Source organism: Xiphophorus couchianus, chromosome 4 (genome assembly GCF_001444195.1).
Source record: "Xiphophorus couchianus chromosome 4, X_couchianus-1.0, whole genome shotgun sequence".
In the NCBI taxonomy this organism is placed as follows: domain Eukaryota; kingdom Metazoa; phylum Chordata; class Actinopteri; order Cyprinodontiformes; family Poeciliidae; genus Xiphophorus; species Xiphophorus couchianus.
The window spans coordinates 29130722-29588672 of NC_040231.1; the positions used below are offsets into that span (position 1 = coordinate 29130722).

Genomic DNA, 457951 nt, shown 5'->3' on the forward strand with positions numbered 1-457951 from the left:
CAGAGGGAGGGAAAGATAAAAGTGCGAGAGCATAGGCGAGCGCAGAATGAGCGTGAAGGAAGACGAGTTTAAAAATAGGACCGCTTCAATTCCCCCACCCGTGATCCCTGATGGCAAAAAAAACCACCCATCATAAATAACGTTCACGTCAAGAAAAACGCAAATCAACTTGTCATTGTAAATGAATCGCAAAGTCTTAAAAGTTTTTAATTACCAAAAGAAATGATTCTCATTAATGTAGTCAAAGAGCAGTGCTGTGGAAAAAAAGGGTTTACCTCTTTAGAGACTTCCTCTGTTTTTGCGTTTGGTGGTACGCGCTCGCATGTCTTAGATCTTCAAACAAATTTTAAGATCAGACATAAATAACACAAGTAGTTTTCAAGTGATTTAATTTGTTGCAGAAAAAAAAAAACGTATTCAAACCAGCTGCCATCAAGTGTTTGTGTTCGCTAGCCATGAAGTTGTGGAAGAATTTCTGAGCACAAATGGCTTGTTTCAAGTCAGTGACCATCAGATTTAAGTTCAGGCTTTGACTATGCCACTGTATATTGTTTTTATTTTTTTTCAGCCTATAAAAGTTGAATTTTTGAATCATGTTTGACAGCATAAGTTAAAGCTGACTTGTTATGTTTGTACAGGTTGGAATAAGTCTATGGGCAATAAAGAAACATGTTTATTCTGTTTTTTTTCTCACAAAATCATTCTTAGGTAACAAGATTTCAGTCTGGTCAGTTCTGCCTATTTTAAGTTCCTTTCAGACTGAGCTGTTTTATGGCCACGCCTCCTCAGCTCAAAGTTTACGCTCACACATAAAAATGGCTGCAAACAAATGCCCAATTATATAACCGCACATCTTTGAAAAGCAGAAATGGAGTTTCCTGCACAGCCAACACGTTGATTCAACATCAGAACACTTGTCTCTTCCAGCAGCCGTTGTACGGTGCATGCAGCGGTAAAACTAGCTGACCAAACGTGCTGGAGCACCAAAAAACATTAACTTATTTCCAAAAAAAGACTGGATGTATTTTGTTTTTAAAATCTCATGAGTTGTTTTTAGAAGCTGTTGACAGACCCCAGCAGGAAGTAGAAAAATGTGCAATAACTGAATTTTGCACTATAACCATGTCAGAGTCCTGTCTTCTATCTGCAAGTGTCAGAAAGCTAAACAAAAACACGACAGCGTTCCTACATGTTGAAGTTTGACAAAAAGGCAAAAACAGAGGACGTGTGTACTTTTTTGATGCACTGTATGTCCTATTACTGCCTGTAATTATGTCTAATTCAGTGTTTGGGGAAGTTTATGAGGGGAGGTTGGAGGACAACCATGTCACTCCTCCGCCAGTTAGTAGTGACAGTAAGATGTCCTCCAACCCTCTTTTCTAGAAGTGGCAGGACTGTATTACTGTCACTCCGCTCAAAAATCCCCCCCAAAAAAACCCTGCGCTGGAAACAAAAGAATCACGACAAGCATCAATTCAAGAGTTTCTCATTGTGTGTCCGCCGGGACTTCATTATTACGAGCATGCTGCCTGCTTCTCCCTGATTAAAGTTACTGTATCTTTATCCAACGGGAAGCAACGGCAAACAGTGAAACACACAAGTCGGTATTATGAGTCAGACAGAAAGTTTGGAGTGTTGTTATCAGGGCTGACAGGAAGTATAAGAGAAAATGTTTCATAAACATATAAAGGCATTTCAGCTCAGTTTGATCAGTTAGTAATAAAATGTTTATTCATAACCAGCTGTTGTCAACCCATTGCTGTTACTGGGGCGATTGTTCAACCAGCATCATGCTGACTGTAGCTGACACTTGCCCTTTCTGACTTTACGTTTGAAAGCTTAGAAATAGCCAATCTGTTGAAAGCAAACCCCAAACAATCACGACACACAAAGACCGACTGGTCAATTACACGCAGACGGGGGGGAAACTGGGACGCAAAATCACATCACAGCCAACTTTTATCAGCAGCAGCAAATGGTGAGCCTGCACAGCGACCACCTCTGACATTTAGAAATAACATGGTGAAAATGTAACTTTGAAAAATTAACAGTCACGTTTTTTAAAATTTTATTTTCTTTATGCCCGGCTAAATAACTTAAATTATTGCTGTTAATGGGTTTTCTTTGCAACTTTGCAAACGGCGCCTCATATAAATCAGGACAGGAGTCAAAAACATTTCACTAATTTGGCATAAAGTGAGTCTGCGACTTTTGTTGCCTTGCAAACAAAGAAATGGCCGTAAACAGAGGTTGTTGCAAAAGCGAAGACAACCTCTCGAGGGTCATTCGGCTGTTATTGAGTTTGTCTTTTCTCCTGCATGCTTCATTAGCAGATAGCCATCAGAGGAAAGCCTGCGGCTGGGTCAAATAATTCAATGGATGGACTTTATAATTAAGGCGTTCCGGATTCCCGAGCCTCTCACCCATCATTTCTGCTCGCCACACAATGCATCACGACTTGACGCACCTTCAAAGCACTTGGTAAAAATGTCAAGAATGTATCTATTTTCCAAGTAATAACAGTCAATTTTATTTATAATGCACTGTATATTCTTAGAAATCTCAATAGATTTCAACATTAAAAGATCAAAACAAGACACGTTAATGAACTGTCACACAACAAAATTTCCCTGTGGGTTACAGGCATGGTGTGATGTTTAATACTTTGTATAGACCTGTATGATTACCATTCCGCATAATCAAAGGTTAGTTAATATGTTTTTTAATCTTAAAAGATAAAGAGGTCTGTCACAGTTAACTCTGGCTGGTTGGTTGGTTGTCAGAAAAGTGCCACAAAGAGTAAAAAAAAAAAATAATTCGACATGATTTAACTGAGCCAAGCTTTGCTCAAATCAAATCACAAGGCATCCGATCACATGCAAATCAGATTATTAGACGGCAGATAGCATGTCATAATTAGAGCAGAGGCAGGGTCAACGTGTCTCATCAGTTCAAAGCTGCACGCGCCTCCGTTCTCACGGACCAAAATAAACAAGAGGAAATAAACCTCCAGATGAGCAGCGCGCGCGCTCCGTAATTACGGTTTACAATACCGCCTTATTTGCTTCGCCTCGCGAGTGTCCAACCCTGATTACGCACTCTACTGTTTTGGAGATCTGAAAAGGGACCCGAAAAAATGCAGAATGAGCAATTAGGCTGCATTGTGAAGCCGACCGCATCGAGCAGAGCGCCGGTGAAGCCAAAGAGCACCGCTAAAGGAGATGTGCTTCCACTGCGAAGTTTGGAAACTGAACCGAAAATTGAACCAAATATAGTTTTTTTGTGTGTGTGTGTGTGTGCGTGTGTGGGGGTGTGCGGGCGCGCGCGCGCGTGTGTGTGTGTGTGTGAGTGAAACAAGCAGAGAAGTAAGTTCAGAAGAGGACTGAAAAACAAGGAGATTGTTCACTGTGTCTGCCAGGTGGGGACAGATTTTTGTCTATCGAATGGATCATTGTCATTCATTAAAGGCTCGTTAAGACCTTTCCTGTGGGGAAATAGCTGTTAGCTAAGTAGTACATTTGTCAGAACCACATCACATGCTTATTTTAGCCTGCATCAAAACAACTTGAAGGCATATAGAACATACATTAAGGGAAAAGAAAAGAAAGAAGCTCTTAATTTCCTCGCTAGTATTTAAAATCTTGTTCTAGAATACAAATAATAGTAATTATGATTATGCGACTTTGCTCTAAAGCTGTCCACAATTGTTTGTAAAAGAAAATAGGACACCATATGAAAGACTGCATATTTGAATATATATATAAATTGTTATAATACAAAAGCTATTTATGGCAAAGAATAAATTAAAACTCCCCCTCACATTTACTCCCACTTAAAATGGCAAATATTACACAAAGGCCTGCAGCAAACATGATGAGAATGTTATTACATGGCATTTTGAATGAGGCTTGCACTGTTTAAACTTCTATTCAGTGCAGTAGATATTGTTTTGGGCACTGGTTGATTGGTCCTGAAAGCTGAAGCTAAAGGCTAATACGACAAGTGCCCAGGTCAAAGTAAACTACCACTGTCTCACTCTTCTCAAAAAACACCATAGTGGTTTAAGCCATTGCCATTTTTCAAACCTTTAACCTGTCATTGTGTTTGCATTGGACAGATATTTCCACTGAAGTCAATGATTATCAGGAAAGGGAGAGTGGAGGCGACGTAACACCAGCGGTCTTCCTGTAGTCAGAGTCACTGCCTAAAACAGGAGGGAAGCAGCATCATTACAATAGAAAACAACTTATTCCCTGATCGATCCACTTTTGCAACACTCTTCCAGTTCCATCTTCCCATTCAGGAGCTTGTGCATGCGTGGTATGGCCTTTTAGGAGAGGTAACGTCACAACATGCCTTTTATGTTTTGAAGTATACTTCCAACATTCCACCACCAAGTGTCTATTTTTGTGTTTTCCCCTCTTTTCATTCCTTATTGCCCGTCCTCCTGTCCAGTCAAAGAAAGGACGGCGAGAGGCTGCAGATTTGTCGGAAAGAGATAACGGGCCTTATCTCCCCCCAACCAGACACCGACACAACTGATCCAATCGAGACCAGGTTAAAACAATTCATTGACTTTTACACCTGAAGGAATGGCTTCAGGGAGGAGGAGGAGGAGGGGAGAAGAGAGGAGGATTGGGGTTATGTTTTGTCAGAGTAAACGTCTTGAAGGAACAATTTGCTTTTTAAAATCATTTATTTGAGTCCAACTAAGGACATTTACTCAGAATGAGAGTTTTGAGAGAGTTTCAACCTATTTTTTTTGAGGCAACAATTTGACTTGAGTTGTCCACTCCTCCATCCTGAGTCAAAGGAAAATGTTTTCTACTCTACAAAGAGGTTCAGCAAGTTGGATACCCCAAGCCCACCTACTGCAGATTCTCACCGACTGCTCCATCAAGACACTTTTATATAATTGCTGTGTATGGTATCCAGTTTTGCACCAACACAGACCCAACTTTCTGTTTGTTAAGCCTCCTAGGTGTCTGCTACTTTCATGCTCAGGTTCACCACCAGCCAAAAACAGGGTTAGGGTTTCTGCTCTCTTAGACTAATCACAGGTCCAGATACCCACTAAGAATTATGCTGAGGCGTACAGAGAAGTGAAGAGAAAGATTGATAGGACTGTCTCACAGCAAAAACACAAAATCTTACCAAGTGTTTTTGGTCTAGTTTCCAGTGCAAATATCTCACTACACTTGAAATAAGACAAAGCAAACTTACAAGTACGTTTTCAGCAAGAAATTGATTGCTTCAAGTCTGTTCCTTAATATTGATTAAAAAAAAAATACTGGTTCCATTGGCAGATTATTTCACTTATGGGAAAAAATGTCATTATAAGTGAAATAGTCTGCCAATGGAATGAGTATTTTAAAATAAATATTAAGAAATATTTACTAAAAACAATCTCCTATTTCTTGCTGAAAAGTTACTTGTAAGGGTGCTTTGTCTTATTTCAACTGTAGTGAGATATTTGCACTAGAAATTAGACCAAAAATACTTGCAACTCAGTGCGATATTATAAATAAAGAACTATTCTAAGTATAAGTAGGCTAGACCGTGAGTAGAGGACTTCAGCCCAAACCTGATTAGCTGCTTTGTTTTATGAAAGATCTCTGGACAACAGTACTGGCAAAATGCTAAATTTCTCATTTATTTACAGAATTTCCAGAGTACATTGAAGAGGTAGGTAAAGACCAGTAGAAGAATGTCACTCTGGAATTAGATATTTTTAAGTGAATAAACATTTAAATGGACCAACTCCTTCATCAATAATGGGTTCAACCAGTCACTGTAGATCCCATGACGGCGTGCTATCCCTGCTTTATGCATCCTTGTTTTTCCGTTTTCCCAGCATTTCTCCTATCATGTAAACGTCTACAATCCGATGTCAACCCTGATGGGTTGTGGCTGACTGGCGGGACTAATTCCTCCATCCTAAACTATCTTGAACTTTTCTTTTCCGTGCCATGATGTTGTTTAGCTGTGCTTGCCGGTGAAAACCTCTTTATGGACTAAATGTCACAGACATGATTCATGCGCTAACACGTGGGAACATGTCATTTTCCCTCCATCCGACATGCCAAAAAGGTTACTGCGACTGCCCCCTTCCCTTTCTGCAGCCGACTGCTGCCACCCGTTCCCGTCTTAGCTGATGATGGCAGAGAGGACCGTCTGCCACAACACTAGTTCATAGAAACCCCCCACTCCAAAGGCTTATTTAAAGCACACTGACAAATCTGGGCTAAAAACAACCCAAATGTAGGGTACTACTAAAGCTGATAACCACCTAGCTAAAATTTCTGTTTCTGAAATTTCTGCTAAATTACAAATGCATCTCCATGCAATAATAGTAAAACATATGAATTAAGAAGAATTGTATTCATTTTTAAAGAGCAAAGTTCAAATCAGGGAGCAAGTACGTCTGAGGGGATTCAAAACTTTGGAAAAATCACTTTTATTCTGAAGTGTCTCCCATGAGGGAAGAATCAGAGCTCCAAGTCCAGGGTCGTGACCTTGTCGATGTTGGTGGAGGGCATCGTTAATGACTCGTAGAAGTTTTATACCGTGAGAAAATGCAGTGATGTTGGTGTGGTGCCATCTTCTCAGCTAAATGGAGGAGCAACCTGTTGATGCTCGGTGGATTTATTTGGTGGAGCCACTAATCCCACCTCTTTCACCTGAAAACCTTCAGAAAAACAGCAATATTTTTCATAACATATCAGGTGGTGTGGTACTCTAGCAATCACTTTATGATAGCTGTAAGTGAAACATTTTTTTTTCAATTGATGGTTTACTTTTTTAAATAGATCTTAGTATGGTGGAACTTCTAATCCATAATTTTTGGTTATGAGGTCAATTTCTTTTGGTAGCTAAAAGACAGAAAACAGATGCAGATTTATCTTACTGCTATGAACAGTAAGCAGGATGGTAAGGGAGGTAAAAAAGAAAAGAAAAATAATTCTCAGAATTTCATTACTAGATAATGCAAGCAAAAAGTGGCATTTTACGGTCTCCACGGCAACCATTAGATGCCATCTCTATGAACAGGATGTTTGGGAAGATGCCCTACCATCGCGAATGTAAACATGGAACTCAATCTGGACCATGTGCTTCAGTCAAAATTTGTTTTTTGACAGCAAATTTTGTCAAACAATGTATTTCATGCCCACTATTAAGCACTTTGATGCTTTGGGTCTTTTTTTTTTATCTCCATTGTCTTCACTCAAGATGCAAACTTGGTGACAGAGTGTGCTACTGCAGTAATATATTTGTTTATTCTGAGGCTGTCTGGTCATTTATTTGGGCCTGAGGACCTGAAATGATTTAACCACGTTTATGTGGACTGAGCAGTGCAACAGCCTGTCATACTAAAATCGATGCTCTCCGTTCCCAGCAAGCATCCATGCTGGCATTTCATCATCTGGACTGGAAATGTAAGCAGCTTATTTTAGGAATGTTAGTAATTTAGTCCACAGCAGGACAATGAGTGTCAAGCAAACACCACTTGCCCTGGTTTTGGCTCCGTCGTACCGGGAGGTAAGGTTAGCCCAGTTCTTTTTGCGAACACACACACACAAGGCGAGGATATGGAAGTAGGAGTATGTGGCCTTACAAACAAAGATGTTGTTTAGTGGGAAAACTTAAAAATTTGTTTAATATGTCAGTGTCACGACAACCATCATAAAGCTGTTTGGTTGTAAAAGGCTGGTATTTCGTTGGGGATCGTTTTCAACCGTCCTCAACAGTGTATGAAATGAATCAGAGGTCTGCTGTAACAAGGGTCTTAGTGCTGTCAATCATGCATGTGTACGCAGTGCTCACACATTCTCCCTTGCTCTCGGCTACACTATGCTTCTTCCCATCAACGGAGCCTACCATGGATGCTAAGGCTAGTTAGCATGGCCACCGATGATGGCCTGTAACGGTACGCTATTTCGCTACCATTAGCATACTGAGCAGTCTGTATCTGAAGATGATTGACAGCGCTAAGACCCTCCTCCTGGCTCTGATTGGTTGTTGTTGGCTGGGAGTGGTTCATTTCTTCAGACAGCAATAGTGGACAGATTATCTGTGTCATGTTTTACTGTCACTACATGGTGATAATTTGAACAAATATGTAAAAAAAAAACCCCATTATTTTTAAATAAAAGTTGCATACTCCAGCTTTAACATGCAATAATGCGCACAGTGGAAACCTGTCGTGTGGATGTACGTTTTTTTTGTCCCATATAGACAGAAAACACATAAAACACACTCACAGTTATGTTTTAGAAGTGTTTTAAATATTTTAGCGTTTCATCACGCTATTTGTTGAAGGTAGAAATCCCTAGCATTAAACTGCTCAGTGGGTTATACTGACGTAGACTTCCACCAATGTTCCTTCTTGTTTCAAATAATTTTTGTGACCTTTTCAACAAAACCTAATTACTTTCTATAAGAGAAGGTCCCTCGTGCCGTTGTGCCTCCCTGCTGTGCGCTCGGAGAAGGAAGAAATTGTTTTGTTCAACCGCCATCGTAAGATAGCACTCTGTGTTAAAATACAGTTCAGTTCTTTAACCAGACGTGAAAACTAAGCAAAAGAACTCTGGTCTTTTTGTTTCATTGCCTGGTGGCTGCAGTTTTGTAGCCGTCTTACCAAGATCAAACCTGGTATAACTGAAACACAAAAGACTTTGGCACCAGTCGGCTTCTCCCACCTAATGATGCTATGAGCGGGTTTAGGGCTTCATAGCAATCAACAGCCGATCACCCGAGTTACTCTATAAATCTCAAACAGGCTTGATGGATGTCTGTTTTTATGATCTCCACTGCTAGCTTTAGTCGGAGCCTCCCTCAACGTCATCGGCTTCATTTAGCAGCAGATATTCAAGTTAGATCCAATTAGGCTTCAATCACACCTCCACCACACCGGCTGATTTATTAGCCACTAAAAGCTCCGTGGTGACGGCCGCATCAGCTCCAACTTATGAGGAAGTGATTGAATAAATATATTCCTCCATAACTTCAGCCCTATGGGTCACTGCGTCTAATCTTCTTTATCGTGAAAGAGAGCCGGGGTGGCACTGCGATTGGGCGGAATAGGAATGACTCATAGCCAGAACTGATGTGGTGGGCGATGGTTAGCATCCATAATCTTCCCAATACCTGTTCAGTGGAACAGTGATGGAAGAAGCAAGATGAATGGAAGAAATAGAGAAAATTTAGAGTGAATACACACCAGTTCAAAACCCATCCGAGATTTATGCCGCGAAGGATAAGATGTATTCTGTCAAAATCTGGACAGGCGGCAGCTTCTGGAAATAAATCATTGATGGAGCCGAGTGTCTGAATCAACAGGCTGGGAAAGCAGGTGGACATTTGTTTTTTTTTTTAAGAAACGATGTGAAAGGACTCTGGGTTAAAGAATTAAAGTTCAAAAACCGAGAAATTAATTTGATAGATGGCAAAAATAAATGACCCATTGATAATAATTAAGCAAAATAATCTCACCGGCCTGATGCAACTATAGCTGTGTTTCAGCTGCAAATGTGCACTGAGCTTTGTCGTTATTCCGATAGTGCTGAAAAAACACAACACAGTGTTTTGTTAATTAAGAAATGCAATTAAAACTGGGCGTGAAAAAATTTGCATATACAATAAGTCATTAAAAACATGCCACACCATCATCCTCCGGCCTCTTCCTGTCTTCTTCTTCGTGGTTTGTGCCAGTGGCAACATCCAGTTGCTGATCATGTGATTCGTGTTATTAAAAAAAAAGTTTCCTTTGCAGTTTTGCTAAATAAACCAATTTTGATATGGAAAATGAAAGAAAAAAAACACCTCATCCTAGCGCCAAAGCCTTTAAATTGAAAAATGAACATTGCAGTGTTTCCACTGAGCAAGTTTATTTTCAAAACGTCAAATTGCACAAACATACGGTCAATGGAAACGCAGCCACTGTTGCAGGCGTGTGAGCTTTGAGTTTGACATATTTGAGGGAATCTGTGAAGATAATCTTAATGGTCGCAGTCTGCAAACAAGACAAACAACCGAAGCAAAGCACAGTACACCGGATGGTTGGGAACGCCATGGGGACGACAAACCAACCAAGCATGTTTAGATCAGTGATTAAGGCCGAGTCTTTTGGAAGTCACAACTGCAACTGATACTCTTGCTTCATGCTCGTTTTTAAATTAATCCAAAAAGGTCATAGGTTTGATTTTTTTGTCTATTAGGAATGTTATACATACATTGTTGTAAAACAAAACTTGTTTTACAACAGTTTTTTGTTTTTTTTTGCAAAAGCTGCTGAACCAGAAGCACTCAGTTTCTACATCTCCCTCTCAGAGGAGGTGTACTTCTGGGCCTTTACTATAATCAAAAAGCTGCGCTTGGTGCAACCAGTCACAGCTTGTTTTAGTGTGCATTTCAAAGTTTTCCTTAATTCGTTTCCCATCATGGAGACCATGCCTCTGCTCAACCTGGGGGTCAGCTACTCTCTGAAGGCTGCGTCGAGGAAGATTGGCTACGGCTCTGCAAAGCTCAAACTCTCTAACAGTATCAGCAGCTGCTGCTGTCACACGAACATTAGGTTGCGTGGAAATTGGCTCGTAGCCTTCACCTTGGATTGGAATCGTTTTCCTCTTCCCCTCGACATGTCCACTTTTCCTTCTTTTGTCTGCTCTCAAAGTGCTCACACGACGACTCAGAACAGCGTGGAGGTAAATCTGTAAGAAAAGGAAAAGTGTCAAAACATAACCAGCATGGCCAAGGAAGGCCAAGCGTCTAAGATGGACACACAGCTAACGACTAAAATTACCAATAAAATGTAAAATTCTTGATTTTTGGAAGAACTTGCAGTTCACCATCTGTGCACTGAAACAGATGTCATGTTTTACATTTTATCTCAAAACTTAAACCAATATCATGACTACGTTCTTGAAATTACTTTATAAAGAATACTGTCCATTGTAAAAACATTTGCTTTGTTTAGACTGTAAAACAAAAGGTTTTTACTACCAAATAATACTACCAATACTTTTAGTACATTAGTTCAACTGTATCAGTTACAGGATTTGTTTTTGTGTTTTTACCACTTTTAAAGATAAATGGTCGTTAATAGGTTTGGATTTCAGAAAACACTTTTAATGAATGTACCATTTTTTTCTCTTAATTTTTTTTGTTTTACAGAAAATGGAAGCGGATTAAGGTTACTGAAAAATTTTTTTGACTTTTTTCTCAGATGAGTCATTAGAAAACATGCCGCATCGTCATCCTCCTGTTAACTCCTGTCGTCTTCTTCTTCATGGTTTGCGCCAGTGGCAACATAAGGCTGTCGATCACATGACTCGTGTGATGCAAAAAAGCGTTTCCGTTGCAGTTATGCAAAATAAACTAATTCAGACATGCTCTTTTTCTCTCTCTCGAAATTAGCGTGTTTTCATTAAGCAAATTTATTTTCCAAATGGTCAAATTGCTCAATTATACGATCATTGAGAACGCAGCTACAATTAAGAGGTCAACATAATTCATGCCTGTTCTTTTCTTTTCAGGCATATTGACAAAACAAACTTGAAGAGAAAAGCTCTTTCTGCCCACATCGTCATTAGTTTCGGTGCACCGTGATGATGTGAGGGTTGAAAAAGAAGCGTTTCTAGAAGCAGAAAGCGAAGGAACAGGTGAGAGCCATCTGTGGAAGAGGATGGAGGAGGTGAGTCACTGATGAAAGCCGGAGCTGGGATGGGGCAGGGGGCACTAATAGAGGTCAGAACTATTAGCTAAGAAAGCAGGAGGAGGACAGCAGGCCAAAGCATCGGGGACTGAGAGATGCCCAGCTCAGTGGTTTGGAGTCGTTTCTCCCTCCTGTTGGGTCAGTTAGACCCAAGATGAGAGCCGTGACTCAAGGACTGCTGGATCAGCGATGCTGCAGAACTGTTTAACACTCAGCTTCAAATGCAAAGAAAAAAAAAGCTTCCCAGTCACACATCCTTACATACATTTACAAAAAAACCCAGAAGCACACATACACTGACAAGTCTGTTTTCATTCGTCTCCAGGCTTTATCTGAAAGAGAAAGTGATTGGTATTCAGCCGAGCGGAGAACAGAAACACTTTATCAACCAGTGTTCCCTGGTTGCTTCGCTTCAGCCGCCTTGTCTTCCTCTCTCCCTCTGCCACAAACACACACACATGAACACGCAGGAGACTCGTCGACTTACAACCAAGCAACACATTTTGCAGCTGTCTGAAATTGCTGGGTCGCCCAAAGCTCTTAATCAAAAGGATAAACGCTCTTTAAAGTGTGGAAAGGCTCCGAAATTATGGAAGGGATTTGATTCTTCAGCTGAAATAATGTTGAGGGTAATTCGAACAAAAGTCCCAAAATGCCGCATTTCATACAAAGACCGAACTTTATGTTGTGCAAACAGTTTTGTTATGGAGCGTGTAAAGGGTGCATTCACCAGACCTGTTTATTCCGCTTTAATCCGACTCTGGTCTGTTTGCCTCGAAACTCCGGTTCGCTTGTGGAAGTGTGAATGCGTAATCAAATCAAAAGCGAACTCTGGTCCGCCTACAAACCTAGGCCGAGAGAACTTTGCAATTCAAATGCTTTATGCGGATGCAAGTGGACCGGAGACTGCTCCAAATGCAGGAAGTCAACAATAGTGCGGGGCATTCTGGGTAAAAACAACCAAAAACAAACACGAGAGCCTAGCACCTGCGGGAGAATTTGGTCGCGGTCTTTAACCAAAGGCAAAAGAGAAATCGTAAAACCGCTAAAAATCTGACGCTACTCCATTTTTGTTTACATTTTGTGAAGAAGGAAGCTGCGCTCAGCGGTTTTCATGCTGCTTCCTTCAGCAGTTCTTGTCGCAGCGCCACCACAGGCGAGGAGGGGAACAGGTTTTTCAATTAGTTGGGATCGTTTGACACAGTGCAGCGTGAAAGAGCACAGAACCACAAGAAAATGTAGGAAATGTTGCAACTTTTATCCCTAATTCAACCAAGTCTACTGGTGTGAACACACCCTGAATTACAAAATCACATCTATGTACATCCACTTGAGAATGTAGGTCGAAATCATGCAGCTTTGTGGGGATAGTAAAGGCATCTTTGCAGGAGTCTGTTGTAGATAATTCATCTTTTTTTGTCTGCTGAATAAAGGCTCACTGCACATGTTCCTGTTTTGTCATCATTTTGTGTATCTGCATCCTTTTACAGACATCCTGAGACGGACGGGCATATCTGATGACAAAATAATTTTCTGTCTGTTTACTATCCCTTCCTGACTCTGGGAGCTCATCTATTTTTATTTTATGCTCTCATTTGTCTTCATTCTCCTCATTCGTGTCCCCTCATCTCCGCTTTCCTGCCTGTAAACTTGAAAGTTGTGGTCAGTAGAATGTTAATAGGAAAGGTCTCTAGCTGGTACAGACTCGAGTTTCACCTTTTACACAAAGCACACACAGACCAACAGAAAAAGAAGTTGAAACTTTATGAAAAAAGTTGCTTTCTTACAGTTAAGCTTAAAGTAAGCTTAGCCTACCTTAAAAGCTGAGTTTAACCCAAGTAAGACATAACTATAGAAACATGCTTTAAAAAGTTTCTTTTTCTCACTTTTATTAATTTTTTTTTGACCTTATATTAAAACATTTTCCATACATTTTTAATGTCATTGTTTCGGAGAATTCAACAGAAAACAAAAGAATCAAAACTTAGGGCGGAAAATATACTGCGCCATTAAAAATATGCAATAATGAACAAAACCAGAAGAAATCCAAATTGCAATTTATGGTTTTTGTTGTTGCTTTGTTCTTTTTATTAAATACAAGATTACCTTAAGATAATTTTTTATTACGGGAAGATCTTAGAGTATTAGGGCCACGCTAAGAAAATAAAAATGATAGCATTTAGCATGGCCCTAATGCTACATTGTAATGAAAATAGAAGGAAAATATTCAAATTCAACTCATGCTGTTGTGTTTTCCCTCTTTTAACTGTTTCTCCACAGCCATGTGCAGAATTTAAAAAGCTGCGCACATTCAAAGCTTTCCATAGAGTTCAGTCAGCCACAGGCTTTAATTCAACATTCCCAGTAAAAAAGAGCTGAAAGCGGCTGCAGACTGAACATACTTGGATCAGTTATACAGTGCAATACGTTTGGTTTTACCACCAGGAAAGCTGTTTCCTAACCTCTAACCTGCTGTTTACCATCAGAGACCAGGTCTTAAAATAATCCTGTCTGTGGTTGATGTGTGAGACGAACCAAACAAACTCCTGCAGCTTCCATATTGAACACCGTGGACCCAGGAAGCACTCGGGCTCATGAGTCGATGCAGGAGGAGTCGATGATGGAGCTGCCGCTGCTTTTCGCTGCTTTTTGCTGCTTTTTACTGCTTTTTGCTGCTTTTCGCTGCTTTTCGCTGGCTTGTGTCTTGCCAATGCATAAATACTGACAAGTATTCATACTGGACATGCACTGTCACAGCTCCATCAGGTATAGACAGAAAGATTTTAACTCGATTTGACTCAGAGTTATTTTTGTAGGGTAACTTTCAGGTTTTGTCACATTACAACTCCAAAGAGTTGCATCTATTTAATTGAGATTTTGTGTGGAGGTGAAACACAGTAGCGATAATTGTGAAGTAGAAGGAAACTGACTTTTAAAGTGTTTTTCTAAATGAGAATCTGAAAAGTGTGGCAGGCATTTGTGTTCAGTTAAAGCTACCGTATGTAAACGTTATTTTTAAAAATTAAAAAGCTTTTCTTATGACATAGTGACAGTTTTAAAATATATTTTTTTGACAGTATAGTGTGAGACAGAAAATTTGTGAAAAGTTTGAGCTTCTCTGCCTTCCCCCTGCAAAAATGCAACGCTTCCGGTGACAACCAATCAGTGCCATGAGGAGGGTTTTAATGCAGTTAATCAACCTCATGTTCACGTTGCTAAATGTGCTAAAAACGGAGAAATAACTTACCATTCAGGGAAAACCGTTTATCCACGGTCATCGGTGGCCATGCTAACTAGCCTTAGCAACCACGAATGAGCTGTAGCATAGAAGAGAGCAAGACGAGTGAGAGCGGCGTGTGTACAGTCATGATTGACAGTGCTAAGACCCTCGTCCTGGCTCTGATTGTCTGTTTCTGACCAAGCAGTGTATTTCTCTGGGAGAAGGCAGTGTAGCTTGATTTTTTTTTCACAGATTATCTGTCTCATACTATGCTGTGACGACAAAGTGATATTTTTAACAAATATGTATAAAAAACCTTTTTTTAAATAAAAGTTACATGCTGTATCTTTAATAGTTTGATTAATATAATTTGTAGAACCACCTTTGTTGCAATCAAAGAGCAACCTGTGACCTTTTGGTCCTTTTTACAATTGCTGTTAACAACTTTTGCTAAAAAATTAAAGCAAACCAACAAATGTTTTTGAATTTTTCAATCTAAATGCATTTTTTACGTATCTTAGCAGTTTTTGTGAAAAATGTTGAATCTCAAAAAGGACACTAATCATACCAGTCACATAGTGTTATTTTTGGGTTTTTTAAAATTTTTTTTAGATTTTTAGATCTTTTTGTCATTAGCTTGGAAACTATGTCCACCCCCCCCCCCCCCTTTTTTTTTTTTTTTTTTTACATAATTTTCCAAAAACCTCCCATAAAAGAAAATGTATTCATCCTGGTCTGCCTCAGTAATGAACTCATGCCCATAAAACTGTTAAAGCCATCAACTTAATAGAGCTCGCCGTAATGGATGCCCGCGTCGCGGCGAGGGCCTCAGCCATCCGCCCAGTCTCCTGACGAAGACTCAGCATTTAGCTCCTCGTACCTCCCTCATCCAAACAGCACTAAGCGCGGCCCTAACCCACCACAAGCCGCAGACATTAAAGACAATTCTATTATACACCATTTGAGATCCCATTAGAGTTTGGTGGGCTGGAGGTTTTAGTTTAGGACATGTGGGGGAGTTGATGTACTATTTTACTTGTTGTAATTGACAGGATGATATCAAATCTCCGGGGTCGTGACTGTGTGCCTGCAGTTTGACTAATTTCAGGCCAGATGTTAAATGTCACTGAATGATGTTGTTTTCCCAAGTTTATTAGGGCTGGCAGAGCTGATATGTCCGCGTAATAAATTTAGAGATAAGCTTTTTTTCCCCTTTTCTTTTTTGACGTAATATAGTAAAACCAGATCCAAAATTACGCACAGTCTTTTCAAGTCAAACAACGTGTCGGCAACTACAAAAGGCTTTGCTAATCATTGTTGTTATAAGTTTAAAGCAGGGATGGATTGTGAAAAAAAACCTCCTACTCAAGAAGAGTTGCTGAAAGAGTTATTAACTGGAAAACTATTATCTCTGTTAATTTGTGTTTTTATTGAAGAATGGCAGAAAGAAAGTCCATAAGAAGTCAGAGTTGATTGAAAATCAAATCAGAATTATAGCATGAGCAAAACTAATAAAATTGGTTGTGCAAATTACAGTATTTTTTATTTTTTTTAACTTGGGGTGAAATAAAAAAAAATGTCAGTGTGTGAAAAAGAGTGGAGCAATCAATTATCAAAACAGCAACACAGGTTTGCACAACTAGAAGATCCCGCATACACACACACACACACACACACACACACACACTGACTTGCAGAAAATAAATGTATCTACCTCAGATACAAAACGTGTCAAGATATTTCTGCTTGGCCTTTGAAAGCACTCACCTGGGGGTAGGCTTTTCAAAACTAAGACTAAGGAAACTTCTAAAAAAAGGAGGCGATTAGAGAAGCAACTTGGCCCCCCTACCTTCTTCAAATTAGACAAAATTGGTGTCAAACGTTTGTGCTATGTTTGTGCTGGTTTGTGCAGCAAAAATTTTCGTTTGTGCCGCTATCATTTTAAAGATATAAAGAAATGTTTTTAGAGGTCATCAAAGGTCAACCAGCCCCCCACCTTCTTCAAATCAGACGAAATGGGTGTCAATCAACTCGGCTACATTTGTGCTGGTTTGTGCAGCAAAGATTTTCATTTGTGCAGCTATCATTTTAAAGATATTAAGAGGGCTGGTTGACCTTTGATGACCTCTAAAACATTTCTTAATATCTTTAAAATGATAGCGGCACAAACGAAAATTTTTGCTGCACAAACCAGCACAAACGTAGCACAAACGTTTGACACCAATTTTGTCTAATTTGAAGAAGGTGGGGGGGCCAACTTCACTCAGGTCTAGAACCTTCCACTCACTTGCTTCTTTCTTTGAGTCTTGCTTGAGTGAAGGTAGAGAGACAGAGAGAGAGAGAGAGACAGAGACAGAGAGGTGATTACCTTAGGGTAAAGAGTGTAAGTAGTTTTCTTTCCTTATGAGACATTCTTATCAAAAAGTACTTAAACTGTGCGGGTTTGGTGTGCGCAGGACCCTGAGCTGATGGAGGGGCATCACTCGACGAGGTCTCCTCTCCCTGTAGTCCCTCTCCTCCCCTGGTGCTATGGGGGAATTTGCAGCACTCCAATCACCAGCTGGCTCCAGTAACCTGTTGTGACTGCTGTCGGTGAGCTGAAAATAAGAAAAAAACTAGGTTAGTCTCCACCATTTAATACATCAAATTACTTCTCCCTGCACTGAGGGGGGAAAAAACAAAAACGTTCTTGTTAGATAAGTGCGGAAAAAATGTCAAGACATTCAGACGCTTAATAAAGTAAAATAGAGATGTAATGAAATGACCGAAAATTAAATTTTTTTCATTGTATCAGGAGTGGTGGCATGAATTAAAACCTAATATTGCAAGATTTTTAACTTCCAACAAAGGTTTATGGATTGGACTTTATTTACTCTAACACTATAAAAATTTTAATAAGTATTTTTAGTCTCGTTTCTTGTGCAAATATCTTAGTACACGTGAAATAAAACAAAACTGACTTACAGGTACCTTTTCAGCAAGAAGTAGGAGCTTGTTTTAAGTCAGTAATTCTTTAATACTGATGAAAAATTATTAGTTATAAGTGAAATAATCTGATGGTGGAACTAATGCTTTTTCATTAATATTTAAAAATGATTGAGTTAAAACAAGCCTCTATTTCTACTTCTTCTTTTAAATGTATTTATTGAGAGAAAAAAGAAACCTACTGTTTGTCAGAATCCACTGTATTCTACTTTCCTTGTGTATTTTCTCTTTTTTTCTTTTTTCTTTTTTGAGTAACACATTTGTAATGATGGTCGCTACTAAAAAATCTACACGCAGGGGGCGCTCTGGAACAGGAATGTAGATAAAAACCATAGAGTAACTCCTAAGATAAACAGCTAGCTGAAGCTAATATAAGGGGCACTTTTCGAGTTTTATTCTCATCAGAATAAAAACTATACAACTGGCCACATTCTTCAACATATTACAACTTCAGCAGCGTTTACAATGGCCAAGCCAACTCTAGTACACACACAGATGCATACAAACATATTGAAGAGCAACAATAAATAACCAATAAAAGGTTGGTGTTTGGGATGAAAAGTTACTTCTAAGTTAGTTTTGTCTTATTTCAAGTGTGCTAAGATGGTTGCATTGGAAACAACATCAAAAATACTTGGTGAGATTTTATGTTTTTGCAGTGTTTAAATAAAAGCACGGGCAGATTGAACTGGAAGGACCACCAAGAGCCCATTTTTAGCAAGTCATTACCACATACACACACACACGTCTGCGTGGCTATCTTTGTGGGGGCTTTCCATTAACTTCTATTGATTTCTACAGCCTACACTTTACCCTTATTCTAACCCTACCCATTACATACCTAACCCCAACCAAAACTTAATTCGCACCTTAGTCCTAAATCTGACCTCTGACCTCTTGTGGGGACCAAAGCCTGGTCCCCACAAGGAGCAGTGGGTCCCCACAACGTAGTATGTGTCAGGAAAATGGTCCCCACAGGGTATTAGAAACAAACGCACATGTGCACATGCACACACCCACACAAACAAACACATTCACCATCTCCTGCACTGGTCTGATTAGTAGCCGGAACAATTACTGTTATCGTGTCATCTCAACAAAGCATTAGATAAAGAGTCAGACCTTCTCCTCTCCCCTTATCACGCTCATCACCACACCCATGTGCGCAGAAACACACACCCACACGCACACACAAGCTAGTTCCTTCAGTGATTCATCACTGATGTAATGCATTCACAAGCCCACGCTAACCATTGCGGTTATATCCATAACCTCAGTTCCTCCGGCCCCGGTCATAAATCGAAACCAATCTACAGTGCTGGGAAAAGCGGACTGGTGCCTTCACAGATTTCATCTCTTGCTACTTTTTACGTCACACTTCAAGTTATCAGATCATCTAAGGAGATCTAACATCAAACGCAACTTGAGTGATGCCAAAAAGCAAACATTTTCAAATGATAATTTAATTCAGTGAGGTAAATAAGGCAAGCAAACCAACCTGAGTCTGTATGTGAAAAGGTATCAGCAGGAATCAGCCTTTTGGGCTTCGACTTCACTGCAAAAACACAAAATCTTACCAAGTATTTTTTTGTTCTACTTTAAATGTCATTTGAAAGAACACAAAACTGATTTAGAAGTAACTTTTCAGCAAGATATTACAGCTTTTTAAAGTCAATAATTCCTTAATATTGATTAAAAAGTATTAGTTCCACTGGCAGATTATTTTCATAGGAAAACTGTCTTGTAAAAGAATCTTCCAGCAGAGCTAGTACTTTTTAATGGATATTAAGAAATTATTGACGCAAAACAAGCTGCTATATCTCGCAGAAAAGTTACTTATGAATTAGTTTTGTCTTATTTCAAGTGTCCTAAGATATTTGCACAAGAAACTAGACCAAAAATACTTAAGATTTTATTTTTGCAGTGCTGTGACTTTGGGACCATTCCTGCATTTCTTCTCTTCTTGTTTCTTCCCATTTCCTGACTTATTACTCTAAATAAAGACCAGAAGTGCTTCATATTAAAAAAGAAAAAGCAGTTGCACCCTAAACCTAATAACTGGTTGCGTCAGCCTTGGAGACAACAACTGCCACATGACATTTGAGATAACTGACTATGAGTCTTTTACATCCTTGTGGAGGAAATTGGGCCCATTCTTATATGCGGAATTGTTTTAATTCAGCGTCACTGGGGCATTTTCCAGGAGTAATTAAAAGGTAAATATTTTGTATTGTGCTCTTCACATTTATCTTTGTAAAAGGATTTTAACTTGTCACCAAACAAAGTCTTCATCTGTACCAACCATCTGTGCTGGTAGTCAAATCTCTACCACTCACAAATTGCAAGTTTAGGGCCGCACAAAAACAATCCACGAGCCTGAAATGGCCCATAAACCACACTTTGGACATCTGTGGCGTAAGGAAGGACTTTTTTTTTTTGGGAGAGATCAGAATTCATTGTTCTATTAATTACAACAAGCCAAAAAAAGCAGAAAGGATCTTTCACCAGTACCTTTGTCAAACTTAATTTCGGGTGTTTTCCATTCTTTAAGAAGCCATTTTGTCTGAATCTATTGACAACAGCTTTTTAATCGCTGAAAAATGAAACAAAAGGTCCAAATTTCTGCGGCACATTTTATGTTTTTAGCTACACTCTCTCATTTACCTCGTGTGACACCGCAGGCGTGCCGTTGAGTAAGATTTGATCACCATTAGCAATTATTCCAAAGAAAAAGCATTCAAACTAAGACTTGCATCATGGCGGACTTCAATGTTATTGAATCGCTTTGTGTTTTTGTTTCATAAAAAGTTTTCCTTTCTTCTATTTTTCTGACCTCTTATTTGACGTATTTCCACTCTCTGGATCTGTGTGAGGCAGACAACAAGCGGCTAATTCATCATCTACCTGACTGAATGATGCTGACTTGAAGTGAACAATGTCAAACAGATTGGGAGTTCTTCGCAATCTTAAAAAACTCTGTCCCCTTTTCACTGGAAATCCACTCGGGGAAACTTAACCAGAGCATCTTTTGTGTGGCTTTGCTTCAGATAACCAGCTTGAATCAGAATCAATGGACCTCTAATATTTAAACGTTTATTGTTATAACGTCTCTCCACATTTGACATCTCTGTCTCTCTCTTGAAGCTGCCCAGCCTCACTTTTCCAGTTTCTATCGGCTGTATCCAGATTCCCCCAACTCACGACAGCAGTGGCGTGTTCCAGTAATCATTTGACATCCCCTTGCACTCGGCTCCTACATATCTACAAACGTCATGAAGAGTGGCCTCTGCAGAGTAAGAGGACGAGCAGTGAACGCAGAGAGTTGAAAAGGAAACTCATTAGGCCACACGCAGGAATATATCACTGAGAAAAACAAACGGCGACTAGAAATAGCAAATGGGATTCTATATATAACTTTGTGTAAAGATTAGTCTTCAACTCAGCAACTGTTCTCGCATGTCATGCAGTATCTGCATGGAATGACTGAAAGACTGTGAGGGCAAAGTTAATTGGGACAAGACAAGCCTTTAAGATTTGAAACGTTTGAAAATTTGGATTAAAAAGAAATCACGTTCCTCAGCTAAAGTTTCCTCAGAGAAACCAAAATCTGAAGCAGGTGATAAATGATGGAGTCAGCTTGTACAACAAGGCCATTTAAGAGAGAGAGAGAAAAAAAGACATTTACTGAGGCCTGATTGGTCCAAATCGAAAGCAATAAGGCAAAATGGAAAAAGCTCATTGGAACAGGTAATGACTAGGTGAAAAGATGATATGTACAGTATATGAATAAATGTCATTATAACTAAAATAGAGAATAGAAATGATTTACATTCAGAAAAAGGGCCTACAGTGTGATTTGCAAAAGTATTTACTCCTCTTTTGCATTTTTGAATTTTTGTTCACAACTTTATTTTATAGACCAACAAATAATTGCATAATTGTAAAGTGGAAGGTTCCTTGTTATCATTTGTGTCATTATTGTCGTTTTTTGCATTATTTTCTCCATTCTGTTCTCAAACAGAAGTCTCCATTTCATGGCCTTCTGTTTTATTTATCATACTGTGTCCATAAAGCTTTAGAAAATAATTTTCATAACTCATTTGGTCTTTATTTAAAAATAATGCCTCACTCATTTATATTTATAGATCATGGGCATTGATATTTCTTTTGTGTGAAATCAGAATTTATAGGTGAAACTGAAATCCAGTCCTGGGCATAAGCTAAATATTGATGAGGTAATTATTAATTCCCCCCAAATTACACATTCTATTAAAACTCCACCATATGTCTTCCCAAATTCTGGTAATCAAACCATAATTCAGCTTCATATATATATATATATATATCTTAATACACTTGAAATAAGACAAAACTAAAAAGTAACTTTTCAACAAGATATGGGCGCTTATTTTAAGTAAATAATTCCTTAATATTGATTAAAAAGTATTTATTCCACTTGCAGATTATTTCACTTATAACATGGGAAAAATGTTTTGCAATAAGTGAAATAATCTTCCAGTGGAACTAATACTTTTCCATCAATATTAAGATTTCTTTCTCTTTTCTTTTTTTTTTTAACTTAAAACAAGCTCTTATGTCTGGTTGAAAATTACTTGTAAGTTAGTTTTGCCCTTTTTTCAAGTGCACTATGATATTTGTACTAGAAACTAGACCAAAACTACTAAATGAGATTTTTTGATTATCTCTTACTAAAGAATAAGTGTACACAGAAGAAAAGTTTAATATTCTAATGTACATATGTGTTTATGTCATTCTTAATTTCTTCCCTAATTTTGATTTGAGTTTATTTTTGTCAACACAGCATTTGTTAGTTTGACTTAATTTAAGTATCTTAAGAAAAACAATGTGCAGGTTTTCCAACCTTCTCTCTCTGCTGTGCATCAGGCCTGTCTGGGCCAGTTGTTTCTCACAAATCAGATTAGACGCAGAAGCAAGAGCCTCAGAAATTTTATGTTTTCTTGAATGTTTTTGCACCGTGATGTCGCCAAGAGATCTTATAGCTGAGCAGATTAGACCGAACGTTAATCTAATTCATTGGGTTCAAAAGGGGAGCCTGTTGCTGCTGCTGAAGCGTACCTCAGCACACAGCTGGTCTGTTGTGCCAGGCTATTATTGTAAGTAAGAATTTGTTCTTAAAAAGTCCCCTGCAAATCAAGAGGTGCTTGGAGAAGATGTACACTTTCTGTAGCAACCACCTAAGGATGCCATGCCGGGTTTTGCAGAGGTTTTGCTTCTTTGTATGTATGTATGTATGTATGTATGTATGTATGTATGTATGTATGTATGTATGTATGTATGTATGTATGTATGTATGTATGTATGTATGTATGTATGATGATGATGATGATGATTATTATTATTATTATCTGCAATGTAAACATATATGCAGTGTCTTAGCATGTCGGCAGAAACGTTTCATTATTCAACTTCATTCACAAAAATTTAACAACTTCAGTACTTGTGTGTTTTCAAGTACAACTTCCACTGTCGTTTTTGCTTCATCTTAACGACGTGCGCCCTCTAGCGGCGCACTTCTAATGGGCCCTGAGCCTATTTCAAAATGTACTTTGTAAACTACACTTGAAATCCCTAACACATCATTAAGTTAGGTTAATGAAACACGTCTGGACATTAAACATATTTTGAGATTTTCACTTAGCCTTAAATATCTGATGCTTATTGAGATATTTTTAATACTCGGGATGGAAGATGTTTTTTCCCCTCATGGTACATCTAAGATAATTAACTTGGGTTCCTCGTTTTTTAAATGTAGTGCATTGTGAATAAATCAGCAGCCATTTATAACCGCTTATTGAAACCACGTAATTATTTAAAAGGCGGAACTCTTGACTGCTTTGCAATGCCAGTTCAGTTTTTGCCCAGCAGGTGTCGCAAACTGCTCACTCTTGAGGTCTTTAAAAACTAGCAGTTGACTCCCCTTTTCATTGATGAGCATGTTTATTATTCTTGTTAAAAATAAAGACATAGAGAGCGTGTCATCGGTCTATGAATACCTGCAAACGTCAGGGAGGTTATCAAATTTAAACATGGTGAATTGCTTATTGGAATTTGAATGTTCTTATAGGTGTAGCTGTAGGTGCTGGGTGGTGCAAGCGACCTTTTAACACCAACTCCTAAGTTGATTACGGATGAAACCGAAGCAGTTTATCTTAACTGTGATAATAAAACGACATATAACACAATAAAAAAAATAATTATCTGATTCTACTGGAGTTTAGTGCAGAGTTCAATATTTTTAAAAAAGATGAATGTCTATGCTGTTTTATTTACTAGAAAGCAGTGTTGGATTTGGAGGTTAGGGCTTCCACCACTTACAATTTCTACGATTTTTATTTTTAAACCAAACACAGGTAAACATTGTTATAATCGTCCAAAGCCTGGTGTGCTACTAAACATCTGGATACTAAAAATATTTGGAGACTTTGAAAACTGGTTGGGAACTTTGATACCCAACAATTTAGCAGATGTTGTGTTGCTGAGCTTTATTTTGAAAGTTTTGGGGAAGCGTTTCGTGTTTGGTGGGCGCTGGACAACGGAAGTGTCGCGTGACTGACCAACCGGCCTCGGGAGCACATTTGGTAAAGTCTTTCCCTGTCTTTTTACCTAAAAAACAGTTAAGAAAAATATTTTACTTTTCATTATTTTTGGTTGGTAAGAGTGTTCCTGATGTCATTCACTCATTTGTAAGTAACGGTTCCAGGCAGGGGGGCTTGTAGGCAAATGTTCCGGGTGGAAACGGCCAGTGAAAGGCGTAACAAAACCAAAAGCTTAAAGGTTAAAAACCCAAAGTTAATCGTCTTTCATAGGTCACTTACCAAAACTAGTATAAACTTGTCATTAATTTAACTTAATCCAGTAATTTAGCCAACCCGAGTGAAAGTTACCTCTTTTTAAAAAAGTGTAAACATGTTGTATAAGCTTTAAAACTATACAGAGGTTATAGTAGTATAGTATAGTAGGTTAGTATTTGTTCTGCTTTTGAAAAGTTGCCTGTATATAGTTGTGTGGCTCCACAACGCAATTCCTGTCGTTTTGACAGACGTGATTGAGCTTTTATTGTGAAGGGCAGCCTGTCAGCACGAAGGGCGGATGCTGCTGGGAGTTTGGAGCTCGACAGAGAGGGAGCGGGTCCGCTGGGGAAGCTGTAGATCATCGGCTGGGCTCTTCTCTGCTGGTCTCTCACTGTCTTCGCAGTTTGGCCGTGTCAACTCCGGGAAGTGTCCGCTCGGGTACGTAGCTCGGCGGCTGGCTGCTGTTCAGCGGTGTTGTGTTGTCAGATGAGAGAATAGGCCAGGAACTTGTTCCCTTCCTTCCGCTGCTTCTCCAGTGTTTGCCTGGGCAAATTAGCTGGCTAGCCCCGTTTCTCCCCTCACGAATAGCTAATATATTTCCCTCTCATTCACAAACATCGGCTGCGTTGACTCCTTACCTAACCCGTGTGACACTTTTTTTCTTCCAGCTCCCATGCCGGTGTGGATTTAAGTCAACCTGAAATATGAACAGAAGAAGAAAATAAGGAGAGGAGACTGATTTCCTGTGGGAATCTACTCAGCCTTTTTTTTTTTTTTAACCCGAGGACATGTCTACTCTATGGAGCAAAACAGTGAGGAGCTAGCTGGTCGACACCCCGGCTAGCGCAACATTTTCAGCCTTTTCAGATGATTGTCCAGCTGAGGAGTTAATTTATTTTGGACCTACTTGGAGTAAAATTTAAAAAAAAAAGAAGTCAGCATGGGTGAGCCCAGCCTGGATGACTCCAATGTCAAGGTGGCTGTGCGGGTCCGGCCCATGAACAGGAGAGGTGAGAGGGTTTTATTGTTATTATATTGATCAACGTTCCCTTTGTAAGCCATCAAATTGCTCATGCATCGCAGCGATCCTAACGCAGGTTTGCATATCAAATTAATTTAGTGCCACGTTAATGGATTCTAATTGCTAACTAAAAGATTCAGCATTCCCATTACTTGGAAAAATAAAAATAAAACACTGATCAAGACAGATAAAAAAAATAATAATAATAACATGGACTTGTACCGTCTGGTGGTTCTGGTTTTAATGCTAAGGTACCGTTTGCCTGACGGTTCAGAAAGTTCATGGCAAGCAAAAGGAGTCAGAAAATGTTTCTGAAGCAGATCCTTGACAAAATGTAGAGACACTAAAATGACCTTCTCTTCTTCCATTACTATCCTCTGCAGAGCAGCTGTACTACCATTTGAGACCCAGTTTGTCCACAAACAAAAGTAAACCACAACTCCGTAGAATGTTGTGAGCAAAATGTGGTTGGTTCTTGTTATTGGTGCACTGACAAACATTCCCCATTTTCCTATTATGGGAGATTAGTGATTGTCCGATACTTGAATGTGAAACTGATCTCATCCATCTGTGCAAAGGTCTAAAAATCAGCTGCTGCCCTCTTTCGCTTTCCCGTGAGAGAGGGTTGACAGACAGACCGGCCCACCAGGTCATGAACGTTTGCGGTTAACAATAGTCACCCTACTGTTGCCAGCTCAGCGACTTTCTTACTATATTTAGTAACATTTCAGACAAAAAAACAAAACAAAACAGGTATCGGCCAGAATTGGAATCTGCAGATCAGGCATTTTAAAAGATTGGTAATCGGCCAGTAAGCTGCCATAGGTGCACCCCAAGTTCATCAGAGGTCTGAACTCTGAGGTATTAAATATGATCCTGTTTCTCTGCTCCATCTCGCTTGTGCTGTTGTTTTGACCCCAGAAGTTGATAATCACCTCCTTCGGTTTGTCCGTTTTGAATTGCAGGTTTTTCTCTACCTCTTGCTGTTTGAGTTCCTTTGCCTATCAGGTTCATAAAGATCCTGACTCAGCTTCACCATTATAAGACGGCATCTTCCTTCCTGAGACTTTGTCCACAGGAGACCGGCGTGTCTCCCTGTTTTAATTTCCTGGGAATGAGATAGAGGTCAGAAATCACTGGCCATTAGGGAAATGAGCTTCTGTAGATGTATTAAAAAAAAAGAAGGGCTGTAACCTGGCTGGTCCTGGATGGCATATGTTTATACAGTGCTGCCACAGGGCTTCTCTTATGGACGCCTGCCACCCGTCTAGATTTAAAGCCAAGCGGCTGTGTGAGATCCGCCGTTGAGGAAACTGAACGCCTTGTCTGTTTTGCTGCTTGATCGAGATGCCAATAGCGTCTGTATTTAATTTATCTTCTGCCGAAGACAACAGCAGAGTCAGGAGTTTTTAATAGGAGGTATTCCGGCTTAACGTCCACTCAGTCTGACAAGCTTCCTACCTCCAGATTGGTCGGAGAGCGTCTCTAGAGTTGCACTGTGATGTCCGCTTAACAGACGGCTTTCGTTTACACTCACAAACGGCACTGAGCTTCCCAGGGCTGCTACGTGTTGTTACATCCTTGTGTCTAATTTCAGAAAAGCCCGGATAACAAAGGCACAGTGTCGCGCAAGTCTTCGTTCACGCTCCGCCAGTTCACGCAATTACATAGCAGATTCCCAGAGCAGGAAAGGAAGGCACAGATGACATTTCCTGGTTGCTTGCCAAGTCGAGTATGTGCCGTGGGATACCATGTGTCCAGTGAAAGGAGGAGGTGGGGAGGCAGAGAGGTTGACCGACAACAGGCAGAATGAATCACATGTATCCCCCCAGTGTGTCCCCCTACTTGGAGCTGGAGCCGTCAGTCACAAGATCAAGACAGTGGAGCTACCACTCTGTTCTCGTTCACCATCTGCACCAATGTGGGGTTACTAGAACAGAAATTGAGAGTTTTACTGTTTTACTCAAGATTCAATTCAAAATCAATTTTTCGAATCAAAATGATTATTTATAATGATTTCTGCTTTAATCTGTTGTTGTGCAAAGGATCCCCATGTTCTACCCCAGTCTTCTTGGTGCGGCAGAATGACAAACAGAGACATTAAATGAATCCATGCTTGGATGGAATTACTCCCTCCCTACATCCTTCGTTTTGTTTTTATAAAGCGATCGTGGAGACGGCGCTGCACTTTCTGCAGCCGGCCTCTTTTGTGGAAGACGGCGTTGCCGTTTCCATCCAGGAATTTTGAGCCAGTTCACAATATTGAAGAATCGGGAAAAAAATTTCATAATTTTTCACCCTGTTGGATAAACATTCCTTATTCATGTCGCCTGCGGATATAAAAAGTGGACTAGTTGAGGAGAACTGTCAACGTTGCTGTCCGAGTGCATTTTCTGCATAAAGCACAGCTAATAGGCCTGTCACAAATAAGGCATTTTGCTGGACGATTGATTGTCCCAGAAGTTATTGTGATAAACAATAATGTTGTTGTTTTGAGACCGTTTTCAGGTAATATAACAGTAATAGCATAATGATGCAAAAACACTTTCTCAAAGATCAATAAACTTTCATTTCTAACAAACATCTAGTACTGAAAGACATTTTAAATATACAAAATAAATAAATAAAACCACAAATAAAATGGCTATGGAAGTCTTTGTTAACAAAGTTGTCCTTCAAAGAAATGTTTAGTTGAGACCAATGCACCAGACTGAAGACTTTTGTCATCCAGGTTTTAGTAGAAAGAGAGAAAAACAGTAAATGGTTCAAATGTAAATTATTGAGCTCGTCTTATCACGAGATTAATTGATTTATTGAGACAGGCCTAGACCAAAACTTCTGACTAATCATACAACACACCACACAGCTCTGTACAGGAGGGTATGGCGTACCTTGGCTCAGCTGTAGCGCTCCTGAAGTGCTCAATCTTCATTTTGTGAACCTTGCACCTGGTGAGGCTCATGTCGAAATCTGTCTTCCCGGAGATTTGTTAAAAAAAACAACTAGATGAGTCCATATTTTTGCCTTCAACAAATATTGTGCCAAAACAAGTTTCCTTCTTGTTTTGGTGCTTTTTGTGTTCTAGTACAGTCTGCGTGGCAACGTCAGAACATCTCGCGTAGTTACGAAATGGAGGTCTACAGACAGCGGATTGGTTTTATTCTATTTTTTCCAAATCAATTTTGGGACATTTTAAAGCTGTTCTGAGCTGTAGTATATTTGTGTTTTTTGGCACACCCTTAGTGGAAATCTCTGCAAGGTTATGCAATATGTGTTACCTCTGGCAGAGTTTCTTCACTTCAGGTACATTTGGATGGATGTCTGGGGGATTTCCTGTCAGAATCTCGTCTCTGCTCGTATCTCTTGAGTAGTTCTGTCCAACCAGGTCCTGGTTATGGCCTCACTCGCTTCTGCCTCTTCAGCCTGCTCACTGACCTGAAAGACACAAGTGCAAACTGGCTGCTTGTTTCCATCTGTCAGTCAAAACATTCTTTTGTTTTCTTCAAGTAGAACTAGGTAGCAAACTTCACACTGGCAAGGCAAAGTCATCCATTACTCATCACTTTTTCCTGTATAGGGGGAAAAAATGCACCAGTGTGGGTTTTAATAGGAAGTAGGCATGGAAAGGCTGAAGGCAGGGAAGGCACTGCCATGTTTCCAGAAGTGCCTTTCCGGTGGTTTCTTTGTGAATAACGCTTCTGTCTGCGTGTTACTGGTGTAGAATAGATGTATTGTTGCACATTTCTCAGCAGCAGAAGAATAAAACTTGAGAAAAGTAAGTTGCTTCTCTCTGCATTTTACAAGTTGCGTATATTCAGGATCCCACATCTCAGACACAATCTTTCCAGATGCATTCAAAGCAGTTGGGAGGGAGGAGGATGGCATTTTCTGTATTTGCATTTTACCCCAGTTCAGACCTGTGAGCATGCAACTACAACCTGGAGGCCACTGTCCCTGTGTAATCCCAGGTTGAGGAGGAGACATGGGCTTAGCTGCCCAGCTGGACAAAGGCAGGAAGGGAGTGAGTCCAAATGTGTATTTGCTAACGTTGCGTAACGCTCCACGTTCCCATGGCGTTGGCCTTCGAAGAACAGTGCACCTCGGGCGTAGCAACGGCATCCGCAGCCAGCGGACGTCCTGGCTGGAGTCGGGGTTGTTGTGCCAAACCTCAGCTTGCTAGGTAGCCCATGGAAGAGCTAAATGGAAAACAGGGATGGGTTATGGAGCAGCCAAAGGCAGCAAGCAATGAGTGCATTTATCCTCTGAACCATACTGTATCACACTTTCCTCTTGGCTGAGCGGGAAGAACTGTCAGTACAGTAACTATGACATCGGTAATGTAGGCAAAGAAGACAGAGGCTCAAAACTGAATGAAAACATCTCTGCTTTTCGGTCTTGTTTTATTTTGTTCTGATTAGTTGTTACAAGTTCTATAGAGCTTTCAAAAATTAAGATTCCTAAAGTAGAAATATATATATATATTTTTTTTCTAAGCCAGAGTAACTGGTGGTTTCCCCATGCAACACTCATCGCTTTTCACTGTTAGCTAATATAAGGCTAGTACATCATCACCTTACGAAGGACAAACATCAGTTCCATCATTATTTAACTTTTACCCCTAGATTTTTAGGTAATCTCATGTGTAGCGTCTAATAGCAGATCGGTGACTTAGAGCATATGACATTATTTTGGTAAAATATGGCCTATAAGAATCACTTGTCAACTTGATGAGCAACTACTGGAAGATGTATTTGCTGTAGTTATTTACATGTGATAGCTCAGGTATTGAAACTAAAGAACAAGAAGTGTTTTTAAAATGCTCCCACGCTTCATCCTGGAGTGTGTTACTTTTTCAGACACTTTTTTAAAAGTTTGTTTTTTTAAAAAACGTTTTTAACATGTGGGGAGCAGCAGCCATCTTCAGTGGCTATTCCATTATACGCGAATATAAATCCACAGTCTGTAGTTGTCACGGCTCTGTCATAAAAGCAACAGGAGCCTTTATATTAGTAGTTGTAGTTGAAGCAGTACTTGTTGAAGAAAGGAATTGAAACCACTGACAGTTTCCTGTGCTAACTCGTTTGCTAATGTTTGCCGTCCTTGCATGCTCGCACTTCACAACTCCATTATAGTGAATAAAATTGTTCCAATCTATTAACATTCATTGCATTCTTAAAATAATTACCAGTTCTATGTTTAAGCTCTTGGCAAAATGGAGACGGTGTTATTTCAATATGTTAGCAAATAGAAAACAAAGCACGTGTCACATTGACTGTGATTGAATTTAATTAGTTGCACAGCAGAAATTGTGACATTTTCAATAGCCTGGTTTGATATATTTAGTACTAAATAAATTTAATTTGTAAGGAAGGTTTAGTGCATCTTGATTACTGTATCAACACTGATAACCTGGGGACAATGAACGTCTCCTCCTGTTGTAGGATAACATTTCCGATTGTCCCAGGAAAACACTTGTTTGCTGTTGGGAATCAGGTTTCCCACTGTCCTCTTAACGCTTTGTGGGAGGGTGCAGGAGGAGGATATCCTCACCCAGAGAAAAGAGGGGAAGCCACACATAACCTGTCTTTGTTAACTCAAGTTCTAACATTTAACAATTTTGTTTTGCTAGTTTTTTAAAAATGCTTTCTGATGGCGGTAAGTGCCCCTTTTGTAGTTTTATTTTTTGGTCAGTAGCAACTGATGTGTTGAGTTAAAATAGATCACTTTAGAGGTAATTAAGTATGGTTCAGGGGCTAAAGCTCGCAAGTAACAAATATGATAAAAATTGAGTTGTAGTTGTCTTTTTGGTTCATTGACCTACAGTGATCCAAGCACAGTGCCCTGTGGTACTTTATCCCTTAAACAGAGGTTTATGTGGAATACCGACAAATTTAATGAAGGAAATATAATCGATTTAGAAACTCTCATACAGATTTTATAAATTAAATGTAAATTTAATGTAATGCAGTCATAAGGATGATTAGTATCCATGAGGGAGAGCATTGATATTTTTCAGCTGTGCTCAGAAATGTGGGAAAGGACATTCATTCCCTTTAAATCCTGGCAAAGCTTTGCATTAAAAACAAAAAAAACTTGAAATCTATACCTTTTTTTTCAATGAAATGTCCTAGTTCATAATCTTAAAAAATAAATAGCTGTGTTGAGAACGCTGTGATACAATTATATCAGTAATTGGTTTTACCAAGTGTTTGAGAAAAATTAATTAACTCTTTAGCAGAAATGAACTCCTCTGGTCAACTTGGCTGTAAACTTCCTTCTGTATTGTATTTATTTAAACTTGTTTCTAAAGTAGGAGCTACATGACACATATGGGATTTACTACCAATATGTCAATATGAATGTTTAATTTTTTACATTGTTGGAACATTGTTTTGTTTGGACCTGAATGACTAAAGCTCAAGGACCAGTTCTTACGGTGACTAGGGAGAGTTTAGTTGGCGCTCAGAACGACGTGTCCTGTTTTATTGATTAGCCACATAGCCTAGTCCAAGGTAAAAGGTCACTTTCAGATTCTATTTCCCTGCCTGCTTACTTGTTTAAACTTGATGCTCAAGAGAAAAATCATTATGATGCTGTTGAACTCATGCCGCGTACCTCAAAATATCCGATCAGATTTTGAAAAAGACAGAGCTAATAATTCAGCCTGGCAATAAAAAGCACCGACTCTGAGAAGGTCTGACATCGCCAGGTTTGTTTGTTGCTGAACATAATCAAGCGCTTCGAGTTGTTGCAATAACACAGTTGTTGTTTTCTGTTAAACAGAAAAGGAGCTAAACACAAAATGTGTTGTGGAAATGGCGAAGAACCAGACAATCCTCCATCCTGCTGGAGCCAACTTGGGAAAAGCAGACTCTCGGTAAGCATGTTATTTGCATGACTAAGATCTTATTTCAACACCTGATGGTGTGCGCATGAGATTTATGTCTCATGTGCACTTGACTTGGCCAAAGCATCGTGCCATTTCTCTGAGACAAACACCCCGTACACCATTAAGTGCCGCAGTTAAGGAAAGAAAAATCATTCCTAGGCAGTGAAATTATTACAGCACAGCCATCCTCAACAGAATCCCTTTTATAGTAACAGAAAAGTAATGCAGTATTTTCCTTTCAGTCGGTTAAAAATCACAACAAAGGAAGCAGACTTTGAACAAAACAGTTGACTTCTCCTTCCATATGATTTTTATCTTTAAAATACAATACTTTGTGGTGAAAAGTTATGCCTCGGGTGTTTGTTCCCACATTTTGTATATGTAAATAAGATATGGATGGAGAAATGTTTTTCTAGATCAGTCCTGCCTCGCACAGGAGGGAGTGAGCGCATCTGTAGCTGACGGCATGTTTGCTCTGCTAAGCAAAGAAGAAAAGTCGTATTCTGTGTTTAACATAAATAATCAAACTGAGGGAAGATTTCACTCATGGTCTTTACAGTGGAAGTTTTGATTAAAACACAATTCACTAATATAGTCAAAGATTGCTTAGTAGGCACAGCAAACGCCATACGGAGTGCAAAAATATTTCTTATAGGCTACAGCAGTGTCTTTCAAAATATCCATTGCCCTTCAACTTTTCCCATTTTTTCCCATTACAATCCTAAACTTCAATGTATTTTGATCAGATTTTATGTGACAGACCAACTCAAAGTAGTAAATAATTATAAAGTGGGAGGTAAGTGTTTTCAAAAAATTCTTTCGAAGTTCAAATCAAAAGTGTGGCTTTCATTAGAACTAAGCAATGTATCCCAAATAGACTATCAGATGGGTATGCACAAAATATTGCAAATTGCTCTTTAGAATGCAGTATTTGTTGGCTAATATTTTGTCCTTAGTTCCCACGTTGCATATCAATAAGCGACTGAGGCGGTAGGATCTACACTCAGTAGATGACCCCACCATACACGCCACAGAGTGTTGGATGCAAATGCAGAATATATTATGATCGCTTCTAAGAAAGAGGGATGCACTGATCGACCCGATGAATCGACCCCTATTTTCTTCATTTTAGGAGATCAGGCTGAAATTACTTGTAAAAACTGATCTTATCCACTGATCATATCTTTCTTCGCGAAAGTCTGAAAATCAGCCTTATGCTCCGTAATGAGAGAGGGCTGACTGACGCCCACTAGGTCATGTCTGCACGTGTGCAGTTAACAAAGTCACTCCACTGTTTCCAACTTAGAAACTTTGTTGCCAGAATTGGCAGGTCAGGCTTTTTAAAGACCCTTTACAGAAAAAACTGCAATCATCCCTTCTCTTCCCCTAACGAGGAAGGATGTGGGCTCGTTACAAATGACATCTTTATCACAGTCTGAATTATTACTAATGCAGCTTCATGGTGGTTCTTCTCTATTGGATTTGTCTGGAGTTTTATTCGTTTAATAGATGAATATTGTCTAGATCAGTGTTTCCCAATTCCGGTCCTCAGGCCTCCCTGCCCTGCATGTTTTAGGTGTTTCCCTTCTGCTACACACCTGGATTGGAATATATGGGTGATCAACAGGTTTCTGCAGCACTTGATGGTCATGCAATCATTTGAATCAGCTGCTCTGGAATAGAGGCACATCTAAAACATGCAGAGCAGGGAGGCCTGAGGACCGGAATTGGGAAACGCCGGTCTAGATGATCTATTCTGTGTGTTTCTGGGTGAAACAACAGGATTTCCTCCAGAAAACGTGCTAAACCCAGTGGTTGGGGTGCCAGGGTGGTCATCCAGCGGTCATCCTGTTTTTGAGTTAAAAAAAATGTTTTAGGTTGACAGAAAATTTGAAAATATCATTAGGTAATTATGTGTTATTGGTAGACATTATCATGTAAACCTAAACAGCAACTAGGAAGTCTTGGAAAAGGCAAACATTAAAGAAACCTAATAAAGAAACAGCACTTAGCATACACCGGATAAAACCACTGGAGAAAACCTCAGAAGGTGAGCCTCCCTTCCTTCCCATGTCTTCTTCCTGTGTCTTGTGGTGAGCTAAAACACAAATTCACATCAGCTTTGAACAGTTTTCCTGTCCCTGCTGTAGGACCGCATCCCCACAGCACAACGTATGGCAGTTTTAGTCCCATCTCACCAGAGCAACATTGTTCCACATGTTTGCTCTGTCGTTTTCCCAACATGGATTGCAACAAACGTGAAACAGGATTTCCAGGTAGCCGTCGCTGCAATAGCAAATTTGACTTTCATTTTTGCTGATGGTACAGCCACAGCTTTTTTAGGAGCTGCTTTCACTGTGCAAAAATCCTTAATGGCAGATTTACATGTTTGTTGTAATTCCTGTACTCTTAGAGAGAGATGCTGACCTTGAAGAAAACTATGCACATGTCTTTAATCCTTTCCTACTTTTCCAAAACTCCTAAATTTGTTTGTGACATTCCTTCTTCCTCATGATGTGCTTTGGCAAGAAATTGGACCAGTCGCAACAGGTGGATTTGAACTTCTGTCTCTGTTTTGGCTGTTTCATCATGTTAACCAGCTGTCTTTATTTGGTTAGGCTGAACACACTTGAGTCTCTCAGTTTCATCCCTGGGAGATGGTTGGAGATCTATTAGATTAGGTTACAGAGCAGGAATGTTGGAATGCCCCTGGAAGGACGGATTATGTAGGTCACAGTCGGAACTGCAATGGAGAAGCTGCCTTTTCTTTAGTCTTAATGTGTAAGGGTTTGAAATCCGCTCAAAAACTGACTGGCTATCCTGGAGGAAGGTCAGCTGTGTTGGAAGAAAGAAGCCCTTGTGACTGCTGTCTGTCTGATTAGAATCAGTAAAAAGGCCGGCTTTAGGCGGAGGACGACGGCAGCGGCGGCGGCAGGTGGTTGTGTGTGTCAGAGGAGCCTGAAAATATAGACAGCAGCTTTGACACACAGACAATTGTGCATAAAAACGCCCGACTCCTCTCGGCTCTCTTCTTCCCTCGTAACTTGCCACTGCCCCAGCTTCCTCCTCTTTTTTTTTTTTTTCTCATCTCTTCCGTTTCCATGGGAGCTCGGTGGGAGGTTAAGTCCGGGTCGCTGCTGATGACCAGGGGAGTCTCCTTCCTTGAGTGAGAAGAAGATGGCAGAGGGAGGGGGGAAGAAGCTTCATTTACTCTAGCATCTGTCGACCATAAACTTCCCTTGGTGACGTTTATGGAGCTCGGAACAAGAGCAGAGCTGTAGCTTCTCTCTCCGTCGCCCTGCGACAAAGGGGCAAAGAGGCAACAGCCGGATGGGCCGACTGACTGCTGTGCTCAGTGTGCAGATGCTGTTTTAATTTTGTTTGTTTGAGGCCAGTTTACATTGACATAGTGCTTTACATGTTCGTTGAGATAGACGGGGTTGAGTTCATTGAGGAAGTAGGCAGTTAAGTTGGCGTGTTGCAGGTGCATGATGTTTGCTTGAGATAACAGAGCCTCCAGGATCAGATCCCCTTCTGTTTAATTATGGGAACATATAACTGGAAAACAGGACTGCTTTTTGGCATAACTCAATCATTGCTATTCTTATAGGTCTGTTGTAAACGATTATTTTAGTAATCTTGCAATTATTCTGATAATTAATTGAATAAAACGTTGTCTCGTTCTGTTCAGGGATCCACTTTTTTCACTTCCGATACAGACATCCGAGGTTCTTTATCGGCCAATATCAATCCGATACAGAAAAACTGTGCCGGATTGACAATAAATCATAATGCATGAAGTCGCTCACAAGCACAAAATATAGAATTAGACTGAATAGATCTGCCATGTCAGACACATTGTCACGATACCCGATTTAGAGGGTTTTTTTTAAATATCGGGACCGATACAGATATTATCAGATAAGTTTATATCTAGTTCTGCAGTAGCTACTTACGCTAGCAAAAGAAATATAAATGCAATACAATTCAGACGTCTCAAGTTTGAACTTCCTTTTGAAGTGCAAAGACAGATGAGAAATGAAACATTTCACATTAATTCATAAAAATTAAAAGCAAACTTTAATTGAGGCATTTGCAAACACAGCCTTTTTTATATTACACTTCACTTTAGTTCTTCAGTTTGAAGTATGAAAAACTGTTATAAAATTAATAATTCTAATCTTTTTTTCCCCACATCATCACTTTTCTTGATCAGCAAGCACATGCGATGTTAGGCAATATTTCCTTGTACACGTGTATCATGTCAGATTCTGTACTAGCAGTCACAGATAAAAGTTAACAGTCTTTTGGAAAGGGAACAAAAATCTCACCATCCAACACCAGTGTCTGACCTCACTCTGGAGTAATGATCAAATTTCCCATAAAACCCTCTCCTGACCCTTGTGGATGGACAACCAGAACAATTCTAGCTGCAAAGAGTGACATCATATTAAACCCTGTAGGTTAGAAATGAGATGTTTATCGTCTTTTGAAGTCATACAAACTAATTCTTTTGGAAGTGTAGTGCACATGTTTTACACAAAGCTATCCACAACACTAAATCCTACTTAAATTAGTTTGTGGTTGTGACGTGACAAAACTTTTCTAAAGGTCAAAATTTACGAATTCAGTGCTTTGCAAAACGCTGAATTGTTAGTTGGGCCCATTCTGATCCAACCTTGAATTATTAATCATTTACTAAAAAAAAAAAAGAGGCTTCATGCTTTGTGCATTCTTGCTTCCTTCAGATTTGATCCTGGATCATTTGCTTCTAAAATATGAGCTTTAACAGTGACGTGAGGTTCCATGTGAGCGCCAAACCTCAACACTCCGAGTTTCTAAACCCAGTGAGGAACAATGGCTAGCCTGGAACCTCATTTACATCTCATACAAATGAGCTCCAGAAAGGATATCCTCTTACGGAGCTCATGTATTACATGACCCTGACTCCTAGACAAGAAACTATTAAATCATTAGTTTTTATAGCCGTCTGTATATTCAGATTCCCAACTTTGACTCCACTGAGATGTTTGTTTCCCCTGTAGATGCTTGTTAAAAAAATATGGCTATAAATTGCGGCATTTTTATTGTTGCTCTTTAACATTTGAGTTTTTTATTTGCATCCTCCGTTCTTAGCAAACCTTTTGCGGGTGAGTTGCCCTAAAACAACAGGCTCAGGTCACTTTGTGCCGCTCTTTCTGATAAGCAGATGACTAACCCCGGCATAGCTGCATGTTCAGATGCCGTGGTTTGCATGGTGACCTGAGGGCTGTTTGCTCTGCACCAGTGAAGCTGGATGTTGACGCGTTCTGCTGACAAAGATCAGGTTCTTGTCGGTGATGCAATAACAAGCGACTTGGTTCCCAAGACAATGAAGAAAGGAGGGTGTTTGGCCCCGGGTGACTAAAATCCATGTTGTGTGTAGGTCTGAAATGATGAATTGGATTAATCGTGATGAAAAGACGACTGAAATGATTGTCAACTAATTTAGTAAACGATTAATTACTAGTTGCCGCATATACAGCCATTTGCTAAAAGAACAACACGGTCAGAGCGGCAATCAATACTGAACTGTATGGAAAAATAAATACATTTTGGATTAATGGTAAAAAAGAACTTCTTTGTAAGTGGCTTCTACTCAGAACCTCTCAAGGGACAATTTTTGCTTCATCTTGTTCAAATTTTGCACAAAAAAAAGAGCAAAAATATTTTAAGCACTTTTTGTTATCCAATTATTATGTTAATCTAAGAAGTAATCAACAGATTAGCTCTACATTTTATTAACATTCAGTCCAACAGAAAGCCCTGAGCTTTTGACAGGATGACGTTAGAAGTTTTACTAGCTACAGATCCATCCTTTGCTACAAACAAACAAGCATACGGTAAAGCAATGGGCAGTAAAATGTTTAGCTAGTTATTTAAAATAGAAATTGAATTATTTGCCTTTTTTAATCTATTTCTAATGTTTTATAAAATAAGCTGAAGGGATAATTATTTGTTGTCCTAGTTGTATGTTATGAGTTATCAGCACGTTAAATTAGTCTTAATTAGAAGCCGTGAAATTTTACATATGTTCAAATGTTTCAAAATATTTCTCAAATTTATTTATTTATTTTTGATTCTTCTAGTGACAAGTTCCACTTTTTTCCCCCTATTTTCTTTCAGGGGATTACCTTTGTTTGCTTTGGTTTTGGTTGCCCATGGAGTAAGAAATGGCTTCTTTTAGCCTTTCGCTTACAGTGGCGAGAGAAATCATTGCACACTATGAGAATCCATTGTCCTGCAGTCTGTATGCACTGTACTCAGACCTTTAGTATGTACTGTGTAACGCTGACCTTTGTGTTTGAGCTTAAAATTCCTGTCCCAGACCCAGCCTCGCTTTCCCTCAAATCTCCTGGCTACCTTTAGCCTTCTTTCCATCCTCCACTCCTTGTTTCTTTTCCACACAGCCGTGGATGCTACGGTGTGGGAGAGGGGGAAAAAAAGAATGCGATAACAGTAGGGAAAGGAGTAAGAGGGGGAGAGGGAGCATTCATGCATTAAGTTATTTTTTAAATGACGGCGACAGGCTGAAGGGAGGAGGAGCAAATAGAATTGTTTCAGGACGGAGGAGAGGCGGGTTCGCCACTCTCCTGACCGCCTCACTCTCCTCAGCCATTGGTTGGGGGGGGGGAGCCCCTAACTCCGCTAATGGGTGACCCCTCTCTCCTTTGGTTTCCGAAGCAACCATGACAGCTGTCATCATTAAGCACGTCAAAACCTGCCAGAGTGCGTTCATCCCTCGTCCGTCCAGATCGGAGAAGCCCTTCAGGCAAACAAAAAATATCTTCAGAACAGGGTGAATCGAAAAGTATGTTCCAAGAGAACCATTTAATCTCCACTGTATCCTCCCTTTGGAGGGAAAATGTGACTCCAGCATGTTTTAAAATAAAACACGGCTGGTGGGAGCCGAAGAAAAAACAAAGCAGACGAGTGAAGGCGTTAATTGCGTCATAAGAAGCCACTGGATTCAATTAAAGTGCTGATAGGAGGAACTGAGCCTGTTTGTGCTCTGTGAGCGTCTGCTTGTCAGCAGCCGAGCATCTGAAATGTGAAGTGTTGCAGATTGCTGGCGGGTTTGTGGAAGAGCTACAGCCTTGGTGGCTCATGAAGAATGTGCATGGGTAAGAGGAAACAGGTGTTTGGGCTTTTTAGCTCAGCTCTGACAGAGGAGCATTTTATGTGTAAGTGATGCGTAATAAACCATCCTAATGTGACGTTTGCTCAAGGCACTTGTCGTTGCGGTCTGATGTAGAAGGCTTTACGGAGAGACTTTCCAGTTTCAATTTACTGAACAAAACTGTAAATTTGGTTCTGTAACTGATGAAAATCCTGGTTATTTCAGGAAAGTATGCAGTCAAAAACAAAAAGAAGTTGAGGTGACTGACCTACTTAAGCGGGCCAAGAATTTAGCCCAACGTAGGTGGTGTTGTTTAAGAATGTTTGAGGGATTCTCCTGAACTGTGAATTTTTTTTTTTTTTAACTGACTGTAAATCACCAGCTGTCTTTTCTTCAGTCTCATCCTACAACTGGATTCAAGTAAAAGACATTAAAACATATTTCTTGAAATGGAAGCATTTAAAAAATACTAAAGGAATGAAAAAGGTAACACTCCAACTTACCCAGACTTGGTTCAGATGTTAACATTAGTTTATGATGCTTTTACATAGGAAGAGGGGGACGTTTGAGTGCAAAGAGCTTTCCCATTGGTGGAGAACTGAACACATGTCCAGGAAACGGGTCGTTTTTCCAGCTGCTGACGTAATTGCAGGATGTGTCTGTCAAGATGTCAGATGAAAGCTCTGCTGCTCCTTATCCTAATGAGGAGGAGGAAGAGAAAAGAGGCGGCTAAGAGGATGGACATTCCAACAAACTTTAAATCTGGTGGACTCATCTGAGACTCATCCAATTCTTGTTAGATAAGTTGAATTATTGGTCTGTTGAAGATCATAAAGACTGGTTTCATCATTTTCCTCATATTCATGCAGGTGTTAGTAAAGAAAGTGGACTTTTTAGTCTATCTCTGTTTGACTACAACATGAATTTGAACTATATCTGTTTTATTTAGCACCATCACAGGTGCAGTCCAAAGACATTTGTAGTCATCTTATTAGCAAATCTCTTTAAAAAGTTATCAGTCTCGTTTGGTGAGGTTGCAGAAATTCTCAAAGCCAAATGTTTCTGTATTATTTGTTCTTTACTTAAAAAGATACTTCAATCAGGCCAATTTCCAATACTAACTGTGTTGTAGCGGCTGTCAGTTCATTTCTGTGTTATAGTTCTCTCTTTTCTCTGAAAATATCGCCACGTCTTTCTGTTTTATGTTTGAATGTTTTTACTTTCGTCAGAGACATTCTACACCAGCTGTGTCCATTTTTTGTGTGACTGTGACCCAGTAACCTTTGGATGCCATCATCTTTTTTTCAGTATGCAACAGCTCCCCCCCGCCCCACCCTCCACCCTGTTACACAGACATAAATTCATAGAGACACAGACATGTCTAGAAGGTGTCACCCATCTCTGTCTGAGATCCAAAACCCACACAAGAATCCTTTTCAAATCCTCTATAATTAGGTTTGTCACGATAACAAATTTTGTTGGGGCCATAAATTGTCCCAGAGATTATTGCAATAAATGATAATATTGTAGTTTTGAGTCCTTATTCAACTAGTATAGTAATAAAAATAATAATACTGGTTTATTAATCCAGGTATACTCACTCAAAGATAAAAACGACTTCAATTTCTAAAGAACATTTAACACTGGAACTGGAAATCCTAAATATCTAAAATAATTAAAACAACTGAAACAACAATAAATAAAATAGGCCATAAAATATCAGTAACCAAAATTGCATTAAAAAAAAATAAGAATCATTCAGCTTAGACGGGGAAAAGAGACAAAATGGCAGGTGGCGCAAACTAACTACTTTGTACTACTTTGTAACTACTTTGTACTGGGTGTCAAAAGTTTGCATCATTTCTCAAAATGCTTTTCTGAATGAAAGTAATTGCTCTCATTTTACTTTATCACGCAGTTAATTGACTTATTGCTTGTTGTGATGGGCTTATCTGTAATATTTTTGAGAAATCTACATATGCCCAAGAGTGTTGCATTCGGTTACTTGACTGAAAATGGGGAAAGTTTGAAGAGTTTGTCTCAAATTTTGCTTTTGGTGTCTTATTACATCAACATTTCCAATCCAACGCTCATTTCTACAGAAGGCACATCTAAAAATAGTTTTTTATGAGTTCAGGATGGCCAGCTGCAGAATACCTTTTATTAATGTGCTCTTATTTTCATCCGTCTTTCCACATGCTCCTCCCGTGGACCTCGACATTCCCAACATCTCCAGAAATCAGTCCAAGGTAACGGCGCACACCAACACACAGGCGTTTCTCACCCGATTCCATTGTTGTGAATCATCTCTGTGTCTAACAAAGGCACCGCTGTTCAACTTCTGCTAGGTTCAAGAGCTGTGTGGAGCCATACAGGCCAGGCAATGAAACAAAAAAGAAAGGGAAAGAAAAAAAGAAGCACTTTTAAAGTGCTTTTTTTTTTTTTTTAAAACTTTGAAACATTGAGTGTTGCTGGCTGCTTCACATCACAGCATGTCAGTGTTTCCAGGATTTATGTTTTTTTCCCTCTCATTCAGCAGAAATATTGGTGCACTGCTTTGCAACACGACATATGAAGCGAACCCGGATCATACTGCTGAAAGATTTCCTGAAATGAAAGTCATAGCAGTTTATGTTTTATCACTTTAAATTGAACGGAAGCAAATATCATTATTGGTAAAACACAAGTAGAACTAAGTTACATCTAAATGATGTTGCTAAGAATCTATAGTTGAAGGGGGCAGTATTATGTCAAAAGGTTGAGCTTTACATCATGTTTTCAATGCTATTCTCTCATCAAAAGCAGAACTAGAGTGCTGCTTTTGTTTTTTATGCATGTTTGATGATTCCTTTAATCTCCCTGTGCAAAACACCTGGTTGGACCTAGCTCCGCCTTCAAGGCGCAGCTCCTCCTCGGAGTTGCAGTTTCCAAGCTTCCGTCTCACAGAGTAGTCACTCCCTCCTGACTCCCCCACTCTGCTCCTTCAGATTAGCCAGCATCAATTAGCAAACACCTGGTGGAACCTCGCATTGACTGAGCTCATCATACGAGCTACTTCTCAGTGCAACGCTGGTAAAAAAATATTGTTAGAATTAAAGAAGGTGTGATGTTGTGTTGACTTCCTGAAGATGGAGTTTCAGAAATAGCAGGAGCATTTAAAGAGACAGAGGCCCAATTTCAAGGCGTTAAATCAGGAAGTCAATTTTTTTTTACGTTGACAATAACTTTTTAACAGAAGTTAACAGTTACTTATGCTATGAAATGCTACTATGTGCCTAGAAAATGCATAGTACTGCCTCCTACATATCTGTAGAACTGGACTCCCAGAGTGCTGTGGTGGCGCAGGGGGTTAGCACGCCCCACATTTGGAGGCCTTAGACCCGCGGATGTCGCGGGTTCGACTCCCAGTCCAGACGACCTTTGCCGCATGTCCTCCTTCAAAAATGGCGCCGGCTCAGCTGGCTGCCTGCAGACGCAGCTTCCGTCGTGTGTGTGTTAATCTGTGTATAAAAAATTCTTGCTGTAACTGCGAAATAATTTCCCTGCTGGGATGAATAAAGTAATTCTTCTTCTTCTTCTCTTCTTCTATCCTTTCTTTTCTGAACACGTCGAAGTCTTTGAGTCAAAGAAAAAATTCTGCAAGGGGCAGAAATGAAAAACAAGCTACTTGAAAAGCTTACCCTACAATTCAGATCGGCATGTCAGATAGCTGGTCTTATAACTTTTGAAGTCCTCTGGGTAGCTGCCAGATTTCTTAATGACTAATACCTCTGCTGTTTCCTCTGTTTCCTTCAGGTTTTTGCCTATGACTATTGCTTCTGGTCCATGGATGAAACGGATAAGGAAAAATTTGCAGGTCAGTTTGTTATTAGCATCTTAGAGCGTACTTTAATTTAAACACCTAAATGTACGAAGTGAAGTTTGGGCCTGACCTCCTTGCAGGTCAGGAGGTGGTTTTCCAGTGCCTTGGGGAAAGTCTTCTCCACAATGCCTTCCAGGGCTACAACGCCTGTATATTTGCCTATGGACAAACTGGTAATTCACCAACTCTGGCTTCTCCATAAGTATATATATATCTGTAAACATTATTTCACATCTTATTTTGCGTGTTGTATAAACGGTGTATGTGACGTTCTCTTGACTGATGGCTTAATTTCTATTTTCTCGTAGATAAAGCAGTAGAAAAAATGGCGCCAGTGACTCCTTTGCATGCCTGTAACGTTTGTTTCAGGGTCAGGGAAGTCGTACACCATGATGGGCTCAGGTGACCAGCCCGGGCTGATTCCTCGCCTCTGCAGCGCTTTGTTTGAGCGAACCAAGGAGGAGCAGCGGGAGGAGGAGAGCTTTACCGTAGAGGTGTCCTACATGGAGATCTACAACGAGAAGGTCCGAGATCTGCTCGACCCGAAGGGGTAGGAACACCTGTCGAACGTCCAGCGCAAACTCAATATTAGAGTTTGTGTCCTATCTGTAGTGTAGAGTCTCTCTGTTAAAGCTGTAATCTCCCGCTCAGTCAAATGCTTGTTTTATACAATAACTCCGGTCAACAGCCCAAAAAATCATCTGTGGTTTTCAACTGTTTTAGGGTCATGGTGATGTGCTGAATCCAAAAATCACATTGGTTTTGCTCAATCAGGTCAACTTTCTGAACTATGGAGCAACATCAGCTTCAAAATGCATGACTTGTTCTCACATCTGGATCAGTTTGCTGATAATCTGGATCAATGAGTGACGAGCAGGAGGAGAGACTCCATCAGGACCGAGAAGAGACGGAGAATTTTAAACAATGAAGATTTAATGTTCAATTTACACGTACTTACCCTTATCAGTGTGTATTGTTCAATTTGCAGAAATCCAAGTTTGTAGCATTGAATTAATACACTACTAGAAAACGTTTTTTTTTTTTCTTCTAAAGCCTTCTTTGGATGAAAATTATTAACAGAAGTGAACTGATAATGCCACAAAAACTTTATCAGTTTATTCAAAATATCAAATTAGAATAAAAACCTGACTGAGAAAAATGTTGTCATTTTTGGATTAAGCGGTGCAAAACAGTCCTAATTTAGCTGAAAAAACGTAAACAACTTATTAAAAATATTTTTTTATAACCCAGTGCTAATTAATCCATCCAGGGAATTGCGATCACCACTGCAAATTCACTCATTTTTTGTAAGTTTTGTGCAGCCGTGTAGTCCTGTATTTCCTTCTTTTCTGACCAATCACTGCATCTTGGCAGAATATCGACCAATCCCCTTAGCCCGCCTCTTGTTCAACTTCATGTTTCACAACGTCTCTTGAAAGCCGAACCTGCAAGATGAAAGCATGTGTGAGGCTAAGCAGTAACATTTGCCTTTTATTTATTTTTTATTTTTTTGCCAAAACCATTTTGAGATCTTCTGTAGGATTTACTAACACAGTCATGAGCGTAACTGACGCGGGCTATATCTGTGGGACGTTTCACCCGTACTTCTCATATCTGTGCCTTCTGTCCCCCAACTGTTGATCCGTTGTTAAGATGTAGTAACGTGATTTTTTTTCCCCGAGCAATCTTTAATGCACCACGAGCGTACACATGCCGTCGCCACGGTTACACCTTTGAATCTGATCATCGTAGGGAGGCCTGCTGCTTAGCGGAGCTGTTCGGTCTGCGTTATGTTTAACAACTAGCCAGAGTCAAAAACCAAAAAAAATTTTTACGTTTTTTTTTTCTTTCTTCCAAACAAACCGAGTAAGTTAAGTAGTGCTGCTGCATTCACATAATGTCCGCTAAGTAATTAGTCCATGGCAATATATCATATCAGGCTTGTCGATAAGAATACTAATGTTATCTATTTTACATTCTCTGCTAGTTTGTAAATGCTAGTAATAAACTCAGTTCTCTTTAGTTTCTGTATAGAAGTTGTGCTCATGATTCTTTTCCACATATTTTAAAGAAATTTTTTATTATCACTAGTCAGAAATGAAGTTGAGAAACTGCAGTTTTTTAAAAGAGGCTCCACAAAATCAAAAATTTAAGGCCACAACAATCACAAAACACACCGCAACGTCCTCCAGGGACTGAATATCTTTTCTTTTAATTGCATTGCTTTAAACCTCCTGTCTTTGTTTTTTATTTTCTTGCAGTTGATTAATATTCAGTCATCTTTACCAAACCTATTGAAGCAGTGGCCAAAAACACTTAAAGTTTATCGGCTAACCTGTAGTAAAGTTGTAATTATTTCAAACTCGTTGAGCTGATAAATCAGAGGAGGTTGCATTGTGATGGCTGCAGTGGTCAGCAGATAAAAAGATTAGCAGCCTGCTCTGCAGCCACCAATGGGCCAGTTTATGTCCAGCAGGTCAGCAATAAATCAGGGCTTCAGGCCACCGTCTGCTGCCCCAGACACCATAACCTCTGACCCTCCCTCTGTACAAGACCTTTAACCTTGGTAAAGTGACCCAGAATGAAGCTCACCATCTGACAGCCATATGCGCCTTGGCCGCAGATCCGCGAATGATGAAGTTGTCGAGAGCGTGGCAGAATTGGGGTCAGAGAGCCGTGTGCCGGTGAAGCCTGCAAGCCAAGTTCAGTGACCATCAGGAAGAGCCGGGCTGGCGCCATCACCTCTGTCCTAACACAAAGCACCAAGAGCGAACGCCAGCCGTGGCCATGTTGTCCGTCTGTTTCCTCACCCTGTTCCGTTTTGTTTTGTGTCCAGGGGCCGACAGGCGCTGAGGGTGAGGGAGCACAAAGTTTTGGGTCCCTACGTCGATGGCCTGTCACGCCTAGCCGTAGCTAGCTACAAGGTAAAGCTGTGGGCCACTCATTCTTCTCTGCCAGGCTTATTGATTTTTATCTTCTACATTTACCGTCAGTGATCACATTTCCTTCTTGAGGAAATTCAGATTTCAGATTCAGATTCCCAAAGATGCTTGGCTGCATTTTCACTCTTGCATTTCCTCTGCCGCTTTGGTTTGCATTGAAGTCAAGTTCAGCATGTTAAACGGGTTTTCTCATCCAACTGGAGTCGGTTAATTGCTTTCCTGTTACTAGTTCTGGTTTACTTTCAAAGCCCCGAGGTGTCCAACTCTAAATCTTACTAAGTATTTTTGGTCTAGTTTCTAGTGCAAATATCTAACACTTGAAATCAGACAAAACTAATTCACAAGTAACTTTTAAGCCAGAAATAAGAGTATGAATTAAGTCAATAATTCTTTAATATTGATGAAAAAGTGTTAGTTCCACTGACAGATTATTTCACACATAACATGGAAAAACATGTCTTGTTATGAGTGAAATAATCTGCCAGTGGAGCTAGCACTTTTTCATCAATATTAAGGAATTGTGGACTGAAAAAAGCTCAGATATCTTGCTGTAAGTTAGTTTTATTGTATTTCAAGTGCACCACAATTTTTGCACTAGAAACTAGACCAAAAATACTTTGTAAGATTGTTTTTAGAGGTATGACTAGGCCTGTCACGATAGCACATTTTGCTGAACGATTAATTGTCTCAAAAATTATTGCGATAAACAATAATATTGTTTGAAGACCTTTTTACACTGAAAATGATGTAATAATCCATGCGATTTCTTGCCAAAGTTAGATACACTTTATTTTCAAAAGAACACTAAACACTGGAACTGGTAAACAAAATCAACAAAACAACCAAAAACAAAAATAAAATGGATTCTCAGTCTCATTAATAAAAAATGTACTGGAAAAAAAAACTAAACATAAAGCCAAAGTGTAAATAAATACTGCATTCAACCAAAAGAGGGCAGATTATGAAGTCTGTATATTATGTTGCCCTTCAGTAATAATTAGATTTAAATAGAGAAGATGGGCACATCGACTACCTGATGCAATAGTTCACACTACATGATTTTTTGCTCCTATTTTTCCCCTTACAACAATCTTAGATGTTGGTCTTTCTAAGATTGTGTGGTGTGTTATGGTAGATCATCGTTGCCGCTCTGATCTAAATCAGGGATTTTTCTCCACTGGGATCTTAACGCAGCCTGTTGAATGTGACAGGTAGCCAATCAGAAAGCGAGGATTCTCCTCCGTGTTTTCTGAGGGGAAATTATGGAGGGGAATCCCAAACAGCTGACACGGCGCAACCCGAAGTCCAGCGGACATTGGAGATGATATGAGGAAACAACATTAATGTTTATTCAACATGCAAAGAATATAGAAATGACAAGGGGAGGAGTTGGAGCGAAACCGGTAACTTTTCAGCTGTTCTTCGTTAACGTGACGTAAATAGGTTCTAATGATTTTCATTCAGTCAGGACTTTACGCTGACACTAGCCACATGCATTGCAGGTAGATTGTAGTAAAGCATTAATTAATGCCTGGTTTTAAATTAGTTCACTGGACTTGTAGCCATTATTTTGTGCCCATTGTTGGACACCACACGGCAGGACCGAACCCGATCGAACCGTTATCTCTAGGATTTCTGTCGGCTAATGTGTGATCTGTCAGGTTTTGAAAATGGGCCGACAATCGGCCGACAGCTCTAAGATCGTGTCGTGTGCGCTGGGCTTTACACTAAGGAAATGAGGAAGGGAGGAGTCAAGAGATATAGCCGGCATTAGGAGAGCAAGCTGAGTAGTATAAAAGTTGAATGGTGAAAATAGCACAAAGTATGCAGGAGAAGAAGCGTGGCGAAATTTACGGAGCAACCAGGAAAGTGGAACTCAATAGTGTGAATGAATGCCTGCAGCATTCACACTAATAAAAATGTGTAGGGGGGTAAAGTGGAGGGACCAATGGTTCCCTGGCCCAACCTGTTCTGGCGAAGCTGCGCAGGTCACTTCCAGTTCAGACTTGTGGGAATAATGTATTTAGTGCCCACAGATAATTTATTTTCATAGCGCATGCTCACTGTGAGCTATTAGTACCCCAGCAACAGTTGCCATGCTGCTGACAATGATGTCATCAGCCTGATTTCAAATGATGTCAGTGGGCCCTTCTAAGGATGCCTCTGTGATGTCATAGTCCATGACATCACCAACTGATCAGTTGAGTCTCCGGTCAGTCAACATAAAATTCATTTGGACACTTTAGCTGACGGAATAAAGATGAGCAACGAAAGCGACGTTTATGTGAGACCCAAGGTCTCCTTTTGGAGCAAAGTCAGAAAGACGTGTTCTAATAGAGTTCATCCTGGGCAAACCACCCCAGATTATAGGAAGAAGAAATTTCTCAGCGAGCTTCTTTGGAAAATAATAGAGAAAGTGGCAGACGGCCCCACCATGCATCTCGTCAGGGAAATCTTTTTAGAACAACACAAAAAACTTTTGGCCTTACTGCTAAGGAAAACGGGGGAAATAAACGTGGACATACTTTCAGATGTAGCAGAGGAACTGAGCGAACGAATTTTTCAAAGCATTGCGAGGGACGCGTTCCACTATGCTTCAGGTCTTAATTTAATTGCCCTTCTTGACTACCCAGAAGGACATGCATTTATCGTGAGAAAATTCAAACGCCACTTGGAGGATCCGGTTCCTAAAAAGAAAATGTTTACGAATACAAAAATGAAGATCAGGAGGACATTGTTTCCCAATGAAGATTTGTATAGTGATGAAAATTGCCTGAGTGAGTCTTACACTCAGGCAGAAATGGATCCAGAGCAGTTTTTAAAGGACGCAAATGAAATGGGATTTAAACGGGGGACTGAAGCTCAAAGAAAAAATATGGTGGAAAGAATATTTTGGAGACTAATTTATATATCAAGTTACAGATCCAGTTATGGCGCTTACAAAATGAAGGACACCGACCCCGTCCACAAGAAGCTTGGTCCAAAACTTTGGGAAGCGGTAAAAGACATAGATTTTATATTTTTTGAGGAGATGGAGACAAAACTTGGCCAGGACATCTTTCAACTTCTGAGCGGAAATGATGATGTAGTACAAGAGTTATTGTTTAAAATGATTAAAAGTGAAAACCCGCTGGTCATTTATAAACTCACTGAATGCTTCAAAAGAACCCTGGCACGTCCGAGAAAAATTCATTTGAAGAAAAGTTATATTAGAAAGTTGTGGAAGTGGTTTGAACAGGCAATCTGCTGTGGAGAAGATTTGGAAGAAAGTCAAGATGATTTTAACAATGGACCAAATGTTGAGCGTCGCCCTGCCGCTGACTCGGTACCAGCCTCTGACTCGGGACCGGCCTCTGACTCGGGACCAGCCTCTGACTCGGAACCGGCCTCTGACTCGGGACCGGCCTCTGAGTCGGGACCAGCCCCTGGCTCGGGACCGGCCTCTGAGTCGGGACCAGCCTCTGACTCGGTACCAGCCTCTGACTCGGAACCGGCCTCTGAGTCCGGTCCGGCCCCTGGCTCGGGTCCGGCCTCTGACTCGGGGCTGGCCTCTGACTCGGGACCGGCCTCTGAGTCGGGGCTGGCCTCTGACTCGGGACTGGCCTCTGAGTCCGGTCCGGCCCCTGACTCGGGTCCGGCCTCTGACTTGGGGCTGGCCTCTGACTCGGGACCGGCCTCTGAGTCGGGGCCGGCCTCTGACTCAGGTGCGGCCTCTGACTCGGGACCGGCCTCTGAGTCCGGTCCGGCCTCTGACTCGGGACCGGCCTCTGACTCGGGTCCGGCCTCTGACTCGGGTCCGGCCTCTGAGTCGGGACCGGCCTCTGAGTCGGGACCGGCCTCTGACTCGGGACCGGCCTCTGACTCGGGACCGGCCTCTGACTCGGGTCCGGCCTCTGAGTCGGGACCGGCCTCTGACTCGGGTCCGGCCTCTGACTCGGGGCTGGCCTCTGACCCGGGTCCGGCCTCTGAGACGGGACCGGCCTCTGACTCAGGGCCGGCCTCTGACTCGGGTCCGGCCTCTGAGACGGGACCGGCCTCTGACTCGGGTCCGGCCTCTGAGTCAGGGCCGGCCTCTGAGTTGGGGCCGAGTTGGGACCGGCCTCCGAGTCAGGACTGACCTCTGAGTCGGGCAATAGGGCGAGTCGCCCTTCGGCATTTCAAGTTAGGAAAGCCCAAATAAATAGACATGTCCCCAAAATAAAACCCCCCTCAACAATGCAGACTAAAACACAACTCAAAGAAATAGCTGAAGCATTCGCAGAATACTATAAAAAACTATATGATAATACGGACAAAAACACTCAGGAAGATGTAACATCCTCTTTTTTCAAGAAGATTAATCTCCCAACTTTGTCAGAAGAAGAGTCGCTGGAAATGACCCGACCTATAACTTCACAGGAAATTATGAATGTTATTAAAAACCTCAAAAACAACAAACCTCCGGGGACAGATGGACTGCCAGGGGAATTCTACAAAACATTTAGCCAAGAACTAACGCCAGCAATATGTAAGGTATTCAACTATGCACTAACAGAGGGGGACCCCTAAATCACGGTCTGAAGCCATTATATCGGTAATCTATAAAGAAGGTAAAGACCCAACTATGTGTGAAGGCTACAGACCCGTGAGCTTATTATGCAACGATTTAAAAATACTAACAAGTATAATGGCAAAAAGAATGCAAAAATACATAGCTAAATTGATTAAACCAGACCAAATGCGATTTATTCTGGGGAGGCAGGGAGCAAACAATATTAGAAGAATATTAAATGTAATGTCATATACAAAATTTAAATCATTATCCTCCCTTTTAATTAGTTTAGATGCCCAAAAGGCTTTTGACAGGGTAAAATGGAGTTTTCTATACCAGACATTATTGAGATTTGGATTTTCACAGCAGTTTGTTGAATGGGTGAAAGTAATCTATAAAAATCCAAAATCCCGAATTCGAATTAATGGGTACTGTTCAGAATTTTTTGATCTCAAGAGAGGAGTTAGACAGGGGGACTGTCTAAGCCCTCTACTATTCGCGGTTAATATTGAATCGATGGCAGAAGCAATAAGACAGAATAAACAAATCCAGGGAATAAGAGACGAGGGAGGGGTGGAACATAAAATATCACTGTTTGCCGACGATCTATTAGTACTCCTAACAGAACCACTCCGGTCAGTACCAGCTCTACTAGAAAGCCTTAAAGAATATGGGAATATCTCTGGGTATGCGAGTAACGAAAGTAAATCAGTAGCAATGATGGTATCAGGGGAATGCTCAGCACAGCTAAGAGATAAAATAAAGTTCAAATGGACCGATAAAGGATTTAGATACTTGGGCATAATTATCAGACCTCGAACTTCACAATTATTCAAAGCAAATTATGAGAAACTGAAGAAGGAAATTATAAAAGACCTAGAAAGATGGGAGATCCTACCACTGACCCTCAGGGGGAGGGTAGAAACAGTCAGAATGAATGTATTACCAAGACTACTGTTTGTATTCCAATCACTCCCAGTTTCCATTCCTAACTCCTTTTTTAAAGAGATGGATAAAAGAATATCAAGGTTTGTATGGCAAATAAAAAGGCAAGAATCAAATTTAAAATACTTCAGTCCTCAAAGAGTAATGGAGGGTTAGGTTTACCGGAAGTAGAGAATTATTATTTAGCTGCTCAACTGAGAGCCATAGCTCTATGGTTAGCAAAGGATCAAGAGACAATATGGGTAGATATGGAGCAAAGAGCCTGCCCAAATCTGTCCCTAGAGTCACTGCCCTTTACAACAAGGAGGGTTCAAAGAAATCTCAAAATTCAAAATTGCTGGATTAAGGAAACGATTAACATTTGGTCAAGAATAAAAAAGAAATTTAATTTCCCTGACTCTATATCAAAAATTGTAAAAATAGCAAAGATTCCAGATTTTACCCCAGCTACTATGGATACAGGGTTTGAGAGATGGACAAAAGGGGGACTGGTATTTATAGCACAGCTTTTTAATGGATCAATAATGAAATCTTTTGAACAAATCCAAAGGGAATTTAATCCACAAAAAACAGATTTTTACAGATACTTGCAACTTAGACATTATCTCCAGAATCATAGTGAATGGCAAAAAATCTCAACAGATATGACCAAGACCGAAGAAATTTTATTATCAATAGCAAAAGGTGAATCAACAAAAGGCATGATCTCAAAACTATACAAAAGCCTGCAATATGAATCCAGTGTTAATAATAAGTAGGCCTGTCACGATAGCAAATTTTGCTGAACGATTAATTGTCTCAAAAATTATTGCGATAAACGATAATATTGTTTGAAGACCTTTTTACACTGAAAATGATGTAATAACGCCTGCGATTTCCTGCCAAAGTTAGATACACTTTATTTTCAAAAGAACACTAAACACTGGAACTGGTAAACAAAATAAACAAAACAACCAAAAACAAAAATAAAATGGATTCTCAGTCTCCATTAACAAAAAATGTACTGGAAAAAAAACTAAACAACATAAAGCCAAAGTGTAAATAAATACTGCATTCAACCAAAAGAGGGCAGATTATGAAGTCTGTATATTATGTTGCCCTTCAGTAATAATTAGAGTTAAATGGAGAAGATGGGCACATCGACTACCTGATGCAATAGTTCACACTACATGATTTTTTGCTCCTATTTTTCCCCTTACAACAATCTTAGATGTTGGTCTTTCTAAGATTGTGTGGTGTGTTATGGTAGATCATCGTTGCCGCTCTGATCTAAATCAGGGATTTTCTCTGACTGGGATCTTAACGCAGCCTGTTGAATGTGACAGGCAGCCAATCAGAAAGCGAGGATTCTCCTCCGTGTTTTCTGAGGGGAAATTATGGAGGGGAATCCCAAACAGCTGACACGGAGCAACCCGAAGTCCAGCGGACATTGGAGATGATATGAGGAAACAACATTAATGTTTATTCAACATGCAAAGAATATAGAAATGACAAGGGGAGGAGTTGGAGCGAAACCGGTAACTTTTCAGCTGTTCTTCGTTAACGTGACGTAAATAGGTTCTAATGATTTTCATTCAGTCAGGACTTTACGCTGACACTAGCCACATGCATTGCAGGTAGATTGTAGTAACGCATTGATTAATGCCTGGTTTTAAAATTAGTTCACTGGACTTGTAGCCATTATTTTGTGCCCATTGTTGGACACCACACGGCAGGACCGAACCCGATCGAACCGTTATACCTAGGATTTCTGTCGGCTAATGTGTGGTCTGTCAGGTTTTGAAAATGGGCCGACAATCAGCCGACAGCTCTAAGATCGTGTCGTGTACGCTGGGCTTTATACTAAGGAAATGAGGAAGGGGGGGTCAGTGGAGAGCATCGGAGTTGATCTTTTTTTCATTCAGTGTCATTAACAGAAAGAGAAAAAGGCCGGGAGAGACTATAATGCCGATAATTAAAATGACATCGGTAGTTTTAATTTATTGTACGATTAATTGATTTATCGTTTATTGCGACAGGCCTAGGTATGACACTGCAAAACACAAAGATAAAGCTTTGACATCCTTAAGGGAGAGCATTACACTGAATCCTCCAGGCTCTAATGAGCCACAATAAACACAAACCTCCTGAGAATTACTAAGGTAATTTCTCAACCCACACATAAGAGCTGAACTAATACCGAGGGATGAAATCTTATCAGGCCAGCAGTGCCTTTTATTGTGTTGTTGGTGGTGTTTGCTTTCCTTTGCCACTTTTTGACTATGAATTTTGACTTTAAACCCAGAATTTTTTCCTTTCTTTTCAGTGGCCCTGATCCTTTTCAGTACATATTAGCATTGCGAGGACAAAACCTCCAGAGAAACTTGTTCTTCTGCTGTAGAAACTTTGCACTTTCCTTTAAAGGTCAATTTAGTGATCAGTGTTTCGGTTGCTTTCTGCGCAACTTTTCTGGGACAGCTGGGGAAATCCAAGCCATATGATCCAAGTTCCATGTGCAAATCATGTCACATGACCTGGTCATACAAGGAGGTGAAGAAGTGACTCTAGAGTGTGTGGGGGGAAAACAAAATCTAAATTAATCAGATAAATAACGTGGGCAGTCTTTAAAAACAGTTTTTCAGGGCATGCACATGAAAAGAGGCAGTTTTTATTTATTTGTTTTATTTATTATAAACAGGCTTTAACCAGTAGGATAAGAGAAAACATGTCCAAACATAACTAGGAACAAAATAATTAGCTTCCCACTACGTTTCTATTTGAAAGGGAGTAGGAAGAAGCAAAACTTATTTGTTCCTACCCCTTATCTCAATTCAATGAAATATGTTACTTACTGACTCAATAATTCTCAGAAATTTGTAATTAAAATCATTTCATGAAAAGACTGCTAGTGATGTTAGTAAAGCAGGTCAGCTGTGCGGAACAGTGCGAGACTCCTGCTCTACTCTGTAGTGATGAATGAGACTTCAGGCAGGCTGTCACTCTTGAAACTCTTAGTTTGACTGCAAAAGTGGCCCAGGACAACTTTGCCTTAGTCCCGTAGAATGAGTGACAGAATAAACCAGAACCTGTGTGGCAGCTTCTATGATCCAGACCTAACATGCACACACAGAAAATGTAATAGCTTTATAGATCTAAGCGTAAAGTTTGTATACTTCTTTGCTGACATCTTTAATGAATTTATTTGTTTCATCAGGACATTGAGTCTCTGATGTCAGAGGGGAATAAATCTCGGACGGTCGCTGCCACAAACATGAACGAGGAGAGCAGTCGATCGCACGCCGTCTTCAACATCATCCTCACACACACACTCAAGGACCTGCGGTCTGGGGTAAGATGAAATCACACATACACACACATAGAGCTGAGCAAGAGAAACCGTTAGTGGATGAATTCTCTTGGAAATCTTAGTTTTGGATGAGAAAATCAATTTTAAATCAGTGTGAAGTTATGATCAAGAGTGACAAACTGTAGATGTAACAGATCTTAAGAGGCTCTTTTAGATCAGCCGATGTTACCCTGCATCATGTGTCCATCACCTTTTTATTCAGACGCTGTTCTCTCAGTTCCTGGTTTCACGGAATTAAGAATCTGAGAATCTCTTCAGAGTTTCTCCGTCCAGTCTGACTGAGCTCGACCTGCTTTGTAAAGATGGATTGATAAAAAGTCAGTTTTATTGTCCAAACTGGTAGAGTCACATCCTGAGCAATGTCATTTAAGGGAGTATCAGCTGTGTGAAGTATTGAGTCAGAGGTGCTAAATATAAATGCTTATATCTGAGTGAAGTTGACTCCCCCCCCACCCTGATCTCCTTTAAACCAAACAAGTTTGGTTTGGTTTAAAACTTGCAAGCATTTGTGCAGCAAAACATTTTCTTTGTGCCACAATCATTTTAAAGATATCAATAAGTGTTTCTGGTGACCCCTGGAAACCTTTTTCCTTTTTAATTATAAGAAATTATAACAACAAAATGCGCATTTTTGCTGCTCAAACGACTGATGCCACATTTTGTTTTATTTAGTAATTGTGGATTGACAAGTTGACCTTTGATGACCTCTAGAAACATTTATTGATATCTTCAAAACGACTGCAGCACAAAACAAAAAAAAACAAAAAAAAAAAAAAACATTTGACAGCAATTTCTTTCAAAATGAAAACACACCGCCGTTTGTTGTAAAATTACGAAACGTGGAGGAGTTCAAGTGGTATGAAAACTTTTTCTTCAAAAAGCCCTCAGATGCAGCCATTACTGAAAGTAGGAGTAGGAATTCAAATAATCCAATCCGCCGCCCTCTGGGATGAGGGTGAAGGTAGTTACCGAATGCGGCGGCGTCAGCCCCTACGGTGAGTCTCTTAGAGGAAAAACCTCAGTGACTCATTTCTCCTTTCCTCACTGACCCACTTTACTCCTCGCTCTTATTTCTGGCTCCCACCAAACCCTGTTAATAATTCACAGTCATGACTGCGAGTTTGTCAACTGATACAGCCTGCTTTGTTTTCAGCGCGCGCACACACGCAGTCATTCACCAAGTTGGTCACTCATCAAGCGAGTGAGTCACATTGCTAGCTCATAAATCCCATTAAAACCATATTTGTTGGTTTTGAGGCTAGAAAAAAACATTTTCAGCTTGCAGTAATGCAGCAGAAACAAAAATTTCCACAGTGATTTGTCGCTTGACAACATACTTCCTTTCAATGTAATAGGTGATCAGTGCTCATGTGCGCAGCACTGCAGGAGGCTGTCGTTGAAGTTGAACGTTTAAAGCCGTAATGGTTAAGAGGTAGTAAAGACCCACAACTGCTGAATGAGTCATTCCAAGAAATATCATTAGTTTCATTCAGGAAAACACTCTGTACTCTTGTTTGCACCTTGAACTAACTTACAACTTATTTGGTTGTTCACCCTTCAGATTGCTGATGAACGCAATGGGTGTTTAGTTACTTTTATCTCGACTGTTGATCTGTTTTGGCTCCTTTTAAAACTGCGGCCAGCTAGTTTGACACATTATCGCTACACATCCTGCCTCCTGATCTGGTTATCACCCAGTCTGGCTACAGAGTTTCTAATCATGCAAACAAAACACCATGTTGAAGATTGTTGCCACCTCATCATTATATCACTTGCTTGATCATGCGTCTAGATCTGAATCAAAATAGCGTAAAAGACTGTTTACTGTTAGTTACAGTAAGCAGCAACTCCAATATGTTCCCTCTTAAATTTTCACAACTTCAGTTCCTTTTGTATCCTTTTTTTTCCCTCTTTTATCCAGATGATAAAGTCTCCCTTGTTCAACAGTGAGTTTTCCTCTGAGAATGCGAAGCCGTATCCGTTTGCGGCTGATCTGTATCACGGCACTCTGGGCTGCCGGCTCTTTATCTCCCATCTTTCCGTCGTGTCTTTCCAGAAGTCGTGTTGTGTGTAAACTCAGCTTGAGATTTTCAGTGGGATGCTAGATGAAACATTTGGAAAGCGAACTCCAATGTTTAAGATAAAAGGAACGCATAACCTTGGAGATCCCTCACACAAACCTCACAAAGCAGTGGCGGACATGTATTTTTTACGTCGACATGACTCAGTGTAAGACAGTGTGCTTTAAAGCCCTGAGCTTCCTCGGATAAAGTAAAGTGGTTGGTTAGAGCCACATCCGTGGCGACAGGCTGACATCAGGTGTTGGTGAGGTGTTGGATTCAACCTCGTCAGCTGCTGAGCAGTCACAGATGGAGACCTGATATCCTCTTCTTTGACGGTCCTCAGAAAAATGCAGAGAGAAGCTTTACACCAGCGGCTGAGAGGTGAGGACGGTACTTATACCTGCCTGCTAGAGTTACAATGGGAGGAAAACGGAGGAAAAAAAAGCCTTTTCAGCAAGAGTTTCTGACAGTTTGTTGTCTAAATATGGCGTCTGAGGAGAACACAACTTGTTTGCATTCCACAGTAAACTTTTACTGTCCGGTACTGAAGCGGTACTAAGGCTACGTTAATGCAGATGGCAAATGCGACCCAAATCTGTTCTTTTTTTTTTTTTCTCTCTCTCTCTCTCTCTTTTGCCCATAAGCAACCCATATCCGATTTTTTTAAAATTTTCCTCTGCAGACTAAACGGCTCAATTCTGATCTTTTCACCAGTGTTGTATAAAGTACTGAAATCTCAGAGTCAAGTAAAAGTACAAGTACCTCTCCAAAATATGACTTTGGTAAAAGTCGAAGTCACTGACTGAAATGTTACTTGAGTTAAAGTCTTAAAGTATCTGAAACTTCTTGTACTTAAGTATGGAAATTACTGTAAAAATGGATGTACTCAAGTAATGTAATGAAAAGTACAAGTAAAAAGTAAAACAAAGCAAATGCAGTTTGAATGACATTTTTTATATTTTGGTAAACTTGTCAAATACACTTAAAATAATGTACACAACCAAGTGCAGGCAAAATTAAACCTGCTAATAGATATACCTGCAGGCATCATTTAGTTAAGAAAATTAGGTGCTTTACCTATAGCACAAGGTTAACTTAACCTGCTTTACAACTGAACCAGCTTCTTAGTATACCCTCCAGGACAGAAAATACAAAGTTTTTGTAAGCCTTAAGTTTTCCCTTCAAGTAAGGTCAGTGCTGAAAATGAGAAAAATAAATAGTACAGAAAATGCGGCCAACATGAAGAAAAAGATCTGTTACGATTACTCTACTTCACAAACCAGTGAATCAGTCAATGCTACAGTCAGTAGGTGGTGCACACAACTGGTCATTATGCAAAAGAAAAAAAGAATTGGGAGGGAAATGCAGCTTATTGGCATCTGTAAACCTGGTTTTGAACTTGCATGCCTTTCCTATATTCGTTAAATTTAGTCTAAATTGCTATCGCTATGGCTTCTGTCACCCCTTGAACAGAGGAGTCTAGGTAGCCTGATACAGTCAACATTAGGCCTAAGCTAAATACACCACGTGTGGAACTGAAACAATGCCAAACAAAGTTCATTTATGGTCAACGTTTCACAATACAGTAGTGTCTAGTGACCAAGCTATAGTTACTGAAACAGGAGGATTATAACCATTTCATAAGACGTTACCTCGATGTGTTTCTTCAAGTTGGACGGGGAGTTTTTGTAAGATAGAATTTCCACATCTTCGGGCAGGAATAACATAAACTGCATGCGATACGACGAATCTTTAACACCCACGAAAGAGTATATTGTGTTTAAATAAGGCCGTGGGCTCTCATCACCAGCTGGTGGTTCCCCTGGAGCCGTGTCCGACGTAGTTGCAGTCGTTGTGGTCTCCGTCTCCTCTTCCATGTGGCTGCTGCTGATTGCGAGACTTGCTTTGTGTTTAATGGGAGAAGCGAAACAGGTGTATCCTATTGGAGGTGATGAACAAGTCCAGACAAGCAGGCTACGGACTTTGTTCGGTAGCCTACTTGCTACTTGCTAATCAGTAGGTGGGATCAAAACACTTTGTTTCTCTCTTTCGCTTTTTTGTAACGAGTAACTAAACCACACATTGAAAATGTATCGGAGTAAAAGTACGCAATTAAGTTCGGAAATATAGTGAAGTAAAAGTGAAAGTCATCAAAAATTTTCATACTCGAGGAAAGTATGAAGTACTCCAAAATATACTTAAGTAAAGTAGTGAAGTATTTTTACTTCGTTACTATACAACACTGCTTTTCACCCCCTAAAACATCTGATTTGTGCCACTTGCATATGTGTATCTCAAAGTGCCTGCAGTCTGAGCAGTCACGTCACATTTAATCCGACTTACACGTCATTGGCCTGAGGGGTGCACCATAATTCTGCACCAGAAGCAGCACACACGTAACACAATGGCTGAAAAAAAATCTTAATTAGGAAACTGTGAAAGAAGTTGGTCACTGAAGCACATCGCAATCCTATCGCTCTTGCTCCTGACTACACATCCAGACAGACTTCTCTACAGAAGTTGCAGTCAACGCCACTGCTACTAGTTGAAGCATTTTTTTTTCATTAGTTTTCTTCATCTTTTAATGATTGTGTGACAATTCTGACAGCTTCTCATTGCTGAATAAACTTAAAAAATCTATCCATAAGCAGTGACATCTGTTACTGCTGCGGTGTGACTTTTATGTTCTTCTTCTGCACATTCGGGTCGTTCAGGGGACAGAAGTCCGATGGTAGTCACATCATTCAGCACGCAAAACAAAAGAGAAAAGAAAATGGATTTCAGCCAAAACATTGGAATTGAGCCTCGTGACCTGCTGTGAACTTAGTCTGAGAAATAAAAGTGAACGGGTGGAAGGAATTAAAGATGTCTATGTCTTTGTTTATTCTGTAGACGAGTGGGGAGAAGGTGAGTCGTTTAAGTCTGGTTGACCTGGCTGGAAGTGAACGTGCAGCAAAAACTGGAGCAGCAGGAGAGCGACTGAAGGAGGGAAGCAACATCAACAAGTAAGCAAAGCTCTTAGCAGAAACCTGCGACGCGTTTCCACATGAGCCACATTTACTCCTGGAGCTGAAATCCATAAAATAAAGAAGCAAGGGCAATGGACATGTAATGATCAGATCACCTGCTGCAAGGTATCAAAGCATCATTAAAAAGTCTTAAATTCATGTATCTAAATTTAAGGGCTTAAAATGGCATAAATTCATTTTAAAATGTAAGTTGACCTTAAATACGTTAATCATAGGTCTTAAATGTTGTCTTGGCAGGGCTATTTCATCTAATATATTCTTTTTTTTTCTCATTGGGCATTTGAGGCTTCCGGTAACTCGGTAACTCACTGCTAGCATGCTCTTGCTAGTTATATAGCTAGCTTTTTTGTGTTTATAGTGGATAAATGCAAATTAATTGCGTACTAGCTGGACGAAGTTCATACGTTTATGTTCAGATACAAGTCGTATGGTTCATTCAAAATGGTCTTGAAAAGTCTTAAGTTTGAGTTGGTGCAACCTGCAGAAACCCTTTACTGCATAGATCATCTATAATGATATCCAGCCAGCGGTAATGAGAAGCTAACGGTCGCTAACCCTAGTATGTGTGTATTGTTTGGTGCAGGTCCCTTACTACACTTGGTCTGGTCATTTCTGCGCTAGCTGAACAGGGAACGGCGAAGAACAAGACCAAGTTTGTTCCCTACAGAGACTCGGTTCTGACTTGGCTGCTGAAGGTAAACAACGCTTTTGATTGAACTATTCAAGCACGCATTTGAATTTTCCACCGTTTCGACACTTCATCTGTTTGTACTGCTTTTCCAGGACTGCCTGGGGGGCAACAGTCGCACAGCCATGGTGGCAACGGTGAGCCCGGCGGCGGACAACTACGAGGAAACCCTGTCGACGCTGCGCTACGCCGACCGAGCGAAGAACATTGTTAACCATGCCGTCGTCAACGAAGACCCCAACGCACGCATCATCAGGGAACTGAGGGAAGAAGTGGAGAAACTGCGAGTGCAGCTCACTCAGGCCGAGGTGAGACTTCTTCAGCAATCTAAGACATTAAGTCATCTCTGCTTTCTGTCCGTTATCATCGGCTTCCTGTTCCGCAGTCGATGAAAGCTCCGGAGCTGAAAGAGCGCCTGGAAGAGTCCGAGAAGTTGATCCAAGAGATGACCTACACCTGGGAGGAGAAGCTCCGAAAAACCGAGGAGATCGCACAAGTAAGTGGTCGGCAACGCTACTGTGTTCAGCCGGTGTTTGAAATCAGGCTCAGTATTTTTGTTTTGCTTTCAGGAACGTCAGAAGCAGTTGGAGAGTCTGGGGATTTCCCTTCAGTCTTCAGGGATCAAAGTTGGAGATGATAAAAGTTTTCTCGTCAACCTGAACGCGGATCCCGCCCTCAATGAGCTGCTGGTGTACTACCTAAAGGTACAGAAGCCTAAAAGTGTTCCTCGTCATGGTGGAATGCGTGTATTCTGCAGGAGGTTTCCTTGGATCACCTCCGTACGATAGTATAACATTGTGAATGCTGTGCCTCAGGAACACACGCGTGTGGGCTCAGCAGACTCCCAGGACATCCAGCTGTGTGGGATGGGAATCCAGGCAGAGCACTGCGTCATCGACACTACAGCAGAGACTGCCGTCATCCTCACCCCCCACCCCAACGCTCGGTGAGTAACTCTACAGAAACACGTTCTAGGCAAATGAGCTGAACTCAACTCCAAATAGCCTTGAGGGAGGCCTGCAGGGACAGCCAAGATTCCCACATTAGAGTTGGAGAACAGGTCTGTACGGATCTGCATCAATGCCATACCAATAAACAGAGTCGGATCAACACCGTCACATTTTGCAGTCAGATGTAATAAAAAAAGAAAAGCATTTAGGTTTTAACGGAGAAATTTAATTAGACGTTGTAAGAAATGTGTGCAGCACATCCAAAATCACCTCATGAAGGATTGTTGAATCACTGGATGCTTCCAGCTAGCACACAGAGATAAAAGCTCACATACTGAATAAGCAATTAAACAATTAATTGCTTGATAATTTCTATTCTAATATTTTTTGAAGGGAAGTTTTTATAGAGACATCAAAATCCATTTTATTTTTGGTGTCACTTGTATGCGTTTTTTGTTATTTCTGTTTTATTTATTCTTTAGGTTGGTTGTGTTTAAGTTTGGATATTTAAAATATCTTCCAGCTCCAGTGTTAAGTGTTCAGTGCAAAATAAAAGTTTATTGGTCTTTGAGATGGAAAACTGGCATTATTAAGCTATTATAAACATATTGCTTGAAAATGTTTCAAAACAACAATATTATCATTTATCACAACAATTACCGGGACAATTTATCATCTGCAGGCATAAATTGAAGCTTTCTTTTCTAAAAACAGTAAGATTATAAGTAAATACTGCATATGTAATTTTTTTGGGCAAATTCAGAACTTTACAATGTAGTTGAGAATGACCAGGTTAGTGGCACGTTTCTCTGCATATATTGAAAGTATCCATGATACCATTAGGTCTGGGTTCTCCAAGTTAATTGCTGGACATATTTCTGCTATTTTAAACAACTTACTACCCATTTTGTGCTTCCTATGTCTTTTTCTTTTTTTAAATGCATCGCCAAAACCTAAAACTAGTTAGCTGAGTCTTCAGTCAGTGTGGGCGGGAAGTGTTGGCATGTGTTTACTATTTGTAAATAAATGTTTTGTTTTTTTTGTTCTTTCCCAACTAACCACTGATTTCTTCTACTCATCAGATTTTTCTGTCACTTGTAGCTAACTTGCTGTGATACAATTAACTCCTTTTTATTTTCCGGAGAAAATTAATATAAAGAATCAATAAAGAAATGTAGTTGCATATTGCAACATCTGATATTTATTAAATAATGTTATGGGGTAGAGATGAACCTGATTACTAAAGGTCTTATGCATTTATTGGTGTTACAGGACGTGTGTTAATGGTTCTCCAGTAACCACTGCTTTGCAACTTCATCACGGTGATCGAATCCTCTGGGGAAACAACCACTTTTTCAGGTACTTTTCAACATTTTCTCATTTCCTTATGATAAAAAACTAATTTGTGTCATCTTCTAGAATTTAAATTTTTTTTTTGTGTCATTTACTTATTTTTTTTTTAAAGCTACAATAAACCATTTTAGTCACTGACTCGTATTTATTTTAATTGAAGAATCAATCTGGCAAAGCGCCGTTCGCGGCCAGCAGAGGAAGAGGAGTGCGAAGGCGGCGTGTTGAAGAACAGCGGCAGCAGCGAGCAGCTGGACGCCGACGGTGACACGGCCAGCGAGGTCTCCAGCGAGGTCAGCTTCTCTTACGAGTTCGCTCAGACCGAGGTCATGATGAAGGCCCTGGGCAGCAATGGTGAGACGACCTATCAGAACGCTGCACTGATTCCCTGCCAGGCAGACCGCTAGCCCGTCTCTTCTTCTCCTCCTTCTACTGCTCATCTGTCCTTCCTGTGCTCAGATCCCATGCAGGCAGTCCTCCAGTCTCTGGAGAGGCAACACGAGGAAGAGAAGCGATCGGCTCTGGAGCGACAGAGGCAGATGTACGAGCAGGAGCTCCAGCAGCTCCGCAAGAAGCTCAACCCAGACCGCCTGTCCACCGGCCAGCCCGGAGGACAGACGTCTGTCCAGCCAGGGCAGGGACAGCAGTCTCACTACCGCAGCCTGGAGCGGCTCAGTGTGGGAGGGATGAGCCACTCTACCAGCGCTCAGAGCCGACTGAGGCAGTGGAGTGAAGACAGGTGTGTGTGAGCGTGTTTAGGGTCTGTATTTAAAAAACAAAATCGACTTACGATTAATTGTCTATTAATGGTTTATTTGATTAAAATTAGTTCCAGTTCCTCAGCTAAATTCATCCTCTTAGACCAGGGTTGTCCAAAGTGCGGACAGGGGTTCCAGTTTTGGCCCTTGGATTGTTTCTTTGTGTCCCGCCAGCTCAGGTGGTTGATGCAGATTAAGACTTTTATCTTTTATTAGAGTGAAATTGCATATCAATAGAAAATGTTAAGTATAACACTTTCTATTTTATTATATTCATAGATTATTATTGAGCAGGAAAGAAACTCCATATGTTTTGGTGGTTTTAGTGCTTTTAGGAATTATATATTAATTGATATCATTAATCAATAACAGTCCTCATCCCTCCTTCCTCCTGACTGTTTTTTTGACTTGACGGCCTTCTCCCGTCCTCTTCCAGGGAGGTGGTTTTGGTGAGGAGTCTCCGGAGGCTGAGGGAGCAGATAGTGAGAGCAAACCTCCTGGTGCAGGAAGCGTGTTTCATCTCCGACGAGCTGGAGCGCCACACCGAGTACAGAGTCACCCTGCAAATCCCGTCAGACAACCTCAACGCAAACCGCAAGGTCTCGCACTTCACAACGAACCTCTGACGGAACCGCGCCGACGTGCGTCTTCCTGCAGCTCGTTAACCTCGGCGTGTTTGCGTTTCAGCGAGACGCGGTGCTCAGCGAACCGGCCATTCAGGTTCGACGGCGGTGCCGAGGCAAACAGATCTGGAGCTTGGAGAAGATGGAGAACCGTCTGGTGGACATGAGAGAGCTTTACCAGGAGTGGCAGGACTATCACGTCCACCACCAAGACGACCCAGTGAGTTCTCCCTACAGTCTGCTATAAATCATGATCGGGTCATGAGTACCTTCATCAAAGACATTGTATGGAGCTCTGGTAGTGCCCCAAAAAATTTTAGTATATACAGTATGTTGGTAGCTTGCCTAGATTACTTTTGTTTTTTTCCTTTACACTGGATTTCCAAAAATACACATCAGCTGGAGTAAAATTTAGCAATTACTTTTTGTTTTATAATAATTTGAAAAAAATAAATAGGGGTGTTTCTAAAAAGACGAAAAATAAGAAATTTTAGACATTTAAAAATATGTTAAGTTCAGTAAGTTTTGCAGATGGTGCAAAAGGTCTAGGGATTTTTTCTTTACTAAAACCTGTGTACATTTCCTTTTGTTTACCTCAACTGCACCAATTGTTGCACAGGTACAGGTGGATCTATGGTTTCCAAAATTTTGTAGCTGTATTCATGATATTTGTGAAAGGTTTAAATGCAGTATAATGTAAAAAAAATGTTGGTGAGGAACAAAGACCGCCACATTATTTCATGTTCCATCCTCATTTTTTCTTAAACTACAGCAGCCGCTGCACTACTTACACTTCTGATTGAGTCTCCCAACCGTTAGCTTATTTTTGATACCAAAATTACTGAAGTAGAAATTGTGAATGCTGAGAAAAAGTAAATTAGATTTGAGTATGTTGTTTTACTTCAGAAACCCCTGTAGAGCCTACTTTTTTCTCTATTCCTCCTCCTCCAGGTAATGCGTTCATACTTCCGCCGAGCCGACCCGTTCTTCGATGAGCAGGAGAATCACAGTCTGATCGGCGTCGCCAACGTTTTCCTTTCCTGTCTGTTCTACGACGTGAAGCTGCAGTACGCCGTTCCCATCATCAACCAAAAGGGAGAGGTACAACCCCGGCTTCTCAGCTTCTTTTCAAGCTCTGTAACAGAAACTAACCTTTTCCTCTCCTCTGTTTTCCTTTGTAAGGTCGCAGGACGCTTGCATGTGGAGGTCATGAGAGTGGGAGGGGGCTTGGAGGACAACATGGCGGGAGGAGATGAACCCGACAACAACCAGGACTCTGAATTTGAGGATCGCAAACTGGTCTGCTCGGTAAGCAACGCCGATGCTCGTCGTTGAAGCCGTTTTAGACGCTGCGGACTTTTACTCAAATTCTAACTCTGATGTCGACTTTGGTGTAACTGCAGATAAAGATCCTGCAAGCCACCGGTCTGCCGCAGCACCTGTCCAACTTCGTCTTCTGTCAGTATTCGTTCTGGGACCAATCGGAGCCCACCATCGTGGCCCCTGAAGTCGACCCATCTTCCTCGTCGCCCAACTCAAAGGACCCGCACTGCATGGTTGTGTTTGACAGCTGCAAGGTGGAATGTCAATATTTTTATTTTTCTGATTAGTGATCGGTACTGCACGATTATTTTAGGGCTGCAACTGACCATGAGTCCTCGGTTATTCTGTTGATTTTTTATAACAATTAATTGGATAAAAATGATCTGCACATTCTGCAGATATTCTTATTTAAACCTTTTTAATGCAGTATTGTAAATACATTAAAAGATGCAAATAAAACTGTATTTCTTAAGTAAGAAAATAAACCCTGGATCATTTGTAGCAAAAGTTGCATTTGCAGTTACAAATACTCTCAAAATCTCAGCCCGTTCTGTTTGACTTAACATCAATATTGCGTTGGAAAAATGCGTTTATTTTTTGTTCTTTTGATTAACATTTTCATGAGTGGAAAGCAAAATTGTGGCACTTTAAGAATTTTAAGTAGAACTTATTTACAGAGAGTTTTTTTTTCTTTATCTGCAATACATAATGTATATATTTTATACAGTTTAGAGTGTGTTGTTTTCAAGCATGAATGAATGAATGGTTTTCTTTTTTTTGAGTTAACGATTACTCTATAATTGAATTGGTTGACGATTATTTCAGTAATCGATTCGTTGGCATTAATTCGATTAGTCATTTCATGTAAATAGAATTACATTTATTTATTGCTGATAAATCTATTTATTATTTGGTGATTAATAGATGTGATTTTCTGTTGATGCCGTAGGAGGTGGCGGTGTCGGTGACGGAGGATTTCATCGAGTATCTGACTGAAGGAGCGGTTGCCATCGAGGTGTTTGGACACAAGCAGTCTGACGCAGGAAGAAACCCGGCCCTGTGGGACCTCAGCATCATCCAGGCCAAAACGCGGACGCTACGAGACAGGTAGGCGCACACGCACTCACTTATCTTTCTGCAGACAGATTCTAACAGGATCGCTCTGCGTTTAGCTCCTTTATCTTTTCTTGAAGTCTGACTACTCCAACGCCATGTTTCACCATGTGAACTTTTGCATGTAGGTTAAAACGTTCAGCTTTGCTCTCATTTGACCAGAGCTCCTTCTTTCTGGTGTTTGCTGTGTCTTCCATGTGTTCAGGCCACCTTTAAGTGGGACTTCTTACATCTTTCTTTTAAAAATGTCTCTAGACGCTCTTCCATGGAGTTCAAATTTGTGTCGTTTGTTACATGACATATTCATTTTTGATGAACATGTACAGCAGGAAATGTGTCTTTTTTTAAGACTTTGCCTTTTATTTCTGTTTTTAGGTTTTAAAATAAAATAAAAAACAACTAACGACATTTGTACAAAAAAAAGGTGGTGTTTAAAAAAACCTACTGACAAAAATACCATGCTTTAGCAAATGCATTTTGTTTTGGTTGTATTCATATTTAGAAACACTAGTTCTCTTCTTTGAAATCATCTTAGCTAGAGTTATAAAGAATCATTGTGGAAAATTCAAAGAGCCACGTGTGACTGGATTTTCTTCACAACTTTCAGAGTATCAAAAAAAAGAGGGTTGAATACAAATGCATGTCACACTTTTTAGATTTTGATTTGTAAAAGACACTAAAACAACTTATGGTAGGTGGAGCGAGGTCACACGTCGCCTGGAACTGTGGATTCAGATCCTGGAAATAAACGAAAACGGAGACTTTGTTCCGGTGGAAGTAGTTCCCGCCAGAGACGTGAGCACGGGGGGAATCTTCCAGCTTCGACAGGTAGGGATGTAAAACCTACACAGTCCCAGCCGGCATGACTCCAGAGGAGAATGAAAGGCTTGTTTATAATGTTCAAACTGCTGTTTGGGTTCACGTCGACCCCAGGGCCAGTCGAGGCGAGTCCAGGTGGACGTGCGCTCGGTTCAGGACTCGGGCACGATGCCGCTGAGAGCAGAGATCGTGCTGGCCGTGTCGGTGGGCTGCGTGGAGATCAGGACCAGCACAGCGAACCAGGAAGGGGACGAGATGGACAGCTACCAGGTACGCCAAACCGACACGACTCGCTCCACGTTTCTGCTTCAGAATGCTCTGGATGAAGTTGTGTTTGGAAAGGACAGGACGCATTAACTGGGTCGTTGTTGGATAGGACAGAGATCTGGAACGTTTGCGGCGTCAGTGGTTGGCTGCGCTCACCAAGAGACAGGAATACCTGGACCAACACCTGCAGATCCTGGTTAGCAAAGCAGGTAACATTTACAGATGTTCACACATGAAATTACACCATGTTTTTTTGTTTTGTTTTTATTAGGAGGTTGGGAGAAATGGTTGTAAAGTGATTGGCTGATGCTGTTTAATTTAAACCCCAAGAACTGATTTTAAAAAATGGAAAATGTTCACTTTGTGTCTGACATGTTTAAATGTTACCATGTTTGTGTCCAGAAAAGACAGAGGATGACATGGAGAGGGAGGCGCAGCTGCTGGAGTGGAGGTTGACTCTCACTGAGGAGAGGAACGCCGTCATGGTGCCCTCTGCTGGCAGCGGCATTCCTGGCGCTCCTGCAGAGTGGTACGATGTGTTCAGCAGATTGTTGTAGGCTGGCTGCTGTGGGTTAAAAATGAAATCTCATATTTTGTTTTCCTTTTTATTTTACTCACTTTCTTTCCTGTGAAAGAAATGAGAAATTATAGGAAATGTTTTCAAAAAGTGATTTATTTTTCAAATCTTCCATTTTTTGTGAGTTGTACAGCAAAGTATTAGGGTCGGGCCTTGAGAATTTTTGTTGAATCACAAGAATATAGTTATAATATTAGAATAAATACGCAACTTTGCTAGAAGAATGTCTTAAAATACGAGAAAAAAGTTGTTTTAATTAGGGGGAAAAAAACTGGATAAGTAATTTTTTACTTTTAGTTTTCATAAAATTTCTACTTCATTCTCCTGACATTACAACTTTATTCTGGTAATATTAAGACTTAATTCTTATATTATTTCAAGTGTACTTTAATAATATTATGTCTCTATTCTCGCGAAAAAAATTAATCTTAGTCTGACTTATATTTTGTTGTAGAGTTGGCCTGAATTCAAAGTCCAAATAAATAGAATCTGTAAATCACTCTTGTCAAACAAGATGGCTGACATCACTCCAAACTATGAAAATCCATGATGAAAAGAAAAAACAAATCACAAATTCCTTTAAATAAAATCAATTTATCACCCAAGCATAAACCCCCCCACATACATAGTGTTTTTCTGTTCACAGGGCGCCTCTACCAGGGATGGAAACACACATTCCAGTCCTCTTCTTGGACCTTAAACGTAATCAGTTTTGTTAGCTAGCGCAGGTTACCCTAACGTCACCTTAGTTTCTCATCAAACATACATTTTCTCTTTTCCCCCAGCCGACGACTTCAACTCCCATGAGCAGTTTGAAGTGCCTGAAGCCGGAGGCTGGGACGCCATGTTGACTGGAGAAGACGAGGACGACTTCTTCGACCTGCAGATTGTCAAACATTACGATGGAGAAGTGAGCATCTACTCTCTCTCTCTTCTTTTCTTTTTCTGGCTGCCTTTCTGCTCACGCTGCAGTGATGACCCTCAATGACCGCCAGGTGAAAGCCGAGGCGTCGTGGGACTCCACCGTCCATGAGTGTCCGCAGCTGAGTCGTGGCGGGTCGTGGCCGGAGCAGCGCGTCTACCTGACGGTGCGGGCGGTGGTCCAGCTCAGCCACCCCGCCGACATGCAGCTGGTGCTGAGGAAGAGGATCTGCGTCAACGTCAACCCGGGTCGCCAGGGCTTTGCCCACAACTTCCTCAGGAGGATGTCGACCCGCAGCACCATACCTGGCTGCGGTGTCACTTTCGAAGTGGTTTCCAACATTCCTGGGGTAAGACAAGGAACAGGAGGACGCAGGCGTTTAGTTGGGCTGAAAGTGCCTCACAAAAGTATTCCTGACCGTACCCGACATGTTTCTTTTTTTCCTTTTTTCAGGATGCTCCAGGTTCAGAGGACAGGGAGATGCTAGCCCGGCTGGCTGCGAGCGCACACAACAGCCAATCAGGAGATGACGAGGCCGCCATTGAGAAATACCTCCGCAGCGTGATGAGCCTGGAGAACATCCTGACCCTGGATAGACTCAGACAGGTAGAAGGAGAACCTCCCAGCACTGTAAACAATGACTGATCATCAGGAATGCTAAACGTTTCTGATTTGCTTGAACTTGTTAAAGGAAGTAGCAGTGAAGGAGCAGCTGACTGGCAAGGGGAGGAGTAACAGGAGGAGTCTGAGCTCTCCGTCTGTTCACAGGGTAAAATAAATGATCAGATTCTTCCATGTGGTACGGAAACGGAGAAATATTTTCCCAATGTTTCTGTTTTCTGTTTTTGTTGTTCTTGTGACAATGACAAAGATTTATCGCTTATCCCTGTCTGTCTCACGTTTCAGCTGTCTGGAAGTAGGCAGGACCTGTCCACGTCTTGCCTGTTGGATGATAAGGTAGCGCAGATTCCTTTACCGACCTGCTGCTTGGTTTTAAACTCTGGAGACGTTTATTAAATTTTTTATATTTGTTTATGCCAGTAGCTGATACGATGATGTGTCATAATGAGACGTTCCACCTATTCTTATTTATTTATTTGTTTTTATTTGACCTTTAATAATACACATTGCCTCATTTATAACCTATTTTGTTAAAATAAGCAAAATTACTAACACAACATCAAAGAAATATGAGCTAAAAGCAAGGGCAAGTTTTGTACGAAAATAAATTTAAATTGGCCTTCTGGTTTTCTGACAGGTCTGTATTGATAAAACAAGGAAAATTACAAACATAGCGAAAATGAGAAATTTGACTGTGTTAAATAAGCTAATAAAATATGAGCTAAAAACAAAGGCGAGTTTTATAAGAAAATAAATTTTAATTGGTCTTTTAATATATATAACTTCATGAATGTACTTATTTGTTTAATGGGTTCTGCATTCATGTCTTGATCGAAGAAGAGGCTCTGTATACCTCTCAATGACCTGAACATGATTCAGTGGGGTGGCCAGTATTTTTTAAGAGGGTCCCAGGGCCCCTTTTGCCCCCCTCTTGCAGTCGCCACTGCTGAAAACGTTCTTCATTCTGAAATTAATCCTGTCTTTGCTCCTCAGGGTCGATGGGAGAGTCAGCAGGATATCTTCATGCCCACCCACCGCACCCTCCCTCGCCCGGCTTCATCCCCGTCTACATACTCTACCTCCCCCTCTTCATCCACCATGCCCTTCAATACGACCCCCCCACAGAACCAGGAACCAGAGCAAGGTAAACATCCTGCCTTTTATGGCCTCTCTGCCCCACCAGCTTTACTTTTTCTAGCCATCCTCCACTCTCTCTGTCTTTGTTTCTTCCTCTTTTTTTGTTTTTAGCGCTTTCCTCTCTTGTGTAACGATTCAAAGACATTTATCACTTTATTCCATGTTTCCCACTATTAAACATCCCTCAGCCTTGATAAATGTGTGAACTCATATTCGTGTTTTTTCAGCTTTTTACACCCACTCTGCTCTTCTAACCCCGCCAACGTTGTCGCTGATCAGTGCTGTGCCATGTCTGATGATTTCATTGTGAATATTTCTGATGGCTAACCGTGATTTCTTTCCCATTTCAGTGTGACATCAAGTTAATTTTGTTTCAGAAATGAACAGAATTAATGATCTCGATGAATTTCTGTCGCAGTAATTTAGAGCCTCATAGCTGATAAATAAATCACTTCTATGATTGTGTTTTGTGTTGTGTTTTATTAGACGCTTCCTCTGTCAATCTGTCACTATGTTGGTGATTTTTTTTTTTTTTTTTTCCATTTTCTGGACTTACTTTCAACTTCTCGTCTTAATCTTTCACACTTCCTCCACCTCCCGGACCTCCTCTTGTATTCTCGTTTCCTTCCTCTCCTCTGCCTCCACCTCGCTGCCTCTCCCCTCTTCTTCCTTCCCCAGGTCGTTTAGGACTTGCTGCCTCTTATCTTTCAGTTAAGGCCCTGGTTCCTCAGATGCCCAAACTGCTCAAGTCTCTGTTTCCTGCTCGGGACGACAAGAAAGAGCTCAGACCTTCGCCACACGGCCAGCAGGTCAGCGGAAACAGAAACTGCTGATGCAGCGAAAAACGGGGAAAAAAAAGACAACTTAATAAGCGATTAAAAGGTGTGATCTAACTTTTGTCTGTCACTCAGCAGCATGTGCCTCGCATTGTTGCATCAACGGGAGGCGACGATAGCAGAGGCAAGCCTGAGACGGTGAGAGATCCATATGAAGTGGTAATCTAACCAATTTAGCAACTTTTCAGACAAAAATATTGGTATCAGCCAAAATCAGAATTGGGAGGTCTGTTAGGAAAAAGGCGATCGGTGCAGCACTGCAAAATGTATTCACATCCAACCCTCTGCTGTAGAGGGAACAGCTGGCCTGTCTGCAGAAAACCATTCACTTTTCTAAAAACGTCTTGCAGCTTTTACGCAAACTCTCGATTTTATTTTCAACTGTCCAAACGCAGATCGAATGTAAAATCAGTCGACCAGCAGATTTTCTTAGTTCATCTCTAATCGGGTGAGATTTCTTTGGGGATTGCCAGAAACATTTTTGATTAATTTAGATTTTTTTTTTTGAAACATACAAAAGCTTGTATGTTTACATGTGCAGAATTCCTTGTTCAAATTGAAACGTGTTTTGATTAAATAATCTGAATGTATCGTTTATATAGGCACAAAATTAATCTGATCATAATGTGAGAAGGTGTCAGTTGCTGATATTAGGAGGAAAAGAAATGTAAACTTTGGGAGCTAGTTTTATTTTACTTTTAACATCCTTTTTTCAATGAAAAGTTATATATCATCACCTTCCTAAAATGACAGCCAAATCGTTTTTCGCAAAAATTTATTTGTTTTTTCCCTTTATTATTATATATTTTTTGGCAACAAATGACTTTTAGGCCATTACTTTAGGAAGGTGAGATTATCAAACTACCATTTGCTGTATTTGTAGCAACGGTTGCTGGAATAAGAGTTTGTGTAGCACCAGCAACACTGAGAGCCAAATTCTGTATTTTATTACTTAGATTAAACATTTGTCTGGATTCATAAACTAAATATTATGTCCTGATGGCTCACAATGAAGAGTTTTGAGATTGCTGATTTTTATCCTTGGTGGTGGTATTTTTGACTTGTTGTTCTCCGCATGCTGTCGCCTGTCCCTCTGTTGCCGCGGCAACCGTTGGGCCCCTGCAGGCTGTTGTCCCATCACCCGCTGCCAAAGACCGAAGGGCCGAGTTTCCGGACGTCCCTCCTCTTCCTGTGCATGACCCGCATGACACCACCCCCCTCAGCCCCCTCAGCCAGTCGTCGAGCGGGTATTTCTCCGCTAGCGTTTCCACGGTTACCCTGTCCGACGTCCTCCAACCCTCCTCGTCGTCTTCGTCCCTCCTGGGCGCTGACGCGGCGTCACCCTCAAACCCCCAACAGCAGCAGCAGCAGGGCGCTGATGGGAACGATGTTGTGACCTCTCCCCCCCAGTGTGGCGCCAAGATGGCCGTCGTAGCGTCCAATCACAACAACAGCGTCCCGGCAGAGCTCTCCTTCTCCAACCAGAAGCTAGTTGAAGGCTTTGAGCGGCTGGAGATCTTTGTGGACGACGGCGACGGCTGCGGTCATGACAACGTGCCGCCCGACTGGCTGGCGGAGGGCGCGTACGTCACCGTAGGAAGCAACAAGGCCGGAACTGTGCGCTACGTGGGGACGACGCAGTTCGCCGACGGAGTGTGGGTGGGCGTGGAGCTTGACACCCCAGTAGGTAAGTGTGAGATTTAATGGGCCGGGTTCTTGAAATTCTTGGAAATGCTTCAGTTTCAATTAGGTGTTTTCAAGGTTTGGAAAGTGCCCGTCATACAAACTGCACAGTTTTGTAATTAAGTGCAATTTATCGTTTGATTAAAAGCATAAACTTGAAATACATTGTTTACAGTTCAAACCAGATATTTTTGTACATCTAATGAAAAGACGCATCCAGTTTTCTTCTTTCTGTCTGAAGGTAAATCAGACCACATTTTTCTTGTTTTAGGTTAATTAAAGTTATCAAAATTACTTTTGTTTGCTAAATGTCAAGAAACCTTAGCGAGGACATCAAGCTCCTAATTTGAATATTAACACGATTTGTTTGAGTTGTTTCAGTGTAATGAACATTTATTATTCCTAATGGCTCAACAACTTATTGATAGGTTATTAAAATTGGGGCATCATTTTTGTTAAACCAGTGTTTTGTTCTCGGACCAGTCAGGTATATAGAGTGCGCGAGAGAGACATTTCAAAACTTTAAATTTTGTTATATTTTAATTTCCCTCACTCCTGCTACAGGATGTAGATCACTAGAACAAGACTTTAATAGCAGTAATAGATGACAAGTTTTTAACTCCAACTTGTGGCGCTGGAAAAGTTTGAAAAACGTACCTTGAAATGCGCTTGAATTTCACTGTGGGGGGGAAATCTACGAACCCTGATGACCTGGATTGTTTTCCTTCCTGCAGGTAAGAACGACGGGTCAGTCGGAGGCCACCGATACTTCCTCTGCAAACCAGGATATGGGGTGCTGGTCCGCCCAGACCGGCTGTCGCGCCGCGACCGAGCCGCTCGGCGAACTACGGACGTCGCTCAACCGGCCCACGTCCCCGTCCTGCGAGGGGAAGCCATCATAGCTCGTAGAGGAGAGAACCGCAAGTCCTGGAGCAACTGAGATGGGAGAGAGACAAACTCCCCACGGTCCATCTGCTCTTCCTTGACTCCTAAAAACACATCAGGCTCTGTCTGTCTACTTCCTGGTAACATGTTGCTGGAAGCTCCACTTTCAAGTCAAAGAAAAAACCAGATCAGAGTAAAGAGCCTGTGGAGAATGACTGTTCAGTCCAATGAAGGGCTGGTTACCACACGGGGGAAATGATGCCGTCTGTGGGAAGCTGGTGGCTAGTACGCTGAGGGCGAACGGGAGCCGAAGCGTCCGTTCAGAGATCCTCTCTGAGTCGATACGCAGCAATGCAAACTCGTCACGTCTTTTTAAAACACTATTTAAAAGAAAATCTGATCCATACTGAAAAAGATGGAACTTATAGGATTATTTTGGTTTGTTTTACATATAAATAAGGAAATGGAGGAAGAAACACTTTGACTGAAAGATTTTTGACGAGAATTGTTTGCTTCCCTGCATATCGGCTTTCCCCCGAAGTTCCCGAACACACCACGACGACGACTGCCGCCCTCCTGAACTGAGCCTCGTCGTTCCCTTCCTGGACTTTTTTTTCTTCCTTTTTTTAAAGTCTCCAGAACGTGCCTTTCGCCATGGTCTGGTTTGTGTTTGCTTTCTGTGTTTTGTCTTACTCGCGTTCCGTTTGCCGTGTCATGTGTTGACGAGAAAGCCTTGTGCAAAGTGTGAGGTGATCTCAGGGACTGCAGAGGGGGAGGGGCTTCGTGTGTGTGTTTGTGAAACGTAGTGTGCGTAAAATATATTGTGTCAAAAGATGAAGCCCGTGGACAAAAGCCACCAGAGGTTGGTTTTTATTATTTTATTTTATTTTCTTTTGCACTGGACACGTTGGAGGGAAAAGCTTCTGCACGTGAGCATGGAGAGTGCTGGAGATTTCCGATGATGGCTACTGTCGTTTTAATGCAAGTGTCGACGGAAAGACGAAGAAGGATGTGTTTGGTTGGGAGAGTTTCTGCTTGAGAAAAAGCTGATTTTATTCTATGCATGTGATTTAAAAAAAAAAAATCTAACACGACTGGGAAAATGAGTGCATTTGGGAGAGCGTCTGCTTGTTTTCACATTCCAGACACACCTGGTGAAGAAAACTCAGATAACCTTGGAAGGTTTAAAATTAGTTTTTATGACTTCATGAAACATTCCAGAGGCATTTTAACCTGAACATTGGCCTATAGAGATGTTTCCAAGATATTTATTTTAGGACTCTACTAGACGGCATCCATTTGCTGTACAGTGAGATAAAGGGCAACTCCACCTTTGTAACCAAGCGTTTCTTCTCTACTGAGGTCAGAGGGCAACACGTAACGCATTGGAGCATTGTTGTGTCACCAAGAGGGGGCTGATGGGATGAGTTTAATATAAAGATGGAAGAGGAATGTTTTATCTGTCCTGGGACGCTTTGTCATTCTGTTACTACAGCTGCCGGCTATGTCCTGCTGATGACGGCTGGGGTTATGATTCTGGATGCGTGGTCTGTTCTCACTGTCTGTTCCTGTGGTGATCATGTCCGGTCAGAGTTTTATATACACTCTTCATCAGTGCAAATTTCATTTTAATGCTGGACTTTAAATGAAGCATTTAACTAATTATTTTTTGAATGACTTCAATGATTTTGGACCCATTTGTAGACAAATGTCTTGCCTCTTATTGTTTACCTCCAGAAATTTTGAGCCTGCGCCCGATTTTGGAGGGCAAACAAATGATTCTTTATGCCATCCATAGCAGTGCTGCCACGGAAAACCATTTTGAAAATAAAACCTATGATTAATTTGGTGCAGTGCCACACAACTAAGGGAAACATAATGCAGAAAAAACATTGAACAATAACCCAAAACCACTTGTATTCTTATTTTTTCTCGCTCTCTGAGGTATGAGGATTCAACACCAAAAACAGTATGCAAACATTTGCCACACAAAGAACAGAACTTTAAGTCTGTTAGTACAGTTTTATGTTTTCAAGTTTGATATTTATTTTGTGATCATTAATAAGACATCGTCTGAAAACAGCTATGGTTGACTGGCTAATTTAAACACCTGCTGTAAAGATGTGATGATCTGTCCGAGAGTTGGTGTGTGAGTCCCCCCTTTTTTCTCTAACTGAACAAAACACACCAAATTCTGCAGCCCATCTACATGTTAAGATTGTCAAAGTCAAGCTAGCATAACTGACCTATTTCCCTCTGACTCGTTTTACTTCTTTCAATTAAAACTTTTTTCTGACTTTTTAAGATGTGATACCCTTGAACTTTATCTAGTTGTACTGTTGACAATTAGCATCAAAACATTGGATCCATCTTTCTTTTTGGCATCCTTTATACATTTAAGATTTGGCTTGGTAGGTTGAGAATTTGACAGCCAAAACCAATGGTAGCTATCGTCGATGAGCAGGATTTTCTTGGATTCTTATGCTTGTGAAACCACAACTATTGTTTGATTTAATTCCAGCTGGATATTTCATCACTGCTGTTTTAGCAGAAATAATAGAACAAATTTGTTTAAATTATGCAGCTAGGAAGTTTCTATAGGATTGATATTTGGGGCCATTCCAGAAGTTTAATGCGTAGTCTACGTATCAACCTTCCAGCATCATCATTCAACTGTGTTTTGCATCAATAAAACCCTCAATTTAAAATGATCTCCATGCTGATGAATAGTGCATGTAAATCTGTGACTAGCCCTGCACACTCGGGACTCTAAGAATCTCTAACATTGAAGATGTTTTGTAAGTTATCAGTTATACTGTGTGCGTATAGAGACTCTTGTCCCTCAAGAGTCCATTGGGATGTCATCTGTTTTATAATCATGTGTTCTTTACTTGAGAGGTAAGCAATAAGTATTTTGATCGGGTTGCTTCTACACTTGCTTTTATCGCACGGGAGCTGATGAAGTTGTTTTATTGGAATGATTATTGCACAATGATTTATTGAGAATTGCTGCTATGAGCGTTGTAAATAGACTTGTAAATGAATCAGTCGATTTTTGTTTTTCTCCGTCTCTTGCTGTGCGCTTGAATGGATATGAATTGTTTTGATAAAGCTAAGGGGTGGTGCTTTGGGTGGTTCGTATTCTTTAGGTAATGTTGAGGCACTTTGTCTTGTGAGCAGAGGACGAGAAGGTGGTGAGGACGAGCACACCCGTGTTCTTATAAGGAAAGAGACACTTTCAATGTTGAATCTGCAATAACGTTGGAATCTAGTTTGTCACCAGAGTTGAGTTTATGATTTGTGCATTTTAGTTGTGGGCCATTTACCATTAACGAGGTACAGAGTTTTTGATTAACACATAACTACGCTTCTCCACTTTCCCATGCCTACATAAAAAATTAGAGATGCACCAATTAAAAATTTTAGGCTGATAATATTAACCGATATTTCCCTATATCACTTATAAGTAATATCGGAGCCCTGAACACCATGCACAAACGGGAACAAGATGAAAATAGACATCGCTTGTTAATATCACCCCAGTTTTGCTTATTTTATCGACATGTTTAAAAAATGACTAACATTGGCCGACACCAGTGTTGATGTCGATATATTGTGCATCCCTCATGCAAACGTTAAGCTGTTTGGACAGATGGTTATAACAAACATGGATAATAGTGTGGAGCCTGAAGAAGTAATACTGATCACTTTTATTTATGAAATAAATAAAAGACTACAATTAGCAAGTTAGCAGCAGCTACCTTAGCAGATAGCCCAACTAAAGAGGCTAATATTACCCATAGCTTCTAATACATAGATCTCATGTGACATCACGCTTTCGGGAACTTTGTAACTGACAGCCATCTTGGTAGGTATGTGTAGCTAATTGTCATAACAGGTGCTATGGAGTTGCTATGACAACAATAAACAAGCCACAAGCTTAGAACTAGCTCTCGCCTCATTCCTATCTAACTTATAGACATTATAAGTACATTACAACTACTAAGTCATAAACTTTTTCTCCATCGACTTCCTTTTTGTTGGCCTCAAAGCCATGGTTCATCTATGCTTGGTGCTGCACTTGCCTACCAAGATGGCGGTTCAGTGGCGCAGATGCAGGCGCAGTTCAGACTTGTCTGAACTATGTATACGCCCAAGTATTACTTTGGACTAATGTGATACAAAAGCAATACTATTCTGCACAAGAAGCATTTGAAAAACTACTAGCTAGTTTTAACTCTGTCAAAAATAATAATTTACAGTTAACAGTGCTACTGTTGTAATCAGTACTTTACACTTTATTTCTAACTGTATCACACAACAAGACTGTCGACAGGCCCATGGCTAATGCAGCTGTTATTTAGCCTGATGTATTGGAGTTCTCTGATTGGTCGGGAGATTTGACTGTTTTGTAATTTTCTGGTTCTAACAGGTGGTTCTGAAGGAAAGGCAGTGAGTTTTCTGATGTGTGTGTGTGAAGGAATGTTGTGTAGCTCCGCTCTGATGGAAAACGATCACCAGCTGCTTCCTGCGAGGCTGCTGGACCTTCCTTTTCCAGTCCGGCCTCAGAGATGGTTGCCGTGGGGACGGAGACGGGGTCGGAGGGGGCTGAGATCACTTCAGACTTCCGCTTGTTTCTTTTTGTTGCTGTACCTCAGAAACCACGACTCTTTCACACGTCGTGTTATATCGACTACACTTTGCACAGAGGGGAGAAAAACGTGCAACTCTTGGATGGAAACGACACACCTGTTTGGGATTTTTGTTTTTCTGTTCAGTGTTCTCGAGCTTCGAGCTCTTCTATTTAAGTTAAAAAAAGAAAAAACACCTTACACTTCATGTTCTTGTTTTATCTAAAAGCAGAGCTAAGCTCAGCTACAGCAAACAGTCAGTCCTCTGTATAAACAAGGTTTGTAGGATCCCAAAGTATGGATGAACTCTGACCTCTGAGTGGATTTGGAGCAACAAAAAGACTTTTGAACACAATAAAATGGTTGTTCGTTTTTACACTGGTGCCAAGCCAGCGTTATTTATGGATCCGTATCAGCCATTAGAGGCACTTTGTTCTATTTTTATTCCCATTTGTATCTTGTATATTTAGTCTTTATGAGCCTTCAGACCTTCACACTGTTTCCTTTTTTTTTTTTTTGTTCATCGTGCTGTTCCAAGTGCAGCCCCCTGCCTCTAATGTGGCCTTCAGCCTGGATGCAGAGCAATTTCCAGCTGAGCAGTCTCAGTTCTCTCTCTCTTTCTCTAAAGGTGCGGTTTATTACATTAAACTTTCAGAAAACTGTCTATCTTTGCGGGTTGTTTACAAAATAATAAGAGCTCACTTTGGTTTCCTGTCGTAAAGAAAGTCTTTTGGCCTCAGGAGCTGTCAGGTTCATCACTGCCTGTTTCCCACTGAAGGAGTTTGCCTAGATTCGCCCCCTAGTGGCTGCTTTGAACACATCAGCCAGAAAATGGAGGGCTTTGTCTTCCATGCTGGGAATTTTAGCTGCAACCAGAAAAAACAAAAAGGGAGTCACAACTACCCAGGACCATATCAGATAAAATCTAGTTTCAGGATTTAAATTTATTTTATTGTATTTTTTAGGCTAAAGCAGAATTGGAAGTTTATTTTGATCTTTGAGCTACCTCAGTCCTTGCTCCAGTGTGTTCCTACCGGCTTCAGTGTGTTCTCGAACATCAAAAGGAACCACAGAAACAAGCAATACAGAGCTGCCAGGTGCAGCGTCCAACCATTTCAATAAATTTCAGCTCCATCTCCTGTTTGGGTTATTTTCTCCTCCATGTTACTCCAGCCACATTTACCTGGGCTGCATAACGATGAAGGCTCATAAGAGTGCGAAGGTTACGTTCCCCTCATGTAGCTGAGGATGAACTGTAATGCTCAGCTGTTTGTTTTTAATGTGGCCTTGGCCCGATCAACAGTATTACTATTATCATTGTAAGAAATCATGATCAGTCACTGCTGCTGTTGATTGTGTGGAGCAGGAATGTCTGCCTGCATCATTTCTGTGTGTGTTCTCTGGATGTGTGTGTGTGTGTACACATGCGCATATTAAGACTTATAAAGTAGAGAAATCTGAGCACAAGTTTGGGTTTTGATTAATTTAATTGTTTTATGTAATAATTTTATGCTGCAATCCAAAGAATAAACATGTATAATAATACATTTATTTTCATCTTTAATCATCTGAACAGTAGATAGATTAAGAATAAAAAAAATTATGAGGATTTTCTTGTTTGGTGTGTGTGTGATGTAACTTTTACTTTTTATTTCTTTCTGCGCTGAAGTAGCTTGGATTCCAATTTGGGACAATTACTGCCACCTGCTGGTCAATAAGAAGCAATACAAGGGGCTCAAAAGCATGTTCGCAGGAATCCTCTAAGGTAGTAAAAGCGTCTCTGAAGAAACATTTGAAGCCTATAGAGTCCGTCTGGTGATATGGGGGAAAAATTAATGGCCACGACTTCTTACAATTAAGTCGTTTCCACTAAGTTAAGTCGAGGCCACTTTTTTTTCTCCCACTCCAATTGTTAACTTTAACATGTTGAAGTACTAGCTTGATAAATGTTATAAAATTAGAGGGGATGGGAAGACGCCTGCTTCCCTATCTTGTTGGTTTAACCCTCAGTCCCTGAATTTAAAATGATATATAAAAATGTCTTTCGCTTTTAAGCAGAGGATAAATCAGGTAGAGATTGGTAGGTGTGAGGAAAAATGAGCATAATGTGTTTCAAGTCATTTTCTAGACTAGCATATGAGTTACTTTATTAATGCTATAACTGCTCTTAAAACAGCCCCACATTCTGACTGGCACGTAACCACTAGATTCCTACCGCCCATGAAGCTTAGGAAAGTGCGCAAGTTTGATTTCTGCTGGGTGAACGTGGCGCAGGGGCAGAGTCACGACCCAAGTACGGAGGCCTCAGTCCTCAATGCGGCAACCACAGATTGAAGGTCAAAAGGCCACTACAGTCGAAAAAAACCATTTTAAAAAACAGCACTTCCATCAAAAATGGGTGTATTTCACACTCCGACCACTAGATGGCAGCAATGTGGTTCCGATATGACCCTCTTCTGCTGCAGAACGAAGATTGAAAGCAACTTGGTGACAATAAGAAGTCTAAAAGGGCTTAAAGGAATATATATTTACCACTGACAGTATTTAATAGTATCATTCAACATTGATACATTGTTTCTATTGCATGCAAAAACAGTCAAAATTTCATATTTGAGATCCACAGGTAAACTGACCTTGCACTTCCTCGCAGTGAAAGGCTGTGGAGGCGTTTCTTCATCAGGGCCAGTTACACAAGTGGTGACAAAATGTTTGAGGCCGAGATGAAGACTCACCAGGCCCACAGCGAAAACGGAATAGTTTCAGATCTTGTGTACGTGTTGAAATGCCCTGGTCAAATTCAAGACTTAATGTTATTTCACGGCTGCTCTCCGTCCAGCTGACTTTAGCTGCAGCTATTCTACGTACCAAGTAAGAAATGCAGCGACACGGAGCATCGAGTTTGATCAGCTTTTATTCCCTTGTAAATAGAATATCGATAAAAACACACCTTAAAATAACAAATCAAGGTTTATTGAACAGATGAAAAAGTAACAAAAGGCATATGTAGATTTTCTACATAGCAATTACACAACAGTCTACTTGTCCAAAAAAGGCACTAAATCTTGAAATAGAAATGAACAAGGGGATTTAAAAAAAACAAAAATAATAAAAAAAAATCTGATCCAACATCCATCCAGTTGAGGTTTTATATTTTTGTTTTACAGAGATGTGTTGAAGAGCTTATTGCCAGACCGATGGACCATCGTTTTTTTTCTAAAACTGCTAGAAGAAGTGTAGCGTTTCCAGTCCCTGGCTAATGGGATGAGAAGATTTAAGGCCGGAGAGCACACAGTAAATGACAACCGCATGAAAGATGTACACATAGAAAACTGTTTTCATCTGAAGAATGTTCAGAAATAAACATGATTGAAGGCAGATGTTGACCTGCATTTGTACAAATGAGGGAGAAAAGAAAAAAATAAAAGACTCGACAAACATCAATACAGATCAGACAGAACTGGAAGAGCAAAAACCTCTGGAAGAGGGTTTTCTTTTCACAACAACTCAGTGATTACATCACGTTCTGGCACAAAACGGTCATCAGGACACAGAACCTAAATCGACAGAATGAAAACAGGTTGAGGCTGAAAACAGGAAGCCGATGGGGGAGGAAAAGGAGGGGTTAGCTTATTTTAAATACTGGCAAATAAATCAGTAATTTGTCTATTTCTGCAACACAACGTGTTCTGAATGAACAATCTACTCTTTTTTTTAACACGATGAGGAAAGATCCCATAATCTAAAACCAGTTTGCTCAGATCCCTTCCATGTAGTCCTCTCCTGTTTTCAACAGATACAGTATATGTCCTTTAGTTTGAATAATTTCAAAATGGCAACACCAGACCCCAGTAAGTCTGCCACGTAGGCAGCGGATGAAATGATTCAAATAATCTCATGACAGCAGATTTTGTTTTCCTAAACTAACGACTGGCTTCCTTTCACAAAGGTTTCTGCTGGGCAGATTTAAACCAAAAAGAAAAGGTTTTTAGTGTAAATAATAATAATAATAATAAAAAAAGATGACAGAGAGCTACATAACTGATAATGCCACTAACGCTTAAAGCAAAGACGGACAGCTCTGCTGTCACCAAAATGGAAACAGTCCATCACCGAAAACACTGAAGATTCGTGTTAAAATCTCCCAAATTAGGAAGGATTTGAACAACTGATTTACTGGAGCAGAACTTCCCTTTACGATCAGTTTTATATTTATTCAACCTACTTAGAGAAGCAGTTTCCCCCAGCATCACATTTCTTTACTTTTTGTTTTGTTTTTTAAAAAAAAAAAAAAAAAAGAACTTCATCACAGTTTTCCGACAGCGAGACCGTTCTCTGATCTGGTTTTTCTTTTAAAAGTCTAAAAAAAAAAAAAAAAAAAAAAAAAAAAGTGGAAGCAGCAGCAGCAGAGTAACGTTTGAGGAGTAGCTTCTAGCTGACATGGAGTGTCTGAGGTATCCGTGTCAAAGTTTAACTCTAAAATAAGACGTCAGCCTTTACATCACTGAAAAACGATGAACTGCTTTGAATGTACGGCCATTACAGAAGCCCGTTTGCTCAAAAACATACTAAAACATCTGATAATCGAAATACAAAAATTAAGACTTGCTAAAACTTGAAATGAAGCGATTTGCACTTTACCTGCTGATTCCGGTTTGAACTTTAAGGTTAAGGATTGATGGTTCTTTGTTAGTGGTCACCATTTTGATTTGACAAAGTAAAGTAAATCTAAAACTATCCATTATTTCTTAAAATTGTTAGCTTCTAGCATTTATCTACTTTTAGCTAAATACAAAAAGTCCATCAAGGCACAAGCAGCAGGTTGTGTTTAATGGTGGGAGTTTTTACTTTTGACGTATCTCAATGATGATTAGGGGGGAAAAAGTTTTTTTTTTTTTTTTTTACTATTGAATCAGCCGATTCCGACCTCTGGCTGAATAATCGGTGCATTTCCAGTCAAATTTGCCACTTTTTTCCAACCCAAACTGGCTTACCCCCCAGTTTATTATTAAATCGTTAAAGTTCTTAGCTCATTATTTGAAACTGTAAACTAAGTTGCCACTTCAGTTACAAACTAGGACTATATTCTTATAACTTCTAACTGAATCAAGATGTTGTGAAGCATAATTCATTGCATAACCACCTAGCATTTTACATCTGTTTTCCTGCTCAAGTTGCCCTTGGTAAAATCCATTTTACTTTCACTTAGGAATCCCTTGGTGCAAAGACGATAATGATTCGGGCCGGCTGTATCACACTTTAACCCAAACCAAGTGTTTCATCCCAGCGGTAGAGGATGTAGGACTTTTTAGAAAGGTCAGGAACAACTTGGAGCTCCCATTAAAAATAAAAATAGGAGCCAAGTAGAAATCTAGCCCACATTTAGTATTCTGACCTTTTCATGCCTTTTTTTAGCCGACTGCCAAACGATTGGCGCACAGCTGGGTGGGCTTTCTCTTCACTACTCCTTTGCTCCGTTAGGTAGTGCACCGAGTTGTTTAACAACCACCACAAAGTGCGCCAGTCACAAAAAAAAACAACCTAAGTGAGCATACATCTGTGAGCTACAGCAGTGTTTGGGTGTTTGGAAAGAATCATAAAACGGTAACCTGTAGCAACCGGGTCGTTACGGCAAAAATGAGCACCGTTATTATTGTAACTGCAGCTTGAAATTTCCGTTCTTATTGGCAACAAGACTCATTTATTAAAAAAAAAAAAAAAAAAACCTCTCTTTGAGAATCTAGTTATGTAGCAGTGACTCTAAACCAGTAACACTGTTGTTTTTCTCTGCTGGTTTTGTATGTAGTTTTGTGAACAGTAAATAACTTGCTAAAACAGCTCGACTTGATTTTTAACAACCAACCAGTGACCATAACTTCCCAGGCCAGACAGCTTTAGACCTCTAATACTGTTACCAGTATTATTATGTATTTTTGTTCTTTACAGTGTTGCACTTTTTAATAATGAGCTCCCTCCTCATCATTTGTTACAATGGCGCCATAATAAAATGTTAGTGCTTTGTTTGGGGCGTCGCTTCACCCAAATCTGCCCTCTGGTGGTCATTAAAAGAAATGCAGAGTTTTAAACTAGCTTGTAAGCTGCATATTGAGTAAGAATGGACCAGATGTTTGACAAGAAGCTAAAAAATATGGCAGACTTCCACAACGGCTGTACGTTCAGGTATTATATTAAACTTTTTTTTTCTCTCAATATATGTTTTTAAGAGCTGAAGCGCTTCTCAGTGTAGTTAATTTGATAGCATTCATCAGTGGAGTAAACTGAGAGAGAGAGAAACTGAGGGAGGTTAGCAACCATTATTTTTCTCTTCCTACTGCTGCTGCTCTATCGTTCACTCAAAGTGATCGCTAAAAGTTACAAACAGCTGGGACTCTAAGCACCATCGTATTCAATAAAGTGTCACTAAAACAAAACAAACAAAAAAAACAGATCAACACAACTAATTTGTGGCAGTATGTGTTTAAAACACATGGCATACCCAGAGGAAGCACAGATATACCAAAAAAAAAAAAAAAGATAATTAAAAACGAAAGATAAAACAAAAATAGGAAGATGATGTAATTCACATGATTATTTGACACATCTGATGCGCCTTTCTGATTAGCACGTCTCTTTTGTTTAGAGCCATCCGTAACTATAGCACATGTCAAAAATACACCGATAACAAAACTCAATACTTTGGCTAATGTTCCACGCACCTTTCACCGACAACACTCACTCAGGCTGATAGTTCCTCTCGATAGATGCTTATATGTTTATATATTGTTACATAAAGTATACCATATGGGTGGATGTGTGTGTGTGTGTGTGTGCGCACGCGCACACACCTACTTACACGGTTTGTGTACGTTTTCAGCTCACTTTTTGTTTGTAGCTTCTAAAATGGGCTGAATCCATCCCAACCGACTCGTCTACGTCGAAGGCAGATCTCACAGTGATCAATCATTCTCGGACACAAAAATGAATAAATAATAACCGACCGAACTTCAAAAGTCGCTTTACATGGCTATATTATATACAAACGTCTGTAGTTTTGGCTTTCTTTGAGTCGCAATAAAATCTAAGAAGTGAATACTGAGTCTTTATTTTTTTATATCTACTGAATACCACGTTCATAAATATCGCTTAAATTTATAGCCTTAAAATACTCTGAGCAGCTGTTTTTAATGCAGCTTAAATTCCTATTTAGTTTCTGACGGGCATGTGGAAGCAGTGCATTAAAAAAAATAAAGTCTCTCAAGTCAGCTGAAGAAAATAAAAAAAATAAAGTCTGAAAGTTAGACTCTTAAAAAAAAAAAAAAAAAAGAAAAACCGCTTTCATATTTGAAAGTCAGTGAAAAAATGTTTAAACTATATTTAGCGTTAGATTTTATGCGTTGCCTTGCAAATGTATTCACATCCCAAGATCTTTTTCTTTTCTTTTACATTGTGTTGGTTGCAGCCACAAATGGCAGAGTATTTATGGGGAATTTTATGTGATGGACCAACAAATTGTAGTGTTATGAGCAACTCTGATCGACTTTCCTGTTTCTGGAGGATATATAAAAAAAAACATCCAGAGCATGACACCGCCACTACCCTGTTCTGATATTGGGGCAGGGGGTAAATAAATAAAAAAAATCAGGATATCTGTGACGATGTGCCTCATCCATAAGGGTAGACCTATTCAGTCCATTTCCATGCTCCGGGCTCAGAGCGACGTCATGAAATACAGGGTTTCCCTCAGTGTATTATAAGCCTGGCGGGCCACCAGGCTTTCCTTATGCCCCCACCAGGCTGAGCATTCTTAATTTATTTGAGTTTTTTTTTAATGATTGCCTTTTTTTAAAGACTTTATAGTTGGTGTTTAGGTATTAATTTTTCAGTCTTCCAATAACGCATAACTATAAAGTTATACTTTCAAATTTCCTGTCAACCATAAACATGTTTTACCCTAACAATATGCCGGGATGACTGCAGGATGACTGCCCTAGCGCCCCGAGCGTAGCAAGTTTTCTGGGAGAAACCCTGACATATAAATATTGGCTAATATCATTTATCGGCCATAGCAGCATTATTAATATATCAGACATCAATATTGGCACAAATTTGTAAATAGGTGCATTAACACCCCAATAAAACAACATTAAATATAGTGGTTGTAATCTGACTAAACGGGAAAAGCTTCAAGGGTTGTGAATATATTGCAAAGGCATGTCAACCAAGACACTCCTTAAATGTGTCTATATTTTATAGCCATTTTAGTTATTATATACTAAGCTTACTCTGCGGGGTTGGGGGGGGATTATTCTGCTTCTGCCTCTCTGAAGATAATTACTTTTCATTATCATAAAAACTGCTGCGACCTCAAGCTTGTTCTGTGCCTACAAGGATTCATCTGCCAGAAATCTGGCGTGAAATGCGACGACGATCAAAATAAAAGATTCAGTAAAAATAAGAAAAGGAAAAAAAAAAGAAAACCATGAAGCTCATTTTTATATTCGTATACACTGAGGCTGTTCAGTTGAAATCACAGTGCAAGACCCCTGAAAGCGTTTGATTCCCAAGCCAAATACAGCGTAGCCCTGCTGTGAGTGATGCAGTCTTCTCTGCGGACGCGAGGCTTCGTGTCCCGCTGGACGGCCATCCGGGGAAGATTTAAACCGATCCCCAATCGAAAACAACCCAGCAAAGAAATCGCCTGGGACCATTCGGGCCCTTTCCCTGGAAGCGTCGGAGAAACCGACTTTTCTTTGCAGGATCTGATCTGAGACGCACGTTTGAATCTCCCGCGGATGGCCAGAGACGGCTAAAGTATAAAGGTTCGTCGTTATCATCATATTACACTATTAACAGCTATACGAGTGTAGAAGAGTAGGTTGGTGGTTGGAGGTAGGGTTGGGAGGTATCTCAGGGTTGGAGTTTTACACAACGTTTGGTCTTTTTGTTCACTTATAACATTCCTATAAAATCTGCTTGCATATAATGGACACCTGTTCTGACGGCTCCAGCGTGTGACGGGGTTTCCCCCTCCGTCAGTCGTCATCCACGCTTTCTGTCTTGATCTGATTCCCCGCGTCCGCCTGATTGGCTGAGGCCGGGCTGCCGCGGCCGGCCGCCGTCTTCTCCGACGTCGCCGGGTCCTGCGGTTCGGAGAGCACGACGTGGAGGCCGGTGTCGTCCTGGAGGGACGGGGACGGGGGGGACCAGGACGCGCCCGTCATTCTGGATCCTTCTGCCTGAGAGCCCGCCCCCGACAGGAGGGAGCGACCGATCAGCGAGGCGCCCCGCTGGCCTCCCCTGGCCAGGGCGGAGAACCAGCTGGGCAGCTGCGGCGGAACCTGATGAAGGGGAAACGTTAGGAAGACGGTCAGCAGATGTCGGGATTGTTTGGTTACTAGGGCTGTAACTAACGATTCTTTCACTAAAGCAATTGATTGTATACAAATTTTTTTAAAAAGCACTTTCTGCAGATTTTTTCCGCTTAGCTACTTCACAATGTTAGAAGATGCAAATAAGAAAACAATTCAGCTCTTTTTTTAAAATAAGAAAAACATTTTATTGCCTAAAATATAACACACATTCCTTCAGTGTACACTAGATCATTTGTAGCTAAGGATGCATCTGCAGCTACAAAAATACTTGTTACATTAACATGTGAAAAGCTCAACTTAACACCAATACAGTGTAGTGTTGCTCTGTTTATGTATTTAATAATTACAAAAGGTGCTCAATTTTATATATTTTTTTTACAGAATTGGAATCAGGCGAAGCTCACACTGTGCCACTCGAGTTCTAGGTGGAACGTATTTACAAAGATTTCTCTTTTCATCTTGAACGCAAAACATATACATTTTGTACAATTTTGTTGGTGGTTACTGCTCTGTGTGTTATTCTTGTAGCAATTTGCTCGTCTTTGATTTTGTTAAAGAGTCTTTATACTCCAGTTAACGATTAATCGACTACTAAATTAGTCAACAATTAATCACGACCAGTCGTTCAGCCCTAACAGTTACCTGGGTGGGAGAGGACAGGTCAGCTCGACTAAAGCCAAACTGCCTGGCCGAAGCTCTCTTGTCAAACAGGGACACGTCGCAACCCTGAAACACGCAACAGGTTAATTACACGCTGCATTAAACATGGCGGAGCCGTGGATTGTGCGTGAAGTTAACTCGCTGTGCAGGTCCAGCTCACCTGGTCAGGGAAGTCGTTGCCGTCCACCTCGTCGCCGTTGGACTGGCCTCCTGGACTTTCGACCTCGATGCCATGGCTCTCTAAGATGGCTGCTTCTTCAAAAACACAAACCTTATCATAGCATATCAAAGCTGAACGAGCGGCAAGAGTAAACGGCAGGCGAGGGGAGGGCCGGCTCTAAAAGACCAACCAGGGTTTCGAGAATGTTCAGTCAGCTTCTCAAATATTACACATGCATGTAAGTTACACAAAAGATGACATTTTCCTAACTTTATAGTAGAATAAAGTTAAATACAACCTAAATTGAGGATTTCCAGCTCTGGCTTGTGACTCGAGTGTTTTTCTAGCTTTCAACACCTCCCTTCAGTATATAACAAGCTTTAGATGTTAATGGCATGTTTTAAACAACTATTGGATTTAATTGCTTACGTTCACATTTTTATAAGGGGGCAGAATTATTTCACAGGTCTGTGGGGAAGGAGGAATGTTTGAGGGGGCTAATTGCTTTGGCGTTTGGTCACAGTGTATTAGTGTAATGCCCAAAATATTCAGCACAGATCTAAATCACATCTAAACCTGATTTAAGACGGAGTACAAAAATGAACCCCGTTCATTTTTGAACGGGGTTTAAGACTTTATGACACGTGGAGTTAAGATTTTTATACTTGAGGTTTTTCTAGAATTGCGCTGGTGTTGGTGGCAGTCGTTGCACGTTTGGACAATTATCCCCTCTGGTTTTGGATGCTGTGCAGCTGGAAAACCAAAGGGGATAATTGTTGTTTTTTTTTACAACTGGGAGAAGGTGATTAGCTTCTAAAAAGCTTAAATAATACCTGAACTATGACCCCAGAACCCAGGGGAGTTGGAAAGCAGGCTGCATGGATGCAGAGCAGGGCCAAAGAGATGCTCGGCTTTCTAACCAAACAGCCAGACAGAGGTATCAAGAGGAACGGCACAAGCAAATGAGGCAGGTTAGCAGAGCTACATAACTGATGTTGTCATCCAGAACATGATACTGTGGAATATTGTCTCTGCTGCCCTGAAATTGAGCTGTTGGCATATCATGATGGTCATCAGGCTGCCATACAGTCTTCAGTCAGAGGCTTCTTCAGATTTGTTGCAAGACTGACTGCTACCAGAAATCCTTCCTGCCCACAGCATCACCATCCACAGTGACATTTTGAATATACTTAGATGATGGGTTATGTCAATATTTAATCAAATGGTATTTTTGAACTGATGTATACATTTGTTCACAGATTGCTATTTTAAAATGGATGAAGGGATTATTAAACATACGATTTCACACATTTCATTGTCATTTGTCAAAGTTTATTGTCAAAGTTAAAAAATGATATATTATATGATATAACAATAATATAAAATAATATAATATTGTATAATTTTGATTAGCTTACATTTAGACCTGCTCTTGCTCCCCTCTGCTGTCATCTTGCCTCGTAGTTTGTCTATGTGTTTTCTATGTGCATTCTAGTTTTTAGTATTTTTACTAAGTGCATTGTAGTTGTTATTTTGTTTATGTAACTATGTAGTTTTACTTTTATTTCTTTAGGGTGACTTTTACCAGATGTTTGAGGACCTTCGGTGAAAAATAGCCTTCTGGCTTACTCTGGTAAATGTCAATAACATGCACTGTCTCTAAAATAACTAAATAAATTCAAATTTAAATAAAATTATTAGTATTGTTATAAAAATATTTAAATAAAAATAGTAAAATCTCAACAGTTGGACAACTAGATAACATCTAAAATGTAGTGTACTCCAGTATAAATGCATGAGCATCTAATACAAACACAGAAGTAAACATTACCTATGTTGGCACGCCTCTTGATGTCTTTACGGCGGTTGGCGAACCAGTTGTAGACCTTGAGAGACGTAACTCTCTCCAAATCAGACAGCTTCTTTCCTGCCACACACACACGTGACCTCTGGACTACCTGCTTCATTGTCTCCATGATTACAATACAAAGTATGATGCAGTCGAACAGTTTGTGGTAAATAAAAGTTGGCGAACATAATACCTGGTTTTTGAATGACAGCATTGCAGGCAGTGGCAATCTCCTCCCTCTTTGCTTCGTCGGGATACTGGTTATCACTGAAGTAGCTGTTTATACATAATCACATTCATTACAGGCAAGTCCTTTTACTGTACCTGCAATCAGTGAACGTTCTCGCATGTCACAGCACAGCCACAGACTTGAATATATAGACACGTTTGCATGTTAAAGTTTATAGCTGGAAACAGGCCATCCATAGCCGCGCTGCTGCAGTAGATCAATGCTGTTAAAATGAAACCTGGAGATGTAAGTATTATTAATTCAGTGCGGTGTGCCTCAGCAAAGCAGAAAGAAACGCAGAAAACCCTTGAATCACTCAAAACCACTCCTATTCTTTGTTTATCATGCTCTCTGCATTGGCTATGCTACACATAAACCTGTTGTCATAGCGACTGACTGACAACACCTCCACAGGTTTCAACACCAAAAAACATGCAAACGTTTCCCACACAAAGAACATTCAGTGCAACATTATAGGCTCGATGTTCATTTTGTGATTATTAAGAAGAGATCATATGAACACCGCGGTGGTTGATTAGCTCATTTAAACACCTGCTCTACTGAAGATGTGTGGATCGCCTTTTTTTTTATGAACCAAAACAAACCGAGTTCCACAGCACATCTACATGTTAAGGTTGTCATAGTCAGGCTAGCATAGTTGACTTACCTCTCTCACCCAAGCCATTTTTCTTTTTATTAAAACTTTTCACTGACCTGTGACATGTGATACCCTTGGTCCCTGTTATCTAGTTGTTGATATGTTGATAATTAGTAGCAATGCCCTGCATCCTTTTTTCTTTTACATCAGCCGTACATTTAAGATTAAGCGCATTATGCTGACAACTCGACAGCTAAAACCAATGGTGGTCATCAGTGGCTAGCAGTCTTGTTGATCTTGTGTGAGTTACTTCACACACGTCTATAGATCCATTCGATAAATTAGAATATTATTGAAAAGTTAATTTATTGCAGGAACTTTATCACTCAGTGAAACACATTACATAGAGTAATTACACACAGACGGAGCTTGATTTATTTCTGTTAATTATGATTATTTTTTGTTTAGAGTTAATAAAGACATGACTTTAAAATTAGAATATTACCAAAAACAGTTTTAATACAGAACTGTAGCCTTAATGAAAATTAAGTTTAATACCTGCTGAACTTGACAGGTTTAAATGTGCTTCACTGGGTCCCATATTCTAATTTATTGAATATGGCTGTACGTTTATATGAACACTCAAAGTTTCCAACAGGAAGCACAAGCTACTGTAAAATCTTGATTTTGTTGCTCACCTCTCCATGACAGCCAGACACTCCTTCCTCCAGGTGAATCTGCTGCCCCGTCTCAGCCGGAAGCCCCCAGGGGCCGAGGCGAACGGTGGGGGGGTCTGGTGCCAGTCCATCATATCCTCCAGAGCCAGCGGGGCCGCCCGCATGGCCAGAGTGGCGCCTGTTGTTACGCAGATTGTTAGCTTGCAGAAGTTTAACCCGAACCCACATTAAGAAGGTTCTTGTTCACAAATGGTTACCGGGGTTCGTCTTCTCCAGCTGGTACCAGCGAAAGAAGGCCCGTTTCTTCTGCTCGCTGAGGTCCGACCCCTGCTGGAGGAGCCAGTGGGAGATCCGACTCTGACTGATCCCTGGAGGATGACGACTACGTGTCACTCGGTAGGGCTTGTCAAGCACTTTTTTTGTTTTTTGTTTTACTCTAGTGTTTCGTCGGACCAACACTCACCTGTTACCTGAGCAACCACGGCCTGGGAGATCCGTCTGTTCGCCAGGAAGGACTTGATCTCCTCTTTGATCACACTGCTGTCCCTCCTACAATACACAGCCACAAAGTACAAAACCTATCTAAATCTACAACATCAGAGGAGAACATTAGTTCACACTTATAGCATGCAGGTAGCAGAAACAGTGTCTAAAAACGTGTGTAGGTGTGAGGATGTCTGAAGATAATGTTGTTTGCTCTGCCTCTAGTTTGAATTCATCTTCACACATTTTCAAATCAATACTACCGAGATGCTGCGGCCCGACTGCAGATGAGACGCATCAGAGTACGTGTGTGTGTGTGTGTGTACATGTGTGTGTGTTTGTGATTCAGACTGATATGATCCTCTGACTGAATGCAGCTTTATCTACCAGGGCTGGGCGATACTGCTTAAAAATAACATCTAAATTTTTTTTTAACCGGATCTGATTTTAATTTATTTTTTTCTCGCTTTCTTTACTAAAAAAAAAATAAAAAATTCAAAAAGTGGCTTTCATTTCAATCGTTGCTTTCTGTAAGTATCAGAAAGCGATGCTACGATCCTATCAGGGTTAGGCTCTGGATATTTTTGATTACTTATAAAAAATGTATTATATGATATTAGCAGATTAAGGACACCATTATACAAGTAAAATTGTCTTAAAAGTTGACCTGAATTCAAAGTCCAACAAATAGATAGAATCTGACAAACAAGATAGCCGCCCTGGGCGTGCTGACATGACTCTGAATTATGGAAACTCAAGGAGTGCATTAATGGAAAAAAAATCCAGATTTTCTAAAAAATGAAATCTTCAACAATCAAAAATTCAATTAAAATCAATAAAATTAATTTATCACCCAGCCCTAATGTACTTTAAAAGTGTTCATCTCTTTCAGACTGCATTTAAAAACTTTATTTTTATCAAAGACTTTTGCATTTGGTCCTTCTTAGAATAATACTATGTAAACGACTACGTTTGGTTTTCTTTTGATCTGGCTCTTTTTTGATATTGGTTCATCTTCTTCTAAGTCTGGTCACATCTTACCTCATCAAGAACTCCACTTTATCATCCAGATCCAAGTCTTCCTCACTGGCCTCAAACCCAAAGCCCGGTGCAGTCACGCTGCCTCCGACCAGAGGAAACCGCGGCGGAGAAAGCTTCCCGTTGGCGACGGCGCCAAGTCCATTCTGGACAACAACCGGCGAGGCTGTCGGGACCGGCAGAGGCGGGGAGGCGGTGTCCAAGTTGTTGCCAGGTGACAGGGAGAGTCGATTGTCCGGAAAAACCGTCTGAGTGGAGGCGCAAGTGGTGGACGAAGAGGCAGAGACGGAGTTGGAGGAAGACAAGGAAGACGAGGGCGGCAGGTAGGAAGCTTTGCGGGCCTGCTTGTGGTCATTCTGTTGGTCCAGGTGATCGAGCGTGTCCAGGGCGTGGAGGACCTCCACCTGAGTAATGCCGGTCCGTCGGAGCCTCTGGAGGAGATCGATCTGTTCGATGGTGAAGCGAGGCTCCTCACTCTGCTGGAACATCCTGGAAAACATCAAGATAAGAAAGAGTTCAAAGTTGGAGCGCGCAGCAATTGCAATATTCTGTGCAATCACCAACGTTTAAAAAACCTGACCTGCCGATTCAGATATTTTTTAAACAACCTGTCATATGTTATAAGGTCACAATTAGGGATGCACGATATATCGGCAGTAACATCAGTATCTGCCTATATGAGTAATTTTAACAGATCAGTATCAGCCCACAACAAACTGCCGATATTAACGACCTGTATTTATTTCCATCTTGTTGCCGTCTGTTACTTTGAGTTGTTTTTTTCCCAAACGTGTCAAAACGGTGTGGAAATATATACGATATAGGTAAATATCGGTTATGGGTCATAAAATCAGTATTAATACTGGATCTCGATACTGGCCCAAATTTTCATATTGGCACATCCCTAGTCAATAAAGACTTTCAATGTTCCATGAAACAATAAAAAAAACTTATTGTGCTATATACAAGTGTTGGGTACATAAAGGAGGCTCCTCTCTAGAAGGTACCACAGACAGTGGATAAGGCCATCAGTAGCAGAGCATTGTGTTACAAGTAGGGCTTGTGATATATCACTAAGATATATGAAATATTAGTATCTCAAAAGACTGTTTGGAATGTATTATTTCTTGTTTGTTGGCTTCTATATTTGAAGAGTCAGGAAATTGCAGCATATAGTGAATCCTTAATGTCTGATGACCTCTACTCATTGTTTAGAGTGGCGGTCAGACAATCCACCAACTGGCTGATGATATTACTGCTTTTGTGATTTGAGATGACCAAGTCAGCATTTTACTGGAGGGCTTGTTATACTATATGTTTTGCAGAAACTGACTTGTGTCGGTTTTATTTCAATTTAACAATAAAAAGTAACCAGAAAAATTCCTGGAAGAAATTTTGGCCCGAAAACTGGGAGTAGTGATGGACTCAGACCTGAACTTTCAGAGACACATAAAGAACATTTCCAGGAATAAAGGACTAATGTCTCAGTGAGATCTAAAGAAAATCATCCATGTGTTTATCTTTAGTGGCATTGATTACTGCAACAGTGTCTTCACAGATCTGCCTAAAAAAAAAAAATTAGACAGCTGCAGCTGATCCAGAACGTGGCTGCTGGCGTTCTGACTAAAACCAGGAAAATGGAGCACATCGCCCCAGGTCTGAAGTCTTCCACTGCTCACTGTAGCTCAGAGGACGGATTTTAAACTACTGTAGTTAGTTTATAAATCACTGAATGATTTAGCACCAAAATGCATTAAAGATCTGTTGTCATATCAGCCTTCCAGACTTGTTTGTATGTTAATATCAGTATTTGAGCTTCAAATCCTGTCAAAAATCTTGAACCTGGGGTTACAATCAATGGTCCACGAAAAAGTAAAGCTTTTATTTTGAAATGAAAAATCACAATATGATAGTATTAGCAATTTGCTATAGAGAACAAACAACCTACTTTCCTAAATGTAGGCCTTATGCTCATATCAACGGTATTAAGTAACAGTCTAACAGTATACCCTATTAGCTAAAAGTAGGCAACACTATGTCTCATGCTGACTTCAACTAATATGCTATTTTTTAGTGAAAATGCTAAAATTGGTTAACCTGCTAACTTAGGAGGTTAGACAAAAACAGCAAGTTGACAGTTGGAGGTGAAAGCACTATGATGTGGGGATACTTCTGTCAAGCTGGGAGAAAGTAGATGGTCAGAGTTGATGTAAAAAAATTGATGGACAAAACACAGGACAATACTATAAAGAAATCTATTAAATGGTTGAAAACCAGCCCCCAAGACTCAGCCAAGGGTTTACGTCTAGCAACCCAAAACATATAGCCATAGCTGTAGTGGAATGGCTTAGATCTTTTCATGACTTACAATGGTCAGAGTCAATCTTTAGCAAAACTTTAAAGCATATGTCCACAGACTCCCTCTGTTCAATCTGACTGAAACATAATATACAGCATGTAACGATTAAAAAACAATCTCAACTCTTGAGGAGTTAAGACTAATAAAACAAACCAAAGAATGACTGCTTTAAATTTACATGTCAGCTTCTTAACTGCAGCGTTACAAACTAAAACGCACACACACGCACACACAGCAGCCCCTTGAACAGCGCTCTGCAGCTGCTATCCAGATATGAAGTGCATTCCTCCAGATTCAATCAGGCTTTTATTTGAGCAGAGACGTTTTCAACCCCAGTAATCATATAACGTTATGCAAATGGCCCCAGTTCTGCGTGTGCTTATTGTGTTGTGTTCCATGATTTCAAAAGGAAAATGAACCCCGAGTTCGATGCAGCTTCAGCCTGGAAAATGTACATTCTAATCATTGGTTGTATTTTTGTTGCGCCTCGACTCTTAAAGCATACAGTCACTGAATTAAACTGAAAAAAAAGAAAAGCTGCCCTGATAATAACAACAAAGCCGGTCTGTGCTAGAGGTGGGGCGGGAGGGGGAGGGAGCAGAGTAAGATAAACAGAAATAAGAGATAACGCATCCGTCTTAATGCGTTTCTTTCTGGAGCAAAGAGAGAGACAAGAAACAGGCAACAGAAGAAAATTAAAGTCAGCAGGCAGATTGACGCATATAAAAAGAAATGGAGATAGAGGGTGTGTGAGTGTGTGTGAGGGGGTGTGTGTGCGCGTGTGCTTGTGTGTCTTAGGAAAAATGCCAAGAAAATTTTACATCTCTGGCAGCCAAGCTACATAGTTTCTCTTCCTGCTGCAGAGGATGACTCATGGTATATCAAATCAGACTGAAACAAATAACAGAGAGCTGCAGAATTACAGCAAAATGGGCTTGTGTTGGTAAATTATTTATGAGGGAATATGCACGTTGTCAATCTGCATTAAATTACTTCCAGGTCTGATTTAAAAGGTGATACGGCTCAACAGATATGCACTAAAAATAGCAGCTGCAACGTCGTGCAAAAAAACAGAATCCTTAGAACCTCTTCGCATTGTGTCGCAGTACAATGGACAAACTTTTAAAGATTTTATTGGGATCTTATGTGCCAGACTGACACAATGTAGTGCATAACTGTGAGGAGGATGGAAAATATGCTATTTTCAAACTTTTTTTACTTTTATTTCATTTTACAAAACAAACCAATATGGCCGTTATGGAAGAGTCATAAGAAGGAAACCATTCCTGAAATAAGTCCAATTCACAGTTTGCCACAAGACATATAAATGACACAGTAAAAAAACTGATTATCTTAGGCAACATGTAAACATTATCACAAAACAGTGCCACAGTGTAACAAGGTGGTGGCAGCATCATGCTGTGGGGATGCTAGTCGGAGTTGATGAGAAGAGGAACTAACAGAGCTAAAAACAAGAGAATCCTGTGTTGGGGGTGAAAAAGAGTTCAGACTGCAGGGAGAATGTTACACTTTAACTAGGATAGCGAGTCTGAACATACAAAGTTGCAATGGAGTGGTTTAGATCAAATCATATTCATGCGTTAGAATGGCCATGTCAAAGTCCAATCTTAAATCCGACTGGGAATCTGACAAGACATGAAAATTCATAGTCAACCTAACCTGCAAAAGATGGTTTTACAGAAGACTCTGGGTAATTAAATAGATCCAAATGCATGCCACACTTTACAGATTTTTACATGTAAAAAAAATAAAATAAAATCATGTATTCCTTTTCTTACTCTTCACAATACTTTCTGTTTGTCTCTGGCATAGGATTCAAATAAAACACATTGTGGTTGACCTGTGACAAGCTAAAGGAGTGCAAATACTTTTGAAAGCTTCTGCAACACTGGAAAGCTTATATTTTTCTTATTAGAATCTTTTTTCTCTGGTTTATTCTACTGTATTTACAGCTCATCTGAGATTGATTTTTCAAAAACCATGTGTGGCTTTGTGACTTGCACGATGTAGATCTGACATTGAGAGAGAGTGTGAGGAACATGTTTCGTCATCTTCCTTTGTGCAGATGTTTCCAGGCTGCACGAGTCCGAGCCTCAGAAACTCCTCAAGACGACGGCCTGAAACCGACTGGGAGGCTCAGATGCCAAAGCGTGCGGAGAACGACGGGGTCAATCCTATAAAGCTGACAAGACGCTGGTAGCTTCTTGTAAAGTGTGTCCAAAGCAGTGTGGGGATTACATGAAAGTGCACGCGCTGCCAGAATATTTTGACCCGGCGGCTCAAAACTCTGCATTTCAAAACGACAAGCGAGATGATCGGGAGACGAAGCTTTAGTGGTGATTCCAGTTAATGAGGTTGACCTCTGTCTGAGGATTACACAATAATCAAGACTAAAATAAAAATAAAATAAATAACTATGTAGCTCTGATAACTCTAAGTTCTCAGTCCTGCACACACAAACCTTCCACACCATTCTGACCTCAGCCTTCCTACACACTTTTCCTCTCAAAATTAAGTAGTTTTCCAGACTCAATTTCCCAGCATGCTTTCCTTTATAGTCCATTCTTAACATAAGTGGGTCGATAAATAGATGATGGGTGGTTAGGGGTGGGCAATATGGGCTTAGAATTTTATCACAATATTTTGTGATACTATTGTAAGAATAAAAATGATAATTAAAAAAAACTATTCATTTTTTTTAGGCACCTATATGGCTGTGCCTGCAATAGCGCAACAAAAATGTTCCCATTTGAATAGGCTTCTTCAGGATGCCACTAACTTAAAGTGTGATTTAAATTGCACATTGACTACTTTTAATCACATTTTTTAAAGTACTGATATTTATTTATGCTCTTTTGAAACAAACAGTCGATAAAATAGCAAGAATAACATTTCTGATAATACTGTCAGTTCAGGAGAGGTTTTTATTAGACATCGTTAATTGAAATTTATCGAGACAACGATAAATCGAAATTCTCATCATGATGATTTTTTTTTTTTTTTAAAGATAAACGCTCACCGCTACACGGAACGACGGAAAAAATATAACTTTTAAACAAGTGGGATTGGAAACACAAATATTCACCATCCCATACTACATTTTACCACCTTTAATAAGCCCTGGAAAACATTTAAACCATCTTCCAGAGTTTCCCGGAGACTGTGTGGGACATTTGGATCCTGTGTGCTTTTCTCCCAAAATAACTCGATGCCCGCTGAACTCGATCTCTCCACCGAAAGAAGAGCATAAACTTGTTAAACAATAACTGTACAGCAGGGGCTGAACCCAGTGAACTGGCCGTCCAGGCTTCTTACCCAGACGTGGCATGGGGAGCGTGTTCTGCTGCACACATATGGAAGCAAAGATCGTCTTTACGACCGGACTGGCGGCTGAAACCGCATCAAGAAAAACACCAACCGCTGCTTAAAGTGGCCAGAGGTTACACTGTGGGTGTCTCTAGGAGGTGCGGGGTTTATTACGATCAATTTCATGACCAATTGCGTAAAAGTACCCTGGGTTACAGTCCTTAAGCCTTGCTTAAACATAAACGTCTGCGCAAAAAAAAAAAAAAAAAAAAATGTCCTCGCGCATATATTTTTGTTTAATTACGCATAAAACACGCGCCTGAACGGTGTTATTAACGTTTACCAACGGTTAGGAAAAGTTGACTTTGCGTTAGGCTACCGACAAACTGTATGTATACCGATAATAAGTCAAAATGTCCCGTTTTCTTCAGCTGAAACCGTATAGGAGGCGTGAAACTAACCAGCCGAGGAAAACCCCGCGGCTCTGGGGGTTTTTAAGGAGTTTGCAGTTATCACCTTACTGGGAGAGAGAGAAAAAAAAAAGGGGGAAATGCATCGGGGCTAGCAGCCGCAGCTGGAGCGTTTGAAGACAGCAGTTGTTAGAGCTGAGACACTCACCTTATTCCAGTCCGAGAGCCTCCACAGATGTTAGTTTGAGCATATATCTGCCGCCTCGGAGCGCAGAGACTCGGGGACTGTCACAGTTTTCCCAAAATGTCTCCCCCCTGCTTCTAATTGGGTTTCAATCCGCCGTCAGACAGATTCGCCTTTTGTCCGGCAGACAGACGCCATATTGACACTATGACGCGAAGGCCGACGGGAGTGGTAGTTCAAAGGGTTTACTGTACCAGAAGTCCATACGGCGGGTAGTTTATTATGGACAAGGTGATCAGTACCACAAAAAAGTTTTTTGTTTTTTTTTTATATTCAGTATAGATATCTCCTAATTTTTTCCCTTCAGGAAGTAAAGTATGTAAATATATTTCACCGAGTTATCACTTAGCTAACTTCAGTAAAACTACACCTGCACAGTATTTGGAAAACACATAACTGAGATATTACTATTAAATTAAATTTAATTTTTTTGCCATTTAAACGTCTTCTCTAATTATCTTTTTATTCAATGTCCCACCATCAGAAAGTTAAGAATAAATTATTTCATTGCCCTTACATCAAATCCATCCAACTTATATATTAGCATGAAGCGAGCATCAATACATCACACTTCAAAGATAACAATCTACTGCATCAGTGATATCAGAAGCAATGATTGCAATATAGTGTGTCACACTATATTGCAACACTATATTGTACTCCACAATATGTTGTATGTCTATACTGTGACAATATAGACTGTATGTCTTTATTGTAAGACATACAAAAACTGAATACAGCTTTTTTTTTGTGGTAACATGCCCATATAAAAGATCTCAATACGCTTCCTTCAAAATCAACTTAATGACAAAAAGAGTGAGTACACAGGAAATGGTGTAATTTGGAAGTAATTCAGCACAGATTTGTTAATCGTTTGCTTCTAAAGGAACCTAGCACATTTAAAATCGACTCGCTGCAGGAAAGGATAAAACGGCTGTCGAGCGTGAAACCTCACCGACAGAACCATCTGCCAACTCCATTGCCCAGTTTGTCTGGTATTCTAATTATTGCAATAAAGTCAGATGATCTGTCTGTGTTTCATTACCGTCTCCTTAACTGGGTGGTTACCCGTTTTGACTGGGACTCTCGTGAAAAAGGGAGCTGAACTCCTCTGTGTCTTCTGTTGCGGCAGCTGTTTTTAACTCCAGAATGCCACTAAGGAGGCCGGAAAACAACAACTAAGGAGAAAAGCATTAATTTCGGGGAACAACACATGGTCAAAAGAAATGATCGTAAAATCTGGAGAATGCATGAAGTGTGGCTTCTACAAATGGAAAACAATGCTTAAAAACCTTCAGAAGCAAAAACAACCTGAACATTCATACAATGAAATTCACCTGGACTCAGTCTCACATTAACTGGATTCTTTTTTTTATTTAAGTAATGAAATACAATATTAAATTGATATAAAATCACTACTTGCTGTATATCCTTTCAAACATAAATCTCATCACAACATTTAACAACACAACTAGGCAGTGAAAGCAGTGTAATTTATTTATTGAAAATTGTCTACAGTACAGTATAAAAATAGCTTAATTTCACTAATGGCTACAGAGTCGGCTAACAGTTTCTAAGAGGGGACCCAGATGTTGCCGTGAGTGTCCGGTTCCTGGCTGTATGGGATATTCCAGATCCATGGCTGGTCTGCAGAGAACAGAGGGAAAAGTAGATGAGAACATGTTGTGAAACAACAACTTTGACTTATAAAACCAAACGTTATCCCAAGTTGCACTGTTTGTCTTAGATTGTTTTTAATATGCTCACATACTAGTTTAATTGTATGCTGCTGTCTAGATTGAAGATGGAGATGACATTCACTCCAGTGAGAAAACTGAAGAGCGCAGCAATTCCTGCTTTTATTAGAGGTCTCCTCTCATGTGTATGCATACAAATTCAACGTAGAGTTGGAAAACATTTGTAATGACCACAGAGTTTGGACTATGTTTGATTAGTTTAAAGTTTATCTAAAGAAACCACTAAAAAAAATTTTTTTGTGTGTGTTTTGATGAAGAAATCGCTGCTTTGGGGGTGCACCGATTGCATTTTTCTCTCTGATTACCCATCTTTAAAAAAAACACAGATTGTTTTGTCTGAAAAGTCGTAACGTTGACAACAATTGTTAACCACGCATGTGCAGATGTCAGCTGGTGGGCGGGCCAGTAGGTGAGATCTCTCTCACGGCAGAGCAAAAACGAATAGTGAATGATTTTCAGACCTTCGCACAGATAGATATGATCAGTGAATAAAATCGGTTTCTCATATAACCGATATCGCCATCTCACAAAATGAAGCAAATTGGGGCTGATATATTGCTGCACCCCTACAATACATGTTTGCAAAGTTAAATGATTCACAAATCTTTAATTGTGTTTTCATAAATGTAACTTAAAAAGGTCAAATACAGCCCAGACTCTTTAAATAGAAGTAGTCCATTAATATAGAACTAAATCATGGATTTCAAATCAGACACCAACTTCAGCATCATCAACCACCTTTGACATATAGTTTGTTCACCACATGGGGCGCCCACGCCAGCTGACTGTATATGGAAAAAAGTAGGCCTGTCACGATAGCAAATTTTGCTGAGGGATTAATTGTCTCAAAAATTATTGCGATAAACAATAATATTGTTTGAAGACCTTTTTACACTGATTTAATAGAAATGACATAATAATCCATGCGATTTCCTGCCAAAGTTAGATATACTTTATTTTCAAAAGAACACTAAACGCTGGAACTGATAAACAAAATAAACAAAACAACCAAAAACGAAAATAAAATGGTCTCCATTAACAAAAAACGCACTTGAAAAAAAAAAAACTAAACAACATAAAGCCAAAGTGTAAATAAATACTGCATTCAACCAAAAGAGGGCAGATTATGAAGTGTGTATATTATGTTGCCCTTCAGTAATAATTAGATTTAAATAGAGAAGATGGGCACATCCACTACCTGATGCAATAGTTCACACTACACGATTTTTTGCTCCTATTTTTCCCCTTACAACAATCTTAAAACGTTGATCTTTCTAAGATTGTGTGGTGTGTTACGGTAGATCATCCTCCGATCTAAATCAGGGTTTTTCCCCGACTGGGAGCTTTAACTCCACCTGTTCAATGTGACAGGCAGCCAATCAGAAAGCGTTTTTCTGAGGGGAAATTACGTCGGGGAATCCCAAACAGCTGACACGGCAACCCGAAGTCCAGTGGACATTGGAGATGATATGTGGAAACAACATTAATGTTTATTCAACATGCAAAGAATATAGAAATGACAAGGGGAGGAGTTGGAGCGAAACCAGTAACTTTTCAGCTGTTCTTCGTTAACGTGACGTAAATAGGTTATAATGATTTTCATTCAGTCAGGACTTTACGCTGACACTAGCCACATGCATTGCAGGTAGATTGTAGTAAAGCATTGATTAATGCCTGGTTTTAAAATTAGTTCACTGGACTTGTAGCCATTATTTTGTGCCCATTGTTGGACACCACACGGCAGGAACGAACCGATCGAACCGTTATACCTAGGATTTCTGTCGGCTAATGTTTGATCTGTCAGGTTTTGAAAATGGGCCGACAATCGGCCGACAGCTCTAAGATCGTGTAGTGTGCGTTGGGCTTTACACTGAGGAAGGGAGGAGTCAGTGGAGAGCACCGGAGCAGAGCCTTTTTTTCCATTCAGTGTCATTAACAGAAAGAGAAAAAGGCCGGAAGAGGCGATAGTGCCGATAATTAAAATGACGTCGATAGTTTTAATTTATCCTACGATTAATCGATTTATCGTTTATCGCGACAGGCCTAGAAAAAAGCAACAGAAAATCCTTCAGGGCCCAAATGATTATTTATTTTTTTAACCATTTTTGCGCCCCACCGACTCTGCCACCCTGAGTGGAAAGCCAATATGGCCAATATCAAAACCCACTAATGTTGGAATTAGAGACAGTATGTCTGTTCAAAACACTCACTTTTCTGTATGCAGTTACAAAAATTTGTTAATACACCCAGAGCAAATATTTGTACCTGTTGGCGAGTAGCTGGTAGGCGGAAGGTCAAAGGGCACCGGGAATCCAAGCGTAGATGAGGAGGAGGCAGGAAATGGATTGGTATCGATGGGGAATGTCTTCATGCTCTGTAAAAACACAACCTGGAGTTAACTCCATGTAACATGTGGCTTCTCTGCACTCTATTTATCATTTGCACAGCAGGATTATCATGGTGGATTAAAGCTGTTCTTTATTCCTACTTACGAACGCTGACGGAACGTAGAGGACTCCCAGCTCATAAGAACGCACCATTATCTGCGTGTTGTTCTTCTCCATGGCTCCCCATGCCGCCTTGGACAGGTTGGCACTGCAGCACACGTCCATACAGTCACGCAAGAAGGGACAGATCGATGCAAAACGTGGATCCATGCATATCTGATCAGAGGTAATGAAAACGAGGAGCGGCGGCGGCGTGAGCCTGCAGATCTGCACACGCACCTGGTGACGAGGAACCAGAGGAGCTGAGTGGAATCCGGTGAAACCCTCATGTACGTCTTGATGTGTGGCATGGCGTGAGTCCTCCCCGTCCTCCTCGCCTTCCAGCAGCTACAGAAAAAAACACACACACACACACACAGAATTATAAGATTTCAATGTTATAATCAGAGAAAAGAAAGGCGCACAGCTTGTTACCAGAAATATGAGCTTTTTAAAGCACAAAATGAATATTTAGTTTCATTTGTTTATTTACTTGAACTTTAATTGAAATGTAGTTCGTTTGACTAGAAAGTCCAGTTCATTTAGGGAGGTGTGAATGCACAAACGAACTCTGTTTTCGGTACGGTTGAAGTGAACTCTGGTGCGGTTTAAATGCATGTGTGGACACGAAGCGGACCGGAGAGCGCTCCAAAAGGAGGAAGTGGACGGTAGAGCAGTGCATTCTGGGTGAATAGAGCCAAAACAAGTGCATGAGTCTCAAGTTACAAGAAGAAATGACTCATGGTCTTTAAAAAAAAAGAGAAATCCTACAAACGGTAACACCTGATGCCTCTCCATTTTAGTTTACATTTTGTGAAGAAGGAAGATGCGCTGTTCTTCTTTTGAGGTTTTTATGTCGTTTCGTTTCCTTCTGTCGTTCTGGGTGCAGCGCCACCATAGGCGAGGAGGTGAACAAGCTTTTCAATTTGTTTAAATCGTTTGTTACATTTTCAGCTGCTCTGGTTTGCTTTCACACTGCAATGTGTCAAACGTCGTAATTTTGATCCCCAATCGAACCGAGTCTACCGGACTATCAGGTGTGGAAACACCCTTAGTCTGACGTGAGACTGTTGTTGTGATCACCAAAAACGGAGAATAAAAATAAAAAATGAGTCAAATCCATATTAGTTCACCAGAAATGACTGACAGCTGTGAGCTTGCACCAGGAGAAGTCGGCTTACTGGAAGTAGGAATGGAGCCACATCTGTTTCTGAGCCGTCTGGATGCTGTAAGGAAGAGAGCCTCCAGCTGGAAACAAAACATGAGGATCCGTCTGTCAGAAACCCACGTCAAACATAGACACTGAAACAATACTATTTTATGCTGCTTTGAGACCATTTTCAAGTAACGTATTGATAAAGGCATAATAACAATGCAAGTTATTAAAGACGGTTACATTTTATTATTTTTAAAGAATTCTTAATGCTGGAGGTGGAAGATATTTCAAATATCCAAAATAAAGCATGACAACCAAAAACAATAGAATCATGATGTCTCCATAAACAAAACTGTCTTTCAAAAAAATATTAATCATGAAAAATGGAAATTATTGAGCTCATTTTAATTTATCGTGCAATTAATTGAGTCATTGCTTATTGCAACAAGCATACTGCAGTGACATCATTTATGACTGATCAAGAAATCTGACACTAATCTGTACCATGGCAAGAAATAAAATGAAAAATATCCAGAACTTCAAAGTGCGAGCAGAACATTTATTTTCTCATTTTACACAAAATGCTACATTTTTTTTAAAGAACGAATCTCAACTCCATCTAGTTTAAGCATCACATCAATGTTTCAACATTTCACAGGTAAGGACTCACCTGGGTAACCTTCCAAACTCGTCCTCACATCTTCTACTGACGGGTAGAGCTGCAAAGTGGCATCACATCGAATTATTCCTAAAGAAATTTAAAGCTGACCTTCATGTATGTAGGATTAGATAAACTTAAAAAAAAAAAAAAAAAAGCCTTTTTAACATTAAACAGAAGAGTTAACACTTCAGGAACGAACCAAATGAACGGGAGGGTCTGATCGGAGGGAGGATTTTCCAAGTGTGGTCAGCGTGCGCTGAAATTCCCCCGCCAGCCATTTGGTCTTATCCATCCCCATGGAGCCGATGCTGGAGAACTGGCCAATCACAGGCCACTGTTCCTCGTCTGGAATTGGATTTGTGTGATCATACAGCAGCTAACGGGGGGGAAAAAGAAGAAGCACAGAGGAAACCAAAGGCTCGTTGGGCGAAACAATGTGGGAGTAAACAGCTTGAAGAAAGATACACTAAATCACAGTAGGGTGGGGTGTGAGAGGAGGTTAGTGGGATGTAGCAGAAGAAAGGGAGGACAGTCTCCACCTTCCTGAGCCTCAGGTGGCCCCAGCGCTCCATGTCTGCGCCGACGTATCTCCCCGGCGTGGAGGCGACCAAATAAACTCTGAAAACAGAACGAGAGAGGAACGTTTCTGCCCCGCCTTCGACCGCAGCATCGTCTTACAGTAAAAGCCCTGCTGTGGATCAAAACGTTCATCCCTCCGCTCGGCTTTACCTGGTCTCTGACAGGTCGTGCTCTTTGATCCGCTGGATCCACTCGTCCAGTTCTGGTGCGCGGTATGACGCCAGGTACTCCAGCAGGTCCCGCTTGAAGAAGGTGGGCGACTCCCCTGAACTCTCGCTGCTCCCCTCTGGTAACCGTGGAAACAGAGGACTCATCCACATCCTAAGGCCCAAAAAAACCCAACCAAACAAAAAACAAAACAGATTTAGCAGCAAACTTAATAAATGTTAACCAAGATCTTTCCTTCCCAACAACCCCTAAAACACCTACCCTTGCGTCTTCTGATACCAGTCCGCTCTGATGAGGTTGGAGGTGAGGATGATGACTCTGAAGCCTTCCTCATACCACAGCAGCATCATCTTCCTGCACGATAAAAACGCGGAAGTTTACAAAAGTTTCGTTTCAAATCTCAGTGGAGTCCAAACAGCAACGGCAATGATTTGCTCCGACAGCTGCGGGAGTTGATGTGGATGGGAAGGTTTTTATTTCATTTTTCAGGGTGAGATATTCACACACAGATTCAAATTCTCTCATATCGTAGGTGAAACACATAGCATACCTCATTTTTTTAACCTGGTTATTTTGCCTTTAATCTTATAGCAAGTATAACCACAAACATCCCAGGATTTTGAGAAAAAAAATCTGAAAAAAATATTAAAATTCCTTAATTTGTTGTTGAAAATGTTGATTATTATTTTTTCCACGTGTTCAATCTGTTGCCCCATTTTACAGCACAATCCACAGCAGGAGATCCATCCTGCTCACAGCCATGACCAAGAAACTGAAACTTGTAATTCCCTGTAGAATTATTATAGGATTTTTGTATCTACCTGAACTAAGTTTATTGTGGAGTGGGTAAAAAAAACACAAAAAACACAATAAAATAAAATGTCCTATTTTTATTTTTTTAAATTGGTCTTCATCAAAACTTGGCCTGTTTTTGGGCCAAGTTTGCAAAAAGGTTTAGAGAGAATTGGACTGGAATTATTTAAAACAGCCATGCAGGAAGAGAGAGATTCTTACGTGTGGTGAGTTCCAAAAGCAATGTCCAGTTTAGCCTGAAACATGAACAATTTTCACCTTAAGATGAAGACGTTACTCAGAAATCTGTCTCTACAGCCGCTGGCGTCGCTGCGGGGTTCGTACCTGGCAGAAGCGAACGTGTGGGAAAGGCTGGCCCTGCTGAAGGAGCCGTGCCTTGGCCTCCCGCTTGTCTCCATGGACGATCAGAACCGGACAATGTCTGAAAACCAAAACAGAGCCGTAAAATCCCTGCTGCAAATAACACATCACTTTTTACTAGATAAACAATTGAAAACCCCCCAAAAGAAAACGGGCTAATTTTCAACCAAGAGCTTGTATTTGCTCATTAATCATATCCTAAGTAGAATGTGGGCTTCACAAACTCGTCTGTTTGAAAAAGAATAAAACCTGAATATGTTGATTAGACAAATAAGAAGTGGAAGTTACCTGAACTCTGATGGGAACTGCTTCACCATCCAGGGAATATCGAAACAGTAGTTAAACTACAAAAGACAAGAGCAGAGGTGTGGTAAAGCCTGGAAATTTGTTAAACAAGAAAAAGCTTTGGTGTTTTAAGTAAACCAAATTTTCATTTAAAAAAAGAAAAGTCTAAATGGCATCATAAACAAATGAGTTACTCACCTGGACAGACTCTTTCAGGTTCCCGAATAATGGGGACAGAATGTCTGCAGAAAAGATGTTGTATTTGTTAGATAAATAACGGACTGTATATAGTGGAGAAATATTCAGACCCTTAAAGTTTTCCCATGTTACGACTAGATTATTGTTTTGTGATTTTATGTGATTGGCCAACAGAAAACAGCACATAAATGCAAAGTAGATGGAAAACGTTACATGGTTTTCTACATTATGTAGTTTGGTTTATTCGTTTAGTTTCAAACGTATTCACATTCACAATTCAAATAGCTTAATATAAATGTTATTTTTGTTTGAAAAGGAGGTAGGAAGAAGTATAAATTTAGTTAATCCTGCTTAATCCATATATGCTCTTTACTCACCTCATAAGGACTGATGTATTTATAAATGATAAAGAATAGTAATAATCCGTTGACAATAAATCCGTAACATATTTTGTGACAGACACGTGATAAACATCAATGGACAATAAATTTGATATAATATTCACAGAACCCGGGTCCAGAGCTGCACAGGATTCTGGGAGATGTAAGCTTGGATAGGCTTTAGTTGCTCAACCAGCTAAGCTAGGTTGGTGGCATCAACTAAATTACTTATTACTCTTTTGTTGCATAGCAACAACCTCACAACTGTTTAATAATAATAATAATAATAATAATAAACAACAAAGAAACAGCTTGGAGAGAAAACTGGGGATAAAACAGGAAAAGCCGCGACACCGGTTTGGCAGTATTTCAGATATTTCATACAAAAAATCTAATCAATAATTATTGATTGATATAAAACGCTGATATCACGATAAGATTTTCACCCGTATCGTTCAGCCCTGCGACTGTAACTGGAGAGAAAAAGTTTGACCGAAGGAATAGAAACAAGGTTATAGGTTTTACTTTTCTAACTCTGATTCAGTCCAGCCAGCAGCCATACAATGAGGCAGCTAGAGGAATGATGAGTGAACTCCTTCCTGTCAGATTTGCTCTCAGCAGCCTCACCTCTGATGTGCAGCGCTCCGCTGTTGAACTTCCTGTCCAGCCCTGTGACTTTGTTCAGGTAGAATCTGTAGATGTCATTAAGGCAGGGAAAGGACGCCTCAAAGAAGTCGTCCGGCTCGTCTGTGTAGTAGAGTCGGCCGTGGGGACTTGGCGGACACTCGCTCTCCTTCTTCGGCTTTTTCGCCTCGCCGTTTGGCGCCGCCCGGTTCGGCAGCTTACTCCGACTGTTCCTTTTCCCTTCTGCGTCGTCTTCGTCGTCGCTGTCTGAGAGAGCCCAGCCGGAGCCGTCCGAGGGCTCTTTCTTCCGCTTCCAGCTCAGCGACGGGCTGGTTTGGAACTTGACTGGGTTCCTCTGGTTCCTCGCTGCCAACTGTCTGGCCTCAGAACCAACAGCGAGAGCGGACACAGGGGCGCTGTCCGGTTCTGCTTTCACCTCCGGGGGAGCTGGTTCTGGTACCGGAGAGGGAGACCCGCTGGAGACGACGTGACTGGACTCAGCTGGTCGACGGGACTTTGGTGTTGCGGTTCCCGAAGAAGGAAGAACTTCATCGTCGTCGTCGCTGCTGGAGACGGTCCACTTGCCATGCAGACTGTCCTGAGACATTTCTGAAGAGACACAGTGAGGAGGAGAAACATTTCATTCATTTATTTTATTTCACGCAGGTTTTTAAAAACAAGTAACCAGTAGGACAAGAGAAAACATACAGTGCATACAGAACCAGGAACAAAATAATAAGCTTACCACTTTTTCATAATCTGTGTCATATAGCTACAAATAAATAATTAAAAAATATTTTAAAAAATAATGATTATAACAGTAAAATAACAATAATAATCTGGTGGTAATAGTAACATAGAAGAAAGGAAGAAACTTTTTTGTTAATTCCTTTAATTTTGTATTTATTTTTAAACTGGTTGATGCTTGTGAACACGGACTATTTATATTTTTATTACTAATATATCTATAGTGTTTGTAGAAGAATAATTACTTGCATTTTTAGACATACTTTTTTCAATTTATCCTAGACTTATTTGTATATAATGGAGGTTAATAGTAATATTTCTACTTGAAATTCTCTTTTCTCTTCTTCTATATGTAATGTCCCTCTGTTTTCACTACTGTATGTTTATTGATCATATGTATTTGTTCAATATAAATACATAAAAATCCTGCAGTAAACAAAGCGTTTGACGCAAGTAACACTAATATTATTTGCACATAAAGAACCAACAATAACAAACAAATTTCTGTCTAATTATTGCATGTAGCTTTATGTTTGAACACAAAGCTACCTGCAAGCTATGGAATGGACGACGAGCAAAAACGGAAAACAACAAAAATCTAAGTAATGTTACGTTAATCTTCAGAGTTCAGTGTCTTTCTTACCAAGTCAGAAAAATGAGAACGGGCACAGGTCCACCACGCCGCACAAAAACGAACTGCTCTGCCAAACTTTGTTTTAGTGTTTAAGAAGCGCTCTGCAGAAAAACGGGACGTACTTGAAACGACTCCGGTCGGAAATAGCAGTGTTTGTCTTCAGTTCCGCCTCAATTTTGAACACTAGCAGATGAAATGGAGGCGATATATATATATATATATATATATATATATATATATATATATATATATATATATATATATATATATATATATATATATAAAACGGCTTTATTTATTTATGTATCGACTTGTTTGTTAATTTTCTTGCAATAGTTCCAGTAGTAAAACTCTTGAATTTAATTGATTAATGTAAGATTTCAAGGAATATGCGAGTTTAAATTGCAAAAGTGGAAAGAAAACTCTTCATATTTGGTCGTTGTGTACAGTTACAATATGATGCTGTGAGTTTAATATTTTCTTTGATATTTAAGCTAGGCTTCTTCATGAATAGGTCAAAAAGTCGAGTCTGACAGAGCTCAAACTATACAGCCTTGCAAAGCTGCTAGAGACATGCCCTAAAATACTTCAAAAGTATACCTGCAATGATTCTACGAAGCACTGTCTGAGAGGTCTGAATATAAATATATACCACATTTTTCAGATACTTAGCTGTTATCAGTTTTGAAAGGTATTTGTCATTTTCCTTTCGCTTAACTGCAACAAATTGTGAAAGAGCAAGAGTCATCATCTCACTGGAGGCACTCGCGTATCTTCCAGTACAGCAGGGGGCAGTGTTGCCTCCACATGCACCTTGTTGTTCGTCACCGAATAACTCTCACTCTCTTTTTCCGGACTGTAGCGGCGTGTGGAGAGAGGCTTCTGTATGTCTTTTGACTTCTCTGGTTTCTGTTCATCACTCTGAAGACTGTACAGGCTGCGCACAGGAAGAATCCCGACAGTATGGCGTTAAACCTGACCATTGACAGCAACAACCCGCCTCTAGGTGAGCTCCGGCTGCGGTCGGTTGGTTGTCCCAGCTTCAATGAGCCTGCACGCGCCCCGGGTGACAGCTCAGCTGCTAGCAAAACAAAACGCAGCTCTAAATTTTCCTCTGTATTTATATTCGTGTTATGTTTACTTTTGCAGCGACATGAAAGTACTTAAGTCGTACAATATAAAATGAAAATAAACCCTCAAAAAGTTTCCGTCTATATCAGAAAAAAAGTGTCTGAATCGGCAGTAAGTGTCCATGATGTATCCTATTCTATCCTGCTCGTCTAGTCGGTCTGCAGGAGCTCCGCCACCGCAGCTCACTTGCAGTCGTGGCGCTCTAAAAAGCCACAGATGTAGCTGGTTCCTGTCATTTTTCCCGGTTCTAAAAAATAGTAATGTTACACATAATACGCACACTGTCATTGTAGCTCCACATGCCATTTTGTTATTTACTGTAATCAGCTCTTTGAACTTGAAAGTAACACATCAGTAAGCGCAGATTTCACTGGGACTCACACCGAGTGTCGGATGTCACTCTGAGCCTTGTAGTGGCCTTGAAGTCATAGTTATTGTATATGCCGTGATATCCTGTTAAGGTAATCTGTAAGGTAATCTATTTGATAATATTACATTTCCAGTGGTTGTTAATCCAGCGTTGCACTTGGATTATCTAATGTAGTTAGTGACTATCAAAGCCAGTAGGTCAAACAGCGCCCTCTTTTGTACCTCAGAGGGAATACAGCAGGCTGATGCAAGCACACTGAAACGTGTGACATTTGTTGAACTTTCATTTTTTGTTTTAACTGATGCCATCTCTGTTTCTGGGAACTGGAGAAACTTGTTGTCCAGAGTTACAAAAAAATCTTTGATATGCAGAGATGACAGCAAAAGATAAAAGATAATTAGACTATTGGTAGCACTGGTTCTTTCAGCAAGAAGCTTTCTAGGTTTGAATCCCGACCTAAGGTTCTCCTTGTGTATACGTGGGTTCTTTCCATTATATCTATGTTTTTAAACGTCTAGTTGGTTCTTTGTCATTTTTTAGTAAGTCAAAAGAGCTGCAAGTTTGATTCCAGATCTAGATTATTGTTTCTGATATCATTTATGAAGTGAGTTTCTTGTTTTGCAGAGAGAAAATAATAATAATAAAAAAATTACTGGTTCTACAGGAGCACTTTTGACTGCAGAGCATGTGAAGAACACTGTGCAGGTGTCTGTGGAGGAAGGAAGAGACAACAGTCTTCACATCTCAGAGTAAGTGACATGTTTGGTCTGTTTTACAATTGTTCTTCATGGAAACTTGGTAACAAACACATAAAAAGTATTTCTACTCCTGTAGGAAAGTTTAAACTGTACGGATATCATTTTAAAGCACTCTATCCGGACATGCACAATTTGACAGAATGGACAATGAACTGATTTGATCAGCTAATGAAATTTTCTGTTTTTGAAGGTTTAATTTTTGAACAATCTGGATTTTTTTTTTTTCACCAATGCACTACTTAGGTTTTCAAAGTGATGACAATCGACTCTACACCAATCTTATTTGACAAGTCTGTTTTATTTCTTCTCTTTATTTCAATTTCGAATTCAGGTCAACTCACACAAGAAATTATTGAAATAAGTCATTTTAAAAAAATTATATTTTCTGTCATTTGTACCTTTAAAAAAAAAAAAAACAAAGATTGTATTTTTAAGCCTTAAAATCAATACATTGTTTCTTTTTTTCCCCAGTTCAGTCCGGTTCAGCGATACCAACTCCATCAGCCGCTACCTGGCCCGGGTTGCTCCCGCCCTCGGCCTCTACGGAGCCAACATGATGGAGCAGACCGAGGTCGGTACATTCTGACTGGGTGGAGGTGTTTCACACTCACTCTGAATTGACGACCTTTTAATGTGATCGGTGACTTCAGGTTGACCATTGGCTGGAGTTCAGTGCTCGCCGGCTGTGCGATCAGCCTGACCTGACGCTGGCGCTGGGCGACCTGGACAAGGCCCTGTCTTTGCGGACCTTCCTGGTCGGACACGCCCTCACCCTGGCTGATCTGTCTGTGTGGGCCGCCCTGAAAGGTAGCTGACATGCAGCCTCCATGGAAACTAATCAGATGAAAACTTTAAGAGCCTTACCCATTACAGGCAAGATGGCAATTGTTCACAACTTTCCCACAGAAACCCGATTTCAGAAATTGTGTTTCTATAATCACGATTACAGAAACCCTATATGTATGTCTTTTCCCCGATATACATGTAGACTGCAGCAGCTCAGCTTGTGAATTTCTTTTCTCCATAGATCACAGCAGTTGGCCAAGTCAGAGCAAAGCTTTCCCTCATGTCAGCCGCTGGTTCTTCTTCCTGAACTCGCAGGTTCCCTTCTCTTCTGTGGGCAGCAAGTACGCCAGCAAGAAACCTGTAAAGAACAACTCCAATGTAAGACTTTAAAAAAAAAAAATTCTTTTAATTAACCAGGTAAACCCCTTTGAGATCTAGATCTCATTTTCAAGACTTAATTCTGTTCTCTCTTAACCATGAATTGGCTATGTTTTCAGGTGGTGCCCTTGCACACACTGCAAAAACAAACAATCTCACCAAGTATTTTTGTCTTAGTACAGTTGAAATAAGACAATACTAACTTACAAGTAAACTTTTAAGGTGATATAGGAGCTTGTTTTAAGTAAATAATTTCTAAATATTGATTTTATAAGTATTAGTTCCACAGCAAGATGTTTTCACTTTTAAAATGGGAAAAATGTTTTGTTATAAATGAAGTAGTCTGCCAGTGGATCTTAAAAATGATCCTGCAACTTGCTGAAAAGTTACTTGTGAGTTAGTTCTGTTTTATTTAAACTGTACTAAGATATTTTCACTAGAAACCAGACTACAAATTCTTGGTAAGATTTTGTGATTTTTGCAGTGCAGAAACCAACAAAACAAACCATGACGATGCCATTTATTCTGACTGGTTCTAATGGGTAATTTACCTTTAATTAACATGTTCCAGTCAGGTGAGAAGAAGCCGGATGTTGGGAAGTTTGTGGATTTGCCTGGAGCCGAGATGGGGAAGGTGGTAGTTCGATTCCCTCCTGAGGCCAGCGGGTAGGGCTGCACTTTTAATCTGCTCTGTTCTGATGAAGGTTGATTTGCGTGTCTCCTGACTCGAACTGCCTCGGTGTGTCTCTGTGAGCAGGTACCTGCACATTGGCCACGCCAAAGCGGCCCTGCTGAACCAGCACTACCAGGTAACGTTTAAAGGCAAGCTCATCATGCGCTTCGACGACACCAACCCGGAGAAGGAGAAGGAGGACTTTGAGAAGGTCTGGTATTGTCAGAATGTGACACGATTGAGAATTAGTGACATCGTTTCTAATCAGTTTGTACAGTACGTGGCATAGCAAAACAGAGAATTTACCTCTGTGCTCTGTGTGCGTCACCTCAGGTTATCCTGGAAGACGTCGCCATGCTCCAGATCCATCCAGACCAGTTCACCTACACCAGCGACCATTTTCCCGTCATCATGCGGCTGGGGGAGAAGCTTCTCGCCGAGGGCAAAGCCTATATCGACGACACCCCTCCTGAGCAGATGAAGCAGGAGAGGGAGCAGCGCACCGAGTCCCGATGCAGAAACAACAGTACGGCATGCGGAGCTATCGCTGCGTTGTTTCAAATCAAAAAGCTTGCAAACTAACCGGCATATTGATCGTCCACTCGTAGCTGTGGAGCGGAACATGAAGATGTGGGCAGAGATGAAAGCCGGGACCGAATTCGGTCAGAGGTGCTGCATGAGAGCCAAGATCGACATGAGCTCCAACAATGGCTGCTTGAGAGACCCCACCCTGTACCGCTGCAAGAACGCCCCCCACCCGCGCACCGGAGCGACCTACAAGTACGAGTCTTTCGTTTGAGAAACCGGTTTGACTTTTTAGCTGCTTTTTGCACAGATTCACATCATGAATACTAAATAATGTATGTTGTATAAACAAGCAAACTTCAGAAGTAACTAAAAGAAGCTTATAGATGGTTTTAAAAAACAAACAAAAAAGAACAGGGTGTCCATGCATCCATGGAAAGTCTGAAAGTCACATATCTAAAATCAAGTTCATCTTCACCGCTGGCTCACTTCTGTTGCTACCCACACGAGGTGAAGGAAGGAAAAAATATATATTTTAAGTTTGGCAGTATGAGAGAGCCAAAAGCAGTGTGAGAAGCACAAAGCTTTGCTGTGCTTGTTAGTTTTTGGTTTTGGTTTATTTCAAGGTGGCATTAAATTGTCTTGCTGAAACCTCCAGATGCTCTGCTCGTATTGCATCTTTTTTTTTTAATTCAAATTTTTATTATGGAACAACACGGAGGACGTGTATCTCCTCCATTTACAAAAGGTGGTACAGACATATACTAGCATCCATTCAGTTTAACATATTGGTCCGTACAACATACCCCTTCCTGTGGTTATCCTACCACCGGTATTTAGTGTTCCATTTTTTTTTTTTTTTTTTCCTTCTTCCGCCCCAGACCCTCTCAGAGGAACGGGGAGAAAAAAGAATTAACAAGCTGGTACCACGTCATAAAAACTTTCCTGAACTGTAAAACAGTATACATCGAACAGAGTAGCTAAAGAACAGTGGGTGTCACCTCATTGTCATCGTTTTCAGATCTGGAGTCCATGAAAGTTTGCCATGGGGTCCAGGATCTTTCAAATCTGTCTTGCTCCAGTTTCAGTGCAAATGTCAGTTCCTCCATCTTGCGAATGTCTTGGATGATGTTTATCCAGTCTTGTAGTGTGGGCGTTTTGTCAGTCATCCATTTTCGAGTGATTGCTTTCTTGCTGGCAGTAAGCATTATATTGAACATGTATGTTTTATAGAATCCCTTTACACAGTTTGGTCGTCTGCCCAAGAACATCGTCTCAAAGCTCAGAACAAGATTGACCCCAATAACAAACTCTACACTTTGCTTAATAGTCTCCCAGTAGGAAAATAGTTTAGGACAGCTCCAAAAAATATGAAAGTGGCCGGCTTGATTCGACCCACATAACCTCCAGCATGTTCTGTCTGCATTTCTGCCCCTCTGAGCTGGTGTTTTGAAGAAGCGTGTAGCAGTCTTCCAAGCAAATTCCTTGCAGGCTAGTGATGATGTACATTTCCAACAGTTATTCAAAATGTCCGACCAGTCCTCAATGTGAATTTGACTGTTCCTTTCCTTGTCCCATCTCTCCTTTATATATAGTGTATTCCCCCCTGCCAAGTTTTGTAGTTCATTATACATTTTAGACGTTAATTTATTAACGGGGGTTTCGTATTGCATCTTTAAGCATTTGTTTCAACATATTCATCAAGCAGTCACTCCCACTTCCCTTTTCTTCCAGAGTCTACCCAACGTACGACTTTGCCTGCCCCATTGTGGACAGTCTGGAGGGGGTCACTCATGCTCTCAGGACCACCGAGTACCATGACCGTGATGAGCAGTTCTACTGGTTTATTGAAGCTCTTGGCATCAGGAAGCCCTACATCTGGGAGTATGCCAGGCTCAACCTCAACAACACAGTGCTGTCCAAACGGAAACTCACCTGGTTTGTCGATCAGGGATATGTGGATGGGTGGTAAGCTTATTCTGGTTAATATATCAAGACCTGTGTGCAGTTTTCCCCCTCTATATCTTTAGTTGTTTTTGACCTTTGCGCCATCTTGTTTTCCAGGGACGATCCTCGCTTCCCTACTGTCAGAGGAGTGTTGAGGAGAGGAATGACTGTGGACGGTCTGAAGCAGTTCATAGCAGCCCAGGTATGTCCCAGCTGTTACTGAAGGGAGAGACTGCTTCATCATAGCACGGAAGGCCAGATCATAAGACATTACTGTTGCTTTTCTAAAAGTATTGATCTTGGTTTAATAGTCACCAGTTTGTAAAGTTTTGAACTGCAGATACCAATTTTATCCCATTGCAAGTTCTCTTTCTGAACTATAATATTTAGGGGTGCACTGATTACTCCTTACTTTTAGAAACGCTGCGATTGGCCGATATTTACATGTAAAACCAATCTTATCCACTGATCTTATCTACCTCTGCAAAGGTCTGAAAGCCAGAACACAAATTACAGAAAATATCTTTTAAAAAAACCTGGATTTTATTTTAATCATTCCTTCTGAGTTAGCTTGAATTCAAAGTGGAAATAAATAGAAGCTGTAAAACATGCTTGTGGTGGGTTAACATCACTCTGAACTACGGAAACCCAGAGGAGTGCAATGGTGGAAAAAAATAAATTTTTTCAAAAATGAAATCAGAAAGTTTGATTAGTGAATAAAATCATTATATTATATTATATTATATTATATTATATTATATTATATTATATTATATTAACAGCATTAGGTTTTGCTTTCCTAATCCATGAGCGGTCATTAATTATTTATATAGGAAGTGAGGTAATCTCACGTTGCTGTGTGAGAGAGAAAAAACTGTGAAGCCTTTTGAAAACTAGCTGTAGCATCTTATGTCAAAGATTACAGGGAAATATTATTCACTTCACTGTTATAGAAATTGACTAATCTAAATATTTTTCCCCATCTTTTGTCCTCTCAGGGTGGATCGAGGTCAGTGGTGAACATGGAGTGGGACAAGATCTGGTCCTTCAATAAGAAGGTATTTCTATTCATATTCATCTTATCTCAGTTTGTGTTGAAGCTTGTTCAGCTTTTCCACGTTGCCTCGAACAAATACTGAAAATAGACTCCCATAATTACACTAACAAAGTTATTTGTCAGTCATTATTTTATGACCATGTATTAATGTTTTACATGAACTGAAAGCTGCTCACTGTGGTTGCAGTCTGTCAGTCCTTCAGTTTGCCATTGGCTGGAATATTTGAGTAAAACTTATTATTGATATGGTGAAACCTAGACGCTTTAGCTAAATAAAAATTCAATTATTGTTCTTTTTTGAACTTGGCAACCTTTTTTGCATTATGATGAAGCAAGCTGATGTTAAAAGCTAAACTGAAACTACCACAGAGCCTATTTGCAGATCACTTATTAGCCTGTGTGTAAGGTAAAAAACTTTATTTTTAGGAGACGAACCTTCTGTCAGGTTTGTCCACCAACCATGAACGTACCTGGTTCTGACTGCCTCGGCCTTTACTCTCCATAAATCGCCCCCTGATGTTTTACAACCAGCATGGCTTCTAGCTGCTTAGCTGTGCTTTTTCTGTTTCATGCTTTCAGCGTCCTACATGTCTTTTTCTCCTGCCTGCTCTTCAGCCTCTTCCTCATCTCTTTTATGTGCAGTATCACCTGCATCATTTCACTTCACACATCATCTTAAATATTTTTAACCGTGTTGCTCCCCTTTGTTAGCACTTGCAGCATGATCTTAAAACCGGGTAGGAAGAAAAAAGGACGCTGTGCCTTTAAAAAATTTCGACTGATAAATTTTAAGCTCAGTTTTAATAAAATTACGTAAAAATTCTGAATGCACACCGCAAACACGAAGCTCTACTTATTGTTTAAAGATGGCTGTTCTAGCATAGATTGCATAAAATAAACTCATACACTCGGCTAAATGCATCATGTCTGGTGCACATGCTCCACCTCTGCACTCTCCAGACATTTCATTCATTTATTTAGAAAAAAAAGGTTGCAAAATGCAAAACACACCTTCAGAAATCTGCTTTTCTGTGGGGACTCTTCATATTTTCACGTCAGTTCCATTCATATTGTTTATTAAAGCGCTAATTTGCTACAAACTGCATCTCAAAAGACTTTACAGGAACATCAGATCCAATGCAAATCACGTCATACAATATAATCCAGTCATTTCAGATTCAGATCCATTAAAGTACAGCATAATGTAATTAAAACTTGGGAAAACTCAGCCAACTTCATTTAATCACTGACCCTGCAGGAATCCCTCATCTTAACCAAGCACATGGCGACGGTGGGATAATACTCTGTTTTTGGTTGGGTTTTTGTTTTTTTATCCCATTGTGTACATTTTAGAGAGTTGTGTGGTAAATATGAGATGATTGTGATCACTATTGTAGTAATGTGGCACTGTGAGGGTTCCTGTTATCATTCAGCACCAGTGGCAGTCCGCCGCCTCTTGCTGGTGTGTTTTTTTGGAGTTGTGCATCTGTTTCTCTGGGATTTTTGTTGCTCAGCTGATATTATTTCACTCTTCACCTCAGCCGCTTTCTCTCTTTTAGTTTCTACCATACGCTCTGGCTGCTCTTGTTGGGTTTTAAAAAAAATTATTTTACTTTGACAATTTGCTGTCGTGTTGCTGAAGAAAAATTAAAAGCTTCATCAACATCATAGCGTGTTTTCTTCTTTTTTTTTAATGATGTTTGTAGAGGAGTAAAAGGCACAAAATCCAGAAAACAAAAACAGGAACCCGCAAAACCAAGTGAAAAGTACATTATGTACCAATGTGTCTGCCTCTTTTCCTTTCTCTGTTCCTCCCTCTTTGTACCTGACATTCAACAAACATCTCACTCTTCTGTTTCCAAGCTGCCCGTTAGCTGTCTGAAGGTACTCCTCCACCACGTCCTCCTCTTCCTCCTCTTCTTCCTCATTCTGACCCACCCTGCTTTTGTCATGCGCTGCAGTCGTTCACCAGCCAAGCCAGCGCTTAGGAGCATCGACAAGCAAAACTTTAGATTCATGTTATGAGCTCCTCCTAGAGATTAATAGTAACAATTATTTACAGCTTTATTGTTTGTCTCAGTTAAACTAAATGGCCTCCCAAACTACTCCTCCCTTTGTTGTTCTCCCCATCATTGTTCATCTTTCACCCTTTGTTCTCAGCTGATTTGATTTTTCTGCTTTGATTGACCCTGACCTGTGGGCAGAAAAAAAAGCTAACACGCTACACCCTAGTGGTCCTAAATTATATTGACAACGAACCTCTTCAGTGTGACAGTTGTTACTGACTGAAGATTTCAAGATAGCCATCTATGCTCTGACAACAGAGAGTTACAAAGGAGGCTGAATACAGTGAAGGGCTTAGAAATGCTAACTGTACCATTTGCTAACTGTGCTAATTGCTAATGCAAGATTCTAAGGGCAATTAACTTTTCAACTTTAACATGATGTTTTCTTTACCGTACTTAAACGTTTAAGTCAAAGATTTCTTTAACTATAATAAACCATTTTTAGCATTTCTTAAATGGAAACCAAAATTGCCTAAAATTGTTCTTGGTGGGTCAAATCTTAAACACCAGAGATGAAGAATCAGTTGCAGTCTCTGATTGCTGCTTCTTTAGCTTCTTTTTCATTAAGATCACTTCAGCTTCTTTGTCACGTGGCGTTTCTGCCACATTGTTACAGCTAGATTGTTGGCTGTTTGTGTAAACCTAACCTGGCTGGTTAAATAGGAAAATTTGAGCTGACTCTTAAGTGAACATGATCGACTCATAAAATCAGTTTTTCTTTATTTTTCTGTTTAGTTGCTCAGACTCTGCATTTTGTTTCTTTCTGAGCTGGGCAGGCTTTTCTTTGGGTTTATTTACAAATAAACTTTAAGTTCGACTATTTGCTTCTTTGCCCTTTTTGTTTGTCAGATTTTCTTTTTATGTCAATATGTTCATGTTGTTCTTACTGACTGTGGATCTCTTCTCTGTGTTGCCATGTCAGGTTATTGACCCTGTAGCTCCCAGGTACACAGCTCTGTCCAGTTCCTATGTGGTTCCGGTTTCAGTCCCAGAGGCAACAGAGGAGATGAAGGAGGTGGCCAAGCATCCCAAGGTTTGTAGGTTTATTGTCCTTAATTTTCCGTAATTTTGGGAGATGAGCAATCGACCAATATATACATGAGAAACCAATCTTATCTACATCTGCAAAGGTCTTGCTTAGCAAATGTTGTTGCAAAATATAGCGACATTTCAAACACAAAAACATCTGTATCGGGTGGAATTGGCAGGTCGGGTTTTATTTGATTTATTATTTGATATTTGTAGTTATATAAGGGGTGGGTATTTATAATTATTGCGAAAATGTCTTGTCATAATACGAATTTTGATTTATTGTTGTCGATAAACTATAATTAATGTTTAAAAAAAACGGACAGTATTTTTTACTATTTATTTCTACTATTTATTGAGAGCATCAACAAATATCAGTGAATTTGAAAATATGATTAAATGTACTTTGTGCAGTTGAGTGACATAAATCACACTTTGTGGCATTTTGAAAGGAACTACTTTTCATGATCAGTACTTGCTGCACCAAACAGTTACCTAAAAAAATAAGTAATAAATTGTTTATATAATCATAATTATGAGTATCACAAAATATCATGATACCATTCTATGTCCATATCGCCCGGTCCTAATTTGTAGTTTTTATTTATAAATTTTTTTGTAACCTTTTTGGACGGGACTTTGGCCACTTATTTTCAGTTCAGTACTTTACTATTTAAGGCGTCCACTGCCTTATAGCAAACCTCACAGAGCTCAATATTAACCCTGCCTACAGAACGAAGAGGTCGGCTTGAAGGAAGTTTGGTACGGACCTCGCGTTCTGATCGAAGGAGCCGACGCCGAGACCTTTACAGAAGGAGAGACGGTCACTTTCATCAACTGGGGCAACCTCGTCATCACGAAGATCAACAAGTACGTACGGCTGGTTCACGATAACCCCGCATATCCCTGCACGAAAACTGCGTGTCCTTGTCCTCACCTCCTCTCCCGTCACTCAGAGCGTCGGACGGTAAGGTGGCGTCCATCGAGGCCCGCCTGGACCTGGACAACAAGGACTACAAGAAGACGACAAAGATCACCTGGCTGGCTGAAACCAGCAGCGCCCCTGTGCTGCCTGTCGTCTGCGTCAACTACCAGCCTCTCATCACTAAGGCCGTCATCACCAAAGACGACGACTTCAAAGAGTACATCAACAAAAACAGCAAGGTGGGTGTGCAGTGTATGGAGTTCCCCGTTTCTGTTTCCGTTTCTGCAAGCTCTTCTTCTTGACCGCCTCTCTCTCTCAGCTGGAGGAGAAGATGCTGGGAGATCCGTGTCTGAAGAGCCTGAAGAAAGGAGACATCATCCAGCTCCAGAGGCGGGGCTTCTACATCTGCGACCAGCCGTACGAGCCAATCAGGTGAAAGATCGTTACTGTGTCGCTTTGCCACCCTGCTATGACATTCCGCTGTTCTTTTGCGGAGATAACTGTGTTTCTGTATAAAGTCCCAACAGCTGCAAGGAGAGTCCCTGTGTTCTCCTCTACATCCCTGATGGACACACCAAGGAGATGCCGACGGCCGGGTCAAAGGACAAAAACAAGAGCCAGGCCTCCAACAACACAGTGAGTGTTTTAGGAGAAGAATCTTCAGGTTCTCATTTAAACTCTGCTTGATGTGTAGGGAAGAAAAAAAACATCGCCAGGCACTAGCGGGAACTTTGTAAAACTGGACCAACTAGTTCTTCCAAGGCTGGATAAGCAGGAAAGGCTGAAACTTATAGACTTCATTTGCATATCTTTGACGTCACTCTGAGTAAACATTGTGAAATGAAACTGTAGAATAGAAAATAACAAACAGCCGTTATTGGTACACAAAGAGGAAATCCAGGTGTAACGTCACCAACGGATATAGTAAGGTTCACACAAAATGTTATTAGTGTTTAAAGAAATAATAAAAAAAACAATATTACTGTAACAACAATAACGGTATACTGTACAAGAAATACTATGCAGTTTTTAGAAATAGGCATATTGAACATGTACATGTGTATTAAACATTTCAAAAAAGTGAGACTATTCTCACTTTTTGTTTTTCTTCACAGCTGCAGAAAAATGTGTGAAACAGTGGAAATGTTATTTTAAAACGAGTAAGAAGTGAAGCAGAAAGACATGCATGAATAAATATAGATAAAATGCCGTGTATAAACAAATGTGTATTCCTTTCCCAAGCAACCATTCAGATCGGTCAGTGATGAAAACGTAGCCTCACTGCCACTGGCAACACTCAGAAGAAGCTCTGAACCTGTTCATGTGTCAGAAAACTGATTTTTTTTAAAAAAATCCATTCATTCATCAAGCTTTTTGAGTTCAGAAAAATATGTAATTTCTATGTTAGGCTTTTTTTTTTTTAAACATGTTGTCTGACCAATTTATACAAAAAATCAGAACCTCGTAATTTCTCGGAAAAAAGTATGGTGAATTAATTTCCTGTTTTATGTCTTGGTTTCTTAGCCTGCTAAGGTTACCAAAGCTCCTTCCAGCTCTGTCTCTGCTCCTTCCCCGACTCCCGCCTCAACCTCAGCAGCTGACCTTTTGTCAAGCATCGTAGCTCAAGGCGAAGCTGTCCGCAACCTAAAGGCTGCCAAAGCCTCCAAGGAGGAAGTCGATAAGGCCGTCCAGCAGCTCCTCTCTCTGAAGGTATTCCTGCTTTGCTTGAAAGAACTGGAAGTGATGGAGTCAGATAAAATGGCTACATCTCAACTTTCTAACCAACTCTGATGCAGGCTCAGTTTAAACAGCAGACAGGTGTAGACTACAAGCCAGGCATGGCTCCGCCCACCTCCGCTCCAGCCACACCCGCTGCATCTGCCCCAACAGCGCCGGCGCCAGAGGCCACCTCCTGTCCGTACACCCGTGTTTCCCAGCAGGGGGAGCTGGTGAGGAAACTGAAAGCAGAGAAAGCACCGAAGGTACGAAACATTAATTATTAACCCACGATAATCTGTCTGTCTGTCACCGCTCACACCACCAATCATTTATTCCACCCAGACGGATTTGTCCTACGTTTTCCTCATTGCATGTTCAGCCGTCAAGTCACTGGTTTCATCTTTTTCTGCTCGTTCCTCATCGCTTCCGCCGCCGTTCATCTCTCTGTCGCGTTTGCATGAGAGTGAAGTTGAGTCGTGAACAGCCATAACTCTAAATCCCATTATCGATGGTACCAGGACCAGATTGATGCTGCGGTGAAGCAGCTCCTGGCTCTCAAGACGGAGTTCAAAGCGATCACTGGTCAGGATTACAAACCGGGGATGGGTGCGCCCACTTCCTTCGTCACCCCAACTATGACCTCCTCTTCTTCCTCCTCTTCATCATCCTCCTCATCCTCCTCTTCATCTACTGGCCTGTATGAGCGTGTCGCACTTCAGGGGGAAGTTGTGAGGAAACTGAAGTCTGAAAAGGCCCCCAAGGTATTCAGAGAGACGGTACTGAATTTTGTATCAAAATAACATGGATGAAGCATGCTTCAGAAACGTTTCCATAGGAACAAAAAAAACATCACTTGCGTCCAGCGATTGTTTTTTTTTTACAGGCAGAATCAACAATCCATGTATTCATGCTGTCTGAAGTTGATTCTATAACTTCTAAGATGGGATTAGAGAATAAATGTCTATCATTATCGTTTCTCATGAGAAGCGGCTTTGTTTTTAGTATGTTCAGGTTTTTGCTTCATCTTAATAAAATCCCAGTCCCAATGGATACAAATGTGTGACACAGGGAGTCGGTGCATCCTTACATTGTCTTAAATTCATTACGGAAATGTAAGTTGGCTTTAAATACGGTAATGACAGATCCTAACCTTTGTTGTGACAGGACTATTTAATCTTAGATTCTCAGGTAAGTAGTTTTTTTCTCGCAGGACTTTTCTGTCAGGCATTGGTTTGAGTCCCATGCAAACATCTTCAGTGCGTTGTGTGAATCGAGGCAGTTAAAGCTGCCACAAACTAGCTGATAATATGCCCTTGCTAGCTAGCTTTTTGCATCGAAGTGCAAATTTATCACCAGTTAGCTGGACGACGTATGTAAATGACTTCCAATGCACATGTGTGTCTGTTGATATCACGATATTTGGTATGAATTGGTTATAGAAACTCAGTTGAAATGGATAACAACTCAGTAAGGATCCGTTTCCAAATAATATCCCTGAACCAGACACTCCGTTTGAGACGGACAAATATGTGGAACTAAGGTTTGCTCATTGGCGTTGCTGCAGGACAAGATCGATGCAGCAGTGAAACAGCTGCTCGCCCTGAAAGAAGAGTACAAACAGGCCACAGGGCAGGACTACAAGCCAGGAGCAGGCCCCGCCCCCAGCCCCGGCCAGAAGACCGCTGCCCCGACCCAGAACAGCACCAGCCCCGCTCCCGCCGCCGCCGCCGGCCTCTATGGGAAGGTAGCTGACCAAGGAGAGCTGGTCAGGAAGCTGAAGACTGAAAAAGCGCCTAAAGTAAGATTCACCCTCCTTTAATCAATGCAAACAGTAACGCTTGAACTGTTTTACATTTTGTGACGTCAAAGCCACAAACGCAAATCAGTGAAGATTTTGTTTGATTAGCAATGACCAAGACGAAGTGATGAGGAATTAAAGGGGAATGAAGATGATGCATTCTTTTAAAAATGTTGAGAAATAAATAAAAAAAACCTGGCACATTTTGCAGAATTCTCACGTAAGTCTATCAGAATATTAGAAATGCATTAAAAGATACAAATAAAATAAAAATGATATTGCATAAAGTACAATAAAAGCATTTCATTGGTGTACGCTTAATCATTTGTAGCAACAGATTCATCTGCAGCTAAAAAAATATTTCAAATCTCAGCCCTTTCTGCTTGACTTAACATCAATACAGTGAGGAGTTAATCTGTATATTTTTTGGATTATCCAATTAATTGGATAACAAAAGGTACTTAGTAGGTGCCTTTTTTTCTTTTTACAGAATAGGAAGCATTTATTGCATTTTTTTAGTACATCTGGTAGATGCAGATTGAAACTTTCTTCCAGTCAGGAAGACTGGACCCACAAAATTAAAAGCTTCTCATAAAAACATTAGAAACAACACAAAGTATTCATCTTTTAGTTCTACATACAAATAAAGAGTGACCTGAATCATGTGGGGGATGTTTTGTGAGAACAGACTACTCCCAAAATGCACAAAATTTTTTTAAACTTTTGGATCTTCAATTATTTACATAATCATTTCTTCCCAAAAAAAATATATTTTATTTGTTTAAACTAAATATTTCAGGACAAAAATTCAAATGAAAGTTTCTTGTAATTGTAGTCTTTAATGTTTTTGGCCCGCGAGAAATGTCGAGTCGACTTTGACCCAAGTTGCTAGAAGTTTGGACAGCGCTGGTAAGCCTGTAATGTGTCGTCAGGATCAGGTGGATGCTGCTGTGAAGCAGCTGCTGGCTCTGAAGGCAGAGTACAAGCAGCAGACTGGGCAGGAGTATAAGCCGGGCTTGCAGGCCCCAGCCAGCTCGGCTCAGACTCAGGCCGGTGCTGCCTCCACCCAGTCCAGCACGCCACCGCAGGCTCAGGAACTCTACACACAGGTGGCCCAGCAGGGGGAGCTGGTGAGGAAACTGAAGACGGAGAAGGCCGCTAAGGTAAGACAGCCACCGGTTGTTTTCACAACCAAATTAAAGGAAATGAGAAAATGTAACGCTGCTGCCACGTTTTAGGAGCAGGTGGATGAAGCCGTGAAGACTCTACTGGACCTGAAGGGGAAGTACAAGTCTCTGACCGGAGAGGACTACAAACCAGTGGCTGCTGCTGGAGCCAGCGGAGGAGAAGACAAGAACCGCAAGGAGAGGGAGAACAAGTCGGAGAAACAGGGAGGAGGAGGAGGAGGGAAGAAGGGGAAAGGAGACAGGGGAGGTCAAGGAAAGGAGTCATCAGGAGGTGGAGAGGGTGGAGGAGAGGGCCAAGGCCCCAAGAAGCAGACACGGTGAGAGGCCAAACGACGACGGGAGGAAGGCGAAGCTGTAGCAGCCGTCTTTTGTTTCAGCTTTCAAAAATACGTTTGAGATAAACCTGAACTTCACACTGGAGAGCTTTGATCTGAGTTTAGTTACATTCTGGTTTAAATATGATACTTTTTAGGAAAACGAGGAACAAAATGTTCTTTTTACTTTTCATATCTACTGGTGCTACCGCCTCGCTGTTTTCAACAGAAATCATTGTGGTTTAGGGAAATGGACATGCGCCAGACGGGTCGGCACACACTGCTAGCTCAAAGCTGCTTGTTCTTCTGGCTTGTCTGTAATTATGCGGCGGTGAAGTTGGAAAGTCTCAGCCAATAAAAAGCCTGAACGCTGAGTCACTTTGTCGGTCCTGAGTGTGGTGTTGGTATGAATGGACTTTGATGGGTTTAGAGCATTGCTGTAGAGCAGTGCTGGTGTGAAAAACGATGACACAAGACGGATCTGTTGAGAAAAGCGCACGCCGCTGTGAGTCAGCCACTCTGGAGGGATTTTCTGTTGGTGGTGAGTCAGAACGGTTTCAGCCCGAACCTGCATCGTCCTTGCTTGCTGTCTGCTGTCAGCCTCCAGATTACAGGCTTTGTTGTCTTCCTGCGCTACTAATTCTGGATTGTCTCAGTGCCGACGCACCGATCAGATTTTGATTTCCCACCTTTTTTTAAGTTCCAACCTGCAGCCAGATCCAATTTCTCCTAAAGAACTACGATGGTCAACAGCAGTCAAAGCTCCATTTTTTCAGCTTTCTTACCATGAGTTGTCATTATTTATATTACAAGCAGAGGCAACGTCACACTGTGTGAGAGAACACTCTGTTTCACAGTGGGTTTTACTATTATTTAAAGACAAAATTATTACAGAGGTAATATTTTTAAATTAGCGTTACCATGCTATGCTAATAATTCAGTTCCTACAGAACTTTGCTGTTTTTGTGATTTAAAAAATTCTAAGTCACTGATTTTGTGGTGCTTCTTTAGAAATACTTTCAAGAAACCTAGCATGAAATCTAATGAACAAAAGAGTATGGTGTAGGGTGGTAACAGTTTTAGGATGAAAAAACTGTTTTTAAGATATGACAAGTAAAAAAACAACAATTTGTTCCTCAAAAACTACCAAAACAAATGACAGACTGGTTTTATTTAGTCAGTTTGCTGCGGATGACTAACTTGCTTTGAGTGGCATTGGACTGAAAAGTGCATCATGGGGTTGCTTAATGTGATTCACATGTAAAAGTGTGTGTGTGTTTAACTCAGTAATCACAGCCTTTAATCTAACAAATAAACTATTCCTTAAAAATGTAATAATCGACAGAAAGTACTGTGTATAATTTTTTAAAAGCTTTTTTTTTTCCCTCTCAGGTTGGGTTTGGAAGCCAAGAAAGAGGAAAACCTTGCTGATTGGTACTCTCAGGTGAGTTATTCTCACTCCACATTACTTTCAATCTGCTTGAATAAAAGTCCAAGATATCCAAAATGAATGTCTTTTTTTTTTTTTTGGTTGCCCGTTCAGGTCATCACCAAGGCGGAGATGATCGAGTATTACGATGTGAGCGGCTGCTACGTGCTGCGGCCGTGGGCCTACTCCATCTGGGAGGCAATTAAAGACTTCTTTGACAGGGAAATTAAGAAACTGGGCGTAGAGAACTGCTACTTCCCCATGTTTGTCTCCCAAGCTGCCTTGGAGAAGGAAAAGTCTCACATTGCAGATTTCGCTCCTGAGGTAAGTCAACACGCCGAGGGAACGGAAATCAGAAGCACAACCAGTATTCTTACTTGAAACGGACTCCGTGAAGATGATTGGTAAATGTAACATGGATTAGGATTGTTGTATTGTTGTATTGTCCCTTTAGTGCAGTTATGATGCTTGATGTGCCTTTAATCACTGTGGTTGGTTTGTTGTCAGGTTGCCTGGGTAACCCGTTCAGGAAAAACCGAGCTGGCTGAGCCCATCGCTGTCAGACCCACCAGTGAGACAGGTTTGTCCATCCACCTTCTGTTTGACTTGTTCCGTATTTTTACATTTACATTTCTTACACTAAATTAAATAAATTCAGAAGTATAGATGCAACTTAAGTAAAAATTAATAAAAAGAAAGAAAATGAAGAATAAAATCACAAGTATAAAAGAAGATGAACTGGAAAAGGTGTTGCATTAGGTGGAACTGTAGCTCAACATTTCAATAGATTGAGCCAATGAATCTTGGTAATAAGATACAAACTAGAATCGAGTGGCGTTGTTTCGAAATGTTTGATTTTTGTTCATTTCACACAAACATTCAAAATTATATCCTGTCATATATTGTTTGTTATATTTTTCTCCCAGTTACTCAAGTGTTTGTTTATCCGTAAAGTTGCAGTTTTATGTAGAATTTACTTTTTTTGCACTTTACATCATGTTATAATGTCATTTAGCCCTCTCCCGCCAGTCTCCCACTCAGCTCCTTCAGACTAGCCAGCAGTAACTAGCAACACCTGGTGGAACTGCACATCTGCTGATGTAGCTAGGAAGTAGCTCCTATAATGAGCTACTTCCTAGCTACATCAGCAGATGTAGCTATCAGTGATTTCATATCAGTGATGTATCCTCCCTACGCTAAATGGGTCCACTCCCACAGGGATCTGCCGATCAAAAACTCAACGTTCTCAGTGAAACGTTGGTAAAAACTTTGCTAAAGGGTTAATAGAGGAGCCATGTTGTGTTGACTTCCTGAAGGCGGAGTTTGAGAAAGAGCAGGAGCTCCTTAAAGAAACAGAGGCTCAATTTCAAGGCATTAAATTACAACGTCAAATTTCTGCATATATAGCATTTTTATTTTACTGTGCTATAAAATGACACTATGTGCCTGAAAAACACATAATAATGCCTCTTTAATTAGTTATTTTCCGATTTTGCAAATATCTACAAATTTCTACAACGCTGATTCTGAAGAAGTTCCATGTTTTTAATGAATCCGCTGCTGTGTTTATACTGGATTTATGTTTCCTTTTTTCCATATCAGTGATGTATCCTGCCTACGCTAAATGGGTCCAGTCCCACAGAGATCTGCCGATCAAACTAAACCAGTGGTGTAACGTTGTGGTTAGTAAATAAAATTCACCCTCCTCCCATTCCCTTTCTTTACATAAATATTAGAAGTTGATTAGTGCACAGATCTTTTTTAAAAATTTTTTTTTAACTCTTCATCATGTCTCATCATTTCAGAGGTGGGAGTTCAAACACCCGCAGCCCTTCCTCAGGACACGAGAGTTCCTGTGGCAAGAGGGACACACGGCGTTTGCTACAAAGGAGGAGGCAGCTGAGGAGGTACCACACCTGCACACCTCCTTATCCACTCCATCCTGTAGAGATTGGTTGATTGATTGTTTGTTTTTTCCTTGGTTGTCCATGCATAGGTTTTGCAGATCCTGGATCTGTATGCCAGGGTGTATGAAGAGCTGATGGCCATCCCAGTGGTGAAGGGGAGGAAGACCGAGAAGGAGAAGTTTGCCGGAGGAGATTACACCACCACGGTGGAGGCGTTCATCTCCGCCAGCCACCGAGCCATTCAGGTAGTGATAATATTAATAATACACCTATCTGATTGCCACCTTTCAAAACCGCTCTTTACATTACAGAGAGAACTCCAAATTCATGAAATACACAGCACAAATAAAAATGTAATCAAACATCAGGAAACACAGTGGGGTGTCTGTCTGACCCTTTCATTCCATCTCATTAAGAATAAAAATGCAAAATTATTCATACAAATATAAAACGACACATTTCCCAGGAAACGTCAGATTATAAATACATGACATTTTTAGTTTTATGGCAGCTGAATGAGCTTCACAAAACCCCAGGATAAGATCATATTGATAAATACGACACATTTTGGGTGATGGGAAGGACAGAAATAAGGAGCATAAGGACAACATTTTAAGCTGTTTATTCCCTCAGTTGCCTTGGTGAATGTCTCTGGGAAATAAATAATGATGGGAATAGACTGCTGACAGGGACACAGTGGGGAATATCAGGAGTGGATAATGCGTTTCCCAGACACACGGCTCATTCCTGTCCTACTGCGTATTTATGCATTCTGCAAACCATTTCAACTCCCCATGGTGAATCCTAAAGTGTTTATCAATATTTTTCTAATCTCCACAGGGGGCTACATCCCACCATCTGGGTCAGAACTTCTCCAAGATGTTTGAGATTGCGTTCGAGGACCCCAAGAAGCCGGGCGAGAAGCAGCTGGCCTTCCAGAACTCCTGGGGCATCACAACCAGGACCATCGGAGTGCTCACCATGGTTCACGGGGACAACATGGGACTCATCCTTCCACCCAGGGTGGCCTGCCTGCAGGTACGCTCACACGGATACAAAATGCACTCAAGACATCTACATATTTAGCAACTGTTCAGGCAAAACAAACAAACAAAAAAAATCTGAATTGACCTGAAAACTGCCATCAGAGACCCCCTTCGCTCACATGGACACAAAATGCACTCGAGACGTCAACTGTTTTAGACTCCTAAAATAAAATATGCTAAATGTTCTTCTGTTTTCAGGTTGTCATCATTCCATGTGGGATCACTGCGTCCATGTCGGAGCAGGATAAGGAGGCCCTGTTGGCTCAGTGCTCCAAATACCTGAGCAGGCTGCTGGACGCCGGCGTCAGGGTGAAGAGTGACACACGAGACAACTACTCTCCAGGATGGAAGTTCAACCACTGGGAGCTAAAGGTCTTCCTTCATTCTGTGTAGATTTTAACTCGAGGGTGAACATCGTCTTTCCCCCCATAAAATCAAGTATACATTCTGATAAGTGTAAATGATTGAGTCGTTGAATATTTTACAAGGTGAACCACTTCTAATTGCGTTCTGCTGGTGTTTAATTTTTTATTTTTTTCCTGTTTGTTTCATGTAGGGAGTCCCCATCCGTCTGGAAGTGGGGCCCAAAGACATGCAGCAGAAGCAATGTGTCGCAGTGAGGAGAGACACGGGCGCCAAGGTGACGCTCCCAGAGGCTGAGGTGGAGAAAAGACTGCTGGGCATGTTGGAGGACATCCAGAACAACCTGTTTAAGAAGTAAGCAGCACGGTGCAGCTTTCACCTGTTCATGACGGCACTGTGTTGTTGTAGTGTTAATCTGTGCTCTGGGCTCAAAAAATGAATAACTGCCTGCTAGGAGTGAAATATTTCAACAGTAGAAGATGATTAATATTCATAAAAATGTCTTCAATGTGACTGTCAGAGCTTCAGACGACCTGAAGTCTCACATGGTGGCTGTAGACACGATGGAGGCGTTCCAGAAAGAGTTGGACCAGGGCAAGGTCAGTTCCTCTGTTCGTACCACAGGTTCTGCTTTAGCTTCACGGCTTTTAGGCTGCATGGACTAAATGAGTTCTACTCAGGCTTTTTCTAAGAAGACTGTGCATTCTCAGATATTACTTCCTGTCTATTCATCTATTCCATTCACCATCCTTCCACTTGTCTTTCCATTGTCTTTGCATTTATCCACTCCTTTTTTTTCTTCCCTTCCCACCCTTGCCTTACTTTTTCAGGTTACAAAATCAAGCATTTTAAAATCCCTTGAAAATGCTTGAATTTCCATTAGGTGTTTGAAAGCTTTGGAAAGTGCTTTTTCTGTGTAGACCTCTTGATATTCAAACTCTGCAGTTTTGTAATAAAGTGCGATCTAATGCTTGATTAAATGCCTTGATTTGGTAAACGTTTTTTAGTTGAAACCAGATATTTTCATACACCTAATAAAAATATGTCTCTTTTTTTTTTACTGTGTGACGATAAATCAGACTAAACTTTTCTTCTTTTCTACATCAGTTAGAATGACGAAAATTATTTCTATTTGCTAATGCTAAATGCCAGAAAATTTAGCGAGGACATTTTTTTAGATTTAGATTTTTTTTGTAACCTCCAAGATTAATTATTATTGGAATAGACTAATTCTTTGACAACAGAAATTTCCACAACAGTGTATTGTATTTAAGCATTTAATTTGAGCAGAAGCTCAAGATGCTTAAGATGATTTGTTTCGATTGTTTTAATATGATGAATGTTTTTCATTCCTAATGTCTCAATCACTCATTAATCCGTGTAATTGAAATGAAGGTTGTCTTATTTTTTATGTGATGGTTTTTTTAGTGTTTTGTTCTCGGACCGGTCAAGATTATACTGTATATCCCACATCATAGCAAACAATCAGGGATGCATCTGTTTTTTTCTGTAGATTGTTCAGATTCCTTTCTGTGGAGGAATTGAGTGTGAGGACTGGATCAAGAAGACCACTGCCAAGTACGGCCGACATATTTAAAACATTCCGTGTGTATGTCAAGAACTGCTGGATCATTTACTGATTATTCTGAGTTATTTTTTCAACAGGGACCAGGACCTGGAGCCCGGAGCTCCGTCAATGGGAGCTAAAAGCCTGTGCATCCCCTTCTCTCCCATTAAAACCCTTCAGCCAGGTCAGATGTGCGTCAGCGGCAAGGAGCCTGCACAGTTCTACACTTTGTTCGGACGCAGCTACTAAACATCTGCTCCTTCAAAATGGCTTCCTGCTAGAAAAAGGGCTGCCCCACGTTCTCTAACATGTCTAACCTAAGTGAAGAGGCTGACTTATGTGTTTCAAATTTAAAATATGTATGTTTATTTTATTTTTATTTTTTCTACATGTTGTGAGATGATCGAAGGGAAATTAGGGGTCCAGGAATTGTTTAGCAGTAGAATTTGGTTATAATCCTTTAAGGCAAAGGCAGTCCTGGTCACGGCCCAGGCTTTCTAACAGGCAGAATGCTTGCTCTCTCTGAGGTATTTTCTAGAATTAAACTGTAATCGGTGTCAATAGTTTTGATCATAACTTCTCTGTCTATTTGGTTTGGGGTTTTCGAAATCTGGAAAACACTAAAAATGGCAAGTAGCAATGAAATTATACTCTCTGCATCTATCAGAGGAAAGTCTGCCAATTCTCACTCACAGATGAACTGTCTCAGGAACTTGGTGAGTATTAAGACTTGCAGTGGGTGTGTAATTCTCACAGGTGTGTCAGCTTTGCTGCTTGTCCAGTTCCATCATGTTGGCTCATTGTGATCTTCTGAAGCCTACAGAATGTGTAACTATGGTGAAATAGCGATATGGTGTAAAGTCAATGAAGTCGCTGTCTACCACTTTTATCCCACAAAATATCTTTGCAGTCTGTACAATAAACCAATTTCCACTGAAAACTGGCCTGTGCTGTTTGAGTTGGGGGGTTCATCTTAATGGGACCTATAATTGTATTAGAAAACCAAAACAGATTAAATAGCTGATTATAATAATCTAAGATTTTGAAATTATAAACTTGTACAAAATGACATTAAATTGGGAAACAGAAGAGTCCTGAATCTTGAAAAATACAACATCTAAATAAATGTACAATATTTGTGCTGTGTATTGAGTGGCACTGGTGGTTTTTGATGTAGACAATGGCTTCTTAACCAGGGCTGCACAAAAACAAAGTTACCAGGTGTTTCACTTAAAGTAACTTCTGTATGACTTATTGGATATGTAGAAGTGCAGTTTGAATGCCTTGTTTGCATTAGCCTACCTTCAGTTTTAGACAATATGAAAACAAATTGTCTGGCTATCCATGGCAAATACTCCACCCTGATTAAGAATGCTGTATCTATCAATCAATGTCTTTAAGTCGTTAATATTAATGTCAGTGTTTTTTTACAGAATTTTTCCATTTTTCTTTTTCACAAATTCAGTTACGTATACATATACAGTATTTTAGAAGAAAAGTATAATTCGGCATTTAAAAATTAGCATGGTTACTGCGTCTTTTATTTTAAAAAGCCTATACCGGAAGTTATTCTCGTACAAACTTCCAGTTGGACAGCTCTCCTTTCCCTGTCAGTCCAATAAAGCTGCACTGAGGTCTTAGTTGTAAAGATGGGCGACACCGGTTTGTCAGACGAGGCAGCGGCCGCAGCTTGTAAAGATGGAGACCCTTTAACTAAGGTAAGCAGCCGGCTGGCCCGGTGAGCGGTAGAATGAGCCAGAAACACTGACGGCCAAACCCAATAGGCCGAACGCTTCCTGGCAGGTTAATCTGCTGTTTTCTCTGCTCCCTTTATCGGACTGGTTTCCTTTTATGACTTTTGAAGGCGGGTAATTCTCGAAGATTGAAATTGAATTTGGTTTATTTGAATATGATTGGCAAAGCTTCCAGTATCTGCTTCAAATCATCACCTGTCTAACTACTAAAGTTCCTAGCAGAGGCTGCTACAGGCTAACTCGGTGGCGAACCTGCAACATTTTTGGAAGTCTTGACATCTGTGAGCGCGTGCGCGTCAGGGGAGAAACAGCACGAGAGAGTTACCTGACCCGCGCGACGACACAATGTTCGGTCCTGGACTGGTTTTAGTAAGCATGGAGTCCTGCTGAAGAGAGTTGACATGAAATAGACGAGAGTGGAGTTGACTCTGCACAAGAACAAGTCTGTACACGCTGAATCACTGGCATGGAGGCTGCACTTTATTCACCCTTCCATTTTAATCCGGGGAAGTGGTATTGCATATTTAAAATATCTTCAAAACCAATGAGTGGAAACACTAGCAATTGCACAATTTTGAGTTGTCACTTATTTTCAAAATGAAACTTTCCCTTTAGCGTAGCTCATTCTATTATAAACTTTGAGCTGTCTGAATAAGATGCAGCTGTAAATAGTTACTTTACCTATTAAAAGTATTTCATTTTGTCGCATTGCAGCCACAAACGTGAGCTTATTTTGTTGGCATTTTATATGATTGGTCCACACACAGTGGTACATAATTAGAAAGAACAGTGCAACATTTTAAAATAGTTTTGCAAAGAAAAATCTGAAAGTGTGATGGGTAAGTATTTTGAGATGTATCTCCACCAACTTTGTTCATGTAGCTTTTATTATTTTATTGATATAATCTGTGAATGACATTTCTAACGTCTTGCCTACAATCCCTAATTGAATTTAGGTCTGTACTTTGACTGGACCATTCAAAACAAGTGAGATTTTCAAACATTGGAATATTGCTTTATAACCAAGAGGCTGAAAACAAATTAAAGTCACACTTGCAAAGGGGAAAAACGGAAAATCCTTTAGCCTTTGTGTTTGGTCTATCACTGAAAGATTATATTTAATTTTATTAGGCTTTGGTACATTTATGACCAAGTCTGGCTTATGTGTATCTGAAAGCGTGCTCATTTATCCAGAGGACTTTGATCTGCAACACAAGCAGTATTCATGTGGTGGTATTATCTGTAGATGGCCAGAAGGTGGCTTTAGTCACTTGACCACTTACCACCGTCCAAACCAGAATTTGGACACAAATTGTTACCCTGAAGGCAGTCAGTGCCTGAAAAAGCAACATATAAACTTATATTATCTCCAGATCTTAAAAACCGTTTAATAGTGTAAATCTTTTTAATATATTTTATTAGAGGTGCAGAAAAAAATCTATTCTATAAAGAATCACAATTCCCAGGCCTGGGAATTCCGAATTGACTCAAAAATAAAATGTTATTTTTTTATTTAAGAAAAAGCCAGGCAGCTAACCTAACCTAATCCAGGTAATTTAAATTGCAGAATTTTATGCACAAACCCTATTAATATAAACTGATGGACTTTGATACAGTATGGAGCCTTAGATAATTGTTTTAAATAAATGTTTTATTTATTTACATTGTCTTCTCCTTTTGTCTGTCACATAATTTAAACAGAATCTCTAGACCATTTGAATTAAAAATTGTTTTTGAATTGAATCACTAGACACTGAAAGACTCACATCTCTAATTTTTATTCAAATTGATGTCCAGTGATTATAGCAGACATTTAAAAAAAGGAAATAAATTTAAAAATTGAATGTTAGCCAAACAGTGCAGTGTTGATGTTCCTTGTATTTGTCTTGCATTTTGTCACTTTAAAAGCACAAACAGTGCATTTTATTGCCGTTTGTAGTTGTTGCAGTGATGTATTTCTGTGTTTAAAGTTGTGTTGTTTTGTGTCTGTGTTCAGGACTTTATGATGCAGCAAACCATGTTGAGGGTGAAGGATCCGGCTAAATCCCTGGCTTTCTACACCAAGATCCTAGGCATGACGTGAGTTTGAGTTTGTAAGATGCTGAATTTGAACGTTACAGAAAACGAATGATAAAACTACTCTGCAAAGAGAAAACAGATGATCCTCACTGAACTTTGCTAAAAGCTTAGTTGTTTTTTGTACCGGTTTTGGTTTATGAACTGTGACTACCAGACATGAAGCTCTGAAAAGGTTCCCTCTGCTGTGCCATATGTTGCAGGCTACTGCAGAAGTTTGACTTTCCCTCCATGCGTTTCACTCTCTTCTTCCTGGGCTACGAGGACAAGAAGGAAATTCCTGCCGACGTGAAGGAAAGGACAGCCTGGACTTTTTCAAGGAGAGCCACCATCGAGCTGACACAGTAAGGAAGGACGCTGTGCAGGTGATGCCTGTCAGCAGCCATCAACACTGGCTCCTGGTTCACTGCCATCTAATATGTGACTCTTATTATACTGTATTAATCTAGCAAATGATTATTAATTTGGCACCAATGACTCGACTATTTCTAACCGAGTCCAATTCTGCACTTACAAAATCTTACCAAGTATTTTTGGTCTAGTTTCTAGTGCAAACATCTTAGTCCACATGCAGACCGGGTTTATAATGGTTTGGGGTTTTTCATTATGGTTTAGCTTAATTTCAATGTAATGTTTTGTTTGTCTAATTCAGTAGTTTTAGTCTTTTTCATACTTTGGCAAATTTTTAAGTGCAGAATTCAAAAGGGTCTAAATTCAAAACGGTCTAAGTGTCATATTGTGATTATGTATACTTGATTGGGTAATGAAAACTCAACAGAAGATTATTTTTGACCAACCACCTGACTCTGGTGTTTTCTCCCAACTTTTGCTGTCGCCATTTTGTGGATCAATGTAAATGGAGGGCCGTAAATAGCCGACAGCTAAACACAGAAACTAAGAATATTATATCTACAATTTAAGTACTTTTTAGTTCGTTTTTGGGAATGTGCGAGATAGTTGCAGTTAATTATACATTTTTCCTCATTACCGTTTTTATTTATTTCAGTTAACAAAAATGTTTCTCAATTTCAGTTTTCGTCAGTTTTTGTTAACTATAATGACCTTGGTCTGTCAGTCAGCTGTCTCTCCTGGCACAACAAAAGGGAATTGACTAATTTTTCAGACCCTTGTTGAGATAGATTGCATCGGTTTCACATCCACGTCTGTAAATTTGCATATTGCAAATTTGTAAAAAAAAAACAAAAAAAACTGTTGACAACCAGGTATTCTTTTCCTTTCACTTCCCAATTCTGCACTTACAAATTCTTACCAAGTATTTGTGGTCTAGTTTCTAGTGCAAACATCTTAGTCCACTTGAAATAAGACAAAAGTAATTTATAAGTAACTTTTCAGCAGGACATAGCAGCTTGTTTTAAGTTAGTAATTCCTTAACATTCCTTAAAAGTCCAGTTCCATTGGCAGATAAATTCTCTTATAGCAAAACATTTTCCCCATGTTATCTTGTTGAAATGTTAATTATAAGTTAATTTAGTCTTATTTCATGTGTACTAATGTACTTCTACTAGAAACTAGAGCATAAATACTTGGTAGTTGGTTTACTTGTGGTGTATTTTCTCTCTCTTGTCTTCCCTCATGGACTTGTCCTCTTGTCTCTTGTGTCTCTCAGTAACTGGGGTTCAGAGTCTGATGACAGCCAGTCTTATCACAATGGAAACTCTGACCCACGTGGATATGGTAAATTTATTTCCTGTTTTACAATCAGTGTAGTATTAATTAAATATATGCACTGTCAGTTCACTTTTATTAAGGCAGCTATATTTCTATTAGTTATTAGCTAAGATTTGCATACATTTCTAACTTCCCTGTGCATTAGAAATGAATGGTCTCTCTTTGATTTGCTAATAGGACACATTGGCATCGCAGTTCCTGATGTTCATGCAGCTTGTAAGATATTTGAGGAGCAAGGAGTAACATTTGTCAAGAAGCCAGATGACGGTAAGATGGGTTGGGAGAAAGAAAAATCTGTGTAGTCTTCATGGACCTACAGTAAATATTTAAAGCTTTGCTTTTTTCTGAGGTGCAGATTTTTGAAGTCAACTCCCTGCTCCCCATGTTTCTCCCTCAGGTAAAATGAAAGGCTTGGCCTTCATCCAGGACCCTGACGGATACTGGATTGAGATCCTGAGTCCCAACAACATGGTGTCCATCACCTCCTAAAAGCCCAACCGCATCCCTCCTGCTGCGCTGCATAAGGCCTGGCCTGCTGTGGCTTCACTAGGAGAGCACAATGCCATTAAGCAACAGAGGTGGAAGAGCTGTGAGCCAGTGGCAACATTTGCTCTTTGTCAATAAGAATAAGGGTATCCTAGCATGGCCTGGGCTAATAATGGACACCTGACATGCAGACACACGACTTACTGCAACAAATAGTTCTCTACTTTGTATAGTTGTCGCTTTTGTTTGTCACCATCATCACGTCTGATGCTGAAACAGTTGATTTACTGTAAAATAAATTTGAAAGCCACAGGTTAAACCATGGATTTCTACAATTATTTCTGTGATTTAGAAGCCAAAAAGTAATATGTGTGTGTGTGTCCTAGTCTTACGTCACACTAAAATTACTTTTTGTTGAGCTTCAACATGTTGAGAAATGACTTGTAGCTCATACTCCAGGGCATTCATAATTAAGAAAAAAAGTATAGTTGGGTAATGTAAATTATTTCACTTCTCAAAACCACATACACAAAAAAAACTCGTATAAACACACACAAGGTAGATGCCCCGCCAGACCGCGGACAGAGTAAAAAGATGAGAAAAGTTCAGAAATTGATTAGAAATTGATGTTAATTTTGTGCATTCTGAGCTTTGAAGATTAAAATACTACACTTACTTCACTAGACATCAGTACAAACCTCAGAAGATAAACTTTTCTTTTTGATGAAACCATTGATGTTTTCCAGTTTCTACTGAAGTAGAGCAAACTTGATTCTTCCCACAGTTCCAGACGTTACAGGTTTAATCTTCATTTTAAGGTAATTCTTTAAAAACAAAGGGTTTTGCTCAAAAACTGCATCTTTCTCTACAGCTGGTTAATATGTGAAACCTTTCAGGGGAAGTAAATAGGTTTGGGTTTTCTTAGTTTAGCTAGTTTGAACTACTTGGAGACCGGGCCAACTGACTGATGGACCTACTTATTAGTCTTTTAATCACAAGAGATAAAAAAAAAAGGCCTAAAATATATTTAATGTCTTTTACAAGAAATAATCCAAACATTTGTGTGGTACTCATCATTTCAGGATTTAGTTAGAAAGTGATCTGGGATTTCAGTCAAGATGGAACAGGTCATCTCTCTGCCACTAGAGGGTGCTCTTAACCAGGTTGTGGCTCAGTAAACTGTGATCAGCCAAAGTTTTATCCATCCATCATTTTACACTGATTGTTGCAGGTTTTCTATTTAAAGCCTGTAGAAATATCTGCAGTATCTATAGATCCCAAATGGTTTAAGAGTTCTGGATAATGAGAGCATTTTGCAGAAGGAACCCTGATTACCTGACTGCTGATAATTGTATCAAATTGGAACATGCACCAGGCCGTTTCCTTTTCTTGACACCTCTTGTCTCACAAGAGCCTTCATCTTGTCAGTAGCATCACTGGCTAGTTAAAATTAAAACTATTGGCGTTCACATGAGCTATAGTTGTAGTCAGCAGTTCACAGCTCATCAGCATTCTGAGCTAAAGTGACTCAGCACTGTTAACTCAGCTGCAGGCTAGATTACTAAGTGGGTTTGGAACTGCAGGATTATGCGCTTCTTGACATTAAGTCAAGCAAACAGTGAAACGGGACAAAAGGTGAAAGCAATTCCATTGAAACCATTGAAAGATGAAGTGAGTATAATTGCTTACCTTGTTACAAAAGTGATGTTCTGATCCTAGTTTATGTCAACGTTCTCTCAAAGGAACCGCAGAGCTAAACCAGGTTAGCTCCAGTGGCAACTGCCAGGGACTAACATTAGTTTAACATTCACTCTCATCCCTGAGAGTGAAGAGAATACCAACGTTAAAATATGTTTGGAATCTTTGAAGAGCACAGATTTACACTAAAGTGGGATATTTGATTTTATACACAGTTACACCATTAGAACAAACTTAATAGCTTTGGTGAGAGGTTATAAAGGACCTATGACTAAAATTCACATTTTGCTCATTTTTATACATCCATTTTGGGTCTCTATTGCTTCTAGAAACAGTCCAAATGCTAAATGAAAATAATAAATAACAGAAATCCCAAGGAGAAAAACAGCTTAAAATTTGTAGAGGAATTATTTTATAGCAGGTCCTGAGGTACCAACTGCCTGCACAGTGCTAAAAAATAAAACAAATGCACAAATCAGAGTGACAACAACTTTGGATTCTGAAGGGGAGTTGAGGATAGCTGTTCAAAAAGATTTTGCTGCCATCTGCTGACACAAACCCTCAAACGTCAGGATGTGTAGCGTTATGAAAGTGTTTGAACCATTACTGATTTCTTGTGTGTTTTTGCATTTTGTCACCCTTACATGCTTCAGGTCGTCAAGGATTTTGTTACTATCAGACACAAATAAGCAGAGTAAAAGGAAAAAGCAGCTTTCAAATGATAGCTTCATTTACTAAAGTAAAAACCAGTTTGCTTTGCTGGCAGCTACTGACATTACGGATGTGTGAGACCCTCAGTCTGTCTGTCGTTTCTAAAATATAAAAATATATAATATGCTATGGCAAATTGAATTGAAGCACAGTATTATATATTATCGTCTATAGATCTCTTACAAAAGCAATACTGGTAATTGCTAGTCTTTCCTGTGTGCAGAATTGAGGCAAATAAAGTCCAGAGTTAGAAATATCTTCCTCTTGTTTAATGAGGGGCATGGCAGAGTGTGCAAGAAACGTTTCCTGGAGAGGACAAAAACACAAAAAGCTGCATTAAGTAGAGCCTTCAACCATTCAAAGATAATAACACCCAGTCTGGTATCTATAAAGCAGACATTTTATAGCAGGAGATGAAAACACCACCATCCCCCTACCCTCATTTTCACACCCCTGCTGGGCTTTAGGATCTGAACACCTGTTTCACTGAGGAGCTGCAAACAGACATGTTCCATCGCTTTGTTCAAACCAAACAAACACACTTCTAAGGAGCATTTCTGAGTCCTTCTGGGCTTTTATATTTATACACGTAACAACTGACACTATGTTGAATGGAAATCGTTCCTTTTTTTTTTATTATTTCATTGTCAGTAATGTGAATCCCATGTTACTGGTCTGTTTTTTTTTTTTTTTTTTTACCATTTAATTAACATGGGATTAATTTTATGTTTTTGGAAGTTTCTGATTTGGAGTTATCAGAAGTGTCCTTTTTTTAATGCCACTCCGTATGATTCTTAACAGGGTCGCATAGAAAATGCTTTGGGGGGATAAAACAGCATATTGTCCTTTTAAAATTTCTCAAAAATGGGACCAAACTATATATTGTAAGAACGATGATCAATTAAAAAAAACAAATCAGTTTTCCTTTCACCTCGGTCACAAAATAAAGAAATATATATACAGTATACTCACTGGTGTCAAACAACTTCTTAAGAACTGATGTGCAATCTTTTCTATACTAGAATATATTTTCTTTTTTCATCTGATCTTAAATTTCCTTTGGTACATAAAGTGTTTCTTTTTGAGAGCTGTTCACCTGCTTTGCATTTTTAGGCAGATTCTTCCTGTCAATTCTATTCAGGCCTGGTTCTTGAGATCTACTGTGGTTAATCTCAATGGTGCCACACCACCAATGTGTCATCAAGAATCAATGGTAGATCTCGTTGATGCTCATAATTTTTTGGAGAATACAATTTGACACCCAGCCTAATATCAGTTCGGGAGATGTTGAATACTTCTGGTACCAAACAAAAAACACAAATCCCTAATAAGTACTTTTACATTTCCTGTATTTAAGTAAGTCCAGGTAATCATTGATTCGCCTGAACTTCTGAAATATTTTTAGAGCATTTTCATTCATCATATTAGGAGTTGTAGAGCATGTTGATCCTTGAGACGTCTCAGCGGGACAGCCCCTGCCTCTGGCCGATCTGAACTCTGGCGTTGGGGATGGAGGTGATGGTCTCCAGTCCATAAGCCACATGTGTCAAACTCAAGGCCCGCGGGCCACATATGGCCCGCTACGTCATTTTATGTGGCCCTCTTCCCCCCGCCACCGTTTTACAGCCCCGTTGATTGACTTAAAATAGGTTTTGAGCATGAATTGACTACAAACTACGTCTCCCATAATGCCTTCCGATTCTTAGCAGCCAACATTACGGCTTCTCACCACTAGAGTGCAGCAGAGTCACCTCAAGCTGATTATTAATTTTCCCAGCGAATAAAACTGAAACACCGACAAGCTAACAAGCTAAAGAGAGAAGTCCAGTGATGTTTCAATCGAGGACTTTTACCATCTACTGCCCCCTGAGTTGATGCCACAGCTTCGGCTTCATGCTGCTCGTGTTTTGTCCATGTTTGGAAGCACCTATCTGTGTTTTCAATAATGAATTTAAACAAGACCAAGTACAGGTCGCGCATTACTGACGAAAACCTACACGCCGTTTTGCGGATTGCCACAGAATAGAACTAAAACCGGACATCGACCAGGGGAAAACGGTGCCAGAAAACATTGGTAAGCACGAACAAACTAAATTTAAATAGAATGAATGTAAAACCAAAACTCAGTATACTGGAATATGCATATAGTTTATTGATTTTGCTTGTGTTTTGTTTATTTACACAACACAATGAGGATGTGTGAGTTGGTGACAGGGTGAAGAGGATCAGCTTTGTGTTCAAGGACAGGCAACGTCACCTCATTGTTTGGTTCTTATGTGAAATACATGTTCGTAATAAATAACGAAAACGTTTTGTGAATGAAGTTGAGAGTTAATATCAAAACTTGTTTTTATTCTTTGTCTGCTTATCTTTAAAGCAGACAGAGATTAATTTTCCCAGCGAATAAAACTGAAACATCGACAAGCTAACAAGCGAAGTTTAGCGGAGCAGTTTAAAAATATTGTAATTTTTAAACTGAGCAGTAATTTTACATCCATGCAAACTCAAATGTAATATTTAAAACTTGATTACATAAAATCAGTTATTTAACAATACGAGGTGTTGTTTAATTTATTTTTAACATTGTATTTTCATACATTTATGCTAGGGTTGCCCAAGTCTAGTTTTCCAGACCCATCACTGAAACTTTAGATGTGTTCTTTCTCTAACACACCTGGATCATTGACTCGTTCATAGGCCTCTACAGAACTGAGTTGCTGCTAATGAGGGAAGTCAACTTTTTGTCTGGGGTATGTTTTAGCAGGGATGCATCTAAAAGTTGCAGTCTGGAGGACTGAACTTGGGCATTCCTGATTTATATATACCGTCAATGTGGCCCGTTGAGGGTGGCCAATATGCTGAAGTGGCCCTTGGTGAAATTGAGTTTGACACCCCGGCTGTAAGCAATGGCGAAGGCATCTCTTCCATAGTGCATGATGAAGGAGTAGTCGTAGGGAGTGTTCAGGTTGTTGGTGTCGTGCTTATTGAAGTTGTAGGCGGTGTTGGGGGTGATGTTCTGCCAGTTGATCCTGACGTAGGAGTCGCGGTCGCTCCTAGTCTGCTCATGCTGGAAGCCCAGAGCGTGATTGAGCTCGTGCATGGCAATCCCGCTGTAGATGCAGCCCTGCTTGTTGAGTGAGAGCTCCTGCATGCCTCCCGTTTTGCCCAGCTCAGACTAGCATCCCTCTTTGCTCACAACGCTGATGAAGTCTCGCTTGTTGGTACGTTGCTGGAAGCGAACATAGGTACCGCTGGCCTAGGCCCTCATGCCGGTCTCGATGGTCTGCCTCTCATGGCAGGTGAACTCTCGACCAATCACATAAGGAACCACTACATAGCCATTGGAGGCTTTGCTCCACAGGCAGCTGTTGTACCAGCACGTCATGGCGTTTCTGTTTTTAGGAAGCACTATGTCTCCTTCCAGCAGCATTTCGTCTGAGCCGTTGTTGGTGGTCAGAATCTTGGTGGCGATGTCCACAGTTACTTCTCCTCCTTCTTTCTTCTCTTCCTGCTCTCCTCCGTCCTCTAGAGGAAGAGCCTGAGAGAGGCCGAGCAGCAGCAGCAGGAGGCTGGTGGAGGGAGTCATCTTCAGGGTCGATGTTTAAACTCAGGAGCTTCTGGAGAGAACTGCTGTGGAGAGACTCCTTGAAGCTTGATGTCTGCTTCTGTTCAGTCCAGGACATTTATACCGTCCTCTACAGGTGTGTCTGCAGGAGGATTACAGGTGGTGGTCTGCTCTGCTAGGCCTAAAGTAAACCTTTAAAGGGAGGAGGACTCAGACAAACCTGGTCTTTAAACATGGTTTGTGATCACTGGCTACTGAATGGATAAAAAAGCATTATAGGATGGGTCTCCTTGCCCTGAACTTATTTGTTCAGTCAACAGTTCAAAAAGTAAACTCTATGTATGTAGAGCTTCAAAACGCAAAGAAAAACACCTAAAGAGGTAGTCATTTGAAAACTGCATTTAAATTCAAACAAGGTTTTCACTTTAACTGCAACGTATCTCCCTTATCTTAGAAGAAAGACCAAATTGGCTGGTTAGAAATATTTTTAGTCATAACGTAAAAACAAAAGGAGCACCAACCACACTCTTGCTACAGGGTGTCTTTTGAAAAAAAGGGTTTGTAAAATTATTATGGCTTCTTTAAAAATCTGTAGTAGTAAGATTTTATGTTACTTTGAGTTTGGTGGAAAAGTAAAATAAATTCTCAGAGTGGTGAGAGCTAACAACATCTGATGTGAGCTGTAAAAAACGATTTGGTTAAGGAACATATTGCCAACGCTGTTGCACAGCTAGAGCTCTGACCTTAAATATATTGTTTGCTAGCTATAATTATATTATAGTGTATGCAATTTGTTCTGAGTTTGTATTTGACTGAATTGACTATGAGTTCCTGTAATATACAGTATAAAACGGATCAAATGTAATCTGAGAGCACTTAAGAATATAACTGAATTGAATTGAAGAGTCACAGTGAATCTGCTGGACTGATTCCACCAGTTCATTTAAACAAGATAATGTCCAATAGAAACAAGGATGTCGTTGTGATGAACAATGTAGTCTGTTAGTCAGACATAACATCTGTCTACTACTGTTACTATTACTAACCTATTACCACTAAGGATGACGTAATGGTCATTAGTGGTTCTTTAATAGTTTTAAATGACCGTCCTTTTAAACATAATGACCTAACGCTCTAAGATAATACTATTTTTAGGTGACAAGGTTTCCTTACTTTATACAGAGCGGAATAGCGCAAAGGTATAATAAGGTGCAACAAGCACTTGAAAAGTATTAATTTATACTAAATATTTACTCAAATCTATAAATCTAACATAACATTCTACAGAATTAACAATACTAATATGTTTTTTTTTGCAAATAACCTTATTAGAGCTCACCACTACAGGAAACCCGTTCATCTGCCATCATCGCTTGATTGACAGTGTTGAGACTCCATCCTGCCTTTGATTGGTTGTTTCTAACTAGAACTGGCACAGGAGCTCAAAGTATTTTTCATTATTTATTTTTCTAATTCTATGCTGTCCAGACATTGTGACAATGTAAACGTCTATGTAAAAAAAAAAAAAAAAACCCCAGCAACTTTTTATATATATATATATATATAAAAGTCACATATAGCAGCTTCAAACATTTTCTGGCTAATTCATATCACAGACAAGCGAACATCCAGCATTCTGTCTTCGGGGGCCGCGACATTACTTAACTTCATCCGCGTTTGATTATTTTGTGGTTTTCCTGAGCATAAGTGCATTATGACCCTCTTCTCTTGTGATTATGAGGCGTCCTAAAATAACGTCCTCAGTGGGCTTGCTCTGCTGCAGCAGGCACCGCGCTGGAGCCTAAATCACCGGAACAACTCCGAGAGACGCAGTGAGAAATGGACGCCCTGTCTGCTGAGTCCACACTTCACTTGATGGATCGTCCCTCCCTCAGATGCTATCGAATCAGTCCTGATCGGGCATCTTAATTGTTCGAGGATTATTGCAAGAAAAAAAAACAACAAAAAACCCCCCCAACAACAACAACAGCAAAAAACAACCTGCATGGTGGTGATGGTATTTGATCTCGGCACTCACATCCTTTAGGTATTTTTTATTACTCCATATTTTTATTTCTACTTTTTGATAAACAGTAGACTGAATGATAGGCACTATTCGTTCATTTATTTATTTCAAGTGGATTAGTAATATTTTTGGATTAAAAAAAAGTTTTAAAAAAATGTAGGTTACTCACCCCGCTATCTATGCACTAAACCAGGCCTGAGTGTCAACATAGCCTAAAGCTCATATATAGACCTTACTTAAGATATAAAGGTTATATTCCTAAGAGATATTAGAAAAGGGACAAAAAATGATTTGGTTGTCCAAGGTCAACAGTTTATTCATTGTGTATTTCTTCATTTGTCGTGATTAGTCGATGCATTTCGAAGCAAAATAATTGCCAGTTAGATAAAATTACAGGGTCTCCAATGAGTCAGAAATTTTTTTTAAAAAATGTGTGAAGTTTTGAGGGAATAAACACACTTCAAAACCCCAAAATCTTACCAAGTATTTTTGGTCCTCGTTTCTAGTGCAAATATCTTAGTACGCTTCAAATAAGACAAAAACTAACTTGCAATGAACTTTACAGCAAGATGTCGTGGCTTGATTTAAGCCAATAATCCCTTAATATTCACGAAAACGTACTAGTTCCAGTAGCAGGGTATTTCACTTATAACAAGACATGTTTTCCCATGTTATGGGTGAAATAATTTTATGAGTGATAAACTCAGAAGTAGCTCAGTAATTCAGCGTACGAGTCGGTTGGAAGTGAGGGAGCTACAGCACCCCCTTGTGGATATCATAAAAAAAACATGTTAAAAGTGTGCAACAAAAATCAAGAAATGGAAAAAAAAAGCTTAGCCAATATTCTATGTATTTATAAAAGCAATTTGATAAACAGATTGTCAAAAAAAAATTTCCCCATCAATTTTGTTTATGCAATGAAAAGAACTGTAGAAAAACATAGATCTATAGAGTTCCTTCCTACTGCATTATGAGAGAACATTTTGTGAATGTATTATGAAGGCATGGAAACAAATTTGCGACCGGGACAATCTTCTGTTTTTGATGTTGACGTATTTTTTTTTTTTTGACAACAAACAACTGCTTTTATTTTTTGTGTCTAAGGCTGTCATAAATAAAAATGTTAGGAAAATAAATCATATGAGTTACACCCAAGTAGCCCACGAGGGGGCAGCAGGGCTCCGACCAGCAGGTGCTTTCTGCATAACAGCCATTTTCAGCGGGTCCCTCCTTCAGGCATCAATTCATTTCAATTCAGGTTACCTAGATAGCACCAATTCATAACACATATCATCTCAAGGCACTTCACAAAAATAAATAAATAAATAAATAAATAAATAAATAAATAACTGACGCCATTGACGACCACTGCAGGTCTGAAGAGATCAAAACAAGTACCATAATGCTTCCGTAAGCCTATTTCCAGAAGTGCTCTAGGAGTAAATACAGTAAACACATGTAAATATTTGAAACAAACATATCGAACATAGAAAATTGCAAAAATCCTTTGAATCGGAATTGAAAGCTGAGATCACATTTATAACCTCCAATCGCCGATAAAGCAATCGGAAGTTACGTGACTCAACATTATATTGAGTCGCATAATGTTCGTCACATTATGCGACTCAAAGTTCGCATACTAATAAATGCAAGAAATAAGATGTTTTTGAACCTTATTTAAAAAAAAAAAATTTTCTGCTCACAGTTAAATAAAATGCAACAATAAAGATTAAAATGTACTGGCCAATAAAAAAATAATAAAAAATACAGGAATGTGGTCTTAGTGAAAAGTATGTTTAAGACTTGCTTAATTTTCCAAAAGGTGCTATTAATCTGAAAAACAAAAACAAAAAAACCGAAATATGAGAGCGCAGCTAATGCAGCATCCCGGATGTAGGGAAGCGACATCCAGTCGTCGTACGTACTGGAAGCCGTCATCCATACACGCGCAGCTACGTAGGCTGACATCCACGGAGAGGACTGGTGAGGAGGAGGAGGAAGAAGAAGAGGAGAAGGAAGAGGAGATGTCTGTGACGGTCTCTGTGTTTGTGTTCTCCTGGGCGGACCGTGCTCCTCTCCGCGCCCCCGGCCCCAGAGACGCTCCGTTCGGAAGAGACGCCTTCAGTCCGGCTTCTTCTCGCGGCGTCGCGCGGCTTCACCGGCCGTCCTAACCAGATGCCCTCCGCCGGACCGGACCCGCTCAGTTTCACGCCGACCGACCCCAGCGGAGCCTGAGCTCGAAGGATGCAGGTGAAAAGCCAGATCTGCACCGAGAGGAGCAGCACGGACGACCCGGAGCAGGATGACAACCAGAAGAAGACCTCCTGCTTTTCCAACATCAAGATTTTCCTGGTGGCGGAATGCGCGCTCATGCTGGCACAGGGCACCGTGGGCGCCTATCTGGTGAGTTCAGACATGTCCGTCTGATGACGGAGGCTCACGGGCAGAACGATGCGGCGCCTCATTCGGTGCCATATTATTCCCCATCCCATTACCATAATGGCATCCTTCAGTAAACACGGCTATTGATTGATGGCTTGCTGCTTCACCCATCAGGGCCTGCTTGTGTGTGTGTGCGTGTGCGTGTGTGTGTGTGTGTGTGTGTGTGTCTACGAGACCAGGCAGCGTCACAGCGCCAATGTGCTCCACGTTGTTTGGGGAACATATGCGTCTATGCGTCTGTGGACAGTGTGGAAGCAGGTTATGAAATTGGGGGTTCGTCCATTCCTACCGGCTCTCGCTGCTCTCTGCACAGAAATGCCTCTGTAAATAATGCAGGAGGCCTTTCACACACACAAAGGCCCAGGAGATGACGTGATCTCCACAACACAAGACACAAGAAATTTTTCTTTTCCCCATTAACACCACATTTCCTTTGACAGAGCCTCTCCCCAGCCCGTCTCATTGCTCTGGTGTCAATAGATCAGCAGCAGCTGGTTCCAAGTAGTGAAGAAAATGGAAAAACAAAAACAAAAAAGAGAGAGAGTTTATGACCTCTGGTAGAATTCATATTTCATCCCATGTAATCCAAAATCTCTGATTTCATTTTAAGTTGTCAGTGAAGCCTCATCCTCTCCAATGGATCATCTAACCACTTCCTGGAAGTCGCTATAGTTATCTGTTTTGTTTTTTTTTTTTGGTTTGTCCTCTGATAGCTTTCGACATAGTCTGATTACTGTTTGGTGCAAGATTTTATTGAGGAAAAGGACATTATTATTATTATTATTATTATTATTATTATTATTATTATTAGCTGTGTTTCAGTGCATCCTGCAGTACAAGCTATTAGAACTGAGTCAGGCATGTTCACCATGACAACAGGGCAGGGCTGTCCAAATCTTTTGAAACGTGACCCTAAATTGTTAAAAGTAGATCTGAGCCACAAAAACTGCGTCTGTTTTGTTATGAAAAATGCAACAAAGGTTCTTTTGTAAAAACAAACTAAATACACAATATCTTTCTTAGATGTACTTTAGGCTACAAGACCATGATATGAGTCCCTCTTTTTTTTGTTGTTGTTTTTCTTTTTTAACCCAGTTAATACTAGCCCAGTAAAGGTTCCTGGATGTTTGAGGGGCTGTGTACTATCATGTTACAAGACATGAAAAGAAGAATGTGGTTATTAAAAGATATGTAGATTGTGTGTTGATTTCTAGTTTTCACTTTAGTTTGTTTTAAGCATATCACCATCAACAGTCTGCACTGAAGCTCTAAGCTAACCCACCTAAACCGGTTTAATTTCATCGTTGTGCAATAACTGGAATGACTTAAGGTAACAGGTTTCCACACAATTTTCTAGTAAAGTCAACTATTTTAGGTTACTAGTGTGGTGAAATAAATCTGTGCCATGAATTTTGGATAAGGGCCGCAAATGGTCCCTGGGATGCACTTTGGAGACCCCTGATTTATGATGTTTTATTCCAGAATGCTGGTGTGTATTTCAGTAAAATGACATCCTATCACTGCGACAGACTGGCGACCTGTCCAGGGTGTACCCCGCCTCCCGCCTGGAACGTAGCTGGAGATAGGCACCAGCAACCCTCCCGACCCCATTAGGGACAAGGGTGCACGGAAAATGGATGGATGGATGGATGGATGGACATCCTATCACACGTGTTCTTTCTGTAGTGTAATGTATGTCCAGGGCTGACACGATAACTCATTTTGCTAGATGATAAATGGTCCCAGATTACTGATAATATTGTTGTTTTGAGATCATTTTCCAGTAATAAGTAATATAATTGTAGCGGCACAATAACACAAGAGCACATTCTCAAAGACCAACAAACTTTAAATTCTATTGAATATTTAACACTGGAACTGGAAAACATTTTAGATATCCAAAAAAAAGTAGACACAACAAAAGGAGGAACAAATACAATTAATTTTGAAGTCTCTGAAAGACAAAATTGTCCTTCCAAAACAAGAGTTGATTGAGACCAATGGACCAGATTTAAGACTTTAGTTATACAGTTTTTGGTAGAAAGAGAGAAAGAGAAAAATGAAAAATCATGCAAATGGAACTTATTGTGGTTGTTTTAATTGATCAGGAATGCTGCTCAGACCACCATACTACCACCACTATGTTTGAGGCTTGACTTGATGTTCTAGGCAGCGCGGTGTTAGTGTTATACCATAATGGGACACCATTAGCAAAAAGGTCCACTTTTATCTCATCAATCCATAGAGACTTTTGCCCCCGAATGTGTTTGCGATCATCAATATGTTTTTTGACAAATATGAGACAAGCCATTGTGTTCTTTTTGGTCAGTAGTGGATTTGCCGTTTGAACTCTTTCATTGAGGCAGGTTCAGTGGAACGAGCCTCAAACGATTCAGTTTCTGATTGCTGAATCGTGAACACCAATCTTACCTGAGGCAAGTGAGGCTTGAAGGAGATTTCTGAGTGACCTCCTGGATGAATTATTGATAGATTTTAGCAGCAATTTTGGTAGACTTGTCACTCCTAGGAGGGTTCACCACTGTTCTCTGGCTCTCACTGTGTTTCATTGTAATCCCAAAGCCTTAGAAATGGCTTTTGCATCCTTTCCTAAAAGATAACAAAACTTGTTTCTTTTCTGTCTGATTTTCTCGGTTAAATCGTGGTTAAGTCTTATTCAAGACTTGGGTCTAATCTTTAATCTTCTGATTGAACTAATATTAAAAACAACTCCTGACCTGCCATGAAACCTGAGGGTTACCAAACTACACACATACTGCATATTGAACTTAACATCATTTTACTGCATGTCAAAATATGTTCTTATTGAAAAGCATTCAATTCGACTTGAAAATGCATTCTATGAACAATTACTAATTAACAATTGCTATGGTTAAATACACAGAGACTGTGTGCGATAAAGTCACAAGAATGGTTCTGGCTAACACCTGTAACACTCATTGTTTATCTGTTTTCCTGCTAGGTAAGTGTTCTGACGACTCTCGAGAGACGTTTTAACCTCCAGAGTGCCGATGTGGGCGTCATTGCCAGCAGCTTTGAAATCGGCAACCTGGCCCTGATCCTGTTTGTCAGCTACTTCGGCGCCAAGGCCCACCGGCCCCGGCTGATTGGCTGTGGGGGGATCGTCATGGCATTGGGGGCGCTGCTCTCAGCTCTGCCAGAGTTTTTGACTCATCAGTATGAGTACGAGGCAGGGGACTCGTGGCATGCCGAGGACGGCAGGGTCATCTGCTCCAACAAAACCAGGTCAGAGAATCGGGACTCTGGTTTTAACTGCGGCAACCGAGCCAACACCAACATGATGTACCTTCTGCTCATCGGAGCTCAGGTTCTGCTCGGCATCGGGGCCACTCCCGTCCAGCCTCTGGGAGTGTCATACATCGATGACCATGTCCACAAAAAGGACTCTTCATTGTATATAGGTGAGTCTAAGGATACAAAATGATAGTCAAATGTTTGTTTTGGTACACGATGGGAGTGTAAGGTACATAAAAACATTAGTCTAAAACTGGATAAAAGTTTTTTTTCTGGTGGGTCTTATATTTTTGACATCTGTCCTTTCATTCTCCTCCAAAGTCATAAACACATTGTGAGGAATTCCAAGGCATTCCCTTGACATATACAGGGGTAGACTGTATCCAACCTCCCAAATGACATATCTCCACTCCCTCTATAAAGCTGTTCACAGCTGCCAGGTCAGGTGAGGGTCAGAGCATAGAGAACAGCACCTATATGACTTTAGGCTAGGTCCCAACCCATTTAATCAATTTATATCCTATCATTTCTCGTGCACAAGGTACTTGAACTCTTCCAATTAAGGTAAAGACTGACTCCACTGGTTCATTGGTCAGCTGTTAAGACTGACTCCATTGGTCAGCTGTTAAGACTGACTCCATTGGTCAGCTGTTAAGACTGACTCCATTGGTTTGTTGGTCAGCTGTTAAGTTGTTAGCTAGAAGGACTCAACCTTTCACCAGTTGAGAACCTTGGCTTCAGACTCAGAGTCTCTGGGTGTGTTGCACATTGAAGACCACATCCACAATAAGTATTCTTCATTGTATATAGGTGAGTTACTCAAAGGGTACAAAATGAAAGTCGAGTCTGCTTCGGCACACCATGGAATTGCAAGATACACAAAAAATATTAGCCCAAAAATGGATGCAACCTTTTTTTTTCTTGTGAGTCTTTTGACACCCATCCTTTCATCCCCCAACAACATCCTAAACACATTCTGATTGTAATTTGTCCCCTCCACCTCCCTAATTAAATACCTCCCCATCCTCTCTATAAAGCTGTGCCTAGCCACCTGGTCATTTGAGGGTCAGAACAAATATGAACTAGTAAAACAAGAGCCTTGGTCTTTGGCTAAATATTTTTCCACCACAGAAGAGAACAGTACCTATGACTGTAGAGTAGGAAATAATCCGTTTAATCCATTTCGGGGTCCACCCCATCATTACTCATGATTGAGACTGCAAGGTACTTGAACTCTTCCAACTGAGGTAAAGACTGACCCCTGATTCACAGGAAGGACTCAACTAGGGCTAAACAATTATTTTAGTAAATGATTAATTGTAGTGGCTGTTTCCTGCTGAGATGTTTGAGGACGTGGCATTGTGAAGTGTAAATTCGGTTTTGCAGTACACGCACCGAGCTGTGTTATCTTTTCTTTTTAGCTTAAAGAGATTCCACACTTTTGACCCTTTTTGTCTATTTCTTGGTGATGCTTCTTTCTGTACATTGCTGTCTAGCTGCTAATAGCACTTAGCCTTCGTCAACAGCTCGCTGGCAGAAGTGAGAGAGATAATTATCCATCCGGAACACAAGGGGCTAAATGTTAAAACGCAATTTAACGAAGCTCACAGGAATTTTGAAAATTAAGGGTCCTCCGATGAATCGCTACAGTCTTAGACTCAACCTCTCACCTGTTGGGAACCTCGATTTCAGACCCAGGGGAGCTGACGCTCATCCTGCCTATGTGCACTGATTGTGGAGAATTGATTATTACAACCTTGTTGCTTCATGGTTATATGGAAGCAAAAGAAAAAAAGAAAGAAAGAAATTCCTCATTAAATTCTGAGTAGTGTTTTATGCCTGTCTTGTTCTGGAGAAGAACCGTGTTTTTAATAGTCCCAAGAACTAGACGCAGCAGCGCCTGATGGGTCCCTTTAGGTGCTTTTACGGTTTGACACAGATGCCGTGTGATGCTGCCAGCATCGGATGCTGATTGCACACCTGCAGCTTTATGACTTAAAAGGTCGTGTGACAAGCTGCATCATCATCGCCGTGCCGGACGTAGCCATTAGCAAATCGTTGCACATTATCAGAAACTGCTCAGGTAGACTTTGGCCTTCTTGCTTCCTTTTCAGGAGCATAAATTTTGTAAAGGAAATCTGCATCGCCGCACCGGCTGCGGCAGCCAGGACTGATGTGTCAGGGTAGGTTGGTTTTATAACGTTGGCGCCCGATTCTAAGTTTACCATCTGCTGTGTGTGCAAAATGAGGAAAATTGTTTCCTAGCCTTTAGACTGCATTTTGTTTATTTGGCAACCACAGCTAAAGCTAAACATGTCCTGCTCATAGTAGGTATCAGTGATCAGCATGGAGCTGCCTCAAAGTTGGATGTTTTTGCCTCCAGTAGCAAAACGGGGTTACACGAGGTTTTCAAACACTGCTCATGTTGCGTTTTCTTTTCTGCTTTCTTTTATTCAAGCCTCTTTACTCCGATACCACAAAAGGAAATCCTTTGCAACCAACTGCTTTCAGAAGTCAGCTAATTAGTAAATTATAGATTTAGTGATGCACGATATATCGGTGCTAACATCGGTATCGGCTGATATTGGTCATTTTTTAACATATCGGTATCGGCCCAAGACATAAACTGGGCAGATATTTACAACCAATATTTACTTTCATCTTGTTGCTGTTTGTTTCTGCAGGTGAAGAGGAGGAGGATGGTCATGTGATATTTCTTTGGTCATGCAGTACTATTGTGATAACGATATAAGGGACGATAAAAACGATTTATTACATCCTTTTTAGGTAACTGTATAACTGTGACTGTGTCACGGTAATCATAACCCCACAAACACAAATTATCCTCTTAGAAAAAAAAATTCTCATTTGTAAAGCGCTTCTTTATGACACCAGTCATATAAAGATGTATGATTTTCATCACGGTATTTTTTGGTATTTATTTATGCTTTCATTGAACAAACAGTGGAAAAAATAGTAAAACTATCAATCTTGACAATAAGGGCAGTTTGGGAGGGTTTTAAACACCCCTAGCTGGAATTTATTGTGATGACGATAAATGAAAATTTATCATGATACACGATAATCAATACTATAAATGTCCACCCCACACTAAGCTTTTTAGAACTATTTTGAGAAAAATCATTTGGAGCAATATGTTCTTTTCCTTCCAGCTCATTTGCGTTAACCAGAAAGATGGTTCCACGAGGCACGGAGTCCGGAAGTCTAACGATATAACTGTAAAAATGATTGAAAACCATTTTATGGTTTTCTTTTATTGCACAATTATGGGAGGTACTGTAAGTTGAAAAAAAAAACCAAGTGGAATTCTGCACAGGCAAAGTTAGGAAGAATATTGTGTCTTGTACTTTGCTTGCAGTCATATAGTTTAGGTTCCCTGGAGGAAAGCACTTTCTGCGAACATCAGCAAACTTTCCCAGGCTGGCAGTAGCGCACTGACTTACAGTAGCAACTAGGAGGCTGACATAACGTGCATAATAGGCTGTCTGTCAACGTTACCTAGGTAACAGTCGAGAGACAGCGCTGTGTGCCGTTCCCGTTCTTCATGCAGCTCAGCAGCCTGCCATTAGCGGATAGCCATCAGAGTAAGTAGAGAGAAGAAGGAAAGAAAAAGAGGGGGTAAAAATCCAAAGTTGTTTCTCCATTCTTTAAATAAAACTGTATTGTAGAAGCCAGAAGTTTCAGACAGTATGTCAATCTAACAAATCAAGTTCTGGGAACCAGTCTCTAGATTTTAATTTGCTCTCTATAAATATTATTACACTATATTTTTAGCTTGTTTCTGTCAGGTTCGCCATCAGATCACACAAATATATGAGCCTATGTATTCCTGGATCTAGTTCCATTAAAAATACAAAAATTTAAAAAACGGGAAGGCAATACAGAACTGACTAGGGTTTCCTTATATGAAAATGCATAATAAAGAAAATATTTAAGACTTCACCACTCAGCAGAAGACACTGAACACCGCATGCACCTGGTGGAGTTTATTTAGCGACACATATTTAATTCCTGTTGGCATCTGATTTGCACCGTTAAGTACGGATGTACAGTTAGCCCCAAAATTATTCATGCCACTCTCTGATGCTGATTTAGAACTATTTTCATTCGACTAAACAATTTGTTTTTGACAGACAATGAGACTAAAACGATATAAAAATAGGGATTAAAAATGTCATGTCAAAAAATACTTTAACACCTTCCTAAAATAACAGACTAGGTCATGTTTTTGCTAAAAAATAATTTCTTCTTTGGCCTAAATGATCCCTAGGCAAAATAGAGGTGCTAATTTTAATGCCAAATTCACTTTTGGCAAAATATAACTTTAGCCACATTTTCAGGAATACAATGATCTATAAGTGGGAAAAAATCAATACTATTGGACTCAAACCCTTCCCATAACTAATGAAGTCCAAGTTTTTGTTGCCATCACCCTAATCTTTAGCTTCTTCCACCGATTATTTATCAGACTCAAGTCAGGATTGTGGCCAGTTCACATTCTAAAATACATAAAATAATTGTTAATATATTTTTTTTAATCTTTGCATCATGCTATAGTGTTATCTCAACATCCAAAACATACCGGCATTGTTGCCTTGATTCTTTCACCCATGTTTGAGAAATCCTCCCGTGGCAACATGTGGGACCTAGATGCAACTCCTCCTCTGAGCTGAAGCTCCCAAGCTTCCGTCTCATAACACAGCCCTGCCCCGCGATTACCCCGATTAGTTCCTTCAGACTAGCCAACAGCAGTCAGCAAACACTGGGTGGAACTGTGTATCTACTGAGATCATTATATGAGCCACTTCTCAGTGCATCACTACTAAAAACATTGTTAAAAGGTTAATAGAGGAGAGATGTTGTGGTGACTTCCTGAAGGTGGAAATTCATAACCAGGAGGAGTTTTTAAAAAGACAGAGACCCAATTCCAAGAGGTTAAATAATGAAATCAAATTTCTTTTAAGTCATATTTCATATACATATACAGTATATAGCATTGCTTTAACAACTGCATCTAACATAGTTACTTGATTCTGGTGGGAAAATGGAAAATACATGATACTGCCCCTTTAAAGAACTGAAAACAAGGCTAAAAAGCACTTGATTGCCATTTTCTCACTTCTGTCCTGGCTGTAACCTCCTCAATCTCTCCCTTCAACACATAAATATAACAAACATCAATCCATTCTCACCACCACCCGCACTCCGTTCCATGTTTTTGTGTGTTATCCGATCCACCAGGCACGTCGATCGCCGTGGCTACGTCTTGCGGCGGTGCTGCTGTTGAGGTGCCAAAATTTGTAATTTGAAAGTTGTATGTGCATGCTCTGTTTTTTCTGCCACCACCGTTTAAAGACGGCGTTGTTTGACGAGCTCGATGAACCATTTTCTGGCTACACAATTCGAAGTGCTTGAGGATAAGGTCAGGAACTGATGGCTGGTAGAGCAGATCTCAAGTATTCTACGTCTGAAGCAGCAGAGCAACCCCACACCGTCACACTGCTGCCCCCATGTTTAACAGTAACTCTGTTTCTATCAATTGGTTTTTTATGCGCATTTTGAAGTGTTGCGTTAGGAAAGGTTTATGGAAGCAGCAAAATTCAAAGTTTTTGAAAAATGTGTTTATACTCATTTGACATGGATTTGAACTTTTCTGAAAAGATTTAATGCACTAAAGGGGAGAAGGAAGCACATTTGCCGAATTACTTTTCATGTAGTAAACTTTCCCACCCACTGGTGGTATCTGTGCCTCACTGGATACCAAACTAGAGGCACCAAACTAGGAAAGATTTTAAAGTCCAACCCTTGAGCGCGTAGGGAGAAACTGTCAGCCTGAAGTGGCCGGTGAAAGGCACTCCAGGCTGGGATAATTCCCAGATCCACTGGCGGGTCTGTCCAACTCGGAGACGTGTGTGGTCCATGTTTGTCACCTCTACATCTTGTTTATTACAGCCATAAGTAGCATCAATATCTGACGAAATGACACTTTGAGTGGCCTGGTTGTAACCGATAGATGGAAGCACTCCTAATTCACCTCATATTTTTTTGCAACATTCAACATGTAATGATGTTCTTTCCCTGAAATACTAACGCTAAGTACGTAGCATCTCATGAGATGTAACAGGATGCACACCTTCCAGAAAATCCTAACCCGTCTCATTAGCTGCACTTCTATTAACCTAAAAATGGTTCAATTTGACATTTCAAAAATAAATTTGCTTTATGAAAACCCACTTATTAAAAAAAAACTCTTGTAAAAGGTTTTGCCGCTGGAATGAGGTCGTTGTTTTAGCTGTATCAAAATTAGAATATTTTGCAAAACTTGGAAATCCTTTCTGATCACACAAGTCGTGTGATCAGCAGCCAGATGCTGCTACTGCCGGAAAAAACGAAGACGGCAACAGGAAGTGGTTGGAGGATGATGGTCCGACATGTTTTTGAAACGACTTTTTGTGTGAACAAATTTATTCACATGTGATTTAAATTGCATTTCTTGCTTAATGGAAATGCCACAATTGCAAAGTTGTGTTTTATTTTACTTTAGCGGACTATCAACAAAGGTTTGCGCACATTTTTAATGGATAGCTATAGATCTGTACAGTGTATTCCCAACAAGTCTTGTTGATTGTAGGGTTAGCTTTTCTAGCATACATTAAATCACCACCTGACAAACCTTCGTCGTAGAAATTAGTATTATGATCTGAAAGCATCTGGAAGGAGCCAAATACTTACCCAGAGCCCTGTAATTGGATTGGATCTGTCAGAACAGCTTTTAAAATCGTACCCACGTCCCATGTGTGTTTTTCTGATTGCCTCTCTCTTTCCTAACGTTTTTCTTTTTTTTTTTCTTTTTTTTTTTGTCATTCGGTGGCCAGTGCATCAGATCATTGTGCCTGCTGGCAGATTAAAGTGAAGTAAAAATAGATTTAGAGCTTCAAAGTAAGCCACATTGTTCTGGATAGAAAATGGCTGCTTGTAGAAAGACTAAAGACTTTAGCTGTGTAGACTCTAATGTCAGAGCCAAATTGTAATTGGATTATTGATTGCTGTCCCTCTCTTGACTGATAGGTTGAGGTAAGTAAGCTTCAACAGGCAACAAGCGTCCCGCTGGTTGTTCACCACACTAAGGGTCTGAACAAAGAAGCGTCCGTTAATGATGGGTTTTATGGCTTGTAACAGCAAGGCAGACCCCAAACAGCTCCAGCTCTACATGCAAGTAGAGCGCAGCGTGTGTGTGCTGCTCTTGTTAGCCAGACAGCAACACTGTGGGACACTCACAGGCCTCCAGCTTTTAATGGGTCTCCAGCGTCAGGTTGTTCAGGTTAAAATGAAGATTAACAGCAACGCATGCAGGCGATACGCTTCTGTTTTTAGGTGATGACCTCCCTGACGTTTTCACTCTTGTAGTAATGCTACATTGAAAAAAAAAACAGAATCTGGCCTAAGTCTGGTACAATAAGCAATGAATCAATTAATTGCAATCATTTCCATTTTGATGACTTAATATTTTTTGAAGGGCAGTTTTGTTTACAGAGGATTTATAATCCAGTTGATTTGTGGTTTTGGTTCCAAGTAGTTTTTTATTTCCGTTTTTGTTTGTCGTTTATGTTTCGGAGATTTGGAAAATCTTCCAGTTCCAGCGTGAGGTGTTCTTCACAGAACTAAAGTTTATCAGTGTTTGAGAAGACAAACTTCCATTATAATTCCATTATCAATGTATTACTTGAAACTGATCTCAAAACAACATTATTGTTACTGTAAAAATGTATCGTCCAGCAAGATTTTTTATTGCGACACGCCTTATACTGGACAAGTATTTTTATCTAGTTTCTAGAGCAAATACTGAAACTCACTTGAACTAAGACAAAACTAATTTACAAGTAAATATTTTCAGCAGTTTATAGGAGCTTGTTTTGAGTAAATAATTTCTTAATATTAATTTTAAAAAGTTCTAGTTCCAATGGCAGATTATTTCACTTATAACATGAGAAAAATGACTTGTTATAAGTGAAATAATCCGCCAGTGGAACTAGTACATTTTTCATCAATATTAAGGAGTTATTGACTTCTTTCAAATGTGCCAAGTTGTTTGTGCTAGAAACTACACCAAACGCATTTGGTAAGATGTTTGCAGTGTTATTGATTCTCGTGTTGTAGATTTAAATATATGAATGCAGCTACAACTGAAGCTCTGTGTCTGGAAGAACAAAAAAACCAGCGTGATGCCAGTCATCTGTTTGCGTGCGATTGTTTAGGACTGGAAACTGGCATGTTGCCACCTGTGGTTTAGATGCAGTGCAATGGAGGCCCTGGCCGTAGCCACTTGATATGCAGACTGTTGTGCCATAGTGCTGTGCCAAAGAACACAAACACTCAACATTGTTGTTCTAAAATTGGACTCACAGTCCCTCAAACGCCATGTATTCGTACACCGTGAACGTCCCCTCTGTGAATTTCATTGGGATTTTACGTGACAGACCAGCAGAAGGTAGTGTATTAGCATCAAAGTGTAAAATAACACCTGAGTTGAAAATCTTTGAAAAATAAAAATCTGGAAAGTGTGGCGTTTAGCACCTCTGGTTCAGCCTGATGAAGAGCCGCCTTTACAGCTGCAGGCCGTTTTGGGCTGTGTCTCAAACACATTTTCACATCTAGACACTGAATGATTTGGCCATTCATCTTAGCAAAATAGCTCAAGTTCAGTCAGATTGGATGGAGGACATCTGTGAACATAATGTTTTATTTATTTCATAAGTCTCGCCACCAATTCTCAACTGGATTTGGGTCAGCATAGCACTGTTATTATATCCAATAGATTAGTCACATTAAGTCCATCTTTCCTAAAAGTACAACGTTGAACAAACCTTTAACCTATTTGGTTTTTTTGCAAAAAGAAAACATGGCGGAAACAGAGTGCAAATCTGCAACGGTGCAGCCAATTTTGATAAGGAACCGTAACGCCATGCGACCCTCCATATATTGAAACGCAGCCAGAGCGGTCTGCAGAAAGCCCGCTGATCTTCCCCTTCATCATACCTCAGCCTCTGTTTTGTCTCGGTAATACGTCAAACGAAGCGGCGTGGGGCTGGGAGTTGAGAGTCCACTGCAGCAAAAATGTTTTTACTCCGCCGGGGTTATTACTCTTCCACTGTAGGACAGCGGGGGAAGGAATGGACACTGACTCAGCACGCCCGGTCCGTTCGGTCTGGGCCCGGGTTGTTTTATGTGAGCACCTTTGCCAAGAAACGAAGGGCCAGCGATTGAACTGTGCTTTAATGTGAGTCTGAGTGTGAAATTATTCATGTGCAGGGAGCGTGACCAGGTAGAGCAGCCCTGTCCCACACAGTGTGACCTCTCTGCTGCTCTATTTACGACTGCTGAGCACAGAGGACTTATTATGGCTCTGGAATTACTATCATCTCCAGAATGATTCCCGTCACTTGTGGATACGTCATATTTTATTTGGACCTTTTGAAGAGGAAGCACCGGATTTATCGCCTGGTATTCTGCAAATTACATTGATAAAAAACATGCATGCACCCATTGAATCTGTCAAACTGCAATGTGTTTCATTGGGGTCATATACAGTGGCTTACAAAAGTATTCATACCCTTGAACGTTTCCATTATTTTGCCACTTTACAACCACAAACATAAATGCATTTTATTGGAATTTTGTATGAAAGACCAAAACAAAGTGCTATACAATTGTGAAGTAGAAAGCAAATTATACATGATTCAAAACACCAGACAGGTCGGGGATAAAGTTGTGGAGACGTTTAAAGCAGGCTTAGGCTGTAAAAAGATTTCCCCAACCTCTGAACACCTCACTGAGCATTGTTCAAGCCATGGTCCGGAAATGGAAAGAGTGTGGCACAACTGTAAACCTACCGAGATGAGGCCGTCCACCTAAAATTACTAGGGGAGAACTGATCAGAGATGCAGCCAAAATTCCCATGGTATTCTGTACCTAATGTACAGAGTGTACAGAACCGTCCCCTAGACTCCTTGGTTTACTGAAGTCACACTCCATCACTTCCTATGTTTCTAGTCACATTAATTAAAGCCAAGTGAAACTACTCTGAAGCTCAGCTGAAGATGTGAACAACAGTCTGCAGTCTTAGGTTCACTGCATTTGAACTGCAGCAAGTTCTCAGTGCTGTGCTTACTGCATATAATGAGCAATGTCAGGGTCTAATACAGGGGTGTCAAACTCCAGTCCTCAAGGGCCAGTGTCCTCCAACTTTTAGATGTGCCTCTGCTGCACCACACCTGAATAGAATAATTAGGTCATTAGCAAGGCCCTGGAGAACTGATCTACACAAGGAGGAGGTAATTAAGCCATTTCATTCCAGTGTTTTGTACCTGTGGCACATCTAAAAGCTGTAGGACAGCGACCCTCGAGGACTGGAGTTTGACACCTGTGGTCTAATAAAATAAAGTGTGCACATAGCATTTTACGACGGCCTTACAAACTGAAAAAAAACAACAACTATTACTGTAACCGCTGATGTTTCTGAACTGAAGGGGTGGTCTGTGTTCAGTGGTCAGTTCGTTTATCGACATGTGAACAAAAAAAGTTCTAGTGACTGTCAGTAAATGTATTAATTAGAACACCCTTGGTACTTCCCTGTGATGGAAGAATTACTGTGTAAGTCGCAACCAGACAGTACTAACCCAATGTACTTGATTGACCATCACAAAGTTTGGATACATGTATGAAGGAGGCACACTGCATCTGATAACACATACTTCATCCGAATTGCCAAAATCATCTCTCATTGACATAGAGCTCTGTGCAAAGTGTTGTGTGATTGGTCAGAAGTTTGTTGCCATGTTTTCAGAAGGCAATGTTAATATTTCTCTTCAACTGGTCCACTTCCAGGTTTTGTATCTGCAGGATATGTGGATACTTTTGAGGAACGTGTATTTGACGTGGTGAGGAATTATGTATATTTGTACCATTCTTCACTAAATAGCTACTGTAGTAAGACTGGAAAGTGGTTAATATCTCCTGGAAGGAAATTGTAACGGAGGACGCTGTCTGCAGAAAGGTGCTGGACTAGTTCTGAGACCGTGTCGTCATAGGGTAGCGGTGTGGAGGTCTGTCCCCCAGGTGGTCTGTGCCGTTGTATGAAAGATGCGTGTGAATACAAACGTGCCGAAACCACGTGACTGCGCATCGACTGTTCAGCTTCTAGAGACCAGTGCTGCTGTCCGTCAATCTGGGCAGGGTTATAAGATCACGCCCTGTCAATTTGAAGTACATCCCGTAACAGCCTGATAGGTTACCCACAAGTAGAAAAACATTTAAGACACTTCTCAGTCTTCGTAAGGATGGGAAGAATCTTTCTAAAAAGAATATGACAGGCCAACAAGAGGTGTGTACAAGATTGTATTACACTGCTAAGTTGCTAAGTTGAGGCCTAAGGCAACATTATGGCCAAAGGCAACTCAGAGTGCTTCTCAAAGTATATTGATGTTAATGTTTGTTGTAAACCTGTAAATAAATAACTTTTTTCTCCAAAAATAAACAAATTGATTAGACATCAACATTTGAACCTGTCTTCTACAATAACTAAAGGTTCAATGCTGTTATGGACTGGAGGACCAGACCAGGATGTACACCGCCTCTCGCCCAGTGACTGCAGTAGTTAGCCACCAGTGACTCGGCAAGGATAAGCTGGTTTAGATGTATGGATGCATGTTTAATGGGATGCATCTAATGAGCTTTAAGGGTTTGGGTTGACGGAGTTAGTCAATCTCTCCAGCAGAAGACAACCTAACATTTGATCACCAAAGCGGCGGCGTACATCATCAAAGGCTCGGTGCCTCAACAAGCAACGACTGCAGTGATATCTCTAACCGCAGCAGCAACTCACAACAGACTTCCATCCTTTCTGAACCCACTTCCTACATTTTCTTTCTCTAATTCATTGCTGTTGCATAACGCTTCCCTGCACATCTGTTTCAATATTATTGCTGTTGTTATCATCAGCCGTTTCCTTTTGAAAGTTGCTCCAGGCACTTGGCTTTGGATCACTTTTTTTTATTGAGGCTGGTTTGGATCCATTAAAGATAAGAGCATTGGTGTGCTGTTGATCTGATCATCTGCTGGGTGTGTGTTTGCCCGCCACACTGCATCACATGCTGTACATCAACTGACTAAAGGGGATTTTCATCATGTTATGTGCTGTGAAATGCTAAGTCGAGGTATATTTTTGATTTGCTCATCAAAAATATACCTGCTTTGATTCTTTCATGCACGTGTGCTAAACGCTTTAATCTCCTATGGCAACCATTCAGCTGTGCAAAATGCCTGGTGAGACCGAGCACCAGCCTTTGAGGAGCCATGTTGTGATGACGTCCTGAAGGCGGAGCTTCAGAACAAGCAGGAGCTTCTTAAAGAGACAGAGACTCTCTTTAAGAGAGGCCCAATTTAAAGGTGTTAAACTACAAAGTCAATTCGTTTTTTAAGTTATATTTGATATACACTGCATTTTTATAACAACTGAAGGTAATATAGCTATTTGACTGTGCTATAAAATGGCACCATGTGACTGAAAAATACATAATCCTGCCCCTTTAAGCACCATGTGTTGCCCGTTTGGCCCCTGGTGGAGGGCAGATGAAGATATAGGAGTACATCTATTGGTCAGCTGTTGAGTTGTCAGACGTGCTGGCTGAGGTTGCTAATGGTCGGGGTCACGTTTGACTGCAGACTGAATCAACTGTAATGGAAATCAGTGACATATAGATGGACCTCCTGGTTTCTCCCAGCGCTGGATCTGTGACAGTTCCAATAGAAATTATTGAACCTTTTCAACCATTTCTATAAGTGTTATGCCTGAAATCATGTACAAAAGCTTTTGCAGGGCGTGTACCTCATTCAACAAATGTAATTGTTGGATAAAATGTGCAATAAGCAAAGCACAGCAGTTTATCGAAGGCATTAAAGCAGAAATAAACTGAAACAATCACCTAATCACAGAAACACATCATATTTATGAAGGTCTCAGTTGCCTTAGAGCTTAGCTATGTGTTTCAGGTTAGGTTCAATGCAATAACTAGTGTAATAGATACAGTGTGTGTTAGAAGTTTAAATACACATACTGTGTGGATGAAAGTTATATAATTTTGGGGCTTTTTGAATTGTTCTGTTTTCAGGCTACAGCACAAAGCATGAAAAAAGTAAAATAAAATTCAACGGCATGAGCTTGAAGTAATTGTTGATTTTTTCTACTTATGGTGGACAAAAAAAATAAATGGAAGGTGTGATTATCTGAAATATTTAAGAAAAAATCTGACATAGACATCATATGTCATCATTCTAACTTGAAAAGAGAACTGTTCAAATTCACCAACTAATGACTCATTTTCTTCTGACATTTGATAATGAGTTGACGGAAACCTCTGACCGGCACCACACTTGTGATTCCTTGACCTTTCTTTCATCTACTTGAGGTTTTAGTCTTTAATATAATTACTTTTTTTTTTTTTAATAACTCAAAATTCAGCTGCTTGAATGGCAAACCTGGCCTCGGCCAAAGCTCCACGTTTCAAGCTCTTTACTTAAATGTCTATTGACAAACTAGTAGACAACGCTCTCCAGCAGTTCAAACGTGTGCATCCTCTTCTATTTTTAGACACCTGTATTTAGTTTCTCTAATAGTTGCCGAAGTCATTTCATAAACTCTTATGGGTTTCATGTGGATCTCGCTTTCACATCCAATGCTCTTTGGCTGAGATAATTGAATGTTTTCCATTCTTTGACAGACAATTTCTGGAAGGCCTTCAAATTGTCCTCCAGACACTTTTGCTGCCTTCATTTTACCTTCTAACCTTCCTGCCGAGAAACATGATGCTGTTACCGCCATGCCTAACGGCGACGGTGTGTTTGTGGTGATGTACAGTGCTTGTTGTCCGCCAAACAGAGTTTATTTTTGGTCCAATCAGTTTTCCTCAAATCTTCATGGTGACAAACAAAACGTTAGCCAAACGTTTCCCCGTTTGGCTAACGCTACAGTAGTTTGGGAAATTACTGTAGAGTAATTATACGCTTATCTATATATTTCTTGTAAACGTTTTGTTTTATTGGATCTGATTGATGAAACACTTAGAACTGCTTTTTGTTTAAGAGATTATTCCACCATCGGAATGTTTTTTGCTCGTCTGTGACTGAAATATGCATATTCAAATCTGTCAAGTTGAAGTGCTGGAGTTCCCCTTCTTTAGATTAAGTTTGTCTTTTTTAAGACGGACAAAATGTGTGCGTGAATAACTTTGCCAGTAGTAACTAACTTTTAATAGCTTTGAGACGCTTTTTTTTCTCTGAGATTTTCAGTAGATTCAGACCTCTGTAAAAAAATAATCCCTGATAATAGATATAAGAGTGATCATAAAATCATTTCTATAGGGTTTTAATGGTCAATTTGTTGTACCAGGAGTAAGCAGCACTTTCTCTACTTTGGGCTCATTATTAGCAGACAGCCCATCACTTCCTCTTGTTGCACTTACCGTTCCCATTCACTGTAACATATTAGTTGCTCCAAACACAAACACAATTTTGCCTGGTCTGATACCTCTTGGGAAGCTCTTAGCCCCGGCGCCAAAGTGAGGCGGCTGCTGCATGAGTGTACTCATACGCAAAGAAGCCATTTCCTGCTTGATCAGTCCTGATGCCACTGCATTATCTCGTCTTAGATCGATACGTCTGTGCAACGTGTTGACTGTGCATTACTGTGCCCTTGGGAGGTATAAATTTTGGAACTGGGCAAAGAAGAAGTGGTCTGCCTCAGGTTCCCTTTAAAAGCAGCTGGCCTTAATGTAATGCTGCCCTCTGCTGGCAGATGATGTGAAATGAGCTGTTTTACCTCATCTGTCATGGTGCAGGAGTGAAATTTAGCTCTCGCTTTTGTCTCGTCTAGCTTATCTGATATGTAATCTGATATCTAATATTCATTTGTCCTTTTCTTTTTTTTTTTGCAGGTATCTTATTTTCAACACTAGTTTTCGGCCCAGCTTGTGGCTTCATCCTAGGCTCCATCTGTACCAAAGTCTACGTTGATGCTGTTTTCATCGACACCAGTAAGTAGCCATTTCGTTAACGTCGCAAAACTAACCAGAACAAATAGATGGAAACGCTTTTACAACAAATAGCTATTTGTTGTAAAAGCTCAGAGTGAGGTCTGTAGTTTATTTAAATTGTTTTTTTTTTATTTATTTTATTCAAATTCACACTTTATTTTTCTTCTTTCTAGTCATCTTCCCAGGAATAAACCAGTAGAAATGTAGGGGTCAGTCTGGCGCTGAGCATAAAATAAAGGACCGTTTAAAACATTGAGCCACTCTGGTTCCATTATGCAGATTTTTAGCCGCAATTTTGAAAACCAAGCCATGTTTCACAACACACTGTAAATAGCTGAACTATCCACATACTTTGCCAAATGAAAAAACTTTTTGTGTGCAAAATTAACACACTGGTTTAAAAAAAACACTTACATTTTGTCGTCCCATCAAACACACATAATTAATAATTTCTAACACCTTCCATTTAACAGTAAAGTATGAAAATGTATGGCATGTTTCATAAAAGAAGCCTCAAAAGGCAGAAAAATTAGGAGGCCTAAGAGTCCTGGGGAACACCACTGACAACTTGTTATCCAACATGTCTTAGCTCTCCATACCAATCGTAGTCTGACATGTACGATTTAAATCAGGCATGTGAAGAGCCAACCATATCAGCTATTATAAATGAAAAATCATGAGAAATTGAGCTCAGATCAAACAACATCATTGCATGCCAGAATCGGATGGTATTAGTGGATTATTTGCAACTTGAACTATTCAAACCGTTGGCTAATAGAAAGGTTAAAGTAGATCTGTGCAGCAGCAGTTTTTTAATCTTTATTTGTATCCATGTGATTTTTAAGAAGCGATGACAGGTTCTCAGTGGGGTTAGGACAGATCGGAGTCACTTGTCACCGAAGCTTTTAATAAAGATTGCTGTAAATTTTTCTCCCACCTTTTCTGCCCAGGTAAGCTGGACATCACCCCGGATGACCCTCGCTGGATCGGGGCGTGGTGGGGCGGCTTCCTCCTCTGCAGTGCCTTACTCTTCCTGTCGGCCCTCTTCATGTTCGGCTTCCCCCAGGCGCTGGACGAGCAGGACATGGACACTCGAGGGGAGAGTGAGCAGGCCATGCTGCCCACCTCCTTGAGCCTGGAGAGCCAGGACTCTAAACCCAACGGAGACTTTCGTGGCTTCGACATGAACAGCGGACTCTCGGTCTGGGAGCATCTGAGAGGTGAGAAGATATAGTAGGAGGAGGTTGAATAAAGGCAACACTACTTTTATACTTGCATCTTTTTTTTTTTCTTCCTTCCAGTGATCCCCCGGGTAACCAGGCATCTTCTGTCCAACCCGGTGTTCAGCTGCATCACGCTGGCTGCCTGCATGGAGATAGCTGTGGTTGCTGGTTTTGCTGCTTTCCTTGGGAAATACCTGGAGCAGCAGTTCAACCTCACCACTTCCTCAGCTAATCAGCTGCTGGGTACTGCGACCATTTTCCTGACTCAATGTTGGACTAGTGATTGTAGACTATTATTTGAATTCCTCTCAAGCCACCACATGGCCAAGGTGGCACATGCATACCACCAGTGACGGTCGATGCATTTTCAACACAAACCAAGCGTCATTTTGTACTAACTTCACTTATAGTGGTCAGAAATATGTCTAATTATGCTTGAATCACCTAATTTTCATACTAAACAATTACATTTTCTATAAGTTATAGTTATATAAAAAATATTAACATACAAAACACAAATATTTCATCATTCATAAAGTCTTATGAATGATTAAATGTGTGTGTGTTTCAACAGGGCAGAAAGGGGATAAACGTTTAGAAAGAAGGTAAATTAATGGATTAATAATCAATTTGTAAAAAAAACGGAGTGACTAATAAAAAAAAATGTCTTTGTTTATGTTGACTGTTATATAATACATTTTGATTTTTTATTAATTTTTTATATTTTTCTGGTTTATTTTATTATTCAATTAGCCTTTTTCATAAGAAAGTTCCTTCTTATGAACCTTCATAAGAAGGAGTCAAAATTTAGCAATGATCCGGATGTAAACAACAACTAGTAGCTTAGCAACCCCAGCTACTCAACATATCCTCCTGTACTGGGTTATAGCAGATTATGCTTGTTTATTGTGTGACTTGAATAAAATTAAATCTTCAAAGGAACTGAGGAACAGCGATCGAGCAAAGACATCCACACTGGAGATAATATGCTAAACTAGCACAGAGCTATGCTAACACATGGTGATTGATAAACAGACTGAATTTATGTAGCGCCTTAGCAGTCATTATGACCGCCCAAATCACTACACACTACACACTCACCCCCTCAAACACACACATTTGTACACTGATGTGCAGATATGAGCAGTTTATTATGATAAGCCTTTTACAAGGTAAATAAATGTTTTGTTTTGTTTTAAAAAAAAAAATGCATTCTGTTCCTTCATTTACTTCTAATTCTTCCTTTTCCCAATTCCCTCACATTTATTTTCCATCGTCACCATTATTAAAAATTGTAAACATTAACAGCAGTGTCTGTGTAGAAACCTGTGGGTGGAAGGAAATGATTCAGTCGACATCTTCTGCTTCTCCAGGTATGACCGCCATCCCCTGTGCCTGTCTGGGTATCTTCCTTGGGGGGCTCCTGGTTAAGAAGCTGAACCTCTCAGCTCTCGGAGCGGTCCGCATGGCCATGCTGGTCAACCTGGTGTCCACTGCCTGCTACGTCTCTTTCCTCTTCTTGGGCTGTGACACGGGGCCTGTTGCTGGGGTTACGGTGGCCTACAACAATGAGTAAGACCATTAAGTTACTAAGATGTGAGAGACTCAATTCCTATTCAACTAGTTTTCCTGCCGAAGTGAACGTCATGTAAGGCACTACAGAAAACCTTCTAAAAAAACTTAATACATGTGTTAGTATTTAGTAATCACCAAAAGGCTGTGGTATCAACCATCCAGACCATTCAGGTCTTCTCGTTCTAGTCTGTTCTACATCCCCAGAACCAGAACCAATCTTAGAGAAGCAGTATTCAGGTCCCTCTTGAAAATGAGATCTAGATCTCAACGGGGTTTACCTGGTTAAATAAAGGAATATATTCAGTTTCTATGCTCCTTAAAACTGGAACAAACTTCCAGAAAACTACAAAACTGGAGACACAGAATTCCTTTAAATCAAGGCTAAGCCCCCACTTGTTCAAAGTTGCCTTTGATTAATAATAACTGGAACATTGATCAATGTTTGATGCATATTTGCTTGATGACAACAATTGACAAAATGTCATGTTTATTGGTTCTTTCAGAATTGGTTACTGTGTTAAGTTTCTTGCTTGACGCGTTCATTCGGGGTAATCACTGATATGCTCTTCCTCTGCCTCTGTAGGACGCTGCAGTCGAAGAAGCAACCTGAGTCAGGCTGCAACAGTAACTGCAACTGCTACACTGCCTCAGTGAGTCCTGTCTGTGGCTCCAACGGAGTCACCTACATCTCAGCCTGCTTCGCTGGCTGCACAAAACCAGTAGGTGGAGACAAAAAAGACTTTCTTGGACAGCGAGGAAGGAGAAACGCTTACCGTCTGGTTCTTGTCTTTGCATCAGAACCTGAGCAGCTGTGGGTGTATACCCAGCATCGGCGGCGAGAACGAGGCCTCACCGGGGAAGTGCTCCAGCCCCCGCTGTCAGCATGCGTTCCTTACCTTCCTGTCTGTCATCTGTGTATGCAGCATGATCGGAGCCATGGCCCAGACGCCCTCCGTCATCATCCTTATCAGGTACAGCCCCAGTTAGCCCACAAGAGGGAGCCAGGGACATTGGGAGCTGTCAGAGGGGATGACGTGAGTTGGAGCATCCTGAAAGGAACGTTGTACGAGTGAATCATCAGAATAGGTGTCATAGATAGAAATATAGACACACATGGGAATGTTATGTCACACGTTCATGAGAATGATCAAAGTACCAAAAATAACCCATACCACTTGCATAATTGACTACAACAGTTTTAATCATTTCTGAGACATTTCTTTTTTGCTAATTTGACTCTGATGAGCAGTAGTCAGACTATTTAAAATGAGAATCATGTATCACTTTACAAAAGTTAGCTGCAGATCATCTATATTGTAGCGCATGTACAGAGCGCAGGAAGACCACTGTAAATATGGAACAACCACCTGCTGAATTTAGCGGACGTTTTTAAGTAGAGATGCCTACTGTGAAGAATATTACTGCTCTGTCTGGTGTCTAAAACGGCACACTGCGAGCCTAAGAAGCACATTTCAGCCAGCTACTTAGCTTATTGGCTTTGTTAGCTAGCCCACCCTCTGCTGCTAGCCCATTCGAGCTTCCTAGCATGTCTGCTATTGTTTTTTAAAAAAAAACACATTAGCTTAATAACAGTAATAGATGGTTTTTCCAACCTATAAAACATCTTTCTTGTAAAGAAGTGAAACATTTTGAGGACTATACATGTGCTTGAACAGCTAAGAGAGAGGAAAATACAGAGTGGTTCTTTGAAGCTTTCTCTGGAATATAATTAATACAAATGTATGTCAGCGGTTTAAACATTCTAATGATGACTCTTATTACATTAGCCATGTCACTACCACCACTGGCGAAGTTTAGTTTTTACATCTTGAAACAGTTTCTCTCTGGCAGCAGCATGGAGCTCAGGTTTCTGCTTCAATCAGTTTCTCAGTAGTTCCTTGATCACATATTGATCCTCATATTGAAATGAAATTAAACGTTCATTTATTTCAGTAACTCACTTCATTAAGATAAACAAAGTAAAGTGAGTGGGGTGTGGACGACACATAGCGACCAACTAACATAAGAAGCATCTTTTTGGACTATGAGTGTCATTGTCAATAGACTGCTATGTTAACAACAGGTTAACATGGCATGACAGCAACAGGTTAACGGAAGAGTCCAGCCGCCAGCGACGGTTTTGTTTTGTGACCGTGCTACAGCTAACATTTAACTTGATGCAACTTTGGATCAAGCAGTACCTTATGGAGATTACTTTTGCACATTAATCTGTTTTCTTGTTGTGTTGTTCTCGTTTTTCTTCTCAGAACTGTAAGTCCTGAGCTGAAATCATATGCTCTTGGAGTTCTCTTCCTCCTCTTGAGGCTGATAGGTAAGATAAATCCATATTTGTTCACTTTAACGGTGTCAAAACACATCCACTGTTGTTTGGCTTCAATTTCCGCTGTAAGTTCTCCCTGCTGTAGGCTGAGGTGTCAGAGTGGTTTTTCACCTACCTTAAGCATTTCATCAGTCTGTCAGCTCAGACCCAGCTGGAACGTGAGCTCAAACCTGTGCTCCTACTGGCCTTTTGACCTGCCGTCTGTCCACAACCCCTCCTTCCCTCCTGCTCCAGGCTTCATCCCTCCCCCTCTGATCTTTGGTATGGGCATCGACTCCACCTGTCTGTCCTGGAGCTCGGTCTGCGGCGAGAAGGGCGCCTGCATGCTGTACGACAACGTGGCCTACAGGCATCTATACGTCAGCATCGCCATCGTGCTCAAGTCCTCGGCGTTCCTCCTGTACGCCACCACGTGGCAGTGCCTGAAAAGCAACTACAGGAGGTACATCAAGAACAACGAGGGCTACCTCACGCCCACCGAACTTTTCGCCTCCAATGTGACTCTGGACAATTTGGGTAAGGAGATTACCCAGAACCCAAGTAACAGGACAAAGTTTATATACAACCTGGAGGACCAGGAGACGAGTGACAACATGGAGTCGGTTTTATAGTGGCGATTTACACGAGGCCAGCAGGATCTGTTAGTGTGCATCTGATCTGATGTACAGTCTCTCTCTCTCTCTCTCTCTCTCTCTCTCTTGGTGTTGTGCAACATGTAGAGCGTTGTTCATCCAAAACATTAGATCTGTTAAAAACAGTAACGGCACTTCCAAAAAACAGAAAGAAAAAAAAACATTCAAAATCACAAACTGACTTAGTAACGCATTTAGTCATTTGTGGTATTTTTTTTCACCTTTCAGTCTGAAAGCAATGAAGGGTCAAATAAAATGCAACAGTGTTGGAAACCAAAAGGACGGTGCTGGTTAGAGATTCGCATTCATTCCTCATTGTCATGAACGTTAATGTTGGGTTTTTAGTGAGGCGCAACACCAAAAACTACATTCTCTTTGAAGTTAAAAAAAGCTTCTGGCATAACTCTGCCAGCATATTCCACTCTTTCTACAAGAATTGATTGATAGATTAGCATAGCATTATGCTAATTCCATTAGCATACCAACTTTCTTTGATCTATCCCGGTGGGCAGCTGCAAGTTTCAGTCGAGTTTGAAGGCATCAGTGTTGGTGAGCTGGTTTCAGGTGAACTGAAACATATCCAAACTAGTTTTGGTTTGAGTGATGAAGGCTGGCTTTAAGTGTCTGGAACGGCTCTGACCTCAGCCATATTGAAAATGTAAAAACTATTTCTGAAGTCTGCTCTGTGGCAAGAAACCAACATATTTCAGTGAGCTCCACAATCTTTGATGAGCAGAACGATCAAATATCAAGCTTGTGTGTATTATTGTGCATACAGATCCAAATGTTTAAAATAACTGTATAAAATAATGTAAGATAACACGTATTTACCCCACGTTACAATAATTCTACCGTGACACAGGAGATTTAAAAGAAACAAAAACAAAATGAATAGGACTTTCTTGTCAGTGATGAATGTATGTAAATTTCTGACCAGCACTGTTGATTTATATTAGGGTCATGCCTACTTTTTAGATCCGAGTAAAAAAAACTGTTGAGTGTTTCTCAGGTGAGTTTAGAGTAGAGATGAAAATAATTACAGTTTTTAAGCCTGAGCTACTTGGAAGCCAAACCAGAAGGATTTTTAAAACTAACATTTGTTAATACTCTCCAAAACTCGTACTCAGTTTATTTCTTATGTTGAAAAAACAAACAAACCTTATCTTAGGTATTAAATCAAAAGAAAATATTTAAAAGAAACAAAACATGTATCTTCAAATAAATAAAAAAATCAAATTTTATATGTATAGCACATTTCAGCAGCAAGGCATTTCAAAGTGCTTTACATCATATCAAACACAGAAACACAATGCAACATAGAATCAACAATCAAAACACGACATTAAGTCAGGTTCCATCAATAAATTTCTAATTGATTACATTTCAAATACAATCCTAAAATCTTCTCGTTTTTGCGCCAGCAGCCACCTCAAGGGATTTATTATTAAAATATTTTATATTTTCTAAATATTTCTCAGAAATCTAGGGCGGGGGGGAGATACTCAACCAATTTTATTTATTGAATTTTCAGACATACCTAAAACACACGAATGTGAACGAGTAATAATCACATCCTATGATAACGCCTTGGTACATGCTGGATCAGACCAATTTTCCTGAACAGTTAGCTCTTTCCTTCCACTTCAACAGAAAGCGTACATATTACAAAAATAAAACAAACTTTAAACATGCACTTATAAATGTGCATGTTTAAACGTAACTGTCTTTGTAGCGTTAAAAAGAAAAACCTGATTCAGATAAACCCACAACATAATTCTATCAGGACTGACAGAGACATGCAGATTAACTGAGTGGTCTAATCCTACTTGTGGGGATGCGCCCTGCAGCAGTGATGCATGGATTTAAAAAAAAAAAAAAAGCAACATAAATAACACAAGAGACTTTGTGAATATGTTTCTTTCACGTTACGGGAAAACGAGTTGAACACGAGAGCAATGCAACGAGACCTTTTGAGTCGCAGAAAAAAACGGCTGTTAGCATTATGCTAGAGTTAGCTACAGTCAAACGCATGCTGGTAACGCATGCATTTAAACATGAAGACAAACATTCAGTATAAAGTCACCGAGTTTTACAGTTTTTTGCCGGCAGGTCCTTAGCTGAACATATGGTATATTAAACATTAGAGTCCTCCAAACTGTGTTTTGGACTGTGGAAGAGCTTTATGATGCATAATGCTTTGCGATGTTGCCATTTTAAAAAAATATTTCATCTATGCCGAGTCATAATCACTTAAGTGATCGAAGTGTTTTTTTTGTGTGTGTGTGTGATTTAAATGTTGTTGTTTTTTTAAAAACTGATCTAAAGAGATGTCTTGCATACATTATGTTTATTGAAAGCGTGTGAAACTTTAAAACAAAATCGGCCTTTTATTTTCAACAATTACTGCACCACCGCTAAGTTCTCCGTATGATTATTTCTGGGGACTGCGGTGGCCGTGGACGAAGGTTTTGTTTTTATGTTTCTGTGTTGATTTGGCTAAACGTTTTCGCTTCTCTGCTGGAAAACCAAATCATCGACCCACGTTTCAGCTTACAGAGGCAGAGTTTAAAAGACATTCATTCAAATTTTGCTGGGATTTCAAAGAGTTTATGTTGCCCCGCATTTTACCAAGGATTTGATTACCTTTGGAAGAGAAACAGGCCCACTGGCTTTTACGCACCTTTCTCAGAAGTCCCAGTAAATATGGCCAGCACTGTACTGTACACAGTTCAGCACAGTATAGTGCCACTTTCTGGCTATTTCAGTATTATGTTTGTTTTGCATCAAAAATTCTCTATTGCTCTCAATTGTGTTTAAATATGTATACTATATGTGATGTGGTAGGGAACTCAAGTGGAATACTGGAAACAGAAGCAGTTTAGCTAGCTTGAAAATTAGGAAATGGCATGAGTGGCTAGAGTGACTGGGTAGCTAGCTAGTTAGCTAGTTAGCTAGCTAACTCTTTTTTAGCTATAGGAACAGGATTTGTGGTCGAGTGAACAAGGGTTTAGTTGTTTGCCAACCGCCAATTAGATGAAGAAAATGGAGAACAAAAGGCGGTATGCGTTAGGTCTAAGGTGACTTTTGTTGAGCCTGCCAGCATGGAGCCGTGGTAGCTGCTTTGACGTCTACTTGTTCTCCAGATGTGTTTAGTTTTCTTAATAGAATAAAGGTTTTTAAAATAAAGGCATGTAAGGACAATCCCAAAGATTATTAATTCATCTTTGAACTCGTAAAAGTCCACTTTTGCTTTCTGTTGATCCGATTTATGGGGGAATTATGCCACATATTGTGTTTCAAAAACTATATTTGCTGGTTATTTTCGAAGCACACGACCCATTGAAGATCATTTGTACCTACTTTAATAAAGTATTTAGATAGCAGAGGATTTAAATAGTATATTGATGCTTCTGTAGCATCAGAAACAGATTATTATATAAATTAAAAGTGATGTGGGGATAGCTTTAATATATTGAATATAGCTCTATGTTGGACATCAACCCTCAATGGACCTAAAATTGTGATTTTGCTTTGAATTGTGGGTATGATATCCTTAAAAACTACTTTTTTGCTTGTTTTTTTTTTTTTTTTGGATCAGATATTGCCTCAAAATCTCCAAAAATTAGGTGGTAACACAGACGTCCAGTCGGAGCTCCAGGACAACTGGCTTTAATGTTAAAAATCAGACTACTTGCTGAAAGGGAAGGTTTGTGGGTTTCTTACTAACAACAACCTCCGACGGTGGCTTTGTCTTGGACATCGGTATCATCCAGTCTGTCATTGTACTAACTCTACTGTCCATACAAGTGCCAAAAGTGACACCATAGAAGTGTTGTGTGACGTTCTGAGGAGAGTATAGTCTTAACGCGCTGCGGTGCGGAGCAGTTCCTTCAGCGTTTTGTAGCCTCTCTGTGATGACCTCGGTTTATTTGAACCATATCATGCATAAGTGTTCCCAAAAGATTATAAAGCTGTTGTATATTGATCTAGAGAACAGTAATATTTAAGATGTAGTCACTGTTCATATGTAGGACTTTTCTACTAGTAAAGGTCTTGTCTAATATAGATTAATGTCTTTCCATCTGTGGCAAAATTGGCTAAATTTGTGTTGCTTTTAGTCCGTATGAGAACAACACATTGCTTGTGCTAAGGGTCTCTAATGTTGAGCCACAGCTTGGCGTCGTACGATTAACACTACAGAGAGCAGAAAAACAGCCAAGCGTCACAGATTGCATCCTTCCAACTGCGCCCTCGTGTCGGGCTCCCTGCTGACGAGAGCCAGTTGCGGCCATATCAACCTGTGCACTGTAACATTTGCGACAAAAAAAAGAAGAAAAAAAAAGCAACAGCAAAAGAAAAAACAAGAACATATTGTAGGTGTGTCCAACGAGTTGGCAAGTGAGGCAACACTTGCTTGACTGTGTTTTCACCCGTGGCAATAGGACTGTTTCTTTTCGCACCTAAATGTGCTTGAGATGTTTTTTGCCTTGTGATGAGAAACTAACTTGAGAGCCTAAATGTTTTTTTTAAATTCTATTTTCTCATTATTCCTTCTTTGATGGCCTTGCGTTGTGATTGACTTTAATAGAGGAACTTTAATGAACGGATTATCAACATATGAAGAGTTTACTGTCCAAACACAACACCTCGTGCAAAAGTGTTATACCTGAAGTGTTTTTGCGAGATATTTTAGAAAAAGAAGGACTCTATGTTCTGTAAATATGGCCATAGTGAAAATTCGGATCAACTCTAGCAGTCAGAAAACTCTTCATATATTCATAGTATCCTTGGGTTTGAGCCTTAGCATGTTGTCTTTAAGTGAAACCTTGTGCTAAACCTTGTGTTAGTGATGGTTTAGAATGATATATAAACTTATATTGCGGATGGTATTCAGTGTCTGAATTTCAGGCTCCTTTGCAGGAGACCTTTATGAAGGAAAAGGACACTGAAATGAAAGAATATAACCTCTATTTTCAAAGGCGCTCTTAAGAGTTTGAAATGTGCCCTTTTGCTTCTCAAGATATTTTTTCTTTAAGTCTTCTGAGTTTGTATTTCAAGGCTTTAAGTTTTGTGTATTTCTTGGAGATGAAACCATGATTGTATGTTTATTGTAAATATATTAAATATGCTATTTTTGTTTTCAATTTTGGGGAGTTTTGGCCTGATTATTTTTTGACAAAAATTCAAATGATAAACTCATTTGAATTTTTATATGTATGTATATAAATGTTATCGGTGACGTGCGGTGGGGTTCATAGCTGGTGAGGCACTGACTTAATCATAATCATATTTACAAATGCATGTTATTGTTTACGTGAGGAAATTTCGCGCATGCGGACAACGCCGGAGGGCAAAAACTATTCTTTAACATGTCATCCGAAGCCGCGCTGCCGCCGTACAATAATTCCATTAACTCAATCAAACTTGGACATGTAGATATTATTAATTTCGTGCTGTGCTCCACAGCAAAGCAAAAAACCGTTGAAGTAAAACTCAAAACCACTTGTTTCTCGCTCTCTGTATCAGCGCAGCTACGCGCAGACTCGTTGCCATAGCAACTGACAACGCCACAAAAAAAACACTCAAGTATTTCCCACACAAAGAGCAGGACATTCAGCCTGTTGCAGTAATATGGTTTTAGGATTAATGTTTATTTTGCGAGTATTAATAAGTGATTGCTGTGGTAAGAGGAAAAAACTATAAATATATCGTTGCACTTTACTGCATCACTAGCTCGCTGTTACTGTCTCTTACTCTGCAGTTGTGGAGTCACAATGATGAGCGCCCCCTGCCATGAGGCGAGAGAACTGCCTGCCTCGCCTCGAATCTGTTCTCTGGTTTCTGATCGCTTCTCAGCACACGAAACACGTTACACACACAGTTGGTGACAAAAAAAACTGTACACTGTATAAATAAGCTAAATTATGGAAAATAAGTTCATACATTAAATGGTTTTTTTACCATTTCATTGGAGACGTACAGACAGGAGGAGCATGCTCCCATAGACTGGCAGCCAGTGCATTTAGCCAGAGGTTGATCAATCCCAGGTGAGGCTCAGCTGGCTGCTGCCTCACCGGCTTCGCTTTCAAGCATTTGCATGGGGAAATGCAAAAATTCAGCGATTTTGAAGAAAAAATAATCAGAATTGGTTAAGCTAAATGAAAAATAGGTACTTTGCAGTGCAAACCACAGGGTGAAAATAGCAATATAAACTATTTTATCATTATATATTATTTTTTCATGATGACAGGTGAGGCAGAGCCAGGGTCTCCCCTGACCGCATGTCACTGGTTGTTATGCTGATGATGCTCGGCTTTGTTCATCTGTAAATCCTGAAGAATCCAATCAATTAGGTAGACTATTGATGTGTCTTGAAGACATAAAAGCCTGGATGAATAATTTTTTTATCTTTACATTCAGACAAGATGGAAGTTGTCATATTTGGATCGGAGGCCCTAAAGACCAGCCTCTAATAATCATGTAAAGAACAGTGGACATGTCATTCAAATCCAATATTAAGCAGGTTTAGTAACAAGGTTTCCTTCTTTCACCTCCACAGAAGTAACAAAAATAATTAAAATAAAATTATATCCCCGAATGAGAAAAAGAAAGAAAGGTACAAAGACAATCACAACTGAAAGTCAGCAGAAGTAAGTTGTGTTGTGGCATTTAAACCTGCAAATATGAAAGATATTAATATAACATACACTGGTGTACTCTACATGTACTAAGATTGGAATCCAGTGCTACAACACATAGATATTGATCTGTAAACGGTGAAAGACTAAACCACAACATGTTCCAATAACGTGACATCAGAGGATGGTCCCCAAAGCCTAATTAAGGCCTTTCACATAGCAAAGTGTCTGAATTTAATTGGGTACCAAACCTAGCTTCCACTGCGGGAGGTCAAATGTCTTAGTGGAACAACCCTGAGGAAGAAAGGAATAAGATGGTTGGGGAGAGTATAGTACAGTATAGAAAAGGATAAGATTGCAGCCTGTGTGTATGAGGAGGAGTAGGAAAGAGAATAGGCAAGGCTTCTTACAAAACCGTGATGCCCTAATGGAGGCACTAATGATAGGCATGGCTAAAATAAAAGTCTGGAAGTTGTTAGGTATGGATGGTAATGTCCAGTGTAACTGTGTAAGCCTGTTATGGTGCACAATCCATATACATGAGTGTGTGTTTCTTGAGTCACTTATTCACATGTGAAACAACAGTTCTTGCCTTTCCTGGTTCATCAGCAGACCTTGAAGGGACCCTTCCATCTTGAAGCAAGTTTGTTAAATCTGTTGTGCAAAGTCATCTAAAAGTACAACGTGACCAGGTCCATCAGGGTAAATCACCTTTTTTGACTTTCTGAGGCTTCATGTGTTCTTTCACAGCATCACAGCAGGTCCACAGTTTAACACTTCAGTGAACTACTGCCTATTCACGGTCCAGTATTCACAGACTGACCTATTTGCACATTTTTCTGTGGAATGTAACTCTAAATTATTCACCAAAAATCCACCTATTTGCAAGTTTCACATAAAGCATATAAAAAAAAATTGTAAACAAAATGCAGCTTCGGAAGCTGAAATATTTGGGTGCAATGCTACTTGACATGGTATTGGCTGATATGTGCAAAGTACACAATCCAGGAACACCATTTATTTTCCTTGATGTTGACTGGCTGTGCACCCAAGAGTGGAAATAAGAAACAGTGAATCAGCTTCTGCAGTAGTGCTAAGACGGTTTCAATTGTGCGCATTAATGCACATCAAGGTATACTTGGTGTTTGAACTATTAAAATAGACAGCTTTTTTGGAGGGGGTCTTAAGTATTTGTGTGCCCATGAGCCCTGCGAATACTGGTGCTTCATTTTACATCAGTCTGGGAGAAGTATTGACTGGGCACAATATGGTGAGGTACAAGTTTTGGTGATACCAAGTGAGTACAAATCTTTCCTGGCTTTCAATTTAAGGCCAACTGAGCAAAACCACTTAAACCTTTCAGAAAGGTTCTGCAGCAACTAAAGACAAAGATGTCATCAAGATATTTTACAAATCCCTCTATTTGAAATGTTGGGGGTACGTTTGTTACCGATATGCTTGACCTTGAATTGGTATAATCTGTTATCAGTGTTGTACTGAACCAGCAGGCACAGCGAAAAGGGTTGTCATGTGATACTGCAGGGCATGGCGGAAAACAATTGTTTTCAAAAGAAGCCTCCATCTTTCTTTCTCAAACAATAGAGGAAGACTATAGGCTACAGCTCTCCTCAATTATATCTGCTGCACCTTCCTGTCTATGTCTGCTCAGATGTTGAGTAAAAGTCTGTATGCTTTTTGCTTGATGGGAGGAGCCTCATCTGTCTGAACACAATGTCTGACCACATCTGTGCGTCCATAGTCTTAGTCGTGGACACTGAACATGTCACTGCAAGTTAGTAATAGAGCTTCAAGTTGTCCGCATTGGTCATTGCCGAGTCCTGAGTGGTGAAGATCAACGTCAGGTAAGCCTGGTGTAGGAGGAGGAATAGCTGTTGTTTCATCTGCTGCTACAGTACTCTTCACTACATTGTAGTAATCTATCACTAACTTACCCTAGGGGGATGAAAATCACCTAGTCCGGTGTCAGAAGGCACTTGGATGTCAGCTGTAGTTGGATTCCTTACTCTGACATATGTCAACCCTGCCTGTACCAGTGCAAACATGTTTGCTGCTAACAGACCATGATAACTTGGTGGACAGGGCTCTAAAACAGGTGTGCAGTCAGTTTTAAGATCAAGTACTTCAATAGCGAGCTCAACTTTAGCTAACACAATCATCTGTGACCTAGGACAAGTTATTACATGCTGTCATTTATCACATCAAGCGTTAAAGTGAAAATAAGTTGCCTGTATGGTAGATAAAAGAGTTATGGTAACGTGATTTTCTACTTTGAAAATGCCTTGTCTCAGATCCAAAACCACTTAGTAGGAGAGCAGAAAGGATTGGACAACTACGGTATGGTAGGAGAGGATAACTGGGTATGTGATACTTCTAAATTCCTGAACTGGATGAGTGACTACTTTGTTATCTATTCTAACAGCGCTAGGAAGTATCTCCAGGTTATCTAAACAGTCACTAGTAATAGTTCTGGGGTAATGTTTTCAGCTAGCTTATAAAGTGCGGTTGAATTATGTTGGGGTGATAAACGCGGTTGGTCATCAGAACTAGTAACAGACACTTGGCCTTCACTTCTTGCTACCATTCTTGCCCCTAACCATAGAAGTCTTTATTAAAGAACATTATAGCTCTGTTTGTGTTTGGGGTGTCTGTTCCCAGCAGCATAGTAAATGGTAAATGGCATATAGCGTTCTATCAAGTTCAGTGGACCCCTTCACACTACATTCAGTTATTCACCCATTCACACACACACTCACTACTGAAGAGTAGCCACAGCTGCCCTTTGGCAGTCTGACAGAGGTGAGGCCGCAGTGCACAGGTGCCAGAAGGCCCTCTGACCCCCACCAGCAGGCAAGGTAGGTGAAGTGAACTTGAAGGTAGCATAGTTATTTGATTGTGCTATAAAATGACACTATTTGCCTGAAAAATACATAATACTGTCCCTTTAAAAAAATCTTTTGTACTTTATAAAAAAGCAGTGGTTTGTAATCATTTTTGTTGACATTCAGTGACAGCTGCGGGCGGAAAGGTCCCTAAAATTATACTTCATGTAGAGAAGCATATATAATGATAGACTGTCACCTCATTATATACCAACCACATACAGGTCAAATGACATTCAAGACTGATAGTTATTGTTATTAGTTCCTAGTTTCCAGGTGTTTCCCTGATAAATACATGTGTGTGTCCAGGTTTGTTAATAATTGCTAATTATTAGTCTTGTTCCTTTGGCACACAGCTCTAAAGCTGCTCTGTAAGAGGCAAATTCCCAACAACAGTGTATGAAAATATCTGGTTCAACTGTACATGAAGTTGTATTCTTGTCACAAAAAGCTTTTCCTTTGGTCGGGTCATGGGTTAGACAGAAGAAAAGGCAGCATTTTTCCCCCCATCCCAACACACTGATGGACGATGACAACTCCTGACATCAGCCCAATCGAAATGTGCCTGCGCTTTGCCATGATCTAATTTCCTCCCATCCAAGCCCTCTGGTTATCTGCGGCCTCCCCACTGTGCCACACCAGCCAGTGGAGATAATAGCTAAGGTTATGGATTGACCGGTGAGTCATCGTGTGCCCCTGCTTTGGGGTGGGAGTGAGGGTGGAGAGTGGAGGGGGGCGACGGCTACGTGTTCGAGGCCAAGTCGAGGCATTGCTTTTATGCGAGCGCCTGGCATGAGAGCTCTCCTGTTTCTCAAGTGCAGACGAGGTCTCGCCGGGGCCACAGTGCAGTGAAATGGAAAGCATGCCATTCCATGTTCCGCTTGATGCCGAGTGACTGTTAGAGGTTGTGTCATGTTCCTTGGCTATTGACTCAATGACTTGGGACTTCACGACAAAAGCCTTAACCCGTGCGGGCTTTCTGCGCGCTGACAGAGAAATGTGTCTTCCACTTGTCTTCACATTGACCCGACGACTCTGCTGGACTGATGTGTTCACATCCCCAAAAGTCTCACCTTCTGAACCCAGAAGTAACCTTTGGACAACCTTGCCTGTCTCTCATGCTCTGTCAAACTTCAGTCTGGCTTCTATCAGAGCCACTTTCTCTATATCTATGTATGTGTGTGTAATTTAAATATCACTAAAGGTTGCCTGTCAAACTCTCCAGCAATTGTAATCTGGTTGACGCAGATCAGGCTTCCTCCATACATACATGCAGCATCTTGACTCAATGTCAAGGCAGAGGAATAAATCCAGAATTACCCGCCTCTGCCTTCGACTCATTCCGGGATCAAACCATCACACAACGCATTACAAAGTATTCACACCGCTTGAGGTTTTCCACATTTCACCACATTACAACCATGAACTTAAACTCTTCCCCATTCCGCTTTTCAAAATATCTCACTCTCAAAAAAACTGGACGAAGAGTAGGGTTGGGCAATATGGACCTAAAGTTTTATCACAATATTTTGCGGTACTATGGTGATAACGATAAAATCTATGTATTATCTCCTTCTTAGGTAATACAGACAGTAATAGTGACGTCAAGCGTCAACTATTCTGCATCCTGATACGCGGAAGTGGGAATAAAAACTACGACCACTGCGGACAATAACGTGGATTAAGTTGTTGATGTACTGGCTCCAGTTGGACAACGACTTTATGGTGGATATGCTCCACCATTAGCGTCTACGTTTACTTCAACAAGCACTGAGCATGGTTGGTACGTGTGACGTTACTGTGTCCTCTACGGCGCATGAAGGACACTTTTAGGCTGTTTTCCGTTCACACAGGAGATTGCAAACAAGTCAGAAATATTTGGAAATGTGAACAACCACGCAAAAAAGAAAAGAAAAAAAAACAACAGAACTTGTGATGTAATTTCACAATTCCATCAGAGTGGAGCATTAACGCCTGCAGTGTGAACATAGCATTCGTTTTCCTCCCTAAGGAACGTTAATTTGAGTCATATCGGACCAGAGCGCCAACATGTTGAACGGCCCCCCACACGAGTCGTGTTAAATGTTAAATGACTTTTCATTAAATGTTAAAAGGTTTGATTTGTAGAGCGCGCCACAAACTGTTGCGCAGCATCGCTCGGAAAGGCCCAGAATAACCTCCACGTCACAATTATCAGATCGATTCAGCATTTATTCATAGAGCACATTTAGAACGGCTGACCAAAGTGCTTCACAATAATTGCAACGTCATTGATGTTAAATGATAAAATAAGAAATAAAATTAAGTTTGATTAAAAACAAGTACTATATGAAAATAAAAAATAACACAGATAAAAATCAAGTCAAACTTCATGTCAGTTGCAGCAATTTCCCCAAAACTCGAATCAATTAAACTACAAATTGATTTTTTCCTTACTGGCATTTTAAGTCAGTAAAGTCGGCTACACGTAGAAATCTACTGACGCTCCAAAACGGTTCGATGGGTATGAATACTTTGCACCTCGTTTCTTGGTTTCATATCTGTACCAAGAGATTGTGTGCTTTCCATCTCTGCATATCCGAGTATGATTTTTTTTTTCCCTGTGACGTGTTTCAGACAGCTGACCCGATTTACTGCGAGGTTCCACACTTTGTTAAAAACAAAGAAAGAAAAAACCAGCTAAGTGACACAAGGCCCAATTATGCCGTTTCCTTTCATGCAGAATAGGTCCATATTCAAAAGAGGATGTGAATTGCAAATCCAGCTGCTAGTGTTCCCCTGCTCTTCTTTAATCTAATAATGTGATCCATCATTTCTGCAAGGACAGCCCAGCAGCTCAGGCATGGAAACGAATCCCACAGAGGATTACCATCAGGATTTTTGCATAACCATATATGCAGACCTAAAAGACTCCAAAGGATCGGGGTTATAAAAAAAAGAAGAAAATAAAACACATGCAGAATAATGTTGAACTTCTTTAACGCACAGCAACAATAGCTATGAGCAACCTCCAAACATACACTTGACATCCATAACCTCAGATTCAAGACAGCTGGATTCTCTCGTTCTCAAGAGAGAAAAAAATAAATTAAAATCACCTCCAGAAATGTTTTCTGCTCAGTCGTAGTGCTGTTGGTTAAGGAATGGCCCTGCTTCACAATCATCTATTACCCTGATGAGCTTGCAGCACCAGAGCTTTGACAGCACAGCCACGCGACGAGCGAGACAGCCGACTGCCACTATTTGTTCTGCTGAGGCATTCATCACGCTAATTACCCAGGGTGCCAAGCAGCTCCTCCCGCAGCCTGGCGAAGCTTCGGCTGCTCGTTTTCAAACAAGGAAGAGGTGGGGAAAAAAATTCTCACATGAACCTAAAGAGAGGGTGTCCCTTTTTTTTTTTTTTTTGTCTTTGGCTCCCCTGCACATAATTAACTAGGCACTCCGGAAACTTGACAAATTGGAATGATGAATCTGGCCTCTATGAATAGACACAAATACATAATCAATCACCAGACAGGAGCGGTTTTTTGGGGGAATGAGGAACTGTGCCACGTTGTGAGGGACGGAAGCGGCGTCGCTCTGAAGGAGAGAATTTTGAGTCTTTGTTGTGCTCGTCTTGTGAAAATGTCGAAGCAAGGACGTGTTAAGTGGGTGGTGCAGAGCGAGGCGCTTCCAAAACCTCCACATTTCATCGCTGAAAGAGGCAGAGTTATGTGTTTCACAGGCACACAGTGCCATTTTATGGCTAACTATGCTACCTTCGGTTTCTATAAAACTGCTATATAGACCAAATATGACTTAAAAGGGATTTGACTATGTAATTTAGCATCTTGAAATTGAGCCTCTGTGTCTTTAAAAACTCCTGGTCTTTCTGAAACTCCACCTTCAGGAAGTCATCACAACATGGCTCCTCTATTAGCTCTTTAGCAATGTTTTTACCACTAAGTAGTCGCTCATATAATGAGCTCAGCATATTCCCCAAGGTGTTTGCTAATTGCTGCTGGCTAGTCTGAAGGAGCTGGGTGTGGGAGGGGTTTTCTGTGAGGCAGCTGCATGGAAATTGCAGCTCCAAGGAAGAGCTACGTCTTGAAGGTGGAGCCAGGTCCATCCATGCGTTTTGCACAGCTAAATTGTTGCCATGGGAAATGAAAGGATTGCTCAAACATGCGTGAAAGAATCAAAGCAACACTCCAGGTGTGTTTTTGACGAGGTGATAACATAACATGATGTAGAGCTTTAAAAAAAAAAAAAAACTTTGCATGATACCGCCCCTTTAAAAGGGCCAAATAAAGACAGTGAGGTGAGTTTCGAATGCATAATGCCTCTACAGAGAGCGCTGCACAGACAACCTGCTTCACATTACTTTTCCTTCAGTGCAGACTGAAGGGCAGTCTCTCTGCGTTAAAGTCATGTTTGCCACCTGACCCTGAGAAGGACCATGTCAGATTCAGGTTTTCGTTAAGTTTCCATGTCATTCACAACAATTTGAACAAGCCTCAGACTGTCCCTCCCGGCCCTGACACAACCGTCTGAACTAATGTAACACCCGGTACGTCACCGCGTGCCTGCATCACCCTCCGGCGGCGGCCAGAGATCAACAGATCAGTTACAAAGAAACCTCCCGGAGACGCCAAATCCTCCAAACCGGCCCGCTGGTCATAGACTCAGAGTAACGGCGCTGCTCACCAACAAGGGTGGAGAAACGTGCATGGATGCAAGAAATTTTTTTTAAAAATGTAGATGCAAACTCAACCAGCGTGCAAACGGAAAATATTGATGTACATATTTCAATAAAATGGGCTGACTACATTAAAAACACTTTGTGTTGGGAGGTTGCTGAGCCAGTGCTAAATCACAAAATCTAACGCAGTATTTTTGGTTTAGTTTCTTGTGCAAATATCTTAGTACATTTGAAATAAGACAAAAATAACTTACCAGTATCTTAGCAAGACATAGGAGGTTGTTTTAAGTCAATAATTCCTTAATTTTTTTCTTTTCAAAATTACTGATACATCTGGCAGATTATTTCACTTATAACATTGGAAAAATGTCTTTGTCATAAGTAAATAATCTGCAAGTGGAACTGGCACTTTTACATTTTAGGAATTATTGACTTAGAACAAGCTCCTATATCTTATTCCAAGAGTACTAAGATATTTGCAGTAGAAACTAGACCAAAAATACATTAAGATTTTGTTTTTGCAGCACACTGATACACTTTGTGCAAAAACACTTTGTTTTTTTAGGGTTTTTTTTTAGTTTTTTGTATGAAACTGAGCTGATGTCCTGCAACATAACTGCAGATGTAGATGCTTGAGAAGAAAGCTGAAGACAGTGAAATAAAATATGTAAAATTAGTATTCCAGAAACATACATTTTAATTACTTTTACATTCTGGTAACTTCATTGGGAAGGTTGTGTCTCCGTGTAATGCTTAGTTTGTATTTAGATTATTTACTAAGCTATGTGGGTTAATCCTGTGCCAGATAATGAGTTCTAGCCTGAATGAGGTCAAAGGTTAAGTAGGACTTTGTACAAGTCCTAGAGAGGATCCTAACATTTCACCAGGATGAATGAGCTCATAACAGGGATTACCATTGGTCTTCCTGTTGCGTTATTATTGCACACTGACCTGTAGCGCGGTGTGTCTCCCAAGCATGAAATTTGCCCCGCAAAGTCTCTGACAGAGTCACAGGCCGGCTGTCCAGGGTGAGAGACGCTCCAGCGGGCACAGGTGAAGAAGCAGTGGATGGAGATGAGCTAATCTAACTGACAAACTATTGTTGCTCCCTGACCAGGATCTGACCCTGCTTAACAGCCTAAAACGTTCCTGTTTGTTTATCTGGCTGCGTTAGCAGCAGGAAGCCGATCTGTGGGCTCTGAGTAAAGAATGAAACCGGCCGCCATGGCTGCGTTTGTTTCCATCACAAATGTACGCAAAACCTTGTCGATATGCCACAGTGTTATATATATATATATATATATATATATATATATATATATACTGTACGTATATATACAGTATATATATATATATATAAAGTAATTTTGTAATTGTGGTGTTTCCGTTAATTATCGCACGTGAATAAGTTTGTTCACGAAAAGCCTTTTTATTTTTCTACATAAAAAAAACCAGCAGATTGCATCAAGTCATTGACTAGCAACAATTCACTCCTCCTGGACGAGCATGTAGCGACATTTTGACTTTAAAGCAATCTCTCATACCGAGCGTGCGTAGTGACAGCAAAGAGGAAAAGCTTCCCTTTAACAAGAAGAAACCTCCAACAGAAGCAGAACCTGGCTCAGTGCCATCGGCCATGTTCCACGGCCAAATGGGGGTTTGAGAAGAAAGAGCAAAACTCACAAAAAGAAACGGGTAAATTGGTGTGAAATAAGGGGTATAAAGTGTGCAATACATTGTTTTTCAGCCCTCTTTACTCTGACACACCTAAGTAAAATCCTGCACACAATTCTTACCTAATTATTAACCATTTATGAAACAGAGGCAAAAAGAAGAACATTGTTTTGTTGTTTCCATTTACAATATGATTGCACAATTTGACAGTTAGAAAATAACGGCAATTTTAAAAAATCTGATGTTTTTCAATAAAGTAGGAGGACGATGGCGCAGCGTGTCCTTTATCACTTGAACAAACGTATTCACGTGTGACTTTAATTGCGTTTCTATGTTAATGGAAATGCTGCAAATGTGACATTAGCGGAATATCGACAGTTTTGCTCACATTTGTAATCGAAAAGTAGTAGAATGAATTTGAAACATGTTTACCTTTAGTTTATGTTTTGTCATAAATTAGAATATGTGTTGTCAGATTAAAAGTACCCTTTAAAACTAACAACCTTTAAGCAGGAATCAAAGCCCACATTTGTGTATTAAAAACGTCTGTTATTCTCTGATATAATATTCTAACCTTAAATGTCATGTTTTCATGGCAGAGGCAAAAAGAACATTGTTTCCATTTACGACCCGTTTCATCTTCGTATCTGCAATGCAGTTCATATAGTCACATAAATGTGATTTTCTGGATATTTTCTTTTCTGTCTCTCACAGTTGAGATACCTGCAATGAAAATGACCGACATGTCCGTTCTTTGTAGGCGAGAAATCTTGAAGCATCGTCTGTATCAAATACTTGTTTCCTCCACAGCGTTTGCCTTTTGCATCAAAAGCCTCCGTCGTGGGTCATCGTGACTCTGCTGATTCTCTGGACACTCAGAATCTTGTGGCTGGAGTGTACTTTGAGACCCTGCTCCTAACCTCATGACCAATAATGAGCTTACATCACACCGTTGTTTACTTCAAATCTCGAGAATACTCCTGGATTCTTGCGTATTCCTTGAAGCTTAAATACTTTTATTATGGGATGCAGTTGCTGTGGTATTGTCATAACGCGTCGATCGATTTTTTTTTCTCTCTCTCTTTTCTCCAAAGAGGTCTTGTGACAAAGCGTTTGGCCTTGGGTGAAGTCTTCTACTGCACATCCCAACAACTCGACATGGACTGGACTTTGTAGTGGTCAATCCATCTGTAAAAATTATATCTCATGCTCTCTGAACCACTGGCTCACAGTTTGAGCCAGATGGATTCTGACATTGTCTACTTGGGATTTGTCCGTGTCGTCAGGGAGTAAAAACAATCTATTGACGGGAAAAAAAAACCCCTGATCCTTCGGTGTATTCAGGTGGCTAACTAACACAGTCTGCTAGGCGTGTAATGTTACCAGCATTACAGTGCCAAAAGTATTCATACGCTTTGAAATGTTTCACATTTATCCACTTTGATGTGACACACAGGTAACAAGTAATTGGGAATTGGAAAGGTACATAGTTTTCAAATTTTCTTGCAAATTAAAGTCTTAAAAGTGTGGTGTGCAGATGTCCCATTTACTCTGACATCCATATGTAAAATGTATGTGTATAACATTCATCACATCTTTTTTTATACAAAGAAGAATCAGCCATTTTAGGGTGTCTTGTCACTTTAAATCCAAATTAAGTTGCTGCTGGCCACGCTCCCCCAACTCAACGTTTACACTCTTACATGAAAATGGCTACAAACAGATGCGCAACTATACGAAATTATACTTCTGCTTTGAAAAGCAGAAGTGGAGCCTCCTGCACAACCAGCAACGATGCAAGCAACTAGTTTCTGGATGATGTCCACAACAAATCATATTGTGGTAAAACTAGCGCTCGACTGGGGTTGCTAGGTAACGTGCGGTGCTCTGGATTGTGACTTAACAATAATGAGGCTTTTGAAACAGCTCATTTTCCAGACACCAAAAAACATGAACATTGCACCAAAAAGACTTCTGAGTGTTTTTTTTTATGCTTAGACTGTTTTTAAAAGCCTTAGAGACCCAAATGGAAGTACAAAAATGTGCAAAATGTGAATTTTTAGTAATATGTCCCACTTAACAAAGGTAGAAACAGTATGGCTCAGCCCCAAATTGATCAAAACATGGCTGTCCATCTAAACCAGAAGTCCAGAGGCGCTTGTGGCCATTTGGCTCCTACACCATGGCTCCTACAGAACCAAACTTTTTATTCTAAAGGCAGTTCTTTTGTGTGTTTTTATGTAATATCCATACAAAACTACAACACAGCAATAGCAGTGATATGTGGGTTTTAATAGTAATAAAATCGGTTTTTTTTTTTGGCTTCAAACTATGTGATTTCTATTTTTAAGCAGGCTACATAAAGACATCAGAGACTAAACTAAGCAAATAAAATAAACAATTTTTCTTATCTAAAACATATATGATTATATATATTTTTTTCCAAATTCTAACAATAAAAATTCATTTTGGTTTAATTTCACTAGGTTTTAAAAAAATAATATTATGCTTTTAAAAATTTGATCTGTTTACAGTTATAGACAAATCTTATTTTGTGGCAGCGGGATAAATCAAAATCATTGCTGCCGTCTGATCTAAACATTTTTTTTTCCCATTTGAAGCTTATAAATAGTGATGTAGGAGAGAGAAAATTAATTCTGGTCAGAGGAGAAAAAAGTTGAATATTTCAGCCTTTATGCAAACAGCCATGTGCTGTTTAAAAACTAACACTCCCTTGTTTTTCTTCCCCAAGCAGAGAGAAGCTGGTATGGACATTTTCATAAGATATATCACATCAGATCATTGTAAAATAGACCAAAAGTATTTCACTACTGAACTGTTTGGTCATGCTTAATCACAAATTGATGGAGTTTTAAAAAATTTTCTGAATCCTGAATGAGTTTTTCCCCCCAAAGATGATGGTTGGCCACTATCCCATCATGTTTGTTTCTCTTTCAGAAATTAGTAATTTGAATTAGTAATTTGGGGGACTGAGAACCACAGAATGTGTCTTCTGAGGCTTTATTTCACTATTTGTAAAAAAAAAAAAAAACAAGTAGGCCTGTCGCCATAAACGATAAATCAATTAATCGTACGATAAATTAAAACTACCGACTCATTTTAATTATCGGCATTATCGTCTCTTCCAACCTTTTCCTCTTTCTGTTAATGACACTGAATGAAAAAAAGGCTCAACTCCGGTGCTCTCCACTGACTCCTCCTTCCTCATTTCCTTAGTGTAAAGCCCAGCGCACACGACACGATCTTAGAGCTGTCGGCCGATTGTCGGCCCATTTTCAAAACCTGACAGACCACACATTAGCCGACAGAAATCCTAGGTATAACGGTTCGATCAGGTTCGGTCCTGCCGTGTGGTGTCCAACAATGGGCACAAAATAATGGCTACAAGTCCAGTGAACTAATTTTAAAACCAGGCATTAATCAATGCTTTACTACAATCTACCTGCAATGCATGTGGCTAGTGTCAGCGTAAAGTCCTGACTGAATGAAAATCATTATAACCTATTTACGTCACGTTAACGAAGAACAGCTGAAAAGTTACCGGTTTCGCTCCAACTCCTCCCCTTGTCATTTCTATATTCTTTGCATGTTGAATAAACATTAATGTTGTTTCCTCATATCATCTCCAATGTCCGCTGGACTTCGGGTTGCTCCGTGTCAGCTGTTTGGGATTCCCCTCCATAATTTCCCCTCAGAAAACACGGAGGAGAATCCTCGCTTTCTGATTGGCTGCCTGTCACATTCAACAGGCTGCGTTAAGATCCCAGTCAGAGAAAATCCCTGATTTAGATCAGAGCGGCAACGACGATCTACCATAACACACCACACAATCTTAGAAAGACCAACATCTAAGATTGTTGTAAGGGGAAAAATAGGAGCAAAAAATCATGTAGTGTGAACTATTGCATCAGGTAGTCGATGTGGCCATCTTCTCTATTTAAATCTAATTATTACTGAAGGGCAACATAATATACACACTTCATAATCTGCCCTCTTTTGGTTGAATGCAGTATTTATTTACACTTTGGCTTTATGTTGTTTAGTTTTTTTTCCAGTACATTTTTTGTTAATGGAGACTGAGAATCCATTTTATTTTTGTTTTTGGTTGTTTTGTTTATTTTGTTTACCAGTTCCAGTGTTTAGTGTTCTTTTGAAAATAAAGTGTATCTAACTTTGGCAAGAAATCGCATGGATTATTACATCATTTTCAGTGTAAAAAGGTCTTCAAACAATATTATCGTTTATCGCAATAATTTTTGAGACAATTAATCGTTCAGCAAAATTTGCTATCGTGACAGGCCTACTTATTATTAACACTGGATTCATATTGCAGGCTTTTGTATAGTTTTGAGATCATGCCTTTTGTTGATTCACCTTTTGCTACTGATAATAAAATTTCTTCAGTCTTGGTCATATCTGTTGAGATTTTTTTGCCATTCACTATGATTCTGGAGATAATGTCTAAGTTGCAAGTATCTGTAAAAATCAGTTTTTTGTGGATTAAATTCCCTTTGGATTTGTTCAAAAGATTTCATTATTGATCCATTAAAAAGCTGTGCTATAAATACCAGTCCCCCTTTTGTCCATCTCTCAAACCCTGTATCCATAGTAGCTGGGGTAAAATCTGGAATCTTTGCTATTTTTACAATTTTTGATATAGAGTCAGGGAAATTAAATTTCTTTTTTATTCTTGACCAAATGTTAATCGTTTCCTTAATCCAGCAATTTTGAATTTTGAGATTTCTTTGAACCCTCCTTGTTGTAAAGGGCAGTGACTCTAGGGACAGATTTGGGCAGGCTCTTTGCTCCATATATACCCATATTGTCTCTTGATCCTTTGCTAACCATAGAGCTATGGCTCTCAGTTGAGCAGCTAAATAATAATTCTCTACTTCCGGTAAACCTAACCCTCCATTACTCTTTGAGGACTGAAGTATTTTAAATTTGATTCTTGCCTTTTTATTTGCCATACAAACCTTGATATTCTTTTATCCATCTCTTTAAAAAAGGAGTTAGGAATGGAAACTGGGAGTGATTGGAATACAAACAGTAGTCTTGGTAATACATTCATTCTGACTGTTTCTACCCTCCCCCTGAGGGTCAGTGGTAGGATCTCCCATCTTTCTAGGTCTTTTATAATTTCCTTCTTCAGTTTCTCATAATTTGCTTTGAATAATTGTGAAGTTCGAGGTCTGATAATTATGCCCAAGTATCTAAATCCTTTATCGGTCCATTTGAACTTTACTTTATCTCTTAGCTGTGCTGAGCATTCCCCTGATACCATCATTGCTACTGATTTACTTTCGTTACTCGCATACCCAGAGATATTCCCATATTCTTTAAGGCTTTCTAGTAGAGCTGGTACTGACCGGAGTGGTTCTGTTAGGAGTACTAATAGATCGTCGGCAAACAGTGATATTTTATGTTCCACCCCTCCCTCGTCTCTTATTCCCTGGATTTGTTTATTCTGTCTTATTGCTTCTGCCATCGATTCAATATTAACCGCGAATAGTAGAGGGCTTAGACAGTCCCCCTGTCTAACTCCTCTCTTGAGATCAAAAAATTCTGAACAGTACCCATTAATTCGAATTCGGGATTTTGGATTTTTATAGATTACTTTCACCCATTCAACAAATTACTGTGAAAATCCAAATCTCAATAATGTCTGGTATAGAAAACTCCATTTTACCCTGTCAAAAGCCTTTTGGGCATCTAAACTAATTAAAAGGGAGGATAATGATTTAAATTTTGTATATGACATTACATTTAATATTCTTCTAATATTGTTTGCTCCCTGCCTCCCCAGAATAAATCGCATTTGGTCTGGTCTAATCAATTTAGCTATATATTTTTGCATTCTTTTTGCCATTATACTTGTTAGTATTTTTAAATCGTTGCATAATAAGCTCACGGGTCTGTAGCCTTCACACATAGTTGGGTCTTTACCTTCTTTATAGATTACCGATATAATGGCTTCAGACCGTGATTTAGGGGTCCCCCTCTGTTAGTGCATAGTTGAATACCTTACATATTGCTGGCGTTAGTTCTTGGCTAAATGTTTTGTAGAATTGCCCTGGCAGTCCATCTGTCCCCGGGGATTTGTTGTTTTTGAGGGTTTTAATAACATTCATAATTTCCTGTGAAGTTATAGGTCGGGTCATTTCCAGCGACTCTTCTTCTGACAAAGTTGGGAGATTAATCTTTTTGAAAAAAGAGGATGTTACATCTTCCTGAGTGTTTTTGTCCGTATTATCATATAGTTTTTTATAGTATTCTGCGAATGCTTCAGCTATTTCTTTGAGTTGTGTTTTAGTCTGCATTGTTGAGGGGGGTTTTATTTTGGGGACATGTCTATTTATTTGGGCTTTCCTAACTTGAAATGCCGAAGGGCGACTCGCCCTATTGCCCGACTCAGAGGTCAGTCCTGACTCGGAGGCCGGTCCCAACTCGGCCCCGAGTCAGAGGCCAGTCCTGAGTCAGAGGCCGGCCCCGACTCAGAGGCCGGACAGGACTCAGAGGCCGGTCCCGAGTCAGAGGCAGGTCCCGAGTCAGAGGCCGGACCTGAGTCAGAGGCCGGACCCGAGTCAGAGGCCGGACCCGAGTCAGAGGCCGGTCCCGACTCAGAGGCCGGTCCTGAGTCAGAGGCCGGCCCTGAGTCAGAGGCCGGCCCCGACTCAGAGGCCGGTCCCGAGTCAGAGGCCGGTCCCGAGTCAGAGGCCGGACCCGAGTCAGAGGCCGGTCCCGAGTCAGAGGCCAGCCCCGACTCAGAGGCCGGTCCTGAGTCAGAGGCCGGCCCTGACTCAGAGGCCGGTCCTGAGTCAGAGGCCGGACCCGAGTCAGAGGCCGGACCCGAGTCAGAGGCCGGACACGAGTCAGAGGCCGGTCCCGACTCAGAGGCCGGACCCGAGTCAGAGGCCGGACCGGACTCAGAGGCCGGTCCCGAGTCAGAGGCCGGTCCCGAGTCAGAGGCCGGACCTGAGTCAGAAGCCGGTCCTGAGTCAGAGGCCGGCCCTGACTCAGAGGCCGGTCCTGAGTCAGAGGCCGGACCCGAGTCAGAGGCCGGACCCGAGTCAGAGGCCGGACACGAGTCAGAGGCCGGTCCCGACTCAGAGGCCGGACCCGAGTCAGAGGCCGGACCGGACTCAGAGGCCGGTCCCGAGTCAGAGGCCGGTCCCGAGTCAGAGGCCGGACACGAGTCAGAGGCCGGCCCCGACTCAGAGGCCGGTCCCGAGTCAGAGGCCAGTCCCGAGTCAGAGGCCGGACCCAAGTCAGAGGCCGGACCAGAGTCAGGGGCCGGACCGGACTCAGAGGCCAGTCCCGAGTCAGAGGCCAGCCCCGACTCAGAGGCCGGTCCCGAGTCAGAGGCCAGCCCCGAGTCAGAGGCCGGACCCGAGCCAGGGGCCGGACCGGACTCAGAGGCCGGTTCCGAGTCAGAGGCTGGTCCCGAGTCAGAGGCTGGTCCCGACTCAGAGGCCGGTCCCGAGTCAGAGGCTGGTACCGAGTCAGCGGCAGGGCGAGGCTCAACATTTGGTCCATTGTTAAAATCATCTTGACTTTCTTCTAAATCTTCTCCACAGCAGATTGCCTGTTCAAACCACTTCCATGCCTTTCTAATGTAACTTTTCTTCAAATGAATTTTTCTCGGACGTGCCAGGGTTCTTTTGAAGCATTCGGTTAGTTTATAAATGACCAGCGGGTTTTCACTTTTAATCATTTTAAACAATAACTCTTGTACTACATCATCATTTCCGCTCAGAAGTTGAAAGATGTCCTGGCCAAGTTTTGTCTCCATCTCCTCAAAAAATATAAAATCTATGTCTTTTACCGCTTCCCAAAGTTTTGGACCAAGCTTCTTGTGGACGGGGTCGGTGTCCTTCATTTTATAACCGCCATAACTGGATCTGTAACTTGATATATAAATTAGTCTCCAAAATATTCTTTCCACCATATTTTTTCTTTGAGCTTCAGTTCCCCGTTTAAATCCCATTTCATTTGCGTCCTTTAAAAACTCTTCTGGATCCATTTCTGCCTGAGTGTAAGACTCACTCAGGCAATTTTCATCACTATACAACTCTTCATTGGGAAACAATGTCCTCCTGATCTTCATTTTTGTATTCGTAAACATTTTCTTTTTAGGAACCGGATCCTCCAAGTGGTGTTTGAATTTTCTCACGATAAATGCATGTCCTTCTGGGTAGTCAAGAAGGGCAATTAAATTAAGACCTGAAGCATAGTGGAACGCGTCCCTCGCAATACTTTGAAAAATTCGTTCGCTCAGTTCCTCTGCTACATCTGAAAGTATGTCCACGTTTATTTCACCTGTTTTCCTTAGCAGTAAGGCCAAAAGTTTTTTGTGTTGTTCTAAAAAGATTTCTCTGACGAGATGCATGGTGGGGCCGTCTGCCACTTTCTCTATTATTTTCCAAAGAAGCTCGCTGAGAAATTTCTTCTTCCTATAGTCTGGGGTGGTTTGCCCAGGATGAACTCTATTAGAACACGTCTTTCTGACTTTGCTCCAAAAGGAGACCTTGGGTCTCACATAAACGTCGCTTTCGTTGCTCATCTTTATTCCGTCAGCTAAATGTCCAAATGAATTTTATGTTGACTGACGGAGACTCAACTGATCAGTTGGTGATGTCATGGACTATGACATCACAGAGGCATCCTTAGAAGGGCCTCCTGGCACTGACATCATTTGAAATCAGGCTGATGACATCATTGTCAGCAGCATGGCAACTGTTGCTGGGGTACTAATAGCTCACAGTGAGCATGCGCTATGAAAATAAATTATCTGTGGGCACTAAATACATTATTCCCACAAGTCTGAACTGGAAGTGACCTGCGCAGCTTCGCCAGAACAGGTTGGGCCAGGGAACCATTGGTCCCTCCACTTTACCCTCCTACACATTTTTATTAGTGTGAATGCTGCAGGCATTCATTCACACTATTGAGTTCCACTTTCCTGGTTGCTCCGTAAATTTCGCCACGCTTCTTCTCCTGTATACTTTGTGCTATTTTCACCATTCAACTTTTATACTACTCAGCTTGCTCTCCTAATGCCGGCTATATCTCTTGACTCCTCCCTTCCTCATTTCCTTAGTGTAAAGCCCAGCGCACACGACACGATCTTAGAGCTGTCGGCCGATTGTCGGCCCATTTTCAAAACCTGACAGATCACACATTAGCCGACAGAAATCCTAGAGATAACGGTTCGATCGGGTTCGGTCCTGCCGTGTGGTGTCCAACAATGGGCACAAAATAATGGCTACAAGTCCAGTGAACTAATTTTAAAACCAGGCATTAATCAATGCGTTACTACAATCTACCTGCAATGCATGTGGCTAGTGTCAGCGTAAAGTCCTGACTGAATGAAAATCATTATAACCTATTTACGTCACGTTAACGAAGAACAGCTGAAAAGTTACTGGTTTCGCTCCAACTCCTCCCCTTGTCATTTCTATATTCTTTGCATGTTGAATAAACATTAATGTTGTTTCCACATATCATCTCCAATGTCCTGCTGGACTTCGGGTTACGTCCGTAATTTCCCCTCAGAAAACACAGAGGAGAATCCTCGCTTTCTGATTGGCTGCCTGTCACATTCAACAGGCTGCGTTAAGATCCCAGTCAGAGAAAATCCCTGATTTAGATCAGAGCGGCAACGATGATCTACCATAACACACCACACAATCTTAGAAAGACCAACATCTAAGATTGTTGTAAGGGGAAAAATAGGAGCAAAAAATCATGTAGTGTGAACTATTGCATCAGGTAGTCGATGTGCCCATTTTCTCTATTTAAATCTAATTATTACTGAAGGGCAACATAATATACAGACTTCATAATCTGCCCTCTTTAGGTTGAATGCAGTATTTATTTACACTTTGGCTTTATGTTTAGTTTTTTTTCCAGTATATTTTTTGTTAATGGAGACTGAGAATCCATTTTATTTTTGTTTTTGGTTGTTTTGTTTATTTTGTTTACCAGTTCCAGTGTTTAGTGTTCTTTTGAAAATAAAGTGTATCTAACTTTGGCAAGAAATCGCATGGATTATTACATCATTTTCAGTGTAAAAAGGTCTTCAAACAATATTATCGTTTATCGCAATAATTTTTGAGACAATTAATCGTTCAGCAAAATTTGTGACAGGCCTATAAACAAGTGACATAAAGCCGGTGTGAAAAATGCTCCCACTCTGCGAGCAGTGAGCCAGCAGTGGCTGCTTCCTGCCACACTATAAAACAGCCCCATCCCTTTTGGCGGCGCACACACAGCAGGGCTGTCCCAGTCAAACTCTCCCTCGGTTTGTCTCCAATTAGCATGGCTTGCAGTTTTCCCCGCCGGCAAAGAGTCTCGAAAAGGGCAAAAAAATATTTCAGTATTTTTTTTTTAGCAATTGAACTAAAACCACAGTTTTAGTTCAATTGCTAAAACTGTGGCTAATGATACGCAAACAGATAAAGAAGGGATTTATTACCGCAGTAAACAAAATAAGGGTTTCTCCTCGAGGTGAAAACACTAAAGCTTGTTGTGAAGAACGTGGCAGAATGGTCAGCCTTAGGAGCCAACGTGGCGATGACCATTGAGACAGCTTGAAGCTGCAGTATGTAACCTTTACAAAAATATGTTTTTCCATGTTTACTAAAACTGTTACCACATCATGACAGTATGGTGACATGATGTGGTAATCTCTCTCTCTCTCTTTATTCTCTCTTTTAAAAACCAAGCTTCTTCACTTCCTCCTAGTGCTACTATTATAGTCTGCTACCAGTCAAAAAAACAACAATCAGAGCAAGGAGGAGGGTCTTAGCGGTGTCAATCAACTTCCTGCATGCTGCTCGCTAATGGAGGAAAATAAAATATACCGTTACAAGAAGGTTGTTTATCCATCATCATCTGTGGCTAAGCTAACTAGCCTTAGAATTCGTGGCAGGCTACGTTGTGGTGAACCAGCTGTAGCTTAGCAAAGAACAAGCGGGAGGGGGCTGAGCACAAGCATGATTGACATCGCTAAGACCCTCCTCCAGGCTCTGATTGGTTGTTTCTGACCGAGTGGTTGAGGAGTTTGATTTTTTCAAGAGTTATCTGCCTCAAATTATACTGTCACAACATAATAATAATTTTAAGAAATATGTAAACAAAAAAATTAACTTAAAAAAACAAAAAAAAAATGTTACATACTGCAGCTTAAACTGAAACTGTCTTTCTATGCTTCAGTGGACAGTGGAAGGATTTTATTTCACTTAAAAAAGCAAACCACAGAATGAGCTGCTCTGTTGTAAGAAATAAACAAAAGCCAACATTATAAAGGGGTGCAGCAAAGAAAAGGGGGAGGTAATAAATAATATTGTCAATATCATTTAAATAAAATGCAAAGTATCGGACATATTGTGTGTCCTTTAGTGGAATAATGTCTTGGTTCTCTGAGAAGCAGTTTTATTAGTTGGTCCTGTCCTGATACAGTCATTCCTGTCTCCAGGTGTCAAAAGGTGAGATATGGACCCATAAACAAACACCTGAGGCCAACTCTGACCAATCAACTAACTTGACATGCAAATTTTGGACTGTGGAAAAACTTGCATGGAGAATAGTTTGAGTCTTCCTGTTCCAAAAGCAGAAGGACTCACAACTCAACCAATTATCCGACCATTATGTTATTAAAATTGCAGACATCTACTGTGTTTCTGACAACTGAGAAAGAATAACAGAGGTAAGAATACAGAGGCATGTGTTGTTTGTTGCCATGGTTTCTCAGGGGTTTTTTTTCTTCTCTTTCTGCAGGTATAGAAGCAGATTTCTAGGGCGTTGACTTGTGTTCCCTCAAAGCTTCCTTCTCTCCTTCTTTCCCTTTAAACATTTCCCCCACTGTTCTTCCTTTGTTTTCTCCTTCCTTTCCCATCCTTTACATTTGAAATAAACCCAAAGCAATTCCTAATATAATTTCACATATCAAGTAGAGCATCATAGTAAAAGCTGAAATGTCCCATTCGTGAAAGCAAATGTTTAGGGCCTCACCTTGACAACCAGACAACAATACGGCGTGCCACACAGGACACACTTGAAACAGGACATATAAAATGTCTTTGAATGATGGGTTTCTTCTCCGAGGCCTTTTCTTCCAGTACAACTACCTGATCCGTACACAAGAGGGGACATACTGAGTGACCAGAAGAGAAAATCACGTGAATCATACATCTGGCTCAAGATCTTTGAGATGTAGTACTGATGTGGGAAGCATCACAGATTGTAGAAAATTTTAGCTTGATTCGTAAACAATTAGGAGACATATTGTATATACAAACGTAAAACTGTTGGCACATCTCATATAAATGTGTGAAAAGTCTTTAAATGATTAGATCTTTCCTAGAAGTAGCATAACATCAGTGAAAAAGAAAATCCAACCTTTAATTTAAGATGAGACTAAGGTGACGACTCAAGTGACTATTAAAAACAGGCCAATTTTGTGTCCAGTTGAAATATTTCTGTCGTGACTTGGCCGTTTGTTTTGGACCATTACCCCTTTGGAAGGCTCCGTTATGAGCGTTTTCAGTTTACCGGTTCCGACCCTCCAGAATGGTTATTGAAATGTATCTCAAAAAGTTCATGATGCCACGCACCGCAGCAAGTTTCCCCCGAGCGTCGCAGATCCTCCACCAAACTTAACGGGGGCGCGGGATGATTTCCCACAGTTTAGCATGTTTGTTACGAACAAGCCCAATCGACTCTCACCAATGGATATGGTTCCAGTTAAAGCCCCAGTAGGGTTCACCAACTGGTTAAGCATAGACGGTGTGTATTGGTTGTTATACCATAAGAATACCATAAATTGTAGTAAAATCTCTTTGGGTCACTTCACCTCTTTTGAGTATCTTGGAATTGAGGTTAAAGGCCACAAACGAACTTTGACTGTAACTCTATACAAAACTCCAACTTTTGTGGAAAATTTCTTTACTGACTTGAATGAGCTTCTGTCTCTCATATGTATTGATTATGATTGTTTAATAATTGTTGGTGATTTCAACATTCATGTTGACAACCCCCAAGACAGAGGGGCAAAAAAGCTTGCTAATATTTTAGAGACTTTTGGTCTAACACAACATGTCAAACAAGCAACACACACTCAAGGACACACACTGGACCTGGTTATCAGTAAGGGTGTGAATATTTCCAATGTCTCTGTAACTGATGTCGCCCTGTCGGATCACTTCGCTGTTATTTTTGAAAGTTCTTTATCTTTTAACCCACTTGGACAAACAGCAACCATCACAAAACGTTCTCTCACTGAAAACACAGCAGAAACTTTTAATCAAATCTACTCTTCTTCCTCACCCTTAAGCTGTAATGATGTAGATAAGTTGGTAAATGATTTTCAGTCTAAAGTCTCAGATATTATTGATTCCATTGCCCCAATTAAAATGAAGGTTGTGTCTGATAAAAAGAAATCTCCATGGAGAAATGCACAAACAGTTAGATCTGCAAGACAACTCTGCCGCAGGGCAGAACGAAAATGGCGTAAAACTCAACTCCACGTTCATTGTGACATCTATAAGGAAAGACTACGTAACTATCATTTAACACTAAAACATGCAAGAGAGGCTTTCTTTGCAGATGTCATAAACAAAAACATTAATAATGCTCGAGCTTTATTTGCAACAGTTGACAGAATCACAAACCCTCCTGTGATGTTACCGCCTGAATTCCAATGTATTGCTGCCTGCAACCAGTTTTCCAGCTTCTTTTCAGAGAAATTTCAAAAAATCAGAGGATTAATCTGTACATCCACTATAAAGTCAGTACCAATGCTGTGCCCAAACAAAACAAATACAGGAAAAATGACCCAATTTCAACTACTTAATTTTAAAACCTTAGAGGAAATTATAAGTCAACTAAGGTCCAGTTCCTGCTGTCTGGATGTTTTACCCTCACATTTCTTTAAGAAAGTCCTGCCTGTTATTGCTGCTGATCTGATCCAAATAGTAAACTCATCGCTCTCATCAGGCGTTTTCCCCCAGGCTCTGAAAACAGCAGTAATCAAACCACTTATAAAAAAGAACAATCTGGACAAATCACTTCTGTAGAATTACAGGCCGATCTCCAACCTCCCATTCATCAGCAAAGTTATTGAAAAAGCTGTGTGTAAACAATTAACTGGCTTCCTAACTATAACCAACCTCTTTGACTCCTTCCAGTCTGGTTTTCGTGCTCACCACAGCACAGAGACTGGCCTAGTCAAAGTGTTCAATGACATCCATATAAATACGGACTGTGGTAGAACCACAGTGCTGGTTCTGTTGGACCTCAGTGCAGCTTTTGACACTGTTGACCATGACATATTACTGAATCGACTGGAGAGTTGGGTCGGACTCTCCGGTCCAGTGCTTAACTGGTTTAAATCCTACATAAAGAACAGGGATTTCTTTGTTTCAATTGAAAACTTTTCATCAAAGAGGTCAAAGGTCACATGTGGGGTACCCCAAGGTTCAATCCTAGGACCCCTTTTATTCAATATTTATATGCTCCCACTAGCTCAGGTTATAACAGGAAATAATATTAGCTACCATAACTATGCAGATGACACACAGCTCTACATTAGGATGTCACCAGGTGACTCAGAGCCCATCCAATCACTGAACAGATGCTTAGAACAGATAAATGTGTGGATGTGCCAAAACTTTCTCCAGTTGAACAGAAACAAAACTGAAGTTATTATTTTTGGACCTAAAGAGGAACGATCTAGAGTCAATGCACAGCTTCAGTTATTACAACTGAAAACCAGCGATCATGTCATGATCTGTGTTTTTCCTTGTTTATTTAGAGTTTTCTGTGTCGTTAAGTCTCTTCGTTGTCCTGTCCTCCCCTTGATTGTTCCCAGGTGTGTCTCGTCTCTGTGATTACCCTCCCGTGTATTTAACTCCACCTGTGTTCCTTGTTCGTCGTCGGGTCCTCGTCAATGTCTAGCCTTGTTGTCGTCAATGTTTAGTCTCTTCGTGTTCAGTGTGTGTTACTCCTGCTCGTTGTTTAGACTAAGTTATTTTCATTAAAACATCATATTCATCATACCTGGGTCCGCTGCATCTGCCTCACCACTCTCACCACCCGCACTTCCTGACAGAAGGACCCGACCATACCGAACGGTGAGAATGCAGCATATGGCCCAGCACGATCAGGAGGCATGGTTCCAGCAGCAGTTGGAGTTGGCTCAGCGGGATCTCTACAAGGACGTAGAGATCCTGCCATCTCCGCTGCTGCTGGAGGAGATGGGACTGGACTCAGACTATACCCTGGCATTTAGAAGATGTCAGATCCCACCAGTCACCACCCCAAAGCCCTCCGGATTCGGCCCCCGCCGTTACTCACGCCGGGGGAGACAGCGACGTGAGCCGCCGGTGAACCCGGCCCCTCGTCACCTTCCGGATCCGTCACCTCCGCTGTCAGCCCGGAGACGGCGACGTGAGCCGCCGGCAGACCCGGCCCCTCGTCGCTCTCCGGAGCCGCCACCTCCACGGTCAGCCCGGAGACAGCGACGTGAGCCGCCGGTGGACCCGGCCCCTCGTCGCCTTCCGGAGCTGTCGCCCCCGCAGCCGGTTCCAAGGCTTCGCTGCGGCTCGCCCCCGCAGCCGTTTCCAAGGCTTCGCTGCGGCTCGCCCCCGGAGCCCGTTCCGAGGCTTCGCTGCGGCTCGCAGCCGCTTCCGAGGCTTCGCTGCGGCTCGCCCCCGCAGCCGCTTCCGAGGCTTCGCTGCGGTTCGCCCCCGCAGCCGGGACCGAGGCTCCGCTGCGGCTCGCAGCCGCTTCCGAGGCTTCGCTGCGGCTCGCCCCCGCAGCCGTTTCCAAGGCTTCGCTGCGGCTCGCCCCCGGAGCCCGTTCCGAGGCTTCGCTGCGGCTCGCAGCCGCTTCCGAGGCTTCGCTGCGGCTCGCCCCCGCAGCCGCTTCCGAGGCTTCGCTGCGGTTCGCCCCCGCAGCCGGGACCGAGGCTCCGCTCCGGCTCACCTCCAGCCGGCGCACCCGAGGCAGAATCAGCCGGCGTTCCAGCCGGCGCACCGGAGGCAGAATCAGCCGGCGTTCCAGCCGGCGCACCCGAGGCCGAATCAGCCGGCGCACCCGAGGCCGAATCAGCCGGCGTTCCAGCCGGCGCACCCGAGGCCGAATCAGCCGGCGTTCCAGCCGGCGCACCCGAGGCCGAATCAGCCGGCGTTCCCGCCGAGACCCCGACTCCCGAGACTCTCTACGTTCCCTCCGAGACCCCGACTCCCGAGACCCCCTGTGTTCCGACCGAGACCCCCTGTGTTCCAACCGAGACCCTCTACGTTCCTTCCGGGACCCCGACTCCCGAGACCCTCTGCGTTCCTCCTGAGACCCTGACCCTCTGTGTTCCTCCTGAGACCCCGACTCCCTGTGTTCCTCCAGAGACTCCCTGCGTTCCTCCCGAGACCCCGACTCCCGAGACCCCCAGTGTTCCGACCGAGACTCCCTGCGTTCCTACCGAGACTCCCTGCGTTCCGACTCAGACTCCCAGCGTTCCACCCGAGACCCTGACCTCCAGCGTTCCACCCGAGACCCTGACCTCCAGCGTTCCACCCGAGACCCTGACCTCCAGCGTTCCACCCGAGACTCTGACCTCCAGCGTTCCACCCGAGACTCTGACCTCCAGCGTTCCTCCAGAGACCCTGACCTCCTGCGTTCCTCCAGAGACCCTGACCCTCTGCGTTCCTCCAGAGACCCTGACCCTCTGCGTTCCCTCCGAGACCCTGACCCTCTGCGTTCCCTCCGAGACCCTGACCCTCTGCGTTCCCTCCGAGACCCTGACCCCCGAGACCTTGACTCCCGAGACCCCGAGGACCAAGACCCCCTGCGTTCCTCACAAGACTCCCAGTGTTCCGACTCAGACCCCCGGCGTTCCCACCGAGACCCCCTGTGCTCCACCAGAGACCCTGCCTCGGGGGGCTCATCATCGCCACCTCCCGGGCCGCGGACAGCCGCTGGACCGCCTCCTGGGGTCCCGCCTCTGTGGTTCCCGCCTTCAGCGCCGCGGACGGCCGCCGGACCGCCTCCGTGGTTCCCGCCTCCAGCCCCGCGGACGGCCGCCGGACCGCCTCCGTGGTTTCCGCCTCCAGCGCCGCGGACGGCCGCCGGACCGCCTCCGTGGTTCCCGCCTCCAGCGCCGCGGACGGCCGCCGGACCGCCTCCGTGGTTCCCGCCTCCAGCGCCGCGGACGGCCGCCGGACCGCCTCCGTGGTTCCCGCCTCCAGCCCCGCGGACGGCCGCCGGACCGCCTCCGTGGTTCCCGCCTCCAGCCCCGCGGACGGCCGCCGGACCGCCTCCGTGGTTCCCGCCTCCAGCGCCGCGGACGGCCGCCGGACCGCCTCCGTGGTTCCCGCCTCCAGCGCCGCGGACGGCCGCCGGACCGCCTCTGTGGTTCCCGCCTCCAGCGCCGCGGACGGCCGCCGGACCGCCTCTGTGGTTCCCGCCTCCAGCGCTGCAGACGGCCGCCGGACCGCCTCCGTGGTTCCCGCCTCCAGCGCTGCGGACGGCCGCCAGACCACCTCCGTGGTTCGCACCGCCGCGGACGACCGCCGGACCACCTCCGTGGTTCCCGCCTCCTTTGCCTCCGCCCACCCTGTGGGTAGTTTTTTGTTGTTTTTGGACTCTTGGCCCTTCTTGTTTTTCCGCCCACGATGGTGGGTTGTGTTTTTTTTTTTTTTTTTTGTTGGTTTGGTCTCTGGCCCGCCGTCCGGCACCCCTCCACCCACCCTTGCTGGGTTTTTTGGTTGTTTTTTTTTTCTTGGGCGTCTGGTAGCCGCCCTTGAGGGGGGGGTACTGTCATGATCTGTGTTTTTCCTTGTTTATTTAGAGTTTTCTGTGTCGTTAAGTCTCTTCGTTGTCCTGTCCTCCCCTTGATTGTTCCCAGGTGTGTCTCGTCTCTGTGATTACCCTCCCGTGTATTTAACTCCACCTGTGTTCCTTGTTCGTCGTCGGGTCCTCGTCAATGTCTAGCCTTGTTGTCGTCAATGTTTAGTCTCTTCGTGTTCAGTGTGTGTTACTCCTGCTCGTTGTTTAGACTAAGTTATTTTCATTAAAACATCATATTCATCATACCTGGGTCCGCTGCATCTGCCTCACCACTCTCACCACCCGCACTTCCTGACAGATCAGGCCCGAAACCTGGGAGTAGTGATGGACTCTGACCTGAACCTCCAGAGCCACATAAAGACAGTTACAAAGTCGGCCTTCTATCACCTGAAGAACATTTCCAGGATTAAAGGACTAATGTCTCAGCCAGATCTAGAGAAACTCATCCATGCGTTCATCTTCAGTCGTATTGATTATTGCAACAGCGTCTTCACAGGTCTGTCCAACAAATCAATCAAACAGCTGCAGCTGATCCAGAATGCTGTTGCTCGCGTTCTCACTAAAACCAGGAAGATAGAGAACATAACAGCAGTTTTAAAGTCCCTCCACTGGCTCCCTGTAGCTCAAAGAATAGACTTTAAAATACTGTTGTTAGTTTATAAATCACTGAACGGCTTAGCACCACAATACATTAAAGATCTGCTGTTGTTGTATCAACCTTCCAGACCTCTCAGGTCTTCTGGTTCTGGTTCTGCTCTGCATCCCCAGAACCAGAACCAAACGAGGAGAAGCAGCTTTCAGCATCTATGCACCACAAATTTGGAACAAACTTCCAGAAAACTGTAAAACAGCTGAAACACTGACTTCTTTTAAATCTAGACTAAAAACCCACCTGTTTAGAATTGTATTTGAAATGTAATCAATTATGGAACTTGACTTAATGCTTTGTTTTAATTATTGATTCTATATTGCATTGTGTTTCTGTGTTTGTTATGATGTAAAGCACTTTGAAATGTCTTGCTGCTGAAATGTGCTATACAAATAAAATTTGATTGATTGATTGATTGATATGGAGACGTGGCGACAGCTTGGCGAACTGCAGCTCTTTTCTGCAGCTCTCTGACAGGGAACTCTGAAGTTTCTTTTACCTTCTGCTCAGGATGTGTAGTGATAAGATAAACATGACTCCTCTTCCAGGCTGGTGGGCAGTGGCTAACAGAAATGGGCTTCAGTGTCACATCATATTTGAACCCTGGAAAACAAAATGGCTGTGGATTTCTGTTTAGATGTTCCTAGAGTACCAGTAAAGTATAAACAATGAAAGTAAAATACTTCAGGTGACCTCATTTCATTTTTGTTGACCTTAGCCAGTTGGGAGCAGTGTCGCCTTGCCAGCAAGAAGGTCTTGGGTAAGAATCCCACCCCGGGGTCTTTCTGAATGGAGGTTGCTTGCTTTCACACACACATGTGTGTGTGTGTGTGTTCGCTCGGGCTTCCTCCCACAGTTCAAAAACATGGCTGTTGCAGCTGAAGCCAGAAGTTTACATACAGCAAATAAAACGATTCAAACCGAACTTCACTGAAGTTGTAAAGTTTGAAACACAATTATTCCCGATACTGACCAAGCGTATGCAAATGTCAGAATTCAGAAAAGTTACAAAAAAGAATCTGTACAAAATGTTCTCGTCACGTCTTCTAACATTTCGCACATGGAAATAATTTTGGTAATTATGACCGACCTAAAATAAGAGACGTTTGGTCAGATTTGGCTTTGGACAGTGAGGGAAAAAAAATATGTATGTGTCTTTTTACAGATAGGACAGGTAGAGGCATGTGTTGTTAAAAACGCTAAAATTTTTTTACTTATGATTTTGCTTTTCACACTGATTAAAAACAGCCGATTAAAGTCCTAATTCTTTAAAATTACACAAGATTACTGCAGCAAAATGAGAGTTTAGGGCCTTTTACACCGAGGTGACCTTCTGCATGACTATAAAGATTAAAAAATGGTCGCGACAATCAACGAGGATCTATTTTTAACTCGCTCTGAACTGTGTTTCACTTCAATGAAAGCAGTTCATTCGACTCTTGCCGTGAATTAATGTCTCTGTGCAGTTTTCTCATGACACTAGGTGGCATCAGACAGCTGCAGTTAGAGGCTTCTGACTGTCCAGTCTCTCCACAGCCAGAAGCGTTTGCGTTCATTTAGGAAATAATAGGCTTTCCTTTAAAGAAAAAAAAATTCTTAAAATTACTACATGTGCTGCAGAAAGGAGATGCGCTTTGACGGCAGATGTCGCAGCTAAAAAGCCAGAACAAGTGCGCACACAAACACACCCGCAACAGTGACAAAACGAAGGACCGGCGAAGGTATATGGACGCCCCAGTATTATGCAAATCCCAAGCCCCCGCACAGCTGCTGCCAGGCCGGCCATTCCTCGCGAAGACTCCGCCCCTCCCCGAGTCTACGTAGCCAAGCCGCGATGACGTGCGGATGCCTCTATTTCCTACACTCTGCAAAGCATCATCAAAATCACCATCCATCAAGAACCGCTTCACCCCCCTCATCCTCGCCCCCTCCTCCTTCCTCTCTCTCTCTCCTCCTCCTTCGTTGTCTTTTTAATGTAACTTCTGGATGATCGGGAAAGCAGGGAGCGTCTGGAGAGCCTGGTCCGGTGACTCCATCTCTGCTGAAAGATCCGCTCGCAAGGCATTCCGCTCATCATAGCTGGACACACGGACAGGAGGGGATCCGTTTGTGGAATAACGCCGCGCTTTCCTGTGGATTTCGGTTCAGTTGATCATTATTATTGTTATTATTTTTTTAAAACCCTCCTGGATGTCGGAGCGCATCAGACCGCTCTGAGTGAAGCGGTCCTCTCGGATTTTCAACGACTGACTGTTTATTTTTAGTCTCACATCATTAGTAGTGTTGCACCTCGGTGATGCAATGAAGGCTGTTTCAAAGCATCTAATGTGACTATAATTTTTTATTTTTTTTTTTGTAAAAAAAATAAAATAAAATAATGTCGTGGTTTCTTTAAGAGATTAAAATCGCGCGCGTTAAAAAAAAATTCGGTTTAAAATAAATAAATAAATAAAATTAAAGGAAAGTTGCTTGCGCAAAGTTTTGGAGTCTGTCGGAATGGCTATGGTAGCGTGGAGAACCACGGAGGGCGTCGGGGACCCCCAGGGGACTCTGTCCTCCCCGGTGTCCCAAGTGGCGCCTCTGTCTCTCCCCGGTGAACTGACGGGACACATGAACTCGGCGGCCTCTCTGGAAATACCCCAGGCAGGAGCTGCTCAGGGAGCACCGCCGCCCAATCTATCCGCCGCCGCCGCCGCGTCCACCTCCACCACCACCTCCTCCTCCACGAACAACAACAACAACAACAACAGCACCTCCTCTTCCTCCTCTTCTTCCTCCTCTTCCATGGACAAACAGCAGAGCCAGCAGATCGAGTGCATCGTCTGCGGGGACAAATCCAGCGGGAAGCACTACGGACAGTTCACGTGCGAGGGATGTAAGAGCTTCTTCAAGCGCAGCGTCAGGAGGAACCTGACGTACACCTGCAGGGCCAACAGGAACTGTCCCGTGGACCAGCACCACCGCAACCAGTGCCAGTACTGCCGCCTCAAGAAATGCCTCAAAGTCGGCATGAGGAGGGAAGGTACGGCCTGCCGCCCTCCTTTTGTTCGAAGCTCGGCAGAATACAGACGGAAACTCAGTTTCCCATTATCCACTCTGCTTGTGTTCATCCGTCTACTTACCTTAACGCACGCGTCTTATAAACGCGCACTTGCATAACGCAATATGTGTTTATTATAACATTAGTTAACATAAAAAAGATATTTGCTCTGGGCAGTGATAGTAGAGAAAACCTACTTTTGCTCCCCATTGCCTTTCTAAAACGGCGTTTATGTCAGGAAAATTATTAGTAATTTTTTGTCACTGAAAAAATTACTAATACTAGCCAGTTGGCAGTTAGCTAATAGCGGCTATTAGCCTAAACTTATTTTTTCTCTAAATATTTGATATTATTAAATATATCCTTTATCCCAAAGCCAGTATGTTTTTCTAATATATATACTAATATTGGCTGCTGGTATTATTTTCAAACTTGAATATTATTGACCCAACATTTGTGTAGCCTAGCATTTGTTAACAGGTGAATTAACTAGCCTGGGCTGTGATGTTATGTGAATATATTCATCCCATTGTGTGTCTAAAATATAATTCCAGCCTTTAAGTCATGCATAATTTTTTTCCCCTCCAAAATTACTAGTATTGGCAAATATTGTTTTTGTCTTTTTATTTGAATTTTCTTTTGCAGCCTTTAAAATGCTACCATCTCATAAAAGATATGTATAATAATTTGTCCTATTGTAGAGAAAGCCTATTTGATCCTTTCTAAAATATCTTATAAGCCTTTATGTCATAGCTAGCTAAAAATATTACCATTAGCTTCTATTTTTCCCCAAAAGTAAATAGCCTTAATGGAACATTTGTTGTAGCCTAATTTTGTCTCAAATGTATTTTAAAAATATATTTCCAGTCTTTATTTCACCAAGAGCGTTTTATATATTTTTGCCTTGCAAAAAAAAAAAACACTACCACTGACTTACATTAACTGGCTTAGGGTGCTACTGTCCAATATTTTTAAAAAGCTCAATTTCTTTAATGGAACACATAGCATTTGTGAAAAGCAAATAGTGGGGGTCTGATAACGTGGATAAAATCCATTTTATTCCCTTCCCTGTGTTTCTAGAATATTTTATCAGTCTTTATCTCACGGCTAGTGGGCTACTGTGTATTTCAGTGTAAACAGAAGGGGTGTGAAATAATGTCGCAGCTAGCATCCTGTAGCATGTTTAGCGTAAGCTGTCCCTGTTGCCTTCACGGTCAGCTGGGTGAAACAACAAGAACCTTGACATTGTAAGAAGTTCATTTTTATATCACAGTAATTTTGACGTCTTTTTGTTGATTTTGTTGAGATTTCAGCTTTAAAGAGCGAGGCTTAAAAATAAAACAGCTGCATTTTGTGGGTTTATGCAAAATCCGTGTCAACGTTTATTAAGTATGCAGGTGGCCTACTGTAGCATAGTGCTGCTAGTTATAGGCTATTCTATTCTGATTATTTTTACATTATAAATCCAAATTCTTCTTTTTTAAAATTTGGATCATATTCCAAACAGATATAGCCTACCACCAAAAAAGTGGTTTTCTTAATTTAAGACCAAAGACAAATATTTCTGAATGTAAACTAGTTTATGACTCAGTTTTGATCGCTATAGACAAACTGAAATGACCGCTAAGGCCAACAGAAACCCCGCTACTGCGTGCAGGTCGCGGCCTACAAATAATCTGGATTTTTTTTCCTTGTCACAATGCTGAATGTGACATTTCTGACCAGGAGCTGTCTGAAACTATTATTCGTCGCTTACTTCTAATTGAGCTTCCCACTGCTGACTGTAGAAATAACCGGAGTGGACAGAAGAGACCGTGTGTGTCCCGTTGCTTCTCATTGGCATCTGTTGCTGTGAAAGATCCCCAAGTGCGGGCTGTTCTTTGAATGTCAGCTGGGCTGCATTGGTAGTCTGTTTCAGTTCGACGTGACATCTCTGCTGCTTCTCGTTGCAGCCGTGCAAAGGGGCAGGATACCCACGCAGTCTTACCACGGCCAGTTCGCGCTGACGAACGGGGACCCTCTGCAGTGCCACTCCTACTTGTCCGGGTACATCTCCCTGCTGCTGCGGGCCGAGCCCTACCCGACCTCCCGGTTCGGCTCCCAGTGCCTGCAGAACAACAGCATCATGGGGATTGAGAACATCTGCGAGCTGGCGGCGCGGATGCTCTTCAGCGCCGTGGAGTGGGCCCGGAACATCCCGTTCTTCCCGGACTTGCAGGCGCCGGACCAGGTGGCCCTCCTCCGCCTCACCTGGAGCGAGCTGTTCGTGCTGAACGCCGCCCAGTGCTCCATGCCCGTCCACGTCGCCCCGCTGCTGGCCGCCGCGGGCCTCCACGCGTCCCCGATGTCCGCCGACCGGGTGGTGGCCTTCATGGATCACATCCGGGTCTTCCAGGAGCAGGTGGAGAAGCTGAAGGTGCTGCAGGTGGACTCGGCGGAGTACAGCTGCATCAAGGCCGTAGTGCTCTTCACCACAGGTAAATATGTCGGGAATATTTACACCAGTGCACACTGGAAGTAAGGAGTTTTGGGAAACTGGACATTTGAACAACGAGGAAAATGAGTTATTAAACACAATAACCATTACTGTGAATAAAATAAACAACAATCAGCTACAGCTACGAGTAAAAAGCATTAAAAAAATAACTTTCATCATGATTAGCAACTTGGATCTTTATGAGACATAAAACTTGGCAAATTTAGTTTTAAAGTAATTATTTGAAATTCTGTTAAGGTTTTTATTGTGACAGGAACGTGCTGGAGTCCCATTTTAAGAGAAGGGCTACAGATTAGGGTGATGGTAAAGAGGCACTCCAACCTCAAAGACAAAGTCAAAACATGCAAAAAGACAGTCAGCAGTTAAGAAGAGTTTATGTTGTTTTATGTTAATTATTTAGAAGGGTACTAATATTTTTTGAACAAGCAGGTTTTTTTATTTAATAAAATTAAATATATGTAAACTACTCAAATTTGATATTTCTTCAAGAGATATTTGTTTAAATTAAACTTTATTGTCTGTCCTAAATGTGATAGAACAGATTCTTTAACATAGTTCCATATTAAAAACATACATTCAAGATAAAATAAAAGGGACACAATAAGTACTAATAAAACCCATATTCTTACAGAACAACCTGGCAGGAACTTAGTGTGAATGAGGATCATTTTAAGTCTAAATCTCATATGGTTGTAAATTGTTTTTTTGGCTTTACTGATGTTACGTACAGTGTTGTTTACTTGTTGTTTACTCCTTTAGCATCCTGTGTACTAAATATTTGTTTATCCAAGACTCAAAAGGAAATGAAAGAGTTTGGAAAAGCTGCTTTGAATCTCCGTAGCGTCCAAATGAGATTTAAACTCATAGCGATCAAAATATGTCTTCATAAACCCCTAAAGGAGGTTGTGTCGTCCGACAGTCAACATCGTAATCCCGCATCCTCAAATCAAGTAGCAATGAACTGTTTTCCAGGAGCCGGCTCCAGTAATTACGTTTTACTTTGTGTGACCCTTAATCGTTACATTTTAAATATTGTTTTTAATTCCACAAATACTTTGGCGTGTTAGAAAAAAAGAAAAAAAGAAGATAATCACAAACAGGTTGTGCTCAGCTAAACTCCCAGCCCCTTTAACGGCTGAGCCGCTGGATCGAAAGGAGCGAGCAGCAGCAGAGTGAAAAATAAAAGAAGCTCCTCTATCTAGGTCTATTTCGGTCCCCATGAGCACATCTGAGCACGTGTCTTTAAACTGGGACACAGTAGCCTTTCTTTAACCCCTGCTGCCATGCGGCCTGCAGCGCTGCAGTGGCGGCAGGCTGCAGCAGCGGCAGGCTGCAGCAGCAAAACATTTGATCCAGTGCAGCAGCGCCGCTCTGCCAGACGTGGCTCTGCTGGATTCCTCTGCGACGATTTTGGAGGTTTTAGCCGAGCGCCGTCGACATCTTTGATCGCAGGAAGCGTTGGACTGATGAGACAGATGAACTCCTTTTCACCACCCACAGCACGGATGATTGAACCTTTCGCTGTTACATGTCAGGCTGTTACCTGACCACGACTGAGTTGCTGTTTCATCTCAGTGGCTGTTACTTTATTTTGTTTTTTTAACCTGCTTTGATCCCCTGAGATGTAATGGGATGTGTTAGCAGAGCTAAAGATCTTTAGCATTCCTGGCCTCATTGTGTACCTGGGCATGCTAGTGAATGCTACATTCCTCTTCTCTAATGAACGTTGCAACCCAAAAGACGAATCCTACTTATTTCTGCCCTTTTCTGAGCTGCAGAATTAGGTGAACATGGAAAGACTCTCTTCACTTTTAGCACCGATCCACTTTTTTCACTTCCAATACCGATGCCGATATCTGAAATTTAGCATTGGCTGATACCGGCCCCATGCAGGAAAACAGAGCTGAATTGACTTCAAACGTAACATAAACGTACTGAATTACAAATGTAATTAATATCTCTGCACCAGTGCAGTTCATTTAAATACACCAATAGCTTCACAAGATTGGTCAAACGTGTAAAAACAACTTCAACTTGTCCAGTCGGTGCAAGTAGGAGTATAACAGCCGATGTTAAATAAATATGAAAGACACTGAAACTGACAAAATCAATAGGTTGACTATTTTGGTCAAACGTGTAAAATATAAACTACAATAAATCCTCCTTTAGATGGTTCATAAAGCGTAATAAATATGTAAAATAAATAATAAAGCACGACATCACTCAGAGCACAAATCATAGATTTACACTGAATAGATCTGCACTTATAGATCTAGATACATTGTCACCAATGGCCAAATTTTTTTTTTTTTCCAACATCGGGACCGAGACAGATATCGATATCGGATCAGTGCATCTCTGTAAACGGTCCTGATTTTTTTTATTTTCTTAATTTTGTTTCCTTGCGGTTCCTCTCGGTGCAGACGCCTGCGGCCTGTCGGACGTGGCCCACGTGGAGAGCCTCCAGGAGAAGTCCCAGTGCGCGCTGGAGGAGTACGTGAGGAGTCAGTACCCCAACCAGCCCAACCGGTTCGGGAAGCTGCTGCTCCGCCTGCCCTCGCTGCGCACCGTCTCCTCCTCGGTCATCGAGCAGCTGTTCTTCGTGCGCCTGGTGGGGAAGACGCCCATCGAGACGCTGATAAGGGACATGCTGCTGTCCGGCAGCAGCTTCAGCTGGCCGTACATGCCCATCCAGTAGGTGTGAAGGCTACAAGGTTGCTTCTCCAATCGAGTGATTTGGTTTTTGTTTAGTTCCCCCCCCATGTAACCCAAAATTCTCTGCCAGAGGAATGAGATTATTAAAGGTAAAAAACAAACAAACAAAAACAAAATCATGCAATTCTACTAAGTAATATCAGCGGTCTGCCTTATTTTACAAAAAGGGTCCTGAACAAAATGAAGAACAGGAAATTATTTGAAATCAAAGGGAGAATAAAAAAACGAGACACAACACAAGTTGACTGCTTATTTTGGACTGGTTTTTTTTTCTTTTCTTTTTTGTTTTTTTTGTAATTGTGACGGTGTATGGACGCTTTAACAAAACTATATTTATTGGACCTGTGTGTATATTTATCGTGCTTGTAAATTATGTTTCCGATCCTTTTGCTTTCTAAATGTTGCGTGTGTCGTTTGTTTTTTTTTGCCCACGGTCAATGAGGAAACTGCAGGGAGCCTTTTTGTGTGTGTTGATCTGTTTATTTCTAATTTTTTTTTTTATTTGAGTTTTGTCTCTGTTCTTGATTTCATACCTTCCAGAAAAAAAAGCACTTTGGACTTAGTGAAAAATGGAAATATTTACAGCATTTGTTTTGAACCTGAGTCACTCGGTTCCACACTAAAGCTCTGACTTTAATTGTTTTGTCATCTCCTGGTTATGAAATTGCTCTTCTTTTTTTTTTTTTTTTTTTTTTTAATTTTTACAAAAATATTCTCTTGTAAAAAAAAAAGAAAAAAAGAATTGTAGATACTTCTTGGCCAAATTTCCTCATTCTTCTTTTCACGACTGTGAAAATATGACTGTTTGCCTTCAGTGACGATATTAAACTCGGATCTTTGCTTTCGGGTTTTAGCAGAAATGTTCAGTTTGCTCCTGAGATGCTGCGGCTGAGTGAGGCTGACTGTCAGGAAGCTGCCGGGTGTTTTTCTACTCAGAGGGGTTTACACTCAGACCCCAAACCCCGTCACGTTTATTTCACTCACACAAACACACACACACACACACAAAAGAAAAAACAAACAAACAAACAATGGCACAAGGAGATTATTGATGATTACATTACCAAATAATGGGTTTCCACTTTTTTTTAATTTTTTTTTTTAATTTTGGTTGTCTTAGAGATTTTTAAAGAGCAACATCTTCCTGGCCGAGAGACAAATGGACTTGATGGGAATCATGTGTTTACATGAACCCAGGCCACTCACTTGCACAACCTGCTCCATTCAAAGGGTACGAATGTGTGTGAGTGTGTGTGTGTGGGCGTGTATGTTCCCTTGTGTTTTTTTGTTTTTTTTCTGTTTTCTGACAACCACTCTGATGTACTGTGAAAGTTAACATATTGGTACCTTATTAAATTATAACTCAAGATTTATACATAAAGTGTACTTTGTTTATTTCACAGGATGTTTCACGACAGCGACGTCTCCAAACTGAGACTAGATGTCAGAATATGATTTTTTTTTATTTAGATTTTATTATTATTATTATTATTGTTTTGCATTGAAGAACATTCTGCGGTGTTCTGGAGTCAGAACCCTCGTTGGAGGGTTTTAGTCAAACAAATGAATCCCAGTGGCAGTGACAGCTGCATGATGTGCAGAGAGAGAGGAAGAAAAACTGACGCTATACAGTTTTGTTTTGACCATTAATGCAGATTACATTCATTTTCATTCTAAAGGAATGATGCCACATTTTAATTCTGATTATAGCATACATTTGCTTTCAGCAACTATTCACATAGCAAACAAGGGAATTACATGTTTTTGCAACTGGATATGTGTTTCCCCTCCATCACCCTCTAACTCTTATAAATATTTCTTAACATACAAGTTAACCGTTTAGGCTGTTTCCCTTCAGAAAGGAGCGAGGGTAAAAACTCTGGAGGAGGAAGAATGAAACAAGGATCGTGTTTGCGGTGGCAGATTGAAGAAGACAGAGAGGATTAAGGCAGCTTCTTTCCTTCTTAGTGGACAGAGAGCTAATGAGGGGCCCCTGAGTGCTCTGTCACTACAGTTTACCCTGAGGAGGATGAAGCCCGGCAGTCCACGGCCCCTGGGCGCTCCGGGCCAAAAGGCCAACATGAAACAATGGAGCATTTTTCCCACACACGTACAGGTCCGAAAAACTGACAGGAGAAAGAAGAGGAGAAGAAGGAGAAGAAGAAGAAAAAACGGAGAGTGAACGGAGCTGGTTGAGATGATGCCGGGAGAAACCGGGATCAGACTGAGGTCTGTGGAGATGAAGTTGTAGTTCCGGCCCCTAGAAATGGGTTCAGAAATCCGAACCTGGAAGGTTTTGGATCAGTGAGATATCATGTCATGTATGACAGAAAGCCTTCAGCTCATAACTCATCTTCCATAAATAATGCCGATAGGTCGATGCGGCCCGAGTTTTGTTTTTTTTTAAATTCATTTTTATTTTTTGCTGCTGTTATAGATGCACTTTTACTATAACATTTTATTTTTTACTTTCGAGGAATAAATATGTGGATTTACATTGTACGCCACAAAAACTGTGACGTTTAGCAATCGAGATCCACGCATTATTGCGTCGCTTTCAGCTGTTTTCCCTTCCGTGTTAAATAGTTCAGGCCACAGGCTGGCGGTGGGTTCAATGTCCGTTATTCGGTGTGGGATACTATAAAGTTTTCTTCTTCTTCTTCTTCTTCTTCTTCTTCTTATTATTATTATTATTATTATTTCTCCGATTGAATTTCGCTGCTTTACTGGCGCTTACAGACGATTAATCAATAATTATTCTGCTGCTTTAAACCTGGACGGCTTTTAAGTAATTAACTACTCATGTAAAGATTTTAAGACAAAAACCACAGATGGTTTATCAATTCGGAAATAAATGCATAAAATGTTGTTTTTTTAAAAAAAAAAGAAAGAAAGAAAAAGAAAAGAAAGAAAATTAAGTTGTATAAGCAAAGAACTCTCCGCTTTTGTATAAACCCTCAAACTCGTTTTTTTTTTTAACTGTACGAGTAAATTAAAGAGAAACTCACACGGCGGATGAAAACATCCTTTCTACTGTTTAGCTAAAAGTTGACATGCGGTTTTCTGACTACTTATAATTTCTTTTGATTTTTATTTATAACATCCACCTGGGTTGTATATCAAAATACAAAAAGCGAGAAATACATGATTCCAGCAGTTTTATGGACTTTTTTTCCCCTCTAAAATTTTAAACCAAACAATTCGTAACACAACGTATTTTCTTTTTCGTAGACTGTAATCTTTTCTTACAATACGTGTCATTTTTACGTTATTGTCCCACCTTATTTTTTGATACAATAAATAAATAAAATCACCAAAAAAACCCCAGGAATAATAATAATAATATTAAAATAATAGAAATAAATAAATAATCACGCTCAATTGGCTCAGCATGAACCTCTCAGTCCGACTTATTTATAGAACAGCGACGTCATTTCAGTTCAGGCTTTATTGTGACTTTTGCTGGCAGGTACAACTGCAAACATTTTAATTCGCTTTGAATAAACTTAGTTTAAATTAAATTAATTGTATTTTTTATTATTATGCTTTTTTTTAAATTTTATTTTATGATTCCAAAACGCTGTAACGCTTTACGACTATAAGCGCCATTTTGAATACGAAAAATGATCATAAACATACATTTTCAAAGATAATAATAATAATAATAATAATAATAATAATAATAAGGTTGCATATCGCAGCTGCAGTTCCTTTTGTTATTTTACTGTAGCATCTGAGCATGCTCAGATTGTACTCCTTTGCATTTAGTTGCTTTAATTTATTTACACAAGGCTTTTAAAAGGCGTCATTAAGACCTAAGCTCTATAGTAGATTGATTGTTTTTTGTTATGCAGATGACTCAGTTTGGTGCTTATTGGTTAGAAATGGACTCAAACAAACACCAACACGTCCTCTTTCCGGACTAATAAGTCAGCAGTCAGCATTGCAACATGGCTGCCAACAGTTTATTGGTCAGATGTTGATCTGCTGGAAGGACTCCTGATGGTTTTGTCCCTTTGAACAGGAAGTGGATGCACCAGGTTCACAGTTTGGACTGACGGTCCAGAACTCTCAGCACGAGTGGCAGGAAACATTTATAAGAAACCAGCAGCGACTTGACCTCATATCGAATGTAAGTTTGGGAAATAAATGACATTCATAAGGTTTCTCCAGAGGTCAGAGCTCCAGAGGAACAGACACGTTAAATGTCCTTTTGCATATTTTTTATTCCCCCTTTGCCACCAAATTGCCCCTATAATCCCGTCCTCCTCCTCAGACGGACACTGTGCCGCTCTGTCTGGCTCCTCTGGAGGCTGGAAGCTGACGAGGTTCCCCCACACCGTCTCAGTGACCCCCCCGTGACCCTTCTGGCCTTTCACCTGACACCAACCAAAACGCAGGCTGGGGCGGACGGAGGCACGTCAAGCTCTGGAGTTATTTAATATCATGTACGAGTCCGTCTTAAATCTTCTCTGACAAAAACAAAAAAACTACATAAAAACAAACACGTCTTCCATTTTTTTCTCACTTTGAAAAAAACCCAACAAGCTAATTTACACCCAGAGAGGCGAGGCTGCTGCGCCACGCCTCACTGAGCCCAACTGATGCTCACACGGACTTAAAAGCAGGCAATATTGGAGGACGCCTGTCTGCCGAGGAGCCCCCTTCTTTGCAAAGCATTTCAACGACAGAGGAGGAGAGAACACCCCCCCACCCCCACACAGCAATCAACTCAAGGACTGTACAAAGAACGAGCCGGCGTTGCTAAGAGACAGATGCAGAATAACCTCCACCAGAAACCTGACCATGACCCTTCCTCCGCCTCCTCCGCCTCCCAAACAGTCGCTGCTTCTCCCACCCAATTACTACAGAACATTAAAGACCACCTCTGTCACATTAAATCTGAATGCCAAGGAGAAAATGGAGTGGAGGGTGGAGGTGGTGGAGGTGGGGGTGTATGAGGATGCTGCACGGAAGATTTTTGGAATACTTGCTGAAGTGAGAAAACAGTTTCCCATTGTTTCTTTCTTTTTCTTTTTTTTTTTCTCTCCATTTGGTTTGGTTGCAGCAGGCCTGCAGGACGGCTGCTGGTGTGTTTCATCCAGGCTGAGGGGGACGACAGGCGGCGTTTGGGACGGAGGCAGGGATGAGGTGGAGGAGGGCGGAGGAAGATGGGCAGAGGGAATCTGTCAGACGAATGAGAAGATGAAGATTTGACAGAGAGGTGACAGAGAGTTCAGCTCGTACGAGGCCTGTCGATTAGTGCGTGTGTGGCTGACAGGTGGAATCCCAGGGGCGCGTCTGTCACCGCAGCCTGCTGCCAGGCCGAGGCGGTGGCCCCCCCTGCTCCACCGCCACCGCCGCCACCCAACAAACCCAGCCGAGAACGCCCACGGGCGGGGACTCGGCAACGCCGTCGCGGCACCTCATTGGCTCGGCGCCGGCGGCTCGACCCACCAACCAGGACCCAGATTAAAGCTTTATTGTGAACAGAAACCAGGGCGAAAGTCATGCTAATCCCCCGCTAAGACATCGCTGTCAGTGATCTGTTGCTACAGCGCTGTCCAAACAAGCCTGCAGGAGCAACCAAGGGCACGGTACATTTAGTTGTTTTGGGCCCCCGGTGTAATGTTTATTTCTGCTGGTGTTTAACGTTTTCAGTGCGACACCAGACCAGACACTCAGGTGTGCAGATGTTACAGAATTATCTGTTGCTATTCAAGCTGCAGTATGGAACTGTTGTTAAAATATATATATATGAAATGATCACTATGTTCTCACAGTATAAGACAGATAATCTGTAAAAAAATAAAATAATTGAGCTATTCTGCCTCCTCCCAGTGGCAACTGTTGAAATGCACTCAGTCAGAAACAACCAATCAGAGCCAGGAGGAGGGGCTTAGCGCTGTCAATCACTCTCGTGTTGACGCCCTCCACCTATCTGGTTCACCACAACATAGCCTATGTTAGCTAGCATGGCCACCTCCAACTGTAACTTGTTTCTCTTTTAGCAGCGTGGTCACGAGGATGATAGACAGCGCTAAGACCCTCCTCCTGGTTCTGATTGGTTGTTTTTGATGCATTTCTTCAGACGGCAATAGCAACTCATGGAGACGGGGTGGAGAAGACAGATTTTTTTTAAAAATATAAATTATCTGTGTCATATTATGCCTCACAACATGGTGACAGTTTTAACAAATACAGAAAAAAACATTTTTGTAAAAGTTACATACTGCAGCTTTAACATGCAAATCGTTGGTTTGCAAAAGTCTCTTTCCTTACCAGGACTGGAGGGACGAGGGAAAATCATAAAAATCATACCGAGGTGGAAAAAAAAAACCCAACTATATATGGTGACACAGATGAAAGTAAATACAAAAATATAGTTTCTGGGGGAATATGAAGAGATGTATAATCCTAATCCTAGAATAAATGTGAGACAATCTCACCATCACACAAATCAACCACAGAAAATAAACACGTGGCAAAGAAAGTATCCGTGGCGACTTTATTAGTCATGAATATGCATGACTGGCTGTGGGTTTACGTTTCTTATCGTAATGGAAAATGAACCTTATCCTCACAGTATGATGCTGCCACCTCCTGATGTGACATTTTTGCGTTTTTTTAAAAGTCGGTTTTGCTTGTTCTTTCAACATAAGTCTGAATATGTTTGAAAACACATGAACTTTCATGTACTATGTCAGCAACAGTTTTTATATTCCAACATCTAAACATCCCATTTCTCTGCAGGAGGATCTGTTGCTGCACAGCGTTACTGGTGGATCGATGCCAAAAGTGCCTTCAAATAAAGTTAAATTACAAAATGCATTCCTTATTTTCATAAACTAGATATATTTGGATTTATGAAAGAGTAGCAAGCAGAAAAGTATTGTTGAAATAAAAATAATGATAACTCCTGGAAACAAAGTTCAATGAATTTAAATCAATGGCGTCAGAGAGGAGGGGGAATGAAACGGACGTTGCATCTAGAAAGACGGAGTAAATTTCTGCCAAAAACACTCAGATTTTATTATTAATTTCTGTAATTTTCTAGAAAAAAAAACTTGACCATTTCAGACGTTCAAAAGTTGAAATTTTGCTGAAACTTTCAGACTAATCTTTGAAAGTTTTCTAGAAAAAGCTGAGGAATGTTCGGCGTTTCAAAACTTGACATTTTTTTTACTTTTAAAATGTAAAAAATGTACACACCTTTCTAGTTAGTCTCAAAGTTTAAAAAAATTTTTGGCAGAAATTTATAACTATTTCCCAACTGCTCTCGTAATTTTGTGAAGAAAATTTCGAAAACCGTCTATAGTTTTATTTCAGCTTCAGTTAAATATAAAGTTCTGATAAATTACTCAGAAGTTTTTTTTTAATCTCTAATGTGACATTAACATGTCAACCTGGATGCATAAATAAAATCAGCACTATGAATCTTTTTTGCAAATCACTGTACAGGAGAGCTCCTGTTAGATCAAGTGACTACAGTTTCTCTTACTTGTGTGGCTGCTAGACTCGATAAAAACACACACACTCTCTCTCTCTCTTAGTAGAGTCACAGTGCTGCAGACAATAGACAAAGCACACAGTGGAGCCATGCAGTCTATGAACACATTAGATGAGACACACACTGGTGTGTAACAGAGCAGAAAGGCAGCAGTGGAGCGCGGCGTGGCAGAGGGAGAGTCTCCACCGAGGTGAGTCTTCATCCTGACAGTGTTGGCAAACAGATCATCGTGTGTGAGATGATCCAGATCGAAACGCCTTGCTTCTAAGAAATGGTGCTCACATTTGGTCCCGGTTTGAAAGTTGGGGCATTTCGGCTGAACGGGATCCTGGAGACGTCTGGAGGCGTTTGAGACTTTTATGCAGGCAACGGCTACGGACAGCAAATTAGGAGAGGAGCAACCAGAGGAGCAACGGAAAAAACCTTCGATAAAAACAAAACACACAAAAGCTGAACAGGAGAAAACAGCAAATAAGATGTACCAATAATAATAATAATAATGATAATAAAATGTCTACTCTTAGAATCCCAAACAAACAAAAGAAGGCAATCAGATACGTTTGGATTCTCTCAGAGCTCTGACACAAAGAGAAAAGTTTCATAAAGCCGATCAAAGGTTTAGCAGGTTCTCCTAGTTCTGCGTCTGTATCTACAGAGCAGCTCCACTGCAAACACTCCGACTCCGATTTCTTTTCCAGCGCCGCTGCATGGTCCACGATCATTCGTGGGTCACAGGAATTATTGTCTGTGTGCTGTGACCTTTGACCTCCCAATCTCCTGACTACTGGCAGTTTGTAATCTCGCTCATTTGGGAAATTGGACAACATCGGATAAGCAAGTCTCCCAATTGTACTAATTCCCCTGACGTTAACGTTTTCCCTTTATCTTTAGCATAAATTAAACAGAAAAGTGAGTATCGGAATATTATTTTTGCAACTTTTCAAAGAAAGTTGCTTAAGAAAGAGCAGGAAAGAGGAGCAACCAATCACAACTCAAACTTTGAGTGAAGCTGTAGTTACATTCATCTGTGTCTTTGTGTTAATGCAAATTAAAGGTCAAAGATATGAGCTGTTTAAAAAGTTTTCTCTTTGGTTTTGAAGAATGTGTCCAGAAAAAACAACAACATAATTTAAATTAATTTGTAATAATCTGACATTAGACAAAATGAAGTCAAAAAAAAAAAATAAATAAATAAATAATAATGTGGAAAATGACATTTCTGCTATCATCCTATTATACAGTCAGGACCTATTATGGCTGATAAATAAAAGCCATTAATTCCGTTGTAAAAACTAGGGTTAGATTTGCATATCATTGTAATAAAAGAAGGTGAACGCATTGTATGGGAAGAAATTGGTTTGGGAGGGAGTTGGTCATTTTCTCTATAATTTGTAAGGTGTCAACAATTCTAACAACCCAGAGGGCCGGGATGAAGCAAAGTCGGGTCACAGCCGCGGCGTTTAGTCGCCCAACTTTAAGCTTTCATCTCTTTCTCAAAGCAAACGTTTTCCCTCCCTTAAACTTTCTGATACTTTACCACATTACAAACACAAACTTCAATGTGGCTTATTTGGAGTTTGTGGCGCAAGGACGAGGTGGTTTTTTTTCTGGCTTTATTGAAATTAGTCAATTGCGCAAAACTGCAGAAAGGAAACACTTTCCATCACACGAGTCACATGGTCAACAACCAGATGTCACCGCTGGTGGAAACCACGAAGACGAAGAAGACAGGAAGTGGTTGGAGGATCATCACTTTGATCATTTGTTCATGTGTGATTTTGATTTGATTTCTTATTTAATAACACCGCAATTTGTGTTTTTTGACATTAGTGGAATATTGACATAGCTGCCGACATGGGATTGAACTTTGGGGAGTTCAGAAACAACCAGGACAGGTCAAGGCCAAACTTTGAGACGCTTAGGAGAGTTTAGAAAACATGATGTCAAGGTTTGACCATCACAGGTAGATCGCCTGAAAATGGGATGAAATTAGTTATGCATTTCACTAATCTCCCCTTATTAAATAGTGGCAAGAAGAAAGCTGCTTTTAAAAGTAGCCTTTTGTCACACATTTAGCCACCAGCCACTTAGAAAGTGAAGCAGTCAGATGGGACCAAATCTAAACTCAGGAACACGCAAAGAGTTGACGTCTCAATGTGACCATCTGGTCGGGACTAACCATGAAAAGAACTTTATTCACGGTAAAAGGTTGATCTACAAAGCATTGACATAACGATGTTCAAAATGTATTCATTCAAAAAGCAAGTAACCCTCTTTCATTTCAAAGATCAGGCCTTACTTAGTGCCAAAATGTCAAGTGTTCAGTTTATCCAGGATGATCAGCGAAGAGGTTTTCTGTTTGGAGCAGAAAAGTTTCACATCAAGGTGGTTCCAGAGCTTAAAGGGCCAGTATTATGTTACCTCCAGACTTAAAAGGAATTTGACTTCACAGTTTAATGGGCATCTGTCTCTTTAAGAAGCTCCTGCTCTTTCCGACACTCCGCCTTCGGGAAGTCATCATCACAACACTGCTCTTGTATTAACCCTTTAACGTTTTTTAGGAGTGTTTGCACTGAGAAGCAGCTGGTATGATGAGCTCAGTATGTGTGCAGTTCCTCCTGGTAATTAGCTAATTGCTGCTGGCTAGTCTGAAGGAGCTGAGTGAGAGAGTCCCTGAATAGTTACCACAGGAGAATAAAAGATTTCTCAAAAATGTGTGAAAGAATCAAAGCAACATGGCAGGTATGTTTTTTGATGAGGGAATATCATTACAACATGATGTAAAGCTAAAAAAAAATTTTTTTACATAACGCTGCCCCTTTAAGATGAGAAGAAAAATACAAAAATAGAAACTTTTAAAGAGATCTACCGATGCAGATCTGTTTAAACTATAAAACCGAGTCCATCATACCTCTACCACCTGCACACCCCCTCATGGTGACACTTTGACTTCATCAGAAAGAGAAGGCCTGCTGGTGAATATTTCTTTTCACACTCAATGATCGGTGAGGGAAATTGAGTTCATCTTCATCGAACTGTGTCACTCTGAAACGGTTTGAGCTGCTGAGAGTCTCTGTATGGAGAATATTTAAGGCTCTGATCGCTCTGAGAGAAAGAGAACTCCACCCGGCAGGCCGTGTGTGTGTGTGGGCGTGGGTGTGTGTGTGTGTGTGTGTGTGTGTGTGAGAGAGCGAGAGAGAGATCCGGGGGGCTTGGGGCCCTCTGGACCGGCTCACGCTGAATAAGAGCCCCAAAAAGAGGTGACCCGGGCTCTTTGAGAGCAGGTTAGGAGGGGACGGGAATGCTTTCGCTCCGCGTTTGGCCCCCTGACCCGCCGTCCGACGGGCCGCCTTGGCAGCTTTTGAAGCCCAACATATTTATTTGCGACGCGCTGAAGAGAGAGGGCGGAGCGGCTGTCAGAAGAAAGTCATCGCCCCGCTGACAGCTTCATCTGCCGATGAAGGGCGTCGATGACAGGCAGACAATGTCGCTGCGTCAGCCTGCCGGGAGCAAAGGACTGTCATATGCGGACATGCTGGGAACCTCCCCTCCGTTCCCCTCTCTCTGAATATGTCAGGAGCATTTCATTTTCTTTTTTTCTCATCTTCTCGGTGTATAATACGGGGATGTCAGACGGGGAACATGTGGGAACTCTCTGCTGCATGGCTGACTCAGCTTTTGTTCTGTCAGTCAGACAGAAAAAGTTCTGTTAACAGCGGATATGTTGGCATTCAGCTTTAAATGGCCCAGATTTCACTGTGTGCTCTCAGTTGTTTTTCTCAGTGGAAAGGTTTGTCCTACCTGTTGACATTTTTCCATTTTCCTCATATTACAACCTCAAAATCCTCAGAGGTTTTGAGTGACTGGACCACCAAAAGGCCATGCTGATGCTAATAGTTAAGTGCAGGGCAGCTGCATGTATTTAGATAATGGAGACACTTTTTCTTGCCTCCCCTTTTAAAGTGGCAGCACTTTGTGTTTTCCAGGCACATAGTGCCATTTTATAGCATAACTGAGTAACTATGTTACCCTCAGTTGTTATAAAAATGCTACATAAATCAAATATGACTCAAAAGAAATGTGACTTTGTACTTGAACACCTTGAAATCAGGCCTCTGTCTCTTTAAGAAGCTCCTGCTCTTTCTGAAACTCCGCCTTCAGGAAGTCATCACAACATGGCTCCTCTGTTAACCCTTTAACAATGTTTTCCCAGTGTTGCACTGAGAATTAGCTCATATAATGAACTCAGCAGATGTGCAGTTTCATAGGTGTTTGCTAATTTCTTCTGTCTGAAGGAGCTGAGTGGGGAGCCGGGGCCACCGGGGCCCGCTGGGGGCCCGCTGGGGGCCCGCTGGGGGCCGCTCTGTGAGGCGAAAGCTTGGAAGCTTGGAAACTGCAGCTCTGAGGAGGAGCTACGACTCGAAGGAGGCACTAGGTCCACCCAAGCATTTTACACAGCTGAATGGTTGCCATGGAGAATAAGGGATTTCTAAAACATGACCATGTATGAGGAACATGTTTTTAAATAACTTATCACCTGAACAATAACCTGTCGCATGTGATTTTAATTGTGTCTCTTATTTAATGGTACCACCACAATTTAAAAATTGTTTTTATTTTTACATTAGCGGAATATCGACTACGTTTTGCGGACATTTGTAATGGAAACATGGCTAACGAACACCAGTATTCACGCCAACGTACAGATTCTCAATTAGATTTAAGACCTTATCAAAGCCATTCAGACGTATTTGCGTTGGTCTATAACGGTGTTTTTCAATCTGATTTCTCAGGGCCCGCTGTGTTTCAGGTTTTGGTGGTTTTCTGCCAAAAACATTGCATTACCTCCTCAGCACGCCAGGAGGCGCTGCAAGAGCCTGCCGACCTCATTCATGTACATCAGGCGTGTGGAGCCGGAACACCTGAAGCTTTCAGGACGGTGTGTCTTTGGGGAGGAGGATTAGAAAACGCTGGTCTGATTTCCTGTGGGGATGAAGGAACTCATCCCCACAGCCTGATGCTGCCACCACCATGCTTCGCTACGGTTAAAAATATCTACTTGACCTGTCTGAGCTACGACCATTGAGTGTTTTTTTTTTCTGTCTGTATTTTCACAATTTTCTTGGATATTTCGATCCATTTAGGTCTTGCCATACTCTGTCCAGTCGCCTGTTTGCGTTAATGTTCGAAAGGTCTTGCCATGTCAGTTAATTGCTTTGTATTTAGTTTTAGTTTATTCTTGTATTCTGTTCTTTGTGCATTTGGATTTTGTTCTTTCAGATCAGGGTGAAAAGGGTGCTTACAGAAGCACGCCACACTTTTCAGATTTTAATTTGAAAGAAAAAAAAAAAATCAAAGGCTTGCATCCCCTTCAGCTGATTCATCACTTAAAATCCTAACAAAACGCATTAACGTTTGTGATTTTTATCGTGTCCAAATATGGAAAAGTGATCAATATACAGTATATATATATATATATATATATATATATATATATATATATATATATAATTTTTCTCAAGCCACCGTCGGTCCCTGCAGGAAGTCACACCTAAAGCTTCGTTTTATATATTTGATGTTTCCAAAAGGAAATTATGGAGAACATTTTCCTGACTGATCCGCTGCAGAGGATGATTGGGCTCCGAGCCTAAGAGGGAACCAATTAACCTGAGAATGTAGGTCATCTGCAGGCTGCCGCCGAAGCGCCAGCAGCGACACGGCAGGAAGCGTGCGTCGTCCTAATATGCATGAAGCACTCGGCGTCCCTCTCTATCAATAAGTCATTATCCGAGCCGTTCCTCTGATGGGCCCGTTGCGTGGTTCACGGGCCGGTTGCGGCCCCGGAATGTTTCCCATATCCGAGGGGTAAAAGGTTCAAACAGTCGCCGGAATCAATAAAAACACGAAACAGCAGCAACAGTTTAAAAACGTTTTTTTTTTTTTATTTCCCTGGGAGCAAAAAAAAGAAAAATAAATCACATTTAACTTCTTTTTTCCAGTCTTTTAGTAAATGCAACCAAAACGAACTCCAGCACTAGCTGTTGAAGTGGCTTGTTTTTTTTAAACCATAGACAAAAAAGAAATCCTACAACTACTAAAATCTGACGTCACTCCATTGTGTTTACATTTTGTGAAGAAGTTGCGCTCTGGTCTTCTTCGGAGGTTTTGTGTTGTTTCCTTTAGTGGTTCTTGGTGCAGCGCCACCACAGGTGGCGGAGGGGGGAACAGCTTTTCCAATTATTTTGGGATCGTTTCGCAGAAAGAACCGCAGCAGCTGAAAATGTACCAAACGCTGCAGTTTTGGTCCCCAATCAAACCGAGTCTGTCGGACTATAAGGTGTGAAAACGTGGTTAGGGTCACATTTTAACTTCATTGATTTGCAATTTCATCAGGTTTCTTGATCCAGGATCGTAAAAATGATAAAAATGCAGGTGAAAGTCAAAGAGTTTACGTAGAAATAAGAAAAATATAAAGCAAAGCCCACATTACGCAACGAAGGGATAAATGCTGGTGGCATAACAGGAGGATTAGAAAACGATCTAACAGAGAGATATTTATGTAGGAGAGGTGATGGCTGAACCAGAAGCAGGTGGTTAACTGGAAACTGGGAGCATCTGTGAGGGGAAGGAAGTAACTGAAGCTGATGCTGCGTTCCAGTTACACTCTGAAGGGGGAAATTGTTTGGACCTCCCAGTCCAAAAAAAAAAAAATTTATAAAATAAATAAATAAATCTACTGGATCGTTCTCTGAAGTCAGATTTTCTTCTATGAAACTGGGCCGACTTTGTGTTTCAATATGGCCGCTCCACGCATCATCAGCGGTAATATGCGATAATGGAAGCGTGTTTATGTCACAAGACACATGTAAAAATGCATGTGAAATCAGTGGCACATGCAGCACCTATAAACTGAGCAAATTAAAAGCAGTTGTTGGCTTAAGAAAAGTAAAGTAAAGTTTAGAAGAAATGTTGGAGAGAGATTCTGCAAACAATATGCATGGTAACGTGATGCGTTGCCATGGTGAAATTCCAATTTCTTAACTAGAACGCTGTTTGCCTTGGGTCTGACGTCAAATTCGGCTCCGAGTTCCCACTTCCCAAGCAACTGCAACGTAGCATGAAAGTGAGAAAATGAGAGAAATGGCTGTTAGACTGAGGGATTGTGGGAAACAGTCTAAAAACACACACACATGCATGCAGAAGCCAAACACACCAGAACAGTGGCAAAAAGAAAGTCTTGACATACCAAGTGTCTCGCAAAAATATCAATGTGGCTTCAACTTTTCCACAGTCACAAGTATCCTGTTCCCCAGACTCCAATGCAAAAACAGCATCTTCTGTCAGAGGGTCTTTCCAGAGTTGCTGTAATGCTGACTGCTACAGGAGATCCATGCTGTCCACAGTCGTCAGCATCTACAATAAACCTGCGAAGAAACATGGATGTCATAACAACTTTATTTCCCTTTGGGATTAATAAAGTATTATTAATCTGCACTGATTTAAATGGACATAAACAGGCTCTCCAGTTGTGTAAGAAGTAAACCTTTGTCATTTTTATGCTAATGACACATTTGACTGAGGTTTTAATTTAGCAAAATTGTGAATTTTTCAGAGTATGAATATAATTAAAGTTCTGTGAGGCTATTTCAAGACAAAGTTCTAAAAAAAAAACATTTTCAAGCCATACATTTATCTTTAATTATGTTTCTTTAAAATTGCAACATATAAAAATCTAAAAATGTAAACGACTCCATGAAAACAAATAACGCTGTGAAGAAGAAGAAAATGTATGGGAATGTTCCTGCAACATACACACACACACACACACACACACACACACACGCCCCCCACACACACACCACCAATAAGCTGAACAAAATGCTTTATTGCTGCCTTAATTGCTCCCCTCCCCCTAAAATACACTCTCCACATCAGGCCGGCATCTCTCGGCGCCGGCTCCACCATCAGCTCAAATTATCATCCAGCCCTCATTGATATGAACAATAACAGAAGGAAGCTTGTTAATGGTGAACATAATTGTCCCAGACAAAAGGCCAAACGCCGCAGATCACACTTTACAGCGGGAGTGGGCGCAAGGCGACGTCTGGGCTGCAGCCAGTCAGCGCGGGGCAGGGGGGATGTTTCACTCCAGATATCCATCTAGCACCTGAATCACATTTCATTACTGGGTCACCCACTGACCGGACTCCGGACACCACCACCCTGCACTTACAGCCCGACCCGCCGCTCGGCTTTATTCCTGCTGCTGGTTTCACCGGCTGCGGGAAAATAAGTATGAAAAACTGATCGTTTGAAAGAGAGGTGTATAGAAATATATCTATCTTTAAGATTCTCCCATCAGCTTGAGTTGGTGTGTGAATTGTTTTTTATTATTTGTTGGGTCAAAAACTAGCTACAGCCATTTGGTCTTCTGAAAATTGCCTTATCCATCTCAGAGAGGGACAAGGGGAAGATATTATATGAGGTGTAACGATTAATCAGTTACTGAAATAATCATCAACTAATGTAGTAATCGTTTAATCATCAACTGGATTACGCAGATTTTTTTTTTTTTAAAAAGGGCCAATTGTCTTGATTAGAGGTGAAGCCAGGATGGACCCAAATTGTTCATTTAATGAAAAAATTAACAACAAAACCTTTCAGAGGGAAGACGGGGAGCCAGAGCAGAACAAAAAACTAGAGATCCAGGGGGAGAAGAGACTGAGGAACACAGAATGATAACGACACTAGAATCAGTTAATCAAACCCCAAAACCACCCAGGACCCGACAAGAACAACACAGTCAGAGCAGCACAAAAATATATTCATTTTGTAGCTACGATGAAATAACCTGTTGTCTGTATGTCCTACCCAGAACTCCTCAAGTGACATTTTATCTGTCACCTGGTTCAAATTCTGCAAAAAAAAATCTATTAAGAACCTTTTGCTAACCGTTTCTTAATAATAATATTTAAAAAAGAATAGTAGACAGTATTTCTTTGTTTATCTGCAGACGCATACTTTTCTACAAATGATGGCGCGTTCACAAAAGGAATGTTGTGTTGTGGGGGGGAATAAAATCTGATTTAAAATAAGAACGTGACTTATTTGCGTCTTTTGATGTTTTTCTAATATTGGGTAAAAAAAAAAAAAAAAAGCTTTAAGTGGTCAAATGAAAAATCTGCAGAATGTGGCATTTTTAAAAATATCAAGTTAATGAATCATCAGAACAATCAATAGATTGATAGATTCCTAATGTAATGGTTATTTGCGTGTAGCTGAGGATCCGGCCTCCTCCTTGGTCTCCTCTCCCCTCCCAGCCTCCCCTGCTGCTGCTGCTGCTGCTGCTGCTGTTGTTGGGGTGGTCTTTGTCTCTGCTGTCATCAAGCTGCTGGTCTTTCAGCTGTCCTGTTTTCTTCCCTCCCCGCTATGTGTTTTTTCTCTCTCTCTTCTTCTTTTCCACCGCTCTCTGAGGCGTCACAGGCTTACTGAAGCAGCTCTGACATCTCTATCAGCCTGACCCGGTCCTCTGGCCTTTCCCTCTCCTCCTCCTGCTCTCCCAGAGTCTATCACGCTCTGTCGTGAGTTTCCTCCTCATGCCAACTCTGCCCCCCGGCAAAATGGTACGGAGCTGTCACTCTCTCAGGATGTTGAGTCAGTTGTCTTTATTTTGTAGGAAAGAAACAGTGAGTTAGTACGAAAACTACTTTATTTAGCAGATATTCCGGCTTTGTAAACCATACGTTGTTTTTCTTTTCTTTTCACTTCTTTTCACTAACCCTAACCCTAACCCTACACAGATAAAATTGATCATGTATAAAACAAATACCTGTGCTATAATTCTACAAATGTGCACAAAACTTTGTCAATAATTTTTTTTTGCTAATATTTTAATTGAAAAGCGTAATTAAAATCACTCTTGAAAATGTTTGTTCACTTGATAAGTCATTAAAAAAACAAGCCGCGCTATCATGCTATCATTCTCCTAGCACTTCCTGTCGTCGTCTTCTTTGTTGTGCCAGCGGCAACATCCGGTTGTTGATCACGTGACTCGTCTGATGCGGAAAACTCATTTCCATTGCAGTTTTGCAAAATAAACAAATTCCAATACAGCCTCAATAAATAAATAAATAAATAAAGCTGCCTCAATGTAGCATTAAGACTTCATATTGAAAAATTTGTTTTTTTCAAAATTGGCATGTTTCGATTAAGCAAATTTATTTTCCATATGTCACATTGCGCAATTTTATATTCATGGAAAATGCAGCTAGTGAGAGTTATAGGGATAAATGACAAATCGGCATCAACATCGGTATCAGTTGATGTCGCTCCTTTTCTAACAAATCATGCCGGCCCAATAACTAAACCTCTCAACAGGAGGTTTGGGGTTTTTGTTTGGTCACGTGATGCAGGTCATTGCAGCGCAATGTGGGGAAGGTTGGGGTTCAGTCTAGGCTGTGCAATCATTTAATCAGTGTCAAAATGGTATGGGAATAATAAATATGAAATTGGTAAATATTGATTGTCATTTTATATAATTGTTTTGTTTAAATAAATGCTAAATGGACTAAACTTGTAAAGCACATCTCTAGTCCCACCCAGTGGCGCAAAAAGTGGCTATGCGGTGTATGCAACGCACAGGGGCGCTGCATGAAGGGGGCGCAAAAACGATGTGGGGAATTTTTTTTTCTACTCAGAATTTTATGAACTATTTGTGTATGAAATGATCAATAACAGAGGAACAGCACTGATTAGCCGCCTCTCACCTCCTGCCAGCCGCTCTCCTGTCCCATACAGGTAGCTTGAGCAGCGGCCCTTCGACAAAGCGCTGAGGCGTTTTGTTTCTTTTAAATTTGAATTGTAGCAATGCCTCGACAACAAGGAACTAAAGGTGGGGCGCAGAAAAAAACTCTGGGGCACAAAACAGAAAACGGAAGATGGGGAGGGATAAAGCTTTTCAAAGTGGTTGAACGACAGAAGGTAAGTAAAGTCAGAGTATCAACAAGAGAGTTGTAAATATTCAGGTTAGCTTAAGCTAGCCTGAAATAACAGGTGGTTGTTGTTGTCTCCGTCCCATATTGAATCAATACGGGACGCGGCTTATTCCGTATCGCTATAAATGTCTGATAGACACACCTACCACACACATCTCAATAATAACTGTAATAATAATGACCCAAAAAACCAAGGGAAATATTTAAGGTCAGCTAAATTATCGTTGCGGGACGAGGGGTGGGAGGGTGGGGTGACATGTTAGCATGCACCTCAGAAAGTATGTAGTTGCGCCCCTGGTCCCACCGATGATACAAGCTGCTTCAGGTTTGAGAACACAAGCAGGGATTTTCACTTTGGCTCCACTTTGCGTCATTTTAAATATAAATGCACGAATCTGGGTGGGAAATAAAAAAAAAAGGTTAACACTTTATTTGAAGGGGTGTGCACAAGACTGACATGAGACTGTCATAAACATGACATGAACAGGAAGGAGTCTTTATGAATATTTATCATTAAGTATCATCCCTTAAATAATGACACTTTAAATACAAAGTTGGATTAAAAGCATTATTTGGTAAATAATTACATTTTTATGCAAAGTTACATTACAATTAAGAGTCAACTTTGCTTTGTTCATGTTCATAACAGATTTATGACAGAGTCATGTCAGTCTTATGCACAGGCCTTCAAATAAAGCGTTACCAAAAAATGGATTTTGTTCTTGTATATGTGTATTTATACAGTGTTTATTTTTACAGACGAAGAGCTCATGATTAGATTAGCGTGAATATGCATGACATGGATCCAGGCTCACTCTGTTACATGTTCAGCAGTGAGAAAGTCTGGAGGAAGAAACTCCCCACAGTGAAGGCAGAACAGCTGCAGCAAGTTTTAACTGAGTCACTGCAAAGACAAAAAAACAACAACATTCATTTAGAAATTCAACGTCGACAGGTTTTAATCTTGCATTTTTGCTTTTCGTAGAACATAAATGCACATTTATTTTTCTAACAGGGTAAATATTACATATGATCAATTGTCAAAATAATAGAATTAGTAATAGTTAGTAACTAAATAATAGAATAGTCTTTTAGCAGGTTTTCTCCAATGTTAGATCATATTCAGATAAATCAAAATATATTTCTGTTAATGAATCTTAAAAGACTGAAAGATAAGTTATGCGCATGTTGTAATGCAGACCTAAGGCCGACCGTAAATGTTTGTGATCCTAAACTACAAGCATTTAGGGTCAGAGACGAGCTGAATGTTGTGTATTTGATAAGAAACTGATTATTTCCGTCGTTTCAGACTTAAATGTTAATTGGTGGAGAGAAACATGAGGCTTGACAGGTTTAAACAGCCGACTTGTACATAACTATCAACAAAAATCAAAGAACATTTGATCGGTTTTATCACATCTCACCTGAATATTTTTTTATTTCTTTAAAATAAAAAGAAATAAATGTATGTATTTTTGTTCTACTTTGTGCATGAATGGTGCTGTGTAAATGAACTGTTGTTCGACTTTCATTAAAAAAATCTTTACCGTTTCTCTGGTGTGTGTTTCTCTGCTTAATTGGAAGAAAATATTCATCATGAAATACAAAGTTATAGTTATTTTTAAAAGGTTAGTTCTCCAGTTTTGTATCATATCTGGGTTTTTTCCCCATAAGCTGTTTTATTATTATTTTTTTTTACATGACTACGTGATTCCGTCTTTTTTTTCCCCCCTGAGGCTGTAAAGGAAGCAGAAAGAGAAAACTGATAAAGAGAAGCTCTGCCCATAGCAATACACACACACACACACACACACACACACACAAACTCTTCACTTCCTCCAGCTCTTTAAAGCAATTTAGATAAGACTCGTTCTCGTCTCGGACAGACATTTCCAAAGAGGTAATGCCGATGCTTTAGTTGGCTCAGGTGTGATTTTCTCTTCAGGCATAATTTCTACGGCCATCAGATCGCTCCAGCCAGTTGTGCTGCTGTCTGAATAGTTGAAATACGTAAAAATGAAAGGGGAGGGAAAGAAACGAAGACGACGCTTCTATTGAATGGAAACGTTTAAAAGCGTATTTGCACAGCTCAATATAAAGAGCCTTACAGGAGCATTTTACGAATGAAAGCAGCGATAACGTCAGAGCTCCATAGATGTCCCGTTTTCTTCTCTCAGAGTCTGGAGAAAATCAACTGTCTGTTATTTTCCATGGAGTTGCCTTATGTTTACTGACTCTTCCCTCAATACTGTTTAGAGAAATGACGACACAGACTGAGATTTACATACCGTCATGTTTGGTTGGCAACATATGTCTGATGTATATTTATTGCCGCTCTTATGTTTCTGTGGAAATCTTATTTGATCTAAACATGATTGGTGTAGAAGTCATTAAACTTTGATGTTTATGGTTATAAGTTTGGAAACATAATGTCTTTATAGTTTGCTTTTGGAGTGCAAGTAACACAACTTACACCTGCACTGTTTTACACGTGTCGACAGAGTAAGTTAGTTACAGGAATATGAAATATCAATAGAATAAACAAACAAAACACGAATCATTTTTCTTCCACTTCACAATTATTTTCTTCTGTTTGTCTGAGACATATGAAATACATACAGTAAGAAACAGGAGCTTGTTTTAAGTCAATAATTCCTCGACATTGATGAAAACGTTCTAGTTCCATTGCTAGATTATTTCACTTATAACAAGACAGTTTCCCCGTAAGTGAGGTAATTTACCAGTGGAACAACTAGTGCTTTTCCTTCAATATAAATAAATTATTGAGTAAAAACAATCCCCAATATTTTTGCTGATAAGTGACTTGTAAGCTAGTTTTGTCTTCTCCCTTATGATACTTAGATAGTTGCACTAAAAACTAGACCAAAAATACTTGGTGAGATTTGATGTCTTTGCAGTTGAGATGTAGCAAAATTTGTCCTGTGTATTTTGTATGAATCCAATGTGTCTAATGTAAAGATTTTGTCTTTTAATTTAAAAATATGGACGTACACAGAAAACATCGCTGTCATCGGATCACTATCAACGCACCAAAACGAGACTTTATACAACTATTCTACTCCATTTTTGAAGGCTACAGTATAAATGAAAGAAATGTATAGATCAGCTGTAATGCTAATAAACATTTTTCCACTGAAGGTCAATCATTTTCTACATGTCATTTTGATATGAAGATGGAAATCAGAAATAAAAGTGATTCTTTTTTGTATTCGTATGAATGCGTTTTTGTGATTTATAGATTTACTTCCTATCCACCAAGAGAAATGTGCTTTCTCATTTCAGCAAAACTGTTTTTGATACAACAAAGCATTCAAAGTAAACGCATGACGTTAGCTGAGTAAATGCCTTGACGTATTCCAGCAACGCAAAAAATGATCAGCACGCTTTTAGCACGATGCATGTGAAATATGAATAAATTCAAGAGCAAACAAGCAGAAAGTGTTCCTCATGTACTTTGCTCTGTCATTTGTCATGAAGTTTATCCCTCTGTGTTTGTTTGGAGCAATCTGCAGAATTAACCAAAGGAAACCGTTTCCACGCCTCTGTCCTCCCTGTGTTTAAACAGCCTTAAGCCAAACACACGTGTTGCATGTGGAGCGAGTTTACGTCTCCATCATGCACCTGAAAAGTGGTAAGAAATGTTATTTGTCTATATTATCACTAATCTATCTGCCCCAGTTGCAGCTACAGGTCACTTTGAGCCTTCATCAGTTTGTGCCCACATTTCATTCCTTTTACACTCATTTCTTACCTTTAAACAAAATGTCATACAAATGCATTTTTTGTGTGCCAGTTTATTTCATATTACAGCAAAGAACTTTATTTAGTTATCAACACTAGAATAAAAAGCTGAAATGTCATGTGTAAATATGAATCCGTACATTATTTCCCATCTTCTTTCATTTCGGTTCTGACCCACGCTTGAGGCCCGATGACTCAGACGAAATAGGAGATTTTGACCCCGTGGGCAAACTAAAATAACTTTGGGGTGTGTCCTGCGGTGAGATGTTTATTGGTGTCATATAACCGCATTTCCATAAAGGAGACGGTGAATAGAAAATAAAACACTGGTTATGAAACTGGGTAAGACGTACCTAGCAGGTACAAACTGATGGTCAGTCAATGCGAAATACCACAGACAGGCGACTCCGTTTCCTATCCAAAAACTCACAAAACGACTGAGATGCAAAAGGATGCCGTGACAAGCATTCTTGCTGAATGAGGTGAATCTAACTGTGCTCTCTGTTCACGCATTATATTGAATTCGACCCCCCCCGCCCGAATGCAGCTTTTGTTAGAGTTTCAGATTTGTGAGAGGGGAGATCTTCTTCTGCAAACATGCAAACACTTGTTCTCGACGGAATTCCTTCGCCGGCCGACACCAAGCGGTGTTTCGAGGCGACGTGGACTGACACGGTCTGCAGGGGGCCTGCAAGTGGAAAGATGCTGTCCATTAGCTGTCAACAATGACCAGTGGGTTTACCCTCCCATGGGACTAGTAACCAAGGCATCATCTCATCCCGAGTCTGGCTTAGAGATCACACAGGCCCTCCATTGTCTCAAGCAGCCTGGGGTCTTATTGTAGCGGCGCCTCTGGGAAAGGACGAGCCTTCACGTCTGCGTTCCGGTAAAGAAAGGCCTTTCTCCTTGCCGAGGGCTGGAGAACTGTGTAGAGATGAACTTGGGGGAACGTGGTGAGGCCACGGACTGGATTTAGAAAGGGGCTCTCCATCGTCCAAACCTCCCTCTCCCTCCTCCCGGGTTGACCTCCCTTCTCCACCTCTGTTTAATAAAGCTTGGGCCTTGGTCATTATTTTGGGCAGATGGAGATGGGGGCAACCCGTGAAAGGAGTTGGTGTCACTCCTGAGGAGAGGATGGTAGGGATGACAGAGAAGAAAAAGCAAATCAGAGAAAAGATCAAAAGCAGAAGCTCGCCTTTCACTCGCCTGAAAGCACTAAAGAGGATAAGGAGCGATCGGGCCTGGGGTCTCCTGTCCTCACTGGCAATTAGACTCAGCTGATGGAGAGAAAGGCATGAATGGCAGGGTTCAAGGCCCTCTCTAGGACTCCCACAACGGGAAGGAGTTTTTTCCCCGACGCCTCCTTTATCTTCCTCTCCTTTCAGAGTGTCAGAAATGCAGCTGAAATATCTCTCCAAAAAGACGGCACAATCCCCAATGCCAAACCTTAATCACAGTGGCTGATGAGATTGAGAGGGGGAGGGGCGCGTAGGTGGAAAAAACACACACACACCCCACACGCTCACACACACATTCTTTTCACGATTCATCTTTACACTTTTATATGAGCCCAAGATTCAAGGGCGGCATGGTAGGTTTATATGTGCTAATTAAATTGTACAAATAGGGGTTTATACTTTAATGGCAGAAAGAAACACATTAAGTCATTGGCACGATGCTTAATTACCTGTATCTCATTGAAAATACGGAAATAGTCAGAGCTGTACAAAAGCCAAACAAACTCGAAGCCCTTTCTAGTTCAACATTCCCTACCAAGCACGGAAATTTTAAACTCAAAAGTATCGCGCAAAACAGACACCTGGGTCTTTAAATTAGCACACATGTATGAGCACTCGGACATATCTGGTGATTGTGGGAGGCACAATGGGTATGGTACAATGGCTTGGACCGCTTTATTGAATTTAAAATTCATTTTTTGAGGGCTACAGCCACAGCAACCTGTCCCACAGGAACCTATTACCATCCTCTGCATATGCAGGAGTATCAAAAGGCCGTCGATCAACCTCACAAAGGGACTCGATGCTTTTGATACAACTTCAACAGCTTGTCAAATGAAGCACATGGGGGATTTTCATTATGCAGGTCATGAAGAAGAAGAACGTTTTGAGAGGATGGGGAGTTCACCCAAGTTTTATCAGAAAAGGGTGCGAGAAAGTCATTTGTAAATGAAAGGAACATGAAAAAGGCCAAGGTTATTAGAGCTAACTAGCAATCGAAAACAAATATCGGACAAAATGGACAGAAGACCAGGATTAGACAACATGTTTAAAGACCAGGTTTGTCTGAGTCCTCCTCCCTTTAAAGGTTTACTTTAGGCCTAGCAGAGCAGACCACCACCTGTAATCCTCCTGCAGACACACCGGTAGAGGACGGTATAAATGTCCTGGACTGAACAGAAGCAGACATCAAGCTTCAAGGAGTCTCTCCACAGCAGTTCTCTCCAGAAGCTCCTGAGTTTAAACATCGACCCTGAAGATGACTCCCTCCACCAGCCTCCTGCTGCTGCTGCTCGGCCTCTCTCAGGCTCTTCCTCTAGAGGACGGAGGAGAGCAGGAAGAGAAGAAAGAAGGAGGAGAAGTAACTGTGGACAGAGTCCAGATCGGCCGATTTTTTCAGTCGGATCTCCAAAATTTTGACAAAGAGCAGTTACTGAAAATGTGTGATCAATGTACACACATCATGAGAAATAAATCGTCAATGTTTTATTTAGTAAAGGCTGGGCTAATTGTAAAAATAAATGGTACTTTGTTTTGCTTCTATTGGTTTTGGAAACGCAGCGTAGGATTCGCTTTGTCATAGTCAACTTTGTTAAAGTGTTTAATAAATTCAATTCAAATTCAAAATCAAAAAAATCTTTATTAAACACAAAAGAAAATAAAATGTTACTGTAACATATTATCCAAGGTTCTTCAAATTGTTGCAGTAGATGGTGGCGGCTGCAGGTCTGCACTACAGCAGAACTGAAGGAGCCTCAGACTGAACAACTATGTTGTTGTAAAGCAGTGTCGTGAAGTGGGTTGTCCTTTGTTGGGTGGGTTTTCTTTCTTTTTACCTGAACCAGGCAAGATGTCTTCCACATCAATGGAACCGTCTGTTGGGTCAGGCTAAGGTTGAAGAGATGCTACAGAGCTGCTCTACACAGGCCTCCAGGACTCTGGAGCTGACAGCATCTGGACCTGCAGAGTGACTCCAGGTCAGGCTTTCCAGCTGAATCTTCACCTGACTTCTAGGGAGCAGCAGCATCTTCTGGTTTGGTTGAAGGAAAACATGTGGAAGTAGACGGGTATTTGACTCAGTTGGAAGATAAAACATCTCCGAAGTGACAGGGAAGCTGCGGGTTAAAGGAGGGTTGGATGTCTGGATGTGGGCGGAGAGAAGGATGAAGATTTAGTTCCTGAACTGAACCTATTGAAAGAATGTTTGGTTCATTTGCTCTGACCAGGCTTCCAAATATCTGATCCTCCTTTGGCTTGAAGTTTGTGATCATCTTCACCTTCTGTTCACTCTCTGATATTGTTCCTCTGTTGTTTGCTCTCCAGCTTCTTTCCGTACTTCTCATTGCTCTCTCTAATTTTGGCTTTGACTTGCTTCTGTATACCTCTCACTAACTCCCTGTCTCATTCTCTGAATACTTGTTTTCTTGTCTAGCAGTTCCTTTAAGTCACTGATGATCCACTTTGTTATTAAGGAAATGTCTCCAAAAAAGGAGAAGGATCTAAAAAGAAGCAGTTTACATAGTCAGTCCTCTCCATGTGGCTGGCATGGAGCAATCCACTCTGTAGCCTCAAAACAATCCTACAAGACTTCCTGTGACGTCTTTCTCACAGCTCCATTATTTACAGGTTGCTTCTGAACAAGGGATTTGTATTCAGAGGGGATAAAAAATAGGATTAATCTAATTTTCCAAGAGGAGGTCTTGCTTTAGAAATGCATAAATCCTTGACATTTGCATAAAACAGTCAACATTTTGTTTCCTTTGGTAGAGCTGCAAACTGTTGAAACATTGGCAGAGTCGGAGAGAGCGAGGCATGATTAAAAACCACAAGCGCATTGGGAGTGCCTGCAGGTTAGAAACAACTGAACTGATGACATTACATCCATCGTCTGTAACAGCTGAATGTTAGTGGCTGCCAAAATATCACTGGTGAACTCTCTTGGTAATAATAGGGATGGAAACGTCAATACTTCACAGTAACGTGTCCAGGATAACAGCATCGGTTGTTGCTAATCCACGTCCTTTTCTTCTTCTTTCTTATAAACACCTTTTTAAAAAAATGACATGCACATCTGGGTCTCGCAAAAAAAAAGAAAAAATCTGAGAGACTCTGCAACATTGTTGGGGAGGCTAATTCAAAACAAAAGCAGAGACAGAAACGAGGCTTCTGTAAGAAGACTGAGCTCACTTACTGAGATTGTTTTGTATCTCCCCTGTCAGGCAGAGCTGCTGGCGGCTCACTGCCTCAGGCTCTTCTGGATGGAGGACTTTGATGTCGGCTTGCTGCAGGACAACACAGTCGTCCCACAGGCCCTGGGCAGCAGCACACGCTGCGGCTGTAATTTGCCTGGACCCAGAGACTCTTCGTGGAACTTTTGACACTGTGGATTTGAGACGGCTGGGGAGACGGGGGGGAATGAAAGGGATCCACACGATCAAAACCAAGCTCATTACTACAAGCAACTAATGACTGATGAGTGGATAAAAGGTGAAAGAAAACAGAGGTTTGGCTAAAAGTCAGGACTTATTCTGGCAAAATATCCAAGTTGAATGACTGGTTGGCAGCAGCGATCTCTTCTTAGCAACCGATTGTTTGAACCAAGTTGATTTTACAGATTTGAATTTCCAATTTCCAGAAAACTTGTGGTGTGCGCGAGTTCCTCCGTTGTTGCTCAGTGTCTTCCATGCTTAAAGTCGGTAATTTGTAGAGGTTTATGTTGCAAAGAGTCTAAAAAATGGAACATAACCACAGATTCTTGTTTGGAGAGTAAAAATGACAAAACAAATAGAAGGTACGGGCAAGCTAAAGAAATATTTAACTATGAAGAAGCTACACTCATCAAATAGACTCTAAATACTTATTTAGTGTGCGATGGGCAGCTGCTATGGGCACCAACTCAAAAATCAAAGAACCCCACATAAAATTTTAACATGTTTATCAATGCTACTGTGAAAAATAATTTCTCCCCTTTCAGATGTTCTCTGTTTCTTCACATTTATGTCTCACATCACCAGATATCTCTAAATATCATCAAAAGATAACCTGAGTAAATTCGAAGTGCAGTTTTCAAATGATTGAAGTTTTTAGAGGAGAGAAGCTATACAAGTTCTGTGAAATGGAATTTCTCCCACTTTTAAATCAAGAATTATTGCAATTAGCATAATTGCTTTGGCGTTATTTTACCAGCTTGATCCAGGAGTTAGAATCATGGAATCTTTTACATGACAACTGTCTGACAACATGAAGTAGGCCAAAAAAAAATCTCAAAAAGCAACACAAAAATCTGGAGTCGACTTTGGTTTAGGAACAGAGTCAACTTCAGCAAATCGCAGTGACAGAGGTAAAAAGTGGTTTTCCTATCGACATTTCTCCATATTCATTGACATTTGCAGCTTGCAGAGAAGCAAGCAGTTCCCTTAAACCAAACTGTATCAGTAGTTTATCATTTGGTTCAAGTATTTTGCTCTGTGGTCTCCATATTTTCCATGACTGAAATATTCATTTTGAAGCATTTTAGTCTTCTACCACCTGCCTAGATAACATGGCAAAGCAAAGCAAAGTGTAGATCTAATTCAAACCAGATCACACCTGGTGTCTGTGCTTTGATAATCTAGTCTCAGGTTTTTATTTGTGTTTGAGAATACTGGAGGTCAGATGACCCTTATATTGAAGTTGTTAAGGATCCTAATTACTCAGTTTGTTCCTCAAAGCACAAAATTGACATCTCTGTGTGGATCAGGGTCTCTGTAAGGTGAACCGACCATCGTCCATCAACTCTGACCTGCTTTTCTGTCCCTTTTGAAGGAAAACAGAACGACGCTTTCCCCACCATGGTTCACGGATGTGGATGGTCTGTCAAAGGTGATGTGCAGCTATAGTTCTCCATCACATGGCTTCCTCTTACAGCTGCGACACTGAGTTTAATAATGGTTGCCAAACAGAAACCATTTTTTCCTCTCAACTCTTGGTGTGTTAGCTGATAGAAACGGGGGTCAAAGGGTCACGGTTTTTTCTGTCAATGAAGCGCTTTGGTGTCGTCAAAACTTATATCAGATGTCTAACATAGGTAACGCACCCAGAATTTTCCAACTTTTTCTCCTTTTTGGGAGCCGGCTTGCATTGAAGCTGGTCAGGTTTACGTCAACGCCTCATTTTAATCAAGTTTTAAGCTTAACATAAAAATAAACACATGGATGGTTTGGCAGTCGCTGGCAAGAGGTCAGCAGCAATAATGATGATGGTAATAGCTCTTATTATCCACACAATTATGCTATAATTACATATCTCTTGTGATGAGTGGCAGTATTATGGAAGAGGAATATATGATTGGACAGCTGCGATCCGCTCGGTTGAACTTCGTCGCAAAATTCTTACATGCATTTGAGTTGGAATTATGTGAATTTGAATGTGCATTGTAGTTTTTTTGATACACATGCTACATGACCTTGCTAGTGTTCATAAAAGTGACAAAGAGCAAGTCTGAAGGGTTGAGAGAAACTGAGCACCAAGCTTACCAGCCAGCAATGTGAAAACCACCAACTGCTGTTTGCTCAATCCAGTTCTGTAGTTTTTACTCATTTCACTTGGTTAGTACTGAGTAGGGACGGGTCAGTTACCAGGATCAGGATATACCAAGTATTAAAAATGTGAGAAATGCTACACTTTTCTGTCATACCTACAGTTTATTGTCCTGACAGCCCCATGCATTTAATGCACTAGAGCACGAGTCATTTCTCCTAGAAAGTGACAGAATGTGATGTCTTTGTGAATGTTTGGTCTTTTCATGCAATAGAAAGATGTAATGTATGTAATGGAGTGTTGCACATACACTTAGGGATATGCAAGTACTACCGCATCTGAAAACTTTGTATTGCATTCAGTTGGAGGTGAAACGATTAGATTATGTTAAACCTCTTTGTATTGAATCTTTGTGGAAACACTGTGATTTTTTTACTCCATATGATTTAAGTATCCAGGTATTAGCTAATGTGTATTCAGTCTCTGTATAGGTTCCTCTGCAGCGCTCCTCTCGCCTGAATCTTCTCCCACCTTATAGAACATCACAGCAAGTCTACGGAGACCAATCAGCCGCTGGTTGTGCGGCTCATTGTAACGACTGTGCCACATCACATTAGTCCCCGTGTGTGAACCATGATTTCACTTGGCAATTCGGAGACGTCTCGCTGCCTATACATATTCATGCCGAGCCTATAAGTGGCGGATTGAGATGTCCTTCCGGTGTCCGTGACAGCAGGTTATTAATATTGAACACCTAAGTCAACATTATAACTAGACGAAGCGACACGCGGGTCACCATGTGACACACGGCGTCTTCCAGGAAGTTGGACAAATTTACAGCTATTTTTCGGGGGGAATTTTTGAGGAATTAATTTATGAATATACTGTGATTTATTTAAATTGTTGGTGATTTTATTTCTTTTTCTTAAAAAAAAAAAAAAAAGAAGAAGTTGTTACCAAGCAAAACCTTGAAACACCTGAGCCACATTCTCTGAGCGCGAGCGTCCTCCTCCAGGAACCCGGAGGTCCGCCTCGTCTGCCGCGCTTGATGGGACGCAGGCTGCAGGCGTCTCGTCACGGCTGCTGAGAAGGGGTCGCCGGGGTCCTCCCGCTTGTGGCGACGCCCAAGGGCCGTCGGCTCAGCGGGGATCCCGGGGTGCTGGCGAGGTCTCGCGCAGAGCCGCGCTTCTCTTCATGAAAGCCTAATGAAGAGTTGGAGGGAGGAAGGGGAGCGTTCGGGGGGAGGCTGGGAGGAGGAAGAAGAGGTGGGCTTCTGAAAGTGAGCCGCTAGACGCCCACAATCCTGCAACACAGGAGAAACGACAAATGGCAAGCAGGAAGCACTTTCACAGAAACGTACAGCTCTGATGCATGCATTTATTGCTACTGGAACCAGAAGGACACAACATGTTTATGAGTATTACTGATAATAAATAAGGTGCTGCAGCTCAGGATTGAAGAATAAAACAAAGAGTGACAGAAACCATAAACTGAATGCAGGCACTTTTCTTTGCATGCAAAACATTCATATTGACACAATTAAATAAACTTAGTGATTACATTTTTGCATTAAAAGTAAAGATCTAATACATAACTGCTATCTTCTAAATTCTTCTATATAAAAGCTATGACTTAGAAAATGACTTATTCTTTTCTTAAACACAAAGACATTCACATCCGTCCCAAAAGTTGCATAGTTTTGAGTTTTTCTTCCCAGATGGAGAAAAAAAACAAACTTACAAGTGTCATAATGCACCAACAATCAAACATACAGCAGTCACTAACTGATCGATATTTAAAAGTAAAACTGTACACACGGTAAAACATCTACATTCATGACAAATATGACCATAAGCTGCTTGGGAAATGCACAAACTGGCGAATTCATTAATTCGACATTCTTTGGTTGAGAAGCGCCGGCCGATTTGAGCTGGGAAAATTATCAAACAACCTGTGACCAAGACAAAAGGTGAGTCCCCCCCCTTTTTTTCATTTTCTCAGATGGAGACACAGTCCTCCATATGGTGGCTTTCTGCATGACAACGCCCGGCAACGGCCGCATCAGGACCGCCACGGACAATGACCTCCCTCTTCTACAGGACCTTCTTCTTCCGACCAGTTTTCAGCTCGTTGTACTGAACCTGCAGGAAGTCGGAACATAAATTATCTTTAGTTATGTGTTAAATGAACAAAACAAGCAAAAAAAAAAAAAAAAAAGCGCCAGAGACGTGAGTAAATAGATTCAAAGCTGTAATGAATTCCAAGCGGTCCTCCTGAGTTCAGCCGTAACCTAAGGGGAAATATTACCAAAGCAGGGAAAGTATTCATCATTTCCATGAATGCTAATTAAAAACACGAAGGTCCTTTCTTCTTAAAACTGAGTAGCACAATATATCAATTTCTTACTCAGCAACGCAGGGCAATATAAAAGCTGATGTTATTTCAAAAAACGTAAGCAAGCTCGCTCAATGAGGAACGGCATTGCTAATGAGTGGGACGCCCATCACGGTTGTAGGAGCACAATGACACTGGAGCATCTCTTTGCTTCAGAGAGTGTCTCTTTCACTCAACTATGTGACCCAAGGGCAGCGAAGAAGGAGACAAATGGAGTTTAAAAGCTTAGAGGGAATGAGCAAGAGAAAAGTAGAAAGCAGAGAGGATAAAAGTCCAGAAATAAAAAAAATAGAAGCCTGTATGTTTCTCGTGAGCAGTAAATGAATAAAAAGTGATAATATTGCTTTCGCACGGCTAACCGGGACCTTGAGTCGCTCACAGCTAACTTGTGCGGCTAAAAGCGCGTGCGGGGTTTACAGCAGAAGACCGCCACCAGGGATGTATCACGACCAAAACACGGGTGAAATTACACAGGGCCGCATAATTACACAGAAACAGAGCTAATTATACAGACAAGAGGGGGAAAGGAAAAGCCTGGGAGCCGTCGTGCTTGGAGGCAGAGCCGGCAGCCTCTGGGATTTTAGGCTTCCTGGCTGGCTGATCCCGCCGAGCTTACCTTCTGCACATCTGAAGGCACCCTCGACAGGAAATCAAGCAGCTCATTGTTGTCGATGCAGTACGGGTTCCGCAGCTTCTTGGTGAATTTATTGATACCTAAAACAAAAAGTCACACCAGCATATCATTAGGACTAGTCTCTGGTGGCTGTGCGCTTTGTTTCCACACAAACAGAAAACGCTCGGAGGAGAGGCTGTCCAAGAACTGCTGCTCTCAGCGCCGCATGAACACTTTTCGTTTTTCTTACTGGAGATGCGCTCGCTTTAGGATGGCACGATTTCCAAAGTTCCAGACAAAAAAAAAAGTATTTATTCTTTTGAGTCGTAATATTTCAGTGTTACAAAACATGCAGAGAAAGACTCAAATGGAACGTAAATGGAAATAAAAGTGACAAGTGAATGAATTTAATTCATCTCTCCAGTTTAAAGTGAGAATGCTCACTGAAAATAGCAACAACTTTTAGAGTTTTTACAGTTTTCAGGTTATACTCACAAACTCAAAGTATTTTCTTTGGGTTAAACAACAGAATACTGCATACTTATATATAACAGGAAGCAAATCAAAAGCAAAAATCTGAAAACTGTTGCTTTCATATTCTGCATAACCAGCATTCACTGCAACTACAGCTAGATATTCTTAGGCCTGGACTTTGACTGGGCCATTCTAAACCCTGCATGCTTCAGTCCTGGCTCTGGTTGTAAGTCTGTCCAGTGTTAATCATAATGACATGCACTGACGTTTGTGGTTGGAAAATGAAAAAATGGGAAAAAGTTTAAGGGATATGAATATTTCTGTAAAGCCCTGGATAGACGTTCTGTAAAATGAGAGGTAAAGCCATGATAAAGATGCAACAACACAGCTGAAACTTACCCCATAACAGCACTATATAGCGAATGGGGATGAAGTATGTGATGACTGCAGCAGTGATGAAGACCACGAGAGCCAGGCCAGACAGGAACGGCACTGACCAGTTAAATGTGCTGAAAGTTGAAGTTGAAATCATTTTTAAAGTTAAAAGTCCTACAGAAAATTCACAGGATCGTTGCCATTTATGACGGATCTGAGAACTTCTTACTTTTTAATCCTCTCTCCCAGGCAGGCGACCTCATTGAGCAGGTTCTGGACCGTGATGATGATGTCTTGGACCATGTGGATTTTATCCAGTAGCCCCTTCCTCTCCGACTCCTGTGGTGGAAAACGACACCATGCTTAAAAAAGGTCAAGAAATAAAACTGTAATCAAAACTGAACAAAAGCTCCAAGACTTGCTATTATGATGTTACTGATGATTAATTAACTTTACAAAAGGTTTTGATTTGCTTTCATTTAATTCATTTCACGATACATGTGTTAAAATGAACTCCCCAACTAAAGAGCCAACATTCAAAGCAGAATTTGTAAAATCTTGAGTAAAAGATGATCAGGACGACATCACATAAGCTGCTTCTCTCATATTACAGTTTGAGAAAATAAATACAGATTTCCATTCTTACATGAAGTACAAAAACAACCAAAAGTAAAATAACCTAAAACATATTTTCTATCAAAAATATTCATCCAGTAGTTCATAACAGGTTCATTACCTATAACAGTCATCACAAACCACATTTTTAACAATATTTTTAAGTCATTCACATAGGAAATGTATTATTTTCATCTGTAAAACTGAAGAAAATGAAGTATTTTTCATTAAAAAGTTTAGGTCCCAACTCTGAGCCTTGTGGAGCGCTACATTTAATAATTTCTTTAATATTGGAGTTAAACTGTTTTTGTTTTCCAAATAACCACTAATGAACATCACCTTCAAGAATAAGGGTAGAATATCAAAATGATCAATTGATTCGCTGTGCTGCCTTCTTTCTAATCTTCTGTAGCCTCTTCAATACATTTGAGTACCAAAAGTAATAGAAATTAAAGCTGAATACATTCAGAGCCAAACAATGTGTTTAAATCTGAACCAAGAATGAAACTGATGTAAAAGTATTTTTATAAAAGTCTAAAATAATGCTATATAATTAAAGTAATATTTGTTGTAAATGACGAGGATTTATTTAAGTTTTGGCTTTCAGGGGGACATTTGATCCGTGCGAATAGGTTTGAAGGTGTAACCTCTCCAGAGTGGAGGAGGACGCTGAATTACGAAAAGAGATGAGGTATTGTCGAGAAGCCACTCCACACTCCGAAGAACGGCTTCAAAGTAAACAGAAGAAACGAGGCTCATGGAAGATCTTTGTTCGGAGAGAAGCACTTCGGACCGAAACATGTCCACATCAAAAGCAGCGAGACTAACAGATGGTTAAACATCTGAAGAAAGGACATGGGCCCACGCGGGAAGGATGTTCTCCAAAAACCACAAGTTAAGACAAACGGCGCTTTGCCTCAGCAAAATATCCGTCAGCGCACTGAAAGGCCTGGGCCGCTTCAGGGTCGGGTTCCCAGTGGAATCCTGATGAGAACCGCCATGAATCAGAGCCACACAGGCCATTCACAACGTCAACAATAAACCGCTGTCACTCTGAAGACATATTCCACCGCCTAAAAGCATTTCAGCACAGTCAACACTAACTTTCAGAAAGAGCTCTATAGAGGCATGTCTAAGTGCTGTCATTAGTTCTATATTGATGGTATTATGTAGTTTGTTAAGCTCAGGGACTTTCCCAAATGCAGCAGACCTTTTCCCCCGCCCCTCCATTTCCATATGAATGTGTTGTGACAAGTGGAAACAGGTTGGTGAGATCTTCATTAGGCCTAAACGTCTTTTGGTTTCAAAAGGAGTACAACTGGTGGTTGGCAGGAATCAAAACGCCGCGGAAGATTTAGTGCCGAATAAAAGGCTTAGCAACACACAGCCATAGATCAGAGAGGGAGATACCTCTGTCAACATGGGGAAGGGGGGAGAAAATCATAATTCTTTTCTATTCATACACAAGTCGATGTTGAGCTGCTAAAAATACACCCAACTCAGAAGGTACGATACCTTTTCATCATCCTCGTCCTCATCCGCCAAATCCATGCTGTCCTAGAAGAAAAAACAAAACACTGAAAGGTGAGACTCAAAGGATTCAGGATAAAAAAAACCAAACACAACTAACATGGTGTTGGTGTAACACTGGAAGCTTGGACTAACTCCTGCAGCTGAGCGCTGACCCTGAGATTAGCCTCCTGAAACGCTCGGCCCTGCGGGGTCGCCGACCGACGGGACGCGCCGGCTTTTTCTCAGGCTCAGCCTCACATACCAGAATATATTAACAACCTATAATTATGGTTTTAACATCAGCGCTGCTCATAAAAACTCACTCATGGCAAAGGAGTTGTTTAAAAAGTGGTAATGTTAAAAATATATATATACGTTACTGTCACTTTAAATCTGTACTTGAGCTGGCAAAACCGTGAAAACAGAATATAAAGAAGCTTCTTCTTGTTAAACTATAAATGAAGTGATAAAAATATGTTTTTTAGTTGATTTTGCTATAACTATAGATATAAAAACTGTTATATTTAACAGGGGGATTATTGAATCCATTAACTGAACTGAATCAATGGATTTTAGGCTAAAACTAAAACGGAGACCTGACAGTGCATCAGGAAGTGGAGAAAAGTGGTTCTCAGCCAAGAGCTTCTAAAAAAGGTTCTGAGAATATAAGAAAATATAAATGATCAAAATAAAACAGCTTCCAGAAGGAAGGGAGGGAAGGGAGCATGTGATAATAAACTACATTTCGTTTAAAAGGATGTGAGTGGTTACCCCTAAAGCAGATAAATACAGTAGGTGACTTACTTAAAGTTTCGAAACACTTCTGCTTTTCTCAATGAATGTTTCGTAATGATTTTGTTGTCATGGTGACCAAACAAACGTCTCGACCTCATTCTGATTTAACATTCTGGTGAAAAAAGCAGAAACTTTCCATAATTGTATACAACTCTACCCCAGCTTAATAATAATAAATAAAAAAACAATAAAGAAAAGTCCATTGAACATCTGCCAATAGCAGTGATTTTTGTTGAGAAACTTTTAAATTCATTACAGGTTACAGTTAATTAATGTCGAGATAGAAATTCAGAGCAACATTCACCAAAGTGGTGTGAACAGACAGCATACTTCCTGTTTTATGAAACATGGAGTCTGGCTGCGTTAGGTGAGCTCACATTTGTCACATCTGGTGGGAAGAGGAACAGCAGCACGTATCCAGTTGGTTTTCTGTGACTTTACCGCCAGATGCCATTGTACTTTTAAAGCCAATTAAAATGATACGCCTCAGTGAAGCCAAATAATTTTAAAAATGATACGTTTCAACCATAGTTTCTATAGTTCAACTCTTCTCCTAGCTGAGTCACATTTAGCCCGACGTTCTTTTAGATATTCTGTTATTTTCCTATTTTTGACCAGAAAAGATGAATTCCTTAATGACAGATGGATTATTGCAACTGTTTTGCTTTGATATGTATAAAGAAATGAAGTATGTTGTGAAAAATGCAAACGAAACCTTAGCTGACAAAGTACATACTTAATTTGTAATAATTCTTGTATTTCTTGGTCAGAAAATTAAATTAAATATGCTATCTAAGTTATTCATTGACTATTTTCTTACAAGTAATATTTACAAACCCTATTTTGTTGCAAAATCATAAACATATATACAAGTCACAACTAATCATAGTGAGAAAATCCTTCATTGACTTGTGACTTAATAGTTTTTCCTGCCGTCTCTGGACTCACATCAGTGAAACTGAGAGAGATCCAAATCCAGAAAAAAACCCAACAAAATAAAAAACACACAACCTTTTCTGAAGAGAGCACTAAGCACTTTTTTTTTTGTTTGCCAAGTTGACCCGCCAAAACAAAAGCTGAGCTGCAGTGCAATTACAGCGAACCAGAGGAAGGACAAAAACTGGGAACGGGGAAAGCCGAGTTAGTAAGCTCTGAAAATTAGCTTTGACTATAATGCGCTGTTATATTTGCCTATTTAGTCGGATTTCTAAGCTTTTGTACTCTGTTATTCTTTTATTAAGACTTGGAAAGACATTTTCAAGCTGTTGCCATGGCAACGTATGAGCTTCTAATTACGAGCACAAAACACAGTTTGGGTGGCCATTTTTTTTTTTGCACATAATGAAGAAAAAAGACAGCAGACAAAAGTAGTCATCAGGCTCTCCCTCTTTCTCTCCCTGTATATATATTGACTCACCACGTCTTGACTGAGTCGTCCGGAGCGAACCTGGAAGTAGTTCCAGGTGATGAGCAGAACCAGGAAGCAGGGCAGCATGTAAATATCCCAGTACCACACCGTGACGAGAAAAATCTGCAGGAGGAACCGAACGTTAGCCGAGGCACAGAGAAGGGGGAGGAATCTCGACGTGACACCCAGAAGCTAACGGTTGATCTGACCCGCTCCGGTCCCCCTGATGAAGAGCGATCTGGTATTACCTCAACCCCGATGTTCATGTGGTGCTCAGTTGGACCAACTCAAACCCCAGCTTATGAGTTGACTGTAGCTACATAAGCCTAATTGCTGTTACTCATCCTGAGCACATTGAAGGAAATCACTTCAGAGCAGCCGTGGGGAAGCTGTGTGGAAATGTCATTGCCATCTGATATGTCATCTAAAGCACAGATACGGGCAATTTATGAAATACACCAACACAAAGTAGAGCCTGATTGTAAAATGGGAGGGAAATACAGCATGGCTTTCACAATTATTTACGAATAAGAACCTAAGAGAATATATTGAGCCTCTTCTACAGTGATACTCCTAGATTAAACCAATGGTACATCGATTACATGCAGAAACCACCACCTGATTGGTAAGCAAATAGCAAGATGTTTTATATCCACAGCAAACACAAGAGAATCTGTTTACAGGGCAACTTGTGATCTATTTGGAAGAGTGGCAAGAGCACCTAAACAAACAGCTTTAGTTTAGATCAGAGGACAGGCATGTGGTACAAGTGTCCTAGCCAAAGTCCAGAGTAATAAAAACAAAAAATCTATAAATTCAAATTAAATTTAATTAAAAATTTGGGGCAAGACTTGAAAATGTCTACACACTGCAAAAATAGAAAAAAGGGTCAATTTTACATATTATTGACTCTGGAAAACAGAATACTTTTGTTTTTCTTTTTGCAAAAGCTCCGACAAACTTGTTTGATTTCTCTTCCTCCCCACAGTTGAGCAACACCTTGTGATTCGTCACATAAAATCTCCCTCGAACTCCACTGAAGTTTGTAGTGGCCAAGTGTCGCAAGGCACTGTGTGAAGCAGATAAAATGACAAAGTAATCTGGATGTTATTGTTTCAGTTGAAGATCTGAATCAAACTGGAGTAATCCTGCCAGAGAAGCAACCTGGGGCCAAAAAGCAGCAGTGAGTTAAAATGTTTGAGTGAGGCTTACAATTATGTTTTTTTTTATTTTTTATAAAGCTAATAAAAACAAAAGAGGTGAACATCTGCTAAAGACATCGCTCTCCTGGACATAAAGCTTATCAGATCAGAACACCAACACCAGCATCAGCTACAACGTGCCGAGTGCCAAGCGCACGCTCCTCCGTGTTATCACGAGCCAAAGCAGAGCCTGGGAGACGAGGTGGATGTGGTTTCACGCTGACAGGGTTATGTTTTATTAGGAAGGACTTTGTAATGACTGAGGGTTTGGGGGGGAAAAAAACACAAGTCACGCTTTAGTGGAAATGTATACTCAGACCATGAAGATTGGGATAATTGTAGCTCATTTCAACTTGAGAGGCATTACACAGACTTCAGCTGTAAAACAAATAAATAAATAAAAGGATGTGGGAATATTATGCGCATCACAGGAAAAACTTTAGGAGTGAAAAGGGAAGGTACAGAGTGGTGGAAAGACTTCCAGATGAATGTTTGTGGAAAGAGTTTGCATGTGTCAGAAATCTTTTTTTGTACATCCTCATGCAGGTTATTATACAGTCGATATTAGAGTTCGCAGCCTCATTTTCCTACACGAAAAACATTCATGTTATTCAGCACTGAAGTACGAAATTCCTACAGCATAACTTCAAAAACTGCCTCAAAAAAACGGTCAAAAATAATAAAAAAATGAAGAAATCTAAGATTTGTTTTAATACAATATTTAAAAAAATATATATAGGTATAGGTTTTAAAAATGTTCTTTATACGGTAATTTTAGAGTATTCTTTCTTAATTGGTCTTATGTCTCCATCATGAAGACCAAAGAACACATTATAACAATCAGGAAGGAAGTTCTGTAGAAATGTGCTGCAGGTCCGGCCTTTATAGATGTGTTTCCATTACAAATTGCGGTGTTTGCATTAAATAAGAAATGCAATTAAAATCACAAGTGAATAAAGTTTGTTCACATGATAAGTCAATAAAAAACACCATGAGTCTTCAACTGCTTCCCGTTGTTTCCTTCGTGGTTTGCGCCAGCGGCAACATGTGACTGGTGTGATGCAGAAAAAGCGTTTCCATTGCAGTTTTGCGAAATAAACCAATTACGAAAAGCAAAACGTGTTTTGGAAATTGCCGTGTTTCCATTAAGGAAATGTATTTTCAAAATGTGAATTTGCCAATTATATAGTCAAAGGAAACGCAGCTTGTGACTCAGTTCCACCATTTGGTCAGAGGGAACGCGCCAGAACTCCAGCAAACTATTGTGAGAAGCTCATGGAAGGAAACCCAAATGGTTTGACTCAAATCATGCAGTTTAAGTACCAGTTCCCCCTGATGCTGACCAAATGTATCCGAACCTCTGAGTTTGAAAAAGGTACCAAAAAAATCTCTATAATATGTCGTTTTCTGGCATTCAGCAAACAGAAATAACTTTGGTCATTTTAACTGACTTTAAACAAGAGAGCTTTGGTCTAATTTAACTTTAGACAGTGAGGAAAAAATGTGCATGTGTATTTTTATTCAGTTTATGTAAACATCTGGTTTCAACTGTGATAACATGTTGCTGTGCACTGTTCAACCACATTTATGGCATAACTACAAGAAAATTGGAGAAATACCTGAAAAAAGCTGCAAAACACCCGAGAGTGATTTGGAGGTCCATCTTCCAGCAGGACAATTACACTAAACCCACCACCAGAGCTAAGACGGCTTAAATAAAAGCGTATTCGATGAGTTAGAATGGTCTAATCAAAGCGCAGATGTAAACCCAGTTGAGAATCTGAGGTAAGACGAGAAAATTGATGTTTACAGAAGGCATACATCCAGTTGGACTGGGTTTGAGGACAAAAATTTGAGTCTAGATGTGCAGAGCTGGTAGAAACACACAACAAAAGCAGCTGTAATTGTTGTGGCAGGTGGTTCTATAAAGTATTGGCGCATAAAAGTAAGCGTCAGTAAAAACTGTGAATCGTACTATTTTCCTTCATTTCACAATTGTGCTGCACTTTGTGATATTATCAGGTAAAATGCTATGTAAATCCACAGCAGTTAGTTGTCATAACAAAGAAAAAATATGTAAAAAAGGATGTCTAATGTACAAGAAGTATAATGTACTTCTCAAGATTTCATGGCAGTCCTGTCCTTTCATCCCATTAGTGATAGCCTACAATTTCATTAGTTTTTCAGCTAGCTTTAGCTTTTTAGCTCCTTTTAGCTGCTGACCTTACAGTTTACACTGCAAAAACACAAAATCTTACCAAGTATTTCTGTCTAGTTTCTGGTCCAAATATATTAATAGATTTGAAATAAAACTAAACTAACTTACAAGCAAGTTTAAGATGTAGGAGTTTGTTTATGTCAATAATCCCTTAATATTGATGAAAACGTTCTAGTTTCATTCCAACATCATTTCACTTTTAACAAAAAATATTCCCATGTTATGAGTGAAATAATATATAGTATAGCATTGTAAGCAGTGTCCTGCAACAATTTCTAAAACTTCTTAGATGTTTGTCTATACATGTTTTACAGATTATCGCTTTTTTTCACTGCTTAAGTCATTTTAAGGACTTAAAATGCTCCTGCAATTTTCACCAAAAACAGTCAGCTTACAGTATTCACAGTGCGTTTTCACAGGAAATGCATGTTTTTCTGGCTCACTATGCAACACATAAGGAATAAAAGTATGGCTAAGCGAGATGAGCATTAGAGTTCATGTATTTTGCGCCTCAGCTCTGCCGCACACCACTGCTAATTATTCTCAGATCCTCCAAGAACCATAGAGATCCTACCCGGCAAGCAAAAGGTGGAAAAAAAAATAGTTGGGAAACCAAATGCAGGAATTAAACACTGACAACAGTGTTTGCATAATGAGGAACACATTTAAAAAGTGACAGATTCACAGTGAAGACCAGTCCAGACAGGAGGCAGGGGAAACCGAGGAGGTGTCAGGGGGTTACCGTTTGGAAACAGACGGCCCGTTTCGTTTCCGATTCTCAGTAAATTATAAAAAACAGAAAAAGGCAAATCGTTTTTTGAAATTATTATTAATTTTTTTAGCTCAGCGGTTCGGAGGAGGAGGACGGCGGCTGCCGGGCTTAAGGCGTCTCGCCGATTTACGGTGCGTTTCAGCTCCCTGTGTGACAGCCGGCAGATGGTGCAGGTGGTTCGTCAGCGCATGCTGTCACACAGAGTGAAGCTTTGATTCATTATGCTTATGTGGTGGTATTACTGGGCAGCCATTTATTTCTTCTCACTGAGGCTTGACAAGGCAGTGGGCATCAGTGTGAAAACATGACTACAGATGGTGCTGTCTTTCAAACGGAGGACGTGCGTGTTGCTGTACATCGCCTCGATGTTTTGCTCGAATAGCTGTCAGTTAAAACACGAATGCCACGGCGGAAAGTCGGAAGTGTGGAAGAGGGAACGCTTTTCTTCGCAGCTAAAGTGCAATGTTTTCCCATTAAATCTCGCGTTTTAATACGGCTTAGATGTTTCACTTGCAAGAGGCTGCTGATTAAAGCCCGCGCCGACCTCTGATCCCTCCCCGTTTGATGCATTTTATGGCCATAAAAGACTAAATGCATGACTCAAATCAGATTACAGCTCCACTACAGCTGCTGTTTTTCACAGTAAACTGAGCAAACTGTGCTACTGGCAAGCAAAACGTCTCCTCATTAGCCCTGCAGAAGGCTTCCCCCACCACCTCCCACCCTCCAACCTCCGATGGAGAGCAAAACTTTAGCGCCATCTCTGGGATGGGAAAAGAAAAAACAAAAAGACCTTTCAATGACCCTGATTGCTTGAATTGTTAATGAAAAACTCGCTCTATGCTATTTCCATCGACTGCGATGTGGGTCGGCAGGCAACGACAAAACATCTGCCCACGCTCAAATTTCAAAGTTGGAACTGTATGGCCGACAAGAAAAGAAGGAGAAGGTTGCTTTCTGTGTTTCTGTGTTTATATTACACAGAAAGGAGAGGTGGTCAGATCTCTGAAGAGCTTTCTAATCGAGACTCTGGCTGAATAACGTGGAGTCCGAATCAAAACGGAGCGCAGAACAGACGGAGGAGTTAATGAGTTGTCAGGAAAAAAAATAGGCCATCCTGACTCCGCTGGGACCCGGCTCTCTCACAGCTGAGGCTTAACTCTGCGTCCAGGAGGAAACCGAAAGCCGACCGCTCCGACAAAGAGCTAGCTAGCAGGGTTCTTTTTCTTTTGTTTTTTTCTTGCGATGCATTGATTAAGAATCTCTCAGGGAGAGTTCAAGTAAGGGGCTGCGGTCGTCTTCCGCTAGCCTCGCAGGGAAAACAAGAGAGAGAGAAAGAAATGCAGATAGTGTTGTTGATCAGCAGCTAAAGCTCCTCACCAGGAAGGCCAGCAGGCTCCTCTGAACACTCTCCCACTGGAAGCAGCTTTTGATGTACTGCAGAGTGGACCTGATAGCCGTGTAAATCGCCTTCACGCGCGCCACATTCCTGGCCAGAGCCTGAAAGACACGGATAATAAAACACACACAGAAGACAAACGCATTAAGTTGGAGTCAAAAAAATAATAATTAATACATCCACAGTCTGGTTTTCTTTAATTAATGTGGGACTTTGTGAGATATACCGGACTTGTAATCAACAAGAAAACATCAGAGGAACATCAAACTGGTTTTCATTAAATAGTAAATATCTCATTACTTTTGACATAAGGCAAAATTAACATAAGTAACATAAAAGTAACTCTTTTATATTACATAAGATATATAAGCTTGCTTTAAGTAAATAGTTCTTGAATACAGATTTTAAAAAGTACCAGTTCCACTTGCAGATTTTTTCACTTGTAATAAAAAAAAATGAAAATAAATATGTCAGTGGAACTGGTACTTTTTAAAATCTGTATTCAAGAACTATTTACTTATAGCAAACACACACACACACATATATATATATGTGTATATATGTGTATATATATATATATATATATATATATATATATACACAGTATATGGCTTGACTAATTTCAGACAGTCTCATCATTTATTTTACTTCAAATATAAAATTCAACATAATTTTATAGAAAGCCATTTCAAAGTTTTAAATGGTCCCAAATGAAAACAAAAATGTAAATTATCTAAAAGTACATTATTACTAACGTTAAACATAAAAATTCAGCTTGAATTTAAATGATCTAAAACATGTTTTATGATGTTACTTTAGTTTGTCCAAATAAGAGTAAAATACCTTCATGATAATCAGAAAATCAACATGGTTAAAACAAAAAAAATAAATAAGTCTCCAATTTCACAAATTAAAGATTTGAAACTTCATAGTGAAAACATAGTATGAACTGTGCATACTAGCCAGTACTTTTGAAACCTCTTCAGCAATAATTACGTGTTATATTTATGAATATCTGGGTCTTTTTCAGGCAGCAACCTGATATTTACACTAGAAAGTAGGAAAAAAAAAGTAAAATTTTGTATTTTTGCAGCGTCAGTAAAGGAATGTCAGTAATCTGACCTGATTTTGGCAAACAAGACTTTGAACATTAAAACCGACAGCAGACCTGCACGTTGCGAGCCCAGTCTTCAGTTCAGAAGCCACTTCTGTGGCGCTGGTGAGCAACGTATTGTCTGACAACAATGAGTCGTTGTGGGAAGTGCAGACAGTCAGGCACCCTGTCTCACACCCTGTCTCACACACTGTATATCAAGCTAATGTAGCAGAACAGCAAGCAAGAATTCACTCCATGTTGGAGCAATTAAAACGCAGAGCAGCTAATTTAGACAAATGTCTGCAGTTGTTCAAAGTTAATCGAAGAACAAAAGAGTGAAGTGTGTTTATATCGAGATTTGTTAGTGACGGAAGTGATCCCTTCCTGATGAATCTGCACAAAAATTCAAAAGGAGCTAAAGTCATTTTGCGTTTTGTTGAGATTTTATGTGATTTGACAACACAAAGTCGAGTGGAATTATGCAATAAAAACGTGGAAACAAATAACTTAAAATAAAATCATGAATCATTTCCTTTAATGTTACACTGAAATAACATTAAATGCAAATAGTTGCTTTAGAAAATGAATACCACATTGTGTGTAATTTAAACAAGTTCAGCTGTTCTGTGAAGGTTTGAGGTTTGTTAAAGAGCATAATAAAATATATCTATAATCAGTATAAATGATCATATAGAATAGAATGGAATAGATACATTACAGTATAAGCACATTTGAATTCTCAAGTCTTTTCAACTTGAGAGCAGCAAAAGTTTTCAAAAATATAGAGTAAATATAAGATAAAATGGACACATAAAAAAAAAAACCAAACACACATTTAAGAAATACATTAAACTCCAACGTATGAAAAGATGAACAGTTATTGTATATAATTTGACACTGCTTAGATGGACTTTCACCATCCTTTTATAAAAACAGCTACAAATCTTAGTGAGAGTTTTGGGGACATTGTGATGATGGAAAAGAAAGATGTGGGTTAATTATAATCAATATTGTTATACAATATTTGACAATATTGCAAAGTTATGCTTTCTCAATAGTCTGAATGAAGACCGGTTTTGTAGCCAACAGGCAGGAGAGAGAAACCAGAGTCCTCTCCTCCTCCTGCCGCTGCTATTACCAAACATTTAGCTGGATTTTTGTGCTCTGCACAATGTTCTGGTTGGTCTGTTTAACTAATTACCAGCTCAAATTTTTATTGGACTAATCAACTTTTGTTTTTTTACAAGGGTGTGATTACACTCGGCAGAGCGGCTGAAACAATAATGTGAGGGTGCGTGTTTCCATGAATACGGCAAACCTTCACAATAAAAGCCTAGTGCAAAACCACTTGCAGCTCCCTTTCTGTTCAAATGAACACAACAGGAAATGCTGGTTGTGCTGTCAATCAATTGCATGATAAATTAAAAATATCTTCATAAAATCCATTCTGATGATAATTATGTTTTTGAAGAGCAATGTTGTTTACAGAGACATCAAAATACATTTTATTTATGGTTTCGGTTGTCTGTGTTTTTCCCCCATTTTATTTATTGTTTTTGGTTGTTGTGTTTTATTTTGGATTTTTAAAATATAGTGCAGGTCCAGTATGAATGTTCTACACAAAGTTAACGTTGGGAGGACTGAATACAACAACTACAAGACATACTTGTCAGATTTTTATTTGTAAACCTTTTTTTAAAAACCACTAGCAGGGACTGTGTCTGTATGGGAAATTATCATTTTAATATTTGGTCAAAGCTGGGACAAACCTTTTTGGAAAATTTCAGATTATCCTCCATGAAAGCCCTCTCCTTGGGCTGGAAAGTTCTTATACTTGCTTTGACCTGTCGAGAAAAAGAAAACAGCAGAGGATCGGACGGCATCAAGCTTGTGTTTCAAAGGCTTCCTTCACGTTTCATTGTGTCACAAGTAGAGGGTGAACTTTCACTTACAGGGTTAAAAATAACCTCCAGCTCTAGAGTGATGCTCCCCTTCCACAGTCTGCCCAAGTCCTCCTTCTTCAGCATGTAGACAACCCGTCGTCTCCTCTGGATCTGCAGGACAGAAAGGCCACGAGGTGCTGAACTCGGCCATGAACCCGACCAGCAGTCACGCTGGATTATATCTCAGAGTCTCCCGTCTGCTGAGGTGTTATCACCCGCTTCACTTTAATTTAAGCCCAAAGTGTAAATAGATTGGCCTATTGTCTGAGTCAGAGTCGAACGTATACCGAGAGCAGCGGAATGGCGACTTTTCCTAGAAAGTCTGGCGCCTTGTCGCCGTCGTCATCAAACACGGACACCATGAGGACCTCGTGAATGTCCCTGACAGGCCTGTGGAGGCGAAACAAGGAGGTCAGGTACAGACGGAGCAGGAAACTGAATCATGTTTGTTATTATGTAAATCTGAGACTCAAACTAACAGAGTGAAGACTTGGTTCCACTCCGGATTGAGGTTCTTGTAAACTGTGTGGGTCTGCAGCCGGTCGTTTCCCAGTTCCAACACGCAGAAAGGGTCGCTCTTTCCTGAGGATGAGAGCAAACACTGAAGAGGAACAGCAACAAAACTAACTGCGAAAAATGATAAAATTAAGTCTAAATACGTAAATACCGTTTAAATCAGCAGCAGCCAGATCTGAGGCCTTGATGACTTTGACTTGTAGTAGACCGATATCCCGCAGGTTCGTCAGAGATCTTTGCAAACTCTAGAGAGACAATAAGCAGACGGGGTGAGCTGTAGAAGCACAATGATTAGAGACATGCACCGATCTGATATTAACATCTGTATCGCTCCCCATATTGAAAAGAATTCTGCATCGGGTATCGTGCAGTTATCAAATTAATTTGGAAGTTTATTTATATCTGTGTTCAAAAAACAGAAAGGTACTAAGTAAATTCAGTAGTAATTTTCTGTATGGCATCAAACTCGTCCGATACTAAAACTCTGATAGCTGCATCAGCAGCAGAAGTGAAAACAGTGGATCCATGCATCCCTAATAATGATTAAAAGAAAAAACCTCAACAAACTTTAAATCATAATGTGTTATTAATAGGGTTTTACCAACACTACAAAAACACAAAGTCTTACCAAGTATTTTTTGTCTAGTTTATAGTGCAAATACTGGAAAAAAGACTAAACTAACATAAAAGTAACTTTCCAGCAAATATATAAGAGCTGGTGTTAAGTACATAAATCCTTAATATTAATGAAAACTGCTGCTTTTAAAAATGTACAAAATGTCTTGTTATCAGTGAAATAACCTGGCAGTGGAAGAGCGACATTTTCATCAATATTACGGGATTATTTACTTGTCTTGATGAAAAGTTACTTGTAAGTTAGTTTTGTCTTCTTTCAAGTATTTGCACTAAGAACTACACCAACAATACTTGGTCAGATTTTGTGTTGTTGTTGTTTTTTTTGCAGTGAATGGTTTTGATGTATTATTACATACAGTAATAAGAAAAAAAACTTTCTGTAACCAAAGACATCTTGGTAATGCAACATTAGCGAGTTCTCTCTTCTTCTTCTGCGTCTCACTTCTCTCACCAAACCTTCAATCAGGACAAAGTTTTCACAACATTTCCATACATGGAGCTGACAGTCAACCCAAATAAATACTCCCTGTGACAGATTACAAGCAACGTTCAAGTCCCTGCAATTAAATTCATACTTTTAGGCATTAAGTCTAACTAGCCTTGCAAATCTGACACTCACAAGCGCCTATAATAGTTGACGTGAAAGCTTCTTCCAACAGCGTTTAAGCAGATTGCAATAGGGTGCTTTCTCCAAAACAGTAGTTACCCCCTTCTTGTCTTTAAACACGAGCAAGTATAGTTTACCCACACGACAAACCTGGACTCTCTGCCTGCTGTATGCTCCAGATTTCTACAGAGGGACCTCACTCTATCTCCAGGTTGGACTTTATTAAATGTTATTATTCTGAGTTCTCTGAGTTCACTTTAGGATTGACTTGCTGCCGTTTAAAACTGGATGTAAAACCATTTTTTCAACCTTTTTCCTTTAAGATGAAAGAGATTATTTTTTCAGACCTTTTCAAAACATGTCCTGCCATCTACAGAACAATTCCTTCAAGTTTTTACCTCCATCGTTCATTTACTGAATCTTTTTTAAACCCATTTTCGGAAATCCATTAAGTGTCCCTGGTTTTTTGGTTTGGATGTGAGATCTCATCGCCATGTTGTTTTTAAACATACAAAAATAATAGGGAAGTCTTCAAGGTTGTTTAGTGACCTTTCGATTCCTCCTGAAACTACTGGTTCAACTGGTCAAACATTTCTGGGTAATGGTGGAGTCAACATGTGGACTTCCCTTGCTGCACAACTAAAACTGAACTGAACAAAGAGGATCTGTAGTCAGAAATGACTGACAAATTTAAATTCCTTGATAGTGTTTTCCCATTACTGCTCTAATTAATTTCCAAGTTTTTATATCTTTATTTGCATTTCACATTTTGCATCATGTTTTTATCGTTTTATGTGACCGAACGTTCAGCTAGGGACACACATTGCAAATGAACTTCGGCTATAAATGTTAAAGTGTTTGATATTTGTTAATATTTAACATTCTCCTCTATACAAATAAATAAATCCATTTCAATTTAAAGGTAGTGATTCATCTTCTTTCAGAAAAAAAAACAGAGGCTGACTACTTAGCCACTAGCGGTAACCGCTAACCGCTAATATGTCAAAGAGTTTAAACAGGTTTGGCCTGACGTTACCTCTGCTACTTGTTTAAATAGTAATAAAACCATACAGGTGGAAATATGTTTGCAATATTGTTGATTATAGTTCTTCGAGAAATAGGATTCTGTTAAATGTATTTTAAAAAAATAGAAGCTGAAATTCCCCAAAACTTTGATCAAGTCTGGAAAAAGCAGCAATTTTATCCCAAAAAACTGCAACTTTTGATGACCATCACCTTTTCCTAAAGCTGCATCCATCAACTGAGACATTGACTAAATATAATGTTTCAACTGTTGATTTTATGTTGCATGATGTTGTGTTTTTATGATGTAAAGCCCTCTGAAGTGCCTTGTTGCTGAAATGTGTAAACAAATAAAATTTTATTGATTGATTGATTCAATCAATCATGTTTTCAGGCCAAAAGAACAAGAGTGTTCATGTAACAAATTGAGAAAAAAGTAGGTAGGAGTAGGTGGGTGGTGAAGTGCACCGTCTGGATACTGACGTAGTTCTCCAGCTGGTTCTGCAGTTTCTGCGGCTCATCGAGCGGCGCGGTGCTCAGGTCTGAGATGGAGACGCCGCTGCATGCGTTTAGTGTGATCAGGAAGACCAAGGTTCCTTTGGTGGAAGTCAGGGGCTCCTTAAACAACGCCCGCATGTTCAAAGGGATCTGGGACAGGTCCACTTCACACCTGGACGGACACACACACACATACACACACACGCACACACACACACACACACACACACGGAGCAGTTTGATTACAGAAGTGAAAAGTTAGAGTGATTAAAGAAGCAAAGGTTCAGCAGTGTGAGATGAATGCTCCAAAAAATAGAGGCATAAATAATTATTTGGGATTTATTTTAAATTAATTATTGTTATATATGTATTATACATACATAAATGTCAAAAACAATAAAAACAATAACAGTAAAAAAAGTATACAGCAAACAAAATATGGACTCTTTAAAACCTAGAGGTGGTTATTTAATTTCTAACCACCCCAACTTGTCCTAATCCTGTACAATTAATTGTCCAAAATCCATATTATAGCACTCCTTCTGGACAAGTGCACCCAGATTTTTAACAAATATCGTGTTTATACATGCTCAGAAGAAAACATTAGAAATAAAGGCAGAGGGAAATGAGTAGTAAAAGAGTGGAGAAAAATTGGGAAAAAGTTTAAATGTTCTGAGGAATTCATTATTTTTTGATAAAGTATTTTATATTAAACTGTTTTCCAGAAAAATCTGGTCCATACAGAGCAACTATAGGAGTTGATGTTTGCATTTTTTTTTTTACATTAACTTTCCATGTTCAGATGACAGAGTGAACAGAGGTGTTCAAAATGTAGGATTCTGCTTTTTAACCTAAACCGTCTTTAACTTCAATGACTTCCTCTCTGACTGTGTTCCTGAATCCTAAAGGCAACAGTTTACGCTCCATTTCATTTTAGGGCAGCTGAATTAATAGTTTTTGGAATAATATTCACAAAAAACAAGCACATGAAGAAACACGAGGAGTAGAGCCTTACATTCCCAAACGCTCCTCGCTCCTTCGTGATTCTTTGGACCAGAGCTCCACCTCCAGGATTTGGGCAACGTTCAGGAACTGTCTCATAGTGAATCTCTCTCTCCACTGAGGATTGGTCACTTTGCAGTGATTCTGAATAAAAAAAGAAGATGAAACATAAAGAAAAACACTTTAATCACCAACAAATTACATCAGAAGAACACTTAGCGATAGTGTAGGGGTTTGCATGTTTACTTTTTTTGCTAGAAGGGGAAAAAGTAAAAAGCGGAAACAAAGTCTAACAGAAAGGAGAATCAAAACAAACGGGGAGAAAGACGTTTATGGAAGAGATGTTTTTTTTTTTTTGTACCTTGCTTTTAAACTGCTGCTCTCCCAGCTTGAAGCGAACAAACAGATCACCTGTCTGATTGTCCAAATTCAACCCCCGACCTTCAACCAGCGTCACCGAGACAAGCGACGTCCAGATCTGACTCTTCCTCATCAAATCCGACAACTGAGAGTTCTGGGAAGGCCCTCCCTGTAAGAGAAGGCCGGCATCCGAATGAGAGAAATGGGGGAAAGTGTTTGAAGAAGGATGGAAATCAGAAGAGAGAACAAAAGATATAAATAACGAAAAAATTAAGCTAAATTAAATATCAAAGAAAGGCACATAAAGAGCAGAGGTAGGATCAGAAAAGACAGAAACAAATGAAAAACCAGCGTTCTGAAAATGATATCCTTATCGTGAACACCTCACATAAAATATATAAAATCTGTCAAATTATTGTGGGCATCGATTCACATTTTGGGTTTTAAAGAACCCATCATTAAGGGAAGCTTAATGAATTTTATTATCCCCAACACCCAGCAGAAAAAGTCATGAGCCGAACCAGAGCTGATTACCAGAACAAAAGTTTATCTCTATTCTCTTCTAGATTTCTTCCTTACAGACAATTTTTTTCTATCAGTCATGAAAAACACAAATAGTCACAGTGTGGAAACCAAAGAAGCATCACCCACCACTGTTTATGTTCTTAACAGTGTTTTAAAATGACAGGCAGTAAGCTATAAGCAGTAATAACACATTACCTGGTTATCTGATAACATAGACTGAATACTCATTACATTCACTTGTGTTGCACCTAATACATTTTTTATCTTAAGAATGTTTCAGAGTGTGAAAATAACATCCTAAGGAAGTAATCACAGCCCTGCTTAGTCCATTTTAATCAAACTCTAATTAGTTGGCCTAGAAAGTCTGGTTTGTTTGAAAAGGCACCGATGTAAAATCAAACTCTGGTCCGCCAAAAATCTTCTACTAAAGTGAACTCTGGTGCAGTTCGAACGCATATGTGGATGCAAGTGGACCAGAGCCTGCTCCAAAAGCAGGAAGTGGACTATAGTGCAGGGCATTCTGGGTAAAAACAACCAAACCAAAAGCGTGTGTATAACACTAGCTGGAAAAATGACTCTTGGTTTTTTACCTGAGACAAAACAGAAAACCTACAGCCGCTAAAATCTGATGCCACTCCTGTTTTGTTTACATTTTGTGAAGTTGCACTCAACACGTTTCTCTGTTGTTTCCTTCAGTAGTTCTTGGTGCAGCTCCACCACAGGTGAGGAGGGGAACAGGTTTTTCAACTAGTTTGGATCGTTTGACACAGAGGAGTGTGAAATCAATCCAAGTCTACCAGACTACCAGGCGTGAAAACATCATGAAAGATAAAACAAAGTGTCCCTCTGCCTCAACTACCACAAATGGCTAATGGGCTGCACTTTGGACATCCCTGAATCAGATAACCTTATACCTTTTCCTTGACTACATGACACTGTGAAAGTGTTTTTTAAAAGTCAAAGTCATCAAACACAGAGGATCCCGCCTCGCCCGAGATGACAATCACAAACCCTCTCTGTCTGCCATGTGATGAACGGCTGATGTTTCTGTTTCAGGCTAAAGCAGAAACCTGCCACACTGCATCATGTACATCTGTTCAGTTATGCAAGTTATATAAACAAGAGTGCAGTTAATGTGCATGCACATAGTCTCAAGAAGACCGTCTCATGCTGCAACAACAGATTCATGCACTATGCTAAGCCAGCAGCAAGAGAAGCCACAAGACATGCATTTAGAAACTGCTGAGAGTTTAACACCCCTTCGTCACGGTGAATTCAGAACACAGCGGTCAGACTTCTTCTCCATTATGGTCAGGAGGAGGTTTGTAATTGTCTCTTGTGCTAATAAACTACAGAGCATGTAATGTGTGACAATGTTTTGTTCTTAAAAGTGGAGTGTTTACCCTTTAATGTACAAGAAAGTCTATTGGCTAAAGGTTAATATGGAAGAAAGATTTTTGATCAATTTGCAGACTTGTATTTCAAACACACACACAGATTAAAAAAGAAAATCTAATTAAAATTGGTACAAAAAGGTGTGATTGCATACATCTGTCACATCATAGCTAAAGATACAGATGCCTTTTCCCCTAAATTATGGTAATTTGCTGCCCTCTTGTGACAGAAAGATACATTTTGCATTAAAAGATATCTGCCAAAATACAGACAGTGGCTGACACTGTGTCTTTAATTTCAAGCATGTCTGATCAGAATGAGGCAAATCCAAACATGATTGTTCTTCTTGAGCTTTTAACTGCTGATTCTGTGTTTTTTTTTTTTTTTTGGCAGATATCCGTCATAAAGCTGACCAAATTGATTGTTGCTCATTGTCTGTCCAGTGTGTTCCCTCCACCATGCCTTACCCTACTACTTCGCTTTCGGGACCACTTCTGCTGACAGGAGCATGCATGATAAGTGCAAAACAAAATGGCACTGAGGTTAGTAGGCCATACAGAAAACATTTAAAATAAAATAAAAAAATACATTCAAACAGACACAATTTTAAAAAAGCACAATTTCTCCCAAATCTAAGGTTTTATCTATCAGGACAGTTTACAAAATTAGTTAGTTCTTATTAGAGGTTTGGTTTTTAACACTGTATCATTGTACATAATGTAATAGTTCCACTCTGTCCAACAAACATTGCTTCAAAGTCTATTGATAAAAACTTTAAAGATAGGCTAAACCTTTATTAAGGATTGTTTTTTTAAACATTACAAAAGAAAACCAACAGAATAGTTGTGCTTTTTTTCCACCATGCCTGATTGGTGATAAACAGACACTTCTACTTCTAGAACACATGCAGTTAATACACGAAGGGCTTGCCATACAAAGCCTTTCTTGCTGCTTCCATTTCTGTAAGAGATTGTCATGTTGACCAGCAGGTAGCCCATATCTTCCTCCAGAGTGTTTGGGTCCTTCAGCGTGAGCGACAGTTCATTAGGCCTAAGGAAAAGGTCAATAAAAGGTTAAAAAGTTCAATTTAAGAAAAGTACAAACAAATAAAACCAATTGTATAAGAGTACAATAGTTGTCCTGCTGGAAAATGTAGGTTTGCTATTTACAATATTCATATAATGGATGGAACATTCTTTGCTAATTTGGTTGCACTGCATCTTATTTAGGGACCTTTAAGGAAAGGTAGCTAAATACTTATGTGTGCCACACTTTTTAGATGTATTTTGTAACATTTTGAAAACTTTGCATCCTTTTCCTTCCACTTTAAAAATGTGGACTCTTTGTGTTCATCTAACACATAAAAGCTAAATAAAATGCTTTAAGGTTTTGCTCAGTACCCTATGTCAAACGTTAGAAGGAATTTAGAGGGGAAAAAACATGATTTGATCTACTCCATCATAAAAGAAAATGTTTAAATGTTTGATTTTACATTTACTCATTTTATAGTTTAAAATATAACAGAATAGGAATTGTAGTTCCCTTAAAGAAGAGAAACTGAGCAGATCTATGAAGAAGTGATAATAAATGGTAACACATGATGGAACATCTTCAGAAATGCCCACCAGGGGGCACCAATTATCTGGATTCTAACTACACAGCAAAGGTGTCAAAGGTGTTTCCCCATTTTTACTGGCAACTGCTGTTATGAATGAAAGATCAGTTTCCACCAAGTTCACACCAAGACTACTCCCCTCAGACGTTCACTACACTCATAATTCATGACACTTACTTGTCAAGTTCTAAATCTCTCAGGAGAACAGAGGCTGAGCCCATAAAATCATCTGTAGTCAGATCGCTGTCATACACCTGTGTCATATCAGAAAACAAAGTGTTAACTCCGGAGAACAACAGGGGAAGTCACAGTTGCTGAACTTCACCCACAACACTAACTGTGGAAACAATTGTTAGTCTGCAGAGCTAATGTGCTAACCAAGCGTTAATTTTGCATAACGTGTCTTATCATGTGTGCTTATTGAAACATTTAATTCCCACACAGCTAAAAGTGACATAACTCAACAGAGGCCAAAGCAGCATGTTGACCTTTACAAGCGAGTTCCAACTGACTTGCGAATGAGGCGTTACCTTGATGTAAATCTTCTGGTTCAGATCCTTTACTGGCACGACGAAGGACTCGTTCCATACGGGGTTCAGGTTTTTATGGATCACTTTGCTCTTAAAGATGCTCTTTCCGTCATACTTGAACTTCACGTAAGGGTCGCTGGTACCTGAAGAGCATTTTAGGACACAGAAAAATATATTACCAGTGACGAGGGTTTAGCAAATTGTGAAAAGAAAAGAAAAACTGTGCCAAGACAGAGGGTGACAGGAAACATTTTTGAAATTGTAAATTAAGGCTGCAACAACACAAAATCTTACAAGGTGTTTTTGGTCTAGTATCTTATAGCAAATATTCGGTTATAAATGAAATAATCAACCAATGGAACAAGCACTTTTTCATCAACATCCAGGAATTATTGACTTTACACAAGCTGCTTTACCTTGATGAAAAGTTCTGTGAAACTAGTACATTTGAAATAAGGCAAAACTAAGATATTTGACTATAAAGTAAACCAAAAATCCTTACTAAGATTTTCTGATTTTTGCTGCCTGTAATATTTGAGAATCTGAAATTAACAATTGCACTCAGACTCGGTGCTTTAATCCAGCTGCTTTGGCTTCATAAATCTACTTTTCATTATGACCCGATAAGTTAAGAAAAGAAACATCACCAAAAGGTCTGCTTTTGTTTCATTATTTTTATATAAAGTCATTCACAGCTCTATTGTCTATATAAAAGACTTAAAAAAATGTACTGATTTCCAGTAAAGGGGAGGCCTGACCTGCTCACTTTACTTCTCATGTGTGTGTGGAGGATGTGGGGTTTTTTCTTTCCTCTCCAGGCTGCAGGACCACAACTTCCTGCTTTAAAAGCCAACTAAACTTCAGCCGCATGATACCTGATGGCAGTTCAAAACGCTAATCATGTGCGATCGCTCGTTTTGAACTCTGTTTCACATGCAGGAGGCCAACCTTAGAGTTCATGCCAACATTTGTATGGATGTAGTATTTCCTTGTTGTTTTATGGTACTTTCACTTCAGAAGTTCCTCCAAGCTAATCATGGGTGGGTCTGTCAGCTATGTGAGAAAAAGTGCTGCCAACCAATTGTGGTTGGAGAACCTTCCACAGATCAGCAAGTGCCAATAGAAAAGTTGGTTTGTACAAAAAATGCGTTTGGTCTAAAACCTGCCATGCTGTCTCCTGTTGCTCAGTGCTAACACCATGATGGACTCAAAGTTCATCAACAGCTGATGTTAGTGTTTGCAGCTTGTTGCTTAGTCAATCCTCTGAGAGCAGACGCATCAGTTCCCAGATGTCATTTGTTGTCAAACACCCTGGTGAACAATTTCCATCATTAGCAACAACTTTTATTTATTTATTTTATTTTTATGTTTTTCAATGTATTTACACAAAAGTGAGCAGATTATATTGGTATTTTATCAATTATGACTTGTTTTTTTTTGCGTGGTCTAAACTACTAATTGAACCCAACCGCAACCAGACTTTTGTGTGAACGGTTTACGTTTGCAAAGCGACCCGAATGTGCAGAAGAACGTAGACATCACACAGCAGTGCACTGTTTATGGAAGTAATAATGGATGGAGCTGTTTATGGATCGATTTTAAAGTTTATTCAGCATTAGGAGCCGACAGTATCGTCACAAGATCATAAGACAAAGAAAGCCAACTAATAAAAAAGAAAGCACAACTAATAGCAACGGCCTTTTGTGGAGCATTGCTAGCAACTTCTGCAGGGACGTCACAGTGTTTGCATTGTGATGTGATGAGCTTCAGTGACGCAGGCGTCTTTCAGAAGTTCATAATTAAAATTTTCAGCCATCGTTTATGTCTGGATTTACAGTGTTTGGCTTGTCCTGGTGCAAAATTATGACACATGTCATCAATGACATGAAGGCCGGGCTACAATGCAGCATGACCTGTGGAAAAGTCGGGAATGGACACAAAAAGAGGATTTGGGTCGGATTTGCCTTCTGTGTATGTACTTTTCAGATATTTGAAAAAAAAAGGTAGCTAGATATGTATAATTTTTTCTCTACTTCACAACTATGCACAGCTTAGTGTTGGGTGACATGGGAATTAAAATACAGTATATGTCACATTAAGATGGTAATGTGACATCATGAGAAACAGTTTGAGTTTTGCTAGACATTGTCTATTGTACCAGGCATTTGTCTTGAAAAAGCAACACCCAGGATTTGTCTGACTTCTGTAACTCGACGGCTAATGCTTGATCACGTGACGGTGGAAGCAGAAAAGGCGCACCAACCGCGAGAAGGCTGGTCTGGCTCTGCTGAACGTGCATCTTAAAATCAGCAGCAAATGACTCAAATGTTTGTGTCTGTGATCAAGATAGAAAACAAATCCTTAGTGCTTTAAAAAAGGAAAACTCATTTTCTGTTTTTAACAACACTGCATAGAAACAAACCCGGTCTTCATTTCCTACGCTACCTTCACCCTGTCTGTTCACGTGTAAACAAACACCCAGGCAACCGAGGGAAAATGAATTCAAATGCATCCCAGGAGTGAAAGAGTCTGAGGTATTCGGCGCTGGGTGTGGCTCAGACAGGTATTGTATGTTTGAGCTGTATGCAGCAGAAACCATGCAGCCTGCCTAATACCCAGGTGTCTTTGTTGTTCCTCGACTCAATGGCACCTGTATTCAAATGAGCATTCCTGGGCCCTGTGAAGGAAACGAGACTGAGCAAACTACGCGGTGGAACCAGAAAAGGCGCACCAACCGCGAGCAGGCAGGTATTTTCAGAGAGGTTCAAATGTCCCGTACAGTGGATTCAAACAATCGGCTTGCGAGAAGCAAACAGGCTGGAAGAATAAATAATCAATATTTGCTCCTACTCACCGGTCCAGACATGCAATTGTCAACGCAGCTCAAAAACTGCGTTCCATCAACTTTAAGTCACTGATAATGGACGTACATGCCATATAAGCATGTATGAGAATGAGCAGATCCCATTCTACGTACGCTCGTGAGGAACTAAACACTTCATATTTCCACCATCAAACTTCTTCATTTACATTCATTTGCTTCCTTTTCAATCCAGTTTCCTTTTTGAAAAGATAAAGGTATCACATTCTGGCTCAGACGGCTGTTTAAAATATTATCTAGAGGGTTTTTTTCTGCTTTTTCAAAATATTTTCACCTCCAAAATGTATGCAAAATCCAAACCGAGCACTAAATCCTTCTTCCTAATCTCTCGTGAAACACGTGTCATTATTCTGCAGAAGGACAAAGTTTAAAACGGGGGAACGGTTGAGCGGCACCGTCCGTTTCAGTTTGTTTATTGGCAGCAGAGCCAGGACGAGGTCATTACCACAGCGGTCTCTGACAACCAGGTTGTGTCCTTCCTTTAGGTTGATGGAGAGCAGATAGGAGCGAGGAAGATCTTGGATGTTGTCCGACAGACTTTCGGGCTCGATCATCTCGGCCTGGACAGAGAAAGCAAAGCATTACTTAAAAGACAGAAAGGTAGCTTTAGCTATGAAACAGAATCTCAAAGTGAACAGCTGCATGAATAAAATACAGAACATTATTCAAATAAGATTCTAAAATTAGAAAATAAAAATGACAGCAGCGTAAAAAACATTTAAACCAACCAGCTTTGACAACACATTTCTAGAGAAGTCATTTAAAGTCTTTTAGCTCTTGGTTTTGGTGGCGTTTGGGTGTCTTAGGTTGCTGTTTTTTCAGAGTCTTCGTACCCGATCATAACAGCATATCGTGTAATGTATGAAAAACAAATGAGGAAACTTGGAGGAGAACAAACGTGTCTCATCTACACAAAATATTACATACTGACACTGCAAAAACAAAATCAAGTATTTTTGGTCTAGTAGTTTCTAGTGCAATTATCTTAGTGCACTAGAAATAAAACTAAACCAACTTATGACTAACTTTTCAGCAAGTTCTAGAAGCTTGTTTTAAGTCAATAATTCCTCAATGCTTATGATAAAGTTCTATTTCCAATGGTGGATTATTTCCATTATAACGTGAGGAAAATGTTTTGTAAGAAGTGAAATAATCTACTGGTGTAACTGGTAATTTAAAAAAAAAAAAAATCAATGTTAAATGATTTACTCAAAACTAGATCATGTAACTTGCTAAAAAGTTACTTGTGAATTAGTTTTGTCTCATGTCAAGTGTACCAAGATATTGGCACAATAAACTAAACCAAAATACTTGGTAAGATGAGTTTTTGCAGTGTGTAAACAGTCTTGTGACAAAGACTGTTTGTCTTTTACAAACAGGACAAAATATGCCAAATTTTCAAAGAGAAGCCTCTGGGATTCATTTTGTTGCCTCTCTAAAATGCCATTCAGTCTGTCTGTGTGGTATATTTACTTTACTTTAATTCTTTTAGGATTAAACTAAAAGAAATTAGGACTCGCTGAGTCTCTGTGACAAGTAAAGTCCCTTCAGAGATAATTGAAGTATATTTCCAAGAGGCCAGAATCGTTGGTATGCAGGTTGACTCCATGAGTTTAGGATTGTTTTTTCTTTAACAGAAATCAAAGGGAAGTTACTTAACAAGCATGCGAACAACTTCAAAATGTTGGAAGACTTTCAGCTCCTGGAAAACGACGCATTAGAAATGAGTTTGGATTCGAGAGTTTTGAAATGTTGATTTCAATCAGGAGCAGGCCCATAAGCACATCTCAAAGTGAACAGCTGCGTGAATAAAATATAGGTTTAAATAAGATTCTAAAATTGAAAAATAAAGATAGCAGTACTTGATAAAACCAGTGACACAACCTGGCCTAGTAAACCATCTAAAGCCTTTTAGCTCTCGTTTTTAATGGCGTTTGGGTTCATATTCTACAGACGTGAACAGATAAAACAAGCACAGTCACTGGATAACTGCAACATTAAACCACTGACATGTGAATGGAATAACAATATTTGTCTGTGTTAGCTTATCAATACACTGATAAATTAACAATCATTAAACAGGAAAGGCAACAAAGGTCAGAGACCAATGTATGCCAAGCCATGCTAAGTCAGACTGAGAAAGTCAAGAAAAAATAAAAATAAAATAAAAAACAGAATAAGTTTAGAAGTGAAACATAAAGGAGAGAAAGAGCTTGATGAACTACCGATATGTTTAAGTAATCAGTGGTGACCCACTGCAGGGAAAACTGGCCTTTGATCTAATCAATACATGAATCTTTTCAAATGAGCTTTTGCAGCTCATTTGTCTTTAGGTTTGTTCTCAAATCTGAAGAACAAATCAACATGATTTGTAGTTACACTCTGTAGAATGCATTAGACAGATTAACAAGTAATGATCTACTTTTAAAAAGAAAGGAGTGGGGCGTGCCGTGGTGGCGTAGAGGTTAGCGCGACCCATATTTGGAGGCCTTGAGTCTTCGATGCGGCCGTCGCGGGTTCAACTCCCGGACCCGACGATATTTGCCGCATGTCTTCCCTCCTCTCCTTCCCTGTTTCCTGTCAGCCTACCATCATATAAGGGACACTAGAGCCCACAAAAGACCCCGGGGAGGTGTTAAAAAAAAAAAGGAGTTATGGCCTGTCATTAACATCAACCATAAAATAAAAGGCCTGATTTGTCTTCTATGTGTTGAATCAGTCAGTTTAGGTTTGTTCTCAAACGAGTCTTTTTTTTTTTTACTTAGTTACCAAGTCAGTGACTTAAATCTTGAAAATAATTTAAGCACAAGCCTGATCTCCAATCTCAAAGGTAGCTAATAATTTAGCTAGTAAATAGTTAAAGAGAAAATAGGTTTTAGGTTTTGAAGACAAAAACACATTTTTAGAGCAATTTCTGACTATGAATTTTAAAAAATGACTCAGGATTAACTAACCATGACTGACACCATGGACAGAAAAATTGTGTTGCTGTTTTTTTTTTTTGTTTTTTTTTTGTGAAACTTACTTCATAGGTCATGACTGGAAAATCCCCTCTGGTTCTCGTGAAATGACCCCCTCCTCATCTTTGCTTCCTGTCAAACTCTGTAAACTCGTCTCCTTTGCTGCTTCCAGTTAGTCGTGGTTTCTGCTTTTCCTTTTACCTACAGTCTGTGCCATTCTGCACTATGCTCTTGTCTTGTGCTCTTGATTTCTTTATTACCTTTATTTGCGATTACGTAACCCAGCCGTACTTTCAGTCTTCTTCACTCTCTGTCCAATTAGTCTTGCATTTTAGTCCTTTTTAACTGAGTATTGACTTAGTAAAAACGATTTAATAAATGGAATAATTCTAAATTTCTCAAGGAGGCCAGAGAGCCCTCCTTAAAACTTTGTATTATACACACAGATTTGCACCACTTGCTTTGTTTTTGCATTTTTATATCTATTTGATGTTCCTTAAACTCACTCTAATTGTTGCTTTAAGCCTTTTCCAACTTTTCTCTATGAAACAAAAACACATTTTTGCGTCGTCACCAAGAATTCAGTTGTCGTCAATAAACCGGTTCAATGAATAAACAGAGCGATGAAAACACGACTTCAACAAGTCAAAAGCTGGGTACGAGCTGAAATACAATCTTTAATCTAAAACTATAACAGCCAAAATATAAACAAAATATCACTTTCTAAATAATGTATACGTCAACTAAGATCTTCTGACCAAAACCATCTAACTTAAAATCATCATCTGCTATTCGTCAGTGTGCAAAGAAACTCCATACTTCATATTAACACCAAAAATGAAACCATTTAAAAAGGAAAAGGAATTGTACTTTTTTCACAATCTTTCAAAGAAAAGCATTTCACAATACGTATTGCATCTATTAGCCAAACATCAAAAGCGTAAGTTGCTCAACAGCATAGTTGCACTTACATTCCACGTGGCCTTGTCCTTTGTCATGAGGCTGCAGAAATCAGGAGTTTTATATTGTACAGCTAAAGATGAGACGTCCTTTAAAAGTCATATGACACTAAAGGAAAGTGTTTTTTAAAAGGCATATAGCTACAGGTAATAAAGGACTGAGGTAGTTTAACAACTACTGGGTTAGGTATTGATTCCTGTTTGGCATTACTGCCATGGACACAAATCCTCTGAGCAAGTTATTAAAAATTCCTGAGTCCCAGGAAACAAACAGACTTAGCCCTAAAAACGCACAACAAAAAGAGAGAAATCATGGAGGGTCCCTGAGATAATTTTTTTCACTATTGTCGTGAGGGAATGTGTCTACAGCATGCCTACAAGTGCACTGTCATTTCCTGTGAACTTTGCACTAAACATTTTTTCAACTGTATATCAGGTGTAAAATGGCTGCTGTAAACTGGGAGAGAAGCTCAGGACCCACGCTGGCTGCTTCGTGCAGAAAGGAGTCTCCGATAATTAGGACAGGATCTAGTTACCTGCTGTGTGCACACCACATGGTCGCGTTGTTAAACACACATCCGTGTAACGTGCAGCGCCTTAACAAGGCATTCAGTCACTACAACCTGTTCACATTGCGTGATGTCAACCAGCTAATCACATGATGAATTACAATTAGATCAATCCTTTCCATTCTGATGATTAATCGTTTTTGACTGCATGATGCATTTTATTTATGGTTTCGGTTTTGTGTGCATTTTATTTCCTTTTTGTTTATTGTTTTTGGTTGTAGTTTTTTATTCTGGATATTTAAAACATTTTCCAGTTCCATTGTTAAGTGTTCTTTACAAAGTTAAAGTGTATTGGTATTTGACAGGGTGTATTTCCAATATTATCCATTGTCAGTATATTTCTTGAAAATTGTCTGAAAACAAAAACATGATTGTTTATCGAAATAATTACCGAGGAAATTTGCGATCCAGGAAAATTGTTATTGTGACCGTCCTGGATGTCTAAACTACAAAACAAATATATTTTAATTTTTTATGTTTTGAAAAAAATACCAAGCACAAAATTTTACCATGAGTTTTTTGTCTAGTTTCTAGTGCAAATATATTAGTACACGTGAAATAAAACAAAACTAACTTACAGGTACAAGATATCGGAGCTTGTCAATAATTCCCTAATATTCATGACAAAGTTCTAGTTCCATTGGCAGATTATTTCCTTTACAACATGGGAAAAAATGTCTTGTTATACCTGAAATAACCTGCCAGTGCAACAAGTATGTTTTTAAATCAATAGTAAGGTATTATTGACTTAAAAGAAGCTCCTAAATCCTTCTGAAAAGTTACTTTCATCTTATTTTAAGATAACCAAGATATTTGCACTGGCAACTAGACAAGAAATACTTCATAATGTTTAACATTTTTACAGTGGATGTACATTGGAGTTGTTGGTAACACTGTTTTCATGCAGTAAAACGATCCTCGGTTCCAATCCCAGCCTGGGGTCTTTCTGCATGGCTTCTGCCCAATGACCTCTGGAGACAGGAAGCTTCGTCCGGTTTTCAGCTCCATCCATTATTCTGTCAACTCTACCAGCTAAAGAAAAGCATTCCCACAGAATGATGCTGCTACTACCATGCCATACCATTTGCTGCATTCCTACAGGACATGGCTTTTGGCTTTCTCTGAACTATTTCTAATTCATTTCTACTCTTTGATTGGTTGATTTATAGATTTATATCACGCTTAGCAACAACCAAGTAAGGTGTCCAAAGCACTTCCACTTCTGCCACTTCATCAAAATTAAGTAATTAATTTCATTTAACAAGCGAGACTTTCATTTTCTATAAATGCCTGCATCTCCATGTAATTGAAAACCAGACTTACCATCCCTCCCTACAACAAAAAACTACCCAAGTCATCCACGTCCACCGTTTACACGCTCTCCAAGAGTTGGTCTGATAAAATGTGAAGCATAGCATAAAGACGAGTTGAGGAATCAAATTTGAACTTTCTGACCACAACCTTAAAGACTACATTTGGAAATGAGTCAATAACTGTAAAAGCAAATATGTCTCATTGTATCGGCTGTAGAAACTGCACACCAAAAACAAACAAAAAATATATATATATATCCCCGGTTGCTATCCTTGTTCTGTTGTGAAGCCCCACTTAAACCAAACCCTCAGCCCAAAACATGTCAGCACATCCGCTCAATGTGTGCAGCTCTAGAAACAATTCAGCATTTATGATTCACTATTTAAAAAATGACAAACATAGTCTAGGGAAAGCTGGTCTGGAGCGAACGAGGGGCATGTTTTGTGGAAAATGAATCAATAAAAGTGAACTACTTAATTTTGAGAGGGTGGATTTACAGTAAAGCTCCCTGTAAAGTCCCTGTCTTTTCATAAAAAGGGAACTATGAACATAAAATACCTCAGCTTTAATCTTTTTTAGCTAAAACTTTGAAGCCTGTTCTTGTGAAGAGAAAACCTGCACAACACTTCTTGACCCTGTTTAAAGGAAAACCAATTAAAAACGATGCCATCAGTCACACAGCCACAGTTTGCACAGAGCTGCTGTGGACTGTTGGTTTTGGGTGGAAATTCTGCACCACCAGTCGTTTATCCAGCGCCTCCAAGTTAAACTTTCTCATTTTTATGCAAATACACCCGATACCTTCCCCCACACCAATGTACACAACAAAGTCTTATTTCATTAAAGTCTCTTATTACCTTCATCCTGAACATCCAGCTGTAAAGTTCTTCATTTGTATCACTTATATTCACTGTTTGTTTCTTAAAGCTTGTCTTCAAATATGTTTTATATTTAATTCATTGTTGTTTGTAATTTAAATGCAGTTTATTTTACGCCTGTCGCAATAAGCAATACATCAATTAATCGCATAATAAATTAAAACAAATTCAATAATTTCCATTTGCATAATTTTCTTTTTCTGTTTCTATAAAAAACTAAAACTTCATCATTCACTTTATTTGTTGTTTCTGTTGTTTTGTTTATTTATTTTGGATATTTAAAATGTTCATTAGAATATAAAGTTTATTGGTCTTTGAGGATGTGTTCTTGAATTATTATACCGTTATGTTACTAGAAAATGGTCTCAAGACAACAAGATTATTGCAAAAACTTCTGGGACACTTTGTTGTCCAACAAAACTTGTTACCATGACAGGCCTGGTCTATATAGAATATTTAATGTTTAGTCTTTTCATATATTTATTATTAGTTTACTTTTAAATGAACAAGCTAGCAGTTTTTAATTTGCTGCTTTCTGAAAACAAAGAAGTTTAAACCATTATCATTCAGTACTCAAACTCTCACTTATCTCTGAAGAACCGATTCATATCAGTGTATTTTAGTTAAAAAGCAGTTAGCATACCTGTGTACTGTCCGGTGAAGCGTCCTCTGCAGGCCCGTCTGGTGTGTATACAGTCATTATCTCTGGCAGGGCCAGTTCCTCGGGCTCCATGCCTGAAACGGCTCTCTGCTGCGTCTCCATCGAGCTCGTCTCTTCTCCACGGAAACCATTCACTGCCTCCTGGGAGAAATCCCAGTCTGTGCAGTCTGCAGGCATGCTCCGCCTGTGTACGCGCTTGTTAGCGGCGCTGGGCACCTGCAGGCCACTCCCACCCGTCCGCCTGTCCACCAGTGGCGAGACGCTGTCGTGGTTCTGAGAGCTGTAGAGGTGTGGCTGCGTGCTGGAGGCGACGCGCTCGTACTCCTGCCTCATGTCTCTTATGTCCGGGACGGACGTGCTCATCCGGTTGTCCATGATGTGGTTGGGTTGGAGGACATGCTTGGTGGGACTCTTCTTGCCCCGGTGCAGATGAGGCAGGACTTTCTTCCGGAAAATGTCCAGCTTGCTCCGCTTCTTGGATTCCATCGTGGGCAGAGGTGCGGCTAGCGTCTGGGCATCACTAACAGCTGGAGTGAGAAACAGAAACACGGAGGAGCATTAGGTTTAAGCCAACAGCCAAAACGACTTAAGTTTCAACGAGCTCCTCAAGCTGTTTCACACCTAATCAGAGATCGGAGCTGCAACAAACACAAACAGGCAACAGAAGGTAAGTTTCCACTGCAGGAACTTGGGTCATTTTTGTGATTCCGTTTAAGGAACCAAAACCATATGGAAGATAGAAAATAGATTCTGTAGAAAAGCTCAGGTACAAGTCTTAAAACTTCTGAATTGATTTGAAACTCTCAAAAATCGATTTTAAAATGCGTTAATGTTTGTCTTCTACGCTAATATTTGCCAGCATGCTTCATCTCGCATTACGCTTTTTCTGCCATCGTAGGAGGCCGTCTCTCTCACTGCATGTATTTGGAATAATTCTTTGGTGTTTTTTATTAAAGAAAAAGCCAGGCAGCTGGCCAACCTAATCCTTGCAACTTAAGTTACAGAATTGCATGCACAAATCTATTTTTCCTTTCTATCAATCTCATAAATTACACAGAATCTCTGGACCGTTTGAATAGAAACAAATTGGTTTCTGAATCAAAAATCGCCTTTGAATTGAATTGTGCCCCTAAAAAGACACCGAAATATTCACATCTCTACCAAAAGAAGGAATTTATCTGCCTGAAAAAGTCTCTGCTTGTGAGGTGGGACTTCTTGGATCAACCTAATCTCTGGCATTTTATATATAATCCTGTCCTTTCTTTGTATTTTTATTTTCAATCAAGATTTAAACGCAGCAAGTTATTGCTGAATATCAAGGTGTTTGGCAGCAAATGCATTCAAATATGCTGACAAAATCCTGCAACCTACTATGGAAATATTTGAAAAGAAGAGCAGAATTCCACTTTCAGCTGAGATGGAAAAATACCAAGAGTTTCAGACCCCACACTGGGAAGGATCACGTAGGAAAGGAAAGAAAAATCAGCCTGGGGAAATTCATGTTTTAATAATTCAGAGTTAAAATCCAAGTTTCTTTTGAAGGCAGTAACAAAGACTTGTACTCTCAAAAAAACATTTCCTCACTGCATGTAAGAGAGCAGTGTGCAAAAACATTTATTACCAATACGGTCATAGGGGCTTTAAAAATAAAGACACTGCAGTATGGTTATTAAATGTGGCAGAAAATACTAATTCTATTGCTTAAAACAAGCAATCTGCATTAAAAAAATATGTATTTGGAAACAAGTTTCATTTTTTGTTCATTTACTGTAATTTGTCAATTTTGTTGATTTTGTAAAATAAACATAAATCAATTGAAAAAGTATCCCCATTCAAATAAAAATCAAACCCCACAAAGACATGCACAACATTTGAAACCAGTCATTTTCAGAATACCACTGTTCCTGGAAGCATTAAAATACTTACTAACCCATAAATATAAGATATGCACCTGTTTGACATGACAGAGAAGACGGAGGGTTTATGTTATTAGCAGTTAATAAAAATATTACATTTAATTTATTCATCAAATCATTCATTAATGTATCCTTATCAGGAAATAAAACCAATCAGTTTATTATCATTCAAAAATATTTAAACTATTTTTCTGAAATCAGAGTTAATAAATATGAAAGATATATATAACAATCACAACACTGGCATTTTAGCCACTCTGTGTTTTTATGAGCCATCACGATATCAAGACCAAAATAGGAACTGATGTTTTGTTTTTTTATAAACCCCTATTGTTTAAGTTTTCTCATGGTTCCAAAACACTGGCTAGCACCTTTCCAGCTAAAAGCAGAAGTCCAACTTAAGCTCTGAAATAATGAACTATAGTACTGAGGATACTCCAAGAATGCATTCCTTTCTAGTGAGTTCTCAATCAGCATCATAGTCCTTCCCTTTAAGCAGCATTATACTGACAGCCATCTAAATAAGCCAGCGCTCCAGCTGCAGGGTTATGAACCTCACACTTGGACAGGATTCAATAGTCTGAGCAGCATCACCTGCAGCATAAAGGGCCAAACGTTTCCCAAACGTCTGATCAGAGTAAATGTGCAGCATGATGTATGTTAAAACATAAATCAACAGAGTGCTTTGATTTATGATTTAAAACAAAGGCGTGGAAAAGGAGGAAGAGAAAAAGATTCAACAAACTATTAGTGGTCTAAAGCAAATATTCGCGTCCTCATTCCAGAGCAGACGTCTGCACAAACACAATTTTTTATTCATTTATAAACAATTGTTTGTGTGATTCCTATTAAAGAGGAATTTAATACTTGCTCAAATAAGAGACTTCTACCGTCCTTTGGCATGTCTCTTGTTTTTCAGGGTTTTTTTGGTTTACACTGCGGCCCACCAACACATCACATAAAACATACTAGACTCAAAAAAAAAAGAAAAAAGGCTAATACTTAGCACAATCATTAGACTGCATGTCAGAGTTGCCGTTTCCTGAATGTGGATGTAAGGAAAGCAGCTGGAAGCGGGCGTGACGTGTGATTATGATCTGCAAAATCTGGTTTTATTTACAAGGAAGAAGGTCGAAAACTAAACAATGCGACGCCTCCCTCTGACTCAGCTCATCTCAAAACGCAGCGACCGATTCATGGATTTGTGGATATTGCCCAGAATCGACTCCCTTTGTCTTACAAAACACACAGCAGCGTTTATGCATCTAATAAGTGTATTTAGAAATCCAATAAATACTGTTCCAACTCCATAAACATCCATGAACTGCATTACATCAGTCAGTGTAATGCGATGCAGAGGGTAAGGAGCCGAGAGGGAGGAAGGAAAGGAAAAACTGCAATCTACAAGAAGATCTTCAGCATCAATTAAGGTCTGCATTCCACTCAAGACGTATTAAATAAATACAGTTCTCCTCTTGGAGATTACTTACCCAAAGGTTAAGAGCCAAACTCTACAACCTATGAGAAATTGTCACTTTTTATATATTTGCATCTTGTACACAGCTAGAAAATACCAAATATTACCAAAAAAACAAACATTCATACTTCAACAATTTCTAAAAAACAATAAAAAAACAACCATGTCAAGCAGAGCTGCAACTACTATTTTAGTTATTGATTATCCTGACGCTTAATCAGATTTTTTTTAAATGGCACATTATGCAGGTTGTTTGATTAACCGCTTATGTCCGTGTTTTTTTTTTTTTTGTTTAACACAAAATTTGAAATATATTAAAGATGCAAAGGAGAAAATAATTAAAATAATTGTATTAAATAAGACAATAACAGCATTTCTTTAGTCTACGCCTGATCATTTGCAGCAAAGGATGAATCTGCAGCTAAAACAATAATTAAAATTTTTTTGATAGTTTTTTTTTTTTTTCTTTCTTTCTTTCTTTCTTTCCTTACAAAATTTGAACCAGGTGCAGCTAAAAATGCCACTTGAGGAGTTCAGGGTAGAACATGTTTACAGACACAGATGTTTTTGTCTTAAATGCAAATTGTACACACACTTTGTACAGTTTTTGCTTAGCTACAGCTCTGGATACGTTTTTCAGCAAATGGCCTTTTTTGTGTATGTACACTCCAGTTAACAATCAATTACTAAATTAATTGACGATTATTTCAATAATTGATTCGTCACGATTAATTGCTTCAGCCCTACATCACATTAATTTGTCCTACAGTGCACAATTACATGTTGCAACAGTTTTCATTCCTACATGTTCCAACACATATATTAAACGTTAGCATTAGATAATAAGAGTGAACATGTGTTTCTACCTTTCCTGTAATTCTGATCTCCGATACAGATGTGAAGATGTCCAGATGTTTGTTATTATATTCCACTGTGGCTGAGAGTCTTCACACTGCCCTCACAGTGTGTGCACAGACACTGAGTCGCGTATCTCACTGCTTGCTAACTAAGAGCCTTAGGAAACCTGCCTAACTGAACTGTAAGATCTTAAAAAGTGAAACTAAAAGAAATTAAAAGGAAGCATTTGATAAAGAGCTTAGCATTCTTTTGCCGAACTTCTGAATGTCTCAGTAGCTCTTAGTAAACAGTGAAACTTATGTTCAACTTCATTCTTTCATGCCAGTCACAGCTCGTGCAACTCAAAGGCTAAACACAACAAACTTTCTGCTTTTCAAAAAGAAATCAAACAGACCAAAACAGGTAATGCCTACCTAGAGGAGTCGGCTTTAATAGCTGAGATCTCTCTTTGTCCGTCTGCTTGGAGTGACCAAACGTCACAGAGCGCAACCATCGACCAGCACTATGTATTATCTCCTAAGGCAGCCACTGAACTGCAGAGTCATCAGTCTGCAGCTGGGTGTGAAGGTGCTGTCAAGGAACATGACAAGCAAGACTCCTGTCAGCTCACGCAGCAGATATAAGCTTCTGTTGAGACCATTGACTGGAAAAATGTGGCCCAATAGAAAACTCGTAAAACACGACTACCTGATGGCTGCCTGACAGACAGAAGGAGACTTATAGATGCAGTAGGATTTACATGTTATTTTTACTCTATGACACTCATGTTTGTTGGAACACGAGTCCAACAACTGCTCCAAGTAAAGAGGCATATTTTTTGCTTGGCATGGCAAATAAAACGTTTCACAAAATCAAATTTTATCACATAACAATCTAAACTATTCCTATTTCTTCCATCGCTTTTAGGGATTTCAAAAAGGAGAGTTTTAACAATTCTTCTTCAATCTTTATGTGAGAAAATCGGGGAAGTGCTTATCTGCAGCTTCCTTTTAAAGTCCTGTAGAAATTAACGCTGGCTGATTCTACGTTACAACAGAACATCCTGGTGTTTCAGCAACAGTTCAACCTATCACAGTCTACCATCTGCATCATAACGTCAGTGGCTCTCTGTCTATTTCTTTAGAAATTCAACCGATAATGAATTGGTGAGCCAATATGCAGACACTTTTTTAGGTAATTCACTCGCCGATGTGGAGCCAACGCTCACACCGAGACAATAAGACAAAAAAAGACAAAACAAATCGATGGAAAATAGACGATGACATCAAAGAATGAATGTGGGGTCACTGTTAAAGAACAATTTAGCCCAGAAATACCTGATTTACATCTGAAGCAGCTTCTGGAGGTCAGACTCACACAAAGCTCAGAAACATGAACTGGTCTTCCATCACAGGGCTGAGAGCAGGACTGAAACAATTAATCCAGTTAATCGTGATGAATTGATAAGTGAAATAATCGTCAACTAATTTTGTAGAGAAGTAATTGAGCCAAAATTGTACAATAAATATATACACTTTGCATTAAAGACAGAAAAACTATCTGTAAATATGTTCTACCCAAAACGCCACACGTGGCGTAATTTTAGCTTCACCTGGTTCAAATTCTGTAAAATATAGAGATAAAAATCTACTAGTTGTTTTACTATCCAATTAGCAATCAGATTAACAAAAAAAAATCAAAACATCAGTCCTACACTGTATTGATGCTAAGTGGAGCAGAAAGGGCTGAGCTTTTTACATGATGTTAGAAGTTGTTTTAAGCTGCAGATGCTTCTTATGCTATAAATAATCATGTGCACTGAAAGAATTGCACCATTTGTTTATATTAATGTACTTTCTAATATTGTATAAAAAAGGCTCAAATGAAAAATCTGCAGAATTTTTTTTTGATTAATCATCAGAATAAATCAACGGATTGATCGATCAGATAATCGTTAGTTGCATCTCTAGCTAAGTACAATCATAGAGTAGTAAAAGGAAAGAAAACCAGGCCTGGGGCAGGGAGGGACATTTAAAGAAATGTCTTTCTGCCAACCATATTTAAGTTATAAGTTTCCTCATACTCTAAAATAAAGTATTATATCCTGCTTACTAAACAGGATATAGGTGATACTCTAACACTAGCTTCAAACACTTTGGTTTCGAAAGTGCAACAACGTTGGAAAGACAGCAATCATTAAGTCTGACAGTATGGAATTTACAGAAACAACAAACACCTTTCAGTCTGTAACCTGCTGGTATCTAAAAATACCTGAAAGGTAGGGTAGGTTCTGTAGTTTGGTTGGTACATATGTAAAACTGATTTAAAACTATAGTTGCAGCACTAATGTATGCAGTTACTAACTAACATTCAACATCAATCTAAGCCATATAAGTGAATAAAGTCATCTTGCACCACCTTCTGTACATAAACTTCTCCTTTTGCACACCAAGTGCTGCTGTCCTGTCACTTTAACAATTTTAAGAACCACTTCTATTTTAATTTACAGGTTTTCAACATTTTTTTATTATTATTTTATCTTTATTGATTCCCAAGGAAGCAAATTTTACGCAACATTTGGGCTCAACCTCACAAAACCAACTTCAACATTTAAAAAAGGAGGATAAGTAGACAATTACCTTATGATAAACTGAACAAAGATACAACTAACCTAAACAAACTAAAAAAAGATACAACTCTGATTTTGACTGTGGGAGTAAAAAATAAAATGTAAAAGAAGAAAAACTGAAATAGTTAGAAATGTAAAAAACAAACCAGATTTTTTGATTATTTGGTTAGCAGTACATATAGATTCCTGTTTGGTTTCTAAACTAAACTTATTTTTTATTATGTTCTAATAATGCTTTTAAAAAACTGACTGGAGATTTAGTTACAATTTTCAAAGAATAAAGTGTGGATAGACAGATTATAAAACTATATATAGTTACTTGAAAAGTGTTGGATGTTTAGAAATGTTTGAATCAGACTGAGCCCATATTTTAGAACAAAACATGCTTAAACCCCTGTGGTATTGTTTTGCTATAAAACCACAGGTGGAGACGGCTGACACACATTTCTACCACCAGTGCTTTTGCTCACGTCAAACCTGCCAATGTGAGTTTGAGCCAAGAAAAGTTCATTCAGTGTCGTTTACACTTAAAAAATAGAACAAAACCAAAATGTGCTGCAGACGTATTTAACCTTTAGCTAACACTTATAACTCCACTTCATGCCTCCTGTTGCTCTGCGATGCTGGATGGATTTTTGAATCTCGCATGAGTTCTGATTTGTGAACAGAGAAGAGAGGCTAGTCGTTTCAGTCTTTTAAGGATTTTGACAGACTTACTTTGTGGGAAAAGGCATATGATGGATGCATTTGAGGTTAGCGCTTGTAGCAAAAGTAGCCACAAAAAGACAATGAGTAATCATAAAACAAAGCATCAAAGCGTGTTCCTTATGGAGTGACATAACTGCAAAGCAGTCTTGATCCTAATCTGACTTAAGTCCACATTTCTGATGGCCAACAATAAGCCACAGAAAGCATGTTAGCTGACCTAGAAGCAATGGATTCATGGTCGGATGACGTCCGTTTAATTACCCTGTGAAGACGCACTATCAGGATGTACAATGGAGGACAGCAGACAGCATGCACTCCTTTCACTTCATTGTGTTTTACTATCTATAAAATAAACCTGATGAGGGTTTTTGTTTTTTTTTATGTCAGACTAAAACCACAACCAATCAGCATGTGTAGGAATCAAAGGTAAACATCCTCGACGTACAAACATTTGACGGTATCTAAGCGCCGCTGATTAGTAGCTGATTTGTTCCTGCGATCATTTCTAGCCGGTCCCTCCCACTTCACACAAACACAGTCACCTGCTGTCTTTACACAGAGACCATATAGGTCAATGATTAACTCTGGCCATCCTAACGATGCCATCAGCTCGGTCGCTAACCACCACCACAGCCGTGAGGCACAGATTGAAGAGCTGTGGCGATCGAGTGTTGCTCTAAAAACCTTCAGTAACAGTCCGGTGCAGATAAATAACTGTTCCTGTTTACCCATGAAACACAGATAAACCCGCTGCTGTTCTCGTAGCGGCGAAGGCTGCGAGGATATTCAAATACTCCAGATGTGACAAATGATACAAGTTCTGTGAAACCAGCACCGGTTCCACTACAGCTGAAACACCAACAGATGCATTAATCAGGGATGAAACAATATGCAATGTTTTTACAGTAGTTGCATTTTTTCTCCTTGATCTCACATGTTGCTGTCAAGGACAGAAAAGGGCGCATGAAGATTTTATGGAGAAATTTTTTTTTTTTTTAAATACAGACAGTTTTTTTTTTATCTTTGTTTGGCACCAACACAATAACAGATGAAATCATATGACTTCCATATATTCTAATTTTAACTTATTGGGCAAAACAAAATGTATTTCCTCCTGGTGATTTCAAACCATTGTGCTGTCATGGTTGGCTGAACCATGACTGAGAGTGTTTGAGTTTTAGCAGGTTACAGAGAAAGAGAGACTGAAACGATTACATTTTTTCCTTTTCTGTGCTCACCACAGTCCTGATGACTGCCCTTATCAAAATGTTCAATGGGACATTTATCTTTCATCGCATTGATTACTGCAACAGTGTCTTCACAGGTCCTTGCCCTGGCTCCCTGTAGCTCAGAGACTTTTGAATACTTCTGATTCACTGAACGGCTTAGAAATTCAATACATTAAAGATCTGTTGTTGTTGCTGTATCAACTTCCAGACCTCTCAGAACCAGAACCAAACCCAGAGCCAGAACCAAACATGATGAAGCAGCATTCAGTTTTTATGCTCCTCTAATCTGGAACACACTTCCAGAAAACTGTAAAACTGCTGAAACATCAACTTCGTTTAAATCAAGACTAAAAAGTCACTTTTTTAGAGCTGCCTTTGATTAATAACAACTGAGAAACAGATTAAATCTAATCCAGATTACAATTTATTACTTCTCTTTACTTTGCCACTGTTATGTTATATTTATTTATGTCTTTACAATGAAGAGCAATTAAACTACCACTGTTGCTGAAATGCGCTATATATAAAACCTTGACTTAGCACATGAGGTCTGTGGTATTTCTGCAGGGTTTTGAATTGGTGTGACTTGCAGCAAACACACGTTGAGACCTGCAGCTGCAATAATCAGAGAGTTAGACGCACTGAAAGAAAAATTTTCTCGTTCACATGCAAAGGCTGCAGCCAGCAAAGGTCAAGGAGCTTCCTGAGGTCAGCCTGGCCCTGAAACGCTCGGCTCTTATCAGATTCTCTTACAAAAAAACCCAGAGGATTCAGAGAGGGTCTGTGTAAACAAAAAACAGCAACATCACAGGTTGAGTCAATATGACCATGATAAATAAACAGATGTGAAAGGTTAGAATATTACAGAGTGATGGAAAAACAAGTTCAGACCCAGAACAGGTTTGGTCCTAAATGTAGCTGTTGAAACTTTCAAAAGTAAGAATGTGAGCGTTTACAGTCAAAAAGAAAATGTCAGATTATTTTGTTGGGATTTTATGTGATTGATCAACACTAAATACAGCATGATAATGAAGTGGAAGGATACAAGTTTTCCCTAAGTTTTTTATTTTTTTAATAAATATAGAAATTTTTTTAAAAAATTCTAGCATGCATTTGAATTCAGTTGTTTCTACTGTGCCAAGACTAAATAAAATGCGATGAAAACATCTGCACCAGAAGTCACATCTGTAACTGGTGGAGTCCAGCTGTTTGCTAGGCAACAAAAACGTTAATAAAGCAAGAGCAGCAGAGAGCCAACGTTCACAGAGGAACATAAAATGTCCAATTTGCAGTTTTACCTCAAGAAACAAAGAGAACACATTATTCAGAAGGCGAAACACGGCAGTGGCAGTATGATGCTACTGATCCATACGTTCTCAGTGCTCGATATGTAAAATTCCATCCAGACAAATATGCTATTTTACCTTAGCAGCTGATTTTCAGACCTTTGCAGAGGTGGGAAAAAAATTTTCACATGTAAGTATCGGCTGATTACCGACCTCCCAAAATGAAACATGAAGGTTATGTAAATGTTATGTTTTTAAGCTTTACATAATGTTATAATGTTATTCCTTCATCAAAACCATACCTGGAGTGTCGCCTTGATTCTTTCATGCATGTCTGTGAAATATTTTAATCTCCCACGGTAAACATTTAGTTGTGCAAAACGCCTGGGTGAACCTAGTCCCGCCGTCAAGGACAAAGCTTCTCCAAAACTTCTGCCTCACAGAGCAGCCCTCCCCCAGAACCCCCTCACTCAGCTCCTTCAGACTAGCCAGCAGCTATTAGCAAACACCTGGCTGAGCTCATCATACCAGCTACTAATGAGTGAAATGCTGGTTTTAAAACAAAGAAGAAAACGTTGCTAAAGTGTTAATAGAGGAGCCATGTTGTGATGAGTTCCTGAAGGCGGAGTTTCAGAAAGAGAGGAGGTTTTAAAGAGACAGAGGCCCAATTTCAAGGCGCTACATTGCAAAGTCAAATTGGATATACATAGGATTTTTATAACAACTGAGGGTGATGATTGTGCTATAACACTGTCCCTTTAAAGAAATGAGAGCTGAGTTGTCGGCGTGACCCAACATGAAACTTTAATATCCTCATTTGGTCAACTTTGGGAAACTTTATTTGGAATACACAGATCTAAAAGCCGTCAGCTACGGTTGTGTTTTTCTCCCATCAGGACATTGCCACGTGAGGCGGCTTTGGCAGTGGGATCGATGCGATGACAATAATCCTAATGATGTTCAAGTTGTGCTTTTCTACTCTGGCAAAGCAATCCTGAGCATTTTGTTAATACTAACCGTCGAGCATGCAGACACACGCATCTGCAACAACGCCTGAGCATGTACTGCTCTCATTCCCAAATCAGGTCACTGTTATTGGATAAAAAAAAAAAAGAGTAAAAAAAAAAAAAAAGCCACAGACCTCAAAAGAATGCACAGCAGCGTTCCAGGATGGGTACTGGGTTAATCCCTTACTAAACACTAAAGCACTTCTGTTCGCTACATCCTCTAAATCTTAGATATATTGAATTAGGGGCAATGGATCTGAATTTCTTAACTGCGATTTGACCACCTGATGTTGACAAAGCAAAATGCAAAATGTAAAACCTTGCATCTATTTGTTTCTCGGCCGGTGGGGTTGAGAAACTGCGTTACTGCTCGGTGTTGCCAGAGCAAGAGATGAAGCGATTTCCTGAAACTGTTTCAAAGTCTGTGGTTCCTTCACGCTGATATGAGGCAAGACATGTTCACAGCAAAGCCTGAGCCGCTAAATAATTACCCCAAACAACAGAGCCACGGCGTCTTACATGCAAACACACTCTTTGTGTGTGTGTGTGAGTGTTATTTATATTAAATATTTATATATTCTAGTTTGCCATTGAAAAGTTAGACATGTCTAACTTCTTATAGTATTTATGCTTAATGGTTTTAACTAAAAGGCATCGACCTTGTCATACAAAAGGCAAAGTTGTAGTTCAGTAAAGTCTCAGAGAAGGAATGGAGGGCAACAGAAATAAAAGCGAAGCAATATATAATGTATATTAGTGATTTGAGGAGAGAAATATATATATACAGCCTAGAAACTATGTAACAAGGCGCGGCTATTTTGGTATAATTTTTTTTTTTTTTTTAACGAGGAATACTCTCACGGGGAAATGCTTTCATCTTTTATGAGTCAGCCGCCCAACTCGACGAGGTATTTCAGGAAAGGAAGGAAAGTGCTCACCTGGCCAGCCTCACCTCGACGAGCCTCACAGGTAACTTTCTACTCAAGAGGAAGTGTGGAGAAAAGTCCTAATGTTTTACTGGTTTACCTCGTGACGCTGCTCCGTAAAGCCTCCGACAGCAGTTCCTGGCTCACATGGCGCCCGGCGAGCATCGTCTCTCTGTCAGGACGAACAGCGACAGGTCGGAACACCGACGGCAGGCTGAGTGTCTGACGCAGAGACTTCCTCCTCCTCTCTGCCCCGGAGCAGCAGGAGTCAAGCACGCGACTCAGCAACACTGCGCGCGAGCTTCTGAGAAAGTAAAAGCACTTCCTGGTGAGACCTCACGGCAAAAGTCATATTTAGGAATTATCTAATTTAAAAAAAAAAGTTTTAATCAATATGTAATTCAATCAACATTCCAACTACGGTCGAACTTTCTCAGGCTTTTTGTCATTTCAAAATAAAATCCATGACTTCTGGTAAACTCCGACTAACCTATTTTTGTTCATAGTGATAGTAAAGGATTTAATTCTCACAATTAGCTTATGTGCACAGTATGACAAATCAGCGCCACGAGTAATTCAACTCAGTCATAAAAACCTTTTTCAGTTTGACTTTAAAATCAATATGGCGCCGTGAAAAGCATCATCACGCATTTAACCTTTTAATACCTTTGATGTATTTTGTTGAGATTTATGTGACAAACAAAGAAAAAGCGATGCATCATTTTGAGGTGGAAGAGATACATGATGTTCAATTTATTATTATTATTAGTTTTATTTTACAAACAAAAACTGTGAAAAATTGTATGTATTAGTCAGCTATTGTCAATACTTTGTGGAACAGTTTTAAAGTGGTATGTCACTTCTGTCTCACTCAGTTTTGTACGTCTACAGACTGAAAAGTCGGCCTGTTCATCTTCTCTAAATACTTCAAACTCAAGTACTCAGGCTGATGTAATTTTCTTTCAGCAACCTCTTATTGCCACTCTTCCATAATGGCCAAGTTGATAAAACTAGAAGTTGTCCTGCGCTGTGGATCTCTGCAGCTCCTCCAGAGTTACCAGGGTTAGCTACTTCCCTCATTAATGTTCACCGCCTGGCAAGTTGAAAGCAACAGTTAAAATGCAATATAATTACTTTGTAAATCTCTCATTTCTGTGATTTAATCATGCAATATTGGGTAACACTTTATTTGACGGGTTGTGAATAAGACTGACATGACACCGTCATAAACATGACATAACACCTGTCATAAACATGTCATGACACCATCATAAACATGTCATGACACCGTCATAAACATGTCATGACACCGTCATAAACATGACATAACACCTGTCATAAACATGTCATGACACCATCATAAACATGTCATGACACCGTCATAAACATGTCATGACACCGTCATAAACATGACATAACACCTGTCATAAACATGTCATGACACCGTCATAAACATGTCATGACACCGTCATAAACATGACATAACACCTGTCATAAACATGACATAACACCTGTCATAAACATGTCATGACACCATCATAAACATGACATGACACCGTCATAAACATGACATAACACCTGTCATAAACATGTCATGACACCATCATAAACATGTCATGACACCGTCATAAATATGACATAACACCTATCATAAACATGTCATGACACCATCATAAACATGTCATGACACTGTCATAAACATGACATAACACCTGTCATAAACATGTCATGACACCATCATAAACATGTCATGACACCGTCATAAACATGACATGACACCGTCATAAACATGTCATGACACCGTCATAAACATGACATGACACCGTCATAAACATGTCATGACACCGTCATAAACATGACATGACACCGTCATAAACATGTCATGACACCGTCATAAACATGACATAACACCTGTCATAAACATGTCATGACACCTGTCATAAACATGTCATGACACCGTCATATACATGTCATGACACCGTCATAAACATGACATAACACCTGTCATAAACATGTCATGACACCATCATAAACATGTCATGACACCATCATAAACATGTCATGACACCGTCATAAACATGTCATGACACCATCAAAAACATGTCATGACACCATCATAAACATGTCATGACACCGTCATAAATATGACATAACACCTGTCATAAACATGTCATGACACCGTCATAAACATGTCATGACACCGTCATAAACATGTCATGACACCATCATAAACATATCATGACACCGTCATAAACATGACATGACACCGTCATAAACATGTCATGACACCGTCATAAACATGACATAACACCTGTCATAAACATGACATAACACCTGTTATAAACATGTCATGACACCATCATAAACATGTCATGACACCGTCATAAATATGACATAACACCTGTCATAAACATGTCATGACACCATCATAAACATGTCATGACACCGTCATATACATGTCATGACACCGTCATAAACATGACATAACACCTGTCATAAACATGTCATGACACCATCATAAACATGTCATGACACCGTCATAAACATGTCATGACACCATCATAAACATGTCATGACACCGTCATAAACATGTCATGACACCATCATAAACATGAGTAAGTCTTCATGAATATTTATGACTATTGCCATAAAGTGTCACTTGGTAAATCATGACACCCTTAATACAAAGTTGACATCATTCAAAATGTCTTTGTTATGACAACTTGACATTAACTAATAATCATCATATGTCATAATGACAGTCATAATAATGTCATTAAATGTTATTACACTGTAAAAAACATTAACAAAACAGTAATTATTTCTCCCTACCTGAAATAAAGTGGAACAAGTAGGACCAACAATAAAGATTTCATTAAGCTTTAAAAACAGTCATTAAAAATTCATCTTACATCAACTGGAACAAGTAGCACCAGGTATGACGACGTCATTAAGTGTTATTACAGTGTCAAATGCTATATTAACAGAGTCATTAAAATTAACTCTTGCTTCAAGTCAAGTGAAACAAGTAGCAACAGTTATGATGACGTCATTAAGTGTCATTACAGTTTTATAAAAGTATTACCAATTAAGCTTGACAAGTTATTTGGGTAAGAAATAATATTAATAACAAATTTATGACAGATCATGATTTCTTGGATAATGTCAAGTTGTCATAACAAAGACATTTTGTATTCACAACCCGTCAAATAAAGTGTTACCCAATATTTTCATGACATAAAGTAAAAAACAAGCAACTTATTTAAAAGGTCTTTAAAAAGGTCTGAGGAAGGAGAACTGTTTTCTAACTTTCTGGGTTGAATGCGTTTTGTTTTCGTTGGACTGGAAAATGTTGTTGATCTAATCCAAATGAGTCCAAACTCCTGGCTGTCGTTAGCTACGTTTTATCGCTGGGTGGGCAATTCTGTTGAGTGAAAAGCCGCTGGAAGTTCGTGGCCCGACTTCAATCGTATCAAAATTGAGGTATAAGAACTGAGCTGTAGCGCGCAATCTTATTGGTCTATCTGAGGCGAGGGAAAAAATTCCTGCGAGTTGAACACAGGGGGGATCTTAAACGTACGACACATCCAGGGGAGTCCAAGAATGTTCCCGTCTGAGAACATGAACTACCACAGGAGATGTCTGAGGACTTTCAGTTCCTCAGATTTTTAAAAAGCAGCTTTGACCATAAACCCCACCACCACAAGAGTTCACTTTCAATGTAGGACATTATTTACATCTGTGGAAATGTTTTGTGGCATTTAACACTATTCTCATCGTTTCCTTTGCACATTTAATCTTAGACCAGCTCTACAAACGGAAATCTGAAAAGTGTGCAGTCGGCCAGCCCCCCTTTACTCTGTCTTTCTTCTCTCTTTCGCGCATCATACTTTGCTTCTTCAACTGCTTTTGCGCTCACATTTTTCGATACATCCAAACAGCGAAAACTTGTCGTTGGGGAAACAGTTGCTGTATAATAACCAGAGGAACTGTTGTGGTCGACTCCTTTGCAGCTTTTGCACCGTTTACCACATTTACCACTGTGCACCACCCCACACTGCCCCAATTTCTCGCTGTTCCACTCGTGCTCTCGTGTTTTGCCTTTCTTTTTAAAAGATGGAATGAAATAAAATAAAAATAATCTTAAAAGAGAACCACCGGTAGACTGGAGGACTCACTTTTAAAGCATAATTCCAGAACAGTTTTTAAGAATAAAAGCTGTGCTCTATTTCCACCGTTAGTGTATTTTAGGCGAGTTACTTTCATGGTTCCATCCATGGAGTTCACTTTAGTACATGTCCAGTTTCTTCTTACCACATTAGATCAGATTAGATCAGAGGTTTTGCTTTTATCTGCTGCTGTTCACTACAGAATGTCTCTTTGCAAATCCAAACGCCTCAGAGAAAGTAAAAGCTGCTTTACTTCACTTAGACGTTACATTTATGCGCAGTGGAGTCACATTTATTGGTGTTGTTGCTAAAGATGGGTAAACGGCCTTAAAATAAGTGTACCATTTGTGGCAACGGCATAACCGTACACTGCAAAAATGCTAAAAATCAAAGTTTTAATTTAAACACTTTTTTTCCGTAAGGAGAGTAAATCCCGTGGTAAGACGTGACTGCGTTCAACTAAACCACTGGCAACACAGTTGCTGACATAAAGGTATGAATAACTTTTCTTTATTATTATTATATTTAAGTGGATCTGAGTTTTTATGGGTCAATAATTAGTCATTCGTGACATGACTTAGAGGCTTATTTCTTTTAGCAGCTGGCAGGTAGGCAACAAGGACGGTCCATATTCATCTTGGCACCACATTTAATAAACAGGATGATAAAAAGACTGAGATTAAAAACATCTCCAAAGCTCAAAGAGTGGCACTGAACTCCTACTGGGACTTTAACTGTTCATTGTTCCCTACAGTGGAGGATCTGTGATGCTGTGGAACCTTGTTAGACTGAATGTCACGATGAACCGCTTGAAAAATTAGGCTGTTGTTTAAACATTTGGTGCCGTTTACCATTAAAGATTTTTCTATTTGGTTTTTAAAAGATTATGAGCACAAACATGGCCACATCGATGCAGGAGTGGTTAAACCGACACAAAATCGACTTACTTTCATGATCATCAAACCCTTCAGGCCTGAATCAAAGAGGAAAACCGTTTAGGACAGAAGAGGATAAAACGGGACCTGGGACTCTGGAGGAATTATCAAAGACTTTTCTCTCTGGAAACTCCAGCTTCATGTTTGCAGCAGGGAAACAATAATTGTATTATAACACTTCTGCAATTAAACAAGCGAGAAAAATGGATCAAATAAAATAGCGTGAAAGTTTTCGACGAAGCGTTCACCAAATCGGGAGGGTGGATCTTAAATGTACGATACATCTCAGAACGTTCCCGTCTGAGAACATAAACTACCACAGGAGGTGTGTGCTCCAAACACGGCATTTAAACACCTTCCACCTCTGGTCTGGGTCAGTTTCATAGTTTCTGTTAGGGGTGCACCGATTGCAGTTTTCTGGCCGATGACCGATCTTTAAAAATAACACCTTTTCTTTTTGTTTTTGTCTGAAAAGTCATTAAATAAAGCAATAAAGTCACTGAGTCGGCAACATTAGGTTGAGTATTGCTAACCGCACACATGCAGACGTGGCTTTTTGGGCGGGTCTGTTAGTCGCTCCTCTCCGCCACCAATACGATGGTCGGATAAGATCGGTTGCACATGTTTCAGTGGTTCCCAGTTTTTGGGCTTATCGTCCAAAACTGGGAACACGTGGGCCGATTTATCAGTGCACCCCCGACTACTTCCTGCCAATAAAAATGGCTGTCGCTATGCTTCACTGAGCAGATTAAGAGGGAAGATGTAAACTTTACTAAACATTAGAACTCGTTACGTGACAATCATAAAACGGACACAGGAGCCACCTTTAGAGGTATATTTTTGCAAAACCTGGTGGGAGTATGAGACAAAACAGACAATACTGTGTTGCTACGATACACGTGATACATGATAGAGATGTTATGTACAAAACAACAAAGACGTGGTTCAGATGGAGCCGGACGGCGATGACACTGATGAGACGTGTTGCTGTGTGGACGGTACGGTGCTTTGGCAGCGATATAAATAAGTCATTTGTAATTTACATTTTATTTTTAAAGGAAGGATTACAGATGTGGGGCGTGGAGGGAGTATTGCTTCAAATGGTTCTCGCCCTGAGAAGTTCAGACGTTGCTCGGTTCAGACGACGATGCTTTTGTCACGACGCCGTCAGACAAGAGCCAAGTGATTGCACCGCAGCCGGGGATTTATCGATCTAATTTTCTGCAGATTGTCCAGATTTAAAAAGAAAAAGAAAAAAAAAAACAGCAGGAGAAACAAACAGAGAAGATAAAAGTTAATCAACAGAAAGCATGGATTATTTGCATAGCAAGTGTCCCTGCTGCGTTTTGTCTTGATGTCCAACGTCGTTTTCCGGGTAAAGGCCGGGCTTTCTACGTCACCCAGCTGTCCATTCTCATCTGTTTCAGAGTCGGGCTCTCGGCGCCGTCCGACCGGGCCGCGGGGAGCAGGCGGGGGTCCGGCCGTCGCTTCTGCTGCTGCTGCTCCTCCCGGTCGCTGCCATCCTCGTGGGAGCTGCAGGACGAGCCGACGCTGCCGGTGGGGGACCTGCCCAGGTCCGCCCGGGAGGACAGAGAGCCAGGATGAGGGGCAGGAGCGGGGCGAGGGGGGGCAGGGTGATGGGTCATGTACCCGAGCTGGGGGAGGTGGTCACGCGGCGGGGAGATGGGCTCCGCTTTGATGCTGATGTTGTGGCCAGAGCTGATGGAGAGGTTGGAGTTGGCCGACCTGCAAAAAAAACGCACGGAGACAACCGGGAGAGTTGAGTGAAAGCGCCATCTGGTGGCAAAAAAGCTGAACTTTCTACAACCGACTCATTGGATTTCTGTTTGCTTTATTCCCTGAATGCATTCTTACGCTCATCAATTGAAGACGGAATTTTAATCCGACTTTCTAAACCTCTAAACCAGGGTTGTCCAACATGCAGCGGACGGGCCATCTGCAGCTCTCCGGCGGATTTAAATTCTAGAATCAGGAACCTTTTTCTTCACTCAGGGTAATTTCTGTTACTGGAAAATAATGCAATCAAAACAACATTAAGTGCAACAAATAGAATCTAATTTATAAACAAAGTTTTTGTGTTCATCTTAATTTTGGAGGAACTAGAACCACAAACATTAACCTGCTTTAACTGAGAGGAAAATATCGCAACCCAAATTAGAACTTTAGAAACTAGATGCATGCTGCAATAGTTTATTGATTTGTTTTCTACAAAAATCAGACCCATTTTGTCAATTTCAGTAAAATTGTAATTTTTTTAGTTTGTCATTGAGCAGACAAAATAAAAAGGCACAAAGAGCTTGCTTTAAAAAAATATATATTTTTTTAAATGCTTTAAACTTTTTGCCATAAGGGCCAAAATCGTTAAGTTGAAAGCACATGGGGTCACAATTTTTTATTTATTTTTTACAAACAATTTAGAGCATCGCAAGGCTGCAGATTTTTACAGCTTTGTGAAAAATCTGCAGCATTTTTGCTGTCATTGCTTAAAACCTTTCAAAAATATGCACTCATTTATTTTAACTTATATTTTATAATAATTATTGAAAAATAGATACGATTTTACAGTTTGAAAAATTATATTGTTTGATTGAAAAATATATTCTATTATTGTTTTTGTTTGTTGCATTCTTTTCTCATCTTCCTTCAAATTTTTTTAGGTCTCCCTAGCGCCCCCTGGTGGCCCATGACGTAAAACACTGCTTTACGTCATAAAAACATCAAAAGTCACCAATTCTAGAACAAGCAATAAACAAATGCCGTCATCAAAATCATCAAACAAATACATATCAAATATATTGATATGTTGTTACTAACCAAAGCCAGCTCTAAACTGATTAGCATTAGTTTAATGGAATTCAGTTTTTCTGCAGTCTTGCATTTTCCTGGAATTTAGCTCCAGATTAGCGGAAACTGAACCCTGCTTCTCCACTAACACAGATCCGTCAGAACCAAGACCCATTCCGGTATGGAAATCCTCCAGGCGCTCACCCCAAGGAGCTGAGCTGGTGCTGCTCCCAGGGCGTCATGGAGACCAGAGAGTGGTCCGCGGCCGAGCCGAAGTCCGTCATGTCGGCGCTGTTCAGGGAGTAATCTGGGCAACAGAGAGACGGGATGCGTTCAGCGACAGCTCTCAATGAGAGTCGGAGTGAAAACAGAAGCATTCCTACTGTCTGGAATCCTCATTTTTGTCATGTTACAACCACAAACCTCAATGTGTTTTGTTGGTGATTTATGTGAAAGATGTTAAGTGGAAGGAAGGTGACAGGATGCCGTCTAAATGTTTGACAAATACAAACTGTCATAACAAAACCCACTGCAGTCAGCAACATTCAGATTTATTATTATTAATATAAATCCAATATAAATCCAGCTGTCCTCTGCCTCACAGGTTTATTAGAGAACATTATCATTTGTCTTCAGCTTCACACTTATATTTTAAGATAAGATAAGATTTATTTGTCATTGTCATCAACAGATTACAACGGGATTGAGATATGCTACGTTATATGCTAAGTTGGATGAATCTATCGCCTAAAATCCACAGAAATATAAACATAAAGTAAAAAATGGGATAAAGTTCAAGAAACTGTATAGAAATGATTAATATTGCAAACTATTCTGGTCAGAAAGAACCCCAAACAAACCTGCAGCGCTGCTGTAGGCTGAGCTGATGCTGGAGTAACCCAGACTCTGGTGAGTCAGGCTGGGTGTGGCGACGGAGACCACTGGGGTGGAGAGAGGCTGACCGCCCAGCCGCTGGTTACTCTGAAAATAACAACAATAATAATAGTGACATTATTAGATAGAAGAAGAATATGTTTATGATGAGATTTCTTTCTCTGTAACCCTTCGCAATGCAGTCACAGAGTACGCAATGCCCTGTTTCAACCACATGATGTCAGTATAAACATTATTAAAAAAAGAAACAGGCTTGGCACTTTGGTGTATCTGCTATTGAACCGAAAACATACTTACAGTTTAATTAGTTTTGCCTTCATGTTTTTCATGATGCGACAGATGTTCAGGAAAAGCCTGTAAAGTTCCTGCTTGTTGAAAATAAGTTGATGAGGTTCAGAGAAACTTTCTGAACCATTTGCTAACTATGAATGTAGCTACATTTCCCCTTTTTAACGCAAGAACCTCATTATGCTTACTGAGCAATTACTAAATGCAGACTGATGAGATTTGTAAAAATAATTCTAGGAAGAAAAACAATATACATTTTTGTTGAATTTTATTCTTAGAACCAGGTCATGATTTACTTTACAGCAGAAGTTTATGAAGTAAAGCTTTTGCTAGCTTAATGCTACGCATAGCAAAGCTAACTCTGTTACAGAGCACTAAAAGTTTTGTGCTGTTCCTCCCTGAGCCTCTGTTGCAGTTCTGGCCTGATAAAGTGAGCGATGACATCATTCCAAACGATGTCACTGCTGAATAAACACACACACACACACACACCCACACACACACCACCGTGTGTAGAGGGTTAAAAACAACAAAAATAAAAATAGGAAGCTACACCATTCTAAAATGGATCTCCCTGCTTTGTCCGCGACTCTACTGTCAGAGAATCTCCAGTTTAGCTATTGCAGTAATGAATCTGACACAGGCCGACATGCTCAGTTCCTCCTGTGAATCGCTTTGCTGAATCCGAGCCGGTCCTGGTCCGTGCAGAACAGCGGAGGATCCATGCATGAAGGGGGGAAGTGAAAGGCGCCTTTGGAAATGATCTAATCAAGAGGGCTGCTTCTTAAAACTGTAAAGACGTCCATTTTGTTTACGGTTGCTGCTTCACACCACAGTAAAACCAATAAAGCTCGGTGGTTAACACTCCTGCACAACAATGCTGTGTGAATTACTGCCGTGTCAGAGGAGTTACCAGCATTAGGTCTGAAGATGCTGGGTTTCCAGATAATCCAAACTTACTGCAGTCTTACTTTAGCATTTACAATACTGGCCAATCATTGCATGGTTACTTTTGACTTTGGAAAAGTATTCAGCTTTAAAACTGAAGCTATCACATAGAAAACATTTTCAGTACTTTATGTGGACAGGGGCTGGTATATGATTCTCGCAGTACCATGAGATGAAATACAGACTAGGGCTGGGACTTTAATGTGTTAAGTTCAATTAAGGAATTGCAGAGATTTTAATGGGTTAAACATTTTAGCACAATTAATTGCATATTTTGTTTTTACATTAAAAAGGTTCCGGCCAGAACCATTGTATTTGCACGTTTCCGGTACGCCAGTAACTCTTGATGCTCAAGCGACATCTGGAAGCAACAGTAACGTTGAGTTACAATGTCCATTTATTCAGTAATTTCACAGCAAAAAGGGTTTTTGAACTGAAAATGTTGCTTCGCTTCTCAATGTACAGTTTTCAATTAAATAAAAAATTGACAATTAATAGTAACTAATTATTTATAAACCCTTAAATTTCTAATCAATGAAATAGCTCTATTTCCATGAAATGCAACACTTCGCTGGAGACTTTTTGATAATATTGGGAAGCCATTTTCTGATCCCGCATTTAAAACCTGATGACAGTAATTGCTGACTAACAGTGTGAGTGGCAGCTGCTAATGCGGAGTCACTGGGTGTTGATTCCTTTTAAAACAAAACGCTGACATTAATGACTAATACTGGAGAAACTCTTCAGGCTAAATGTGGATCTTATATGCAATTTCCTATCACAACAACAGACTTTAGGATTGTTTAACAACAGAAAATGTTACATTCCTCTAGGAAGCAGAGCCATTTAAGCACTTAAGACACTACAAAATTCTTTTAAAATGTTATATAACTCAGTTTATTCCAATTCTTATGTTATCTTAGAAAGAGAAAGGCAAACAAATAAAACTGAATATTCCTGAAATGTGAATTTATGCCAGTTATCAACCCAAAAGTTTAAAACTCAAGATGCTACATATATTCATGACACATGAAGTGGATTATCTCCAGCTTTAGTTTCTGTTCATTTTGGCTTACAGTCAATGAGGGAACCAAAAATGACAGACAATTAGAATGCTAAATGAGACAGATTAAATAGGAATAATAATAAAAAGAGGAATGCTACAGTCGTAACCCATGTCCTGGATCTATCTATGCGTAATGGCTCCATGCCTTGTGAATTTTCCCCCAAACTTTTGAATGGGTTTTATTTCACAAACCCATCAAGGCTGCAGTTTTCCCTGTTGCTTTGGGTCTTTTTCAACTACTCCCCGCCCCTCCCACTCAACTTTCCATTAATATGCCTGGACACAGAAAACTTATGACTTTTTGTGGTTTGCTCTGTGGAGAGCGTCAGATGGACGGCTCATAGAGTCTGGAATCTTCCTCGTGAATGTGCAGTATTTTCTTTTTATTCATAATACACACAATCTTGGGGTTTTCAATCTTGTATTATCAAGGAAAGCCGTGATAATCCAAATCAACCAGGAACGAGGAGAGCGATCGGAACGCCCTTCTGCTCGGGAGTCACCTGACGTGACCTCAGGTGTGGGTGAGAACGTTTGGGACTCGGGTGGAGGGGAGGGGAATCCATACCAGCATCATTCCTTTGCAGTGAGGGATGACCACCCGCAGGTCGCCTTTGCGGCCGCCGGGGATTGGGCCGCTGGCCTGGTGCGGGAGAGAAGGAGGAGATTTGGTCGGTCCGGTCTTCCCCAGGATGCCTCCACCGCTGGAGCCCATGAATCCGTTCACTGAGAAAGAGACGTCCGATGAGTGACGGAAAGCAGAATCCGAATGGTCTCGTTAAAACATCCCGTCTGTAGGTTCTTAGACTCGACTCGTTCAGGAATCAGGAAAAAAAGACTTTAATATCAGATGTATTCATATGTATTGGAGTCATCCTGTCCACAACAGAGCTAACCCTGAATGGAGAAAGAGCAGCTATACATTATACAAGAGATAATAATTAATCATTCATTTATTCTCTCTCTGTTTCTCCTAACATTATGTAATGGCAACATTTCCAGGATTCAGCTCTGGGAAAATTGCTGTAAGGTTTGAACAAACACAATATTTATGCATGTGAAGAAGAGTTGATCATGAACACCCTGGACCTCGTAACAGCTTATCACACTGCAGCAGCACTCTGGATTAATTAATGCGATTCTTTTGGCACCGCAGCATCCAAAAATCAGTCCGGCTTCTCAGGCCGCTGGCACACAGGAATCTATAGTAGAGAGGAGGGCACACACCTCCAAATTGCACGGTTGCTCTGTAGAGAGTCTGCCTGCAGCGAGAATCAGGACTTGTTTACGAGAAAGTCTCGTAGAAAGTATCCTTGGAATCCATGTTTAGTTGTCGTATCCGAACCATAACCACGAGATCGGGTTTGTTACATATAATTTGCCTCTGAAGTTATTGCGATAAACGATAATATTGTTGCTTTCAGACCATTTTCAAGTAGTATAACGGTAATGCAAGAACACATTCTCAAAGATGAATACACTTTAAATACTAACGATCATTTAACACCGGAAGACGTTTTAAATATTCAACATAAATAAACAAAACAACAGAAACAAGAAATAAAATAAAATTATGAAGTCTCTGTTAACAAAATTGTCCCTCAAAAAATGGTCTAGTTGAGACCAGTGAACCACACTGAAGACTTTTATCATCCAGATTTTGGTAGAAAGAGAGAGAGGAAAAAAGAAAAGCAAATAAATCATGCAACTGAAAATCATTGAAGTTGTTTTGATTTGTCATGTGATGTACTGATTCATTGCTTATTGCGATAGGCCTAAAAACATTCTCTTGTATTCTTTAAAGGTGCTAATGATCCCATAAAAATGAGAAAAGAGGAAAATGTTTCTTTTTCTCAACAAGGCTGTTGTATGGTTTGGTACTCCTTATATTTAGTACAGCTCTGCAGCCTGACACCAGATTTAAGGTAGTAGCCCATGGTAGCTTAATCTTGTACCTCATAGCTAAATCCTGATGTGATCACAGAGTTGCGCCAAGTAAAAGCTATTGTTGATTTCACAAAATGGAGGCTATTGAGTTCTTCTCCTGAAGAGCGCGGTGCAGCCTGAATCAGAGCGACAGAGTGAAGCAGAAAGCATTTAGGAAGTCAACACACACTGACTCAGTGGTCCCACCCTGACGCTGAGATGTGATAAACCGGAGGCCTCATGACGTCATCGACAGGACACAACCCAAAGGCAACAGACCTAAATCCTACACGCTTCGACTTCAACGGATCACAGGAAAACAAAGTGTCTGTGTGAAAGCACTGTGTGTGTCAGAGCATGTTTATAAGATACATACCAGCTGCTCCAGAGCCATTGTGCAGAGCCAGATCTGAGCTGCCCTGCAGGCCACCTAATGGTGAGCACACACACACACCCCCACACACACACGCAGAGACATGCGTCTTTAGAGACTTTTTTCATGATTTTTGTTCACAAGGCACATATCATATAATCTTTTTCACAAACCTTCGTGCTTCCTTGAAATGTTTCATTTCTTTAGAGAAATTTCAAGTTCAGTCATACGTTTCACTTCAATAAAACTGGTTACTTCAATAAAACTCAGCTATTATCAAACTGCCCTTCCAGTTAAATATATACACTCACAAACGATTATTCATGAAAATATATTCACAGACACATCAAGCATGCTAAGTATTGTTGTCAGACATTGCATGTATCTTCTTTATTTAATTCAGTCCACACACGCACACACATATACATATATATATATATTTTTTTTGTTTTGTTATTTTGACAACATTTGGCCACCTGGGCCTCCCATCGCTTTAGCGTCACTCTGTGGTTCGTTCCTTAAAAGTGTTAACAATGCTGTGACACTAACCTGTGTTTCCAGTGCTGGGAGGTCTTTGTGAGGAGTTTGTGTTTCTGTGGGTGTGTGTGTGAGGCGAGCAGAGGATCCCGCTGTCAGACAGCACTGCTGTGGCTGCAGCTAGAGCCTGGGAAGTCACTCCTCCTCCTCCTCCTCCCGCTCCATGGCAATAGGTGGTGCTGCCTGATGCTGCATGCATGAAATGCTGCTGCGGCTGACCTGTGGACTAGTGGGAACGAAAGTCCAGACAAGTTTATTTGTATGGCACATTTCAGCAACAAGGCCGTTCAAAGTGCTTTACACCGTACAGTCACCAATTATCAAACAGGCAATAAACACTGCATGAGCTCAATGTCTGCAATAATTATCTGTAACATGTACCAGAGTCTTTGACACTTTCTCATTTGTCTTTCAGATGTGAAAAATGCATCTCCTCTATAAAATCCAACATTTCATAATTTATTCTTCTGTTTCAATGCGACCATAATAACAAAACAGCCAACCAAATTGTTGCTTACTACTTTATGACTTTTCATCATGTTGTCGAACTCTTCGTTGATCTTTTTGTATTTCTCCTCGGTGCTGGGGGTGAGGACGTAGGACGACTCGTTGTCTGGGCTGTCGCAGCCTCTGTGCTCCTTCTTATGCAGCGCCTGTGGGTAAAAAGCAGCAGGCAAAAGCACAAAGTCAATTAAAGATCGGCGGAAAACAACTTTTTTTTCTTTACAATGCGAGCGAGGCGGTAGACGTAGGGGATGGAACAGACATGCTAAAGAAGTTTTGGGAAACTTATTTTTGTTGTTTTTCATATTTTAACATGAAGCCAGAGGTGAGATCTCTGAATAGAATAGCATCATTGTTACAGAACAACATTACTGGTTGTATTCCCTTTAGGTGCAAAATTAAAAAAAGAAAAAAATCCAATACAATCAAAAATACTTTTCATATAAAAACAAACAATTTAAAAAAGGAATAAAATGTATATTTACTAAATATTTCACCACTAAATGTTACAACAAAAACTTCCTTCCCTCTGTCATTTCACAGTTATTTTAATTATTGCACAGTATATTCCCAGTAAGACATTCTGTGATCTTCTCAGTTGTTTCACATTTCAAGGGCAACAAATTTATGAACTGAACCTGCAACGTCACAGCAGAAAACGAATGCTACAAACCACAAGGGTGTTTTATTAGGACACAAATTGGTTTATTTGGCAAAACTGCAATGGAAACACTGGTCCCCCAATCGTACGAGTCACATGATGAACGACGGGATGTCGCTACTGACGCAAACCACAAAGAAGACGACCACAGGAAGTACGGTAATTGGAGAACGATGATGCGATGTGTTTAATGACTTTTCGTGTGATCAAACGCATTCACGTGTGATTTTTAATTGTGTTTCTTATTTAAGGTAATTAATGTAATTCTATTTATATAGCACATTTTCAGCAACAAGGCAATTTGAAGTGCTTTACATGAATTAGAAGGAAATACAAACAAAATAACAAACCAAAGAAAAGAGCAAAAGAAGAAAAAGTAAAAAAAAAAAAACCTACATATTAGTTCCCCATGTTTAAGACTAAGTAGTTCGTCATTTATATCAGATTTTTGTTCTGATAATGTTAATCTAAGGAAGTAAGGAGAGTTTCTCTGCATTCTAAGTTTGTTCTAATTCCTGATTTAATGGAAAAACCTTGTTTGCAAAATTTCTTTTTTCAACATTAATGGAATATCAACAAAGTTTTACACATATTTGTAATGGAAACGCAGCTTGTGACCGTATATATAAAAATATTCTATCAAAGCCAGTAGCTACCATTAATTTAAAAGGTCTGTTGTAAAAAGCATTCAGATTTACAAAAAACAAACAAAATCACACATTGCTGGTTTTAGTGCTCAGCTTGACTTCATCAGTTGTGGATGATTTCACACAGAAAACATCCTGGGCTCCACCTTAACGGAGCAAGATATGCATCTCGAAGGTTACATAATTCCCCTTCCTCAAACAGAGGCGGCTCAGCGCTGAACCTGTGTGTTTTCACACCTTGAAATTAGCTGTGGCGTTGTTAGCGAAACACAGGGAAAGATGACGCACCTTGAAAACAACAACAACAACGACATAAAAACAGCACAGCGGAGGGGATGAGTGGATGGGATTTAACGGCACCTGCACTAGCAGACGAGCCTGGAGCGCGATGCGAGCTCTGCGGTCTCCCTCCTCTCTGCTCCTCTCATTATAAGGTCACAGCGTGAACGGGACGGACTGGCCGACCGGCACACGGCCGCTGCATTCCCAGACACTGGTAGTTACCCCAAAGCTTTAAAAACACTCTGACACGTCTATTTTTCCACCACAGACCTTGAACGCCACTTTCGCAGCCGGTTGACCTCTCGAGGGGTCACACACTCGAGCTCTCGTAAAGCAGCAGAGCGCTTCAACGCTCTCGTAAACCCCTGAAACGAACGCACATGTGCTGCGTCTTCTCTGATCCGGTCAGAGAAATCCTCTGACAGCAACGTGAGTCGGAGAGGAACTGCAGAACTTTTTAAGAGCTCCGCACTTTGAAGGCTGTGCTGTCAGCTCACCAGAGCACCTTCTTCCAGATAATTGATACGACCCCTAAATGGGTTGTGGCAAATAGCATTTGGGACTTCTCATAGTTTTCTTTCTTCTTTTTTTATTTTCTTTCTCGCAGCCAGCTGGTAGAGATGCAACGATATGATGTAAATATCTGTATCGGTCCCGATGTTGAAGAAAATTCTAGATCAGGAATCTGTGACCATGTGCACAATCCATAAGGCCAGATCTATTCAGTGTAACTCTATGCTTTGTACACAGAGTGACGTCATGCTTTGTTATTATTTTACATTGTATCTAGAATTCCTAATTACATTTAAGAACATTTTTTAAAGATTTGTTGAAGTTTATTTTACATTTGACCAAAGCAATCAACCTGCTCTTTCTGTCGGTTTCAGCTTCTTTATTATTTATTTCACGTTGGCTCTTTTGCTCCTAATTGCACTGACTGAACTAATCAAAGTCGTTTTTACATGTTTGACCAAACCTGTGACGCTACTGGTGTATTTTAAATTATAAAATGTGATGTACTCGTGCAGAGTTAGCAAATACATTTGTAATTCAGTTAATTTATGTCTGTGTTTTAAAAAAAAGAAACATTTTTAGACAGGTGTTTTTCTGTATCAGTCGATACTAAACATCAGGTACCGGTATTTTATTGGAAGAGGAAAAAAAAGTGGATCGGTGGGTCCAATATTTCTTGAGTGCACAACAAATACAACAGCTCTCAGATCTTGTACTGTTCCTGTCTGTTGGTTGTTATTTCGTATGTAATTGTTTTCTATTGAGGATGTTATTATTACTATTATTATTTTGTACTTTTTAAATAAAACTACGTGTCCTGCCCTGGGAATTGTATAGTGAGGTGTTTAGTTTTTTTCTGCTCACTTCTCCGAGGACAAATTTAGCCACTGTGCTAATTCCTGCATATTTACGCCGCCGTGATTTGTGGCGATATTGATTCATGTGCACTGTCCTAATCAAATCAACTAAATTAAATTAGACTCTTCTACCACGACCATCGTCTCGGTGAGCTTGCAGTTGTCCCACGTTCTTCTTTTAGACGCTGGACTGCACTGGACGGTGAAGAGTGAGCCACAGGATCCGTGACTCAACACGGAGCGCTGTGTTTCTCTCCTCCAGCTGCACGTGTGGACAGGAACGGTAAAACAGGAGACTTGTTGTAACTGTTTCTGTCGTTGTGAGTAAGGATACCCTTTTCAGTTACTTTTTTATATATATAAAAATAAATGAAATTAAAACCATACATCATTTTCCTTCCACTTCACCATTTGTGATGTTACGTCCCGTAAAAAACCTCCAAGAAATACATAAAAGTTTGTGGTTGTAGTTTAAAACGAAGAGGAAAACTTTAAGAGCTGTGACTACTGTTGCAAGGAACTGGATGACACAAACCTGTCCATCAATTCTGTTTAGTATTTCAACAAAAAAGAAACACAACAGCAAACTTTACTTTCTCCTCCAACAGCAGGTCCTTGATACACAACCTAAGCATATTTAAGCTAAACTGCTTAGTCAGTCTCTATCCTACCTATGCAGAGGAGACGACGAGTTGAACAACGACGGGTTAATTAGCTGCTTTTAATGGCTTAAAGTAAACTGACTCATTATTGCAGCTCATCTGGATGAACTAGTGACATTAGTATTTATTCCACTGACAGCTGAAACACACCATAACCTTAGTTGTGGTAGAAGTAGGGAACTCATAAAAAATAGTTTTCTTTTTTACATATTTGTCCTGACAGTATAACACGAGACAGACAATATCACGAGACACTACCAAATATGTAAAAAAAAAACAAAGCAACAACAAAAAAAAAAAACAGATTCTTTTTCCATAAAAGTTGCATGCTACAGCTCTAATAATCCAGAACTTTCTCCAGAGTTTTTGTATAACATTTAGAGCCATTGCAAGCTAATGTTTACTTTTGGAATTTCGTCACTTCCTGCAGAGACCAGGACAGAGAACTGTAAAAATCTTAAAAACAAAAGGCACAGAGTTTATAATGATAAACTACTTCATGTCAATCTCAAAAGCTTTACTTTTACAATAAAGGAATAGCGTTAGCGGGTGGAGCTACAGTAACTGACGGTATTTAAAGGTACATCTAATAATAAATGTCAAGGACTGTAATTATTGCAACTGGTTGATTTGAAGATGAGCTGATCACATATTCTATATCCTATTTATCATTTCACAACACAAGTTGAATGCCTTCAGCAGACTGGACACACTCTGATGAGGGGGGCCGGCTCACCCAGCGGCCGAGGTGGGAGGACAGCAGACGGCTACAGGCCCCCGCTCAGCGCTTACTGTTACATAATGAGGGCTGTTGCCATGGCAAAGGGTCCACTCAGAAAGTTAACACTATAATTAAAAACAGGGAACAAAATAAGGGAAAGTAAATATTGACTACAGTAGGAAAACAAAGCAGACTGAACGTTACTGAATCTACTAACCGATTTTATTTCCTAAATGCACTGATCCGATATTGATACCAGTACCGGCCCCTAAATTGAAAAAGATTCTAGTTTTGGTGACAATGTGCCCGATCCATAAACATAGATCTATTCAGGCTAATTCTACGCTTTGTGCTCTTGGTGACACTATGTTTTACTGTTTATTTTACTTTACATTTCAAATTCGTAATTTCTGAACCATTTGAAAGTAAGTTTGTTGTAGTTTATCTTTTACATGTTTTACCAATATAGTTAACCTATTGTTTCTGTCAGTTTCAGTTTCTTTATTCTTTATTTTACACTGGCTGTTATAGTCCTAATTGCCCTGACTGAAGTTGCTTTTATTTGTTTTCAAGCTTCTGAAGTTACTGATGTATTTAAGTGTGCTGCACCGGTGCAGAATTATCTAATAAATGTTTAATTCAGTACATTGATGTCTGTGTTTGAAAAAAAAAAAAGGAAATGATTTTGGTCGGCACCGTTTTTCTGTATCGGATTGATGCCGGACCTCAGATATTGATATCAGTATCGATATCGGGAATGAAAAAAGTAGATCGGTGCATTCTTAGCTTCTTATATTAAATACTTAGATATATTTTTTTTTTGCTCTTCTTGCAGCTCTCTTGCCAACCTGATGGGGACCAAATTGGACGCCACGAGTCTATAGCATCTGTGTCCATCTTTATAATGCATGCCTTTTCCTGAAAAATGCACTAAGAGGCTAATACTGGATGACACCAGGACAGAGAGGAGCAGAGCAGAACAGCAGAGCAGAACAAGGGCATGTGGGTCGAGCAGGATTTAGTCCCAAGACTCGCACATTGAGATAAGTCTCTATAGATATGTGTGTGTGTTTGTGTGTGGGTGTGTGTCTGTGTGTGTAGGGGGGGGGTTAAAACACTGCATCATGTCTGGCCTATGAGGACTATCTCTAAGTGTCTGTTACAGGATCTGAGGGTGTGTGCCTTCTTATCATCTCAAATGTCAAAGCAGGCTTTAGTGGATCTCCAAAGGCATCTGGCTGGCCGCCACCAAGAGGCATGAGCTGCACTGTTAAGAATCACAGCATGTGAGGGTGATGTCTTGTAGCTGTTGGGGCTGCATCAAAGATAAAAGAAAGCCCCGCGTTGCCCCCCCAGTGAGCCTCTTTCAGGCGAGTGACTACTGCCCCGCGGAGCTAAGAATAGGGCACAATACTTGAGATTTGATCCGACAAATCGCTGGCAGTTAAAAAAACAGAAAAGAAAAGAAAAAAGCAGACTCCAGGAGAACGCGTCCTATAGGAAACGTGCGGTCGTTCTGAAGGATTGGAGCCAAATAACGGCTGAGCCGCACGCCGCGCTTTCAGCTTCCACTCTGTCGTAGTTCTTCTCTTTCCGCTGAACTTCTCATTCATCTCCGCAGGCTGACATGACTGAACTGCATACCTTGGACAGAGTCTCTGTTGTTGTTGAAACTTCACTGTGCTGGACGCGAGCCTGGGTCAATTATAGTGACAAAGGCAAACTGTCAGAAAGATGAAGTGACCAGCGAGGGCTTTCTGGCTGTTTAGTCAAATGCAGCCCGAAACTAGTCAAATGCTGTGAAGCATTTGTTTTACTGTTGGGATCAATAAGAAAGCAAGATTTTAAACATTTACAGCGCTGCATTGGGAATGGGCCTGCGTGACATTCTCACGGAATGGTAGCCTTTGGTAAAAAGCGCCACGGTTTCATGGCCTTGTGGTGTGCATGTCTGCACATTTTACACTGCTAAATCCTACCCAGTATTTTTAGTCTAGTTTCTAGTGCAAACATCGCAGGACACTTGAAATAAGACAAAACTAACTCACAATTAACTTTTCAGCAAGAAATACGAGATTGTTTTAAGTTAATAATCCCTTAATATTGCTGAAAAATTTCTAGTTCCACTGGCAGATTATTTCACTTATAACATGGGAAAAATGCCTTGTAATAAATTAAATAATCTGCCAGTGGTACTACAACTTTTTCATCAATATTAAGGGATTATTGAATCAAAACAAGCTCCTATATCTTGCTGAAAAGTTACTTATGAGTTGGTTTTGTCTTATTTAAAGTGTACTAAGATATTTGCACTAGAAACTAGACTAAAAACACTTGGTAAGAATTTGTGTTTCTGTTGTGTAACAGAATAAGCAACAATTATTCTGCTGTTACGACAACATTTAGAACAATTATAATACTACTAACTAGGAGTGCACCGATTGCAGTTTCCTGGCTGATCACCGATCTTTAAAAAGCCCGATGTGCCAATTCTGATTAAGGCTGAGATAATTTGAGGAGTAAATGATGCAACAATGGCGGCAAAACGTTACCCTGAACCAGCTGTTTCCAAACTCAGCTGTTGACAACTGCAAGACGTTTTGATGTCATTTAAATGAAAAGATCATTTTTGGTCATTTTTACATACATTAAACTAAATTTTTACATATTATTATGTGGAAAAAAAAACTTGAGTGTTTAATTTTCCTGCCTGATCATAATAATTTGATCCAAAGGAGCTTCTCGTGGGACCTCTCCGACACGGGACGCCTGTTGTAGCGAGAGGGGTCCGTCCTTTAAATGTAGTCAAATTTCATGCTTAAATGTTGCAAATAGACAGACCAATATGTAAACAAGCAGCCTTCCAATTGGTCAGGCGCTGCCTTAGCCGGCTCGTCTGTCTGCATGAGATTTGTGGGAATAAACAAAATGAGGCGGAGAGAAGGCAAATTCTGCACGGCTAATGGCTGTCGGAGCTTCCCCAGGTGTCCAGTTGTGGTTTCACAGCAGGAGAGTTTACACAGACACTCTTTAGTATCAATATTTGAATTGTGCGTATTGATAATCTTTACTGCAACTGGTTTGGCAAAGTAGAAAGTTTTTTGAAGCTTGAAGGCTTTTCCATATTGAGGGCTGCCACAAAGTGGAGCCTTAAATGTACATTTTCAGGAAGTAAATGTATCGAATTTCCTCTGAAGGAGTAAAATCACAACTTAGTACAAGTGTGAGAGTCAGGCTCCAAGAAAGGCAAACACACAGTGGAAGTTTAAATAAACAGAACACGAGTCATGTTGGCCATTGGTTTCTAACAGCACAGCCAATGAGTAGAGACTATTAAACAGGACAAGCATGACAGCATGACTATTAAACAGGACAAGCCAATGAGTAGAGACTATTAAACAGGACAAGCATCTCACTGAAACACCTGTTTCAGGAAAGTGGGTGTTTGCTGGCGTGTGCAATGAAAACGGCGTTAAAAAACTTTGATGGCGCTGAGATTTCATCCTAAGCCGAGTCAGACTGCCGCTCATTTTATGGCAACATCTGTAATTTGAACACGACTTCTAGACACCGCGTTAAAGACATCTAAAAGTGTGCGCACGTCTTGTGCAGGAGAATTTGACACCGACTGTTTGGAGCGGCTCCAACTGATGGCAGCTCGACCTACTTTTTGATTAATTTAGCTGGTGAATATTTGACCAGTCTGCAGTTTTTTACGTTGTTGATGTGACAATGCTCGACAATAACTCACAACCCCACCAGATTTCCTTTCATATTGAACAGATTCTTACTTGTGCACATACTTTTTTCACTTCTTAAAAAAACACGAGGGACAAACACTTTTTAACAACTAGAAAAACAAATGTTTTCTTTGTTTCATTTGAGTTTTTAAGTTTTGTTACTTGTGACCAGAGTTAGTTTGCATTTATATTTTCTTGGACGCTCTAAACATATTCTGTGATTTTGTATATATTGACATAAAAATATATTATTTACTTCTAGTGGCTGTTCATAAAGAAAAGTAAAAGAGAACAACAACTATGTTTTGATGTTACATATTTGTTTAGCCCAAGAAAAAAATAAAAGAGGGAAAGCAGAAAATGTGGAATACCATCTACGATATTGTTATTGAGGTATTTTAAAATATATATATATATATTGAGTTATAATTTTTTGGCAAAGTTACCCACGTGAAAACAAAACATTTTTCTGCAAAAAACTGGAATTGAGCATCAAGAACGTAGTCGTTCGCGCAGCAGGCAGCATGATGGGCATTTAACTTTCATATGGTAATTCTTAATATTTTGTTAAAAATCTAAATATAAAACAAGATTGTAATATACCACATGTAGAGCACCTTTAATTCCAGTATACACATAATGAAAAACAGAACGCGAATAAAAACTATACATACTTGACTTGAGCATTCACAGAATTTGCTTCTTTCCTCACATTTAGAGCCACATTAAATATGCTTCTCACCAGCATAAGTGGTGACATGTATATACAAAATAGTGAGAGCAACTCTAAAGGCCTAAAAGTGGACATTACAATATCTGATTAAATCGTTAGAATTTGAGAAATGAAACCAATCTGCCTATCTGTTATTCATATTTTCGTCTGTCACACAAAAGCTTAGGCTCTTTTTTTAAAATTATGAACATTTCACTTCCTTACATTTTCAAAGAAAAACAGTGAAGTAAAGAGACATTAAGATGAAATTCTGAGCTCTACAATGTAGCACAAAATTCCCCTTTTCAAAATACATCCTTTTTGTCACTTCCTTCCCTTTTCTTGACATGGACGAAGAAAACGTTGGTCAGACAGATTCCTCCTCTCACTAACTGTACACGCACACGCCTCATGGCGGCTGATGCAAAACAAGCCGTGTTGTACATGAGGCGTATTTGCATGTCGCGCCTTTTAATCAAAACTAATATGCTCTCTCTATAAACAGAACGCACACGGAGTAAATAAGACGATCGGGAGGCAAAGCGAATCCTCTGAAGACGCCGCCGTCGACTCCTTACCTCTAAAATGTCGGTGTTGGTTCTGCTCTCGTGGGGCTCGTTGTACTCGGTGTACTTCAGCAGGACTTTGTCCATGTCCGTGCTGGCGTACTGGAACAGCTTGTTGGAGCTGTTGAAGATGATGAGGGCTATTTCACAGTCGCAGAGAACGCTCAGCTCGTAGGCCTTCTTCATCAGGCCGAACTTCCTCTTCATGAAAGTCACCTGGAAGAGCAAAGCAAACCCAAACTAACCAAATGGATTTGTGTGAACAGATCCATTTGGTTCTGTTAACCAAATGGACATGGGTTTGGTTAGTCATGGGTTAGGCTCTGTTGGTGGCCTAACCCATGACTGAATATCACCGGCCCCTGTGATGTCCTCTGATGTATTTAAAGGGGACCTACTATGCAAAACCCACTTTTTGCAGGGTTTCATCCTTCAGTTGGGTTTGTTGGTGTCTGGAAAATTAGTTTTTTCAAAAACTGTGCGGTTGTATATTTGTGCATCTGTTTGTAGCCATTTTCACGTGTGAGAGTAAGTGTTGAGTTGGAGGGCGTGGACAGCAGCAGATTATTTGGATTTAAGGCGACAGGCGGTCCTTAAGCAGGAACTCAAAGTCGGCAGGACTGAGCAGACTGAAATCTCATTTTCTAAGAATGATTTTGTGCCAAAAAATGTAATGAGCACGTTTTTTTTTATAGCCCACCGATCTGTCCTAACCTGTTCATTAGGTCACCTTTGATAATGTGTTGACTGAATCAATCCCAGCTTTATTGTAAAAAATTCTCCCCCACTTCTTCAACTGATAAATTGAATAGATTCATATGGAAAGATGCCTCATATTCTCAACGCCTTCATGTATGGAGTGTCTGTTTTACAGCTGACAGTGAGCACCAGGTGACACGCTGATCGTTCTCTCTCATCCCCGTCTCACTCCCTGCTGTGAATCAGACGGCGTTTTTCTGGTGGTAAATGTTTCTGTGATCACACCTTCTGGGATCCTGACGCTGAAGCTCTGATCATACGTTACATTTAGACTTTTTTTTATTTTCGTTCCTCACGTGCATCTGATGAAGTCCCTGATTCTGATGTTTCAAAATGAACGTTATAAACATAACCTTTCTACTTGTGAGTTTCTGGTGGCGGTGCACCAATAAATCTGACTCACAAGCGACATCGACAAACAACAACAACGGATGACAAAGTCGCTTCTCCTGGCCAACTGGGGGTTCGTTTTTATATACATATATAAAAAACAAACTGATCTGATTGGACGCTGGAACAGACTGCAGTGTTCAAATTGTGCTACAGTGAGTTTAAAAGGAGCCTAAGATAGGCTCCTTTTTATTCAAGATTTCTCAAGATACTCCTAAATTATCTCAAGAAAATTGAGATAATTTTCTTGCATTATCTCAATGCAAAAAAATGCTGATGTCAGCATTTTTCCCACAGCCCACATTTCTAAAGAAGTATTTATTTCTACAGAACTCCCATGAATCATCAGCGACCCTTGACAGCCGAATTCGTATAAGAGTACCAATCTGACGCTTCAATAACCTAACAGATTAAAAACAATAGATACATTTTCTTGCTGAGCTCACCTGTCTATTTATTCAATTATTTAGCAGCAAAAAGGGGTTTTGAATTGAATATTTTGCTAATTTTGTCGACATATGATTTTTAACTAAAATGCGACTTATTGCGATTAGGACATTTCAGGGTTAATTTCATAACTTGATAATTTTTTAATTGACTTCCACTACAAAGGAAAAGCTCTTAAAATTCATACTTTGTTTATATTGTAATTCGTATACAAAATAAATTTAGTGTACGTACTATAAAAAAAGTTCAAACTCATTTAATGTGAGATGTAGACTAATCACTTAATCATAAAACGTGCCGATTAATCGTTAGTAGCAGCACGAAATTACACATTATCCCACTTTGACGACAGTTTGATCCAACAAATGCATTTGACTGAGCTCACCGCACTGGGATTTGCTTAACGTGTTGTTGTTTTCCACCACCTGAAAGCCAGTCAGTTGAGCAGACGGTTCTCGGTGCAGATCAGAGCGTATTTGCATACCGGCCCGACCGGCGCAGAAGGCGCTCTGTAGAGTCCGAGTGCTGGGTGGGACCGATCATCCTGCGCTCGGAGCGCCTCACATGGGACTGGAGCACCAAGGATGCTCACTGACTGCAGAGGTGACGGGGAGCTTAAGGACTCTGTTTAGGCTCTAATATGTTCAGGTTAGAAAGCACAAATAAACAAATAACCATCTCATTGCTGTTGGTAGATAAGTGATGGTGGTTTTCACTGCAAAAACACAAAATCTTACCAAGTGATTTTTGTCTAGGTTCTAATGCAAATAAAGCAAACTTGAAATAAGACGAAACAAACTTACAAGTAATTTTTTGGGAAGCTTGTTTTAAGTCTGTAATTCCTTAATATTGATGGAAAAAGTACTATTTCCATTGGCAGACTATTTCACTTATAACTAAATTTTTTCCCAAGTTATAAGTGAAATAATCTGCCAATGGAACTAGTACTTTTTCATCAATATTAAAGAATTATTTACTTTAAAAAGCTCTTATATCGTCCTGAAAAGTTACTTATAAGTTTGTTTTGTCATATTTCAAGTTACTACTTGGTAAGATGTTGGGTTTTGGCAGTGTTTTACTAGAATTCAATTGCTTCAGCATCTTAGATAAAATTTAAAATATATTTATTTATATATTAGGGCTGTATAATTAAATCGATACTACAATATTTATTGATTTTTTTTCCACCCTCAGAAGGTATTGATTTTTCATCTGCGAGTATCGATACGTTAAACCATAGGGGTCCATAGGCTTATACCGTCTTTTTAACATGTCTGGTTTGTGACGGCGTAGCAACAAGACTCCGCCTCCCCCAGTCTCACGTTCAACTTGTGTTTAAAGTGCACATTATAAACTACATACAAGTTTTTAAATTGTGTTAATAGGCAAAGTAAAACCGGAGTTATGCTAAAATAAGTAAACCATATTCTTCCGAATGTCAGAGAAATGTCAAAAACCGGCTTTTCCGGGAATGTGAAAGGGAATGAGCTTCCAATCGTAAACAACAAAACGCAACATTAGATTCCTTTGTTTTTGGAAATCTCAAATCTTCAATAAATAACGATGGGCTGTATTTTGTTGCTAAGAAACGAAGTAAAGTTGCGCAAGTAACTGTGAAAGAGAAGCAGAACGGAGCGGTGGCAAAAGCAGTGAGATTGCGAAATTAAAGCAAAGTTTGGATATCGGTGCGACTAGTGGCATCCACTTAGTAATTTATTTTTAGCTTAGTGGTCTCTGCATATAAACGATTGCCTGAAGAATGTAATCTTCAGGTACGCCAGAGGATTTGGCGCTCTGGCGTAAAATCCACATTAATTAAATGACAGCAACTAATTTTCTCACTGCATCTTTGATTCATTTTGTCCAGCTGTAGACTGTTAGACTCTGTCCAATCAGAGCCAGGTATTGTGTAGTTGGTGCTTTTAATCAGTTTTCAGTTAATTAAATCCAAGTCTATGGAACACAAAATGTCACTAAAATCACTCAGAAAACCGCAAAAGCGCATCGAATTGTATCGTTTGCCAAATATTGTGATACATATCATATCGTGATCAGAATATCGTATTGTGATATACGATATATATATATACGTATATATATATATATATATATATATATATATATATACGTATATATATATATATATATATATATATATATATATATATATATATATATATATATATACTGTATATGAAACGAAATATGTACCAGAAAGATAAAATGAGAAAGCAGAAAAAATGGCTAAAAACAGATGATGTGCTTGACAGATAAAACAAAACCGCAAGCCAACTTCCTAAAATAGAGCCCATGATCTAAATATAAGACTCGGGGCGATATGCGCGCCAGACAACTGCAGCAGTGTCCGTTCTCAAACAGCTCGGGCCGAGACAACCAAACATCAAATGTAAACAATCTTCCCAGATATTTATTTCCAGCCACATCCATATTTCCAGAGCCTGTGCAATCCTTCCAGACAGGCTGGTATTTGTTGTGCTGTTGACGGGGGGGTGATATATATATAGATATATATATAAGTATATATAGAGGAGTCAGACAGCGAGGGATTCCAGCGGCCAGCCGCGTGGAGATGTAAGGAGATGTGAGGAGAGAGGGCCACTGTGTGTCCCTGACGCTGACCCGCCCTGCTAATGACAGGGTGCTGTCCGAGCGCTGCTAACCAGAAATTACTGCCCTCACCGCCCAGCAGCTGCACACACTGCTGTCTCAGAAAGGAAACGGTGCAGAGAAAGGTCCAGGAGCTCCTCGGGATGGAGGCCTAACGCTGTTTTTGTAACGGGAGATCCGATCTGGAGTGATTTGCTAAATGACAGGCAATGCTCCAACTTATGCCCCCCACATTTCATCCATTTCATCAACTTTATTGGGATTTAATGTGATGGAAAAACGCAAATCATATTTGTGAAACAAAAGGGAAAAAAAAGCATGTTTTCAATTGTTGTTTTTTTTTTCATCAAAAGCTGAAAAGTGTGGAGTGCATTTCTTTCAAGTCCTCCTCATCCATTCTACACACAACTGCTTTTAGTTGCAAATACACCAGCAAGTATTTTTAGAAATCTCAGTTTTGCAAATGTCAAGTCTCTACGCTCATTTTCAAATAATTTAGGTCTGGACTTTGACTAGGCCCTTCTAACACATAGGGGTTTTCTTCCAAGTTCTCCTGTATTAAGCTCCATTTATTTTTCTCTATAGACTCTGAGCAGAAGAAAAGCATCAGCACAGCATGATAATGTGCAGATGGTTATGAGCTCGGCTTGTAGATCAGAAATCCGCGGCGATCAGACTGTAGTTTTCTGGCTGATCACCGGTCTTTAAAATGCCTGAACATTTTTAGCCAATATCAATTATTTTGTCTTAAAAGTTAATAAGTATTGCAGCAGTGGGGTGACTATTGTCATAAAGACGTGACCTGGAGGGCAGGTCTGTCTCACGGCAGAGCAAATGGGAAGAGGAGCTGATTTTCAGAACTTTACAGAGGCGGATAGATTGGTTTTTCACGGAAGTATCGGCCAATAGCTGATCGTCCAAAATTAAGGGAATCTGGGTCGATTTATCAGTACACCGCTACCGAAGAGTTTAAATTCTGTCTCATCTGACCAAACCAAATAATTATCATTATCACACATGGCTCGTGGCAAACCGTAATCAAATTTTCTTTTGACTTTCTTTCAACAACGTTTTTTTTTTTCTCGCTACTCTTTCATGAAAGCCAGATTTGCAGAGGGCAGAATTTGTGATCGACTTGTCAACAGATTATTGAGCCTAAACTGCAGCTCCTCCAGCGTTGCCATTTGCCTTTTGGCTGCTCCTCTATTTAATGCTCTCCTTAACCAGCCTGTCATTTTAATTAAACAACCTCACCTTAACAAGACAACAGCTGTCTCGTAGTTCTTTTATTTTTAGATGATGGATTGAACTGTTCTATGAGACATTCAAAGCTTTCTTGTTTTTAACCTAACTTTGTTTTCAACTTCTCCACAGCATCCACCCTGACCCGTCTGCTCTATGTTAAGCTGTTTGTTCTCCAAAGTTCTCTAAAAGAACCTCTGAAACCTTCAACTAAACTTATACTTAACCCAGATCGATTCCAGTCACTAAACACATTGGTTTTAAACCAACTGATTGCTGAATTTTAATGAATGAGTGTCAGAGTAATGCCACATTTGTTTTTAGATTTTTAGATTTTGTTTTAGATTTTAATGACTAAAACACTTTGAAAATTATTGTTTTAATTCCAATTCACAGGTATGCTACTTTGCATTGGTTTGTGACAAAATCCCAATGAAATACACTAAAGTTTACGGCTGTAATGTAACAAAATGTGACAATTGTAAAAGTTGGGGATGAGTGAAAACATCTGGGTATTTCTTGTATTTCTGTAAAAGCTGCATTAGGTACTGTAACTAGAGGTATGCTGGTAAATTACTTTTTACATATATTAGCATCACTGCACATGTTAGTTATGCATATTGCTGTACACGAGTAAAGATTTGTGTTTACATTCTAATCCTCTCAGCTCTAGATGTTAGATCTCAACTCAGTCTGTAGCACATCATCACCAAACCTGCTGAGACACTTCTAAAACACCAGCTCCACCTGTTCCAGTTGCCTTTCTACAGATGTAAATGGTATGTTTTCAGGAGAACTTTCCTTCCACTACATCATGCATCAGACAGTTTCAAAGATGCACGATCTTTGAAAATGTCTTGGTTTCTTGGTTTTCTCAGTAAAATTACAGTTTTGCACAGGTATTCAGAAGCACAGATGACACTGTTACTTTCTGTCTTCCAGAAAACAACATGTAATCAGAAGAAACGACGTAAGAAGACAGACAGGGAAGGAGGCACCGACCTGTCTGTTCCTCTCATCCAGGATCCGACTGATCTGAATCTTCTTCCTCCCCATGGCCGACACAAACTCCACTAACAGCCGAAGAGGAATACCAGCGGGCTCAAGGTGGTTAAAAATTCAAAAGGCAATCCTTAACACATAGTCCCGACGTCAGCTGCTGTTACGCCGGCATCAGCTCGCCATCGGCCTGCTGAAAGAGACACACACGCAGAGTCAAACAAGTCCTGCTTTCACGCCATCACAACCCATCTTCAGCTTAGATGCTTTTTTTTTTTTTTTACCAGACATGAGGGGAGTTTGGAAGATCATCAACTGCATCTACCTTTGTGATTAATGTCATTTATGGGATCATTATTGTGATTTCCTCGACTTTGAGTCAACACTAAGTATTAGCAAAACAACTTCAGACATTTTTACCCCCCCAACTCCATCCTCATGCGTCACTTTACCGTCAAACTAAAGCAATGGAAATGTTACCAGCTTCTTGTCAACAGACAAAGAGTCTTTTCAGGGTTCCTGTAAGTTTCAGCAACTTTTTAAGACTATTAAGAATAAAATTTGGTACTTGTATCATGACAGAAATGGACAAAAGAAAATCACAAATAAACAAATAGTATGAGTTAGCGACAGAAGTGAGCCGTATAGGACAGACATCGTCCAGCCAGTTGGCAATGAACTGGCACTTGCCAACTATGAACGTAATAAAGCTAGCTAGCTTTACTCTTGTTAGCTATCCAGCTAGCAAAGGTAAAACTAATTAGCTATGTCCTTTTAGCTCGGACATAAAAAAGCACTTAGCATCATGGGTAAGTGCTAGTTAGCTAATGAGGATAAAGCTAGCTAGCTATTTTTTACATCTATCAAGAGTAAATGCTAGCTAGCTAACTAGCAAGCGTATATAAGCAGCTATTTACTAGCTTTTATTCTATTTTGATTCTTCTCATCATTAGTACCATCTTCAGTTCAATCCTGAATTTTCTTCTACTAATTCAGTTCAATGACAATAAAGGCTTTGCTTTGCTTTCATTTCATTTCATTTCAGTAGCCACCACCACTTTGAGTCACAGAACACAATGAGGATGTCCGTGTGTTACTCAAAGTTTTTTGTGTAACAATAAAGTCCCACAAGAAAAAAGAAAACTGCATAAAAATACATATGATTAAATAATCCTGCTACAAAAAAAGTAAGACCTCTGATTAACATTCAAGACCAACATTGTTTTTCAATTAATTTAGGACATTTCAAGCCCTTAATTTTTAGATGCATGAATTTAAGACTTTTTAAGAGTGTGTGCGTACCCTGCTTCAACAGCAGGAAACAGAGCATACTATATTCAAAACTTCTCTGTCTCTTTTTGTTTGCCCATGAATCTGTAATCGCTGGATGTTGCATTAAACACAGCAAACAGCTAAACAAAAAAATAACCAAACATTTGCTTGTCTACTCTGTGTCAAACCTCAGCCTCTGTTTGCAGGAACCATCCAGGATCCACCAGCACGCTCTCTGCTGATTTCTCTTCCCTCCCTGCACCGGTGCCCACCTGCTCTGCTGCGTGCCTCCTCTCCTCAGCTTCAGCGTTTCTGCGCTCTGCTGTGCCCCTGCAGAGCTCCTTAGCACTTTCCCTAATCTCATCTGATCTGGGAGGAGGCAGAGAGCGAGACGAAGCCAGGCTTAACCGAAGCCTCCCTGGACGTCTGCAGACCTTCGAGGCCCCCCGCCCCCCATGCCCCTCCAGAGATTGGACTAATGTGATGGGCGTTCATCAAATCAACATGTTTGACCACTTTTTGCTGATTTACAGGGAGTTTGTGTTCCATGAAAGACAATATAGTAGAGTGACAGTCACTTAATGCCACAAAATGAAAAATAAACAGAAATGAAGAGAATATTTATAATGCATCTCCCATTTGCTCTTCTATTTCCCCTTATAGACAAAGGCTCCTTACATATTAGGGATTTAGATTCATCCTTTTTACAATCTGGATGATTGGATGGAAAAACCAAAATATTTTGAGGGAGAAGATAAAAAAAAAATCTGTTTTATCTTCAAACTCTGCTACGTTTCTTCCTCAACGTGCTCAGTGGGATGATATCTTAGAGTCGCTGTTGTGGTGAAAAAGAACACTTTGTATCACTTTGATCGAGTATGATAATCTGTGAAACACAAAAGGCCCTTTCAAGGGCCGCGGTAACTGAGTTACTGTATTGATATTGTAGCAGGACTCTGCTAAACATTAGACATTCGAGTTCGTCTTTGGTAGGTAAATGGATTGTGCGACGCAGCGCCTTGCAAAAGTATCTGTATCCCTTGAATCTTGTCGCCACCAGGAGACGCAAGATCCACTTTTTTTCCACTAACAATACCGATATCTGAGGTTAAGTATCGACCGATACCGATCTGATACAGAAAATCAGTGCTGAATTGACTTAAAATGTTTCTCATTTTAAAACACAGACATACATTTACTGAATTACAAATTCATTTGATAACTCAGCACACTTACTTACACCAGTAGCTTCACAAATTTGGTCAAACAGGTAAAAACAACCTTAATTTGTTCAGTCAGTGCAATTAGGAGCATAACAGCTAATGTAGAATAAATAAAGAGACTGAAACTGACAAAAATGTAGAAAATAAACTACAACAAACATTATTTGAAATGGCTCTGAAAGTGCAGTTAGGAATTCTACATATAATGTCAAATAAATAATAAAGTCACTCAGAGCAAAAAGCATAGAGTTAGACTGAATAGATTTGCCTTTATGGATCGGGCAAACTCTCACTGATACAGAAATCTTTTCAATATCAGGACTGACAGATATTAACGTTGGATCGGTGCGCCACAAACTTTTTGCATGGAGTTTGCATGATTCTCTGCAGGTACTCAAGCTTCGTGTCACAGTACAAGAATAATAAGTTAATTGCTATACACAGTGGATGGGTGGAACTTTTAAATGATGTTCCACTGAATATGTTCAAGGTAAATCAGTTCTTGTCTAAGGAGTTCATGCTGTGCGTTTTGTGGGCTGGCACCAACTCATGTAATCCAAAGACATGCAGGGCTGCACCGGTTTGTCAACAACAATAAATACCAACAAATGTTAAAAGTGATGCATTGTGTAAAACCACGCTGTTCTTATGACAATGCACTACAGGAAGCCGTACGGACAAAAGTGTCTCCATTTTTTAAGACACCACCATGTTTTAATGAGTCACCCATTTTGTGACTTGTCTGTCTAACTAATGTATGTCTCTATTATTATTAAGTCCATAAAAAGACATACTTAGTTTGAAAAAAAATAACTGGAATGGTAAGTTGTTTCTGGAACTGTAAATAAAGCATTTTAAACACGAACAGAACCCAGCGACTATGAATTGGCTTCAGCCTGAGAACCAACACCGAGGTGTGTCCCACAACTCTTTTTACATTCACCTCCCAGACAGCGTGTCCTGATCAATGTGGATGCAATTTGTTACTATGGCAGAAACTCTATCCGGCTGATGCCAAAATCGATCCAGAACACTGGAAGACAACCAACACTCATAAACATCTGCTCAACTTGAGCTCTACTAAGATCTATGATGATACTAGACCCATTAAAAAAGTTGCATCTTTTACAATGAAGAACATAGGCACTATTTTATACTGGTAATTTTGACAATATTATGTTTATGTAATTACCGTAACCCCATTGCTTCTGGCCAAATTAATTTGCAGATCTTATAATTAAACATGTAAAATGTTTGTAGAGATAACCTTATACATCCAACACCATCTTCTGAATCTTACTTACGTTTAAATTTAAAACTGCTGTAGAAAACTTTTATATAAAAATATGTTTTTTAGACATTTGATAAAACTGTAATTATGTCGTGACAGTATAACATGAGACAATCAGTGAAAAACAAAAAGAGCTTCTTTGTATTCTCCCAATGCTCTTCTACACAAGTGGTAAATGAAACACACTGCTCCGTCAGAAACAACCAATGAGAGCCAGGAGGAGAGTCTTACCACTGTCAATTACTCTCATGTATGCGCTGCTCTCACACTCATCTACGCAACAACTAGTTTCCCACAATGCAGGCTGCCATTAATTAGCATCGCCACTGATGACGGCGTATAAACGGTTTTCCTGGAACGGTGAACTGCTTCTCTGCCTTTAGCACAATTAGCAGGTTTGTCATCGACTGAAACACTCTTCGCTGACTGCAGAAGCTTCAAAACACAATTCAATATCGGTGAGACGTTTACTCTGTTTGTAACGACAAATACTGGGGATTCTTTATTTCCCCACAAACGTTGCGATAACCCCCATCTCATCTTGTTTTTATGAATTCAGTTCCATACACTGTCTCGTCTTAAGAGCGGAGCGTATCATGACACCCATAATCAATGGCATTTAAAAATGTCAACATGCAATGTGTATCACTGTTGCTAATTTAGTTGTTACACCATTTGTCATGAGGTCAGGTTAGGTGACGAGTACCGATTACAAAGTGCAGTCACATACAACCTGTTGGATGAGTTTTCTAACCTTCAGTATGTTCTTCTTTCCTCAGTAAGTTTCCAGCAGAAGAAACGAAGACGTACGAGAAACAAATCAAACGATGACTGCCTCACAGTTTCGCCGTGCCGTAATCGAAAGGAAGGAACAGTTGATTTAATAATGACAAATCTATGAGATGTGGAAAGAACCCAATGTAAACTCCTCCAAACAGCCAGCTTCCTGTTAACACTGTCTTCTACATCACTTCCTGTGCTGTGAACTGTATGACTCTCAGAGGGGGAGTGCTGATATCATCTGTCCGACCGCAGCCCCCCCCCACACACACACACACCACGCAGATAACATTTTCTGGCTCAGCTGTGCATCATTGTGAAACTGAGCGTGGAGGCAGCACATCAAACAAGCCAGAAGCAACAGATGACATCCTGAACATTCACAGCCTCATCAATAATTAACAACAATAATTCATTAACATAGTTATGCCAAACCCTCCGCTGGCTTTAGCTTCATACTAGTGCAATTTTTCCCATTTAAGGCCACAGTACAGTATGACCGCAGTAAACATTCAGTCAGTCAGTTTTTACATCAGGCAATATCTCGTTTATCATTGCTGCGCTCACACAGACTGCACCTGCATTTGTGAAATATGCTGCATTTATTTTACACTAAGTTACCAGATGATTTTATCTGAAAACCTTCCCTGAGAAATAAGGATGAAACAGAGATGCTGGTGGGCTGATAGTGCTTCCTGCAAGCTGTTAGCACGTCAAGGTTCGAATACATTGTAGAAGTCTTCATAATCCTACATTCATAAGGCATGAAATCAACTTGCATCAATGTATTTCACCTGATTGTTGCTTTTTAACTCTTCCTCCTTTAGCTCGTCGTTCAAGAGGAGAGCAGCAAATGTCACGGTTGGACAGCGGGGATGTGGGGTGGTTGCATGAAAGGTTGGTGCAACACCTCCGGACCGGGCACAAAATAAAGAGCTTGTGTGGTCTAGTGGACCACATCTCTAGAGACCACAGATTGAACAACTTCGTTGAACGAGAAAGGAAGTTCTGCCTGGTTCACATGGCAAGATAATAATGCCAATTTTATACAATCTTGAAGATGCTATGATTATCATGACGGCTCTAAAGATAATCTTATGAGATGTTCCTGCTGTTTGTGGGGTGTGAAAAGTGATCTGGTGCACCTGGAAGGACATCGAGAGATATCAGACATGTTGGATTGTCTTGGCCCGATATTTCAGCATATTGCTCGACGCCTGAGACATTTGTTTGTATTTTCTATTTGTTGCCATCATCATCTTTTCCAGTTTGATCCCCACTCCGTCCACCTCTGTTGTTGTATCCTCAGGAAAGACACTTCACCTGCCTTGCCTCCTGGTGGTAGTCAGAGGGCCAAGTGGCGCTGATTAATGGCAGCCTCGCTTCTCCATGGCTACAATTCAGTAGGTTGCCACCATCAGTGTGTGAATGGGTGAATCAATGAATGTAGTGTGAAGTGCTTTGGTGTCCTCTGGATTTCATAAAATAAATATAAAGTACAGGCCATTTACTATTTTCTCTAATAATCATTCTTCCATTCTGCCAAGTCGGCCATATTTGGCTCATGTTCGATTTTCAGAGGTTTTGACAGATTTCCCCCCTGACATCTGAATGTTGGTGAGCTAAGCCTGTCTGTGTCTGATGTGTTGTCTTTGCTACGTGGCTGTACGCCACACACTAAAGGACCAGACCTGTTACATCTATGATTTTTTTGTTGTCGTGTGGGATTCCAAGCAAGAGGGGTTCCAATGTTAGCACTGGCATTACATTCTGTGAACCAGACACTCAAGGACACCATGTGCGTTCATTTAGCATTCAGTTGGTGTCAAAGAGGCCCTACATAGCAAGACGCGTGTGACACTGGACTGTTGATCCCAATAAACCCCAATCAAAAGGGTATCACTTGAAGCGTAAAAATTGCATTTTTTTGAAAAGGCAGTTGACGCATCATGAGCGCTAATTACTACCCTCCATCCCCTTTCAAGTTTTTCTTCACATAAAGAATAAACAATGTTAGAGCCATTGAAGGTTAATCAAGTTGGGTCTTGACAGCACCAGGTTGTTTTCAGAACAAAGTGCCAGAGAGTAATTGGCAAGCCCTTTCATCCCCTCTCCTCATTAAAGACCTTGAGTTCGTCTCTAATTGGGATGACCCAAACATGATCTGTGCACCGGGTCTCTCCAACAGTGAATCAATGAAGCTTGAAACGAGTGCTATCCAGCACACACCACTAGTTAACACAAACACCACCCCCCAACCTCAAATCCTCTGCTAGCAGCAGAATAAAGACATCTCTGTCTCCAATATGTCAGGGACAGTACAGCGTTTTGTTTCTGTAAATTGTGGAGGTGATCCCGACTGTCAGAGTGGAAAAAGCCTTGGTAAGATACAAAAAAAATTCACACTTTACTTTTTACTGCTGAACTAGTACATACTGACTGAGATTGCATTCTTTATTTGCAGCTTCACCTTTCCTGCAGCTTTTGCTCATAGTCTTGCTCTCTCTTCTCCTTCCCTTTAGGCTCAGGCTCGAACTTCCTTCTTGCAGCGGCTTATTTGCATTGTATCCACGAGAGAAGCAGGCAAAGAGAAGCTTTCAGCTCAGGGCATAAAGACGTGGGTTGATAAAAGTCCCCCCCACACACACACACACACTCACCGAGCCTGGACGAGCTTTGAAGTTCCCATAAATGGAGTTTCTTGTGGAAGTTCCTGGAGGAACTTCTAGATAGTAAACAGGCAAGTCTATGTGGTGGACCAGATCCCTGAGGGAGGGGGAGAGAGAGCGGTTGTTTACTGGTTGGAGTGTTTAACACGTCCCTGTTTATGTTGCGACTCTCTCCACATGCCCACTTGTTAATCGGAGTTTCCTTTGATGTAAGGAAGGAAAATGACAATTTATGCTAAATATGACGGCGTTAGACCTACTTAGAGGAGGCAACAATGAAATTAGCATTTGTTTATGCAAATGATTCTCAATATGAGCCAGGCTAAGAGGGAACACAGCAGCACACGTGTCACCAAAACTGATCTGAAAATGTTAGGCTGCACTGTATTCTGAGAGCTAGAAAGGCTAATCTTACATCCAATAGAAGACTCTCTTGGTGTCTTCATTTAATATAAGTACTGATTAGTTGGTCCTACAAGCTAAAGCTAATGGCTAGTACAAGACAAGCCAAAGTGGACTTCTAAGATCTCAAACAGATCCAATCCCTCTAATGAATTCTTAAATTGCATCCCTCATTGTGGCATTATGTTGGAGTGGCTCTCAGATTTGTTCTGATTTTTGAAGGCTTTTCTTCATAATTTTTTGGGTTGAGTTGTTGCATGTTTGGACAATTATTCTCTCTGGTTTTGGATGCATTGCAGCTGGAAGGATTTTTTCGCATTTACTTTTTACTGTACGGTTGTTTCAATGCGTAACCGCAGTGTACACATTGACACGGTTATTTTTTTTTTAACAGCTGGGAGCAGCTAACTAGCAGCTCAAAAGTTCAAATAATACCTGAACTACGACCCTTGGTCTAACCCTAACCCAAGGATCATATCCCCGACTCCCAATGTCTATCTGGCCGACTTTCTAACCATACGGAAAATCAAAAGAGGAGAGGCAAAAGCAAATGAGGTGGATTAGCAGTACTTATCAGGAACAGATGGTGTCAGCTGTTGCTGTGGAATGTCGTCTGTGCTGTCTGGAAATTAAGCTGTCATGAGGCAGTCATACAGCAAACACATGTCAGATTCATTGTCAAACTGACTATTACTGTAGATCCTTGCTGCCCACAGCATCACCGTACACAACGACTCTTTGAAGACACTTGGATGACGCAAGTTACAACATTTGATTTTCCGTTTGGATTACATAAAGTGTTTTTGGATTGAACAGAATTGAATCTCAAAAATGTCATTGCAGTTTATGGAAACCATCTTGTTACACAGGGTGGATGTGTAAATGAGAGTTGGAGGGCCATCCATCGATCACTGATGATGGGAGACCATCATCAATGGTCATCCTCCTTGAAACCTGTACTGAGAATCAGGGTAAGTCTGTGATACAAAATGATAACTGTAGAAAAAGCAAACATACAGGCGGTATTCCATTCATCTTAATACTGCCTCACTTATTTAGCAGCTACGTACAAGAAACACTGTACATGTTCCGCTTCTCAGTAGATGTTTCACACAGGAAGATAATTGGTGGTTCGGCGCCTCCTACCACTGTTTCCTGTGTAAGTAATGTTGGTTGACTGTAAATAACTACCCAATGCAACCATCACAATGGATTACAGTAGTGTATGTATGCGTATTTGACCTGCTATTTTGTTTCGAATCATATTCCTTCATTGTTTGTATGTCAGTAATGTATTTGACCGGTCACACTGACTGCCATGGCACCTGATGCCCATACGTATCTTAGATTGGGTCCATGGAGCGCAGGACTTTTTTGTTTCTGTCAATACATATTAAAGCTCTTCCTAAATAAATAATCATGTTTTTCCCATGTAGAAATTGACAAAGCTTTGATTATTCTATGATTTGTTGTAGCTAAATTGTATTGATTGCATTAAATCTGATAGTGTGAAGGATGTGTTTCCATACATGTGTTCACAATGACGTGATTACATGGTTGAGATTACAGGCCATCAGTCATGATCTACTTATGGCTAGAATGAGCATTTGTGGAGACTTTTAGACTGAACCTAATAGATAATGGTAGCAAGATCAACCATGGGTTAGCATTGGGAGAGTCGCATGAGCATCAAGGGTCCATTTGATTGGTTAATCTGTCTCAGCAGAATGGTTTAATCCAAAAGAGAGAGAGAGAACTGTCACAGTCAGTCATCAGTAAGGTTTCTAATGTGAAACCTTAAAATTTCTGTTTGCCAACATCGCATCAGTGCTGCTCAAAGTTTCTGTTGACTCCGTTTTCTTACACCACCAAGGATGACATGTATCTGAGTCTTGATTTAAAATAAATTCTACGGCTGAGGCAAAGACAGAAAACTCCAGGTTCTTTTTTCAATATGTAATAAAAGATCCCTCTTTGTGAAAAAGTAAATTATTCCTTGTTCAGAGTAATTGTTATAGATTGGTTTATGAACATTTACTAAGTATAACATGGCCTAATATTGCTACTCCTTTAGACTCTTAAACACCAATTTTTCAGATCCTAATGTTAGCTTTAATTCATAAGGATACAACAAAAATTTACACATCTTCCTGTTTAAATTTTGAGAAAAACTGAAAGACGGAAATGCGTCTGTGAATTTCAGCCAGTTGCTCCACCGTGTTCCTGTGCACCACAGTGTTACTCACAATCTTCCATCCCAGTAAAGCCTCCAAGACAGCAGTCTGCTCATTTAATTACTGGCCCACTGTGATGTCATTTCATTATTGTGTTGCTTTTATGGCAGCAGCAGTGTGCTAAGATTTTCCTGTCTCAACACAGAGACACTGATGTCATGCCTGTAACAGAGATTAAAACTCAAGCTGCCGTTTTAAATGCGGCGAGGCTTTCGTTATTCTTATTTATCCAAAAAAAACCAAGAAATCCAGCTTCCACTTGTTGAACTGGAGTTTGGCCCATTGAGTAAACTACTTCAGACATTTCAGATGAACACACATAAAGAAAGGATAAAACCAGTTAGTTTAAATTATTACATGGCTTTTAGTCCAATTGTTCTAGTAAAGAAACAATGATATTTCTAGGTATACAGAAGAGTGACCTTATTTTTTCTAGACGAGGCCTTTGGTTTAAGGAAGCTATTTATATTTAATTGCTATGTTTTGCTTCCAAACAGACATGATTTTACTAAAATCATATGGAAAGAATTCAAACTAGGGTTTGTTTGTCTCCTATTGCATCTTGCAAAAGTATTCACACCCCAAAATCTTTTTCTGCACCACCTCCTCCTTTATGCCTAATGACAAAATGTAAATACATTTTTTTATGGTTTTCTTTCGCATCAATGGCTTTCCTCTTGCTATTCTTCTATAAGGTCTGGGTAGTTGTCATGCCAATGAACTTTGAGGTCTTTTTGCTGAACTTTAAATGCACTTCTGAAGGCGATTGGTGGCATTGGATTTTATTCAGTAGCCGTAAGAATGAAAGGGGGTTGAACATGTAGGGTGTTCCACACTTTTTACATTTTCACTTGCAAAACTTTTTGAAATCCATGTCCCACTTGTGTGGTACTTTGTGTTGGTCTATATAGGAAGCACCAATTGCAGTTTTCTGACCGATCATCGATCTGTAAAAAGTCCGACCTGCTGAGTCCGATGTTAGCCGATACTAATATTTTTGTCTGAAAAGTCACTAAATACAGCAGCAAAGTCAATAAGTTGGCAACAGTGGGGTGACTATTGTTAACATTAGTTAGTTAATTCATTATTCAGTCCTCTCTAACAAACAAAAAGTGACTGATTTTCAGACCTTTGCAAATAGTTGGTTCTAAAAGGCCGGTTTCACGTTTAAGTATCAGCCAATCCCTAATCACCCAAAATTAAGAAAATCGGAACCGATTTATCTGTGAACTCCAGTCTATAGGATAACAATCCATTGAAATACATTGAAGCTTGTGGCTGTAATGTGACAAATAAATAGGAATACTCTTCCATGCTACTGCATGCTGCCCAAAGTTTCAGTCCGACTGTCCAGTAAGTATTACAACGAAGAAATAAAGACTGAAGGCTTCTAGTCAACCAGCACAGAGAAGGTTCTAAAGTCTTCATGTACATTTCTATTGTAAGATTTGCACCACTCAGTGAAGACGCTCAAAGAGACGTACAACCGTGAAGTATCTCTGGCCCTAACCCAAGCTTTTGATCTGCTAAATGATGTTAAAATTAATTTTTTTTAACATTTTTTTTATATTTGTTCTTGATCTCATTGAAATTCGGTGCTTTCAGCAAAGTAAAAAGTTCCTTTTAATGCTGTAAAGTGAATCTTAAGCAGTTCTGAAGTGTCATCATAAGGGACCTTCAAGCTATTCGCCTCTCTCTCAACCGCTCCACCCCCGTACACCCTCACATCTTTTACATCTTTGCTTTGCTTTCTCCTAGATTACTGAGTCACAAAGTAAAAAGATTCTTAAAGTTCACACACAGGGCAGAAAGAGTTTAGAGGTTTTAATATCAGAACAGTGAGTTTTGAGGTTGATTACCCTACCTGAGTGTTGCTGCAAAGCAAGACAACAGACGCAGGGGTTCGGAGCAGCCATGCAGTAGTGTAGAATCTTGTGTTCGCACAATGTGGCAAAGCAGGACTCAGAGGAAAACTCCTAAAAGTCAAAATCACTCCAAATGGATTGAGAAGCGGGTGCTGCTGCAACAAACCAGTCGTCAGCAGAGTACCAAAGAAGGGTTTCTAGAAGCAGAACCTGAAGTAATGAAGGTTTGAATCATGAAGACCAGCGCAAAATCCCAAAGCGGCCAGTGACCACACTCTGGTCTGGACCTAAGCCTTTCAAATCAACAGAAAGTTTACTGAGCCAAGTCATCTAGTCCTAGACCGGGCACGACCTATTTACGGCAATCAACAAAGGCGGGTTTATGCGACTGCCTCAAAGTGGACGGCAAGGCTAATATTTGTACATTGTCTTGTTAGATTTCTGTATTTGTTTAGTGTCATTTCTAAGCCGCTCTGTTGCATTTTTAGCATCACAGGTCTGGGTGTGAGGCCCAGCGGTCAGACGCAGTCAGTAGTCTGCCAAGTGTGGAAGGAGCATCTCAACTGGAACAGGAAGAGTCTTCATTTCCAACAGACCAGAACATTTCCATTAAACACAAGGAAGAGGAAGGAAGTTCACAGCAGGGCACGATGCAAAGAACAAGAGATTAGCCCCTGCTCTAAAGTATAATGCAATGTAATTGATATTCTTGACATAGTACCCTTGTCCGCTGGATGTTGCAAGTGTGATGTCAGCATTGTTTTTCTGTGATCTTTGAAGTTTTCATGCTCCTTCATGCATTCTCTGGTGGGCTTCTGTAATCACTGAAATCCGTTTTAAGGCACAGCTGACTTTTAGCGTAGCTGTAAATGCAACATGCAAATCCAAAACACAGCAACTCCAGTAGATGGAGAGTAAAGCATCCACAGTCTTGGGGCGTACACACCGTTTGTGCGTTTAAAGTGCGATCTGGAGAAGAACGCTGTTGCTAAGCCTGTCAATTTTTCCCCATCGCTGATGTTTTCATTAGCCACCGATTTACTCACAGCACCATGTCGTGTCGGCACCCACGTTAGCAAGACTAATGTTTAGGTAAGGCGAGAGGGATACTGGTTCTGTTCCAACCCAACTAAGTGGTTTAACAAAGGCTGCCAGCTTGGAAATTTTCTTCATCACCTCTTTGTTGCGTTTCTATTTTGCTTTATTTTCTGCACTGCACTGTGGTATTTTTTGTTGCCTAATCAAAAATCTTGCAGCAATGGTTGGCGCATTTCAGTCATCTTGGGATCAGGAGTAGACAGTGAATTAAGGAAAACGTTAATTCAATCAAGCAATCATGAACGACATTGGCCAAAAGCAATCATACTTTCCAATGACACCATCAAAATCCTCTTAGAAAGTGATAAGACTGAAGCCTCCTCAGACTATTTATTCACACACAAAAAAACAGGACTCGAGTCTAGAACATGAAGTATTATTCTGCTAGGTGTTTCAACTTCGTAAGCTGTATTTTATTTTTCAAATATTTTATATAAGCTTTACAAATTATTCTGCAAATAAAGAAAAATGTTAGACACTGTAGACCATGAACAAAGATACATAAAAAAAAAACCCTTCCTGATCTTATGATTGTGTGCATTAGTTTCAAGGGGGAAATAAGAGTTTGTCTGGTGAATAATTGGAGAGACATTTTGAAATCTCACTGCAAATGACCCCAAACTGGACAGTCCCAAAAGGTTACTATTGTTCCACCATGAAAGTTTTGAAAATATCTCCAAGATATGTAGGAAGTTTAACATCCATGAGCCTAAGAGCAAAGAGGGGGACAGACCACCTAGAAATGCATTTCAATCGTGGTAGAGAAAAAGATAACAGTTTAAATGAAACACTCAGATTAAAGTGTTTTTTTTTTTACCTTGGCCAGAGGCAGCTGGACTGGAGTGAAGATGGAAAGAGGACTGTGGAGAAACAGCACAGAAACTTCCCCAGAACAATGCGGTTCTGAAAGAGAGGAGAGACAGAAAGAGATTAGGTCCATGTCTTTCTAACTTGTGATTGCCAAGTAATGAAACTATAAGCTTTTGCCTCCCAAACGTGTTTAAATCCAGAAAGGAACAGACTTAATTCTTAATTGGAGTGAAGGAGAAATCTCATTAGCAGCTCTCAACTAGGAACTTGAGAGAGAGAGAGAGAACCAACTGTGATAATGTACAAAGACTGATCTGAACTTCAGAACTGGTCCGGACATTCAGATCAGGAAGAAACCTTTGAACCACTACTGCTGGGAGTGATGGAGAATAGTTCAGCCGTCAACACCAGCAATCAGCCAGAATGAGCTTGAATTTGCAGCAGGAGACCATATAGTTGACTAGAAAAACTGGTTTTGAAGAGTCAATTTAGTCCCTCAATGAAAATACTTAAGACAAGCAGACACCTACAGTGGAGCCTCTGTTTTCTCTGACTTTGGTTAAAAATAGTAAAGCCTTTCCTTCCAAAGTGTTGCCATTTACCGTTAACCACATGGCCCAAAATAGCCCATGATGAGAGAAAAAAGACGGGGGGGGACAAAACTTCTAGTTTTATGACAATATTGTTGCCATAGAATATCACCTCATTTTAACTCTAGATGATAAAATGGACTATGGCGGTAAAGTAGAATATTGGACAGCAAGTTACAGAAATGGTATTTCTATTCAATAAAACAGCAAGGAGGTGAATAAAATGCCTTCAATAGAAAAAATAGTTCCCATATTCAGGAACAGGTTCAATAAATAAGCAACAGCTTGATTTTAAAAGTTGGTCTTTCCATCTACAGGAAGTCTGTCAGCAGTTCCATCATGTCTGAAAAGACGACTGTCACATCAGTTGCCTGTCTGCCATCTTAGACAGTAACCAGCAGGAGAGTCAGGATGTTTTCATACTTGATAGTTCACTAGACTCTGTTGGACTGGGGACCAAAATGGCAACATTTGTTTTATGTTCAGCTAGAACAGTTCTTTTTCTCACTGCACTGTGTCAAACGAAACAGAACCTTTAAAAACCTGTCCACACCCTTCATTTGGTGCGGCATTCAGCAAGAACCACTGAAGGCAACGACACAAAAACCTCAGTAGACGACACAGAGCATGACTTCCTTCTTCACAAAACATAAAGGAAAATGGAGTGGTGTGAGATTTTTGCCGTTGTAGCATTTCTCTTTTGTCTTTGGTAAAAGACCACGAGCCATTTCTCTCGCCAGCGTTAGACTCATGTGTTTGTTTTGGTTATATTTACCCAGAATGCCCTGCACCATAGTCCACTTCTTGCTTTTGGAGCAATCTCCATTCCGCTTGGCATTTTAAGAATTTAAACTGCGGCAGAGTTCAGTTTAGCCGAACCGAGACTGAAGTTTGTAGGCGAACCAGTGTTCACGTTTTTTGGTCCACATTAGAGTTTGATTACGCTTTCACACCTCCACAAACGAGCCAGACGTTCTAGGTAAACGAACTGGAGTTTGATTAAAGCAGACTAAACAGACCTGGTGTGAATGAACCATTAGTCTATTTAACAGGACCATATCTAAAACAAAACTTTAAAATTGAGATATATCTTGTTGAATCAAACGAATGGAGTGTTGGCAGAACGGACAGCAGCTGAAGTTGGACATCAATTGGGTTTAACCAACAATTTTAGATGTGGGCAAAAAAAAACAGATTTATTTATTAATTTACATGTTCTAAATGTGAATCTGAAATGGTGAAAGAAATAGTTGGTGTGAGCAACAACTAACACCAAAACCTACTATGGTCTCTTGCAAAAGTACTCAACTTGGTAGAGTGGGAAGTAGAAACCTATTGCTGAAAGAAAACCACAAGTACCTCAGTAGACCTGTTAGTAAAGGAACACAGAAAACACAGGATGCTTTAGTCAGAGGCAGTTACAGTGACTCAGTTATATTTAACTGAGTAACTTTTTTGAGGGGAAAAATACTTTTGAGATTAGTTTTACTATACCATAATAGTTACTTTGACTTGAGTATTATTATTATGAAGCATTGCTAATGTTACTAGAGTACATTTTTCAGATAATCTACCCACCGTGTGCAACTTCACTGAATGAAGAACACAGTTATCCAAAAAGGCACGAGTCACCAATTCACACCTACATCTTCTGTTTATGTGAGACTTCCTGTTAAAGTAATTTCCCATAAATACATTTAAAAATCTGAAGACTGAGAGCTGTTTATACATGTTCTCGTTCAGCAGACAGAACTTGAGTTTTTCGTTGGTTGTCACGTAAATTCCCAGAGAAACACATTTGCGATGCAACAAAATGTGGTAATGTTCAAGCGGTATCAATACATTTTACCACCTACAATGACAGCACAGCCTCAGCGGTTTAAAACTTTGAAAGACTCAAACCTTGGTGACCAAGTTCAAGGTGTGACCGCTTCGCACTCTTCTGCAAAGAGCCTGTCTGCCTGCGTCGGATTTCCATCGAATGAATCCAACAGGACTGGATCCTTTACGAAAAGCAGAGACACAATGCCAAACGGACCGAGCTGGAAACTTTCCACCCGCCCTTGAATCAGGAAATGTTGTGCATCGGTGCTACATAGCAGTCCGGCCAGAGCCCGAACACTGTCAGAAAACAAGCCTCCGCTAACATCTGCACCTCGACACGACTCGTGGCAGAGATGTATTCGGTTGCCGTGACATTAGTGGCTGAAGACGGAAGCGCTCTTTCATCCCGCATGCTCCTTATTGTCTCAGCGGACCGTCACGGTGACAGCATAACCATGACCTGATTACCTGTCCCCTGAAGCCTGTAATCACTAAAGCCAGCAGACAGGCGACGGCGGTCGGCTGACGGGGTGGATAATTGAAGCTGATGGAACATGCTGCCAGCCCAGCCGATGAAATATGAAAACTAAAAGCAGTGAAGAAGAAGAAGAAGACAGACAAGAACAAGGAGAAGTGATAAAGATGGAAGCCTTCATTCGCAGTTACACATTTTTTGAAAATGTGCTCCCACTAGCGATGGATGATATGGACTTAGGATTTTATTGCGATATTTTTGCGGTACTATTGTGATAACATTGAAAATTATGAATAAAAAACACATTTATTTCCTTTTTTTTTTACCATAGGTACCTGTATGGCTGTGACTATGGCGCTGAATTTGTAGTGCCGCGAACACAAATATTGTTCTTGAAAAACTTTTCCAATTACAACAGGCATCTTTAAAACACCACTCACTTAAAAAAGCTGCACACATTAACTGCACTTCATCATATTTTTGAATTTACTGATATTTACTGATGCTCTTGTGGAACAAAAAGTGGAGAAAATAGTAAAAAAAAATAACACTTCCGACCATACTGTCAGTTTTGTTTTTTTCTTTTATTTACCCTCAAAAATGTTAATTTATGACAATAATTCAAAATTCTCATAAGGAGAAGAAATTTTTCACAATAAATTTGACTTGAGTACAATAAATGCTAACCATTCCTACAGTTTGCAGAGGTTTTTTTTGGATAGACCAGAAGATGCATGATGTTTTAGAATGGGGTTTTTTCTTTTACTTGGATGTTTATGTGTCATCAAAAATTATGTAATATAATTCTTTGGGTTCTATATGGAAGCCCTGTGACAGACTGGCGACCTGTCCAGGGTGACCCCGCCTTTCGCCTGGAACCTTAGCTGGAGATAGGCTCCAGAACCTCCTGACCCACTAGGGACAAGGGTGATAGAAAATGGATGGATGGATGGATGGATGGATGGATGGATGGGTTCTGTATGGAGCACTGAACTCTTTATTATGTTTACTTGGTTTATTTTATGTAAAAAAAACAAAAAACATCCCAAACATTTTTGTTCCAACTTGCATCATTATGCGTACCATAGAGCTGTGGTCCCCAAACCCCCGGCCGCGGACCGGTATCGGTCCGTAGACCAATTGGTACCGGGTCGCGGAAGAAGTAAATAAATACTTTTTTTCCTTGGTGCGCAACCCCCCTCCCCCGGGTCCGCAGCGCAGTCTTGCCCCCCCCCAGTCTGTAGCAAATGTGCAAGCAAAGTGTTGTTGCGCGACCCCCCACCCTAGTCCGCAGCGAAGTCACGCAGCACCCCATCAACCCCCCACCCGGTCTTGTCTCCCCATTCCTGATTTGTGTGAATAAAATAAATTGGTGAGCACCATATCTGAGGACCTGGACTGTTTTTCTGTTTGGAAAAAAAATACCCTGACTATGTCGACCGGATGTGTGGTCGCTTAATAGTGACAGAAAAAGAAAAGAGTGAACACCGTTTTTATAGATATCATCTGTTCAGGAAATCTGGGTGAGCTCTGCAAAAAGTAAACGTACATAAAATAGATGGATTTCCACCACATCTGCTGAAAACGAAGTAATTCGGACAGGAACAAGATAATACTTTCCTAGATAAATATTGTGGCGTTTTATGCCACAAAATTCTGCTTCACCTCTAGAACCAAAGCTCAAAAATATTGTGTTTTAATTTCATACTTTGTCGGAAACTTCTGAAAAAAATTAATAAAATCAGAGCAAAGTAATTCAGATTCAGATTCAGATTATTCGTATCCCAATTTGGGCAATTAATATTGCAGCAAATACAGGAGGCTAAAAGACAAAGTATCAAAGATTAAAAAATATATATATATACCATAAGCACATAAAATACAGATCAACGCATAAAGGGAAGAATACAGCAGTGTATTTCATTATTGGCCAACAGTTGCTACACTATATCAGGTGCAAGCCCCCCTACCTTGTCCTGCATTAAAAAGAGATATTGCTGTAGGAACAAAGGAGAGTTTGTACCTGTTACTTCTTATACAAGGACGTCTGAGCCTGATGCCAGAAGGCAGAAACTGGAAATCAGCATGTAAGGGATGAGAAGTATCAGCAATAATGTCTTTAGTTTTCCTAATGATTTGTTTTTTACACAGTTCTGTAAGTGAGAATTGTTCTTATTGCTAGTATGTATTACTCTGCTAAGGGCATTTTTTGGTCTAATACTGAGATTCCCAAACCAACACAGAGGGGAAAAGGTCAACACAGATTCAATATATGATCTATAAAATAGGATCATCAATGACTTATCAGCTTGAAACTTTACGAGCCTCCTTAGACAAAATAATCTTTGCTGGCCCTTTTTTTGTAGGTTTTCTGAATGGCAGGTAAATTTTAACTTATTATCCAAAATAGTCCCAAGATATTTATAGTTTGCTACTGTCTCCACTATCTGACCTTTGATTACTGTTTGATTTGTGTTATGGGGTTTCTGTCTGAAATCAATGCACGTGTCCTTTGTTTCCTGTACATTTAATAAGAGAAAAGCTTCATCGCACCAGTCAACACATTCATCGACCACAGGGCCATGGGCATGTTCATCATCATGTAGAAGGCTAACTATCACTGAATCATCTGCAATTTCATCAATTGTTTTCATGGAGTTGATTGAATTTACTACAATCGGTTGTTAAATATTCATTCTTCTCAGAAAATGGCAAACTATAATATAGCTCTCATACCCACATCAAGCTGCTAGAGCTCAGAATCATTTATTTTTGCAATGCTCTCAAAGGCTTGTCACAATTCAGCAGATTAGGTAGGGGGGGAAAAAAGCAAGCGCTAACATAAAACATGGAGCCGTGCTAGCGTGTAATTTTTATTTTATTTTATGGATGTCGTGGAAAGGGGATGAAATTAAGAGCGTGGTGGGGAATGGGAGATCATCTGAAAATACCAACTACGTACTGTTAGCTGGCAGGACATTCAGATCAATTTAAGTTACACAAATCTCTCAAACGTGTATTGTAACTATACTTTTGAAAAAAAAGCTCTTAGTAAGCATTATGCCTCGTTCTAATTGGTAGTAAAATATATTACAGATGGGGGATTCATGGGTTCCATTCTGTGCAGAAAATCCATCACAAAGGGCTAAATTAAAGCCCTTAAACGGCAGCGGCGTATACTACTGAACTACGATAATTGACTCATTTTCCCTTTGATGGTGAAGTTTTCCCTCTGTTTTTATTAGTCTGTCAGCTCCAACCACAGATCGGCAAACAGGGCTAAGCAGTTTTCACACGTGAAGGGCGCAGATGTTTTTGGGGAACATCTGGACAGTTTAGCCTAAACTCTTTCCACTGCTGCTTCAAGAACATGAGCTTTTACAGAGAGAGGAACTCTGCGCTGGAGAGCCGACGCAACGCTGTGAATGATGCAACAACGGACCGGAGCGTATGGAGAGGAGAACAACCGGCGCTCTGAGTAAAACACTGCTGTGTGCAATGAGAAGCACCCGCTCTGGTTTTATCAAGACTAAAACCAAATGAACATTTTCTTTGTGCAAAAAAAAAAAAAGTACATTGATTTGGCGTAAGCCTGTTGCAATAAACAATTAATCAGTTAATCGCACGATAAATTAAAATGAGCTCAATAATTTCCACTCTGACGAATAATTTTTTTTCTAAGGTAAATTTTGTTTGCACAAATGTAATTTTTTCGGTTGCAAGTAGATTTTTGTGTCCGTATTATCTATTGGTTTTGGTTGATGAGTTTTATTCTGGAGATTTTAAATATCGTCCAGTTCCAATGTTAAGAGTTCTTTAGTGAATTAAAGTTTACACGAGAGGGCAAACTTGTATTATTATGCCATCGTTAATACATAACTTGAAAATGGTCTCAAAACAACAATATTATCATTTATCACAATACTTAATGGGACAGTTTATCATGCAGCAAAAGTTATTATTGTGTAAGGCTTATGATTTACAGAAGGTGTGTGGTCAAAAGGACTTTCTTGATTTTGTTCTGCTAAATGAACATATTGTCATATGCTACGCTATGTGCAGTTGGATGGTTATGAGTGGGTTTTAGCGATATGAAAAAAAAAAATATATATCTGGTTTTAGAATAATCATGAGCAGTACTTTACTACAATTTCCCAATGTGAAAAAAAACATACGACAGAGAGCTAAGCTGAAGGAACATCTCTGAGCAGACTTTAATAACATTTTATTTTAATTCCAATCAGGAACAAACAAAAACAGATTGTTTTATACCACAACATATGCAAATTGTTTACGTGCGGAACTTGGTGCTCAATAAAACTTTTAAAAGCGCAAATTTAAAACGTGACACCAGAAGAAAACAGAGAGGATTTAAAGCCATCGCTAAACTCTGCTATTTGGGAACATCAGGATTTCTCAAGCGGCTCCGGTGGAGAAAGAAAGGTGAACCGAACCAAAGCTAAGTTATGTCAGCGCTCACATTTTTCACCAGCAGTGAGGCATGTAGCTCACTCTGAACTTAGCTCAATTACTACCCTGGAACAACAAGCTGAATGTAAACATCAGTGGAAAAATATCTGATAAAGTCCAAATCCAACTGCCTGCAGCAGTCGACCAGCCCAAAGCGCTGAGCAGCACATGAGATGCAACTGATACTATTGTCTCAAACAGCTGAGCTTTTAACGATGCATTCATGTACATCTCATTAAAACAACTCCAGAGTGTCGGCACATCTTCTCCTTTACATATTAAAAACAGAATCACCTCCAAAACAGAACTGGTAGGACAAACCTTAACAATAAAAAAACAAACAAAAGAAACGTAACCTTGTATAGCCGTGGAAAAGGAAAAGAAGATTGACTCTTGACGACATTATTTGCAGTCTTGCTTTATTGTAAAAATGCATTTACAAAATGAAAAGCAGAAAAAAATAGGCCTGTGTAAGACCAAAGAGCATGAACGTGTCGCAGAGACAACACGATCTCTCTAATCTGGCAACTAATCATCCTGTTCCAATTCCTCAAGGTGAAACATTGTCACATCACCCAGCCATATATATCAGGAGTACACATGGTTACATAATGAAAGCTAAAATATAAATATTATTACAAATTTCAGTAAATAAGCGTTAAGGACGGTTTTCAATTGGTGTGACATGTTTTTGCTTCCACTTCCTGGAAATTTTAACCCTAAAAATGACACGTAGTTGCCCTTTACCTCGTAGAGCAGAATATACTAGTATGAAACTAGCATATTTGAATAGTATCCTAGTAATAGTATACTACTAGTAGGTGGCATATTAGTGTACTACTACTGTGCTGGTTTTATGCCAGCATACTAGTATAAACACTATTATAAAACACCTGATTCAATATATTACAATTGGGGAAAAAAATATCTCCTCATTGGATTTCCATGCTTGATCTTATCCAGAAGGCAGAAAAGCAATTCCTTATTGGATTTCCATTCATTGTATGATTTGTTTTTTCTTTACAATTTATTTAATTTCTATTATTACATTGCTTTTTTGATATTATAAACTAAATTAGGCAGTTAGGCTGCATTTTATCTTAACTCTCAAGTCGCAATGTATGGAAATTTAAATCTATTATGAGATTTGATTGGTCCGATGCACCAATCATGCATGTGGATGGATGGATGGATGGATGGATGGATGGAATATTTCTTCTTCTTTTTCTCTCAGTAACAAGTTGAACAACTATTCCCCGGTGCTCTAACCCGTTTCGTCAGGTCGTCATGGTGATTCCCTTAGCGCGAGACGTACAGTGTCGGTAATAAGTTAGTGTTTGATCGTGTTGATGTGTCGGCTGATCACAGCATGTACAGAAACACGCGACAGCACCAGCCAATACGCTGCGATACACACATTAAAGTGTGTTAAGGCGAGTTTCCAACGCCAGCCGAGTGCTAGAAACACACAGTGACATATTTGAACCGAGTCTTGTGGATGAAGTGTAGCGGTCCCGTCCCCTACACTCCCTACAGCACAGAACTAGCAGCCCTGTAAACGGACTTTCACTTATTCAAAAATAGAAGAAAGAAAAAAGAACAAAAATGGCGTTTTGCTCCACTTACCGATTTGCCCACCCCTCAAAAGCAGCTTGTACAAATCCCGTCTTTATCTCTACGCGTCCCCGGCAGAAAGACACTGACGATGTCCGCCCGCTTATATTTAGGAAACTGACAAACTCCGAGCAGCTACGCGCTTAGCTCCGCCCACACGCAGCCAGCGGGCGGCTGCGTCCGCACACTGACGTCCAACACGAGTTTACCCTCGGTGTGAGAGCGGGTCTGAAAATTACACGTGAGAAAATTAGACAAAATAAAGACTGAACTATTTTTAAATATATATATATATATGAAAATATCTGAAGACACCTTTCTTCATCCATCCATCCACCTCCACGTCTGTGCGCTTACAAGCGTCTTGACACTCAATTTCACACTTTGTTTCGCTGCTTTGGCCAAAAACCTAGAAGTATTGTATTGTTATTTTTAGGTGTGTGCGATAATTACTTCAGTATTTTTCGGTATTCAGTACAAAAACCACTTTTAGTAAACGTAACCATTACATAAAAGTGTGATTTTGAATTACTAAACAGCAGCACGTAATAAGTTGCCTGCATTTAATCCTATTTTTTCCGAGTGAGAATAATTGATGCCGTTTCATTATTAATTGGAATGTATCAACAGACTAAACCAAAGTTCTTATATAAAAATTGTCCTAATAATGAGTTAGGTTATGTGCCAGAGCAACACAAATGATTTAAAGATTGTGAAGTTGAAGGGAAATGATAGCATTTTGTTTGTTTACAATAATTTATAGCTGCAGTTATGTCTCTTAATATCTTCACACACATCTATAGGCTATTATGATAACGCTAATATTGACACAATATACAAGTTATTTATTACTTATTTTTAGGAAACTCATAGTTCCACAAACACAAATCCTGTTCTTGAAAAACTAATCATTTGTAATGTAAACACTTCTTTAGGACACCAGTCACTTAAAGGAGTGTGATTTGTATCACTGTGATGCACACAGAGATTGCTTTTAGTTTTATTCTCAAATGTATTGATATTTATTGATCCACCCTTATTGAACAAAAAGTGGAGAAAAGTAGTAAAACTAACAATCCTGACGGTACGGAGAGTTTTATGGTCTTTTAAACATAATTGGGCTTTTAACACAATAAAGAGTGAGAATGATCTGTCAGGCACACCATGGAGGATGAGTCATTGTCGAGCCTTAATATTCCTAACTGAATTTATATCTGGACTTTGACTGGGTCATTTATAAACATGAACATGCTTGAATCTTGATGATGTCACCTCTGAGTCTTCGGTCATCCTGCTGAAAGCTGATCCTCCACAACAGTCTGAAAGCTTTTTCGAGCTTCTCTTCGGCCACGTCTTGGTAGGTTTTTGCTACAAAGCTCATCTTGATTCGAAACTCCTCCACAATTTCTTCTACCTGCTCAGTTCCTCGGTCTTCTTTTGCGGTTTGTTCGCTTAATGTTCTCTAAGAAACCCGTGAGGCCTTCGCCGGACAACTCGGACAACTTAGTTCCTCATCCAGCGCCACAGTTCCTCTCTTGGTACCTACAGCATACTCTGTCTGGGTCTACAAAACACTGATTCTGAGTGTTTCCATTAATACTCACCAAACAAGCAGAACATTTGCTGCTCCGTTTCTCTGCGTGAAACTAAACCGTTGCCGTCACAACTCTTCTTCTTCACCGAGTTCCTTTAAAACTGGACTAAAGACCCAGCTGTTCAGAGTTGCTTTTGAAACATTTTGATGTGTAACAATGGCACTTGACAAAGATGCAATGTTTACTGGTTTTCTCATTTGTTGAGTGCGTTCTATGACTTTGCATTTTTCTGTTTTTATGATGTAAAGCGCTTTGAACCGCCTTGTCGCTGAAATGTGCCGTACAAATAAACTTCATTGATTCATAGGTCTGCACCAGCGGCATTGTTCTGGAAAACCTTTCCCAGTTTTGTCTTTTCTCCTCCTTCATTTCAGAATGAGAACAAAGGGAGTTTAAATAAGGACGTTATTTCCATTCGAAAGAGTCACACAATTTCAAGCCGAGGAAGGAAAATCCTCACGAGCCACTGACAGAAACGATAAAACAATCACAAAGTAGCACCAGAGAAAAAGTGAGAAGTACAAAAAGGGAAAAAAAGGATATGTTTGGAAAGTTGCTCCCTTTTTTTTGTCCTTGGAGAATACACAACTCAGCATGATCGCATGCAGACACCAAGAGTAATAACTGAACTATTGATAATTTTATTCAGCCTCAGCCTGGAGGAGAAGCTTGTGACTGTGGGGTCACCGGAGCAAATCGAGAGGCAGCAGCGGCGGGCTTGGAGCGGGCCACGCCGCCGGGGACATTCCAGGCACATCACCGAGCTACTCGTTGTTCCAGAGGTGCTGCAGGCGGAGATTCAACTCCAATATGTATAAGCAGAACTCGTGTCTTGTCTAAGTTGCCGTGACTATCTTAACGTTCAGATTCTGGCAGTGGCTTTTTTTTTCTCCTTTTTAAAAAAAAGAAAATCTTGGTTCTTTAACTTTCTTTGCTTTGATGCTCCAACTAGAAAAGCACAACAAGTTCATCTTTTATTTTCTTTTTCCTTTTCCTTTTTTTTGGCAGGGTATAAAGAGGAACAAAGGGAGCATCTGTCTTGCAGCACCAAACCATCAATGTTCATCAGGAGAGTTCACACCAAACCAGAGACGCAGTCAAGAGATTCAAAACAGAGCAGAGAGCGATTCAGCTTATTATTAGAGTAATTTTAATGGTTTAAAGTAGTTTTTATAATACAATAGAGTGATGTGCCTTTGAGGAGTTTATAGTTATTCTCTCCAATAGCACCTTCAGTATGTAGAAGGTTATAGCGCCATCGTGTGGCGCTCAGCAGGATGAAAACAGAGACTTTTCATTTTCAGAAACCAATATTTTTCTTTTCTGTTAACTATTTTTCTTTCGTATTGTTGAGTTTTCACGTTTCCGGTGTAAAGATGCCGTCTACTGAAGTCTCCATTCCAGGAGACTTAATTTTGAGAACTGAAAAGTGATTCGGTCCAATTTGCTCTCATTTTGTATTGCTTAATATTTGGTTTCCAAACACAATGTTTTCCTCTCTGAGCTAAAATCAACTCACAACCTTTCAAAAGTATTCAGACTCTTTTAACTTTCGTTCAAATTTTGCAATGCTATGTTAATGTCGTCAGTATTTTTTTATTTGACTTTCATGCGTTAGTGCATCATTTTTGAAGCGGCTTGGAATTCATACAGGGTTTGCAAAGCTCTGAAAAGTGCGTGATGCATTTGTGTTTAGCTCATTTTTCTGAGCTACATTTTACTGCAGTTACAGCTGCTAGCATGTGAGGATGTATCTCTCTCCACACTGAAAAAAAAGAAAACAGCTGATCTTAAATATATCGCGTTAACTGGTCACAAGTAAACAAATTCAGTTTATCCAAGTAGATTTATTATGTTGTCATGTTAAGTAAATGTAAAGAAATTTAGTTTGACTAAATCAATTTGATTAAATGTGACAAAATAATTTTGTTGTTGTTGGAGCTCCATTTTTACTCAGCCTACGAAAAGTAACTTTAAATAGTAACTTTTTAGCCTATTTAAAGAGACTTTAAATAGGCCAAATGTTGTACATTTCATCAGCAAACATTGGATGTTGTTTTTACAATACACAAGAGCCTTTTGTGCCATCAAAAGCAGTAGCAATTTAAAAATATATACGTTTTCACTTATTATTCTGCATTACTCTCTACATTTACATGTCATTTGCAAAAGTGACAGGGAGCAATAAATAAAACATACACACAAAAACCGATGAAAGAACATTGTTACCATTGTTTTTCCTGGAACGCTTATGATATAAATACACCAAGAAAACGAGAATAAAAGTTTCATATTTCCCACATCTGATCCCTCCCTCTCTGCCACACTTGACTTAAGCTCACCTTTCCACTTTATAGTGTTATAGTACCGACTGACATCAGGCTGAGAGATGAAGAGCTGTCACTATGAGTTACTGCTGCGCTCAATGATGTGGCTCTGGAGGTTTTATGTGTTCACAGTGTTAGCAGCAGCGAGGAGTGAGGAGAACAAGGAGTCGGGTCTTTGCTTCAGCACTTCTGGGGGGTCCAGTTCTGCTGCCTGGAAAGACACAAAGCCAAACGAGTCAGGGACGCACAGCGGTGAGCCTTTGGAGATGGAAAGAAATATATACATTTCTGCCAAAACAAATCACAGAAATTTTCTAGAAAAAAAAAAGAACATTTCTGAATTAGAAAAGTCACAAGTTAGTTAGAAAAAAATCTCAGAAATGTTAAAAAAAAAAGAGGAAGTTTCTGAATTTGAAAAGTTGCAAATTTGCAAGAAAAAACTCAGAAATTTTCAAGAAGAAAAATGCGGAAATTTATTTCCGAGTTTGAAAAGTTGAGAAAAAACAGACATTTTGAGATTATTGTCGGATTAAACTGAGTTTGACAAGTTGCAAAAAAAAAGTCAAACATTTTTGACATTTGAAACTCCAAAAGTTTTAGACTTTTCCCAGATTTTTCCTCAAAAATTTCTGAGGTTAATTTCAAAATTTCTGACCTTTTCCTAGCAAATGTTCTAGTCAGAAATTTCTAAGATTTTCTAAAAAGTTTATAGAATTAATCCCAAAATTTTGTCAAGCAAACGTTCTACTTTTAAAACTCAAAAATTTCCAAGTTTTTTTTTTATTTTTAGAAAATTTCCCAGATTAATCTAAAAAATTTGGGGCGGAAATTTACTCCTCTTTTGAAAAAAAAAACAAAAAAAAAAAAAACTAAAACTGCCACAGCGCGTCGTTGTAGGGATGAGACTCTTAAAAGCGTTCCTCGTCGTCTCTCCATGGAGCTCACCTTTCCGTCGTCCATGACCAGAATGCGGTCTGCATACATCACAGTGTTGATGCGATGTGCGATGGTGAGCATGGTGCAGTCGTGGAAGGCCTCTTTGATGGTGTTTTGGATCAGAGCGTCTGTCTCTGAATCGATGGAGGCCGTGGCCTCGTCCAGCAGAATGATCTGTCAGGCACACCATGGAGGATGAGGCACCCACTCACATCTCGATCAAGACTAAACCCCACCTGTGGTTCATAATAACTAGAACTTTGACAGCATACTTGATGAGTATTGATGGTGGAACTTGACAAAATGTAATGTCTGTCATTGGTTTTATGATGTTTTTTTTCTGTTTTTATGACATGAAGAACTTTGAGCCGCCGTGTTGCTGAAACGTGCTACTCACAAATTAACTTGATTGACTGGACTTGATCAGTGCCACATGTAACAGAATAGTTAAAAAAAACACACATGAATATTTTCCCCATTGTCTTACATCGTAAAAAGACAACTTCAATATATTTATTTGGGATTTTATTTGATAGACCAATAAAGGAGTGAAACAACGTAGAATAGGAGGAAAATGACTCGATGTTTGCACAGTTTGCTCCACATTTGCTTTCATTTCTCCCGTTGAAGTTACTTTCCTTCATGTCTCTATCAGCACATCGATAGACTGATATGTTTGCCTATTCTTTGCAGAATTGCTAAAATTAGACGGAAAACATCTGCAAAAACAATCATTTTCAAGTCTAGCCAAAGAATCTCAATTAGATTTAGGTCTGGACTTTGACTAGGTCATTCTAATTCATGACCCATTGTTTTTTAAAGGCTGATTTTGCAGCCTGTAAAAAAGTGTTCTCTTTACTTCCCATAGTTTGATGCTGCCAACAATATGTTTTACGTTTGCTGTTTAACTTCCCCTCAACACAAAGTGTTCTGCATGTAGGACAATGTGTTTTCCTTCGGTTTCTTTTGGTTTCGGTGTCGTTATTCCTGTATATCTTTCTTTAAATTGCAAAATTATATACTACTATGTTGAGCTAGTCTCTCAGTGTCAATGCCGCATTGTGACAAATTGTGCTAATATTAAGGGGGTGTGATTACTCTGGTGATCGTGTAGGAGTATGGATGACCACGCATACGGACCTTGGAGTTACGGAGAAGCGCTCTGGCCATACACATCAGCTGCCTCTCACCAACAGAGAAGTTTTCTCCATTCTCCAACACTTCTGCCTGCAACGTCCCGTCTAGCTTGGAGATCTGATGAAACACACAGGCACACAGTATTTAACACATCATCTTCCATGAGTATATATATTATAGTTAGAGTTACAAACCACCTTTTGTTTTAAAGACGTTGACATTTAAAACTTAATATTTCACCTTTAGTCATGTTTATTCCACTTGTGATCCGAACTGCATAAAAAGCTTGGATCACGCTTTAAGTTGTTTACCACATTGGGATTATGGCTGTCTAAACCTTCGCTATAAGAGCGAACATCACGTTTTCTCTGTATCTTTGGTCATTTGAGCTTATTATCTATATTTCACAGCCAAATTAGCATTTAGCTAACCTGACTATTGCCTTCTTATGCAATTCTGTTCAATTCTCATCTCCCTTCACGGCTGCGGCTGGGATTTCTTCCCTTGAACTCGATTTCCCCGGTTGGATTTCAACCAGGGAAATCAGCAAACATCAGCAGAAGTCGTGAATGATGACGTAGTTTTTCTGCGCTGCTTTAGAATTGTAGTTTGCCCGTAGTTTTAGCAATGGCAGCGGAGGAAGTGAACAAAGACGTTCAGTCCATGTTGGCCTTGCTTCCCAAATATTGAGCCACTAAAGTTAGACATTTTATTGCTGACAAAGATCTTGTGGCTCTACTTTCCCCGGGGTTGTTTACAGCACAGGCAATTTCTGGTAAGCTTCATCAAACTGACGTCTTACATAAGTAACGCCCAAACGCTAACGACTGGCTAAAATCAGATCCAGTTCTTTAAAACCTCAACATAGTCCATGCCTCCATCTAGAAGGTCGAGGGTCCAGATCATCTGTATGAAGCAAAGCGAAGAAAGTAGAACAAGCTAGCATTTACTGATGTCGAAACCTCCTCTGATTACTACTAAAAGCAGAAAACACCGATAGCTACTGCATAAAAACCCTTGGTAAATTATTTAAGAAGGTTAGAATTAATACTTATATAAACTCCAAGGAGTCCAAAAAGTTGTGTGTTTCAGTAACATACCGAGTCCTTCATGTAGGTTTTCTGTAGAACCGCCCAGATCTCCTCATCAGTATACTGATTAAAAGGATCTAGGTTGTACCTGTGGGTAAGTGTAGTGGGTAAGCTTGTGACTGGTCCACACAGCAGTGGTTGTTCTATGAAACCAGTTGCGTGAGTAGCGGGTACCTGACTGTGCCAGTGAAGAGCACCGGGTCCTGGGGGATGATGGAGAGTTTGCTGCGCAGATCCTGCAGGCCGATGGCTGCGATGTCCACGTCGTCTATAAGAATGCTCCCTCCCTCCGGCTCCACCAGTCTGAACAAAGCCACGCCTAGGGAGGATTTCCCTGTAGACGGAGCGCAGCGAGAGGGAGGGGCTGAGTCCTGCTCTGTAACTATGGTGACAGAGCCATGGTGGAAACCCGCTTACCAGAGCCCGTCCTTCCCACGATGCCCAGCTTCTCTCCAGCCTGGATGGCGAAATCGAGCCCGTTCAGGACGATAGGCGTGTTGTCTCTGTACCTCATTTTGTACTCCTGGAAGGCAATCGCTCCGTTTTTGGGCCAGCCGTCAGGAATCTTAACCCCCTTTATGTGTCTGGGGGCCTCAGACTTACAGGTCTGTATGTGGAATCAAATAAAAGAAATCCTTTTAGAGAAAAGCGTTATAAGACACCCCAGGATGATGAAGTACTTTCTTAAAGGTGACCTGTTATGCTTCCTTGAACATGTCTGTGAGCTATGAAAAGGATGTTCATTTATTTATTTTTTTTGCGCAAACTCATTCTTAGATAATGAGATTTCAGTCTGCTCAGTTCTGCCTATTCTGAGCTCCTGTCAGAATGAGATGTTTTAGGGCCTCTTGTCACTTTAAATCCAAATTAGCAGCTGCCTTCCACGCCTCCTCAACTCAACGTTTACACTCGCACATGAAAATGGCTGCAAACAGATGCGCAAATATATAACCGTACACCTTTGAAAAGCAGAAGTGGAGCCTACTGCACAACCAACAAGAATGCAGAAAGAGGATTCTGGATGAAATCAAAATCAAAACACTTTTTTCAGCCGTGCCCTGCACCCATTGTACAGTGCATACAAACATGACAAATGGAGCTCTTTCTATTATTCATTTTAATAGTAGAAGTATAATTGCAAATGCAAACATCAGATAAATACAATCTTTAGTATAATAGCACTTTCAGAGACATAGCTCAATGATGAAAATATAAATAATGTCAATATTGTGGGGTATGAATTCTGTCTTATGAACAGAAGGAAGAAAAGAGGTGGTGGAGTCGCTTTGCTTATTAATAACGAAAGGAGTTGTGTATTAAAAATGCCAGATCAATGTACATATTTAAAAGGAAGGTAAAAATTAGGTTTTTGAAGAAAAGTGAAATAGAAATGTGAAATAGAATAATATGAATAATGTAAATCTCTTGAATAATGTGAATCCATACAAATTATTATTATTTTTTGAGTTGATGTTGTCTTTGCTTAGTTTTGTTTTTTGTAAATTACTATTGCTTAAGCATATTTTTGGGCTATTTGTAAATAATTGTTTTGTTTTTGATGAAATTAATACATTTACTAACTAACTAACATGATGGAGTTCAGCTTGGGTTGCCAGGTGACAGGCTGGGCTTCGCTGGGGGTTGCTAGGTGAGGGGCAGTGCCTGCTGATTTGTGACGTTACATTCTGGAGGTTTTTTATTTTCGAAACAGGCCTTTTTAACAAACACCACAAAATCTGTCGAGTGTTTTTGTAAATTATTTTAACCTCTTGGGCTCTTTTAAGAAGCAGTAGAGATCCAACTGGAAGTACAAAATGTGATTTTTGCATAATACGTCCCCTTTAATAAGGATTCTTACCGTGATGTATTCCAGCAGTCGTTCCACCGAGTTGAACCTGGCCTCCACTTCAGTTGACTGCCTCACTACATACTGGAGCATGCCTGTCAGCTGGTAGACATGCAGACCTCAGTGTTGCTGCGAGTCGGAAGGATCCAAAAACCAAAAGGAACCCAAACCTGTTTGCTGTCCAGATTTACCTGTATGGTGTATGACATGGTGAGGCCTTTTAGAGGCTGACTAATGACGTCGTTGCTGCTCAGCACCACAAACAGAGCCACCAGCAGCGCCATGGAGGCGGCCATGAAGTCCAACCAGAAAGAGAGCCACCGTGTGCCGGAGTGGAACAGCAAGTAATGGTTGGAGTTGATGTCGTTCAGAGATTTGAACCTATAGTTTGACCAAAAAAAGGCAAAACGTCGGTGACACAAACCTTTGACCCTCTGACGAAAGTGCCTGGCAAAAGTTTTGAGGTGTTGGAAGGGTAAAAATACTTTTGCAAGGTTCTGTATATTGTAGATCAGTATCAAGAAGTCTGTCAGAGAGGTATCACTTGATGATATCTTACAGTTTTATGTGGCTGTCCCTGATGTTGTAGGCGTGGATGGTGCTGAGGCCTTGTAGGGTGGAGGTGGTGAGAGAGATGCACGGAGAGCGGCTGATGTTCTCCATCTTCTTCATCTGACGAATGCCTCTCTGAAATACACTGAAGGAGAAAATCCTCCATTAAGAGATCAATTCTTTGAATCTGCAGCTTTCTGGTCCGACACCGGCCTGACTGGCGTTGGACTTACAAGAGCATAAGGGTGAACAAGACACCCATGACAACCACAGCTGCCAGCATGGCGGGGAAAACCGAGGCGATGATGACGATGGTGAATGTGACGAGGAGACAAAACTGCAGGAAGGGGTCCATGTGGAGAGGAAGCACAGAGTCCAACTCCTCCTGATCTTTGGCAAAGCGGTTGAGAATTCGTCCAGTAGGCGTCGTGTCAAAGAAACTCATCGGGCTGGCAAGAATCTGGGAAGAAAGGAAACGACGTTCTCGCTTTTGACATAGGAACAAATTGACTGGAGCTGATCTCTGCTGAGTCCAGATTTTCCACAGTACCTTTCGGAACATGCTGTCATGGAGTTTGCAGGCAGCTCTGAGTGTGACATGAGTGTAAAAAAAGCACTTGATAACAGCAAGGACCAACGTGACGAGGATCATCACTCCATAAATCATTTGGTAGAAGTGCAGGCAGGGATTTTGGGAGACGTCACCCGGTTTAGAAGTCATATTTCCAGAGTTAGACGTTGAATTGGACTAAACAAAAGAAAATATAAAGATATTAGAGGAGCAATGACTAGAAATAGGTTTAACCGAAATGGAATAAGACCAGAGGATACTTAGCAACCCTGAACAGGAGCACCTAGTTTACATACTTTAGATCAACACTAGATTATTTTTCTTCTTTTGCTCTTTCCTTTGGTTTGTTATTTTGTTTGTATTTCATTTTACTTCCTGTAAAGCACTTTGTATTGCCTTGTTGCTGAAAATGTGCTATATAAATAAAATTACCTTTACCTTTAATATATTTCATGTTTGGTGCAATAAAGTTTGATAAATATATAGCAAGCCATTAATCTGGCTAATAATATGGTAGCTAGCTATTTACACATAAATAATTAGCTATCTGGACAAAGAGCTACATAACTATTTATCTAACTAGCTACCTAGTTATTTGACTAGTTAGCTAAACAAAGAACCAGCTAATTATTTAAGCTAGATAAATAGCCAGCTACCGTATTATTAGCCAGATAAATAGCTAGCTAGCCATATATTAATCTAACTTTATTGCACCAAACATAAAATATAGCTATTTATCTAGCTCTTTATCTAGCTATAGCTAGCTAACTTTCTAGTCCCACTAGCTGTTTCCAACAAAAACAACAATGATGATGCAATTGTGTTAAGTTTGATAAGGTGGAGACATGTCCTAATGCATAAATAGGAATGAACTTGTAATTTCTGTATTTATTGGATTTGAAACTACATCCTTTATCAAAGCACCTGCTGCACTCTTTTCCTCTTTGGAATCAAACAGTTTGGATCCATCAGGATGGGAAAACCAGGAATTAATATTGGCTGGGAAAGCTGTGCATGATGCATCTCTAGTGAATCTCCATACTTATTGTGACTGAAAATGAAAATGTGTGACAGGAAGGACAAAGTGATTAGACCCTCACCCCGTCTCCCTGCCCCAGCCAGTAGCTTAGCCACCAGTTGCTGAAGGCTGTGGATCCGATCATGAGGACTATGATGAAGACGGTGAGGAAGGTGACGAAATAACCTGCAGACAAACAGTTTCACCAAATAAGACCGACAGTGAAGAGGATATCTGAAGAATATTGCTGCTGAGTCTGGTAAGTGTGTGTGTGGGCGTGAGTTTTTGTGTGTCAGACCTCCAACTGCCTGGCAGTACTGGTGGTAGATTCTCCAGGACACAGATCCCTCTGTGGAGGACTCCTGACTCACCAGCTGATCTTCACCCGTCACAGCGGCTGAACGGGAACAAAACTATCAAATAAAATCCTTGTTTGATTGAAACATGTTCTATTTGTACAGCCTAATACTGTATCTGAGATTGTCTGACCATTTTTGTGCTTTATTCGTTCCCTGTGACACTTCTTTTACCCTCTCAATTTGTCTTGATTTTGCCTATATTTGCACTTCTTACCAGTGCTTAATAAAGCTACATATATTTCAAATTCCACCTCCCCCATCACTTCCTGGATTACCTGTGCTGCTTTATGATGGACGTTTTTCTGCGTTGCTATACTAATAAAAGTTTGCTGTTTTTGAAGCTTTCATATTCAGTGTTCCTCTAATTTTGTTTATTTTGTCATGGTTGTTAAAATTAAAGGTAAACCTGCTTCTACTAACATTACAATAAGATGAATACAGTTGGACATAAGTTATTTACACTGCCAATGGCAATGAAGAAGAAAACATGAGTCCTACAAATCTGAACAAATCAAAGTAACCTGTTTTGTGAAGTTAAAGCAGAAATGAAACAGACATCGAGCATCGAGTGAAACTTTGTGAATCATTGTTTTTAAGGTTCTGGTCTCCCATGTGGAGACTGTCCAACCCGTTGGGTCAGCATCACAGTCTACTGTCTACTGATGTCTGTTTACTTACGCTTCTGGTCTGCTGGCGCCCCATCATCAGTTTCATCTGACATGTCAAAAGCTGAAAAAAGGCACAGATGTTATTTTCTCGATCACGACTACAGCAGTTATAAAACTCAGCTTAACTAACAGTGATTACCATAACTAGCTTATGTGCTGCTCTTTGAAGAAAGCTAACTCCTAAAGATACAAACTACCACAGGACCTAACTAGCCAAGTTTTTTTTGGTCTAGTTTCTAAGGCAAATATATCAGTGCATTTGAAATTAGACAAAACTAACTTAGTAACTTTTCAGCAAGATATAGGAGTTTGTTTAAAGTCAATAATTACTTTCTACCAACAATTATTTTTCATGTTCCACAGAAATAGACAGTCTTTGTTCTCATACCGGGGTTTACTATCCCACTGTCGGCACGCTGTCTGATCTCAGCAGCCTCTTTGTGGGACGCCTCCTCCTCCTCCTTCTCTTCTTCCTCCTCCTTCTGCGTCTGACATTCACAAACAATAAAGAACCCGGTGGTTACAGCTTGTTTTACGGCTGATTCTTCCGTTTAATACCCTGCGCTTGTAGAACGACAAAGCCGAAGTGAAGATTTTGTTCATAAAAACATTTTGTGACGCTCTCACTTCCGACTGCTCCATCTGGTAGTTGCTGATGAGCTGAGCGTAGCGTCCATTGGCCTTCATCAGTGCCTGGTGATTCCCGGCCTCCCTCACTTCGCCCTCTTCCAGAACCAGGATGTCGTCACAGAACTCCAGATACTGCAACACGCACGCCAAAGCAATCATCTAATTAGAGCCTTTTTATGAAAAAAAAAAACATGAGTGGAGTTGCAAGTAATACTTGGAAAGCACTTTGTATTTTTATAGCGTTTTTCACAACTTCATTTAGGTCAGTGGTGTCCAAATGTTTTTTTTGCTGTGATGGCCAAAACTGGCACACACAAAATTTCATTAAGTCAAAATAGCAAAAATTAGTTTTATTATTATAATTATCAATTCCTTTGATATTCTCAACACTAAAAACAATAATAAAAAAAAATCTGTATATCATTAAAGATGTGAGACATAAAAACGGCTTTGGATTGTTGAATTATTAAAAGAAAAAACTGACAATTTCCAATTGTTGGGGCATTATGAATTGTTTTCTATTTCGTTGGCTACATTTTTAGCATTCCTCTATTGCAGTACGGAGTCAAAAGAAATCATTTCAAGAGCAACAAATGGCCCGTGGGTCACACTTTGGACACACCTGATTTAGGTTATAATGCTGCTAACGTGTACACTGACCTCTAATTCAGGGGTGACCAAAGTGTGGCCCAGGAGCCTTTTGTGGCCCTTACAGGGATTTAGTGCAGACAAAAATGGCACAAACTTGGATTTCCGCTCAAGGTTAGAGGTCGATGCAGTTAAAAAAAATGATACAATATGTTTTCCCTTGCCTTCTAAAAAAGATACAAAAATCAAAGTTTCTAAAAATGGAAAGTACAACACAACGTACTGATGTTTTGTCAAACATGAATTTCTTTTTTTTTCCATTTTAACATCATAGTAAACAAACCCACAAACATCCAGTGATTTGTACTCAAGTTCTTGAAGAACAAGTGATCCACATTCTGTTCTTGTTTGAATAATAATCAAGAAACTGATAGGATACTGTTTGTATTTTTTTTTTTTTTAGTTTTTTAAACAAAGTAAAACAAACCTGCAAAAATGTGATGTTTCAAACCAACATAAAACATACACCTCTACAGAAATCAGACTTTTACTATTTTACTATTTTTGTTGCATGTTGTTCGTATTCTTGAAGGTAAAAGTGAGACGCATCTGTCTTTATTTTGAAAAAATCAAAATGTTGTGGCCCTCAATTACCTTCAACTCGACAGTTTTTGTCCCACTTGGCAAAAAGTTTGTGTGATCCTACCTGGAGTTGATGTGTGACAAGTATGACGGATTTTCCTTGAAGCTCTTTCTTTATGCATTCTTCAAAGATGTGTTTCCCCACGTGGGCATCGACAGCAGACAGCGGATCGTCCAGCAGGTAGATGTCTTTGTTGGCGTAGACGGCCCTTGCCAGGCTGATCCTCTGCTTCTGTCCTCCTGACAGGTTGAGCCCCCGTTCTCCAATCTGACAAAAAAAAAAAAACAGCAACATAAGAACCATGACATCTCTCCCCAATAAATCTTTTTAAAAATCCACCTGAAAATGGGACTTTGTGCATACAAAATAAACTGAAAGTGAAACTCCCATATTACGTAGATTCATTACACAAAGAGTGAAATATTTCAAGCCTTAATTTCTTGTCATTTTGATGATTACTGCTTACAGATAACGAACACCCAAAGTTTAGTGTCACAGAAAATTTGAATGTTGTAAGAAAATTAAATGTTTTTTCATCAAAAGGTTAAGTGGAAGGAGTAAAAGGAAAGGTGCAACCGTGGAGATGAAGATGCTGATTTAATCTTCCAGCAGGATTTGGTTCCTGTCCACACTGACAGTGGAAGCTCCTGTTCCCCCTTCATGCCACATTGATGCAATAATTCATGCAAGTATTTAGTGCTTAGAAATGAACATACTTTTAATAAGCCTGACATTCCTCTCAGTCAGATTCAGATTCAAAATGAGTGTCTGTGGATATTCATATACCTATGGACAGACCCAAAACAGGAACACTGGCAGAAGAAGGTTAAAGAGATCACTTGCCTCGGTCCGATCTCCATATGGAAGTATCTGAAGGTCAGCTCTGAGGCTGCACACATCCAAAACCCGGTCATATCTGTATAACATAAACACAAGATGGCTTTTAGTTTGACACTTGCGGCGCTGTGAAAATTTGTTTTTGCCAAATGCAGATTTCCTTCTATGCTTTTTTGTTTCACTTTTATGTTTCAGATCAAACAAACTTTAATATCAGACAAGGATAACCCAATCAAAGACAAGCTGCTAATTTGTATTTACTCAGGCTGTCCTTGTTTTTTCATAAAAATAACATCTAAAGCCCTGTAGACCTCTGAACCTCTGCTAGTCATGAGCTGTGCATCCATTGACCATGTAATTTCGCAATTTGGCAATTTGAAAAAAAATTGACTTTATCGTGGCAATTTCAAAAGAAAAAAAACCCACACAATTCCTTTGTCGATAAAAACTTTTCACCACTAGGATGAAGCGAGTTTTTTTGGCCCCATAGAAATCAGTTTATATTACAAAACTGCAATGGAAATTGTGCTTTTTCAACGTTAGCGGAATACTGACAAAGTTTTGAGTACATTTGTGATAGAAATCCAGCTGGTGTCAGTGCTCATGATTCAACAATAAGCAAAAAAAAAGACCAAGCTCACATTTCCTGATGGTTTTGGAAGGTGTGTGTCCCGTAACGGGCGACACACACGACAGAGGTAACTTATATCTGGAGTAGCACTAGTGCACTTAAACATGGTGGGAGTGTCACTGTCTGCGGCTACTTTGGAGCAGAAAAATCATCCGAGGCACGTTAGCAAATATCACCTCAGAAAAGGGAATTATGGCCTAGTCAAATTCTGGGGTCGGATCCAGCTAAAATGGTTTGGAAGAAGCTTAAATATACATTAAAACTAGACTAATGTAGAACAATTCTGCAATGAAGAGTAGGCCAAAACAGTCAGTGCTGTAACAGGAAAACTTCCTGTTACATTTTCAAAAAGGAAGTGAAGCTCTCATTAGAAAAATGGATTTTCTGTTTAATCTTTTACTGATATCAAAATTTGCTTGATAATCCAAAGCAAAATTAATCTGTAATGGGGCAAATACTTTTTTCCAGCTCTGTACAAAGTGGAACAATCATAAAAACATTGGGAAATATGTCAACAAACAATGAAAAGCATCATTACGTCATTTTATATCTGAATGTTAGCCAGGCTTTTTGCTGCCTCAGTGATAACAGCTGTCTTTCTTTAAAATATAGACATTTAAACCAGTAAACACATTTATCCCAAGAATTATTCACCTGTAGCTTATCTCGTACATTTTTACAGACAATTCTTATCTTAACTTCCATTCAGTCTCTCCCCATAAAGTCCTCACTATATGCAGATCAGCAGTCAGCCTTATGCTAGCATGAAGCTGCCAGATAACACAGATGACCTCTGACCTCGTCTAACCGCCACGACAGATCAGACTTCACGTTCTCCTAGTCAAACATTTTTCATGTGAGATAACCTTCAAAGCAGACTGCTTTTAAAGGAAAAAACCCAACAAAACTTTAGCTTGTCCGTTTGGCTTGTGTTAGCACAGAACACCTAGCATAGATTATCATTTGATATGTTTAGCCAACACTCTGAGTTTATTCTGTAACTAATAGTGGCAGTGCAGTAGGGTTGAGCGACATGGACTTATATAGCAATAAAACTGACAATAAACTGTATTTATTTTTTTGTTTTTAGGTCTCTGTGTGGCTGTGACTGCATGACTCAGCAATCATGGCCCCTCAAGCACAAACACTGTTCTAGAAAAACATTCCCATTTATTACGCGCTTCTTTAGCACACCAGTCACTTAAACAAGAGCGATTTGTATCACTAAACTGCACTACAATAACCGCTTTTAATCATATTTTCAAATGCATCGATATTCATTGATACTCTCATCTCAACAAACAGTGGAGAAAATTTTAAAAATATTAATCCTGACAAGATAAACAGTTTTGGAGGGTTTTAAATGTATTTAACTGGAATTTATCTCAACAATGATAAATCTAAATTGTTATCACGATAAGAGTTTTATCACGATAAATGATAAACGATACGATAAATGCCCAACCCTAAACGTGTAGTTACTTGGCCTGGTCGAAAGCTTCCCCCATCAGAATATTTTCTTGAACGGTTCCGTGGAAAATCCAGGCCTGCTGGGAGACGTAGGCGAATGTCCCGTCAGCTGTGATGGAGCCCCGAATAAGGTGCATCTGCAAGAAAACGAGAAGATCCCTTAGACTGCAGGAGCGCTACAAAAACTAGGTAGCTAGAGGGCAAAGTATGATGGAGTGAAAAGAAACTGGAAAAAATCTGAGAAAGACAAAAAAAAGATAAAGCGACCTGTTCTAGAATGCTGGAAATGAACGACGTCTTTCCGCTCCCCACGTTGCCGCACACGCCCAGCAGGTTGCCCTTCAGGAAGCAAAAATAAAGCCCTTTAGTTGCCCTTCAACTGGGTCCACAACAAGCTCACCGGATTCGCTGCAGACCTTGGGCAGAGTGAAGGAGATGTTCTTCAGCGTTGCTAAGCTCTCACTCAGATCCGTCTCGTCTTGCTTGTGGTTCTTCATCTGGCCGTTGGGGAGGTCTGGCCCGCTGGCTGCCTTGGTCCAGGACAGCGTTGCGTTTCTCATCTCTACAGCGGTGTGGTTGCCTTTCCTCTGCTCCAGGTAGGGCTCGGGATTCTGGACCAGCAGGATTTTCTGAAACAGCAGCCGCACATCGGATTAAGGGCATTTATCGTATCGTTTATCGCTTATTGTAAACAATTTTTTTATATCATGGACAGAATTTGATTTATCGTTGTCTCAATAATTTTTGTCAATTAAATGAAAACCAAAATTGATGGAATTATTGAAAAAGTTTTTTTTTAAACAATTTCTCCGGTGTTTGTTGTCAATAGATTTCAGTAAAATTTTATTAAATGCAGTTACTGTGTGCAGCTTAGTGACATCACGCATTTTAAGTAACTGGCAACCCAAAAACGACAAATTCTTACCAAGTACTTTGTTCTAATTTCTAGTGCAAATATCTTACACTTGAAATAAGACAAAACTAATTTACAAGTAACTTCTGAGCAAGAAATAGGAGTTTGTATTAAGTAAATAAGTCCAAAAACAATTGATAAGATTTTGTGATGCTATGAATGCTGTGGCATAGAGTTACCACAAAAAAAAAAAACAATAAATAATTTTATTTATCATAATTTTTAATTGTTATCACAATAGTACCACAAAATATTGCAATAAAATTCTTAATCCATATCACCATTTCAGTTTTAGAGTGCCTATCACTGACTTCCTGATACTTAGGCCTGTCGCGATAAACGATAAATCGATTAATCGTACGATAAATTAAAACTATCATGTCATTTCAATTATCGGCATTATCGTCTCTTCCGGCCTTTTTCTCTTTCTGTTAATGACACTGAATGAAAAAAAGATCAACTCCGGTGCTCTCCACTGACCCTCCTTCCTCATTTCCTTAGTGTAAAGCCCAGCGCACACGACACGATCTTAGAGCTGTCGGCCGATTGTCGGCCCATTTTTCAAAACCTGACAGATCAAACATTAGCCGACAGAAATCCTAGGTATAACGGTTCGATCAGGTTCGGTCCTGCCGTGTGGTGTCCAACAATGGGCACAAAATAATGGCTACAAGTCCAGTGAACTAATTTTAAAACCAGGCATTAATCAATGCTTTACTACAATCTACCTGCAATGCATGTGGCTAGTGTCAGCGTAAAGTCCTGACTGAATGAAAATCATTATAACCTATTTACGTCACGTTAACGAAGAACAGCTGAAAAGTTACCGGTTTCGCTCCAACTCCTCCCCTTGTCATTTCTATATTCTTTGCATGTTGAATAAACATTAATGTTGTTTCCACATATCATCTCCAATGTCTGCTGGACTTCGGGTTGCGCCGTGTCAGCTGTTTGGGATTCCCCTCCATAATTTCCCCTCAGAAAACACGCTTTCTGATTGGCTGCCTGTCACATTCAACAGGCTGTGTTAAGATCCCAGTCCGGGAAAATCCCTGATTTAGATCAGAGCGGCAACGACGATCTACCATAACACACCACACAATCTTAGAAAGACCAACATCTAAGATTGTTGTAAGGGGAAAAATAGGAGCAAAAAATCGTGTAGTGTGAACTATTGCATCAGGTAGTCGATGTGCCCATCTTCTCTATTTAAATCTAATTATTACTGAAGGGCAACATAATATACAGACTTCATAATCTGCCCTCTTTTGGTTGAATGCAGTATTTATTTACACTTTGGCTTTATGTTGTTTAGTTTTTTTTCCAGTACATTTTTTGTTAATGGAGACTGAGAATCCATTTTATTTTTGTTTTTGGTTGTTTTGTTTATTTTGTTTACCAGTTCCAGTGTTTAGTGTTCTTTTGAAAATAAAGTGTATCTAACTTTGGCAGGAAATCGCATGCATTATTACATCATTTTCAGTGTAAAAAGGTCTTCAAACAATATTATCGTTTATCGCAATAATTTTTGAGACAATTAATCGTTCAGCAAAATTTGCTATCGTGACAGGCCTACTTATTATTAACACTGGATTCATATTGCAGGCTTTTGTATAGTTTTGAGATCATGCCTTTTGTTGATTCACCTTTTGCTACTGATAATAAAATTTCTTCAGTCTTGGTCATATCTGTTGAGATTTTTTTGCCATTCACTATGATTCTGGAGATAATGTCTAAGTTGCAAGTATCTGTAAAAATCTTTTTTTTGTGGATTAAATTCCCTTTGGATTTGTTCAAAAGATTTCATTATTGATCCATTAAAAAGCTGTGCTATAAATACCAGTCCCCCTTTTGTCCATCTCTCAAACCCTGTATCCATAGTAGCTGGGGTAAAATCTGGAATCTTTGCTATTTTTACAATTTTTGATATAGAGTCAGGGAAATTAAATTTCTTTTTTATTCTTGACCAAATGTTAATCGTTTCCTTAATCCAGCAATTTTGAATTTTGAGATTTCTTTGAACCCTCCTTGTTGTAAAGGGCAGTGACTCTAGGGACAGATTTGGGCAGGCTCTTTGCTCCATATCTACCCATATTGTCTCTTGATCCTTTGCTAACCATAGAGCTATGGCTCTCAGTTGAGCAGCTAAATAATAATTCTCTACTTCCGGTAAACCTAACCCTCCATTACTCTTTGAGGACTGAAGTATTTTAAATTTGATTCTTGCCTTTTTATTTGCCATACAAACCTTGATATTCTTTTATCCATCTCTTTAAAAAAGGAGTTAGGAATGGAAACTGGGAGTGATTGGAATACAAACAGTAGTCTTGGTAATACATTCATTCTGACTGTTTCTACCCTCCCCCTGAGGGTCAGTGGTAGGATCTCCCATCTTTCTAGGTCTTTTATAATTTCCTTCTTCAGTTTCTCATAATTTGCTTTGAATAATTGTGAAGTTCGAGGTCTGATAATTATGCCCAAGTATCTAAATCCTTTATCGGTCCATTTGAACTTTACTTTATCTCTTAGCTGTGCTGAGCATTCCCCTGATACCATCATTGCTACTGATTTACTTTCGTTACTCGCATACCCAGAGATATTCCCATATTCTTTAAGGCTTTCTAGTAGAGCTGGTACTGACCGGAGTGGTTCTGTTAGGAGTACTAATAGATCGTCGGCAAACAGTGATATTTTATGTTCCACCCCTCCCTCGTCTCTTATTCCCTGGATTTGTTTATTCTGTCTTATTGCTTCTGCCATCGGTTCAATATTAACCGCGAATAGTAGAGGGCTTAGACAGTCCCCCTGTCTAACTCCTCTCTTGAGATCAAAAAATTCTGAACAGTACCCATTAATTCGAATTCGGGATTTTGGATTTTTATAGATTACTTTCACCCATTCAACAAATTACTGTGAAAATCCAAATCTCAATCATGTCTGGTATAGAAAACTCCATTTTACCCTGTCAAAAGCCTTTTGGGCATCTAAACTAATTAAAAGGGAGGAAAATGATTTAAATTTTGTATATGACATTACATTTAATATTCTTCTAATATTGTTTGCTCCCTGCCTCCCCAGAATAAATCGCATTTGGTCTGGTCTAATCAATTTAGCTATATATTTTTGCATTCTTTTTGCCGTTATACTTGTTAGTATTTTTAAATCGTTGCATAATAAGCTCACGGGTCTGTAGCCTTCACACATAGTTGGGTCTTTACCTTCTTTATAGATTACCGATATAATGGCTTCAGACCGTGATTTAGGGGTCCCCCTCTATTAGTGCATAGTTGAATACCTTACATATTGCTGGCGTTAGTTCTTGGCTAAATGTTTTGTAGAATTCCCCTGGCAGTCCATCTGTCCCCGGAGGTTTGTTGTTTTTGAGGTTTTTAATAACATTCATAATTTCCTGTGAAGTTATAGGTCGGGTCATTTCCAGCGACTCTTCTTCTGACAAAGTTGGGAGATTAATCTTTTTGAAAAAAGAGGATGTTACATCTTCCTGAGTGTTTTTGTCCGTATTATCATAGTTTTTTATAGTATTCTGCGAATGCTTCAGCTATTTCTTTGGGTTGTGTTTTAGTCTGCATTGTTGAGGGGTGTTTTATTTTGGGGACATGTCTATTTATTTGGGCTTTCCTAACTTGAAATGCAAAAAGGCGACTCGCCCTATTGCCCGACTCAGAGGTCAGTCCTGACTCGGAGGCCGGTCCCAACTCGGCCCCAACTCAGAGGCCGGCCCTGACTCAGAGGCCGGACCCGAGTCAGAGGCCGGTCCCGACTCAGAGGCCGGACCCGAGTCAGAGGCCAGCCCCGAGTCAGAGGCCGGACCCGAGTCAGAGGCCGGTCCCGACTCAGAGGCCGGTCCCGACTCAGAGGCCGGTCCCGAGTCAGAGGCCGGACCCGAGTCAGAGGCCGGTCCCAACTCAGAGGCCGGACCCGAGTCAGAGGCCGGTCCCGAGTCAGAGGCCGGTCCCGAGTCAGAGGCCAGTCCCGACTCAGAGGCCGGTCCCGAGTCAGAGGCCGGACCGGACTCAGAGGCCGGTCCCGAGTCAGAGGCCGGACCTGAGTCAGAGGCCGGCCCCGACTCAGAGGCCGGACCGGACTCAGAGGCCGGACCCGAGTCAGAGGCCGGTCCCGACTCAGAGGCCAGCCCCGAGTCAGAGGCCAGTCCCGAGTCAGAGGCCAGCCCCGACTCAGAGGCCGATCCCGAGTCAGAGGCCAGCCCCGAGTCAGAGGCCGGACCCGAGTCAGGGGCCGGACCGGACTCAGAGGCCAGCCCCGAGTCAGAGGCCGGTCCCGAGTCAGAGGCCAGCCCCGAGTCAGAGGCCGGACCCGAGTCAGAGGCCGGTCCCGACTCAGAGGCCGGTCCCGACTCAGAGGCCGGTCCCGAGTCAGAGGCCGGACCCGAGTCAGAGGCCGGTCCCAACTCAGAGGCCGGACCCGAGTCAGAGGCCGGTCCCGAGTCAGAGGCCGGTCCCGAGTCAGAGGCCAGTCCCGACTCAGAGGCCGGTCCCGAGTCAGAGGCCGGACCGGACTCAGAGGCCGGTCCCGAGTCAGAGGCCGGACCTGAGTCAGAGGCCGGCCCCGACTCAGAGGCCGGACCGGACTCAGAGGCCGGACCCGAGTCAGAGGCCGGTCCCGACTCAGAGGCCGGTCCCGAGTCAGAGGCCAGTCCCGAGTCAGAGGCCAGCCCCGACTCAGAGGCCGATCCCGAGTCAGAGGCCAGCCCCGAGTCAGAGGCCGGACCCGAGTCAGGGGCCGGACCGGACTCAGAGGCCAGCCCCGAGTCAGAGGCCGGTCCCGAGTCAGAGGCCAGCCCCGAGTCAGAGGCCGGACCCGAGCCAGGGGCCGGACCGGACTCAGAGGCCGGTTCCGAGTCAGAGGCTGGTCCCGAGTCAGAGGCCGGTACCGAGTCAGAGGCAGGGCGAGGCTCAACATTTGGTCCATTGTTAAAATCATCTTGACTTTCTTCCAAATCTTCTCCACAGCAGATTGCCTGTTCAAACCACTTCCATGCCTTTCTAATGTAACTTTTCTTCAAATGAATTTTTCTCGGACGTGCCAGGGTTCTTCGGAAGCATTCAGTGAGTTTATTAATTACCAGCGGGTTTTCACTTTTAATCATTTTAAACAATAACTCTTGTACTACATCGTCATTTCCGCTGAGCAGTTGAAAGATGTCCTGGCCAAGTTTTGTCTCCATCTCCTCAAAAAATATAAAATCTATGTCTTTTACTGCTTCCCAAAGTTTTGGACCAAGCTTCTTGTGGACGGGGTCGGTGTCCTTCATTTTATAACCGCCATAACTGGATCTGTAACTTGATATATAAATTAGTCTCCAAAATATTCTATCCACCATATTTTTTCTTTGAGCTTCAGTTCCCCGTTTAAATCCCATTTCATTTGCGTCCTTTAAAAACTGCTCTGGATCCATTTCTGCCTGAGTGTAAGACTCACTCAGGCAATTTTCATCACTATACAAATCTTCATTGGGAAAAAATGTCCTCCTGATCTTCATTTTTGTATTCGTAAACATTTTTCTTTTTGGAACAGGATCCTCCAAGTGGCGTTTGAATTTTCTCACTATAAATGCATGTCCTTCTGGGTAGTCGAGTAGGGCAATTAAATTAAGTGCTGAAGCATAGTGGAACGCGTCCCTCGCAATACTTTGAAAAATTCGTTCGCTCAGTTCCTCTGCTACATCTGAAAGTATGTCCACGTTTATTTCACCTGTTTTCCTTAGCAGTAAGGCCAAAAGTTTTTTGTGCTGTTCTAAAAAGATTTCTCTGACGAGATGCATGGTGGGGCCGTCTGCCACTTTCTCTATTATTTTCCAAAGAAGCTCGCTGAGAAATTTCTTCTTCCTATAGTCTGGGGTGGTTTGCCCAGGATGAACTCTATTAGAACACGTCTTTCTGACTTTGCTCCAAAAGGAGACCTTGGGTCTCACATAAACGTCGCTTTCGTTGCTCATCTTTATTCCGTCAGCTAAAGTGTCCAAATGAATTTTATGTTGACTGACCGGAGACTCAACTGATCAGTTGGTGATGTCATGGACTATGACATCACAGAGGCATCCTTAGAAGGGCCTCCTGGCACTGACATCATTTGAAATCAGGCTGATGACATCATTGTCAGCAGCATGGCAACTGTTGCTGGGGTACTAATAGCTCACAGTGAGCATGCGCTATGAAAATAAATTATCTGTGGGCACTAAATACATTATTCCCACAAGTCTGAACTGGAAGTGACCTGCGCAGCTTCGCCAGAACAGGTTGGGCCAGGGAACCATTGGTCCCTCCACTTTACCCTCCTACACATTTTTATTAGTGTGAATGCTGCAGGCATTCATTCACACTATTGAGTTCCACTTTCCTGGTTGCTCCGTAAATTTCGCCACGCTTCTTCTCCTGCATACTTTGTGCTATTTTCACCATTCAACTTTTATACTACTCTGCTTGCTCTCCTAATGCCGGCTATATCTCTTGACTCCTCCCTTCCTCATTTCCTTAGTATAAAGCCCAGCGCACACGACACGATCTTAGAGCTGTCGGCCGATTGTCGGCCCATTTTCAAAACCTGACCAGCTAGTGTCAGCGTAAAGTCCTGACTGAATGAAAATCATTAGAACCTATTTACATCACGTTAACGAAGAACAGCTGAAAAGTTACCGGTTTCGCTCCAACTCCTCCCCTTGTCATTTCTATATTCTTTGCATGTTGAATAAACATTAATGTTGTTTCCACATATCATCTCCAATGTCAGCTGGACTTCGGGTTGCTCCGTGTCAGCTGTTTGGGATTCCCCTCCATAATTTCCCCTCAGAAAACACGGAGGAGAATCCTCGCTTTCTGATTGGCTGCCTGTCACATTCAACAGGCTGCATTAAGATCCCAGTCCGGGAAAATCCCTGATTTAGATCAGAGCGGCAACGATGATCTACCGTAACACACCACACAATCTTAGAAAGACCAACGTTTTAAGATTGTTGTAAGGGGAAAAATAGACCCAAAAAATCATGTAGTGTGAACTATTGCATCAGGTAGTCGATGTGCCCATCTTCTCTATTTAACTCTAATTATTACTGAAGGGCAACACAATATACAGACTTCATAATCTGCCCTCTTTTAGTTGAATGCAGTATTTATTTACACTTTGGCTTTATGTTTAGTTTTTTTTCCAGTACATTTTTTGTTAATGGAGACTGAGAATCCATTTTATTTTTGTTTTTGGTTGTTTTGTTTATTTTGTTTACCAGTTCCAGTGTTTAGTGTTCTTTTGAAAATAAAGTGTATCTAACTTTGGCAAGAAATTACATGCATTATTACACCATTTTCAGTGTAAAAAGGTCTTCAAACAATATTATTGTTTATCGCAATAATTTTTTAGACAATTAATTGTTCAGCAAAATTTGCTATCGTGACAGGCCTACTGATACGTTACATTGGTCTTATGTGATAAACTAACATCAAAACCACAGAAGTTCACCGATTTGTGCAGAAACATTTAAAAAGAAAGCAACGGTTCAAAACTGTACCCTTAATCTCTTGAGGGACACAGCGGCTTCAGCAAGAGCCTTCACGCACAGTGGCAGCAGAGCGAGGGAGAACCTCATGGAGTTGAATATGGCGATGGTAGTGAAGGCCTGTTGATATCAGAGAACATGACAAACAAAATCGATACGACACCTGGCAGGGTTAAGACCGAATCTAAATGAAAATTGTTTGGCAGACAGGAATCGTCTGATGACTGCTGATTTCACGACCCCTCACAAGACGAACCCCGGCGCTGCCTGCTGCTGAACTTACGTCGGACGTGGTGAGCGACAAACCCAGCAGAGTGTGCACCAGGAAGGTGAGAACAGTGGCGACGGTCGGGATGATGCTGGTGATGCTGGTGTTGATGTTCTGGATGTAGCTGACCAGCCGTACCTGCTTCTTTTCCTTTTTTCTTAACCCTGGAAGGAAGATAACGTTTCTGTCATGTAGTACCACAGAATGGCCTTTAGGGGGCGGGGAGAATTACAGGTACGTAGAAGGAAAATCATACATTTACAAATAAAACTCTGAAAATTGTGACGTGCATTTCTATTCAACCTAAAAAAAGCCCTAAAGTCAACTAGTTAGAAAAATAGAGTCCATCTGTGTGGGGTTTGAGCTTAGTTAGAATGGAGACTCTCCGTTCTAAGGTTGAGCTAATGAGCAACAGTTTGACTCAGTAAAAATTAAATAAATAAATTGTGACGTTTTTGACCCATTTCATGATCACTGGGATGCTTTATGTTGATTTATGTTTTATTGCATAAAAACCTAAATAAAAATACGCTGAAGTCAGAATGTGTAAAAAGTCGACGTGCAATAAAAACACTTTTGTGAGACTCTGTATCCAAACGCTTGACATGCAGCCGCTCCCTTACTCACCTGCTATCTTCTTCTCAAAGGACTCCTCCCAGGCGTACATCTTGATGAGCTTGATGCTGTTCAGAATCTCGTTCATGGTGCGGACGCGGCCGTCTGTGAGCTGCATGGCTTTCCATCTGAACTTGTTAATGAGCTTTGCCAGGACAAACTGAAAAAAGAATTTGATTTTAGAAGTATTTTTACTGTATTTTTTTACTTTTACCCAAATAATTTTATTATGCAGTATTGCTGCTCTTACTTGAGTAAAAGATTCTGGACTCTCTTCCCACTGTGAGTAACTTCACTGAATGAAGAACAAGCTTGTTTTAACCAAGAATTCACCTGACTCAGATTTGACGTTTTTGTTCAAGTTTCGTCAGTTTTATATAGACAGAAATTAATTTGGGGGAAAAAGAAAGTTAATTTGCCTCATTTTGTGATTTTGTAACTATGTTATTTATATGAATTTGTTTCATTTTGCTCTTTAAAACGACACTTGACAAAATCTAGTGCTAAAATTCTATGACTTCGTGCTTTGATGATGTAAAGCACTTTGAACTGCACGGCTGCTGAAACGTGCTATGCAAATAAACTTGATCGACTGATTGATAAAATACCAATATTTCCACATAGCTTTATATTTCGCTCCGTCTGATGATGTAATTTTTAAATATTAAATGTATCAGCACTTGAGTCGCCTTTTATCCAAATACTTTTTACTCTTGGGTAATTTCTTGGATGGCTACTTTTAACTCTTACTCTGCATATGGCTACTTTCTGTTGGTTGGAACATATTCTGGAAAATTTGATTGTCATCCAAATTCTTTCTTTACATTTTATCTAAAATTATCCTTTAAGGGATGAGACTCTGTGCATTTCGTCCTTACTATTGAATAGTTAATGCTCAATCAGGTAAAACTAACTATGCCGGGAATGTGACGCGAGCTGCTGACCTGTATGGGGACGAAGATGATGTAGGTGCAGACTCCTGTCAGTGCGGTGTAACCCAAAACATAGCAGGCTAACACAACGCAGGCGATGAAGATCACCGGGGCACAGAGCGCGAAGCTCCCAAACAGCACCGCCTCGAACAACCGGTGGCCGTCGCTGGTCAAGACGTTAATCATCTGACGGGAGAGACAGCGAGCGGATTTCAAAGCCTCCGAAATGACTACAGCGTCTGGTGATTGCATCATGCTTTACCTCTCCCATTGAAATGCCGCTGTGCACCCTCAGAGAGATGACTTTCTGAAAGGCCATACAGGAGAAGGCTCCTTTCAGCCTGGCGGCCGTCCGCAGGTTGACCGCCCACATCAGGGAGATGAAGAAAGCTTTGAGGAACTCGGTGCAGAACAGAGCCACGGCCAGACCGACGCCGTGGGCCACCGTGGACTTCTCTGGGCTTTCTATGTAGTTCAGGATTTCGTTAACCAGGATGCCCTGAGGGGGGACAGGAAAGCGTGGAGACGTAACAGGACAGGAGCGTTGCGAGGAAACGTCAAGTTCCAGAGTCGAATGTGTTGTGACTAACATCGTATATCACTCTGAGCATATCAAACAAACTGCAAAAACAAGTAGTTTTGTTCTAGTTTCTAGTGCAAATATCTGAGTACACTTTAAATAACAATAAATAAATAAATAAATAAAAAAAACAATGAATTCATAAGTAACTTTTCAGACAGGAGCTTGTTTTCAGTAAATAATTCTTAAATGTTGAAAAAAATGCAAGTGCCCCTGGCAGATTATCTCACCTATAACACGACATTTTTCCTATGTTATGGTTGAAAGAAATCTGCTAGTGGAACCTATTTAATTTAAAGCGCACTAAGATATTTGCACAAGAAACTAAACAAAAAAACTTGGTAAGATTTTGTCTTTTTGCAGCATAAACATACAAATAGAGCTAAGGTGGAATGAAAATCAAACTCACTGGGCCAACGAAAGCTGCTCCCATGGCGAAGGTGCCGATGATGACGGACAGAATGAGCCTCGTTCTCTGAAAGCGGAGAACAGCTCTGACCAGGGACGCCTTCTCCAGGCCTTTCTTTGCCACCTCCTCCTCCCAGAGTCTCTGCAACCTGCAAGACAGTAATATTTTGGCTGGTTGCTGCGTTCTGTTAGGACGATTTTCAAGTCTGAGGGAGCAACGTTTCCTACTGCATCACCAGCAACTTCCAGCAAAAACTGTTTACTAGGCCATTAGCCTTCAAATGAGGGCATTCTTACCAGCCCCTACAGCATACACTATGTCACCAACAATTTTAAATATTTTTCTTCTTTTTGCACTTTTATATTTAGCACTTTGTAAACTTTGATGGGTTTTTTAAGTGCTTCATCAATAAAGCTGGTGATCCTCTAGTCTACCTCAAAGGACGTGTTGCCAATATTTCACAGCCTCCAGAAGTGGAGATGAGGTGACCCAGTGGTCAAAGGAACTGACTTCGGCCACACAGGTGAGATTATTTACTGATCACAGTGAGATTCAAGGTCACCATACGATGCAAGAACAGGAAGTCAACCTTTTTTTCCCCTAGTTTCCATCCTTTTGAGGGTGTCTGCAGCATTGGACTCAAGACACGACCTCCAGATTCAAAGCTTAGCAACCTGGCTAAGGCATTCTTTTACTACAATCCATGTTGTATCCATCCGATATCATAAACATACATGAGCAAAAGCAAAAGCTACTCACCTCTCTCCGCTGGTGTCAGCTACGTCAAATGGGGAGAGGCTAAGAGAGGACAAGTCCAGCCTGTTCCTGAATATGGCCCACATCATGGGAGTCATCCAGGCAAAGGTTGTAAACGACAAGAAGCCTGCCTTGTCCACAGGGTGGGATCTACGTATACAGAAGGAATGACATTTAAATATCCACATACATGCGTCTTACCACACATGCAATGCCTGGAACACATTTTCCTCACTCTTTACAGCCACTGACTTCAATGTGTTGTATTGGGATTTTTATGTTGGACTGATGCAAAGAGCTCTATGATTGTGAAATGGAGGTATAACATGCATTTGATTTAAAGTCCATCGCATCTAAACCCGGTGGAAAAGAAGTTTGTGGGTTCAGCATGTCAAAAAGTAAAGCGCTTCATGTCACCAGTGAAACTGACTGTGGGGAAGACCAGCGGAAGGGCTTGAGAGTCTGTAGGCTGGGCTGGTATTTCCCAAACAGGGAGGGGTGGGACACCCTGCTGCTAGGAACGTCGGTGTGATCTGGGTGGGCAAATTCAGATCCAGTTCTCCATCGAAGACCATCATCTGTCTGAGGCGTAAAGTTTCCAAGAAGATGCAAAGAGAAAGAGGCAGAGTTAGATGACATTCCAGCTAACGAGTCTCAGAGACTCAAAGAGTTGTGCAAGAGAAACACAGGATGCAAGTGAGACAATAGGAGGGGAGCAGATCTGAAGGGACGAAACGGAAAGTGTCAGACTGTAAAATCCCGGTTTCTGTTTGTTCTGCCCACTTACAAAAGATGTCCGTCGATTCCTGCTCTGCTCTATGGAATAATCCTTCTTCATTGTGTCCTGCATAACAAACAGAATGAAAACTGGATGAGTTTCTTAGTCGAGAAATGTCAAGAAAATTCATCAGATGACGTTTAAACAGACAGAATCAGACTGGGGCGAGTTATCGCATCTCCTGCTCCATTTTAAACCTTCTGAGGGTTTTAACAGGAACAGTAATGAGACGTGTATGCAGATGACTTGTGGATACATAATCCGTGTTGCTTCATGACACTTGGAACTACAGAGTCAATGAATTACAGGAGCTGCTTCCCACTGTGTCAAAGTTCTGGGAGATGACTCCAAACACACAGTCACGGTTACTCTGTCCTTCATCATGGCTGTGAAATTTATACAGAGCTGAAAAGGCAGAACTTGATCTCACTATTATGAGGGCATAAAGAGTTTAGCAATGGAATTATGACCACCGGTCTAACAGCAAGAATAGAAGGTCCTCACTTTGCCAACAAAACCGTACATGGAGGTTTCCCATCTTAAGGTGTCATGGTACTTCTAGTACAAAGACTGTTTAGATCCATTATGGTTTATTTATTGCACTTCATGGAGCGTACTGTACTTTATCTCTGCCCCTCCTCCACTTACTGCTTCACACTGCCATGCTGTGGAGACTAAAGGAGCAGCTGGCTGGCTGACCGCAGTCTGGTGACCCAAGCAGAGAGTGCAAAGTTTTTAATGTAATTTAATTTACTTGATAAGGCTAAAAAAAAAAATTACAAGCAAAAAAAAGCAATGTACTATGAATAAAATCTGATTTTTAGTATTAAATTAAGCTTCACTGTTCATCTTTAACATGTTTTTTTTTTTTTACATGTTATGTACAGAAACTACCCTCTCAAAAGGCTTAAGACAAATCTTTTATGGAACTACTAGTTGACTTTGTTTTTTCTTTCTAATTCCCATTTCTCTGGTACTGTCAAAGTTCAAGTGTCTGGTGAATCAGACAATAACTGATAAAGGTTTTTAATTATGTTCTTTTACATTTAAGTTTGGTTTTATTGCATTGGCACTGTATTCAGGAACATTGTTTAGGTCACGAAACCTAAACTGTTGTGAAACACTAATTTTTCAGATTTAACTGCAAGGTGGATCAAAACCTAATCGGCTGTTCCTGTTTACTTCCATCAGTTTTGTTTAGTCAATCATCACCGTTAGCTAAAATGCAGCACAGGATAAAACCATCCCCATGTTTTAAAGACGGCTGATCAGACACATTGGTGTATCCTCGTTTGATGATGATGAACTCTCCAAATGCTGAAAGCACAATTAAAATATTGCAGGGATGTATTTAAGCACCCCTGGACATGAAATCGATGCGTTGTGGGTGTTAACTTGTTGGTTGTCTTAAAAATTCCTGAAGCAGGACATTTGAACCTCCTTTTTTATTGGTCTAGAATTTCCCTCGTAAGTTTCAGAAATGGTTAAAGCTCCACGGGTAAGATACTGACAACTCAAAATCACTCCACAAATCTTGGTAAAACAGCAACCAGCTGAATTAAACCCAGAGTCCTTTTGAACTCACAGGGCTAATAACCAACAGCTCAAGCTGCACGACTGCTGTCTGATAACTAATATTGGTTCAGAAAAGAAAATTCTCTCACTTTGAAAATACAAGGAGCTGTAAAACAAATGTTCTGCTAAAACAATGCGCATGCAACCAAAATTTGTATGCGCAGAGAGTTATCACAAGCTAAAAGTGGATAATCTCATTTTATTGCAGTTGAGGAGAAGAAAGTTTTAGATCTGAACAAAATCAAAACCCTGTTTTTTTTTTTTTAAATAATTTATACTATTAATTAAAAAAACCACTGATACCTTATCAGTGTTTTTACTTGCATAAAGCAAACGGCACCTTCTAAAATGTAAAAAACACACACAAAAAAACACAACACAACGTAAAAGACTAATTAAACAGACTGGACAATCCCGATCAAAACTAGGCTGAGCTGACAAAATCAGGTGTAGATAATCTAAAAGAGAAATGTTGACATAAACAGAAGAGTACCTCAGAGTGGACAGAGCGGAGCCTCTGCAGCTTGTTAACTCAGACTCTACTGAGGAGCCGGTAGGATTTCCCTCTGCCTCCCTTTCTATGAAGAACAAAGGTTGGTGTGCTCAGAGGTAAACGTCCTGCTGTTCCCTGCTGACAACCCAAATGACACAGCAATTAAAATCAGTTATAGTACATCAACCTAAAACGATAAAGTCTGGCTGATATTTAGCTTAAACGTAAATTAGTGTCCAGGTCCACCAGAAAAAGACAAAAAAACAACAACAACAAAAACTGTAACGGTTAATTGTTTTCAATTTATGCCTGTTTCTGTATATTGGTGTTGGAAAAGCAAAGCTATCAAAGCGTGTTAATGAGAAAACCGTTCAGTTTTATTAAAGTATCTTGTACAAAATTAGAGCAAAGACGGCAACACACAGCACCAGAGTGTAAGCCCTGACCTACAGATTCAGAACATATTTTCGTAACCAGGGACAGGAGACATGAAAAGAAAAGGATTATACGGATTACATGATAATAATAAAAAAGAGTGTGGATAACCTGATAAAGTGTAGAAATAAGGTACCACACACCTTAATGTGAAGGGAACTGTCTCTTGTTTAAGTAGCAGATGGTCTTCCTGTTTGTTGTTCTTTCAGTAAGCAGCAAACTGCAAGAACAGAACTGCAGCATCTACAAATAGATTAACAATCCAAATATCTGTGGTACTGTCTGTTCTCTAATTAATAAATCATTGTTTTCCTGCAGATTATTAGTGTGTTGCCAAAGCGACATTTTAGGCCTGTTTAAAACAACTCGTTTTCCAGATCACTATCTTGTTGTTCACTGAGTCAGATTTGAGTGTCTTGAGTTCATGTGGCAAAATGTTTGTGGGGTTTCAAGAAAATCTGCAAGAAAATGTTTCTGGTGACAAATTTCTGAAATCATAAATAATGCATCTTTCTTTTTTTTTTTAAAAAAAAAAAAAAAAAAAACTTTTGGTAAAACATAACTACTAACACTTTTAGCAAATGTTAGTGTTTTTTGATTTGAAAAAGTAAGCTTCCTTATGTACTGCTCTACACAATTACTTTTGAATGGCATTAAAATGTTAATAACTGATGTTCCTTTCATAGAAAACTAAATTCAACTGAGACTGTACAGTAAAAAAAACACAAAGATAAACATAACACTCATAACTAGATTAAAGTGTCCTCACTGACTAGTCTTTTTGATAAATCATGTATCTTTGTTGCAGATCATTAATGTTATTTCATTTCAACAGTGTTCAGCATCACCTACCTGCAGTAAGAACCGTCAAATCTGGAGACTCGTTGTGTTTATTTGGGGAGAGTTGGTCAAGCGTTTATTTGTACGTTATATTTAAATTGTTAAGTAAAAAATAAACCCTTCATGTTTTCGCTCTGTTATTAACCATTTCGGTTTTATAATGTTTCAGGTTCAAAAACCACCCATAAAGTTCTTTTCAGCATTTTCCTTTTGTTTGTAGCAGTAGTTCAAACTCCAAGAAAGAAATATGTATAGAGTATTATTTACTGTTACGAGCACAGATGAGATAGTTCGTAAGCTATAAAACATGTTTACGTAAAAGCTCGGACTTTTTTTCTTTCTTTTTTTTTAACAGGAGCGTCACGTATTTCGATTTTAGAAGCGCTCCACCTGCTGGTTTTAACTTGGTACTACATGCTAAAAATAGTTCAGATTTTTGCAGAATCAACAGTTTTTAAAGACTGCTTGGTCTTAGAAACGGAGCTCTTCTTCTAAAAATGCCCACACCATCAGTAGAGCACAACAGATATTTAGTACAACAAAAGGCTTTTGTGTAAAAATCACTTTGTCACCTCAAACATTCATCGATTAGAATAAGAACTCACACACTAATGCAACCTAAACCTAACACATTTAGCTCTTTGAGTTTCTTCATGGTTACTGGAAGTGATAAACAGAGGAGCCATGTTACGATGACTTCCTGACGGTTTCAATATGCAATTTCAAGGCATATTTCATATATATAAATGATAGGTTTATTTTTGTCCTAACCTGCAAAGAATCAGCCAGAGACAGAGATTAGTTTTCTTTTCTTTTCTGCAGAACAGGAGAATTGAGAGCAGACGCGACGAATCGCTGTCAAACACTGTCTGGAATCAATTCTGCCAGATCTTTCTTTGCATTTCTCTTTATTGTATAGAAAAAGGAGGTTGGGCTTCTTCACACAGTCACACAGAGAATTGACCAACAATCTTTACATTCTGGAACCTCCTGTGGACATGCCCTTACAAGGGCATGTGACTGACCACAACTAATCAATTACATATGGAACTAATAACACATGAATGTTTAACGTTTTTAGCTTCCAGGCAAACATCCTAAACAAAGTTAATAATATACTACAAAAGATTAATAAAGTTCTACAAAAGAAAGAGAAGTTAAGTAAATATAAAAATAATAATAATATGAGAGTAATAATATAAAAAGAATAATATGAAAACATAACTTGTAAAATAAACTCATAAGTAAATGAACAGGAGGATAATTTTTCTAACAATATAGCATTTTTATAACAACTAAAGGTAACATAGTTTGCAACAAAGTGATACTATGTGGCTGGAGAAGACATAATACTGGCCCTTTTAGACCTCTTCAGGCCTTATTATTTAACACTTACATGTTCCCTTATGGTCACATACCATATTTTAGTCTTCCTTCTCACTACTTCACAGCATAAAGTCACATGGACTATATTTAAGTATAAATACATAATTTTGTTTTATGTTATCATATTTTCTGATAACATCTATCAGTAGTTGTGACCATCTGTGTTTTAGTCCAACTCCCAGTTAGAGTCAAAATATTAGATGGTCACACTACCTTGGGCTTTCAAACAAAAAAAATAAAGAAGAAAAGAAATTTGGCTCCCAGATGTGAATTGTTGGTTTATTATTTACAATCATAAAAGTCGGGCTTAAAAATTACAGGTCTAGGACGTACAAATATATAAACATTCTTAAATATGTCTAAAATATGTTCTTTATATCTATTAGAGAAAACTCACTTGACATATACATTTTTAATCTTCTTCAAGTAAATTGAAATTTCAATGAGTTTAACATTATTGCTCTTATTTCTCCTCATTCAGTGTACAGATGATGGGTGTATTTATTTACACCCACACAGCCTGGTCACTGTCCTGCTATAGAGTCATTGCCACGTCGTGTCCAGTAGATGGCACCACTGCCTTTTGACTTCAGGACATTTCAGTCAAGTTTCACCTTCCCATTTTACTCTTCAGCTCACCCCCTCAGTTGTGCATGGCACATTTTATGAAAGAAAAAAACAAACAAATATGTTAAAAACTATTAAAATACTATGTCAAATGTCAAAATAAAAAGTGCAGAAAAGTGCGTTCCCAGGCCAACGGATTGCCTGCAGGATTAATTTAGTCCTAGTTTTATTGATTGTCTGCTCTTTCGCCTTACAAAAAAAAAAAAAAAAAGCTAAAGAAAGCGTGACCCAGATACCAGTACCATCCTCTGATGTTCAGACGCCGCCAGTTTTAGTCTCTGGGTCTTCAGCAATAGAAATCCAGCCCGTGCGTCTGCTGGAGCAGGGGGGATTTGATGGCCTCCTCTGAAGTCTGAGCAGGGAAGTCAGGGGAAAGCGCCCAGGCCGACAGCGCCCCGCTCAGCTTCGTGTCCAACAGCGTCTCCCTCATTTGCTGGTTCTCCTGTGTTGCCGCCTGCCACACCACCTCCAACTCCTCCTCTACGTCCCTAAAAGGAAAAATTGTAAAAAAAAAAAAAAAAATTTTTTTTTTTTTAAAACAAGGAAATCAGCTCCATCAGTCACTTTGCTTCACTCACTGAGTAAACTGCTGTGGCTTTCACTCGGGGAGCTGCTGGAGAGTCTCTGCAGGGGGTCTGGAGGGGGCCTAGCATGCAGTGGATGTGTGAAATTGTCTTGAAATAAATTTGAAGATTTCTTCGGCTATGGCTTATTGGCCTTTGAGCGAGCCGGAGGGTGTCTGCTGATTTCCACAGTGAGACAGGCGTAACTGTCAAGGCAATTGTGACACTGTGGTGGAAAGCCAGGTATTCCTACTGAATTTTGCGGCACATTGGGTTCAGCAGTTTAAATAGCGAGCGGGTTTATGGCTGTAAGAAGACAGTGCTGCTCGGTTTTCTAAACGGTACCAAAGTGCCGAAACAGTATCTACCTTCTTACAGATTCAGTTTTTCCTTTTTTGTCTCTCTAAAATCTTGTACAAAATCAAACAACTGTTAATATCAGACAGAGAACGTGGATAAAAGCTATCCGATATCCAAAACTATCTGACAAAACTATTGACAATTACGATTAAGCAGTTTTTTACATCACTGTTGAGGAAGTTTGATCCGCTTTTCTTTGCAGAGATTTTGTACTTCCACCACAACAGAGGCTTCTAAGGCCACTGCCTGTCAGTGAGAAGGAGGTCCTGATCTTGACTAGGCCTCTCCAAAACATTCTTAAAGTCATTCTAAGTTGAAATTACTTCTCTGCTCCAGATCGTTTATGTTTGAACATAAGGTCACGAACTGACGGTCAGGCATTGTCCGTCTGGATTTTCTGCTGTAAAACAGCATTTATATTTCTAATTATCAACATTATTTCTATTTTCTAAATGTCACAGTTACGAGGAAGATCATATCTTAAGAGATTTATTATCAATGTCTTCAAAATCAAAAGTTTATATACATTTCCTCAGCATTTGGTAGAATTGTCTTTGAACTGAATGACTTTGGTTTTCTTCCCCTAGTTTCTCACAATAGTTTGCTGGATTTCTGGTCCATTTCTCCTGATAGAACTGGTGCGACCGAGACCTTTTCAGATCTACCCACAATTCAATATTGGTTGCAATCAGGCCTTTGTGATGGCCACACCTAAACGTTGACTTTGATCCCAACAGTGTAAATGGGAGATAGGGGAAAGGTGCATTATTGTGATGTTCTTAAGTCACTTTGTAACTACTTTGGCTGCACGTTGACAGTCATTGTCCATTTGGAAAACCAATTTGCACCCAAGCTTTGACCTCCTGACTTATGTCTTTAGATGTTTCTTCAATGTTCTTTCTATTTTATTTGATGAAGTGTACCAGTTCCTCCTGTCCCATCGTACTTCACAGTTAGGATGGAACAATTATCACGGTTTTTCCTTCAGAAATATCAATAGTCATTATGGCCAAGCAGTTCCACTTTTGTTTCATCAGACTACAGGACATCTCTCCAAAAATAAAGTTTTGTGTCCATGTGTGCATTTGTAAACTGCACTCTGGATTTCTTACATTTCTTTTAGAGTAATGGCTTCCTCCTTGCTGAGTGGCCTTTCAGTTTGTGTTGGTACAGGACGTATTTTACTCTAGATAATGACACTGTTACTAGTTTCAGACGGCAGTGCTAAAAATTGTTGTTTTTTTATTTTTGGGATCTCCTGGACTATTGTTGAAGAAATCTGTAAGAGGTCAAATACTTTCTAATCGCAACGTAAATAATTTTCTGGAAGGCAGTGTTGAGGAGAACATTAACACTTTTACCACATGAGGTAATCCTGTCAAATGTATATGAACCACATATATATTTATGGGATATTTAGTGGCATTGTAAATTAATCTTGATGCATTCTTCCCTTGTTGGTTCATCTTTCTTTTTTTTTTACTACTATAATTTTCAATAATTTCGCTTGCACCATTTGTTAGGGACGCAGACAATGGAAATCAGCCTTGGTTGTAAATTGGTGCATTTACATTTGTGTTGTTCAAAATGTTCATTAATGCACAACGTTGCCCCTCAGCAAGTAACATAAAGTCAATTAAAACATAATTAGTGCAATTTTGGTCATTTTGTATTTGTCAAGCAATATAATCCATGTTCTGTGGTGGTTCTGTGGCACTCAACCACCACAGTTCAAGATTTACATTTATTGATACATGTTTATGTAAAGCACCTGTGTCAGGCATTGTGGACTAGAGGCCATTAGAGATGGTAACAAGAGATGGTGTAAAATAATTATTTTATTCTTTTTCATGTGTTTCAAATGACTTTTAATAACTGGATCCTAGCCAAAAAGGTTACAGAATTTCAAAACCCCACGTGAAAATCTGAAAATATATGTATATATTTGTGTGTATAAAAAATCGGAACTCTCAATTGATGCTTGGTGTCAAGGACTCGTTTCCTTCAGTGTCATTCATTTAGAGCGACTGCTAGTCCATCTGGAGAACGTCGACTAGACTGTGAAGGAAAAAAAAGATAAAACTGTTCTTTCTATTATTGATGTGTTTCAATGCGAACAAAAAGAAAAAAAACTTTGTCCCTTGTCGTCTCAGAGTGACAACCACCACATATTCTTCGCTAATTACATCCAATCCAAACAGTTACCAATGGCAACCAGTGTTTTGCCATTCACATTCCCTGCTGCTTCAGCATAGACGAAAAAAGATTAATGCGCCTGTGATGGAGAGAAACTCTTACTGAAGACTGGCTTGATTGCAGTGACCACAGACCCACTAAGATGTATTTTGCTGCATTAAATATACATGGTGCCTTGCAAAAAGGTTCTACAAAAAAGAAGAGAGAGAAAAAAGAGAAAGACCTTTGAAGTTTTTCACATCCTGCCATGTTACAACAACAAATTTCAATGTATTTTGTTGGGATTTTGTGAAATAGTGGAATCTTTGGAAAGCAGATTCTTTATTTAAAAATTGTACCTTTGAAAGTAGTATCCTACTCCTTCCACTTAGCAAGGATTCTATATTTTTTGTTGATATTCCACAAAAAAAAGGATATTGAAACATTTGCCAGTCACTGTGTGGCTTACGTACCACTAAGTACTATTGCGTCTTTAGATATCTGCACTGCAGTCATTCCATATGGTCAATTCAATAAATCAGAAAATTACAGAGAAGTTCATTCATTTCAGCCACTCAATCCTCAATCTCCATATAGGTTAATAACATGCAGGTTCATATTTTCCAAGTCTTTATTTTGCAAATTATGATAATTTTCCACTTACAGCTAACGCAAGCAAGACAATAAAGATTAGAATAATACTTCAGTCCAATATAAAAAAAATACATTTTAAACCAGAAATATGGGCTTAATGTAAAGTATATATAACACATGCTTATGGGTAATTTTCATAAGGAACTTTTACTATGAGAAAAGGAGCCTCATCATCAGGACAGAATGCATATTTTAATGTATTTCTACATTTGATTGAGTGTTTGAACTAGCCTTCAACCACTGGATCTACTGTGTTGTTGATGAGTATTACAAGAATAATAAAGTAAAGAGCTTTATCTCTGCTGGATGCAGAAGAAACATCTCAGTGCTGGGTTCAGAGATACAACTTAGAAATGATTAGAAATGATGTGTATGAGCTGAAGGCTGCTGTTAGCAAAGCACTACCCCTGTATGTCAATTCAGGTTCTCACTCACTACTGGCTTAAAGCTACAAACGCCACAGGCTGCTACGACCGTAAAATAACAAACGGGGATCTTTTACAACGGCTGCTACAAAAAACCGCCACCCATCTCTGCCTGTTTAAGTAGTCTTTTTCATGTCTCTCTAACTGGCAGGTTATTGCGAGGGCAGGCGAAATATAGTCCTTGGCAACTGCCTCAGGTTCGTAGAGAATGCAGAATGATTTGAGAGGAAAGTGGCTCTGACGGACGAGGTAGGCCCTGATCAAATGAGGGAGCCTGAAGGAACAGAAAACTTCTGCAGCATGATCATTTGTGTACTTGAGTTTTATGAATTTTAAGCTCGAGGCCAGCTCTACACATTAACATAAATGACTGTCAGCACTTTGAGGTGCTCAACAGCAGAAGGAAGGGCTGTTTCAAGCCTACGCTGGAACAGAATTGACAGTAATACTATTAATATTATCTTAAAAATCAATATTTTAAAGGGGCAGTATTATGTAAAAGCAACATATTTGAGTTTTACATCATGTTATACTGTTATTCCTTCATCAAAAACATTCCTGGAGTGTTGCCTTGATTCTCTCATGAATGTTTGAGAAACCCTTTAATCTCCCATGGCAACCATTCAGCTGTGCAAAACGGCTGGATGGACCTGGCTCCACCTTTCAGACGCAGCCTCTCCTCTGAGCTGCAGTTTCCAGGCTTCAGAGCTTCCGCCACGACTTTCCCACTCGGCTCCTTCAGACTAGCCAGTGGCAATTAGCAGACACCTGGTAGAACTGCGCATCTGCTGAGCTCATTATGCAAGCTTCTTCTCAGTGGTAAAAACGCTGCTAAAGGGTTGATAGAGGAGCGATGCTGTGATGACTTCCTGAAGGCGGAGTTTCAGAAAGAGCAGGAGTTTTTAAAGCGGCAGAGGCCCAATTTCCAGAAGTTAAACCACAAAGCAAAATTTCTTGTAAGTTACATTTGATAAATATAGCATTTTTTTAACAATTGAAGATAACATAGAAAATACATAACACTGCCCCTTTAATAAGTGACAGCTAATTATTTGCCACAATACATCTTTTAAGTCGTAATTTACTGGGATTTACTAAAGGATTAGGAACTAAAGAAGTTCCTAATCAAAACTAACCATCCACTGACTTCAGTCCTGCGAAACCCTGCTGCATTTTAATCAGATTCTAAACTTACTGACAATGGCTTATATAATCAGGGTCTCAGTTTGTTGGCTGCTGAAAGCAAATTAAATGAAAATGGGGGAATTTATCAGCAAATTACCAGCTTTGGTTGTTGACTTGGAGGTTGCTTTTTGTTTATATGAAGAGTCTTTATGTGTTGAGTGGCTAGGTAGCAGTGGGAGGAGCAGACTATGTTTAGAGGAGGGAAAACGAAGATCTGAAAGCTCAATTTCCACCCCCAGAGCTCCATGAAGTCTCGGGCCGTGGCGCTTCCCCGGAGGCAGGCAGCAATCACAACCGATCAGCATCTCTGCGGCTGCACCAGGGGCGGAATATAAAGCAGAGGATGAGAGGGACCGGAGACTGACTCGCAGAAAGATTCTTCTGAAGGGAGACGGTGAAAAGTTTCGCTCCTCTTCCTGAGAACAAAGCTAAAGCATTTTCTCGAAAAGGAAAAACAAACCAGGGGTATTTTATAAAAACCCTATCTACAAACAAGATTTTTCTGTAACATTTTGGCCCCGGTGTGTGTTCCAATGACTTGGCAAGGCTTGACTGTGCGTCCGGGGGATGGCTATCAGAAAAAGTCTATTTAGGCCGACCATTTTCTGAGGCAAGGTTCAACTCTGCTCTGATCGCACGAATGAGCCAAAGATGGAAAAGTTTTCCTAATAACATATCTTTTGAGACAGTTGGTATCACTCAGTGTCATTAAAGGGATTTTCGGCTGTAAAACCCTGAGCTCAGTTTAATGAGGGGCTTCTGATTAGAAACATGTCAAAAACACAGCAAAAACTCAGAGCTAGCGAGGAAGCTCTAAGTTATAATCAGAATTTGTTCTCAATCATTTCCGATGAGTCAATGGTTATAGGGATTTAACCACAGCAAGCAAGTTTAGGGGCACATCTCTGAAAAGTTCACAATACATGTAGAAAAACGGCGAAAAAGAAATGGGACGCTCTATTTCCCTTGGTTTTATTGGCCAAAAAACACCGAGCAAAATCTTCTTAACTAGTTAACCTGTTCGGTTTACTGGTTTGTAAAAGTTATAAGCGAGTTAATACATCTATTGCTACCAAAAAAAAGTTGATTCACTTAATACTGCCCCTGTAATAAAATTGAATCAACCAAAAACTTATAGGAAGTTGTTAGTTTTTCACACTGATAAATAGAGTGTTAAGTTCTCATCAAATGTATATTAACAAATTTCAATAATAGTCATTAGTCTGGAGGGTTAATAAGGTATGCGAGAGCCATTGACTTTATTTTATCTTGATATGTAAAACTGAGGAGAAACTGGATGGACTGGATGGGAAGCAACTTGACGTGGAAAGAAAGAAACATCTGTCTCTAACGTACATCTTGGTTTATTGCATCACAAGACATCTTTAGAGATGTCTTAAGCCTCTCATACAAAAAGATATCTCAATTCATATTATTTATTCCCCTATTAGTCTGATTTCTCTGAAAGGGTCGACTATTCAGCCATGTGTCTCAGAAATAAACCATGCAGATCACATGGGTGATCAGGGCAATCTTACAAATCGATTACCAAACTGACTGGCAGCCAGTGATAAGAGAGGCTGAATCACAGCTGATAGTATCTCGTCCTGTGTATTTACTAAAACACAGCTGCCTTTTCCACCCGATGAATAGCGCCGATAGTAGCACTTTACTACATAAATTACAAAGCAAGCGAGGCTGAATTAAAAGAACGAACGACCTTCCTGAGATCGGGTAAAGCCGTCCTGGTTAGAGATGTGTCTGATAATGTGTGTGATTCGTCATTAAGATGCCCTCCAGGCAGAGCAGGGCCGACTCTTCAGACAATTTGATTAGCTTGCTTTCATTTGATAGCAGCGGGCATCAGGCCCGGAGACGGATCTAAAAACAGACCGACCCACGGTGGGAGAAACAGAGAGGGGAATTGTTGAGAGTTTGTTTTTGTTTTTTTTTCTGGAGCAATCTGATTATTAGAAGGGTGCTATATTTATATAAAACATACTGACAGTGCAAGTTTATTAACAGGCTGCACAAACTGTGCAGCATAAACAATCTCTTTTTCAAACCCTTCCATTCAACACGGTAGTATTTAAGATTTATTTGAAAAAAACAAACAAATCTGTTCTCTATTTAAGGCTGAAAAATAGCTAGATTAAAGCCAAAGCTTGCCACAAAAAAACATTGCTGCTCCTTTTATTGGCCACATGTCACTCCAAAGTGCTGAGAAAGTTATATCTGGAGAAAAGACAATATATATTCAGATGAAGCCAAATTCCCATCAGTGAATACGGTGGGTATATTAAGATTTGATCCTCATTTGCTGCATCTGCGCTAGCATGTCTTACCACATCCATCTATCCAGCCATCAGGGCTGTGTGATTAATTCAGTTTATCCTTCAGAGTCAATATCAAAACACAAAAACAAAGCAAAGCTGAAAAATGATTCTTTGTGTTATTACTTTTGACATTTCACATTTTGTGATGTCTCTTGACTGGTACAGATTTAAAAAAATAATAATAATAATAATATGAAAGATTTGCTTTGCGGTCATGTCTGCCCCCCTGAGCAACAACTGGAGTTTAGACTGTGATTTGATATGTAAAGTGACATTTATTGTATACATTTTGTCTAATCTAATTTTATTGAAATCTATAAAAATCTTACAGTAGCTGCACTAAAATGTGAGCACATATGTTTAATGTTTTATTTATAATAAGTCAAGGCAATTAATCATTTTCTTACTTTATTCTTTTTAATTTATTTCTAGTTCATTTATTTTGTAAGTTAGGTTGATTTCTGCTTCAGTATATTTTACATTTTAATTTCAATGTAGCACATTGCTTTTCTATTGAGGAACTGTTGAAGAACACTATGTCCCAGATTTTATTTTACCTTTATGTTTTATAAAACATCCTACATTAAAGAAAATAAATAGAAAGATAACAGGAGACTGTTATGTTGAAAGTAGTTCAAGGTTCTTCAAGTTGCACCGAGATGCCCTGTCTTTTCAAACTTATAGAACAATTATTTTAAATGGCATTGTTATCGATATTGACCAAAATAAATCTGATTGGTTTTTTTTGGGTTTTTTTATGAATCCATCCATATATGGTTGTGGATACGCCCGAGAATCTCTCCTGGACTTCCCACTGCGCTTCCCTCAGCAGACTGAAGCATGTCACAACTTATGGGGTGCTAATGTCCCTGGTGGCGTCCCATAATAACGCCGCAGCATCTTCACTGCTTTTTATCATGATGATGTTGAGAAACTTCCTGACACGCTGCATCGCATTTCGGTGTGGCAACCTGCAGTGAACCTGAAAGCAGGATTCAACATGTGACGGGGACGTGTCTGGGGTTTCACTCTCCTTTCTGGAGATGATTTTTGAAAGACATTTGCAAGAAATAGAAAAAAAAAAGCCGTCAGCGCGGTGAGAGTGATCCTTCCTCCTCTTCCTGTGGATCGTTTTATCTCCAACGTCTCTCCATTGAATTGCATATAATCATTATGTTGCTGCTGCTGCTTTTTATATCTTAAAATAAAATGACATATAGTTCCTCCCTAGAAAGGATTTCCTTTTCACTTCCTAGAATGTAACCCCAAAATGTTTAGCACACTGACAAAAAAACACTATTTTTAATTTTTTTGTCCATGAAGTCTTGTCTAGTTTCTAGTGTAAATATTTTAGTACACTTGAAATGAGACAAAAGAAACGTAGAAATTCAGCAAGAAAAATATGCTTGTTTTAAGTAAACAATACTGCAGTTTTTTTTTCACTTAAAACAGAAAAAGATTTTTGACATGTGAAAAAGTCTGTCAGTGGAACTAGTACTTTTTAAAATTATTTTTTTATTTTAATTATTGACTGAAAAACAAGCTTATTTATCTTGCTAAACTGTCACCTACGGCAGATAAACGGTTTACCTGTAACTGTAAGTTGCTTGTTCGCATTTAGCACATTTAGCAGCGAGTGCGTGAGGTTGATTGACAGCGCTAAGACCCTCCTCCTGGCTCTGCTTGGTCATTTTTTATTGGGAGCGGTTGAACTCTTCAGACAGCCACAGCAGCTCAGGGAGCAGGTGGAGGAGATTGATCTTTTCACAGATAATGTGTCTCATAGCAAATTGTCGCAACTTTTAACACGTATGTAAAAAGCACATTCTTTACAATAGTTGCATAATGCAGCTTTAATGAGCTAAATCAGACTATTAGATTGTAAAACGTAGTCAATGTTGTTTTCTTACACCTTTTTCTTTCTACACCACAGTTGTCTTTCATCTCATCGCGTCCCCTCCGCTCATTCATACATTATCTCACTATCCTCCCCCGTCCTCCTCTCTCCCTCTCTGTCTCTCTCTCCTCTCCTCTCCTTACCCCCCCCTCCTACCGTTTGGACTGCAGCAGTTTTTCCTCAGCCTCCTGTCTTTCTCTCAGCAGCTTCTGCAGGTGAAGGATCTCCCTCTTGTAAGAAGCCGTCCTCCCCTCCGCAGCCTCCTCCAACGCTGCCAGCCTGGTTGACGCCTGCCTCCGGTATACCTGCGCACAAACACACACGCACACATGCAAAAGGGAATGATATGAGGAGCGTTGCTATGAAGAAGGTGGACTTAAATGAAGGACAGCGCAGCAGAGACAAGTGGAGCGGAGGAGGGGGTGTCACACACACTGGGACAAGGTGAGGAGTAACAGCAACACACACGCACGCACGCACAAACTGCAATCTGTAGATTCCCCCTCCACCCCCCGTGTGACACGTTGTTGTTGTGAGAAACGTCGGGACTTTTCCTGCACGTTCTTTTTGTCTGAAGTGTGTGTGCACACCTGGATGTGTGTGTTAGGCTGTATTTAGGAAGCATTTAGCTGGTAGGTTCAGATTAAAGGCGGGTGTGTTTGCAGATTAGAAGCTGTTTTGCTGCTGACAGTTCCGAACTGTTGATGGTAGTGCAGCACACACTCATACAAGTGGAATAAGAAGCTCCACTAATGGAAAACACTGACAGAAGGGCAAATAGGTGAGATCTCAGAGGAATAAAAAAAAAAAGGACAAGAGCTGAAAAAGATTTTATATTTTTTTGTGTGTGTGTGCGTGTGTGTCACCCCATCTGCTAGTTAAAGCATAAAATAAACACTTCCTCCACGTCTGCACATAATGTCTGGATTCTAGACATTTCCAATGGTGATTGTGACACTTTTGCACAAAAGCAGCAACATGAAGAGCTTTTTTTTTAATGAATATGAATTTGATGCAAATTTGCCAATTAACGTTGATTGTGCTTCCAAAACGGCATAATCGCTTTATCCTGTTAAGCCAGAGCCAGTAAAGAAAGATGAGAGAAGCGCTCTGATGTAATAATTCGAGCATTCGCCACGAGCAAATTTCACCCCTGACTGCTCCTGTCTGTAGTTTGCACAAAGACCGAGAAAAGACGGGGGAGCAAAGTAAACAAGTTGAACTTATTATATTAAACTTACATTGTTTTTATCTCGAGTGCGGAAAAAGAAAGAAAGAAAGAAAGAGAAACTTGTGGCTGCTCCTTTAATTTCAGTGCTGCACTCTTTCTGTTCAGGCTTCTTCAAAGTGGTGACAGTAAACCATAAACTGCTGAGGTTCATTACAAGCTGCCCCCTTTGAGAAATCGGAGTGGATACTTTGCTTTGTTTTTCCCATTTGGACAGTATACCTGATTTATAAAGCTATTGTGAGTCTTTTGTGGCTTCATACCACAAAAATACTCTCTTTTAAGCGTGCATTTAAATCATCTTGAAATATACAGTATATACACGCTCCTTTTTTCACATTTCACTACACTACAACCACAAACTTTCAGTTTTACTTAGGTTTGTTTTTTTTGTCACTGACTAAAATAAATCATGTCGAATTTGAAATAAAAGAAAACAATACATAGTCCAAATAAGATTAGAGTAAGAATATCTGAAAAGTGTGGTGTGCATTTGTGTTCACCCTGTCTGAAAGAATAATTTGCTGAAACCCCTTTTCGCTGCAATCTGAGATTTATAAGTCTGAACTTTTTCCAATTCTTCTTTGCAAATTAGCTCAAGTTACATAGAAAAAATATCTGAGTGGTAATTTTTAGGTCTGAACTTTGACTGGGCCATTCTAACCTGTGAACTCTGGCTGCATGTTTATGAGCTGTGTCTGTTTTCTCCCATGATTCAGCTACAGTATATTTAGCTCCACCAATCTTCAAATCAGCTCTGACCGACTTCCTATGTTCCCTAGTAAAGAATGCAGGCCCACAGCATGATGCTTCTGTTTCCATGATTCAAAGGATGATGTTTAGTGTTAGCTCTCTATCCCACATAGTATTTTACAAGCAGACAAAACTGCTTCATTGGTGCACACCTAGTTGTTCACTCCAAAGTGACTTCTTCTTGCTTTATTTCTCCAGTAGCTTATTCCCATTTCCAGATGATGGGTGGCTCTGAGCTCTTGAAGAGGCTTACAACCTGGATATTGTTCTATAACCTAAGCCCGTTTTAAACTTCTCCATAACTTTATTCCTGACCTGCTGTCTCGACTCCTCCATTTGAACTTTGTCGCCCGTTTCACTGAAACAGACGACAATCATAATCATAACCTGCCAGTCTGTTTAAAATCTACATCAATTTGGATTTGACTGACCGGAAGTTGTTCTGTTAATTCAGTGGGATTCTCTGGCCTGCATTTATACCTACAATAAACTACACACAGGTGAACTCTATAGCTAGTGTAGCAGCACTGAGAAAGACGCAAAAACAGACTTTAAAGACACTCATTCATGTTCGTCTTCCTAATATCACTGTACACCGTGAATAGCTGTCTGGACTGCTATAGACATTAGCTAGTTATTTAAATACCAGAGTCTTATTTCTTGACACTAGTTGTTTAAAGCATCATAAAGGGTTTTATAAGATAAAGAGGTGACATGGGCCACTGACATTGTTAAAAATTCAGTGGAAATACGCTACGACATGATGTTTGAAACCTTTGTCAAATGTAAACGTGTGTACTCTCTTTGAGTCAACCTTTGCATTTTTCTTCTCCTGAGAATATCTTGATAGATTTACTAGTAACATGAGTTCTGAAGACAATGTGTTGCTAAGAATTTTATTTAGATGTATCAGCATAAGGAGGCAAAACTCCAAATGTACACAACACTTTTCAGATTTTTACAATGTTGGTCAACCCTGATAGAATACACTTACGTTTGTGTTTGTAATGTGACAGGGACGTAGAGGCTTATGGATATTTTTGAAAGGTTCTAGAAAAATCTAACAGAACTAAGCTTTTTTTTAAATTTTTTATACATATTATAATTGACTGAAAACATCAAAATTTTTCTCTGTTTTGTGATAAACTGAAATGTAAACATTCTTTGTTTAGGAATTGGTAATTAGTATGCGTATCGCTGTAAGCGCTGGTGCATTATTGTTGGCCATGAAACATTTTTGACAAACTGTTAATAGATTTTTTTTTCCATATCAAAAATGAGTAGAAATAAAAACAACCAATATAAACACATAGCTTTCATAACTGCATAGAGAATATGGTTTTCTTTTATAATCCTTTCTGTGTTCAAATGAAGAAAAACAAATATATATGTATATATCCCAACGCTGTCCATTTATTTCTCTACAAGTTCTTCAGCTAGGAAGCATCTCATTAAACCCCAAAACGTGTCACCTCACCCAGCCGGAAATGTTGTGACAAACTGACAGAAACCAGATTATTCCATTTTCCGTCCTGTCACAAAATGTCTCCTTCCGTGCGAGTCGCAAATCTTGGTGCATCACTGGCTGGCGGGTTTTAATTCTGTTCAGAAGTTTCGCTGACATTTGCATCTTTTAACTCCATTTTGTCGCAACGTTTATCCTTCTGTTAGCAAGCCAGCGTGCAATAGTTTCAAGCAATCAGTTTCAAGCTGTGATTTTCAGTCAGCCTACTCCAGGTTAGCTTTGCCACACAAATCGCCGTGATTTGACTAAGACGAGATTGTGTAAATTCAGGACAAACGCTCTGGTGAGTGAAGCAGACATGCAAAGAGCAAATAAGGAAAATGAAACATTATTGAGCAAAGATGAGCAGAGGTGGATCTGAAATGAGACGTAATGAAAGCAAAAAGAACGAATAACTAGGAACGAATTAAACCATGAACTATTAAATATCCCTCTGCAAGGCAGTTATTCCCTGTTAATTCCCTCCTGTGCCGAGCGATGAATGCAAATGGTGCTGTCTGGGTCCAGAGCTTCCAGCCAGAGAATCCAAATGTCTCGGGGCGCACCGGGAGGCGTGAGGGCACCAGCATCTGGCCAGCTGACGCGGTGACATTTAGCCTGCTCTGTAAGCCGCCAAACATCCAGCCGTCCCTGCCAGATTTAGCCCAAGGGGGCGCTCGCCTTCGCAACAAGGCAACCAGAATACTAATTACTGATGCAATAGTTGATTCTCACAACAATTTTATCCACTGAAATTCTGATGATGCAAAGGAGCGTGGAGTTTTCATATCTTTTATTAGACCCTTGGAGCATCCTACAATGTGTTAGCATTACACATAATCGAAGGACAGAAATGAGATCCATCTGTATTTATTTACTGTGTTTGATCACCTTTACCATTAACAATGTGCATGCTTGGACAATGTGCCATTTTTTATCACTTGTACAAATCAATCATGATCAAAATAATTGGACTTTTTTGACTGTAGTTATTGAACATGAAATTAGAATTAGAAATGATTGGGGGGGGGTTTGTCACTGTACACGTATACAATGAGATTAAAACCCAAATCCAACAAATAGTGAAAACAATGCATGAAATATACCTCATATAAACATGAATTGGTGATTTTTACAATCATATATATATTTAGGTAGATATGTATACATATACCATAATATAATTAGTGCATGTGAGAGATTACGGTATTAATTGCTTTCAGAAATAAGCTGTTTTGAGTTTTTTTGAGTGAATGCAAAAATATTCACCCCCTTAAAGTCGGTGAATATCAAACCTATCCACACTCCACATATGCATCCACTGAACACCAACTCTAAGGGTGTGAATATTTATGCAATCACTTATTTTATGTTCAATACCTGTATTTGTCATTCAGTTGTAGAAATCAGTTTTTTATTTTGACATTAATGGTTTTTTAATGTCAAAAACCTACACTACAACAAAAAAACGGTATTAGTATATTTTATAGGCACTGTAGTGTAGACTGAATAAAAAATGTTTAAAAACAGAGTTTGAGAGTCATAAAAACTTTATGATATTCCGTAAATTTCTGGCCTCAAACTTCTAGAGGTCTTACTTCATTTTTGTCTAAATGAATACATTTAGGGGAGCTTTCTGCAGAGGCAAACTTTAAAAGAATAGAACTACCGCTGTTCATAACAAATAACTAAACCATAGCTGACTCTTAACATTTTAAAGAACTAATATCTTCCACATGATCATAATAAACCTGGTTGGAAGCTGATCAGTGAGGCTGATAGCAGTCAGATGTCTGTGCAGCGGCAGACATAATGCAGAACGCTGGGAATGAGATTCGATATCGGCCTTGACTTTGCCTCTGAAAAATCCCATCTAGAAGTGAATCACTTGTTTTACCAGAAAATATTGGAATCGAGTCTCTTGTTTTGAAAGAAAAACCTTCATATGCTGTGCTTTTAGTCTGACCAACAATTATCAGATTAAGGGTCATGTTAGCGTGTGCTAACATTCTGAAAAGGATTTATCTTTCTCTGAATGAGCTCCAGTGTTGCATCTGCCTCATGCTGCAGGCAGCAACTTTTACGCTCTCGCTGCAGAGCAGAGCCAAAACGCTGCATTGTAAACACTCTCCTCCCACCTGACCGGCTTGCTGTTATTTTAATTAACACCTCACAATCTCAGTAACAACATCATGTCCCTTGATCCGTTCCATCAATTCACAAAATCAAATGCTACTTAAAGCCCCCGAGGCAATAACTCTATTCAACAAGCTATAAAGCGTCCGTCCGCGCATGTATAAACAGATTAACCTTTTCGGCTCTAATTAGGCGACTGCAACATCCGTCTCAGTGCATCAAACAGAGGAGAGACTGGTTCACTGCGTGGAGGAAGAAGAAGCTGGTGGGAAACGCAGGACTTCAACAGGCTGCATTGGTTTGTAAAGTGTTGGAAAGCAGACAGAGTGACAGAGCAAATGGATTCCTTTGTTAAAAATTGGATTTTAATGGGGCTTTTTAGGGTCTGAACATGAAAATAAGGCAGATATATATATATGTAAAAAACTATTATTTAAAATCTGACAAATAAAACAAACTATAGGAGATATAAAAGAAAAAAAACCTATTAATCAGTTTTTGCCATTTTGTTCTGTGAGACAGCAGGATGTGTCGATGCAGACATCAGTCAACGTGTGAGTCAACATCAGTTTTTAGGTCTTACCACGGATTCTCAATTTGATTAGGGTCTTTACTTTGAGTAGGCCATTCTACCATATGAATAGTGTTTGATCTAAATGATTTTATATCAGCACTGGTTGAATGTTTAGAGTTGTTGTCCTGCTGGAAGTCAAGTCTTTAGTCGTCTCCAACAGGTTTTCCTCTAAGATTGCCCCCGTATTTAGCTCCACCCATCTTCCCATAAACTCTGACCCCTGTTTCTGCTGAGCAGGAATGCAGCATAATGCTGCCACCACTCTGGTTCATCACACAGATGCTTTAAGCAGGGTTGCGTGCATTGTTACTTGCTCTAAAAAGTTCAATCACAGTCTCCTACATGCTTCCTGGCAAACTATAAACATGATCTTACAGCTTTCTCCCAACAATGGTTCTTGCTGCTCTCACATAAAGTCCAGATTTTTTTTTTTGTCTTGATATTCACAATGCCGCTTGTTGGACTGGATGTTGTTTTTTGTGTTCAAAGGATCATTTCTTGCTCTGTGTCCCACTTCCCCGCACAGAATTGGGAATAAAAAGAGAATTTGTTTACTAAGCTCTGTTTCCATGGAACATGTTGCAAAAAGATAGAAAATTAGCTGAACTTATTTCATTGAGCATTTTTAAGTCATTAGAGAGAAATTCTTCAAATTGTGACAGTTTTTAAACATTATTTGTATGGCATATTAATTGTCTATCTACTTGTAATTGTTGAAAAAGAAATTTTTTAATCTCAGTGGGACTTTCCTGGTTAAATAAAGGTAAAATAAAATAGAGGTATCAGAGTAAAGCACGCAGCTTTTTTTTAAAAATAGAAAAACAGCTAAATTGTTAGGATATCCAAGAAAACCTCTGCAAGATTCCCTTCATTTTCTGCAACCTAACCCAACAAAAGACCTATTTTGAATGTGAGCATTTTGCTCACATTCAGTATTTTTTAAAACTATGTTGTCATGCTCAGAACGCTTCAGAATCATACATTTAATTTGTCACATGTCTATCACTTAAAATACCCCTGAAATACAACAAGGTTTGTGGTATGAACATGACAAAGCTGTTGAAAGAGTTCAAGCGGTATAAATAGTTTTGTAACGCGCTGTGCGGCCAGTAGAAAGCCTCTCTGCCTCTCTGAGAGTCACAACCACCCGCATCAGGTCACCACTCAGGTCAACCTACACACACTAATTAACCGACAGCATGTTGACGTACTGCGGGTGAAACGCAATTAGACCAAACACACATAGTCCTGCTGAGATGATGCTTTTTAAAATATGATGTGGAACATGGAGAAAACATATTACCAAGTTTTAGGATTTGATGTTATTGCACGTAAAATGATAATCTGTACTTTGCTGAAGGAAAACTATTTTACTTGGCATGAAAGCATGATCCCTCTCCTGCTGCAGAACAGAGTCATTTGTGATCAGTGAGCAGCCAGTTCAACCAATAAGTCGTTTCGCCTGTGAGCTGCATTTTGATGAGGACATAAAAGAGTTTGAAACTTTGATGTGGCTGCTTTTTATTCTAGATTTTGTATGAATTAATCACTAAATCTTCACCAGTATATAGCTTGGTTGCGGCTGTGTTTACACAAGCGAATAAAGATGTAAATCATACGGCTTTTAAATAGCTGCAGAGGAAATAAAACAGTTTCTAAAACTGTAGAAAGATCAGCTTCTGCAGAATGCAAAGCTTTTTAAAAAGGCATTTTCCCCTTGACAACTCTGTCCTTATGTTGAGATCAGAGATCATCCGGCAGCTGCAGCAGGTCATGTTCTGGTTGTTTTGTTTTTTGTTTTTCCTTCTCTCTGCCTTACGCTATCCAGTCCCACTTGCATCAGCTGGCAGGAAGCCACGTACCCAGTTATAGGTCACATGCATTGCTGCTTAGGCTGCTCATGAAATATTCATTGATAGGCATAATCCTGACACGCCGAAAAACTAAAAATACCTGATTTGTCATGACTGGAGTTGGAAGGAGAGGAGGTGCAGAAATATTGAGAGAGTGAATGCTGGCCTAATCAAAGAAAGAAACACAAAACAATAATCAAATCCCTAAAATAATTCAAACAAACAAGGTCCTGACACCTTCGGCCTAACAGCACACACATTCACTTGTGTTTCCATAAAACATGGAATGCTAAAACTGCAAGTAAAAAACAAACATTCAGTGTCTAGAAGTCAACAGTGACTGAGTTAGGTGGGACATTGACACTGTGTAATAATTTGTTACAATGTTTTATTTTCCTGCACTTTAAAGCTGCTGAGTTTTATACGTGTTATTGATTTTAATAACGTTGATGTCAGGTTGGGCTCTCTATTAGTTTGAATATTCGGACAACAGCGATATCAGCGTCTTCTGATCAATTCTGAGGTGATTCACAAAGAGGACATTCTGACAGCAAAGGTCAACACTTTCCAGAACGATCTGCACAGATAAGAGGCAGATAGAAGATGTGTCTGTGTGTGTGTCTTGGGGTTTGGTGGATGAAAGGCTGACAAGTAAGACAAAGGCAATTGGAAGCGTTTCATCTTGGAAAAATATCCCAGGGCAGACATACATACTCCAAAAAAATTGCAACATTTTTGTAATTTGTCACATTTTAGTGCATGTTTTGCTTTTCTAACTTTACAGTCTGATCCCAAGTGATAACACAGAGCTTAATTTAGTATTTTAGCTCATGTAGTTCTTGTATGCTAATGTAAAAGCTAATGCTAATAATTAAATCCCTAAATTAGTCCAGATGCCTGAGAAATGATGTCATCTGAATGAAACTCTGAACCGTGTTTTTTTTTTTTTTTTTTTTCTGTTCAACATTTGCCTTGATATAAGGAGCCCTGAGTTGTTACTGTCTGTTCTTAACCAAAAAACACCCCGATACCAGATTAAACCTGGGGATGCAAACATCATTGGCTTTACAAAACATGAAATGGAAAAATGGCTCTGATTTTACCCATACTCTTCTTAGATACAAAACTATATAAACAGAGTTAGTGTAAAATACAGTTCCTGAGATTAATGCGGAGGATATAATGTAGGAGGATGACTTTTTTTAATGAGCTATCATGTGAACACACGTGACTTTTAATTGCAAAATTGTGCTTTTTCCACATTAGCAGAATATACACAACATTTTGTGCACATTTGTAATGGAAACGCAGCTGCTTAGTGCCGTGAAAGAAATCTCCTTCAGCGCTATTAGCAGTATCCATATTTTTCACTGCCAGAGGCTGAAAGCCCTTGTGGATCTGAGTGTCACAATAATTAGATCCCTAAATTAGTCCAGACGCATGAGAAATGATGTCATCTGAATGAAGCTCTGAACCGTGTTTTTTTTTTGTTTGTTTTTTTTCTGTTCAATATTTGCCTTGATATAAGGAGCCCTGAGTTTTGTCCTTGGGACGGCTCAAGCAGGTTCTTCTTTCTGACATCTTTCTGGGGGCTTTTTAACACAACAGACCTGTTGCTGAAATATTTAACAGTCAGCAAGTCAAAGAGGAGCCTGTTGGGCATTTGCCAGCCTTCACCTATTCAATGTATATTTTATTATCATAAATGAATGGATGACAGCCTTTCCTTTACATTGCTTCTCCGTGATTGGAAGAGGACTGGTTAATGCATCAACATAGGTGTTAGAAAATAGCCGATATGCAGTACCAAACACTTTCAAAAAGATAAATCAAAGCCATTTTCAGCAGTTCCGGCAAACCCTGTTAACCTTTACTAATTCATTTTTAATTAGCCACAGAGACTGTACTTCCCTTGCTGATTGCCACTGTCTGAGAATACATTACAGAAAGCACATAAGTACTGCACCATCCTTTAGGAAATGAATAATAGAAGAAGACCTGATTGTACTAAACATATAAGATGTGCGTGCCAACACTTTGGAGATACTAATAATACATTCCTCAAATTGTAGAAATATACATTTCTTGAAAACATTGTGGTTGCAAGGCAAACTGAAGTCTGGGAGCTGTGACCGGTGCTTGAATTGAAATGATGTTATGCTGCCGTGAAAACAAGCTCAGGAGACCAAGTACAAACACAGTCTGACTGGCAATCTGGGCAGTGAGTCAATGGCTGTCAAACCGAATGGCAGGATGCAAAGACCCTAAGTTGACCGGCACGTCGCTGAGTTTGTTATTGTAACAGATTTACGCTCGTAATTTATTGCATGTACAGCTTCAGAATGGGTTACACACATGCTTTTTGGGTTAACTTAATCAAGAAAGAGACAACAAAGGGATAAATACAGATATGAGAGTTAATTTAGTTTAAAACATGCAAAGACCAACAGGGCTGAAACGACTAATCGGGTTAATCGTAATGAATTGATTATTGAAATGATCGTCAACTAATTTAGTAATTGATTGATCAATAACTGGAGCATACTTACTCAAAAATGCCACTAGATAAAAGAACATTACACACAGAGCAGTATAGTTCCCTAAAAAAAGTCTCATATTAAGCACATTTTGCTATCCAATTATGAGCCAGTTAATCCAAATCAAGCGCACACTAACAGAATGCTATGTTCTGCATTTAACTTAACTTAACATCTTTTAATGCATCTCTAATATTGGGTAAATAAGGTTTAAGTGCCTAAATGCCAAACGCAGGACATGCACATTTTTTATTTGCTTAATCGTCACAATAATCAAAAGATTAATAGTTAACTAAAAGAAACTCTATACACACATATATACACATACAATGGACAAAAATATTCATAATACATCAATAAATCAGGGCAATAATCAGATACTACTGGAAATGACGGGCACTGATCGTGACGTTCTGCTAGGAAATGTGTGTATTGGGGGGAGGAGGGCGGTGTGTTACTTTTGTCTGAAGCAGGATTATAAACAAAACACGTCCCCGACAGCTGCGGCCTCCCCAGGCCACTTAGTTTGCACACAGAAACTACAAGTCAGTGTTGCATTCAGCTGTCTGTGAGCACATCGAAGGCCGAGTATAAACTAGCCCTGACCCTCATGATTGGTCTTTGACCAATGCTGCAGCAATAAAAGTGTGAAAACTGTCAGAAAAACAAAAATTTTGTCATTTTGGTCCTTCATTTTGCAGTACGCCTTGTCTTAAGATACGGGAATATAAAAATAATGTCATGAATCACTCGAAGAACCTTAAATTTATTTTTTATTATTATTTTTAAAAGATCAGACAAAGAAGGCTTTGTTAGTCCAAAGGATAAAAGTTTGAGATTAATGGATAAAAGAATCTGAGTGCTAGTAGGAGGTGAAACTTGAACTGTTTTCTTACCTACTCGAAGGACAGAACTGAAGTAACAGGTTTTGTGTCCAAACTGAAAGCTTTTCAAATCAAATGGAAAATGAATTTCATTTGAGATCACTTTCAATTATTCTGGAAAGTCATTATCAGCAGGTGCAAAACTGAATGAGTAGCTTTTCATCTCATTTTTATCAAAACACAGTGAAGTCTTCCAGGAGCTCAAAGATTAAACAACATGTACGTTTTATTATCATGCTTGTCACCATATCTTATCTACCGCAATGTTGTTAATAATAAACTAACAATATTGGTAGCAGTCTTTTACTTTCAGGTTCTCACACTGGAAGGAGGCCAATAAATGCACAAGGCATCCCTACAGATTAAACTCTGAAACCTTATCTTCTGTATATCGGCATATTGAAACGCCACAATAACAGTCTGACAGCCCAGACCTTAATTGTCGGACAAAAGGTTGAATCTTGTTCCTTAGAAAGAACCACGTTACACAAAACTCGATAAGTGGATCTTGAAGGAAGCGGTTTCCAAGAAAAACTGCACATCTTGAACCACTAAAAACAAGTAACATTTTGTTACTACGGAATCACGATTTACCTCTTTTTTAATGATAACGTCACCAGTTGTCCTTCAAAAAGCTACTACCAGTTGGCTTCTAATTGTATCCAATATTCAATTTAGCAAAGAAGGATAAATCCAAAGTAAAGCAGCTATTTGGTTGAATATTGACTATGAATCAATAGTTTATATTCAAATAAACTACATGAAGGCAAAATTTGATGCAAAAGAAACTGCAGAACAAGTCGAAATAAAGCAAAGACCTCTACGACCTAACAACTGCTACAACTCTGTAGTCCAGACAAGAACTGAGAGAAAATGTTAAAGAAGAAGAAGAAACTTCTGTCACCTTTCCCCACAGATCAATATCACCGCTGGGTTTTGCTTTGCCACTAAGGGCACAGGGATGACACCCTGATCTAATTCCCAGGCCATAAATCATTCATCACCAGCAGGTACACACAGTCAGAGCAGTCTGAGAAGAAGGCAAAGCCCTGACCTTTTCACGCTGGGAACTAAAACATCCTCTTGCTTCTGTCTGTTCCCCTACGTCTCCCTGACTCCACCGTTCAGCTAAACATAACCATTTCTAAATCTAACACTTTCTTTTCAATCTGTTCCCATATGTGTCCCACAGAACATGACTTGAAGATGAGCAGTCCTCCGGCTACTTCAGAAGAGACAGACTGTCCTCCCCCAGAGGAATTAGAGTGTAAAATCTGCTACCAGCGCTACAATGCCAACAACAGGAAGCCTAAGATCCTGGACTGCCTACATCGGGTGTGCTCCCGATGCCTCGTTAAGATTCTGGACGTCACCGACGGAGTGGGCTGCATCCCTTGCCCCTTCTGCCGACACCAAACTGAAATCACTGAGTACCAGGTCTCTGCCCTGCCTGATGACGTCAACATCATGTCCCACCTGACAATGCGAGAAAAGTCCTGCAGTTTGGACAAGAAGAGGGAGGTGGTCTTGACGCCAAAGAGTTTGTCCTCCACCAGCCCGTCCCATGACTCCTCAAACTGCCTGGTCATCACCATCATGGAGGTTCAGAGGGACTTGCAGCACTCTCCAAGCCACAACGGCAGCTCGGATATCTACGCCGACCAGAGCCTGGACTCTGTGTCAATTGGTTCCAATGGACCCACTGATCATGATGCGCTTTCAAAGTTCTGCAATCACGTCCCACGTATCCTGGTGTGGCTACTTGGTTTCTTATACTTTGGTTCGCTGCCCTTAGGAATTTATTTGTTAGTGATCCAGAGAGTGACTCTAGGAATCGTATGTGTTAGCTTAGTGCCATCGAGTCTGACAGTTTGCCTAGTGTATGGGTTCTGTCAGTGCCTGTGTCAGGGCATGTGTGACTGCTCTGCCCGGGGCTGAGAGTATGGAAACCAGTGGACCGAAGGATAAGGATAAAATAAGCTCCAGAAGTAAGAAAGCTAGGGTGATATCATCCTCTTCACAGGGGTTAATAGCACTCCTAGCAGGCAGCTGTCCTCTTGCATATAAAGGACCACGCAGAAAGAAACAGAAACCTATCTTTAGTGATGTGCTCTGCTTTCTTCACGCCTACTGCTTCGATATCAGTTTGGTCAAGAGGAACAGAATCACTGACAAGCTCAGCCTGCAACAGGAGCCTGCAGTATAACTACAGTCCTGTGATGTATGTCTCTGTGTATGTGCCTGAGTTGTTCAGTGTTGTGAATATGAGCTGGTCTTACAGACTTTTAGAGCAGGCACTCGATATTTCACGCAAGCAGATTTCGGAGGAAATTGCATAACCATACATTGCGAAAGTATTGATACTAACTGAGTTTGTCTCATTTAGAAGTTTGTTGAAGCTTCAACAAACTTCAGTGTTTCACCTTTTAGAAGAATGAGAACACTTAACTTACAGTCAGAATTGCAACTCAGAATCAATTTAAGCATGTTAAAATGATTGACTCACAGACACACTATGTCTAATCTGACTTAGCTTGAGCTATTTTGCAAAGTAGAGTATGCAAAACAAATTAAGTGTCCTGATGTGGAAAGCACTTGCAGCTTTAATTCCAGCAACAAGCATTGCCAGAGGGGGTGAATAGAAAATGTTTTGAAAAAGAGTTTGATAAGCATGTATTTTTTCCTTCCACTGCACAAACATGGTCAACTTGGTGTTGGTCTATATAACATGAAATGCAAGTGAAGTACATTGCAGTTTGTTTTTGTAACTTGGCAAAATGTGGAAAAACTTTAAGAAGTATGAGTGCTTTTACGAGACAAACATTGAAATTAGAGAAAAAGGGGAAAAAGGGGAGTTACATATGCGGCACAATCAAAAAAGTTTCATTTTCCAAAATGTACTTGTATAAATGATAGGTACATATGGTTCTGCTATAACTGCTTCAACAATGGTATTGGTCAATGTTAGTCATTTTGTTTAACTGAAGCAGAGACTCAATATCATGGTGGTCATCTCACAAAGATTAAAGAAAACATCTGTAATATCAGTAAATATCGCTGATTGCCATAACAGGAATTTTAATATCGGATATTGATATTGGCCCAAATTTTCATATCAGTACATTTCTAATTCTAAGATTTGCATACAGTTATGATAAGACTACATAAGCTACAGGTTTGTTTAATGTAACTCATATACTTTCCAATCAGTTCTGTCTGGAGTTAAAATTTGTATGTTTATTATTGAATGATTATCCAAAAGGTGTTTTTTTTTAATAACCCAATGTATTTTTTTTTTGTTGCTGTGTCAAATTTGTATTCAAGACATTGTGAACTGATGCAGAAAAGACGGATATTTCCAGCAGCACTTCAGAGAAAGCTAAAAACTGTTTAACTTTCTAATAATAATTCTGATATCTGAGCTGCACTGCTGTTCACAAACAAGGTGGTTTGAATTGTACGGGTTTCATAGACGCACAAAGCGTTTGTGTGTTCAGAGCCAAGTCTGAACACGTCTGTCAAGTCAAGTCTGTGCCAAGTAATTTGACAAACTCCATCCTTCAGGCTTTCACGCAGCCAGAGTCAATTTAACTTCTTTTGTGTGTGTCGATAACTGAGCTCTTTGGAATGACTTGTTTTATGTATTTAATGATAAAATTCCAGTAATAATTTTGCAATTCGAAACTATTTGTCATCGGAGAGCAAATGCAGCCATGTAGGAGGTGTTTTCAGAAAGGCTTTCTGTCTAATAAAAATTCTGGTAATTCCTTTTTGTTTCGGTTTGACTGCCACAAATCAGCTTCAAATTTGGCCATGTTGATGTTCTCACAGTAACAACCATCTGAACTCCAAAGCCTAAAGTTTCTCTTTCTTATACGTTCTTCACCTTGTTTAATCACACCTTTCTGTCTGTGTTAATGTCCTCTCCAAAGTTTCCCTTTGTTTGTACACTGTCTGCTCAATACCACATGATTACATACAGTTGCCATAAGAAGATGAAATAAATGGAGAATTATTTTCTATATAAAGCGTGTGTCTTTGACTATAGCTACTGCTACGCACATCAGTCAGATTGAATGCAAATGAGAATTAAAATTATCGTCATGAGTGGATCAGCCACACTCCATTCGATCAGGCTTGAAGAGACACCAGCACACTCAGGTCATACTTCAAAAATCAATAAAAATTATTTTTAGGGAGCAAAACGTGAAGAAAAAGAAAAAAATAACACACCCGTTGTCTTGCACTTATAGGTATTTTACTACCAAGCCAACTATGTTGTTCACGTAGTCTGACGACTAAATGAGAATAACAACTCAAATCACAATTATTATTATATTATAAATGTCAATCTCGCAATCACACAGGAAGGCTTGGAGGATACAATATTTCAAGAGTCATGAATTTTCACTCTGAATTGTAATAACATATTTAGTCCGTTGGATTAACTGTTAAATAATTGTGAATTTTGCAGCTTTGTTAGCTGCTAAAGCTAACAGCGAGTCATCAGGACATCATGATGAGGGTAGTGCTAATTGTTAGCGCCTTTTAAAAACCTTTCAAGGAGGAAGAATTTTTAAAATACAAGGTTTCACGCAGATGCATTATTTAATGCTGCAGTATGTAACTTTTACATAAAATATGTTTTCTTTCCAAATTTGTTAAAACTGTCATCATGTTGACAGTGTAATATGATTGAGATAATCTGTGAAAAGATCAGTCTCCTTCACCTCCTCCCTGTGCTGCTAGCGCTGTCGATCAATGATGCTAAATGTGCTAAAGGTAGAGAAACAATTTACCATTTCAGGAAAACTGTTTATCCACCATTATGGGTGGTCATGCCAACTAACGTTAGCATTCGTGTCAAGATATGTTGTGGTGAACAAGGGGGAGAGTGTGAGCATAAGGGTGATTGACAGCGCTACGTCTGAGTGGTGTATTTCTGCAGTCTGTACTGGGAGTACTAGGAGAAGGCAGAGCTAACAAAATTAAAAACATAGAAGTTAAATTATTTTCTAAAAAAATCCATTTAAATCTGGGTCATGAATTGCATGGGTCATTCAAACTTGTGACTCCATAAAATATGCAAGATTTTCAGGTGTTTCTAGGAGATGGACCAACATGAATATTAATTGCGCGTGAATAATTTAGTCACAACCTGCTTTCTCTTTATGGGACTAAATAACTTACAATTCATGAGCTGGTGTGAGGCTAATAGGCTGATTCCAGGCAAAGAATATTTGAGTTTTATTAGAATTTTAGTGTGAGAGAAAAAAAGTGGAGGCCAAAAACTGAAACATTAAGTTTCACGTTTCGATTAATTCCACACCGAGCATAAGGAGGTTCGGCACTTCACAGAAGGGAGGCTTGCACAACCGACGAAACATCAATTTATGACGTTCTATTTCCTTTCTGAAAACTTTAAAATGTCATCGCCATGAAAAGTCTCAGTGAAGTCAAATAACCAGAGAGGGAACTCTGTGAAGTTCCACAAGCTGAGATGAAACATGAGGATAGAAGGAGGTGACTAGAGGTTCAAGGAAAAATGCAGAAACTAGCATTTCTTCTTCTTTAGAGGTACCTTATTTAAATATATGGGGTTACACCGGGGTCAGTGGCTGGACTATGTTTATACTCCATCTGATTTTTCTGAGAAATGTTCATGGCTGTGATGTCTGATATATCATCATTTGTTTCTGGACAAGGTGGCTGAGGAGAGAGTTTGGTCTTTGGTGTTTGGTGGACAAGAGTAATTAATTCCAGTGAAGATTGTAGTAGAGTTTAGCAAACTATGCATGGTTACTTTTGTAAAGCTGATGTATTTGTTGCTGCCTCTTGGCCAGGACTCTCTTGAATAAGTAGGATTTTATCCTGGTAAAATAAAGGTTAAATAAAAAATAAATAAATGAAATTTATTATGGTGAGACAGAAAAGGCTTTTTGCTGGCGTCCCTCCCTAACAACCACTGCACTGCTTTGAAGATTTTACTTCCTTCACCATCCATCAGTGGATGTGGTGACAGGATAAATATGGCTCCTAGCACATCGAGGCTAACAGGAACAGCCCTCTATATCAAGTGCTTTTATATTCTGCCTGATATGTAGCTGCAGATCAGAAGTTCTCCCAATCTGTGTTACTATTTACAAAATTCTTCTTACCAGATTTAGCAGAAGTGACAAAAGATTAGCTTGTCATATTTTTTTAAGTGTCTGGACCAAGGGAACCAATAAATGGGACAAAATATGCACACAATAGAATAAAGGTCTATGTATTTTGCTACAGTATGTGTACTTGAGATTAAAACATCAGCGAAAAAAGATGCCAATCCCTTTTAATTTAAATGTTATGCTATTAATGGGATGCCGTACCTCCGCTAGATATAACTTGAAGTTTGTGTAGGAACATTCAGCAGTCCGAAAAACAAGTGCTGGAAATTTAACATACTTTAAATCATCTGTGTTCAGCAACCAAAACGCCCTCAGAGCTCAGAACAGTTGCAGATAAGAGCTTTGCTTGAACAGAAAGCATTTGTTGCAGGATGTCTGCTCACTGCGATGAGAGGAGCTGATTTGACCTGAGAGAATGTTCCTGAACACTTCTGAATTCATCCAGCTGCTGCCACCATCTGTTCACTCATCAGTTCAGACGAGGGAGCCAAATCCAGACGCCGCCGTGATTCTCAGACTGCAGCTTTGCTTCGCTCATGAGTAAAAAGTCTCAATAGAATCCGTTTTTTTTAGACACTGAATACATAACGCTGGCTTTTTATGCTGCGCATTTGTTTTTTACTTTAAATTCGGCAGCAAAAAAAGTCACCTGGGCAATCACCGCTAGATCTGATCGAGTGGCTTTTATCCAATCAAGTCATGTTCTTTTGATCACGCGACACCAGTGCGCTGGGATGTGCTGGAGCTGCATTACTTAGCAGTTAACTGTAACTGCTAATGTGCATCGTCACTCTTCAGATTCTTCTTCTGCAGATTAAAAAATGGCGAATTAACAGCTGGTGAGTAAAAATGCTGCGTAACATGAAACACCTGCGTGACAAGTTTCATAATTCCCTTCAACATAGTGCCAGTTAGTACACTAATAGCAGTTTCAAGTCACTAGGAGCTTGCTTTACATCAACAATTACTGAATATTGATTTTTTTTAAATGTACTATTTCCACTGGAAGATTAGTTCACTTGTAACATGACATTTTTAAAATATTATAAGTGAAATAATCTGTCAGTGGAAAGAGCACTTTTTCATCAAGATTAAGGAATTATTTACTTAAAACAAGCTCCTATTTCTTGCTAAAAAAAAAAAAGCTACTTGCAAATGAGTTTTCTCTTATTTCAAGTGTTCACGTGAGATACTCACACTAGAAACTAGACTAGACGTTCTTGGTAAGATTTTGTATTTTTGCAGTGTAGCAGCCGCTTGCAGCTTTATGTTCACAAACATCATCCTCAGTGGTGCAGTTTCTCAGAAACTATTTTACTGATGCTGGTTTTGCTTCTTTCAATGAAAATGCTGCCAGTGTTCACTCTTGCGAGACAAAGAGCTGAAGGAAATCTGTGTGCACCAATGTAGATTTTCAGAATAGTAGAAGTTAACAGTAAATGACATTGATCGAGGTAGAGTGGGCTGATCAATATTAACTACACACGAGGATTCTATTGAGCAGAATCAACAAGAAAATGGTCTTAATTTTGATAACTTAAGACACCTGCTGGACCAAATATGAAGCTCCACAAAAATAAACGCTAGGCACCCAAATTCAGCTGTCGGGCACGTATCAGTGCAGCCTCTGGGAACTTTATTTTCTTGTTTGCATTTAGATCTGTCTTAAATCTTACATCTCCAATCCTAAAAGCCAACCACAGTCCCCTTGAAGTGTGATTAAAATCTCACTTCAGACTTTCACCAAAGAAAGGGAGAAAGGAAAGAAACAGAAAAGGAAACAGGCTTACTTTGAGTTCCTCTTGAAGCTTGCCAAAGCGGACCGTGCCATTCAGAATCCTGCTGACAAATCCCTGCTTTTCCTGCTGGAGTCCAGATGCCTAAGAGGGCAGAGAGGGAAGATGGAGGGTTACTGAGCTACGAAAGGAAGGGAAGGACACAGAGTTAGGTGAGAGACATGGAGGAAAGGGGGAGAATTGGAAACAGAAAAAAAAAGGTTTTCAATGGTCAGAGCATATGACTGTCAAATTCTGGTAAAATGTGCTCCCCCATTTTATTGGCTTTAGAGAAGAAATCATGGTCAATAGCATTTGGCTTTATGGAAAATAAAATCTTTAATATCAAAGTGAAAACAGTTTTTTACTAAATATAGTTAAATAAATATTGGTAAAGTGAATCATTCTATAAATATTCTTTTTTTAACTTTTATCCTACAGTCAATGGGCACAAATCAACTCCTGTAGGGTAATCTCCATATGTCCATAATTTAAAGGGGAAAAATACACTGTCTTTTGAAATAAACCAAATACACCATCACAGAATCAATCAAAAAGCTGCAAATGGCCCCTGAGCCGCACTTTGGACACCCCTGATTTGACATATGTCAATGTAAATTGCTTGTGAAATTTTTATAATTAAATAGAGTGCAGTTCCGTTGATTATCACATTAGATGGCATAATAACATTAGTGGAATGTGTTCATGTTTAATCTTAGCAGATTAAATACAGCTATGGAGAGATTTTCCATTAGCAACTACCTAAAATAGATAATTAAACTTAAGGGAATTGAAATAAAAAGGTTATATGCTAGATTATCTGTCACCTTCTCTATTTGCATTTGTCTCCATGCATCCCACTGTTGGTATGAACAATGTATATATTTTTCACACAGTAGGGGCAAAACTGCCTGTGGGATAAACAACAGGTTCAGACAATGTGTTTTCTGATTTTTTAAGCCTATATAAATTGGCTGCCATCACCCTGATGCTGCACAGCTGCTAGGTTTTGTATCCATTAGTTTCTTAATACATATGAGGCCCAGCTTCATCTGACATGTGCTAAATCGCCTGCCAGAACACGGCTCACGTCTGCCTGTCACTCTGTGCTGCGTGCTCCTGCGCAGTCTTTCATATTTTGTTCACCTGGACACCTGATAATCACCGCCAGATCACAAAATAAACGATTCCAGGGTCCGACCTGATGAATGTTGGTGAGTATTTCAAATCAACAGCGAGCTTTCTCGCAAGCTAAACCGGATTAACTCAAAATAGTGTTGACATTCTTCTACAAGGGAAATTATGTGTTGGTCAATAGCTGCGCTGACCACACAATTCCACAGTTTGACATTTAGAAAATAAATTTGCTTTGTAAAAACATTGAGGTTTTATTGGTTTATTTAGCAAAACTGCAATGGAAACACCTTTTTCGCATCACAAGAGCCACGTAATCAACAACTGGACGTTGCCTATGGCGCTAACCACATAAAAGACGACAACAGAAAGTAGTTGCAGGATCATGTTGTGGCCTTTTTTTACTGAACTAATTTATTCACGTGTGATTTTAATTGTGAAATTGTGTTTTTTCGCCATATTGACAAAGTTTTGCACAGTTAGTGTGTGCGTGTGACTTGTGAAACAGTCCATATCGGAACAGCGGTAACATCAGCAGTACCGTGTGCAATAGATGGTCTCTTTCCCTGGAAATGTGCTCTGCGACAGAAACGACAGCCTCCAGGTAATGACGAGTCTTCTCCTCCTTCAGCAAATGCTCTTCCTTTTGTCTCCTCAGCGTACTCATTCTCCCCTCTGCCTTCCTAATTGATTGACAGGAACGATTGTGTGAGTTAACAAGCGAAACAATTTGAAACAGGAGACGAAAGCTACATTGTAAAATGGAGAGAGGAGATAAAACAATGGGAAACTGTAGCAGGGTTAAGGGAAAAGGAGTTGGGCAGACAGACAGAGAGAGAGAGAGAGAGAAGAGGTGCGAACAGAAGAGAGACAAAGAATTAACTGGATATCTTCAGATGCTTCCATCTGTACAAGGACGTGAGACAATCCTCGGCTAATCCAACACCCTTTCTGACAGTCTTCACGCCTCGGAATGAAAAACTCCACATTAATCTCAGAGCAAGCCTGCTGGGAAACCGAGCACGCTCCCAGAGCAGAGGAGATTTTAGAACAGCTTGAGTCCATGATTAAAATTTAAAAAATAAGTTAAGAAAATCATCATCTGGATTTACCAAGACATATGCAATAGAATCTGCATATGAATTCTATGACGTGCAGAACAGAAGTAAGTCGTCTGGGCCAGCCTTTATCGGTGATCAGCCAGAAGGAAACTAAATAATTTACTGGACCACTCAATTCACCAAGTGAAACGTTAAATAGATTACACACAGACAGATGTTTTCAAGCCACTCCTTTGTGCTAATTATAATGATTTTGCACTTAAGCTTTTTAAAGGGGCAATACTATGTAAAGTCAACTTTGCATCATGTTATTCCCTCATCAAAAACATACGTGGAGTGTCGCCTCGACACTCATGCAAGTTTGAGAAATCCTTTAATCTCCCATGGCAACCATTCAGCTGGGTGGACATAGCTCCGCCTTCAAGGACAAAGCTCCTCCCCTGAACTGCAGTTTCCAACTTTCTGAGCTTCCCCTTCACAGAGCCCTCCTTCTCACCTCTCCCACTCAGCTCCTTCAGACTAGCCATCAACAATTAGCAAACACCTGGTGGGACTGCGCAGTTGCTGAGCTTATCATATGAGCTACTTTCAGTGAAACATTGATAAAGATAAAAACATTGTTAAAGAGCTAATAGAGGAGGAGCGACGTTGTTATGATTTCCTGAAGGAAAAACTTCAGAAAGAGCAGGAATTTTTAAAGAGACAGTCCCAATTTCAAGGCGTTAAACCAAGAAGTAAAATATCTTCTAAATCATATTTGCTTGACATACAAAGCATTTTTATAGCAACTGAAGTGACATAGATACTTTATTATGCTATAAAATGGCCCTACATACCTGGAAAACATAATACTGCTCCTTTAATACAGAAATGTTGGCTTTATAAAAAAGTCTGTATAATATACTTGCTTAAAGTCTGCTATTTTCAAGTTACTTTTAATATGACAAAAGTGCCTCATAGCAACACATGTTGTCACCTTCCTAAAATGATGGCCTCAGTCATTTTTTGCCAAAAGTAATTTTTTTTTTTTTTGCCTAAAACAACTTTTGGAAGAAAAGAGATAGTTATTTTTAGCCAAAACCACTTTTGGCAAAAAAACATTACTTGGGGCCATTATTTTAGGAAGGTGACGATATTCTAATATGTTCAATATTACTGAACAACCTTTAGCAGATTGCACCTCCAGATATCTGTAAAATGAAAAGACCGGATGGAAAATATTTTTGCTCCACTCATTTTCCAAATTTAAATGCAATTCCATAACTTCCAGGCTTTCCACAAAGATGTACCAAGTCTGTGTTTTTGTTTTGTTTTGCATTAACGGATTCAGAAATGCCTTCTTCTTATAATTCAGGAGTCAGCAGATCCAGTAGAAGCAGCCCATTTGGTACCTGTTTGATTGTTTGCAGCGCTCCAGCTCAGTCTTCACCGTCCTCACATCAGCAGTCAGGCTGACTTTGTCCAGAGCCAGACTCCTGTTCTCCTCTTGCAGGCTGGACATTTTTAGAAGCAACTGCTCCTTCTCGCTCTTATTTCTTCTCTCCTGCTCCTCCAGCTGTCTGAAAGTCAGGAGCACATTTAGGCATTAAAGGATTCACTCTGTTTAACAAATTTCAAGGAAAATGTTTCTAGATTTTTCATAATATTCTGGTTGATTTCTTTTTCTTTTTTTTGATTCTGGCTATATAAAGTGCTGCAGTCTGCAAAAAAAAAAACCTTGAAAGGCTCAAAGCTTTGGTAATTTTTTCATTTTCTTTGAGAGTGCTAATTTTTTCTTATTAATTTGCAGAACTCTGCTGGTTTCAATTACTCTCATGTTAAATAATTCATCCCCTAGCTGGTCTCCGTGGCAATTAAAAATGCAATGTTTTAGGTGCTTCCCTTGTTGGACTTCTTGAATCTGATCTTATTGTTCTGCATCAAATCACTTGTTTCGAAATATTGAAATAAACTAAACTGTACATTTATGAAAAAAAGTAGTAAGGTGGAATCCACAATTGCACAATTCTCAATCAGACGAATGGAACAGAGTTGTTTTAATGCTGATTAATCATTTAAATATGAATCACAGCAGAGACTGTAGAAGCACCTTCTGAGTTTGCCTGCAATGCTGCAGTGCTCATCCCATGTGACGACATCCTTGAGGCGAGCCTGCAGCAGCTCAGCCTCCTTCGTGCGTTTCTGTAAGTCCCGTCTGCTTCCTTCCAGGTCCTCCTGCAGACGCTCCTTCTCTTCCTCCAACATCATAAGCTGCTTAGACATTTTCAAGACTACAGAGAAGCAAAAGGAGGAGAAGAGTGTAAAGGAAAAGAAGTAGGCGAAAAACCCAAAGATTGTTCAGTTTGGGATTTTATTTTACAACTTTCACATTGCTGGGTTTTTTTTTTGGCTATTAAGAAATGTGTTTCAATTTACGTTAGCCCTTTTTCGCAGCACCTTCAGATTGGTGTTTGCCGTGGTTGGCCTTGGCTTTTTCATGCTGAGCCTCCAGCTGACCAATCAGAGCCTGGTTCTCCTGCAAAACCAGAAGCGCCTGCTGCTGAATCATCTGGCTGGAGAGAGATTGGAGGGAGTTGGGTTTTTTTTTTTTATTATTCCTCAGTTCTTTGGAGGTAAAACTGAAAATAAATATTTCCAGTGCCTTGCAAAGTTATTTTGCACATTTCATTTTACCTCCACAAACGTCAATGCAGTTTTGATAGACCAACACAAAGTAGTGAATAATTGTCAAGTAGAAGGAAAATGACAGCTCCAATAATAATTATAATAATAATAATAATAATAAATACATATGCAATCGTAAAGATTAGATCAATGGAAATAAATTAGTATTTTTGCAAAGTAATGCCCCATCAACTTAGAGTAAATAATCTCAACATCTTTTCTAATGCATCTAGTAGTAAAGAGGTTTATATATAAACTTTTTACTTTAAACAGCACTTGATTTAATAATCAATTTGATATCTGCTCTTTAGCTTTCAAATTGGCCTCTTTGTTCTGAAGATCAACATGACAAATAAGAAGCCAAATTACTGTTCGGTGATGTCATGTTGACAAAATTGTTTGGAAAAACTGTCGAAATGCTAATTTATGCAAACATATAATGAAGGATTACTATAAAGGTGATTGTGGAGGTTTTGCAATTTCTCTCTTTGTTATTCTGACTAACAGAGCAAAAGGTCAGAAAGGCAGAAAAAAAGGCACTTCATTTTTTGTTTTTGTTTATCACCAGGATAAGTTCTGGTTCTGATGATCCAACACTTCTTACCAGTCCTTAAGGTTGACCACATCCATCTCATTACGGAGCCTCTCGTTTTCTTTCATCACATCGTCTACCTTAGCTCGCAAGTTGGTCACCTCCCCCTGCAGCAGGCAAACACACAGAAGAAACTTTTGTTCGTGTGAACAAACCTTGAAAATCGTGTACACTGGGAAAATAAAACAGAAACCAAGCAAAAAGAGAGAGCCCTTATTTTCTCCATTTTTCTCAGTCACTGCTCCTCCCAGTAGAGACCGGGCCAATGTGTTCTTTTTTCCTAAACTTTCATGTGTTTTATTGTATTTGTTATTGGAAAATGTGAAGCTTGTTACACCTTTAGAGAGCTACTTGCAAATGTGGGAAGGTAAAGAAACACAGAAATGCATATGATCTGTAATAAAAACAGTTTTACCTCAGCGGTTTGTAGAAGAGCTTCCTTCTCATTCATGTTGTCTTCATAGGCCAGCAGCAAAGGGCATAGATACTTCATGTCAACCTAAAAAGATATGAATGGTGAAAATAAATATGCTAAATATCCTGTTTACTTATGTCACATATTTTAAAAAAAACTCTTAATGTCCTCCTTGCCTCAATAACAGGAACAAAAACTTAAACCTAGCAGAATCACAAGGAGGTTTTTTCTTTACTAACCAGCCATGGAGGGGGAGAACCTGTGCTCGGTATGCCTTTGATTTTGGAGCTCTAGATGAAATTCAGCCAAAGACAAAACAAAAAAGTTAGTTATTATTTTTCCTTACAGCTGTTACTAAAATTTATGATTGGATATACAAAACTCTGCAACAACAAAATGGTGAAATAGTCTTGGATGGAACCTTTTTAACTAGAAAGGTTCACGTTGAGCTCACTAAAAGAATCCATGGTCCATATCGAAGAAGATGTTTATGCAATAAAAACAAAATAAGTCGGTGGGATTTGCTAACTGCAACTGGTAATACGCTGCAAAAACAATGTTTTGCTTTCTGTTTCTGTCAGTTCAAACATGTTCAGAAAGACAAGGAATACAGTACTGCGTTTCACTGGTCCAAGACGACAGGCTTCCCAGCCAAACAATACATTATATATTCTATTCCACATATTATTTAACTGCAAAGCTCTGTTTTGATGAAAATTGTGCTTTGTGCTTTTGTCATAAAGTTCTCCCTCTGTCCTTATCCTATTTCTTTCTTTATTTATTTATTCTTTTGTAATGTACTGAAGATGTACAAAAATATGTATCGAAGATCTTTTCCACTGTCACTAATGAGTCACTCACAAAGACATGCTGGTACAGAGGAAGCAAAGAGTCAGAGATGAGCACAAGACAACTCCTGATGTAAAAAAACCCCAAAAAACCCAGCATGCGCTGATCATGATTAAAAGCACAGGTCTGCTTTCATCTGCCGGTTAAACGACACGGCGGCGCGGAGAGAAAGGGACGAAGAGCCACAGACAGTTTACTGAAGGAAATCAGTTGGAAGAAGGGACAAGAAAACCTCCTATCACTCAGCAGGGCTGCGGATCAAAAGGAAGATCAGAAAAGCTTATCAGAAAAGCTTAATTAGAAAGGCAGCACAACGAAATGGTGAAATAAACACAAGATATGATTAAATCATATGAGATTACAAAACCAATATTTCCAGAAACGTACTGAAGTGAAACGTGCCGTATCACAGGCATGGTTATTTTACAGAGAGCATGTTTCATTAGAGCTACAGCTGGGTGATTTTGATTGTACTCATTAGTTTGATTAGCTCTTGTTCTCAGCACATTGCTCACGTTGGTTGAGTTTCTCATACCTCTTGTTTGGACAGCGGTCTGAAGCGAGCTTGGTAGCGGCTCAGCTCCACGTTCAGACGGTGGACGGTCAGTTTCAGGGCGTCGTTTTCGTCCACCAGCTCCTGCGCGTGTTGTCTCAGGCTCTGTAGCTCTGCCTGGCTGCCTGCTAGCACAGCATAGCAAGGTATTCAATATTATCGGTTCTCAGAATGATACGACGGCATATTAGGGCCAAAGTAGCTAGGGAAAGAACAGAGGAGCAGATTCCCACCAACAAAAACTCAGGAAATTTTAGATTAATCTCAGAAATTTTCGAGAGAAAGAAAAAATTGGACAGTTCTGAGCTCCTTAAGTTGAAACTTTGTGAGAAAAACCGAAATCTGAGAAATTTCTTTAAAAAAGAAAAAAATATTTTAGAAAAAACTTTGAAATTCTATGAAAATGTTCTACTTTTCAAGTTGACCTAAAACAAGGTCAACTTGACCTGTTGTTTTTTGTTGTTTTTTTTGTTTTTTTACCAGAAAATTACTTTTTTAATCTACCATGTCTCTAATAATCCATCATAAGGTCTCACTGATTCATTTATAAATTACAGCAAAACAAGTGGAAGGATTCTTGGAAGACATTTCCTCAATACTGATTATATTTTCCAGGTGATTTTTCTGTTTTGGGGTGCTAAAACTAGAACTAGAACTTCTGTGTATTGAACATTTATATTTTTTAACTTTAGAGTTCTTGTTGTTGTTTTTTCAATAACTAAATGCTGCAATCATTTACTTCACTAAACTTTCAGACTTATTTTCCTTTGACATTTCCTTCGTTTTACCTGCAGCGGATCTGAGGTTTGAGGAAGCGTGGCTCTGACTGATCTCCCGCTCCAGGCGATCCAGCCTCTTTTCCAGCTGCTTGTCTTCGTGTATCGTCTTGGTCTTCCTCTGTTTCCGCAGCTCACTGTATCCTCGGTTGGTTTCTGGAGACGAGTGGACGTTCTGTTTTGGCATTTTAGCACCACCAGGCCTGTTAGTGGTTGGGATGGGTGGCAGAGCTGAAATGCAATAAGGACAGTTCTAAATCTCTAAAATAAATGCAGAACTTTTCTTTTAATATAGTAATTTACCAGTTATCTTCCTGCTGAATGAACTAAGAAATGCATAGGAAAGCAGAGTACAAAACAAGAAAAGTTTCGGTTTGCCTGACTTTGTGGTAGATTGCCCTCTAGTGGATTAAGAACGTAACACATGGTTGTTGGCCAATAACAACTGTAGTGCCTTGCAAAAGTTTTCCCACATTTTGCCACAAATTTTACTGTTTTATTTTTTCTGTTGTTTTGGATTGTATGTGACAGCTCAACAAAAACATCAGAACAATTTTAAATGCTGGCAAAATGATACATTTTGTTGTTGCTAACAACAGTTTATCTTACTTGTTGTGAAACAGACAGTTCTTCCTATTCATTTAGACAAATGACTGTGAAACATCTATTTCCTACTGAAGGCTCAGTTTAAGGCAGAACAACAGAGGAACAAGAAAACAACAAGAGATCTCTGTTTGGAAATTCAATGATTGTTTGGTGGGTAAACGAAGATAAATAAATAAAAATAAGAGACACAGAAGGTGATAGGAAACACATACATCGCAAGTCTTCCTTGGGGTTTTCGGAGCTCTTTCTGAGAGTTTCTCTCCTTCTGGCTTCTGGAGACTGGCCACTTGATTCCTCGGTGAGGTCTGGAAGTTATAAAGAAATGAGTGTAACGGCAGGAAAAGTACCCGTATGTGAGAGTGTTGCATTTGAGATCATGTATGGATCACTTTAACAACGTGCACAGTAGAATATTGTAGGTACTCATCATCTAATGCCTGGACACAGCTCAAGTAATAGCGAATATAACTTAGTTCTAATGACACCCATTTAGTCATTTAAAATTAGTCAAGTAAGTATTAGGAACATTTTAAATGAGTTTTGCCTCAAAACTATGAACTCCCACTATTTTCTGTCACCTACAGCGTGCGTTTTGTTACATTTTGCTGTGCTTTTAATGAAACTCACATAAACGTCAAGGATGTTTGCTTTAAAATATCCAAAGCTCAGATATCAACAGGATCTGCCAGAAGATTCCTGACTGGTGCAACTCCAGTCGTTCTTCTTCATGCTTTCTCATGCTGGTGATAAACGTTTCCATCACTTCTGTGCTACAATCATTTTATTCTGAAGCAGTTCTACTGAGTCTACGTAGGCTACTATAATCCATCCATGTGTAGAGTAAAGTCGGTACCTGGAGATGGCACTCTTCTACCCGACATGTGAGTGGCCAGAGACAGAACGGCCTGGAAGAGAAAGGGGTGAAACAGGAAGTCAGTCAGACAGATAGCGAGAGAGACAAATCTTTTTCTGTATGAACATATCAGAGCATACACTCTACCAAAAACATATTCTGATGTTGTATAACACAGCAAATGTGTGCTTCCTTACCTCTGGCTCTAGAGGCAGGTTATGAACTGTTTCTGACACTCTAAGATCCTCTCGTCTGTCCAGAGTTTGATACACATGCTCGTCCGCCTCACCCTGGTTACCAGCTCCGTCTTTGTCGTCTTCCAGCTCTCCCTCGGAGTGGTCAGGGGATGACAGGTGTGGCCGGCTACCCGAATCCTCCGACCATCTGTCTCTGTTGAAGGTAAGGTGATTCGAAGACTGAAAATGACTGAAAACTGGTCTCGCTTTTTATGAATTCACTTTAATTCTAGGTGGAAAAGGCAGAATTTGGACTTTGATGCAAGTCTCGGAAGGAACGCCTTGTGGCTCACTAAGTTTTATAGCCACAAAGGGATACTTTTCTGAAGACTGGACAGCGTGCGACTATAGAGAAGAATTCACCTTGAGTAAAGCACACTGCTGCCGTTTGGCTAAGAAAGGAAAGTTTCTGAACGATCTGTCTCAGAGAAAGACCTTGGCCGAGCGGGCGGGATGACCCACGTCTGTCCCGTCAACGAGGAAGACAGGATAGCTGCAGCCAACGCCGATCTGTGGATGTGAACACAAACGTTGAGTAGCAAAAAGGCACAAACAATAAATACTGCTTGTGAAATTTGGCTCACTGAAGTCAGAAGATATCATTTTATGACTTGCTGTAAAAGGTAAGTTAGTACCTCGGTTCAGCCCAATAAATAAGCTACAGGCACCCCAAATTCTTACAACCACACTCTTGGTAAAGATGTTTTAAAAGCTCAGTTCTATATATCCTCCATTCTCTTCTGCTCATCCTGCAATGTTCTAATGGGGTTTCCATCTGCAAGCTGATTATTGAAGTACCATACATTCAGGTTCTCAAAGCCAGTAAAATATTTGGTGACACTCGGCGTTTCAGCGAAATGCATGAAACGTGAAATTTCATGCAATTGGCCATGAAAGTCATTAAGAAACTACAACTAGGTTGCAGGGTTTCCCCCTGTGCCTTTTTTTTTACAACCCAAAGCAGGAATCCACTAACCCTGTTTACTTGTTTGTTTTTATTATTTAACATAAGGCATATCTCTATTGTAGCAGTTGTAATTAAGACAAGAGTAGACAATAAATGAAACAATAAATTAATTTAAATAAGATAATATTTTTAACTGAACTTTTCTTTCGCTTAATAAATCATTTTTATTTTACTTCAGCTTAATTTTTCTCTTTTCTCTCTTTTTTTGTGGCTTTTTGCACAACTTTACCAGAGGGCCAACTATTGTGGAATCTCCCTTAAAGCTGAGTATTGATTACAATAGCAGTCAGTCCACAACATTTCAGTAATGACCATACAAATGTAAAAGAAGAAAAGAGAGAAGAAAAAAAAAAGGCTTCTGGGAAAATAGTGTAAAATGTGAAAAGATGTTGGAGGTGACAAAGCCAGTGTGTGAGGTACCTATGTCTCTCAGGTGAGGGGTCTGGGCTTTGTGGGGGAGGAGTACGAGGCACGGCGGCTTTAGGAGCGATGGAGGCGGCAGGGATCAAACCATGAGCTATGTGCTTCTACACAACACAACACAACACATCAACAGGGGAGAGGTTACAGGGTCAGCCTGTCACACACAGACTGTAACTCTGTTTTTTGTACAGAGGCTCAAGACTCGGAAATAAAATAACAAGTAATGTTGTTATTTTATTGCAACAATGAAACTGGATGGGGGTTAGAGGAAGCTGTTGTATGAGGAATGTAGATGAAAAACACCAATGGCAACAGTGCTTTGTATTTGTTAGGTTAACGCTTTCAGTGACGTTTTCAGGGATAAACCAACACAAATTAGCGCATCACTGTGAAGTTTTGTCAGCCAGGCAGACATTCCTACAGAGAAAGGTGGTTGCACAAAGTACTGACTGTGGGGGTTGAATACAAAAGCAAGCCAAACGTTTAGATTTGTATTTGTAAAAAAATAAATAAATTCAAAACCTTACATTTACTGCTTAATTTGTGCTGCTGTTATTTAAAACTCCGTAACATACACCGCAATTAGTGTTTGAACAGCAAAAACAATTTCAGACAGATGAATAATTTTGCGTGGCGCTGTAAATACTCACGCGACTTGCTTTAGCTGTTAAGTGCGCCATAATTCCGACAGTCAATATTAAACCAAGAATGTTTTAATATTGGATGGACATTATTAAATGTCAGCTCGACACAATAAGATACGCTAAGTAACCCCAATTATACTATGCTAAAGCTAACACAATATGGCATATTAACCGAGTTAAACATTGGAAAGTGTTAATTAAAAAAAAAAACAACTTACAAACTCCTTGTCTTTCTCCCGTCTGAAGTTGAATTTCATCATTATGAAAATGATTCACCTTTAGCTCTTTAACTTGACGGACAAAAAGCTTTTCTTTTACGCAAAGACTTCACAAGCTAATCGCCAAACTGCCTTAAAAACACCCAACCGCTATCTTGTTCTTGTAATATGATTGAATTAGTTCTCTGTTCTTAAAAAACAGTCTACGACAACCAAGCTAACTAAATTAAAAGGAGATACTGATTTACCAGCCGCCGTATCTAGACGCTTAACTATGGGAAACCACGTCTTTGCAAAAGATGCGGTGATTGGTTCCCCTGCTCAAATACAGCCAATCAGACACCGTTTTAAATTCCCTAGCAACGATGTGTCCAGCAACCAACAGTCCGTCCACCAGGGGGCGTGTGTGTGCCATTAAATAAAAATTTAAAAAAGCATGAGATCGGTTGATACCTAGACAGTGCGTTAAAGAAAGAAGCAAGGAAACAAAGAAGGAAAGAAAACATTACTTTAGGTTTTATACTTGATAACAATAATTTTTCATTTGTATTTTATATATAAGCTGGCTATAATTAATACATAATTACTTAGTTTGGAAAATCCAGTTTATCCAAGTACCCCTTAGTCCTACAACCTACACCAAGTTGAGACCTCCGTTGCATAGACTTGTTTGAGACAGTAATTAAAACCTTCGTTACATTACATGTGGATTACAGTAAAGGGTAATCCAAATGTAGAAACGACAGAAAAGAAAACCCCAGGGAAACTTATTCAAAAGTATTTACATTTCTAGAAACTTGTCAACTCAACTTAATAGGGCAGTTTTATGTGTTTTCCAGACACATAGTGCCATTTTATAGCACAATCAAGTAACTATGTTAACTTCAGTTGGTAAAAAAAAAAAGACTTTCTAATTTAACGCCCATCTCTTTAATAAACTCCTGCTCTTTCTGAAACTTTCAGGAAGTAGTCACAACATTGCTGTGGTGACACAGGGGTAAAGCACAACCCAGGTATGGAGGCCTTAGTGTTTCGATGCAGCCGTCAGACTCAAATCCCGACCTGATGACCTCTGCTGCATGTCCTCTCCCTCTCTCATTACCCACCTCCCTGTCTAACCACTCTCAAATAAAGACCACTAGAGCCAATAAAAACTTTAAAAGTGTATAAGTTTCTTTTCCTCTTTGTATAAATGTAGTTAAAGATGGGCTCTTTCTAAAAAAAATGCTCTTATTACACCGCTGACTTGAGTTTCTTAACCGTTACCACTAAATGTTGGCATCACTTTATTTTTCCGTATGCAACCGATTTACATACTAATTAGACTATTTTTAAGCTTCGATTTAGATTACGTACATTTTCTATACTGACATAATGGGAAAAGTTCAACAAGAAACAAACTTTCACTTAACAAAAAAAAACCCATTTAAGTTTAGAGCACACATTACACCCAGCAATCAATCGTTAAGGCCATAAAAAGCTCAAATGAGTAAAATGTAATCACGCGTTTCCTTCAGTCTGTGGAATGATGGATTAGGATGTCATGTGCTACCAGCCTGACTTAAAAAAAAAAAAAAAAAAAAAACTGTTGAAAATTTTTTAAGAGGTGTGTGTAGGTCAAACCTCATTCCAGACATTTCCCACCTGCTCCGCTTTGTTGGGTCCAGACACACAAAGCCTGACAAATACTTCAGAAAATTCACCTTACCCCACTTTTGTTTATTCTGTTTTATTCGAGTGAACACATGACAAAGACCTAACAATGTAGCACAAAGTGCACAACATGGAGCGACCAGAAAGCATTTCAAGAAAAGGAGACCGAACCCTCTGCATACACACTAAGGCACTCAGCATCACCAGGCACTGCAGCGTTAACGCACACACAAAAAAAAAGCTAACATGCATACATATTACTTCATCATTTAACATACATGGCACCTTAAAACAGTGTTAGGTAAACGCAGACAGTACCGAAAATTACATAGGTTTACGAAAACATTTACAAATATACATTAGAAAAACAAAACAAAAAAAAAAGGTAGAAGTAGACAATTTTTCCAAAGCTAATAAAAATACATTCAGAAAGACAGAAATCCACCAAGTAACAATTTAGAACTTGAACTAAACTTAAAAGGTAAATATATATATTTATTTTTGTGGTTTTGAACAACATAAATAATTTGATTATCAAACGAATATAAGAATCTACTTTGTAGATAAAGAGATACAGTCCAACACTGAGGAGTGTCAGTAGAAAATGCGAGTTGTTAGCGTTAACGTTAAGGCGCGTGGCTGCGGGCTTTGATCCGAGCCACTCTCGTTTGTCAGAGTGTGCGTCGCAAACATAATCAGTGTAACCACATCCTTCCCTTCTATTAACATAGATTCAACTACGTACAGATTCACATTAATGAAGACGCACGGCTCCGGCTTCCTACGAAAATATAAGATCGGTAAATGATTCGTCGCGGGCGTGGAGGCATGTGGGGAGATAAAACACAAAGGTCTCTTTATTTACACAGCGTCCCAGACATGGCACGAAGTTCAAACACCATCTTTAAAGGCTGTTTCTCAAAATACAAAAAAAAAAAAAAAAGAAGAAGACAGTAACACAAAACTGAAGGTATGATTTAGCAGCTTATCGGATATTGCATTCTAAAAACATAAAATAAAGAAAAAAATAATAAATCTCCCTAGGCTTAAAAAAAAACAAAAAAACTTCACAGCACTTTTAGTTTTCCCTCACTGATCAGCTGTGTGACGTTTTTTTTGTAACAATGTCCTTCATGTATGCAGGAATGCTGTAGACTTCTTAGACCACATTCTAATCACTGCTTTGCAAAAGCAGTAGACGCTGGCATGGGTGCACTCACAAATTTTAGAGGTTTTTGTGTGGGTGTGTGTGTGTGTCTTAAGATGTATGGTAACTGGAGTCATACTGTGCTGTACACGCGCTGGCACAGAATAAAATGGTTTCCCATTATCTCTGACGCTCTTAAGACGGGCAGCCTGTGTGCTGTTTTTGGCACGTTTGTTGTTTTTGGTGCTGAAACACCAAAATGAGTGACGACTACTCCGTACGAAAGCGCACTGTACCCGGCATAGGTACAGCAGAGCACCTCCGGCAGCTGTCTCAGTGGCAGTTGTTGTTGTTGTTGTAAGTGCTGGAGGTGGGGAACGTGGGGATGGGTTTGTTCCAGGAGAGCGCCCCCGAGTGGTCGTCTGTGGGCAGGCTCAAGGTGCTGGCGCTCTTCATCTTGTTCTTCAGGCCCCAGCTGAGGAACGACGACTTCTTCATGACCTTGCGGTTCTTGGGGGGCTTGTCTTCGTCGTTGTGGGCCAGGCAAATCATGGAGTAGGTCTTGGGCAGGTTTCCGCTGAAGGTGGCGCTCTTGGTAGGCTGTGTAGACACGGGAAGTGTTTTTGATTAGCTACGTCCTGCTTTTGTCGCCAGTCTGAAATATGTAAGTGTGCTGCAGTAATGGTGTCATACTAAAGTTGTCTAATAAACTCCAACCAAGCATCATTTCCTTCAACCTTACATTTATGTGTAGTTTGTCCAGCTGATAAAAAAAGATGCATTCACTTCTTGGTATTCACATGAACATTTTAAGAGTATCAATAGATATGCAACATAGTGGAAATATTTAATTCTGACATATGTCTGACAAGAGCCTCCTTAATTCATTTTTTTTCCAGGAATTCGTCAGACATACCATTGGAGGGCTGTTGTCGATCACGCTGACCACCTGGATTTCAATCCCCTCCTCATCCAAGTCTTTCAGAAGTCGCATCATGTCGCTGACAGCCATCCATTTGGTGTCTTTGTCACCCACAGCAACAATGTAGTCGCCCTCCTTCAGTCCATCGGTCTTAAAAAGACATGGACGAGACAAGAGTCAGACACTGGATTTTAAAGACGACGACATATTCACAGAGAATGTCTTTAAGGACTTCCATCTTGTTTCGTCCCCTAAGGCAGCTAAAATCAGCAGACAGGTAAGAGTGTGTGTAAGAGTGTGTCTTTTTCTGAGTGGGTCCACACCCACAGGCAGGAGTTGAACCGTTTCTGTCTAATTGCTTGATTTACATTCGCATGAGCTGGTCGATAACTCTTCAAAATCAGCTGCCTGAGTAAAAAAAAAAAAGAAGAAAAAAAAAAAGCCTTCTGAATGCTTTATTAAAGAGTTGCTAAGAGTTTGGCCTGGTAAAGCTTATGCCTTACAACTAATCTGTTTCTCTGGATCTCCTGCGCAGCTTATTAAGGAATGCTTTTTGTTAGCACATCTTAATGAGCTGTCAGGCTGCAGAGGATTGCAGGGCGTAAATACTCCCCGTTTCTTAATTTAATTAAGTGGCCAGAGTGTCAGGAGGGAGGAGGGGAGCGCCTTCCAACATTTTTAGACGCAAATCCCGTTGAGCTTACGGAGCCAGATTTCATTTGAATCAAATGCCCACAAAACCGGTAGGAGTGTTTGGAATTAGTCCATATTTCCTGTCCGAAAAAAGCCGACTCAAACTGAGCTGGTCGTTTAATTATCGTGCAAAGAGTTAGAACTAGAGGACCCTTCACACCTCATAACCTTTAAGCCTAAGAATTGTCAAAGTACAAAATGCAAATAAATTAGAACAGGTCCTTCCAATGGTTTGTTAAAGTAGGTCATATTACAGCAGACGTATTTGACATGAAAACAGTAAATTCTCTGCCATATACAACTGATGACTCAGCATATGCAACCTCCCCCTCTGTAAAGGCTGTAAATGGAAAACTGACTGCTAGGCAAAAAAAAAAAAGCCCTAATGGAAATATGTCAAAGGAGTGAGCGCTCTTACTTTCCTCAAAGCTCTGTGAAAATAAATAGGTCTGCAGGACAGATTTCTCTCCTTTAACACAGTCAAGATTATTAAACAACTAGAAAGCTGGTTTTAAGAAAAGGAGTAACTCAAAACTGAGGGGTTGGAACAACAAAATTTATATTTAGGAGAGTATTTCCAGGAAATTAAATCAATCATTTTACTTTAATTTGTACTTTTTATGATTCAGCATGAAAACCTCCGCTGATAGCAGTAAGGAAATTATTGCATCTCTCTCAAAACACGTCACCTGCATTGTCTATAAATGACAAATAGCTTTAGCAATAACACCACTTTTCTCAATATGTGAGACAAGTGAAGGAGTAAGTTTTGACAGTAGCTGCGTTTCCATTACATATGTGCGCAAACCTTTGTAGAGATTCTGCTAATGTCAAAAAAACACCACCATTTTGTACCTGCAGTGTTTCCATTAAGTAAAAAACGCAATTAAAATCATATGCGAGTAAGTCTGTTCATGCAATAAATCACACAAAAAAACATGTCTTGCTATGATCCTCCAAATGCTTCCTGTTGTCTTGATCATGTGACTCGTGTGATGCAAGAAAAGTGTTTCCTTTGCAATTTTGTGAAATAAACCAATTTTGATTTGACAAAAGAAAAAGAAAACAACACCTCATCCTAGCAGCAAAACATTTCATTGAAATTGAAAGATTCTTTTTTTAATTGCCGTGTTTCCATAAACAAATTTATTTTCAAGCTATGAATTTGAGCAATTATACGGTCAATGGAAATGGAACTGGTGTTAATTGACTATCAGCTTGGCTGTAACCAAGCAGAACAACATGCAGTGACAAAGCTAACCTATGATACGTTTTTGAGTTTGAGTACACAAATAAAGTAATCATTTAGGTCAAAACTGATTCCAACATCTACTTAAATGCCATGAGAATTTGACATTTTGAATAAAACTTCTAGGCATAAGTGGTCAATCACTGCTGTGGTGCATTACAGCTAGACTCACTTCCACTCAAAGTACTTTTAAATCCCTGGGTAGCATGCCGGTTTGTTAGGTATCCAAGCTAGCCCCTCTAAGACAAGTTCTCTTCTGACTTCCTCCTCCTGTCTGGATACATTTATATGTACATCTTCACCTTATAAACTTACATTTGAGTTTCTGACCGAGTTCTTTACTTTTGTCTAGGGTGGGCAGTGCCTTAGCGTTCCAAATGTAACATAATTAGTCGTGTGCAGCCAGATGTAAAGAATGCAGTTTAACTTACGGCGGCGGGGCACAGAGGGTCCAGTGAGACCACCTGAACTGGTGCCTCTCCTTTCAGTGTGAAACCCAGGTCTCTGTCCTCTGCACAAACTCGGATTTTCCTCGGGGCCGTCCACTTCTGCTTGGCCGAGAAGACCGCCAGAGGGCCCTGAGTGGACACAAGGTGGAAATGCTTAGGTTAATTAGATTTATTTATTTATTTCAATTTAAAAGGTCCTGTTGGGTTTTGTAATGGGGTAAAACTGAAATTCCAGGTTCTTGTGTCCTCATTGACACATGACCTGTTGAGACACGGCGGTCAGGGGCAAATTCCTGTGTAGTTCTGTCAAGATTCTTGTACGCCAAGTCACACAGAGAGCAATCATATACATTCTCTCTTCAGTAACCACGAGCATCTGTGTTATCAGGTTTCTGTGTAACACCCTCAGACGTATGAATTTTATCAACATGCTTTCAGAAAGTGAAACATTTTCAAAGTACTTTGCTTTTTTACTTGCGTAGGGCTGTAGCTACTGATTATTTTAGTACAAGAATAATCAAATTTCAAAATTCAACCACTTGTCATTTTCTATGCAACATTAGAAATACATTAAAACATGAAAAACAAATGTTTCAATTTCCTTTTTCCGGATAAGAAAATAAACATTTTATTGCCTAAAATGCAACAACATAGCATTTCTTAAGTAAGTCTGAACCAGGTGAAGCTAAAGCTACACCATTTGAGGAGTCTTGGCTAAAACATATGTAAAAACAAAAAGGTGTTTTTATCTTAAATACAAAACATACATATTTTTTGTGTAGTTTTGGCTTAATACTCTGAATATCTTGGGGGTTTTTTCACCAAATGACTTTTTATGAGTTTGTATACTCCAGTTAATGCTTAATCAACTAACTTACTTGATGATTATTTCAATAATCAATTAATTGCGATTAATCCAATTGTTTCAGCTTTTTCAGTCATTCCGAATGTATTAATAAGCATAAATGAGAATTAAAAAAATTATAAAAAGATCCTCCTTACAATGTCACGTCTCAGAAAAGTTTACAAGATCCAAAGGTTTACTTTCTGTTACACTTGTGACTTTATTGTTTCATAGTTGAAGATCGGGTTTGGCCGTCATAAATGTAACTGTTTTTGTAAAACCGTTTAACACCAGAGAAGTTTACACACTTATAGGAGCAATAAATTTGATTACAAGAAAAGATTCTTTTAGCTCCAAAGTTATTATTTATTGTTCTAAATCCAGCAATCCTCTTTATCTTTCTAAGGATGACAATCCTGGGCTTAAACTGCTAGTAAATAGGTGGCTTGGATTTTATGACAGGAACAACAGAAGTCCTTCTGTTCTGAGGCTTTACCACCTGCTGACTGAAACTGATGCCTGCATTTTATCAGCATAGCTGTAAAGTGGGCTTAACCATACCATCACTATTACATGGTAAATAGTGACATTCCTTCATGCATTTAGCATGAGATCCAAAAGGAATCAGAAACTGAATGTTTAGACGTAAGGAGTTTAGGAATCACTGTGGAGAGTAAATGGAATAAGAGAAATGTTCCACATTTTCTCACATTACAACCACAAACGTCAATCTATTCCAATGAATGTGAAGTAATAGACTAACAATAGTTGTACATAAATGTCTATAAAGTTTGTTGTACATTTCCGATCCGCCCCACAGAGTTGATGCTTTGCTTTGTACAACCACTTCTTGCTGATGTTCTTTCAAAAAATGGCCGACTTCTTGTCACTTTCCCCCTAAAAGCCAGATGTGTACGGATGTCAATGTCAATGTCAAATTTATTTACATGGCACTTTAAAAACAGGTTTAAAACGGCACCAAATGCTGCACAAAGACAATAATAAAATAAGTTGATGAAAAGAAAAAGAGAAATAATACAAGAAAATAAATCTATATATACTGTTAAAATAATACGAGTAATAATAAGTTTTTTCAAAAAGTCACAACAGAAGAGCTACAGTATCCATTGAATGCCAAAGAATAAAAATAAGCTTTAAGAAGTGATTTAAAATGATCCAGACTGTGGGCAGATCTAATCTGGAAAGGTAGAGTATTTCAGAGAACAGGACGGGATATTCGTTTGGTCTCTCTGGATCTCTTGTAGTTACTTTTAGGCCTGTTCTCTGATTAATGAATGTCACACCTTATGCACCATTTTTTGTACCTCTGCCACGTAGCATTTCATTCAAACACACTGACGTTGGTGGTTGTAATGCGAGGAAATGTGAAAAAGTCTGAGTATGATTGATAGGAAATTTCAAACAATATCCTTAACCTGATATCACAAAGAGAATTAAAATAGCAATACTAACCCACAACATGTTCCACCTCTCTCTGTTTCCTCAATTTATACCATAGTAACCAAATTAAGGCTTAAACGACGCTCAGCCCATTTCCGTTCATGGTTAGTGTTAGTTTGGCATTTGTTGTTTTGGATGAAAGTCCAGGAGGCTTTGGGAATGACATGTCTTTAAACACATGATTAAATGTCCCAGAGCTCCCTGGAGACTCACCCTTGGTTGGTTGTATTCAGAAATGATAAAAAAAAAAAAAAAAAGTCAAAGTCTGTTTGTGTTCAATTCTAAGCAGATCCTTAATGGTAAAAACACATAAATCCACAGACATTTTATACCACTTGATGAATAAACCAACCAGGAAAAAAAACAAACAGAAAAAATAGCAATGTGAGTAAAAGAATATTAGTAACCCACATACCAGCCTCTGGAAAAAGTCGGTGACTTTCACCTTTGTGGCAGCAGGAAGCTCCATTTCTGCTTTGTGCTCTGTTTTAGCTGAGGGGAGAGAAAGAGGAAAAACAATGAGGTCATTTACATCCGCCGCCCTGCAGGGAGGAGGACAGGGGAGGTCAACAGAATAAATACTGCGTCACCTAACCGTCACTTATCAAAGCTAATAAAACTGCAGCAGGTGTGGACACCATGAAAGTCAACACAATGGTTTCTGAGTTCGGGAAGCGTTTGTTGTGGAGACGCTTGGGGTCATTGTTCTGTCGCCAAGTCAATCACAGGGAGGTTTTTCTCTCTCTTAATGCAAGAACACAGACAGACTGCATTCCTCGAATCTCATCTTAACCTCCTGTGCTAAAGCAAACAGGATATTTGCTTCTTTTTTTTTTTTTTTTTTTCTAAAAAGAAAAACACCCCCAGGACTCACAGATGATGTCTGGAGCTTCGACATAGTCAACGAACTCTTCCTCGTTGTCGTAGTCGCTGTACTTGTCGAGCGAGCGCCGGTGGCTGGCTTTTAGAATTTCCTGCAGAGCCTCCAGCTTCTCCAGGTGCTGGCAAAGGCTGTAGTTCCTCAGAGCCTCTTCGTGACCCGAGATGGCACAGCGAATGTGAGCTTTACCTGGAAAAATACACAAAATATAGTCAAAGACGAACAGCCGTTTGTGTTGCCAAGGCAGCCTCTAGTGTAATCCCATCAAGTTGATTCCCACTGCTGTTATTCACTTACCAATCCGTTCACGTTCGTCTTTGTTCTTCAGGATGCCGAGTGGGGAGCATCCCTCGGGGAGCTGATCGTACACCTGAGATAAGGTCTTCTCCTGCTGGTCCTCGTCGTCGTTGGGACCCACTAAACGCAGAGGAGAGAAACAATCCGTCACTTCAACCCTGAAAACCTTCACCTGTAGTCTGAGGAGCTCAGAAATGCTCCTTTAAAGTCTGCTGCATCAGACGTCCTGCACACGATTTTAAAGAGACAGGATTGTTAGTTAAGCACTGATAAATGTAGTTGACACTTGGTGTACGCAATTAAATACACTGCAAAAATACAAAACCGTACCAAGTATTTTTGGGAGGATTTCCAGTACAAATATCTTGTTGCACCTGAAATAAGACCAAATTAACTTACAAGTAACTTTTCAGCAATGAATAGGAGCTTGTTTTACATCAATAACTCCTTAATATTGAATTAAAAAGTACTAGTTCCACTGGCAGATTATTTCACCTACAGCATGATATTTTTAACATAAGTGAAATAATCTGCCAGCGGAACTAGTACTTCTTTTTTAAAATTTATATTAAGGAATTGTTGATCCAAAAAACAATTCTTTATCTTCCTTAAAAGTTACTTGTAAGTTAATTATGTCTTATTCCAAGAGTAACAATTTACTTGCACTAGAAAACTAGACCAAAAAATACTTGGTAAGATTTTCTGTTTTTGCAGTGTGGCTTTTCTAATATGCTCTTAGTCTCTCTAATGGCAAATAACAAATGTCTCAGAAGGGTTACCCTTTGGTTGCATCTGATAAGAGTTTTTCAACATATTGCAGCAAATTTCTATTCGATCAGTGACTCCTTAATTGTTACTACTCCACACTATTAAGATTAAAAATAAAAGACTAAGAAAAATATTAACCATTCTCCTTTCACTTCATAATTACATACTACTTTGTGTATAAAATCCCAACAAAATATATTGAAGTACGTTTTTTGTGATGTGGCAAAATTTGAAAAAAAAAAAAGCCATGAATTTTGCTGAATTCTGTAGATATTAAAATTAAACAGCAATCATTTCTTTACTAAGAAGCTCATCAATTTATTTTAAAACTTTATAAGTGCTTATAAGCTGTCATCTACATATTCTGGACAGAACTTTCTCTGGGTTTGGATCACACAGCTCGCCTCACTGAGGCAGAACCATTTGCTGGTGTTTGTGTTTCATCTCCGTTCTACTGCTGCCATCATTCACTGACGTTTCTTGCTTGGAAATTAACCTCTCTCCACGGTTCTGTGGTTAACTGCTTTATTTTCCTCGTCTGCCAGGAATTTGTTAATGAGCTGCCAGATTCAAAGCAGCTTAGTTTCCATGTCATTATCTGTAGTTGTGTCCTAGTCCAAGAATTACAATCGTCCTCTAGGAAGTTTCTAATGTTTTCGTGTGCTCTGGTGAAACTTTCAGCTTGGCCTCTTCAGAATGTGAATTAGCTTCAACATAGACAAAGGGGATTCAATTGGATTGTGGATTAGAAAATAAACCACAAGCTTCTTTTTTTTAATTATAAAGAATGAAATATGACATCTACGAGACATCAGAACTAATCAATCACCGCCGTTACACAACCAGTAGAGTTACAAAACCGACAACATTGCCATCAACCACAGAACGCTTTTTTCCTCTGGAGTTATTTTTTTTTATCCACTGGACAGAGATATAAAGAAATAATCCTGCAACATTGTAACTTTTCTCCAGAATTTTTTTTTGTACTTTAAATTCTTCCCTTGCCTTCCCCTCTCCACTCTCTGTTGATCACAGTTTCTGAAGACAAAGCTTCTGAATTGTGTGTGTGTGTGTGAATCCTTAAATAGCTGTTGTGTAATAGTGCAAGGGCTCACTGTAGTTCAGTTCACTCATCTGGCAAGACCCACAGTAGCTCACACAGAATTAAAGACAAAGAGCAGCACATTCAATAATGTTTTCTACATGAGGCAGAACTAATTTGTTTTGTTAAAGCAACAGATTGTACAATAAGAAATCCTGTTTTTTTTGTAAAAGTACATTCTCTGTGTTATATCTTTCAAAGCTCCAAAAATGTTCCCAGAAAGGTTTTCTTACACTCATGATCCAGCAATGCTGACGCTAAAAAGTGGTGCGCCATGGCTCGGTAGTGGTTGGTTTTGACCTGTGACATGGTGGACCAGAAGAGCGGCACGTTGTCTTTTATTGGCGTCTGGACCATGAACTGATGGACCTGATCATAGATTTCCGAGACCTGGCAGGAGGAAGACAATGGAGGAGTGAAAAAAAAACAGACTCTTGTGACCAGCACATTATGGACACTTCATGAATGTTTGTACGCTACTTACCTTGGCAGCCTCCTGGGCCATTTTAATCAGGGAGGTGAACTGGTTCAGTACCCCCGGCAGAGCATTCTTCTCAAAGAGGCACTCCTGCGCCTGGGCAATCATCAGCTGGATCAGCATGCTGACCATGGCCGGACTCATGTCGTAGCTCGGGGTGTGGGTGAAGGTTGCCTTGAGGTGACTTAGCATGCCTGAGGGGAGAGGTTTGAGTTAACAGAAACCTAAACAAAACCCAAGCGGCTTCAAAACATTTATGTTCTGCTTTCAACCTTCATTTAATGGAACATTCTGGGTTAGAAAACGTCAACAACTTTTCAGGAAGCCTCCAGGTAAAATTAAGAAGCTAAATTTTCTAGAGAGGCGTCTGTTTTTGTAATGTTAGCCACACTAGCTAGGCTAACTGTTAATACAACATGGTAAATGCTTTTTGTGTAATATTAGCCAAATTGAATTAGCAATTAGCTAAATTAATTGCTAATTCAACATGGTAAAGGCCACTTTTTTGTAATGTTAGCTACACTAGCCAGGCTAATTACTAGTAGACCATGGTAAAGGTCGCTTTTTCTTTGTAATGTTAGGCCCACTAGCTGCGCTAACTGCTATTAGGAGATGCTAAAAACAGCTTAGAAGGTGACCTCTACAATAATGTCTTTGTTTTAAGGTACGAAATTGCTTGTTTTTAGCGACTGCTCTCTTACACTCAAACGGCGTGACATCACTTCTGCTCCTAACATAATATTTTACCACTCACTACAGAAAGGCTAGACAACTTATTTTGAACTGTGCTCCTGTTTTCCACTATAATAGTTCTTATAGTGATCAATAATTGACAAACTGGTATTAAATAAAACTGAGATTCTACTTTTTCAATCTTTCAAAGTATTCTGCTTCAACCTTTGATTGATGGTAGACTTCATACGAATAATGGTAGTCTCAAAACATATTCAATAGTTTTAACAAAACTGAAACAAATAAATAGATGCGACTCAAACAGCAATTTGTTCTGAAATACTTGACCTGTTTATTTTATTGTTATTCATCTGATAATTATATAAATCAAAAGGTTCCTCCCAGGACGCAGTAGGATTATCAGTTTTTCCAACAAGCCAGTGTGTATTTTGTTTTGTTAGATTAGCTAGTAGCAACAGAAAGCTATTTATTGCTTAGTAACAGAGAACTAGATTGCTAGGACACATTATGCAACATGGTTTCTCCTACAACTCTTTAGAGCACTGAAGCAAATCCAACATATATTTAGATGTGTACATAAATAAATGCACAGCAATTGTCAGCTCTCAGTTTAGTTTTGCTGCTTGCACAATGTTCCCTGTCTCAACATAAGTGCTTTAGTTACTACAAGTCAAAAAAAGATTAATCAAAGCGAGAAAAGCGAAGCCAAGTTGCGAGCTGTAATTACAGTGAAAGACCAGCCGTACAGCAGAGCCATATATCTATCAAGATCTGACGGCGATTCTTGAAAACCTTTGAGCGATGGAGAGCTACTTTGTGTTTCTGATGCTTTTTTGGACTGGAGCCACATGACAAGGAGCCAGAAACATCATCTGCATTCATTCTTCCTCTTGACACGGACACCAGAGGGCGGCGGCGGCTGGCTGATAAGCTGACACGAGCGTCGACGAACTTTATCTCAGCAGCATGTTATTGTGTCCTACTGCCCATTGTGTACGGTACAAAGAAACACCAACATTTCATGGAAGTGTTTAGGGAAGCTGCTATTTTTAAAAGAATTGTAGCTGACAGTTTCTTTCACCGTTTCACTCTGGAGTTGCAAACGCAAACTCCCCCCTGGGCTGACTTCCACGTCGTTACAGGTTAATGCGGTCAAAGTGAAAATGTACCTGCGGCTCTTTGAAAAGACGAGATGGCCTCCTGCAAGCCCGCTACTGTCTGCCGGTCACTTCTGGTGCCGATCTGGGAGTACAGAGCGGCCAAGTTGAAGACCATGCTGGCCTTCTCTAGAGACAGGTTCTGCTGGCAGACGGGAACGCCTGTGAAGGAGTCGTACCTGCAGGAAAGAAGACGACTCTCGTCACCATTTACAGCTTAATTTGGAGCACAAACATAATTTTACAAGTGGCTTAAAATACATAAATTAGTTAAGGCACAGTCTAAAACGTCTTTACTAAAACCTTCACTTTATTTTGAGACATGTTTTTCATATTAGCAGCAGCTTTTATGTCATTTCTGCCTTTTTATTTCCACAACTAGAACCTCTCATTGCACAGGAAGACAAACAGCTGGTACCAACCTAAATCTTTCTCATTTAAAGCTCCTATAAGCAAGCGAGGCTTTAGGTAGGGATATACCAGCTGATCCACAGGCTCAAGGAGGTGTCAGAATACTTGAAGACTGAAAACCCCCAACATGGCAGCTGATTTAGGAGATTCCTGCTCTCTGTCTTCTTCATTTATGTAGCACTTTGCTTTTTTAAGGCAGAAACTATGGAAATTAAGGTAATCGTTTGGTTCGTTTTAAACGCACATCATGTTTTTCATAATTGCAAAAGCTGAGCCTGTCACAATAACAAATTTTGCTGGACGATAAATTGTCCCAGTGATTATTGCGATAAATGATAATATTGTTGTTTTGGAACCGTTTTCAAGTAATATCTTGATAACGGCAACATAATGCAAGTTCATCCCCTCAAAGACCAATAAACTTTAACATAAAGAACACTTGGCACTGGAACTGGAAGACATTTTAGGTAAGGGAAGGTAATTTTATTTATATAGCGCATTTTAAATATCCAAAATAAAACAAAACAACTAAAAATAATACATAAAACAGAAACAAACACACACAACTAAAACCATAAATAAAATGTGTCATGAAGTCTCTGTAAACAAAATTGCCTTTCAAAAATGATTAATCAATTATGGAGCTCATTTTAATTTATTATGCGATTAATTGGTTTTTGCGACAGGTTACGTTACTCACAAAGTAAGTATTTTATTAGGAGACAGAGCATAACTGTGTAGTGGAAACCAATAAATATATGGCTTCTGTTTATTCAACCTTCGCTGAGTGAATATTTTGTGGAGCCTCCTAAAGCATGATGCTGCCACCACCATGTTTCACTATGAGATCCGGTGTGTCCAATTAGTTTTGTACTGTGCTTCTCATGTAGACAACAACGTTCCAAAGCATCTTTCACTTGTTTGCTTATTTCTGGGTTACTTTTGTGTTGGTGCAATCCCATAAAACGGCAATAAAATACATTTGGGTTTGTTGTGACATGGCAAAATGTAAAAATGTTTAAATGGTATGAATGATTTTGATTTTTGTAAAGCAGAATACTTAGTAATACCAGGTGAAGAAGATGCCCGTCTGGCGTGTCGGGGAGAAGAAGCGGTTCTCTATCAGAGGAAGGTGACTGTAGTATTTTGCGAGCAGCTCCACCCCAGTTTCGTTTCGGCTTGGTGTTCTGCAGGCCTAAGGCATAAAAAATGTTAATTTAATACAGTAGTAATAATAAACCTGTAGAAGTGAGGATGTAATATTCTCACTCAAACTCTCAAAGACTAGTCTTTTTTTTTTAAAAAAAGGAAAAGTATTTGAAGTTGTAGGAACACAACCGGTTATTTCCACACCTTGAGGAGTGGATATAAAGGTGGTTTTTACAGTAGAGAATTATACGTTGGGAAGAAAACATTCAAAAGCACTAACCTGTCTGAGGTCCATCAGGTCGGCGATCTCGTCTTCAAAAGTCCTTCCGTCTTCGTTGTAGTGCTCCAGGATGAAGTCCTGTCAAACACACAGGAGTCAACCCTGAGCCCAACGCATTTATTCATTCAATGCCGACATTTTGTGGGACTTTTCTGTTCTGCTGTACACATAAGCCGAAGAATGCGTGTTAAAAGACGTCCTATTTCAGAGCCAGCCGGCTGCACCTGCTAATTAGCTCAGAGATATGCGCGGAGATCAATTACCGACAGGAAACCAGACCAGGAAGCGACGAGCGATAAACGAGCCATCGTGACATTTACAAGCGGGCTTCCCCACGGCGCAGCGGAGCTCGATAATTACCCCGGCGTTCTAAGCGGCTACTGACCCGCTTTGGAACGACTTTATGGCTGTAGCTGTGCTGATAGGCAGGCGTGTAAAACGTGCAGAGGATAAAAGCTGCTTTTTGGCAGGTACTGCGACAATAACAACAAACTGCTGGAATGCGCTTTGGAAACGTCCCACGCGCATCTGACGTTTAGGTAACAAAAAAACCCCACAATGCCAGATTAGAGATCAGAGCTGCTATTAATATAGCGGAGGGCGACTGGTGGTGCAGACAAATGACCCAAATCCTCAATGAAAGGAGTCTCATTTTAAATCCCAACTGAAAACATTGACTATTATAATGTGGGTCATGTTTGCAGGACGGATATTAGCATTTTAACATTGATTATTGCAGGATGGGACGTCATTTTATGAAGCAATAAAAGGATCTGAATGCTATATAACAGTAAACTCAATCCTGGACAATGACGTAAAGCTAGATTTCAGCACAGCCCTAAACATGCGTTTGCTTTTCTTTAATTCTACAATACTTTTATATTTTAGGACACATATTGACATCAAGTCGCGGCGTTTGATGGTTTTATACCTTGAATGGTGCAGAGAAGTCGACTTCTTTCGTCTCCTTCAGACCCAGAGCAATCAGGGGAATGTTGGTAGTCTCCCTGTAAGCAAAACAGAAAGAAGGTTGTCTTGTGATCAACAACGTATTGGCATTCAGTTTCTATGCTCCTCTTATCTGGAAGAAGCTTCCAGAAAACAAGTTAGTAAATTCAACAAACGTGACCAGTTGAAGCTAACATAGTAAAGAGAAAACTGCAGTAAACCCCATTAAACCAATCTAATTTACTTACAGCAACATCAAGAATCAGAATGTTTTTTTCCTAATCATTGCATGTTGTTAATTATTGAACCTGGGAAAAAAGGTCAACAATACTGAATAATTTGAAATAACTAAGCTGATCCAAGCAGTTCACGCTGAGAAAGTTAACATTTTGTTGGGTCTTTATGTCGAAAATCATATTAGCGAAGCCAGGATTTGGCAGATGGTGTAGTGAACACACTCTGCAGGAGTTGGGATTTAAAGGTGAATGAGGGCCTCGCGCTGCACCGACTCTCCATCAATTAATCATCCTCTCCCGCCTCCCCGCGCCCTGACTCGCTGCTTCGCTTCAGCAGCGCAGCGAAGCAAACTCCTGTAATTGCTCCTTCTTTAGAAAAAAATTCCTGTTATTAAAACCAGCTTCTAGTAAAAGCGAGACTGCACCGCGTCCTGAAACCTCTCGTTTCATCTCGGCTGGCGCCGTAATCGTTTGGAATGTGGAGCGGGAAGGACTCGGACGTCTGCTGCAGACAGACGGAGAGCAGGTTCAGCTCGTTATCGGGGCTGAAGAAATACACCGTGACAAGTACCTGCTGCCGTTCACAAACCAAACAAACAAAAAAAAACCTCTAAATTCTCATCAGCTTCACAGCAGAGTTAGAAACTAAAGGAGGAAATACACACACACAAAATAATTTGCAGCAATAAAGAGGTCAGGGTGTTTCCACAGGAAGTCATTGCACTCAATGTCGGAGGTACAAACTTGAAAGTGTTTTATTAGGATGTGATGTGATAGATCAATGTAAAGTAAGTAGAGCATAATTGTGAGGTAAAAGGAGAAATAATTTCATATGAATATTAAAATGCTGGCTAATTTAATTATTTAGAGGCAAGAGAAAACTAATGTGGGGATGATGTCAAGCTGAAGCCCAGAGTTTGTTTTTTAACAGACTTTTTATAGTAAACATATTTCACAAAAGGCGCTATTTACATGCAATTTTCACTAAGTGTTGGTAACAACCCATGTAATCCATATGCAGAAACAAACCAAAACAAATAAGTTCAGAAATTAATTTATGTGAAATAATGTAAACTAAGAGTGAAAAATATTCATTTCTCCAGAGTAATAAGGAAGATGATGGCTTTCTAATCGACGCTGGATTTCAGCTGGTCTCTTGGCTTTCCATTCCTTTTTCCACCTCCCTTTCTGCGTGTGTTCAATACTTTTTCCCTCCGTCATTTCTAATTATTACACATAAATTAGTTCCTGAACTTATTTGTTTTGGTTTCTCTCCCTTCTTTTTGGAGATAAAAACATAATATGCTCCCCAAAAAAATTCTGAAAGAGACGGGAAACATGAGCCAAGATGGAAACTGAACTTAAAAACAAACAAGCATAAAAACGTCATCAAAAAGTATGTGTGTCTCTGTAACCGGGGTTAAAACATGGAATAGAATGATTAAAAGCCATAAAGCGGCTTCAATATTTAAAATTTGATTGAAACATTTGTGATGCTGATTTATTTACTTTTTAATCTGTTTTTTGTTAACATTTTTTCTTCTCGTCTGGACTTGTTGAGTTCATGTATTCTGTTCATTTTTATCCTGCTGCAGCTAAGAAGAGTGGAAATGGTTTATTTGTAATGAACACGTAAGGAAAGGCTGAATAGCTTCTGAATTATTTTTATTTGTTTTGGATTTCTTTGACTGCAGTTGGATTGTTGATTGACTAACAACTATTTGATGCATACTGTTGATTCTGACGATGGCACTTGACAAAATATAATGCTACTGGTAATGTTACTGGTTTCTAAACTGGTGATTAAGACGTTTTTGACTTTTGCATTTTCATGATATAAAGCACTTTGGATGGCCTTGTTGCCGAAAACGTGCTACACATTCAAAAATGTACAGCAATAATAATCACCTGGTGAAATTTTCATGTCAATAGCACCATCTAGAAATATGTTTAGTATGAAAAACTGTGATGTGTTCAATACTTTAACATAATTGTGATAAAATAATAATTATGCACAACCCACAAAAAGATTAGTTAGTCCTCGATGAGGCAGTCGCAAGGTTCGATTCCCGGCCTCTTGACCTTTGCCGCATGTCTTCCCTTTCTTTTCACCTACTTTTCTGTCTTAGCATGTTCAAATAAAGGCCATAAATAAAGCCAGAACAACCTTTTAAAAAAAATATACGCTGAACTTTGAGGTTGTAAAGTGACAGGACATGACCGAGTGGAAAGAACACATTTGTAATTCCCTGCAAGGTGAAGCTTCGCGTATCAACGGAGGCACAAGCTGTCCGGACTACATGCTCCGGCAAAACAACTCCTCGTACTCATTCATCGCTTTAAGATAGCGCTGCATTCCTCTGGCGCACTGGCTCAGTGAATCACTGCAGATCTTCTGCGTCAGCAGCACAGACAGCAGAGATAGGGGCTGCACGGCGATGCATCAGCGCTTGTAGATGATCACTCTGATCTCTGGTTTGGTTCGGCAGGGTACAGGTCCCGGGAGGGGAGGCGTTTGTAATGCTGGGAATCTAAGATGTCAAAAGCTTCACAGAAAATTCCCTGCATTTATGCACTCTGACCGTTTGAAAGAAAGTCTTTAAGTTATGGAAGGCGGGAAAAGCGGCGATCGGGATCACAGGTTCGACCTAATTAGATTCTCAGAGATGACAACTTGGGAAGCTTACATGCGGTAAATTTGTATTGTTAATTTGGAGCGTTTTTCTGATTACAGCTGCATGTTTTGACTACTTGTGTGACTCCAGAGTTTGCCCTGATCTCTCACCAGATACCAGTCTCCTCCTTCAGAGGAAGAGCACAAAAACCAACAACCTGATGCAATTTAATGAAGGTTATCTTTAGAAACTTTCTATAACAGAGAAGAGAGAGGTATATTCCAGCTAACACTTGAGATTTGCATTACATTTGACTGTGGTGAGGCCTTTAACCAGCTCCAATGAAGTCATGTTGACCTTTGTTTCCCTCTCATACAACAAGGTTGGGGAAAGACTTGCAGTAATGATGTTTCCATGGCATCAATTTTAGACACTGACATTTTTTGGGAGGCAGGACTGAAACAGTGACACCCCCAAGAGAGAGAGGTTTAGGCCATGGTCCCCTCATGTTGTCACCTCTCTTCCCCAAAACACAATAAATTTAGAAATTTATGGGTCATTTTTAGGGTATGAAATATGAAAAAATATGGAATGACTTGAAATCTAAACAACCTGAGCTACTATAAAAAAAAAAATGCCGGAAAGCATTTTGAACTGCCTTGTTGCTGAAATGTGTTTTACACATAAACCTGATTGACAGTGAGGTATTTTTTATAGAGGTTTGATGGATGTAGAAGTTTTGAAAATCAATAGAAAATAAAGATGAACATTTATTCCTATGCATCTGGTTCTTGTCCAATATTTATGAAGCTAAAAAAAGTGTGTCAATGTACAAAACGTAAACATTGATACAAATTTTTGTTGCTTTAATAAGAATGAAACAACCACTAGTCAGATTAAAAAAAAAAAGATGGTTAGAAAAGGGGAAAAGAAAAGAATACAATTTTAAACAGGGTTTCTGCAGGTTTCACCAACTCAATTTAAGACTTTTTAAGACCATCATGGAGGTAATTTAAGACCTACAAGAAATGTATGAACTTTGTCCAGCCAATTGGCAATCTATTTGTACTTATCCATGATAGACCCATAAAACTAGCAAAGTGAAAACGTTTTAAGGGCGAGTGATTTTTAAACCAAATGTGTTGCTGAAACTGAAACTGGGAAGAGTGACAATAAGGGACGCCATTTAGAAGACGGAGATCTCCTGGGAAAAGCCTAGAAAGGTTATGAGAGTCTTGTCTTTGTGTATTCACCACTGAGGTTGTGTTTCGAGCAGGCTAGGTCTCCACTGTGGAGATTTGTACCATCACCCCAAAGAGACAGCTGCCCACAAATCACCTAAAAGAACTTTCTCAACACACCCAAGAGCTTTGTGTTCAGGTAATGAGTATGTAAGGGCTGCGTGGTAGGGTTTGTTTGCTGGCGTGTGCGTGTATGTGTGTTTCAGGCTGTGGGAAACACAGGTGGACAGATAATGCTTGCTTCAGAGTCTGTGTATTGTCAGACAGAATGGTGGGCTGGTGATTCTTTAAGAACCTGGCAGACACCGACAACAAGCCGTTTGTTATGACCCTCCATTCACTCCTTAATCCCCAAGCCGAGGACACTGGGGAAAAACAATTGCATCCAGAAGCAGCTGCTAAACTTTCCGTGTATTAATAATCCAAATCCCAAATGGAAAAGTATGAAGTTCAACATCAGATGAATTGCTGAGCAGAAAATCTTAAAAAAAAAAAAAAAAAAAAAAAGAAGAAGAATAAACCTAAGTGGGAAAGTATTTGCCTCCCTGATCGCTGCAGGGAAGGAAAGTTCATAATCTTCCACTGTTTGTGTGTGTCGGTGCAGACTGACTCCCTGAATCTAGGTTAAAACCTCCTGAGTGTTGCAGGACGACGTACATGTGGGATAAACAAAATAATCCGGGATTATCGTAGTGCCGACATGAGAGGGTGTTTTGGGTTTGTGAGGTAATTTACAAGAAAACTCGTCTAGGTCTGAGCCTGGTGCTATGTAAGTGGTCGATGTAATCAGTGCTGCGGACAAACGCATTCAAAGTGAGTCCATTCACGAGGGGCGTTAACTTCCTGCAGAACTTTGAGATTAAAAATTGTGTTTGTTGTTTTTTTTAAACAAAATTGAATTGACCCCAGAGACACAAATTATTTTAGGGCTAATTTTGCCTAAAACAGAAAAAAATTAATAAAAATATGAAGTTCTGCTAAGCTAGAATTAAAAGACAAAGAATAGAAGTTGTGATTTATCTCTGTCTGACATGGCGTCCTTGTCAAGAGATTTTTATGAGAGTCTTAAAATGAGTGATTGAGCAACTCTAGTGTACAAAGGGAGGTTGTTCCAGCACTGGGAAGCCTCCATCACAGGTGACTGGTAGACCTTGTAGGTCATGCTTGGAATGAAGCAAAGGGGTCAAAGGTTTATTTGAATTTGGTGCAGCAAACCATTAAAACTCTTAAAAACAAGAAATAAAACCAAGAACTGGATCCTTCATTGAACAGGGAGCTGATTATGAGCAAATGCAATTGTACCATAAAAGCTAAAGTTCCACAGTTTGCAGGTTTGAAGCATTTTAGGTGCTTTTAAAACACAATATCAGCAATGAGGTTAGAAAAGCAACTGTTGCTCACCATTGAAATAAGAAGAGGGAGTTCTAGAGCTAGTTTGAATTCATATATTAAACCATCCTGCCAGCATACGGGTCCGTCTCGTTGTGAGAGTAAGCAGTTCAAGGAAGCAGGATGGCGAATTACCCTCTGGCTCTGGGTGGGAGCAATCAGAGCCTATAATTACACCTGAGCATTTGCCAGCCCATTCTCTGCTGTATGCTTGCTAAACGGGAGCCAAGCGCCTCCTTCCAGGTGAGTCCTCTGGTTGACGTGTTGATCCCCGTTGGCTGAACTGTGGCTTTGATGTGATGCGCCGGCTAACCGGATCCCCCTCAGTCACCTTTTCAAACGATGAGGAAATGCTTTGTCGCTTAATTTCCCTCCAAACATCTAGCCGCGCTTTTTAAAGCTTTTGCATTTCCTCATTGCTGTGACTCTGAAACGTTTGTGTTGGAGGTTGTGGAGGATCCTCCAGATATCCATGCTTTGTTTTCCTTCACACCACAGAAAGTTGTGAATAAACAAAATAAATGAAAAAAGAAACAAAACAAAAAACCTCTCAGTACCACGCACACCCCAGCAGAACACACCCAGTGATGCAGCTTGCAAAAAACACCAGACGCTTAAATTGGGTTTGCATAAAGGTTCAGCTCACAATTTCCTTGTTGCTTTTTATACAGTGGCACAGAAACCCGTTAGTCTGGTTTGACATTCAAATGATCGGTCTGTCTTCAGGGTTTCTCTAAATGTCCTTCTCCTTTTGAACGTCTTCAGTCATGAAGCTACTTTTAATTAAAGAGAGCTTATTAACTAAAAACAACACATTTTAGAGCCACATTTTTCCTTCTGTCAATCAACTTTACTATTCTTCCTCCGCAGGTGCTTTAAAAGGTAACTTAAGGAGAAGACACCGACTTGTCAAATGAGTTGTGAAGAACCCTCAGCGCTACGTGGAGGGACGCTTTTAACATAACTACAATAGGAAACTCCACCGATTTGTACATTTCAATGTGAATCAAAGCAACAAAAATAAACGTGTGAATGAAGACCAATAGTAATTGACCATTAAAATGCATAATTTATAAATGCCAATAAATAGATTGCAAACAGTAGGTGTAGATGTCTTTGTGCAACTAAACGTTCCCGTTACTTTAGTGTTTATGATTGTTTCTAAACCTAAGGTCAACAGGAACATATTCATAATTATAAAGGGGTCAGGAAAGGCCTCCTTACTCTGCGCTCTGATAGACGTCCACTGAGCTGTTGAGTCCTTCCAGCTGTCCCATCAGCAGCTGCAGGTTGGAGTTGACGTAGCTTAGCTCCAGAACAACCATCTCTTTAACCTTGTTGTTGTTTGTGGCCCTGCAAGGAGCAACAAACGAGAGGACAGACAAAAGCAAAGGATTAAACGGAGGATAAAAGGATACACATGCAGATAGTAATCCCCTTTAAAGTAAGGCCCGAGGCTGAACGGGAAAAGAAAACATCTATTAGTGGGACTAAAGGTTTCTGTGGCTGAATATTAAAACAAATCTCTCTCTTCCAGTAATCTGGACCACAGAACACAAACACACACTCGCATAGTATATACATTTGTCTTCACAAGGATTTTGCATTGTCTTCTGTAGCCTAACTTTAATGTTGTCTTGTTTTGTTGTATACTAGGTGATTAATAAAAACTTAAAACTTCACAGCAAAATAACCTTAAAGAGTGAAATAATGGCTATATTTGTGCAAGATGAGCAGTTGTGCGTCTTTGTGAAACCAACAGCAAAGGTTTCGCTGCCTGAGAGAGATAAGGTTGCCCTAGCAACTTAGGGTTGCGTTTCTTGTAACACCCATGAAGCACCTGTCTGCGGCTTTTTGTGGGAAGGAATTTATGTTTCACTGGCAGCCCTCTTAAAACAAAAACCAGCACACTGGCCCGGATACTAGCTGACAATAGCATCCAGTCCAGCCATCTTATCTGCATGACCGTAACAGAGAAGATGGATGGATGCTAAACACACCTAAAACTTGTCAGGTCAGAGCCAAACTCTTTGGCACTGACACCACTCTGTAATTACGGGGTATTATTTTCAACATTAGGTGTGATATGCGATTAGGTGTCGACAGACAACTTTAAAAAAAAAAAAAGGCAGCGATTTTTGGCTAAGAACCAGGAAAAAAAGACACCATACACACGCACTGCTAGGTCTCCAGTGAGAATGTTTTTACTGTCAATTATTTCCAGTGATAGCAAAGCGTTTAAATAATAATCATTTCAGTAATCATTTTCATTTTGAAACATCAGTAAAACTTTTTTTTTCTACACACAGTGCGACGTCACCCCTTCTGCCAGCATAAATACCCGCTGCTCATTACAGTAAGGCTAGAAAGAAATCTGTTTACACTATAAGACTTGCTTTTCATTTCAACCCACCAACAGCTTTATTTTTTTTTAAATCTCAGTTTAGGGGGGAAAAAAAACTGGGTTGAAGAGGTGGATGTGCTGTGGGTTGGAAAAAAGTGATGCAGAAAACCTGACCATAAGCTGTTATTAAAGTCCAATTTCAATATCAAATATCACCCAGCAGAGTGTGGGAACCAGACAGGAAGCCAGCAAGTGTGGCTTTACACAAGGATTTTCCCCCATCCTCTTCTCTGGAAAAGCCGTTTTATACGTTTGGCACCTTGACATTATTGTCTTGAGGAAAAGATGCCGAGCTCTGATACAGGACAGGACAAAAGTTTGTAACTTTAAACAGGGCGACCCACGCAATCCTTTTTGTCCGTTCTCCTGTGATAAATATCTTCTAATTCTCCATAATAACTTTTCAACACAAACAAAAACAATCCTGGTTCAAATTTTAAATGAAGCATCATTAAAAGAGAAGAGTTGTGGTTTTAAAAGTGCAACAGTGGAAGAAAGAAGAAAAAGAGAAAGAAAAGAAGAGAGAGAAACTGGTCAGACCAGACAGACTCCACCTGTTGCTGATTGGGAGAGGAATGCAGAACAATGGAGAAGAGGCAAAAGAAAGGTGTACTGATGTCAGCCAATGACAAATACTGTCACCTAGAAAGTACCATGGCAACATCACTAAAGGTTGGAACTTTAAAAAATACATATATATATTCATGGCTTTATTAAAAAGTCTCTTTGAGACAACAAAAGTCGATGTCCAAACCTTGAGAGTCCGGTCATGCAAACACGCCCAGACATGGACAAAAGTCGCCCCACTAGACCCAAAATATAGCACAGAAAGCAAGTCAGAAATAAGCGCAGGATGTTCTGTGTGTTTAGAGCAGAGGTGGAAATTAAAAATTTCCTCCACCAGCCACTCAGACATTTCACCAGCCAATATTTTTTTCTTTCGATTACAAATCCCAGCAGTACAAGCAAATGACATAGAATACATTATTTATTCTTAACTCTATGAAAACAAATTTACTGACAATAAGTTCACCGGACATACAGTATGTATGTATACAGACTAATTTAACATAACAAAGCATGGACACCTTGACAGAGGTGTAGTGCAATAAGTTCACTTGACGTAATTACTTACAGCATATTTAACTACACAACCCAAACATTCTTGCAATCATTTCCTATGTTGAACATTTCCACATTTTGCCTACAACTCCCCCAGATAGTATTTACTGAAGATGTGTCTGGTCATTTTTAAACATTTTAAAATGGTTTCAATAGCTGTTTTCTAACTGTCCTATTTGTTGTTTCTTACTTATTACGTTTTCTATTGAAATTCACAATTATTCTTATTACTAAAAACAACTTTTTTTTCTGTTCAAATTGTCAACCCGCCACAGTGGCAGGTGCATTGCTCCAATTTACAAGCCACTTCATACTTTTACCTGCATTTGGCCAGAGGCGGGTACTAATTTCCACCCCTGGTTTAGAGTGGTTAATAGAAAGACAGACAGACAGGATGTGCACAACGGCCTCTTGCCCCCAGCCTTCGCGTCAGTAAGTTATGCGAGGTACCAGAGGAATGTCGGGCCTCTGCAGGTTCCAGACTGGTAAAGTCAGACCTTTACCGGTAAACACTGAGCCTTGTTTATCTGTAGTTGCTACATCAGATAATTCCCAGCGACTTTGTCGCTATATTAAGATGAAAAGGAAATCGGCATCGGCCAAAATGCAAATCGGTAGGTTGAGGTTTTTGAAACCCCAACATTGAATACACCAGCCTGGTGAATTCAAAGTGAAAAAAGACTTTGGGTTGGTCATTGTCAGTATCAGTGACAATGACACTGAGGGATTGTTTTAATCAAGTGATTAAACAATCAATCACTTGATTGTTTAACCTCAATCATCACTTGATTGATGTTTAACAATCAAGTCAGATAAGACACAAAAGAATGAAAAGCCATTTAAAAAGGAAACTGTATTTTCTACCAAGGTATACGCTAAAGTTCAGTTCCTGGTTATTTAGTTTCCAGGTTTCTTACTTTTCATCGTTTCAGCTCTGAGGAAAAGTTCAGAGCTGACTTCTGCAAATACCTGGAAGCCTGAAGGTATCGATACAGAAATACTGCTCTTTTTATCTGTTTCAATGTTCAACTTCTGTTCGTTACAGAAGATCTAGATTTAGAAATGTTTTAGAAACCTTTTCGAAATCTCAGAATAAAGCTAAAGACCTGGATTCTCTAACAAACACACAGGGAGACAGCTCTTCTGATCATCAAAACTAACTGCACTACTTGTGAAATAGATCATGCAAAGTATATCTTAAAACATCAAATTCAAACCATCGTCTTTGTGGCAAATTATCCAACAGCTGTCACTTGCTTTTGCAGTGACCGCTGCAAAAGCGAAGATGCACAGTTGCTTTTTTTTTGTTGTTGTTGCAAAAGCAGAAGCTTCAGCTACAGTGTTTGGACTTTTGACAGCTGAATGTTGCTGGATCAGTAAGCTTGACTTTCCTTGTTATGATGGAAACTTTCTGCCAAACCAGCAAAGAACACAAGGTTTTTGTGAACCAGAAACAAATGGCTAGAAATAGCTTTATGACGCATAAAGCTATTCATATCAGACTTTTTCTTAAATTTTTTGTCATTTACATGAATATATACATTCTAGCTGTCAGATTTCCAAAATGTATTTTAGGACTCTAGGCTCTGATTGCATTATTTTAAACTGTATTCATGGTATACTCAGATATAACTGAATATATAATATATAATAATATATTATCGTTCTAGGCAACACTTTTTTCTTTATTGCTTTATAGGCAACTTATATTGCTAAATGTTGCCTATAAAAACTTATAGCAATACATCTCATTCAAATCAGCTAAAAAGCGTCAAACACTCAGACTGTGGGGAACGAATATAAAAATTACATTTCTGTAAGTCTCTCACTAAAAATTAGAAAAATACACTCCTACTGCTTACGTGCTTGTTCGTATTTTTATCTCGCGACCATATTTTTATTAAAGGGACTTAAACTCCCTTTAAGTCATAAATACTGACTTAAAGGGAGTTTAAATGATTTACAGTATTTAATAGAATACAAAGATAGCCAGATGTCTTTTTTTGAGGACTATATAAAATAAATACAAAAATAAAGGTCTAAAAATATTATCTGGTTTATGTTTTGGGCAGAAAAGGCACAGCGTGTGGAGTTGTTAATAAATTCAATGTCATAATTAAGACAAAATTATAAAAAAATCAAAAAAAATCACTGTATTATTTATGTAGGTTCACTGGTAATATCAGATCTTCCTCTGGTTCTATGGAGGAAAATCTGTATCATCCCAAAACAGGAAAATTGGTGTAAAATATTAATTTACACTAATTAATATGTGGATGAAAAAACATTTCAAGTTGTGTGTTTTTCAAAACTCCAATCTAAATCAATCTCCAAGCTTTCCTCCATGGAAACCCATGTTGTGTAGCAATTTAAAAAGAGCAAACAAAACCAGGAGTGTGATTGCAAGGATTTTTTTGGTAGCCTGATCAAAGCAGCAGGTTCATGAGCAAAAATGTTGTGACTCTTTTTTTCTTCTTCTTCTCTTTAGTGTGAATCACAGTGACTCTTTGTTTTCAGGCTGAATGGAATGCTCCTGTTTCAGAGCTTTATCATCCAATCCCCACAATGACAGAGGAGCGCAGGGGTGCAGCCAAGCGTGTCAAAATGGAAAACAAGTTGGAGTTTACTTGAGTTCACTTATGGTGCAAAAAAATTACATAATTATTGCAATGTTTCCACCTTAGGTGACACATGCAAAAATCACAGTTTGCATGTGTCACCGTCACCGGTGAATTGGGGGTATTTTTATCCTGAGAAACGGGCGTTGTGCAACGATCCTCGCTTTGTGCAGACGCGAACAATCCATGTACAGGGGTGTTTGGCTGTGTGCGCGCGTGAGTTTGGACCGTACTTCAGCAGATTCTCAGCTCCGGCCCTCATCCTCATCTGTTTGATGATCTGCTGGTTGAGACTGGCTCGCTGCTTCTGCAGTTTGCTCCGTCCGGTCTGCGCGAGCGGGTTGCAGCCCTGGAGGAGAAGACATGGAAACAAGAATGACAACTCAGCCAAATGCTGCCTTCAGGGAGTTCTTTTCCATTACGGTTCTGTCCGCATTGATACTGCCATGACAACTGAGAGTCCATATATCGTGCGGCTTTATTTTGCACCTGTGTGCGGTTTCTCATCAGGGTGTTATGAGCACAGGAACAATAAAATATTTCAGCAAAGTTTCTTTCATTTCTTTAATAGACGTAGCATCAAGGCACAAAAACACTAGTTTAAAAAAACCACATGGTTTTGCTTCCCCATCTAACATTTAAAAGTATTTCTCTTTAATAAATGATAAGATGATAAAGATAAATGTAAATTTGCTGTCACGTAGACTGTCACTGTCTGTACAAAAGAAAGAATAAAAAGAAGGCAGTGTAGTTACAAACTCCAAGCATTACTCTATAAAGAGCAGAACAGCAACAATGTGTAGTATTTAGTAAAATATACATTTGAAAACTTGTCAAATTTAATTGGATGTGCATATTACACTTTTGCGTAAGTCAATGTATGATAAATGCTAAATGTTATTAAATACTGTAATATTTTAGCAGCAGGAGAAATTTTTCATTTTCTAATTACAATGATGTAAATAAAAACTATGATATTGTGGACATAATTCTAAAAATGGATATTTCTGTCACACTGTTAGAATCTCATACAGGCACTTCCCTATTCAGTATACACAACAGAGGTGTTGGCTCCATTATAATTTGCCTTGCAAAAACAAGCCTAGTAGAGAAACCAGTTAACCAGTCAAACCAGTTATCACAACAGACTTAAAGAATGCAATTAGGTTTATCCATGAACACCAAGTAGAGCTGGGAGTCAAAAAACACAAAAAAAGGACGCAAGAGGTTAAAAAAAAGAAACATTTATGATTTCAGAGGTGAGTTCACCGTTTTTCTGTAAACAACCGATTCAGTCTTCGACTCAAGCCTGACTCAACACAAAAAGCATTTCAAATTTCACAGGTGTCCTTTCAATGGAAGTACAAAGATCATTTTTAAAAAAGCCATGATGATTTAAACATGTTTTTAATTCAGTGAAGTGCCTCTTATGCTGTCAGCTGCCCTAAGGATGTGACATCATTCTGCTGGTACGGATTGTTTCTACTCATTCCTGTCATTGTAAGTGCGGTTTTCGGTGAGGGCTTTTCCTCTGACTGTCCTCTCAAATCCTTTACATTCACGTCCGAGTCATGCTGCGATGACAGAGCCTGTGTCAGAGGTTTCTGTGAAGGGAGCGGGCAGAACAGCGAGGTGGAAAGGGTCACAAAGCGCCAATGAGGCTAGCACTCGACCAAACACCACAGCCAAAGCACAATGCGCCTATTGAGGTCACAAGATTGGACCAGCGCAAACACTTCAGTGACCTGCAGGTTTAATAAGTAACCATGTATTCAAATGACTGCCCTGTTTATCAACAGAGACAGGCGCTGAGCTATTCTGGGAACAGCAACAGGATGACGAGCACGCGACTTGACAGGGTGTGCTCTGATCGTGACACACTGTCCTCCCGTCGTTACGTCTCAGGTGGGGCATGTAACAGGACTGGGGAGTGGCTTGAGGCGGACGGTTGCCATAGCAGTAAGTTTCTGTCGTTTGTATATAGCAAAATAAAATGTCACTCATCGTCTGTCATCGAAGTTAGCAAGTAGTCATTAAGCAGGCTGAAGGATGTTGGAACTTGATCTGCCAAGATTCAAACTACCCACTTTTTTTTTCTTTCAATTTCATAAGCAACAGCTGTAATAATGTTTTTTTTTAATATACATTATACAAAAGAAAATGGAGAATCAAACACTGTAAATGTGGCTGTTTTCAAGGTTCTACTAAATTTATGTTTTTTAGTACAAGAAGCTTCGGGTCAGTTGATGGCCTCCTAACAGACATGGTATCCATATTTTACTAACTCCAACCAAAAAATAGTGTTGTAGGGCGATTTCACACCTGATAGTCCAGTGCACTGGGTTGGAATGGGGACCAAAATTGCAATATTTGTTACATTTTCAGCTGCTGCGGTTCACTTTCACACTATTTTTCACTACTATCGCCAAACGAACCGGACTTTCCAGGCAAACAAACTAGAGTTTGACTGAAGCAAAGTAAACTGGGTTGGCGTGAACACACCCCTAGTGAGGGTTTGTTCTGATAGGATAAAGACTTGGCCACCAGTACCCACCCACATGCCTAATTGAACATCAGTGACATAAATCACTTTTTGCCATGTCTGCCTCCATCTTTATTATCCCCTTTAGTCCAACTAATTTCCTCGACCTGCTGGGCCGCCTGAACAGTGCAGCCTTTCTCCGTCACTGTGCTATGCACTTAATTAGAGCAAAACACAAAGGGCCGCCCAGTCCAGCATCATATCCATCACGCAGAAAATCCACTTGCTGTTGTATAACCGAGGTTTCATAAAGAACATGTGAGGCAACGTATAATGAGTTAGCTGGTTTGCACAAGTGGTGATTAACAGTGGCAATCTGCCATGAGGGGGCTTCAGGCGCGACCCAGTTTTGAGCTGGAACAATCTGTTTCTTGCCGGTATAGATTACGTGTGCTCGGTATTTTCATTGTCGCTTAAGGTACGTGTAGTGAAAACTAAAATCATAGGACTTGCTAGTTTCATCTGCAAGTTAAAAAGCTCAAATCTTAATTTTTAGTAAATTACTGTACAAATCCGTTGTTGATTATTGCTGCCCTCCTCCCCATCTCCCATTAGGTTGTCTCCACCGTGACCAACGCTTGGAGGGAGCAAATGTTTCTCCCAGAAAGGGGAGCTTGCCTGGTTCGAGAACCCAGGCACATGTTGTCAATTTGTGTCTGTGGTCTGGCTGAAGGAGAGCCCCAGGCCAGATGCTACGTCAATGCTCTCTCTGGCCAAGGAGGTCGAGATGAAGAGCAGAAACATGCCGATTCGGGGGTTTTGTGCTGCCATCTTTCCATTCTGCACACATCCAGTCGGCCTTCAGCCAGCTGGAAGATAAACTACGGACGGTCCCGAACCGCAACAGCTCCCTGGAGTATCAGTCAGACCCGATGAGGTCTTGTTAATCACTGCATCTTATTCTCACCAAGTAGAGAAAAAAAATAAAATAAAATACTCACCAAGTTCCACGGGGGCAGAAATTTGACTGAGAAGTTTCCTAGTTGTAAATCTCTTCAAGAAGGCCAAATGAAAGCATGTGGATGTAATTGTGGTTGACATGAATCTGCAAACTCTTTAATACTCAATGAAAGTGAAAAGCAAAGAGTGAGGATCATAATGAAAGTAGAGCTCAGGCTCTACATTTTAAAAGGCATTAGAAGGTTTGGTCATGTCCTGTGGCTGTACCAGCCCCCGACGCCCACTAACCTTTTTATAGACACAGGAAGTCTCAAACCAGACAGCGTTCAAAAGTGGGATTCGGGCGAATTTAAAGACACAAAGGCAGCGCTCAAATGCCCATCTAAACAAACTTGCCCTGTGAAAACACTCAGGAACATGTGGAGTGCTCAGAGGCCGACCAAACTCTGTGAAAACACATTAGATAATAACTCAGCTTGCCAACTGTCTCTCCTATAACCTCAGACTACACAAAACCCAAACCTCCAGAAAATGCTACTGTAGCCGGTACTGTAGCTGGGCAATTTACCAACTTCAACGTCAAAACACCAGAAGATGAAAGTGCTGTCAACCACCTTTAATTATGCAGATGATGGCATTATAAAGAGCACCTCCCACATGTTCAGCTGTTGATTACAATCAATTAAAAGGTAAATACTTAGATAAAATTCCTTAGAAACACAACAATCGTTGGTCAAACTGCAGGAAAAGAACGTAAAGAAAATCTTGATGAAATAGAAATTATGTGGACAGGAGTCCATTTGGAGCTTTTAGACCCGTTGCATGTTTGACGGAAAGCTGACAACCGATAATGACTATGGCCCTCCAGTTTCTCAAGACAAAGCTATTCCCAGAAGAGAACACACACACACACACATACATACATGTGCACACAGACACCTGAACCTGACAGCCCAGTGGTTTCTACTGCTGTTGGTGACATTTCAGGATTGGAAAAGACTAGAACCAGTAGTTATCCATTCAAATCAGTGTATTTTGTAGCCAGTTTGTCATCCCCCACACATTATCATTAACCTTGGTGGTGCGTTTTTTTTGTTTTTTTTTACATGAGAAATATACACCGACAGTAAAGTAATTACTGTCAGTACAGAACAAGATTTTCACTAAATGCAATGCTTTTTCAACAAAAAACAAAAGTTATTAAACGAAAAACACCTGACGTTTCTTGTTTGAAGGGAGATAATGACAATTTTCATAACTTTAATGGGTAAAAATCTGTTTAAGTTCCTGTTTGAATCTTTGTTTAATCTATGTGGTATCTGTGTGCATTTACTCCTGGTAAGTTTCCCCCAAGACCTTTAAAACGCGTCCAAACTGTGGGGAACACGTCAAAATACAAGCTAGTCTTTAAACTCCCTGACATTTTTTTTAATCTAATGGAAAGCAAACACCTCACTTAAAAACCTGAAGCCAAAATGGACGAGTTTAAGAAAACAAAGTCCGCAGTTCAGATGGTTTTACTCCAATATACACATAATATACACATGTAGAAATAAACTCGTGCGTTTGTTGAAAAACTAAACTCACCTTTCTGAAATGTTTTCCGTCTCCTCCGCTGTCTTCAGTGCCGTTCGGTAAAAGTGTGTCCGTCATTCTGAGGGCCAGGTTAAAACGAAGCAAAACAAAACCAAAAAGATAAAAAAGGAGTAGCACTAAAGGCGAGCTGAATAAGAAAGCAGCGCGCTGCTGTGCAACAGGTGAGTTTCGTCTGTCCTCTGTGTTCCCGTTGCTCTGTCCTCACTCCACCCAGCAGAGCAGTTTTCCAGCAAGAACAGCAGACTCCGCCCAAAATACTGGAGCGGGATGAGAAACCGGAGGATAAAGGAGGAAAAGGTCACCGGAAGTCACCTGCCTCCTTCAGAAGACGTAAGCCACATTACAGTAACACGGTAAGAGAAAGGGTCGCAAAACTAGCATTAATCCACAGACGGTGTTACTAGCACAAAATTGCCGTGCATGTTTATTTGGCTCGAGCAATATAATAGAATAGCAGACCTAACTTATAAAGTAATGGTTTAACTTTCAAATAAAAAATAAAATAATCATATTACGAACAGATAACACTAAAACTCTGGTTACATCATCTCCGCTTTCCTAGAAACGCCGTTAACAAACTTGTTTTTCCAGTTACCTATGAACTAATTCAACAATGCTGTGAATGAGTTAGCCTTCATCTGTCTTACTTTGTTTTGCAGCCTTTAAAACCCCGTGGAATATCTAAACCTGATGGAAAGTATTCCACGTGGGACGACTTCTTTCTCTCTCGGAATTCTGTCTTTAAATTAAATGTTGTAATTCACAAATTGTTCAAAGAGTTGTTGTAGATGGTGGTGGCTG

General features: G+C 40.0%; 14 protein-coding genes and 2 long non-coding RNA genes across 41 annotated transcripts; 8 read left to right on the top strand and 8 right to left on the bottom strand.

Moving 5' to 3' along the window:
• Window positions 1-24490: 24490 nt before the first annotated feature.
• On the top strand, window positions 24491-81268 carry kif13ba (kinesin family member 13Ba). 8 transcript variants are annotated; one of them, XM_028015376.1, is made up of 39 exons: window positions 24491-24538; window positions 25420-25761; window positions 32556-32649; window positions 42057-42069; window positions 43616-43676; window positions 43763-43855; window positions 44052-44232; window positions 46519-46606; window positions 55294-55428; window positions 60402-60514; window positions 61122-61233; window positions 61322-61534; window positions 61612-61722; window positions 61796-61930; window positions 62042-62172; window positions 63449-63535; window positions 63690-63880; window positions 63986-64265; window positions 64721-64883; window positions 64972-65127; window positions 65859-66008; window positions 66090-66215; window positions 66311-66484; window positions 67180-67337; window positions 68039-68171; window positions 68277-68432; window positions 68539-68638; window positions 68832-68958; window positions 69653-69708; window positions 69792-69916; window positions 70002-70277; window positions 70382-70534; window positions 70620-70697; window positions 70835-70885; window positions 71543-71693; window positions 72365-72495; window positions 72598-72660; window positions 73648-74209; window positions 74940-75145. In XM_028015376.1, the coding sequence occupies exons 2-39, from the start codon at window positions 25692-25694 to the stop codon at window positions 75143-75145; spliced, it is 5403 nt and encodes a 1800-aa protein (XP_027871177.1). In that variant the 5' UTR covers window positions 24491-24538; window positions 25420-25691. The 8 variants fall into 8 exon arrangements, with proteins under 8 accessions (XP_027871177.1, XP_027871179.1, XP_027871181.1 ...); XM_028015378.1 differs by lacking the exon at window positions 24491-24538 and adding an exon at window positions 25034-25189 and having other exon boundaries at window positions 72601-72660; window positions 74940-81268; XM_028015380.1 differs by lacking the exon at window positions 24491-24538 and adding an exon at window positions 25034-25189 and having other exon boundaries at window positions 72398-72495; window positions 74940-81268.
• Window positions 81269-82614: 1346 nt separating this feature from the next.
• LOC114143400 (homeobox-containing protein 1-like) lies at window positions 82615-101291 on the bottom strand. Of its 3 annotated transcripts, none has more exons than XM_028015386.1 (10): window positions 101088-101291; window positions 94787-95272; window positions 93726-93811; window positions 93520-93630; window positions 93284-93440; window positions 91952-92034; window positions 91741-91836; window positions 89910-89998; window positions 89732-89815; window positions 82615-89056 (listed from the first exon to the last, which is right to left on the bottom strand). In XM_028015386.1, exons 2-10 carry the CDS (start codon window positions 95269-95271, stop codon window positions 88751-88753), a joined length of 1497 nt encoding a protein of 498 aa, XP_027871187.1. In that variant the 5' UTR covers window position 95272; window positions 101088-101291; the 3' UTR covers window positions 82615-88750. The 3 variants fall into 3 exon arrangements, with proteins under 3 accessions (XP_027871187.1, XP_027871186.1, XP_027871185.1); XM_028015385.1 differs by having other exon boundaries at window positions 89910-90001; XM_028015384.1 differs by having other exon boundaries at window positions 89910-90004.
• Window positions 101292-102602: 1311 nt separating this feature from the next.
• Window positions 102603-112123, bottom strand: tdp1 (tyrosyl-DNA phosphodiesterase 1). 3 transcript variants are annotated; one of them, XM_028016074.1, is made up of 16 exons: window positions 111981-112123; window positions 110594-111199; window positions 109587-109630; window positions 109392-109447; window positions 109068-109164; window positions 108945-108979; window positions 108192-108284; window positions 107913-108083; window positions 107723-107801; window positions 107383-107559; window positions 107193-107241; window positions 106548-106614; window positions 105607-105714; window positions 105418-105475; window positions 105146-105254; window positions 102603-102770 (listed from the first exon to the last, which is right to left on the bottom strand). In XM_028016074.1, the coding sequence occupies exons 2-16, from the start codon at window positions 111195-111197 to the stop codon at window positions 102697-102699; spliced, it is 1821 nt and encodes a 606-aa protein (XP_027871875.1). In that variant the 5' UTR covers window positions 111198-111199; window positions 111981-112123; the 3' UTR covers window positions 102603-102696. The 3 variants fall into 3 exon arrangements, with proteins under 3 accessions (XP_027871875.1, XP_027871873.1, XP_027871874.1); XM_028016072.1 differs by having other exon boundaries at window positions 105373-105475; XM_028016073.1 differs by lacking the exon at window positions 111981-112123 and adding an exon at window positions 111336-111363 and having other exon boundaries at window positions 105373-105475.
• A 677-nt stretch (window positions 112124-112800) lies between these two features.
• Window positions 112801-135886, top strand: eprs1 (glutamyl-prolyl-tRNA synthetase 1). 3 transcript variants are annotated; one of them, XM_028014393.1, is made up of 36 exons: window positions 112801-112977; window positions 114137-114221; window positions 114702-114801; window positions 114881-115037; window positions 115258-115394; window positions 115966-116060; window positions 116152-116278; window positions 116401-116593; window positions 116676-116847; window positions 118327-118560; window positions 118657-118741; window positions 119538-119597; window positions 121460-121480; window positions 122585-122695; window positions 123425-123561; window positions 123648-123855; window positions 123936-124048; window positions 124135-124252; window positions 125141-125326; window positions 125413-125598; window positions 125854-126096; window positions 126900-127133; window positions 128066-128296; window positions 128372-128637; window positions 130027-130078; window positions 130178-130387; window positions 130571-130643; window positions 131666-131745; window positions 131869-131970; window positions 132060-132215; window positions 132811-133008; window positions 133215-133388; window positions 133573-133733; window positions 133900-133978; window positions 134893-134957; window positions 135045-135886. In XM_028014393.1, the coding sequence occupies exons 1-36, from the start codon at window positions 112935-112937 to the stop codon at window positions 135193-135195; spliced, it is 5043 nt and encodes a 1680-aa protein (XP_027870194.1). In that variant the 5' UTR covers window positions 112801-112934; the 3' UTR covers window positions 135196-135886. The 3 variants fall into 3 exon arrangements, with proteins under 3 accessions (XP_027870194.1, XP_027870196.1, XP_027870195.1); XM_028014395.1 differs by lacking the exon at window positions 125854-126096; XM_028014394.1 differs by lacking the exon at window positions 121460-121480.
• Window positions 135887-136551: 665 nt separating this feature from the next.
• Window positions 136552-141274, top strand: glo1 (glyoxalase 1). The gene is made up of 6 exons (XM_028016018.1): window positions 136552-136664; window positions 138697-138779; window positions 138980-139120; window positions 140404-140471; window positions 140643-140732; window positions 140863-141274. The coding sequence occupies exons 1-6, from the start codon at window positions 136596-136598 to the stop codon at window positions 140952-140954; spliced, it is 543 nt and encodes a 180-aa protein (XP_027871819.1). The 5' UTR covers window positions 136552-136595; the 3' UTR covers window positions 140955-141274.
• Window positions 141275-144820: 3546 nt separating this feature from the next.
• On the bottom strand, window positions 144821-147135 carry LOC114143236 (high choriolytic enzyme 2-like). Its single transcript, XM_028015093.1, is given in 2 exon segments — window positions 144821-144883; window positions 146251-147135. Coding segments are annotated over 2 exon segments (759 nt in total). The 5' UTR covers window positions 146947-147135.
• A 3795-nt stretch (window positions 147136-150930) lies between these two features.
• Window positions 150931-176753, top strand: LOC114143774 (solute carrier organic anion transporter family member 3A1-like). The gene is made up of 10 exons (XM_028016083.1): window positions 150931-151354; window positions 154374-154833; window positions 169675-169773; window positions 170724-170993; window positions 171075-171239; window positions 172370-172568; window positions 173155-173290; window positions 173370-173542; window positions 174839-174903; window positions 175147-176753. The coding sequence occupies exons 1-10, from the start codon at window positions 151196-151198 to the stop codon at window positions 175521-175523; spliced, it is 2103 nt and encodes a 700-aa protein (XP_027871884.1). The 5' UTR covers window positions 150931-151195; the 3' UTR covers window positions 175524-176753.
• A 34566-nt stretch (window positions 176754-211319) lies between these two features.
• On the top strand, window positions 211320-219579 carry LOC114142445 (COUP transcription factor 2-like). The gene is made up of 3 exons (XM_028013729.1): window positions 211320-212976; window positions 214947-215471; window positions 217915-219579. Exons 1-3 carry the CDS (start codon window positions 212451-212453, stop codon window positions 218187-218189), a joined length of 1326 nt encoding a protein of 441 aa, XP_027869530.1. The 5' UTR covers window positions 211320-212450; the 3' UTR covers window positions 218190-219579.
• Window positions 219580-248590: 29011 nt separating this feature from the next.
• mctp2b (multiple C2 domains, transmembrane 2b) lies at window positions 248591-295245 on the bottom strand. Of its 5 annotated transcripts, none has more exons than XM_028014824.1 (22): window positions 295088-295245; window positions 282955-283499; window positions 276077-276191; window positions 272751-272893; window positions 272398-272474; window positions 271541-271655; window positions 271073-271099; window positions 268687-268854; window positions 268339-268469; window positions 267309-267495; window positions 264711-264804; window positions 264523-264625; window positions 264331-264433; window positions 264053-264154; window positions 263870-263944; window positions 260986-261105; window positions 255423-255536; window positions 253214-253255; window positions 251313-251422; window positions 251108-251217; window positions 250238-250335; window positions 248591-249368 (listed from the first exon to the last, which is right to left on the bottom strand). In XM_028014824.1, exons 2-22 carry the CDS (start codon window positions 283456-283458, stop codon window positions 249321-249323), a joined length of 2586 nt encoding a protein of 861 aa, XP_027870625.1. In that variant the 5' UTR covers window positions 283459-283499; window positions 295088-295245; the 3' UTR covers window positions 248591-249320. The 5 variants fall into 5 exon arrangements, with proteins under 5 accessions (XP_027870625.1, XP_027870626.1, XP_027870627.1 ...); XM_028014825.1 differs by having other exon boundaries at window positions 295000-295226; XM_028014826.1 differs by lacking the exon at window positions 295088-295245 and adding an exon at window positions 287232-287340.
• Window positions 295246-300911: 5666 nt separating this feature from the next.
• LOC114143294 (myocyte-specific enhancer factor 2A-like) lies at window positions 300912-348036 on the bottom strand. 3 transcript variants are annotated; one of them, XM_028015183.1, is made up of 11 exons: window positions 347888-348036; window positions 338910-338995; window positions 325262-325451; window positions 318806-319009; window positions 309447-309581; window positions 308941-309154; window positions 308395-308448; window positions 306661-306818; window positions 303757-303877; window positions 303101-303203; window positions 300912-301837 (listed from the first exon to the last, which is right to left on the bottom strand). In XM_028015183.1, exons 3-11 carry the CDS (start codon window positions 325313-325315, stop codon window positions 301483-301485), a joined length of 1398 nt encoding a protein of 465 aa, XP_027870984.1. In that variant the 5' UTR covers window positions 325316-325451; window positions 338910-338995; window positions 347888-348036; the 3' UTR covers window positions 300912-301482. The 3 variants fall into 3 exon arrangements, with proteins under 3 accessions (XP_027870984.1, XP_027870981.1, XP_027870982.1); XM_028015180.1 differs by having other exon boundaries at window positions 309432-309581; XM_028015181.1 differs by lacking the exons at window positions 338910-338995; window positions 347888-348036 and adding an exon at window positions 329799-329923 and having other exon boundaries at window positions 309432-309581.
• Window positions 301850-303416, top strand: LOC114143296 (uncharacterized). The gene is made up of 2 exons (XR_003595211.1): window positions 301850-302105; window positions 303050-303416. It is a non-coding gene; the product is annotated as an uncharacterized LOC114143296 (long non-coding RNA).
• Window positions 343843-365408, top strand: LOC114143295 (uncharacterized). Its single transcript, XR_003595210.1, has 4 exons — window positions 343843-344153; window positions 355097-355098; window positions 360189-360202; window positions 365395-365408. It is a non-coding gene; the product is annotated as an uncharacterized LOC114143295 (long non-coding RNA).
• On the bottom strand, window positions 350604-379980 carry abcc12 (ATP-binding cassette, sub-family C (CFTR/MRP), member 12). 2 transcript variants are annotated; one of them, XM_028015178.1, is made up of 31 exons: window positions 379622-379980; window positions 377563-377619; window positions 377206-377357; window positions 376779-376925; window positions 376020-376167; window positions 375293-375529; window positions 375043-375216; window positions 374111-374258; window positions 373499-373647; window positions 373228-373335; window positions 365191-365403; window positions 365042-365113; window positions 364787-364911; window positions 362680-362752; window positions 361900-362103; window positions 360603-360737; window positions 360364-360463; window positions 359986-360036; window positions 359247-359345; window positions 359031-359134; window positions 357910-358107; window positions 357593-357819; window positions 357367-357504; window positions 356999-357188; window positions 356820-356909; window positions 355379-355568; window positions 355136-355295; window positions 354971-355049; window positions 353874-353987; window positions 352743-352907; window positions 350604-352008 (listed from the first exon to the last, which is right to left on the bottom strand). In XM_028015178.1, the coding sequence occupies exons 2-31, from the start codon at window positions 377611-377613 to the stop codon at window positions 351916-351918; spliced, it is 4134 nt and encodes a 1377-aa protein (XP_027870979.1). In that variant the 5' UTR covers window positions 377614-377619; window positions 379622-379980; the 3' UTR covers window positions 350604-351915. The 2 variants fall into 2 exon arrangements, with proteins under 2 accessions (XP_027870979.1, XP_027870980.1); XM_028015179.1 differs by lacking the exons at window positions 377563-377619; window positions 379622-379980 and having other exon boundaries at window positions 377193-377326.
• Window positions 379981-382534: 2554 nt separating this feature from the next.
• On the bottom strand, window positions 382535-424183 carry cep89 (centrosomal protein 89). 5 transcript variants are annotated; one of them, XM_028015867.1, is made up of 19 exons: window positions 423907-424183; window positions 423042-423148; window positions 422018-422164; window positions 421616-421808; window positions 421419-421470; window positions 421193-421305; window positions 420778-420870; window positions 419972-420190; window positions 419166-419311; window positions 418021-418071; window positions 417782-417865; window positions 417379-417473; window positions 416547-416662; window positions 416200-416380; window positions 415502-415669; window positions 413591-413732; window positions 411931-412020; window positions 392661-392809; window positions 382535-383397 (listed from the first exon to the last, which is right to left on the bottom strand). In XM_028015867.1, exons 8-19 carry the CDS (start codon window positions 420144-420146, stop codon window positions 383196-383198), a joined length of 1599 nt encoding a protein of 532 aa, XP_027871668.1. In that variant the 5' UTR covers window positions 420147-420190; window positions 420778-420870; window positions 421193-421305; window positions 421419-421470; window positions 421616-421808; window positions 422018-422164; window positions 423042-423148; window positions 423907-424183; the 3' UTR covers window positions 382535-383195. The 5 variants fall into 5 exon arrangements, with proteins under 5 accessions (XP_027871668.1, XP_027871667.1, XP_027871665.1 ...); XM_028015866.1 differs by lacking the exon at window positions 421193-421305 and having other exon boundaries at window positions 419166-419308; XM_028015864.1 differs by lacking the exon at window positions 421193-421305.
• LOC114143637 (E3 ubiquitin-protein ligase RNF182) lies at window positions 392809-408001 on the top strand. The gene is made up of 2 exons (XM_028015869.1): window positions 392809-392948; window positions 405166-408001. Exons 1-2 carry the CDS (start codon window positions 392885-392887, stop codon window positions 405909-405911), a joined length of 810 nt encoding a protein of 269 aa, XP_027871670.1. The 5' UTR covers window positions 392809-392884; the 3' UTR covers window positions 405912-408001.
• Window positions 424184-425604: 1421 nt separating the features above from the next.
• On the bottom strand, window positions 425605-457369 carry rhpn2 (rhophilin, Rho GTPase binding protein 2). Of its 2 annotated transcripts, none has more exons than XM_028013892.1 (15): window positions 457142-457369; window positions 452346-452461; window positions 447193-447321; window positions 440471-440546; window positions 439540-439617; window positions 439181-439305; window positions 437712-437878; window positions 435856-436043; window positions 435605-435761; window positions 433502-433621; window positions 433199-433393; window positions 432770-432816; window positions 430002-430148; window positions 427623-427778; window positions 425605-427306 (listed from the first exon to the last, which is right to left on the bottom strand). In XM_028013892.1, the coding sequence occupies exons 1-15, from the start codon at window positions 457205-457207 to the stop codon at window positions 427040-427042; spliced, it is 2034 nt and encodes a 677-aa protein (XP_027869693.1). In that variant the 5' UTR covers window positions 457208-457369; the 3' UTR covers window positions 425605-427039. The 2 variants fall into 2 exon arrangements, with proteins under 2 accessions (XP_027869693.1, XP_027869692.1); XM_028013891.1 differs by having other exon boundaries at window positions 432740-432816.
• Window positions 457370-457951: the final 582 nt, after the last annotated feature.

What these genes read in the sequence shown, in the direction of transcription:
- kif13ba (XM_028015376.1), top strand. Translation starts at nt 25,692, where the DNA reads ATGGGTGAGCCCAGCCTGGATGACTCCAATGTCAAGGTGGCTGTGCGG. An exon ending in ACCCCCCACCCCAACGCTCG is followed by an intron (nt 62,173 to 63,448) that starts GTGAGTAACTCT and finishes TTGGTGTTACAG; the next exon opens with GACGTGTGTTAATGGTTCTC. An exon ending in GAAGGCCCTGGGCAGCAATG is followed by an intron (nt 63,881 to 63,985) that starts GTGAGACGACCT and finishes TCCTGTGCTCAG; the next exon opens with ATCCCATGCAGGCAGTCCTC.
- LOC114143400 (XM_028015384.1), bottom strand. Translation starts at nt 95,271, where the DNA reads ATGTTCCAGCAGAGTGAGGAGCCTCGCTTCACCATCGAACAGATCGAT. An exon ending in AAAGTGGAGTTCTTGATGAG is followed by an intron (nt 93,812 to 94,786) that starts GTAAGATGTGAC and finishes TGTGTATTGTAG; the next exon opens with GAGGGACAGCAGTGTGATCA. An exon ending in TGTCTGGCTGTCATGGAGAG is followed by an intron (nt 92,035 to 93,283) that starts GTGAGCAACAAA and finishes ATGTATAAACAG; the next exon opens with CTACTTCAGTGATAACCAGT.
- tdp1 (XM_028016072.1), bottom strand. Translation starts at nt 111,197, where the DNA reads ATGTCTCAGGACAGTCTGCATGGCAAGTGGACCGTCTCCAGCAGCGAC. An exon ending in GAGTTTGGAAGGTTACCCAG is followed by an intron (nt 106,615 to 107,192) that starts GTGAGTCCTTAC and finishes TTTTGTTTCCAG; the next exon opens with CTGGAGGCTCTCTTCCTTAC. An exon ending in CTCTGGTTCCTCGTCACCAG is followed by an intron (nt 105,476 to 105,606) that starts GTGCGTGTGCAG and finishes CGTGTGCTGCAG; the next exon opens with TGCCAACCTGTCCAAGGCGG.
- eprs1 (XM_028014393.1), top strand. Translation starts at nt 112,935, where the DNA reads ATGGCGTTAAACCTGACCATTGACAGCAACAACCCGCCTCTAG. An exon ending in TGTGTGGGCCGCCCTGAAAG is followed by an intron (nt 115,038 to 115,257) that starts GTAGCTGACATG and finishes TTTTCTCCATAG; the next exon opens with ATCACAGCAGTTGGCCAAGT. An exon ending in TTCCCTCCTGAGGCCAGCGG is followed by an intron (nt 116,061 to 116,151) that starts GTAGGGCTGCAC and finishes CTCTGTGAGCAG; the next exon opens with GTACCTGCACATTGGCCACG.
- glo1 (XM_028016018.1), top strand. Translation starts at nt 136,596, where the DNA reads ATGGGCGACACCGGTTTGTCAGACGAGGCAGCGGCCGCAGCTTGTAAA. An exon ending in ATGGAGACCCTTTAACTAAG is followed by an intron (nt 136,665 to 138,696) that starts GTAAGCAGCCGG and finishes GTCTGTGTTCAG; the next exon opens with GACTTTATGATGCAGCAAAC. An exon ending in CTCTGACCCACGTGGATATG is followed by an intron (nt 140,472 to 140,642) that starts GTAAATTTATTT and finishes ATTTGCTAATAG; the next exon opens with GACACATTGGCATCGCAGTT.
- LOC114143774 (XM_028016083.1), top strand. Translation starts at nt 151,196, where the DNA reads ATGCAGGTGAAAAGCCAGATCTGCACCGAGAGGAGCAGCACGGACGAC. An exon ending in CTCAGCTAATCAGCTGCTGG is followed by an intron (nt 171,240 to 172,369) that starts GTACTGCGACCA and finishes CTGCTTCTCCAG; the next exon opens with GTATGACCGCCATCCCCTGT. An exon ending in TCGCTGGCTGCACAAAACCA is followed by an intron (nt 173,291 to 173,369) that starts GTAGGTGGAGAC and finishes TCTTTGCATCAG; the next exon opens with AACCTGAGCAGCTGTGGGTG.
- LOC114142445 (XM_028013729.1), top strand. Translation starts at nt 212,451, where the DNA reads ATGGCTATGGTAGCGTGGAGAACCACGGAGGGCGTCGGGGACCCCCAG. An exon ending in AGTCGGCATGAGGAGGGAAG is followed by an intron (nt 212,977 to 214,946) that starts GTACGGCCTGCC and finishes TTCTCGTTGCAG; the next exon opens with CCGTGCAAAGGGGCAGGATA. An exon ending in CGTAGTGCTCTTCACCACAG is followed by an intron (nt 215,472 to 217,914) that starts GTAAATATGTCG and finishes CTCTCGGTGCAG; the next exon opens with ACGCCTGCGGCCTGTCGGAC.
- mctp2b (XM_028014824.1), bottom strand. Translation starts at nt 283,458, where the DNA reads ATGGAATCCAAGAAGCGGAGCAAGCTGGACATTTTCCGGAAGAAAGTC. An exon ending in AGCAGCAGTTTAAAAGCAAG is followed by an intron (nt 268,470 to 268,686) that starts GTACAAAAAAAA and finishes TTTTTTATTCAG; the next exon opens with AATCACTGCAAAGTGACCAA. An exon ending in GACGACTCAGTCAAGACGTG is followed by an intron (nt 253,256 to 255,422) that starts GTGAGTCAATAT and finishes TTTTTCTTCTAG; the next exon opens with GACAGCATGGATTTGGCGGA.
- LOC114143294 (XM_028015180.1), bottom strand. Translation starts at nt 325,315, where the DNA reads ATGGGGAGGAAGAAGATTCAGATCAGTCGGATCCTGGATGAGAGGAAC. An exon ending in AAGTAGTAAGCAACAATTTG is followed by an intron (nt 309,155 to 309,431) that starts GTTGGCTGTTTT and finishes CGTTCCCACTAG; the next exon opens with TCCACAGGTCAGCCGCAGCA. An exon ending in AGCCTACAGCAGCGCTGCAG is followed by an intron (nt 303,204 to 303,756) that starts GTTTGTTTGGGG and finishes TCTGTTGCCCAG; the next exon opens with ATTACTCCCTGAACAGCGCC.
- abcc12 (XM_028015178.1), bottom strand. Translation starts at nt 377,613, where the DNA reads ATGAAGAAGGATTATTCCATAGAGCAGAGCAGGAATCGACGGACATCT. An exon ending in TTCCGCTGGTCTTCCCCACA is followed by an intron (nt 376,926 to 377,205) that starts GTCAGTTTCACT and finishes CTGTATACGTAG; the next exon opens with ATCCCACCCTGTGGACAAGG. An exon ending in TGTCGCTCACCACGTCCGAC is followed by an intron (nt 373,336 to 373,498) that starts GTAAGTTCAGCA and finishes TGATATCAACAG; the next exon opens with GCCTTCACTACCATCGCCAT.
- LOC114143637 (XM_028015869.1), top strand. Translation starts at nt 392,885, where the DNA reads ATGAAGGACAGCGCAGCAGAGACAAGTGGAGCGGAGGAGGGGGTGTCA. An exon ending in GTCACACACACTGGGACAAG is followed by an intron (nt 392,949 to 405,165) that starts GTGAGGAGTAAC and finishes TGTGTCCCACAG; the next exon opens with AACATGACTTGAAGATGAGC.
- cep89 (XM_028015865.1), bottom strand. Translation starts at nt 421,446, where the DNA reads ATGTCGGGTAGAAGAGTGCCATCTCCAG. An exon ending in CGGCAAACACCAATCTGAAG is followed by an intron (nt 416,381 to 416,546) that starts GTGCTGCGAAAA and finishes GCTTCTCTGTAG; the next exon opens with TCTTGAAAATGTCTAAGCAG. An exon ending in ATTGCAGGCAAACTCAGAAG is followed by an intron (nt 415,670 to 416,199) that starts GTGCTTCTACAG and finishes CCTGACTTTCAG; the next exon opens with ACAGCTGGAGGAGCAGGAGA.
- rhpn2 (XM_028013891.1), bottom strand. Translation starts at nt 457,207, where the DNA reads ATGACGGACACACTTTTACCGAACGGCACTGAAGACAGCGGAGGAGAC. An exon ending in ACGGAAAACATTTCAGAAAG is followed by an intron (nt 452,462 to 457,141) that starts GTGAGTTTAGTT and finishes CTTCTCCTCCAG; the next exon opens with GGCTGCAACCCGCTCGCGCA. An exon ending in CGAAGCTCCAGACATCATCT is followed by an intron (nt 432,817 to 433,198) that starts GTGAGTCCTGGG and finishes CTCTCCCCTCAG; the next exon opens with CTAAAACAGAGCACAAAGCA.